The sequence below is a fragment of the Pocillopora damicornis genome, chromosome 3 (genome assembly GCF_964200805.1).
Source record: "Pocillopora damicornis chromosome 3, jaPocDami1.2, whole genome shotgun sequence".
Lineage (NCBI taxonomy): Eukaryota > Metazoa > Cnidaria > Anthozoa > Scleractinia > Pocilloporidae > Pocillopora > Pocillopora damicornis.
The window spans coordinates 12,373,700-12,935,400 of record NC_142672.1 but is presented as its reverse complement, the minus strand read 5'-3'; the positions used below and the strand labels follow the sequence as shown (position 1 = coordinate 12,935,400).

Here is a 561,701-nt window from a genome sequence, read left to right as displayed (position 1 = left end):
AGAGAAGGGAAAGTGCATTGTACAAAATTGAACTGCCTGAAGAGAAAGAACTAACTTTTTATCACACTGATGTGACTTTGACTTTATTTAAATTACAAATTAATTTGTTTTCCTACAAACAGGTAACAAGAACAAGCTGTTGTATAAGCTCTATGGTGTATCTTCATAAAACATGGAAATTTTTTTGGGAGGGGTGGGGGGGGGATGAGGAGGAGGAGGAAGGGGAGAGAGGTACAATAGTTGTGATTCATTTTACTTTATTGCACCTAAATTTTTTAATTAAAGATCTTCCAATTTGCAAGTGTCAAACATTGTGACAGTGTGAGGTAGTGCTTAAACTGTATTGCAGAAATTGCTAAAACCCTTTAAACCCTAAGTAACCAGCATCTAATTTCTCCCTACAGTATTATTGGTGAATCGTTCATTAAGAACTAGAGAATAAAGAAAATGATTGCTAACCTAAGATGCTTTGATAGTTCAACAAATTGTCCCTGTCAATACCAAAGGTAATATAGAGAGGCGTATGGAGAATAAGGATTCTGGCTTTAGGGTTTAACCCTTTAACTCCCATGAGTGATCAAGACAGAATTTCTCCTTACAAAATTGATATGATATCAATCAGATAAGTGATAAGAACAAAGAAAAATATCAATTTGGGGATAATTAGTTGATCCAATGCTAAATTCTCTGAACTAACAAAAGAATTGTATGGTTAACAGTAGGAGAATAACAAATTTGATCTTGGAGTTTAAGGGTTAAATTATCACTCTAACAAAATTAAAACTTCACAATATTTATTTTGTAAATTGGTATACATTTCTTTCACTTTCTTGAGACAATCTTCTCTCCAATAATATTATTTAACATCAAAAATTTCAGCATAAAGTACTTTGTTGAATTTTATCAAATAAGCTGGACAATTAATTTTGTGCCATTTCATTTCAGTTTGAGAGATTCCAGATAAAATAAAAAAATATATTCAAATATTAATGAGCCAAAACTGAAACTGAATGCATAACATCTAATTAACATTACACAAGAATGAAAGGACATTCTCAAATCCTTGTGCATCACTGCCAAAATCTGACAAAGAATTTAGTATATGTAAGCATTTTACAGCAATTTTTTGCAATGCTGACCTAAATCCGTTTGTTTCAAGCTCCTACAGCATGTGCATGCAGCTAATTCTATCATTCTTTGAAGTTGCATCAATGGGTTAGATGTTACACTGTTTCAGTATGACCACTTAGTTTGATGGGAAAAAGGTATTAACTTATTATTACGGTATTATTGAATGTGACAATTAAATCTTCAGAAGTGAGTCGGGATAAGTAAAAATTCCTTATAATTGAGGTTCAGATAATTTAAGTTTGATTTTATTCAATTTTCATAATCATATCCTTTTCAAAGGTGGAAATAAAATTGTATTGGTTTCTAAAGTGTGCTTTCTTAAGAGTGTCTTCTGAAAATCACAATTTTGAATAAATTGCTGCTGTAGTTCTTCCACATGGATGAAAGATATAAAATGTTGTACATTAAAATAATAAAATGCTTTGGTCAACACACAAAATGTATCCAATGTTATTTACAGTATGTTTTTTCGAGTAAACCTCGATTTCCTAATAGAATATTTTGCAAAGAAACACCCAAGTATTAAAATCTTAGCCCAACCTTACAGTTTCTTTTGTTACACTGTTGGCTACATGGAAATGTGTTCAAACAAACTTTTGAGGTAGACAAGTCTGTCTTTCGCAATATTTCTCTTGTGAAGTTTGCCTTGAAGCCTTGACTTCAAGAGCACAACCCCAGCTCTCTAGCTCATATCCAAACTGTCCAATGTGTACCATTCACCCAGCGAGTTTTTCTGCACACCATAAATACAATGTTACTCAAAATAGTTAATCATACAGTAACATTAAGGTAATAAAGTGAAAAATTGTACCACAATATCATTTCTGTATCTTAAAGTTCCCAGTTGCTTCAGTCAATCAGTTCACTAGTGTCATGATGTTGGATAAGGTTGGCCCTACATTGGAGCTGGAGGCTCCTGTATAAAATGCATGACCATTACTGATGAAGCACAAAGTAAATAAATAAATTAATGATCCCTTATAAATCGTAGTGCATTAGGAATGAAATACAATAAGAATGTAGATATTAAGGTATATCTAAAAATATATAAAAGCTACTACCCATCAATATTAAGTATGATAGGCTTTGCTTTTAACTGTTGTTGAAAACACACTTGAATCTTGAATGGAAGTAGGTTTATGTCTAAGTGTGCAGAGTATCATATGCAACATACCAGCAAATGTGACCATCAAGTGGTGCCAATCAACCATAACCATGAGATATGTTGAACAAGGCTCAGTTGATCAAAGAGCAGATAAAGCTATCCAGAAGATAAGTGTTAGCAAAACATACTGCCCTTTCAACCAGACAGAGATTTATCCAGTGCATAGTGTTATCCTCTCTTTGAACAACAAGGTACACAGATATTTCTTTGTATACATATATGTGTATTTTCAGATTCTACAATCAACTGTTGTCTTTTTCATCATTTGAAATGTCCCTTGCAGGTACATAAGTTTTCTGTGTTACAGATATTCTTTTGGGAAACACATTGCAAGAAGTTAAATATGTGTAGCCTTCAGGGCTCAGTTGTATTATGGGCCAAAATTGCTATCCAATGGATAAATCGCTATCCAGTGGAAAAGGGAAAGCAAAATGTATAACATTATTCACCAGATAGAGTTTTATCCAGTGGATAGCGTTATCCAATCTTCAAAACAACTGAGACCAGGTCTGTATCCCCATTATTCTCTACCATGGAAGGATGTGTACTTCAGATTACAATGGAGTTTAACATCCTTCAAGTACCCCAGCACAACCACTTGAAATGGACTGTCCAAGCTTTCACTTTGCAAGGAGCGTATCAGTTTGGTTGACCAGTTCCCACCAACAAATTCAACTACACCTGGTTAGATGTCAAACTGAAGACTTGACTGACGAAACAGTAACTGGAATAGCCTTGAGCTCAGTTCTCATACAAACAAATTCACCTATCACAGCCATCAATGCCATACATGTTAAGTTCAACATCCACCAGCTACCTGATGATGGAAAACCATCATAAATACAGCAGTTGACCAAGTGTATAAGATGTGCAGTGGCAGCAAAATCCAGACACTAGAGACAGGAAAAGATCAAGTTCTATCAGCTTGGCTTACAGAGCTGTAATTGGGCCTGGGGGAAAAACACCACAATCAGTTCCATGAGATAAGTGTGCCCAGTGATCTTTTTTGTCCTACCAAATTTTGTCCAGCCTTACCAATCTTCAAAAGTGCCATTCTCCTGCCTTGAGGCAGGACAAATTTTACATGTAGCAAATAACTGCAAGGAACCTGCTTCTTTTAAAAACCCTGGGGCAGGGCTTTATCAGAAACTCCTAATATTTCTTCCTTGTAATTTTTTTTTTTTTAAAAGTTTATGGCATTAAAATTTGAAATACAATGCATATTATACAAATTACATATTGTCTCTGAGTTCTTGAAATACTGGTATTTAAATTTGAAGATAAAAATTCACTTACTTGCTTTGCTCTCCTAACTATCACCCACAATCCACCAGCCCTATGTAAAAATACACTTGGTGGTTGAGATTTGTCGTTGATTCAAATGTTATTTTCCCTTGTTTCCAAACCCATTATGATACATAGTCATACCCAAACAAAGGAAAATAACCGTTACGATTAACCCAGCATTTACCAGGGTACCCAGTTATTTCACACCCACAGATGTTTGGAACTCAGTTGGGTTTGTACAAAAAATCCATGGGTACAAAACGACAGATAAGCTATACAAGTTAAGGATTACTAAAAAATAAATTCCAAATTAAAGTTGAACCCGTATGACTCAAACCCTCAATTCCCTTGGCAATTTGAGTAACCAGGGCTCAACTGTGGGTTTGCACCCTTACAATGACACACTCCGACGAGCAACTTACATCTCAAATAGACTAAACGCCCAAGGGGTCAGAAACCTCGGAAAATTCATACATTGTAAAAACATCAAAAGTTTTGGAATCACTTTACATTCCTAAACCAACATTTGATATTTAAAGAATTTCGAAACAAATTTTCAGAGGAAATTCAGTGAAAATCTCTGACTGAGGGGGGATTTCGTCTACTTAGGTGGTTGCCCAGCTGCCGGGCATGAGCGAAAGTGCAGACGCAATCAGGAAATTAGTTAATAAAATACCTCGACAAACGTGTTTCCACTCAAGACATTTTATGAATTGCGGGCAATAACTCATTATTCAAGGCTTCAACAAACAATTGACACTGGCTGTCATTTTGATTGCGCCTTAATTAATAAATAAATCAAAATTTATTCGACTACAAAAGTGTACTATGTTCATTAGAAATAGACGGAAAAGAAAGTCTACGGTCGGTTACCGTAGAATTGTTTACTGACCCAGTAAGCGTGTTCAGGCAAAAAGCCACCATCGTTATCTTTCCCCTAGAAGAAGTAAATTGAATATCCTGTGGGAAAAGAAGTATTTTTGATTAAAAATATGCTGCTGAAGGACATCTAAGGATGAAGAGGGATAAAAGATGGTATTTACCTCTTCACTAAAAAATTGGTCTAGCGACCGCGAATTTCCCGTCGAAAAGTCAACGAACACAACCCAGAAAGCTAAGAATAAGTAATACACGCATTGAACGGCGACAATTTGCGAAATAATAAGGCACGGATCCCAAACATAACTCCTAAATCCAGCGGCCATGTTCAGTGAGTTGGAAATACTTGACGTGTCGTGACGTCATTTCTGTAATGAGCGGCATAATTTTCCCCTTCTATCTCCCCCAAAGAAGAGGGATCAAACTGATGAAACCCAGTTTTGAGACTAATTTCTTTTGCTTGTTTCAATGTACAGATATTTTGTAGTATGTTGCAAACCAGCAGTGTAGATTGTCCAGTTTGTGGGCGCTCGTTTTCAGCCTCGTTTGTGAACGAACACGTGAATAAGTGTCTGAACAGTCAAGATATTGAATTGCAAAGCAATGGAGGCAGCGGACAACATGAAAAGGGCATGTTAGCAAACAGTCTTCTCAAAGGGAACACTAAATCTCCAGATGGATCAACAGTCAAAAAATCGAAAAATGAAAAGGCTTCCAACAGCTGGTTTGGTAATACTAGTCCTCCGACAAACGCCTTGAAAAGGAGTTCTTCTAATTTGGCGGGAAAAGCAAGTACGGATTCTTCTTCGAAAAGGTTGAAGTTGCACCAAAATGGTCAAGAGACGCAAAATAAAGTAACAGAGGAGCTCCTTTCTCTCCAATACTCTAGTTCACCATCTCTCGGCCAAAAGAAAGGCATAGAACACAACAAGGGGCAAAAATCGAAAAGCAGTCAATTTACTCCATTAGCTGAAAGAATGCGGCCTAAAACATTAGCAGAGTATGTCGGTCAAACCCAGGCTGTTGGAAATAACAGTCTTTTGAGGACTTTACTTGAGGCTGACGAAATTCCATCCATGATCTTTTGGGGACCCCCTGGCTGTGGAAAGGTATTTCAAGAAATATCACAAAAAAGCGTGTTGGAAGGGGGGAAGGGGGGAGGGGAAGAGATGGAACTCCTCTCTAAAATGACAGAAGTGCCCAATTTGCTCTCGAAGAGACAAATTTTTATTAACTAAGACCCCTCTGCACTTTATTAGAGGAGTGCCACCCCCTTATGAAATCACTGATCTACTCACCCTTCCTTCCCCCCCCTCCAAGTGAGTGACCATTTGGAAAGGTTGTGTAAAATCCTCACATCATAAATTGTAAATCATTAAACAAGAAAAACAAATAATATCTCAGTTAATGCCACAATCTATCAGTATGAGCTCACTAACCTTATAAAAATTTAATTCTCTTTATGCACAAAATAATGGGTAAAATCATATTGGTCACATTAATCCAGTGTATAGAATCTAAGCTGTCCTCTTTTTGGTTAACTTTTGTTATGGAGTTGTCTCAAGGTTATCAGTAAGACTAGAATATTAGGTTTAAACAGTTTCCCCCCCCCCTCCCTCCCTAGGGTTGGTGCTTTGGTGGATTTTTTATGGCATTTTATATACTTCTTATAGATCACTTTCACCCCTAACATTGCCATTTGGCAAAAAGTTTCAAAACTTTGGCCTGTTCTAATTTTCAGACCACCTTGGCTCATATTATAGCCAACTCTGCTAGAATCAATGGCAAGGCAAGGTTTGTGCAACTGTCTGCAACCACTAGTGGTATAAATGACGTCAAGGAAGTTGTCAAAGTGGCTCGGAATGAACAGCAAATGTTCAAGCGCAAGACAATTTTGTTTGTGGATGAGATACACAGATTCAATAAATTACAACAAGTATGTAACTATATTTTGATGTTAGTTTAAACAATCAATACTAGGAATTGTCCTTATTAACTGCTATAGAAAAAGGCTTTGATTCACTTTATTATCGCTTTAAAGTGACCTTCATTTGCTCCTAAAGAAAGACAGCCCCAAAATACACCATGCAGAGTTGAGTGTCCAATCTTTCAAAGTTTTCACGCAGAGGATGTGCAGCCCCCCCCCTCCTTTCAGGCCCATCTAATATGCCACTGCAAGTGCCTGTGTCAAATAGAGGGTACTCACCAGATTGTCATGTCAACCTCCATGCCATGTTTTACTTATGTGACAAAAAGATTCTTACAAAGTAGGAGGGGGGGGGGGGGGGTCATGGGCACCCCAGGATCCCCCTAGCCAGAGAGTTCCACGTGATTTTTTAGTGTATAATGTATAATTATCATGAATACATCTTTTCATATTTAAGGACACATTTCTCCCACATGTTGAAAATGGAACCATTACGTTGATAGGAGCAACTACAGAGAATCCTTCATTCCAGCTTAACAATGCACTTCTAAGTCGCTGTAGAGTTATTGTACTTGAGAAGCTTACTGTAGATCATGTGGAACAAATTCTAAGAAATGCTGTAAACTCTCTTGGCATGCTAGTGGGTTCAAGGGACTCACTTGTAACAAACAAGAGACAAGCCTCATCTGAGTAAGTCATTTAATTACTTGCTATATATATGTAATTACATGGTTAGGTTTCTAATTCAAGAGTAATCCAGTCTTGGCAAAGTAAAACTGATGAGTAAATTGGTAATGGTAATAGGGCTGAGTGGAGTTAAATCAGTTTGTAATCATACAAGTGATAACAAAATTGGACACACGCTCAGCAGGAGTCAGATTTGTTTATCACATGTATGATTACAGACCTTATCAATAAAGGGCAAAATTACTGAGCGCTGATTGGTTGAGAGAGAGGGCATTTTTTTCTTAATCGAGGGCATTTTTAGTAATCAAGAGAGGGCATGATTACCTGTTAATGATTGGCTAATCCGTTGCATTGCTAATCCGTTGCTTCCCAGATAAAAATAGACTGCGCGCGTGATTTTCCTTCGTATAAATTTTGCCCTTTATTGATAAACAAGTAATCCCATGAGACCTCGTACTATTAAGGATTAATTGCACTTGAGTTTTCAAAATTTTCCAAATTGAAAACTCTCGTGCAATTAATCCTTAATAGTACTTGGCCTCATGTGATTACCTATACTAATCAAAACTACAACAAAATTCTCAAATGTGATTGGTTATCACCAGACTGATTTGAACACTAATAGGACAGTGTACATGTCGTGCTTGTAATTGGACAGTGTAATAGGACAGTTAAAGGGACAGTTAACACATTATGCCCGTGTAAGTGGACAGAACACGTCGTGAGCATGCACTGTTGTCTCACATTTTGCCAAGTTAACTGTTGATATTTTCATGAAAACGTATAACTAATGTCTAGCTTCTTTCTTAAATTTTGTCATCATTTTAATTAATTGGTAACAGGACTTTGTGTCATCCAATTCAGTTTGTAATCATACAAGTGATCAACAAATCGGACTCCCACTTTGTGGCTGTCCAATTTTGTCAATCACTTGTATAATTACGGACTGAATTAAATTTCACTCAGTCCTATTACCATTATGAATTGGATGACACAAAGTCTTATAACCAATTAATCATAAAAATTACAGTTTTGGCGAAAAAAAGAATAGCCAGGTTATGAAAGAAAGGGAAAATTTGCATTAAAAGACTAATAAAGAGGTTTAAATTGTTTAATGTCGCTCTGAGATTGGTTGTGATTGATTGATTGGTTATTGAACTGTCCGATAGCAAACTGTACAATAACGACTTGGCAAGTGAATTAGTGGAAAATGGAAGTTTTTTAAACAAATCACAATTGAAGAAATTGTAATTTTTATGATTAAGTATGAATCACAGTTGTTGTACAAATTTAGGGATCTGTTGCTTCCCTAGAAAGGATGTAAAATCCTCAGGAGTTTCTCTAGATTGAACACAAACCATTTTAACAAGTACCTCACATATGTCACAGAGTATGTCCTTAAGAATTTTACTCTGTTCTTTTGTATTTATTTTTCTTTGTTACAAAATTGTAATGTCATTTTTTATTATTTTTCCTGATAGTGGTGACTTGCATGTGGTTATAGAAGAAAATGCTATTAAAACTCTGGCCAACTTGTGTGATGGTGATGCTAGGATTGCCCTTAATGGTCTTCAACTTGCAATACAGTCACAACTGGCCGCAATAAAACAAAAACCAAAGAAGCAGGACACAAAAGAACTAAATGGCTCTCCATCATCGCAACAAAACCCTTCACCTAACATAGATGCTGATCCCCATGGAGATGATGAAGAACTAGTTTATATCAATGTATCTCACATCAAAGAAGGTCTTCAAAAGACTCACTTGCTTTACGATAGGAATGGTGAAGAACATTATAACATCATTTCTGCCTTACACAAATCAATAAGGGGGAGTGATGAAAATGCTGCTTTGTACTGGCTGGCAAGAATGCTTGTTGGAGGAGAAGATCCTCTCTATGTTGCCCGCAGATTGGTGAGATTTGCTAGTGAAGATGTTGGTAAGTGAGTGGGTTAATTTTTTGCTGTACCTTAATTTTGTGGGGGTTTTTTTGTTAATTGTTTAATTTTATACCTTTTCAATTTGGAAAGTAGAAAGTGATGTGAATAATAATTTTGATACCCACCTTGCAAGGAGAAAGTATAGTTGATTGTCAATAAACAAGACAGCACCATTTGCACAATAGCTTCCCACATGGGTAAGCAAGGTCATTAGTAATCCTTCCTGTTAATTCGAGAGTAGCATTCATTAATTTGTCTTTTACATTAACACCACAGACATTCAAAATGCTCAATTACTATTATCACATTTTAACCCTCATCTGTAGGTTTAGCAGACCCACAGGCCTTGAACCAAGCTGTGGCCTCTTATCAAGCCTGCCATTTTATAGGAATGCCAGAGTGTGATGTAAGCTGTGTGTTCAGAAATGTTTAACAGTATCATTCTAATCAAGTGTCAAAAAGGAAAAGGAACTGCATTGGTTTCACTTGAGTGTGTTCTTTGATTGGTTTAGAAAATCTGTGTGAAAATCAATCAGATGCAAAACTAAATTTGACTGAAGCATGTAAACAGGTACTTATTATTAAAGCTTTGGCACAAGACTGTCTTTGACTGCGTTAAAATATGAGGCCTTGAGCAAGGCAAAGTGTCTAGCACTAATATTAGTGCCAGATCCCCAGAGAAGCTCTCTCTGACTCATCTCAAATCTTCTAGCAGCTAGGTTGAGATATGTACCTCCAGCAGGCAGTTAATGAAGGTCTGCTGGCTGGCTAGTTCAACAGTGACTTATTTGGGCCCTTAGACCTCCTTTCCCCTGATGGTGATTACATTTATTTACTTTCAATTGAGTTTAAATTGGCCTCGTGTAAGTTTTACCCTTTAGATTGACGGTGTTTTTTTTTTATGAATTCAATAAACAAGAATTTTATTAGAGAAAGATGCTTTTCATCTTGTCACAAGGGTGAGACACAGGAAAAATTTTGAGTATTATGAGGAATCGAACCTCAGACATTCAGATTCTACACTCAAATGCTCTACCACTGAGCCTCAGAGATTCTATGGCTAGCAAGATCCATTACGAAGTGCATGGTTTAGTTTGTACTTTAACTTAAAAAATTTCAGGAAAAGGCTGTTTTAGTTGTATAATATGTCAATGATTGCCATTGATGTAATGGACTCTGATTCGCTGCTAAAACAAATAATTATATCCAGAAATTAGTTTCTGTGAAAACTCACCACATTTGGTGTGTTTTGCCCCTTGAAACTGGTTCTAAATTATGATGATCTTATCGTCACTCATTTGATTAGTAGTTATCAACAACATATTCCTTAATCCTTTACACCCTAACATCAGTATGCATATTCTCCTTACTGTTCTCTATATATTTCTTAGGGTGTTGACAAGGAGAATTTATGTAAAAAACAAGAGTTTCTTTAGTTGGTGATCATTTCCTTTATTCTTATCACATTAATGTGTGATTCAAGGGTGATATTGTAAGGAGAATTAGAAATCGGTCACTCTGAGAGGAAGAAGGGCTAAGTGGCCACCAATGATGTAATAGCAGGTTGCACAGTGAGTCAAAACCCAAACAAGAGAGTCTCCTTACAGGCAAAACAGATGATAGTGAGAGTCTTACATGCGCCAGTAGACCACTGGTAACCAGCTTATATTGAAACTCATCATCATTGTCTTCTGTATGATTTAATATTTGATTTTAATGTTATTTTGCAATCCTTACACAGGTTATATTGGCTCAAGCTGTTGTTTACCTTTCAAGAGCTCCAAAATCCATTGAAATATTTAATGCATACGGTGAAGCCAAGAAGTGTGTGCGCAGTTGGGAGGGTCCACAGCCAACAGTACCCTTGCACATCAGAAATGCTCCAACTAAACTGATGAAAAGTTTGGGTTACAGTGCAGGATACAAGTATAATCCCTCATTTGATGGCCCTGTTGATCAGACTTATTTACCTCCAGAAGTGCAAGGTGTTGATTTCTTTACATGGAGCAAAAACAAATCTGGGGGAAATGATGTTTAAGAAATGCGGTGTTCCACATTCCAACATAGCATTTTTTTTCTCAAGGATAGTTACTGGATATTTTGAATAATTTCATGTTGTGTTTTTTAAATAGAGTAAGACAGATAGGAGTCTTCCTCAAGGAATCAAATTGCAAACATTAAGACTTCCGATGTTCTACCATAGAGCTACAAATAATTTTTTTGATTGAGCAGTGTTGAAAGCACTGTGCATCTATAAAGGAGTAGGAAAGATGGTAATTTCTAAGCTTAGTGGTTGAACAAAAAAAGTTAATTCTTCTGTTGTAGGTGTTAGACATGGAAAAAAAGTATACTAAGTACATCTCAAGGTATTGTTATATACCTAGACTTACACTAAACAGAACAAGCACTGTGATTGGTTGATTCTTGGTTATGTGCCACTGATGAAATTCAAATGTATCCCAACCAGGATACAATTGCACAATTGTTGCCTGCGCACAGAATACAACAGCGGGTGATTGCCATATGATTGATTAAGGGAAAGTCTAAATATATAACAAAGCACTTAGTGTATGGTCCCTCGCGAAACTAGTTAATTTTGTTTTCCCTCAAGTCTTGATGTTTTCCTCAACTTTATCTCAGGAAACATCAGGCCTTTTGGGAAAACAAAACTAACTGTTTCCCTGGGACTATACATTAAGTGTATAGTATTTTCATTACCTATTTGCAGGATAGTCTACAGGCATTATATGGAGAAGTTATCTGTTAATCACTTCCAAGAGTTTAAGGGTTGAAAGAATCAAAATGAAAAAATAAATATGAGTAAGGGAATATTGTAATTACCTAAGATAGAAATGATGTTTAAAATATTTTTCGTAACTGTACTTTGTTTTTTTCACGCGAAAATCACTTCGATAACGTTTCGCGAAAAAATGTATAAAAAATTGTAGTTTGACAGGTCTTGGTAAACCAATACGATGTAAATTTGCCGAGTCATTGAAATGAACTGAAATGTATCTTCTTGACAAATTACTCACGAATCACGCCTTATTCTTACTGAGCAGTAATTTTCGGTGGAAACTAGTTGTTTTTTCCAAGTATTTTGGACCTTAATATCCTAAATGTTGGAGGTCTCTCGAGTACCACTGGTCTCTACTTCTCAAGTTCTCCAAAACTCCCGTGTGCGACCATAATATTCCCGCCAACCATAATAATTAAATAATTGTCCAAGAAGAACAATCCAAAATTTTGGAAATTATTTTCAGGCTATAGTTGGTTATAATTATTGGGGATCGCTAGCCCTTCAGATCACCCTGTTTTCCCGCCATGCGTTCAAGCGCGCGAAAAGACAATGACTCGGCCAAGTAATGGTAACTACATTGTTCCTCAAAATGGAGGACGATACCATGCGAGGAAGTCCTTGAGTGTTTATCTCTTCCTGTCGCTGGATTCAGGCATATTTTTTTTTTCATTTTATTCTGCCAGCGGTTATTTCCCCGGTCCTCTCAATAATCTAATCAAAATGGTGAGCTTTGCCGATCTGGTCTCTTTGCCTAAGGGTGCTTCGAAGGCGAAGTGGCGAACTCTGTTGTATATTTCGTGACTTTGCATACAAGCACGTCAACAATTCAGTCGTGATTTCAATATAGTTATTGATTTTTCCTTTTAACATTTGAGACGATATTTTGTTCCCAATGAACGCTTTCTTCGACCAAATGCCCAGTAAACTTTGCGTGCGTTTAACCCGCTCCGTGGTTGAAACTTTTGATTAAAAATTCCATAATTTCCATTAAACTTTACAGACGACATTCAAGCAACGTCTTGTTCGAAGTTTGGTCAATCACAGTTTAGCTGTTGTGGGCTGCACCACGGTTATAGTCACATATCATTTCTCGACGAGTGGCGACGAGAGATTTTACAGATCCATTGTCATGCCAGTTGTAATGAAGGTTCTTGATGCTGAACGCGCCCATGCATTTGCTGTATGGTTGGCTTCCAAAGGTCTTGTTCCTGTGGATAGAACTGGTGATCCAGAGATCTTGGTAAATGCAAATGTTATTTGAGAAAAAGAAATAGGGTTTGATGGGGGTAAACTGGCCTGCTTTCTCCACCCTTCTCCCCTACCCCCACTTTCCTCCCCAACCACCCATGTTGCCCATCTTTCCTGAGCAGTTCACCTGTATCCTTTTAAACTCCTGAGGAGAGAGATTCTTGGAGAGTGTCTCAAAGAGCACAACATAATTCACCATTAAGCAAGGGCTCCTAACTTTTTAACACCCAAGATCTCGCTAGTAATTCTCCTCACTGTCTGCCATACAATTCTTATGATGCTAGTTCTAAGAATTTTGATACTGGATCAACTGGGACATCCCCAACCTCATATTTTTCTTTATTCTCATCACCTGTCTGATCGATAATGTAAGGAGGAATTCTGCCTTGGTCACTCACAGGAGTTAGAGGGTTAACAAGATCTTCAAATCTGAAATCCATTACACTTAGGTTGGTGCATCTCTCTTACTTGGGGTATTCAAACAAAAATAGCCTTGAGGGTCAGAGAAAAAGGCTTTGTGAGAACCTTCAATACATTGGGTATCTACAACCACTATACTGCTTAATGATTATATTGCACTGTTGAAACAGGATGAGAGTGTTTCCTTGGGAGGGGGGGGGGTATTTCTTAACAATAGACTAGTAAGGATGTGCTATTAGGTTTTCTTGACTGGATTGACTATCATGGAGTTTCATTTCCAACAGAGTCACTAGAGTGGGGTCACACATTTTCAGAAATGTTTGGGGTAATTGACCATAATGGGAAAAAGGTTCTACCATGCACATACTCGGCAAAAATTGACCCAAGTATCCCACCCTAGGGTCTTTTCCTCTATTCTTAGAATTTACATCTTAGGGATTTTGCTGTTTTTTTTTTAACTTATATTATGTTTTATCACAATTATTTGTGTGAGAACTTGCATGATTGACTTGCAACTTCTTATTTGAATCCAGAGAACCACAGTATTTGGTCTTCCATTTCCCAACCCAATTGGATTGGCAGCAGGCTTTGACAAGCATGGAGAAGCAGTTGATGGATTATTAAAAATTGGATTTGGTTTTGTAGAGATTGGAAGTGTAACCCCATTGCCACAGGCTGGTAATGACAAGCCTAGAGTATTCAGACTTATGGAAGATAAAGCTGTTATTAACAGGTAAGGCCATGGAAAGAAAAACCTATTTTAACTCCCTGGAGCCTGAAAAAAAAAATTATGTAAAGCTATGTTATGCACATAGAAAAGGTCAGTCTGTATCTCATACTGTTCACATTTATGTTGATACAGCGCAGTGGAACCTCTCTTTTGATGCACTTCTATTCAGGAGATAACTCTGTTTAGGAGATTGATGCTGACTGGTCTTAGCTGAACAAAATGCTCCAGTAATTACCCTTGTCTCCTCTATCCTTATTGAAATTACACCTCCATGTTCCAAGGGTGTCATCTTCATTGGGGCTCTATGGTTTGCTGTCAGAGATTGAGCAATGAATCAGCTGAAATAAGTGTTTAAAAAAGACAATATTATACTTTTTGCTGAACTAAAAATGAAAAGAATCTGTATGAAGAGATGTTCAGGTCTCATTTTTCTAACTTATTTCCCACACCTTACTAGAACTGACAACTTTGTTTCATTCTTATTAGATATGGTTTCAACAGTGATGGACATGAGACTGTACGATCACGACTGGAGGAGCAGGTTAAATCTAGGGGGCACCCACCTGGAATCCTTGGAATAAATCTTGGTAAAAATAAAACATCTAACAATGCCGCAGATGACTATGTTAAAGGAGTGCAGTGCTTCAGTGGCTTGGGAGACTATGTGGTTATCAATGTTTCATCTCCAAATACACCAGGCCTGAGATCTCTACAGGGCAGACAAGAATTAGAAAAACTAATTGATAAGGTGAGATGAGTAAGTTATCATATTCACTTGGGTTGTACAATAACTTCTTACTAACCAAGTGTGAGGGCAATACTGTAAGTTATGGGGGAACAGGGACAAAGGTTAGGGAGATAACCTTAGAATTCTGAGCTTCTTGTTTTTTGCTTTTAGGTAATTGAGGCTCGCAGTTCGTTGCCTGTAGATGTACAACATCCTGTATTGGTAAAGATTGCTCCAGATCTGACAGAAGTTGACAAAGAAGATATTGCAGCTGTGGTTACAAGGAAACAGGTCTGTTTCGTTTTATTTTGGTCCAGGTGGCTTTGTCCTTTTAAATCATGGAAGTTCGGGGTTTGAGAAATATTTCACTTCAGTGGATGAACTATTAGAATGTGATGATTTCTAGGGTGGAGTTGATGGAATTATAGTGACAAACACAACTGTTGCAAGACCAGAAACATTACAGAGTAGTAACAAGAAAGAAACTGGAGGGCTGAGTGGAAAACCTCTGACTGAAATGTCCACACAGACAGTGTCAGACATGTACAGACTCACAGAAGGTGAGGGTCTGAACTATCATTTTTGGGTTTTACTCTGTCATTGTGTTCAAAGTATGACCCAGAAGGATGAAATTGCAGGTGTTTCAACAAAAGCTGCTGAGCAGAAGTAAGACCTCTCACTGCTGTTTTTTTAGCTTTAAAGCACTCTTTTTAATGCCTAAAATTTTCAAGATTCTCCATTTCAAATTTTTCTTTGAGGAGAGTGCCCTAAGAACCTTAGAGGAAAAGGGCCTCATGAGGTCTTTTCCAACAACAGCTGCACATTACATCATTGGCAGCTTCTTTTTAGCTAAAGTTACTGAAACCCCTGGAATTATGATTAATTTTGTTTGTCCTAATTATGATTTACACTGTAGCTTTTCTTCTGATGGTACACAACTAAACAGCTCATCATCACCTTCATTATTCTGTTTACCAAGAAATTCTTGCAGCATTGCTAATCCTAACAGAATGCAGGATGGCTGTTGCACATGGACCCAGTAATGACCTGCAGCTTACTATTAAGTTGGGGCTTTTTCTTCAATTCCTGGTGCTACTTTCTTGATTTATGAATATTAAATGGGATCAGGATGGGTAAAGGGAAACCTGAAGGTCATGGAATTTTGCTATATCATTTTCCAGGCTTAGAGAGTCATTCAGTTTTAGTGTTGGTATAAAGAACGACTGAGAAAATGGCTGAAAGCATTTCTTTCTTTAGTAGAAATTCCTTTGTCTGTGAAAGTTTTAGAATTTTGTAAGTCCAAAAGCGTTCCTGCTAAAGAATGTTAAATGAGTCGGTAAGAGTGAAGTTATTCTGACTGGTCTTTCCTATGTACTCTTGACCATGATTTTCTTAATGTTCTAAAGGCAAAATACCAATTATTGGTGTTGGAGGGATTTCTACAGGTCAAGATGCCTATGACAAAATCAGAGCTGGAGCTTCATTGATTCAGCTATACACAGCCCTTGCTTATGAAGGACCTCCCATTGTGAAGAAAATAAAGAGGGAACTTTCCGAACTCCTGAAGTTAGTTGACATTCTTTTTTTTTTTTAATGCTTTAACTTTCTGAAGTGATTCACATGTAACTTCTCCCTACAATATCCACCCACTATCCAGCAAACAGGTAATGAGAATACTCAAATGTATCAGGGAGAAGTTGTCATCTTGATCTTGCACCAAATTCTTGGAACTAATTTACAAGGAAATGTGTAGCAGCTAGAGAGGAGAATTAACAATCGGATCTTGGGAGTTAAAGGGTTAATTGATTCCCCTTATAAGAATATGAGTATCATAATGGTAAAATGTACCTCAAAAACCATCACAGGTTTTGTACAGGTCATTTTAAACCCCGAAGGCATGAAATTCCATGATCTTCCAGACCTGAAAAGTTGTGGAATTTGAGTCTGGGTCATGAAAAAGGAAAAAAAATTATATTTTTAGAGTAGCAAAGAGATGAATATCCTTTTGATTTGATCATTTCCTCTTTATTTTGGGAGCAACATCTCTATAGTAGGTCATGGAAAATATCAAAGAGGTCTTAGACAACATGGAAAGCAATAGAATTTTAGGATTTTGAAAGATTAAAACTCTGTATCATCATTGCTATACAGGTTGTAGTATTGCTAAGTACAGTTAGTGATGAATAAGGAATTCAGGAAACACACATGAAATGTGACTCATATTTTATTGTGAGCCTTATTTTAGATACTCACACTTCAACTTAAGATATTTTGTTTGGTTGATCTCTCCCAGGAAGGATGGTTTCAAGTCAGTAGAAGAAGCTGTTGGTATTGATCACATCAAACCCACATGACCACTGAGATGCAAGAATGGAAGCTTTCACTTTTTTTTCCAAAGAGTGTACATGCCACTCGCTATTTAATCTGAAAAATGGAAAGCACACAATATAGGTCCTTTTTTGAATTTGTCAATTAATTTTATATTTAATTTCATGACACAATCTGACCAAGTCATTTTTGCAGTAAAATTAGTGTGACCTCTATTAACATATAATTGTCATCTCAACACACAGCATTCTAACAAACAAGCAACTATGCTGACTATAGCATTAACCCTTTCAGTCATCTACAAAACATTCATTAACTTATACAATCATGTAGTTCAATGGCACCGTTTGATATGATGAGTGAGGAACTTAAGTGGTTTTTAAAATTGGTTCATTTGTAATTGAATAAAACATGTCAAGAGTGTTTTGCAAGAATTAATAATTTTGTCATAATTTCTGTTGTTGTCATTGTTGTTAGACTGCAGGTAGACTTCTGGTTACCATAGCTCACATCCTGAAAACTCCTCTTCATGCCCTTTATAGGGGAGTTGAAATTTGTGTAGAGGTTGCTTTTCAAATAGCACACTTAAACACAAAGGCATGCCATAAAAGGAGAGTGCCTGGATCATTTGTTAATCAACTGTAGTGATGTACAGACCTCTATATTTAAAACAGCTTGAGCTGCAGCCAATCCAAAGCCAGAGAACAGAAGGTTGATTTCTCGAAAGCTCTAATAAGTTATGCATTTTCATCAAAATAGAAGAATTTGTTCAAAAATCATCTTCATTTGTGGCGTTAAATTTGAAATTCCAAATGGTTTGCTTACCATCACGTAATATTGCCGTGGCATAATTTGTATTTGAGCTGAAACCAAGGGGCAGAGCCAAACTATTTATAGTGCACCTTTGTGTATAAGGACCACTTTTGCCTTTGTTTCATGCATCCACTATTCCTTTGCGGCCAATTTTAAAAAGGAGGGAAGATTAAGATCGTGAAAGATGCCTTGACCAGGCAACAAAAAAGCATCATTTACCTATCCACATTCAGTCAAGAACTTTTGGTGTCAGGTCAAGGAACTATTAAAGGTTATTGATAACAACTTGTAATGAAATAAATTCTTTTCAATAAAATGGATTCCCGTATTGGATACTACTACTAACAGTCAATAAATGAAGTCATTTGGCTGGCATGGCAAAAATGAGAAAATAGAAATGAAAATGCAAAATACACCAAGACATCTTCAGCATCTTTTTTGAGTTCACACTCCCTTCTCGACGTCAAAGGAAAAAACTGAAGCTCGCTCTACCCCCATACCGGGTTTCCGTGTCACGCATAAACGTCACGCTAAACGTCACACCATTCATCGAGTCCGAGAAGGCCTGGATCACTCACAATATGGCGGCCATTTTGAATGGGAGAGGGCTCTTTGCACGAGCTCGTCGGAAAGGATGCTGGAATGTGGAAGTAAGGAACGTGGCAAACACAACACAGACTGCTTCTCAATATTGTATCAACTTGGTCAGGTAGCATTGTTCAAAAGTTTATCATTTTTGTGCGGTAAACGAGGCAAATGCAGCGCGCATTACACCGGCACAATCACTCGGAATGGTACACTGCTTACATTTAGAACCTTTGCTTGATATTAACATAGGAATCTGGATTATGAGAACTACCTCTGTTTGTTACTACTGCCTAAAATATCTAGAACATCGGTGTTTGCTGTGAGAGCCTTCAATGTAGAACTAGCCAGGGTGAGTGAACCAATATTTTTTTGTATATCCCCTTCACGAACACTTTTTTGATTCAATGGTTTCCTTGGGACAAAACCGTTCCCCTCCTCCCCACCCCCCCCCCCCTTGTGCAATCCCATTTAAAATCCCTAAAATTACAGTTGCATCATACCACTCACGTAGAAAAAAAGACCATTGCAAGAAGCTAGGTGTTTATCACTTCTGGTAGTTAAAGAGTTAACTAGCTCTGCCATAGTTTCTTGTAAGATGAGTAAACTAGAATTTAGTAAAAATCTCTCCCTCTTGCCATACACCTCTTTCATACTTTCCACACATTTGACTTTCTGTCACCTGCATTTTGTCGCAGAAAACTTCAGATTAACCCTGAAACTCCCATGAGTGACCAAGATAGAATTTCTCCCCATAATCTCAATACAATATCAAGCAGACCAGTGATGAGAATAAAGAAAATACTAAAGAGAATCACTAATGAGATGATGGGATTGAAAAGGTTAACAATTAATATGAATGTGCATCTTCTAATATTTTTATAATATGTTGGGAATATTAAAAATCAAAAGAAAATTTGAAACAATTTGTACGTTTCTCTAACATTAAGGTCCAGGATTCTGTTAGTGATCCAGTTATTGGAAGGATGAGGCTCCAGTTCTGGAGAGATACACTTGAAGAGACTTTCCAGGTGAAATTATCCACCTCTTCTCAGTACTGTAATCAATAAGGGTTTATTGTATTAATTAACAATTATTTGCCAAATTGGAAAATTATTGACTATTTGCTGCCAACAGGAAGCTAACACATGTGTATTGTATGGCTTTTTGTGTTGCATTTCAGGGAAATCCCCCTCAGCAGCCGGTAGCTTTGGAACTAGCAAAGGTCAGGCTTTCTTGAATTGCCCTTTTTGCAACAGAACCACTTTTTTAAATTACTGATATCAAGATTATTTTAGCTGATTTTCCATTGGTAGGTGAATGTAAATCATTCAACTTGGAATTGGATTCACACTTAGTTGAACATTTTTAACTAAAATGTTACTGTAAACCTCTTTCATAAATGACAAGCCCAAAAGGGAGAAATTCCTATTTGTTTGTGTGCCAAAAATTACCCATCCTGGTGTCGTAATCAAATTCTCACATGCAAATCAAGAGGGCTTCTTTGCATGCAAATCACAGAATGTTGATAAGGCCCATTATTTATTAACCCTTTACATCCTAGGATCAGTATGCATGTTCTCCATACAGTTCTCTATACATTTCCTAATGTGTTGGCAAGGAGAATTTGTGTAACAATCAAGAAGTTCTTCAGTTGATTATCATTTCCTTTATTCTCATGACCTTAATGTTTGATTCATGGATGATTTTGAAAGGAGAAATTAAATGCTAGTCACTTTTAGGGATTAAAGGGTTAAAGGGGTCTAAATGGCATCTGGAACTTATATTAGTCCTGTAAGGTTCTAAAATGCTATTAAGATGCTTGTTTTGTCTCTTTCAGGCTGTCACAAAATACAAGCTGACAAAGCAATGGTTTTCACGTCTCATAGATGCACGAGTAAGCATGTCACAAACTCTCTTCCATCTGGGGATTTTTTTTTGATAGATATTGATTTCCAGCAATTGGAATTTCAATTAATTCACTCATAACATGACAAATGAGTTGATCCAAAAGTAACAACTAATAATGTAGTGTGATCATCAGGGTTTAGGTGGTCCTCAAAAGAACTTTTAATCTGGTTCAAAGACATCACCTCAAGACTGTGACAATGACTTCCAAGAAGCTTATCAAAATGTCAGTCACTGCTACCATCATCACTCCATTTAGGACTTCCTATACTCAGATAATAAGACTTCAATGTTGTTTCTTTTGATAGCTACCCTTGATAGATGGACACCTCACTTATAGGAACACTCAATTTAGTCATGCCTTTTGAAAGAATGTTTTTTCTTTTCCTTTCCAACAATATATCTAACTCTTTAAAAGTCCAAAATGGTGTCCTGGCTCAGTAATTTCTATGTAATGACATCGTACTTTATTGGATAGGAGAGAAGCCTTGACAACAGACCTCATGAGACAGCAAATGCTTTGGAGGAACACAGTGAACACGCAGTGTCATCAGTGTTATATCTTATCTTAGAGTGTCTTGGTAACCATCTTTTTTCTTTATAATTCAAACAGATCCACTGAGGGTACTGCGTTCTTGAATACCCCTGGTAACTAAAGCAAAACAAAAGATGATATGGTGATATTGAGAGGGAAATGTTCACACACAGTTTAGAAGTTGAAGCTAAATTCTGAATTACAAACTGCTGCAACAAAGCAGTTGTTGAATTTTATGCACTTTAATATTGTTTGCCTGTAGGGATAAAAGACGTACATGCTGACCACACTGCAAGCCATCTTGGTAAGGCTATCGGTGTGGCAACAGCACTGAGGTCCACACCTTTCCATGGCAGCAAAGGAAAAGTTTACCTACCAAATGACATAATGATAAAGGTGATAAAGAAGTCTCATGTTTTACATTACAAAAATCAAAATTGTAGGTTTTTCTGTGGGGAACTGAAACTTGTCAATGAGAAAATGCTGGAGGGAGTGAAAGGGATTTTCATCTAATTGCGGTACAAGACTAATCAAACTTACTGCAAAACCAGAAAGTCATGGAATTCTACAAGATCACTTAATAGGCCTGGAAAGGTAGCAGAATTTGGGTGTGAGCTGTCTTATCAGCTAATAAATTTAAGAACTACGTAGTTGAGTTGAGTTAAGTAGAGGATCAGACTTAAAGATCAGACTTGAAGGTCTGGTGTTCAAGTCCTAATGAGGAACTCACATTTAATTTCATTGTCCAATACTCATGAGAAAAAAAACATCTTTTCTTAGAGCATTTGTTTTCTCTTATTCACAGCATGGGGTATCACATGAGGATATTATCAGAGGAAGAAAACATCAGCTAGTAAAAGATGTTACTTATGAGCTGGCCAGTTTAGCACACAGCCATCTTTCAAAAGTACGTGTTTAAGTTTCAGTTTTCAAATATTTCATGGAACATCTTATCACCAAATAAATGTTAATTTTTCAATGCTTGTAACCATAGGCACAGTCACTAATGTCTGAAGCCCCCAAACCAGCATCAAGAGCATTTTTGCCAATGGTATGTTTAAAAACTAATTTGGAGGATATTGTTTAGCCAGGGATGGATACAAATTTATTTAATCCATATGGTATTTTTTATTTTATTTTTTTTTTTTTTCATCTTCAAGTGTTTTTAAAAAAAAAACTGTGGTCAGTGGACAAAAAATCAAGTGACAATTGGCCCGTATTTAATTAGCCAATGATGAGCAACCAGCTTGGTCAAGATGATGGCTGAGATATATCAACTTATGGTATAGCTCCTATGGTCCATAAGCTTTAATCCTTACACTTCCAAGCTCTCAAGAGTAATTCTCCTTAATGTCTGCAATACAATTGTTGTAATGTTAACTCTGAGCATTTGATATTGGATCAACTAATAATCCCTAATAGGTCATTTTACAATTGTGTATTTAGTTGCCAAGCCTTTGATTTGGAGTGAGGCTAAAGGTGACTTTGATACAGTATCTAGTTAGCATAATAGCAAAGCAATTTACTGATTTAAAGAGCAGCAATGTTTGTTTCATAAAAGATCACCCTTAGCCTTGCTCCTGTTTAAAGGCTTGGCAACAAAACATGCAACTGTCAAGTGGACCATTTATATTTTTTCTTTATTCTCGTCACTCATCTGCTTGAGACTGTATTGATATTGCAAGGAGAAATTCTGTCTTGATCACTCATGGAAGTGAAAGGGTTGAGTACCTTGACCCAAATCTTAGTCTGCCTCCCTGCTAAAGTAAACTCTTACAAATCTGTCCATGTCATACAGAAGAGCATGCTCTGAAACACACAAGGCACAAAAATCTATTCCTTTCAGAGTGGAAAAAGATGTCCCAATGCATGATTTGTTCTCCAGCATGGCAGGCTTAATTCTTACAATATCATTACTGCAAGGTGCCGAGGACCTAGTTTGTCATTCACTAATTCTCAATTTCTTGATTTAATAGGTTTCATGCCGAACTTATCTTACACAGATCCAAAAGGTGGACTTTGACATCTTTCATCCAACCCTGAGAGAACGAAATCACTTATTACCTCTGCTCTTGCTTAAACATGCTTGGATAGGGCTATGAAGTTATGTGAAGTTTTCAGTTAATACCAACAAAGGGAAGAATATGTCATAAAAATGGAGGGCTGAGCCCACAGCCTTGTTTACAAGGAGGCCAGGGATTCTTGTTCAGGGATTCTTGTTCACAAGTGAGGTAAAAAAAAATACAATGCTACGATTTCTCAAAACACTGCGCAATAGGTGTAGACATAATTACAGGTGTCATGGAGGGTGATGTGATTAGGGATTATTATGATTCTGCCACAGTGACCATCCCCAGTATTCTCCTCAAGAAGAAGGAATGTGGACAAACTATAGATAGGACAAACTGCCAAGGGATTAGGGATAGATGTATTATTTTGTGAAAAGATATTTAGTATTACAATGTCAATTGAATCCTTTTTCTCTTTTCCTACCTTTTCTTCAATAAATATATACTGGTGGTAAAGAAAGAGGAAAACCTTACAGAACTACAAGGTCCCTCATTATGATTGCAGCTGTGTGAGAGTTTCTCTGCCTGCAAAGAAACACTCGAGTCACAGCCCTTATAAAGACCTGCTCTAAGGTTATTAAACAAAAAGCTGGATACAGTAATTAGGCAAAGTAGTTTCACAGGTTTAAGTACCTTAGCCACTTCTGTAAAGGATCCCTGACAACAATTTATTATATATATACTGAACCACAGGTTGCTTTAGTCTGTATCATATGCACCAAAGTTCAATAAAATTTTGATTGCATTTAGTGAAAAATCATTCAGTTCAAGCTTGTTTATAGCCAGATCAGTGCTACTCACCTAAATGGCTGTCTACAGCCTCCAATCCTATAAGCATTGTTGAAGTTACTGCTTTTAAAGTACATTTGTATGGATGATTATCAACTAATGTTTATTAAAATATGTTTCCCCTTTCTTTTAAATAAGAAAATCAAATCTCACTTTTTGACTGACTTCAATGCAACAGAAACCACCCTATTTAACTCTTTCACTCTCGGAGTGATAATTTCACAAAGTATTGTCACAATTTTATAACACTTGTGAGGAGATACAATCCCAAGGATATTTCCCTCATACCAGTTCTTTTCAAGCAGCCTTTCATAGAATGTATGCTTGTATGATGGGAGAATTTGCTGTCTGATTTTGAGGAAGATGATTAAAAAGCATTATTGTTATAGTAAATAGTATTCTGTTTAACTTTTAGCAGACAGAGAGTAAAAAGTCTTGCGCTAAGCACATTTTTTTTGTAGTATTTCCCATTTAAATACAGTGCATCAAACTGAATGTAACTTTGATTAAAAACAAGGATGTCCAAATTAATTTCCATAAAAAGAATTTTAAAAATTTAAAACACTTGACTGTAAGTCAGGGAATACTGAATCCAAGAGGTTGAAACCTGAAACTAGGACAGGTCAATGTGACACTAAGCTTAAAGTGACATGGACAATTCTCTTTATGAGAATTCTGTAGCTTCAAAAGGTCTCTTAAAATCCAACTAGTTTGAATTTATGTCCAAAATTGGGGTGAGAAAATAAATTGTAGAGACTTATTTTGGAAATACTACACAAAAAGCACTTATCGCTTTGTAAAAGCCAACCTTGAAATGTTTACTTACTCTCTCCTCAGTAAAATTCATTTGGTAAAACAAATCCTCAACAGATCTGAGCATTGTTGTCTTTTAACGCTTTAACTCCCATATGACCAGAATTTCTCCTTACAATATCAAGACAACATACAATATCAAGATGACATCAATACAATATCAAGCAGACAAGTGATGAGAATAAAGAAAAATATCAATTAGGGAGATTATTAGTTGATCCAATACCAAATTCTCCAAACTAACATCACAAGAACTATATACCAGATAGTAAGGAGAATTACTAATGAGATCTTGGGGGTTAAAGGGTCAAGTCAACAAGACATATGCAGCTGTGCATATTTGATGGTCCATTCCCTTGCTGCTCTGTCAAATTGTTCTCTGTCATTCTCATATAACTGAGCAATGTCAGACTCCATGCATATATGACAATTAGGATCTGTCAGGAGAGACTGTATACTGACTAGGACCTTTGGAATAGTCAATGCAAGACTCCAGTTTTGTCCAAGCATATCCACTCCTATGTCACCATGGTAACTAATGTTTGGATGAAAAATTTTTGTGATGAATCTGGGAATTGGTGGCCTCATTGGATAACTCTTTGGTATTTCCAAGTGAAGGAAGAAAAGGCCTCCTTCATAAGGACAGTTAGGTGGACCCTTTATTGATGCTTGCCAATATGATAAACTGTTGTCTAATGGGCGTGCCCTGATGCCCTCTGGAGGATCCATAAGAATTCCTCTCAGTTCACTTTTCAACCTTTTATTCCTCCACGAGTTTATGAGGTTATCTTCTGGAGAATGCTGCAATAAAATTGATAACAATTTGCGATACATTACAATGAATGGTCAACAGCAGTCTTTAAAATTTCCTAGATACTGTAATTAATCAGCTATATTTTGCTCAACCTTGTCCAATGGTTGTACAATTTTCTAATAATTTTAAGGGAAGAAGATCCTAAATATATTGTCCTCCAATGCTAACACCTGACTGGAGCCTTTCAAATACATCACAAGTCAGGGAAACATGACTAGATGAGAACCTGGTATGATGCTCAATACCAGTGCTTTTCATGTCATCATGCCAAAGGCCTTGCTTAACATAATCAGCCCCTTAATGACAACAAAACTCACCTGAACACATCCCTGTTCAAAACACCTTCTACAAGCAACACTTTGTAACCTGGAATGTTAAAAGAAAGTGATATTATCATTGAAATAACTCTATGAAGGATGAAAATGATAATCAAATAAGTCAAGTGTAGGAAGAGAGTAGATTCCATAATAAATATACATTACTCTTTGTGCAACCAGCTACAGGATTTGTTACTTGTCACTTTAATCATGTGTTTTTATGATTAGTTAAAGTCATTATCTTAATTTGATATCCTAAGTAAGTTGTGTTCTTTTTTCTACTTCTCCCTGGCATGAAATCATCAGGGTTAAAGTACAAAATCTTTTTTCTGGTTTGTTTTCCTTTTTCCTATATTTTCACAAGCCCTCGCTGCATAGGTCACTTTGCACTCAGCTTCAGTTTTAAAATTTATGTTACTCCTATACCTCTGGTAAAAAAATTCACACTTAAAAACCTTTTGGTCAAGATGCATCTCATTTCACATCACTTACAGCTTCATGTAGAGTTTCTGCCAGGATTTGACAGAACTCTGTTTGTCACATGGCAACAATGGCCATCTGGTGCGAACATGTTTCTCCCATTCATTATGTTCTCCAGCTAGTTCCTGCCACCATTGACAAACTTGCCCCACCATACATAAAGATATATCATCCAAAAAGGAAAATATTATCAGCAGCACTGGAACAAAAAGGAAAACAGTTTAAAAAGCTTTTCCTTCATTGTTCAAATTATGGATAGCACTTTCCAATGATGTGGCAATCCTGCAGATATATATTGTAATTACAGTTCACGTTAAAAATGCTTATCTGCAGTCCATATGATTTGTAACAAATGTTGAAATGATGGGACTCACAAGGAGACAAGTTACACTGATGAGTCTCTACAAGGAACCACCATGTGTCAATTCCTTCCAAAATAAGCTGCATTTACAGGACAATGACAATACATCCCTAATCTTGTGTTCTTAAAAGAGGGATAGAGATTCTTGTAAAAGGAAAAGAGCTTAGGCTCAACATAACAAATACCACTTAAAAATTGATTTTATATGATTCAATGTTGAAGATTTTCTTTCTGTTTGATGTATGCAAGGCTTTCGGGTAGGTCTCATCTCTTTGCATCCAATTCATGGGATATTCCAATCTTCTTCCCATGACCTGGATAACTAGAGGCTCTGGGAATTAGATTGGACACCCCTGGCATAATCCAATCACCCATTTGCAAACCCTGAGAGGACAACAAGCATCCTTGTCCTTCAAAACAGATGCCCTCTCCTAACAGGTCCTCCTCTAAATCAAAACTATAACAAAATTCTCAATGGTGATTGGTTATCACCAACCCAATTTGAGCACTTTTTTTTTTCATGAAAATATACAACCAATGACTAATTTCTTTCTTGGATTTTGTCACAGTTTTGATTAATCAGTAGCAGGACTTTGTATGGTCCAATTCTGTCTGTATCATACTCATGATTAGCAAACAGGATTCCCACTTCACAGTTGTCTGATTTTGTTAATCACCAGTATGACTGCAGACCAAATTAGACTCCACTCAGTCCTAATACTATTATAAAACTTGCAACAACAAGTTATCAATCCCAACAACAGGTTGTTGTATGACAGCTATCCCCTATTCTTAAACGTAGACTAATAATTAAATCCTAGGCTTTCAATAAAGCTGCTTGGGACTTGTAGGTCTTCCAATTATGATTCTACAGTGGTCAACTCAGTTGATAAAACGAAATTATCTTTTAAAGCCCTCACAACAATTTTCTTTAGAAACTCAGTCCCTTGTGTATCCCACAAAAATGTAGCGGTTTTTACTAAAACGTGGGAAACTTTCACTTAATTTTGCAAAATCAAAGGCAGTAAAACAATACCTCTTGGGTCGCATAGCACAAAATAATCGCAACAAAAGATATTTAACTCCGCAAAACAAAACAAAACAACTCACTTTCTGGTGGTAACTTTCCAAACAAATCTTCCTCGACAAAGCTCAGCTCATTTGCAAGCCGCTCTGCGATGAAGTTCTGTGGTCTAATATGTTCATAAAGTGATAAATATGGTAGTTTACTAAGTGACATCGAGGAAGGGTTTAAAGGACGTTCGCTGTTTTCCGGTGACAGTTTCGTTTCGTTTTCACTTTCGCACCCACTATCCTCGGGATCTTCCGATTCTGCGCTTCCTCCGGAACTGATTATTGTTTCACTACTATCACATGTTGCTGATTGTGATGATACACTTTCGCAGGAAGCTGCTAAATGTGAGTCCTCAGTTTCTACTCCGAGCACAAGTGGTGCATTTGGATACAAGAAGTCGTGACAAACAGCGCAGTAAGGTCCAAATTCTGGACTATTATGCTCAAGTTCACACAAGAAACAATTCTCTGAAGTTAGCTTGAAGTCCACAGCTTTTGGTCGATTTCCTTTCTCAGAATGTTCATCCGGCTGGTAACAGGCTGCGGACGACTCTTGCTCTGAAATTGAGAACAGTACTTCTAGATTTACGTCAAGCTCTGTTGAGCCATCCGCCATGTTGTTTTGGAAGGAGGGGAATGGGGAAAATAGAGAGATTTGTGGGAGATTTCGCCTATTTCAGGGGACCGCTCTAAGGAAGAGTTATAAGAAGAAAAAAATTCAGAATGGTTCAGAAGAATTCCTTCAATAAGTGAAAGGGTTCCCTTTGGATTATAAAATCTTTAAATCCCAAAATGATTGATAATTTTTCCCTTTGGCTGCTGCACAATTCCTTGTAAATTTCTTACAAGAATTTGGTGTTTGATCAGGATAACAACTTCGACAAGTTTCAATATTCTCATCACTGGTTTGTGAATAACTTATGGATCTTACAGGGAGAATTAAGTTAATATTCTTATTACCTGTTTGCTGAATAACGTATGGATCTTACAGAGAGAATTGAGTTGCATGTCAATCAGATCTGGGAAAAAAGAGTTGAATTCTTTACTCAATTTCACCTGTTTCCCTTTCCAGAAAATTAGCCAATATGTGCTTAAATCAACTTCCTCTCTCACACAACACAACAGAACAGCTCTACGAAAATGTTTTTCCAGTTTATTTATTTTCTATTTATTTATTTATTTAGCATATTACGAGCATTCCCTCTCTACAAGGCTTATATGCTCTTCCACAATCCATAATTAGGTATAGAATAACCCAAACAATATGGCTATATTTACAAGATATCAACTTCTGTTAATTTATAACTACATGAATGGGATGACTTCTATCTTAGATAACCAATTCATAAAACTAAAACACTGATAGTCTAAAGTTTTGGTAACTCAAAGCAGTTCAATTTATTCAGCTGTGGAGTGCAATTTTCTAGCTAACAGATGTCCTTAAAAAGTTTGCTGTCTGTGACTGTGAACTATACTTCAACAAACTGAGTAAAATTACCAAAGATAGTAAAGTGCTATTAATCTCTCAGATGTTTGACCCTCACAGATCAAAGCTGAACATTGAGCAACTTTTTACATGACTATGATGACCTTTTCAGGACAAACACACTCAAAAAGTCTGGCTCCATGCAAGGTAAATTTACACATTTCAAACATACATTAAAACTAGATGAAATCTCACACTTATTGAATGACTTATAACACTCGTAGTAAATGAAACACTTGAACCTTCATTAACCAATACCAGTTTTCATACGTGACGGAGCTAAATTAGTTGTTGCACTTTTGCAGAGAGTTAAACTATTTAATTTTAATGCATGTCCCTTAGAATACCTTTCCATCGCCCTCTAGGTTAAAAAAAAAAACAACATCTACTACTAACAATTAATCTGTAGTAAGGATTATAATAAGCTTTCCTTTCAAAGAAATTAGAATTTACCTAAAATATTTACAATTTTTCCACTATGTGCTTTATATTCACAAATGTCAATGTAAAACAAGTACCTTTTGGTGAACTGCATGCAGTAACTAGACATATTTCCAAACAAAACTAGAGTGTACTTTTTAAGTTCTTAAAACAGGTAAATATCAAAACCATGCATCTGCACAGTGTTTGTTGCAAACTATTTCATCCATGTACCAAGGCTCTGTTGTATAACAGTCAGATAATGCTATCCTACAGATAAATTGCTTTGCAGCAGACAAGTGATAGCAAAACTTTTAGCATTATCCATCATAGTGGGTTTTATCCAGTGTATAGTGTTGTTACTATGTATATCATGATTTGACCATTGTTATTTGAATTTAATATATTTCACAGGAATTGTTAATTTGACTTATGATTGGTCCAGGTGTTTCTTTTCCTTTTGTTATTCAAACCTTTTTTTTTTCAATTAGCATGTATATTTTTTGTTTTTTTCTCTCTGTTGTAACCGTCTTTTTTGTTTAAGTGGAATAAAAGATGCAAAAGTTGGTTTCTGAGCATTATCCAACCTTCACACAACCAGGGCCAGGATAGTACTTAGATTGTTCCTACCTGTAACTAAAGCACATAGGCTGACAAGGCCAAACAACAGTTATCATTGCAAAGGAGGCTACCACCAGAAAAACTGGAGGCAAAACAGACATCATTTAAAGTTGTTTCTTAACAATCACATTAAGCATGTTGACTCTGATCTGTCAGTTTCCTCATTTTGCACACTCACTGGGTTGCAAGCATCACACGGTCAATAAGGTAAAATCAACACAACCAAAATTCTCCTCACTTAGAACAATAATTGCAATACAACATTTTGAGGCATTGGGAAGAAACTTTCAGAATCACATTGTCTAGTACTTTTCTTTTAGACTATTTCATAGGGTTATGCACTAAAAGCAGTTAAATAGTTACATTAAAAGAAAAAACAGCACATTAAAATAACAAACTGCGAGCCACTGTGTTAGTAAAAACAAAAAAGGCACCATTTGCTTACAAACTGTCCAATCCACTGTACAATGCAAATAAAAAAAAGTTTTAAAACACCTAAAAACTTCTAAATGATTATCTAGCTGTCAAAGGAAATTCTAAATATGGAACAAGGAAACTTACTCTTTATTAGGAGATAGAGAAGATTAGCAGAAACTGCTGGGGATGTAATTGAAAATTTTGTTCAACATCTCTAAGGGTAGTAAAGGGGGAATTCTGATCCTCTTCCATGGAAAAATTTTTTAAAAAATTCCTGCATCTTGTGTTTAAAAGGGAAAACAACAAATCTTTCTTCTTGCATACAAGTTTCCAGAGAAATCATAAGGTTTACACAAAACGAGACAAAAAAATTAAAGTATCACATCAATTCTTTTTTTTTTTCTTTTTTTTTGGGGGGGGGGGGGTGAGGGCAAATCATGCTGGTTCCTGAATTTGCAAATCATACTTGCCTTTGTGTAAAATGATAGTCTGCCATGTTGCCACTTCCAAGCTTTATTGCAGCAGTATGGAGTAGTGTTTGCAAGGCTTCATCCTGTAGATGCAGACAATCTTTAAGCAAATGTATCATAATCTTAGTCTTGTAACTGAGGCGTGTGATCTTGCTGTAATGTAGATAGAGAATACATCTATGCAGGGCAGTTTCTTGGGTGAGTGACAAACAAACAGTAGGGTCAAAGCCTAAAAGATCAAATGAAAGATTATGAGGGTATTCATTTATAATAAGCTTAATTATGCAAGCATTTTTATTAATTCTTTCTCATAATCTATGAGAAGACAGATGCATGGATGACATTACCATGGTTGCTTTTTGTCACATAAAAAGTAGATTCTATGTTGCCCTATAAATAATGGTAATATGACTGAGAGGAGTCCAATTCGGTCTGTAATCATACGAGTGATTAACAAAATGGGACGACCGCAAAGCATGAGTCCTATTTGTTAATCAAGAGTATGATTACTGACAGAATTGGACGACAAGAAATCCTGCTACCAATTAATCATAACCATTTCAATTTCCGAAAAAACAAATACACCTAGAACAAATATCTCCAGTGGAGACAATGTCCTTACTGGTTAAATATACCTACATTTTGGAAATTACCTTATTTCTCTTTGGATAAGAGGTTGTTGCTATGGTTATTGTGATCAATTCTGTGATTGATGGATTTAGCTGAGTGGACCTAGTATGATTGGTTGCTTCAACTGTTCGATTACAGGTGTCCAATTACAGCCAACTGTCCTATTACACTGTCTGATTACAACTGTACAGAATGATTAGTGAAAAATGAAGCAGCTGATGCACCAATCACATTTGAGGAAATTGTAATGGTTATGATTAGACATCAAAATATGGTATGAGCATCAGCAACACACTCAGCTTTACTTTGTATGCTTTTTTGCTCTCACCACCTTGTGACCCTATCTCTGATCTATTACTGAACAAACGCATGGCAATATGGAGTCTTTTTGTTAATATTATTTCAAATCTGCAAATAAAAATTGAGTCACTTCTACACAAAATTGAAATCAAAATTATTCCTGGAGTCACATTCAATAGATGCTGATCAATCCTTTACCACTCTTCTTCTAAGTTTGTGCACTCATCCCTTTTAGATGGAACATGTCACATACACACATTGTTGTCTCCCATTTCATCAAGCAAACTGTTGTTTTTTTTTTTTTAAATGAAAAAGTGTAATCATTGGCTAGTTTGTTTCTCAAATTTTGTCATGGTTTTGATTAATGAGTAATAGACTTTGCGTGGTCCAATTCTGTCTCAAATCATACTCCTAATTAACAACTAAGCCTCCCGCTTTACAGTTATCCAATTTTCTTAATCACTTGACAGTTACAGATCAAATTGGACTCCACTTGAAAGCCAGAGAGCCTGTCCGACTGATGCTTTTCATGGACTGGGAAGATCAATTTTCTCATGAACTCTCGTTAACGGACATCCCGGCTCTCGATTCGTATAAGGGATTATTTCCCGAATCCCGCTCCTCAATTCCCGAGTCCCGTTCATAACAACAATCCCGCATCTCGCTCCCTTCGTACCCTAAATTCCCGGACCCGGCCTTTCAATATCCCGAAAAACCTATTGAGGACCCTCTACAAACCCAAAAGATACTTAATGAATTTCGAGTTAATCCCTATATTGTCATCGTTTAGCATTACGAGACTTCAACGATAAGGTGGGGTAACACCAAGCTCCATTTAGCCTAAACAGAGACCACAAAAAACTTGTTTAGCACGACCCTGAGTACCTACCATTTTTAATTAACCATCCACTGCTCTACACTTGCCAAGAAGGCCTGCCCAGTGCAGAAGAGGAAAGCGATAATTCTTTACGAAATCAGGGATTTCTTCTTCTGTCTTTCCCCCGTTTGTCCCTGATATGTGGGCACTCTAAAATCGCAACGAGGAGATCGTGGTATTTGAGGCACGGCTTTCCTTTGATGCAGAACGGTGTGTATATTTTCCGAGCCATTTTGTACAGCAAAATTAAATATGGACGGCACTTTCTGCGCCTTCGTTTAGTCAACAGTGTGAAGAGTTCTTCCTTCCGAAAACGGTTATGCCAACGTAAGTCCGAGGAACACTAGTGACGAGTTTCCGTGTCGGGTGATTATCGGAAATTGCCGACTATTCCAATATGCCGGACTATTTCAGTAACACCATTTGCGATTTACCAACAGTCAAACGGCGTGGTTGAACCACACATGAACATTATAACATGCTTTACATTTGCATAATACATTGTTGATTTTAAATCAAGGAGATTTTGCTAAATTTTGTATGGCTGTTTCCATCACCCTCGTCGATCTTGAGTTTCTTGTTCAGCAGAGTTTTTGCTTAACACTGTAGCCGCCGAGACCTACGCTTGCAAAGGTGAACAAAACTTATGAATGGTCATAATGATACTGGTTAGAAAGATCCCCAAGATGAAATTTCTACTGTTTAGTTTTTGTTATTAATTGTCGGCCATAGAATAACAGCCATAAAGATAATAGTTGCCATAGCAACAAGGACAAATGTATGTTGGGAAATCATTTGGTCTCATGTTACATCTGTTGCTCCATTATTATTAAATCTTGTGTTGCAGCCAGTACCCTATTTCACGGTTGTACTTTTGTGACTGCATAGGGAATAGACAAAACTGAGCATGTTGTTTGGGTTCATCCTTGCTATCTCTGGGTTTTTAGTTTTTTCTACCTCTACAACAAGCATCACCCAAAAATCCCATTATGACCTTCAGAAACATGGAAAAAAAACCTGTGTGATGAATGTGCCAGAGTTAATTTTAGTTGTTGTTGTTTTTGACTGTGAATATATGAAAATCATATATGTGAACTGCGGTTTAAGAAATGTATATGAAAGTGATCTTCACAGTAATAAACACTACTAAAGTAGTGTTGAAAACAAAGACTGAAAAAAAAAAAAAAAAAAAAAGATTTAGGCCTGTACAGGATTTGAACCCATGACCTCTGTGATCAAAAGCTAGTCATTGTGTTGGTTTGTAATAAACCTGTGAGGTGATGAGTCAGTAACTGTAAATATATGAAAATCATACATGTGAACTGCTTAAGTAGTGTTCATTACTGAGAAAATTGCTCTCATATTCATTTTTTCCATATATTTCTGCAATCAACTCCAACTTGCCACAGCCAAAAGAAACAAGGAAAAACTTCAATGGCCATGTAAATCACAGCATTAAGCAGACTAAACCTTTCTTCCAAAAGAGAACTTCATTTATAATAGCTGACCAAGTATTTATTACAAAGAAAAACAGAGAGTGTAAAACATGAACCATGAGCACTTGAAAGCCTCTTTTGCAACTGTGGAAAGCTTTTTGTCACTTGCATTTAAAAAACTTGTCTTTCGTCTTGCTTTGCTCACTTTCTGTAAATAACAAGTATGCTTTACTACAGCTCTCTATCCCTTCAAAAACTAAAATTTCTTCCCAAAAATGCATGCGTTCAGAGAACAGAGTGCTAGTGTTGGTGGTTTACTGCTCTTATGCAAGTCATAGAGACTTCGTGAAAACACAGGTGAACATTTTTGGCATCTGACCCCCCATATCTCAGATGGTTCTACATCCTCATGTCTTCCTCTCCACTGAAACACTGGTATTTGTGTTGTAAGAATCCTCCATCATCTTGCTGCTTCAATAAAAGGATGTTTCCTCCTCACTTTCCTCTGATGATAGTTGAGTTGAAGACCCCCGTCCAGGTTTATATCTTGGATTGATACTTGGAGCTACCCCTCCAGCCTTCAACCTGATGTATGCATAAAAACCCATCAAAACATTGTGACATTTTGCCTTAAGTTGGGGAAATATGAACTTCTAACCCACAACCATGTATCTGTCTAAAACAATTGGACTTATTGTGCTTGGCTGAAAAGCTATAAGCCCCTGGGGGAGAATAAAATTATAACCATAAACATTTCTAAAATACCTTGAGTTTAAGTGTTCCAATTGAACTTTGTAACTGTCAGCAAGCTCTGTTTGTTCATCCAGACTGCGCTGTAGTTTCTTCATATTGCTTGTTTGACAGTCAAGCTAGATGAATGAATTAAACTAAGACAATTAATCACTATCTCCCATCAAATTAATAATTTACCAGATTGATGAATGAAAATTGCTTTGATGTTTTTCTAATCATAAGTGACTCTATCGTGAGACAAACAAACAAAGTTCATCTCCTTAATCTTACACCATGATGAACAATAAGCACATATTTCATTACAACCTTCTAAGCAGTTGTGCAAAAGTTTCAAAAACATTTTTCCATTAGTGGCTGCCACAAATGTGATAGATGGCTGTGGGGTAAGGTGAACCCAAACACAAGAGCCTCAGCTTGTGGGCTAAACAGACAGCAATAAGGTCTTAAAAATGGTGGAAAACTGCCAGTAACTGAATCTTTATTGAAACTGCCTACAGTTGTGTAAGTGATTAAATTTACCAGGTTATGGTTTTTGGTTCAGTATTGTTCACCAGGCTTCCATGACAGCCATATATAACCCCTTTTTATTGATCTCAATTTAAAGGCTTTAATTTTACAAAGAAATTCTGTTATGATGGTAATGATAGATACATGAATTTGATTACTCAATCCAAAAATTAGATTGTTTGGACAATTAACATTTGGCCCTTTCCATCGCAACCAACAAAACTAGCTGAATGACTTAGATTTCTACCTCATCTTCAGCTTTGGTCAAATCAACTTTCAACTCTTCCACCCTTGTCCTCAGTTTTCTGACTTCATTCTCATGCTGTTCCACTCGTTTTTTGGCATGACTAAGCTCCTCAGCCTTAACAATGAACAACACAATCATTTTTAATAAACATAAAGGCTGCACACTTGGGATGAGTGAGTGTAGTCTACAACATAGGTGACTAGCAATTTATCCCTTGGGTAGCATTATCCACCCTTTGAAAAATGGCCTCCTGATGCCTATCTCCTGTTTGTATAGCATCAAGCATCTTGGAGTATGTTCACTCCTGGATAGGAAGCTAACCAATAGCAAAGAGACTGGAGCTTTTTACAAAAACAAGATGCTCCACGCAAAGTTCCGGCCTGGGCAAAAAACTAAACCTCTTCATCTAAGACCTGCATGTTGACCACAAGGCTACCATGACTGCCATATCCCACCTGTAACATATTACAACCCTTACAGAAAAGATACTCTTTCAGAAACTCAAAATGCTGACTTATACCTTCTCCTGAAGTTGCTTTCTCATTTTACCATAAGCATGCCTTAATTCTTGCAACTCCTGTGAAAAAAAATCACTTGCAGTCAAACTTAAGGGACGTAATGATGACATACATAGAAAACATTGTTCTCTGTACATCATTTCAGCAACCTCTCTAGTGATTTCCCGAATCTGCACCAACTAAATATCTATCACCCTCTGATCATGTGTTATCAAGGTTGCACAATATTTATCACCAGCAACAGTAATCATTCGGACATTAGTGCCTTGACTTTACATGATCTGCACCATCTAATTTGCAGGAACTTAAGTTGTTACTTAAAAGCCCACTGCTAGCAAAACTTGCTAGATGAAAAAGCAGCGATAGCCAGCTGGGCTTTTGGCTGGCAATTGCTTAGCAAAGAATGCTGGGCACTTCTGAGGTTACACACCTATAATCTTTCAATATTGAATGCTGTCTTTCAGCTGCCTTGCTTAAAATTTCAGCTGGCACCCTTATTTCTTAACACAAGCCAAAACATAAAGAAAACCAAAAGCCTCTATTCATTTGAACATTGTCAAGTAATTTCTCTCCATGAAATGAAAAAAAAAGGTTATTTCAATAGACTTACTCTGTTCTTCTCATCAAGCTGTGTTTGTAACTGCTTGACATCAGCGCCTAATAAGCCCTTTGATGCTTTGCTGGATTCAGTCAACTGAGATGTCAGGTCCTTACAGATAAAATTAAAGATTAAATGTGTGTGGGTTTTAAAAGGGAAGAGACACTTCACTGTCTCTAATCTTCTACTGTGGCCTCACTGTCAGTGTGCTGGACTCTCGTTTCAAATTTCCAGGTTCAGGACCTGGCTGGGTCAGTGTGTTGTGTTCTTGGGCAAAACAATCTTCTCTCACAATGCTTCTCTCTACCCACAAGTATAAAGGGGTTTTCACAAATTGAGAGGGTAGCCTCACGAAATACTGGGGGATTAACTTTGCAATGGACTAACATCCAATCCACAAGTCAAGGGGTTGGGGGGGCAGGGGAGAGTAGCAATACTCCTTGTCACTTCATGCAATGAAAACCAAGATAAGCTCAGGCCAGTTGGCTCAAGCACAGACTTTTTGAAGGGGCTGTACTCCCCCTAAAATTAGGGGAACAAAAGTTTACAAACCCCAGCTGCCTGAATACATGTGCTGTAATCGCCTTGTTGCAGCAGTGATGCTTGCATGTTTTAATGACTTTATTAGCCATGCTAGCCGTGAGTTCAGTCCTAGGCAGATTTCACCATGCCAGATTGGCTGGAGGGTAGAAAGCCCAATGAAGACCCACTTTTGGTTTTCCAAGTTGAGGATTGAACAGTGGGTCAACAACTTAGCCCATAAAAATATCACTACACTACAGAAACTTTGGACACTTAAAATAAATCATCTCATTTTAAGATCAGTTAGATGTCGATGCATACATTCGAGATGCATGCATTCAGCAGTAATCAAGAGATTACCACTGTCAGTATTAAAAATATTAAGAACCTCAATTTGCAATCGCATCTTCTTGTTTTCTCTTTCCAAAGCCAACTTCTCACTCTCCAGCTTATCCCGTTTGCTCCATTCCTGTGTGTTCTCAGCTTGCAATCTTTCAATCTTTAAACAATTAAAGGAATAAATGTTTTATGAGAAACCATATTTCTACTTATGGAAAGTCATTAAGTCTAAGTATTTTGATTTGTGAATATTTGTGACATCTTGACAACTGTAACAAGAGTAAAACATTTCCAGATCCTACTAGTGACTACTAACCTCTCCCCTAAGTTCACTGATTTTACGAGCATTTGCAGAATTGTTGGTTGAGTTACAGGCATCTTCCAAGTCAGCATTAAGTTGTCCAACTTCCTTTTCATGTCTGCTTCTTACACTTGCAATCTATAGATCATTATCATCTTTAGTACGTCAGAAAGACCCACTTAGGCAATACACCAACCACTTACAAAAGATTGTCAAATAATAACATAAGCACCAACGATTTGCAATATTTGCTATATCTTAAGAGCTATCTAACTGCAACTGTGTTGCCAGTGCAAAACTAGCCCTTAATGTCAAATACGAGGCAAAAGTTCAACAGAGAACTTTTTTTCAGCCAAATCATGCCAGATTTACCAATTGTATTGGTGGTAATTCTTCAATCAAGGTGCCCAAGTTTGAAACATGCAGTCCAGCTTTATTCACAGCAAAACATAAGTAAAACAAACCTCCTGAGCATAATTTTGATGAGACACCATGAGTTCTTCATTTTTTAGCTTCAGAGCAGTGAGATCAGCCTGAAGACCATCCAACTCCTCTACGAGATTCTGTTTGGAACTGAAAAAAAAATACAACTTTGTTAAAAGAATATAGAACTTTGCCACCAGTCTCCTGGTTCTCAAGGAGGAAGTGGTTTGATGAGACAATCACAGGCAAAAGCTCCGATAATTTATAGTAAATTGAGGATTAGAATAATTTTCCAAAAAATTTAGTGGAAGGATGAAGAAGCAACAAAATATATCATCATCAGTTACAAACTAGGGTCTCAACCATTTATATAGTCGCTTTGTGTCTTTTGTAAACTGTGTTCACATAAATGGTTCACTTCCTGTCTTGTAAGATGCTGGCAAAAGGTTTATACATGGTGCGTATAATAATTGTAATTGAACTGAGTGGTGTGCATTTGGTCTGAAATCATATGCATGATTTCAAAATGCAACGAGCGGGCAAGATTGGTTTGTTCAGATTCCTACTCCCCCCAGTAAAAAATTGTGTTCAAATGCCTTACCTAAGCTTTTTGTAAAAGGCAAAATCAGCAACCGTGGCTTTCTATATATTGACCAAGCTTTAAAACCTAGACCTTGTAGACCTTTTCTTCTTAACCATTTGCAAGCAAAGTGAACTATTTACTTGAAGCACCTTCATATTTAAAGATATGACACTATATTCCATTGGAAAGACTTGACACTTCTGGTTCTAATTCCCCACCCCAGCCTGGCTAGGCTCAAATTCCCCACCCCCCCCCCCCAGGCCTACACAATGATCAAATGCCTGTGAGTTGCCAGTAGGTTGCCAGGGGGGGTAGGGATGTGGGAGCTTCAAATTGATCAACAGATTATTTGATAAAACTGTGGTTGAGCATTATTTGGCTACACTTCAAAAAGTCTACAAAACATCATATTTCCCACGGTAAATTTATCATTTACTAGATTAAAATGTTTGTTATGTCTATTTTCCTAATTTGCCGACCTCAAATTATCTAGTCTTTTGTCATCGTAGCCATCGATAAAGAACTTGACAGTTTAATTACCTAATGGAGATTCCCAAAATAATCCTCATTCTTCAAACCAGCGGGTCTGCACAGTATGACCAATTAAGAGAAGTATCAATTTGTCATCTTAAATGTTAGAAGGTTTACACCGTTTTGTTTACCAAATGTTTTTCCCGTACTTACAACCAAATGTCAGACTTAAGTCCTTCATGCGTTTAACTTCGTAAATAATATATGACCTCGATTACACACAAAGTTTTATGCAGATTATGGCAAAGGAATGTGAGCGCAACCATTATTCCTTCTTGCAAAAAGTAATTAAATGAAATTATCCGAAAATACACGTTTACCTTCTCTCCTCTATGAGCAATTTTTCCGTTTGTTCAAGTTTCATTCGCACGAGGGCAACCTGTTGTGAACTTTCCTCTTCTGCATGCCTTACATCGATGGATTTCTGTTTTTTAGAACTCGCCCGGTTTCTTTTCCGTTCCTCAGCGGGAACAGAATGACTCCTTTCAAAGGTATTTCCATCTTCGCATTGTCCCTCGTAAAACTCGTTCTTCTGAAGAATTTGTTCAATAAACTGTTTCTCAGCTCCTAATTTCGGCACTGTCGTTTCATAAACGCTAGAGTTTTTGAGACCATCACTATGGTCAGGTGAGTTCTCTTTAAGCGATGGCTCAACTCGAGCAGAAGGAATCGTACGTTTGTCTTTCTTTAATTCCTTCTCCAGTCGTTCGTTTTCCTTCTCAAGTTTCGACTGAAGTTCTTGAGCTGCCGATCTATCACGCTTCAAGTTCGAAATTTCCTTAGCTGCGGCCTCCAGTTTCAGTTTTAACTGTCTATTTTCTTCTCTGGCTTTGTTCCGTTCAGCGCGAACTTTCCCCCACTTCTCTCGCCAGTTTGCGGTGCAGTCTGACCACCATCGCATCGTCTTTTCCATCTGACTGGCTCGTGCTCGAGCTTCTTCCAACTCTCGTTCTCTCAGCTCATCTCTGTCATCAAAATCGTCCTCTAAAAACGCCGAAGGAAGCTCGCCCGGCTGACTCGAAGACTTAACATGCCGTGTAGGATTTACGGTTTGTACCTGAATTTTTGCATTTCCATTCATACTTGACACGAATTAGTCGCGGTAGCTTTTCCAGATAATTCCAATGCCAAAAGGAGACCGGTAACAGCGACTATTTAGTCTGCTCTTCAAAAATACTTTTATTGCATTACACTGATGAATAGAAGCGAAGACCCGATGAACAGAGATGTCGATCGTAACAATGCTGAACGCAAGGATAATTAAACCAGACACCAGCTGAAGAAACTAGGAACAAATTGTGATCTCCACTCAATAGATGAAATGAAGGCGAAAGCCAGGATCATTAACTTCTCATCACATCCCAACGCATTAACTGATCTGTTGTTATTCCTTGGAATCTCCAAAGATTGAATCTCGCCGAAGAATTCACGCAATCTTTGATGATGTACGCTGATATTTATCCCTATTTCCGTTCGATAAATTAGTAATTGGAAGTTTCAAATCTTGTTGCACTGGTTAGAAGATGTGATAAACGAAGAAAGTAAGGAAAACTACTCAGGATTTCACTAAACACATGACAAACCACAAGTACACAGAACGATGAATCAATTAGTTTCCGTAAGCGCCATTTACAAGAGACGATTGTAATTAGAGGTGTCAATCAAATGATACTGCATAACGGAAGCTGAGTACAAGTTGTCACGGTATTTTCAGGTCTCAAAAATACGTCAGCGAGATAATCTTTTAATGATAACAATAACAAACTCTGTTGTTTTATTTTCCTGACACCTACTACCAGGTATTCACCTCATTGGATCTTCGAAAATTTTATTTCCAAATTCAAAATGTTTGTAGTTCGCGTGCAAGGCTCGTGTCCCCTGCAACGAAAACCTTCACGAATCGCTCGACGAATCCAGCTGGAGACTTTTATTCGCGGTGGATCAAACTTAGGATCTAATATGCACGAAGCAGAAAAAAAGAGAAAATTTCAAAACAGAGGAAGATATGATAAGCCAGTGATTTAAATATCCGTACGATATTTCGAAAAGTGCACAAGCGGATATGGGTTTAGATTCGTTTAGATATATATTACACATTTTTTTTTAATTCTAAATAACATATTGATCTAAAAAATATTTACAAAGAAAACTGTCTGTGGGAGTATTTAACCTCAAGCGACCTAGCGCATTAGTCATCGTGACATCAGACATCATAATTCACTGGATGCAGTTGTGTGTTTTGGAAATATGATCACGTGTGAAGAAGAAGGTTGTGTGTAACAATAATCGACCGATGCACTGAATTTCTGTGCGCGTAAAAATTGAAAGCTTAACGATTAACCGGTCATGGGTGAGTCAATTGTAAACATTAAAAACAAAATTTAGCTGCGCACGGAAAGAAAAACAACTGTTTGCATAATTGTTACTGTTTGGGGTTAATCGATTTTTCAGCAAAATTGTCGTATTACTTGTTTAAAATACCCTGCGTATTTTTAACTATTGCTAAAAAGCCCTTCAGTAAATTTCAAGTATGATTTCTATGATTTTTCAAGTATATTACCTTTTTGTGTTTTCAAAAACATCACTACTTAGAAACAATTGTATTCATGTTTTGAGTCTCGTCGGCTTGAAGTTCATTTCCGGTTTGTAACGCACTACTTGTAGCGACTACCGTGACACATCAACTCGAGGCAACACAAATCAAATGGCGGAAGCCTCCAGCCTTCCTGAGGAAATATGGTTTCACATAATTGTGTACCTTGTACATATTCAGGATATTCTTAATTTAGGATGTACGAGTAGAAGACTGTTGGAAATAACAAATCAAAATGTTGTATGGAAAAGACGTTTCAAAGGTAACAATGATCACTTGCCACAACTTCATCTTAACACACGCTATGACGAAGTCGCCACTTCGAACGAGCTGAACGAGGAAAGCGCAAACTTTGATGTGAAGCCAGGATTCTGGAAGAAGTTGTATCTTAGAGCCAGTCATGCTCTCTCATTTAAAAACAGGAGAAGGGGATGGTTTTCCAGTGTCGAAGGGGAAAGACTGTGCGCGGAATTTGTAACCAATCCGAGAGGACCTGAAAATAGACGTGCGATAAATGGAATTCGATTTGACGACCGAGCACCGAAAAAGCAAAGCATAGAACTATGGGTGAAACTTAACACGAAGAAACCAGATGGGATAATTATTGGATGCCAGAGTGAATCAGTGAGGTAGCGATCTGCTTTGTTTTGTACGTGCTAAACTTCACAACATGTACATACAGGGAGCTTGCGAAAACCACGGAAACGACGCAAAGGAGAGTGTCTTGAAATGAAAGAAGTATAAGAATGAACACACTTGCGTATAAATTTTAGTAAATTTTTGTCCATCATCAGCAAACAGTAATTTGATTTTACCAACGAAGAACGTCGACGGCAAGGGCAAATTTCGTAAGAAGCTAATGGATGAGGTTGAGCATGATATCATGAGTTATCAAAACCGGTTTGATAATTCATGAAAACGAAAAACCGAAATTCAGTAATTGTTTTGATATACATTCTATAAACAATCTGCTAAAGAAGACGCTTCTCTCTCAGTTTGCCAAAGTTTGAGAGCACTTCACGGACGAGGGGCTTGGAAACTAGGCAGACTTTGAACTCGTCATGATAAGTGCATTAGGGCTCCACTTTACAGTATGGGGCTCCTTACTAACCGAGTTTTACTTGTGATACTTACAAATTTTGATCTGGTTTATTCTATTACTTTTGATGTTAATGTTTAAAATCAGTATTTTTCCAGCAAGTCTTCACTTGTACCATATCATGCCAAAACACAAGAAGCATCTTATTAATCTTACCTTAAAATTTAACATATCAAGCTTCTCAAGTCAATGTTAAACCTTGCAGATAAAGTTAAGCCTAGCTACTTTAATTATTATGTAATATAACTAACTAAGACGTATGACAAACAGCCTTGGAAGAAAAATTTCCTGGAATGTCTGTGGATCTAATTTGTTCAGAAAAACAAACAGTTTTTCAAGAGCAAAGCTCAAGGGAAACAGATAGCTTAGAGAATCAGAAATCCTCAAAGAGGAGAAGCAAATTATTTCTTATTCCCCTAATCCCCCATTGCTATTAGGATAAGCTAATGAGCAGCTATGTAAGGTAGTCTCACAAACATACTTTACCTCATCCACAGGTTAATTAATCTACAAAGGCAAGTTAAAAAGAGCACTTTAATTTATATGTTTTCTTATTGATTTTTCTATTTGTGTTGGTCTTATTCAGGACAAGCAGGTGGCCTCAATATCACTGGCAGATACTTCATGTAGGTCCAGATGGTCACATTAGAGGTTCCCTAGAACCCTACAAGTACATGAAAGGACCTTGCATAAACAATGGACAGTGGCACCACATTGCACTGGCTGCATCTTCAGACTGGCAGTGTATGTTTGTAAATGGACGCAAGGTTTGCTCAATAAATTTTGGAATTGGACATGAACTTCACAGGTGCAGCTTTAATCCTTTTTTTTTCATATAAACTGTGGTAGATGTGGAGGCAAAGTGGTTCGTTGGAAGGGTGGATAACACTATCCACTGGATAAGTTGGATTGCATTATCTGCCCTTTGAATGACTAGCTTGCCCTAACCACTGACCAAGTTTGGCAAGAGCAGTCTCTCCTTTGGGGTGAAATTGTCACAACAGTAAAAAAAAGTAGTGAAAAAAAATTTTAGTAAGCAAGCCATAGTAAACTCAGACTTCTGAGCAGTCCTGCTTCTAGCACCACCTCTCCCCACCCAGGAGTGGAATTAATAGTGGCAAACATTCAGGAAAACCTGTTATAAAGCTGGTGGTTTTCCTAAAAGGGATTACAATAGTGTCAAGAAGAAGTAGTAATACTTAAAGTCAGTAAAGGCCAAGGTCAATATGAGAGAAAATTGCTATGCTAAAATTTAAAATAGATTCACAAAACTTGGTTTTGTATAAAAGGAAATTTGCAAAATAATCACACTAACACTAAAATCTAGGGTAGTAAGCAATCTGGTTGTCACATGAGTGTAACATAACATACATACTTTATTTAAACACAGGGTGTGAACTCTTTACAGTACTGGGGTTCCACTGAAACAGCTGATTTAAACACATCAAAAAAATAAAATACAAACTAGAAATGTAAAATGCTAGGCAACATCAATAGAATATATAATTGAAACTATTAAATGCAAGATTCAATGAACAAACTATTTGCCCTGTTACCAAAAGCCTCTTACTACTCTGTAGTTTAGCATGTTAACTTCTAAAGAAACATTAATGGGCTCAATTCCGTAATTTATAGAAGGTGGAATTTCTTTCCTCTAGAATGATTTCCTGTGTTTCTCTTTAAGGGAAAATCCTCAGTCACTTTTATTGTTGAAAAATTTCCAATTCAATTTAGACATATACAATGTTGAAATGTATTAGTTGATTGACAAACTGCAACTCAGTTGGAGAGAGCTTGTCAATACTTGATTCCATTGCTGATTCTGCTCCAATATTTTATGTTTATACCCATTGTCTTTCAGACATTACATGAAATATAGTCAGATTGGTAATGGTGTTATCAGTCATGGAGTGTGCACACCTTGGAGTGATGATGCCATGCCTCGAGGCCATTGTGGATGGTATCCTTTCAATGGTTTGGTAAGATCTACTGAATAAGTTTCATTCTTGAAATATTTTTTCTAAGGGCATGAACACAAGTAGACAACTTTGTATTTCAATTTAGCCTCGTTGTAAACCAGGGGTGGGTACTTGTGTATTGGGTGAGTATGTGCTCTAGGGGTTTCTAGATGGAAGTCGCTACATGGAGATGATAAGAACTCAGGAAAAAGAAAACAAAATGGCCCTCTGAAGCATGCAAGAGTATGAGTGCCCAAGAGGATGCTGCAGACTGTAGACCTTAATCTTTGAGGAAAGTAAAGCAAAACTAAAGCAATCCTGAATTTCTTTTTATGCTTGTGTTTTGTAATTTCTATCTACCAAGGTAAGAGAGGTCCGCATCTGGTCTTGCATGCTGTCAGAATCTACAGTGCGTCGAAACATGCATGTACAACGAATTGACCTGGCTCAGTCAACATCACATGGCCACGACAGCAATGCTCTGATTGGCTACTGGCCTATGAACAGACTTATGTCTGGCCCATGGCCATGGCAAGGATCTCTAGTATCTTGTACATCCCACTTGGAACCACACAGGGAGAAGCATGTACAGCTATGTATTGTATGTGCCAGTTTAGTATGACACTGGCCTCACTCAAAATGATTAAATCAATCAGTGAATTTATCTTTATTCACTTTGCCATGCTGATACAGTATAGTGAAACATTGTTGTAATATATTCAGAAAGTGAGTTATTGTATATTAAGAAATTGAGTAATGGTAAGGAAATTATTTCTTATCTTTATGCTCCATCTACATCAGTTTTAGTTAAAACTCGTAGCATTTTGTATACTTCAAGTGACCGTCATCAGATTATACTAGATTCTAGTAAAGACTCCATGTAACCTCCTGCTTGTCACCAGAAAGAACACTTTTATTGGTTCATTTGAGATCAGTAGCAGGCAAGGCCTTCTCATAGGCAGCATACGATTCATTCAAATAGAATTCATTGATGTGTGCAAGTCAAGGAAGTGACTTGATGTCTTTGTTCAATCTGAATATCATGTCTTATAGATATATAGTGAATGTGCATTTAGGGCAGAGTCATCATAACAACTTTTAACAGAGTAAATTGCACTAATAATTTCACACTCAAATGCACAACTGATCAAATGATATTGATCACTATTTTTAAAAGTATTTGAATCAGTGTAATTAATATATGTAATCAACTAAATTAATGCTTAATTACTGTTTTAATTATTTTTTAATGTAGTTAAATATCCTAATTATGATTATACAAAAATAAAAGGCTTTTTCTCACCTATTTAATGTAACATAATTAAAGGAAACGAAATATCCTGCACAAAGTGAGAAAGCCTTCAAATGCGTAGAAATCGCAAAATAACTTTAATTGTTTCCACTGATTAAAAATTAAAATATCTCTAAAGTTTTTGACATGTATGTATCAGATTACAATCTATTTTCAATAGACGTGTTCTATTCTGCCAGAAGAAAACATCTTTCACAATGATTTATAATCATCCTCTATGAATAGCACATTTTTGCAACATGGAGTTCAATCAAAGGCTAGAGCGACTGCGTCGTAGAACAAGAAGGAACCGGCAACTCGATCGGTGAGTAATGGAAGAGGCAGGAACTCAAGTTGGCTAGTTAGGAGAATGTGTTGATAACGAGTTTTTTTAGTTAGTTTTACATGACTGTTTTTATGTTAAAGCGGTTAAAACTTAACCGAAGACTAACATCTGTTGAAGGAACTACGTTACTCTTTGTGCTTCGTGAAACCTTCAGCCCCATCTCTAAAATTTTGTCTTTTGTTATTCGTGTTATTCTTCCCCATCTTTAACCATCCTTTTTGGCTTATTTTTTAACTCTTTGGTGTTTATTAAAATTACAAAACATTTCAAAGTTGCCTTCGATTCTTCCAAGTTTTCTATAACGTAGTTCCGTTAACCTTGTAAGCCCTAAATATTACCCGCGTCGAACTTCTTCTCGCAAAAAAAAAAACGCTACTAGTGGAGGTTACGACAGTAGTTAAACAAAAAGACCGAGGAAGGGAAAATTCCCTCGATCTCCAAAAGGTTGCGTCTAGATGTATATAGAGAAAAACGCAGGGAACTCAAATGCTTGATTTCGGGTATAAAAGGTTAAGGGAAAACAAAAGAAAAATTTTACCCTTGACACCCCAGTGGACACCTTTTTGCAGAGCAAGCGTAATTTTGGCGAACGAGTGCTCAGTATTTTCTTAGCGTAAGTTATGGCCGCCACCTTTGCCTTTCATGGCAGCGGAAGGCTGAGAAGAGAAAGAAATTTGCACCAAGGGACGACGGTCAAAAATGAGGAGAGGGGAAGAGGTCGAGGAGTAAATATATTACCTAAATGTATATGAGCATAGTAAGGTGGAACCTAAGCGAACAACCATCCTGTTAATACAACCCTATTGTTATGCTCCAGGGATTGTCCTAAAGATGTCCACTGCTTGATGAAACTTAAGTTAAACGTTTGTGTCGCTAAAGTCGTTATCGTGACATTTCGCCTCAGCTTCCTTTAATGGAACAGGCTCCAACTTTTGATACTTGACTAGGTCAAAGTATCGTGCAATAGCCACGCCAGGAATGAAGAGAACTGACATCAGGACAAGTACAACCACGATGAAGACTGCCCAGTCTGGATAGGGGACCTTCTCGTAAGTGACCTGAGTAGGGAGCACCACAAACGAATTAATACTCAAGAATCAATAGTTCAGATAAACTGTTAAATACCTGAAGAAAAGTACTAAGACGATCGATAAATATGCGTTATTGATAAAGCGTGAGGTCAAGATAGCAAGATATTGGCGGAGGTTTTTTTTTTTTTTTTTTTTTGCGTTTTTATGGACCGTGACGAAGTCGAGGTATAAAAAAACGGGAAAAATCCGTCCAGCCATCTTGGACGAACGAGCTTAGTCAATAAAGGATTTATGATATAGTAGAAAGCTCAACGCTTTAACCCTTGAACTCCCGAGATCTCATTAGTAATTCTCCTTACAACCTGCCATATAATTCTTGTGATGTTAGTTCAGAGAATTTGGTATTGGATTAACTAATAATCCCCTAATTGATCTTGTTCTTTATTCTCATTGCTCGTATGCTTGAAATTGTACTGATTTTGGTGAGGAGAAATTCTGTTTTGGTCACTCATGGGAGTTAAAAGGTTAAAAAGAATCAAGACCTGTTTAAACATCAGTTGGGCAATCATTAGTTGATCTAATACCAAACTCTACGAACTAACATCCTCAGTGTGAACAGTATGGCAGACACTAAGGAGAGTTACCATGAGATCTGGGTGTGAAAGGATTAAAGAGCCTATAGTTTGCTTACCATTTCCTTGTTCCAGGCATAGTAAGAAGCCTTTCCTTGCGACATGAGAACGATGCTGGCGATCAGGATAACCAACATGGCAACTGGGGTGACGAGCATCCAGCAGATTTTCCAAAAGATGTTTGGTCGAGTACCCGTCATGTACTCTATATCATCAGAAAATCTGTCAACGAAGGAGGAATAAAGGTAACTTAGCATTGTCTGTTCCTGGATGTCTTCATTTTTATCTCAGAAAAGCTTGTGTTGTAATCGATACGACAAATTTGAAATCAACTCTACCTTGTTATGCCATAGAAATAGCAAACACCGACACACTCGCAGATTGCGATGAGTAACAGGGGAAGGTTGCCTGCGAAACTGTCAAACATCTGAAGAATATATTCACCAGAATATGTGACCATGGGAAGACCGATACATAGGCCAGTGATGCACAGAAGCCCTGGAATAAAACGGATTTACAACACACGTTGCAACATACAAAAGATTACGCTTGATTATTACCGAATTTAGATTTGACTTGGGCGTTCATGATCTGTCACTCGCATCTGCATACATCTGAATTCACGACGCCTCATTCCAATTTAATTTATGCAAGTTTCTCTTACTTCAATAATGTAAAGCTTGTAGGGGTATGTTTGTTCTATGCTCCAATTTAAGAGGGAGAGAAGGATTGAAAAGTGTTTCCTCTGACAGTTTTGTTACTAGCCAATTTGCGCTGGTATTTCGTTCCTTTTACCTCGTTGCGAGCGAGGAAACTGAGTCTTCCTGATGCGTGGTGAGTACCCTATGCTCTTATTGGTCAAAATTCCCTCAATAAACAGAAAAGACATTCTAAGAATTCCCTTCTTGTATCTGAAAAAAAAAGACCATGAGACTCCTTACCAGATAGAATTTCGCGTCTTAGTTTTCCAAATCCTCTGACGTCTTGCAAGGCTGTCGTTACACTTTCCAGCGCTCCAAACAAGCTGTCCAGCCCAAGGGTTAGAAGCATGAGGAAGAACAAGATAGACCAGAAGGTTGCCCCAGGCATTTGGTTGATGGCATCGGTGAAAGCAATAAAAACCAATCCTGGACCACTGGCTGCCTATTGGATATCAAAAAATTTAAGGTGGCCTTAGCAATTAGGGTCGTGGCACCAAGAATTTCTCGTTTTGATTTCCACTGAGCTTTGCAAATGGCATTCACGGTATGGTGCAGCAGAAAAGAGACACTCAGCTTATCTAAATCATGACCCAGTCGTAAATTCTATCCTTTCAAGAAAGTGCACCTACCTGACACGATGTTTAGTAAATTACGAAGAAGCGATTCTTCAATACCTAAGATTACTGAGGACTGACACAGGGGCGTAGCCAGGATTTTTCAAAGGGGAAGGGAGGGGTTACACCTATTAGGGTATTCTCCAGATTGTCGTGCCGACCTCCGCACCGTGTTTTACTTTTAAAAAGGCTTACAAAGGGGGGAGGGACACCCCAGGACTCCTTCCCCCCCCCCCCCCCGAGCTACGCCTTTGTGAAGGCTATTGTTCTTTTGGAGCCTTAAACAATTTGTTTTAAAATTACCACTTTTCTTAGGATACTCCAAACCAAACCGATATGTTTTCGCTTTTTTAACACGATATTCAGTTGAGAAACAAAGACCCCAAACGTTATCTAGTTTGACTTGCTCTAGATTACAGGACTACTTGAAAAACTGAAGACTAAGCACACATAACTGTTCACCTACATCGGAAAGGAAAGTTTCCAGATCGCATTTTTGAAGCACATATCCACTTGTGATATTGCTTGTACCATTGCCGTGATGAGCGGACAATCCAGTTGTGTTCAGCTGGTGAGCTGTTGAGTTGAGGCGCTCCAAGAGTTTGGCATTGTTTGCTTCACAGTTTTCCATCATGTAGGTTGCTCTGTGAAAACGTAAACGTATTTCACAAAGGTGCTCAAACAAAGTCTTAAGCTCCCATCCTACTTTTCAAAACTGCCTCCCATCGTTTTAGACGAAACGAAAATTCATGATCAACCCCTTTCCCTTCCATAACAAAGATGAAGTCCAAAACGCGTCCTTTGTTAGATCTTTAAATTTTTGGAGGGTTATTCTAGTTTTTCTATCTATTTTGTCCAAGAATGAACCTCACTTATACTCTGTGGTTCCCTCCTTGTTATTTCCGCTCAAGGGTTAGTGGAATACTGATGAACCCGATCTTGTTCCATTAAACTACCGATATACCTTAAAGTTGTTACATTTTTAAAGTCAAATCCCCACAATTTTTGACTTGAACGAAATAACTCGTATCTTTCCTGTGATAGTAAATTATGTATTCGATATTTTAGAAAAAGACCCTGGGAACCTGAATACCCAAACCCCGTTGGCCGGGCCTTTTTTCTTTTGGTCAGTTTAAAGGACTTGCATACGTCACAATGTTTGGGTCATTTTCAGCTTTCCATAGAGGGTAGACGAAAACACCAGGGATAACCAAGATGGTCAGCGATGGCGGAGACCCGCAACACGGATTTGGCTAAATGTTTCTCCTGACCCGGTACTCATATATTAGTTGACACGGTTTTGTACGCTTGGAAACGGCGTGTGCTGTATTTGTAATTCTGTAGAAGAACCTATTGCCAATGATCGATTTGTAAACTCGACAGGCAGACAGTGACACCATGGACTGATCTTCGGTATTTCGTTGAGGTATGGCCTGAAAAACGTGTTTGCAGTAACAACTAATTTGTCACGGCCGGTCTGAAGCTCGCGCCAAAACTATCGTCAAACTTCTCCGCGGAGTTATGCACAACCTGTTTTTCGTCGACAACAGGGATTTCCTCGCAAAGGAGAGACCTTATGGCACTTTATTGTTCGCCGTGTCTCGGTCAATTTTCGAGCTTAATAGTGGTCTTGCCAGAAATGAATAATCTTGTGAGCTCAGTACCATTAGAATTTGCTGAATTTTGGCAAATTGAGGCGCTAAACTGTAGAAGGAAGCAGTTTTCTCTTGGCTATACTCTATCCAAAATGTGTGTTGAAGGAAAGGGTCGGAGAGTTCTGGTCTAAACTGATTGGATCTTCATATGTTTTTCGATGAAACAGGGATGAGTTCTCTTACCTGAATCCTAAAATGGAGAAAACAACAATCCCAGCGAACAGGGAAGTCATACAGTTAGCGACGGAAATTGTAATGGTATCACGTAGTGTGTTTCCGTGAATAGGATTGTAACTGGCATAGGCAATCATTGTGCCAAATGCCAGGCCCAAAGAGAAGAAGATTTGTGTAGCTGCGTCCAGCCAGACCAGTGGGTCCAGAAGTCGATCCCACTGTTGATGAAAACATAAATCAGTGTTTCGAGAACTACTGAGTCCTGCTTTGATCGACACATTTCATCTGGGCTCGAGGCGCAGAGATCAGTGTCAGACAGGTTTTGATGTTGATGTATTCAGTTCTTTTACCTTTAACTAAGAGTTTAACGTTAGTATTCAGTTTATGGTCCATTTAATTGGAGAAATAAGTAAATGATGAGCAATACACTTAGCTCACCAGGTTTAAGTTATCAGATGTTAAATGTTAAATTTGCGGCTATCATGCAGACGACTTCAGTGTTTCGAGAACAACTGTGCAAGCGAATGAGCTCTTCTGCTGAGTGCCGGACACAGCAGAAGATGCAAACATATTTTACATCTTATTTTAGGGTGCTTTAGATGCTTGATCGATAGACCAGAACACCTCAATTTGTCTCTTCTGCCAGTGTTTTGAGAACTACTGGGACTGACTGGTAGCTGAAACTGGGCACAAAGCGCAGTATCCAGCTTTTAAGTGTATATTTTGCATCTGGAGAACAACCAGTGTTTTGAGAACTACTGGGTACTTGATTGGCAGCTGTTACTGGGCATTATGGCGCAGCATCAGCATTCAAAGTTTAGAAGTCACCTTTGTATTTAGAGAAAACCAGTGTTTTGAGAACTACTGGGATCTGATTGGCAGCTGTTACTGGGCACCAAGACGCAGCAATCAGCATTTTAGAGATTCAAATCGTTTTTGTGAATAAAAGAACCAGTGTTTTGAGAACTACTGGGTATCCGATTGACAACTGTTACTGGGCACCAAGACGCAGCAATCAGCATTTTAGAATATTAATCGATGTTTTAAATATAGGAACCAGTGTTTTGAGAACGACTGGGTATTTGGTTGGTTACTACCACTGGGCACCATGGCGCAGCGGTCAGCATTCTTTTCTCTTCGCTTAGTTCATTTGGAGAATAGAGTTGATTTAAGAGATTGAGAGTTTTTGTGAACTACTGCGTTTAAAAATGATAGTGATTACTGGGCACAGGGCTCAGCAAAAAAAAACTAACCATATCATTGTGTTTTTGTTGTTCAATCAGTGTTTTGAGAACTACTGCGTTGGTCCGATTGCCGTGACTGGGCACAAGGCGCAGTAAACGGCATTAAGATGTGTTATATCTGATTAAATAAATTTTAAGAATAGCTTAGTTTATCTTTTATAATTGTTTCAGAAAGATGTGCATGTTTCAATGCATAAGACGCGATGTCCAAGTTTCTTTTTCAAAGAATGTCCGCGTTTCGAGAACGCCAAATTTCAGTGATATTCTACGATTTACAGCTGGCACTGAGCTCTAAAGGCACGGCACACAGCATTATTCCTTTCACTATAGCAAACAATTTTGTTACTCTGCAGAGAATGGAGATTTATGAAGCTTTATTAATAAATTACATATGTCTTTAATTGTGCATTTGAAATATGTCTACGCGATGCCCACCTCGATTTAAACCTCAGAATCGAGATCCTCACTTTGTACTGATCACATTGTTCCCATCCTGAGTCTCTACATTTGAAGCATGGATGTATGTTAGTGTCTGTTGACTTTTCATTGAATATTTAATGCATTGGAATTGCACACGTTTGTCTGTAATTGATGGTTTAGGAGTCGCCGGTGTGGTTTGTGTAGCCTCGAACCTCTTCATGGGACGGGAAAAACTGATACACGATGACGTCTTCGTTGCCGAGCCGGCCTACAGTTATTGACAAGAACCGAACCTAGTAGTTAGTTGTAAGCTGCATTGTTAGGGTATATCCTATTTGTTTGGAAAAGTCCCGAGAGATTTAAAACTCTGCATTGGAATTGCCGAGTTATGAAGATAGGAAAAGGTTTCTCCCACTGTTTTGCATTCCTTCCAAACAACGCCGAATCTCTTATCTTGCTCACTGTTTTGACTTAGGGAACTGCATTGGAATTGCAGAAAGGATTTCAGCGTTAAAAGAACTTGCGGAAGTAGCTTAATGTGGTACGATGCGGAATCTGGTGGTGCTCTTTTGAAAGGGTTTAAGACTGAGCGGAAACAACCGATTTTAGCAGCAATGCTCACCAGCAGGCTTGAGACTGCACTGGAATTGCAGATGCCTGGCATGGAGTTGTCGCGACTAATTTGGCCGGTATGAAGTGATTTGAAGTATTATGATAGCGAGGGTGAGTCAAACGAGGGAAAACTGCATTTGAATTGCAGGAAACTGAAAAAACGTTCTTATGATTATGCTGCATTTGAATTGCAGTTTAGGGGTTCGATACATCTCCGATATGGCACTTTTCTGCATTAGAATTGCAGACATCACATGGTCCATACTTACGCTGTCCAAGTTTGCTGGAGCTACATCATTGGGACCGCAGTGTTAAACTGCATAGGAATCGCAGAAACCTCTACTGCAGTTAGACGTTAGTTATCATCTTGGAGAGGGATTAATGGTTAGACCTTCTTTTTTTCTACTCCTTTACATAAACTATCTATCTAAGAAAGCCCTCTCTCAGTAAGCCCTCTCTCAGTAAGCCCTCTCTCAGTAAGCCCTCTCTCAGTAAGCCCTCTCTCAGTAAGCCCTCTCTCAGTAAGCCCTCTCTCAGTAAGCCCTCTCTCAGTAAGCCCTCTCTCAGTAAGCCCTCTCTCAGTAAGCCCTCTCTCAGTAAGCCCTCTCTCAGTAAGCCCTCTCTCAGTAAGCCCTCTCTCAGTAAGCCCTCTCTCAGTAAGCCCTCTCTCAGTAAGCCCTCTCTCAGTAAGCCCTCTCTCAGTAAGCCCTCTCTCAGTAAGCCCTCTCTCAGTAAGCCCTCTCTCAGTAAGCCCTCTCACAGCTTCTAAGTTGAGCGAACCATGGATTGTTCAGTTTAAGCTTAGTTAACCGCAGTCAACGGCGACTTATTGACAATTGCCGTTTTGACAAAAGAATCGCAAGGATGCGATGACATCAAGACACCTCTAAACCTTTTTTTGGCTTGGGTTAACTCGTCTCATCCAAAGAATAATTACAGCTAAGAAAGAGCTTACTTTTTTTAGACAATCTGGACCTCTGGGTAGCCGCAAGATGCGAGCACTCCTGCTTCAAAAATTAATATTTTCAGAGCAATCAAATGACCTTAGTAGGAGTCATCACGTTTCAGGTCCTAGCATGCAAAGGTTTTAAATTGAAAAAGCAGTCAATGCTATCGTGGCATCTACCCTTATTCCTCTGACCTGTGGGACAGCGAAGGTCAGGCAGGTCCCCCCTTAGTCTATTTTGGTCTACAGTGGCAGCTGGATGATCCCAACTGTGCATAAGCCGATCCTATCAAGCGAGTCTCCTCATAACTTTTCCTAAGATTGTTCCGATTCATATATTAAATGTTTACAATTTTAACAGGCTTGGACACCAGAGGCCCAACTGTCACGCCACACTTAAGTGTCCCTTTATCTTATTACTATCTCCCTAACTCTTCCTCACAATTCCTGGCCTATCTTCAATTTTTTTTTAATTAATCAGCAGAGAGGGATACCTAATTTAGCCTATTTCCCCCAGAAGTACATCATGAGAACTTAACGCAGACTAACGTAACACAACCTCCCTGAGTTTTTTTTTCTTCTTCTAACTTGTCTTCTTTTCCTTTCAGTGCAAAGATCCCGACTTTTAAAGGATATACATACCTTTGGAGTAAACAAATGTATTATTCCCTTTTCAAAGCCTTTCAAAAGTAGACCCCGAATGAAGAATGCAAAGAGGACCAGATATGGAAATGTTGCTGTGAAGTAGACGACCTGCAAGATAACACCATGGCTTACCGTGACATTATTTTAACAGATGGTAAAATATTTCAAAAAAATCATTTTCGCGTTTATAGCAGGATAGATAAAAATACCCTAATTTGCCTTTAAAGTGATTCAGCATAGTTTTGAAATTTTCTGTAAGGAATTTGTTAACCGTGGTAAACTGTTGCATGCATTACGAGCCTGAGCTTAATGACAAAGAAATAAGTTGACAATACTTGAAAAATTATCGTACCTTGCCAGATGACTGGATGCTTTTGATGATGCAAAGGTAGGCCAACACCCACGCAACTACAAGGGCCACGGCTAACTTCCAGTTGATCTCTGCGCTCTCCTCTATTCTGTTGGCGTGCATTAAAGTCTCTCTGTGGTAGAAGTAAGCAGTTGGACTGCTCTCGGAGCATTCTCTTGGTATTGTTAACTCAGTGCCGTTAGGGCTTGCCACTTGAGGACACTCTGCCCACGGTAGAGGGGACTGGAACGACTGGACGAAGTAGAACAACACCCAAGCAATGACCACGTTGTAATAGCTGCCAACCAGTATGCTAACCACCGTTGTTGCAATCCCTACACCTCCCAGGTAGGGACTAACTGTGCTCCAGACGTTGATAGCTCCTTGACGAAGGCGTTGACCGATACTGAGTTCCAAGTAGAAGATCGGTATTCCCTCGAATATCAGCATGACAAAGTAGGGTATCAAAAAAGCGCCTAAGAAAAGGAAAAAAGGATAATAGAAAAACTTTGTTAATTATAGTATACTAAGGTAAAAATGAACGCATAGTGGAAGTCAAACTTGACTGGACTGTTGAAACCGAAAAGATACATCTTTCCTTCAAAACACTCGTATAGATCGGCATCGACGATGTGGATTTTAGGTCCTTTGATAAACTTCTGTTAATCACTTTGCAGAGGGAAGAATAATCGCCACATTCAGCTGATAGCAGTGGATCTTGTCGGTACTGCTCGCAAACAAAGCCGCCGGTAAAATAGAGACTTTAATGTTATCAGGTGTTTTGGTGGTCTACCTTTCGTCAATTTTTTTTTCCCTGAGGTATCTAATCATACAATTTTGAGTTACGTCTCGAGATAGAGCATGAGCCAGTTCCGCCATAACCCCAAGCTAAAAATTTTATCAAGTGAAGTGGCGAAAGTCTGGATGCATTCATATAAGCTGAAGTATAGACACAAGAAGTAATCATCACTCATGATTTCTTAATGTAATTCGTTTAAATGTCGAGATTGATTTTGATTCCCTAAGATCGCGGCCACAAAGAACTGGATGCTTTACTATATTTTTATGACTAAAGGCAGGGCCATCGAATCTGAGCAATTGCCGAAAATGGTGTAATGGAAACTGGTCTTAAAATTTACACTCATTGTGAAAAACCGCAAGCATTCGATACCAATCGTTTTTACTGGATCAGCAGCCCTGTATTATCGTCACTAATGTATAGAACGTGTGTTTTACCGCAGTTTTACGTTTATAATCAAAACATCGAAAATCTAATCGCTGTAGAATTGCGGCCTAAGACCAACGCCCTAATTTCCATCAAGTTTAGTTTGTTTCACGTCTTATGCATGTTCTGGACTATTTTATTTTCAAGTTTCTGATGACGTTACGATATTTATCGAGAGATGCACAACTTTTTGAAATTATTACGAGAAAAAGAATAGAAATTTCATTAAAAAAATAGTAATAAAACAGAACGACAATGATGCTTGAATTATTTAATATGTGCATAGGTCCTTAATGGTTTACTTTTCGGAGTCCAAATATTTAGGAACGGAAAGGACCCCCTCCATGTCCCTTCCACTTAAATTCAAAATAAGATGTTTTTAAATGTACATATATCTTAATAAACTGATCAGAAAAGAAAATATTTGCCCGGTTTCATGTAAATGCACAGAAAGCTTCATTCCAATTACTTTTTCAGCAGAGAGCTGTCAAAACCTAAATTTCCGTATCCTGTCGTGATGAAAAACTCCGAGAACAATGAGACGAAAACGTTTCGGACCCTTTCATAACCCTTTCTCGAAAATTCCATCCTAATAGCGTGATCTTTAAGGTGTTCCTAAATTAAAAATGTCAATTCTTGCCATTAGAAACCTAAGTGTTTGAAACCTAAATGCAAACATTTTTACCTCGTGCAGGGAAAATATTTGCCAATTACTTTTATCTGATTCACATAGTGTATAGAAACAATTCTTCAATGAATAACTTTTCAGCCTTATTTTCAAAGTGTATTCAATTTTACCACCAGGCTATGATTATTTTTGTTTTATAATTTTTTTTTCCTGATGCATCCACTTCACCTAGACCTGCTCCACTTCAACTTTGTTTAACACTGAGACATTTTTCGGTAACTGATCAACCGACGACAACCTTTTTTTTCTCTCGTGTTTTCTCACGAGAACCGAAAAACACTTATACAAAAGCTTCCAGACTCCATAAATAAGGTCGTATCCTTGAGATAATCCCCAAGGTTACAAAAGAGAATCAAAATTGTGCTCTTAGCGATAACATTTCACCTTAAAAAAAACCCGTAAAACCCCCCTACAGCGGGTGCAGAATATTTGCCGCCAAATTTGTGGACTTTGATCTCAGCTTCTAAAAAAAATCATGGAGAAAAGAAAACAAGAACAAAACAGACGAATTGAGCTTGTGTCATATTGCGGTCACAAAAGAAAGCATTCCTTGCTCTCCAAGGCCATACTCTAAGTTATTTCTTGGTTTTGGATATAGGAACTTGAATGAAAAAGATGTTGATAACATCAGATGGCAGGCGTATTCCTCCCATAAATTTTGTTTGACTGATGCCATGACATGTCTCACAGCTAAATAAATCCGGTATCGAAAATCGGTTCAAAAGTGGAAAATATCTTACTAAGAAAGTTGATCGCGCTGATTCTGGTTGAACTTTCAACATTTTTTGGCACGGCTGAAGGACTCCCGACTGAGGGCAGAGAGAAACGCTATTTATTTTTGTTCTCGCGCACATCTGTAAAATTTTGTTTTCCAAAACTTAGTGTTTCATTGTTAATTGTCTCCCAGATTAAGTCCTAACTATTGTGAAGTGTGCTAAGGCTATATGATCTTGCCTACCGTATTCAGGGCGTTAGTTTTATTGGGTTAAAAAAAAAAGGATTGAAAGCTATCGATTGGTTGGAATAAAAAAGAAGCAGTGCCTTTTGCTAGAATTTCAATTTTGAATATTTGTGTAATAGTTTGTGAAATTTTTCGAAATTTTCGAGCGCTTTTTTTGTTTCAGTCATTATTCTGTCGTTCAGGGGAGCGAATCATTTTGGTCGGAATTTGACGGCAATGCTAATGTTCCCTCACACTTTGAAGTGTTTTTTATTCATTGTTCCTGTTGAATTTCAAGACACTCCCGAGGGAACGTGAATTTATCGCTGTTTCTTTATTAATTTTAAATCTATTGTCAATAGAAATGAACATTTTAGACTCTAAAATGTTCATTTCTATTGACAAGAGATTTAAAATTCACGGATCCTCAAAGAATCAGAGACGCTCTTTCATTTAAGAGATGAGCCTAGATTGATTTTTCATAAAGTTCGCTCTTATGTTGAGGATTTCACATTCAAATACTTGATAAATGGCAATTACGAGGGGAGTAGATCAACCTTTTCTTATTGTACCTAACTCTAAAATCATATTTTCAGTATTCAAGAAAAACTGATTAGGAAAATTTGATAAAATGAGTATACCTCCTCCATTTTTCTGGCAAAGCCATGGAAACCTCCAAACGTTTCCCAAACCAACCGCAAACCCGACCGCAGAGAGAAGAAATTGGACTTTATTGTCCCATCCAAGTCGTATCTTCTCGGTCTCGATCACTTCCACTCTTGTTTGGGGATCGTCTTCATCAGATGTTAACATTACCGTTGTTGAAATGTTTTTGTAGGTGGCAGTTTTATCAGCAGACGGATTTTTCTCGCTCATCTTTACTTCAGAGCTGAGAAGCTTCAGCAAAATCTGTCGAAAGATCGAAGCAATATAATTGTTATCACTTTCGATCGATGTTTATATTCTTGTCCTCAGACGAAATCAGAGTGCTCTAATTACCATACTTGCGCTAGTAATATTATTTTTAGTCTTACTTGTGCGCGACGTTTCCGAGAGAACAGAGAAAGGTTAGGATTTGGAATGTCCCAGCGGCTACTCGACTATGAAACGAGCTTCTCTTTCAGGATGTAAAATCGTAAAGCAACCGGTTTCGCGGTATTTCAGCGTAAGGCCGGTCGTTTGCATGTGCTCAGAGCGTGGTATGTAAACAGCTGAATGATGAAACACCGGCAAATAATTAGCCAATCACAATTGATGTCGTATTCTTAGTATTGTCACCATCGTGTAGCAACAAAAGATCTTACTTTACTAATCCTTCATACATAATCAGGATAGCTTACACACAATTACAGGAAACACGATTATTTTTGGCTCGGAATCTCTTTAAAAAAAGCTAGCCGTATTTCAAAATAAAATAAACGGAAATACAATTTTTTAAGGGCAGCTTTCTGATAAAGTAATGTAAAACTTTGACGCTCCTCGCGTGAGCCAATCATTTCTTTTGTTTGAATTGGTTGTCTGAGAAAAACTGTCATGTTGTTGCATCAGCCGTCTCTTGTGGCCTTTTTTGTTATGTTAATTTGAGTTGTGGTTTGATCACTGTTTTGGTACTTAGATGCAAAGGAAAGATTGAGGTTTTGCTTCATAAAACAAAGGTATCGATTTAGTATGAAAAATTTATGAAAATGGTTGTGTGGAATTGTAGAAAGATCGAAATCAATATTTTTCTCCTCGTGTACTTTAAAAAAACCGACGGAAACGACACTTGTGAATGTTGGCGCGCCAACGATTATCCACCCACACGTTGTAAATTAATCTTTTTTTCAAAGACATTTTGGTCTCGGTGCCAACAACATTTGATTTAAAAAAACAAATTTTGATTGGTTGGTTAACGAACTGAGCACGAAAGAGGAAGACAGTGATTTCAACTTTGTTCCTCCCACGATATTTTGTTTTTGCATATGACTCGATGTAAAAGCGTGTTATCGGTTGCCGCGATCATCCCCACAGCGCCACATAAATGAGAGCGTTGCTTCCACAAGTTTACTATTTTGATGCCATCGTTTCCCAAACAACCCCCCCCCCCCCCCCGTTCTGGACAACTGAAACGCGATTTTAATTGGTCAATTCGTTGTGTACGTAAAATTTTGCAACAAGAGATGTAGAGGACAAATATTGGCTGAACTTTTGGAGAACTTTGACAAATATCTGAAAGCTATTATTTATCTAAAGTAAAATGTGTGAAAACAATATCTATTCACAATTTACAAAATTATGGATGATTTTCGATTAAATTTAAAGGTGCTATACTTTGAAAAAGCTTGCGGGCAGGTAGCAGAAAGGACAAAGAAAAGATATGGACAGATGCTGTAATTGACGCTGTGGTTGTCACGCTGAGTAATTTTCGAAAGTAATCCGGAATTGCTTTAGTTTTGCATTACCTCGCTATTTGATTGGTTCAAAAAAACTCACACAACTTTCTCGACTGATAAGATTCCAAACTAAATACAACATCACGCGTTTCTCAGCGCTTCAGACAGTTTGCTTCCAGTTCTCATCGGTGCAGTTTCTTGTGCTCTTTCCTTCGTTTTTATGGGCTGTTGAAATTACTTTGATTTAGGACAGTTATACTTTTTTTAAAACTCTATCAAAGGTACATCGTATAATGAATTGGTGATCTCTATTAAGAGAGATCCTGTTTCAGAAAATACGGGGAGAATACAGATTTTCTATAGAATGTTCCAGCGATTTCATGCCAAACTATTCATGGAATAAATCCTTAAAGTTAGTCTACATACTTAGTGTGCAAACTAACTTTTGCAAAATCTTTGGGTCTCTCAAAAGCAATAAAAAGTTCCACGAGACATCCACAAATGTCGAGGTTGTTGTCATCCGCTCGCAAGATCCTCCAGGTGCTGCTAAAATAAAGATGATTGAATTAAATTTTTAGGCACGATCATGAATGTTTTATCGAATCTTTCTTCGATTCTCAGTGAAAAATTCAATTTCGCGTAGCCTTTACTGAACTGAACCAGTTTCAATGAGTTTCGTTTGACCGCAAAACAACAGAAGAGCCATCTTTAACATGATACACTTGTACATAAATTGAATTGAGAATTTTGGTGCGAAATCAACAAACTATTGTATTGAAAACAATGATTAGTACAATAACAACCTGTTGATGGAATATTTGTCAATCGCTGAACGAAATGAAAAAAAACCTATGGAAACTGTTCCAAATGGTTCACGAATCAGATTGTGAACAAATACTAAATTACTTATTGCTGATTGAAAACAACAGCGAAAACAGTTCTAACTTAAGCTTGACCGGACCAGAAGATTCGCCCGAAAAAAAAACAAGCAACTAATGATTGTTAAAATTTGTAGATTCTACGCACCAGCAAGTTCGTTCAGGTGTTTCCTCTATAGCAAAAGGAAACCATTCAATTACAAACTACCGAACCCTTTTAGAGTTGTAGTAATGGTAAATAACACGTAATCGTAAATTTGGTCTTTAAAACGATCTCGTATGCACAAATCCCAGAGCAGTTTTCAAGCTTGTTTTTGTTTCGATCCGCAAAGGTTGAACCGAAGAGAAAACGCTGAGGGGTTGTGCACAACTGATTACAACATGACGTCACATACTTGACAACAAGAAGCATGTGAACTTTAGATAAGTAGAAGACAGTGTAAATTGTCAATTAATTGCCCATTTCATACTGAGTTCATTTTCTCAAATTTTCTTGTAAATAATTAATCCTTGATTCAATCTCTTCGAAACCTCTGAAGTTCCCCGAATACGTCGAAAGCTTGATAACCAGGGTATCGATCAAACGTACAGGAAAACATGATAAACAAGTTTATGATGTTATGCTCACATAGGGCAATCGACGAGTTGATTGGGTCGTCAGCAATTTTGCCACAGAGGGTGGTTATCAATTAACAGTTGCAGGTTTTAAGTAAACTTGCTTCGCGGCGGGCTAGCATTTTACATTTAGCATCAAGCTAAAGTGTGACGAGGTTGACAGTTTGCATCGGAACACAATTTGTAGTAATTTTTATCCGAATTCTTTGGAGTGAGCGCTATGGCTGAAGAGGAACTTGAAGAAATATTTACCCTTTTCGACCGCACTGGAAAGGGAAAGATTGAAATCGCGCAGATAAAAGATGTTCTTCGTTCAGCCGGCTTAAACCCACAAGGTACTGACTTGGAAAAGCTGGAGGCCGACTACAAAGACAAGGAGTTTATCCAGTTTCCAGAATTCTGCGCTATTCACAAGGAAATGAAAGCTAAACCCCAGCCAGCCATGGAAGACTTCCTGGAGTTCTTCAGCATTTTTGATCGAGAAAAGAGTGGTTTAATTGATTCGTTGCAGCTTCGAGCTTTCCTCTGTATGAAGGGTGATTCAAGACTGACAGAGGATGAGGTGGAGCAAATTGTGAAGTCGCTCGAAGACAAGAAGAAAGAGGTCATTCCTTACAAAGAACTCATCACTTTGGTTATGAGCGACCCTCCAGCAGCCACTGTTTAGAAACAGACATTGTGCAACTGCCAGCCGGAGGATGTCATTTAATTTGGACTTCTGCTACTAGTTCATTTTCTCAATCGAATTTTGCTGTCAAGACCCTCGATGGCGAAACACCCTATATACTGTTTTCTCTGACTGTAAGTACTCACGTTTTTTGTATTCCGTCAGAAATTTGTTTTTAAGTTAGCTAGCGCACTCAGGATCCTTTCAATTTGATTTTGTAGGATTGAAATCAAAATGTTTAATTGAGACATTATGATACTTTTGTGATACAGAAGTTGAGAATTGAGAATGCCAATAAATTTCTTTTTGATTGAGTTTTTGCCTTCTCTCTGCCCTCCAAGAGAAACAGAAGTTTAAAGTTGTTTTCGTGCGGACGATTTCGCCATTTTCAATGGGGTGTTTCGCTTCGGACCCGACACAAAAGATTGATCAATCCGTTTGACCCTCCTTTTATATAAGCACTATTAACTTTCTTTGTTTATGTTATCTTTTATGTAAGGTCAGGAATAAAAAAAAAAAAAAACGGCCCAAGTTCATTAAGGACAACTTTTCTAGGGAAGCTACTTTTAAAACACTCACTGATTCAATAAATACTTTTTAGCTTTCTGCTACGCACACTATCTTGCATCAAGGACTGAGTTATTAGTTCTTTCAGATAATCACATGCAAAATCAATTAGCTTGGTTTTAAATTTCCCTTCACAGAGGCGATTGTTTTTGTAAAGAGAAGCTCTTTCTTTGTATCCACAAAAACAATGTCGTTTGTTTCTAGGACATTTTAAACTCTGTTGGACACACTTTTTCGGCGGTGTCAAAGATATTTCTAGCACCGCGCACAATTCACTCTCTTTAGATCAGACTAAATAGCCTATATACAAAACCTACCTATACGTTGGACTAAGCTACAAGGTTTTGAGCAATAGCGAACTATTTAAATTGATCATAAGTCAAAAATAGAGCTGACCTGCTGTTCCTTTGAATTGTAGCATAAAGAGCCCGACATGCTCTTCTCTACCGGCGTGAAACCTCAAGGTTGTTATTGCGTCTTTGACCGATAGGAATGGTTGGAAATCTGTTGTTTTTTCTCTGCTAGAATGAAGGAAACTTTGAATCCAAACACGGAACTATGTATTTTGAAACTCTACACATAATCCGTTTTGAGCTTTCGTGGGCTAATAGGCTTTTCCAAGTCAGAAGTGAAAGTCGGAGTGATGGCTTTTGTTGCTATCCGAGTGTAACCACCCACTTGAGTTCTTTTCTTTACACTTCATACCTTTACAATCTCTTAGTTTCTTTGTATCGGGGCGGTCAATGCGGGCAAAGAAATACGGAAAGGGACTGGGAGCTGAAAGAGTACTTAGAGTGTTCTTGTAACCCCCAGCCCCCCCCCCCCTTGAAAAACATTGGAAAGTGGGGTGGAGAGGGGGAAGGAAGTTTGACGCCCGGGGATCATTTCAAGTACTCGTATTGTGTTTACTACATACAACCTTTGCTGCATCGAAGAGAGAGATCGTCTTGCATTTAGGAGCTGAGGCATGTTACTTTGAGTTTTCTGTTCTTTCTATGAAAACGAACGTTATTGGAACAAACCTTAAAAACAACGAAGAATAAAAAAACAAAAAACAAAAGAGAGCAAGTATGATTATGGATGGAGAATTTATATAGATAGCAAACCAAAAACTTGAAATTTCCTAAGATAAGTCTAGTTACTCGTGATTTCTTCCTAAAACATTTTTATAAGCAAAAGGAAGACTTGAAAATTTATTTTTCTTTGCTGATTTTAATTGAGTCGCGCGACAGATAAGCTGGATCAGAGGGGCCTCTAGAAGCTCATGGAATTCTCATTTCAACAAGGGTTTATCTTTTATGTGCTGCTCACTTGGAGGAAACATTTTTTAGCTTTCTTACAATGTAGTAGATGGTTTGAACTTATGAAGAACAGTAGATCTTGGGTGCATACTGGTTGTCAGGATGTAGCTAGTCCTGAGAAGGACGTTACTTGTAACTAACGCTCTGACAACTTGACCGGAAGTCATCATCAGACGCAACTGTTGGCTGATGATGGCTTCCGCTTTAGGATGTTGAAACATAAAGGACTGTCCCTTCTAGGATCAGTCTCATCCGGACGATCAGACCACTTCAAATACTTGGCATAAGCTAAGTTTAATTGAGGTTACAAACGGAGCCTGCGGGTTTCAGCCGAAGATCTTCGAGAGTTCTGGCACGAAAATGACAGTAGCCTACGTGTTGCCGTACCCTCCCCTCCCCTAAGGTGAAACGGAAGCTTTCGTTTCACCCTGGGGGAGGGAAAGGTCCGGCTACACTTACGCTAAAATGACAGACCTCTTGTACCCGGCTCAGTCGCCGACCGGCATCTTGTGGGCCTTAGTTGCTTGTTCCGCAGCGCTTATGCGAGGCTGCTCGCGGACTTACTCGGAGTAAGCCCCCAGTAATTATTAGATTCCCGTAAATCCGCATTAATCGGCTCTAATTGAGATTTTGTTTAAGTGACATGCTTTTCAAGGAGTACGCAATCGTTTGTCTGCCTTGGTTCAAGTAATGGTCCTACACTTCCTATCGACCCTGAAAAAAAAATCTGAAATTAAGGTCCCGGTTAGATAGAAGAGCGCGAAAAGAATGCAGCCGCATCTTGCAGCTGAGAATTAGGACATAGGCATACGAATAAAATGAAGCAAAATAGCACAAAGCGGAAAAAGGTGTTTATTGCTAGAACATTTACGATATAATCCCTAGGGTGTAAAAACTGATTAACGCAAAGTTTTGAATAACAAGTGAAGGTAAGGGAGAGGAAATGAATAATTTGAACCGTGAAATAACACAGTGTTTTTTAACTGAACATAAATGACAAGACTTCAAATAAAAGTCTACGATTAAATTTTGCACTTACATCCGGCGAGTGGAAACTCTTAATTGTCTACCACATTTCCATAATAGACATAATAGACAAAAGGCAATCGAGTTTACAAACGTAAAATTCCTTTGTTTCTAAATAGACGCTTCTTGCGGATGCACAGAGCAGTGAATAATTACTCGGAAAATTTTGATGTAATTGCGATCAAAGGAGCTTCAAACCTGTAAATAAAAAAACAACAAATGAAAGGTTTGTAGCGGTCTCATCGAAAAATCTCTAGTTCGGACCATTTTGAAAATATGCTTTGTCGAGTCACATTAGGCTATTCATACAAGCGGCACACCTTTAGATTTTTTCCCACAGTAGTTTATTCAAGTCGTTCGAGTCTAGTTCGACAAAACTTCCTGCACGAGCTTTTCATAGTCTATCATCCCCTTGGTCTCGAACATCGCGACGATGTGTTCGGCCTGTGCCTCAGTCAGTTTGTCTCCCAGCGCAGTCAACATTCGTCGAAGCTCTGCCGAGCTGATATAACCGTTACCATCGCGATCAAACATCTTTAGCGCCTCAGTAAATTCTTCGGCACTACCAGCTTGCTTCTTGGCGAGCGTTACATAAATGGGCAGGAATTCTTCAAAGGTCACCCGCTTCTCCCTCATCGACTTGAGGTTCTCTTTCACTTTGTCAAGGTCTTGTTTTAGGGGATTCAATCCCACAGACCTTAATAAACCTGGTACTTGGCTCTTGTCAACTTTTCCATCGCCAACCTGATCAAAGAGACTGAAGGCGTCTTTAAATTCTAACATTTGCTCCTCTGTAAGGTCCGTCATTGCGTCTCTGAACCTCTGTTTAAGTATTTTCTAATTAACCAGAAGGTTGCCTCGACTGATTGCGTGTCCAGGTACTTCGCAATTTATTGTAATCAATTATTACAATTTAATTGATGCGAAAGTTTTTTTTTTTAATTTGCTCGCGGGCGCAAGCTTTGATTAAAAGCGACCCACAGATGAACAAATAGAGCCATAGAGGGTGAGGGTGGATACAGAGGCCTTCATTTAAAACGGGAACTCACAAGCCACCGTTTCTGTAGGCCACCGTTGGGAATAGTTCTCCTTTGTAATGGATCATACACCGGCAGATGCTCTACTAAAAAGCAGAGGTTTCATTAACCCTTTGAACCCCCCAAGAGTGACAAGCATCTAATTTCTCCTTACAATATCACCCCCAATTCACACGTTAGGGTCACAAGAAGAAAGAAAATGATCACCAACTGATGAAGCTCTTGATTAGTAAACGAGTTTTCCTTGTTAGCTCTTTAGAAAATGTATAGAGAACAGTATGGAGAATATGCATACTGATGTTAGAGTGTAAAGGGTTAAAAAAACCTCTTAGCACCGTCTGCTTAGCTTACAGGCAGGCTCGCGTGTTCCGGGCACAGTAGCCTATTACATCATCAGAAGCTACTTATACAAAAAGTGATTGAAACTTTCACTTGAAAGGCTAAGTGTCACGAGATTATGCAGAGATCCTTGAGGGGAAGTAAATAAAGGATGATGAAAGCTGCCATTTTGGAGACTGTACAGAAAAAACAACTGATATTATTTTTAAGCTATTTCAGCCGGCTACTCAAAAGGAAAGCAAGGCAGTTTCGCTTTTTTTATTGACCATTTAACTTTTGTCCTCATTCCTTACATTATGTATCAAGGTGAGAGAATCATCTTGGCCACAGCTGCAGTCTTCTACGAGTAAGGGCAGGGGGGGCTGCCGGAGCATTTCCGTATGGAATACACTATCGTGTTGCCTACCTCATCTTTTATTACAATTTTTTCGGTCTCTCCATTTGGAAGAGGATTTTGCTTCAATTTTCTAGACCCAGGCATACAGCCTAGAAGCAGAAAAAAAATCATATCTTGGTACTTGCCACACCACTCACATTTACAGCTCTATTGTGGATGTCACCGTCTCATCCACTCCACAAAAGAGTCCTTTCTTGAGACTCGTTTCCTTTAATATGTGTCATTGAGAACCACTCTCCTGGAAAGACCTATCCTATGTTTCCTCCGGAAGTAAAGACAAGTTGTTTCCAAGGTCTGTAATCACCATGCAAGCCTGAGGCCAACAGGAAAACAGGATACAATTTTGTGCACCATTTCAAAGGAAGGGACAATGGTAAGGTAAATGGTGAAAGAGAAAAGGTGAGGGGTAAAGTTACTGGCAATTAAAATCCTGTATGCGCAAATGTCTTCTCACCTTTTCACTATTGAAGAGCAGGTAAGAAGGAGGAAGGGATTTGATGATCTGTCACTAAATTATTGCAAATGCTTTTGTTAGAAAATGGGATGTCATATGGTGAAGCCTTCCATCAAAGAACACTCCTCTAGGATGGGAAGTGTCTCCTTGTAAGTGTTGAACCTTTACTAGGAATAGTCAAGTTTAAGTGATAGGACTTCTTTATGGGTTCCTTGACCAAGGTATCCACTGAATAATTGTGTCCCAAGAAGCATGTTACATGACTGTAAGTGAAAAACTTCCAACAAAGAGCGCACCCCGTGCCATATGGAATGTATGTTCTTTGTCAATTAAGAATCAGTCGACACAGAAAGAGACCACATATTAACCCTAGTCTGGGGACTATCTGAGATGAGGTTGCAATCTTTGATGACCTAGGTAGTGCACACTGACATAGAGCTTATTTGAGTTAATCCTTTGACTCCTAGACCAAATTTATAATTCTCTTTACCGTCAACCATGCAATTCTTATAATGCTAGTTCAGAGAATTTAGTATTGGATCAACTAGTTATCCCCAAATTGATAGTTTTCTTTTTGTACTGGCATTCTGTCTTTGTCACTCTGTCACTTGTAGGAGTTAAAAGGGTTAAACCACTCCTCCCAGTGCATTACCAGCTCTCACACTGCACAGGAGAGAAGAAGATCTGGGATAAGCATAGTCAAGCCTTAAATCACAGACTACCTCCTACAGAAAAGTGTTAACTTTAATGAAATAGTAACATGAAAAATTGTTTAACTGTAACATCAACTAATCTTAAGTTGCATTCATGTAGATGATGTGTCAAGCAAGCTTTAAAAATACTTAAATTTGCAAAGAGCGTCAGTGTCTCTGGTTGTATTTTTCTGAACATGCTGATGATATCCTCAAATAGATACAATAACAAAATACTCTCGTAAGTTATAACTTTCAAATATATGCTAGCAAAAATATTCTCTCAGTTATCTTTTTCATACAGTAACCGCCATATTTTCCAACAAGCAAGTTATCAAAAATATATTACATAAGTATTTATGCTTAACTCACTTGTTGACGAGTCATTTCCAAAAAGGTGGATTTAGGTTACATAATAACTTTTTTGTCTTGAAAGTAAATCCAATCTCTTGAAAAAAATTTAATAGAAAACAAACTGAAAATTCTACTGTAGGCTGAAAAATTTTAACTACTAAAACAACTTACTGAAATGAGGGCTTCTTCGAATCTGCACTTCATTGCCAAATTCCATTTTTTTTTTCTGTCCAATTCCAAAATGACCTAATTCCTTAATCACACAATTAAATTATCAAAGATGAGAAACTCGTGTTTAGAAGTGCAATTTTTCGAATAAATGTCCAAAAATGTCACATGAAAAAGGAAAGAGGATAGATGCGGCGTATGTTCGTATGTTCGTCCTTGGTATTCAACTGTTACGTAATAGGATAGAACCATTCTCCAATCGACGATTTGTAGTCTTCGTTGCTCTCCACACCACAATGACGATACGAACAACAAGCAGAGTGCAAGCAACAGCGAGTAGGACCACCGAAATGACGGAGTTTCGTTTGGCAGCATCCCAGTTCTTGCTAATGCTGGCGGAGAGGGCCCAAATAACAACGGGATAGACAGTCAAGGTGTAACGGGTGTACTTGTCCAAAATCGTGTTCTCCAGCGCAAACCAGACGATTAATTCCACAGCAAGGATGGAGAGGGCAATCGTACAGCCAACATCCTGGGCTACTCCGTGGAAGTAAGAAATCGCCATTGTCATATTTAGGAGCGAGGCGATGGTAGTCCATGTTGCGTACATTCCCAAACCATTGTTGACAAGGACTTGTGTGAGAATGAAATCGCGTTTGGAAACGGTCTTTGTTGTAACGTTTACAGTCATGAACGATTTAGTTAAAGCTCCATAGAGTAGGAACGAAATAGCAAAAAGCAGAATCGAACATGACTGAATCATCAAACGACTCCATAATACTGACCAGGTTACGTTCACGACACTCGTCAGTGTGAAGATGAAAAGCAAGACGGGAGATATGACTTCGAAATTGTCACTTCTGCACAGCAGAGTCAAACTGTAGATTATCCATGATGCTTGCCAAGTGTAGATTAAGCCCCAAATGGAAAATGCCCAACCTGCTGGAGTGATTTCGATGTAGAACTTGTCAGATACATCACCGGTCGAATAGTTTCCAAACAGATGTTTGAAAGGACCTTCGTTCGGTCTGCTAGCAGAGAAGTTGATTACTAACAGGAAGATAAATATTATCACGTTGATTGTGGTTGCCGTTATTTGCAGCGTTTTGCTTCGTCCTACCATGGTCTTCAGATTTTTACGAGAAGGCTTCAAGATGATCTATCGATATTGAGTTGATGATCATTCGTACGCGAGGTTGGTTATATACACAGTGGTGTTACGCAACTCTTTTGTGATGATTCACGTGTCACGGATCAGTGAGTCAGCAGCAGCACATTTCCAACACGCTACACCTTCATTTGGTCACGTCAAGATTTCGAAAATATTCCTAGATGAAAGATCAGCCGTTTTAAAGTAAAAATTATAATTTCCATGGAATCTGAGGTAAAAAAAAAACCTAATAAAATCATTTTTTGGAACTATCGGTACCGCAAACACACTCCTGAGGACCGGGACGGGAATTGCACGTGCGAATTGAGTTACGTAATACCTGAAAAACGTGCACATAGTCTGAAATTTTTTGTTCAGGCTGCGCAAACCGATACTGTGACATAACCACAATTCAAAAATAGTGATTATGTGTTAAATAGTGATGAATCTTTGACCCCACCGAAAGACGCTTTGTTTTGGTTACCGTGATTTAAAACGTCATCGATGTTAATCTTAGATTCTGTCCAGAATGGCAAGAGCTTTTAAAGAAAATATTTTGCTTGTGGCACAGAAATGTTTAGGAAAGCCGAGTGTAGGTGCAGAAAATAGACAAACCATATTATGTCTATTGTCCAGTGCGAAGAAAAAAAGAAAAGATATCCACTGGCTATCGTTATGGATAACGCCCCTAATGATGAAAATTTCTCGCACCTTTTTCTGAATATCTTGATACGTTGAAAAGAAATGTTAATGGCTTAGAACAGAAGTAATGACTCCTGCTTGAATGATGACTAATTAACAAAAATTCACCGAGGGCCAAATGACTATTCTTTGGAATAATTCCCGTGGCGAATTCGAAGCGATTATTCAACAATATTCCCTTTGCCTTTGGTGGATACTAGGGAAACGAACATGGTTATGGTATAAGAAGGAACTGCAAAACTGGGAAATGATATCACAACCAAAATTAGAAATTACAGTTGAACCTGTATTAAGGGGCTCCGCATCAAGGGGTCACTCCTGCGGTCGGTTTTCAAGGTCCCGAAATTGTCACCCCTTAATTATTTTAGTGAGTCCCACCAGCCTCTTTTATCCCTTCCACCTATGTCGAACGGTTCAGTTAGGGCGGAATCACTTAATAAAACTAAGAATAATCTTTCTAGTAAAATTCAATCCATTTTGATCTTCCGTTAGTTAGTTCTATTTCTAAGCGAGTTTTTTTTTTTTTTTACATTAAGTGGTCAATTAAGACATAACAAGGCTATTTTTAACGCTCTTTTTTTTACATGAAGTGGTCAATTAAGACATAACAAGGCTATTTTTAACGCTCTTTAAATTACCCCTATTCTATGCAACCTATTGCAAGCGGTCATCCCACAATTCCCCGTGGGTGACTGCTCGATTTAAGTTCGACTGTACACAAATTGGCCACAAGGACGATAAGGACTGAACAAACTAAGCAGATATGAATAAAGGGGGTAAGTTTCTGCGTCGGTGTGAGAATATAGCAGGGTGATTTAATATTATCCACTATGTTGATAACGTAAATTGGCCACCGTTAAGTGCTTTAAAGCTGAAGTTTCGAGCGTTAGCCCTTCGTCAATTCGCTCTGACGAAGGGCTAACGCTCGAAACGTCGGCTTTGAAATTCTTTACGATGGTCAATTTATGTTATTAATTCAGTTGATAATATTAGATACCCTGTTAACTTAACCACTGTAGAGTTCAAACTATTGGTTGTGCCCCTTAACTAGAAGTCGCACATCCAAAGGAAAAAGCAGCGCAAAACGCAAGGCCGGCACTATCCTAAATGCAGATGGATATGACCTTAAATATGACCAAATATCTGCGGATCGGATTGCCTCTCTGTGTCGATCGCGTTCTATGTACGTCTAAGACGGGTTTTTTTTAAAAAATTTTTTTAAGATTTCAATAGTTGATCCTTAAAAGAGAGGAAGAGTAGGGGAGAACTGGAGTAAAAATACGCTTTCCTTTTGAGGCCATTTCTTTTTTCTTACTATCATGCCAGCTGTTTATTTTATTTTATTTTTTTTTTATTTTTGCGTCGTTTAATCTCACTTTTTGCTGGATTCTCCGGCCGCTGGAGATATTATCTGCGCAATATCACAATAGCTAGAATCTTAAAAGGTTTATTTCTAATCAGTAAAGATATCACGGTAACGGGGGCATTCTCCGATAATAGGCAGTGTTACTCTCTCACAAAAGATTATCCCTTTCTTGCATTGCATATAACTACATAAATAATTTCCTCTTGTCAATCAACCAATTTGATTTGTTACACAATCGAAACACGTGAGGACCAGTCCTCAACAACTTTTTATTTCTTTCTTCATCCGTTTTTAAAAGCTTTTTGTTTAGTGGAAAATTTTCTAGTATAGTGTGAACATCAGGTTAAAAATCGACGGCTTCAAGGTTATTATATAATAGATCACTCCTGATCATCAAATTGTTGAAAAAGACGATTTTCACTGAATTTTATTTTAAACCACGGAGGGGCCTGATAACTTAGAGGCGCGGCTACTAAGGCAAAAATGGTTCCCAGTCGTTCCTCGATGAAAGTTTTCTGTCAACAAAACTGATGGTGGGCTTGCTCGACGGCTAGAACATTCAAGGAACAAAAGAACTGTGCTAAGGTAAGAGTGAGAGAATTCTTGACTCATGAAGTTTTGCTTTTAATTTTTTTTTTTCACAAAAATTGTAAATATGGTATAAGTGAGTCGTGCGTTGAGTGACTGATTGTATCGGTGTGCAATATGTTATTCCCTCTCGTAAACGGCTCGTTGCGAACTTATCACACGTGCGTTCGACAGGTGATTATTTCTTGGTTAAACGGTGTGTACTATTTTTGGAATTAACTTTTTTGAGGCTTAGGAGGTGCTGCACAGAGAAAGTGATCTATTTTCAAGAAGGCCAAAACTTTGTTTTGATGATGTAAGTTTGAGAACAGCTATTGTCAATTAATATGGCGACCATGGTTAAAGGTTGCGGCTTTCTCCTGTCAATGCTATTATGGCGATAAACTTAGAATTCCCTTGGATGTTCTGGTGGTAACTGGCCCCACTACTCAGAGAGAAATACGAGAGGAACTGCGTACACATTGTGTCAGAATTTTAAAGCGTAGGGTTGGTAATCTTCGAACTTGGATGAAGTATGAACATACAATGCTTGTAGCATCACGAACTCGTTCCGGTTCGCCGGCATAAATCGATGCCTATCGGTTTCAAAATTTATTGACTACTTTTCGTTTTCTTTATTGTGCTCAGTTTTTTTTTTTCATTCACCTATTTTCCTTATCGATCAGCCACAGGAATTTTCTCTTAGTTATTGTTTGTTCAGTTAGGTAATCGTAACGTGTTCATTGTGTGCTGGCTGTTGGAATAGCGCACTAATGAGCGTGAGTCAGCTAAAATACCCTCCGTTATTTCCTTTTCGTTATTACCAGTGCATAACTTCCTGTCTAACTAAACTTGCTAACCGCGTACTGAGTCTGTTTTAGATATTTGTTCTTCACTCATACTTCTTCGAATGATTTCGCGCCGGCGAGTTACGTAATGCCAATAGATATGCCGTATTGTTTCACAGCTGTACATTGACAAAAATGGTATTTCTAAAATGGGATATTCATCAGAGTTACTCGTTTACACAGTCTGTGATATTTTAGTGTGATGATTTACACAAGGGGAAACAGTCGTGCATGAGTTATTTCGTGTGGAGTGAGATACGCTGCTATGTTACCATTCGTTGGTCTGATTCACTTAAAAAAAGTACCCTTACTTTCTATTAACTAAATATTCTCAAAGGGTTTAGTTTTAAACAGTCTGTGGGATTTTAGAGTATGTAAGCATATTTGAGGAATTTTATGATATCGTTAAGCATCTAGCAAGCAAATATCGATGGGCTAAACTTTGTGCGTCATTGGATGACGTGGCCGGTGCTTTTAAATGAAAGTATTTGTACGTGCACCAAATCAAGTATTTTCTTTCTTTTACAGAGATTTGTGTGATTTAATGCTCTGTTTGATAAACTCCCTCAAAGTTTTATTTTTCCCCTACCCACGTTCATGGATTTGCCAAATTCCATTTCGACATTGGCATTCAATGGGCGTTCTCATTAGGAGCAAACAGATTTAGCCTTAAATAATTTGTATGTTTTGCTTTTGATAACATTTATTGAATCTCTGAATCTTCGCAGGTGGAAATAAATGAAATTTAGAGGCGATCATATTTCGGAGAACATAGGCAACGGTACTATAGATGAATTTGTGATTTAATGTTGTCCTTAGGAAAATAAGAGCAAACATTTTGTAAAGGAAGATATAATCGCAATAGAGATTTGAAAGGAGGCTGAAACAGACGAAGAAAATATAAGTCGCAAATAAAACGTGAACGAAAAAATACACTGCGTCCTAGTAAAGCCGACACAATGAATATTCATAACCTAATGGTCATCATTGTTCCTTGATTATGCAAATTTTGATAGAATTGTCACGAAAGTGTCATAGCCTGCACAACGGACGTATTTTATTTTTTTGCGTTTTCAGGGCGAACGGGGCAGAACGCTAGGCAAGTGGTAACCGAAAGGGCTTTGAGTTATGTTTTGAAAAAAGAAAATTTACACATATCTGTGGTTGAAATCAGTGTTTCTTGCACCAATCAGATTGCTCTGGGTTTTTTTTATGTAATGTACGCAATTGACCATTACCCCCTAGGGGGTTTTCAGGGCCAGTAGAAACAAATTGGAAATAAACATGGTAATGAGACATTTTAAGGGTCTAATTACATGAGCTGGGCTGGCTCGGTTTCGCGAAAATCTTGGCACATTTGGTCAACGCAACAAAAATCAAGTTCGTTTTTACATGATACGATGTAATACTGGGATACCGGGTAACCACGCAGAAATGTTTCCCTGTAAACGCGTTCGCTGGGCCAGCCTGGTTCTAAAGCCGCAAGAGTGCAATGAATGACACACTGCGCACGCGCTTTGGATCCATTCCCATGTTAATAAGATATATCAAAAAATTACTCCTTGAACTGTTTAGCTGGACTTTAAACTCTTCTGCGCCTTAACGATGTAAAAATATCATTGTATATTATTGTTTTGATCGTACGTGGTTATTTTGGCCAAACGCACAATGTCACTTGCAGGGTTTGGATAAATTATTTTTGCACATGATGCGCGCGCTTTGCTTCTGCATAATTTTCACAAGCTCTCTCGTATTTTTCCACTTGTATCATTATTACGTAATCACATGATTTCGAGTACAATTTGAAATAAATAAGCACTTGTAAACTTTTTCAAAGACCACAAATTGCACTCGCCTTACGGGCTCGTGCAATTTTGTTAGTCTTTGAAAAAATTTGCGCGTGCTTATGTATTCCAAATTGCCCTCGAAGTCATGAGATTACCTATACAAACACGGCGGCCACAAGTACAAGTTTGTGTTGGATGGTCGACGACCTTCTTCGCGCGCTGGGTGAATTTAAAATGAATATGGTGTATAGAAACGTGGACTTCAATGCTAACAAAAGCAAACAATATGAAGCAGCGAGAGATGCGATGGCGATAAATTAATCTTCTGTCGATGTGAATTTGTTCGGGCGAGTGGTCACTTCACGCCAAATACGGGCTCGTCCCGGTTCGCACAAAGGTAGCTCCGGGCTGGCTCGCCTCGTGTAATACCGGTTTGAAAGACAACTCGGTAAACCGAGCTAGCCCAGTAAACCAGGCCAACCTGGCTTATTTAATCAGGTCCTAAGAATCCTAAATGCAACGAGGCAGATCAGGTGGCTATATACGAAGCGCAGCTAAGGAGATGAACTCGGGGCAACCAAGAACAAATCCAGTGAGTAGTAAGGTGAAGGGCTTGAACCTGGAACCCAGGTTACTGAACCAGCACCCTATCCACTCGGCCATACTGCGTCTAATCAGATTCGTCAGTGTATGTTGCTCCACCAATCAGTTTGCTTAGGGTATGTAGCTTCCCATCGATCTCACTCCAGAGAGTTACATACACGACTCTCATAATGGCGGACAGCGCGAGACTCCTGGATCGAGTTGCAAGAAAACGGGATCAGAAAGGCCAAGATATCGCGTCGCGTCCCTCTTCGTTTGCAATGGCGAGTACTTCGAATATAATTTTCAAATCCAACATTTCTTACAGAAAACGATATACCTAGCGCTTCTCTTCTTGGAAGAAAACCTAAGGCGTGAAAAATCTCAGAGCTTAAATTTTGGCTTAAATGTCGTGGAGACGCGGGAATAAGGTTGAAGACAAAAGCAGAGCTGGTGAAGCGAGTGCATGACTACATACGACCCTGGTTTCTGGGCCGAACAAGGCAGAAACTGCTTTCTTATTACTTTGAACATTTTATTAAGTTTGCTTATGCAAAGCTTTTCAATTGAAATTTTCTGGAAAATAACAACAGTGACTGTGAAGTCTTGTGAACAGTTACATCTGGTTGACCCTGTAATCTACAGTATTCCTGCAAAAGCTACTTTGTTATAACATCTCTGTTTTTTATAACAGAATTGGTAATAACATGCATCTACATCCAAATATTCTTAATTGTCGTGAATTTACTTGTTGACTGGGAATAACTACCTGACATGAATAAATTCATGCTGTTGTTGTAGTTTTAATTTGTTGTCGGTTGAAAGTTTTCCTACCAGTTTGATTTTTAATCTCCTTTGTTTCAAAGTTTGCTAAAGAATACAATGGAAAATTAAAACCAAACTGGTTTAAACATTTTGCACTAAAGATAGTTTAAACACAACATAGACAACATGGTCTTTACAGACATAAAAGATGTCGCTCAATTATAATGTAAACCTTGCGATAAATAGTCAGAACAGAGGGGAAAATGTTGTCTTTATCTTAAAGCCCAATTTGTTGCCCCTTTCAATCTAAGGAGAGAAGAGATTTGTAGGTAATTCATGGGTTAAGTAATTCATTCATGCCTCACATGAATGTGATATTCACATTGATATTATGTTGGGTTGTACATTACAACAGAATGCACACACTGCCCACATCTGGTTTACAATTCCCATTTAATGTTGTGGAACAACTCTGTCCCAGATTTGAAAATTCTTAATCTTGTTAAAGGCAGGTTCAACATGTATCCGTAAACTTGCAATTTCCTGTGTTTTTACCACATCTTCTGCAGCCATCTGAGAAGATGCTCCAAGAAAGGGTGGCAAATTTAAACTGACCCCCAAAGGCAACAAATCCTAAACTGTGAATCCCTTATCTGCTATAATGGTAGATTTACAAATCCACTCCTTCTGACAATTTCCCGATCGGAGATAGAACCTCCACCGGGAGAAATACCAACTAAACCTTTCAAAGTTGTGTGATTTTTGTAAGCACTGAAAAGTTCTCAATTCAACTGCAAGCTGCTTGGCATTTGACATCTAACCTCAGTACAGTCAATTATAACTCTAGTAGATTTGTACCTTCCCCCAAAAGATCCAGGCATTATATCGATTACTTTTCTGCTGGGTTAAATGTTTATTTGTCCAAACTTAAGAACATAAAATTGACCCATGTGATAAATATTCTACTTACTGTGGATGCTGATACATTAAATAATTGAAGTAAATGGTCCTCTGGGAATCCTTGCCTTAGTCTACACATGACTATAAAAAATTCATCAAGGGGCCTTGAAGATGTAGCTCTCCCCTTTTTTGTTAGTAGTCTGCCCTCACTGAGATCAGACTCAGTGTTGTTGTCAGTTTTTGACCGCCAGTAGGAAATGATCAAGATACTCAAAAACAGCCATTAAAGTGTCCCAGCTTTGTAGGCCTCCTGGTCGGTAAAATCAGTTGTGTTTCGTCTTCCACTTTTAAGCTACAATCTGATAGATCTGGGACCATTTCGTTTGATAATTCGTTTGACGATTCGTTTGATAATTCTTCAAAAACAACAGCTGGGGTAGATAATTTTCGTGATGCACTATTCGAAGCTGTCAGTTCGAAGTTTCTTTACGCTGGCTCCTTTCCCTTGCGTGGCGATTTTTGCCCGCGAGACATTTCTAATATCACCTTTCCTGAAATGCTGGGAGCATATCTTTGTATTTTCACTTACCTTGAAGTGCTTTCCTTCGTCTCTTCTTATCGCGTGGAGGCATTTCTTAACGGGTTCTCGGTCGGAAATTAAAAGTAAGACACTTTTGTCCCATCGTCTTTCCGGTAGCATTTCTTCGAACATTCTGGAACACAAGAATGAGTCGGCATTTCCTCCTCTTGAAAATAATTCGACCGAATCGAGTCAAGACAGACAACCTATTCAACCTTAATTGGCCTTTTGTTTACAGTGTTTTCCTCAAGCGTGGCCTTTTTGACCTCGGTTTCATGTTTAAGTAATTACCAGTCTCGCGCGCCGCGGCCATTATGAAAGTCGTGTATTACTCTCAGCTTTGTTAAAGTAAGTTTCTTGCACCAATCAGATTACTGCACTCCAAAAGGGCTTGTTGCTCGCACCATTTAGACGTTTGTAGGCAGCTGTTTTTATTTTGTATCAAATCAAGATGATGCCGTGCTTATTTTGTGTCTAAGCGATAGCACTACCAAACTTTATGACATACCGTAATTTAGCGCTCAGGTGCTTATATTCATTTGGTACCTCAACGGAGGGCGTTTATTGGAAGCGGTTAGTTCTTTTTCGAGAAACAGCAGAACTTGAAACAAAGCTTTTATGTTTATTAACGAGGATGAAAATGAACGGAAAACGTAATGATTGCCCTAGGATCCTTCCTTGCCAGATCGACTAGCCAAGCAATTGCCGCAAAATTTTAAGACTGGATCTTTCGTTTGAATGAATTGTGCACCCATGACGACATAATAGTCGTCGGACTGAGACGAAGACACGTTTTTGCCGCAAGGCTTTAAGTGAACAATTAAAGAACGATGGACCACGGTTGATCTCAATGTACATTTACTCGTTAGCGCTATTGGTGAAACAGAATAGGGGCGTTTATTGGCATGGGGGCGCTTACTGGATTGAGCGTGCCTACTTAAAAGGAACGCTTTGTTTAAAGTACTTCCAACACTCTTGTGCAGTTGAAGCTTTCTTTATTACCTTACTTAAAGCTTAACGCAACTTATTAGCTCGGGGCTCTCTCGAGGAAAGTGTTGGTCACCAGCTTACAAAGGTGACAGTTATCAAGCTTTCAATCTTCGACCATCATCATCATTTCTCACTTAACTGGCGAATCATGTTAAGGTACGCATGCTAAGACCCCGCATGCTAAGTATGTTCCTTCCTAATGTTGACTCTCCGTAAACGCCATTCTACTGAAAACTTCAAACTATTGCGGTTAAGATCGTGCAAAACAAAAACAAGATTGGTAGTATAAAAAATTATAGAGAGCCCATTGATAAAACACAGACAGAAAATTCTTGCTTGACGCCAATTTGTCATTTAACAGTTTTTTAGGGGGCGCTTAGTAGAGCAAGGCGCTCATTGGAAGGAGTGTGCTAAAGCGATTCATTGTGGTAACCCTACGGTAACACCAAAATACGTTGGCATGGACCAAAATGCCATTTTAAGTCAATTTTCCATGCAATCCTCACGTGCTTTGATGTTTACTACCAATCAAATTTGCCACGGACTTTGTGCCATCACGCTTTACTTCTTCGTAAACAAGTTGAAGATCTTCACTTATTTCATACACAGGGGGCTTAGTGCAGATAGGCATCAACCAATCAAAAGCGTATATTGTTATGCTCAATTAAAAACCTTTGAAATAAGTTCCTTTTCTCTTATGCGGAGAAAAGAGACCTTAAACAATCTTTGATTTTGTCTATTACTGATTCAACATAGTTTCGGTTTTGCTTTTCTCACCAAAATTATGTGGAATGAAATTTTGAGGCAAATAACTGTAAGGGAGTGAGTTTGATTTTGTTAGTGAGAGAGGAACAACAGGAAGCTTGACAGCAATGCAGTTTATTTTTGCTTATAACTGTTTTATTATCGGAGACGAAAGACCACAAAATACCTTTTTTTTCTCAGGTTATGCAACATAAATCGCCAGGGTACTTTGTAGTAACCTGTTTGTGTTTTAACTACCTTGTGTACAATTACTTGAACGAGATGTGTCGTAATTGTCGACCAATAAGAGCTCGCGTATTGGTGCGATTTCATGTGTACTTTGTAACCATTTATCAACGAAATACTAATACGTATTTATTCATCTCTGTCTGCCAGCCGTGCTGATATCAAGGCTTCCAAAGGAAAGACAACACCCTGAATTTGGTCCAGCTGCCACAATATCCAAAATGGTAAGTTCAGCTTTCCTTTCATGAGAGTTATTAGGTCTGGTTTAACGGTTCTATCTACGTGAATTTAAAGAACTAATTAAAAAAAAAAAAAAAATTAAGAGGACTGACTGAAAACTCCATCTAATAAGTGATCGAAGGATAAAGTAGCCCCCGATGTCTGATAAGTTTGTATTTTTGTAAGTTGTGCCTAGAAAGTATTTGAAAGGAACTTTCTTAACTCCAAACTCCGGAGGGGATTTGCATGTTTCTTGTTAAAATATCTTTACTTCATCTTGCAAACGATTCCTAAGAGCAGGGGAGTGTATCGACCGGAGATGTTATTTTGATAGAAGCCTTTAACTTTCCAGGTAAGAAAACTAGGATAATAAGGCTTTTATCAAAGTAACATCTCCGGCCGATACGCTCCTCTGCTTTAAAGACCCATTTGCAAGATAACGCAATTACATTTCAGTAAGAAACATGTGGGGCAATTAGAAAGAAGAAATACCATTCAGAGTGTAGAAGTCTTATGTTTGAACTTTGAGACTGTGTAGGCTTAACCTCGACGCGAGCTTTTCATACATAATTTATTTTATTTAAGAAATTTTAGTTTATTTGACTGGCAATTAGAGGCTTTAATAGGTTTCTACTGGGTTTTAGTCAGTCATACGTTAATGGACGTTTATTTTACTCGTAAGAGAGAATAAAGAAAGTTCGAGAAAAGCTTTACTTGCTTCTCCGGAAAAACTCTCAGGGTGGGTTACAGTGTCACTTGATTTTAATTAAGTTCCAACCCAGCGTGAATCCTCAGCAGTAAGTCGAAAAGAATGAATAACATTGAAAAATTGAAATATTTGAGGTTTGAATTTTTGGTCGCTGAAGTAAGTTTTTCAGTCATAAAATGTGTCTTCTACCTCACGTACACTTGAAACCATAGTAGTGGCACCACAAAGAAAACCCCGTTTTAACTTTGCCTGCGGACAGAGCGCCTCCTCATTGTCTATCAAATCTTTCCGTCAATTAACATGATAGAAGAGTAGAAAATTGCTCAGGTTTTCAGTCAGTCAACCAGCTAGTTTATTGAGCACTGAGTTTCATGATTAAACTGAATTTAAAATTCTATAATAGATCTTCCAGGGCCAATATTTCATACTTTTTTTTCCATGTCAAAGTAAGCATTACTATTTTAACTACATTTTCAAGAAAATGGTTTGCAAAATATTGAAACGAGCGCGGGTTATTTGCCAACGTATTTTCGAACTGAATTCTACAGTCTGCCAAAGTGTGAATAGCCAATTTAAGTATACTGACGCGCTGGATAGCGTCGAAAGCGCGCTCTGATTGGCCACTCAAACTTAGAATATCCTTTGATGAAAATTTTTAACTCCGAAGAATCGAGACTGGAATAGCCAACTCATATCCATATCATCTTGTTCTATGTAATTCCGCTGTTTAATGTATAAACCCCTTCAGGCGGCTAGTATGTCGGCTGATAATGTCCGCATCTGAGTGATTGTCCGAAAAATGAATATTTGGCCCGAGAAGCGAAGCGTACAGGGTGAGTGCGAAATTTTGAGGACAATTTCTCAGCCAAGAACATGAAAAACGGAAAGCCAGAAGGGGGTTTGTTTCTTTCATAACCCTCCTTGTAATTTTTTGTATTGCGCAAACAGCAAATTTAAATGAGTTTTTTTTTACTTTCCAGAGCAGCATTTGAGATCAGCTTTTTCATTTCGCTCTCACTGGACCTCACAAAACTGGTTGGTTTTTCTCCTGAGTAAAATCATAAAGAAGAAAAAGTGAAACTCTTGAGCTGGCTTACTTCTGGATTTATTTCCAATTAATGCGAGGGTTATAATTAAATACTCAAACAACCATTCACTTTAAGGTCGGTGACTAGCGGCGGATATTTACCTCCCTGTCTCGCGGCTCGCAATATATCCACCATTAAACACGTCCACTTCGATGAGTAGATGTTTATTAGCATGCCATCGTGGTTCTTGAATTTCGGAATAGCGTTAACATCTTCTGATCTCAGTTTCACGCTGCGATTTTTGCTGTCTGTCTGCGTGTAAAACTAGACTGTGAATGGGGATAGATAAAAAGTAGAAAAGAACGAAGACGAAAGTAAAAAAAAAGACCTGGTTGTAAGCGCAATAAATTTAAGAAATTCGACGAGGAAAGGCGACTGAAGAATCTCACTGCGCTAATAACATTTTTTCCACAGTTTTTTTTTTAACTGTTGCGGCGGACTTCGGCGAAAACTAGGGAGTGCTCGATGTGTAGTAGAACAGGTGTAATTTTTTTTCCCGTCTTCAAGCGTTTGTGAAGGCGAGCGCGAGGCGAGTTCCTGTATCCGCGGGCTTGAGAAACACCAAAAAAGAAAAAATACAATGTTTGTCATGTAGGCTGTCATTTTGATTATATATGAGCGCGTGAAATTTTGCGCAATAACGATGCGTTCTTCTGTACAGCAGAATTACTCCCGCACAAGGGTTGGTAACTGAGCCCAAAACAACACATGCGTTAGGAAAACGACGTCATTAGTACGCCCACTTGTAGGGTTTTCTGAAGACGTCAGCTGTCAATAATTTGGCAGAGAACACTCGCTGTATTTTGCCTAATTCTCGTTTAGGGTAAGTGAAGTAACGGAATCTGGGTTAAGTTTTTTTATCACGACGCTAGATCTTCGCTTTGAAATTCCATCCCTTTTTGAAGTCGAGTATTGAATGGTAAATATCTGAGGATTTTTCAAGGTAAGTTTGAAGGAAACTGTAAGGTTATCAGTGGATACAGAAAGTGAGTCTTTAAGGTGAAAGCAATAAAATGTCGTGATATCTAGAGAGCGACAACCCTTACTAATAATGACATTCAAATGCTTATGACAACGCTGAGACGAGCCTTTTCGTAGGGAGGATTATGCATGATTGATAAATTTTTTTTCTTATTTTAAATGTTTGCCTTTATAATTGCCATCGATAAAAGAAGCGAGATATTCAGATGAAATGAAGCTTTTTCTCTCTTTTTTTTTATTTTGAGAAAGAAGTGTGTAGGAGAAGGGTGTTGCAATACAAATGTTAATGGATGGAAAATGATAAAACTGACTGTTTAATAAAATTTCCCGCGACGTTTTGATCGGCTTAGTTTATGGTAAATCCAGGCGCAAAGCACTTCAGTTTAAGGTAATGTTTCACTTTATTCATACTGTTAAAATCTGCTTTGAAAGGAATACAATTTGCCGAGAAAGTCGAACTTCGAAAGTATGATCACGACGAAATCTTTTCTACTTGTGTATCCAAAGTTCTTATTTAACAAATCAAGCCAGAATTAAAAAAAAAACAAACAAACAAACAAATGAAAACCGTATAGGGTATGCTCATGTGTAGCTTTATTTAGTCTTGCGTTTTCTACAATTCGAATGGCTGGTGATTTTTTTCATATATGTGAACGAGCGTCTCGTGAAAAAACACGACAGAGTGCAAAACCTTTTTAGTCTCGTTGTCGGGTCGCTTTTGAGAGTTTCTAGAAGGAATGGTTATGGAAACGTGAAGAGTGATGAGTGAATTGCATAGGAAGAGGGTTCTCAGTACGCCTACAGTCTTAGACAGTTGTTAAGACCTGTCCCGACAGTGGGAATTTTGTATGCTGTAAGTAGTGGTTTTAAAAATTAGGATGAGCCCGCAAAACGAGTCTGATGCGAAAAATGGCCAAAATCATGTCCGTGCTGAGAGCTACATTTCAGTTTAATGCTCAAAATTATGCTGGCACAATTTTATCAATATGGTTCTCAGTACGTCTATGGTCATCAACAGTCGCAGACTGTTGTATAAAGACCTCATTAGCAGTGGCGTTGAAAATTTGGATAATTCTGGAACACGAGTCTGATTTGAAAAATTTCCTAAAACATGCCGTTGCTAAGGAGTACATTTCAGTTTCGTACACGTACTTCTCCCACGAGGAAATCAGTTGGATGTTCTCTTGCCCTTATTTCAGAAACAATTTTTTTATTGTATAGATCGTTTTACTTTGGCTTGTTCAATTTAAATGGACTTGGTCCCAATTTTATTGCTGTTGCTTTAGTCATGATGGTTATGTTGCAGACTCACAAAAGTTTTAACGGCTATCTTAGAATTTCCTTGAACGCAGCTAAGAGTTTCTTCTCCAGCTGGTGACAGTTTTGGTAGTAGTCAGCCATTGTTCATAAAAGTAATGACATCGTCCTAAGGTGTTGATTGTGCTATCACTTTGATGCACAAAGAATTTTGTGTGTTTTTACTCTGTAAGCTTGTGACGAAAATTCAAACTGTTCGAAAACAATTCTGGGCTATTTTTGAAGAAAGTTTGTTTAGTTTTCCACAGTTGTACAGTCAGGAATTGTTTCAGGCAGTCATATAAGGACTGTTTCTTCTTTCAGACTTCTTTAACCAAATTAAAATGTGCGTATGCCAGAGCGTAGATAATTTCTGCATTAGATTTTGTCACCTGAGTTCAACCATATAAGATTCATTTTAAATAATACACATAAAAAACAGTTTACGATTCTAAGTAGAAAAGAGAAATGCAGTTTTCAGGCAATACCGTGCGGAAACAAGGAAATTTAAAACAGAAAAAGGAAAGTAAGTTAAATAAGACAGGAAAATAGCCATACTAACGCTTTTTAAATTCAGTTGACTGAGTATCTTGCATCTCGTTTCAATCGGATTATTTGACGACCATTCAGAAATTGGTGTCTTTTACAGTCGCTTCTTTGAATTAAAAGAGGTGTCAATTTGCGATACAAACATAACCGACATCGTTTGTGTTTTTGTATGTTACCAAGCTACACGACCCTTTTGGAGCAAGTTATCTTTTATTTCTTTTAATCTTCGAAATGTGGTAACAGTGAAGTAAGGCTCTTTTGAAAAAATTATCTGTTGCGTTTGAACTAGGGCGTTTTTTGTCTTATCAGGCACTAAGAACGTTCGTTTCATACTCATTGCAATTGATTTTTATTGAATTGAAGGCGTTTGGCCGTACAAACGGTTGGCGTGCTTCACACCTGAGTCAATTGTCATGCACGAACACAAATTCCCGAAAGTACCATTTAATATAAATTGCGCACAAAATTTCTCCAGTCGGGAGCGTTAAAAAATCAGCGCGCAACAAGATTTTCAGTGGTCAGCACGTTATTATTGACGCTGAAGGCGATTAGCAGGAGGAAGCGTGTCCGGATAAGGGATTAATCGAACAATTGGTAAGCTTCAAAAGCTCTTCAGAACTTCTTGTATCAGTCGGTGGCGTAAGTTGGTAGTGTAACTAAGCTAATCCTGAGAATTTGCTGTTATTTCAAAACAGTATTCCCAAGCTGATGTTTTGTACAATTCTCACTTCCTGTTTGCCTCACATTTCATTACAGTTGTAAAAGATGAAATTGAGTGCTGATGCTTTAGAGTGCTGTCTACTGCCTCAAAAGCTTTTTTTTGGCCCGAAAAATAGATATTAGCACCTTCAAATATGTCCATGTGTTGTTTGACTTACGCTTGGACAATTTTTTCCCCTTGTTTTCAGATTTCGTTGCCAGTATACGGTAAGAATATGGAAACTAATGGATGTTGCAAATTGCGTAAGCAGCGAGTGTTGGTAACAGGTGGTGCAGGCTACTTGGGGTCAACAATGGTGCCCATGCTGCTCCAACGTGGTCATCACGTGGTTGTCTTCGACAAGTTCATGTGGGGAGCTCTCCCCCTTTTGCCTCATGCAGCGAACCCACATTTGGAGATTGTCAGGGGAGACATTCTGGACAGGAACCTCTTGGCGAAACACATGGAGGACTGTGACGTTATAATCCATCTCGCCGCCATTGTTGGATACCCTGCCTGTGAAAAATTTCACGATGAAGCCATCCAGGTAAGTGATCTAGAACGAGAATTTTTCCATGAGATTCAAATTTAATTTGGAGTTTCTTGGGCTTCTCCTCACTTCGTTTATAGGTTGATTTAAAAAAGAAAACTGGCGCCATTTCCCCCATTAATCAAATGCAAAACTAAAAGCAGACATGACTAGACTAGGCTAGGCTAAACAAATCGAGGCTTGGGCGACTAGACTAGACTAGTTTTGATGAGATTAGACCGGGTTAGACTGGACTAGGCCTGACTAACAGGCAAGAATTAGATTAGACTAGTCTGAACGAGATTAGGCTAGGCTAGATTAAACTGCCTTGACAAGTTTAAGCAAGACTTCTCTGGACTGGATTAGACTTAGTAGTTTGGTAGTATCAACTCTGTAGATAACGTAAAGCGCACGTTTCGAGTGTTAGCCCTTCCGCCAGAGCTTCGTTAGCCATTCGCTCCGACGAAGGGCTAACACTCGAAACGTCAGCTTTCAAAATCTTTACGGTGGCTAATTTACGTTATTAAGTCAGTTAATACCAAATTACCCTGTTATACTCTCTCACCGACGCACACCACAGTTTCTTTTTAAACTTATCCCCTTTATAGATTAGACTTCCCCAGTTGCGATGATACTCCTGACAGCGATTGTAACCATGTTATTGTAGGTGAACGTAGAGGGCACAAGGAACATCGTAGAAAATCTAGGGGACGATCAGCATTTGATCTATGCTTCCACTGGGTCATGCTACGGAGCTGTTCAGAATGGCGTATGTGACGAAGAAACACTGATCTCCCCCTTAACCTTGTACGGACGAACAAAAGCTGAAGGAGAGAAACTGGTGTTGGACGCCGGAGGGGTTGCGCTTCGCTTGGCCACTGTGTTCGGTGTGTCCCCCCGTCTCAGGCTCGACCTTCTGGTAAACGATCTTACTGACAAGGCTCTAAGGCTCCAACACTTCGACCTGTATCAGGGTGGGTTTCGCCGCACTTTCCTTCACGTGAAAGATGCTGCCAGAGCATTTGTGTTCGCGGTGGAAAACTATAAGAAAATGGCAGGGCAGGCTTTCAACGTTGGAGACGAAAACATGAACTTGTCCAAGTCTGATGTGGCCTGCATCATCCAAGAGTGTGTACCTGGCTGCCTCATAACGCAATCTAATAACGGAGAGGACAAGGACAAAAGAGATTACGAAGTGTCCTACAAGAAGGTCAGATCTCTGGGTTACCACGCCACGATATCAGTGGAGGAAGGTGTCAAGGAACTAATGAAATTCTTACCATGTCTTAGTGAAGACGAAATCGAAAAAGCGAGGAATATATAGTGATAAAAGATAATGGTTAGAATCACCTCTTAATAATTTAACTGCCTAGGTGTGATTTCCAACTCTCAGTTCTATGTTTAGTCTTTCCCTTTTAAGTTCGTCATAAGAACTGGGTATATTATTTCTGGCTTACTAGTAGTATGGAAAAACACAATTAGAGTTTTCTTATAGGAAATTAAGGATCTTTTTTCAAACGAGGTGTTGATTTCAATAACGTTGTATTTATTTCATTAAGAAAAATATTATACGAAGTGAAATTAGTAAGTGAATTTAGTGAGCATTTCGCAATGAGGATGTTACTTTTAGCATTTTAATTGCTCAATAACTAAATTTGTTTACAAGACTAGTGACTTTCCTAGAGCACCCTCTCGACTGTTGGTTGAGCATAACCACGCCCTCGAGGTATTCTGTATGAGAGCAGTTTGCGCTGGTCATAGACAAGCGCCATCTCGACAATATGGGTCATTTTATATTAGGGATAGTATATTAGCAAAAACAAATAGTCAATACATGTATAAAGCGGGATATATAGGCGTTGGCAGTATCTAATCAAGATCTGCTTTAACTTAATCAGCAAGGGCGAACTGCGCCTCACTCATACTCCAAGGAATCTCAGGTCTCAAAATCACTTGTGTTCTGTCATAAGATCATGTTAGTGTTTTTAATTTAGTTATTTAGATCTAAATGAGCTTCATGGATAGAGGGAAAATGCGCACCACTCGTTGCCATTCGTGCGCTTAGAAAACGCTAACCAATCACAAACCAGATAGATCAGTTCGGATCGCGCCCTTAGCGGCCGTCTTCTCTGTTTTTGTCAGCGACTGTTGGTCTTCCTTTTATCTCAGTATTATCCCGTTGGGTTTTGATTCAAGAATTTCTAATTAATTTTTTTTTCTAATTTTAGCTCTCTCTCTTTCCTGTTAAGTTAACGTATTGATATGCACAGGAAAGAATTAACCACTGACAGTGCGTGGGATAAGCAAAACAGCTAAACAAGTAACGTTTCCTGGTGTTTTCCTTGTTCTCAAATATTTAGTTTGTAAATATTATCCCAGTCAAGATATGTTTGGGTTACACGGTTGTATTCTCACTGAGCTACTCAAAGTTAAATATGACAAAGTTGCATCGCAGAACAAGATTCAGCACGGTGAAATTTTCTTTTTATAATGTTTGAGTTTCTAAGGTTTCATTGAGTGGGACCAACAGATTTTGATGTGAATTATGAATGAAGTTTACATTCACGAAGAAAACCTGTCGTACCAGTCAGTCTACTAGTCCATTCAACGCGTCTTCAGCAAACTTTTAAATATTTTAGTATGTGTTCGTCGACTTGACATTGGTTTGTCATGAATTTAACATGAATGACAAACCAACTTGATGTAAATGTTCAGAGTATCATTCATCGGCACAACATATTAAAAAACTACTAAATTATCCTTAACTCAAACTCAGAAGCAATTAAAAGTTGAAATTAAACTTGCAATAGATGTCTATCACATTGTGACACGGGTTTTCTCAAACTTCGCTTTCCTGTTCATGGGGATCGCTTGCTTGTCCATTATCCTTGAGAAATTTGACATTAGAACAAACATTCTCCATAATTTCCCGAGTTCTCTTCAGGATTTTGCCGTCAGTTTTCAGTTCACCCCTAGCTATCATGAATACATTGTTATTTTCCGCCATTTAGAGTTTCAAGTATTTTTTCAGTAGTCGGCTTACGATCATGTCACCTCTTGCCATCCAAAAAATACATAAACAAGACAACACAAACCTGATCGCTAGTTTTAATCGGCTAAACACTGATGAAGTAAATATTCCTGGTTGTTCAGAAGACATCACGGGTAATAGAGCGTATTTACTAAATTTATTACTGGAAATACAATATTTCTGTCGTCGAAGAACTTGAAAGCCTCTCTCATCAGCTTATGGTAATTTTGGGTTTCGTTGGGGAAGCAGAAGGGAAGCTCCAGGCAACCAGATTTGATATGCAATCTTGAAAAGGAACTGTCTCTGAGATAAATCAAGAAATACTTCCCGTTTAGAAAGAAGGGTAACTACCGATTGATCCTTAAAACCTGCCTCGTTTAGGAGAGATATATTTTGTACCGACTTCAATATTGCATGACCATGAGCTTGCGTGACAAACCGAAGGCCAAAAGTAAACACCACGAGAGGTTCTGCTGACGCTTCCAGCAAAATAGCGCAGCTTGCCTTATATTGTAGTGAAAGTTATTCTATGTAAGGAAGAATCAAAGACTCAAAGAGTGCTTTTAATGCCAGAAGTTATGATTGCTTTATTTCATGTTATTTCACAAACTGAGACAGGCGTGACGGACTGCACGATGCTTTCATTCAAACCGGTTTTTTTACACGTGATTGGGTCGTGCTACTCACAACAATAAACGGTACGTAAGCTCGTAAAGCCACTGATCGAGTGTAGTTGTGAAGGTCTGTCATAGGGTCTGGTACTACTCGCTCACATAGCTAAATAATTGTAACTTGCACTACAAAATGCTTTGTGGAGTGAATCGACTGAGGTTTGTATAGAATGTTTTTATGTAAGGGTTTCAAAATTGTGATAAAAATGTTTCTTCGGCTAGCAAACTTTATTTTCATAAGTTACACAATCGATTGAGTGCTTAGTAAGCACGGTTACGTATCAGTTTGAAACCAACAGCTTTTTCTTTAAAGCTGCTGAATATTTTCCGTAGTTATAACTCTGTAAAACAAGCTTAAAGCTATTATCAAGTGGTTTTGTTTTGCTGGTCTGTCGGCCAGCTCGTCGTAATAGAATTTTACCCTACACCCGAAAACTAATAAGCTTTTAAACTTACATGTTAATGCAACTTTTGTAGTACACTGTAAATGAAATGCGTTTACTCCGTCAAGATCTCCTTTCTTTCTAAATTCAACGCATAGCGCTTTTATTTAAAAACCGCTTGCAAATCAGCAAAAATTTAGCTCGGTATGATCTAACAGGCAATCAGGGATTTAATTTTATGACGAATTTTTCAGACGAAAAAATTCACTCGAAAATTAACTTGTTTTTTCTGCCTATGGAAAAAGGGTCCTCGAATATGGTTAAAATTGCGAGGAATTGTTTCTTCGCAATCCTGATATGCCTATAATGAGGAGTATATGTTGTTAAGGATGATGTTTGATGTCACTGGGATGTGATCGAAGTCAAAACATTTTGAAATTTAAAAGGTGATTGACGGAAGTATTTTATTTTCAGTTTCGAGTTTATTAAAACCTGTGAAAAATTCATGCGTGGGGCTGAAAATTGTGTTTCGTACGTCATAGTTTAAGGAAATAAGATCAATATCTTTTTATTTTGCCACTGTGATTATTTTTAACCATTCTGGAAATTTCAAAGTTGTAAATCACATTTTAACTTGTAGAAACTTCTGTCCACTTGAAAAGTTAGTGAAACCCTGGACAACTTTACAAGTTGATGAATGTTAAGAAATACTATTCAAATCGATGTCTGTTGTACAGTCTTTGATAAAGATTTCAAATTGTTTTTATTTTGCTTTGTTCATAAATTGAATAGCAAAGGTGAAGTTTAAAATTTTCTGGGGAACTATTGTGGTAAAATATTGTAATTAGTTGTGAATTTCAACCAACACCTTCCTTGGTGTCTGCAATAAACAATCCTTCATTAAACTCTGAAGAATCAAACTGACTTTGTTTGTAATTTTGAAATAAATTTGAAAATTGAGTAAACTTTGTCAGACCAGATGTTCACACTATTGTGAAATCTGCACTTTACCCATGTAGCCTGGTGAGAGAAATTCTGGCTCCAGTAGATGTTTGTAGAAAAATTAATTAAAGAGGCACCAGGACTCTGTTGCTTTCAATCATTGTTAAAATGTGATTTCCTTGCTAATAGCTTAATTTTGCTAGCCATAACTTTTTTCAAAGGATGGGCAATGGTTAATCTCAGCAGTAAATACAGCCAGTGAATAGCATTCTTTTTTATTTTTTAACAATAGTTTGGATTCATTTGACATAGGTTTTAGGCTGCAAACATGATTATGTAATAATTTAAAAATAACTGGGTCAAGGGATAGACTAAGGAATTGTAAGGATGAAGTACAATACTTTGTCAACTGTGGATCAATTTACATGTAATGCACATCATCCAAAGTCCATATTTTTTATCAGACATTCAAAACAAGGTACCACCATTAGCTGCCAAAGATTGGGAAATTCTCTAGCTAATATTTTACCGCCTAGCCCCCCTTTTTTTTTTTTATCAAAATTCTCCCACAACCCAATATTCTTGCAAATGAAAGCTCTTTCAAAATCTTCAAACAAAACAGATTTATAAGCTCTTTGGCAGAAAGAGAACCTTGCTTCTGAAATTAACTTGTTTTTCATCTCCAAATGAAAGTAAAAAAATATGGGAGACAATGAGCTTCGGTGAACATTAAACAGACCAAAAATGAACTTATTAATTTGGTGCAAAAACTTAACGCTTAAACAATTTATCTTGTTTTTATTTTAGTTTGGAAAGAATTTCTGCCCGGTGCATTTTGTCCAGGCATCTGTCAAGTGCACAGACCAAAGCAGCCCTAAAACCGTTTTACTTTGCAGTTCATCCTGATCTTTTTGGCCAGTATCCAATACAGAGGGTAAGAGAAATTATTCAGCAACACTTAACTCCTAAAGTTAACTTGTAACAAAATTTTTTAGAATATTTGAAATGGTTGATAACTAAAGGTTTTAAGCTCAAAGGGGATCCTATGTTTAGTAAGGGTGAACGCAAGTTGTGTTGTCATGGCAAGTATCACAAGGTGAGATTATTTTGTTATCACACCCTTGGTCAGATACATGATTTCATGTGATGACCTAGTGATCAGTTGGCTCAAGTTTAGGATGTTACAGATACAGTAGGTTTTATCACAGCATGATAATATTGTAAGCACAGGAAAAGCTATTATCACACACAACCATGTCTCTTCTAAGATTAGGCTTTAACCCTTTTTCTATCAAGATCTGATTATTAATTTTCCCCTCCAGCTGCTAGACATTTCCATGTAAATTCTCCAACTATGCCCCCTGACACAAATATTAAAACACAGTTTGTTTTTTGGCACAGAGAGAAGTTTATTAGGAATACAAACAAAAAGAAAAAAAAGCTAATGATATATAATAAACCTCTCTGCCACCCTAGACATCACACAAAATCACCCAGGGTGGGAGGGTGGGTGGGAAGAAAAATGAAACAGTACAATACAAAATCTCTGGCGTATGCTCAAAGTGAAAACTGATGTGAAATGAAACACAAAACTCTTAGAGCCAGATACCAAAGGGTGTGTGTCGCACAATTTATCTCTTTGAACACAGGCTTGTCCAAAAGGGGTAAATTGGTTACAAGTATTAGGTGTTAGATGAAGACAACAACTTCTACCTGATCGATTATTAAGTATTCTCATTACCTGTTTGCTAGATAATGTTTGGATGTTATATAGGAAGAAGTTACATTTTAATCACTTCTGTATTTAAGGTGGGGAACTTTTAATGCCTTAACTTCTCACTGGGCTAAGTTATTCCCTTCACAGCTGCCTTCCATGTTTATGTAAATTAACCAACAGATTTTGGTGTTGCACAAGTGTAGACTTTGTTAAGTTTGTCAATTTTCAACACTTATCAGTTGTGTGGTGTATTAATATTTTAAGGAAAAGTTGCTGCAGGTACAGTTATTTGTTAGTTGAAGGAAGGGATATCCTCAGGCCAGTTGTTTAATGGCAGAAAGATTTTCATACAAATTAAACTTTTTTGGTTTATTTGCAGTCAATAAATGAAGATTCCTTGAAGAGGTTGAACTCATACCTGGAAGATCTGCAGAAGAAAAATCCTGTGAATCCCACTCACTTGATGTTCTATTTAAAAAATGATACAGCAACACCACCACTTGAAGAGGGTAAGGCATATTAAAACTTAGAGGTCTGTGATGATGATGTAAAACAGCATTATATGTTTCTGTTATAGAGTTTCTCCTCCATTGTGAAATGTTATAATTTTTGACGTAATATTTTGGTCATTGTGCAGTTAATTCATACTATCCTATAGTTAGTCCAATGGTGTAGGGGATTCCTCAGGGGTGCCCATGACCCCTCCCCCTTCTCTTTGTAAGCATTTTTTAGTCATATAAATTAAAACACAGCATGGAGGTCAACATGACAATCTGTTTTAAAAATAACCTCTGTTTTACACAGTGTGACCGCCCTTTGAAAAATCCTGGCTATGCCCCTGAAGTCCTCTATTGTTTCATTTTGTGTTCCTTCTTTTATTTGTGTATTACCTCTCAAATCAGGAAAATGTTATAATGTTATCCCATGCAAGGGCAGTAGAGTCCTTATAGCCCAAGGGCAGCACAGTCAAATGTTGTTTAAAGAAGATTGCCAATGTGAGGGTGTTGCCTAGAGTTGTTATACAAGCCCAACATCCTATTCTAAGATGTTGGAATTGATAATTATCGATAAATTATTAATTGTTTGATATGTGATTGTTAGGGCTGGATCTCTTCAAGACGGTAAGAGTTTCACTTTTCTCTCGTGATGTCCAGTTCACCATCAGTCACATTTTAAAGACCTGTGGTATGTTGGAAGATCTGGTTACTCTGCACCAGAACAGTGAAAAACCTAAGGTGTCAGTTGCACTTCCCTATGATGCACCACATCACTGGCTTAACGTTTATAAACAGTTCAGTGACAGGCAGAGCCCTGTGGACCTTGCTCAATTGCAGAGAAACTCACGACTCTCTTTGAGAGACTTCCTTGACAAGAACATCCAAGATGCCAGGGGAAAACAAGAAAGTAGTAAATCTGTCATAGAGGAGAGTAAACTGCTTTCTGATAAGATATGTAAAGAACTCAGGTTGAACAAGCTGGAGTCAATCAGTGGCTGGAGTCATGCATCCTATCATGGCTCCCTTAAAAACTTTTGGAACCTTTGCTTGTCCAAGAAGTCTGAACTTCAGAATCTCAAGGGACATACAATAATTTTTACAGACTGGACAGGAGTTGATCCTCTTGGGCGTGTCATGTTGAATACTCAAGATGTCCCAGAATTTTGGCTCTCGGTAAGTTAAAGAAGTAGCAGCACAACTTTTATGGCCTTGTGGTAGCAACCACCCAAGCTTATTCTACTCTTTTAGGTTGAAGACATATTTGAAGTCATGCTAGATTGCGTGCCTGTCAAAAAGATTGATGAAACCTGTAGTGGTTTTGAATGCTTGTCTAAAGAGGTGTTCTTTGGTCTGGACATGGTTTTTAAATGCAAAACTATTGGGTAGCAATTTAATTTGAGTGAAAAAACAAAATTGAGTGAAAACACTTTTTTTTTTGGAGGGATCAAAGCAGGCAATCCTGTTAATTATTTAAATAGGAAGTCAAAATTAAAAAATTCACCTCCTTTTGGCTGCTCACAGAACCCACAGCTTTTGAGTCTTGAGCATGAAACTCACATGGACAAATTCAATCTGATGCTCTCATGTTGAAACTATCACTTCCTTTTCAGAACTTAACATCCTTGGAAGACTATGATGTTCTTGTTGATCAGGTACCTATGTGGGAGAGAAAACTATCCTCGTTACTTGGAGACATGAACATCAAGTATGATGAAGATTCACCTTCTGTCTCAGTTGTGGAATATCTAAACTACCTGTACAGAGTGGTTTCCTTGCTGAAAAAAGGATTACTCGGAGCTGATGCTTCAACAACCATTCAGCCAGGGGAATTTAAAGAGTGTACTGCAAGAATCCTGAGGTTTGTTAGTTTTTGTGTCATCAGGTAAATGATTTTCACGAGAAAAATTGAAAAGTTTTTGTGCACAAATTGTCAGTGGTGAAAGAGATTATAAATTTGAACAAGGATCAGATTACTGGCAACTCATCCATTTCCAACAGATATGGAACATGTCAAACAATTCAAGCATTTCAAGAATTTGTTGATTTGGGTTGACAATGAAAAGGGAATGCCAGGCAAACCTTACCATGAGCCTGTCACAGGCATCCCATGGAAAAAAGGTTATGTCACATTATTTGAGTCTTATCTTGAGCCTGACAAAACTACAGTGCTTAGTGCTTAAAAGTAAGCCAACTCCCTCAAAACTCAACCATTGATCCTCTGAGTTGAGAATGGAGACAATTGAGTCAAGTTCAAAACTCGTTTTGAACTTCCTGAAATGAGGAAACAAAGGTGTTAGTTGGATTAGTCTGAAGCATTGATAGGAAAGGCAATGATTTTAAATCTGTAGAAGGAAAAAGGATGAATATAATACAAACAAGCTAGAAAATAATTTTAAAATGGATAATTTTTTTAGCAATTAAACTAAGTAATTAAAAATTGTTACATTTTTTTTAGCCCTTCAGATGCACTCAGCTTGTCACTTAGTGGTGAGTTCCAAATACCAACTTTAATTCCAACAGAGTTAATTGTGGATTTTTTGGGAAAGCACAAACAGAAGGCTATGGACCTCCATGAAGAGAACAAAAAGTATGGAAACTTATTTATCATTAAAACCTGACTGCAGTATTTATTACGAGTCAAATGACTCTCAAATTAAAAAAAAAGTGTTATTCTTTGGTATAAAGTTTACTTTGTCTTTGCCATCAATCTATGAGCCTTATACCTCTGCTTAATCAAAAATGTACATACAGTAGACCCTAACTAACTCAAATTTCCAAGGGAAACAAAAAAGGTTCCAGTTTGTTGCATTCAAGGTAGCTGATAGTAAATGACTGGGAAAAAAGTTACCAGGATGTTCGAGTTAGCACAGTTCTACTGTTACTCACATTTGTACATGTGATAAGTGCTTTTAATCTGCGTGAGAAAGAGTGACATTAAATTATTAGTGTGCAGGGGGCAGGGGGCAGTTGTAATCCTATTTGCTTTATGCTGAAAAGAAAAGGATAAAGTCTTGCAATGTGTGCCACCTTACAGGCCTCAAAACATGGCTTTGAATTTTTCATCTTAAACTACATGCTAAAGTTGTAAATTTGCTGATGTTTATTATGTATCGTTTTTGTTTCCAGGAATATATTAACAGAGGAGCAAGCAGTCCAGTCATGTAAAGAGAAATTTCAGTTCTCCTCTTTGTCTAAAGACAGCTCTGTTTCACCAATGCAGATGAGTGACTGCTGTGAGAGACTTCTTGAGGAAGATTACCCTGATCTTAAAAATACAACCCTCATTGTTTCTAAATATTACCATGTTAATGAAGATGGTCAAATCAGTATTCCATGGAACTGGAAGTGAATCTCTTACTTGGATGGAAGACATATTTGTTTTCATTTTGCCCTTTTCTCTTAGGTGTGTCCAAAATGGAAATTGCTACATACAATTATTATAAATATGTTATTTTCGAGACAGGCAGTAACTAGAGAATTTGTAATTCAGTCAATTAAGTAACCCCTAATTGACAGTTCTCTTTATTCTCACCTCTTGTCTTCTTGATATTGTAGTGATATGGCTGGGAGAAATTCATTCTTGGTAACTCATGGTGGTTGAAGTTTTAATTTAAACTAGCAGATAAAATTATAAGGGCTGAAATAATGATAAATTTATGGCTGATAGATGGATCTTGGGAGTGAAAGGGTAAATGCAGGACAATTTCTGACTCTATTTTCATTTGTATAAAAATAAATAAACTAATGTATTAAATAATGACTGATAAGTCATATCATTTTTAAGGGCCTATATACACATATAAAACACCTTAGACAGTGTAAGTGAGTGATGTGGGTTTGATAGTAAGTAATGAATCAATGGATGGAGAAATGTGACTTATTAAAATAAATTCTGTAAATATTGATGGGAAAATGTATTAAATTTAAATGATAATATCCTCCTTGTAAGTTAAGGGAATTTTCAATCATACAAAAGGATGGAGTTTTAACTTAAGGATTCACGATTGAGTCTTACGTGTGGTAAATATTTGTGGTAGATATTATTTATTATGAATCCAGTGAATACTGAACTGATAAGTATTCTAGAAGTATGCTCTGTAAGTTAATGTTAGACATTTTAAGTTATATAACTTTTTGATAATTATTATTAGATGTGAAAGAGTAGTTTTGATAAGTGGTTCATATGCACTTTTTTTAAGGTTTGGATGCAGTAAACATTGGAAAATGCTAAGTAAGAATTGATTAACATTCAAATTACCTCCTCAAGACCCTAACAATTCTGGAACATATATTTTTAAAACTGATCTCAGTTAATTTACACATGTCATGTCCTATTTTTATAATTGTCATACTGTGACAGTATTGGAGGATGAACAATTTAAACCAGCATTTGCTTAGTTTAAAATTTCTTTTTGGTTTTTTTCCTTTGTGTGTGAACCAAATCATCTTAGGACCCCCTGGGAGCCCACAGAGAGCAGCTGCATCTATTTTGGTTTAAATTGAGTTTAGGGCCCTTTCCTGCTGAGTTTTAATTATTTCTTGGGTTCTATAATATCACCTGTAGTCATAGCTTTCATTTGATGGAGGTACAAAGTTTATTTTCATTTCAGTTTCCTGGAGTAAACAGTTGTTGTTCAAACATGGAGAAATCTTATTTTATCAATAACAATATATTACTATAAATTATTATTTATTCTAATAGTTAAAATAGGATTACTAATACTTATTTAATGGTTATGTGCCAATCAATTCTGTAAGCTTTAACATTCCCCTCGTGCCATGGGCAACCCACAGGCATTTGACCATCATCTGTGCCCAGGGGGTGGAATATTTGAACCTTGTCTTGAGAGGGTGGGGAATTTGAACTAGAGGTGTCAAGTCTTTTGAGCAGAATCTAAGTTTTACATATTTAAATATAGAGGTGTTTATGGCAAATAGTTCACTCTCATGGGCAAATGGTTCAAAAGAAAAGGTTTACAAGGTCTAGGTTTTAGAGCTTGGTTAATGTTTAGAGAGTCACAGTTGCTGATTTTGCCTTTTAACGACAACAACAAAAATTGGGCCAAGCATTTGAACACAATTGTGAAGACAACTAAAATTTCTCTCAACAGGAAATCTCCTCACAAAGTTGCTCACCTCAAAAAAGACACTTTCTGATTGCTCATTAAACCCTTAAATCTTTCCCTTGGGGATATAACATGTTGTTTTATTCATGGTTTACCTTTTTCATAAGTACTTTAAATGTATAAAATGAAGGTTCAATAAAGAGTTCCTAATTCTTTTTTTTGTTAGAAGTCATTTGTCTTTTTCTTTGTGATCTATTTACATTTATTTATATTGTGATATATTGGCAGGGAGGGAATCTAGAGGTATGTTCCTGGGGAAAGTTTGAATTTCTAAACCCTTTAACCCCTGAGAGTGACCAGCATCTAATTTCTCCTTCCAATATCACCACTGAATCACACATTAATGTCAGGAGAATAAAGGAAATGATCACCAACCAAAAAAAAAACTCTTGATTGTTGGAGAAATTCTCCCTGTCAGCATCTTAGTAAATGCAGAGAGAACATTACAGAGAATATGAATACCGATGTTAGAGTCTAAGGGATCAACACTTGTTAATTTAAAGTTCACTTTAGAGCCTTAGTATTATATAGCAAAAGGCAGAGAACTGAACTTTGCAGAAAAATATTTATTAAGAATACAAAAACGTTAATTAAAATTTGCAAGTGTACTATATTAATTATATTCCACCTCTTCTTAATTATTGACTTTAAAATATGATCATTCAGCAAGTAGTAAATCCAGCTCAAAACTGTCCCTCTCATCTATTAATTCTCAATTTCACTGTAGACAATTTATAGCCCATTGACTGAAAATATTGATTCACTGTTTTGCCTAACAAAAGTTGTACCGCAGTAATAGGGAAGTTGATGGAAAGAGTCATCGCTTACTAATTTCCAGAAATCAAATACATTGATCTCAAAACATCCCTGAATATCCAAGGTATAATCCAGTCTCCTTTGCAACTGTTCTTTGGAATGCCATGCAGTGCCTGGCTCAAAGAATGGTTGCAAAGGAGACAAAGTTAAGATCTTTCATTTACTATCCAAACTAAGGGGAGAGGTAAATAATGCCATGATATAAGGACCATCATGAGCTTTACATTTCCCTTCTTGTTTTTTAGGAATACAGCATTGTGATGCAATTGCTATGACAAGACTGAAACCTCCTCTAGACTGGAAATCTGACTTGTGTTTTACAACAGCTCTGGTGTGCAAAAAGACATGACATATCATCTGTTAAAATAAAGTTATATTAAGTGACAGTTATTTCTAAAATTCAGAATTTGGCTTAAATCTTCCAGTTATTTAATGTAATGTCTACAAAAAGACAATTGCATTCAAGCATCAACTACTCATTTGAATTGATAGTTGATCAAGCTCTACAATTCACATGTAGAAACTTACAATTATAATAAACTTGTTCATTCTATGTCAAAGGTGCTACAGGCATTGCAAGGTCAATAGAAGCACATTTGATATATCCAAAGCCAAAATGCTCAGACAGTAGCCTTTGAACACATATAAACATCTTGATTGTGTAGGTGGCTCAAGTCAGGGTACAGGGCTTCCTTATCCTTTCCTGTCCATGCACGGCCATCTCTGAGTGCTTCATTTAGACTGTCAATCCATGTTGCACGGTCCATTTTGGTATCAGCAGCCAACAGGTACCTTATATTTGGTAGTTAACAAACAGAAATTGCTGAACTAGTTCCCTTTCAATTTTGACGCTAAAACACTGTCATCATTACAGCTTCACAAACGTTGAAGATATACAAGAGTCTTATGATAGTAATATACAGGTCTTTCAAGAGGATTTGAGGTAGAAGGCACCTACCCATTTAAAACAAGAGCCTTTAAAAAATAAAGGAGGAATGAAGAGTAATGCATGAAGAGAGTAAAGTAAAAGCAACTAAAATAATTTCCAAATCAAGCAGGAGCAATCAATTGTTGCTAGCTACCACCCTTTTATCTAAAATCCCTGATTACATATAAATTTGAATTCCATAATTTTTAGTTTGACAACTTTTCATTAGCTTGCTTATGTTGGCACTGTATAGCATACAAGTGAAATAAAGTTGAACCTATTATTAACTTTACCGACGATGATTATATCATGACTATACTATAACTTACTTGACTTCAGTACCACAAGACCTCCTGAGCTTCAGTTCCATGGTGTTTGGACGAGCACACAGGTCTCTTGCCACTCTTGTGACTTCTTCACTGATACAATCTGCCAAATTGATGCAGCCCATTGGGGACTTTAACAGAAAGAAACACAACTGTTAGATAATGTAAATTGAGCCAAAGAGTCCAAGCCTTGTAAGAAAAATCAGGAAAATTAGTAGGTCAGGGTATCTCAATTTTCTTGGCTTGTTGTGTTACTTATAAATTTAAATCAAACACTTCCGGGACTTTTGCAGAGGTTCTGCATGACATGATTCAAAGGTCAGTCCCAAACACAGTATTTCTTGCTCAGATTTCTGTTGCCTAGGAAATAATTTTCATTCCTTTCCCATGACTTCTGAAGACCCAAACTAACATTCTGTGACCTCTCAGGACTAAAAAATGATGTAATTTTTAATTTCAAAATTTCAAAATAATTGGGGATTCACTTTAAAAAATACCTTGGTTTCCTCATCTCCTGGATATCTCCAATAGGACATCACAGCTCCTTGTAGCACACACCATCTTCTCTGCCAGGCTCCATAGCCCCCAATGTCCTCTAAGATGGTCTGATGAAAAAAGGGAGACAATTTGATGGTGAGAACCTGTAATGATAGATGTTCAAGACTCTCCATGACCCTAAAAGATAAAGCCTGTACTGGAGCCTAGTGGCCCACCCAGCCAGAGCTTATCCCAGTTTCCATGTAGCACGAAGTAGCTAAGAGTATTACCACTCCCCCATGGATAGGATGATTGTCCACTGCAAGGTTACCCACCAGCATTTTAAGGGGCTTCCTGGAAAATTCGCTAGAACCCATTTATACTCTTGGGTGAAGAGAAGCACAGTGAGAGTGAAGTGTCTTGTCCAAGAACACATTACATTGATGCAGCCAGGTTTTGAACCCGGACCTCTTAACCCTGAGTCCAGTGCACTGACATTAGATTACTACATCTCCTGTATCCATGATACAAAATGATATGATAAAATGTACAATGTCCATGCTCTCTATAAAAAATTTTCACCAAGAGAAACGCCTTTCTTCCTGGCATCTTTTCTATGGCTGACATGTGCTTTTCCCATAAAGTGAAGGATATTGTTCATCCCCATTGCCCGCAATCTTGGTATCTTGTATATATATTACCTATTAAAAAAATTGATTTTTAACAGTCTCCACTATAAGTACACATAGGCCCCTACCAGAAATCCATTAACACTGCTGCTGTATTGAGGAGAGCAGTCAACTTTCATTTCCAAGAAGTTTGTCAAAGGACAAGTGTCAGGCACCTGATGATAAAATAAAGGCAAGTTCTCAAGAATTTAAACTAGTGTGGCATTTTTAAAAGCTCCATATACATAATCAAAAGATGGGTTTGATCAGATGCATTTTTCATTTTGAGAGCTAACAAAATCCATCAAAAACCATAAATATTAATGATAAAACATTATTGCATTGCTGCAGTTCTTTCTGCTTCTTATGAGTAAATAGTGAGTCCCCTAAAGCAAAGGGGTTCTTAAATGGTTCCAGAGCTGACTGCTACAAAGGCTCTTGTTGCTGCCATCATTGTCAACATTCTTTCTTCCCTAACTTCTATTATCTTGACAAAGAAATATATTAACACACCTTATCAAGAGAAAACCGTTTTGATTTGATGATTGGCAGGTTGACATGTGTCACTCCAACAGGCACAAAGCTACTAGTTCTGAACACTGTTTGTGGTGACGCTGAAACTTGAGTCGCTGAAAATATATTTCAGGATTTCTATCAGTTATTACTGAGCTTTTAATGATTCCATCTGGTACGACTAAAATTCAAGATTTGAGGGCTCCTATTGAAAAGTACTTACCTGGTGAAGCAGTGTCAGATGCACGTCGCTGAATGGAAAAAGCAGACAAACAAAGGAATCTCAGTGAGTAAGAGGCATGTGAATGACAAAGGCTGAATGTTACACCCCAGAACTATTTGCAAAACAAATTATTACTCAGGGCTGTAACCTGTGTTTCTTGTTTTGGCAGAGCTCACTCATTGTTACAGGTGAAGATGTTCATTGTTGTTGTTAAGTTACACTTGCCCACATATCTTGGATGTAAGAGGCTGCTTCAAAACTGACTGAAAGGCCTGAATTACCAATTAAATGTTTGACACCTGTACCTAAGAGATCTCTCATTATTATTTTCTGCATGCAAAACAACTTTGAATATTAACCATATGGTATACACAAAGATCATTCTTATTCTTACACCAGCAAGCTTCCCTTTCACCACTTTAGGTGACTGGAAGATCTTGTGTTTGGTAGGAGTGGATACAGGTGCAGGCATTAGTGTCTTTTTCACATTCTGAAGAAAAAAAAAACTTAATTAAAATTATTTTAAATGATACTAAACTTTTGAATCTTATGATCAAAAATCTAGATGTAAATATAAAATTTTGCATTTACAATGTACTCGAAAAATACATGTATTCTCTATCTTCCTTGGTATATGAAAAAAGTGGGAATTGAGCATGATAGTTGAGTTTGCAGATCTCATTTTGTGAGTTGGAGGATTGTTATTTTGTGGACCAATGTTAAGAGCATTAGAAAGTTAAAACTTACCATGCAGAAAAGCTTCACAGCTATAGTAAAATCTGGTTTAAGGTCCTTCCTGTGACAGCAAATAGAATAACACAAGATCTCAGGCACGCTCTCGAAAACTTCCCAATTCATTAATGGCATGAAACTTAGAAGGTTAAGAGGGGTCTGGTCAATCTTAGAGCCTGGGCTCAAGGTTACACACATCTATACAAGTTGCCTAGTAAAAAACCACTGTAACCTGCAGTTCCTCATGGTGCTGGTTAAGAAAACAGCCTTGCACTGATCATAACGCCATGTAACATGTAAATTCACTTACCAAGTAAATTTGTCAGGGAACATCAGAAAGTTTCCCTCAGTGGCATCATTTGTTGATAAAACTCTAGAACAGTAAAACTCATGTGGCCCATGTTGGACGATGCAGACATAGTAAAACACACCAAGATCTGACAAACAAACATCAAACAAAATCAGCTTCCTTATTTACAGAAACTCATATTTGACCAGTTCTTAGTGTCAACATCCAGGGAAGCTTGTAAATTGCACTGTAATTCACAAATTTCCATTGATTCCTTCCTGAACAAACTGTATAATATGTAAATTTAGCAAGATCTTTAAGGTCAACTCACCCACTGGTACTTTAATTCTTCATATTGTACTCTATACACAAATGTACAACTTAACCCTTTCACTTCCACAAGTGACCAAGACAGAATTTCTCCTTACAATATCAATACAATATCAAGCAGGCAGGTGATGAGAATAGAGAAGAATATCAACCATGGGATTATTAGTTGATCCAATGCCAAATTCTCTGAACTAACATTATAAGAATTGTATGGCAGGTAGTAAGGAGAATTACTAATTAGATCTTGAGAGTGAAAGGGTTAATGTTCTCCCTACTCCTACTACCAACAGGAGATCAGCATTTAGAAGGTTACACATACTACAGTTGAAGATCAGCAAAAGGGGATATAATTGTTACCTTACCATTTCTGATGCCCACTCTCAGCATGTCCATAAATTCTTGATGAAGAGTAATTTTGATATCTATGAAATAAATAATTTTTTAAATAGTCTCAATAGAGAATTTTAATTGTGCCTAAAGAGAAAAATGTTCATGTCATCAGTTAAACCAAGGTCAGATAACTATTAGACAGTCACCTGACAGGGATAAGGTTGCTGTACATGCTGGCATCTCAGAACCAACATTTGTTGCTTTAAATTCCTGTGCACCTTCAGTACCACCAGTTTTCAATTTGTTGACCTCATCTAGACATGCTGTTCTGTGCTCAGCTTACAATAAAATTTGTTAGAATTAGAAAGTCAGTAATTTTGCAACTATACTATTGATAATTAAATTATAATAATAGCATATCATAATAAAGAATGATATGTCAAAATAAACTTATAAGAAATAAAGTATTTTTTACACACTTTCTGATAGTCTGGGAATAAATATTTAATGCTGCGTTAAGAGGAAGAAAATAAATTCTGATTACTCAATGCTCCTACAATTGAGATACAGATGAGTATATCAGTTAATCTATATTTAGTCAAAGACAATTGTATACATGTATGTAGAGAATTTCAGCAATGAAATGCAATAAGATTGTTCACAAGTGCACCTACTTGCAAGTAATAACACTTTTTCTGCTTCAATTTCTTCCTGGGAACCTTTAAAGGTGATGTCATTGGCAACACACAAATTCAGAGCTTGACTTGCCTGAAGGACAATGTTCTGTTGGTATGCTGCCTCCTCAAGGAGGACCTATGAAGACAGATTTAACCATTAATCTAAGGACTTTATTTATAATGAATTTAAAATAAATATTAGTTTATTGTCTTTCCTTCCTTTTTCTCATACTGTATTTCTTCCCATGTCTACTGACCTCTTCAAAAAAAATTTTTCAAGTCAGCAGACACAGTCACTCCTGAAGGCAGATTCTCTTTGAGAATATATTGATATAGTGACAAGAAACTCCTTTTCTATGACTTGTGGGAATGAAAGGGCCAGGGGCACAGAGAGGATGTGAATTTTAAAAAAATCAGTGGTAAATGCTGAATTGTAAATTAAGTGGACTTCATGCATGTACTCTTATTCAAGCATACTTTAATCTCATCTTGTATTCTCTTTGGTCTCTGTGGTACTGGCTGTTTAGGCTTGTGTACTGTCTTGGTAGCATATTGTTCACTAGTCTGGCTGTTGTATCCAGATTGGTAGGTGCCTCTTTCCTCTCTATCAGACTCCATGGAATATGTTGAAGCAGTTTCTTTCCTCTTCCTCTCTTCTCTCTTTTGTTCTTTCTCAAGCTTACAAAAAGGAACAAAATAAGGTAACACAAGGCTAACACATACAGGTGAAGCCAGAGCTCAGCACTCTATAAAATGTGTCAATAGTAAGTTCCCACAGTGGGATAAATGTCTTGAAGGCCAAGAGGTTTATTCAACGTAACATATACATGGCCTAGTATGACAGGCTAAAACCTGGAAATGTGGTAAAGAGTTAAGGGCTAAGTTTCTCAGAACCTAATAAAAATGAGACATGTACATGTAATATGGAATAATTATTGAAAAAATATTATGTGATGAGTGTTGCTACAGTATTAAAATCTGGATCAGCTTAGAATGCTTATCACATGTGCAAAGCATATCACCAAATTACAAAAATAAAAATAACTGCCTATGACATTATAACACAAAGTTCAATAAATATCAAAGATTAATGGATCACAGTTTTAGATACAGGAATGATGAAAAGAAAAAACAACTTCAGCCACTGTACCTGTTTACACTTCTCTTCGTAGCTCATTTGAAAAATGCCCTCCCTCTCTTTCTCAAGTTCATCGAACTGACCAAAGTCAAAGGTGAATGTCATTTCATGAATGTTTACATCGTTAAGGTTGATTGTTTCATTTGGATCAAAGTGGGACTCTTTGGTAGGTCTTCTAGGAACTTTAAATGCAAACTCCTCTTTTTTAGTAGATTTTCTTGGCTTCTTTGAAGAGCCTTGGGCCTGTTTCTCCCACACAACAGGTGTTACTGCCTGTTTGGAATCCTGGTCAGCTACTTTGGCGGCACTTGGAGGTTTCTCTGTTTTGGATTCTTTCACTGCATTGACTCTGGTTTTTTCCCTTTTGTTCTCAATCCTTTTTTCTTCTGAGTTATCACAGGAAACTGCTTTGACAGTAACAATGCTTCCAGTGATTTCCCTGTTTGCAACAACAACTTTTGGGCTTTTCTCTTCAACCACACAGGCCTGGATGACATGTGGTTGTTCTTCTGTCAGTTGCTTTCCATGATTCAGCTTCACTCTCTCATCACTGCCAACTGGAGTGGCAACAATAGTCACTTTGTCATTTGAAGTTTCTTCCCTTCTATTTTCTTTCACTTTCTTATTGTCAGCACATCTTTCCTGTGCTTCATTGCCTGCTTCATTCAAGTTAATCACTTTTTTTCGTGGTTTTGGCATAGGTAGATCACCATCAGCTTTGTTGACACCATTTAAATCATCAACACTTCCTTTCCTTTCCCGTTTGACTGGAACAGGGGGAAAGTTTCCATTGCCTTCCTCATCAGTGGATGAACTTCTTTGACTTGTTTTGGCACCCTTTTTTTTTTCATCTGCACCTTTGCTGATTTTTGCCATATCACTCTTATTGTCATTCTTAATCTGGCTTTGATCCTGACAAGTTGTAGGAGGTTCTGGAGCTTTCCGTTTGATCACAGAGTTGCTATTTTTATCTCTGCCTTTGTTTCCTTTAGTATTCTTTGGTGGAGATGGAGCTTTTCTCTTAGCTGCTTGCAACTGTTCTTCGGAGCTTTCATCAGAAATGTCCTCAGTGACTGCCACTCTTGGGGGCTTAGGGGGAGGTATAAATTTCTCTTTTTCAATATTCACTCTGTTTTTTGTTGACACACCATTCTCAAACACACTCCGTGCCTCAGCCAGTTTACTAGGGGTATGTGATGCCTGAGGCTCAAGATATTTCTTGTCCTTTATATTCTCCTGAAAACAAAAGACAGTCAAACATCAAATTAGCATAAATAAGTTACAGGTAAATTTTGCCCCCCATATTGTAGGTGCTCAATGTGTTCAGTCTCACAAAATGTAAAATACTACCCAGATATGTTTTAAATGCCAAGTAAACAAGGATATTTATGTTATTGATTATAATAACGAATCACCTTCTGTTGATCCTTTGCAGCATTGGCTTGGAATGCTGCAGATCGTGATGCTACACTAGGGCTACTGACATTGCAATTGTTCACTCCAGTTCCTTGGGTTACAGCTTTCCAATGTTTCTTTGGTGTTGCACCATTTTCTTGATCTTTCTGTTGCATCTTCATCAGCCTTTCTTTTCTTGCCTAATTGAAAGAAAGATTGGCCGTTTTTATGCTAGAGACGTTAAAGTCGTCTCGAGACGACTACATCTTAGACAACTTTAATGTTTCTAGCATAAATGCATCTATTACATCTAGAATAAATGCATCTATTACAATGTTGCATCTAAAAGGATGATTTTTTTTAAATGGTGAAGGAAGGTCCTTCTCTTAGAAATTTTTTCTTCCTGAAAATGAGCATTGAGTTTACAAGGAAGAAGTTCCAAATTGGTCACTCCTTAACATAAAGGTTGAGGGCTTTAACTACATGTAACACTTGACAATGTGCATGCAAATAGACTACAATATTTGAGATTTGACTTTAAACTTCTTCATCAATCTAAACAGCATATGACAGTCTGCAGCCTTTCCCTGCATCTAGACAGCTCAGAGAGCCACAAAACTCTAGAAAAAAAAGTTTGGCAGTCCTGCTAAGCACTTTTCTCTCAACCAATTACTTTTTGCTTTTTCTTGTTACCCTGTTTCTACCAATAGCATAGCTCCATTTTTTGCATTTAAAACAGATAACCAACAACTCCTCCATTTGTTTTGGATGAAGGGCTAACACTTGAACATCAGCATTAGAAATTCTTTATGATGGCCAATTTACATTTTCAACTCAGTTGATAAAATCAGCTTATCCTATAATATTTGAAGTTGATGGTCGTCACTGTGCACTGGTACAGTGTAGATGTTCTTCAGTTGATTTTGCGAGCAATTTACCTGAACTGATGGGCTATTAACATCAATGTCCTTGGAATTTTGCAAAATAGCACTTTTGCCACTGTCCTCACTGCCAATTCTGCGTCTTTTGATGTCATCAGTATCCACCTCAGCCGAGCAGCTGTCAGTGTTGTCTTCTGACAAGGGACGCCGAGTTCTATCATGAATGGGCGAATTTCTCTTAGCTCTGCATGCTTCAAGTTCTTCACGCTTTTTGACAAGCTGGTTTTTCCTTGCCTGAGTCCTTGCCAATAATTTCTGTTAAAAACAAATAAATTATCAACCGTTAGAATTTATTTTTTGAAAAGGGTTTGATAGATGGAAGGAAATTGGGAAGAATGTCACGACGAATGAAAATAACTTACACATAATATAATAGCACGCTATTAGCTTTTACTTATTAAAAAAAAACATTTTGTAAAACAGGATTAAAATTCCGTAAAGAGCTGTTGTTTAGTTACTTTTTTCAAATGATTTGACAGTTACATTTCCGATAAGCATCGGTAATTTTTCTTTTGTACTGGAACGAATGGAATGTACTAGTGATTTCTCGCAGATCACGTAGGGAAGAACGTTAAGTTAAAAAAATATCTGTTTTAGAAACATACAGGACAACTCAATAATCAAAGAATTTTTATCACCAAAAACAAATGCTACGTTTCATCTATAATTTTTCTTCTGTTGAACTGAAAGTTAGCGACTAATTTTAAGCTTTATTACAGTACAACAGCGACGTGGTAAGATTCAAAGCATCTGTTCGCCTGTTTAGGCGAAAAATTAAGCTCTTGCACCCAATTTCAATCCATTTAAGTTTCAACTAACCAACGACAAGTACATTATTATCATTCACAGAAACAAAACATTGGACATGAACAAGACCCCAGCTGCGTACCCTTGAAGTATTTTTAACGACAAGTTTCGCTTGAGTTTCTCGATTTACGAGTGTTCCTCAAAACGCAAGCAAACAAAGAGTTGAAGAAATTACCTGAGTAAATGGGTCCATTTTAAGTATGGAACTTTATATCATTAGGGTGTTGAAGAACGCTGAATATTCCTTTGTGTGAAAATATCGCCTTAACAAATTTCACCTTCGAACCGTTCACTTGCGAAGTCGATTTGAAAGTAAGCGCTCGAAACAATATTCCTGTCACGTGACTCAAAATGCGACCCAGTCCACAACGGCTTAGAATGGTTACTTAGACACCGATCGCGGCGAACAAATAGTTTACTTGAGCTATTGTTTTTCTTTCTGTCCGGCACTGAAAAAAAACCGGAAATATTGTGATTAAGAAAATTTTTCCTAATTTCACCCATCTGTCGTCATGCACTTTGCACAAGTTTGAATCTTTGAGGGGTATTAAAGCAGGCTATCGGTTGAGATTAATTTCTTATCAGGAAGGGGAGGGTAAAACGCGGAGTCTGTCTATTTTATGGCTTACTAGCACACAAAATGCTGAATCAAAATTTAGTTGCCTCTAAGGTTTCTTTCTTGCTAGAAAAACAGATGCGGTGAGACTGCCGTTCTCCAAACTTACACTTGGCGAGGAAAAAAGAGAAGAGTCAAAGGGAAGGTTACTCTACGCTGTTTGAAATCTTTTCCAAAATGAATGTTCGGCAGTAAATAACCATGTCTCTCTCGGAGTGTCATCTCATACAACTAAGGGCGATTAAATATAGAAAAACCGAGGTTTAAGACCTGGCACAGAGCAAAAAGAACAGCCAGTGAGATGGCAGATAACATTTCACCATGTCTACTTTCTACTTTTTAGGAGCTGGGTACAAGATTATTCATACCGGGAAGCCTTTGTTGGGGACTGAGGCAAACTTTATTCTCGTCACAGAACTTCAAAATATATAACTTATTTAAACTGTAACAGTGGACTAAGAGTCACATCTTAAACTCACAAAATAGTTAAAATAACATTCTTTAACATATATTGATTAAGCAATTACAATTAAACTGCAGATGGCTTTCAAAATTATGGCTTTGTTCCTCTCTGCAAAATGTTTAAGTGATTTTTTATCAAAAATATTGTTGACAGATGTTCATTTCTCAGGTTGGTGTGTCAACATGCACAAAATGACATTATGGAATGGTAATTTTCATCACCATTATAACTATTATAGGAGCCTGTTATAGCCTAAGCATCTTCAAAAAATTAGCCTGTGTAATTTCTGTTCATCATAGGTAATTCATTTTGATCTTCTTCTCATTCAACCATTATTTTTGCTATTAAAAATGGAGGTTTTCTGCAAACAACCAAATGATATTCAATCGTGAAAAAATTGTATAATGTTTCAACAACTCTGTGTAATCATTTTGTTGGCCAGAGTACAAGTAAGTGTGGGTTTATCTGCGTGAAATTTAAGATACAGTTGATTAAAATAAATTCTAAGATGCAGAGGGTGTTGATTATAACATGTCAGAATGAGCGTTCAATTTCTATACAATATTCCTCAAAAGAGACTCGAAACTCATACTAAACACTCAATCTGAATCTTTCAAAGCAAATTGATTCACCATATAAACACTTTCTGCAAACTGCATTTGATAAAAATAAAATGCAACTTAACTTTTCATGCTCTCTATTCAATATTGAAACTCACAAAATCTGACTTGCATGCATTTAAAAATGCTGACAGGACTCATTGACACATCTTTCAACAAATCTATGCCATTACCAATATCTATCCTGACAAACCAAATTTATAATTTTAAGGTTTCCTTCCCTTCAAACTCTTCCCTTTTAACATGTAACTTTTCCCTATAATATCCATACATCATCCAGAAGACAGGTAATGAGAATACTCAAAATTATTACTTAGAGGTTGTTATCTTGATCCAACACCAAATTCTTGTAAGTTATGGACCAAGAAATTTGTAGTGGCAAAAGGAGATAATTAATAAGCAGATCTTCCGAGTTAAATTTGAAAGTTAACCCAAAATAAATGTTGCTGAAGTCCCTTTACAGGCTCACAAGGTCACTTTCTAGACAAAGCTGAGAAGTGTGGACTAGAAGAATAGGAGGAACTGCTTCCATTACGGCTCTCTGAATCATTCTGATCTACATGTTTGAACCCAACATGCAGTGTATCATCAGTTGAAGAATTCCTTCTTTCAAGCCCTAACATTTGGCGGCTCACAAGCTTTGCATAGAGTCCATTTTGGTGGACTAGCTCTTCATGCTTTCCTTGAGCAATAACTTGACCCTGGTCAATAACAACAATTTTGTCAGCTTTCTCAATAGTACTCAAACGATGGGCCACTATCAATACTGTGTGGCCAGTCAAATTCTTGTAAATTGCATCCTGGACAAGATGCTCACTTTCTGCATCTAAAGCACTTGTAGCTTCATCCAGCAAGAGGATTCGAGGATTACGAGCTAATGCTCTAGCAATAGCAACTCTTTGCTTTTGACCACCCGATAACTGCAAGCCCTTTTCACCAGTTTCTGTATCATATCCCTCTGGCAAATCATTGATAAAAGCATGTGCATTGGAAAGTTTGGACACATTTTCTACTAAACTTTGGTCAATCTCAACATCATTACCAAGACCATATGTAATGTTTTCCTTGACTGACCTAGCAAACAGTACAGGTTCCTGACCAACCAGAGCCACTTTGTTGTGCAAATATTTGTGATCAAAATTCTTCACTGGGATTGAATCAATCAAAACTTCACCTGAAGTTGGCTCATAAAAGTGTTCCAGAAGACTGATGCAGGTGCTCTTTCCACCGCCACTAGGACCAACTAAAGCAATCACTTCACCTGGTTTGACGCTAAACGACACACTATCCAAGACTGTAATATCTGGTCTTGTGGGGTATGCAAAGGAAACATTCTGAAATTCAACTTCACCTGAAACTTCACTAGGAGTCACAATGCCACTGTTCTGAATTTTGGGTTCTCGGTCAATGAGTTCAAATACTTTCTGAGAGGCACCAACAGCCTCCATAAGACCTGTATATATCTCTCCTACTTCATCTATATAAAAGCTAAGTTGAAGTAGATACAAAATGAAAGATACTAAATATCCACCACTCAGTTCCCCCTTCATTACTAAATGACCTCCATAGAGTAGAACAATGACGTCGATGGCAAGGGAAAGGATTTCAGTGCACCATCTGTATCCTCCATACAAATAGGACTCCTTGACTTTAAGTTTATATATTGCATCTTGTTTGTTCCTATATTGCTCATATTCACCATCTTCATTTGCAAAACTGCGAACAGTCTTCATAGAAGATACAACTTCTGCTGCAATTTCATTTGCCTTTGCAGTTTCTTCTTGAACTTCTGTTGCCAACTTCTTGTAGTAGTCTCCATAAATGTCTGAGATAAATGCAACCAAGGGCAAGCCAACCAGAGTTACAGTAGTTAACTTCCAAGAGAGTTTGAACATAAAAACACATGTACCAATGGACTGGACACAGTTACGCAGAAACACATTGATGTTTAATCCAACTTGATCGGACATCTTTGTAGTGTCTGAGCTCAGACGTGAGACAATATCTCCTGTCTTTGTACTATCAAAGAATCCAATTTCTTGTGTCACAATAGAACCAAATAAAACATTATTGATTCTCCTGGTAAATCTTGCCGCAATCAAGTTGAACAGCCCACCACGCAAGCCTGCCGAAATTGCTGTGCCAAGTGATATAAGGGTCATAATGAGAATAGCATTCATAAACTTGGTCTTGTCCTTATCAATGGCAATGGCATCTATGACCTGTCCTGTATAATATGGAATGAATATTTCACCAGTTGCTGCAAGTAAGAGGAAAACAGATGCGAAAGAAATGTAAGGGATGTCTGGCTTGCAATAAGACATCAGTCTCCAAGCAGAAATATTGTTTTTCTTCCCATTGGTGCCACTCTCTTCTGAATCTTGAAAGTCGTGAAAAGTGAGGAGACCCTCTCTTCCTTGTATCGAACCAGTGTCTTGTTCTGAAGATAAGGCCGTAATTTTGATTTTAGAGAGGAAATGCCACAGACCATTAGCAATCACTGTGCCAACTACAGTCCATCCCAGGAATGACAAAAACCAAATCTTCGATGTTCTGTCCAAGTTACATTCCGTGCTCACAAGGAATTTGGTTACAACGAAGACAACAACTCCAACACTGTAATAAAGCCAAGGTTTCTTAAATGCAGTTATTCTAGAAACTGCTTCCATTTTGCGTTTAGAAAACAGTACTCCTAAGGCGGCACCAAGTAAAGTACAACAGCGTACCAAAGACAAAATCCACAAATCAAAAACCGATGAACAAAATTTGAATTCTTCCATTTGCGAATGGGTATTAAAACTAGAAAAGTACTTTCCATGAATTAGCAACACACCAGATATTAAGGCGTCCATAACTGCTCCCAAAAAGCAGGAAAAGAGCACTTTGGTCAACACATGTCCACGCGAGCAATTCGCCATAATTTTTCATAAACAGGTGCAGGTGAACAAAGTGATTAAACTTGGTTTTGGCAAAGTTTGCTGGAAAATTCACTTCACGAACGTCTCTGTTGAGTGTTAACAACGTTGTTGGTACGTAATCTTACTTACTCCCGGCAAAAAAATCAGACTTAATCCGGCAAAAGGTACAACGCTTGCCTCGTGTCTTCGCGACTTTGCCGCGAAACATTCGTATTCTTTCGGAAATACTCGGAGAGGTCTGAGTACTAGGAGGTGTCCCCCAGTAATCGCGGTCACGTGCTACTTCCTTGCATGCTACAGAGTACGATCGGCAGAATTTAGCGAAGATGGTTAGTTTCGTCAGCGATTTTTTGCTTTAATTATGGAACACACTCTCAAATTAAACGTGCGTATTAAATTTGATTCTTTTTGTAGCCGGTGACTGCAGCAGCTTCGCAAGAGGACCAGGAAAAACTCTTGGATGAGGCCATCCAAGTTGTGAAGTCTCAGTCATTTCAGATGAAACGATGTTTGGTAGGTGTCGATCCTTATCGGAAATACCACCTTTCTTTTGTTTTTGTTTTTTTTTCTCCTTTACCAATTTTGAACTCACAAATGCAGGACAAGACAAAGCTTATGGATGGCTTGAAACACGCATCAAATATGCTAAGCGAATTGCGAACGTCGATGCTGTCACCAAAGAGTTACTACGAGTTGTGTATCCTTTTTGTGCTGGGTACTGACAAGCTTCCTATGTAAACTGATGCGAGATTTAACATGTCAACATTTGGCCTTATTCCTAAACGATTCATATTTTACTAATTTATGTCCGGATTAAATGTCTGTTATTAATTGAAGTTTTTCTAATCGTTCGCGGGAATTTTATGAGTTGATGTGTTAATTTGATCAGTTCTTCAATTGTTATCTTGGTCTCCTCGAACCTTTGGATGTTAAGTGTTTCCCGAGAGCAAGGTGTCTCTCTTTTAAAGTAAGTCTGTTGTTGAAGCCTTCGCTGTGTTAACTTGTTAGAAAGATTTTTTTCTCTCATCGTCAGATTTACATGATGTTGTCTTAATATTAACTATTGATCACAGCTGTATTTGGTAGACTACTGTTGGAGAAAGCATTGTATTATTTTCACTTTTGGGAAGTTGTTGGATTTGTAGAAATTTTTTAAAATTATTTCTGTGCATTTCTTTTTCCACCCAGTTGGTTGTCTTGATTGATCTTGAGCAGATTAGAATGGTGATAATTTTTTAATTTAGCTTTCAGAAATATTATTTAAATTGATGGTTCATGTGATTTTTGCATGGATTTTATTCTCAAATGGTTTGGGAAGTGCCTTTCTAATGTGCCTCCTTGCAGCCTTTTTGATCACCTGGCATGACACTTCTTGCAAGTATCTTCTAAGACATGGCCTGTCTTAAAGGAATTACAGGTGTCTTTGGGCTTCTAAATTACTTTGGTCTCCTCTTGCCTTAACAGTTTTACTGCTCTTGAAACTACTCTGTGAAGAGCAACTAAGTGAAATCCTTAACAAATATCAAGATATGGCAATATCTGATGAGCTGCGGCATCTTGAACTTTTCCTTGTGGACGAGTTCCAGAAGGGCCGCAAAGTGGCAGATCTCTATGAACTTGTTCAATATGCTGGAAACATTGTCCCAAGATTGTAAGTATTTCAAAACTGCATTAATGCTTTGTACAGCGCATGGGACTGATATATTTCATGCATTGTTTTTTTTCCAGTCCAGTGAGCAGTTGAGGTAGATTTGAAAATGGTAATTGAACTGTGTGGAGTGCAATTTGGTCTGGAATCATATGCATGATTTCTAAATTGAAGAAGTGTGCAGCACAAGTTTGATTTGAAATCACAAGTATGATTTCAGACAAAAATTGCACAACAGGAAGTTTGTTTACCACTTTAGTACATCCATTTTGAAAATACAAAATTAGGTTGCTCAAATACAGGATTTTTTTTAGTCTATACAAATAATTTATTGATCCAGTATGAAGCTGGTTTGTAAAAGGGTTGCAAGAGCTGTCTTTTATTTCCTTCTAATGTGATTGGTTTCTTTAAACAAGGCTTTAAAACTGATTGGTTGCTGTTCTTAAGTAAGGTTTGCCATTGGCTGGAAAAAAGATGTGATTTAGATGAAAAAAATTGGTGCAATTGATGAATAAATTGCACTTCTGAGATCCAATCAGATTGTAAGGATCACCAGCAATTTCAAAATGGATGTAATAAAGATCACTATTATTTTTAACCTTGAGGAAATTGTCAAATTTGAAGCATATACTGGTAAATTAGTGATGTGACAACCTATAATATGAATTTTATGGTAAAAAATGAATGTCAGGTCAGGTTTACTTTGTTCTCCCCTTTGTTCCAGTTACTTTATTGTGCTGAAAATCAAATACATTTACAACTATTTTATGATGAAATAATTGTTAACTTCAATATTTCTCTGGTTGGATATTGTCACTAATCTGTGCGATTTATTGTCCTTAATGTTCTATGGAAAAAAAAATTGACAACAATCCTGTGCTGCACAAACCAATATGATAATGAGAATTTTCATGTATCTGGGAATAAAAAGGTTTAAAGTCATAACTCTGTTTGCCTTAGTAACTTTCTTTTCTGATATTTTTTTGTGTAAGGTATTTGCTAATAACTGTTGGAGCAGTTTACATCAAGGCCAATGAAGCATCTCGCAGGGATATTTTGAAGGACTTGGTTGAAATGTGTAGAGGTGTTCAGCACCCTCTGAGAGGCTTGTTTCTTCGTAACTACTTGTTACAGTCAACAAGGAACATGTTGCCAGATACTGGAGAAGAGGAACCAGTGTAAGATACAAATGTTCTTTGTTAACCCTGAAACCCTAAAGAGTGATGTGCATTTAATTTCTCACAACTGTATCACCTCTGAATCAAACATCAAGGTTTTGAGAATAAATTAAATAAATGTGAACTCAAGAAGTTCTCGATTGTTAGAAAAATTCTAGTTACATTGGAAATATTTAGAGAACAGCATAGAGAACTTGCATACTGATATTAGGGTGTAAAGGTTAGATTATGAAAAATATAGGGAGAATTCACGAACTTACATGTATCATGTCTGGTTGGTTGAAACTTTGGGAGAACAGAAATGTTGCAGCAGCAAAGTACTTGCCCCCTACTTTTGACTGTGGCAGAGGTTGGATTCCCCTCCTTCACATGTGGTTTGATTGGGTTCCTTTTCCTTGTCATGAGGGTATTTCAGTCAATCAATCAGTCAAATCCTTTATTCTAAAATGAAAATTGTTGAAGCTATAAAGCTTGCAGTTCATTTATCTAACAGTCTAAAACCTGAGATTTAAAGCTATCTTGAAAAAGGTAAAATTAACTAAATTTCATGCAAATTACAGTATTTTGATTTCTTTTGGTTCTCTGTTTTTTCCATCCTCCAAAAAAATGATATTTGCATTCCAAGTTGACCTAGAAAGAGGGGATAAAGAGAAGCTCTTTATGGATGTACAGATTAAGATTGTGCAATTTCTTCTGACTAACATATCCTGAAAGGGTTTTGTCATGCTATGCACAAATTTAGCTTTTTCATACTTGAGTCATTCTTAGCCTAGGAAAGAAAAGTGAAAAAGATAGAAGCCAGTACAGTCTGCAGGAAGCAAGGAAAACAAGTAGTAGAATTGACTTTTCCAAGGAATGGTTAAAAAAAAAACTGCTAACAAGAAAAGGGTTTGGTAAAACTGACCTTAAGGTAAAGGGAATGTATGTAGTTAGAGTTTCAATTAAAATGATGTAAGGTTAGAGTGTTCATAGCTTACTTTTTGTTCGCAGAGCCGACTCTGAGCACCAAGATGGCACTGTAAAGGATTCCATATCCTTTGTGCTTTTAAACTTTGCTGAGATGAATAAACTTTGGGTTCGGATACAGCACCAAGGCCACACCCGTGATCGAGAGAAGAGAGAGAGAGAGCGGCAAGAGCTGCGCATTCTTGTGGGAACTAACCTTGTCAGACTGAGTCAACTTGATGGAGTTAATGTTGACACTTACAAAAAAGTAAGTTTATCTAATTATTGCTGCTGCCAACTCATTTAACTCCCAAAATCTGACTGCTAATCCCTTAAGCCCTAACATCAGTATTCAGAGATTAGCACATTTTTGTACATGAGCAGCACCTTTAGTGAGGTGATAACATGGTGACTTGGAATAGGCCATGACAGACTACATTTATAATCTATTTTCTCATTCAGACAGAGAAGAAGTACCTTGTACTTCCTTATATCACAGATCTCTAATATATTTATTGATTGACTATTAGGATACTCCAATGTCATTTTTACATTTATGCTCTGTAGAAATCACCAAATTAACCTTGTAGCTGCTACCTCTTTAGAATGTCCTTCCAGGAGTATTTGAGCAGATAGTGAGTTGCAGAGATCCAATCGCTCAGGAATACCTCATGGAGTGTGTTATTCAAGTGTTTCCGGATGAATTCCACCTGAGGACATTAAGCAGTTTCCTCCATGCTTGTGCTGATCTTCATGAAAGAGTGAACATCAAGAACATCATCATATCACTCATTGATAGACTTGCTTTATTTGCAAACAGAGAAGATGGCGGAATACCAAGTGATATAAGATTGTTTGATGTGATGTCTGAACAGGTCTCTTCAGTTGTTCAGGTAAATGATGTGATAAATAGAGATTGGTCCATGGAAAGTGCGTGCAAATGATTTTTATCCATGAGTTGTGATGCATCAAAAAAAGGAATGAGTGAATGCAGCAAACAAATTAGTTTTTTGATGCATCGCAACAAGTGAATAAAAACCATTCAAGCACTTTCCATGGCATGATATTTTATTTCATTTAAACTGAGATTTTTTCACTTTTCAATTCAAAGATTGGAAGTGAACAACTGTGAAAATACACCATTCGTCCAATCAGAGACAAAAACAAAGTATAAATCTCAGTATGAATGAAATAAATTAAGATGAAAGTGACTTTAACACAGCCTTGCTATTCTCTCAGAAAAAGTCACAAGGTTATTTTATCAGTAATATCTGTCAGCATTTAAAAAGCAATCTAGACTTTGTAGAATAAGGTTCTTAGCCATATTTTAACTGTCTAAATAGACTCCTGTTTTTTTTAATCTGTAGAGAAGTTATGGATACATACTGTGTAGCATTAGGTCATGTGCCAAACCAAAATAACACTTTTTTTAAGTTATCACAGATTACCGTAAAAACCTGCATTTAAGCCGCACCTTTTTTCCAAAATTCTTCACTAGAAATTGGGGTGCAGCTTATCTGCAGGAGCATTTGAAAAAGGTGTCGTAAATGCCGACGCCAATGTCCATTTTTGTGTTCGATCTAATGCCTGGTAACTAAGCTTTGAATGTTCCGCTCACATTCTTGTTGTAATGCAAAAATCTATGGAAAAACTGTGTTGAATGAAGAAATTCCTGTCAACAAATACCAGAAAAAGATCAATGATATGTCAAAGTTGGTAGAAATGATGTTCATTATAATAAAATTCTAAAATTGTGGTAAGATTTTGAAGTATTTTCCGTTGCGGTGTTAATTGTGAGTTTATGTTCGATGAACAGTGGATGAAGAAGACTTCTCAAGACTCAACTTTGGATCTCTTTTGATTTCTTTCAAAAAACTTTTTTCTCCAAAATTTGAGCTGCTAAATTCAGGGTGCAGCTTATCTGTGAGTTTTTACACTACTAGACTATTCAGCAATAATAGTATATTACTGGAACTAGAAATTAAGTAACATTTTATAGATGTATAACTTCTGCATGTTACTCCATAACTTTTATTTTTAGGCACGTGGTGAGATGCCAACAGAAGACATTGTTTCTCTTCAAGTATCCCTGATTAACCTTGCCTTAAAGTGTTACCCTGAGAGAGTGGATTATGTCGACAAAGTTCTACAGTACACCTCTGAGATTTTCAGCAAACTTGATATCTCTCAGTAAGCCATAAAAGCATGTTCTGTTATGTAGATTACTTTATACCTACATAGGTAATTAAAAATTAACCAGGCAAGTAAGGATTTTGATTAGAAAAAGAAAAATAGTCTCTTTTTTAAAATCTCAGTCATACCCATGACAGTTCCATCCTAAAATGTATGTTGCTACAACATTTTAGCTACTTTATTTGGATCCTTTTAAAAAGCAATCATCCCTGCTGTATGATTATCTCATTTAATATGACTATTTTTTGATTAATATGACTATTTTTTATAAGAAAGTCTCATAAAGGTGAGTTTTGGAATTGGACTGAAATGCAGCTGGTGTTGGGGCCTTCTTTTTTTTTCATTTTTGTGAAAATTATTTTTCTACTGCAATGTTTTCATTTAAGTTTGCTTTTGATAACAAATCTGCTCTGTTACATTTTATACATGTACATCTTGTGACAGCCATGTGAGAATTTTTTTTCTTTTTCTTATTTCCAGTATGGACAAGAACAATGCAGTTTCAAAGGAACTGACGAGACTTCTGAAGATCCCTGTTGATTCCTACTGCAACATTCTCACACTTCTTCAGCTGGAATACTTTGCTCCATTGTTTAAATACTTTGATTTCAGCTCAAGGAAAGAGATGTCACTTTATGTGATTACCAATGCTGTAGAAAGTGCAATCACAATCCCCACCCAAGAGCAGGTGAGTGAAAAACTGTCAGTTATGATAGAAGTACGACTTCTGTGTAGTTGTCTAGTGAGCATACTAGATTCTGGATTTGGGAAGTGCTTGTTCAATTCCAGGCTATTGTGCACTCTCCTGGAAAAGACATTTTCTTCATGCAATGCCTCTCTTTGTGTGGGTTATAAATGGTAGAGGCATGTTTTGAAGGAAAACTGATGAAGTTGTTGCTAGACAGTAGCTTGTGATGTGTTAGGGCAAGTTATGCAGGAGTGGAACAAGAATAGTCAAGTTAACTTCTGTGAATTTCCTGAGAATCTGGTCGTCTCTCTGAATGGATGTTATGTTCTGTTGTCTTTTTTTTCCATTTGCCTATATATATTCTGGTTGTACTCTAGGAAATTCTAATGAATTAATAAATTCTCAAAACTGACTTGAAAGGAATCTGATACATTGAGTTCGGAGAATTCATGTTTGTATCTCTTTATCTCAGGTTGACTCAGTGCTGAACCTTGTCTCCACATTGGTTTGCGACCAAGAAGACCAACCCTCTGAACAAGTGAGTACTTCTCTACTGAGAACCTCTCATGTAAACAATGCAGTGTCTTAATAAAAAGTGAATTGGACTCTGGATCAAAGTTTGGGTTTCAAACCCTAAGTGGAATTGTTTATAATATTTTTTTTGGGTTAGACAGTGAACTTAAACACTACCTTTCTTCATCTGGGAAAAGAAATTGGTAGGGGGGAATCTTTAAGGGAAATCTGATGAAATGTGGTGGGTACTTTTCAATGGACTGTCATCCCAGCCCAGGGGAGAGGTAAAATATTTATGTGTCATGCTACAGAAACTGGAATGGGTTGTGGCAACTTTCTGAGTTATTTTTATATATGGACTTGACTTGTTCGATGGATAGCTGCCATGTTTTTCACCAGTATTTTAATAGTATTTTTGTTGGAAATATTTAGTGCAGTTAGGATGATAAAAGGCAATGACCTTTAATTTGTTTTTATGTCTCATCTCATGCAGGATGATCCTGAGGATTTTATTGAGGAACAGAGTCTAATGGGAAAATTTGTGACACTGTTGAGAGGTGACAGTCCTGACCAACAGTATCTGGTGAGTTTTTTGTTCTTTGTTCCTGACACTTAAATGTTATGTGCATTTAGAGGGTATTTAATTACACAATGCAGGACATGTCACACAGAGACGGCAAAGAACTTTTCTTGTCTCAGGGGGGAGGGGGGGGTAATTGACACTTAGATGGTAACTTGTAGGTCCAGGACAAAAAGTGCCCCAAAATTTTCAGTTTTTTCATCATATGAAAGCAGCACTCACTGTCACTTGTAATTAATAGAAGTTTAGTGTCAGCTTTTAGCTTTCACCTGCTGTCAGCAATTTCCTGATTTGTTTTGTCTGCAATTGTGCTAGATTCTCAATGCAGCAAGGAAACATTTTGGAAGCGGTGGAGAGAAGAGGATTAAGTTCACTCTACCTCCAATTGTCTTCTCAGCATTTCAGCTTGCCTACCAGTACAGAGATGCACAAGACGAGGTAAATCTCTTCTGCTTTTTTAAGTTTTTCACTGGCCTACAGAAGTAGCAAATATATTGATTTGAAAAGAGTCGAGGTAGCTGGCTGCAAAGGGAAGACCTACGGCAATATGTAGTTCCTTGAATTGAGAAATTTTGCTCAAACCATTTTTCTGTGAAGGAAAACATTGCAGCTTTGTGTGAAGTGTGCGCTTTGCTGTCTATTTACTTATTTATTTATTTATCTGCGTGTGTATTTTTCTAGGACGATAAATGGGACAAAAAGTGCCAGAAGATTTTTCAATTTTGCCATCAGACGATAGCAGCCCTCGCCAAAGCAGAATACGCTGAGTTGTCTCTCAGGCTCTTCCTCCAAGGTGCACTTGTAGCTGACCAAGCGGGCTTTTCTAATGCTGAAACAGTCGCTTATGAATTCATGAGCCAGGTTCGTTCATTTTTTCGTTATTTATGATCTTGTAGTTACAAAGATATTGGTGTCTTTTCTACCGTTTCTTTTCGAGAGATTGGCGACCTCTTTTCGCCCTCGTCCCGTACATGGAGGATGTATAGGAATACGAAAGGATAAGGGAACATAATCAAAGAGGTTTTGCGACACTACCAGCCACGGGAAAGAGAATAAGACTTCTTGCGCACTTTGAAATTTTAATTTGAAATGCGTTAGAAATGAGACCTGAGGGACGGGCCAGGGAAAATATCAATATTTCATAACTCCCAATTGCCGTCCGTGTCTTAAAAACTTTTGTGCTCAAGCTCCCTTCTATGAAAAATTGTGTGAGAGAAGGCTTGAGAGATGCCGAAAACTGCATCGAAATCAGAAATGACTCTCTGTAAGAGGTGGTGTTTAATTAATGTTGAGTGGCCATTGCATATTTTTATTTGGGCGTTCCTTGCACAAACTCTGAACGATTATTGTGAGTATCGAATTTTAGATGATTAGATTTCATTTCTCAGCCCGTTGACTTTTCGTTCCTTACCTTTTTGCGTCTATATTTTCAGGCTTTCGCAATATATGAGGATGAAATTAGTGATTCAAAAGCCCAGCTGGCCGCCATTACCTTGCTAATCAGCACATTCGAAAAGATGAGCTGTTTCGGCGAGGAAAACCATGAACCCCTGCGCACTCAGTGTGCTCTAGCTGCCTCCAAACTGCTCAAGAAACCGGATCAGTGCAGAGCAGTTGTGGTGTGTTCACACTTGTTCTGGTCTGGAAAAAGCCGCGAAGCTGACGGGGGAGAGGTAAGGGTATTTGTCGCGCTCTAACACGATTCGTGTTCACTTTATGCGAATGAAACCGGGATAAGATCCGTTGCAGTAGGACTCCTGGTTTAAGAGTTAGGACTTATTTCGTGTGATTGTTACCATGATCCTGATTTGGGGCTTTTGAAATAGCGTTTTTTGTTTCTTTTTCAGTGTCAAGACAGCAAGCGAGTCACAGAGTGTCTGAAGAAAGCTGTTCGAATCGCCAATCAATGCATGGACAGCACCATTCAGGTGCAGCTGTTTGTGGAAGTACTCAATCGCTACCTCTACTATTTTGAACAGAAAGCAGACACGGTAATATACCAATCAAATTTTTAGCTCATGTTTAAAAACGCTATTATAGTTACGAAAGACTCATTCGCTTCCATGGATGGCAGCTATTGTAAGGACAGACGTCCGCGTACCTGTGTGTCATATCTCTGGCGTGCGTGTCACTCCCTACTTAAGCTAGGGGGGAACGCACACGAACCTAAAAGGAAAGAAGGTGTGCTACTTCGAAGGGGTGTATAAAAGAACTAGCTAAGCTATTTCAAAGAAATATTGGGGAGGTCCCTTGATTTGATCCTCAGCATTTTCCCGATCAACTACGGATGATAAGTAGGGTAGGAACGAATTGCAACATGAGAAAAATCTGTCGGTTTCTGGGTTTACGTCTGACTACACAAAGCAAAGTTATAAACTTAAAAAGGCTCAGAACGTAACGATCATGTTTTCTACGTGCCCCCCTTAAAAGGATTGTTATAAGTCATTACAAAACGAAGTCTAGATATCGTGGCAAATCAGGGTTTTATTGAAGGGAACTGGGAAAGGAGAGAAGTCGCGTAACTAGATTTAAAATGAAAGATGTCGCGTTAACGAACAAAGAAATCCCTGGACAGTAATATCAAGGGTTGTCATCGTGACGTATTCTTTCTTTCTCCAAATATCAGGTAACGGTTACGGTGATAAATCAGTTGCTGGAGAAAATACGTGAGGACCTTCCTGGTTTAGAAGGAACAGACGAAACGGAGCTGATAAGAAAGCACTTTGAAAGCACCGTAGCCCATGTGCAGATCAAGAAAGAATCACAAGACGAAGACTCGCCTTCATACGAAGAGATAAAGATATGAAATTTATTGCCCAGTAGATAATTTTTAGTTAAATAAGTAGTATAACAAGTAAAATTGAAAGAGTGCTGCCAGACAAACTGACAACATGATTGATTATAATGGATCTCTTATTTGGGGGAGGCCCGAAGGACCATCATAAATGTTCCATGAATACAGGCGTCCCTTTATTGGACCAAAGTTAGTGTTCCTAGAGCAAGGTGTGTTTCTAGAGAGGTGCCACTATGTGCCGTGCAGGAATGTGGATGAAAATGAAAACGAGGTTGCCAGGAAAATGAAAACGAGGTTGCCATGAAAATGAAAACGAGGTTGCCATGAAAATGAAAACGAGGTTGCCATGAAAATGAAAACGAGGTTGCCCAAGATCTCTTCCTTTTCACTTATGAAAGCCGCGATGATTGGTTTGAAATGAGACGTGAAGCCTTCTATGTCACTTTAATTGACTCACGTAAACGAAATCAAATCTTGCTGCAATGTTCATTCAATACCATTGCGAAGAATTCATGGAAGAGAAGTCTGAAGAGTTCGTCGGACTAGAACTTACCTGGTTCCCAATCTGCTTGGTTAAATCTTTGCCAAATATCGTGTGGTCAAGGAAATATGTAGAAGAAAAACACAATACCTAGTTAGGTTCATTTAAGAATTTTACCGGACTAGTTCTATTGCAGTGTAACCTTGTTGCAACCGTTTAATTCACGCTTAATCGAGGTTCTGTACGTTTTCCACCCAGAAGATGTTGCGTTACCTAAGGGGGTTAGTGGCTGGGAGAACCACCTACTGATTAGTATTTTCGCGTTTGTCACTATGTGATATTTTGTCATGCGACGTAAAAAAGGGATTAACTACCTATGTTTATGAATATTTGCTTATGTTCATCGGCTGGTCCAAATCTTGATGTAAGTCTATGCGGTAATTGTGGATTGAAGTTGGGAATCAGAGTGGAAGAATGGAATGACGATGTTAGTCGGGTTCTACGCTCGAATTTCTCTTCATCTGATCTTGTCACGCACAGCTTGCTGCGGGGCGACTATGAAGGGGATTATGGATTTCGTAGTCAAGAGAAGTACTTTTAGTTTATCTGTAAAGAGTCAAAGAAAACCAAATTTGTGTATGTTAAGGTGGCTATTCTGAACTTGATTTAAAGATTGTAAGCAGGATTTGTTTTTCATGGTTCAGCCAAAGAGCTTTTTTCTGTTTATCTTATGAAATTTCAACCATATTGGCGTGGAATCCTGGGCAGCATTCTGTGTTCTATTTACACCTACTTTCATAATAAGACCACGGTTAAATCCATTTTTTGTGAACTTTAGTTCTAACAGCTTGAGGTCAAAGATCATTTTCATTAACATGGCCTCACAGCAAACATTGTTTAAAAATGAATTTGATTTCATGGACATTTTTGAAGACAGCAAGAGATCCTGACAGAAAACTGTGATAATATTCCTGGGACTCAATTGCATCCAAGCTCGCTTTTTTCATGATATCGCTTTAAGGTAAAGTTAGTGATTTTTTTTCCTATTGATCCGTTAACTGTAGCATAATATCGATGTAAAGTCCAAAATTCTTCAAATAAATATGGATTTTTAATTATTTTTGCGGCTTTTCATTCTAAGAAGCTCTGCATCCTTTACCCAGGTAGCTAAGAGCGAATTTTATTCGTAGAAAAGTCAAAACGCGGAAGAATTGCGCGGAAAAAATTCACTATTAGTGGCATTAACTTCCGTGTGAATTGTTTTTCAGTGGGGTTGGACAATGCGTGTATAATACGTGATTGAACACAGCGAAGTCCAATTTGGCAAAAGGGAATTTGATTAGTGGAATACAATTCAAGCACGTGAAAAATTGCCTAATGTTCATGTAGTGCAAGGATTGTGTATGTTCTGAAAGGACTTTGGACGTTTTTTTCATGTTACGTAATGGAATATAAGTTGTTTGGTGTGTGAGTTGTGAGTAAAGGAGCGGAAAAAACCTTTTTTAACCCAGTGATGATACAAATGATGCGAATCTTTCACATTCCGATAGATCTCAACTTAATCGACGAGGCTCTCGCGAAGGCCACTACCATGGCACTTATCAAATGAGCCCCCTGATTACATGACATCATTTACAAGAAAACAATACCCAATCGCTGTGATTGGTGCAAGATATCAAAATGCTGTGATATGATTGATGCGAGATACATACCCCAATGCGGCGATCTGATTGGTAAGAGCAACACACCACTCTACACGCCAACACAGAGATTTTTTTTTGCAAAAAAAAAAAGACTCAAAAAGAGGCTAAATAATCAGAAACAAACAGACAAAAGTTAAATGCTACTGAACTCATCTCAATGAAAAGTTCCAGTGAGTGAAAGAAAAGCAGAAAGACATCACTGTCTCAAATTTACTGACTGGCTTCGCTTATTTCTTTTCAATGATTTTGAATTTCCCTCCAGTTCTTACAGAAGAAAGTGATTTCACATTCAGTTGTACTAACTGCGCTTTTGCCGATTGTTCTCCTGATAAAGAAGTGTCAGGTAGCGTGAATTACATGGTGAGCTGAAAGTAAGGGAGGTCATCGGTTCCACCGGTGATTGGAAAAGAGAATGGAAAGAGAACAAAATGTGCATACCGAAGTTTTCTCAAGCTTGACTAAGTACACTTGAGTGTGGAGCTTTTCTTTTTTTCTCTTTCCTTTCGATTTCAATTTTTCATTTTAAAACCTTAACACTTGCATACTGTATTGCATGAAAATTGTCCGGAAGTTTTAGCTTGCAGATAAAGGATAAACTCTGTCTCGCGGTAACATTTTTGAAGTGCAGGACATGAGCAAGGTCGTACACGCCGTGTCTTCTGTTGTTCTTTGAGTTACAACCTTGACTTGCTTGGGACATTTTACTAAAAAAAATCTGAGAAGGTACCACCTACTGCTAAAAGCACGGACATAAACAAAAGATTCTTGGTCGCCTGCCTTCTTCCTTGGAGAGTTTTTTTTTTCTGGCGTTTTGTCATCATATTTCTCATCTTCCGCGGGAGTTGTTTTGCGTATCAAGGATAATCAACAAATTCTGAAAAAAAAACGGCGAAATTTTTTTTGTTACTTGTCTTTTACCATGATCTTAAACACCACCTACCCCTTCCTCTGTTTTATACTCATCAAAAACAGTCTAATGTTGTAGACCAAGATTCTCGATAACATTTTTCAGTTCCCCTATTTTTGGTGTAAGGAAATATTTCAAATGTAGAGTAAATGGAACCATCAAGGTTCTAAAATAGCAGAATCCCTTGAAGCTTAATTGCAAAGGCCGTTAACAATAAATAAGTAACAACTGTAATGATGCTTGAATAATTTAGCAAAATGTACGGATCATGATCAGCCTCTTCAGTAACCCATTCGAATATTGATTCTATAATAAATTTAAATGAGCGTTTTAGAAATCGAGAATACTGTGATAAAGCTTTTACAATATCGTGGTGTTCAAAATGGTGAAAGTAATTCTCTAATTTTTTTCAAGTAGACAATCAATTTTCATCGAGTTCCTCACTAAAATCCTAAAAGGTATTGTCTCGTCAAACTTTAATTATTTTTGGACATGACAATTTGAAATTTCCGGCTTCACAATGCGTCACAAATTATTGCTCGATAATTTTTTGCCGTTTTAAACATTTTGTCATCTTCAAAAAATTTCGAATAGTTCTAGTTTGTTCTTATACTAAGCGGAATTTTTTCCGCAGGAATATATTTATAACGGTAAGAAAATACGCTTGTGGAAGTGTAATTCGTTTTGAAGAGATGAAATATTGTGACGAATCGGTGAGAATTGTTTTTCAACCGGGTCGAATTTTACACAAAACCAAATGCCTTTTACTATTCGAAATCGACAGCAATGTTCTGTTTTTGTAAAATGAGGCATGTTTTTGAACAAGGCTGTCTAATGCCTAATATTTCCTCAACTGGAGGTAACATGTAAATAGTACGTTGTAAACAATTTTTGCACCTGCAAATTGAAACGACTTCAATCGATAAGCCTTTGAAAGGTTTTGGAAATTAAGAAAAAGAAGTGACAATTTTTTTTATTATTATGAGTTGCGACAGCAAGGGATGGCATTGTTCCAAGCGCACTGAAATTATTGCTCTTTAATTTTAGCTTTCATTTTTTTCGGCAGCACAAGATTGAAAGGTTTTATTTAACTTATATTACGACCAAGAAATGTTCATGTTAATGAGGAAAACTAAATTTAGCGAAAGGGTTTTTTGACGCTTAAAATTGTAACCTAGAGCAATTTTTCTTTTACTGCAATTTTAAAACATTTTTATTTAATGGAAGTATTGTTTCCTCTCCTTAGAACACGTTTTATTTTTTTTGCACAAAGTCGTTGAGGACACAGCACAATTATTTTGAAATTTATTACGGTTGAGTTTTGCTTTCATTGTTTGTCATGTTCTACCTTGAAAAACATCGAACTGTTCGTTTTTTTCACTGCCCTCCTGCTGTTTTACAACCCTCCTAATCAGTCCGTGAAACTGAAAAACAAGGCATATTAGTCCAAAAGCTGTCTGCAGCAGGTAGGACTGTAGAATAAAAACAACAGAAATAAACTTATTTCATGACGGCGATGTTTTCATCAAGACAGCTGGCTAAAGGCTATTGGCACAGGATGCTTATTTGAATAGATCAGCGGACAAGGAAAGTAGATTGTTTTAATTTGACTCTTGATTGGTAGAACGCGCTGGAAAGCTGGCTTTTTTAAAAGCTACTTCAGGTTATGGAAATTAAACAGTCGTGGGGTCTGTAGGAAGGAAAAAGTCGTGGAAAGTCTCAAAACGTGAGGAAAAAAAATGGGTTGCAGCCCTTCGCACGCTGTGATCATAAATTCATCACCGACGCACGAAACGATATGTTTACAACCCAGGATATACATGGTTTCCGAATCCACTCTCTGTCTTTTACAAGACGTAGGAGAGTTGAAGGTCTACAACATCGACGAAAGAAATCCTCAAACCGCTATTGAACGCTTTCGAGGCGCTCAAGAACAACTCCAAAATCCACTGATGTTTCATCCTCATCTTAGCTCGCGGCATAAGCGGATAAGCGAAGGTGGCGATTTGCAATCGGCTGGTTCGACGAGCATTGCAGGCGATCCGCTCAGTGAGGAAAATACATTGGTTGGAGAAATCGCTCCACACGACGAAGGTAGTGATGTCTGCAGTGAATCCATCGATAAAATGTGCGACAATACAAACCCACGGATACAAACAGACTCTCCCGGATCTCCAAATGCACATTCTGTAACTGTTGAAGTTTACAGTTACAAACAAAACTCAGATGGACTGGATGAACAAAGCCAAGCGATGAACGGTATTGAAACAATGGAAAATATGGCGAAAGAGCTGAGCATTGCTGTGAAACCTGGAACTTCGGGTGCTTTGATAGAAATAGGTCGTATATCTGATGAGCGAGGCAACATTGACGAAAGTTTTGACAGTGTGGAAAATCACGAAAAGGCGATCGTCGCGGTAAATAATGACGTTTTGGTTGCTGTAACAGCAAACGAGAAAACTAAGACAAATTCCGAGCAAGGTGTTATTAGCGAGAGCTTTGAAAACGCAGAAAATCTTGACAAGAACATCATCGCTGGAAACAGTGGTGCCGCAGTTACTGTAGAAGCCATTGAAAGAAGACAAACATTTCCTGAACAAGGTAGTATTAGCGAGAGGCATGCACCGCACGAGGATGTTGTAGACATGAGTAATTCGGTCAACGAGCCGACATTAATCGCTTGGACAGAAGTTGCCGATCAGTCGGCGCTGATCACGGGAAATGAAACGTGATAGACAAAAGAAAAAAGCGAATTCGGAAAGCCAAAGAGTCGAAACGTCTCGTAGTTTTACGGCGGGTAATTGAACATCGTATATATGTGTATATTTCGTGTAGTGTTTTGTCCTAGGTAAGATTTAAATTGAAAAGGAAAAAAGGGGAAAAAGCGAGCATGTAAATGAAAAAAACTTGTCGCTTTTTATACCTAAAATTGTGAATGTTTAAAGTTTCTCATTTCAGTCGAATGCCCCAGAAACAAAAGTGGAAACATGTAGATTATATGATATGCACCCTTATGTTGTCATGTTCTTGGAGATGATCCTCAGGCAGAACAAAATATTTTCAATCGCCATGCCTACCAATTAGCTTTACATAAAAAAATTCGATCGTTTTTAATAATTCGTCAGTGTGTGATAACAGGAACATCAACCGAACGCTTAAAAAAAAAATGGTCTACGTGCAGCAAGCACTGATGAAATCATGTTTTGATTCGCGATTATCCTCATCGCAGAAAACAAAAACAACAAAATTCATTCTTTAATCCCAAAAAGTTATCAGGCTAATTACAATTTTAGGAAACAGAGGAATTTCAATCTTAATCGTTGTAAGACCGACAGAGCGGCAACAAGTTTCATAAATATGTGTTGCAGAAACAGTTTGTACAATTAATTAATGTGAAGTTACGCAATTCAGTTTTATCTGCAATGTAATTTTAATAAAACACAGTCTATCTATCTATCTATCTATCTAGCTGATAAAAAAGTATTCAGTAACTGATTCTGCGTGTGGCATTACCGACATTAGCTTCTGTTTCTCTCTCTTTTTAACGCAAATTTTATCACGGCATGAGAAATGGACATGCACTCAAGTTTAGCTCCATAGCAAAGCGTTGTTCTGCTTTCTATGTCGTTTTCGCGTTTTATTTCGAAAAGTGTGTACAATTTATGCCATTTCCTTCACGGCGAGAATGCATATTACGTAATTTCCAAAGCAACCTCTTAAAACATGTCTCAAAAACTGTTATTTTTACTTTCGATTTGCAACTTTGTTCATCGCTCTAGTTCATGAATGTTTACTTTGGGGTGAAACAATACAGTTACGAGGATTTATTTAGTTGTTTCCTCAGAATTTTGAATACAGGATGCGGTTTTTAGCAAATGAATGGGCAGCTGCACTCTCTCCCTTGTTATTTGCATTTGGTCTGGAAAAGTTGTTAAATTATGATTCAGCTTTTTCTTTGTTCAGTTTTTTTTTTTTGGAACGGAGCAACTGCGTTTCAGCAGTGCAAGGAAGTAGTAGATACTTTGGGTTGAGCGTAATTCATTTTTTGCGGGACCCTCTTCTTCTATTTCTAGAAAACCCAACACAAATACAATATATGTATATACACATAGATACGTGTATATATTAGTCACCAGCCAGGAGGTCTGTATTAGGAAAAACTGTGCCCGAAGTCTGCGCTTAGTACAAATGTCCAAATTCAGTCCTCGGACTTGAAAAGATTTACCAGTAATGTTTTCGTAATAGAACTCAAAACTTCGCTCATCGCTTTATAACGAACAAATTGTTTGGGAGAATTCAGATATTAAATGAATGAAAGTTCCATCGATTAATCCAATTTTAACTTTCTGAGTTACTATTTGTGATTATCAATATCAATAACAAACGGTTTTAAGGTCGCGTTTCAACCCATTGAATGACAAATTTTGCGACCACAAATCCTTTTGCGAAACCATTTTTTGTTGGCCACTAAAGTGATTTGAGAGAGAGAGAGAGAGAGAGAGAGAGAGAGAGAGAGAGAGAGAGAGAGAGAGAGAGAGAGAGAGAGAGAGAGAGAAATGGCAACGAAGCAAAGGAAAGCTAAGGATGTACTTGGCGACTCACAAAAGCGTTACTGTTCCCGTGGGCAGAGACAGGAAAATCCGGACCGCGCTGAGAACCAATCAGATTTCAGACCTCATTACCGTAATTTATGAGAAAAAATAAACACACGTAACAGAGCAGGAATCACTGATGCTAATACGCGGCATACATCTCTTAGAAATTTACGCACGTCAGCGAAAACTAACACCAAAAGTAAATGCAACTCAAGAAAGAATGATAACTTGCGAAATGATAGCTGTCAATTAAGTGGACCATATGTTTCCTCGAACTTTGAAATTGTATGCGGCGATGAAAGTACCACAGCGTTCAACTTTCTCAGAAAAGAGTCGGTACGCTGGCTTGTATGTCAACTTTGAAAGCTACCTCCGAGGAATAGAATCCTGTCTTTGATTTCCACCACAATTAACGCAAAGGGAAATGCAATGGTATCATTCAAAATGACTTTAAAACTAACATCGCTTTAAAATGGGCCGCGACACATCTTCGACATCTTACGCAATTGCTTCCCCTTTAAGCCCCCAAGTGTTGCCGGGTTATGGGAATGATATTAAGCTATTGAACTATCTCCCTGTCATTGCGTCAAATCGAGAGAAAAGAGATTTGCAGGTGATATTTTCTATTACAGTGAAATGAAATTACATCGTTGATAAACACTCTTGATAGCCTAAGGGGTGTTTCTGCTTCTAAAGGGATTCACTTTCTTTGCACGAAAACAACACGTTTGCGATGATGTCTTAGAGTGCAGTGGAAAAATTTTCTGTAGTATTGAAAAGATTGCCTTGAAAAAATAACACTCATGAAAAGACTCCATTTGCGATTTATCTACCACAATACAAACTATTTAGCCTAATAAACTGACGCATTCTATGCAAAACTCATGATATACAACCTGTGACACTCAGGTGAAATGTGTCGGTGACGAAGCTACACTGTTGATGGAATGGGTTTGTCTTTATTTGTATCTCTCCCGAGAACTTTTCAGTGCCAGTGTTTCGTGTTGCTGAAGGAAGTTTTGAGTGCTCTTTTGATGTTTTAAAATACCTTGAATTTCCTGGGTGATTAAATCCTTAAAATACAAAGGGAAACACTAAATCATTATTCTCTGTCGAATCTTTGTTGAGATCACATCTATTCGAGAGGTTTACCATGATGCTTACAAGACTGAAAAATGGAAAATATTAAGTTTGTTTTCGTTTGACCAACTACGAGCAGAATGTTTAAATGGATGGTCGCAGTAAAGTGACCACACATTAGTTACATAGCCTAATGGCTGTCTTATTACTAAACCGCTAGCCCGATGGAACGCAGGCTCAGGGGGCCAAGCCTCAACCAAATGGAAGAATTGAGGCTAAGCATGAATTGTGGAAAGAGGGAATGGTGGCTTTTGGGAGGGACGGGGTGTTTTTTCCAAAGTGTAAGGTGCGAAATGCTTTTTAAAAATCACTTCCCACTGAATTTCCGACCGAAATAATTAGATTTGAAAAGTTCCATTTTCAGTCATGAAACTTTTTCAGGATTTTTTCAGGTTGACAAAAGTGTTTTATTTTAGTGCAATACTTGTAAAAGATGATGTCATAAGTTATACTGTTGGAGGTGATTCCGATTACAACATGAAGCAACTTGGAGCAAGGAGAATCCCTACTCCCACTGGGTGGAATATTAGTTTCATACTAAGCCTTCCTCCCCGCCCCCCAGAACTTCATCAGGGCTCCAGGGAAATTACTAGCGGTCATTCTTACCCCATGGTCGGTTGTTCAAGCCAAAAGCAAAGCTAAACCGGCTTGGCTTGATTTTTTTATAAGGAGTATTTTGGGGTTAACGTTTGGTAGGGTTTTATCTCAGTATAACGAAGGACTCAATGACACAAAATATAACCTGTGGTCATGACTGCTTGTCAAGCCATGAACACGGGTCAAACATGGATACAAGCCATGGAAAAGTTGTACTGATCGTGTTAGAACAGCTCGGCCCTGGGTGGGAAGGGCTCTTTGAGAGAGAACGGAAGAGATAGAAAGGCACCGCTTAAAGCAACAGTGTAAGACAGAATGGTAAATTGTGAGTTCGGTCGACCGCGGTCGTCGATTGAAGAGAGAAGTTTCAAAACATTTGCTACAAACAATGGACAAAGAACGTCTTCAGCTCTGTAAGTTGTTATAATTTCTGCATTAAAACACTCCACGCAATAACTTATGTATTACTGTTACACAAAATTTTGTCGTTCGTCGGGGTTTTTGTAGGTAAATGAACGTTTAATCGTTCGTCTCAGTGACAGCGCACCATCACATACCAATAACAATAGACCAAGGTTTACAATTAGCGACACGTGAACTTTCGACCTCGTCGATTGACGAAGACAAACAGCACAGCAGTCGAAACGTCACGATCAATACATGATTTATTAGCCTGACCCTTCAATCGTGAGACAAACGATTTAACGCTCATTTATCTCATATATAACCGTTTCTCTTGTAAGTATGAGCTGTAGCTATTTTGAAACTTGTACTGAGCAAAGACAAAACCTAGGCCTGTTTCCAGGTCTCTCAATCGATTAAGATGCTGAATTTCGCTTTAACTTTGAAAACGGCTAAATGAATCATTTTGCTCATGAAGATTTTAAATATGCTATTCTACCTATAAGTATTGAGTCTTTTTTATGTTGTTTCTACAACACTATCAATAAATTAATATAAAAATGCGAAACTCATTCATGTATTTACATTAGCCTCCGCTTAGCTAAAGTTGCAGAGCTGGGATACGCAGAATGCTTTCGCATTAAAACGCATATCGATTAAAGTTGTGTAGAGCTGGCACCAAACTTTTCTTAGCCAGCTTTTGAGAAATTAAAGGAAAAGTTTCTAACGGCCTAAAACGCAGGAAAACGCAAATGACCAGGTCACTATTGGTTTTCAGTTTTGAATCTTTGATTTTTCTAGTCCAGTTATGAAGTCTAAAAAACATGAGCAAAACCAGTGCAATCACAGAATAGTTTCGACACTAAAAAGAAAATTGGTCTTACAAAGCCTCCAAAAAACTAATACGGAGGTCTCGTGCTGTCAGGGTGATTGAACTAGTGTTCGAACGATTATACAACTTCACTATCATGGTATATGTATGGTACGCATGAATATTATTTACATATAAGAAACTGTCATTTGATAATTAACTGAGTGTTTCTCCTGATAAAAGTCACAGTAATATGTACTTGCAACCTTACCTGACGTAAGGGTGTGGCTTGAAGGGGGGGGGTTGCGGCCAAGGGTGTATTTGACCCCCCGTTTGTTACGAAAGCGTGATAAAAGGTATAGTAAAGCTTTGCGCTTAGCCTCGATTTAAAACAGAGGCTTTATGCATCTCGGATAATGTTCATCTGAAATCTGCCGATAATACTTCGTCTTTATCTGCATATCAATTATCTATGTCTGCAGTGTATAAAAGTGCGCTGGTTGGAGATAATTTCTTATGGAGTTGATATTTTGCGCTTAGGATCTTTCGAGTCGCTGGTGCGACGTTTCTTGAACTTGGATGCCGTTGCTCTAATCTGAAAAATAAATGTTAAGGCTCTGGTGAGAACAGTAATGAGTACCACAAAGACTAAAAGAAAGCTTAAATCAAAACCAGTGTTTTTTCTTTTATTGTACTGTCTGAGGGAGGGGTGTCTCTGGACAATATGAAAGTAAATGTAGTTGTCTAGTCTCGTACCCAGACCTTCCAAGGCTAAGAGGTTCATATGGTAGGATCTGGGTACGATGTCATTTTTTTTTATAGCACTGTTCCAAACATCATTCTTATAGGAAGTGTCTTTCCCCTTAATTCTTACCTGTAAGTAGTCACAACTTACCTGTTTAAGATGTTCTGCATTACAGAAGGACCTTTTCGAAAGATTGATCAGCTCAGCCTTTAAAAAAGAAAAAAAAAAAAAAACCAAACACGTTGACTCAAAGTTGATCGTAGTTGTGTTATTTAGTTCATTTGGTTGTTAAAAGCTCGGATCTCAAGTTTCTAGTCAAGTACCATTTAATTTTTTGATGTAGATTTAGTGTTTAAATCTTAATCAAAACAAAGTTCGTAAGACTTTAAAGCGATGTTCTGGAAGACAATTGGCCTTTGTATTGATAAATTCATATCGTTTTAAAGTATATGCCAAAAGATCAAGCAGCATCGCGTAAAAGAAATTGCATTTCAGTTTTAATTTAGGTTTATAATTATTCGATTACCGTTTGTAGTCAGCGGACTTTATCCAGTAACTTTTTGTTAAAATTTTTATAACAGTTTTTAAAGTTAAGTCGTATTCAAGTGTTAATTTGAGCTACCTTAGTCATCTGTACTGGTTTTTCATTAGCTTCTACGGACTCTCCCGTATCAGGCTGAAGAGAGAAGCAATGTTAGCGCAATAATATTTCGAAAGCAATTGCCCAATATTAGCCATTAGCATTAAAACCAAATGCAGTCGGGTGAGTTAGTAACTGTCACAGGTTTCGAACTGTTAAAACAGGTGAGCAGCTCAGAGACACCTCGGAAACATTACTGGAACATTGTAACAGCAAAAAAGAGTACGAAGAAAATAATCAAAATGTTAAAAAATCCAATGAAGATTGTACCATATCAGAGAATAGCTAGCTTCTTGCACATTTTACGTTTAATGTTAGCTGTCTGGTTATCTTTAGTGCTTTAAACATCATGTCCCAAAAAATCTCAAGGAAAGAAGGAAAACAAACTACTCCAAAACACGTTGTGAAAAGGAAAGATGACTGGACGTGCGACCTTTTTTAGTGATATCAAAGCTCATTAGTATTACCACACGGAAATGAGAAATTACAGGCACACTGAAGTGTGACAAACTTCACCAAAGAAGCGCACATTACGGGAAATATGATTTTATGGATTTTAGGTTTCGTATTCTTTAACATACATTTTTAGATGTCAGGATTAAAAATAACTCCCAACGTTCAGTGGGAGACTGGTAACTGACCCCCGTGAGAGTCTCGTCCAATTATAATGCGCGACATTACTTACCTTCCAAAAATTCTTGAAAATCTCCAAGAAGTTCCCCCAGATACCGAAAAATAGTGGCGGAGTAACCTGAAAAACAAGAAAAAAACGAAGCAAAAACACTATTAAGACACGTTAAAGAGGTATGTCATGGTTTGTTTGTCTTGAAAAACAGCCCACATTTTGACAAGTTTGTCATTCAAAAGCTGTCTAATTTTTCTTAATCTTTTGCCATCCTTTGTTTGCTTCATATCATTGTTGCCTCTTTTGTGTTTGCCCTTCTCATCGAGTGAATATTTTGAGGTATCACTCACGATGGAGGTAAATAATAACAACAACGTAGAAAACAATTAAAACAAAAGGCAGATTTACCTCTTCTCCTTCTCCGGTGTACTGAAAATAATCAACAACTTCCTTGAAATCTTCCAATGTGGCTTGAAGCTTGTTTTGTATACGTTCAAGTTCTTTTTCGCCTGGTTGTTAGATTAGAGATTTTAGTCAGAAATGTCTGACTTATCCAAATGAGTGAGGTTTCATTGAAACCTGACATCAGGTAAAAAGGAGTTTTCGTCAGCGTTACCACCAACTTAGAGTTATCAGTCAGATACGTATGACTGATATGATCTCATCATTATTGCCTGGGGGGGGGGGGGGGAGGTCAGAGGATCTTTGGGGAATGACATGGTTTTCAGGGGAGACGGGAAGGGGATCAGTCACTGCCAACAGAGTATAGATGGGTATAGATGGAGGCTATAGAAAATTAACTGCCAATTAGGATAGAACCCTGTGAGAAGATCGGGTAAATTTACCCTGACACAACCAAAATCTTCCGACCGCCCTTCAGGCGATCAATAATGACCGGTTCTAAAAAAAGACATTTTACTGATGTCGTTAAATCTATTTTCGTTTCTATTCTTACCGGTGTGAAGATATTCTTTGACAAAACTTTCAAACGGCTCGCGGTGCACATTATTGCCACCTCCAAGTACCATCTCAGACTACAAACAAAAAAATCTCCTTAGAAACCGTCATAAGGTTTTGGAGTAAATCCTAAGTTCGTCTATCCGTGATAATATCACTGTAATTTAAAGGATATGGATTGAAAAAATGGAAGAAAATAACCAAATGGAAGAACCTCTTAATTCAGGGTGATCAGCATCTAGTTTTTCCAAACTGTATCATCCCCTGGGTCAGACGCTAAGGTTATGGGAATAGTAGAAATGAAAGTGAAATGTGATCATCGCAGTAAATTTTTCAATTGCTTAAATTGGAAAAATTTACTGCGATGATCACATTTCACTTTCATCTACAACCGCAGTACAAATATGAATTATTTCATATAAACTCCACATCATTTCACTGCACGGGAAGATATGAACTTAATAAATTGACCTCGCTCCCAATGTGTGGCTTCATAGCTCAGTTGGTAGAGCATCGCACCGGTATCGCGGAGGTCACGGGTTCGAATCCCGTTGAAGCCCTGATTTTTTTCAGGCTTCTTCTTTCCAATTGCTTAAATTGGAAAAATTTACTGCGATGATCACATTTCACTTTCATCTACAACCGCAGTACAAATATGAATTATTTCATATAAACTGCACAATAGTAGAAATGATCGCAAACTCATAAAGCTCTCGATTGTGAAACAAATTGTCCTTGTCAGTACCATGGGAAATGTATATACAGAGCAGTATGGCGAACTTGCATACTGATGTCAGGATGTAAAGAGTTAAGGGAATTCGTGTTAAAAAGTTGCATAAGAGAGTCAGATACAATCATAGGGATAGGCATCATAAAAGACTAAAGAAAAAAGCCGTATGTAGAAACGCTTGCAATCTGGCACCAGTCAAACAATTCCTGGAAAGTACCGGGGACGATCTTCCCAGTTAATTTTGTAGCTTTAATTACTTTTGCGTACAGCTTTGATTTCAAGTTTATAATAATGATGCAATGTTCGACACAACAAATTCATTTACGAATTAATAGCTACGAACTTAAGATAAATTTAGTATGAGTTACTTACTTTGGCTTTACAGGTTGCTAGAGATATCTTAGCTTCTGCAAGTTCTAAGAAAAAGCGAAAAGGAAATGATAAGAACTCGCCTGGATTTTCTGTAGTTTTAAATGAAAGCTACTGAAAGAACATTGTGTTACCTGATTTGATATCCTTAAACGAAACCTGAGGAAGCGAAAGAGAAATTTGTTAGAGATAAAGAAACTTTCCATCACTGAGTTAGTTCGTACTTTGAATTTCCTAGTCTGCAAAGTTCTAGTTTGGACCTCGATCTCAAACAAACCAGGAAATTGAAGAGTCAGGTCCATATATTATACTTTTTTAGAGTGCATAGTATTCAACTTTTACAGCGGTGTCTTTTCTTAAACCAGGAGATAAAATGGACAGGGGAAAAGGGTGTGAAGACCTGAAGAGTAGAATACAATCGAAAAGCATGTATCTTGGCGCAGAAACTGGGTTAAAACGCTTGCATTTACAAATCAGCTGCTTCCATCATCAACAACGACCCAATTTACCTGAGCAGCAGCGAGGATGGCGTAGGGGTCTGGTAGAGTATAATCCCCTGTCTCGCCGCCGTGTTTCTTGTCGCAGTAAAGTTGAGCGATGTATTTCATAAGATTTGTTCCATTGTCCTAAAAAAAACCGAATACAGTCAGTCATCCGCATATAAAATTTCCATTAAGCATTTTGTGAGCTGGTTTGACGTCTTAGGATGTGAGGCAGAGGAATCAAAACGTTGAGATGATCTTCGTGCAATCTTAACATTGAAAAGTGTTTTGGGGAATCCTTAAGTCGTAAAGGAGTGAAGATGTAATGGGTGGAACTTTCTCAATTGCATTTATTGAAATTCTCACACGTCTTAGAACTAATACTTCGGTTCTGTCTGTTATAATTTCTTTATTAAATTGGTATTTAGTTAGGACATGATTAGGTGAAAAAAAGACTATTTTTAATACAACTATTTGTCACAACTCATGTCCTTTCACCTGTGTTTTGACATCTTTGATTTTGTTCAGCACACTCAATTGGAATCCATCTGCCTGTCCTCTGTTCGTTCCGCCATTCATGAAGTTTCCCAGAGTCAGGATTAAGGACAGAACGAATGAGATGTCTTCACTGAAACCAATGACAAGGTGCGTCGTTAGAAGGAAAAAAAAGTTGGGAAAAATGAGAAATTTCATGACGGTGACTTGCGCATAAAATTACCGTTTTAAGGCTAACAGAATATAACCTGTTACTAGCTCACTCGTTCATTTGCCGCCGGTGTTAAAACAATGTAACGTATTCTGAGGGCGGGACTTACTTTGTACGTAGTGAACTGCTGGCCTCGCAAATTGCGGATAATCTTCTATCTAATAAAAGGGAAATGCATATATTGTCAGTATATACATGTTTTTATACGTCCTTCATAAAGATCAAATCTTTCAAGAAATAAGCTCACCAATGGTAGTTAAGGTCTCTGTAAATTTATTCCTGTACAACCAGCATTCGAGGCGCTCTGCAAAGTGGTCCATCTTATGTATTTGAAACAAGAATTCCTCTGGTTTGTCGAGGGGAACTAAAACAAAAAACAAAAAAACGCATATGAAAAAGGCAATTTCATCTCTGAAATACAAATGCTACCTTAGAGACAGTTATCGGTTCAAGTTAAGAAATTGCTTTTTCGTCAAAATGGAAAACATTGTCAAAATGTATCGCTGAAGAAAAGCTTACTGTTTGGATTCTCTTGCTGATATTTTGTGATCAGCTCGATTTCTTCAGCCTTGGGGCGAATGTCATACAACGCTTTTAGTCTGTGAACGGAAAAAAAGGATAAGTATATCAGAGTAAAACACCGTCAATGTAAAAGTTCACGTTATGAAACGCCTCGGTTCAAAAAATTGTCACCTTGAGTCTAAAACTGAGACGCTAGGCATGGGGTGTGAGTTAATGGCTGGTGTGGCAGCCAGGGGTGAAGTGTTAGAGTGGAGATTATCATTAGAGAAAGCCAGGCTACCAACATTGTATAACAGGAGACTACAAGGCATGTGTATTTTAATGTATAAGGTTAAACATAATTTGTGCTCCTGGACTATTTGTAACATGTTTTTTACCAAAGCCACACTTACAGTTTACGGCAGAGAGATGCGGAAAACATTCTATTCGATATCTAGGCCTAAGACTCTGGAGCAAGTTATCACATAAAGTAAGATCGGCCGCCAGTCTCAAGCAGTTCAAGACCCAGATACGCAGGCTTGATTTCAGAAACACCTCAGATGGATGTAGAGGCTGCAATCTTTGCAATACATAATTTTTATTTTTCTCAACGGATTTTTCTGTATATCATTTGTAAATTTCATTCAGAATTATGTTATTTATTATCTGTTTCTTTTTCGATTTTTTATTCATTTTAGATAGTTCTATTTAGGTGTCCCCTATTAGCGTTGGGGATTCCTCACTGCTAGATGTAATTGACACAGTAATAAAGTCATTATTATTATTATTAATAGTTACGAAGAGTGCGAGTTTAGTGTTTATTTTGAATGTAAAGATTTGAAACAACAGAAAAAGCGTGGAATATTAGCCTTACCCATCCATGTCGATGACAGAGGTGTCCATTTTGTACACTGCTTCTTTAATGTCCTCCAACTGACAGCTCAGGCTGCTCATGATGATACCAATCGTCTGTGATCGGCCATTATCAAGTAGCTTGGCGGCCTAGGCACAAAAAACTTAGATGAGACACGTGTAACTGAACTCAACATACACGTTACAACCAAAAGACAATCAAACTAAGAGACTCCATCGGACAAATTGACCTTTTCACAGAAAGAGCCTCACTCAGGTTATTTCAGACTTTGCGTATCTTTTGGTCATTTTAGACGTGACTAGCGTGTTGCTTGAATGTTTTGGCATAAAAATGGAATATCCTCGTTCTCATGATAGCGAACGCATTTTTTCTTTCCGATTTGGGGATGTGCTTGTAATAAATGGTCGGCTACTTTGACCTGATTTAAATAAAGATATTTGCAGAATTGATTAAGTTAACGTTGTTGAAGTGAGTTGGGAACCACTTACTTGCTGTCCTTTAGAGTGTGCAAAATGGCTGTCGTCTTTGAGAGAGATCCGTCGTGGATCACCTTTGGATATCTTGCTGACTTTACGCCCAAATAACCTACAAGATAAAAAAAGATTAGCATTTTCCATAGGATTATACTTGATAAACCGTTGTTAATTGTACTCGTATTTTTATCCTTGCCACTGATTAAAAGTTTGGATTCAGAGACGTTTCTAAATCACCTACTTTTGGAATTCTTTTCTATTGAAGTCCATCTCTTTTACATGTTTCCAAATATTTTTCTTGGATTTATTGTTGTTCATGTCACCAGCGTCTTGTTCATCTAGAAAAAAGAAAAAACAAAACATGAACAAGGAGGTCGTGGTTTGCATCATAACAAGTTGATTTGGTCTGATCTTGGTAATAAGTAACTTTTATAGGGTCTTGCGAATTGCAGTTTTTTTTCTCATCCTCCAAGTTGTACAAGACTTGCTCAAACTCGCAAATTTAAATGGAAATAAAACCTGTTTGCCGATCAATCGTTTATTTCTTTATTGCAGATCTGTGGTAATATCACATTTTTCTTAAAACCAACCTGATATCAAAATCCTTGTCCAAAACAGCGGTTTCATTTCCACGTCAGGTTTGACGACAGCTTTCTTTGGCTTGACCCCCCCTGTTAGCCTATGGCCTCCAGGTCCTATTGGAGGAGGTGGAGGGGGTGGACAAGCGCCAGGAATAGGGGGAGGTGGTGGGGGAGGACTTGCAGACCCAGGGGCTGGGGGTGGAGGTGGTGGCGGTGGTGGGGCGGGGGCGGATATACTGGACATTGAACTGGACCTGGATAGGTCAGAGGAAGCCTCGCTTTCCATTGTACCCTCAGAAGGCGTCATGTCTTTCGCTTGTTCAAATTCTTGCTTCATTTCGTTTATTTTCTCTTGGTATTTTGATATCTCCAGTTGGTGCTCAGCTTTGATTCGCTCAATTTCTTTCCTCAGAAAGTCAACAGTTTCTTTTTCTTTTGGTGCTTGAGAATCAGTTCCTGTAGAAGGCAACTGCTTGGTTGGAAGACTCTCAATTTTTTCCTCATCATGGAAGCCATTTACCATTTTGATGGGCGAGATTTTTCGGACCCTTGAGGTAGCAGTTTCTCCAGCACCTTTTGGAGTTATAAAAGGCGATGTCTTTATGGATGGGGTAGTTACATCAACTTTCTCGGTCTTAGTTTTGTCATCAGTTGTTGTCTCTTGAGGGGAAATGTGTGCACTCTTCCTTCCCTGAACAATTATTGGAGCTTTAGCCACGAACATCTGTGTGGCGGCTTTCACTTCTTGAGCTTTTTCTTCTTGGACGGCTCTTTTGATGGGGATAATCCCACCATTTTGGTGCTCAGTGGATTTTATGTCATTATTCACAGAACCGGTTTGAATTTTTTGAACTTGCGGAGCCCTATGCATGGTCACCAAACCAGTTTGAACCTGTTGAACTTGTGGAGCCTTGTAAATGGTGCGCGGAAGGGAAGAATGTTTGGTTTGCAGTTTGAAATTTTCTAGTTTATGTTGATCGTTGCTGTTGTTTTTTTCACCGTTTCCTGAATTAGCATTTTCACTGTTGTCTGCTTTCTTTTCTTTCTCGTCTTCCCACCTATCATCCTCAACATTTTGGGAGCTAAACGCTTGATCCCTTTCAAGGAGGGCAGCTAATCCTCTGGAGAGCGATTTTGTGGCATTCACCTTCTTCTCCTCATTTGCCCCTTCAGAAGTTGCATTTTTCGCCACGCGTGAAGCTGTGTTGATTTCCATTCGTCTGGACGGCAACGTTCCTGGTCGATTTCCCGTTTTTTTCAAATTAGGTGTTACCCATGCGGGCTTCGCTTCATCTTGGGGCGTTTTGGTGAGGCGCTGTGGAGAAGAAATGGTTGCTCGTTTGGTGAACTTTTCTTTCGGGAAAAAACTCTTACTTCTTCAAATTAAAGTGTCAACAGTTAAGCTGAATTTTTGGTAAATGATGATTCTATTCCCGCCATGCGTTTCTATGACAGTATCACATGCTCCTCTACTTAAACATTGTGACATCCTATTGATACGACTGAACTCAGCTAAACATAAGGCATTGTACACTTGAAAACATTCCAAGTGTTTATGGAGTCCTTCTTGGTTTAAAAAATGTATTTTCGGTGAGAATCCAATTGATGTCATCAGCAAAAGCGGTTTATCCCAAGAATCCCCTTTCAGCGTTTGGCGGACGCTTTGAAGTCCACCGAAAATTACCGAAGCTCGATCCTTCTTTAAAAAAAAAACTTTTGTAATTCTGACCAAACTCTCTAGTTCTGAATTAAGCAAGAGAGAAGATAAAAACACGGAAATAGAAAACACATCAAGTTTTAAATGTAAGCAAAAAGAAAGAAAGATCTTCAGTCAAAATTCATCTCTTTATTTCTCAATTGTCACTGATACTGAAATGAAAATGGAAGAAAATTTTAATATATAAACGATGTCTATAAACTACAATTGTAACTCATACCTGTGTTCTTAAATTAGCAGTAGTCGCCATGTTGCTCGGCGTCTGTGAAGTTTCACTCCAATAAAATAACTGTGAACCGTCCTCGTAAAGTCGAGATCTACCAATGCTTTTAATGATTCCTTCTTTGAGGACGCTCTGAAGAAGCTCTGTCGCTTTTTCTCGAGTTGGAAACCTTTCTGGTGATTTTTCTGTCAATTTGTCAACTAAGAGTGATCCTTCAAACACTTTCTCGTAGGTTTTTCCTCCCCACGTCTTGGTGAAAACCTTAAGCAAAGAATCCTAAATGTAAATTTCTTAAATGATTCATTTTGCGGCGGAAAAAACTATGTTAGCCCGAAATTTCATAATTCTAATAATAAACTATTAACTTAATAAACTAATTTTTTTAAATAGGTTTAAGAAAACAGACGTTTGGTTAACTTGTAAATCTTTTGAATTTAATAAAAGTTTTGAATCGGTACCCGTTGGAATTAAAAAAATTGCAAATGTTCTTTAATTTCTCCTAAGGTTGCGCACAATCAAGACTTGTATGTAAGATTAACCGATAAGTGACTATTTCTAACGCAATAGTCCTGCACCTCATTGCTAGTATTTTTATCGCAGCGCTAGAAGGCTTCATCTCCTGAATAGCGGCTTTGTAATGACGAAGTGACTCTAATCTGCTTGTTGCTGTTTTGTTGTCGTTGTTGTTATTGTTGTCATGTTTGCCGAACTACAATACATTTGGTTCCTTTGAGCCATGCAACATCAATTACACCATAAATAAGAAGAATTAGTCAAGAATTAGATCGACAGCGACAACGGTAACTAAAATAAAGACGGAAACTAATTGTATTGCATAGATACTTAGTATACTTTTTACAGCTAAGGGACATTTCGTGTCAATTATTTGGCCTACGTAAATCCGCTTAAATAATGGCGCTCTGGTAATCAACCATAACCATATTTTGTAGTAAATTTTGTAAGAATTTGATGCAAAACGTTGTACAATTAAGGAAGCTTACGATGGTAATAATATTCGTGGAAAAAATTATCACGCTTCTGGATGGCTGAAAACGAGTGCATTCTCATGCAACACGATTGCAACTACAAATAGTGTGCATGCACTGTCAAAATTTCTCCTGTCTTGACTTTCTGTAATGCATTTTTCATGTAATTATTAATACAGGCTCATGCAATTATGTTGTATTTAAAAAATTTACTCGCGCTTATTAAAACCAAATTGCACTCGAAATCGTGTTATTGCCATTACTACATGTGAGGAACCAAATTATGTTCAGGATAGGATAAGTTTTAATCAGCTTGGTAGGTAAGTACAAAGCTGCATAACGAGATAAACATAATAAAGAGATAAACAAAATAACAAGGAATAAAAAATTCTAGCTTTTTGCTCCCTTGCGCCAATTTTTCTTCTCGGGCGGGATTAAACACAACTTGTGTTTGGTGATAATAATAAAACAATATGTGGCTCTGAGTGATATTTTTTGAGTATTATTATTTACACTAACTAAAAGTTTCTTTGTTTATCTCATGGTACGCCTACTTATTGAAAATAATCACAGCTGTTAGGGAAGAACCACTTAAAATTGATAGAATTCTTAAACTTGATTCAAGCACTTGTCCGAAAAGTGGATGCTTTTGAAATGGTTTACATATCACCGGCATAAAATTCTGAAGAGCTGGGACTTTGGGCACCATTACAATCGGAACTCATATAATAAACAAAGACTCAACCATTTTTAAACTATCCTCTCAAAGCGCTGTCTGTGAATTTTAAGAGAGTCAAGAAAAAAATATCCAACATAAAAACGAAACAATGTGGTTGGTCTGTTTGAGGCAGCTATGACCAAAGCGTAGCGGATTTCCGCTGTCTGTCGTAAAGCTTCCATTTTATCGAGACATGATATACAATGATGCACTGAACTAGCTGATAATTTACTAGCTGATAATTTACACTTCAGAGGTAATTCTCTGTTTCACCATTTGTGTTCCCAGTGCTACGCGGCACAACATTCATAACATTGATAAAGAGGCCGACAGTTTGGTTAAATGTACGAAAATCTACAACATCTAGCAGTAAAACAGGAAATTTCTTAAGAGGAATGCGCAGCTACGTTTTTTTTTTTTTTTTTTTTCAAATTCTTATAACATTCTTACGAATAAAATTTTATAAGCGATATAGGCGAGTAAATTATGGAATTCTTTGTAAACAAAAAAACCACTTATTCCCAACAGGTCCTCCACCTTTGGTTATCCCGTGTATATTGGTTATCCCAAGCCTATGGATGCTTTCCTGACCTAATCAACATCATCATAGGCCTAAATGACATATTTGAAATTTATTACGATTTGTATGCTGTAAGGTGTATTTAACTACAAGAACTGACATCATTACTTATCTCGGGATTTCTCTCCAAAATCTCTCAAAGCCAATTTTGCGAACTGATGATCATATAAATCTCGGTTGGCTCGTGATTTCAGAGAATTTGGTTTTACTCAAAGGCAAGAATTCCAAGTAAATTACTTTCTTCCTTCCTGTCTGTTAAGCAGTATCTAAATGATAACAAGATTTCTCATTTCGATCACTGCTTGAAGTACTCTGGTTAATTCGTTTTCCTACCAAAACATGACATGAAATTGAAAATCTGAATAACATGACAATTGCACTGTCGTTTGGAGCTAAAAAGAAGCTTAAATGAGCGAGACATCATATATGCGAAACAAAGAAACAGAATTTAAACTTTAGTGTGAGTAAACATAGGATTAGAAAACTAATCCTTTCTAAGTTCGTGTGATTTTTGCCTTAATTCGACCTCCAGTCTCTGCTTCGAGATTTACTGGTGGGAAGAACTCTGCATTATTTCGTGTCGAACTTAGTTTGACGTAGGAAACCCTTTGAAATCTGGCTGATACCGTGTCATCTGCGTGGTTTCGTTCGAAGGAAGTTGCATGTTTACGTTCAGCTAAGCAGTTTCAAAACTGGAAACTAAAAACGCGGTATGAATGTGGGCAAATAAATCAGATATCAGAAACGAGCACTCGCGAACATTAGCGTAGATAATAGGAGGCAATAAAAACAGCAGTTGTCATTAATGAGGCTGTTGTCAATTACAGATAAGAGACTTTTCAACATGTACACCGGTCTAACAAAAGAAGAAGAACAAGATGAAAAAAACTCAACTCAACAGACCTACTTGTTCACGGCCATTAGGTTTATCATACATTTACATAATCTGCCGGACAAAGCACCTTGAAAAAAAAAAAATCTTGATGAAGATTGAAACAGGAAGATTTGTCGGGAGGAAATATCGCGGTTTCATGAGTCAAAAAAAAAAAAAGCTTAACAAAATGCAAGATGTTTTTGCTATCTTCTCCCTCTTGGCCTCAATAAACTCAGGCTAATTGCAGATTGTCATCGATGGGGTGAGAAATATCTTAGAATTAGAGTGGATATCTTAAGAATTCAATGTTACAGCGGTTGGTTGTTGATCGGTTTAATAACGTTGAAATAAAAATAGAATCGAATATTACGCCAATTAGGTGGTGTAGACAAATACAGGAAGTCACATTTATCGTAGGAACACGCGATCTTTGAACATGGCTACGAAAGTGCAACCAAACCTGCGTTACATTTTGGCCAAAAATTGAAGACTGTCTGGTATTCTGTTAACTCATATCTAACATAATTCAAATGAGTGAGATGGAATAAAGTACTAACCCATAGAGAACTTCTTAAGAAGGCCGTGACTCAATAGGTGCTCATTTAGTTTTAAGAGAAGTGATAAAGTTCAAAGCTTGGTGATGTAAAAACTTAAAGAACAAACAAAGGATAACGTTGGATAATTAAAAAAGAAAAGTATGCAAAGCTTTCATTTAAACAACAAACCTCCGTTACTGCATCAAAATTCCACGACGTAACTAATGGAGTGGCTTTCAATGCAAAAGCCGCAAGGATAAATAATATTACATCGAGACAGTTGTATATTGAAATACCTTATATTGTCCCCTGTAAATCTGTTCCACTACACTGAAGTCCTTTGAGATGAATTGCTTTGTTAAACATGGAACGCAGAAGCGCTTCGAATAGTAGTTGCCGTGTGCACCGTACGTGTGCTAGATATGAAATACTTGTACTTTCATCGACAGTTGAAGGAGGAGTTGATACTTGTACCCCGATTACATGACGTGACCTTTTTTACGTAGATCCTTCTTAAAATTCCTAATCTTAAGCTCTATTTCAAAACAAAAACACACTTCTAACTGCCCTCATTTCCTCTCAAGTCACGGCTAATTTTTATCTTCGCCGCAAAAGTAAACAAGAGTTCCCTTATTTAGTTCGTGTTTATTGATTAGACGCCAGACTGATGTGCAAGCCAACTGAAGTACATTATCAACTTGATTAATTGAAAACAATATTCAGAAGTCAAGATACATTTTTTTGTCTGTTTGACAAAATAAGCTATTACCAGACATTTAGGAGCGCTCAACACGGATTACGTGTGAAACAGTATTATTAGTAGATGGCGGTGATATTTTTGATAGGGCCGGAAAAAAACTACCCAAATAGTTGAAATTCATAAAATTCTTAAACTCGTCAACTAAAAAGGTCATGTTCGAGTACACACAGCACTGAGCGACAGGCGTGGGCGTCTTCTGAAAATAAAACTCAATTGTGCAATATTGAAACATGAATGAAGCATTGAAACTTGTACTGAAACAACTTGAGTGGAAATCTCTTGGCCAAACTGGTTGAATTTTTTACAACAGACCAATGCAATGTTTGTTAATGTCGCGCGCAACATTCACAAGAAAACTCAGACAGAAAATTAAGATTACACAAGCTCAAGTTTTTTCACTAAGGTTTACGTATTTTTGATAACGGTTAACAGTAAAACAAACCACCTGAGTATCAGGTAAGTTCTATTTTAAGCGTTGTTCTGAACAGATAAAGTAGTTGTAAATGAACAACTTAGAAAATGAAGAATATGGCAAGGACCAACCGTGGACAATCAAATAAGACGTTGAACTGCGTGGTTAGCTGTTATCAAATCTCAAAGACATTGTTTTTACGTAGAGGAACACCGGAGGAAATATGTGGGGAGACACTCACTTCGTCACATCTGCCACATCAAACAGAATTATCTATAGAAAGCATGTTAGTTTCGGAAGGATAGGATGAGCGAGAGCTGCAGAGAAACCACAGACAGGCAAGTTGGTCTGCACGTACTTAATCAGGTAAAGAAAAGCTGTGTTGAAGGCAAATAAACGGCGTGTTCTTTAAAGGCATTTTTGTTGAGAATTCGTCACGGATCAAATCCGTTATGGCGGTAAGCTGTTAATTCCTGTAAAAGTTAAAATCTCAGTGCTGCTTTCTTGTTAAGGGAGAATTGGAGAGCAAACTGGCTATAAACTGAAAGAAGACAACGAAGGGTCATGTTCAAATAACAAAGTTTGCCATGATTCCTAAGAATGTCTATAACAATGTTTCAAAATGTCGTAACTAAACCTCGGTACTACATAAATATGATAAATTTTTTTAATTTTAATATCTCACTTAATCTGGTTCACTCAGCTGAAGGTGTGCTGTGACGAAAAAAAATTCATCTTACCTGAGTGCACAGTCCAGCGCCTCAATTGGCCTGGATGGTGTTCTCCTTCTAGATGTTTAAAAGTGATTTCGCTGTGCATCAAGTTAGTAAATGATAAAACTTAAGCCAAGCGAAAGGTTGATTTCAGTTAGAGAACAACTGATTTAAAAAAAAAAATCAGGTATAAAAACAGCATGAGACATTCTTGATAATCACTACAGACAAAAGAACGGTGTACTTTAAAGGTGACATATCACATTTCGATTCTTGGTTTATAATCTTAAGCTCCCTAAGTGGATTCTAATCTTCCATAAGCCATAATCTCCACCTTACTGAGTGGATTATCCTTCATGTTAAATGCTCCACAAGATTGATGAATATTTTTACAGCCGTTGCCTTGAAATGTGGGCAGCAGACTAATGTAAAGATTACTGTTTCATACGGATGACGTAAATTTTCTGTAAACAGGAAATATCATCAATTTTTGGCATGATTGAACGAGAGCGTTACACAGATCCCTATATTTTGAATTATCATCCTGCCAAAGAAAAAGTCATTGCTCATTCAGATCCATTATATTTGAGCCCAGTATGCGTTTAATTGCATTGTTTGATGTAAGCTAAAGATTGGGAGGGTGTCAACAGAAGTATCAGACGGTAGCACCATTCTCGCCTCACTCGAGGCTAAGAAGGATTGACTTCGTAAAGTTCAGCTTTACCTTATCAGTTTGGTTTGGCTATCTCTTTTCTCTTCGATTCATTTGCCCGATTTTAAGGTGGCTGCAATTCTACTTGATTAGGATAAAAAAGGTACAACACCTGGCCTTTCTATACACTTACACCTCAGCTAACTGACAAAGGCAATAAACCATGTCTCACTCCCACACCTGACCAAAAGTATCTTTCTCCTTGAGTTATCAAAAGAAGGACATAAAATAGGAGATTTTCCTTATCTATCCACAAATTCTCAGGGCTAGAGTTGTAAGAAATATATCAGTGCAGAAAGCTTAAATTTACTTAGCTAAGTAAAATTATGTTATCCCTAGACCCACTAAACCACTTTACTCAGAGGAGAACTTAAATTTGTTTTAATAGATTTCTGGGGCAAAGTTTTTGTTATTACTATCGTTCGAGCATTCTGAATACTTCAGTAAAACATAGCAGGTTCCATTGGAAATTTTCTATTCGTCTGTCCTTTGGATGCAGTTTAATGATGTTGACTTAGCAGGGGGTACTTTGATCGGACGTCAGACCTCGGGAGAGGGCAGCTGATTTGTTTTCAAACAAAGTTTCAATTACAAATCTCAGTTACCTAAGGCAATTAGCCATCCCTTCTCAAAGTGAGCTTTTGGAAGAAATGAAATCTCCTTATCTAATTCGGTAAGAAAACAAATGCTGCCTTGCAGCAAAAAGTTATATTTACCCTAAGAAGAATGCTTCTTATAGACACACGGTCACGCAATAGTTTCGTGACAGGCGCACTTCAGCAATCCGTGACAAGTAACCGTCCTAATACAGCAAACATTTCTATACAGAAATAAATGCTCTATTCACTGAATTTTTGCGTTTTTAACATCGCAAGGACACTCTGCTAGTATTTTAAAAGAAAATGAAGTCATATGGAGCTCTTCTGTAAACTATAAGGTAATTTTAAAAGTCCGCTTTAAAAAAGCAATGTCAACTGAACAAAGAGTTCTCCAGCGGGGTTTCTTCATATTATCAAAGTGTCCCCGAACTGGTCTCTATTAATTCCAGCAACGCTTACGTTAAGTCTTAAACAAACTGTACTTTAGATAAGCCTAAAAAAAAGAAAGGCTTTGCGCCCAAGGCTAAAATCTTAGATCATTTACAGAGCAACGAGAAATATTTTCTCGAGTTCTCCATCAATCACAAACCGAAAATTATTCAGGAAAGGCGCTCGCAGTGGAGATTGTTTCCCAGGACAGGTCGGCAGGTGTTTCAGTCGTAGTCGAAAAAAGCATACCTGTCATTTCACCTACAAAGTTTATCGTTCAGAAACTTGGGTTAAAAAACTATGTTTTTCTCACCTTGGTTGAATCGAATGCACTCCGCAACACCTCAGCATCCTCCTCTTCCAGAATGCTATCAAGCTGGCTTTGCATGTGAGCGGGAGTTATGTGTAAAACTCAGAGATTCTAGAAAAATCGTCAAGTCATGAAAACTATTCAGTGTAGTTATTTATGGCCCGGGGACATTGAAAAGGTCAAAAAGCTGTGTTTTGTCTCTTCTGCATTCGATCTTGGAATATTTGTCACAATAATTGATCGATCGATAAAAGATTGACCTTGACTAGCCGCCGTTCGCATTGCCGCTTAACGTTCAAATTGTCCAAGAAGAAATTATGAAACATCTGTTGTAGGTACTCTAATTAACACTTGTTTTATTGGTGGACTCCACGAAGTCCAACTGAGATTTTTTTTTGTTTGAATGAAACTGGCTATATTTTGGAAAAACAATTGAGAGACATAATTAGATATGCAATTTGATACAAGGGTTTGCAGTTGCTCAAGTAAGATTAAAACATGTACCCTTAAACTTCTAAGGATCTATAAATGTTCAATAAAATATGTTAAGAATTGAGATATACATGGCTTTAAAATCGAACGCACCGAAAATAGCTTCCGCTTTTTGCTTACGATTAGTTCATCACTGGCATGGAAATTTTCAGGTTTTCATTTCGTAATTTCGTTCAACTTTTCTGAGACTGATTCGTATCTGATATAAATCTCTCGGTAATGAATTTTGCTCCTTGTTGCCTTGTAAAGCCATCGCATAGCGAAAACATTTTTGAGACTGCAAATGAATTAAGAAGTTTCAATATTTGAAATTCCTGACGCTATTCAGTATCTAGATTTCATTGATACACTTTGCTGGGTTTTCTCTTGAAGTGAAAACAAAGTACGCTTAATCTTGTATTTTGGCGCTCAATCATTCCACACGAATATTAATGCTAGCGAGTCACATGAAGGTGACGAAAAGCTGAACGAAACTGTGATTAATTTAACTGTGTAGAAAGTTCTTGTAATAACTTCCTCCGAGGCCACGGGGCTACAAAGGATGACAAACCACACACTAAGTCATCTCCATTACTTCCTCGATGAAAAACACAAGGGATAATCAAAAACGTTTGCTTTAATTTGAGGAAAACTTTATTTCTAATTCTTAACTGCCCACATACACATTTAATATGTTGCTTTATAACGTAGAGGAATGACAAGCAGTCAGTGATGCCTGCATCATTTGGAAGCCCCTAATTATAAAGTTGTTCGCAAGAAAAAAACAACTGAAAAATATTTGTAAACGAATTTAAACCACAAATTGAAGTTTGACATGGACGAACATATAACTTCAAGGCCAATTTTATGATTTTACATGATTTTAAACAAAAGATATCACAATGAAATCAAATAATTGATAGGAGGAATCCTCATTTCCTATAAAGGACACGCCACGTGATTTTCCAGCATGTTCTTTCACATAGGCATCATTTTTCTTGCACTGCTATTAGGATACTTGTCGAAGATTCGACTCTGATAGGAATTTAGTTTTGTAAAACCTGGCTTACATGACAGGCAAATAGCTCTCTTGTCACTGCCCTAGTTGAATATAACAAGGTAATTAATTATTATTAACTGAGTTGCTAACGTAAATTGGCCACCGTAATTAGAGTTTCAAAGCTGACGTTTCGCGTGTTAGCCCTTCTTTAGAACAAAGGGCTCACAACTCCGACGTCGAAACGTCAGCTTTAAAACAAAACTCTTTGCAGTGGCCAATTCACGTTCTCAACTCAGTCGATAATACTTTATGACCTTGTTATACTCTCCCATCGACGCAGCACCACACTTCCATCAGAAGCTTACGCCCTTAAATTAGATGAATAACAACAGCTTTCGTCTAAATGACGAAATTCTTTAGCCTAGTGTTCGAAGTAAATATAGGAATCATCCATCCGTTAATTCGGTGCTATCTGGGTGATCCTAAATCCCTCCTCTTGAAATACACAAATCTGTATAAATACCAAATCTAATTCCATCTAAACCTACTCTTTATCACTTTTCATAATAAATCTTATTTATTTATCTTATTTATTTATATTTATTTCCAATCTGCATCTTTTGTTAAGCTGGGCTTATCTAAATATACAAATGTATTTTTATCATCATCATCATCATCATTATTATCACTTTGAATATAATAGGCTTCGCACATGCACAGCACCTAATACACATGCGTTACTGACCAAGCGTGAGGTCAAGATGGCTGGATATTGGCTGAGTTTTCTTTTTTGCGTTTTTATAGACTGAGACAAAGTCGAGGTCCATAAAAATGGAGAAAAGAAACAACGAGGCAAATATCCAGCTCACTTTACCGAACAAGCTTGGTCGATAAAGGATTTCTCATTTAGCAAAACGATTTCGCGTTATTAAGAATCAAGAATGACTTGATCATTATGAAAGCCGGGTGGGAATGCTAACTGTGTTTGTAGGACAATAAACCCACGAGAGTCATTTCTTTTTTCTTTGCTTTGACTGTCCGCGGTCGCTTTTTTCCACTGCATGGCCGGTTCAAAGATTACGAATTTTGCAAGTCCTCTCCAAGCAATTTTTTTTTTTTTGCGCGGGATCAAAGTGGACAATCCCGAGGGGCAAAATGAGCCCGTCTTGCCCGCTCGGGTAGCCAATTAGAATACAGGATTCGCTTCATATTACAAACGGGCACTGCCAGCGATATATAGTAGAGAGAGATGGGAGGAATAGATGAGCAAGTGAGAGCTAAGGTCATTAACACTGTTTACTTGCACTAAAATTCGATCGGTACGCTTAGAAAAGAAGGAAATTCCATATGGGCTTTATTTATATAATGTTATACATATTTGAGATAAAATGCGGCGGCGCCGGATTATATTTACGAGGGATTGGTGTGTTTATTTTAGTCCAGAAATCTCTCCATACATATACATAAACAAAATAGAAATGTTAAGAATTCAATGTTTGGGAAACCACATGAAAAAGCAAAATTTCTGAAATTTGTACACTTCCTTTTTAAAAAACCCAAACTACTGGTTTGATGTGAGTTTTGTTCATGCACAAATTATAATTTTCTGACACACACCTTTTCCCCATGATTTGAAATTAGCGAAAATACATATATTAGCTTTTTTCGCTAGTTGACCTTTTAAGATTTTGTTTTTCTTGGCGACTTCGTGAACGATTTTTGTTCCAGCTTCACATACACATGTGATGGTCTTTCTAAGGGTGAGGTTCCATGAAAAATGGACGTCAGCGAGCAATAGAAAGGTTCCTCTCGGAGGCTCTGAGCGCTTTTACTGTTTAAGCTCTGTCGACTCTTTGCACTCGAATACGGAACGGAGGAAGATAAGGGCTCTACTGTTTCGTAATTGCTGATGGCCCCCTCGAAAACCGTAGCGTACTCGTCGTGTTTGCCTGAGATGCAGGGCTCCATAGCTTCGTAATTCGGTTCAACCTCCTCTTGAAACAGCCTGCATTCCTCTTGCTTGCGTACCAGGGAGGGCATCATTGGCTCGTAGAAATCTTCACAAAGATTCTTTGGAACGACCTCGCCTTCGTCTGAAGCCTTTTTAACTGGCTGGAATTTTTTCATTCCCTTTAGGTAATCTTCACTTTCCTTATAAAGCCGTACAACTCGCCCCATATTTTCAAAACGACTCGAGGGAAGAAGGTCATTATCAGCAGTTGTCATCTGGTTTTCAAGCCTATCCAACTCTTGTAGATATTGCCAATATCGAACGATGTATTTTGAATCGCAATTAAGCTTTCTGATAGGATGTAAGGTCAGCGGCAGATCAAGGGGGAGTTTTAGAATCGTTAACTGATCCTGGTTTACTTTTGTAGTTGCGATAACAATGGTCTCCTCGACAACTTCTTCGAAATAAAATTCCCCTCTTAAGGTTGCTACAACATCAGAGTAGGATACCACGTTCTCAACAAATCTCACAGCCACTGGAAAAGCAATATTATCTGCTACATATCTTAGAGTGTAGCTTCTTGGGTCAAAGTCGTGTAATAACTCAAGAGGTACTCCCCAGTGAAGTGGAAGCCTAATTTCCTTCCCTGGTTCACGAAGTATTTTGCATTTTAAAGTTTCCGCTTCAGTGCTCCTCGTAGATTCGAAAAAAATGGGTTCTAAAATATCTCCATCGTCGAGTTTCAGCTCAGGAACATCTCTCAAGACGCGAAGAAACCTAGCTGTGCGGATCAGATGAGGATCGAAGTCTTTTGCAAGGCGTGTACGAGTCCTAGGCACAATTTCAACGCGCGCCGAGTTGTCAACGGGCAGGAAATAGTGCTTGCCTTTTGAATCTCTCATTCGGATTCGCCTCAGCTGCACGGTTTTGTGTACTGTCAACAATTCGTTCACTGATACGGAATAAACTCCATTATCGACTCCCTCCAACACTTGAGCAATGTACGGAGGCTGATATCGAATTATGAAGTTGGCCAGAGTTTCCTCCAATGAATCTAGCTTGTGAAGGGCAGCTGTAAATAGAGAAATAGAAGCATTACTTGGCCCTTCTAAGTATTTTTCTGATTTCAAGTTCTCATGTTTGTCAATTAAAAAAATTCTTACCTTCTTTACGGCGGGCCATGTTTAAAACTAGGTGTCAAGGTCTGTTTACTTTCTCCGATAAATGTAAAGACTTTTCAGGTGGGTAGGTGTTTGTAAATACACAGTCCTTGTCATTGCGGGATGATCTTGCACATGATGAGCCGTATGAAACACTGATAAACGAAATAATCGTTTCAGCTTTTAACTAGAAGTATAGGTCGAGATGCGCTGTAACATATCATGTCATGATTGAAAGATTACTTCCTTAAATCTAGCTTACACATTAAAATTCAATTTTTTGGAAGCTTAATTCCCAGTCCTTCATCTTTCATTTTGTATTGATTTAATTTATTCCAAAAAAGGATGAAAAAAAGGATGATAAGTAAGCTCATCAAGCTTGGCTGATGCACAGAGGGGAAGGGGGTGGGGGTAAGGGGGGAGGGGGTTAGGGGAGAGGGGGAAAGGGGGGAGGGGGTAAGGGGAGAGGGGGAAAGGGGGAGGGGGAAAGGGGGAGGGGGTAAGGGGGTGGGGGTAAGGGGGAAGGGGGGAGGGGTGGGGGTAGGGGGGGGGGAGGAAGGGATGGGGGTAGGGGGGAGGAGGGGATGGGGGTAAGGGGGCGGTGAGGGAAAGAGTGTTCGGCGCCACCTGAAATTCTTTCTCACTTTTAAAGTGACTCTGAACTCTTCGGTAGAATCTCTTTTCGATTTTCCTTGAGTTAAATTTCTATCGGGATGAACCTTAGTCCGCCACATTCCAAACAAAACTAATGAATAGTATCGCCACTATAATTCCCTTGTCATAGTGCTACTGATTAGAAAGATCCCCAAGATGAAGTTTCTATTGTCTTGTACCTTTAGCTAGTAGGATCTGAAGGTGCTTATAAAATACTACCGGCTTGAGGTACAGCTTGCATACTTAGTCGACTCTGCTCAATTTTTACTGCAGTTTGCTCCACATCTGACTTTTCTGCACTCCAAATTTGTCTTACACTCTTAGGAATCACTTTTTACAGGAGTACGTTTACATTTATTTTGTTATTTGGTCTTTTACCTCTAGCTGGTAGGATCTGAAGGGGCTTAGAAAAATTAATACAACTGGCTAGAGGTACAGCCTGCATACTTAGACCACTTTGCCCAATTTTTATCACGGTTTGCTCCACATCTGACTTTTCTGCACTCCAAATTAGTCTTATACTCCCTGGAATCACTTTTTACAGGAGTGCATTTACATTTATTTTTTTATCTGGTCTTGTACCTCTAGCTAGTAGGAGATCAAGAGGCTTATAAAATACAACCGGCTAGAGGTACAGCTTGCATATTTAGTCGACTTTGCCCAATTTTCATGATGGTTTGCTTTACATTTTACTTTTTGTGTGCTCCAAATTAGTCTTATGCTCCTTTGAATCACTTTTTCAAGAATACATTCCCATATATATACTTTTATTTGGTCTTGTACCTCTAGCTGGTAGGATCTGAAAGAGCTTACTACCAGCTAGAGGTACAGCTTGCATATTTCAATTACTTATTTATTTATTTAATTGCTTTCACCATGATCAGGATGCTGAAATAACACTGGGAAGAAGAAATACTTTTGACAAGGTCAAAAGAACAAGAGACAAAAGGTGCAGGACACGACAGAGTGAGGCTCCGAATGAAGTGTGCCCAGAGTTTGCTACAGTTTGATCCACATTGACTTTTCTGCACTTCAACTTAAACTTACACTCCTTGGAATCACTTTTTTCAAGAATAAATTTACAGTAATTTTTGTTATTTGATATCTCTAGCTGGTAGGAATCCTTAGGAGGCTCAAAAAAAACTAGAGGTACAGCTTACATATTTAATCACTTAGCCCAATTTTCATTGCTGCAGTTTGCTTTTAATTTTACTTTTGAGCATTCCATTTAGTCTTACAGTACATTGAAATCACTTCTTTCAAGAATATCTTCTTTTTCCTTGGTTGTGTACCTCAAGCCAGTAGGATCTCTGGTGGCTTAGAAAATACTACTGCTAGAGATACTTTGTGCATTGAAGGAGAATTTAGCTCATTTCATTTACTTTTTGATTTATGGAAAAAACTTTCTACATTCCATGTTAGTCTTATACTGTTGTGGAGTCATTCCATATGTATAATTATTTTCATGCTCTGCAGTCTTGTTCATGTGGCTAGTAGGATCTTACATTACTCAGAAAACACTACCAGCCAGAGGGGCAGCTTCTGTATGTGAATGAAGCTTGAAATCATTAACATTATTGTGTTTTAAATGAATTTCAAGTAAATAAATTTTAAACTAGTCCGATTTTTATTTTCTTTGATTGCGGATTTATTTCAATACAATTCAAAACAGTCTTAGATGAATTTGACTTAAAATTCATTTTAGACTTGAACACATCAACCAGATTTACTCTGCATAAGTGTGAGTGGAATTTCCTAGAAAGGAACAGTCTCAATTTTCAATATAGTTGTGTTTCATTAGAAGTATTGTTGACAATGCCAACAATTGACTGATATACTAAAACTAAGTCATCCTCAGGTAGTCATAGGATAACATGATTTTAATTCACCAAATTAACATTTTCCTTGTGTATTTTCAATGATATTTAACAGCATGTATGGCTGTATGAAAACCATATATATGTATACATATACATATCTATATATATATATATATATATATATAAACACTAGTTTACCTAGTTCAAGCACTCTGGCATGGCTTAGATGATCCCACATGTGAGATCTCTTGGGGTGGCTATATGGCCTTACCTCCATTCTGGCATGAGCACTGCACTGATGAGGCCCAGAAGGCTGAAACAGTACTGTCTGCAGTTAGATATATATATAATTTATACAACTAAATAAATGAAATTTACCTGTGCCTGTGTTTTTTATTGTATTTTTTAATAAAAATTGTTATTATTAAAAAGAAATCAAACCTTTCTTAATTGAACACCAACTAGAAACCCTTTGCTTATTGCCTAATAATGCCTGCTTTAGTTTCAGCTGAAAAGTAAAATGTGGAGCAAACTGCAGTGAAAATTGGACAAAGTTGACTAAATATGCAAACTATACCTCGAGCTGGTAGCCTTTTCTAAGCCTCCTGAGATCCTACCAGCCAGAGGTACGAGACCAAATGAAAAAAAAATTAGAAGTATTCTTAAAAAAAAATGATTCCAAGGATTACAATTTATAAAATAATTCAAATAGTATGTGCGCTCTGATTGGCCATAAAACCATTTTACATGAGCGTATGTAAACACAGTTTTCATACTGAATCTTCTTGCGGAGTTCTCCCTGCTATTTATTTAGCAGTAACTCAGTTTCTTTTTTAGTTTGTTTTGAGTACAGTAATGGAAGAAGAAGATTTTCCTAATTTTTCTTTGGAGTTTAATTTTCCCAGTATTCAAGAAACGGCTGAAAAGCCAAATGAACAACAACAACAAGCACGTTGCTTTTCTTTGTTGCAAGAAGAGGCTCTTTCATTAGTTATTTTATAAAAGAAATGTAAAATGGTTTCCGTGTTTACAAAGCCTGATGTAAACACTTGGGAGGTTGGGAGAACACTTGATAAGCTGGAAACCACTCCACTTCGCGTCATGGAAATACAAGAGGTACAAGACATTTACATTTCTTCATTGGAGTGCAGAAAAGAAAAATGCAGAGCAAACCATGATAAAAATTGGGCAAAGTCGCCTAAGTAAGCAAGCTGTATCTCTAGTTGGTAGTATTTTATAAGCCTTTTAAGATCCTACACAGTAGAGGCACAAGACCAAACAGAACTAAATAGATGTATATGTATTCTTGAAAAAAGAAATTCGAAGGAGTGTAAGACTAATTTGGAGTACAGCAAAGTAAAATTCGGAGCAAACCATCATAAAAATTGGGCAAAGTCGACTAAATATGCAAGCTGTACCTCTAGCCAGTTGTATTTTATAAGCCTCTTGAGCTCCTACCAGCTAGAGGTACAAGACCAGATAAAAAAAAAAAAAAAAGAAAACGTACTCCAGCAAAAAGTGATTTCTAGGAGTGTAAGACTAGTTTGGAGTGCAGAAAAGTCAGATGTGGAGCAAACCGTAATAAAAACTGGGCAAAATCGACTAAGTATGCAAGCTGTACCTCTCGCCGGTAGTATTTTATAAGCACCTTCAGATCCTACCGGCTAGAGGTACAAGACAATAGAAACTTCATCTTGAGGATCTTTCTAACCAGTAGCACTATGACAAGGGCATTATAGTGGCGATACTATTCACAAGTTTTGTTTACCTTTGCAAGCGTTGGTCTTGGCGGCTACATTGTTAAGCTAAACGTCTGCTGAACAAGAAACTTAAGATCGACGAGGGTGAAGGAAAGAGCCACACAAAATTTGCGAAATTTCCTTGATTTAAACTCGACAATGTATTCTTCAAATGTAAAGCATCTAATAATGTTCATTTCTGGTTCAATCACGTCGCTTGACCGTTGGTAAGTCGCAATCAGTGTTATTAAAATAGTCCGCCATAATGGAATAGCCGACAATTTCCGATAATCACCCGACGGTCAGCATTAGATTCCATCCACCAAAACCACCTTGGTCGAGAGGGACTGAGATGGAATGATGGAAAAAAATTACGAAGCTACGACAACATGCCGACTTATCCCGATGACCCAAGTGTATTATTTGTTTGGGAAACTGCGTCAAAACTTTTTACTAAAGAAATGGTAAGTATTAATTTATTGTTCGATTGTAGTATTATAAAACATTTTACGCAATTTTATGCAGATATTTCACGTATTTAAAAGGTGCTTAGATGTTACGTAGTTTTGGTGGATGTCATTAGGGAACATCCACCAAAACTTTGACCAAAACCATCAACAATATATTTTTTAAATTTTATCTATAGCCATTGTTAGATGTTCAGGGAGACAAAAGATTTATACCACTAATTAGCAGTTAGTGCTCTGGCTAATTATTTTTTATGGTGCACAATTGCTGACCGACCAAACGTTCATAATGATTATCATAACTCTTAACACATAGAATAAAGTGGTTTTGGTGGATGTTTCTCTCCATCCACCAAAACCACCACAGAAATTTCTGCTACTTCCTTACAGAAGACTGATGTGACCTGCTATTTGGAGTACATAACCACAATCTATTTCTTTGTATGTAGAGATATTTTGGAAAGTTCTTGAGTCAGCACCTTTTATTATTGAAACCATAATCATAACATGGTGCATAATATAGAATACAAAAGGTTCTGGTGTGGTAATCATGTAATCTTGAAACAGGAGAGTTTTTAACCGACTTAAACTGATTTAAACAAACATTTGCGACAAAATTCCAGGTCCAGAAATTTCTTCCACTATTTCCGCTAAAATCATAACCTTTAAGTACAACAAATCAGCACATTAGTAATTGTTATCAGGGGTCTGAAAATCCTATAAATCTTTCACATTTATTTCAAGTAACCTTTAATTTCACATGGATGAATAAGTATACACTCAACATGCAGAATGTCTTACAGTTTACAAACTATTTCCCTTTTTATGGATAGACAGTGAAAGGCCTTTACCACATTGGTGAATCAAACCATTGTATACCATGCATTTTGTGATAATTGTTTGTTTTTGCTCAGAATACCCAGAAAAATGGAGGGGATAAATTTAAATAGCAAATTCTATGGTTAAAATTAAATAACATTGGAAGATCAAATTAACTTTGTACTATTTAAAATTCAGTTTTGGTTTCTTGCTTATTCCAGCCTCTTGATATTCAAAAGCATTCCTTGTCATTTTTGTGTTCTTCTGTGTACATAACTTGAAAAATAAACACAGAGAAAGGAAACCACAAAGGATTAAACTTGAAGCTAAAGCAAAGTTTAAGTTGAGCCATAGCTGATCCAAATACTGAGCACTTTGTATTGTAACCCATTTAGCAGTAAAGTTTATCTATATCAGTCTGCCAGCTTGTCACAAGTCTTACCCCTCTCCTTCAAAAGTCTCTATAAATAAGTTTTTCTTTGTGGTCCCTAATTGATGATTAGTATATTACAGCTCCTCAATTTTCCTCTCTCAAGACAAGGTTACTCTAAATTTAACAAAGTAATGGACTTGATAAAACTCAAACTATAACTCAGCTGGCTGCTACTTGCAACCTTAATTTCTAGATATCAGTATACAATAATCAATATGTTATAAATAAGAACCCTAATGCTTAATTTTGCAGTGATCACCTTCCTCCTTTTTATTTGCAGACCAGACTGGAACCTCTATAGGTGTGTTTCCTTGTTTTGAGTGGGGATGGAAGAAAAGGAGTCATGCGGCATATCTGATTTATTAAATTGGATTTGTTCTGTTTATACATGAGTAGAACTACCTTGTTCTCTGAAAAAAAAAATTTCTCGCATTTTTATCTGTGCTTTGCAGTCAAACTTCCTTTTTGTCTTGGACAAGAAATCTTATTTTCTTGAAAACAAAATCTTTGTTTCCAGCCTTCTGTAATAGGTAAATATAACAGTGTAAGATGAGTGACAGTGTATTTCTCAAGTTATTTTTTGGAATGTGACAAAACGGAAGTGTCATAGTGTGATAAGGAGTCAACATATGATTGCTTGATAGAAAGCAAAAAATGCAGAATTGCATATATTTTCTCCTTTGTCAGCAGCATATGTTAGTGAAAAGTTCTTATAATTGTTAACTTCTAAACCATCTTCAATTTAGTCAAGATTGAACTGTTATCACGTTTGTCATAAAAGTATTCTGAGATCAATGTCATATGACCCATTCATGTATTTGACCTTTTGAATTAGCAAGCCGTAGTTGACAGAAACACAAAGGTTGAGGATAAAAAGAAATTATTATATACAGTACTTCTTCTGCATCTTTTCGTTTCCTTTTCTCTCCAGCTGTTCTATCTATGCCGTGCTGGCAATTGAACACTTTCCTTCCCAAAATTAGGAAAGGCACACCAGTAAAAAACGAATTTTTGCTCCTTAAATATCTCATGCATCTTCCCCCAGTATTTTGTGACTTCTGTCCGAGGAAGGAGGTGTAAGCATTAAATTAACTCGAATGATTCCACAATTGTGGTATCATCCAAGCCATGCCAGAGGACTTGAACTAGATAAACTAGTGAGAATGCACAATAGCGATAGCAAAGCTTTGTAATGCTAAAGAGCTATATCAATATATATATATATATATATATGTTCCCGAAACCTTTGACAGCTTTAAAGAAAGAAAACTTCATCGTCAATCCTGCATGTCTACCATCAATGGTTTGCGACTTAAAATTCTCGCTATGCTGTTTCTGTTTGTTCCTCAAGAATCATGGGATTTACAGCTTCGGATGTTCGGCCACATCACTTGCGGATTTCCGAGAATCTTCGGTTATGTTTTGCAAGTTATTAAATATTCCATCTCAGTCCCTCTCGACCGAGGTGGTTTTGGTGGATGGAATCTAATGCTGACCTCACCCGACTCTGAAACTCGTCACTAGTGCTCCTCGGGCGTACCTTCAGGCTCAACACTGACTGATCCAAGATGGAGGGTGAAGTTTCTCTGCTAAGAGCTTTTCCTCTCGCTCAAGACGTTTCTTTAGGTAATTATACAAAGGCTTGCATGTTAAAATCTTAAGGCAACAGATTCTCAAGATTTGATAAAGTGTACCTAGTCACATTGCAGGGCCAGTATTTAATTTGCATGCAACTTGAAAAGATCATTTATGACACTGAAATGACATTAGAATTGCTTTTTAAGTAAATGTCTTTCATACAATGAGAAAAATTGTGAATGTGGAGCTCAGTCACAAAATAAAGAAGATCTTATGTAAGTTCTCGTTGTCCCACACTTTTGACCAAATGTGTGCAACTTTCTTTAACCTTCTAAACCTTAGGCCCAGAAGCCAGTCCCTCTTGAGAGTTAATCTTCTGCTAAATGTTGCGTAAAATGTTTTTCTTTAATTGAAATTTATTGCTTTTATTACCATGACTAAACTAGTAAATCAAATTTAAATTTAAATTTGGAACTTTTTAAATTAAGATTAAAAATATTTTTAAAATTGTAAACATTAGATAGTTCCTTTCTTCTTCTTCTTCTTCTTCTTTTTTTTTTTTTTTTTTCTGTACATAGTTCTACATTTGTTACTTTTTATTTCTTATTCAGGGGAGTTGTTATATAGGGCTAACCTCCAAACTCCCCTTTTCAAATTTTTATATATAAATTTATTTGTATATAGAATTTGAATAAAGGTGTATGTATGTATCAAGAAATTTTATTCATCTTATTTCACTTTATTTACTTTATCTGCACTAGATCAATGTAATTAGTCCCTTGACAGAGAGAGGTTAGTGAAGATGATGGCTCCGAAGGTATCTTTGGGAATATAACCATGACAACCTTACTATTCTTATGTTGTTGGGATGTAGGGTTATGCATGAAATGTGTGGCAATTCATATCTGATTTTGGGAAATTTAGGCTATGTTCACTGTCGCAAATGTGGGAGGTCCTGGGGCCCAACAGTTACGGTGTTGTGTTGTGTTCTGGGCAACCACTCAATTGTCACAGTAACTATCTCCATGAAGGAGTTTGATTGGCTTGTACCTGCAAAACTGTCAGTCACACCTGATAAACTGCTCAGGGGTAACCTGCAATGGACCAATATTCCATCCAAGGGGGCAATTCATTTCCAGAAACAGCGAAAGAAAAGTATTTTTTTTGCCCATCTTCTTTGAATTGGGTACTTCTTGAAAGTGTGGAATTATGATAGAGGTGAGGCTTTTATTGACTGCAGCAGTGAAGTGCATGCACTTTTCAAGAGAGTTGATTTTCTTATTTATATCAAACAGATGAGAGGTGTTTATTATTTTCATAATATATGGCATGTGTTTTGATACATGTCATACATTAAAATAACAATTGGAGCTAACTATCCACCACTTTCTTGGACATTACTGTTTTAGTAGACAACACACAGCAACCATGAAAGAAGTTAGTTAGTTAACATGCTAAAAAAAAAGGTTAGAAACATGACGGTGAAGAATACTTGCTAATCACTTCTGAACTAGCCAATCAGTGCAAGCTTAAAACACCATTCACTTGTGTGGTATATACTAATGGGTGGTATTTGTTGGCAGAGATAAATACTACCATGTTGGGCACATCAGTAGGTTTAGGGTGGTAGACAATAGCCATACAATCAATACCTTCACTATTTTTCTTAAAATCTTTCTCTTCAGCTATACTACATGTATTATGGAGGTATACTTATGACCAATTAGCAGTCAACTGAAATAACACAAATTATCATCATACAATGGCATTTAAACAATTCTCTATGAACATATGGTAATGTTTATTTTGCAACTACACTTGATGCTCGTTGAAATTGAAATAAACTTTCATATACTAGATGCAATGGTTAGCATTGTTTCTCCTAAAGGTTTTTTGAACTGGAGTGTATAGTTAACTGAGGTGGAATTTGTCTCATTTTCCCAGTGGTAAGCATACAAACTTTATAACAAACTTTATCCAAGATGCAGCTAGCTAAAATTGCAAAGGTAAGGATTAAGTTAAAAGGCATCTTGAGAGGAAGTTGAGAGGTAAACACTATTTAAAAACTCCCTATAAAAAAGAAAAGAAAAAAGAAATGAAATTTCTAATTACAGCACCAGTAAAATTTCTCAAGTTAAAATATTCTGAATCAATTAAGATGTAACAGATGATGCCTAAATTTGGATTAAAAAGCTGGAGGTTATCGGCTTCCATGAAATCTCTTGGTGAGTTACTCCAGATTCTGATCATGCAAATGAAAAAGGAATGTTTGTAACTATTTACTCTTTCAGGATTGACATAAAGTTTGTAAGAATGATTGGCTCTTGTGTACCTTACTGACACAAATATAAAAAATTTGTCAAATGTGATTCCAGGGCAGTGGAATGCTGGCAAAGAAGATTTTTCAGTGAGCTCAATATCAGCAAGTTGCGAGAAGCTTCCAATTGTTAACTCTTTAACTCCCAAGATCTCATTACTAATTCTCCTTACTGTCTGCCCTACAGTTCTTGTGATGTTAGTTTGGAGAATTTGGTATTGGATCAACTTATAAATATTATTCTTTATTCTCATCACTTGTCTGCATGATATTGTATTGATGACATAAGGAGAAATTCTGTCTTGGTGACTCATTGGAGGTATAGAATTCAGCTGGTGTTTTTTTTTTCACAGTTAGTCCTGTCATGATGTTGTTAAGGGCATCAATTTTCCCATTTTTCCCATCCAGTCTCCTAAACACTGATTTTTCTTTCAAAGTGATTTATTTGTCACACTGCAACAATACTTTACAGAATCAAGAAGTAATAGTTATGAACAATAGACAAAACTGATCTTATGTTGTCATCTTCATATTGATATGATATCAATAGTAATCTGTTAATCTCCTGATTTCTATTTTCTATTTCATTTTTTTTTTTGACAAAAGTTAAAGTAATAAACTTGTGCCTAAGTGTTGTGATCTAAATATGGACTAAAATGGAAATTTTGTCTGCGTTTTAACACAGAGATGCCCTCTTTGCATTTTCAGCTAGTTCCTTGTTCTGACTCAGCTTGACTCCTATTATGAACACAAAATCAATTTCCATTGAAAACAAAGTGAACAAAATAAATGTTACACTTGGGCTGATCTCCGAGGAGCAGATCTTTACCACAACACTAAGGCCATTCCAATATAGCAAGGAAATTGACGGCATGCCCACGTTTATCAAGTAAACATTCATTTATACCTCTTAGTTCCATTTGCCAGTCTCTCGGCCTTAGCGATTTATATGAACCAGAAATTAGATACCAATTCCTATAGTTCTTTGGTGTTATATTCACCATGTTCTCTAATAATTCCTCTTCAGTATAAAGATATTTACATCTCATGCTGGCTTTAGAAGCTACGAGTTTTTAAGATAAGTGCGAGAATACCAATTTATAACCTATCATATTAACCAACTGCATTTGGAAGAGCAGAAGTAACAAGCGATTTGAGTTCAAATACCTCACGATATTGTACAGTTGATTGAAAAGTTGGTTTTCTGCAAAAAAAACCTGTTTGACAGATTGGCTACGCTTCCATGCGTATTTTAAAAGGACTAAAAATTGGAAGACATCATAGCATTTGTGTAATCTATAACTTATCAAGTGTTTCGGCCTGTAGTATCGCTGAGTATTTTTACTCCTTGTTTGTATGTTGACGCGATACTCTATGGGTTCGTCACAATACAGCACAACCTGTGAAATACTCGGCGATTCTACAAACCAGAAACTAATAAGATATCTGTATTTCTTGTACAATGATGAACAAATGTCTCTTAGAATATATTTCAAGGGTTCTTAATAACAAGCTGCATTCTGCTTTGTGCTTGAGCTACTCAGTGAAAAGAGGAGCAATTAGTAGTTAATTCATTTTAGGCCTCCATCCCTGTATAAAAAGAAGAAGTTTATTCCTTTGAAATAATTTAGTTACTCCAAGGTCTATCAGTTCTTGTTCACTTAGATTCTTCAGAAGACTCCCATCAACGGTTTGCTTTTCAAAAGCTTTAACGTGCTCTCCCAGGTTAAGCTTTTTGAGGCATTCTCCCACTTCTGAAACAGAAAGACTTGATAGATCATAGGGGTACCCCTGGGATAAATGAGAAGCCACAGGGGAAGGTGAAGTGGAAAGACTTTTCTCAGGTGATTGTCGTTGTGGGGGTGGATGCAGCCTTTGGGTTGGGATGTTGGCATAAGTGTTAAAGGGCAATCGGGAGGCGGGTGGAGACATAGGTGACTTGGCAATGGCCTTCTTGAGAATGGCTGAAACTCGTGTCTTGAGATTAAGTTTTTCAGGTTCTTCAAGGGCACTACGTTTTTCTTTTCCTCTGTCACTAGGCATTTCTGCCCCTGGTAGATCTGTCTGTGGATAGACATCCTCTTCGTCATCTGAGCTCCCAAAGACCGGGTCAAAATCTTCATACTCGCCATCGTCATCCTCATTGTCATCGTCACCATCTTCATTAAAAGATAATGGTTTCTCAGAACTGTAAGATCTGGAGCACATGGAAGGGAAAACACCATCGGTTTTCTCGTTTTGATGGGCTGATCTCAGGTTTGGTTTAGGAGATGGTTTTGGTGGTCTGGGGGGAGGTAGGTCTACATCTTCATAATCTTCATCGGAATCTGTCGGTTCACTTCGTTTGGAGTCTGACCGAGGAGGAAGTGGTGGACCTATCTCAACATAATCATAGACAACATCAACGGTAGGTTCCTCAGAATATTCTAGCAATTTCGAACTATTCAAAAGGTCGATTTTGGAAAGTTCTGTTCCATCGTGGATTTCTTTACAGAATCTTGCGTACGTTGAATCACCTTTTACGGCCCCGAGAGCAGGATTCACTTTCACATCCAAATCAGAAGGAATCATTAAAACGGTGACAGTTTCGTCGTCACGACTTGTAGCAATAACTGTAATTTCCTCTCGAATTTCTTTTAAGAGAACCGAACCGAACGATTGCAATTCAATGTTAGTGTTCGCAGCATCTTGTATTATAGTGTCACTGGAGGTAAACTTCACGCGAACAGGAAGTGTAAACGAACTCAGAACTTCTTGCAAATGATACTCTTCTGGGCTGGCTAAGGGCTCGAAGGCAGCTTTGAATTCTAATGGAAGCATTACAGAGTCTTGAGTCTTATTATAAAACTCACATTCAAGATACTTAACCCGATTTTCCTCTTCAGTTTTCTTGAGTTTTAATATGTCCCCAGCTCGTATTCGAAGCGAAGGCGGACCGTTATGTACCACACGAATAAATTTAAAATCTGGGGCTGTAAAAGAGCTGGTAATATCTTCCACACTGTAATATTTGTCTTGACAAAATTTTGGAAGAATCTCAACTTTATGTGGACATGTTACCGGTAGGAAATACTGTTTGTTTTCGGCCGCCCTCACTAACACCTTGTCGCTCCGTTTGGTGATATGTAGGGTGAGAATCTGCTCTGCTGATAGCGTTCTCGCATCGTCGTCATTGTAGACCCCGCTTTCGACTTTGATCAGTTGCGGAAGCGGGTATTCATCGACAAATTCTTTGAGAGTACAAGATTTGTCACTCCAGACGATATGGCTGAACATCATGGACAGGAGCAGACTGCAGGGTTCCTGATTTAAACCATTGCCACAGAAACAGCAAGATCCATAGGAGAGTTATACCCGCCTCTGACATATGACGCTTTCCGCTGCCACAAAATCGGCACGCAAAATGAACACGAAAGATAGGCAAACTTCCTTATGGTTTTTGTGTTAAGGTTTGGGCTCCTTGTTGCGATCGTGGCACGGCAGGACGACTAACTATCAAACGCCTTCAGTGATTATGCTATTTATGCTAATTATTTCTTTGAAATCATGCCAAAAAAATGTCACGAGGTGTTTGTCGTTCGCGCTCATGTTCGTGTCACGTCTGTGTTTGTGGCTCTAAATGAAACCCACTTCTTTGTCAAGTTCTGTACTTAGACGAAAGGAAAAAGGCAATGAAGATTATTACATCAGAGGAGGGGAAGGGGAGGGGGGAAGGGTTACCGTTATAAAAGCACAAAACTCTTTCCTTGGTTCGAGTCTGTAATCTAGAAGCTTCTGCGTATGAAGGATTGATTTAAATGAAAACGATCTTGAAAATTCAAGCTTGGTTCGTCACGCAAGCGCGTTGAATTATTATCAAATTGATAGCTAGAAAACGGTATCTACTGATCTATTATTGACGAGATGTAAATCCACTCTACTGGATGATAGTATATTAATTAGCAAATGAGTATAGCACCTCCTATTTACACATCGCATAAGGTAATCTAAGCACTAGTTAGAGCGACGCATCAACCATGTGCTCTATCAGTTTCAGGATCGTTAAACTGAGGTGGAAAAGCTGAAATACGCTAAAATTTATGTTTCCAAATTGCCAAACGTAGACGTTAATCATTCGGTTTAATTGTTTGCTTGTCTCAGCCTAGCATCCACGACATGAGATTATCTAAACGTGAGTTATGGTTCATTGGCTAACTGCCAGCGCTGTCTCTTCTTAGCGAAGTAATTTTCTGGGGGAGGTTTATGATAGCGGAAATATCGAAACTTCGCATAGTTTTGAGGCGCCCTTTGTTTTAGTTATAATTTTTGAGTTTTCAAACGTATCTCAATTTTAGTTTTAAACAATCTTGTTGAGCTGTTAGAAACTTTTATCACGGAACTGATATGTCTGATAACTACATTTGATAGAGAGGAAGCAAACTATGCCCCCCCCCCCTCAAAACTAATAACAATAAAAATAGAGTCAGTGTCACGGGATCACTGTAAGAAGGTTGAAACGGTATGCTAACTATCGCAGGATTGTTAGTTAGAAGAAGTGTTGTTGATGAAGAGGAGTCTCGAGATGCCGTGGAGTCAAAATAACAACGACTTCGATGGCTTGTTTCTCTGCGAATTTCTAACAGAATGTCATCTTCCTGAAACAGCTGAAATCGTGGAAGGATATGAATCAAACGAATCAATCCAACGATCGTGGTCTCAAGGCGAAATTGTGCACCTTCATGCCATGAAAGATCTACCTCAAGCACTAGCTCGCGATCAGAAGGGGAATTTCTACAAGATTCCCCTAAATTATCCTGACAAAATATTTGAAAGTATTCCAAACAGATGCAACCACGAGTATGAAACCGTCCAAGACCTTATTGACGACTTTCCGAAATATGTTCGCTCGCTCTACAATATACCTCAAAGTAACATCAACGCCGGCGACATACTTTCGCTTCAAGAAGCTTCACCAAGTACTCAAGGCCGCACGGAACTTAAATGCAAGGTGGTTGGGACAAAAAGGCCGATATTCCTCTCTTGTGAACAGCGAGGACATTTCGAAACCCTTGAGGAAGTTCATCCTTCTTCTTTAAGAGACGTCACAGATCGACATATTCTGCCAACTCGAGTGCGTGTTCGTGCAGGTTCCATCGGGAAGTTTATCGGAGAAAAGCGCATCGAGAAGAGCCTTACGATTGTTATCAAGGAGATAGTAAAGGAAAAGGTTTTAATAGCTTACACCTTAATCGGAAAACATTTGAGGGTTTTGACAATTCCAATTAGCTTGGAAGTTCTAGTCAGACGAATCGAGTCAAACATAGATCCAAAGGTGCTCGCTGAAATTTGTCAGCTGATCGACAACAAAATAAATATTGAGTCAGTAATCACAGGCCGAGACGAAGATGCATCATGGCTTTTTGAGATCGGTCAGTGCGTTGAAACCTGTAGTGTATCGTCGGATGATGAAACTTATGACGAAATAGCTCCTCCTGTTCCATCACGAACACTAACAAAGACAATTTCAGGTCAAAAAACAACGGTGGACAAATCACAATTTGAGGATCGATATACAGCACCACCCAAGCCTTTTGTCAACAAGGCAGCCGTTGGATCGGCTGCCCCTCCAGTCGCCAAGAAGCCACCCAAAGCAAAACCATCGCAAGGGAAATCTTTAGTCCTAAACAATGAAGAGGAAGAGGCTCTATACGATGATAATTATGAATGCCTTTCATTCAACAAGTCCAAATCTACAAAAGCATATCCTAAGGATCAAAAGAAGAGCCTGAACCTGGTTTTACCTCCAGTTGCCATAAGGCCAAATGTGACTCAAAATAAGAGACCTCTCAGCAAGGAGGAACGGCCCCCAACACATCTTTCCCCTGGTCAGTCTGCTTCTTCTTCCAAACCGCAACTTGCCGAAAAGCCTACGGTAAAACCTGCTTTAAAAATTGGAGAGGTACAGCCTCCAAGCTCTCACCACCCTGTTTCACCAACTGGGGCGTCGGCTGGACTAAATAATGAGAAAAGTGCACCGACCACCCCTACCAAGTCGACTTCGCACAAGGCGGAATCATCAGTTGATTTCAACCCTTCCAGAACAGTTTCCAGTGTCAGGAACCCAAGAGATAATGGTGGAGCTCGAGATACATTGAGCCAAGAACTTCGGAATGAGCTCACGGTGAACGAAGTCTGTGAATGGCTAACCAAGCTAGGTTTGGGCCAGTACGTTGAGACTTTTGAACAAGAATCAGTCGACGGAAAACTTTTGCTAGATGTGGATGAAGAAATGATGAAAGATCTTGGGATCTCCAATGCATTGCATCGAAGAAAGCTCACCAAGTTTATCCGAGACGGTTGGATTCCTAAAACCTCTTGAGGACGATAGTCACGAATGCCTGAAATTGACGAAGTAATTAGAACTAAAATCAAATTCTAGGGCATTGTCTTTAAACATGTGACGCAGACTTGATCAAAACTGGATGCAAAAATTACTCAAGTTCGCTTGTTATTGTCTCTTTGGGAAAATACAAAAACTACAAATGTAAATAAGAGGGAAAAGTTCTTTAACAGAGTTAAAGCTTTTTCGACAGTTGCATTAAAAATGCCGGCTCGGGGGCTTCATCGAGACAGGTGAGCCATAAGATTGAAAATCTATTATTCAGCCGCTAATCTTTCGATTTTCCTAGCGATGAAGCAAAAAGTCGAAAAAAGCCACAACCACCGTGAATACAGTTTTCTACTATTTCAAGCGGTTACTTTTCGAGATCTTTTGTATTTGATAGAGGGCGTAATTCCGACCTAAAACCATATCAGACCCAGGAAGTAATTCCTTGCTTCGTTGCTTTGCTCTGCTTTCTATTTATCTCGAGTTTGTGGATCGAGAAAAACCTAACATGCCAAGGCTTATTTCTACGATCAGGAAGACGAGTTCTGAACCGGAAATAGTAAACAAACTTTTGACTTAATTCTTTTTTTTAGTCTCGAAAATCCAAAATGGGCATCGTGACTTTTTACATGGATAAAACTGTATTCGTCTTACGCTGTAGACGTGTTATTTTTGTTTAAAACTTTTGATAAACGTTTCAAATAGTCGAGTCGCTCCTTCCTGACCGAATTGTTTGTACAAAGCATTATTTGAGAGATACGAAGAACTTAAGAATACTATTTCCCCCAAATGGAACTCAATAAAGGTGAAATATGGTCAAGTTATCAGGCTAGTAATCTGTTGTACACATCATCAAGATATGTTTGCGAATGCACTGTTATAGATCGTTCGATATAATTGTGTGAGAGAAAACGCAGTGCGCATAAGATGTGATTCGATAAGCAAATGTTTACCAGACCGTTTTTAACAAAAGTCGTTGGCTTTTTTTGTATTGAGGTCATGATCAAGACAATTGAAAGATGACAATTTTCAAAACAACAGTAGGCACGCGTTAATATGAGCTATAGTCTAGAATTTTCGATGAACATCGGTGCTGTCTCAGCCTTGACAACTTTATTTGGCTCTATGGATTGCCTTCGGTCTCAGCAAAAACGATCTGTCAATTCAGCAATTAAACTTAGACCTTTCAAAACAACAAGGTATACTGGGATCTCATTCCAAGCTGAAACGCTGCTGAATGCCTCAAAGGTCAAATAAACAGTTGTCAAACCGAGTAAAAACCTTTATTCGGCTCTCTGAATTTCCTTTAATCAACTTTCATCAACCGTCGAAAGGCTTTCTTGCCAGACAAACATAATCTTTCGCATTGTCAACTTAACAACCTAGATCTTTCAAAGACACACTATGACCTTAATCAAAGTTTAATTGCTGTTGATTGCGTAATCGGTTGGTTTAACTGTTGTCAAATCAAGTAATCACTTCACTCTGATTATCCAGTAGAGTTCCTTAGGCAAGGGGTAGCTTGGAAATGCTATACTTAGCGTGGGGAGGGGAGGGAGGGGTCTGCTACATGTTTCCAGGCTCCGCATTCTTTCTGCATTTTACTCAAGACAGATCAGCTGACGCTAAACCTCTCTTAGAACGGCGGATTTTAAGGCCTGTTGCACGGGTTTGCCATCGGAAGAGTGGCGAATTTTTGCAGCGCAATCAACTGCCCTAAGCATTCGAGCTCAAGTGGCTGACGCATAGATGATTCTCAAATCCTTCCCTGCGGCAAAATTTATTATTTTAAAAAGCACTTTGAATGAGATTTAAATCGTCGTTATCATTTCATTCATAGTTGAAGCTATGTCGTTTTTTGGACGCCGTGTAACATGATTATAAAGGTAAACTTCTCGAGAGATGTTTACCAAACTAACCTTATATCAATTTTATATCAAGTTATGAATGAGATGAAATTTACTGCACAAATAAATATCACTTACAGTCGATTATTGTTGTTTGACATGATTGAGTAATTCATGTCAAAAGTCAACTATAACAAATGGCTCTTCAATTAGGGGCAGCCCATAAAATATGCAGGTCAAAATGCACGAATTTTGCCCTTTACAAGCACTGAGAAAATTGTAAGCGTCCAATTCTTGCTGTTGGCGTACAAGTAGAATATTCATGCTAATTATGATTTGGCTCAAATGAATCACGCGATCCAGCTTCGAATCGGAAAGATTGCTCCAATCATCAAGAGGCACCAAGAAAAATTCTCATGTGCACATGCTCAAGGAAATTGATCACACAGCATTTCATTTCTATATGTTTTCTCACAATTTTTTTATCTTTTTTGGCCATTTTATAAGGTTGGTTTTTTTTTCTTAGCTCCAAAGCCATATCACATTTGATAAGGCTGGCAATTCGCTGGCCTGTTATGAAAGGATCTTTAACCTTTAGCTGGATCCTTGAGCCACTGCGCAGTAACTACGTTTTATACATCGGTTGGCAAGAATTAACTATACACTCTGAGCAAAAACGTCATAACCGATATGGGGTCAAGTTGCTGTTTGTGGCCATTTAACGGAGATAACCCGACAGATTTCCAACAGAAATATCTACTCTACGCATTTCGTTAGGGCAATAAAATGTGTGAGTTTTCAAAACTTGAAGTTTGCATCAGCGGCGAAGGTTTTAAATAAGTCAATTCATGATGCAATGTGGTCCGATCAGTGTAGCTGTGGTCTCCAACCTGCAATGAATTTGAGGAGTTTCAAACGATGGAAGCGATCTATTCCAATCGACTCCATGGCTTCTTCATCCAAGCAGACGAGCATGTTTCCATCGACTTGGCGTTCGCTGAAAATATCCTCAAATTTCTTCATATTCAAAGCGTTTAGACACTTCAACACATCAGTGACACTTAGAACACTTAGGTCTTGTGGAATGACAAAGTCTGAGTTTCGGTCATCATTGACAGCCGTCTTTGGTTTCTTTTCAAGTGAAGGTGTTACTGAATCAGAATGGACGCCTGAAGTGCTCTTAGCTTTAATCGAATCCGTTGGAGAGAGGTTGCTACCATCTCGAGGCCGTCTAGGAGAAGGTTGAGGTCTTCCCCTGGGTAATGGATAAGAATGCAAATCGCTGATCTTATCTTGTGATGGATTTCCTTTCTTAAGTACTGAGGAGTACAGAGGTTCTTCAATGTGCTTCAGCCGTGGGGGAATGGGTGGTGATTCCTTCTCCTTTTCGATACTTTCTGGTTCTAGTAGACCTGTCGGACCTGTAGCTGATTTTGGTTCATCTTTTCTAAAAGAGTAATTGTCCCTTCTCTCCAAGGGCTCGGTTTTGGAATCAATTTTACTTGCATTGACTTTTGACACCTCGACGCCAACCTTCTTTTTGTTCGTTACTGCTTCACGCCCTCTTGTGGGACCGACAACTGATTTCGTTTGCATCTTTACATTTTTGTAAAAGTCATCCTTTTCAGGAGGTTCTGGTGGAATAATTTTCTTTAGACTGGTGCCAACGAATGGGATCTTGGTGTCAAGGACGTAATGTCTTCCTTTTGGATCTTCTCTCTCTTTCAAAAGAGGATCACGAGAGGAGAGATGAAATCCCTCTCCACAACTTCTTTGTGAAGAAGGAAGGGATGGGAGTGCATCGTCACTTCCTCGTTTTCCTTCTGAGTGATTTGAAAGGTTTAGGTTTGAAGGAGCATCATACTCCATCTCCTCGGATTCATAAAAGGGCGCTTTCGAAGTCGTTGAAGTTAACCTCGCTGGCAAATGATTCATGTTCAATGACTTGCTAGCATGGCTGTCAAAATTTAATTCTTGGACGTCATAAGGGCTACTTTCAGTTTCACTGCTTTCTGTTTTCCTTCCAAATGTTTTCATCCTTGGGCATGTCTTATAGGTAGGCGAAAGTTTCGGAATCTGTAACGAAACCACTTCGACGTGACCTTGAAAGCCATGATCTTCCCCGCTTTGAGCCTGCAAGTGTAATAGGTTATTTAAATTCTGTTTCGATACTCGCTCAATGTTCCAGTCACTTGCTCTTCTTGTCAATGACGGCGGATGTTTTTTCACTTTTTGAGGCAGTGTACGAAACTGTAACTCGTCATAAAGGTTGTCTTCGCTTGGTAGTTCCAAATTGCTAACAATTCTTGAAAATGTCCAGTTTCCTTTTCTTGGTAGCCTCTCGCTTTGGCTTCTAATTACTCTTTTGGAGGGCGCCGGGGAGTATGTGTTGTGGCGTGCACCCAGCCCCGCTAGCTGCGTGATTTTCCTCGCTTCATCACCACATTTATTGTTATTTTCAAATCCAACTCTCATTTTTGATTGAGACGATCCTTGTGGATCTCTGAAGCCAGACATATCTTCGTACTCGTTCTCCTCTACTGCGATCAATTCACTGTCGTAATTTCCAGTTTCGTTCCTTTCGCTCGATATGAAATCTAGTTTGTTACCTGGTGCTCCAGTTTTAGATTCCATTCTCAAAGGCACAACATTAATTGGTAGAGTTTTGGGAAATGAAAACTTTGAAGGTATACCATCCACCTCCATTGAAGCTAGCACAATAGAATCTGCTAAAATTCCCTTTAATTTAAGAACGCTATTGGACAGATGACGTAGGCTCTTAACTATTCTTGTTGTTGGCCTCTCTCTGGCGTTTCCTTCTCCCTTATTTAAATTCTTGTCCGTACTATAGTCGATAAAATTCATCACCACATAGACAGGAAGCTTGTACTTCTTCACAAACTTGCTAAGAGGCAACTCCTCGCCGTTCCAAAGTGGTAGAAATTTTGCTTGACAACTAGCAGGGACTTTAATTAGAGGTTTTCCCTTATCACTGACAATTTTGAAGGCCAGAAAGGTCTCACGAGAATTTTTCCTCTCTATCCTCAGCTTGTCCCCTTGCCTGATGATACTTTCGAAGTTTGGATCAGTCTCGACGACACGAACAAACTTTACCATGGAACTCTCTAGGATCAGGTCTGCAAGGGTGAGATTTTGTTCAAATGTAGCCTCTGCGACGCGCTCCACGCCAAATGGATCCTGAAGCGGGATGTGAATGTCTTCGCCATCTTTATCTTCAAATATTGCCGTTTCGACACTTTCTAAAGATAACAAATTACACTCAGTGCCAGCACCGATAGTTTTACCCTGGTATTCGTCAAAATATCCTTCTTGAAAGGTGACTGTTTGTGGAAGTGGAAACTTTCCCACGAAATCTTTCAGTGAAAAAGAGTTGGCGCTCAGCGAAACGAGTTCACTCCGTTGCTGGTCCGACATAGCAAACTAAGCCCTTAGATGAAACGAAATGCAGAGTCTTTCGTCCTTGCTCAGCCTACGTGGCATCGGTGACATGGAAAGACAAGTATTGAATCCCTTCAAACAGTTTTAAAAAATCTGTCGATTGAACTTCCGATTAAATTGAAACTTGTTACTTGTCTCGGTCAATCTAATTTCCAACCCTTTATGACACATGTACAGACTTCTTTGCTGTTGCAGAGTTATACAACCAATTGATGTCGTTTAGAAACTGAAATATAATAAACAGCTTTTTCGAACCTCTTTAGCTTGACATCAGTATGAAAATACACTTTTGAGACCCGAGATACGTTGGCTATCTTTCCTTCATTGAATTATGGTAATAAACTGGTTTTTTTTCATGCTTTTCTACTAAATATTTATTTTACCCAACTTTGTTCCCCTATAGATCTTACAATTGCATTTTTCGCCGCACTTCTAAATATATATTTTATTTTTTAATATGATTCAACGAAACACGAAACTGAATGTTTACGGACAGGCTTTGCTTTCTGCGTAGAAGCATTTACAAAACTTTAACCTTCATGGCCTAGACAGCGTGGTTGGCTTTTAATTTCATGATATCGGTGGATTTTGTCGGTAGGATCCCGTGGGGTCCCGTCATTTTAGAGACCAAATGTAGGGTTCCAGGGATCAAAGCCCCTGGGAACAAGGTCCCCGGGAACAAGGCCCCGGGATACTTTTTACGACTGAATTACTTAATTATTTCGGTTCACCAACTTGGTCGTCGTCTTAAATTAGCTTATTTTTCTTTAGTTTTTTACGCGAAATGAAATAAGACTGTCGGTTTGGTTTCACATCCTCTATCAATTACCAAAACTGGCAAAAAATGCGAACATTTCACATGCCCTTATTCAGGTTACTCCAAAATTGTTTTGTGAAACCTTCGATTGTCAACTGAAATTCTTTGCAGGACTCGAATATTTCACCAATGGAAATATTCGCACACAAGCACACACTCACACCTCAAGCGCTAACTTATAATAAATCACAAAATACTTGTTTAAAACGTGATACTTTTCCAGAAGAGGGTCAATATCAATTTCAAAGGTCAATTTCCCACAGAAGTTTTTTGATCCAACATCCTTTTCTACTGATACAAGTAAAGAATGCCGTTCTGTCAGAATTTAATCCATTTGACAAATATTGAACTTCCTGAAGATCAATTTCTTTGTTAATTTTTGTCTCGAAAAGGAAGTTCAACTACGGTAAGATTGACATTAATCTTAAAATCAGGATGTCTTATCTTTTTGGCACTCTCACAGTCTAGGGAGCAGTTTCCTTAGTTCAGTTTCCTACCTATCTTTGTAGGCTTTCGCTAAGAATTAGGTTTCACCAAGAGGCCATTTCCGTTGTAAAGGCTCCAAACTCCCAGTATCTGTCCGCTTGAAAGAGTATCAAAATTGCAGTTACAAGCGTTATGAATGATTGCTCTTGGTCGTCATTAGTTCACCGCGTGAAACGAGCGGGCATTACTTGGAAAACAATGAAAATGTTTCGATTCTAGAACGATTTCGGCTACAAGTATCGGATTTTCCAGTAAGCAATACGTTTGTTATACTATGTGCAGCATCACTGTATTCTTAATAAAGCGGCGAAGCTTACACAGTTCAGTCTCGTTATCGAACAACGAACCCCTTCATGACTGAAATTCTGTAAACTGCTTACGCGTCGGTTACTTCACACGAAGTTGGCTGATGCTGGTGACAGCTCTTTCGTTTCATCAATAGCGCCGTTTCGCCCGCGTCAAATGTCTGAATACTAGAAAAGCTGATTTCCTACTCGTGGTGATCATTTAAAAATCCAAGGGTTTCCCGATAAAATATTCTCATCAAACAATTTGGTGGGGTTTTGAAAACAGCGCTAAGAATTGGCATGTATAAACGAAAGCACGAGATGGAAAGCGAATTACTAAAACATTCAAAAATGGTTCACTCTAAGTGATGTTATAGACATGCACTTTGTTGTTAAGACGATTACCTAAAATTGCCATCAGAATCTCGCGTCATTGATCAAAAAAAATATTTATTCTTGACTCTTCCAAATAAACAGATAGGAAACGTCTTTCGAAAAACAGTAAAATACATTAATATTTAAAGTATACGTATTACAAAGTACTCGATGGCCTGTGTCATTATGCTTTGAAGAAAACAATACAACTCGTTCCGCGTAATAAATTAGAATTACACATCACCTATTTATAAATCTCGTGCGTTTTAAGTCTTAAAGTGCGCCGACCTTACTAATTGGCTAATATAACCTAGCTTCCCGCTATTGTTGTCCTTAAAATATGCTTGAGCGAGTCGCATATACTAATTTTTCAACTATTGATTGTGCACACAACGGCTCAAAAACGACTATTTACGATGGTGAGCTACTCAATAAGAACTTTTCTTTTTAAAGAAAGCTCTCCCCGACACGTGTGCCTAGTTTCAGTTTCATTGTATTCTTGATAGCTTACGAACCTTGCATCCGCTTCACTTAATGAAATTGCCACTTAAAAGGACATAAAGCAAAATAAATTCATCAACAACAAATATGCAAAATACAATCTTGCGCCATTTTGACATCGTCGTCCGATATTAGCGGCTCTATAGCGATGAGCATCATAGGAATTCCTAACTGCTATAAGCATGTCTTGCTCATAGTGAAAGCTCGCAGACATAAAATCTTGTTCCCCGAATTTCCGAACATATCTTTGTCGACAAATTAAAAAAAGAGAGATAATTTACGGACATAAAGATATTCGTCATGGGGCTATAATTCAGATTAAAAAGACTGACGAAGCATGTGCATCCAGTATCTGTTCATTTAATTACATACAGTTGAATGGGGAGATGGTTGCTCGCTTAATAAAGGTTATAGTGGATAGAGGTATTATAATAAACGATAAAACACGCCATTTTATGCCCTAATTGATTACTTAAAGTATAAAACCTCGCTCAAAACTGCGATTTAAAGTTTCTTGAGATTTTTCTTAGTTTTAATTGTTGTTCCGCTGTAAGTGACCGTTCAATGCGCGTGGAAGACAACACTCGCAGGCCTTTGGGACATACTTAAGGGTCTCCGCTTAGTACAGGGTGACCGCTGAATACGATATCGCCTAATACAGGTTCGATTGTAGTTCTTTCCATAACTACTTAAGAGCTTATTTACCCGACGAAAATAAGCTAATGGCAACAAATATTTTTAAACATTTAAAATTGTTTCTTCTTTCAATCGATAATCCTTATATTCCTCGATTGCGTTGTGATATCGAAACGAAATATGCATCCTAGCTGCGAAATGTGCTTCACGGCGGGGAATCTTTAGAGGATGTAATTAACATATAAATAAATACAACACAACGCATTAGGGATTGTACTGATTGAGTCATGGCCAAAATAAGGTACAGACCCGAGATTTGAGATTAATTCACGGTATCTTCCATTTTTGGCTTCAAACATTTGGTATGTGCTTTACTTTAACGTCACAACGGCAAAGGCTGTCAATCAGTGCAAGCTATTCCTTGTTCCTGTTCGCACCCAGACAGTGTAATATGATGCGTTTGACGTTGGTCGGTTCGTCATCTACTTAAGTTTTACGAAAGGAGCATAAAAAGTTAAAAAATCAATATTGTTACGAGCAGCGAGCGAGAACACCCACTCGTGGTAACTTACATTAACCCTATAGAGAGCATAAATAAAGAATAAAACAAAACAATTTAGCTTGGAAAAAATTGAAAAGGTGTCGTCAAGAGACTATAAACTGCTCTTTGTGTTGTACATGAAATGTGATGCGATGTTTGTCACACAATATGAAATACTAACTGTCCGTTTGTGAGTCACAGCATCTCTCGGAAGTTCGAAAACCTTCCCCGCGGCCACTTCCTCCAGGGAAAGTCCCTGGATACTAATGGCAAACATCATAATGGTATCGGAATTTGAAAAACCCACAGAATACAAGAGATTCTTCAACACCCTTAAAGAACAAGGTTATTTTGTACTGTGCATCAACAAACTGAATCATTCTCAAGGAATTTTGAAAAGTTTAAGAAAACTAAAAAGCTTGCATTAACAAAACGCGTGACAACTGGTCACACATAACTAGTGAATAACATGATCTAGAGTGTCCCACTCCAGTATTATAGGAGTACTAGTTCACAGGGAGGAAAAGACGAGCATCAAACTTCAAACCAATGTTTTACTCCAGTGGCTGAATGGGTCGGATATATTGAATATCTTGGAGAACTTGATAAAACTATTTACAGGCATGGGCCCATTTCCCTTCTTAGCGTGTCATTAACGATAAAACCACAAAGATGACCTTTCAGTTCACCTGACTTCCTTTTATTATGCGACGGACCTGCAATTGCTCGTTGACATTCGACACGCCTCAACTAGAACATTACAATTCCTTCTTTGTGATTAGAAGAAAAAGTTCCGATGGACTCCGTCAGTAAAGTTGTTCCCGTCGATCTATCGACGTATCTTCGATGCTATGGCTCGACTCTCCCCAAGGTAGTCAAGATCACAGAGGGTTTTTATGGAGAAGACACTTTAGAGGCTGACCAAATACTCGTTATCTACAAAGTCGAGAAGCAGAAAATGCTAATAGGCCTTGATCACTACAAACAAGAGGTTTGTATACCACGAAATTCGAAACGGAAAGTTTTGCTTCTTCCACCCGGGAGTGAAGAAGAATACAACTCATTACAAGAATTATTCGATGTTCACCGGACGACGTATTTCCGCGTTTTAGAAGACATTCCTTCGCATGGAATTTCTTCAGAAACAACACTGATACTGTTAGGCGGCCGACCTATTCGTAACAACTCCGTGAAATGTGAACTGATTGGTTTGCATAACTCCAAGGAAATTTTTCTACCAATTCAACTAAGAGGTAAATTTCAGCCGCTCTTGGATGCGAGGGAGTACTACCTGGAAGAGGTTCTTGAGCAGTTTCAGCTTCCTGTCAACATTCGATTTGTTTATCAATCACAAGCGAATACTGATCCAGGCGGTGGACTCTTGACAAATCCGGGGAATGTGTGTCTAACCAAAGAAACCGAAGTAGAAATGGTGTTTGCAGCTTTGCCTGATGATCAATTGTCCCTGTATGTTTTCCCAAGAACACTAGAAATTTATGTTAGTTGTGGTTTCAGACTCACGGCAGACACAAGCAAAAAGATCAAAGCATGCAGACAGAGTCTTGCAGAGAACGAAAAATCATTAAAACGACTTGACAGAATAATTGCTAGTTCTGCATTTTTAAGCGCCTTCCCAGTTAGGTGCTTTGAATTGGAATCGCTCCAACCCCCGTCAGTAGCACTGATTCCGAAGAAGACGAAAACAACCGGCGTAAAACCTGAAGAGACAGCCATGACGAAAGAACCAGAGCGTGACCGTTCACAATCAGAGTGCATCTCAGAATCTTTGTGTCAAGATGAAGACGACTATGAAAACATAGAAATTGAATGGAATACTGTTAAGAGTGTGGATTCGGAAACTTTAGAAAAGGTCGCAGATGAGGCTCCACCTCTTCCCCCAAAGACTCCCCGCCAAGCAAAACCACCGTTGATAAACTCGGACGTCACGCAAATTCAAAGCCCTGAAACTAACTGGAAACCGGTTCCCAAACCAAGGAAGCGTCTCAATGCCATGTCGTTGCGGTGTCAGGGTGACTCCAACGACGAACCTGTGTCTTCACAAACACAAGACTCAAGCTCAGGTCATGATTTAACCGGGAGGTCTGTATCTTCGCAGTCCAGCAGTTCCTCTGGAAATGATGACTATGAGCGCGGCCCTGACTTGCCACCCAAGCCCCTTTTTCTAAGAGCTTTGGAGACAAGTGAAGAAAGAAATGCTGCTTTAGGCGAAAGTCCACCACCTCTACCTCCAAGACCGGTTAATTCAGCATTGGCTGAAGGTTTGGCTTACTTAGTGGTTGACGTCACGGACTGGCAAGCAGTTGAAGAGAGAGCTCTGTACACCGATCCCATGGATGATGGGAAAAGTTTTGTACCAGGTGGTGTTTGTCAACTGAACGACGACGACAACACCTATGTTGATATGAAATGTAAGGATTCAGGATTGGCTGAAAAGTACCCAAACGAGGCTTCTTCTGACTCTGATCAGGATGGAACGGACATTTATGAAGAAGTGGAAAGAAATGCTGAGTGCACATCAGTTGAAGAAAAGGTCACAAAAATAGTGGAGGACTATTCTGTTTACACGAATGCAAGAGATGATGGACAGGTCTTCAGACTCCATGATGCCGAACATTTGACTTGTCCACTGAATGACGAACCAACGTACCTTGAAATGAAACCGGACCGTCAAAACCTGGAAGACCGGAAAACATACCATGAGGTTGCAGATTGCACTGATTCCAATGCAGCGTGTCTTTTAAACCACGGCGAGAATCCTGAACTCGGAGATGGTGGTAGAAGAGATAAAGCCAAGGCACCAACAAGTTTCGACAATCAGAGTAAGGTAAAAGAGGCATCTTACCAGGAGATGGAAGGGCCCCAAGAAACTTCAGAAAAGAAGAAAACGGCAGCGATTGAGACGGCAACAAATATTTCTGGTACACAACCAAGACCTGTTGTCACCAAAACACGTCATCACACAGCGATTGCTACCAATCAGAGGGATGAGAGGAATTTCATCATTTCCAGCCCAAACGAAGATGATTTTATGGATTTTAAGGATATCCAACGGCATTTCAAACTCATGAATGAACTAAGGAAAGTTAATGCGAGGGTAGCCGATTTAGAAAAACAAGTCGCAACAAAAGACGAGCTGAAACTAGTAGAAGCCCATAAGCAGCAATTACCAGCTGGTAACGCCTCACAACTTAAGCGCGATGAAGATTCGAAAAAAACGAAGAGCAACACCCATGACAAAAATCACAATGACCTCGACTCCTCCAAACCATTTTGTGAACATTCACAAAGAAAGGCCAAATTACACAAAAAAGAAAATTCTATAGGGAAAATGCAGACTAAACAAACAGAACTGCCCTCAACCCTAAACCTGAACTTTGGTCCTCTGAGGGCGAAGCTTGATCGAGGAGATTATCCCATTAGTCCCCAAGGGCAGGGAATAATTGACAAATTCCCCACCCATAACTCCAACGACGAAGAAGATCAGGTCTACGAAGAAATTCCTGAGAACATGAGCTGTGGGAATTCAAAGCGTAATCAAGATGATTGTTCCAATACTCTCCCACGCCACGTTGAAAAAGAAAAACCCTATAATTCAGATTCGGACGATGACGACGATTACGAAGAATGTTGCGACCGACATTTTATCAATCAAGAACCAAAAATGTTGCACAAAAACTTTGATGAAGAAGAATTTGCATACTGTGATATGAATGATATACCCTATCAGTCAAAACAGGTCGAAAAAGAAAAACCCTATAGTTCAGATTTGGACGATGACGACGATTACGAAGAATGTTGCGACAGACATTATATCAATCACGAACCCCAAATGTCGCTCAAAAACTTTGATGAGGACGAATTTGCATACTGTGATATAAATGATGAACCCTATCAGTATGTGGAAACTAATCGAGTCAGTGAGAGAGTGGACGATGAAGACAGACTTGGCGTAATCTCCTCCAAAACTGTAGAGGTGACAAAAGGCGACCGAGTATCGCGTTATCTGCAGCTTGACAACCCTAGCGAGGAGGAAGATTCTGTTTATGTTAATGTCGAAGATGAAGAAAGTGATTCAGACCAACTCAAACAGAATGTGCTTCAAATAACGGACAAAAGAAAGAGAGAGGCCACGTCTGAAAAAATTACTGGCGAACAAGAAACCCGTAACTTACATGAACTACTTGTATCAGAACTCCCAAGTGTGTGATATCCTCTCGCTGGGTAACCGTCCCCTGGAGTATGCAGAGCAGGTTATGTAACTCTTTGACATTTAATTACTAAGCGAGAAGATATTGAGTAAATACTCAGTATTAAATAATTTGTTATGATGTGACCGAAGTGAAATCTTTCGAAGTACATGAACAACTACGTCAAGATACTACAAACTTTTGTGAACACCTTAACTTTTCGATCGGTATTCATAAAGTTTGCTGTGTTTGGCTCTGATGGGGGGTGGGGATGTGCAAAAGTGACGGTAGAAGACTAGCAAACTATTTTGTGTTAGTAATAGATTCTTTTTAACTAGAGTGCTTTCTTTTCGATTTCAAATATAATACATATGTGTTATTAACCAAAAAGCGTGACGTCGAGATGGCCGAATATTAGCAAAGTTCTATTTATGCTTTGTTAGGGACCGAGACCAATTCGAAGTCTGCAAAAACGTACAGAAAAAGCGAGGCTAATTTCCTGCCATCTTAGTCGAACAAGCTTGGTTAATAAAGAATTTATTACATAGCAAAAAAATCGATTTCACGGAAATCAAGAATAACTTCTTTATTTCAAGAGCCGGAAAAAATAGACCTGCGTTAGTAGGGCAATAAAATCATAGCATTTGTATTGACTATCTGCAGCTGCTTTTTGCGACTCCATCGCCGACATTGTCAAAAAATCATGAACTTTGTAAGTCCGCTCCAATGCGCGGCGCAATCTTCTCCTTGCGCGGGATCAAGAGCGACGGTATACCGAAATGATACCGAAACGATTCGAAGCTTTGTTGAGCTCTCTCCAAATCACTTTTTAGGATTAAACTACTATTTCTAGAGACGTTTTATGTCTTTCAATGTGATGATTTCGTTGTGGAACGATTGTGATTGGATTTCTTTGCTCTGTAGAAAAACTGTGGACTTCTTGAGAAAATGAAATGGAGCGGCGTTTCCTCTCGGTGAAGAAACTCATCAGATAATTAAAGAATTTTAAAATAAACAAACAAATGTACTACGCTTCAGAGCACGCGTGGATCTTAGCCAACATAATTTTAAATGCGTTGAAACCGCCGAACTTTCTCCCGCAACACGAAGCCGCAGAAGCCTTCACTTGGGCTTAGCTCTTACGTTCGTAAAAAAGTAAGGAAGTCCTCCCGAAGCGAGAAGACCGACGGTATACCGAAACGATTCGAAGTTTTGTCGAGCTCTCTCCGAAGCACTTTTTAAAATTAAACAGCTAATTCTAGAGACGTTTTATATCTTTTACTGTGATGAATTTGTGGGATTCGTTTTGTGGTTTATACTGGCTTATAGCCAGTAACGCACTCTGCTGTACTGAGTGACTAAGTTATTTTGGAACGCTTCGTAAGCTTTTGGAGCAATCTCACAAAGTAAGACCGAAATCACCTCGAGATTTACTTAAATTCTTTAAATCGATCTTCACCTTTAAGATATAAATTAAAATTTTTAACGCGTTAAACTGAACTTTCTCCTGTAATGATCCTTGTAACAAAGACAAAAAGATAAGATAATGAAATATTATCATTGCAAACTTCTAATTGTTCTTTAACGTGTCAACATCTTTGACAATATTAAACTGGAAGTATTTGATTTCTTTAAATATCTTTTTAGCTTCGTACTTCCCTTGACCTGAGGACTAAAAGGGGCCATTTCCTGCTTTCACAGGAATATTGTCAATATATCTTTTACATTTCTCGCTGTAACTCGCGGTCAGAAGGGACATTAGAAGAAACAGCTACGGAAACGTTTCAGTTTCACGGAATTATAAGGGATCTAGAGTTTTAAATATCACGTCAGACTCAAACCAATGACTTTAGATGTAGCCTCGTGACCTCATAAGTCTACTATCGCGAGCCGAAGGATCAATTCACAAAGCCTAATACGGTAATTTCAGGACCACAGGAAACCTCATTGTTTTGTTAGGTGTATATATCAGTCAGCAATCTGTCCTTGTAATTAATTTTGGACAAATGTCAAGACTTCTTTTCTATCCGTTATCCGGAGTTTGACTCGACGTCTACCAAATGAACCCATTCGAACACCGAAAGAGGTATACGCCTTCGTTTCGACTGAACACAAGTTATTTACAATGGAGTTCGATGGGCCAGCAAATGCTGTAAACCTTAAAACATTTTTTCAGTGTTATGGCTCTGCTCTTCCCATAGCAGTCAATATCGTAGAAGGATATTTTGGGCCTGATGTTGACGAAACGCTTGAAGTAGACCACGTACTCGTTATATACAAAGTCGAGAAGGAAAAAATGATTGTTGCGATCGATCAGTTCAATCGAGAGCTTTGTGTGCCGAAGAATTCAAAAACCAAGATTCAGCTTATTCCTTCAGGGTGCCACAAAAAATACTGTTCAATAAGAGAGTTATGCAATGGATATCAAACGAAGAATTTCCGTGTTCTGGAGGACATTCCTTCGGTTGGAATCAATTCAGAAACAACACTGATAATTTTAAAGAGCGACAAATTTCATAGTAACCTCGTGAAATGCCTAATAAGTCGCATGGATAGTTTTGAAGAGGTTTTGCTGCCACTGGAACTATCAGGGACATTTCAGCCGCTCTTAGGCGCAAGAGAATACCATCTAGAGGAGGTTATGGCCAATTATCCACTGCCAGTGAGTGTTCGATTTGTTTCTCTAGAAGACGACTACTTCGAAGCTTGCACCCGACATTTATCAAACTTGGGAAACATCGATTTAAGGGGCGAAAGAGAAGTTGAAATGGTGTTTGCTGCTTCGATTGATAACCTTTATTCGCTAAGCGTGTTCCCAAAAACATTAGACATTAAAGTTGGTTGCGGGTTTAAAGTCACGGAAGAAACAAGTGAAAAGATCAAACATTGCAGACAGCATCTTGCGGTGTCTGAGAAAGCGTTGGATCGACTCGACAGACTTAAAGCCAACTCTTTTTATTTCACAACATATCCCGTTATACATTTCAATCTCGAGCTACTTCAATCTCCTTCGCTTTCAAAACCCGAAAAAACTGAAAACAAAACGTTAGTGAACAAAACAAATGAAAGAACTGAAGGTCTTTGTGTAAACACCAAACTGGAAACAGAGCGTAAATACGGAAGGTCAGGGTCCTCGTCACAGTCTTCCTCTGAAGCTGAAAGAGACTATGAAAACTTTGAAATTGACAAAAAATTGAACGACGAAATGTCAAAGGCGGACGAGGAAGCCCATGATGCCGTCTTCAATCTTCATCATAAGATGTCTCACAACGCAAGATCAACGCCACACGACGTCACGCAACACACGACGTCATGCAACGCGCGACACCACGCAGCACACGACGTCACGGAGGAAAGCCATCCTCTAGCTCGTCGTCGTCCAATTCCCACGCCTAGAAAGCGCGTTGGCACAGGAAATGAGGTGCCGGGAGATAATAACAACAGCGTTGTGGATCCATCACCGAAAACGCAAATCTACCACTTCTCTGACTCGGAATGGTCACTGTTGTGTAGAAGTTCCTCAGAAGATGATTCCGACGATGCTTGCCCCGAGCTACCACCAAAACATGAATTTCTAAGAAAAACATTATCACCACCACCACCACCATTGCCCCCAAGGACTCCTCCGTGTGGTGAGGGTTTGGCATACTTAGTAACTGACGTTACTGACTGGAAAGGAGTTGAGCAAAGACACCTGAGGCCAACGAAGCGGAGTGCGGCCATTAAGCAGGATGCATTGGACGCGAGCAATGATGATTACTACATTGATGTTATCGCCGATGACGTGTATACAGAAGTCAAAGATGATGGACGTGTTTTTAGACTAGCTGATCTAGAACCTAATGATCAATCCTTTAATTATTCACTGGAAACAGAAGAAGTATACATTTTTATGGAAGACCAGCGAGGTAAAGAAACGGATGGAATACAGCCCAACGTAGAGAACTTTCAAGAAGAGTATTATCTCGAGCCTGTTGATATGAGGGTTCCTGAGGATGCACCTATCGCAACACAAGAAACGGAAAGAGCTGGTGATACCGTGACACAATTCGAAAAAAGAAGATTGGATTGTGTCACAATTAACGGTGACATTGAAAAACGAGGATCTTCACGAACAGATATGCGAAAGAAAAACAGCTTTCCTCAGAAGGCGGAAGGCACTGACAACACTGACAAAAATTCGTGGTCTAAACACTCACAACCTTGCGGTTTCCCAGCTGCGGAGCAGACAGAGATGCCGCGTCGCACACAAACTGAAGAAAACATAATCATCTCCCCTCGGAGAGAAGACGATTTTGTGGACTTTGCAGAGATACAAAAATATTTGGATCGCCTAAAAGGGGATGCGTGAAAAGGACACGTTTGAACAGCAGAATTGAACCTTGATTTGACTTTCTGGTTGACTCCTTATTCGAAGTTACAACATGTTAAGAGCCCCAGCGATTTCTTGGTCCACCAAACTCCAGACTTTATCTGAGAGATAACAATTAATAAATCAATCAATGGATTCCTTTGTTTGAAAATTTCGAAAACAAATTCTCTGATCATTCGTTTGACGCCTGCTGGGTGTTTGTATGAGTATTTCTTGTTATCATTACTTTGTTTAAGTATAAAAACACTTACGAAGGATATCGAAATTCTAAAATACTACCGTTTCTGAGAATCGTACTCACTACCGGTCATTGAAAGATTAATATCTTCAATTACTGTGTTGATGAAGGCAGCGCTGCTGAATTACAGTGAACAAATACTATGAGATTTTAATCAATCATTTTATTAATGTTAAGCGTGTTGCCATCCACATCCGAGCAGGGGGATCATGTGTACATGGCTGAACTACGAGCAGAAGTAACTTAATATAACGATAAAAAGGACTGATTACAGTAAATATTAATTAAAAATATAATATTAGGAATATAAAATATAAAAGTTAACAAATATCTAGACACATATCTACACGAAAGCTTCTCCCATATCACGTTAAAGTGTCAAATAGTTAATAATAAATAGATAAATAAATGAATTAAAAAATAAAACAAAATAATACTAAAAAAATTGTTTTGTGGAGAAAGAAATTTTTAAATGATATGGTGTCCAACATTCCTTAATGGTCAGCTAAGGACCGGACAAGGTGCGTTCAAGTGTTGGGATACACCAAGCACGTTCTCTGAAATCTGATAGATTTAGATATCAAAGATAAATCACACACGGAAAACGTTCTTTCTATTGTTAGCCCGCTTCTTGCCTTTTCGATCATATTACAGTCACGCAACCCTCCTCATCTAAATTCCTTTGGAAATGAATTTCAATAATTCGATCAACAAAAAAAGTTCACCCATAATACTTTATTATGTATTCTTCAAAAGAATGTTCTTAGTATTCTTGTAACAGTTGTTCGCTACGTTTATCAAACTATAGAACTGTTCATATCGCAGTATGTTGTCATTGACGGAAATCTGTTTCAGCGTATTACTCCGATTTCGAAGGTCATTCATTCGGTGAAGGTGATGAAAAAGTTGCTCATCTAGTGCTGATTGACTGTCGTGAGTTAAATGTCGATGCATATCGGCGCGTGATTAAACAAGCAAACAATAGGGTGAACAAAGTTCACATCGACAAATCGGTCTTGAAATAATTTGAAGTTCTGTGAATTTAAATACCATTTTTGTTTTGTTTCGATTGTACCAGAATTACAGTATTAGTTCAATTCCTCCATCCTTTAACATTGAAAGTGTACAATAAAAGGTGAACAGCCATAAATTGTGGCTTATGCCTGTTCTTCCCGGCCAGTTTGCCAAACGACTAAAGAGGGTTATGTTCTCTTACAATTATGATTGAATGTAACGCACCCCCTACCGTGTAGTTCCTGAAGGGGGAAACCGAAAAAGGCGTTAAAGCTTTCGTTAAAATGTTACTGAATATCTGGAACCTTTTATTGCTTTTCTTTTGGCAATTAGATTTAAATAATGCTGTGCCTGAAAAAGTTTAAAAGAGATTAAAAAAAAGGGGAAGTAAAAATTCTTAGGGCTTCTCGAAAGAGGGATCCTTCTTGCTAACAACTATACAATTGTGTTTCGTTGTCTCTAATACTTTGGTCGCGTCTGAAGAGACAGATGCCTACTTTTACTTCGATTAGGTGTCCCTTTTGGTATTTATAAAGTTAAACTGGTCACCAAAGGAGGCCCAGTGATTAATAATACGAGTACTCGGAGAGAAATAAAAAACACGTGGACCAGAAAAACAAATCGATTTAAATTTGAATAATTCAATTAATAATAATGTTCACAACAAACATAAATAGGATCAAAAAGAACCTCCCTTTAGCACGAACTTCGATCAAAACTTACAAAATCCGTGATAAACGAGGCTTTTTTAGTGCTCTGCAATCCCACTGATGGTGAAAGGACATGGCCGGAGAGGACTTAAAAAAATTAAAAGCAAAATGTCTTCCTTCCTTTGTTTGAAAGTTTTGAAAACAAATTCTGTGATCATTCGCTTGACGCCTGCTGGGTGTTTGTAAGAGTATTTCTTGTAATCATTACTTTGTTTAAATATAAAAACACTTACGAAGGATAACGCAGTCCTAAAATACTACCGTTTCTGAGAATCGTACTCACTTCCGGTCATTGTTTCTACGCTAATTATCTCATCACTGCGATTTCCTGAACACACCTAAACCGAAGCAAAAATCCTGTTAAGACTTGGATTAGTAAGAAACTTATAATAAAACAAGATTTATGTATCTTATTATTGTGTTGATGAAGGCAGCGCTGCTGAATTACAGTGAACAAACACTATGAGATTTTAACAAGAACGCTTGATGATAATACCGCGATTGTGCTCCCTAATGACTAATCATGAGAGCTGTGACACGGGTTCGAAAAGCAGTGAAGTAAAGCGGAAGAAAAAAGGTCGATCCACGAAACCTTTGTCATCTATGCAGTGTAGTTTTTAGACAGTTATCTCTTGGCTTGCCGGAAAGGTGTAACAATAAAGAACAGACTGCATACACAGATCTTATGATCTTCAGAGTGTTGAGGGTTGCTGGGCTACATAAGAAGAATCATCGCGCATCTCGGAATTTAAGATCAGTCAGATATCGGTAGAAACCTTATTCCGTGAAAGGGCGAAACAATACAACAAGGGATACTATCAGCAACTATTGTTATTCTTAGAATAAATATATTTCCATCCACTGGATCTTTCCGAGAAGACGACCCCTGACCTCAATGAATGGGTTGTTAATAAAGTCATACTCTAAATAAAGTCGATGAAGTGTGATTTGACCACAATACTAATAGCAAGTCATTATGCATCGGGTAATTTAGTTCGTTTTGGCAAATACGTTTAGCATAACTCGAAACACTTGTAATAAGGATGGAAAAACCATCACTATCACTGCCATTGAGCAGCGAGGCGCATGTTACTATGTCTCTTGAAGAATTCATCGCACGAAATGTGTCTGAGCTTCCACAGATGGTCCAGGTCGACAAAGGATTTTGTGGAACCTCCGCGAATCAAAGCATTAAAACTGGAGACGTACTGATCATCTACAAAGTGGAAAGAGAGAGGAAAGTAAAAGCAAAGCATTCAAGTAGTGGGAGAACGCTCTGCTTGCCAAGAATAAGTGATTTGAAGTTAGAGTTGGTGTCAGAACATTCCCAAGATGAGTTCACCACTTTGGACGCGATTGCAAAACTTCCTTCTGCGGCGTTCATTCGAATTGTCGAGAACGTTCCTTTGTTCGGCCTCCTCGCTGGAGATATATTGCAAATCAGTCGAGACCCCCCGTATTTAAACCTTAGTACTGTACGATGTTTCATCGTAAACTTAAAAGATCCCGTACAAGTGGATTTACCTCTGACCCTGGAAGGAAGGTTTCAGGTCCTCGCTAATCATGGAATATTTACTACAGACGAGGTTCTACAGAACTGCACACTTCCAGTTAATGTCCGTGTCGTGTCTTATGGAAATAAAGCTATGGTTGACGGCTCTTCAGAACACCCTCGAGCAAAGCAGAGGTCAATATTCGGAAAGATTCTCGTGGAGTGCGAGATTGAAGAAGAAGTAGTTTATGCCATTTCGACTCGCGAACAGAATATTCTTTTAATGTTCCCATCGACACTAGAGATGAATGTTGCCCAGTGTATGTCTCGAGAGAGGTTTACTTCTCGCTGGGGAGCTGAATTCAAGAAGCTGCTAGAAGCATTACCGAATGAAACAGTTCTACATGAGTTATCAAACACAAACTGTATTTCCTTTACGAGTGATCCCGTGAAGAGGTGCTCTTTGGAGTCGTTACAGCATTTTTGTTTCCCTTTCGATTGCGCACAAGGAATAGAAACAACAGAAAGGCAAGTTTCACGAGTCGGCTACGAGTTTGCCCTTGATCCTTCCTCTATGAAAGAAGAAACTGCAACGAAGGAGAAAGGCTTTCAGAAGTTTCAGCCTGAGAGCTTCTCGGAAATGAAGGCACCTCCCCTTCCGCCAAAGGTGGCCTTGATTGCAACACGATCCCATGCTTCTTCCCAGGAGGACTTAACAAAGAATTTTGACAACAAACAAGAAACTGAAATGGAAGAAAATTCTTTCGAAACAATAGACAAGCAGGTAGTATTATCTGAACAAAGTCTGACGAATGACTTAAATGATGATAGTTTACCACTGAACCAGATCTGTGTTAAGCTACTAGAGGACATGTCACAACCGCAGGAAGGGTCAAAACACAGCGACGTAGGCGACGCAAACTGTAAAATGCAAATTTCAGGAGACATTCCCTATGAAAGTGAAGAACCTCTGTTCTTGGCATCCTTCACAAAAAGAAAAGCTTACGAACCATCCGTCGACAGAAATGCAAATGTGCCTTCAGATGAAGGTTTACCAGTTGAAAGAAAACGCGAGCAATTCTCAGTGCGCGTTTTACGACCGGTGCAAACAGGATCTGATTTACCACGCCGCGAACACGGAGCACTTCCTGAGGCAACAGACGACCCCCTAAGTTCGAGAGAAAAGGAGGCCGATCTGGATTTGAACTTTGAATCTAGCGAGGCAAATACAAATAAAAAGCATAATATGCAGAAAGATGAGGAAGCCTCCTCTGAACAAAGTGACGAGGAAAACAACAATTTCGATGACCTCGACCCTGATTGTTCCAAAAAGATGTTCTTTGAACACACAGAAAACGATAACGAAATTTCATTACCGAGTCTTGGAGCAAAAAGCAAAGAAGAACACCGCATGAATGGAGAGAGCACAAAGAGAAAGTTCTTTCAGTCGCTGACGTTAATGCCAAGAATGTTCCGCCAGGATCCTAGCAGGGCGGCAAGAAAGAAAGAACAGGCTCCGAAGGAAAAAAGCAACTCGGTGAGAATTCCACCGAGAAAAGCTGCTTCTTGCGACAACATTTTGATATCTAGTCCACGCGATGATGACTTCGAGTCCCTGACTAACATTAAAAAGTATTTGGAGACACAGGCAAAATTAGACAGTGCCCTCGCCCAGATAAATCGCCTGCAAAATCAAAGATCAAAGAACTTGGCCACAGGGACCAAACCCAAGAATAGCAACAAGTCGGTGAACGCCCAAGAAACGGGATTGAGAGAATTCGAAAGCGGAGGATCTTCGGAAACAGAAAATGAGGTTGAGGAACAAAATCCTCGAAACGTGTTCCCAGAGCAAACGGGGAAAGAAAGAGCACCACACACACCAGCAAATACATCTGAACAGAGCTCGCCTGCGCCAGAAACCTTCGCCTTAAGACAAGCTACCCCAACTTGGCTGAACCAAAATCCAAGAGAACAAGAAATAAGTGAAAATTGTGAAGGGGAAACCTACGGAAGAAGACCAGAAATACCACACGACAGATCTCCACATTTTGCGATTGAACCAACTGACGCAGAATCCGTAATGCCACTCGACCGTGCTTCACAGCGCGAAAATGGGCGAAGTCATGGCAGCAGCAGACGAGAAAACGACGAAAATGGGCCAAACCCTGGAGATTCCAACGAAACGTGTTGGTCCTACAGAACTCACTTCACTAGCACCTTCGGCGTGGAATTGAATGAATGCGAGATGAAAAGTGAGCTTAAAAAGACCATTCAGCAAACGAAGTGGACCACGGATGAATTAATGGAATTGATCGAAATTCTGAGAAGGAAGCTCATGGAAGTTAATCGCGTGCCGTACGTCAATCTAGCACCATCACAGGAGAGGCAGAGGAGTCTTTCCGAGGACCTTGTCAACGCACATGGCCCAAGCTCTTTTCCTGCCCCGAATGAGATTACGAGAAAGGATAAACCTCCCTACGTCAATATCAGTCAAGCAAGCGGGGAACCTAATATGCCTTCGCATCAAAATCTCGTGCAAGATTCCAGGGACCCATTCACAGCGAAAGATTTAAAAGGATTTCCTAATCGCTCACACGGAAAACCGCCGATACCAACGCCAAGGAGCACACTATCGTCTATATAGCTGTGATACACACAGTTGACGTAACATTCTTTCGAATTCGAGTCGTTCAGTAAGAGTCAAGAGGGTGGGCCTTATGTCCTTATAATGCCGTTAAAATAGTAGTGTGGAAGTGTAAATACACCACGACGCAGATAAACTTAAATTGGACACTCATTTCTGGTCAGTGATCGGATCAAAGCTTATCTATCGAATTATCAGCAGAGGCGGACGAAACTGTTGGCAGAATGCCTCACATTACTCTGATTACAAAGAAGACCGATTTAGTGCGACAGACATCTTATAAACATGTCTTCTAGGACTTGTCAGCCATTGTTCCAGATGGCTGCAGCACGCAAAATTTACATTAACAAATCACCAAAGCAAATTGTCGAACGGTACAAAGACATTTGAAGGGTGTACGTTAAAATTGATAACATTTAGTATATTTTTATTTACATGCCCATCATAGCCTTTGTTCTACTTGGCTCTTATTTCCTATAATTTACTCCTCCAAAATGGCTCATCAAATCGTTTGAAAAACGCAAACGAGCCACACACTAAAAATTTCTATGATCTTAGAGAACGACTTCCATCATGAATTCTTAATGTTAGAGTTTAGGATGCGCCGCGAGTTTTAATATTCACACCGCGACAGTCGTGCCAGGATTTGATACTCGAAGAGTTTTTTTTAGCTAGCTTTTCGATGACCGTTTCTAGGGTCATCATTGTCACGCAGTAACTGAAAAAAACGTTGCGTGAAAGTCCAAGTAACGACATTTAGATCACAAGCTCGGCCGTGAGAAGGTTAGAAATAATAAACTCAATTAGCTGTTCAAAGCGAGATAATCAAGAGATAACCAGGAACACTTTTTTTTAATTAATCAAGAACATTAAGCTGAACAGTGTTGAGAAGATTACAATTAAAAGAAAAATCTAGTCTTTACTTTAGTCTCCTTGCCTCTTCAGCCTGAAAGATGAGAACGGGAATTTCACACGTAAATCTCAACACAAAAATCTTGAGTTCCCCATCAAAACTTTCTACGAGACGTTTGGCAGAACTCTGCTCGCACGCTTTTAGACATAGTAACCGTTGGGTAGAGTTTTTCAAAAGAAGTATCAAGCGCTTTAAGTCTTCTTAGTCCTAATGCACTTTGTGGTTCAAGGCGTGGCCAGGCAAACTATGGCTGTCACAATTCAATTTCGTTTTTGTGTTCAGGCTAATAACACTTACAGAGAAAACCTACCGATAAATCACAACAACTCTCCCTAGATTAAAACTGCTTTTACAGAGGTTGAAAACAACGATGGATTATACCCGCGCCTGAGGTCTTTCGTCTATCAATTCCTATTCAGTACTGAACTTACAGCACATCGGAAACCATTGGAATAAAGTGTCAGTTCATAAGGACTTCCATCTGCACCAGCCGTGCGTTCGTGTCTCCAGGAAGACGGTACGGAATTAATCCCGCAAAGGTGATCAGGGCTCGCGCTTGGCGCCTCAAAATATCGCGAAACTGAAAGAGATCAGAAAACTTTACCATTGACCAAGAGCTTAAACAGGATGCAATCTCCCACTGAACACTTACAAGTCAAGTTTATGTGTAACAGTATAGAGAGGTAGTACTTTAAGGATCGTGCACATTGGTCACACACACGAGAGGATCGAGTGATCCAGGTTTGAACCCATAATTCCTTTCTAGCCAGGAGTGTAAATGGGCATCAATCAGATGTCAAGGCAACCTGCAAATCTGTCCAGGGAGGGGAGTAATGAGCTCATTCTTCCCATCTCATTACGCAAATGAAACTAAATATATCACTGGCTGAGTGAACCAGTTCTTGCTGAGCCAGCAATGCAAATTATTGTAGTGAAGCAGCCTTACCCTCTCATGTCCACCATCATCTCTCAGATTTCTCTGACTACCAGTCAGAGGACTCTGACCACTCCCTCTGAATAAATAAATAAATAAATAAATAAATAAGTAAATAAATAAACGTACGAGTAAATATTACAAAAAAACATCAACACAATTAAGCAGTAGCACATCCATAGAACGGATCATCGTTCTCTGATTACAAGTTGCACTGAAATTTGCAGAGTTGAATTTCGATGGGATGTAGACTGAAGAATTAGGAGAAAATTCTCTTAGCAAAGATCAAAACGAACCAAAATTCAAACTCCCCGAAACACTTGGTTCAGGAATTGTGCCTGCGCCACCGTGGAGACGAGCAAATGGTCTGCATACTCTACTACCCTAACTGACATATGAAAAGGGATGAGGATGGACCAAAAAGGATCTCATCGAGTCAGAAAACAATAACACCAAATATTAAGTGGAATTATCACAAGTGAAATCACTTACCTAGCGTTACGATACTTTGTGTATAGGATGTTCATGGTTGCTAGAAGCACATCTGGTAAGTTTCGTCGTATCTGCTCGAACAACAGATGAACACAATTATTACTTCACACGTCAAGGAAAAATCACGAATAAGCAAATATCATTGCAAATGAAAAATCAACTCTAAAACAGTTCACCAGGACAGAAATGACTCAGTTTAAGAAAAGTAATTTCAATCTTTTATCCAACATATGATTAAAAGATATTGGATGCCAAGGAAATGGAGGAATGTTCATAGACAACAACTTTAGACAACTTTGGTAGGAGTAATTTACTGAAGAAAATACATTCAAATGTAGAAGTTGTGACCCTAAACAGTTTTTTTCTTCTTCATTTCCCTACTTCATCATTGTACTGCCTGAAAGCTGTCACTCTTTCCTCTACTGCTTCAATCCCCAATGGAACTAGTCTTAGCTTCTGCATGACCTGTGAGAAAGACATTAAGCTAAACTGTAAATGGTTTGAACTCAGGAATAGCAGTTGCTAGTGTAGTCTGAACACCAACGAGGCAAGGCTGTCCTTGAAACCCTCTGTTGTTGGCAACAAGGGCTGTAGACTTAACAACCTGAATGGAGGTCATAGTGTTATTTGACTCGGATGGCTGCCTCTTACGCTTAACTCTAATGATGACTTCAGCTAAAGTTGTCCAACATAACTCACTACCACTGATATCAGTCAGTCCTTTTCAGGATTACTCTCAACCAGAAAATTAGAAAAAAATGCCAATTGTATGGTTGTAGCAAGTAGAAATCATTACCATTTATTCACTGAGTAATTCCCCTTCAGCTACTTTTGGAGAATTTCCAATTTTCAAAAAGGAAAAAAATAGAAGGATCAAGAAACAGCCAATTTGTTTCAGGTGAACAAATTACAGAGAAATATGAAAAAAGTGGGTAAAGTGCACTGACTTGAAAAAGATTCCCTATGGTACACAATCTATGTAAGATATTGATGGCCTTAGCTTGTTGTTTATTTGTTCTGTAACAGATTTCTAAAAGCAGGAGATGTACAGAAACCCCTGCAAATATCTGTTCAAATACAAAACTCACATCTAAAGCAGTGTCATGTTGGCCAGCATGGTAGAGATCAAAGAACTGCATAAGATCCAACAAGAGGAAAAATGTGCCTATTCTACTTTGGCTTGCTGAATGACCCGATGTTCTGTATCTATAGGCAAAAATAGAACAAAGTATTGACTCATAAGGCATGAAATGTGGCAATTTTAAATCACAAATACATGACATTTATTAAATAACTTATGTTGGCTTGGATTAGTGCTAATGAGCTCTGCTCTTATGTTTAAGTGGCACTGACCATCTGATTGCACTGCTTTAAGCTACACAAACAACAGATCAGGTCTTGCATATGAATACATGTTTACAAATAAAATCCCAAAGGTAAATTTGATTCATCTCATGAGGTGTAACAATGTCAGAACCTTGCTATTTCTAAAGAAACAAATTCATACTCTGTAATACCTACATATTTGATTGTACACTGTGCACACTGACTTGAAAAATGACATGTGTACCAGAAAGCACATCAGACCTAGTTTCTTTTACAAACAAACGTACCTCTGTGCTAAGTCAAAAGCCAATGTATGTAGTCTATCCCGTTGAGATTGAACACCACTGGATGCTGAGATCACCTAAAAAGAAATGAGGAAATATATATTTCTTTGTGATAAGTAGATACTTACATGGTAGGTACTCACTCTGACATTATTACCTTTTCAATTGCTGATCATAGTAACCTTTCTGTTGGTGGAGAGTGAAATGCAGCTAACTTTAAGTTTTCAACATAAAAAATTTGAAAGGGTGGACAGGAACAAAAACAACTGCTTACATCACTAACATAGGGATAAAAATTTTGAAAAAATATTCCCAAAGCCAGCTATTTTTCATTGTTCCTCTGCTAATTCAAGTCTCTGTATTAAAGGTGAATCAATTGTTTAGTGTATAGTCACTATATTTTCAGCCTTTGGCACCAGAGTGGAGTGAATTGTTCCAACAAACACCTATGGCTTCCATGGATTATATCAAAGTCTTACTTTCACATCATTACCTGACTAAGAAGTTTGTTCAGGATCTCCAGGGCTCCATCATGATTCTGTTGTATAGAAAAAAAATAAAAAAACAAAAAAAATGAACTTATAGGTAAATTCATGTCCACACATAAACATGTGGGAAATATTGATCCTTTGTAAAAGAAATATCTGTGTAAAAGAAGTGCACATGTACCTTGGCTAAATCAAAGAGTTTGACAGCCTCCTCAGACAAACCCTTTTCGGCAGAATCCTTTGCTACAACTTCGATGATTTTTGTAGTATCTCTGTGAAACTTGTCAATACAACCAGGCTAAAAGTATATCAAAAGAAACAATAGGTATTAACTAAAGATGTAAAAGAATCTTAGTGAAATAATTGCAAAGAAAAGGTATTACATTTCCTTTTAGTACCTCTTTTAATACTGATCTCTTACCTTCCTCTTTCCATCTGGTTCTAGCTTTCCAAGTAGCATTTCAAACTGTTAAAAAACAGAAATAATAATCAGTTGATATATTGACTGATATATCAAACAATCAATTGGGCATTTAGTCCACTCCCTCAGTAGGACTTTTGGTCATTTAGCCAACTCATTAAGTAATTTAAGGCACAAGGTCTTAGTTCCAGATTAAAATAATCTTTTGCCAACAGTAGTGTTATGAGAATTTATCATACTTGTGAACAGAAGATGATAGCAATAAAAGTAAAACAAATAAAACACACACTTACATTCAAAATATATTACAAACATGACCCCTTATTAAGAGTCAAACAGTCAGTCAGCCAGTCTGTCTGTCTACTTATCTATCAAATGAATAAAGGGGGTAAGTTTCTATAGAAACTATGGTGCTGCATTGGTGGGAGAGTATAGCAGGTAATTTAGTGTTAACAACTGAGTTGAAAACGTAAATTGGCCACTGTAAAGTGTAAAAAAGCTAACATTTTGAGTGTTAGCCTTGATGAAGGGCTAATGCTTGAAACGTCAGCTTTTTTACCCTTTATGGTGGCCAATTTACCTTTTCAACTCAGTTGTTAACACTTAATTACCTACTTATCCATCAGTCATTCAGACAGTCAGTCAGTCAGTCTGTCTGACTGTTGATCTGCCAGTACAATTTAAGACAATCCACAATATGGAGTCATCAATCATCAACTTACCTCTCTAGTTTCCAAGACCAGTTCACTTACACAGGACATGAAGAGGTCTTCTCCCTGCGGTCCGTTCATTCCTCTACAATAGATGTAAAAATCAATCAGTTATGATGAAAAATTTGTAAAATGTGAACAATAAAACTTACTTTACCTCTACAAATATGCAAATGAAATCTTGGTGTGAACACTGTAACACAATTAAAAGGATTAGCACATTTTGTTGTTGTTTTTTTTTAAGTGTTTGAGAGCTGAAAAAATAATTTCTGCTTATCAGAGAAGGCTTTTCATAATTGAAAAGAATACCACTTTTATCAACAAAATGTGTTGATTTAGAAAATGGATATCACTAGAATGAAAGAATTTCATGCAAAAAAGAAAGCATTACTTTAAGTTGGAGAACCCTTCAGGATAATGATGATCCTTTCTTATTACAATGAAGAGTGAAATCAAAACTCTAATTTGAACTCACCTCAACAAAAAGAAATATTGAAGAGCTTCTCTTGGATCAGTAACCTCAAATTTCCGTGTGTATGACATGATCAGACGTGCAAAGTTCAATCTTCTGTTGGGTTGAGGATCTCTAGGACTGGAAGTCACTGAAATAAACCCACCAAAGTTGAAAAATTGTCAGTAACAAATGCGTATTATTAACAAGGAGTCAACTGATGATTTCCAGACTCTTTGATGCATAACGTTAGGAATATCAAAAGGCCAATGTAAGGGGGGAATAAAATAAAGCACTATGAAATTCATGGAACCATAAAAGGGGCCAGTCTGCAGAAAGAAAAGTGCAGTAGTGGTGCCCAAAAATTTTGGGCCCACTCCATGGTTTAGGGCTATTCATACAAAAAGGGATCTGAAGTACTTTTGAAGCTATCACATGTTACATGAGAAGAAAATTATCTATCCATGCTTGAAATAGCTTTAAAAATTTATCTCATCATCTTTTAAATCACTGTACTTACAAAGTTGTGCTTGGATTGACTCAGGCAACAAAATAACATGCATCTTAAAGAGTGCAATGGCGAAGTGCACAGCATGACTTCTAAAGGCTTCTGCTCGTGACAAGAATTCTATGGCCTGTTCAAAGTGAAAGTAAATCATCTGTTGAGTTACATGTACAGGTTTAACACTGTTACCCTGTTCCTCATTTGATGTGCAACTTCAAGCATCACAAGAAAATGCTCTTTATTCCTTGACTGTGCATTTTCCACCCACAAAAATACAACAGTGTGTTGCTAATACTTACAGCAACAAAAGTAAGACAGAAAGTATACTTAAGTAACAAAATGATGATAGCACCTTCAAGAGTCTAACAACTCTGAGATAGGAAAAACAACAGGAAGTAAGTAAAGTATTTAGGTGTAAAGGAAACCTCAGACCATGGGTGGTTATCATTTACACCAATCGTCTGAGTCCAGTTGTTCAAAGACTAGGTGGATGATGCTATCCAATGGATAAATTGCTATCCAGCCGAAAGTATTGTCGTTTGTCAGTTTCTAGCAAACCAATCTTTTGACTTTCTAGCCACAAACAAATCATATCATTTTGCCCCACCTGCTCCTAAGATTTTTCATTATTCCTGTCTATACTTGTTACACTTGTTGTTATACCTGTTTCATACTTGTTACAAGTATGGAAAACCATGGTATAAAAAAGAACAGGACATTAAAAAACAAGTAGGTAGACTGTTAGAGTGGAATTTTGACAAAGTTATTAGAATGAAAACAACTTACCGCTTCAAACTGTCCAGTCAAAAACAAAACTTGAAAGTACAACAAAGGCTTTTGATATGCATTAAAGTGTGCCTCACCTAACCAGAAGAAAACAGTAATGACTACTTACTTCATAAGAAAATTATCAGAAAACACTAGAACACAACAAGACTTCTGACAGGAAAATAATAGAGAACTTAAAACTGTTGTTGGAAATGAGAATGTTAGGAGATCAAAATGCGTTACTGATCCGATTTTGAAGTAAAGCAACACTCATTTTGATGGCGTTGCCTGATCGTCAAGGTGAGGGTAGTCCTGAGAAGGACTGTTGTCATAAGTGGTGAATGATGTTTTGACAACCTGAGTGCAAGTTGTGAGTTGTTGTTAGTTGAGTGTTGAAAGTCTGGTTTGTGTTGACTGAATGGTAAGTTTAGCTTTGATTTTATTGGCTCTAAGACTCAACTTATGCAACTCAGGGGAATCAAAGGTTGTGAAATTTGCCACCTTAATTTCTATGGTTTAAGTTATTTCATATTCAGACATGGAGCTCTGATGTAGAATATTCCCCTTCCACTTTACACAACTCTAATGTAACACTAATTAATACTTCATAATGAAAACCATGCATACCAAACTCTTCCAATAACATGGTCTGCAGCCTTTGGAAGGTAACACTATTGTTATTCCCTTCTTCCTCTTTAACAGTCACTTGACAGAGCTGTAAGATGATGACATTATTACGAAGTGCGTTAACCACATAACAATCTTCTGAAACGTTAATAAAACCAATTTCTTGCAAACAATGTGTAACATGATGTACATGTAGTTTAGAACAAAGTTTAGCTCAAAATGGTTTCATACCAGTTCTGTTTCATCTTTCTTTGTTACAGACACATTTTCATAATCCTCGATTCTCAAAGAGCAATCAAGAAAAAAATATAGACAAAGCAATCATTGTAAACAATATATTTTTTTTGACATGATGTCTCTAATATTGCCTTTTCATAATCCTTTGGGTTACACTCTTCATTAATATCTGTCCAGTTTGTCAAGGAAAAAACTTCGCATGAACTGTGAAACATAAAATTTGGCCTCTCAAAGCATCAGTCATTTCTCCCATTTCTTATAATACAATGCACCAGTATACCTTAAGCCACAGGTAGTCTTCAGTTTTGTTGGCAACTTCTTGATGAGAATCTGTTTGTACATTACACTGACCAATCAGACAGTAGACGGCCCTGTCAAGCAATGTAACCCAACAAACACTCATACTTATTTCAACAACTGGTCCACTAAACTGCTCATAAGTCTTGACTACAGAGTATTTATGCAAATAAATCTTATCCAATTGGATGACTAAAGGTCATTAGCCAAGTGTTAAGGTTGATGTATTTCAGAAACTGTAATCAAGAAGAGTTTCCATTTTGCTGATTTTATACATCACTAAGCCAAAAATTTACCTTTTAAAGGGATCCTGACTTGTACGAATAGATCTTTTGTACTGAAGCCGTAGTTTGCTTTCCGAGCTGGGACTGAGCCTAAGGAGAGATGACAACTTCCAAGATTAGGTTCATCTTTTACTCAAAGCACTCTCTATGTTAACAGGCACAATGTGGCAGGTCTGCATATCATCATTTACCTGCTCTCTTCGCTGTTCAAATATTCCACAAAAAAGTCTCGAAATTCTGCCAAATGCTGTCTGGAGTTCAAAGAAAAAAATGTGATTGCACATAGATTAAAGAGCCAACATACATTACTATAAGTCTATAAGCTTTGAATCACAAATGTTGCAAACTGATTGGCTACTCTCCTTGTCATCTATTCTGCAATAGAAACTGAGGAAAGCAACACATTTTTGTTAATAAATAAAAACCTGAGCCTATCATTTTAGAATTGGAGTGACTACAGAATAGGAGACTTGTACTAAAACAATGAGATTATTTGCCCTGGTCATATAATAATATCTATATATGTATATGATTAAAAAAAAATCCTACTTACGGCACATGTTGCACTGCTTGTAAAGCTGCTTTAGGGTCTCCACATCGCAGACAGTAATAAATTAATGGCCACAGTGGAGCACCATCAACATCACCATCCTGTGGGGCAAAGCAAAAATTATAAATTTGGCTGTCTCCTTGGTTCAGATCATACATCTAATACATTTTGCAATAACAACCCTGATAACATGTTATATGTTAAACCAGAAACCTGCAGGGGAACTGACCTCAAGTCCTTGTACAACTGAAGGAAGTTTAATTTTCAAAAAACTCTTGACCAGTTGCAGAGTGCCTGGAACTCCTCCCAACTTTGCTCGAGGCAAATTGCTATATACACTGTCTTGAACAAACTGCAAGTATCTAAAATAATAAGACACATGATAAGTCAGGCTCTTCAGCCAAATTAACAAATAAATAATAAAAAGAGAATGTGCTCTTCAAAAAGTATTACACAATTTATATATTCACCTTCTTTCCAAGAAACTTCTGGCCATTTTAATAAATGCCACTTGAAAATCTAAGGAAAACCTGTCAGAGAGGAGGAAAACAGAAAGAAAAGAATAAAAGAGGAATTTTAAGTGTAACCTAAATTACTTCTCGTGCAAAACCTTCTTCTTCAAAGTGATCTGCCCTCTCTCAAAAGTTTAAAGTTAACAAGAGGGGTTGTCCAGAGGCTTATGCTTTAACCTGCAAACACCTTGTTAAGACAAAATCAAGCTTACAGCAACAAAGACCTTTGTGTCAGTTTGTTTGTTACCTTTGCTTAATTCTAATTTAGCTGTAAGCATATTGATTTTACTGTGAGAATTTTGATTTCCCAGATTAACTTTTTAATTTTAAGTTGAATTTTGTTTTGTGATGGGCTAGGTACTTTGAAATTAGCCATTTTCAACGCCTTGCGATTTAGCCCTTCACACTTTTACATCAGTATGTATATTCTCTATACTGTTCTCTATACATTTCCTCAGCAGCTGAAAAGGAGGATTTATTTAACAATCAAGAACTTCTTTGTGATCATTTCCTTTACTCTCATGACCTCAAAGTGTGATTCAAGGGTTATATTGTAAGGAGAAATTAGGTGCTAGACACACTTGGGGATCTTATTGCTCATACTGTTCAAAGTTTTACACTATTTAAGCAGTTACTTCACCCAGAAACAAATAGCTGTTATTGCCCATGAAGTAATTTAACCGCTCATTAAAAAAAAAACAAAAAAAAAAACAAAAAAAACTTACCTAACTGTCTCTGCCAGAATATGCAAGGAACCATGAGACCTATGAAGTTCTTCTCCAAGTTCTTTGATAAACATCCACATCCCCTTGATGATCTAATAAATGGAGAAAAATCAGATTGACTCAGCTTGTAGATTAGTGGTAGTAAGCTAGTCATTCAATCAATATGGTTGGCAAGTAGTATTCACCGGATCTTCAAATCTGTCAATAAGCGCTGTAAATCCATCCACTATGTTGTGTCTTGCTGACTGAATGAGGGCTTCATTATGGATATAAACCTGTAATGAAATTCAAGATAAAAAATTAGTTCAATTGAAAGATGTGTTTGAATGCAATTGCATTAACCCTTTAACTCCCAAGTCAAATTTGTAATTCTCCTTACTGTCAACCATAAAATTCTTCCTATGAAATTTAAAAAACGATCTCTGGCTAAAACTTTTAGAAATACAAGCTTTCGGCTGTTTGCACTACAGCCTTCAACGGCTAAAATGATAAAAAGGTAAAAAATATTAGGTGTGAAGTACAAAGTAAAAATTAAAAATGCTGATAACTAAGAATGTTTGTTAAAAAGAATGTTGTATTGTCCGGGCAAAGGACAGGAATTGTTGTCTGCATTGGGAGTTAACTTGGAATGCCACGCTTCTAGTATTTTTCTTGTTCTGAAACCGCCTTTGTCAATAATAGATGCATTATCAAAGTCTATTGCGTGACTATTGGCCCAGACGTGATTGGCAATTCTTGTATTTCTAAAAGTTTTAGCCAGAGATCGTTTTTTAAATTTCATAAGATGTTTTATCCTGGCTGCGGCCCCTCTATCTTTTCACATAAAATTCTTATAATGCTAGTTCAGAGAATTTAGTATTGGATTAACTAATTATCCCCAAATTAATATTTTCCTTCATTCTCATCACTTATCTGGTTGATATTGTATTGATAATGCAAAGAAATTCTGTCTTGGTCACTCATGGGAGTTAAAGGGTAAAGATTGATAGGAAATTAAAATAATAAACTCCTTGGGTAGGTAATCACTAGAGTAATAAAAACAAACCACCAAAGACTATGGGTTGGAATAGTTTAAAGATGGAGTACTGTTTGACAAGACTGCAAATAGTGAGATCGAACTAAGAAGTTTATGAAACCTTAGGAGGGCAATCAACAACAATCTATATACTTGAGTGCTTTCTTGCATCAGCACTTACAGATCATTACTTGCTATTTTATACTTCACCTGTCTGGCATAAGCTTGTTCTGTAGCATCAAGGGCACTTCTACCTTGTAAACTCAAAGAACTTGTTGTGAACACCTTAGCATAGAACAAAAATAATTAATAAAAAAAAATTGTAGGAAGAGTACATCACAGTCAGTCAAGTGCAGTGCATCCCAGTTCAAAGCAGCATTACTAGCACACAGTATTACAACTAAAGATGATTATTTCAAAACAAACCTCTGCTTCTCCTGAGAAATCTAGTGTCTCCTGCCCAGCTCCCAGTAGCGAGTTGAGAATTTTCTCCTTTTCTTTTTCCCATTCACTCTCCATACAGGACCACTGATGTCTTTCAGCCTGATTAAATGTCTGATTGAAGAAATGGTAAAAGGAATATTTTAAGAGAAGGGTTCAGTATCAATCAACTGTTGATTGAAAAATTACTGAGTCCAAACAATAATGAAGCTAACATTTTCTCTTGCTTCCTCTATGGCAGCCAAAATTGCATTTTCTCTCTCATTCCGAAGGAAACCCTGCAAGATAATTGTCAAATGAAAATTATAAGGATAATTTACACAAAGGAGTGAGTATCATACGAAACAGAAATCCACTAAAAACACAAAACAATTAGCAGCAGACAGTACCAAGCTTTACCTGAATATCAGTCTCTCTTACAGGCTCAAGAGGTTCAAATGTCTTTGTGGTGTCAAGACGATCTAGTTTTTCTGAAAGGCGTGGGACATCAAAGCCTTTGGTGCCAAGTAAAATGGAACTGAGAAGGCAAAAAAAAATTTTTCTAGAGAGAAATTTTCAACGGAGTATCAAAAGTCATAAGTCGCATTGTTTTTGTTTTACTACCTTGTGATTGGACTAGAAAACTTGCACCACTATTTTCACTAATCTGTTGTAACTAGCCTTTGTTACCATTTTGGTTTTACTTTCACACAATTTCATTGACAAAGAATTTTTGGGCAGCAGGTGTTACCTACATACATGAGACACTTGTACACTTTATACCCAACAGTACATATACATTCCATTTTCCTATTTGAACCACCCCTTCCCATGGAAGGCAATGTTTGGGACAAGGCCTACCCTTTACAGGTGTCAACAACAAGATATAGTAAGCTATAAATTTGGCCTCCCTTTGAGAAGAGGGATGGGGGATTGATTACAAAAAAACTGGAATGTCCATTACTGTGCAAAACATCATTGAGAATTACTGGTGGCATTAACGAAGTTGGACAAAATAAGATGATTGTGTGTTAATCTCCCCTCTAGTGACAAAGAGAAGGAGTATTGGATACTTTAACAATGACCCCTCAAGCAAATAATGCTTTCATTTTTCATCATGTTTAATAAACAAATGATCTTACTTACTTACTTCCTAACCTAACAAACAACAATGCCTCAGTATTATCTGACGTGGACAAAAACCAGATGTATTGTGAGTAGGACCTGGACAATCAATGAAATTACTGATCAGTGAAAATTGATGACAATTGATAACAATCAATTGATTGATATTGATAATCAGTGAACAGTTGATGCAAAAGTTTCTGCAATTTGTTATTCTCATTGATTGTCAATAATCATTGAAGATAGATTGAAATCAATCAATTAGATAGCACAGCTTTTCGATTATCAATAATCATCGAAAATCGTTTGAAATCGATCAATTGGATAGCATCGAAATTTCATCTCCAATCGATGGTAATCGATAAACATAAATTACTACTACGTGATCATCGATTGTTCATCGATTGGCCGATACAAATCGATAACAAGGAACAAATATGCATAGATTGAAATCGATTAATCGATCAGATTCCCGATCATGATTTCATCGATTGTTCAAGTCCTGTGTGAGGCGCTGACTCGGATCGATAAGGAAGTGTCATTAGTTTATTTGAAGCCCAGTTTTGTTTGATTGTTTAGCATATTGAACACACTTACGCCTTCACTTGAACATCAGCTCCAGAAACACCAGTCGTTTGAGACCATAACCTCTGACCAGCCTCTGCGAGTTGATGGAGGTTTCTCTCGACCCTGGGCAATTCCCAGCCACTGTCCATATCAGCAGTCAATTGCTCTGCCTGCTGCAGCAAATCTCCAAAACTCGAAGACATGATTGAAAACAAAACGCGCCAGAATACTAGATTTAAGCTCTAAAATAACTATATCTTCTGGGCTTCCCGAAAAATTCGCGCAAATGATGGCTTAGTTTGTAATTTTCGTAAAGCCCGCCATGTTTCCTTTCCATGTGCTTTGCACGAAAGCGCATGTCCATCGTGGCACCGATTTAACCGCTGGTCACGCAGCTCGAGGGAAGCACGTAGGACCATGTTGCTACTTAGAAATTAAATTACAATTTTGAAAGACACATAAATTTAAGAAGAACTCTAGAAGCACGAACCCACCATGCAATAAGCTAGCGCGCTATAGTTAGCTAGCATTTCTGTGGTGGACTTCGCCATAACAAAGGAGAAAATCTTCTGTTTTTTGGAGGCGAGGTTGAGAACATGCACAGTCGTTGTTATAGGATCTAATTTTTTCATCCGGGATTTCCTCTTCTGTCACTACGTTACGAAGAATTTCCCGGAGGGCGGTGGGAGGACACTTTTATTTCGCTTAAGGTATTGGGAAGCGCCGCCAAATGAATATGAGGTCATTCTCTCTTCTTGGTCCACAGCCTGGGGTATCTCCCTGGGAATGGTGACCTTAAATGGAAATAAAACAGTATTTCGGTTGATAATTTCAGGCTCGTTTAACAAGTATTACCAAATAAGGAATATTGGTGAAGGAAAAAACGGTGTTAATCACGTGATTGAAGAGTATCCCATCAAGCGTGTGTTGTTATTGTCCATAATCAGTTCGCAAAGGAAAGGTCATCGGTAATATTAAGTTCCCTATACGCATTTTCCAATCTCTTATCCAAGTTTGTTTTTCAATTTTACTGTACGTCCACCATAAATTCAAGATGCCTGTAACACCCGAAGACCTTGTGGGTCTTTTGGCCCTGATCACGGGCGAAAGGAATTATCAGATCACAAATAGCCAGCACCTGAAAGGAGGATTTCTGACAGGCATTGGAGCCACTGTTGGCGGTGTGTGTGGTGGACCTTTTGGTGTTGTTGTGGGAGGCCTAGTCGGCGGATCACTAGCTGCTTGGAAAGGAAAATCGACCACAATACCATTAGACCAATACTTGATGGATATGGACAAAGAACAGAGGCAAGCGATGTTTGCGTATATGAATTACCTTATAGAAGATAGCCATGTTCAAAACTTTGTTGCCCTGAACGCTAAAGTTGCCACCGACCCCGATCTCAAACGACGATTTTTGGATGTGCTGTTGTGCTATTTGAAGGTAGAACTGAGGCTCAATGTGATCGAATGAATGAAGAGAATGAAGGAAAGGAGCTTGTCGTCACTAGAACAAGAACGTGGTTGAAATTGGAAAGGTTCAATTGAATTCAGAAAAACAGGAAACCTGAAAACCATGTGGAAAATTTCACAAAACTGGCAAGGATAACAGTAAAAATTTTCCAGTAATTTATTGTCTATCACTACTTCCATTTTGCTCTATTGTTTAGGAAAGTTTTGAAATACGCATTGACACTAGATTTTCTACAGAGCCGCACAAACATATGCAAATAACCGTGCATGATAAAATGATGGAAGTTATTCTTGTTTTCACGACATAAAACAGTTTAAGACTTTTTCATCTAAAAAAAACTGTGGTGCTTTGTTCTTTAGTATGCTTGAATGATTCTTGTTCAATTTATCGTCTTTATTTCCCGTCAGGTTGTAGTTTTGAGGGTAGCTTTTATTCAAATAAGAAACATTTTTGGCAAAAATTTACCATTGCCATGGCGAGTTTTAACCCATTGATCACATTTTATGAATTTTACAAACTGATAACAGAACAATGCGATTTCGATGAAAATATACTTTTATTGAAATAACAATATATATTGATGTAAAAATATCAGGAAAGTGTATCTTGTTTGACCGTGATTCTGAGTGATTTTTACTCGAGCGAAACATATTAGCAAGGAGGACGAGTCAGTTTCACTTAGCTTGCACTCTCGTAAATGGACAAACTCGCGAAAATTCAGCTAGCGGAAAACCTGTCATTTTTCTGTTTCTTTTTACTTTCTTCCGTTTTTGATTACCTTTTTTCTGGGGGGGGGGGGGTGGGAGGGGGTGGAAGGGGGGTGACGGGATTGATCTCTCAGGCCAGCGGACGCAAGCCACGTGGTCAATGAAGGAGCTCATTCTCGCCCTCTGCGTCACCCTCGATTCTTCATTCACTTAAAAAAAAAAATAAATCACTAAAGTAAAAAAATAAATAGTCTAATTAGATAGATGACTAAGTTTCTTTTTTCTTTTTGCAAAATGAATATCTAAAGAGTGTGTAAAAGAGACAATGCACAAGAAATCATCTGGGTTCTGGTCTAATCACAAGAGGTCTGTATCTCTCGAACGTTCGCAATCTTCCAAACTGTCTGTGTTGATAGATGTATCTGGACAAAATCAAACATGTCAATGAAGTCTTATTATTCTCTCACAAACGACGCTTTTAACATGTTTAATCTGGAACCGAAGATACATGCAATCCATCAACTTTTTCTATAGATAATGTTCTCATTCAAGAAATGGCCTTTTTTAAGTTTAATTATAGACGCGTAAACCTTAGAATAAGCGACTGAGGGCTAGTAATCAGTACTAACTAATGTGGAGGTTAATATATTCATCCATTGCAGCTGAAGTAATTTGATAACTTGGTACAGGCTCCGGTTATGACGGCGTGCGAAGGATTCACACGAAGAAAAATTAAAGAACTTGCTACTCGACATAATTATTTTACTCCTTTCTCCTTAACTTTGAGCTCGTTAAAGGATTTTCTGTATACTATTTACGTATTAGAGGTGACTTAGTAGATATTTTTTTTATTGTTATATTGCACGCGTTGCATACCTATTGCTATAATTAGACACCTGATGACCTCATGTCTACTCAAACATAGAAATGAGGCTAACAACAATGAGGAAAGTCCCAGCCGTCTACCGGAACTGATCTTTCGTTTTGTTTCCTTGTTGTGAGTACTTTCGCTTTCCTTCAGTCGATATGCCGGTTTCCGTGACTGATTTGCAGCGTGTTATGGCCATTCTGGCCGATGAAGATGAACTTAAAGTAACCTTCAGAGGTGCTGCTTATGGCGGTGTTATCGCAGGAATTACTACGACTGTTGGAGGACTTCTTGGTGGACCGGCTGGGTTGCTCGTTGGAGGCGCTGTTGGCGGAGCATTAGCCTATGGCACTTCGGGAGATTTCAAGCCTGCTTCCCAAGTGATCAAAGACATGAACGCTCACGACAGGCAACTTCTTTACGACAGTGTTAAAGAAATCCTCGAAAACGTGGCGATCGACGATTACCTAGCTCTTATGGCCTTCCTGAGTGGCGGTCCTGGATTGCTGGTTCGACAACAACTCATGGACAGACTGGTTTCATTTCTGAGGAATAATATGCGACTTCAAGTGCCTCAAAGTTAAATCCTCTGTTTGTAAAAGAAATACCGGAGCAACTTCAGAATACCCCGCAACTTATTTACATGTCATTGAATAAGAATAGCGTCTATTGTGTTATGCCTCGATCTTCAAAGCCTCCCGACACATGTAAATGAGTTGCGGGGTATTCTGAAGTTTAGCCGAAATACCTACAGTGTCATACAGAATGACATTTAACAACGATTTATACTGGTGTAACTGACTGAATAAGAAAATAGAAATATTACTCACAAGGGACAATTATAGAATTTGACGTTGTTATTTAGGATAGAAAGTCATATGAAAAGAACACATGCACGAGATAAAATGATTATATTGACTAGTTAATGTGACCACAATATAGACAAGAAATTTTTTTTGACTACCATAAGACAAAGAAAAACTAGTTCGTGTTAATTTTCAGTTCCCTTTATCTCTTCAAGTTATCTCTGTAACATTTGTAATACTTTTTCACACCTTATATTTAACTTATTGTATTGAATAAATATATTTAGGGACAATGTGGAACTTAATTGTTTAGAGCTTGGGGCCAGGTTACCTGAGATAAGACGTTGGCTTGATAAGTTGTCATTGTGGCTTTTATAAAGTGCACTCTGTTTACGTATTTGATCACGTAAGTTATTGGCTGAAACAAGGAGTTGAAGTTAGGCTGATTCAGATATAACTTTGTAAAACAAATCTTTTCAACTCAGGCTGACATGGCACAAAACCACTAGTATACCACCAGTGGCAGAGCAGCAGTGCAGGAAATGTGCAGTTTTTGGGATCAGTTCCTGATGGGGCACCCACATGTTTTTCTTGTCTTAGACTCTTGTGCTAATCAAATGATATTTATGGTCAATCCATGAACAAGCTAAGAGCTAGCCACCTTTCTTTTTCTATTTACACACAATGCTTTTGACAAACAGCGGAGCCCAGCAGTATGCCAGATGCATAGTCTGTGAGTTGCCTTTGGCTGGTGGATAATCTATGCTTCAATTCTAAATGGGAAAGTCAGATTTTTTCTTTTCTCCTTTTGTCTTTTATCTAACTATTAACATCTTAATTTGATAGCTCCTTAATAGTCATAAGGTTGATCTGTAAAACCTGCTATCACGATAAAAAAGGAAGAGTGAGTACCACAAATTATTTTTCAGCAGTTTAGTGGAAGTTTTGTTTCCAAGGGTTATCCTGAAATCCCAGTGAGCAAGCTGGCTCTCTTTAAGAACAGTTGCATTAGTCTTTATTGGCACTGTTAGGGCCACAGTGCCAATAAAGGTCTTTTCCCAGGCTAAAGCTGTTCCTTTTTTGGGCTAATAACAATTTCCTATTTCGAGATGTTCCCTTGGATCATGAACTAACCAGATATAATACTGTATCAAATTAAGCCTTAACATCCAAATATCATAACTCTAACCTATATTTAGCAGAAAGCCAAGATTTATTAATTTTGTGAAATACTGTGGACAAGGTTACAGTGGCTGCACAGTGAGGTCTAGGTTCAAGCCCAGGTCTGATTTAATGCTTTGGATTCTTGGGAAAAAACTTGCAGTTTCTAGACCCATCCAAAAGCTTGTGAAGGTACAAGTGAACAGTCAATCTGGGTCATTTGAGCATTGCCTGGCAGTAATTCCAAGGACTGGCCCCACATCAAAGAGGTGCGAGATAAAAATTCTACCTCTCCCCTCTCCCTTACCCCCCTTAGATATTTAAACTTGATTACCAAGCAGCAAACAACAGGAAACCTGAAAACCATGTGGAAAATTTCACAAAACTGGCAAGGATAACAGTAAAAATTTTCCAGTAATTTATTGTCTATCACTACTTCCATTTTGCTCTATTGTTTAGGAAAGTTTTGAAATACGCATTGACACTAGATTTTCTACAGAGCCGCACAAACATGCAAATAACCGTGCATGATAAAATGATGGAAGTTATTCTTGTTTTCACGACATAAAACAGTTTAAGACTTTTTCATCTAAAAAAAACTGTGATGCTTTGTTCTTTAGTATACTTGAATGATTCTTGTTCAATTTATCGTCTTTATTTCCCGTCAGGTTGTAGTTTTGAGGGTAGCTTTTATTCAAATAAGAAACATTTTTGGCAAAAATTTACCATTGCCATGGCGAGTTTTAACTCATTGATCACATTTTATGAATTTTACAAACTGATAACAGAACAATGCGATTTCGATGAAAATATACTTTTATTGAAATAACAATATATATTGATGTAAAAATATCAGGAAAGTGTATCTTGTTTGACCGTGATTCTGAGTGATTTTTACTCGAGCGAAACATATTAGCAAGGAGGACGAGTCAGTTTCACTTAGCTTGTACTCTCGTAAATGGACAAACTCGCGAAAATTCAGCTAGCGGAAAACCTGTCATTTTTCTGTTTCTTTTTACTTTCTTCCGTTTTTGATTACCTTTTTTCCTCGGGGGGGGGGGGGGGGGTGGGAGGGGGTGGAAGGGGAGTGACGGGATTGATCTCTCAGGCCAGCGGACGCAAGCCACGTGGTCCATGAAGGAGCTCATTCTCGCCCTCTGCGTCACCCTCGATTCTTCATTCACTTAAAAAAAAAAAATCACTAAATTAAAAAATAAATAGTCTTATTAGATAGATGACTAAGTTTCTTTTTTCTTTTTGCAAAATGAATATCTAAAGAGTGTGTAAAAGAGACAATGCACAAGAAATCATCTGGGTTCTGGTCTAATCACAAGAGGTCTGTATCTCTCGAACGTTCGCAATCTTCCAAACTGTCTGTGTTGATAGATGTATCTGGACAAAATCAAACATGTCAATGAAGTCTTATTATTCTCTCACAAACGACGCTTTTAACATGTTTAATCTGGAACCGAAGATACATGCAATCCATCAACTTTTTCTATAGATAATGTTCTCATTCAAGAAATGGCCTTTTTTAAGTTTAATTATAGACGCGTAAACCTTAGAATAAGCGACTGAGGGCTAGTAATCAGTACTAACTAATGTGGAGGTTAATATATTCATCCATTGCAGCTGAAGTAATTTGATAACTTGGTACAGGCGCCGGTTATAACGGCGTGCGAAGGATTCACGCGAAGAAAAATTAAAGAACTTGCTACTCGACATAATTATTTTACTCCTTTCTCCTTAACTTTGAGCTCGATAAAGGATTTTCTGTATACTATTTACGTATTAGAGGTGACTTAGTAGATATTTTTTTATTGTTATATTGCACGCGTTGCATACCTATTGCTATAATTAGACACCTGATGACCTCATGTCTACTCAAACATAGAAATGAGGCTAACAACAATGAGGAAAGTCCCAGCCGTCTACCGGAACTGATCTTTCGTTTTGTTTCCTTGTTGTGAGTACTTTCGCTTTCCTTCAGTCGACATGCCGGTTTCCGTGACTGATTTGCAGCGTGTTATGGTCATTCTGGCCGATGAAGATGAACTTAAAGTAACCTTCAGAGGTGCTGCTTATGGCGGTGTTATCGTAGGAATTACTACGACTGTTGGAGGACTTCTTGGTGGACCGGCCGGGTTGCCCGTTGGAGGCGCTGTTGGCGGAGCATTAGCCTATGGCACTTCGGGAGATTTCAAGCCTGCTTCCCAAGTGATCAAAGACATGAACGCTAACGACAGGCAACTTCTTTACGACAGTGTTAAAGAAATCCTCGAAAACGTGGCGATCGACGATTACCTAGCTCTTATTGCTTTCCTGAGTGGCGGTCCTGGATCGCTGGTTCGACAACAACTCATGGATGGACTGGTTTCGTTTTTGAGGAATAATATGCGACTTCAAGAGCCGCAAAGTTGAATTCTCTCTTTGAAAAAGAAATACCTACAGTATCAAACAGAATGAAATTTAATAACGATTCATACTAGTGTAACTGACTGAAGAAGAAAATAGAAATATTACTCACTAGAGAATTATAGAATTTGACGTTGTTATTTAGGATAGAAAGTCATATGAAAGAACACATGCACGAGGTAAAACAATTATATTGACTAGTTACATGTGACCATAACATAGACAAGAAATCTCTTTTTGCTATTACCATAAGACAAAGAAAAACTTGTTCGTGTTAATTTTCAGTTCCCTTTATGTCTTCAAGTTATCTGTGTAACATTTGTATACTTTTTCACACTTTATATCTAACTAACTGTATCGAGTAAATATATTTAGGGGGGTGATGTGGAACTTAATTATTTAGAACTTGTGGCCAAGTTACCTAAGATGAAACATTGGCTTTATAAGGTGTCATCGTGGCTTTGATAAAGTCCACTTTGTTTGTGTTTGGTCACGTAAATTATTGGCTGAAACAAGGAGTTGAAGTTGGGCCGAATTTGGCATAATTTTGTAAAACAGATTTTTTCAACTCAGGCTGACATGTGACAAAACCACTAGTAAACCACCAGTGGTAGAGCAGTAGTGCAGGAAATATGCAGTTTTGGGGCTCAATTACTGATGTGGGACTCGCATGCTTTCTTGTCCCAGACTTTTGTGTTAATCAAATGATATCTATGGTCAATCCATAAACAGGCTAAAAGCTAGCCACCTTTCTTTTTTTATTTACACACAATGCTTTTGACAAATAGCAGAGCCCAGCAGTATGCCAGATGCATACTCTGTGAGCTCTCTTTGGCTGGTGGGCAGTATTTGCTTCACTTTGACACGGGAAAGTAGGATTTTTTCTTTCTCCTTTTGATTTTATTGAACAAATAACATTGTAATTTGGTAGCTCCTTAATAGTCATAGGGTTGATCTGTAAAATCTGCTATCACAATAAAACCAGGAGAGTGAGTGCCACAAATTATTCTTCAGCAGCTTAGTGGAAGTTTTGTTTTCAAGGGTTATCCTGAAATCCCAGTGAGCAAGCCTGCTCTCTTTAAGAACGGTTGCATCAGTCCTTATTGGCACTGCTAGGGCCGCAGTGCCAATAAAGGTCTTTTCCCAGGCTAAAGCTGTTCCTTTTTTGGGCTAATAACAATTTCCTATTTCGAGATGTTCCCTTGGATCATGAACTAACCAGATATAATACTGTATCAAATTAAGCCTTAACATCCAAATATCATAACTCTAACCTATATTTAGCAGAAAGCCAAGATTTATTAATTTTGTGAAATACTGTGGACAAGGTTACAGTGGCTGCACAGTGAGGTCCAGGTTCAAGCCCAGGTCTGATTTAATGCTTTGGATTCTTGGGAAAAAACTTGCAGTTTCTAGACCCATCCAAAAGCTTGTGAAGGTACAAGTGAACAGTCAATCTGGGTCATTTGAGCATTGCCTGGCAGTAATTCCAAGGACTGGCCCCACATCAAAGAGGTGCGAGATAAAAATTCTACCTCTCCCCTCTCCCTTACCCCCCTTAGATATTTAAATTTGATTACCAAGCAGCACTTTGGCCCTTTCTTGTTCTTCCACTTCTGTAAATGTAGACAGACCTGACATCATTTCCCTGATCAAAGATTCACCGCGAATTGTCAGTGACTCTTTACTACATGGGCATCAAAGGGTTACAAAATAATTCCATAAGAAAAAGAAGTGAATGCATATCACTCCTCAATTACAACTCTTCATGCAATTCTTTGAGGGCATCCTTTCTCTTGAAAGTTGTAGCCAACCATAGTTTATAAATGCTGATCATGTTTGCATGTTTATTAAAAAACTTAGAACTCTCACATAATCAAATGTCTACTTTTAAATAAATATAAATATCCTCTGATTGGTGTGTTTTGCACTGCGGCATTAAGTGAGTATCAATTATTCCTTGATTATAAAGTTAATTTATTGCAAGTAACCTTACTTTCTACATCAGGTTTGACAAACAATATAAATAAAAACAAACTTAGAATAAGTCAATCTGTTGTTACATTGTAATCTTAACTAAACAATTTTATGTAACTTACTAATTTCAATCTAATTAATGACACTAATAATTTATTTATTAAAATCTAAATTTCTCCTCCTTTGAACTAGAAATAAGAGAGGAAACTTTTCTTCCCCAAAAAATTGTAAAATTTTAGAATGAGATAAAAACTTTCTTTTACATCAGGCTACAAAAGGTGTAGAAGGCCTCAAAAAGTCTTCCACACAGTACCTTAGTTCAAGAGTTTTCATTATCAGAAAACTCAATACTTAAATAAAAATATCATTGTACTTATCACTATCTTACAACTTTTATTTTTTATCTTTCTTTGCTAGAACCATCTCTATATAACATTTAGCCTGTGCAACAAGCTTAATTTCAAGTGAGTGACTGCAAAATTTTTATGATTGAGAGTTTCAATGGCCATTGGACTGGTGAGACTGAAAATGCATGGAACTGGTATCAAAATGACAAATTAGACCAGTGAGTGAGGATGAGGTGTAGCCTCCCTCTTCACTCACTTGTCACTTCTATTACCACCTCTAACCTAGGAATGTTTTTTTTAAAAATGCTTTTTAAAACCACAAGGAAAAAAACATTCAAAATGGTGCATCAAAAAATCTCCAGTCAGTGCAAATCATTTACTACTTATTTTCAAGATATTTGGTCCAACCCATACACCCCACAAAAATTGTTACAAACTGGTAAAAGGTTTACAGAGGGTGCTGGTAAAAATTTCCAGTGTAGTTCAGTATCACATAAACTTTAATTTTCATCTTCTATTTTGGAAGGGAGGTCTGTGAAAAAATAGCTTAACAGTCTCCTTTCCTCTATCTCCATGTCAAATGAGCTAGTTTAAATCATCAACAGTATATTACAAGGTATCTTCGTCATCATCATCATCATTGAACAGATGTAGACGCTCATGTTTTCTGTTGCCATTAAAACTGACAGCTTTCTTTGTAGCTTGATTACAGGCCAGATATATCAGAAATAGGTTGGCTAATAAGCTGATGGCACAGAGACTGATCACTGCCACAAACCATAGAAAGAACTTACTGAAAAAAGAAACAATGAAATCAACACTCATGGAAGAGTTCTACACAATGGAATAAACTATAGACTGTACAGAAGTTCTTGTTAGATTTCTGAGTCTGGTTTCCTGAACTTAAAAACCTCAAGGATGCAAAAGCTGGACACAGAATCATACTTTAACAGTAGGAGGAATAACTATTAATGGCAATACAGAAATCAAAGCTTACTGATGATAAAATATTTAAGAAAGGAAGGTCAAGACACAAATTTACCCAGAAAATCTTTCTGAAAATTCTCAAAGACTGTTAGAAATATCACAAAACTGGTTTCTTAATGTGTAATATATAAAGAGAGGAAGCTTGTCTTAGGCTTTGTTGTCATGTAAATTAAAAAAAAAATAGTTTCTTGGCTTTTACCTGAATTCCTCTTCTGTAATTGCACCCTTTTCAGTATTTGATTGCAGCACAGTTTCCTTTGTTGAAACTCCCTTCATCTTCAAATCCAATTCACAATGCAGCCCTATAACATAAAAATTTATTAATTTGACTCAGTATAGCTTACCAGTAGTCTGTGGTTTCAAACACGGTTTATTTTCCTTAATTTTTAATACCGCAGCCACACCTTTAGTAATAACCCCTTAGGTGGTACAAAAAAGGCTGCTCATGCCTTACAGCACCTCCACCATAATTTATCAATTACGAGAAATTTCAAAGGTCTGTTGAACTTGGTTCATGGCAGCCGGGACCTTTTCATTCCTAAGATTTAAATTTAAATTTTCTGCTTAATTGTCTGTATACAATCCTCTGGATTCTTGTTCTGAGAACTTGTAGTTTGTCAAATGAATCTCCTAGTTGACAACCTCCTTATTGAACATGTAAGAGATATTGCCTATTGTTTACTCTTAGGAGTGAAAGAGTTAATGTGCTAACTACTCAGGTTGGGATTATAGAAACTCTTTAGCATTTCAGTATGCACTGAAGACAAGGTTTTTTGCCTTAACCCTTTAATTCCCAGAGGTGATTAACAACTAACTTCTCTCTATAATATCCATTCATTATCCAGCAAAAAGGTAATGAGAATACTCAAACTTATCAGGTAGAAGTTGTAACTAACTTCAAGGGAAATATTTAGTAGCTGGAAGGGAGAATTGACAATTAGATCATGGGAGTTAGAGGGTTAAAGATCCATCTCAAAACTGACTGGGAAAATTATTGTTGCCTTAGTAAGAATAATGTAAGTGCATCCCCTAGATCTCTTTGAAAGGATCAAACTTACATCTTTGAGTAGAATTTAGCATACTATGGTTGCTTGCAGAAGAGCACTCTCCAGTTACTGGATCACAATCACATGTATCAGGGCACTTGCAAATCTTCATACAATTCTGTCCATAACTACCATGAAAACAGCCTGAAACATCATTTGAGAGATTACAGTGGTGAATTATGCAGAAATAACATCATTCTGATACTCGTAATCTATTATCAAAATAATGGCTGATCTTTGGTCAATTTTGCATGATTATGACAATTTATCTATGCCCACACCACTGTTTACTTGACTATAAAGTAATTTATTAAAACTGTGATTAAATAGAAGTGAATGACCTTAAGAATGACATAGTTATAATGTAACACTAATAAAATTGTTATTAAAAGTAATAACCATGGTCACAAGATGTTAAGAGTTGCATTGTGTGTTATACAGACAATGATCTGAAGCGCAAGCTAACGCTAATCTATGATTAAATTGATTCCATAATAAAAATTTACATTACATTATAGTTTAATGATTTTGATTTCACCCATGGTTTTAATTTGTGGAATAAACTGTGTTTTATATAGAACAATTCATTTCTTCAGAGATGATAGTTTTGGGTCTTTTGAGGTCAGAATTATTACAGGATGTGGAACTTCTGTAACAAAGCTTTTAGACACTTAACTCTTTACTCCCAAGATCTCATTTGTAATTCTCCTTACTATCTACCATACAATTCTTATCATGTTAATTTGGAGAATTTGGGATTGGGTCAACTAAAATCCCCTAACTGCTATTTTTCTTTATTCTCATCACTTGTCTGCTTGATATTGTATTGACACTGTAAGGAGAAATTCTCTTTTGGTCATTCATGGGAGTTAAAGGGTTACTGGAGGATATGTCATTTTGGTTATAGCCTTGAAAAAGACATTCAATTCATTGCACTCTGCTTTATATTAAACATTTTATTTATTGTTTTCAAAATTTTATTTTGATCAAAAAATTTATGCAAGAGTTTTATCAAAACTTTAGGCAAAGTTGACACTTTTCCTTTATAAGATAACAAGCACTCAAAAGTTGGGTTATTTAGTCCTTAGAAATAGTCAAAGAGTGGTTCAAGTTTAAAGAGGAAGCATTTTTAATTAGCATTTATTCAGGTTTATTCAAATAGTCTCAATCAGTGCAAATCAGAATGCTAAGAGGTTTAGCTGTAGATTAAACAGGGATGTCCACATACCTACATTTTAATCATTATTTTCTTGTTTTACAAGTTACAAGTATTTCAACTTGTTTATGCATTTATGTATGTATTCTCTCAAATTAAAGCATATTTAAAATGGAAATAAGTTTAATGCTTGATTGCAAGCAAAGAAATGTTTGATTGCTCTTTGACTTTTGAATTACTTTTAAGTGTTTGGGAACTCTAGACTGAATGCTGCTAATTATCTTTCTCTCTCTACATTTCCAGTTTCATAGCTAGAGGCTACAGAACTTTTAGAATGGTTTCACATTATTTCATACACGTAAGTACATGTAAAAATATCCAGGTCCATGCCTCTCTTGACAAAATCAGCATCTGACAGGAAAGCACTTACGCTGCTGACAGAATGTTCCCATCCATCCAAGGGTACAGGTACAGTGACCATCGACTGGGTCACATGTTCCACCATTTTGACATAGGCATTCTCTACTGCAGTTCAATCCAAAGAATCCCGATGCACAACCTGTTACAAGGTGAGAATATTATATAAAAACTGCCACAAAAAAATTTGAAAATATTACTGCAGTCTTTCTTGGCATTACCTACTCACTATTTCAGGTTTAAAAATAAATGGAACTAAACAGAAGTATCAGGGTATAGTATCAGGATTGAAAAAGAATGAAAATATATATTCTTTCAATCAAATTAGCACTCTTAATTGTATTACGAAAAAGTTTGAGCCTATATGTTGGTCAACATGTGGCTTACTCATTTCACTCTCAGTAATGACTAAAATCAACTTTCTCCTTACAATAGTAATACATTTTTAAGCAAAAAGGTTACAAGAAAAAAAAAAAAAGGTTAACTATGGTGTATTGTTTCAACTTTGATTGAGATAAAATCTTCAGTCTGAGCAAAAAAATCAAAAGAAATAACTTAAAGGTATTGAAGACTGTTAGGGAGAATAGATATTATGAAGCTCAAACTAAGATGTCTTTGTTTAACAAAGACTGCATTAAAAAAAATTTTCTTTCAATTCCTCCTTTAGTTCTTTTTCGGATCATTTATACCAACCTTCATTACATTTCTCTCCTTTCCAACCAGGAAAACATGAGCAACCACCTGTGAAAAAAACAACACACTGATTTATTCCTGTTTGCTTAATTGTTCCTCAGTCAAATATCATGTAAAATATCAGTCCAGTCCCCACCCCCCCCCCCCAAAAAAAATTACCTTTAACAAATATATTCCAAGTTGCTGAGCGTTTGTTTAGTATACAAATAAATCACAGATGATGTCAAAATGTGGCAAAATGTGATGAGTGTGTCACTGCATTGATGTGTGTCACTGATATTCTTTCAGGCAAACAAGGCCTGTGATCTCACCTTCAGTAGTGCAATTTCCATTTAAAGAACAATTATGTTGTCTGCATTTTAATACATTGCATGAACCTCCAGTCCAATGACTGTTGCAAAGACACTCCCCCATCATACACTGTCCATGGCCATTACAATCCTTAGGTATGCAGTCAGGCTCGTGTGCACACACAACTGTTGATACCTTTCTGGAGCATGTGAAAAGACCACTAGAGTTTAGGTAAAAAAAGAAATTTTTTAAACCTGTTTGAAGAAAATGAAATAATTTTGGGATGGGCGAGTATATGGGCACTCGGTTTTTTAATTTTCCTGATTTAAAAATTTTGGGTATACTCAGGTTGAGGAGAAAATCCAGATATCATCTGTGGTTTCATTTTGTACTCAATTTTCTTTTGAGTTTGAAATAATTTGAACTATGAATAAAATTGAACTACAATAAAGACCAAAACATAATGTCCCCACTCCCACCCTGCACCAAAAAAGGAAAAGGAAAAGGCTCGGTTTTTTAATTTTCCTGATTTAAAAATTTTGGGTATACTCAGGTTGAGGAGAAAATCCACATATCATCTGTGGTTTCATTTTGTACTCAATTTTCTTTTGAGTTTGAAATAATTTGAACTATGAATAAAATTGAACTACAATAAAGACCAAAACATAATGTCCCCACTCCCTCCCTGTACCAAAAAAGGAAAAGAATGTGCTTCTTATAAAAAGAATCAAACACTTCTGTTATGTTGTAGGTAAGCATGGAATTTAGATTGAATGGTTTCAAAATGTGTTGATTCGTATTTATTATCTTAGATTTCCTTGAACAAAGGACAGTTCAAATCAAATTAGGAAAATTAACTGAACTAATTAAAAATAATTTCAAATTACAATATACATATTATTTTGTAAAACTATACAGTGTCAACACCAACAAATTACTTCTACAAAGAATTTATGAATTCCATTTGTAAGAAAGAAATAAAAAAAAGCAAAAAATTTTGGGAAACACAAATTATTGCCCTAAAAATACATCTGATTTGTGCTCCCAAATCAAAAAACAGAGTAACAGACTCACCATTCATCTGAAGGGTAGTTTACCAGTGTGTTATTCACTACCATTGTAGCTGAGCCTCCACCGTCAAGGTTTATTGCATTCACCAGACCAAGTTTCAATAAAAGACTAGCAAAGCTGTACAGATCAATCCTAATTGAACCAAACACATCATCAGCTCCTGTTCACATTAACCCATAAGTCAACATGTTTGACTGCACTATTGTTCTAACATACTTCAAGTTGTAGGTCTTACTGATCACTTATCACAAAATAATAACATAGTAGAGAAACAAAAGAACACAAAGAAATGCATTTTGATGACATACTTCTACATAGGCTTGGTTACAAGCTGCTCTCGGGGAAAGGACACTGAACACGGCATCCACAGAGGGTAGCAAAGGGTTTGAATGTGTTCATTCTTAAGGCCACAAAACTGATACATGATGCGAGAATTTTACGGAAAGGCAAGCATGATTTGTAAATTTATGGACCAGGCTCAGGTAGTTTGAAGGGTGGATAATGCTATCCACTGGATAAACTATCCACTGGATAAAGGATAATGTACTGTATAATATGTATGTACAACTGGGCCCTGGATGAGGCATGATTTGCCTCCAGAAATATACAGTACATGTCCTGTGAATTTTTTCTTTTGTTTCATGAAAACCTTAAGATTTCCCTGAAAGATTTGAAATTTTTCTTTTAAATTTATGACAGATCAAATGAATTTACCTCACATTCATACATTTAACAGGATCAGGATCTCTCCTTTGCTATCCTCTACAAAAGTTCCAAAAACAGACCCCAGGCAAAAATATGCCTAACTATGCCTTGAAACAGCTGTGTTTGTTGTATCAAGTAGCACAATTACATTAATATTCAACATTCTGCTCTTAACAAGGTCAAAGGTACAAAAATCCTTCTAACACAAAAGCAAATGGCAGTCAGTAAAGAATAAAAACAATCTAATACGTGGCGAAGAATGGCTACAGCTCCATGGAAATGGATCAGGGGAATGTGTACTCTCAAGTCATGTGATATGTGACAACAGACTTCCTGAAAAAAAATCTCCATCTTCTAGGCAAATGATCAGCAAAGATAAGATCAAGCAACGAAGTTTAACACTTGCCCTCTGTGATTTGTCTTTCCATCGATCTGAACAATCATAACCCTTCCTTCTATGTCGTGTCCCAACGCTGTTCTTGCGGACATAACATCGGCAAACAAGTCCATAGAACCTGTTTCCTCAGTGTCGCGACATTCCGCAGTTTTGCTTTCATTTATGTACACCACGCCATTTCTCAGTATCCAAATCACACCAGATACGAGCTGCACAAAGGGATTTTCTTTGTCATCAACCATCTCCTCGGATAAATACCCCACAAGTATAGAACCATCTCTGCGAATACCGAAATTTGCATTTTGCACTCCACCAGAATCCTGGACTTTTCTTCCATCACTGAAAACATTTCCATAACACTTGCCGTCGTTAGTTCTAAAAAAACCTGCATTTGTAGCTACCCAGCATTTTCGCTGTTTCGCAGATTCTGCTACAGTAGCTCGTTTGTAAGGATCGCTACAACCCCCGACTTCCCTCGGTTCAAGAACCGAAAATGTCCGAAAAGGATCTTCTATAGAAACAACGTGACCGACAACGTCCGTTTCCACATTATTTCTTGTGTATCTGTGATAAAAATTCTTCACCTGGACGAAAGGTTGACCCGGTTTTATGCGGCTCAGAATCTTAAGCGTCTCGTGTGTTCTATTACCATATAAAATATGTTGGCATTCACGAACATGTCTGTGTGTTCTCTTTGTTTTGTAATAATCCTTGTACGGCGTCAGAATGTCATCTGGGAAGGGGTCGCTAGTTGTTTCAATGGATGCATGCTCCAAAGCTAAAATTTGCAGAAGAGCAGTGGAAAAACAAACGAACAACCTCATCGTTTGCAAGTGTCTCTCAAAAAGTACCTGCTACGTTTCCCGCAAGTTCGTGTTTTGCCTTAGACTCTGCGCCTACAGTGTTGGAAAGTAAATCAGCGGATTACTACATGTACAAGACAATATTCGTATCATAATTTTGGTTTTAACGACGGACACAGTAACTCATCTTTCGGAAAAATGTTACCCACAAAGTTTGTCGTCCAGCCGTCGGAGTCTCTAAAATGCCCCATTTGCAGGGAACTTTTCAAAGATCCGGTTATTTCAACTCAATGCGGACATACATTTTGCAGAAATTGCATTCGAAATGGAGTTTCTCTTACCGGAAATGCGACAACGAAATGTCCTCTTGATGGAACAAGTTTACAACGAACTCACTTAGTGTCGAACTTAGCAGTGCGAGGCCAGATAGAAGACTTGTTGATACACTGTAGGCACGGTTTAACACGATCTGATTCTGAAGAAGACTTTGATATAGACAGTAGTGGTTGTCAAGAGAGAATTTCATTTGGTCGACGGCGAGAACATGAAGATCTCTGCGGATTCGCTCTAGTCCCTTGTCCAAACAGCTCAAATCAATGCGGAAAGTTTCGTCGTAAATGCTTGGAGGAACACTTGAAAGTTTGTGCTCAGTACCGCTGTCAGTATAGTGTCAAGGGTATGTAATTTGGTCGGTCTTGTCAGTTATGCTCTGAATATATTTTGGGAAAAACTTGAAAAATTAAAATTTAATTCAGTTTGTCGTTTCCCTGTCATTAGGTTCGCAGTTCATCATAATTTAGTAGGTAATTAAATATACATGGAATGTGTTATGCATAATTTGAACAGATTGCGTACTTTAAGGTCCTCTATCAATATCAGAAAGGCAGTTAACTGTCTTTTTCTCATGATAGCCTACTGGGCCCTGGCCAAGAAATTGTAAATTTAATTTATGACTTTGAATTTAGGTCATTTGGTTTTATAGGCTAGAGCAGCAACTTGCACCTTTCAGATTACACTTTGGAAATGTGAGTTTGTGCAGTTTCAATGTAGTCGTCTGTAATGATATTATAACTCCTCCAAGGTTGTGAACATGTTGGAACTAAACAGAATGTGGAAGAACATGCAGAAGAATGTAAATTTAAACACAGCTCAGACCTGATTAAGTGCCAAGCTCTCCATTCTGAGGTACAGTATGGCAACTTCATTTTGTCACTTCATTAATGATTAAATATGAATTCCATCCCTTTGGTGATCTTTATTCAAACCTTTATTAGAAATTTTTACAATCCTACAACAAGGGGCCATTATGTGACACAAAATATCCTACTTTTAGAACTGGTAAAAATGCTGTTTACATCAAATTCAGAAATGACACTAACTACTGAAATATTTAGATGATGTCATTTTGAATTTCTCACTGGAATCAATGCCAACAATTTTATGTGGTAATGAGAACCAGTTAGTTCTGTAAAAAGGGGGGCATTGGGGCCTACTAGAAACCACAAAAACTGTAGAGAAAAATTTAATCCAAAACCAGAAAACTGAAAAAAAAATCTGATCAAAACCGAAAACTGCATATTAAACCATCAAAACTGATACATTTTCACTTCCTAGTTAAATCATCCTGATCAATCCAATACAGTGGTGACAAGTGGAGCATACAGAGTAAACTACACTAATTTCATTACAGTATTTGGGAATACCATGGGCTTAGCATTCGTATCTTCTTGTACCTGCTTAAATTATACGTTGTATTTTAGCTGTTCTCTTGAGGACCTCGAGTGTGGTCTCTGCGGACTCATCGGCTGATAATGGAGCCCAGTTAAATTAGAGAAATTCACACCAAAGTCTTCTAGAGTCCTCTATGGGATTGCAATTTTTACTTTGCATCTAACCTTGTTTTTCTTTCTGAAATTCTTGCTGTCTTTCCCCTCTTCATAAAAAAAAGTGACCTTCTTCCATTGCCAGCACGTTTGGCATGTTGGAAGACATGGTTTGCAAACTGATCAACCTTGACCTAAGTGCTCCACATTGCAAGATCAAAGTCTTGGGCATCATTCAAGACGCATGAACCCAACGTATGGTCAGAGTCTTGGGCGTTATTCAAGATGCTTGAACCCCCTTAGGGATCCCTGGGATATTTCATGCATTTTTCTCAACATTTGCATTTAGCAAGATTAGTGGAGGTGCATAATTGCCACTCAGATCAAAGAGAAACTGGTACCTAAATTGGTCAAATAGGAAAAACGGAAACCATATCAGATATCAAATCCGAAAACCCATTATTTTCATAAAAACGAAATACTAAAAATGGAAAATCCATAAACCGTGACAAACACCAAAGCCGAAAAACCAAAGATTTTTGACACAAAAATGGAAAAAACGATCTAAAAAATAGCAAAAACCTCAAAATGGAAAATCCCAATGCCCCCCTCTACAAAGGCAAATATGTGATATGAATCATTTGCTATTCTGAATGGTGATGTTGTGGTCTAATTGTGAGAGTGAAATGTTTCAGTCCTAAAGAAGACTTTTCCATGACAGTGACTGCTATTTTTACCACATGAGTGGAAGGAAACATGTAACTCTGACAATTAGAACACATCTTGTTCAGATTTTACTACCCTGACTGGGTTTAAGCAATTTATTGTTTACTTTAAATGTTGTACCCACCAGGTGGATGTGTTATAGGGAATATTTGACTGATATACGTTTCTAGAAATTCAAAACATTTTTTATCAAAGATTTGTTTTGCCATCAAATTACATTACTTTGTTCAAGTGGATTTGCTTCCTTTTGAGGAAGTTCCCTACAACCATACATTGTATTTCAGATTGTGTTTTTAATAGCCTTGATACATAAACACAATAAAACTAAGTTTCTAATTGTAAACAGAACATGATAACTTGTCCTGTTATTAGTCTGAAAGTAGCACAAAGGGTGACCCTGATGTTTTGATGCAGTGTTGTGATCAAGAATGATGAGTGTGCCTAATTAAATTTGTTGCAGTATCAATCATCTAATCTTTGTTGCACTGATTTCAGTCCTCTGAAGAACTAAGATCATCAATAAAGGTCCTTTCAGATAGAGTGTCATGGCTAGAGAGCCATCAGGATGCTTTAGTGACACAAGTTGAACAATGCAATAGGTTGGTAAATTAGAAGAGCAATTATCATGGTTATTATTTTTCCTGTTCAGCATTTAATTTATGGTGGTAGTAGTTTACAAAAAGTTAAAAAATAATGACCATAAAAAATTAAAAGGGGGGAGGTGTGGTGAGAAAGCTTTATCCTTTGAAAGTTATTATGGAATTGAGTCTCTATAATTTTTCCAGTTTTGCAATTGGTATCTCCACGCAGATTCACAGCAAATACCACCTCTAACCTCATAAGTTACTCACAGTCTAAATGACTCAAGCATAGAAAGTCATGTATCCGAGTGATGTTCAAGTATGATAAAGATCATTATCTTTGTTTTCCATCAGTGCTGTTTCCAGATTGTCAGAAACAGTAGAAGACCTAGCATTTCAAGTGGAACAACTTTCAGTTATTTTGAAGCGATCATCACTTTATCGTGAAACATCGATTACCTCCATCCCTGAAACTATCAACAGTTCTCAAAGTACAAGCCCTGATGATACTACTTCATATTCTTATGCACATAAATCACTCGTCAGACTCAAGACATCACCAGCAGCACACCAAGATGTTTGGGGCATACCTTGCGTCTTCAAGTGTATTGGCACCTTGAGGTATTTTACTGATAGTAATTATAGCGACGCTTGATCGCCGCTAGCTGGACCGTACGAATCTCACTGATCGACACAACAAATATCGCCCCAATTTCTTTCATGGAACGCCTCCTTTATTAAATGTCGTATTTGACCGTGAAGCTAAAATTAATTGATTCACAAAATTAGGGACAAGAAATTAGCTATAGAAACACTCGAGGTAAATTAAACTTACATTGTTGCCGGATCTGGCGAGAGTTGACACAAAAAAGACCTTTCCTTCCTTCGATAAAAACGACAGACAATTTCTTTCTATTAAACCACGAGTGCTTGCGAAATCGATCGAATTATTGAATTGCACAATAGATCCGTTCTGTTTGGAAATGCGATACCACTTACGGAACGCGTGACGAGGCACCTAGTGTGACTTTTACAGATTATTAATTAAACGATTACTAAATCAAAACAAGGGATAAACCCGTGCCTTAGGGGCACTTACATGGCTCCCCTTGAAATCACCGTATTTCAAACAAAACGAAACATAATTAAAGTAAATAGTTCAGAGTTCACTGACATGTCCGTGTCTAGTCCTCCTTTTGAATGTGTTCGTTGAATGGCTCCCCATGCGGGAATCCCAGTCTTTCCTCTCTTGGCAGCAGCAGGACAAGCTTTTGAATGGGTCTTTCCAAAACTGATGGGGGGTGCACTCTCTTTCCAGTGCTGGAGATATCAGGGTCTCCAATCGCTACCTTGACACTACGCACCAGTCCATCGGCCTTGTTGGGGTACGTTTCTATCACACGAGCAAGGCTCCACCGATTCCTCGCCTTGTTGTCGTCTTTAACGATAACTACGTCGCCAACTTGCATGTTACGGCGTGGTCTCGTCCACTTGGACCTCTCTTGTAAGCTATGAAGAAATTCCTTCCTCCAACGGTCCCAGAATTCGCATGATAAATGCTGGACTCGTCGCCAACGTTTCCTTGAGTACAGGTCTTCTCTTTGAAACACGCCAGGCGGAGGTAGAACTGGCTTTGCTTTCATTGTGAGGATATGATTTGGCGTCAGTGGAGATAGTGACCCTGGATCGCTTAGATTATCCACTGTCAGGGGACGGCTGTTCACGATCGCTTCGGTTTCACAAATCAGCGTGTGAAAGGACTCTCCGTCCAGGCAACTTGCACTCTTCTCCAGGAGGGCTGATAGTACACTGCGAATGGTCCTGATTTGGCGCTCCCATACTCCTCCTGCATGGCTGGCTGATGGGAAATTCATCTTAAAGGTTATCCAATCACAATTCTCTTTCAACATCTCAGTGCTGATCTTGCCTTGATCCATAGACTGCAACGCTTCGCGGAGCTCTCGTTTTGCTCCGATGAAATTCGTTCCTTGATCACTGCGCAGCTGACGTACAGGACCCCTTCTGCAGATGAAACGACGCAGGGCGTTGAGGAACGAGTCAGTCTCCAAGGAGTTCGAGACTTCAAGATGTACGGCTCTTGATGCCATGCACGTGAAGAGGGCAACATACTTCTTTACCTCCTTGCGCCTCTCCTTAATATACCATGGTCCACAGTAGTCGACAGCGCAGTAGGCGAAGAGGGGTGCCGGTTCCAGACGATCCTCCGGAAGGTCGGACATTTTCTGCTCCCGGACTGCACCTCGTAACTTCCGGCAGGTGACACAATTTGCAATTTTGGAGGCTACAGCTGATGTTCCGCCGATAACCCAGAATCCATTGGCTCGGATCTCGTTTAAGGACATTCCACGACCTTGATGTTGAACCTTCTCATGGTAGTGCTTAATGATCAGACCTGTAACGTGGCCCTTTCTCGGAAGGATGACTGGGAACTTTGTTTCATCTGTAAAATTGCCTCGTTGGATCCGACCACCAACTCGTAGCACTCCATCATGGTCAATGAATGGGTCGAGGCGGTACAACGAGCTCGTCGCCTTCATGGCTCTCTTCTTCTGCTGCGCGGATGATCTATCTTGTCCTTCTTGAAACGGCTTTAACAGACCCATCTCCCTTGAAAAGGCGACCCTCTGGGCTGCTTTGAGGATTTCCCTTTCAGCTGATAAAATCTCTTCCACTGTCAGGGCAGGCCTTTGCTGACGTTTTGTTGGTTTAGCACAACTTTCTTTCTTGGAGGACGCCAGTTGACGGAGTTTTTTCTTGTAGCGTAGACAGATAGCAACGGCTCTACACGCCCTATGCCAGTCCGAGAAGTAGTTTAAACTCTCAACAAGGTTCCATGGCTCTTGCGTACTTGTTGCATAAGAAGTCAAATTCTTCACCTCTGGATCGTCTGATGGCGTAACGAGGTCTTGAGCCTCGAGGGGTTGTGGCCACTGGTCTTCGGGCGTCCAAAGGAACTCTGGCCCTGAAATCCATCTTGAACTTTCAACGAGTTCCTTGGCAGTGATACCACGCGATGCATCATCGGCTGGGTTACACTTCGTTTCGACGTGTCTCCATTGGCTAGGTGAGGTTTGGTCCCTTATTTGTTGAACACGGTTGGCTACGAACACGTGGAACCTCTTCGAGTCGTTCTTTATGTAGCCCAACACGACTTTACTGTCAGTCCAGAAGATTTCTTCTACACTTTCATACTGGAGCTCCTGACGGAGCATCTCGCTGACCCTCACTGACACCACAGCTGCTGTGAGTTCCAGACGTGGTATGGTGACCATCTTTAAAGGAGCTACTCTTGCTTTGCCCATAATCAGGGAACAGTGGATCTGGCCTTTGTCGTCTACCAAACGAACGTATGAACACTGGCCATACCCAGTCGTGCTTGCGTCTGAGAAGTGATGAAGCTGTGTTGATATCACCGTTCCGAAACCTTCTGGTTTAAAGCATCTTCGAACGGAGAGATCTTCTAAGTGGTGTAACTCATCCCTCCATTTCAGCCAACGTGATCTTATGTTCTCGGGGATAGGGTCGTCCCATTCCACTTTACCTCTGCACAGATCTTGCAGAAGGCCTTTTCCTGTCAAGATTAGAGGTGCCAGAAACCCCAACGGATCGTACACACTGCTAACAGTGGACAGAATTCCTCTTCGCGTTAAAGGGCGATCTTGCATCACGATCCGGAACTTGAAAGCGTCTGACTCAATACACCAACTCACACCAAGCGCTCTTTCCATAGGCAGTTCATCCTTCTCGAGATCCAGCTCCTTTATGCCTTTCGCACGATCTTCCACTGGTATGGACTCGATAACTTCTCTTTTGTTGCTTGTAAATTTATGCAGGTTACATCCTCCGCGCCGACACATCTCTTTAGTCTTGCGTATGAGCTCCTTTGCTTGACTTGTAGAAGGTACAGATTTCAGACCGTCGTCAACGTAGAAATCTTTCCTCAGGAACTCGGCTGGTTCGAGGCCAAACTCTTGCTCATGGTCATCAGCGGTCTTCTTTAGCGCAAAGTTACAACAACCAGGAGACGAACCAGCTCCAAAGAGATGAACGGTCATCCGGTATATCGTGGGCTCCTTGTTTACATCGCCATCCTCCCACCACAAGAAGCGTAACAGATCTCTACAATGTTCAGTGACGTGGACCTGCAGAAACATTGCTTCTATATCTGCCATGAAGGCAACTGGCTCCCTTCTGAACCTCGATAGCACTCCAACAAGCTTGTTGGTAAGATCTGGGCCTTGGAGAAGATGCTTGTTAAGAGCCTCCCCTTTGTACTCCGCGGAGCAATCGAAGACTACGCGGATCTTGTCCGGCTTCTGAGGGTGGAAGACACCATGGTGAGGAAGGTACCATGTCTTTCCATCTTTCCTAACTTCGTCCTTTGGTATCTTCTCAGCATATCCCTTCTTAATCATGTCATTCATAAATGCCGTGTAGTCTTCTTTGTATTTCTCATCTCTTCGAAATCTCAATTTTAACTGCTGGAGGCGATGGACTGCAAGCTTCTCGTTATTCGGCAGGGCTAACGATTCATTTCGTAGTGGCAATGGCAGTTCATAGTGTCCATCTGAACGATGGGTAATTCCTTCTTTAACCTTTGCCATGAATCTTCGATCATCCATGGAAAGGGTTTGTTGAGCCGCGTGCTTCCCTTCATTGAAATCTCGCTCGAACATTCTCTTAACTGCTTCTGGAGAGATGATCTCTTTTACGTGTGTCTCAACAACAAAACTATGGGAAGGTAATTCTTCGCTACCGATCTCCTTCATTGCAACTCTGTGACATAAGACATCCAAATCTTCTGTGGTTGTACTTCCTGTCACTGGACCAATGATGCCCCAACCAAGGAGGGTACGGATGGCATAAGGATCGCTGCTTCTACCAGGAATGACCTGCTTCGGCTTTATGGCGTTTGGACAGTTTGAGCCGATCAAAAGTCCCACTTGCAGATCGTTTTGGTACGGGTAAATCTTGTTGGCTAAATGACTTAGGTGTGGCCATTTTGCTGCCGACTCTGGCCTTGGGATCTCGTTTCTTCTCGATGGTATTTCGTTCCTTGAGTACGTCTTGGGAAGCTTGATGTAGACCGCTCTATCCATTCTTTCCACGATAAGACCGCTCACTCTACGAGTAGGAACTACTTCTGAACCATGCATTGTGTTTAGCTTCAGTTGAGTCTCGACTCCATTAACTTGCAGTTCTTCGAGTATGCTTTCCTTAACGAAAGTTCCGTTACTAGCTGGGTCGAGCAGCGCATAAATTACAACTTGTCTTTCGAGGTTGTCTTGGTGGTACATTCGAACCGGAACAATCATAGAGTTTGTGATGGCATCGGTGACTCCAGTAGCATTACAGGTACTTGTACAGCTGCTAGTTGCTTCAGCTGCCTGAACTACTCTTGCTTGGTCTTCACTACCTTGCTTGGGAGAAATTTTGCTTTCATCATGAAGGATGGTCGGGTGGGGCATACTACATGTCTTACACACCTTCCGGTTTCGACATCTTCTTGACATGTGGCCGTAGCAGAGACAACCGAAACATATTCTAGCCTCTTGGATAAATGCTCTTCTTTCTTTAACAGTCTTCTTCTTGAAACTTGAGCACTTCTCCAGATCGTGATGCTGACTGTTGCAGAATGGACATGAAGAACCTGGTGGCGGTTGATCATCGTGAGGTGTGGCACTTGTCAAGAAGCTACTTGTACTCTTGCCTTTTCTTCCATTGTTTCGCCAGGTTGTGTTCCTGTTGGTGTTGTTGTCACTGCTGCTACTGCTAGTGAACTCATCTTTCCTTGCTTCCTTGAGGGCTTCAGGTGAGAATACTGGGTCGGTTGCCAAGGCTGCTTCTTGTGTTACAAATTTGACAACGTCATGAAACGTAGAAAGTCTTTCTTCTGATTTTAACATCTTATTGGCAAAACGGCACCATTTCACTCCCATGTTACTTGGCAGCTTTGCAGTTATCCTTCTAAGAGTGTCCTCGGAGTTAAGGCCTTCCATGTACTTTAATGTATTCATGGCTTGTTCGCAAAGCACCAGGAAATCAGCAAACTGTTGCAAACGCGCGCCGTCCCCTTCTTTCATAGGAGGCCAAGCATTCAGCTTATCCTTGTAGGCCTGTGCAACGCGATAAGGATGGCCGAATCTTTCCTTTAATACCTTTCTAGCCTTATCATAGGAATCTGGAGAGTCGAGGTTAATGAAGCCTTGAATTGATTCCTTAGCGTTCCCAGATGTGAACTGGTTTAAATAATAGAGCCTCTGCTTTGGATCGCTCACTCGGCACTCTATTAAACTTTCGAAGGCACTGATGAATGCTGCGTAATCGAAGTGGTTTCCAGAGAAAACCGGGGGCTGCTGTGCTGGGAGCAGACTCATTCTTTGTTGTTCGGCGACAAGCTTCACCACCGAGGTTAACTCGTCTGTTCTGTCGGAAATCTCCGGCTTTGATTCACGTGATGGTGATTCACCAGCTTGCGTGCCTTGGCGTACAACTGGGCCATTTGGGGGTTCAAAGGGCGGAGCCTTTGGGTTTAAGATCCCGTTATCTTGCAAAGGTTTCGTTTCACTAGGTTCCTCTTTGGGCGATAGCTTGGGTTTGACGTCTAGAATTGGTGTTTCATGCTTCGGGATCTGGGGGAAATCCTCCTGCCTTTCTTCTTCTTCGATTTTGCGCATGGTTTCTTCCTCAGCCTTTGCCTTAGCTAACTCCTTTTGCATTACTAGCTTCTTATACTCTGCTTCCCTTTCTAGAAAGTCCATTTCTACTTGAAGACACGCTGCCTTGGCCGCTGCCTTTGCTCTTCTAGATCTTACTGAAGAGGAGGAAGAACGCTTGGATAATTTTGACGAAACCAGAGACATTTTATCGCTTGTTTGTCTTTCCACACTAAGCAAGGCTTCGTTAATTCTAATGCGACATTGGAAATGTTCGCGATCCCGAATATCAAACCACTCGTACGCTTCATCTGCTTCCTTAGTGTCATGCAATTCCTTGTAATAATTGTGATGAGCGTCATTCATCCTATCCCTACACAAGTCTAGACTGTCACGCTCTTGCTCTAGGACTCTTGCGTCTAATTCTTTTATCGATTCGAGTAAAGAGTTTACCTTCGTTATCTGCCTCCTCAGAGCGACTCCTGCGGCCTTTCGCTCCTCAACAAGCCTTTCCAGGCGAAGTGACTCGCCCTTTTCGGTAGGGATTCTTTCTCTTCTGTCCCTTTCAGTCGTTTCAACGCCGACTTGATGGTTTTCGTTCTGTTCGCTCGTGACTTCTTCCATCGTAGGATTTGCCTGCGCCATGGCTATTGTATGCAGTCGACAAACTCCCGCTAATATCTTGAATTCCTCCAATCTTCACTATAGCGACGCTTGATCGCCGCTAGCTGGACCGTACGAATCTCACTGATCGACACAACAAATATCGCCCCAATTTCTTTCATGGAACGCCTCCTTTATTAAATGTCGTATTTGACCGTGAAGCTAAAATTAATTGATTCACAAAATTAGGGACAAGAAATTAGCTATAGAAACACTCGAGGTAAATTAAACTTACATTGTTGCCGGATCTGGCGAGAGTTGACACAAAAAAGACCTTTCCTTCCTTCGATAAAAACGACAGACAATTTCTTTCTATTAAACCACGAGTGCTTGCGAAATCGATCGAATTATTGAATTACACAATAGATCCGTTCTGTTTGGAAATGCGATACCACTTACGGAACGCGTGACGAGGCACCTAGTGTGACTTTTACAGATTATTAATTAAACGATTACTAAATCAAAACAAGGGATAAACCCGTGCCTTAGGGGCACTTACAGTAATTTTTAGTCACTGTGATAAAGTTGCCTGTGAACAGTGAATTGTTTGAACTTGGAGTAACATTTGATCATGTAGAGTGATTGTCTGTCTAGATCTCCCACTTGAGATTTTTCTTTATTCTTATTACCTTTCTGCTTGATATTGTATTGCTATTGTAAGGAGAAATTCTTTCATGGTTTGAGAAAATAGGAAATTATTAATTATTGATAATTACCTATGGTAATATTTGAGTTTGATAAGTTTTCTTGCTAAGCTGAAAAATGTCAATAAGTTTTTATTACTTTTTTGACTACATTGAAATCCTGGTGTTTTCTAGAAATTTCCAAGGGTAACATATCCCCAAATCCCTCTAGTTTCTTGTGCCTCTGGCACTTATCATTGGGGCTATCGCACCACCATTACACATATTCCCAGTTATGTCCCACCAAGAAAAAATTCCTGATGCTGCCCTTGGTTAAGAGTGTAATTATCAAATGATTTATGCATTCCCAGTGGTTAAAGTATCAAATGCCAGGTTTTGTTTTCACTTTGTTCAAAGAACAAGAAGATTATCAGAAATAAATTTAAAGGTGTTAACACTATCTCTAGCTTTTCAATAATTAGAAGAACAAGTGTTTGTTAACTGATTAGGAAATGATATGAGTAGGTTAATATTCTTGAGTAAAAATTTTCAAATAAGGAAATAAGGATTTCCCTAGTTAGAAGGAGGTACAGTGGTGTTGGTTTTGATTACATCGTAACTCAAACTTTTTTCAGGGGTCATCGTGGTACTATCTGGTCCATGGTGTCCAAAGGCCATCGTCTATTTAGTGCTGGTGGAGATCAAGTTATCAAGGTTTGGAACATGGAGAATGTGCGGCTAGCAAAATGTACAGAAGTCCTTGAAGGGCACACTGATGATGTAAGTAAGGAGTGATTTTTATAACAGCTATGATTTTACCTGTAATCACTATCAGTGGGTAATTTTACTTTTCTATGTCTTTGGGTATGATCATGATGTATAATAACTAACTGTAAAATTATACTATAAGTGAAATAAAATCTAAAGTCACAAGGTGTTGAATTGCAATATATCCCTGACTGGTTTGTTCTCATCAGGGGATAATTCATCACTTTCAGGTTGACAGAGAGCAATTATATGACTGGTGAAGGAGAAAATGAAAGTGCTGCCTAAAGATTATTTTCTTAGGCTTTATTGTTATGCTGTATTTTTCTTCTCTCTCTTAAGATTCACACCATGTGTGTTGGAGGTGGAAAACTATATAGTGCAGGATCTGATCAAGCAATTATTTCATGGAACCTGGAAAATTTAACCCTACATAAAAAAATAGAGGTTTGTTATCATATATTGTTACATATACCTGATACTTTTGCATATTGGTGAGACTTTTTGTTTTATTTCTTTTGTAGGTGTGATGGGTTTTAGCTTAATTCTCTTATTTTCTAATTTTTTTTTTAGAATGCCCATGACAATATTATATGTGCTATTGTTTACAATGGACACTACCTCTTCACATCTTCACATTCCTGCATTAAGGTAGCCTTGTTAAACCTTTTTAAATCTTTTGATTTTAAAACTTTCATACTTCTACGTCAATCTGTAATGGTCATTCTTTGGTAAAATGCCTTATCTTTGGGTGAAGGACTTCTCTAAAAGATAATTTTTTAGCCATCCAACTGGCCAATGGATTCCATGCTGTTGTGAAACTGTTCAGTGTAATTGTAATATGTAATTGATGACATAAGATGTGGCAAGAGCAAAAAAGTGACACATGAGGCACAGCCAAAAGTTTTAGTATCATTATCAACATGGAATCTATCTGTATTTGTTTTATTTACTTAAGAAGCAAAATGATGTCAGTAGTGATGTTGACCACTATTAATAGACCACAGATGAGAACCAATCAAAATTTAAGTATAAATCAGCTTATTGTATTATCTGAAAATTTTATAGGTTTGGGATGCTTCTAGTCTGGAAGAAGTGCATGAGATGACAGACCTTCATCACTGGGTCCGAGCGCTGGCTTTGGACGCTAAAAGGGTTAGTTTTTTTTTTTTTTTTTTTATTGTTGTTGCATATAAAGCGCATTTTGACCGAGAGTCTTAAATACAGAACGGAAGTAATCACGACAGCCAATCAGAACAAAGAAAAATATTGCAAAAAGCCCATGAGAACTCAAAGTTCAAGCAAGCAAATTACTTGAAGCAGGGGAAAACGCAGGTAGTCAAATCACAATCCGTTTTGGTTTTGAATCTGATTGGTTAAGAAAGTGGAACAAGTCAGTGAGGACCAATTATATTATTACATGATATTTCTTGGTCGGTGGGTTTTAAGTATTTTTTAGTTCGATCCGAGTAGTATATAAACTAAAGCATATGATTTTCTCGATTCTTATAACAACTTAGAGGAGACTTTTCATGCCGATCACCCCTTGGTCTCAAGTATACTTCAGTTTAAGTTAGAAGTTCAATCTCAATTGTCAAGTTGTTGTTTTCTGTTTATGTTTTCAGGAGAAGCTTTACAGCGGATCTCACAATGTAGTCCACATATGGGACGCCACAGGCTCGTTTGATCTCCGAGGAACCATTGATCACTCTCTGGGCTCTGTGTATTCGTTGGCTGTCACTAAGCACTTTATTCTTGTTGGTGAGTTTCCCACACTCGTTATGGTGGTATATAATCGTAATTTTAGTCTTAAGTTCGGACGTGGAAAATTACCTTCAACGTGAAAAAAAGCAAGAAAATATTAATTTGGCAATATAAAAAAAACAAAGAATGGAAAGAAGGATTAAAATACGGGTGAGAATTGCAAACGAAAAGATGTCTAATTATACAGTTATAAAGGAATCTGTAACTTTTGGGGGAAAGGAAATGAACCCAGCTCTCCTTTTTTCTCTCTTCTGGTCCCAGGCTGGTAATTTACTGATCAAACTTTGTTCACGTTAAAGGTCGATAATGCATAAAATGTTTTTATTATGGAAGACATTACTCCCAGTCAATAATTGCCATTAAAAGCGTATCTTCTCTGCATAAACACAACAACTATAGTTCCTAGAGGAACCACCTTCCCTTTTACTCTCTCTCTCTTAGGTACGTACAACCAGAACATTCACGTTTATGATGTAAACACCTACCAGTCCATCAAGGCTCTTGTTGGTCATATTGGCACAGTCACGGGACTGGCGCCAGCAGTGACGGGAAAGCTGTTGTTCTCGGCCTCCTACGACACAACAGTACAGGTACAGTCACGTGGTATCATTTCGTTCGTTTAGCTATAAAGAGAATGATCCGCTTTATTCCTCACTCGTCAGACTTGGGCGCATGCTCCTAACTGGCAGGATCAGCAGCTGTCACGTGCCCTCGGAACTCCCTTAATAACCTGTCTTAACCCACTCACTCCCAAGATCTGATTATTAATTCTCTCCATAGCTGCTACTCAATTACCTCTAAATTAGTTGTGAGAATGTGGTGTTGGAGGAAGATAACTTCTACCTGATATCTTTGAGTATTCTCATTTCCTGTTTGCTGGATAATGTATGGATATTATAGGGAGAAGTTACATGTTAATCAATACTTGGAACTAAGGCTGGGTTTAAAATATTCTCAGTTCAAGATTCCTAGAGTTTTGGAGTAATTCTTGTTTCTATCAGGTGTGGAATCTGGATACTATGTTACCAATGCAAACACTCTCAAGACACGAAGGCAGCGTCAACTGTGTTGTTATTCATAAAGATATGCTTCTGTCAGGCTCAGAGGATATGGAGATAAAGGTATGTTTATTAGTGCTATTATTTTGAGACTCCGTTTGAGAAGAGGCTCTTTTATCAGTTACAGGTGATTTAGAATTTGCATACATCACAGTTGAAATGTGACTCTAGAAATATTTTATAAGCTTTTTGCATCACTGCTCTGCCTGTATGCAACTCTGATCTATCGCGGGCTACTTCCCAGCATTTCGTTAGATCCCTTCGTCAGGTCGCTGGTGACCTCTTACTACAGGCTGGAGAAATGTGCTATCATAGTTTGGTGTATTGCGAAGATACATGTAGACAACCGCAGTAACCACCCCAAACACTCAAGCCACAGTTCAGTCCCTTTCCAGTAATTCGCAACTGTTTTAATTTTTCTTTCTCAAGGTGTTCAAGTACTTCAAAGCGGAATAAACTCTCGACTCGTCTTCATCGTAGTCACCATCATCAGCAACAACAACTGAAACAAACGTAACCCTTTCACTGCCAAGATCTCATTAATAATTTTCCTTACTTTCTGTCGCACAATTCTTGTGCTGTTAGTTCGGGGAATTTGATATTAGCTCAACTAATAATCCCCCAATTGAAATTCTTCTCACCTGTCTACTTGATATTGTGTCGGCATTGCAAGGAGAAATTATGCCTTGGTCAGTAATGGGAGTCATAGCGTTCACATAACTTGACATATTATTTTCATAATTTATTGTTGTAACAGTAAGACACAACTTCGCTTTAGACGCGAAATGAATTATTACACTCCCGTTAGTGCTTGGAAAATCGAAGATGAGACCAAAGACGGGAGCTCCCGTCAACATCGTTCACAATCTTTTGTTTTTGCGTTCAAACATTCTTGAAAAAATCAACGGGAAAGTTTCCTGGCCAGTCATTTTAGATGGATTTAGATAAAATCGTTAGGACCAAAACATTTAAAAAAGAAGTATGTTGGGTTCTCTAACCAGTATCTTCTAACAACAAAGGTTTTAATTTTAATTTTAATTCAGGTCTGTTTTAACGAAGAGATCTCGGTGATCATCAGAAAAGATAATGAAAACTGTTCACCGAAAGTTACTCGACGCGTTTTATATGAATAGCATCTTTTATGTTATTTTTTTAATAAATCTGAATTTTGTGTGAGTTATTTGTATTGTGTGTCTTGATTTATTTTTTTAGCTCAAAGGACGGCCCAAAATAACGTTAAAGATTACGGAAAAGATTCAAATGACCGTCTTGAATAATCTTTCCTCGCTCGCCTCATCTGTTTATCCCAGACTTCGCGCGGATATTAAGACAATAAGGGGCACTTAGCACTAGGCATAAAGTAATCAAAATCAAACTATGGGAACCTGAAGAGTAACCATGAAAACCGTAACTTGGAAACGCAAAGGGCGTCTTTGCATGAGTTTAACATTCACGTGATGTCGAGGTAGCATTTCATATCTCGAGTGTTTGGGTGTCCTTGTTGTAACAAAGTGCGTTTGGAATGAGAGTAAAATCTTGTAGAAAAACTCATCAAATTCCAAGACCATTGCAAAGAAGCTTAAAATTTGATCCAGTTTGAGAAACGTAAAGTCAACTAAACAATGACAACACAAGCAGCTAATTGACTTCTTTTGATATCGATCTTTTCGACATTAAGAGCTCTTTCTGTGACATCAAAAAACATGCCTTCAAACAATTGAAGTTCTGTACGCAGAGCCGTAAGACTTTGGAATGCTTGTAACTCACTGAACCCTAATAATAAACTCTGCTTGAAACTGTAGTTAATTTACGGAAAACTACGTAGGTTTAAATTCTGATGTATGGCTCGACAACGGATGTGGCATTTCTTTTATTCGTTTTCCAAACGGGTGAGAAAAAACAAACGAAACTTGGATCAGTGCTAATTGTAAGAGATAAATATTCATTTTAGGGGTCCCTTTGTTCTTTTGCCTTGCCTTGACACATTCCGTAATACAACTGAGGTTTTCCTGTCATGGGAAAGACGGAAACAGTCCTTAATACTGTTCGCTTCCAATTGTCAGTTAACCTATTAGCTTCGTGCTAAGTGTCACATTTATACTTTTCAGAACGGCCTGTTTACAAATGCTCACTTAATTAGTTTGCTCTGTCTATTGAGTGAAGGCAGTTCATATTCAAGTGATTGTTTCCTCAAAAAGAGCGTTAATCCATTTTCCTTTAATGTAGGAAAAGCGAATAAAGGCCTCTATGCGTTCATCTCTAAAAACTGACTACTGGTTCATGGTTGCAGAGTTGGCAAGATTTGATGATTCTGCTGACAACATTTCCAAGGAAATTTCGGCAGGAATCGTCCGACGCTAAGCTTTCAGATCGTTGTGTCTATTAAATAAAGCCAAACGTGATGTGTAAACGAACTTTGAATAGAAGGCAGCAGAATAAGCACCCCCTCGAGAGGTCGCTCTGTTGGCGCTATTACTTCAGTTAATTAAAATAGTGCTTAGTTTGTACAACGATTTAAAAGACAAATACTGGAGCACGCTAAATATGAGGGACTTTTGAATTCGTCGATTACGTTTCACTTGGGAATACACACATTCAAACATGCTTAATAGCGACACCTTTTGTTGACGTGGCAACCAAGAGTTTATGAATCGTAACCGGTCCTTGAGCTCTTTCAGTTTGAATCTGTGAGCCGTACAGAGCACTCTAACATCTAAGACATTACTTAAGAGAGGTAATCGAGACTAAAACACTTTCAAAATGCGTGAAATTGTTCATATGCAAGCGGGCCAGTGTGGAAATCAAATTGGCGCTAAAGTAAGTACTGAGACTCGCCTTTTGAAAACATTTTGTAGATCTAAGGCTTTGTAGTCATTCAATCAATGCAGTTTCTGATAAGGTCTGGCTCTATTTCAGTTCTGGGAGGTCATCTCGGATGAGCACGGCATCGATCCAACAGGAACCTACCACGGAGATTCCGACCTCCAGTTGGAGAGAATTAATGTTTATTACAACGAAGCTACGGGTAGGGAATGCTAAATTTACTTTGAATTCTTTTGTTTAATTTGTCCGCTACATCATGTTCACGATAGCTGATTTCTATTTGTCTTCTCTTTCTAGGTGGAAAATATGTCCCGCGCGCTGTTTTAGTCGATTTAGAACCAGGTACTATGGATTCTGTGAGATCTGGTCCATTTGGGCAAATATTTAGACCAGACAACTTTGTCTTTGGTAAGTTCCGTTTTAAATAATGTAACAAGCTTAGTATAACAACTTCTCGGGGTCAGTGTCAGAAATCGTATGCATGACACTCATCGGAGAGTGAAAAATACCAACCTGAGGTCGAATTTCATTTTTATGCAACACAATGATACACCAAACCCTTTTCTAGTTTAGCAAAGTTCAAATCAGAGAGACTTAAACTGAAAAAATTAATCTTCTTTTAGGCCAATCTGGAGCAGGGAATAACTGGGCAAAAGGACATTACACCGAAGGAGCGGAATTAATTGATTCAGTACTGGACGTTGTTCGCAAAGAAGCCGAGGGTTGCGATTGCGTTCAAGGCTTCCAGCTTACACACTCTTTGGGCGGCGGAACCGGCTCGGGTATGGGAACCCTTCTTATTTCGAAGATCAGAGAAGAATATCCAGACAGAATCATGAACACATTCAGCGTCGTGCCATCACCAAAAGTATCAGACACCGTTGTGGAGCCTTACAACGCCACACTGTCCGTCCATCAGCTGGTTGAGAACACAGATGAAACATACTGCATCGACAATGAAGCACTCTACGATATCTGCTTCAGAACTCTGAAGCTTACCACACCAACCTATGGTGATTTGAACCACCTTGTATCAGCTACCATGAGCGGTGTAACAACTTGCCTTCGATTCCCTGGCCAGGTAAATGTTAATTTTTTTCTCTCTAAAAATGATGAAAAAGGCTTGAAATTCTTTAATTTAGGATTAATAGCTATAACTTCAACGTTACAATTATACTATGGTACAAAAATTGGCGCCAAGAACAATTTTCAAGTATCTAGCGGTGGTTGTTTGCTTTTGTGAATCATCTGCGTCGCTTTTCGTTGTTTCGCAACAAGACTGTAAAGGATGTGCTAATGAGGCAAAAATTAAACGTAAATTTCTTACATTTCATCACATCATTTTCAAAAAGTTGCTCGAGCGCAGTGTTACGTCACCATGGAAACCATATTTGATAAGTGATATACCAAGCTGAGATGATGATTTGAATGTTTCGAGAACAAAACAAACTCAACTGCTTACGAGTAATACCCGTGCAAATAACGCACTGGTAAACTACATTTTAATTACCTGTTGTCGTAAAATATTTGCTTAAGTTTTAAAACATTTCATGAGCGTCTCGGCAGGTTTTCTGTGGGTAAAATTAGTCTCGTACCTAGACCTTACACGGCCAAGCGGTTGTAAGTACATTTCAGTTACATTTACATAGTAGGACTGGGTATGAGATTAAGGTGAAATAGCACAGTTTTCCGTTATCCTTTAACCCTTTTGATTTCTAAGGGTGATTGGCATCTAATTTCTCCCTAAAATAACTCCCAGAGCCCTTAAACATAAAGGTCATGAAAATAAGGGATATGGTCACTGACTAGAGAAGTAAAGTCTCCTTCGGTCATCTTCGGAAATGTTTAGTGAACAGTACGGAGAATATGCATACTGATTTATAAAGGATTAATTGTTAGACTTGGGTGAATCCGAGTTCGAAGACTCTATAATCATTAACTTGAACATAAATTCAATTTTTTTCGTTATCTTTTCCCAGTTGAATGCTGATCTGAGAAAATTGGCTGTGAACATGGTTCCTTTCCCGCGTCTTCACTTCTTCATGCCTGGATTTGCTCCACTCACCAGCAGAGGATCCCAGCAGTACCGTGCACTCACAGTACCAGAGCTTACCCAGCAGATGTTTGATTCTAAAAACATGATGGCTGCCTGTGATCCAAGGCACGGACGATACCTGACGGTTGCGGCCATGTTCCGTGGCCGTATGTCCATGAAGGAAGTTGATGAACAGATGTTGAACGTGCAGAACAAGAACAGCTCCTACTTTGTGGAATGGATCCCCAACAACGTGAAGACCGCTGTCTGTGATATCCCTCCCCGTGGACTGAAAATGTCCTCTACCTTCATCGGCAACAGCACAGCCATCCAGGAACTGTTCAAACGCATTAGCGAACAGTTTACCGCTATGTTCAGGCGTAAAGCTTTCTTGCATTGGTACACTGGAGAGGGTATGGATGAGATGGAGTTCACTGAGGTAGGCACATCTCTTTTTCAAGATAATTTGGTTTTATTAACCGAATTGATGATGTAAATTAGCCACCGAGAAGAATTTCTTTAGCTAACTGTGTGAGCATTACTTTACCTTAGGTCATTTGCATGCCCTGACTAAGGATCAACGCTCAAGACGTCAGCCTAAGAAATTCTTTACGATGGCCAGTTTATATCATCAACTTGTTTGATAAAACGAAATTATCTTTAAATTAATAACTCTCACTGACACAAACCAACATTTTGTCTTGTAGCTCACCTCCTTTATTTATTTGTCTTTTTTCCCTTTGATTCAACTTGAAAAGCCACTTTATCAGATTTAAAGTCAATTTCTGCTCAAGTAATATTTCTTTGTTTGTGAGGAAAAAAAAGCAAAGTATACTTTGACGATTAGGTGAGAAAAGGACGAGGTTGGTTAAAAACTAAATAGATCAACGAAGATTAGGTACTAAAAATTCTAGTCTGACATTAAAGAAATGCGCGAACTATGACCCATCTGATCTTTTGGAGGAGTTTGTAAGCATGAGCTTCAGCGTATGAAAAGTTATGTCACTTTCGTAGACTGACACTGAAGTCTATATATTTTTTCTCTAGGCCGAATCCAACATGAACGATCTTGTGTCTGAATATCAGCAATACCAAGATGCCACAGCAGAAGAAGAAGGAGAGTTTGACGAGGAAGAAGAGGAAGGAGAGGGCGAAGCTGCATAAATCAGAGAATCGCTTGTTAAACACAGTCGTAATATTTCAATTCATCGACAGGAAGAAACTATTATATATCAGTCCTTTATAATGAGTCTGTTGTATCGGAACTCTCCCTATAGAAATATGTACATACAATCATATATCATACTATCGGGGAGAACTTTATTTTAGATTGAAGACAACTTTCTTTTTGTTGTCATTTGCGTCTTTCTCTCCCGACATAGCCCCCCTAAACTCCTTTCACACAAAGCATAGGAGATTCGCAAAGGGTGAAGGGAATCTACTGCGGGATTTTCCCTGCAAAATCTTAGTTGATCAGTTGATTTCTTGGCATTCATACCGCGATAACCCGCTACAAAATCTTATTATATGATAACCAGGCCACAAAATCTTGCAACTAATGACGTGGTATATTTTTCATCGGCATTTGTCATTTTGTACTCACACTCTGTTAATAAAATAAAGATCAGCCGAAGTGTTGATTGAAGGTGTTTATGTCAAGTACAGGGTTGAACACAGACTTATGGGCGGTACCCACATAAAAGCAAATTTTCCTGGAGATTTTCTCTTTTATCTAAATGAAGTGGTCTCAATAAATGCCGGTTGCAAGCAATCTACCGTCGCCTTAGTTTCGTTCCTAGAACTTTCACCGCCAAGCGGTTATATTGGCGACAGCAATCTCGTACCCAGATCCTACCGAGTACCTGTAACTGAAATGTTATTGCTAAAGGAAAGAATTGGCATCCAGCAAGAATTTTCTGTATATGTTTTTTAACTTATTTAAGCATTGGAAAATTAATAGAAATAATATATTACCTTAAGCCATTCAGTAAAAATTATAATAAGCCAGTAGATCATTTCTCATTCCTTTTGGCGGTCTTATCTTACAGGTAGAATTTTGGTCACCTTTTTCTTATTGTGGTCGTGAATTTGACATGGAGACAGATGTTTTTACGTAAACTACGATTTTCGGCTAAATATTAGTACATTGCCATTATGTTGCAAAAAGGTGTTTAATTACGAAGGAAAATGACTTCAGTAAGCGTTACCTTTATAGGCGGTGACACACACTTTCCCTGAGAGATCTGAGCTAGTAGCCGCAGAAAGGTATGGAAAAAAACCCTACAGGAAGGGGAACTCTCGTGCGTAGACAACCATGGCGTACGTGGTCTAAAACAAAGATGAGAAATTTATAGGGCTTAGACATTCGTGCCTTGCATGGGCAAGACCACAGGCACTCGTGTGTGGACAGTCATCTCCGCACTTGGACTACACCTATGGACAGAGACAAAACACCGTGCGTGGAAAAGACCAGAAGAACGAAATGTTACCGAACGTGGACAAGAATCTTTGGCTAGTAGAGAACCTATGGACATCGACCAGCACCGTACACGCAAACGACGTCAGGACAATATGTAACTGAATAAACTAGACGAACCTTGCTTTATTTTATTCATTTATTTATTTCTTATTGTCCTACACCAGCCTGTTAGATGTTATTTCTAACACTCGTTTTATTGACTATTTCTTTATTCTCTCCTTTACTAAACAAGTGACTATAACGGGTACTAACTCAGATCTCTCAGGGAAAGTGTGTGTGTCAAATTGTAGTTTACGTAAAAACATCTGTCTCCATGTCAAATTCACGACCACGATTTGAAAAGGGTGACTGAAATTCTACCTGTAAGATAAGACCGCCAAAAGGAATAAGAAATGATCAACTGGCTTATTATAATTTTTACTGAATGGCTTATGGTAATATATTTTTTCCATTAATTCTCCAACACTTAGATAAGTTAAAACACATGTGCCGAAAATTCTTGCTAGATGCCAATTTTCTCCTTTAACAATACCATTTCAGTTACAGTTACTCAGTAGGACCTGGGTACGAGATTACTGCCCCTTTTCGGGCACAGCCATCATCACACTACTGACAGCCGCTGGTGGAAGGAGTTCTCGAACCCCCGCTGAATATAGGGTTTTGAAACAAAAGTGTGATTGGAAAAATTAATGTTCTAGAATTTGAAGAAAAGAAATATCAATTCTTGGACCAGTTGTAGCCGTGTAAGTTGAAGAACTCACATTGGATGATAAGTCTGATACAATGACAGCCTATTGTTCCAATCTTGAAAGTTTTTTTCGCAACTGATTTACAACATGTAATGGTGGAGCCCTAAATTATCTGAGGGTGCGCGAAAACGGAAAGTACTATCAGTGCATCCTGTTGTATATCACGCTACATTACGAATTAAACAAACACAATCCAGAACCGAAAATCGTGTCACTCTCTACCTCTGTTAGTTGTGGCAGCTGCAAATTTTTTTGCATCAAATTTTCATGGAATAGTTTTCTAACTTTTTGATTGTCAATGACATCGGTGCGTGAGAATGGAAGGGACTACAACCCCTTCTCTCCCCTCCCCCCCATTCACAATTTTCCTTCCGCGCGGTCTGAGTCACGTCGGCTTGTCTCTTGCCATCTGAAATACAGATGCAGTTGTGTTGTAGTTTTTTTTGCTACCGATATCCTCCAAAGATCACGAACCTTTTCGGTAGTTTTCAAGATTCATCAGGGATGGATCAATGGTTCGACACGGGTCTTGAAATGAGAACTTAAAGTTATAGATAAATTATAACAAATAGAAAGAGCACTTATATGAAAAAGATTTTATTTATTTGTTAAACTAGTGTGATCGAACAGGAAATATTACGTTACTCATAAACGCCAAATACTACGGTTGTCATGAACGCCAAATATGGCGCCTCATGCCTTAAATGCAAAAATAAGGCAAACCAAAGCAATCTTTATTGGTCAAACAGTCACTGACCGGCTGTCACGAGAGGCAAATTGTTCGCGCGACCGTTCACGTGACCATCTAAACAGTCCCATGATTCGAGAGAATCCTCAAACTCTTCTAAGTCCGTAATTTCTAAGTTATCAAGACTTGTATCGACTTTAAGATCCTGACATTGTTGATACGTAGAAATTACGTCCAACATACAAGACTCCGCCTGCAAAGAGAAAAAGCGACATTGAAGAAATTGAAAAGCAAGTCCGTCCATTCTTCAAAATCTTAATCATGCATCAAAAACATGAAGCAGTTTCGAGTATCTCTTGCTCATACAAATCACCTGAACGCAATAATCAATATGTAACCACACCTTCCACTGGTTAAGCTCTTCCTAGGGAAAGGGAAAAGTCCATGTGACCGTCCTTGAGGGGACAAAAGTTGCGCTTTTTGTTCAAAGTGCAAAATTTATCCAGACCTCTAAATTACAGTAGAGCGTCTCTTCGGGACTTATGAAAGTGTACCCTAAACGTGGAGTATCTCCTTAATTAGGTAACAGATGAAACGAAAACTCCAATCAGGACACACTCAGGATTAGAAAAAGTGCCCTCTTTATAGAATGTCCCTTCGATGACGGTGATAGTAAAATGGAACCTTCATTCGTGACACACCCAAAGCCAGAAGAAATGTGTCCCTAAATAGAGATGTTCCGACCACAGAGAGTGTCCCTGCAATATTTTTCCCCCTCGGAACGGTAACTCAAAAATATTCCCAACACATCAGCGATAGCAATTTAATCAAGAAAAAATTTCTCACCTGTTTAAATTGCATCTCGTCCATTCCCTCCTCAGTGAACCAATGCAAAAATGCTCTCCTGCGATACATAACCTTAAACTGCAGATTGAGTCGTTTAAAAAGTTCTTGTATAGCTGTGTTATTCGCGATGAATGTGGCCGACATTTTCATTCCGTGTGGAGGAACATTGCAAACCGCAACTTTAGCATTATGTGGAATCCACTCCACAAAATGTCCGCAGTTCTTGTCCTGAACGCTTTTCATTTGGTCTTCAACTTCCTTCATTGATAACTTTTTGCCGCGAAACATAGCGGCATAGGTAAGGTATCTACCATTTCTAGGATCACATGCAATCATGATGTTCTTAGCGTCAAAAATTTGCCGTGTCAGTTCACTAACTGTCAGATTGCGGAAAATCTGTGACTGCCTGCTGGTCAGCGGTGCGAAGCCAGGCATAAAGAAATGAAGGCGTGGATAAGGAATCATGTTCACGGCCAATTTGCGCATGTCCGCGTTCAACTGGAAAAACAAGTCGAATTAGGCTTATTCTACAACCTGAATTCAAAGGGAGAATTTCACTTTCACTTTCTCAATCAATCAGAACGAAATTAAAACCATCTGTGACCAGACAACTCACGCTCAAGGGGCCGCAGGAGGTTTATGTAAGTTCTCATTGGCTCCGCGTGATTTACACAGTACGATAATTTTGGTTTGGTTTTACTTCACTCTACCGCAAAGCACTCCTTGATCAAAGTAATTACAAAGATCGATCAGAACTAGGGTGAACTTCACATGGTGAAGCTGGCGAGAATCCAAAGCAAATATATGTGAACGAGCAAGGTAACAATCCAGTCATGGGTAGCCATTATTTTAATATGGTGTGACTGACTGGTTGAGAAGGTGGAGTTAGTATTCATTACTAATCACAGAACGTAGTAAAAAAAAAACTAGCAATTCAATCCCGGACTACTTTTGACACTTAAGGGAACCTGACTTGCTCTATTTGAAGACCTCTTTACACCTTGAACTCACCTGTCCAGGAAAACGAAGACAGGTGGTAACCCCACTCATGGTCGTCGATATGATATGATTCAGATCCGAGTACGTTGTGGTGCCAAGTTTAAGCGTCCTAAAACAAATATCGTACAGTGCTTCATTATCAAACGAGAACACTTCATCAGTGGTCTCAATCAGCTGGTGAACAGCTAGAGTGGCATTATAAGGTTCAATAACAATCTCAGAAACTTTCGGCGAAGGAAAAACACTGATGGCGCTCAGAATGCGATCTGGATATTCCTCTTGTAGATGGTAAAGTATCAGAGTACCGAGCCCAGATCCCGTGCCGCCGCCCAGGGAATGGGCAATTTGGAAGCCCTGGATCGAGTCACATCCCTCGGCTTCTTTTCGCACCGCGTCCAAGACCTCTTCCAAGAGATTGCATCCATTTGTGTAAAAACCTTTCGCCCAGTTATTTCCTGCTCCACATTCCCCTGTGTTAAAAAAAATTAACTTTAGGTTTCTGTATACTCAGTCTACTCTGGGGATAAACGGTGTGTGGGGCACTTCACTATACGAACTACTTACATTAGTGCTTTAACTCCCAAGATCTCATTAGTAATTCTCCTTACTGTCTACTACACAGTTCTTGTGATGTTAGTTTGGAAAATTCGGTATTGCATCAATTTATAATCCCCTTATTGATATTTTTATTTATTCTCATCTCTTATCTGGTTGATATTGTATTGATGTTGTAGGGAGAAATTCTGTCTTGGTCACTACTCAGGAGTTAAAGGGTTAAGGGATCGGTCATTATTTATCGCCGGGGGAGGGGGGGGGGGGAGAGGGAGAGGATCGGAGGATTTTGATTGTGTCACGATAAAATTTTCCTGATTTCTTCATAGGGCTCTGTGATATTTTATGACCTCCCTTCTTATTGGCAGTTAAGTCTGTTGGCGACGACTGATCCCTCCCTATTTCCCCCCTAAAAACCATGTGACCCTCCTCCTTCCCCCCCCGCACCAAAATCATCCGCCCCTGAGGTGATTAATGATAAAGACTGGTCCTTAAGAGCCACTGTCTCTTGAATCTGATTTCCCAGCCGAATAGAAATAGCTTTTATTTTTAAGAGAATCGCAAAGGAAAAACCGGTCGTCATAAAGAAGATAAAAATGGAAAGAGGAATCAGGAACCCAAAGGATTATTACACAAGAATTAATCTTTTCCGCACTTCTGAAAGAAAAAAAAAGCAAAAAAAAAAAAAACCAGGACGGTGGAGTACGTAATATTGGATAGTGGCTCCAGTAAGTCGAGAGGTGTGTTCTGACATTGTTACTCATCTCATTTGAGATACGATTAATTTTGATGTCATTTTTGTAACGAGCGTGGGAAAAAAGGAAAACAGAAAATTCTGAGCCCCCCTACGAGGAATCGAGCCGTAGACCTTGGGATTTCACGGCCCGACGCTCTACCACTGAGCTACATTGAACATAGTTTGACGGGGTATTCCCACTTTCAGCACGCTTTCATGAAAAACGTCCTGCTTACTGTTAGGTCAGTAATAACGAAAGGAAGCACAGAAATAATCAACTGGGCCCGTTTAACAGTGTCACAATTGTAACGCGAAATGGCTTGGAATATATTTGTGAAAAAAGGCGTTGTGTTATACAATCTAAATATATCTTCTCTAACAGAGCTTTGAAACTGGAAATCGTACAAACAGCACAATGAAAGAGGTCGTAATACTCCAACCACGGGTCAAATGGAGGCCATAATTAGTTTTAAAGATAAGGATGACTGAATTCTTCCTTGGTTCGCAAGGCATTGAACGAGAGGCATGCATGATTTGTTAACACGAGTGTGAAATTTTATTCTGCCGATTGGCTAGTGTCTGTTGTTTCTATATTCAAAAACTGGTTTGGCAAGATAAGCTGCCAAAAGCAGAAGACAACTGTTTTAGCCTCTAAGGTTTATGCCGACATCGTTCAATAAATCTGGATCAGCTGGGTCAATTAGCTTTTTCTTTTTCTTTGTTAATAAGTTATTAAACAACTGTTTATTGATGTGGCAAGACTCCGGGGTATTTAATATCTGTGTTCAATTGGCCGTATCATGCGCGTCTAAGCCACAGCTGATTTGTGTTGAAATTTGGCAAGCACTAAATTTCTCAAAGCAGTTGATCCTATAGAGAAAAAGAAATATTGATACGAAGCTTTTAAAATCGAACGTTTTCTAAAGGATGACCAAGGTTATTAAATATTCTTTCAAAAAGTCTGTACAACAAAAGGTGTCGTGAAGTCTAATAAATTTCCCTACATACTAGCATGTTCTTCGCGGGCTCGTGACGTCATGTCGTGCGTTGCAAAACAAAATGCAAATTGCGTCTTTTCTGAAAAAGCTAGTGGTGCCGATGAGAAACAAATTAGCGTACTCTGAAGATTTTGACAGGTGAACAAAGACAAGTTCTGTAAGAAAACCGCTAATTTGAAGTGATTATTAAACGCTTTTTGTTTACGTAGTTTTTTCAAGAAAATTGAGTGAGGAGGAAATGTCAAATGTGCCTATTTGCGAAAAAAATTTGGCTGTAGGCGTTTTAGGAATAGTAACGATAGCAAAATAACAATGCCGGTTAGGAAGCAATAATTAAACGAGGCCAACATGATCGTTGCATTCTCACTTCGGAAAGAAATGTATGTATAATATTGAATAAACTGAATTTTACTGTGAAAAATAACCAAATTTCTCAAAATAAACTAAATTATTATATTTGTTTTATCATAATACGCTGAGTTTTCGTTCGACAATTCTGAATGAGTTTCTTGCGTCAGCTGGGTCACGCACAGAAAGGCATGAAATACAGAAAGGTTAGCTGCAATTAAACGCACAAAACAGCTGAAGATAGTGGAAAGTTATAAATACGTGATTTAATTTTGATCTTATTCCTTCAAGTAGTCGATGAAGTCTCAAATTTTAATAACGCAAGAATAAGAGGGGCAATATTGATTCAAAAATGTTATCTCTTCGATGAAGTTCCCGTTAATTACACAATCTACTCACATGTTGTAAAAGTGAAAACCAAACTTACCGAAAACAAAGTTATCGGGTCGGAAAACTTTTCCAAACGGCGCAGAGCGAAGCGAGTCCATCGTACCTGACTCCAAGTCGACAAGAACAGACCGTGGTACATATCTACTTTCTACCCGGAAAAAATGAAAGACTCAAAATTAAATACAGCACTATTCAGACTTTTACAGCATGCATCACAGTACGAATTCGACTTGGCCACGATAAGGGAACTTAATAAGAAGTTTTTGATAGCAGAATTACCATTCACTACTCACCAGCACCCTCAGCAAAATAAACATCAATTTTCTCCAACTGGGAATTACAGTTCCCTATGTAGCGTCCTTCTTCGTCTATTCCATGTTCAGAGCAAATGATTTCCCAAAGCTGCGACAAGAGCGGACATTTAGGATTACGAAGTGTAAAATTAAACCACAGACAAAAGAAATGAAGCCCCTTTAAATTTCGTAGCAACACGCAAATTAGTGCCAGAACATCAAACCACCTTGTAACCAATTTGGTTTCCACACTGACCGACTTGGACGTTGATAATTTCCCGCATTACATTGAGAAGCACGAGGCGTCTTTCCCTCGCATGAACCCACAGTTTGGGCTCATTTCGTTGTCGGAAATCAGCCTCTATCTAGCCCGTTCGACCGGACTATTGATAAATCTGCGTCTTGTGCGATAATATCAATAATTAATGTTTTCCTCTATCTGTTCTTTCAAAATCTGTGCGTGAACTAAAACAGGAACCAGAAACCGGTAGGTTTGTTGAATTTTGTCGAAACCCTCGTTTCCATGCCCTAGACACTTCCGGCTGGTTGTTTTCACCCGGGTCTCTTACCATATGTACACTTTGTTTTCCTGCTCCCCCTTTCAATCAAAGTCAAACCAACTCAAATATTTAAGAAGAATGTGATAAAAGAAGAGAAAAAAATACTCTCCGCGAGAAGTTCTCTCATCCTTTGTCAAAAGCTCAAATGGAAATTCTGGTTCTAACTAAGAGAGTTCAGCAACTAGGGTGCATTCTTCCTTAAACCAGCGGGTGATATTAAATTTTTGCGGGCAACTTCGCTGACGTATGAAATTATATTGCAGTCAGTCGCGAATTGAGTCAAATCTTGGCATTCCTCCGTTCATTCCGTGTATTGGCTCGACTCTCATTCTGTCGATGTTATTGTAAAACGTTTTTGACTTCCTTGCTTTAGTGACTCGTAATTGATTGCGAGCTTACTCTCCTAAATTACAGGCGCAAGTCAAGACCCGGCCCGTGTGTCCAGAAAATTGAGAGCGACTGATGTCCAAACTACCGCGCGCTGCTATTGAAGAGAAAGGATGGGCAGTTCTTTTTTTTTTTTTTTGCTCAGTTTATTCTTTCCTCAGCTCAGTCTTCTTCTTTTTGTCAAATATTAAAATTTTTATCAGAGAAAAATGTGAGAAAAAAAGGGTCTCGTTAACTCTTCAGAGGATGAATAGCCATCCCTGAAAACATACGAACGCAGAAATGCAAACGTTTGGAACTATGCAAGATATCTTCAGCTCCTCTCTGTTCAACTGGAGTCATCCACATCATTCCTCGCGACAGATTAAAAAGTGACTCTTTTTCTGGAATATTTTCTCATACTTTCAGGTCTTCAGGCACTTATCCATAAAAAGTAGCCCAATATCTAGGCTTTTGACATAATCATGAAAATTCTAATATCGCACGAAAACGTATGTTTTCTTCAGTGCTATTGCCACTACTAAGTTTTAACAAATACAGATTCTCTAAGAGTTTCACATGTTACAATAACGGCAATATCTGGCAAATCACGCTACACTCAAATATACAAAAATTTAATTTTCCACAGCCATTAAGGTCCTACCGAAACATCTCGTTTCTTCTTTTACGGAAGAGCTGCTCTTAACTTTCCTGGCACATTTGTTTCCAATTCAAATATATTGGACTATATTTACTTTTGCCTCGATGAATCAATACCACAAAAACGCAATTCAAAAATACATCAAACTTTAATAACAGCCCTTTAAGTAATATCCTTTACAGTGAAAACGATCTCAAGAAATAAGAGGAGTTCTTATGCTGCCTCTCCCTCTTCTTCTTCCTCATCAAACTCCCCTTCCTCTTCTGCTGTGGCATCCTGGTACTGCTGATACTCCGACACAAGATCATTCATGTTCGATTCAGCCTAAAGAGAGTTGAAACGTTTGTGGCAATCAAATCCAATTCTCAGAACATGCATTTTAATCTCAGAGCATGCATCAAGTTGTTAAGCTATGATATTTGACTCCTGGATAGAAGGAAACTTTGACAAGTACATGAATGAAATAAGGATGATGACGCATTCTCAGATGCATATACTACACGCACATTGAACTAATTCAAAACGAGTGGCAACTGCTTCGGGAATTTTGGTCTCAAAACGGAGCTCAAGCTTTTTTTTCCGTTAAGTCCTTCTTCTCTCTTGATATGATATTTTTCACCCAAGTCAGGACAAAAATGCACATTATTTACTTAAGCTCACTATATCTAGAAGGTTGCAAACGGGTTTGAAAATTTAAACTATCCAGGAAATGAATACTACAAAAAACCATTGAATATCCCCTTATATAGCGAAATATTGTCATATCACCTCAGTGAACTCCATCTCATCCATACCCTCTCCAGTGTACCAATGCAAGAAAGCTTTACGCCTGAACATAGCGGTAAACTGCTCACTAATGCGTTTGAATAATTCTTGAATGGCTGTGCTGTTACCGACAAAGGTAGCAGACATTTTCAGTCCGCGAGGAGGAATGTCGCAGACGGCTGTTTTGACATTGTTGGGAATCCATTCCACGAAGTAGGAGCTGTTCTTGTTCTGCACGTTCAACATCTGCTCATCAACTTCCTTCATGGACATACGGCCACGGAACATCGCTGCAACCGTCAAATAACGTCCATGCCTTGGATCACAGGCAGCCATCATGTTTTTAGCATCAAACATCTGCTGGGTAAGCTCTGGTACTGTGAGTGCACGGTACTGCTGGGATCCTCTGCTGGTGAGAGGAGCAAATCCAGGCATGAAGAAGTGAAGACGCGGGAAAGGAACCATGTTCACTGCTAATTTCCTAAGATCGGCATTCAGCTGGAAAATGTAAGAGAAAAATTCGTTGAAAACTGAAGGTCTTAAGCTGGTTCTGATTTTATAGATGGAGAATTTTACCTGGCCAGGAAATCGCAAGCAGGTTGTGACGCCGCTCATCGTAGCTGACACAAGATGGTTCAAATCTCCGTACGTTGGTGTGGTGAGCTTCAGAGTTCTGAAGCAGATATCGTACAGGGCCTCATTGTCGATGCAGTAGGTTTCATCCGTATTCTCTACCAATTGGTGAACTGACAACGTAGCATTGTAAGGCTCCACAACGGTGTCTGATACTTTTGGTGATGGTACGACGCTGAATGTGTTCATGATTCTGTCAGGATATTCTTCTCTGATCTTCGAAATAAGAAGGGTTCCCATGCCTGAGCCGGTGCCACCGCCCAGTGAGTGTGTGAGCTGAAAGCCTTGAAGGCAGTCACAACTCTCGGCTTCCTTACGAACAACATCGAGTACAGAGTCTACCAACTCAGCTCCTTCGGTATAATGACCCTTTGCCCAGTTGTTTCCAGCTCCGCTTTGACCTGTTAAGAACAGAAAAAAAATACAGCATTATTCTTAATTCATCGTTAGTAATAAAAGTTTGGTTATTACTTTGCTGCTAATGTTACTCAGTTGACTGAACTTTAGATGCTGACATATGCATCCAAGAACGGTACGTTTCCTTAAATAGCGACGTAATAACAGGAAAAAAAGCTTTAATTTTCGTCTTAAAAACTTGCCTCAGTCACTCATATGGCTAGAGACTTTGTACCCTAAACAGGTTAGGGCGTGAGAAGAGAAGTTTTCGTATTGTTTACCCTTTGCGAATATTTCTATTACAGCATTCTTTGATATTATTATTCCTTCCCCCGTGCGCAGATTTAGATAAAGCCTGCTTCTATCTCTTGGCAAAATGTTTTGCAAAATGGCGCCCAAGTTTTAGTCTCAACATTAAAACTTTAAGTGTGTAAATAAAATGCTGAGAATCTAGCATCAAAATTTTAAAGGCTTCACCTTTTGTTCTTGCAGATTTAAAAGCTAGATAAATACAATGTCATAATCGCAGTTGGTGGGTCAGAATTGGAAGGAATTTTATTTATAAACTAAATACCTGTTTGGCGACTCAGCGGGCTTAACAGGTCGCCATAAATTTTACATGAGGTTGAATGAAGTTATTTCCTTAGAGACCACATTTTACTCACCGAAAACAAAATTGTCGGGTCGGAAAATCTGTCCGAATGGACCAGAACGGACTGAATCCATTGTACCAGGCTCCAAATCGACAAGAACCGCTCTGGGCACATATTTCCCTCCTAGAGTTTTGAAAACAAGCAAGTAGTACCAGACTCTGTGTTCAAATGATCAATCTTAAAGGTTCTTAGTGAATGAAAAGCGACAGTTTTCTGTTTTTTACCTTATTCTAAGTAAAAATTGGAAAAAATACCTGTAGCTTCGTTGTAATAAACGTTGATCCTTTCCAACTGGAGGTCAGAATCTCCATGGTAGGTTCCTGTTGGATCGATGCCGTGCTCGTCCGAGATGACCTCCCAGAACTGAATTGAAAGAAAGGCGCAAAAAAGTGACGAGTGAGCGTCTTAAATAAACATGACCATGAATTTACCTCTCCTAACCTTTGCACCAATTTGGTTGCCACATTGGCCAGCTTGAAGATGTACAATTTCACGCATTTTTGGTTTCTCTCGCCTTCACGACACACACTTCAAGGAAAAACTGGTTGTCTTTTGATGTTGTAAAACGCGTCAGTGGTTTCTGACGTATTACATTACCATGGAGATTTGTAATGACTGGCGAATAAACGAAAAGCGCGCGAAAACAGCGCGAGCCGCGTTAAACACGGCGCTAAAAATTAAAGTGAACTTGGAGGGGTTTTCCTGCTCAAATTTTTTCGCTCGATCAAACGTTCTCTTCATGTTAAGCCATTTTTCCTTCTTTACAAATTCCTACAGTTCTCGATTTAAGTATATTCCCGGCTTCTTACAGCGTATGACCGTGACTGTAATAACTTTAATTGCGCTGTATTGTGAGGATAGTAAACTCTCAAATCGTTTCTACACCGGGTTTGCTTTATTACAAGCCATGGTATATGGGGCGCCAAATCAGTCAATATTCCCTGTGTTTCTGTGACTCAGTTTACTTTCTATATGGTGAGTTCGACTTTTTATAAGGTCAACTTTTTTTTTATATGGTCAACTTTTTACTTTTTATACGGTCAACTTTTTACTTTTTATATCGGTCAGTGTCAAGGGCAGACTGCAGATTTCAGACTGCAGACTGTAGACCGGGAGTTAAGTGTAGACTGTAGGTAAAATGCAGACTGAAGACTGTAGACCAGGGGTAAAATGCTGACTCGGTTCAAAAACGACCCGCTTCCCCGGAAAAACTTTAAGAGTGAGCTGGGATCGAGGCCGCGTAAGTTGTGAGAGGCTGGCAATAATCGTCATGGGGATTGATGTTTCGAACTTCACGTCCTGGTTTTGGCGTTGACATATTGTTCTTGAGGTAAGAACAATTAGAAACGTAAGTGTTGGAATATGCAGTTCACAGTTAGCTAAACACATTTCCTCTATTCATCATATAAGGAATAAACAGTTCTGCTGAGTAACATTAGGTTACTTTAACATACATGTAGCTCATGTATACTTTGTGCGGCCTTAAAAGTAGTAGCGATAGACTTTCATTGCACATGGGCAATTTCGATTACTTGGACGATAAAAACCTGTTTCTCGTACCTTCGTTTTGTGCTGCAAAGGTAGGCGTGATTTTAGAATGGTGCTTTGTATCAGAAGCTTCAAGACATTCAACACTTCGCTCTTGCGCTTCACGATCAGGTCGATACCGCGGTCATAAAAGGTTGATTGTTTTAGAACAGACTCTGCATTTTACACTCAGTCTGCGGTCTGCAGTCTAAATTTTACACGGACCGATATAAAAAGGAAAAAGTTGACCATCTATGAAGTAAAAAGTTGACCGTATAAAAAGTCGAATTGACCACATAAAAAGTAAACTGGGACACAGAAATACAAAGAATATGGACTGGTTTGGCGCCCCTAGCACGCGATAAGGCTGTTTCAGGGCATGAAGACGTTTTAAGATATTCTTGTATTTTGAAAAGGAATAGTACAGAGGATAAACCTAGAGTAGCCTCTGGCAACCAGTTTTGCTCCCTTTCTACCCTATTACCCCAAGGATTTTTATCAGGGTGGCAATGCATTTTTGGAATGAGCCACAGGAATCCTTCACAAGAACTTATGGGGCACTCCACCCATTGAGCGGCGTGAATGTCGTAGTGGAGCAATTTATTTTGCGCTTCAAAGTGTTACCGTGCAGCCCTACACGATACCTTTCTTCCTCTCTCTCATATGACGCAGGTCGCAAACGCAAATATTCAGAAAATTTAGAGAAAAGACGAAGATAATTATGTTGCAGGAATTTGTTGTCTTTATTGACCAAAAACCGTTCACAATTTAAAATACGGAAAGACCAGTTTAAATTCGGTTACTACGGAATCAAATTTTCAGAGTGTTTCAAGGTTCTATCTACATTTTATGAAAAAAAAAAAAAAAAAAAAAAGCTGAAAAGAGGTTTTCAAGTTTAGTTATTTGATAGAACAAAACCAGTGGTTCTACTGAAACGAAGTGAGCAGTTAGAACATCCTGTTTACTTTCTAGATAAGAAAAAGTTCATATGTTTCCTGCGAATTGTTACTTTATGTCTTCACACAGTTTATGCAGCATCTTCATCTCCAGCCTCTTCCTCCTCGTCAAACTCTCCTTCGTCTTCTGCTGTGGCATCCTGGTACTGTTGGTACTCAGAAACAAGATCGTTCATGTTGGATTCAGCCTGTAAAAGAATTACGCCTCATTAATTGAAGGGAACATTGGTTGTAATATGTTGAAGATCTACGCACAACAGTCGCTCAATTCATTCTCGATCAGCTTGAAAAACAAGATCTTTACCTCAGTGAACTCCATCTCATCCATACCCTCTCCAGTGTACCAATGCAAGAAAGCTTTACGCCTGAACATAGCGGTAAACTGTTCACTAATTCGCTTGAACAGTTCCTGGATGGCTGTGCTGTTGCCGATGAAGGTAGAGGACATTTTCAGTCCACGGGGAGGGATATCACAGACAGCGGTCTTCACGTTGTTGGGGATCCATTCCACAAAGTAGGAGCTGTTCTTGTTCTGAACGTTCAACATCTGCTCATCAACTTCCTTCATGGACATACGGCCACGGAACATTGTTGCCACAGTTAGGTAACGTCCATGCCTTGGGTCACAAGCAGCCATCATGTTCTTGGCGTCAAACATCTGCTGGGTAAGTTCTGGTACTGTGAGTGCACGGTACTGCTGGGATCCTCTGCTGGTGAGAGGAGCAAATCCAGGCATGAAGAAGTGAAGACGCGGGAAAGGAACCATGTTCACTGCCAACTTCCTGAGATCAGCATTCAACTGTGAAATATAATAGGAGTAAAATTAGCTTTGAAACCTACGTTGCTTCAGTTCCTATCTCTTTCTGAAGCGAACAATTTAAGATAGGTAATTTTTAAATAAAACTTTTAAAAAGGAAAAAGGTGAGGGAAAAACTCACAATAAAAAGTAAGATTGTAATTTATTGCTAGAGCACTTGCTGGGATTGTGTGTTCGTGGTATGTTTATTTTTCTCGTTAATGCAAAGAGGTGGAAAAACACAGGCGTTGTACTATTCAATCAGTTCATAATTGAAAGAGTGAACAGTTTAATCCTATTACAGCTCTTGCTGATCTTATGCAGACTTCGTGTGGCATTTATTCAAGGATTTTTTAAACACCGATCGCAAACTGCTTGATAAAATCGAAACAACTGTTACCTCTTGCTGTGTTCCGTTCGCAGCGCTACAACTTGCTTAAGGCATTGCTCACGCAACATGACCAGAATGTAAAAAAAAAAAAAAAAAAAAAGAACCCCACAAAAACAAAACTTTTAACCAGATTCTGTATGAATATGGTTTTAATTATCACTCGTAAGAATTTTGTTTGTGTTTGTTGACATGGAAAGATTTGCTCGACTGATTTTCGGTTCGCTTGGCGACGCTTTAGTTTACAGTATAGCGGCTTGTTGCTATGCTGTACAGATCTTTGAGAGCAAACGGCAAAATCAGCACTTTTTTGGGAAGAAATAAGCTCGCCAGAAATTACAAACAGAACATTAATCGCTTTGAAAAAGGAAGGTTTCAATAATCTTCAGAGATATTTTAGACCTTACATGCGAATCTACAAAACGATTTCTGCTTCTCGTAACATGGCTTGGTTCGTGTCACGATAAAATTTTTTCCAGGCGATTTAAACTTTCGATTTTATTTTTTGCCTCCTCACTGTTAAGCATCTTCCTAAACTTATTGTCATGAAAGGCTTGAAGATGGTATCCTTTCGTTGCCGTAATCAATAATTTAGAGCAATCTAGTCTTGTATTCTTAAAGGACGCGTTCCTGAATAGGCCCTTTCTTTCCCAATTCAACAAACCAATAAATTATTCTACCATAATTTTTCATAACTTTGTTGCTGACGTTGAAAGAAAATGGACAGAATCTGTTGTTATCATCCCCTAGAATAAGAAATTTTACTAAATAGTTTTTGAGGATGGAAGTATTAAAAGAGGTTTTCAGACAAGAAGAGCAGCTGCTTGTCGGAGACAAGTCGCCAAACTAAGCCGCTTATCATAATCATAGTTTGTTTGAGTAGTCAAAGCAGTAATCAAAGTTGTCTTTCTACGGCGTGGTTTAAAGCAGAGACTGCACACGTTTTGCTTACGCTCAGCTTGCAACTGCACTTTAGTCTTAATTTTGATTTTTTTTTCTTGAAAAAACGAGGGGACAAAGGTAATGGCAATTTGGAACGCACGACAATCACTGCCGTTTTCGACCCTTCCACGAATGACAAAATTAATGCGTAGCTGTTCCTTGAAGAGTCTTTCTTGAGCCCGATATCAGTCCCAAACGATAAATATCGCTAAATACGCGCGTTTTTCCCAATAAATCTAGCTTTCCTAAAACTAGAAACATTTTCTGATAGTGTGCACGCGATTTATAGTTTCAACTGATAATCGATAACCACTGGCTGCGCGCCCATTTCTTAACCGTTAAGAATACTGCTTTCTTCGTTAAAATTTCGTCAGTGATCGATTTTGGAGAATAAATCGACATTTACCTGGCCAGGGAATCGAAGGCAAGTTGTTACACCGCTCATGGTAGCTGATACAAGGTGGTTCAAGTCGCCATAGGTTGGTGTGGTAAGCTTCAGAGTTCTGAAGCAGATATCGTAGAGTGCTTCATTGTCGATGCAGTATGTTTCATCGGTGTTCTCAACCAACTGATGGACGGACAGTGTGGCGTTGTAAGGCTCCACAACGGTGTCTGATACTTTTGGTGATGGCACGACGCTGAATGTGTTCATGATTCTGTCTGGATATTCTTCTCTGATCTTCGAGATAAGAAGAGTTCCCATACCCGAGCCGGTTCCGCCGCCAAGCGAGTGTGTGAGTTGAAAACCTTGCAGACAGTCACAGCCTTCTGCTTCTTTACGAACCACATCGAGTACAGAGTCTACCAATTCGGCTCCTTCGGTGTAGTGTCCTTTAGCCCAGTTATTTCCAGCTCCGCTTTGACCTACGATGAAACGTGGCGATGTGTCAATTCGTTATACAGATATTAGGGTGTAGCTGTCGAACGAGTCTTACGATCGATTATTTTAACTGTGAAATCGAAACTTGAACTTACCGAAGACGAAGTTGTCTGGCCTGAAGATTTGTCCAAAGGGACCTGAACGGACGGAATCCATCGTACCAGGTTCCAAATCGACAAGACAGGCTCTGGGAACATACTTTCCACCTAAAATATTTGATGAGTCGACAACAATGGTTAGCAGGGCCGAACGTTAAAATATAGAGCCAAAGCGGCCACAAAATGGTTTGAAAAAAAGGATCTAGATGATCAAACATCACAATTTGACAGTTACCTGTAGCTTCATTATAATAAACGTTGATCCTTTCCAACTGGAGGTCGGAATCACCGTGGTAAGTGCCAGTTGGATCAATGCCGTGCTCATCCGAGATTACCTCCCAGAACTGAAAAGCGAGAGTAAACTTGAGCGCAAACGAACGAAAATCTTATATTTCTGACTTTAGATATGTTCTAACCTTAGCTCCGATTTGGTTACCGCACTGGCCAGCCTGAAGATGAACAATTTCTCGCATCTTTGAAAATTTTTTCAGCGAACGTTGAAGGTTCTACTTTCCCTTGTCTTAAAGTTTGCAAAATGTCGTCGGGGAGATTGTGGCGCGGTTTTATTTAACGACTAATTTATGCGAGGCTTCGTGTGTCAACAATAGGCTCACATCCATATACAGTGGTGCTTTTGTGACGTCATTAAGGCTAGCCATCGAATGTTGTTGATGGTGTTTATTGGTGATCATGGTAAAACTCGACACCTGAAAGCTATTGTGCGAAAGACAAAGCTAAATAAAAGCTTAACCAATAAAAATCCTGCTGCGGTAACACATGATGTCTTTAAACAGGCAAAATGCAAATTTCAGTGGCGTTAGTGACAACAGTTTTTCTTGAGGAGACCGCGATAAACCGCACTTAAACATTATTGTATGATATTCTCTTATTACAATTTCTCACTCTGTGTCTCTACGAAGGTTGTCACGGTGTCTGCCGCTGCGATACTCAGCAGGACATCTTATGATGAATTTATGCGATACTGAACTCATGCGGCGTAATAAATTTATGTCATCTGGAACGTGTCATATCATAGCAACGGAAGGGGTGCGGCTCATTAAATTCGCTCTAGTATCTTGAGCATTCCGCTCTGGCATAGCAGCCGCCCCCTTTCCTCCCCTTCCCGTCCCAGATTTTTTTTTGTGGGGGGAGGGGGTGTTTGTACACCGGCTGGTCGAGATAGGACATCTTTTCATAACTTTTTTACCCATCATTTCGAACATCAGATGGAAAAAAATAAGGTTTCTTTGGTGTAATTTTCTCTGATTTTACATTCCGGAGAGCAGTGTAGTATGAAATTATTTACGAGGGCCGTCGCGAGTATTTTAATTAACGATAGTAGACTGCCGGTAATGCTAAATTAATCGTGCTCGATATCACACTTGTTAACTATCATTTTTTTCCTAAGAATCAATATATTTGTTTTTCAGGAGATCTTATCATTGAGAGGAAAAGTTTTAATTTTTCATTTTGCGTGCGGCGACCACAGGAACTGCACTGCACGTCATAACCCTTTTGACTACTTTGACTACATTATTCGAACAAGTCCGATTGAAATAAATCACTTGTTCTAAAACAACTGATGCAATATTCGTTATTGTTTCTAACATAGCATAACTTTAATATAAATTAACCAACCATACAATTTTAGAGTGTCAAAAATCGTTATATCATGCTGCGAACTCTTGACTGTGAAATGAGAAACAATGTCAAATTATCAGTGTTCACAGTGTATGGCAATAGCCAAGTCTCCAGATTTTAATAGTTTAGAAGCGATAATTTCCTTTCAAGTTGTTTTCTTCTTCACATTCGTTTTCCATCAAGCTCTACTGAATTCGTCTGGCACTTCAGCGACGTACATTGAGAAATTTTTTTCTCCCCAACGTTTAGTGAGAAAAGGAACGAGCTGAATCGAAGGTTAGCCCTACGTAATTTGAATGAATATATCAAACGAGTTCCATCGTCTTAACATCGACAGTCGAAAGTAACAAAGGCTCGAAAGGAGACTAATACAGCTGTACTATCGGTCAAGATATTGGCTCATTAAAAAGTGCCCTTTGTCGAGTGTCAGCTAGAAATTCATTCGTCGCATGCACGTCACAGGAATTTTTGGTACGGCCTTCACCTCAGAAAGAGATCCAACATATACTAGCCACTAAGCTACACTTTTTGTTATCTGAAGGAGATTGTATGATCGTTTTCATGCCATTTTTATCTTCGCCTTGCTCTTCCTGAACTTTCTACCTCCGTATCACTTCCATGATATATGGCAATTTGTCACCGTCCCAGACTGCCTCCTCGTTCGAAATCTCTGTGAGAGTCTGGTGAGAAGATCACGATGGAGTCTCTTCGTCCAAATCGGCAACTATTGAATCCAAAATTTGAAGGTTATAAACTAGCTTTGGACCCCCTGACACTGTCGTCCACTAGATTAATTTCTTCAGTGAATAATGTACCGCTCAGAGAGGAGTCGTTTTCCCTTCAACACATTCGAGCCTTTGGAAATCATAACCATCTGGTGATTGACTCTTGGACTGATGGCGGGAAAACTGAAGTTGTTTATTTCGTTAATGAAGACTACGAAGTTCAAAGGGCAGTTGTCAAAGTAAGTGAACCAATAAGTAAAATCGTGAGATACGATGAAAAACATCGAAAGGTGAAAATAATGTGAAATTGTTTCCTTGAACGTTTGTGAAACGTGAAGCTCTTTGTCAGTTTCCTCTCGTGTGGGTAAGGAGAATTTGATGGAGCATCAGAACCTTTTCCCAATAGTTAACTCTTGAACTCTAAGTAGTGATTAGAGTGTAGCCTCTCTTTGCAACGTCAATGTATTATTCAGCAGACAGACAATGACAACAGACAAAGTTGTCAACTAGATTGTCCTGTTTTGATTATTTATTTTGATGATCTGATTTGAACCATAACCTTTGTTCCCTAGATTTTAAAATTGGCATGGAAAACGATTGAAATAGATTTTGAAGTTTTTACTTAAAAAATGTGCAATATTTTGAATATTTAATGTTTATTTAGTTTACTTTTGTTTTAATACAAGGTTGGAATGCTCATAGAGGGATTGAAAATCTAAATATGCAACTTAAAGTGATAAAAAATATCTAACTTGTGTCTCTTTATAATTTTAAGGACACAGATGTTTCATCCATTGATACAGTATTCAAAACACCAGCAGTAGAAAAAACTGAAGAAAGCTTGAACTCAACACTGTTTCTTCCTTCACAATCTCTGGCTTGTTTGTGTGATGGAAGTGGGAAACTCTACTTGCTGCAAACAGGTGACAGAATAGGAGATTGTTCTCAGAATGCAAGTTGGAAGGTAGGCTCAGTTTACCAGTTTGACCAGCCATCTTTGATCCTTCATGCTGTTCAAAGCCCAGAAACTGGATGTGTCAGTTGCTTGTTATTGAGTATCACGGAAAATGATGCTTCTATGTCAGTGAAAGATGCTCACAATGTTCATTTGGAGTTGATCACCTTTTCACAAGTGAATTGCTCAGCCACAGGTTCCATAAGTTACAGTTGCGAGATGCTGCAACAGTTCAGAGGTCACAGTGCACCAGTGTATGCTGGCATTGAGTGTGGTGGTACAGCTATTTTGGTGGCAAGTGAAAGACCATTTTCTCTGGTGAAAGGTACCTTATTTATTTGTGGGATTAACATTTGTTTGGAGTAGTGTAACAAGGAATATACTACATAACAACTCTGCATCTGAATTTAGCGATAAAACTCTGTTTAGAAGCTAAATATAGTTTCTTGTCTTTGAGGCATAATGAACGTAATTTGTGCAATGATCACAATTGTTAACATCTTCCCTTATCTGTTTGTCAATACTCTATCACCAGTATGAATAATGATCATCTCCATACTGCTTTCTGTATATTTCCCAAGGAGCTGACAAGGAGAGTTCATTTAAAAATCAAAGGCTAATTCAGTTGGTGATTATTTCCTTTATTCTCCTCACTTAAATGCACGATTCAGAGTTGATATTGTAAGGAGAAATTAGAAGCTGGTCACTCTTAGGGGTCCAAGGGTTAAGTTTGGTGAAGATTTTGGAAATAGAGAAGGTTCCTTTTTATCTGACATGACCTGTTTTTTCTCTATTTGGAATAGGTGACAGTGACGAAAAGCCATCAGGGTCATTTAACTCTGCAGATGATGGTATGGCTGAGATAAAGTCCCACAGTTCTTCGGCAATAGTATACAAATGGTCACAGGATAGTGAAGATGTCACTGTAAAATTTGTTCTACCAGATGGCACCAAGAAAGATGATATAGCTTGTAATGTAACAGCAGATTCTGTGGACCTTCAAATTGGGAAAAAGATTTTGTTGAGTGGTCCTCTTTATGCAAAAGTAAATTCAGAGGAAAGCACATGGACAGTTGAGGAAAATAGGTGACTTGCAGTACTTGTTTTCAGTCTTTATTTTTAAGTATCTTTTCTCTCTACCCCTCTCCTTTCTCTGTCACAAAATAGTTATGTTTAGAATTCAACTGGCATCACAAGAAACCCTCTTAAGCATCTCAGCCAAGCAAAAAGACTTAAAAATGGCTTGCACTCATTGGGAAGTGACATGTACTGTTCCACAATTATGAGAAATGACATTTAGCAATTGATAATGCTTAACACTACTCAGTGTTCTCCTTTTCAGGCAGTAACTGGTAACATTTACTGCCTGTAGTACCTCTTATTACCATTTAAAATTGCTTGGAATTCTTGAAAATTCAACTTGTAAAAGGATTGCTTTACCGGTTTGAAAATTTATTTTACCTGTCATGCTTAAAATAAGGGAGAACACTGCTACTTCTTTTAATTGTACATGTATCTAGAAAAGGAGAGATGGTAAATGTTTAGCTCAGTTGATAAATAAAGAAAGGATGTTACTCATTTTTTCACAATTGGGAGACAATTAAAAAATCTGTGTCCAGCCCACAGGGATTTTAATCTTTGGATTTTAATATATAGATTTAGCCAAGCCTAAAAGCAGAGCTCTTATTAGTTTATTTTCCAGCCCTATGTTACACTGAATAAAAACTAATAAAACCATCTACTGGCAAGTCTTTGTATTATATTTCAACCCAACCATTTCCTCAACATATTAACACTTACAAAGTAATTAGTCAGGGAAATGGAAAACTTGGATTTTATAATTGAATGTTCTACCACTTAGCTACAGAGTACTTGTTAGTGAACTGCAAGCATACCGGAAATTACATTGAGCCAGACATGACACAGAATATTTCTAATTATAAGGATAAGTTTGTTTTGTTTCTGAAACCTGTTGTAAACATTTTTAAAAACTTGCTGGTGAGTCACAAGCTTACAGAAAATAATACCATGAACTAGACATGATACACACTATTTTCAATTACATATAACTGTGTCTTCTTTCTGAAACCTGTAGTAAACCTTTTTTTCTCCTCTGTAGTTTGGAACTGATACTTGTGAAGCAGGTTCAAGAACACCACTGGAGCAGTGTTGTTCAAGGTGATGACCGAGGTGTCTATGAGCTGGTAGGTAAGGAGGCACAGAGAGTTGAGGAGATTCACAATAGACTGGAACACCTCACATCAGACAAAATGGTATGTGAGATTTTCAACGCCTCTGATGTTCAGATGAGCTATAAAATAATATCTTAAATCCCTAAGTGCAGCTCAATCTACAGTTAGCATCAAAATAGTTGGATTGCAACATTTTCAAATAGCACATCACTTTTAAGCTCCAAGTAGTTGCTCTTGATTGAACTTGACTAATGATCTACTTAAATGAGTGATGGGGAATTGCAGTATTGGATTTGGAATGGCTGTATTGTCTAAAGATTTGATAGACTCTAAACTATATTTTTCAGTGCTGCCATGTAAGGTTTCCTGAGCACTGTGTTTACTATTTGTCCTGCAAATTGCACATTTGATGTTTTTAATGGTATCTAACTGGCCAATTATTTTGGAAAAAATCAGTTTTACATTCCTATGTTGCTAAGTTCATCTCACGTAGCAATTTTTAGCAGAAAAAATTTATTGTGAACATCAAAAGTATTGATATCGTGTTGAATTTTTCAATCAATATTTGAAATCCAGGTGGAAAAGTCACGGGCAACTAAGATGTCATTTAGTAATGATGAATTTGAAGAATGTGATGCTTTCCCAGAGGATATTGAATATATTTTTCGGTTGGATGTTAAAACTGGAGAATTAACACACAAGGTATGTATTGGTAGTTAATTTTTTTTTACAGGGCTCCTTCTATCAGATCATCTAATAAATGATTTGCACACCACTTGATGTAAGCTCCTCCAGAACTCTTTACCGACTCACAAAGGTTATGTGTAGAGCAAGTGACAAAAATGGACATCTTGAGAAATTCCTCTCACCTTTACTTTTACCATGAAGCAATATGTTTCTTCAGAATAAACTAGAAAGCTCTGATCAAGGGCTTATGGTGTGCTGGTGCTAACACAAGCTTTAGAAACTCTTCACAGTGGCCTATTTATATTTATCAACTCAGTCTATAAATCCTAATTATCTTTTAATACCCTGGGTGCAGCACTAAAGGCTCTTTAAAAACCCTTTTAAACTAGGTAATCTATTTGTGGTCTAGATTGTGAGCCCACCCAATTCCCTTGATAAGGTCATTCAAGTTCATGGCTGTTTACTTTGAATTTATGGTAATGGGTGATGCACATGTCTGACAAATCTTTTTTTTCTTGTCAGGTTTGTTTAGCAAGTCATCAGTGGATTTTCAATGCATCACTTGATAAGAGTCTTCCTCCTGCCTTCTGCATACGTCATGATGTTGATGCCCTTGTGTGGCAGCCCAAGGCACACTCAGACAGTGAGGCTAACTGGATTCACACCGGAACATTTAATGCTTTAGGTTATGTCCAGGCTGCTAAAAGGGATCGCAAGTTCTCCACATGCGCCCCAGATCTGTCCTATGCTGTGATATGCGACAACACAAGACATGTTTATGTTTACCAACAACCTGTAGGGAGTGCTAAACATGCCAATCAACAAGTTGTAACATTGACAACTCCTGACAATGAAATCCTTGGGCTCCAAGCATCTAATAATAGGATTTTTGTCTTGACTAGACAAGCCTTGCATGTTGTGACAGTCAAGTAGAATGCTATGTCAAATATCAAGAAATTTCAAATTAGCTTTATTAATATAATTCACATACTGGTAGTCTGTATTTCCATGAATAAGTGCCCACACTCTAATAAGTGCTCACCCCTCTGCCATAATGTCAAAAAAGCACCACACCCCCTCAATTTTTTTAAATAGCAAGGACACACAGAAAACCTGTTTTCCTTACCACTTAATAACTTTTAAGCTACAACTACAGCAGGAATCAGTAAAAGAGAATAATTTCTTTTATGTTAAGTCACTTCCAGTTCTTTCTATTTTCATGTGCTTTCAGAGTTCCTTAATGTGAGTTGTCTTTTTTTTCCTCTTGCGGTGCTAATTTAATAAGTACCCTCCTTGAATAAATGCCCTCCTTCCAATGAGCACCCTCCCTTTTAGCCAAAATTTTAAATAAAAGCCTGGGCACTTATTTGAGGAAATGCACTTTTTTTATTTGGAGTTTTTAGTTCCTTCTATTGTTGGAGGAGACTTGTAAAAATAGAGCCAGGTGACTTATGACGGGAAAATAGTTTTAAAACAATGAAAGTGGAGATTAACAATGGGAAAGGTCAAATAATAATTTTTGTACCAATGGATATTCCATGAGGTGGCTCTTGTTGTCCAGTGTTTCCAAAAAGAATTGGAAATTAGAGTGTTGGTTTTTGTGGAGAGGAAAACCAAAGAACCTGGAGAACAAACCCTCGGAGCAAAGACAAGAACCCTTGACAAACTCAATCCACATGTGGCACAAAGTCTGGGAATGAAACCTGAGCTGCAGCAACGGGAGCAGAGCACACTATCACTACAGCACCACACCCACTTCCTGTTTCTTTGTCAAAATTGCGCAAAATCTTATGACAGCAGAATATCTTTACAAATGAAATGAACATGTCAACCTCTTTATTTCTTGTATCTCCATTAAAATTGTCTTTCCTTAAATAATTTTAAAATTATTAAAATATTAAAACTGTGTCACTGTGCATGAACAAGTTTCAAATGCGAGATATTTCTGATGAACTGATGGTAGCACCAAGAAGCAATGACAACCCTTTCATCTCAAGGTGGGATCATTTCATACATTCTCTACAACATTTTAACCCACTTTCAAACAAACAGCAAAAGAGAATTAAGAAAATCATCTCATTGGAACATTGTCTCGATATATATTAAAATTCTCACTAACAACCAATAAAGAAATGTGTGGCTACCAGTAAAGAGAATCTGCTCTAGATATTGGGAGTGAAAAGGTTTAAAGAGAAAATCATGGAGCTCTTGATTTTCCCTTCATTATGAACTTTGTAGATATTCAACTTTATGTATTGGAACTTTTTGATACTACATGTGATTATGGTCTCTTGTCTCTTCATAAAGATGACCATAGTATTAATTTCTGGCAAATAATATATACCAATGATACTTAATATCTTTACTACATGATCTAAGTACCTAATTAATCAAATAAACACTTAGTTCTTTTGGCTCCCATCATGCCAATATGTTAACACTGGTCTTTCATTGTGCAAGTGTAACTGATAACAATATTATCATACAGAAAGTAACAAAATGTTGATTTTCTTAAAAGATTACAGGAGACCAATGATGGCCCTAAATATTCTACTAGAGTTTTAGGGCTCAAGTCAAGAGAACAATCACAGCCTTCTGTTCAATGTTTGGAATTTTAATATGATTAGATGGTGTTCCCTGCAAATACAGCAGCCTGTCATAGCTTGTTTACTAGGCATTAAACAAAATCATTGTAACACTGTTCACATTTTGTGATGTAACTCAAAAAATATGTGCATATTTAATTAGTCAAAGGAAGCTTAAAGAAATTGATGTTCAATTTCTCTTGCTTGACAGCCTTGAGGTGAGATTTGGATAAACTCTTACCCTGCCTTATTTTGTCCAATATCTTAATTTTAAACCTTTACTAGCCAATGTTTTTGTAATAAATGGCTACCAAAAATCATTGGAGAACACTTCATAACCTACCCAAGTTTGCAGGATGTAAATTGTACATTGCCAATTTTATCTTGATTCATAAATCCTTAAATTCATATATTTTTACCATCATGATATTAATCACTGACAATAACTAGATATAATTTACACCAAGATATAAAGGGGTGAATTTGTTGACGATTCTAGTCAAACATTTTTGTCCTTTGCTTGAACTTGCACCAGGCGTGGTTGATCAACATATTCATTGCCGAAATACAGCACCACGTACAGTGTCATCATCACAGCACCACCCCAGAACAACACATAAAGAAATTGTACTCCATAATCAGCTGCAAGAAAAAAGGAGAGAGAAATTATTACATCACAAGAATGCCTTTCACACAAAGTTGAAGGTGTGCCCCAAAGTTGACTGATAGTAGGCTCTGTATTTGCATTAGCTCTGATGAAGGGCTAACCCTTGAAACATAAAACTTTTTGAAACTCTCTGCATTGGTCAATTTACATTATCAACTCAGGAGATAAAACAAACCCAATTGAAATTTTCTGCATCAAGGAGGCTCGGTTTGAGTTTCAAGCCCTGGCCTTGTGATTCCTTCGTCCTATCATGCAGGCCACAGCATGTACAGGTATGGTTACTAATTTATCATTATGATAGTATTTCTAAAAATTATGGTACATGAAAATGATCTACTTTTAAGTCACAAATGACCATTAGAGAATGATAATTGCTCACTTTGATTGCATGTCCCTAGACACAAATTTAAATTGAGTGATTATTTAAAATTTTGCAGCTGTTTAAGATATTTAAACCAAACAAAATGTAGCTACAGGTGATGTTAAGTAATGAAAGTCGCAGAAAATCTACCATGACTGAAAGGCAGCCAGGGAAACAAAACTCACATGCAACAAATATACCCCAAAAAACAAGTGTACTATTTATGTGGTATATCATACTTACTTGATGGAATTAAAACACTGATAACAAACATGGAGAATCCTAGCAAAAGGATCATTGGGAGCTAAAAGAGTGAAGCAGAAAAATAAGATTTTAGTTAAACAAGAGAATGAACTCAAATGTTTTAATTATAAGTTTGAATGGTGATGCTTGCTGTTGCTGCATAGGTTAAAAGGAAAACTAACAACAGAATTCCAGTAACAACAAATGGATGAGCTACACAAAAAGTGTAATCATGAAAATGCTTTTTTTCAGTTACCAAGAAAAATAGAAAACACTGAACTTACAGCCATAAATCTCCAATCTCTGAGAATTTCAAGAGGTGATGGTTTGGAGATTCCTTCATTGGGGTCTACCACATAGTTTCCAAGGAACAAGTCAATTGAATCCTATAAGCATATAAAGTCAAAATTTCTTAACCCTTTACACCATTATACAAGATCAGTATGCATATTCATATTCATGACGTTAATGTTTGATTCAGGGGTGATATTGTGAGGAAAAATTTAGATGCAACTCATTTTTAGGATCAACAGTTATGGTCATCTGTGAACAGTCTTGAACCAAAAACATAAACATAAAAGAAGAGAAATAAGTTACACACAATTCAACATACTTTGCCCCAAGGAAATATTTGCAAACTGATTTCACTCACTTGTCTAAATCCATCAGCAAAGTTGTTCTTGTAATACCTCACAGCTGAATTAAAACCATCCTTTAACGCTCCAAGTGTTGAACGCTTTCCAGTTCTATACACAGTGTAACACAAAGTTATTACATATGGTAAGCCTTCTCTAGGTCAACAACAACCTATTTAACATTGCACCTGTTACATTCACCTTGAATTCCCACTAAAACATTTGTGTACCAAAGGACTAAGGAAACTAGTTTGTTTTATCAAGGGTTTGTTATATCGAATACCTTGATTCAACAAATTTGTGGAAAACAACCAAAATGTTTGTTATATCTATGGATGGTTAATAATTACTTTCCTTTTTCTTTTTTCCTCATTTTTTTTTTGTGGTGTGATGTTGCTGCACTCACTTCCCCCAAGGAATGAAAGCTAAAATTTTTTGATATGGTGGTATGCCCTTGATAAAATGAAATCATCACTTATGCCACTTAGGCATAAAGGGCATGAGTTTGAGTTTGGAATAAGGAAGGGAGTAGAAGTGGCAAATGTCTTTCCCTCACAGGCTAATGTGAAGGAACAAAACATTTTAAACTTTAACAACCTAAAGAGTATTCTGAATCGTATCCTCAGTACCACAATCTGCAGAATTGTTCCCAATTTTTCAGTGAGCCAAAATTAGTTATGATAATCAAATATTACAGATTGAGAAGTTTCTTAATTAGTTTTAACATAGCTGAAAATTCATGCTTACTGAGAAGTGTTTTAACACTGTGAGTAATACCTTGTAAAATCTGTTTTGAGAGCTCCTGTTCCAGCATACTGCACAGAGCATGCATCAGCATTGTCTGCCCAGACTGTAAAAAAATAAATATTTGCAAAACAATGAGAGAGAGAATGACAAAAACTAGTTAACAAACTTTATAATTATAGTGTTATACTTGAGGAAAGTCACCAGCCTCTCTTCTTGTGTACATTCATCTCATTTTTTCACACAAATAAAGTTTTACATAAGAATTACCCAGTGGCGCAGAAAGTACAAGTGGGAAACGGAATATAGTGGACATTCCATGAGGTCACTCTTCTTAACCTCTGTTTCCAGGTTAAATTGGAATTTAGAATGTTAGTTTTTGTGGAGGGAGGAAAACCCTTTGAGCACAGACAAGAACCAAGAACAAACTCAACCCACATGTGATGCCAGGAATTGAACCTAGGCATCAGCAGTGGGAGATGAGCACTCTCATCACTGAGCTATCCCCACTCCTTGTAAATGTTGACCTACCATTCTTGAAAGCCTTCTCCATTCCTGCATAACTCTCTATTCTCTCTCCTGGGCTTAGAATTTCAAATCGCTATAATGGAAGTCACATTTCTGTTGTGAGTTTCACACAAAGAAAACACTAACATTCATTTTTCTTTACATTTACCATTAATACAGAATTTTCAATTTTACTTGACCAAGTGTGACTTCATGGAGCTCAGATTTATCAATAAAGACATGTTAAAGTTACAAAGAATCACATGATTTTCTCTGTATTAACTGCCTTAAGATGCATAGTAGGACTATATAGCTTTGAAGACTGCCATGCAGTAAACTTTTTCTCTTTTAGAAAAAAGTTGTTTGGCGGTTAGGTACTATGTAACCTGCCTAAAACACTTTTTTTCTTTTTGAGGGACCATGGTGGGTAATTCATAGCCCATCTTGCACTCTTGGGTAGTGGATGTGGAAATAAGATTTGCTTCAACCTACTTCTTAGTCACAAAACCAGCCATGCATATGAAAATGCATACTATTAACATGCTCAAAGAGATGCACCAACTGTTTATCAGCCTTTCCAGACTGTGTGTCAACTTCAAGAAAAAGTACAACTCTTGCCATCAATTCACTCCTAATGCTAACATACATGTGAGTATGAAAGAGGAGACAGGCTTTACCTCGCACTGTGCTTGAAGACTTCTCCGTGCAAACAAGCTCTGAACAACATTAGTTCTTCAACAAAATAAGAAGCAAGCAAACAAATGTCATCACTCTAAAACCCTTACATTTATTTTGTAACTTCTATGACAATTGCAACAATTGAAGGAAGAAATAGAGATTTAACCTTGAGTATGGTTATTTACCTGTCAAGTGAGTCAATGCAATTTGTTCTGAACACTCCCTTTTGCTCAGTGTCAATTTGACCATCTTTTCCTTTGACAGAGAAAAATCTAGTACAGGAATAAAACAAAATCACAATAATGAACATAACATAACATTTAATTTAGTAACAAGCATCAATTGAACAACTGTGGACTGATGTAAAACTTCTTCAGTAAACTGTTTAGTACACATGGTACTTTTCGTTCCTACATCTTGTTCCATGCTGGGGGCATGAGACAGCTCAGTGCTGCTTCTCTTTTAGACTTGAATATTTCTGTTTGCCAGAGCTATGGCTCCTGCTCTTGAATACAGTAGTTACTGACAGAAATATCTTTGCAAATAAATGTATTTTCAAAATAAAAATAATCAAACATGTCACAAAAATGGTGAGCAACACAGCACATGTATCCTGTACTTCATTATTATTGCCTCCATACCCAATGTTCTCTCTTATTTTAAGTGCAACAGGTAAAAGAAATTATCAAACTCTTAGAGTAATATTTTTACTAATTCAATTTTAAGAATTTCAAGTGATTTTAGGTGGTAAAAAGAGATACTAGTGATGGAAAATTTTACTGGTTACCACCTGAAAAGAAGAGCAGTGCATGCATACCACACCAATTCTTTTTTTATATAGAGTGAGAGCTACTGAGGACATACCCAAACTTCTCTTGATCTCCTTTTAATCTGTCTGTTAGAATGGACAATCTTTCCCATCTCATCTTACTGCACTCTTTATGGAAATCAAATGGCTCATATCTACAATTTCAAAAAATAATAACAAAGAAAAGACACTAGTCTAATACACTGTCTTCACCCATTACACCCTGACATCAGTACGCATATTCTCAATACTGTTCTGTATAAATTTCCCAAGGTGCTGACAAGATGAATTTGTTTAACAATCAAGAGCCTCTTTGGGTGGTGATCCTTTCCTTCATTCTCATGACCTTAATGTATAATTCAGGGGTGATATTGTAAGGAGAAATTAGATGCAAGTCACTCTTAGAGGTCCAAAGAACCACCATCATAGGTGCCTTTGCTCTGATCAGAGGCTCATGGTTGACTCATCAGCTTTTCAACAATCCCTTCCACTGTTTACCTAATTTTCATCAAGTATTGCCTTGTTGAGAATGAACAAAGTGTTGCACTTGCCTACGATTTTACCACAACAATTTCTATAGAACATGATAACATAAATGCTGAATGATGTGTTGAACGAGTTGATGATCCTAAAATTACTTTGTTGACATGCTGGAGAAGATTTTAAAACTCAAAAAAATGTTCTAATACTCAAGTTAATTTCATGTTCCACATTTTACCTCAAGAAGTTGTCTGTTAACCCTGCCTTACTGACAGTCTCTGTGTATCGATCACCTAAAATCTTCTCTGGGCCTTTCTGATCAATCTGTTAAAAAGAAGGAGAGTGATGACATCTAAATGCTCTTGAGAATTATTTTGCTAAAAATCAACTTTTCTTCCTGACAAAAATTTCAATTCAACCTTGATAATTTTTATAGAATATTAACAAGGACCCACTGCAAAGTAAAACTGCCATGATAATAATGACATCACCCAAGACAACATAGTGGTCTTTGCATGCTTTTGAAATAAGAGAAATTCTAATATTAATTTAATACTTACAAGGTTTATTAAAACATGTTCTCCATAGTACACTCTCTCTTTGTCTAGATGGAGAGCAAATCCACCTCTCTGCCATAATGATAAATTAAAGAAATTATTGAAGATGCATTCAACTTCTCATCCTGTGCAATAAAAAATTTGCTCAACTAGACATTTTGTTCTCAAACACATTTCATTTGATTTTGTTCAACCTTTTAACTTTCAAGATCTGACTGTCAATTCTCCTCTTGACATGTAACTGCTACACATTTCCTTGTAAATTGATTATGAGAATTAGGTGTTCAATCAAGGTGATAAATTGTACCTGATGAGTTTGAGTGTTCTCAATACCTGTTTGCTGTATAATATGTGGATATTACAGGGAGAAGTTACATGCTAATCACTTCTGGGAGTTAAGAGCTAAGGTAAAGGAACAATCTGCAAGCTCCCACAAGTGGTCTTTCTGGCAGACAACAAGGGTTTCTGGGGGCAGAATTAACCTTATGAGACAACATTGCAAGCTTTGTCTCATGTCCTCTCTTAATTCTTTCCCCATACACAGCCGCCACCCCCCTCTCCCCAAAGAGAGCTTGTGTGCAGGCTTAACCCCTTAATACTCCCGAAATCTGATTGTTAATTCTCCCCTCTGGTGGCTTCATGTACACATATTCTACCTTGTAAATTAGTTATGAGAATTTTGCTTAAGGTCAAGATAGCACTTCTACCTCAAAAGTTTGATGACTCTCATTACTGATTTGCTGGATAATGTATGGACATTATAGGGAGAAGTTGTGTTTTAATCACTTTTAGGAGTTAAAAGGGCTAATGGTGTACTGGGTACAAACCTCTTATCTATGGGTCTTAATCACTAATTCTTTATCTTTTTTTCCTCTGCTCTTTTCTGCCCCACCTCACAAAAGAGTTTGCACAAGATGTACATATAATAGAGGAGATCTTCAACACTTACATGGTCAGCTGATGGATTTAGCAGTGGTACTGGTTTGTATCTAAGGTTGGGTCTCTGAGACCAAAACAGTGGAATAGATCCTCTTGTCTATGACAAAGAATAACAGTCACGAGCAAAGAGGACAATTTTTTTTAAAAAATTCTTTGACTGTACCTAACAGGGGACTGAATGCTTTCATACCTGTACAAAAGAACATGCTCCAGATTCAAACTGAGTAATCTGCTCAGTTTCAACATAATTTGCAGCATTTCCTTCAGCATCAAGTCCTCGAATGAAGTAACGTGTACCTGCAGGAGACAGAAATCTTATAAATCATAATTTTTGTATTGACAAGATAATTGACCCACTGGACTCCAATTATACAAAACTTACCAGACATCTCAGTGATTTAGTATTATCAACTGAGTTGTTAATGTAAATTGGCCATCATAAAGAGTTTTAGAGCTAAGTCAGATGTTTCGAGCATTAGGCCCTTTGTCAGAGCAAATGGAGCCATGTTAGCCCATTTGCTCTGTAAAGGGCTTGAAACATCAGCTTTAAAAAACTCTTTATGGTGGTCAATTTTTCTTATCAACTTAGTTGATAATACTAAATTACCCTGTTATACTCTCTCACCAACAGAGCACCACAGTTTCTTTAGAAAATTGCCCCTCCACCATATATCTGGCCCAAGGATGTTACCAAAATTACAAAAACAAATTCACACATACCTGCCCTGAAACAACTTCTTCTTGATATAAGGATGAAATCAAACGTGTTCTGCTTAATGACACAGGAATTGATGGAGATGACTAAGCAGTGTTAAGGGAAACAATTGATATTCAGATTTTCAGTGAATCAACAGTCAGGCTGAAGACAGTTACCATGTTACTTTCAACTAACAAGCCAGACTGACAAGTAGACCAAGAAAACTTTGTTGTGAATTAGAGATGCTTAGAGATATAGAATCTATCATTTGTTTGTTTTCCATTTTGTTTTCCATTTTTAATGAAAGAAAACCTCAAAAGGAGTGGTATCATTACATTGTCAGGTCTAGTTGGTACGTTCTGTCTAATGCTGAGGCTGAAAAGAAAACTTTTGAAGAAGAGCAGATTTCAAGTACCATCATTTAGTAGAAAACTTAAATGCAAGTGCTACAGAATGCTACAATCAGTAGGGCTGGAATAAGACATTAAGCTACTCTGAAAGTACCAACTTTCAAATTTTGAGTGAAAAGGTTTTTGGGGTTACAGTTTATGGAGAACTGGTTTGAATCCTTTCACTCTGAGGAGTGACCAAGACAGAATTTCTCCATACAGTATCAATACAATATGACGCTGCCAAGGCATGAGAATAGGAAAAACATTTTCAGTAAGAAGGGGGAATATCACTTGATCCAACACCAAATTCTCACAACAAAATTTATATGAAATATATGGCAGACAGACAGACGTATTAACCTGAATTGTTGTCAAGATATTGAGGGTGAAAGGGTTAACTAAAACAGCCTCCCAACCAGCTTTGGAGATGAGACTGATGAGAAAATGGCCTTGAATAAGCATGGACAAGACAATGAACAGAAGAAAAACTGGCCAGGAGCTTCCAGTGAAATATTCATATATAGGATTCATGATTGAAATTAGCTCTTGGAACATTTGATGGTCAATTTCTACATGTTGCTGGAACTGAAAGGAGAAAGATTTCTTTAATAACAGAGAGAAATGCAAGACTAACAAGAACAGTTGTACATAGCATTTTATTTTAAAAAAGGATACAGCCATGCATAACTGGAAGTATAAATTTGTAAAGCTGTAAGAGAAGATCAAGACAACAAAAAAATGTATTATGCATGTGTTAAACTATTTGAAAATCAATCAGTTAATCAAGGAAGTAACAAATGATTACCGGTATTCTGGTTCTGGTTGAGAGTCAATTAGTTAGTATAAACTAAGCACTAGTCATTCAGTCAATCTCAGATAATCAAAAATCATTCCTCCCTTTAACAACAAGATGTTATAATCGTGTGGAGTACTCCTGGGAATGTAACTCCCACTGTTTTGGTCTGGCCTTGTTTCCAAAAATTCCTAAATAGGGGAAAACCTGTAAAATTTCATCTATAAATTGTAAACTTCTTGATGCTGTCTGGCCAAAGTCTCCCACAAAGTGATAAAATAATTTTGATATGGAGAATGCACTGTATAAATGCCTCATCATCATTAACAATTTAAATAACACTCAATTAGTATTTGAGAGACAGTTACCTCTGGTTGCACAACTAAAGGTCTTAGAAGGTGACCATTCCATACAAATCGAGGATCAGCCTGATGGGAAAAATTGGGAAAATTTTCATCAGTGAAAATGGAATTAGGATGTTCTCTAGTGGGCATTAGGTTGGTTGTTTCTAATCCAGTAAGTTACTAGGAGTATGTCATCTTGACTAACCTCCCTGCTATTTGTCAGTTTTCCTTATACTTTGTAATTAATTTCTCATTGATACTCCTGGTGCAGGGTTGTCTTAAGGAAATACAACAGATGTGTGATCTGAACTGAGTAAGCAGATGAACTGAATTATGCTTACAAAGCAGCATGACATGATGCAAAGAAAAATTCTCTTGTATGGGGGGTCTAGGTGCATGCACCTTCTGCAAAATTTGAAAATTTTGGATTCTTTGAGACATGAATTCTAGCATTCTGGAATACACTTGAGTAACTTTTTTCAGCCAGACATTGATGCTAGAATCAGTTCAAAATTACTCATTTCTGTCTTTGATCACAATTCACAGAATAGACACCTAGAGATGGTCTAACAACAGAAGGTTTCTGCTGTGTTCCTACCAGTAATCACAACCCTGTGGGTAAGGAGGGGTACTGAGGAGTGATGTGTCTTGCTCAAGAACAATTACAATGACTGCTTAACCTTTAACTCCCAGATCAAATTTGCCATTCTCCTTACAGTCAAGTATACAATTCTTATAAGTTTAGTTCAGAGAATTAAGTATTGAATCAACTAATTATCCCCAAATTGATATTTTTCTTTATTCTCATCACTTATCCCGTTGATAATGAATTTATATTGTAAGGAGATATTCTGTCTTGGTCACTCATGGGAGTTAAAGGGTTAAGGCTCCACCCAGACCTCTTGATCCGGAGTTCAGCCCACCTTCATGTTCCTCTTATCATATTGTTGTATTTATAATGAATGTGACTTTTAATGTGCTCGTACCCTTTCAAAGAGAGGCATCTGAAGGAAGTCTGGGCTGGTTCTTGAGAGGCGTTGCAGAGTGTGTGTTAGATCATATGTACAAGAGAAGTAAAAGCTACTGGTCTGAAGCACTGACTGCACCATCGATAAGTAGATATTGTTGTTCCGTTGCTGTAAAATTGATGAGAGGAATTTTTTTTCATCATTGTTAATTTTGTTATTATACTTATTATTACTATCATCATCATAAATACTAATATAATTTACATATAGAAATAACTCAGTCAAAACCCATCTCCATGTACCTGACTCTCTGTGAGATGCAATGTTGCTCTTGGAAAAGCCAGAATATCTGTTCCTTTGATTACCCATACTTCATGACCCCTGACATGACCTACAAGGGTCTTCTTAGTGACTACAACCAAGTATGGTCCTATGGGAAAATAGTAGCAGACATGTAAAGTAACTTAGGAAAAAATACTGTGGCAAGTTTAACGATTGTTATTAAACATTAGACTCACAATGACAGAGAGATTGGTTGAGAACATACAATCAATATACAATAGCATGTGAAGTTGACACGATAACCCAATATCTGGCTCATCATGTCTAATTTAAGGTCTTCCCAGTTTGCAAGCCCTCATCCATAGAGTTTTCTCAAACTTTTGCAAACTCAGAGAGCAGTGTCATCTTTTGCAGATTGTTCAAAAATATAAAATAAAACGATTATTGAATTTGGTTTCCACATGATATTATAAATTCACAAACCTCATGTATGTGCTACCCGCCTCAGCCTTTGGCTTCCACCCATAACTCAGACCTTGCCATTGATAATTTGTAATATCATGCCCCACCTTATCCATTAATTGCTCATTATATGGTTGAGCATCCCAGGTACCAACAGGAAGGTTCCCTTTTAGGGTACTTGGATTTTCATCTTCATTGAATAAAAGAGTCGAGCTGGGATTGCAAGTATCCTACCTCTTACATAACATGCTATAGACAAGCCTTCAAGAAAGGGTACAAATATAATTTCAAAGTTGTAGATAAAGAATATACGTGTAGATATACACTGTATTTCCCATGCTCTTCAAGTGTACAAGTCTCATACTTATTATCAAAAACAATTCCAGGCTAACAACAAAGAATTACATCAAGTACTGCTGCAATTAGTTTCAAAGTTACCTGCCAACAAATTTATGATTCCCAAAATTCCAAATATATCTCTACTCTCAGCTGATGGTGGGATTTGACCCTCATTGTCTATAATAGGGATGATAAAAATCACAAATTACTACCTGTTTCTACAAACAGAATGACATCTAAGAAAACTGAACTCATAGCAGAATATTTTTAGTCAACATGTTGGCCTGTGAATAACAAGTATTAATATTGTTATCTAACAATGTGATGGAAGAAAATGGATTTTTGAATACATGACATTAATGGGGTGATCTCAATTTTTTTCAAGGTAAGATTTCTGCACACCCAATGCTGTTGTAAAACAAAGCTGTAGTCCAAAAGGCAATCTTTTGTTTTCCCAAATTTTTTTTCCCAGAACTGTTTTCATAGTGAAGTCTGGGGCTGTACAAAAATCTTACCTTTTTCATTCAGTACATGCTCTAGTTTATATGTAAAGACAACAATGTTTACGTTTCAGCAGATATCGGGAGGTACAATGTCTCAAATGTTAAACTATATAACATATAATTTTAGAAGAATCTGACATGTTTAAGGACGCACTCAGATAAAACTTGGCGAAATACTTGGACTTTGTAGCTCTTTTGTAGTCTATTTACGCCAGCATCTGATAACCTCGTTAAAACTCCCACGATACGCTTTAAAGTAACACTAACGAAATTTGATAATTTAACAAAAAACTGATCTTTAATTTCACACAAAAATCAACGAATCGTAACGACTGATAGGTTAAAATGTTCTTTCCAAGGTCTGCGAGAAGGTAAACAAAGAAGAATCACGTCGTGATAATGACTGTTTCTTAATAAGATAATGCTTAATGAAACTTATTACTCGGTTAGAACGAAATCATTTTCACTAATCAAAAACACGCCTTAAATTTAAGACGATGATTGTCATACAACTGCCTGTGAAGTGACCCTTTGAAAAAAATCTAATTAGACACAATTTTTACCTGCTAGACTTAACTCTTGTGTAACACGGTCTATTTCGAGTATTTGATCACCAACTGATTGCTGGTCCCTCGGCTCGATATAAAACTTGTCAGGCGCGATGTGGCTGAAGAAAAAGGAAAAAATGGAAATTAAGGCAACTGGGAGAAATTAGTAGCGCATAGATACAGAGAACAGACATCGGAAGAGCTATCAGTAAAGAAAAGAACATACAGCCTCAACGCTCGGTAGACGGCGTTATCCGCCATGTTGGCATCAAGGTTGAGTCTACAATCTCATGAATCAGCGGTTAGCAGAGAAAGAACGTAAATATCCAAGTTCTTCTGCGGTACCCATGTCAGCGGCTTCAGCTCCAACTCGAGGCAAACTCATATCCAGGTTTCACTCAAACAGGACTTTAGGATTGAAGTGTGTTTTACTGTTTTTATTTCGCTGGTGTCACGAATTTCCGTGAAAATGACGTCTTTTTCATCAGCAACTTTGGAGAAGAAATTATCTGATCTTTCCAACACTCAACACAGTGTCCAGACGCTTTCGCTGTGGCTTATTCACCACAGAAAACACGCTAAAGCGATCGTACAGTCCTGGTACAAAGAACTGACGAAAGGTGAGTAAAACCGTGCATAGAGTAATTGTTTGAACTTGTTGTGGGTTGTGGAGAAACTGATCTCCATTGACAGATCTTGCATTGCATTTGCTCAGCTGGTGCGAAAGAATCACTTCAACATGCCTTTCACATATCTCATATATATGTTACATGTGGCGTGCGTTGCCATACCATATTTACGAATGAGGCAAAGGTCTCTAATCAAGTTCTGTTCTGCATTAGAGGGGTTGAACGATCTAATTATAACGTGGTGCACATTCTTGGCATTTTCATTATCTTATGCTAAGGCGATCGACTCAGATGCTTATAGCTTTTGCTGAATATATGTCAAATACCTTTTAAGATTTCCCATGCAGCTAACTCACTTTCCTCAACTCCTAATTGATTATTAATGAAAAGATTTGGAGGAAATATGTGTTATATTTTTATTTGATTTGCCTAATTCTAAGTTTATTTTGGCGGACTCTTGTTATCCAGTGATATCTATCAGAAAACTGATGCATGATCTTTTTTAATATTTTGTTTAACTGATGACTTATTTATCTATTTAATGCAATTTAATAGCAATTGATTAACAACAATGGTTAAAGCCATAAGGGCATTTTTTAAAAGAGTTACAATGAATCCATATTAAAATACTCAGATTTTATCAAGTGCAGAGTATCCAGTAAGTAAATTTCTATTCCTGTAGATACCAAAACATAGAAGGGACCTTAATAGCTCACCTCCTTGAAGCTCATCGGGCCAATTGATTTGTTCATTTCACATTTTCCCACTAACTGTGTTGTGTACAAATGATAAGAAACCCTTTATGTTCAGTTTTGTTAATTATCTTGTAAGCTTTAACATTCTCCATGTTTATTTGCAGCAAGGACAAGCAAAAAGCTTACCTTCATGTTCCTGGCTAATGATGTACTCCAAAATGGAAAAAGGAAAGGCACAGAGTTTTTAAATGAATTTAAACATGTCTTACCAGCTGCGTTTCAGCATTGTGCACAGTAAGTAATTATCTGCATTCTTAAAATAATTTAAGTTGTACTAGAAACCAGAAAAGGTCTCTTTGTTTTTTACATGTACCCCTTAAACCTTTAACTCCCATGAGTGACCAAGACAGAATTTCTCCTTAAAATATCAATACGATATCAAGCAGACAAGTGATAAGAATTAAGAAAAATATCAATTAGGGGATTATAAGTTGATCCAATACCAAATTCTCCAAACTAACATCACAAGAACTGTATGGCAGATAGTAAGGGGAATTACTAATGATATCTTGGGAGTTAAAAGGTTGAATCCTCCTGTATGTCCAATGGAGTAATGCTGTGATCCAGATTGATGAAGTTTTGAATTCAGTTTTTGATACACCTAAATATTTTGTTTGAATTTGTGCAAATATGAAGTTCCTTCGATTCAATGTAGCTGTTATTTGTTTTTAATCCAGGGGCGGATCAGTTGAAGCTATACGTGGTCTTGAAAGGCTGATATCAATATGGACTGAGAGAAATGTGTATGAAGCAACTTTCTTAGTGAAGCTACACAAGTGTTTGGGTGAGTTTCTGTATATAGTGCTGGGGAAAACAGTTTTTTTCTTTGCTTTAGTAGGAGAAGTGGGAGAGTGCTTAATATTTACAGGTTAATAACAAGTGGATGCAAACATTTTGGCTGAGGCAGGCTATGAAAATGCTGTTAGTATAAACTTTTGTCCTGTAACCCTTTCACTCCCAAGATATCGTTATTTATTCTCCTTACTGTCTGCCATATCATTCTCGTTATATTCAGTCTTCATCACTCATGGATGTCTTTGGGATGTTAGTCCATCGCAGGTACATGTAACCTACCCCCCCCTTCCCCCTTCACTCTCCCTTAGCACTGTGTGTGGGTTTCTGGGACAGTTCATCAGTACTTGTTTGTAATCACTTTCAAATTATAATAAACTTTACTTGTACATAGGTCAAGTATCAGATTCACCTCCACCTGAGAAGAAACAAAAGACCGATGATGAAAAGCAAGCTCCACTGAGGGAGCCACCAGATGTAAGGCACCAGGCTTTGTTTGAAATTATCATTATTATCCTAGAAACTGTAGAGGGTATCTGGTCAATTCAAATATTTGATAAACTCTGCAGATGAAGTTAGTGTATAGTTTTACACATAATGAAATTGTGTACACTGGATTGGATAGTGCGACTGACGGGGTGAGGGTAATCTTTACCCTTTACTCCTAAGATATTAATAGTAATTCTCTTTATTGCATACCATACATTCCTACCAATTTGGTTCCAAGAAATTATTGTTTCATAGGTTAGCATCCCCACAATGATGTTCTTTCTTCACTCTCATTACCTATCAGGGTCATAACATCCCGTGTGCGTTCAATGAGATATGAAGCACGTGGGAGGTTTGGAGGGCACGAAAGACGTGTAAGAGTTGCTTGAGGCGTAGCCAAGAGCAGCTCTAGCTTCTTGTGTGCTCTCCAAACTTCTCAAGTGCTTTATATCTTGATGAACACACAGCTGACGTATGAACCAATTGTTTTATAACATTTTCAACCTGATGGAAATTTTTTTCCTCAAGGGATTTGTTTGCTGACATCATGAGTGTGCACAGTAGGAATATGAAGCATGCTCGTGCAATTGAATTTGATTAGACAAATTTACTAGCTATGTTATAATACTTCTTGGTCATTTGTGGGTGTGAAAGAGTTAAAAAGGACAACGACAATGACAATGACTGGCATTTTGACAACCTGAATCAGTATGAGAGACAAGCGAAGAGTTAGATTTTAAAAAACAGTTGATAAACTGTACTTGAGCCTTACAGCCATGAACATGAGGGCAAAAGTAACAAATCAGCTGTCATGCATGAACCAATTTATAACATCAAACTTACATTGAACTCTTCCCTTGGTACTGATGAAAACATCCTTTAGATTAACTCAACACTTTTCTATTATCACTTGATTAATAACAGAAAATCCTGGTAAACTGATCATGCAGTCTATAGCAGTCTTGCTTGTGAGATTAGTCCCATTAATAAGTTGTTTTTATGACAGTGTTGGATGTTGCCACAGTCTGAGTGAAGTCATTTTTAGAGTCTAATGTTATAGAAATTATTAACCACAATGTTTACTTGACTTTGTGATCAGTCATTTTCTAATGAATGTTTTTGTTTTGGTCTTAGCCGGAGGATTTAATTAAAGCATTAATGGAGCTTGAAAACTCAGCTTCACAAGATGCTGCTGTCAGAGAAAAGATTGCTAATTTACCAGCTGAAGTCCAAGATGTGTCACTTTTAGAAAAAATTGAAGGTAAAGGCAGTACATTATATGTAGTTTGTCCAATCCCATTTTAGCAAACAATGTTTGTAAGAAGTAGTCTTTTAACAGAATTTACATGTCGCATGATTTAGATAAAGAAACTGGCGATCGTCTCTCCAAAATTGTCGATGAAGCTTGTTTATTATTGGCGGACTATAATGGTAGACTTGCTGCCGAGCTAGAAGATAGAACAACAATATCCAAAATGCTGGCTGCATTTATACAGCTCCAGAAAGATAAACTAGCAGAATCAGAGAAAAAACTTGAGGTAAGTATTCCAAAGGAAGAGCTTTCTTAACACACTATGTGCTAAGCAAGAAGTAGAATTAGGGAGGTTAGGCACAGATCTATTCAAATGCAAAAGGCAACTGGAAGGTTTGAATTCCTTCCTCTGATGTTTGCTACAAATCTTTTGTCTGTACTGTTTGGTATATAATACTAAACAAAGGTTTTTAAGCTGGTTTTTTTTATGTCAAAGTACGCCAGGTGTGGCTGTAATGTACTTCTACTTGCCACTATGCTGTACCTCGTGCAAAGGTCAAGCATTGCTGAGAAGGCTGCCTTTACATTGAATTCCAGTTTGACACAAATTACGAAAAATTAAAGGTAAACCAAACTATAGATCAAACACAAAATCTCTCCGATTCTGTAACAGAGACAGTTTTATCCTCAGATAAATGTCGTAAGCCGCTATTGTATTTTACAAGGGAGTTGCTTATCTATGTATTTCTTTCAGGAATACAAGGCCAAACAGGAAAAAGTTCAACTTGTCAGACAAGAGCTCAAATCCCATTTAGAAAATCTTCCAGACCTAACGAAGCTTCCAGATCTAGCAGGAGGTTTAGCCCCGTTGCCTTCTGCTGGAGATTTATTTGCTTCCGGAAATAAGTCATGAGAGTAACGAACTTTGTTAAAATGTTTGACTGGTATATAATTTATTAATGTCTTTAGTACATTTAAACAAAAAAAAATGAACTCCTGGGCTTTTAAATATCTGTTAATTCAAGAGCGACGTCTTATAAATACGCGACGTGGATGGTACATGTATGTTTATAAGGCTGGTAAAATGTCCCGTGAGTGGTGAAGAATTAAGAAAACAAAGAATCGCAGGTTTTGTAGGAAAAATAGAATTACTCAATCTGAATATTGTTGAATAATAAACAGTGACCGGAGGGGAAATGATTTCTCGATAGAAATTATTATTAAACGTATACATTTCCTTCACTTTACATTTTCTTCTTCAGAGAAGAGAAATTGTGATCGGTCATTTTAAATGTTTTATTTTCTCACTGTTTCTTGTTTCTTGTCATCAGCGTAATGAGAATGTGTTTAGAAGAGGCGACTGCCCAAATTTGATCAAATTACCTTTCAATGCGCAGAATTTTTCCCAGATATAGAAAAAGAGAGTTAGAGAGGTTGCTGCTCAAACGTTACCCTGGAATGTGAGGTGTTGTTCATTTCACCCAGCTGTATCGTTTTGACTCTGTGACTGAAGCAGGTAGTCTTTGAGGTTTTTGTTTCTAAACAACCAATTTTGAGAGCCTTAATGTAAAGCTGACAACAAGTCATCTGAAGATTGAAGAAAGATACCCTTTCGATTCCTGATTGAAACAATGCTTATCTACTGTGACCTGAGTCAATATTTATGTCAGTGTTAAATAACATTTATGTGTTTTCGGGTTTCTTTTGTTACGTAACCATGATTTACAAACGTTCTTTTCCAAGTACGCTTAATTCGAGGGATGCAGAATTTTTTTTTTTCTGAGAACATATATTTCTCTAGAACTCAATTCTGTAAGAAGTTAAAGGTTTGGATAGTCTTTCAAGAAGGCACGTCTGGACGTTATATGTCAATGTCTATTTTTCTCATTCCTGTGGGAAAAGTTTGTTTAGTTTCATTGATCGGAATTGTCTGTGTTTATCACTTATCGATCGGAAGAAAGGTTAACATCATCATTAACCAATAAAAACTCAAAGTAAAAACAGGCAATCTGCTTGAAACGCGGGAAAACGCGAGTGACCAATTGCAAGTTGAGATTGGTTCTAGTTTTGTATTTGATCGGTTGTTAGGATGGCGCGATTTTTCTAGACCAATCACAGAGTGAAGTAACGCAAGGCAATCCAAAATTACTTCCCGTCACTCCCTCCCTTTTATAGGCCTATTTATAGGTAAAACACGGCGTGGAGATCGCGTGTTTTGCTGGGAGAGAACGATCTGTGACGAGACCAAGCAAAGGCTGCGAAGGAGACTAGCAGCAACGACGAACCAAAAATCCCACATCTCTGATGACTAACAAGGCCTTGATATGAATTATTTAGAGAACATTTATTTAGTGGCAAGGTCATCATTGTCGCTCTTTACAGTTCAGGCTACTAAAATAAGTTTCTACATGAAGTTGATAAACCTCTGGCTCAGAAGTTGTGCTTGAAGCACTTTTGCGTCCAAGCCTTCATAACGTCAACTTGATGTCATAACTTTCCTCCTACACAGGCCATGCCACAAGAGCTTCCTAGTTTAAATATACTTCTCATTCTTTGATTTCAGTTCAACTAAGATTCATTTTTTAGCCATCGTATTGCTGATACATCGATTTGACGTAACCTTTTTTACTACCAAGTGATCACAGCTTATCTTCTCCTGACAATTTGGCTACACAGTTAAGCAGACAGGTCATGAAAATAAAAAAAGAAAATTGGTAATATTAAGAGACATTGTTTTGATATAAAACCAGATTCTCTAAACAAACCAACAAGGGGATGTAACAACATAAGTTAGAAGAATAAATAATCAGATCTCAAAAGTCAAGGGACTAAAGATTGGAAGTTTGACTCGCGTTTAAAATACAATTTAATCAGGCAGGGACCTGTCATTTATTAGAGATGAGAGAGGAAGGAGGGGGGAGATTCCTTCTTTTTTTTTTTTTTTCTACACCAGGTGCAGTTTTTTATATCCCTTAAATTACTTCTTGCAGAAAAAAACTGTAACCCTTCCCCTAGTGTGATCCAAAAGAGATATGGCCATCCCTAAAGCCCTTAAATAGTTGTGGCCCTGCCCTTTTGGGTTGCATAAAATATAATGACTTTCCCCATATTGCACGGTCCCCCTCCCCCTTCCTCCTTTCTCTAACAAAAAACAGGTCTTTTAATCCTCATACCCCATCGGTTATGTCGTGTCTCGTTGGTTTTTTTTTCTATCATTTCAAACTGTTAGCTATAGATTTCTTTTCAATCATTAACTAGGAATTCTAATATTGTCATGAGCTTCTTCCTGGCATAAAATTAGTAACGCAATATTTCCAATTTTTCCGTCTATAAAATTGACTAATTTTCACCTTATTATGTAGCAGTCTCTTAACATCTGGACATATCAATTCGATCGGTTTTTGCTGTAGCTTAAGGAACTCGGTAGACTTCGCCTTTTCCCCAATAATACCAGCAAATACTTAAGCCATTGTGAACATAAACAAATTTTCAGGGGAAACGAGTATTGAACCATAGGAAATGATAGTAATGTGTTAAATATCTACAACTCTGAATACGATTGCTAAATAAAATATTAACCTCTTAATTTTTTCGAAATCCGAGAAATAAGTCATGGCTAGTTTTTCACGCCAAACTACTAATCCATCTTGAAGCAGTTTTAAAAGCTAACTGCTCATATTTAAAACCTACAACACTCTCAGAACCCCTTTCAGAGAGGATACAGACCAGAGGAACGATTGACCAGCGCAGGGCGAAAACCCGCAGAGCTCGGAGTTTCGCTACCCCGATAAATGACTCTTCTTTGAGCAACAATTTTTCCCATTCAAATTGCCCCTTGAGAAATTTCCTTTCTGTGAAAATAATAATGATAATAGTAATAATATCAATAATATTAATAATAATGATGATTATAATAATAAATTTCCTGAAATATGCAATTCGAGAACGACATTTGATGACAAGGAGACTTGATATGTTTAAAACAAATTCTTGCTCTAGCGAGGTTTCCTTCTCATAGCGTGGTGTAACAAGGATTTTTTGCTTAAGTCTATCCCGTAAACCTTTTGAATTCTTGACAATTGCACTTGGCAAGTAAGACTCGACGGTATAAATATAGTTTTTTTGGTACCGTTCTCGTTTCCTACTTTCCGGTCATTCTGGGAAAGGCTCGCCCCACTATTGATTGGATAATTATAATCGGATAGAATTTCTGAGATGGGCTATCGTTCCTCTGGGCACAAACTCTTTTGATTCACACTATTATACGAGCCATGACTGGCTGTTTAAAATATATACTCCACATTTAACGACGTTCGTTTGGTAGCTGCATCATTCTCCTCGCGCTTTACTTGAGAGCTTTCCAGCGTAATTCTCCAGCCAAGCTCTTACTTCATTTACATTGTATGACATGGGCCCAGGCCCTCCCTGGTAGACTATTTTACTGTCCCGGATGATATATAATCTTTCTGGGCTTGCGCCGTAAGCTAGGTTAGCGGCGTCTAGCATTGTGTCCACTGTGACGGTGCACGGTGGATTATGGGATAGAAGAAGCTGGGCTGCCGCGCATCTTTCAGCTTGCGTTCGATGCTTCGGAATGTTATAGTTGTTCTAGGAGAAAAGAAAAGAGTAAAATCCAGTAATAAGTGCATCCCGCATTTTATACGGATACTGCCAGCCACTGTCAATAAAATAATAAAGTTCCTTGTTCTTTGCTAAACTTAGGGGTGAGAAGAGGTTTCCGCGCAACTTTTTCCCAGACTTCACAGCAAAGATTCATTATTGAACAATTCCTACTCGACTACTCCGTAAGAAGAAAAATTGTGCTGAAATTTCAATTTTCGGCTCCATCGAATTAAAACCCCTTGTGCTTTCAGAAGTGATTGACATTTAGATTCTCCACGCAATTTCGTACATTTCCCGGGCGATGAAAAGAAGACAAACCGTTCATCAGCCAAAAGGTAACATTTCTATTTAACATGAAATTCTCCTAACTCATCAAAAAAGAAATGTGTAGCACTTACAAGGGCCAATTACTAATCACAAAAATCTTGAAAGTTCAAGGGTCGTATAAACCTCAATGCTTCATTTCTTTCTTTAAGTTAATTTTCCAGAGAACTGACATAATACTAGTTAAGCTTTGTTCAGTCAAACTTGTATCGAACGGTCACTCATGGGGAATGATAAGGTAACCGCTCAATACGGTTAGGGGTTACTACAGAAAAACGATAAACAACGCCACCTTACGCCACTTAATGTTCAGAATCTCGCTCAAAAATACTACTTACAGCTTGATTTTGGGAAAAAACATGGTTCAAAAATTACTTGAAAGATTATTCTTAGTTTTATTTGAGTGGTTCGGCTTTAATTGACCGTTCAAGACAGGTGAAAGATAAGAGAAAAAGGCCGTTTGGACTCAGCGAAGTGTAACGCGACCGCATAATAGAGGTGACCGTTTAATAGAAGCGAAAATTACAGTGATCAAGGAGAAACAAACTCGGGACTTTGGCAACCGACTGCTTAATACAGAATGGCCGCTTAATACGCTGCCACTTATTACAGGTGCGACTATATTCATTTCAAGAACAGAACTGATGATATTGACTCAGCAAGATATGAAATCCGCGTAATTTTCGTGATAAATCAATTTGTATACATATTTTTTCGCTTTTGTTTCAAGAGGCACACTTAAACAATGACTACGCATGAGGTAAAACTATACGTATGTTCACTGTCAACTTAAAACGTACGTAATGTTTGACTTTTCTATAGAGAGGCGGAAAACCGAAACTGGCCGGTTTTTTCATCCAAGTTCGTAGTAGAAAAAGATTATCTTCGTTCTACACTAATGGCATACGCGAGTGAGGATCTTTCCAACTAGTTTCCAACTATTTTCTCAACAGATATTTAGGATATTTTTTTGCTTTGGAATCTTTGGTAGTTTTGTAAAAGACCCTCTATAAGGAGATGAAGTGTCGAGGGTTCAAGTAAGATTTCCGCTCTCTAATTTTGACCCCAAAATCTCCCTCCCTAAGTTCTGTCTAATGCTACAAGTGGATTTCGGTTCAGGATTGAGTATAGTCGTCAAGTTCTCATCACTGAGCCTAAGTCAGCCTTTCAAACATCGCAGTTGAAGATTTTGTTAACCAGTGCGGAAATATCTGTCAGTATAAACATAGTGTTGAAGAGACTTTTTTTCAAATTGTGAACCCGACTAAGAATCCTAAGTTATCTTTGGGAAAGGGCTTGGTTACAATGTTCTACGAATCTAACAGCACGTAATATCAACAAAGAAAGATGTCTTTTGTTTTACTGTGGGAGTGGGAGAAAGAAAAGATCTTGTCTTCTAGCATATGGCCTAATTTTCCATCAAGTTCTCTGTGGCTCAGTGATAGCTAGACTTGGAGCGCTATGTTTTTCACATGCTCGCCAGAGCCATCTTTCTTATTCAACAATTGAGCTTAAAATCTTCCATAGTTCTTCTCTTGAACCTACTGAGCCCATAAAAATTCATGAGCATGGTTTTGATTCCGCTTGTTATCTACGATAGATCTTAAATCATAAACGCCCTTAGATTGCGTGTAAACGACAAACAACAGGGCGTTTATCTTTCGGGCTAATCGAGCTGCACGTTAGCCGAAAAGTTCCGTTTTTGCGTCCAATCCTCTTTGATCTTTGATCTACCTCTCAAAGCCTAATTTCATTCATCTCTTTTATGCAGAGGAAGACAAAAGAAATGATATTTTTAGGGGCGTTCATATCATAAGCACTCTTCTGTAGCTTTGAGACAGAGAAGGCCTTGCTTAATATTTCTTAGTTAAAGAATCTCTTGTTCAAGTGGGATATCCTGTAATGGTCTGTGGGAAGCTATGTAATCCCTGCTGGTGAGTACGAGGTCCAATTCACCGCTACATGCATATGAAGTAACTTTCAAAAGCAACCACTCATAACACTTGAATGCCGAAAAAGTAATTAATTAATTCAAGTTTTCGAGCCTACTGGGCAATTGATTATCGCGGTTTCTCATTCTCTGTCGCATAAGGTGAGTGATATCATTGGCATCCCTCTTGGAGAGTATGTTAATCCATTGAACGTAAATCTGGTATTTTGTCTGTCGGGTTTTACCGGCAGTCAAAAGCTTTTTTAAAAACTCATTGTCTTTTCCGTGAGCAGAACTCAACCGACCAGCCAAGACTCGTTCCCAGCAGGTCTCGAACCTAAACCAGCAGGCGCAAATCACTAGAGCAACTGCGATTGCCGTGGATTAGCCAATTAATGATCGTTTTCATTAATTAAACGCCCCGGCACGAAAGAGTTTATTTTTTCTAAGGATTAGTCATAATTCTTCTACTTTTGCTTATAATGAGGTCTGGTAAATTTTTTTCAAAGCTGTTATTCTATTTCAACTTTTACACACCGCAGACAAAACACAAGAGCTTTACCAGCCATTTTAAAAAAAACTTAAAACGCCTCTTGGCCACAATCACGCCAGTTTCTTGAGAATGAGCTATAGTTGTCAATGCTTATGTAATAGCAATTATTAGGGTTAGGGTTACTGTGCACTGTGTTCAGTACAAAAAAAAAAAAAGGTCTCATTGATTCAAGTTTGACCTTAAAGCACTGAGGAAAGTATGAGCTTTGCAGCCGTGGAAATATGTCTTATATCAGTATAAACTCTGATTGGCCAATCAAACTCCGAATATCCTTTGGTATCCACCTCCAAATAACTCGCACGGGATTTGCATCCGAAACAGCGTGATAATCGTTGCAGGAGTATACGAGTTAAAATCATGCTTTTGCGCTACATTATCGCAGCATTTAATGTATACAAAAACAACTATTCACCTCTGTATCGGTGGCTATCAGTGAATGTTTACCTGGCCGCCTCGCGGTTCGGTGAATATCAACCACTAACCACCTCCACTTCGGTGGATATTTGTTGACTATTTCTCTATCCTTTTAAAATTCTTTTCGACCATTTTATTCTTCCATCGACAACCTTTTTCTCCTTTTTTTTTTTTGCTTCTCTGGTGCTACGTTTGGGGGATTTTTCTCCCCTCCTGCTCCCTGTGTTCTCCTTGTCTCTGTCAATTTGCATCATCAATAAATGCCGAAGCTCGAAAACATACAGCTTAACTTTGAAAGCTTTTCCAGACAGATAAACCCTGAAAGAAATTTGCGACAAGATAACCTGGCATCGATCTGTCTCTTACAAATGGCCACCCGAAAGGAAAGAGGGGCGTCAAAACTTTACGACTAGAAAGAGTTGCGTAATAAAGGGCAAGGTTACTTTGGTATTTCTTAACATAGACATCATGAACATGGGAGTGGAATGCTGATTTAAACTCTGAATTGGGAAATCGCGAGCATGGTTCGTGATAAACCTCTATCATTTGAGCGCGAGATAAGATTCGTAGCCATATCGCAAATCTCTCCAAAAACTGTTCAAGATAATTGGAGCTGGGGGTATAAATTCTTTTACCAATGTCATTGATAACGAGAGCGGTGAGGGGCTAAGATAAACTGTAAGATTAGCAAAAGAAAATTGCGATAACCCTAGCAGAGGGCTTTAAGGCAGAAACCACGAAAAATGGAGTCTTCAGGAGATTGTAGGTAACGGTTAGTTATAGAGTGTTTTTATTTAATAGGCCTAAATTATCTTCCTAGATATCAAGTTTGTTAATTATCATTATTGTTTTTCATCCTTTTAATATTATTATTTTTTTAATCGGGGTGGTCTAATACCAAAAATATTTGAATATTATTATTGTTTAAATAACGTCACGTGTCATGTCGCCAAGCATTCTGGTCGCCTCACTGCATTTTAATACACAAGTATTCACAGTTTTTTAATGCACACTTAAGTCACCGTTTTCAATCCATTTATGAATGTTTGAACACCGAGCAATTAATTTTGTCATTAGAATACTTTTCTTGATCTACACCGAATTAGGTCATCTTGAACTGACACATGACAAATGAAATTATTACATGTCTTCCTGAAAACCAATCAAATTTCAAACTATCGATGTCGAGCTTGGTTAAAGAGAATTTCCCAAATGGCGCTAATTAGTTGAAAATCCTGACTGACAGAGAGTCGGTTACAATAAAGAGAATCATCGATCCTAATTTGAGATGACCAGAAGTTCGGTTTACGCAACGAGATCGTATCGCCGTCGGAGATTTAGTTGATGGAGAATACCTTTTCAAAATATTAGCATTTGAGAAATTTTAAGTCGCTCTCAGTAAGACGAAAGGAAAACATGCATGTTCGGACACAGAAAAGCCGCAAAGACAGTGTCTGTATATGCAAACTTAGTTCCGATTTTACAAAAGCAATCGCCAACTTCATTGTTTTGGTAGAGAACGACAAGAAATCAGCCAAAAAGGAGTTTCGTATTAGAGTTGTGGAGCTTTCGTGAATCAGATGTACCTAGAGAATTTTTCCATATTTAAGAGCGAGACGGAATCAGGATTAGCGGAACTATGATTACGGACAACGGATATCTTTATCACTAGTTCGGCGAATTGTAAGATTTCGAGAAACCGGTAAAAATATTTGAGACATACTTCCGATTTTAATCAACTGTGTACCACTGAGAAAGGTAGCAAGGAACCGGTATAAAACTCGACGTTGAATTTCCACTGCAGAACGTAGTATGTTTCACTGGAAATAAGCCACATTATTTAGTTCATACCGCTAAGTTATGATCACATTTTGAGATAGTACCAACTATTTTCCAAGTTTATCGTTAAAAATATTTGAGGACAAACACTTATACACCAACCTTGAGCGCCCAGCCATCCGACGGATGCGCTTCCTCGATGTACACAATAACGAAGTCAGCGATATCGGCAAAATCGCGAACAATTTCACCAAAATCGCGTAACTTCGTCAGAAATGGTTGTCAGCTTGAGCTTCCAAAATTAACAACGAGTGGGCGACCAAGCTTTGATTTTTCAAAAAGACGGAAACAGTCCTTGCCATCCACGGAGAAAAGGGGAGAGTTGTAGGCCTTCGCTCCAAGTTTTGTCTTCTTGTTGATGTCTAGTAGGATGAACCTCCATAACCCTCTGAGCATTTGCCGACTGAACATCGAGTCCCAATAATCGTCCTGAGGAATCTTTAGTCCGAACATTCTGTCAATTGCGTTGGAGATAAAACGCTTGAAAAAAGGGAACACCCTCAATATGGTTCCCAGGCAAAAGACCACGACAAGGAGCGAATAAAGAAAGAAAGATCGCAACTTTTGAACAATGATCATCATCTTGGCGCAGTCTTCGTCGACGTGATAGTTGTGCCAGCTAAATGGATTTGTGACCTGTGGCTTTCTGCTTTTATATTTGTATTTATATCTTTCAAATTCAGGAAAAGGTCAACAACTTTCAATCACATGGCAGTTGGAAAAATAACAGCCCTGACAGTGATTTCCGCACAATAACTTACAATTGAATAGGGAACAATTTTTGGACAGTCTTATGTCTCGTTTGCATTTCCAAATGTTCCTCTAAGCTCCAAATGTGGCTAACCAAAATTCAAGGGCTGGTTTTTTGATCAACTGTAGTGCAATGTTGTAAGGTGGTCTGTTGAAAATCGATGAGCGTATCATTAATTGATGGTTTAAAATCCTTCAGATAAACAGCCTTTCTCGTAATCCGTGTGAACACAACACGTGACATCCGAAGGAAACGTCAGCTCGCTTACTCTCAAACATGCTTTGACGTCCTCTCGAGTGTACAAGCTATATGTTCTCAGAGAAGAGCGAATAGGGTTTTTACTTTGTTTTTGTAACAGACGTAATTATTACAGTGTTGAAAGCTGGCCGCATGATGTTCGTGAGAGTCAAATAGATTTACAAATGACATGGTTAGTGAATGGGTTTATAAGGTCATCGACAATTGCATATTGAATTTCTGCCATGATTCGACCACAACTCAGCCAAAGTGTGTTTTGATTAGTTATCAAGAAACAAGAAAAGCCAAAAAGCTGCGAATACCTCGAAAAAGTTGCATAACATCGCGAAAACGAACAGCTGTCATGACCCTCGCCGATAGTTGGTTTTTGGCCCTCGCTATGCATGTCACTTAAACTTTATCATCTGTGGTATTGTAGTTTACAAAACGTGTGACATCTACTAGAAATGTTTTTTATTTTCTCAAACCAATTTCGCCTGCTATCTTCAGGATTAAGGAAGTAATTTGAAGTTTGCTTATAGGTTTCGTGTTGCCAGTAGTTGATTAGTGAAGACAGCTTACCAAAACATAGCCTGCACGTGAATCATAAGCATCGAACCTTCCAGAAGAGGCTTGATCACTTCGACTTGAAACTGGGCCCGCTGTACTTCAACACGATTCTTCATGAAGCAGTCTATTTGTTATATACTTATATTTAAATAAATGATTGTCGTGATGGACAGTTTTCGTGCCAGACAAGCCGTTTTATGTGCGGAAGGGAACGATTATTAAAATTAAGTTATACTGACGTGGTAAGAAGCACAGGTCATTAGGAAGCCACAAACCCTTCCGCACAAGACATGTTAAAAAATACTCTTTACTAACAGATCGCTGCGGGAACTAGATAACAGAAGTGGCAAATGTTGGCAGCAGTTTTTTGTGTCAACCGGATCTAAAATAAAACTTAAGTACTGAAAATATGTTTGAATTTGAAAGACGCCTACTTCCTGTGAGTGTTTTGATATCAGTGTTATATTTTCTTCAGAGATATTGAAAGAAGTGCTGCGAAAAATGCTTCAGAAAACAAGATTATTGGAAAATAATCAATTTATTTAAGTTAAAGATTACTTTTCCTCCTGTCTGTGAGCATGAACATTTACGCAGGAGAGTTTTTCGTTCAAATGTCATGCGATCTATGGGAGAAAGGTATCTATTGGTTAAGCTTGTATATTTGCTCCTGTTTCGTTTTTTTAACTGAATTTTCGTACCAAGACAAACCACACAAGACAAACATTTTGCCATTACGATGAATGTTTGAACGAATCGGGAAAGGTAGGTATTTTATGGCTCAAGTGGACAAATTTGAGATTGTTCAAGGAATCTGAGAAAATTAATTACTTGATTATTAATTAATTACTTGATTATTAATTAATTACTAAAACTTTGAAATCAGAGCAAAATTTTTCATAGAAATCATATCTGGTTAAATCGTTCATAAAATATCATGTAGTTGAAACATATATAAAGGATACTGAATCATCGTGATATCATCGCTCATCAAAGCACAATTTCCAGAAAACTACATCTGACTTAAAAGTAAAGATTCGTTGGGAAAAATTTGAGCGATGAGATAAGTAAAGTTGAAAACGACAAAATTGAAAACGCACAAATTGTTTGACCTGTTTTAAGAGAAATATAATGTTATTTTTTATTCAGTTAATGATAAACGAATATAGAGACCGAAGTATTGATCTGAATCACCGTGGTTCACTTTCACGACTTCCAAAGATCAGAATTACCGAGTTGCCCCCCCCCCCTCAAATTTACCCATTTCGACCATTAAAAAAATCCAATTACACCGATGATCTTGGTCAGTTGCAAACGTTAACCATTCTTCGTGTATAAAATCGTTGCATAGCGTCCCTACATATACTCCTGCTATGAAGCTCGCTCCATTTTCAAGTCATCGAGTCAGCAGGGTTAAAAAGTTGCCTTTCGTTTGCCATCGATAGTCAACGCAGTTGTCAAATTAACTCCAAAGAGCGGTACATATCCACTGATCTAAAAATAGGTAATTACCTAGGCCGCTTTGCCTGAAATTCTGCATGCACGTCCAATTAAATTATATCTCTCGTAATTCCCTTACGGAGTTGTGTCATGAATCTTAAGTAAGCCAATAAGGCAAATTATGGTGGCCTCCTCCGAATGCAAGGAGACCACCATAATAATGGATCGATAAGACAGAGACACTAAAGAGCGAGTCTCAATGGCTTTGGCCGTTAGCCGTAAGACTGCAGAAAGATTAAGCCGTTAGACGTAAAAATTGACAAGTTTCAACAGTCAGTCGTGAAAAAGTTAACTGTGAAAATTTTTCTCCTAACAATATTTGAAAAGAATTAACCATGATCTGTAACTGGCCAAATTTTTAACGTTAGCCGTAAAAGAGGCAATGGTACAGCGCTAGATGAACTACAGCTGATGAGCAACACGAAAATTTTCAGGTTTAATTAATTTGTGAAAGCTTTAATGTATCGTCAAACTCTAAAATACCTTCCCATCATGCAGAGTGATTAGCTTTTATTTTTCTGAATCCATGCTAAGTCTATTTCTGAGACAAATTTTGCATCCGGCGAAGCACTTTCCCAAAATAGCGTACCTCACAGTAATCTAAGTTTCCGTAGGAGTGATCCAGTACGTATTGTTACAACGCCGCAAAAATCATGCTTACAGCCGCAGATTTCGTGTCTATTTCTCTATCTACCTTCTTCAGAAAGAATCCGTTGTTATTCTAAAAAAAATCACGTATTGTTTTGTATTTAATGACGTTTTAGGTTCTTTTAAGCTATTTTTTTATTGCTGAACGAAACATTCAAGCGAAGCTTCCGCGCTGGAAAACCAAACCCGTTCAAAAATAGTCCGCGGAAATAAGGGATTTATGTAATGTACTCGGATTTAGCTGTCAGTCAATCGTCTAAGCTGGAGACCACTTCCTCTTACTCAATTAGACGGATGAAATTGAAGTCCAAGATTATCTCGCATTTGAACCATCCCTGTCGTCATCCTCTTCAAACTCTTTGCGGAACTCATGACGAGTGATGAAATTTTGTTTGTATATTTAAAACAGAAGGGCTGTATCATTACACTGTAAATTATATCTTGTTTCGAATAATACGAAGCATTGGTAACGTTTCGCTAAGTAACCTTAAAGCAATAAATCTACATCTCTACATGGCCAAGTTGTCGGTCGGGGTTCAAGCAGCTCGTCTCTCGAGCTACTGCATGCCTCGGCGTTTAATTATTCAGACACTGGATGCTTATGATCTTTTCTCCGAACTGATCAGGTTTTCAGAAGCCCTAACTTGTATTCGTCTAGTTGTTGCGATAAAGTGGTTTTCAGCTAAAAACTCTTGTTGCAACTTCTCGGCGTAGCCTTTGGGGCAACTGCGAACGGCAAGAATAAACTCATCATTTATGTGAATTCTGTAATCAAAATGTAAAGGAAATGGTCTAAACAAAACTCCTTTGCCCAAAGTGAATACAACTGTGTGAACTTAAGCGTAAGAACGGCTGAAGGCTGAAGGTGAGAAGTCTATCTAGAATCACTGCTTCTATGCACGTCTCTCACCACTTCCGTTACAGGCCATGTTCCGAGTCTCAAAATAACCTTACTTGACTAAACTTGATTTCACTGGGGTTCATTGTCTCATTTTTTTAACAGTCTGCTTCCCAAATTATGATCAATCGGCAACCTTATCACAAATTTTGAACTGCTAACGGAAAGAAACTATTTCTTGGCAGCTTCCGGAACGCATTAAACTGGGTTTCTTCACGACGTCAACTATTCTTCGACCGCAAGAGAATTGATAAAAAAATTGATGTAAGGACACTTAAAATTCTCAAGAGTTTATCCATTCCTCACCAATTTAAAGACGATAATCAAACTTGGCAAATCAGAGGAGTTTCAAATGTTTTATACTTAGTAACGAGACATTTGTATATGCTTATGTTTTGGACGTGAAAAAATCGCAAAAATCGTAAGAATTAAAGTCTGGCAACATTTTACTTAATTCCTCAACACCCCTACAGCTAATTGGATTAAAATTTCCGAAGATCAGCACCACACAAATACAGCCTGTTTGGGGCACTTGAGAGGATCACTTGAAGACTGCAGGAGTTTGCTTAGCCTATCATGACTGGGTTTCCGTAAACAAAATGTCTGCGTTTTGTCAACTGAGGGGACCGTAAATTCGCAAAGCACTTTACCGTGTCAATCATTATAAGCTATTTTTTACCGAATTTAAACTTTTCATCATTCAGTGAACTTATATTTTGTTCACGACGCTAGGGATGGTTTATCATTAACGTGACCGTGAAGAAAAGAATGACTGCCATCTGTTTTCCCGCGCAGTCAAGAAGAGTGCCGAGCTCTTCCCTGATTCGAAAAAGGCGGGAAAGAAAACCCCGTGATGCTCAGCCTGACAGCATCGAGAACCTCCACTGAATCGGCTGCAAAGAGAGAACAAAATCAAATGACCTGCGCTGCACTCCGTTGAACTCTCATAATTGGATTAAAATTCTCTTTTCTACTGTTCAATTAGGGCTCTTAGAAAATGCAATTAAAAGGTCACCAAGCGTCAGAATAACGTTCAAGTAAACTTTGGATCTTTCACAGACGAGATTTCGTTGCCTCTTTTATTTCCTTAATCAGCAACAGACCTTTTTTCCCATTAAGTTGCCAGGCCTTTTTTTTTTTTTTTTTTTTTTTTTCCATCGAGTACCCAGACTTTTTTTTTTTCATTTAGTTGCCAGGTAAAGGTGTGTCTGTATAACACAGACATGCCTAGCTACCTAGCCCTCGACTACGCATGCGCGCGTGGAATGAATTAATTTGGTCAATTTGACCATCTAGCACCTTAGTGTTTTTTTTTTCGACTTGCCTCGTTAAATCAAATTGCCTGTCGGAATTGATTATAATTTATTCAAATGTCGAACGGGACTTCTCATAAGCTCAAGTGAAAGATCTGATACGGCACATGAGAAGTGTGATGTTTTAACAAGGCCTGACCGATATGATAATTCCTTGCAAGCGATTATAAACTGTTTATATCCGCTTGTACTTTGGTATATCGAGTGGAGCGTGATTATTTGCCAGATAAATGAAAAAATGGTGAGATTTAATTTTGATTTTCATATTGAATTTAACGTTTATAATAATAAATGTAAACAAAATTTTCCATTTTGAGGCATTCAATAAAGGCCACTGAACCGTTCAACAAAAGTGCAATATGTCTTAAATTGATATTGTAGTAATAGTTGTATTCCAGACAAGTTATTTCTTAGCAAGCATGATCAAATAAGGTGCCGCTATTTCATTGTCGTTTTCGGCTCGTTTAACATTATAAACAACGTCACTTTCGTGTGGTTCAAAAGAAGTAATGCCTTGATTCCGAAAACGGCGGCTAACCCGAGAGCTATAATTCTAAAATCTGCCACCAAAATTCGAACTCTTTCAAATCTTCAATCAAATACCAAACAAGTCAGGTTTTGACGTTCTGGTAGCGAGGTTTGTAAAAAAAAATTCATTTAATAATGATGAAAAGGAGTAAAGTTTTAGAAGGTTCATTTTTTGGAAGAATTTCTCTTAATTGACTCTGATCAGTTTTAATTTCTTTGGAAGATATTTTCTTGCCATGGCCAATGCTAACCTCACGTTCGCTGTAGAACTACCACTTGTAATGATGATGGTGATTATTTATAGCAGAGGCACGAACTCAGGTAAACTTCTCCTCCATCGAGCCTTTACTTTCGAGTTTCTCTTAAGGTACATACACGGTTAGTTAATGATTGCATGTTTCACAGCTATCTAATCTAGGCGTATTTCGCCAGTTCTTTGAAAAATTCGAGAAGGATAAATTCTGCTTATTCCATTGTCAACGAGTCAAATAAAACTGAAAGTTAGTCATTCAAATCGTATCAAATCATCTGCTAAATACCTTTACTTATTACAACTCAAGTGGGTTAGTCTTGAAGACTGAGACAAAGGCTATTAGGTTTTTATTAAGACTTGTTACATACATAAGTAATCTCGAATGATCTGAAAGACGCCTGAACCCCCTTTCTGGATTTCTAATTATGTCGAAAATGTCAATATTTAACAGTTATTCATAGAATGGAGGTGAATAGTGAACGCTAATTACTTTCGAACCAGCCAATCAACGCGCGAGAAGAGTACTATTTGTATAAGTAGTATATACTAATCTGATATAATTCTTCTTCTATGTACAGCGCTTCAAAAATGCGGAGTTTCTTATAGCAAGGTAGGATGCTTTGTAGATAAACGTCGACCATTTAGAAACATGCTTCTCGACCAAAGGAAAAACATAGATTGGCAAAACTGGAACGATTTTCTTGAGCGGTAAGTAGCAGATAATTCAGAAAAATATCATGTCATCTATATTATTGTCCTAAATCGTTACTCAAGGGTAAATAATTGTTTGGGTTTCAAAGTATCTGGTGTTGAACAGAAAATAAGAAGTTGCTATAAAAGTATGCTTCTTGCGTAAGGTGTCTTTGTGTTTTCTGGACATTTTCACTTAGTTTGCCCCATGTGGTTCCCTGCGGTCGGTGTGTCCTTTCCCCGCTCCAATTGCAAGGTTTATTCAACTGAAAATACAGGTAACTCTAATTCATTTGCTCCCTGTAATACCGAATTATTTACAATCAAGATTGACTAAAATTTTATTGAAATCAAGCACCCCTTAATTTTTCTTTCCTTCTTCAGCTTTGTGTGCGCATGCGCGAACAAGACTGTCACTGATGGTTGTGCATATTTCGGAATTCAATTTTGGGCAGAGTGCTGGGCTGGTGAGAACCCGGATGTTGCCTACAATTCTGATGGTCAATCAAATTACTGCTTCGGTCATGACTTTTTGCCATGCGCAAGAGTTTCATCGAGCTGTGCGGGTGCCAAGGATGTTAACTTCGTGTACAAAATTGAAGTGGATCAGCCTCCAGATGGTAATAAGAGAAGTACATATGTTAAATCATTATTCCAAATGGACCATACTAGTCCAAAATAGTAGCTGAAAATTTTAAACATCATTCTACAAGAATTCTATACCAACCCTCGGAGGACCTTTATTTGGTCAAGCCTGAGTAGTTAATCAGTCGAGAAATATGTATAATGACTAGTCGACTCTTGACCAGTCGTTATGTTACCATTGGAAAAGTTTCGAAGTCCCATACAAAGTGGAGAAATATTTCTTACAAGCTAAGCTTAAACTTTACAGTTTTATCGACTTAGTATTTCGCTCCTAACCTGTATTTTCCTTTCGCACTCTTTTTTCAGGGGGGGTGGGGGAGGGTTGGAAGAGAGACAATAGAAACGAGTTTAATGATAAGTGTTATGTTTTGGTCGACATTTTGGATAATAGCTTCCTTGCCACCTTCTTGACATAAAGACTATTTAATTCCTCTTGGTTTGTGTTAATTTATGTGCATTTTATTTCCTTTGCAGCTTGCCGAGACCAGGATCCTGTAATGTGTCAAAAACATCTTGAATTTTGTGACAGTTATGTACATATGGCCAAAATGTGCCCTCGGACTTGTAATTTGTGTCGAGACTGAAGACTGAAATAAAAGTTTTATCTTAAAATGTAACCGAGCCTTGGTATGAAATAGAGGCTTGGAGTGACTGAAGAGTGACTGGGAATGAGCGAGTGCGATTGCTGGGTAATTAGCTTATGAAAAGTAAGGGGTTTTTCTTAAGCCTTAACGATCATCGCATCTGTCAAGAAAGTCTCTTTCTCTCAGCACCTTATAAGCAAAGGTTACGAGTTAATTTCCGTCCCCAAACGTTGCTTCAAAGCATGGTACGGTTTTGGTTTTGTAAAACTACAACTGACCACAGATACAGCAATTGAAAGAAAAATTCACACGCACTTGTAATGTTTTTGTATCGATACTGCGTTTTGTGGATTAGGGTAACATTTTATCTTCCAGTTAAACTTTCCAAAACTCCCAGCTTGAATTTAAACTTGTGTATTAAAATAAGATTTTAGAGAGATGTAAACTTCACTTGTAGAGGAAACGGCTTAAAATTCTTGTTTATATCCCTATATTTTAAACAGAAGAGTAGCATCTTTAATTCAAAATGATTAATAATTTGCCTCTCAGTTCAGTTCGTTCCTTTTAATTTTCGGTTGTACATTGCAAACAGTGAAACAGAATTGAAATAACGGAGAATAATGGCTCATTCTCTTTTTATTCCATTGGTAAACACCTTAAATGTAAGTTTTAATATTGATAATCGAGCCTTTGTTTAGCCCGTGTTTGGAGATTATCTTGCAGTAGTGAATATGGGAGACAGTCAAAAGTGTGAAAGTCTGTAAACAGCCCAAAGCATTGTTGAACTTCCAGTAATTAAAAGGAAATAATGCTTGTGATTTTTAATGTTAGATTATATCTTAGACTGAATCATGAAGTAGCATGAATTAGGTGATGTGAGTTTTTCATGAAGCATTTATTGTTAGTTAGCCAAAATAAAGTGCCGCAAAATTACGACTCGAACCGCTTCTAGAAAATCGTCTTTTCGCAACAACGTTTTCACGTGATTGAGTATGGTTTGCTACTCAAGAAAACTCCGCAGCTCCAACTGCTTGTACCAACGGTTTATCACTGTGATGGTGACCTGGCAAACAGGAAATAGCATTTTGGCAATTGGCTAAAAGCTCTATATCGCTCACAAGCGGTTGTATTATCTTCTGACGTATTACGAAAGCTTTTCGCGATGACGTACATTTGTGATTTGATTTCACGACACTCGCCATGTTAGCTTCATTTAATTTCCGAGGGATTTACTGAAATCAGCAGTTGTTTAAACAACTTTTCCTGTAAAATTGATTTTAATGAAAGACAGGTTGAAAACTGTCTCCTTCTTCTCATCATCGTGTGAAAAGGTTAGAAAAACCACCTGAAAACTGGTCCAGATGAACAGATACGCAAACGAACCCTCATGAAAAGGAAAAAAAGAGATCAAGAGCTGTTTCGTAATTAATGTAGATTTTGCCTGTACTGAAATGACAACTTAATTTTCGAGGGTATTCTTCGCAAAATGAAATTACCTCTGAGAGAAAAATATAAAGCTAGAGTAAATCCCGAAGATATAGATATCTTTCAAGAAAAAAAAACTGTTTATTTTTGAGAGCGTAGCAGCTCGCGAAACTGCGAATAAGTTATTTAAGTTGAATCCAATGTTTTAAACTTGTGTACGTGAATGTGTTTTTTAAACTTCGGTTCTTCAGCTGTATTTTCGTATTTACGTTTGAGACAAAAGTTTAATTTTTTTTTTGCAGCTTCTCTGTAAAGTTTACTTTACCACCGAAAGACAAACTTTGAGAATTAATTAACAAGACTTCCTCATTACTTGGATAATAAAAAAAGAGAAGCTTTTTGACGATACTGATCGAGTCTAGAATTTGGAAACTCAAATGGAAAGTAAAACAATGAAAATGCATATGAGTGAATTTCTGTCAACTAATAGTGGAAGCGTGCCCCTATTGTCACTTTTTGGGACAAATTAAGCGTAATGTTTACTTTTTATGAGTAAACACTCCAGATTTGAAGATACGACGAGATTGCGAAAAACGTTTTAGAACGATTTTCAATTAACAAAATCCGCATAACATTGTATGTCGATGTTGCAGACAGGAGCAAGCAAGTGAAAGTGATAAACCAAGATAGGCACAGAGTTATCATTTCTAACAGTTAGAATCATTTGTAAGTAAATCTTCATTGTTAGTTATCTATTCCCATACGGAATCAGAACCGGTTTTATCTATAAACAATTTTAAGCCAGGATCAATTTGACAAATCTTTGTGTGCCAGTTTTAAGAAACAAGTTGTTGAATTTTTCAATCTTAAATCTCGTGCAGCAGAAAAAATTATTTTTGCCCCATATAGGAAATGTCGCAGGATAAGTTAACAAAATATTTTCCGTAACTGGCCTCCTACATTTCTTTCGAAAGCAATTTTAGGCAGGGGTTGAACAACATGTTAATGCAGATACTTTCGCAAAGCTTGCGTTTTTCTATTTTCTCAGTTTTGTCTACACCCTATTTTCATCTTTAGGATGAAAAAAAAGTTCAAGACGTTATTATCTAAACCAGGTTCAAACTTAACTTCCTGTCATTAAAAAAAAAAAACATTTCGTGTGACAGATCGAACCTATTCGACCCAATTTAAATGATAAACGGTAAGCTTTTAGTTTATGTAAGGTTTTTATATAAGGTTTGAAAAAAAAGGTGTTTTTTTTTTTATATTTTCCAAATCTAAGTTTGCCGAACCGATTTTCAAAGAGGCTCGAAGCGCTACTTCATTTTCTAAGAGATTTAAGAAATTCAGTTAAAAATGGAGAATATGCAAAACAGCTTTTTCAGAATTAAGTTTTCTCAGTGTCGAAAATTTCTCTTTGAATGTATCGTCTTTCAGTACAGTTTCAAGTACGCCCTTAATTATTAAGCCGTATGAAATGAGATCATCATTTTGTTATTTTTTTAACATATAAAAAATCAGCGAAAATGGCCCAGAGTTTGAGATGCAGTTTACCCTTGGAAAATGATGTAAAGATGTATGACAACTGATCAAATATGACGTCAAAACATAAGTTTTCGTTCATAAGGGAAATTAGTAAAATTGAAAGTGCTTCTGTTTTCCACAACTTTCGATCTCGATCAATCTGATCCATGCCATGACATAAAGTAGATAAAACGTTTCATTTTTAGTTTTGTTTTAATCTCAGACTCGATCAAAATCTGATTTATCAAAGACCCACGTATTTTTTGTCACTATACGAGCCCGTTGCTTATCTTCTGCACTTGGAAAGTGACCTTGGCAACTAAGATAGAGAATGGATAGACAGCGGGAACGTTATTTTTTTTTATCAGCCCTATGGACGACCATTTGATAAAAATGTACATTTACAAGAATACTAGCTACCTGTGTTGAGAGCATACGAATTCATATCTCATGAAACGGCCACCTCGTTCCCAGGGTCGTCTCTCTTCCTCGTTCGAGAAGGTTTCTTTACCGAAGCAAGAGGAGAGTGAACCATGGAAACAGGTTGATTAGGTGGTGGGGTCCACTTGAACTGCTTCTAACTATGTGTGACGATATCGTTTCAACTTGAGCATAAGCTCTGTTTTTTTTTCTCTCATTCTTCATATAAACACAACAGGTCGGTTTGTTCCTAAATCTTCTTTATTTTCGGCGACCATTTTCATCGAATACGAGTTGGGCTAAGCCACAAAAAGAAAGAAAGTGAGCTTTACTCAGTTTGGAATTAAAAAAAGATTCGAATTATGCTTATTTTTTAATCAAGAAGGTCTCAAAGGGATTTACCGAAAGCCGTCAAAATTGACAAATTTTAAACGATAGTCGAAAAAAAAATTATTTGAATTTTAACCGTTCGCCTTAAAAGCCACCCTCTATCAAATGCGACACATAAAGCACTCAAGACCTAGGTGCTTTATGTAATTTCCCTAGATAGATGCATTATGCTATCATTCAAGGCTTGAGCGAACACAAAACGCTAATACCGTGTAAAAATTTTAGCATAAACTTAAAAAAAACACACGAAAGTTAACGTGATGTAACCAACAACCTTCAAAATTTAGTTTTGCCCACAAAATTTCAATCTATTACCGGTGGCACTTTTGTCCAGTTTTTTCTTTTACACGCAAATTTACGAGTTTTTAATAAAAGATGTAGTAAGAAATTATAATTTGAATGAAATCGTTGGCACCGTCAACCTGTAGGTGTGCAGTGAATGCACTAATATTTTAATTATCTGTTTGTCGTGACGTTAAGGAAATTGCTCCATCACACGTAAAGACAAGTGAATAACAAACAGTTTCAAAGGTAAGGTATTTTAAAAAACTAATCGTGATACAAACTGACTATCTCTCTGTTGAGATGTCCTACCAATATCACACCGTGAGTATCACTGATGCCAGGTAAAAAATTATTTAGGCCAGCAGAGATATATTTCTGAATTTCCAAATCGACTGAGTGAAGTTGAAATGGTTAAAAGGAGAAGTAAGTCTTTTTTTTTTATCGTTTTTGTTTGTCTTCTTCTAGAATGAAAAGATCTGTTAAGTTTTATCTCGCCTGACGAAACTGATAAACGCAGCTTTTTAACAACGTTACGTGCAGCTTTTTAATTGAGGCTCCAGAAGATCTAGCCAGTAAACCCCATAATTGACTTACATTCCTTTTGCGGTTTTCGGTATCTTCATTACATGCAGTTGTACTGTACTGGTGAAAAAAAAAAAAAAAAAAAAAAAAAAAAAAAAAAAGAAAGAAAGAAAGAAAAGAAAAGATCTGCAAAACATCTCAGTACACTTTTTATTCGGAGTGAGTATTGTTGATCAATTCCCCCATACGAAGTCGAAAAGATTATTCAAAACTATTTACTGAGCCTGAGGCGAGTGAATGTTTTAGTATGACTGCTCAGGTGCTTTGGAGAAGTGTTACACCAACTTAATGGTATATTTTGTTCTCTTCGGAATTAAATTTTCTACGATCGCGTTTATCACCTCCTCGGTAACAATAGCAAAACGCGAGGTAACCATTTTGAAATTTAGCGCCACTGCTATAATCACCTCGCACGAGGTGATTTTAAGGAGATATGATGGAATCCTCGACTAATCAGACGTGCGCATCTCTATAATCAACAAAACAGTGATACCAATGATATTTATCTCAAATCTGACTTTTTGAATGTAATATTCGGGGCTAGAGAGAGGCAATTTAAAGATTGAGTGTCTTTCTTGAGAACACAACGCAACGATTTAATCAGGGCTCGAATCCAGACCTCCGAGTGCAGCGCGTTCATCACTGGATTACCGCGTATCCCAGTTTGCGGTGGACCGAAAACAGACATTAAGCGTAACAGGTAATAAGTTTGGAGTTGGTGATATATTGAGGTTTCGGTCTCTGTAGAATATCGTCTCTCTATACAAGGCATTATTAAAATAATTTCCTATGGCGAAATTTATTATTCAGGCGGTAGGCCAGCTACATTCTTGTCTACTTAATTAAAGCAACATAGAACCGGAGGGCTTGAAAAAAACAATCGAAATTTTTCTCGAAACGTGTTGCTCAAAAAGAAATTTAATTTCTTAGCTCTTTTGTTGTCGTTTGTAAATAACCTCACTATGTTGTAGACACGTTGAAAGCTGTTTTTAGATCTTACTTTTCATAACAATTCCCACAAATTTTCAAGTCGACGAATTAGACACCAACCTTGGAAATCGACACTCAGGAAAAATAGCCAATTTACTTTACTTTTCCATCACTAATCTTGGCAAAATTTCTATGGAAACTATTGGGAGGAATTTTATTTGCGTTATTCTTCAGTGGACGACTATGAAAACATCCCACAGTTATCTTTGTTTGGCTGGATTCAGTCACAAGCGAGATTACAGAGGACAATGATTTTTGCGCACGAGCATAAAATAAGTTTATGTTAAAACATAAATCATTAATTGGCGCCAATAAGCTAAAATCACCTGGAGCTCCGTTTTTGGTGTCGTTTTGGATCAATACATTTATCATAGGAACTTCGATTAAATTCAGGTTTTTTGAGAGCCATGGAAAACATCTTTGAGGAGATTTGTTTTATATCCTGGAACATTTACAGGTAGGATTTTAACAAGAAATTTTGGGAAATATTGTAGCTAGTTTATACACTTAAAAATGTAACATAAACACTTACGAAAATAAGTCGTCTGTTGTGTAAAAACAAAACCGTTTCTTTGCCTGATATTTCGGGCTCTTTGTTATGCGACAACTGTCACATATCCAGGAGAAGTATGATGATCGAGGATAAGGAAAAACTCCAAATCTGGCATAACATTTTATTCATCAAGGGTTTTGAAGTGCTTGGATTAGGTTTTAATCTTTCTCAGTTAATTTTTAGTGGTGACAGTACCTTTGAAAGGAAGTTGTTGTATCAGGTTTTTGAATGTTTTAAGATCGAAATATCTTTCTTTGTTGTTTTTGTTATTTGCAAATATTGTGGTACATGTATATGTATATTTTTTTGCTGGAAAAAAAATTATACAATTTCAGTCTTCCTGTATTATCATACATTTTCATCTGTTCACATGAAGCAATTTGTACGTATTGTGTTTTCAAGGATCCTTGACGAAGGCCATTTCAATAGGTAGCACCCTGGCTGTAATTTACTTTTTCTTTACCAGTCTTTCTCGTCAAAAGGAAAGATAAGATAAATATCAGAGAGCTTGAAAACTTGTGATAGACTTTGTTTACCTTAGAATTAACTAAAGAGGAACGAAAAAAATATCCTGATATGTTCCCTGCTTAAATTATTTATTTCTAAACAATCTGGAGAAGTTTGAGTGCAGTTTTTCTCATGATTTTTTTCGCAATTTTTAAAATACATCACAAACCTCAACTAGGATTAGTAGTTTACTATTTTGCCAAATTCAATGCAGTCCTAAATTCTTCCTGTTTTTATGGGAGATTCAACTTTCGAGGGCAGATTAGCTCCTACTGATCGACGAAAGGTCGATGTAACACTTTTAACTCAGATTGCCACTGTGATATAAAATCTTGCTGAGATCATGTTAGTACCAAAAGTTCGGAGTAGTCTCTAGTTCTGCACCCGTGTTATTCTTTGATTAGATGATCCGAGTTGTTTCGAAGATTTCCCGAACCAAAAACCTTTTTCCGGATTGAACACTGCGTGGGAGTGTATGTCTCTCAACTAAGAATTTTAGAATTAATCAAAACTATAAAAAAAATTCTCGAACGTGATTGGTTATCACCAGCCCGATTTGAGCACTACTAGGACAGTGTACCGGTCATGCTTGTAATTGGACAGTGTAATAGGACAGTTAAAGAGACAAGTAACACGTCATGCCTATGTAAGTGGACAGAACGTGTCTTATGCGCGCGCTGTTGTCTCGTATTTCGCCGAGTTAACTATTGTTTGTTTTTTTTTTTATAAAAACGTAGAACCGATGTCTAGTTTCTTTCTCAAATTGTCATAGTTTTAATGAATTGGTAACAGAACTTCGTGTCATCCAATTCTGTCTGTAATCATACTCGTAATTAACAAATCGGACTCCCGCTTCGCGGTCGTCCGATTTTGTCAATCACTCGTATGATTATGGACAGAATTGGAATCCACTCGGTCCTATTACCATTATTAATTGCAATGGAAATTGTTCAGTGCCGACTTAGTTGTCCATTAAAGGTTCCGATAACAAAGATGACCCCTGCATGTTGTGTCTAAGTTCTCTTGTTCACATAAAGTAATGACTCGTGCTTGTTGATAAACAGAAGTTGAAAAGTTCTTTTAGGTTGTCATGGGAACATCCATTCTGGTAGCAGTAATATAAAACGCTGAGTAACTATCTTAACGACGGAGAATAAAAGAAGGAGGTGGCCCAAGTAGGTTAAAATACAATGCTCGCAATCCTGACGTCTTCCTGCTGTTTTTTTTTTGTTGTTTACTTTTTTGACAGTAAGACTTTAATCTGTCTATTTCAAGATCTTATATGTTTGGTTTCTCCGGTTGAATAAGATGGCTCAATATTGTCATTGTTTTTTTTTCTGCGAGCCGTAGTTACCGAAACGAATTCGGAGGAAAGTTTCACTTAACCTGAAACGCATGAATTGTTTTGCTGCATCAAAAATATTTTCCAAATAGCAAAACAAAAATAATGAACATCAGATTAATAATTGGGAAAAAGTCACGAATGGTTAGTTTTAATTAACATTGCTCTCATGCATTCAAATTAGACAAGTTTATCAGCTGCATCTGGCCAAAACGTGATGAAACTAATAACACGTTTTCGTATTCCTTTTCTTCATCGGTTGATCATTCTTAACTTGCTTTAGACCAAACGACATTCGATGGTTTTGATCTGAAGAAACTAAGGTGAGACCATAATGATTCAAATAATCGTCATTAATCTTCTTTGTATGACTTATTGCTGCGATCATTAGGCAAGAGTGTTAGGGAGCAGGTTTATCTCTTTTTAAAGTTTCCACTCCCCTATCTCCTATCCGTTCATTTGGTGTTGTTTTTCTCTTGTTGCTTGGAAAAAACAATATATTATTTTTAGAGGCAAAAAGGATGAATGCAAATACTCTTGTTGAAAACCACCCGGACTTCATCTTCCCTTTTTTTCTATGTCAGGGATGGAAGAAAATAAATTCTTCGTTCACCTCTATTACCAGTCTTAAAATTAACCATTTATATTTTCTTATAAACGCGTATTAGCATTACACCAATCACCAAATGACTGTAATTTTGATAAAAATTAATTTATGTCATCTTCATCACACCATTTTTTGCATTTTGGACAAAGCTGAAATTAATTGTTAAAACTGTCTAATAGCAAATACGTGATGTTCAGTATTACAGTTAAAGTTGTACGTGGCACGCTCCACAAACTCTTCTTGTGCACGCTGATGATCTTCAATTTCTTAAACTCCAATCTTTTTTTTTTAAGATTTTCTTTGGAGAGAATTGTTAAAACGGTTGCATAGCTTGTATGTGTTGTTAATGCAGGGTACGTACACTCATTTGAAGGAAATTTTTATCACATCTGTTCTTGATTACATCAAGATAATATATCTATTGCTTATGCCATTAACATTAAAGGTTTTTGAGAAAGATGCCGGTTTTCATAGGAAAACGGAAGATTTGAAGTCATAAATTGTTCTTACCGACACAGTTTAAAGAGCACGGTTAATTTAGTTATCCAAATCAGTACAAGTTCTGCTACTCGCCGGTTTAATGCATGTGTAGATTTTGTCTTGTTTTTGTGTGGGAGGTGAAGATTCGCTTTGAACGAAAGTTTTCTATTCGGATAAAACCATTGTAGGGATGTTAAACACTTATACTAATGCGGTAACTTTTCGGCTTCATGTCTGGGTTTTGATCAGTGCACCTAAACTTTAATGAGCTTTTGTTTTCTTGAAGAATCGTTAGAATTGTGAGCCTTTTCATACGAACATCTTCCTTAATTTTTGTTGAAAAAATGAATGGTATATGATATTCGGAGAAAAAGGTTGAAAATACAAAGCGTGATCTACCTAATGACTAATATTTCCCTCGCTAAAAACATTAGAATGGGACTTTTAATCAGATAAGGATTTTCAAAAAGCGTTAGCCCCTCTTAGCGTACGCATACAAAGATTACACTTGAAACGGAAACCTATTTCTAAATGTCTGTCAGTTGATCGGTCGGTTTAGGAGATCGATTAAGTGATGTACGCCATTGTCTTCGTATTGGATCTTTTCGCTGAGCACAGTGATGAAATTAACGAATTGAAAGGTTTAGTAACTCTCGTTCTAACTGATGCGAAACACATTATTCATATTAATAAATGTAGAAAAACAGAAATAAATATATACATAAAATTGCAATATAAGTATAGAAAATAAAAATAGGTAAATAGATGGACGATAGAATTAGATACAACAGAGAGGAGGTCCAATGTATTTGGGAAGACTTATTTACCAACTTCGTGTTGAAAACACTTAGAAATCACAGGCATAATGCGTCATAGACATGCTCTGAGGGTGATGCTCGCCTACGCTATTATGAGTTACGAATGACACTGTGTCTGCCATTCACAATCACTTGTTACAGTGCAATTTTAATATGCTAATACAGTGTCTAGGTTCTTTATTCTTGAAGGCTTATTGATTCCTTGGTGTGAAATGAATAATTAAGCGGGATTAAACTCAGATCTTTTGTTACTTTAGCCTCGTATGCAAATTACCTGGGCTTTTAAATTAGAAGTTTTTAATTAGAATTTTTTTGTAAAAAATTTCCTTTAGAACGCAAGATTTGACTTTTAGTCAGGTTTGCACGAAAATAAGAAAAAAATTATCATTGCGTTCTTTTTCACGAACGGTTCTTTGTTCTTATTAAAGTTTTTTTCCGTTTTTATCATGTTCTGTTTTTATTTCTGTCATTTTTTCAACATACTACACCTGCTTAGTTTTGATTACTTTTTTATCGTCGAAACATAACCAAGGCTATTGTAGCTGAAAAGATCAATATTCGGAGCTTGGAATTCGAAGGTCTGAGCTTCGCTTCCTCAAGGGGATTAGAACGTTTTCTTTGCTCACGCTTGTGTCCAGACGAAAAATTTTTTTTCTTCTCCAAAAATTGGTACTAAAACAGAGATCTCAGTGCCTTACCAGCAGATAATCCTGAGCATGTATTGAGCAGAATTACTTTATCACATGTTTATCACGAATAACCAAGGAAGGGTTCTTCGTGGGTGGTTCTTTGAAAAAGAAATTTTACTCAAACAACGGCTTTAAAAAATTAAAAAAGGTAGATTTCCAAACTGAGTGGGTGAGGAAAAACTTTTTTGCAATATACAAACACAATACAATCGAAAGCTGCTTTGAAGTAAACCGAAGTTTTTTTCGACTGTGAGGACCAGGACCCAGCTGTTTAAAGGGCAGATAGCAAAGCGTACTGCGCTATACACCAAATGGAGATTGATCCAGTCGATAGCATTATCTAGCTTTCGAACAACCGAGGAGACCTGCAGATCAAGCGGTGCATGAAATTAAACGATTCATGCTTAGAAAAGAAGTCGTCAAATTAAAAGGGACACCTTTAACGTCATGCTGGTTAATTTTAGACCCGGTTCTGTTTCTCTCAAGCCACCCGAAAATATACCATGTCGTTATAGTTTTCGAGGACCTTTTAACTGGGATGATACTGCTTTCTGATAATCTTACACGCGTAAGGTTTTTAATTTTGATGTAACGATCTAACATGCAGAAGACTATACAGTCATCACCCACCAAGATATTTCACACAGTTGGAGAATGAGGTTTACCGTACCAACCCAATCTGCATCGCTTAGAATATTATGGTATCTGCGACGTGACCAATAGCTTGTACAGATTAAACAGAGTTTAAAAATCATCTTTTCATAAAATTTTGACCAATTATATTTGAACATGTAATCTGACTCTATTCGCGTTGAGTGATTTAAATGAGCACATCAGAAACAAAACGCCCATCGTCGTGTACACTTCAATAAGCCAATCAACGAAAGGCCTATTGTTAAACGGGGCCTGCGCCTGCCGCTGGGCGCCGATAGGGGAGGCTGGGGGACTTACCGATAACCAGTAGAATCTTATGGCGGTTGTGCCATCGAAACGCAAGACAGGGCTAGTTTTTGTAGTTTCCACCAAAGTTTTAATTTTTTTCAACATATTGTCAATCTTACGCTGTGAGTAAATATAACCATGTAAACTTTGGTCAGTGTCCGTAAAAGATTGAAGCGATTCTATGACGTTTCTAAGCTGTAAATCATTTGCAAATATTCTAGCAAAACATTTGAAATATGACATTTTTGGGTTGGTCGAGCCCTTTCCGTCCTTTAGTTCCAAATAATACAGAATTGTAAAGGATGAAACGCAATAACTCGTTCCCTTGATTTCTAGAGTCAACAGATTGTCATGACAATTTTGAAAGGTGTTTACACCAGCTCAACCTGCTGCTAAGCATTAAGGTAACACAAGATTTTTTCCTCTAAATATTATGTCTTCACAGGAAATGAATGATTTTAGATTAAGAAATTGTTTGACAATTAGATTTATACATGCGCAGACATTTTGCGTGTTGCAAGCGGTAAACAAAATTTCTTTAGTAATAAATGATTAACCATGGAATAAGTCTGAAGGAGATTAAGAAAACAAAGCTTGGTTCGTTAAGTGCGACCATCAAGTTGCTCCGCTTTCTTTCAGTGCATTCGCCTCGTTCTAATGCGTCATTAGATAGGTACACGTTTTTTCTCCCTTATATGGTAAAATAGTGTAATTATGGAATGATAGTCAGTTATTCCTGATTTCAAATCGTTCCTGTAGCAAGTGTTACTCTTCATGCATGTAATGATCAACATTATTACATGGTGGATATTTACCCCCATAGCCGGGTCCTCAGAAGGGGTTGTCTCAGCATAAACACAAACTGCTACATGTTTTGGTCTCGGTAGAACACTGGTTCACTTGAGGAATTCTGACACACCAGGGAGACGTGGAGATGTCCCTCGTTTACATTTCAATGGCGTGTTAAAAAAAAAAAAAACAAAACAATCGTGTTTCATCAAACAGCGATGTATGATATCATGTTGCAGATCTTAAAAGTTAAACAGAGATTTTCTACACCAGAGTAGAGCAGAATTAATGTCGTTAAAACTCTTAGCTGGTTAGCTTAAGGAATTTTGCCCCACGAGGGAGATATTGAGATGTTCCTCGTTTACAAAACAATGGTGTTTTAAAAGACAATCGTGTTTCATCATCAAAAAGCGATGGATTATATGAAGTCGCAGATTTTAAAACTTAAACATACATTTTCTATGCCTGAGAAGAGCAGAAATATCGCTTTTCTAAGTAGTAACTCATTCCATTGATTTCTCGTTTTTTAATAAAAACTGGTTAATGAACATCTCACTATAAAGTAAATTGCGGCATCTTTGAAGCTGGAAGAAATATCTGATAAACATTTTCAGTTTATTATGTTTTACAGGTATAGTTACTACATTAGATGGAACTCTAATTACTTACGCCAGATGTTTCCTTTTGAGACTACAGATAATCATATTGTTGCGCTGTTGTTATTAGACAAGTCGGCGAGCTTCTAAGCTTATGGTAGAATACGTTCCTCATTCGGTATTTTCAAAATATCGTTTTCAGCAAACAGTTCGAGTCAAAAAGTCTTATTTATAAGCCTTTAAATGTAATAAAAATGGGACAGAGGATTGTGAATATTTTGGAAATGGAAAATGATTTATGTTTTCAGTTTGAAATTTATAGACGTGAAAGTGGGCCGTCGCCGTGGGCTGAGCTAATCAAGATATTCAGGGAATCGCTGTCGTGACAAAAAGAGAAAATAGCGAAACAAAAGTGTAATGACCAGAACAATAGCTCTGCAAATTAATTTTATAATTTTTACGTGTTGTAGACGTACGATGCAGAAAAACAAATGAAATTGCCAAATTTTGTGTTGTCTAAGAACAGGATCCCCACTTGCAAACTATTCACTCTTCTCCATTAAACTCAACCGCTACCAGCTTCAGTGTCAGCTAATGAAGCAAATCGAGATCATTTAAACAAAATGTAAGTTTATTTTCGATCAATGTTTCCGCGTCGTTGCCGTTCTCGCTTCATCGCTTTCCGAGTAAGAATTTGTTGCATTCAAGGCCTCTTAGGGCATGATTGGCTCAAGCTAGGCGCAGATATTTCAGTCTACTCAAAATTTGACAAGAAATGAAAACGAGGTTTTGAACGACCATATTGCACGTCTTTTGGCACACGATAAAGTGTCTTGAGAACTGGACACGGGGAATCAGTGTAATTTGCGTTCGAATCACTCAAAGCGTGACTAATAGCTTTAATATTCGAAAAAGTTTTGTTCAAACGTTGGTATATCAAAAACTGCATGTACGTCTTTGTCATGTCAGTCGGCCTGAAGGCAAACAGCTAAGTAGAGGAGAATAAATGGCGGATGAAGGCAAATAAGAGAAAATGTATACTGACTGTGCGATAAGAGGAGAGAATTGCTAGCCCAGTGATGTCCAAACGTCGGGAGATAAAAACCTACATATACGACTTTGTCATGTCAGTCCGCCTGAACGCAAGTAGATAAATAGAGGTCGATAAATGGTGGATTGAGGCACATAAGTGAAAGTGCATACTAAAACTGTAAGATAACAGCAAAGAATAGCTAGGCTATTGATGTCCAAACGTCGGCATATCAAAAGCTGCATGTAAGACTTTGTCATGTCAGTCAGCCTGAAGGCAAACTAGTAAATAGAGATGAAAAACGGAGGAGGCAAATAAACGGAAATGTATATACTAACTGGAGGGCAAAAGAAAAGAAATGTTAGCCTAAAGGGCAAAAAGATTTCCTCCCAGTATTGTTTTTGCCCTATTCTTGATTCATTCGCCAGTGCCATTTCATCTGCCTCGACCTTAAATTGGTTATAAATACTTTCAGTTTCCAGTGTACCATTTGTTCATTCAAGATTGACTCTTTGTGTTACCTTCTACACCTTCACAACTCATTTTTTTCAGTCGTTCGTCGTGGATAGCCCTAGAGGTATAATCCTCATCCGGCGAAGATGTTGCGATTTGCAGTGATGATGGTTTGGCTTTCGTTTACTACGTGCAGCGGTAAGGAAGTGTAAATATATTTTAAACATCGAGAAAATAATCTTTATCAAGAAATGTGCGTATGGGAAGATATACATAAATCCCACAAGATTCCAGCTGGGGAGGCTTTTTACAAATATGGATGTTGAAGAAAATCTTTAGAGTTTTCCCAATTACAAGATCTGTAAGGATTGAGGCCAGTAATAGTTCAATACCTTTTCGTTTTTCACTCAGCACATTTTAAGACGATATGTCCAACGGTGGTGTCGACAATCACGTGCTACAACGATACCAAAATTTTCATCGAGTCCGTGATGTATGGAAGAACTGATAACTTTACTTGCCCACCGACATCATTGTGCGATCCATCTATTGATCTGAGCAGGAAAGTCACACCAATCTGCCAGGGAAAGAGCTCTTGTGATATTAACGGATCTTATGATGGCCTGGAAAAACCGTGCAACACAAGCTATTTTAACATTTCCTACACCTGTAAAAAAAGTGAGTTTGGAAAAATGATCTAGTCTAGCAAATCATTTGTGTCTATTTCTTTACTGATGTCAGATAGTTTAGTGAGAAGAGGAGTAAGGTCACAAAGGTTTCAGTCATCCACGTTGCTTTGCATGGAGGGAAACCTCTGAGTAATAAACACGAAGCTAAGAGTTGCCATGGGTCGCAAATGACAAACTTAAAAGCATCGAACTACCTCTCTCCAAGTTTTCTTAAGTTGTGACGCAATGCCTGAGTGGAATTGAAATGTGATGATTTGTTAACATAGCCTTCGCTAAAAAATCGGCTTGTATGGAACCTTTTTCATGTTCGTTGTTAGGAAAGAAAACATTTATTACAAGTTTTCCGACAGGATTTTTGTGTGCATTTCAAGCAAATGTGATGTTTTGAATCTCCTCGAGTCGATGAGTAAGTTCAAAAATTGCTCACTGAGACAGCCGCGATGTTTGCATGATTTGTTTATCTTTTAACCTATTTCTTTTTTATTCTCAAACAATTTTTAAAATTAATTCGAACTTTACTCTATTTATTGCAGTTAACGTGACTGAGATACAAGAACATCATATTGGCAACTTTGTTTGTCCAAAAGGGAAAGTATTTGTCGCTCACAGATTGGAATGGCTCGGAATTGAATATATACTTAAAAGTCGAAATATATCAGCACCAAACAGTACCATTCCACTGGTTGCCACTTCAACAAGTAACTTGAGCATGATATGGTCTACAAGTAAAAGTAACAGGAAAGTGTTACAGACACAAGTGGTTGCTAGTACATCACTACTGGCATCAGGGTTTCACATATCGTCGACTGCGCTTGTGACTCAAAAGAAAACAGCTACCACTCCTAGTTTGTTCACCATGATGATCAATTCTTCTTCAACTTCAGCATCAGAATCTTTGGCAGCATCATCAAGACCTTCGTCACCATTACTTAATTCTGTAATGAAATCACCAGGCGTATCTGCAACATTATCAGAGACATTAATAAGTGAAGGATCTTTTTCTTCATCGCCATCACCAACGACAGCAGCACCAGTGACCACACCGTCTTTGTTATCATCAACCTTGTTAAATCCAGTTATGCTACCATCAATGACTTCATCTCCAACAATAGCTACTTTCTTTCCCCGACAGTCCACAGAAGTTCGACTCACAAAACCATCATTATCTTTAAAAAACTCGCCAGATAAAACAGTTCTGTCACTGGGGTATTCATCTCCAACTACGACAACATATATCGCTCAACCTTCCATAACTTCTTTCTTAGCAACACAAAATAAAACACTGTTGTCAACGCTATCAGCAACGACGGTCCCTAACGTATCAGTGCCAGCTTTAAACTCCTCTAGATCCATCATGCCGGAGCAAAAAAAGTATGAATATTATAACATCACTCAGGAGATCAAGCCCAAGAAAGTACACACTATCAAACTATTCAATTGCCGTGGCAAGATGAAATGTTATTTTAACGTTACAAGGAAAAAATTTACTAATCCGTATCCAGAGAAAATTACCGAGTTACGACTTTCTGTCAAACACAGCTGCCAAACTGGTAAGTATCCGTGAGAATGGCTTAACGTGAATAGTGCCACTGGTTTTTTTTATTTGACCGAACGAATGGCCAAACGGATTTCAGAGGAAAGACTGCAACTGTCTCATCATCAATGAACTTTGATACCATATCGCCATGACCTCGACAGTACCAACCGACATTATGACTGTTGTTTTAACATGGCAAAAGAGGTAGAAATGAAACATTTTTAAAACGTGATTAACTATTATTTTCTGTTGGTTATTTATGTTCCAACCTCTTTAGAGCGAGTAAAATGGAAGATCTAAATGTACTAGACAGCTTTAGTGGGTTTCAAAGGTGAATCCATGCTCCGAACATTTAGAGTTTTCCGATTTCAGTATTTCACTCACAAATATTTCACCCTGGATATTTCGAAGCTGCTGGCATCTTAGGTCACGTATGCATGCCCCTCGAAAAAATGGCACTAATCAGTGAAGTTACATAAATTTTTAAACAAGTTTGTTTTGAATGAACAATAGTGTCTCTATTGATCCTAGCTGAAAATGGCTACCTTCAGTGGGAAAGCTGGAGTGCGTGCCCAGACGTGTGCGGTATAACTTACCATCAAGTCAGGAGGAGGATTTGCCAAAATCCTACCACTACTACAGGAGGAGGTGATTGCTCCGGTCACAGATCAGAAACTCTGGAGTCAGGATGTTACAAAGAGTGTCTTGGTGAGTGTTTATGCTGTTGTACTTAAGTTTTGCAGAGTAAGCTACCCTCAATCACGAACCAAACCTGACCAGCCATAAAGACAACGATGAAACTGAGATATAGGTTTTCCCGGACTGTTGAGTCATGGCATTTGAGATCTAATACCATAACGAAAGATATCTAGATTAATGGTAGTCAGATATAAATCAAAATACAATCTCAGATATCATACTCTGATGATTTAAAAGAAAGTAGACGTCATAATGTCTTTCTTTACGTTTTTTAGACCGCAATTCTACAACCTGCCATTTTTTGACAGCCAACTTATCCTGTCCAAGTGGTACATTCATTAACATTATCAGCATGTTCTACGGCCGTGAACAGGAGAACGTTAGCTTTTGCGACAGCAGTGGTCTTCCAGATGGCGCATGTGTACCACTAGATGACATAGCAGGCCATAATAGAGCACAGGTTTATGAAAGATGCCAGATGAAATCTAACTGTACCATAGCAGTTTCTAATGACACGTTTCGCGACCCATGTCCCGGATTTAGCAAGCACTTGAAAATCAACTACACGTGCAGTCCTAGTAAGAAAATAATTCTACATTTTCGTACAAACCTCTTTCATAAATGGTAGGCATTATGATTATTATTTCATCTGGATGCAAATTAACGCTCTTAACCTCGTTTTCGATTGAATTATTGTATTGCTTTTTATTTTGAAATGTCTACGAGGCCAGAAAGGCTAATTTGCATAAATACGAAAGGTCTCTAGTTGGAGCACGGGTTTATTTAAAAGGCACGTTAACCAATCGATGAAGCCGTTGACTATAGTGCAAAAAGGTCATCTTTCTGTTTTCGAGGCCTTTTCACAAAATGACCAAACTGTAGTTGAGACTTTCGGGTGAGAGTCGTTGTTTTTGATACCGAAAGAATTATTGGCAAATGTCTTAAAAAGATTCTATCGCCGTGGTTATTGCTCAAGAGAAACTATGGATAGTGGCAAAAGTTCGTGCCGTATGAATTTATCTCTTTTAATAGGCTCCAAAATTCAGGGAAAGTCTTGAGAATGGACGCTGCGAGCATTAATTGACTCGGTGTAATTATTTTACTTAAGACTTCACCAAAAATCAAAATAACTATTTCAAATTTGGCAATCTTCAGGAACCGTAACCTGGATAGGTAATAAGTTGATATTCATGTCTCTTACTCTCTCTCTCTCTCTCTCTCTCTCTCTTTCTCCTCTTCTCTCTCTTCAGTATTTACGAGAACATTTTGCGACGCAGACAAAGCTTTATTAAGCTGTCCCGCTGGAATGCGAGTTGTTTTCCACAACACGCTCTTTTACGGTCAAATGAACACGTCAGAATCTTGTCCAGTTACAGCCTCGGGATCGTGCCGCTCTGATCTGAAATATGGTGTCATGAATGAATATTGTTGGGGTGGAAACAAATGCGATATCCCGAAGATATCGGCTACTGAATTCAAATTGAGACAGTGCAAAGACACCAGTAATTATCTCACGATTCATCACAGCTGCCAGAGAGGTAAGTGCACTTCGTCGACAGCCACTGCTAATTTACTTCCGTTTTTCTTTTTGAGTTCTGGTTAGCTTTTTAAGCGGCAAATGTGTTCCTGCAGTTTTTTTTACGTCGTCTCGATCTGTAGATACGCATACAAAAGTATTGACCAAGAAAAATGATGATAATGACCAAGCCCCTCGGTGAAATACTGCGGGACTTAGAGAGAGACCTAACAGATACCCAACTATTGGCCTCACATTCGACCGTATTCATTCTGAGCTTCCGCCACGTGAACCTCTAATTTTGTTTTCTTTTTTCCTCTTTTACGTTTAATCCTCGTTCATATCCTCTTCAATACTATGCTTTTGCCTAGGATCATACATCGACATTTCGACATTTAGTTTTCAAAATAGCTGTCATTATTTATACATCCTGTCACATAGGTGGCAAATCCGAGGATAGACTCGACTTGTTTCTTTAATGTTTTCTTCTCTGTCTTTTGGGTCAAAGCTTTAAAAGAGACTATAATTTTAGTGTATTCATATTAACCCACTAAGATGAGTTAGGCCAAAAAATGATAGTACCGAAAATTCTCCTTCCCCTGAGTTGCATATATCAATTAAAATTAAAAAAATCAATTGACTGGAATGTTTTTCTGTTTTCAAGTGGAAGCCATCTACACTCCTTGGGGTCCTTGGGGTCCATGTGAAGCCTGTGGCCTCACTACTCGTCGAAAAAGAGAACGTAAATGTGTTAGTCCTGGTATAGAGTATTTTGCACCTCCGTGGGGCTGCAACTACTGGTCCAATTTGGTAGAGCAGGATCACTGTTACCATGGTTGTGGAGGTCAGAACACCTGTTTTCTTCTTTATTAAATAAACTCCCAAGTTTCACAGTTTCAATTTTAATAACCCTTTGCATCCACAACTTCGGTCTTCAGTCAGGCCTTCACGGCTACCATAGGGTGTATGAAGTCCCCACCGTACTTCACCGTGACTGGCCATTTCTCAATTTGGAACGTTGCCCAGGGTGCACGACGGAGACGTGGAATTGGATTTTGCACCCCAAGGTCCGATGGAAATCCAAGGTCAACACCCTTTGCTCCCCAGCTGCTTAAAAACGCTATTTTGGAACCTTTTCTTAATTTCTAAACGTCTTAATTGAAAAAAAATTCAAGTTTAGTTTTTTTTTTTATTCGAGGCCTTCCTCGTGTCGACAATGTCGAGGTTGTATAGATTGCCCATACAATGTTTTACCCAATGTGAGGAAAGGCCACTGTTGTGGAATCACCCCCTTTAAACACCTCCATTCGTAAGAAAAATTGTGTGCCATACCAAATGAAGTTAATACGGCAAAAGCTTTTGACCCTTAGTGAGTGTCGCCTTCTTTGAAGAAACCCGCTCAATTAGGGGGAATCCTGTTTGAAAGAAGGTTCATACTTTTATAATAAAAATGATAGAGATTTTCAACGTTGGTAAACAAAAATAGGGAAACTAATTTTATTGAAGTTGAAGTTTTACTTGAACTTGTTGTATAGTAATAACCATAGTTGTTATGTACCCGTAGATAAAACTGTGAGCCTTGATCATGGAGAGAATACCACAATTGTGTGTCTCAAGGACAAAGATTACCACACTGTGATTGAGATCCGATCAGTCTTCTATGGGAATGAAAGTTACCCATCAAACAACGGTAGCAAGATTGCTGTCATGAAAAGATGTCAAGGACGAAACCAGTGTTACCTCGAAGCCTCAACAGCCATATTTAACGATTCTTGTCCCGGGATCAAAAAATTTTTGAATGTAACGTACAGGTGCCAGTCAAGTAAGTGCAACAGTGACTAAATAGAGAGCCATATTACCAGCATTTGGTCAAAATTGATAAAAAGTTTAGGCATTTACCTCTTAAATTAGGAGCCACGGAGATCGGTAAGTGCTCATTTCATTTTGGAGCTCGTGGCATTCTAATATTATTGTTACCACTCTTTTGATTGAGATAGGTTGATACTAAGAAAAACGACCATCATGTGAAAAATTGCAATTGGATTCTCCCAGACTCGAGCATAAATAGTTTTAAATTTCAACCTTAAATCAAATAATTTACAAATTCACTATTTAAGTAATTCTTAGCCGCGCTTCTGTTACAACTGAACTCTTCAAGGCAAAACTTGAGAGTTATTTAACCCTTTAATCCTTAAGAGTGATTAGCAACTAATTGCTCTCATCAGTATCACCCCTAAAACAAACATTGAGGTCATGAGAATAAAGGAAATGATCACCAACTAAAGAAGCTCTTGATTGTTGAACATATTCTCTTTGTCAGTATCATAGGAAATGTATAGAGAACAGTATGGGGAAAATGCATACCGATCGTAAGGTGTAAGGGGTTAAAGTTGTTTGTTATCTTTCCTCATAAACCCTACAAGGTGGTAATTCGGCAAAGTAAATTATTAGTAATTAACCCTTTACTCCCTAACATCAGTATGCATATTCACCATACTGTTCTCTATACATTTCCTAAGGTGCTGACAAGGGGAATTAGCTTAACGATCCAGAGCCTCTATAGTTATTGATCATTTCCATAATTCTCATGACTCTAATAATTGATTCAGGGGAGATATTGTAAAGAGAAATTAGATGCTAGTCACTCTTAGGGTGTTAAAGGGTTAAAAAAAAAGACAGGTCAACAGTTATCGATATTGTGGGTTTCACGTTTAGGAGTGCTTTAGAGCGCGAGGTTACTTATCTTGTCGATGGTTATTTAGAACGTTTGTCAGAGGGGAGGAGGTTAAAAAAAAGCTATTTTTCTGTTGACATCTCTCCTAAGAAAGTTCTTTCATTTGCACAAATTCTATTAGAACTTGATTTAAAACTTACGTTGTTTCTATTGTGTTTATTTTTACCCCCATAGTTTATAAAATGGAGCAATCTGAGCGTTATACAATGGTACCAACTAATCTTAGTTGCTATGACAACATGGTTATCGTAACGCATGCAGTCTCGTGGAAAGACGACTCTGGAAACTGCAATTATGGTCAAAGGGCAATGACAATCATTCAGAACCTTTGCGATGGCAGAAATTCATGCGTTGTGTTGAATAAAAAGTCTCTACTGGGTGGCTCCTGTGGGAGTTATCTAAAATTTGTAATGTATTACAGCTGCCAGACAGGTACGTTAAGAAATTAGATCTGTTAAATTCTATGATGTGAACGCAAACTTCCCCAGAATTAAGCCGTGAGCTGAAAAGCAAGGGCTTGGTACTGAATTGAAGATGCATTGGCCTGATGGTCAGTACCATTAGGGTTCTGAATCAGCATGTGCGGGCTCAAGCTCTGGCCAGGTCTCTGTGTTGTTTTCTTGGGCACGACTTTTTACACTCGGAGAGCCTCTCTCCATCAAAGAATATGGATAGGTGTTCGTAAAATATAAAAAAAATCCTAAAGAAAACACTGATGGGTGATTACCATTCCCTAGAAGGGTAACCGAAATAATCCTCGTTGCTAAATGATGTGGAGACTCGGATACGCTTTGGTTGCGTAGGCAACCTTGCTTGTTAGCACACTTATCTACTCGGTTAATATCACGGCGGAGCAAGTTACTTAGACCAACCAGAGAGTGCTTTTGACCTAAACCAATGTAATCAAGTGTTAAGTTTATATTTCGTTTTCTACTTCCTTTTTCCTTTGAATTAACCGCAGCATATGGAGGTTTGGACACAGAATGGTCTGCTTGGAGTAATTGCACAGAATGTGGTCACACACCTGTAAAGAGAAGAATAAAGCCTTGCCTCAGTCCTATTAATAAGAATAGTGGAGCCCACTGTCCTTTGATTGAGCAGATTGCACCTTGTAACTTCCCATGCCCGGGTAAGTAATACGAAAAGTAAGCGTTCTTCCTTTCATACTAAATGATAAATCTGCAAGAAACTTAGGGCATATTTTCCAATGTGGTATCACTCTTCCATCTTCAGTAACAGTCATTAACTACTTGAATAATTATGTCTGGTTTGCTCAATCATTATGTTATTTCTCTTTCAGTTGATGGATTGTCGTTTATAGGCGACGATTTTTCAGTGGTTTTAGGTCAGAATTTTTCCATCCAATGGAAATTGAGACTGGGAACAAATTCAACCGGAGTCATCAGCTGGGGAGACAACAGTGTTAACGAGACAGTAGGCAGGTACATTATGGCAAACGCGAGCACTCCGTTCTCCCTTGTGAACTGGCACAATTACACTTTTGAGGGTGAATTTCGGGTTAAAGTGTACGCATTTAACTACTTCAGTAACCAGACGATTTACAGAATGGTTTATGTTCAAGTAAAGCTCTGTGGATTAAATTTCACGGCGCCAACAACGGTGGCAACGAACACGTCATCCCATTTTAATGTTTCATTAGAAGTTGTGTCCCTGAAAAAGCCTCTCGTTTTTTTTTCCTTTGGAAATGGAGTGGTTCTTAGTTCCACATGCTTTGAAACAAACTATACTTATCCCAAAGCTGGCGTATATATGGCTTATGCGAACGCTAAAAACAAGGTGAGCTCCTTGACATCGACGCGCAAGGTTATTGTACAGGATCCGGTGAGAGGATTTAAGGCGGATAGAGAGATTTATTTTGTGACTGTGGGTCACTATACAAGATTTTTGTTTTCTATAGAACAGGGGACGAACGTTTCAGTGAATGCCTCATTATATGACTGTGAACTTCCTTTCCTGGCAACTTGGTTGAACGGGCCAAGTCACTTAAACAGCTTGCTAACATGTGTCTTCGACAAAGTTGGAACATGCAATGGTTTCTTTTACGCCTCAAATAAAGTCAGCCAAGCTAATGCTTCGGCTTTAATTATAAGTGAAGTCGCCATACATGGATTTAACGTTACTGTGGAGTGCCAGAGTAGATACCCTTCTTGTTTTCAACATGACCGAATTGTCTTCCACATCAACGTTACGAATGGAACTAGGCCAAAATTTGTATTCCATATGGGAGATGGAAACGTAGTTATTTCATCAGAGAAAACCCTTGATTACGTCTTTAGGGTAAGTGGGTCTTTCAACGTCAACATCACAGCTCACAATAACGTCAGTAGTATAAGTATCTTACGGAAAATTGACGTTTCGGAGCTTGTGCCAATGAGTGGAGCTTACGTAAACTGTAATAAAACCGTGGGCTTGTCTGACTTGACCATGTGCAGTTTTGGTGTCCAGCAAGGAACGGCATTCGAATGCTGGTTGGATCTTGGAGTCAATAACCAGCCCATTTTATTTTTTACTTATTTCAATCTGACATCTTTTATAAGTTACAATTTAACATCTTATGGGGAATACACTGTTCAATTCTTATGCAACAACGCCATCAACTCCAGCAGCGCCAAAGTTGTAACCAAGGTTGTGCCTCGTTCACTTAAGCTCGGCATAAGTCAAAACGGTCCAGTTATGGTCAACAGAACCTTGACCCTGACACTTTCAGCGAGTGAAACTGGCTATCCCTCTTGTTTTACTTTAGATCTTGGAAACAGTCAGAGGATTGTGTTTGGATCGCTAAACTACACAACTGGGGAATACGAAAAATCGTTTCCGTATCCCTCCTTGCAATACAACTACACATACACTAAGGCTACAACTTATAACGTAACTTGGAGTGGACAAAATAATTTTACCTCTGAGTCAGTTCACTCCCTTGTAATTATCACGGAATTACCTTGCCTTAAACCGCAGGTCATTCTCCGAAACGTTGCCAGCAATCGGCTTTCACCAGCGGTAATTACACGTTCCAAGGAATTCATCGTTAGTTCACGATATCGAATCGATTGCGAAAGAGCAACAGGCGCGATTCTTCAATGGAAAATATTCAAAAATACCACAGATAAGGGCTTTGTTCTACAGAGTACAAGAGTAACGGAAAGATCTGACCTCATATTACTTTCAAATGAATTGGAATATGGATTATATTGCATAAAATTAACGCTGACCCTACAGAACGCGTTCGATATTGCGGGAACTGCTGAGGGGTATTTCAAGGTCACTGCTTCGAAATTGATTGCAGATCTACGAGACGGCTCTGCCAACAGAAGGAGTTATTTACAACCAGTGTTTATAAATGCAACTGGTTCCCTGGATCCCGACTCTCCGGATAGCAGTAAGTTGGAATTTAAATGGTACTGTTACAACATTAGTGACAGATTGAAAACCTTCAATTATTCAAAGATGCCGCTGTCTACTTTGGCGGATGCTCTCAGTGAGTCTCCTTTGCCAAATGGCTGCTTTGGTAATAATGGATCAATGGCAGCCAATTCCTCAGAAATAATTCTTCCCCAGAAGGTAGTGGAGAATGGACTTTACTTGGTTAAGTTGGTTTTGTCATCGGGAAATAGAGAAGCTTCAAAGGCGACAGTTATCCAGGTTGTAAACGACGAGATCCCACAATTTTATATCAGGTTTGTTACATTTTTCTCATTGATCCAATTAGGGATTGTACGCGTAATATCCTTGTACAGTTCAGGGGCGGATCTAGGGGAGTGGCCTGGGGGGCCCAGGGCCCCCCTCCCTAGTTTTGGTTAAAAAAAAATCGCAGAAGGAAGAAAAGCCGGCAGGGCAAGCAATAAAAAAACCGAGCCACCCCTTAGCTCAAGGTCTGGATCCACCACGGTAGTTCTAGCCATCGAGCTCGGTCATTTCATCTTGGTTTCAATAGGCCATATAACAGAGCTTGTTTGAAGTTTCCAACCACTTTTGCAGTGAAGTAGTAAACCCGCCGTTCTATTGGTGGACGGTGCTGCGCATACTCTTAGGAAATAGATATGCGGGGCCAACGAAGGATCACCCACTTGTAGTGCCGAGTAAAACGGGGAACCAACTGTCTTAAAGATCGAAGCGATGGCAAATTTTGTAATGATTCTTTATAGATAGCGACACGGAGCTCCAAAAATAGAAAATGTTAAAACAACTTTTTTTCTCTTGTTCACCTCTATTTGCAAATATAATGAAGCAATATTTTCTTTAGATGTGTGGTGAACTGCAAACGACTAGTAATTACAACGGACATTCTGTCCGTTAGTAGTCACTGTTTCTCTGGAACTTGCGAAAAAGGGAAATCGGGTGTGTATTCATGGGAACTCTTCCATAGAAGTGTGAACGAGACAGATGGGAAAAAGTGGAACAGAGTCGCTGATCTAGAGGGCATCGCCTCATCCAACACAAGTTCGAAGAATCTTGTGTTGAAAGCTTATGTTCTACATCCCGAGATGTCGTACGTGGTTCGAATGTGGTACAAATGGTTGGATCATGAAAGCCTCGCAGAATACAGCTTTACAACAAGTCGTCCACCATATGGAGGAAATTGTTCCGTGAGTCCTTCAGCGGGCGAAGCATATCAAACCATGTTTACATTTGAATGTGCAGGGTGGCAAACCAAGAACATGCCTCTTCTTTACGTGGTTTCCTACTATGATCCATACACACAACTGAAACCTGTGCTTTATAGGGCTGAGGAAGATCGATTTTTGGTCAAACTGGCTTTAGGAGACTCAAATGACAACTTCCGTCTAAAGATATTTTTTAGTGTAATAGATTCCTTTGGTGCGCGTATGGATACCCAGAGGCTTATACAGGTATCTTTGTTTTTCTTTACTCGTTAAAACTCATTCGACTGCGTGTGACCGGTACTTCTGAACTTTTTCGCTTTTGAGGGGTCACCAAAAGTCAGGGGAACGTGTTAACCTTATTGATTCAACTAGGTAATACAACTGTTATAATTGTAAGTTTTTTTTTTACGTCGTGAGCGTCATTATAAGAGTCTTTACTTCTGCAAGTAAATGCCTGATGGGCTACACTGACAAGTGGCGAGTAAACAGACGTATAACCTTCATGAATCATGTTTTTTTTTTATCGATAACCGCTTTTTACAATTTGCCATGACAGCCCTGGATAAATCTATTTTTAGGTACTTCCTCGAAAAGTTGTCCCATTGAAACTTGATGAACTAATTTTGAAAGACAACAGCAAACTCAATTTCTACCTCAACATCGGTGACATTGATTCAGTCTCTGAGCTAGTAAGCGGTGTTATGTCCAGCCTTAATCATGAAGCAATACACAGAGGCAATGGCACAAGTTCTGCTGAAATTCAAAGCGAGGTGAGTTCAGGTTTTTGAAGTAAATCTACTGGTCTGATCATGTGCTCCAATCTCAACAATCAATATTGAGGAAAGCGAAAAGGTCGATGCAGAGGCTTTTGAAGTGAGGTGAATCTTTGAACCGAGGGCTCGTAGTGAAAATTAAGGTACATTTCTATGCAGGTTCGTTACACCATCATGCAGAAGATTTCCCGGATCCCAATATCAACAATGACAGATATCAATCAAGTTTCAACCATGATAGCAGCAGCATCAGAAATAAAGGAGCACGTCAACTCAACAGCTCAGGTACATACGTATACGCAGTATTTGCTTAACTTTGACTGCAATTTTAGCCACAGCTTTCAAACACCATGAGTTTCACAACCAATAACTACAAGGTAAAATTGGCTCGATCACTTTCCACAAACTAAACTTCGAAAACTCGTCTGACAATATCATCATCTTGCACTCAAGTTGTCGAAAAGTCACTCCCCGTCACGGCAACAACTATCCTTTCAAGGATAAACGCTACACCGACGATCACGTTTCGCGAGTGACCATTTCAGTGTTATCGCTGATTACTTCTTTTTATGGTGCCGTATGCGTTATTTTTCTTGAAGGAAATAGCCACAAACAAGATTTCAAGCATGATAAATCTTCTGTTGAACAAGTCCCGACAAGACATTGGTGTGTCTGTGGTTACAGACGGAGCAGAAAATCTTGTGACTGCGGTATTCAACGTTTTGATGTCAGCTTCTTATAGTGCTGATTTCAGGCGGATGAGTGTCACGGATGAACTCGACCAAAATAAGGTATAAGTAATTGTTGGCTAACAGCATTTTTCATTTAGATGGTTTAAACCTTATTTCAGTCATAGTGAACTTAAGAAAACTTTGACTAAACTGAAATTGCATCATACAAACATACTTTGAGGAGAAATCTTCCGACAAATTCAACAGCAGGAGCCACGGTGGAAACAAGCAGCCTTGAGCTACTCTAAGCGTAAATTTTCGATCAGAAACTATACATAACACTGTGTCGCTACTATTAGGATAACCTTTCGGGTGACTAAACGATGCTAAATGAGCTTAATTTACTTGTTATTTTCTACCAGAGTAAAACAATAGCTTATGAAAACATTGAAGCTTTTGAGAAAGTCGCCGAGGCTGTTTCTAACAAACTGCTACCAGGCCAGGAGGACATTGAAATTCAAACAAAGTCGGCCATTTTGACCTGCAGAAGAGCCAAGGTAGCTGCGCTTACAGATCATCCTTTAAATGCAGGAAATGCTAGTGTGAATTTCCCGGATTTGCAAGGACTAATCGGCAATAAAACAGTTGATGTCCAGGTATGTTTAGTTCAACCCACACAGGTGGAATTTCTATCATATTCATCTCTTTCGTCATGTTTATGCGCCAATTTTGTTTAGAGAGAAAAAAAAGTTGTCGCAACTGCCTGTCCCTGTCTTGAAATGTTTCCACGGGAATACCCTGAGCCATCTTTATTTGTTCTCCACCAAAATATTGCGGCAACTCTCAAGGCTGAGGTGACAAGCTACCTTGAGTCGAAATATAACCAAGAAGGAATTAGCTTTGGAATCAAGGCCTGTAGTTTGATCGTCGTTTGATGATCAAAAGCATCAGAAAGAGTTTTTCTCTTCAAGGAGCTAAATACGTTTCGTTGCTAGGTTATCTGCTTGGATGAAGATCGATCTTAAGCGTCATAGTTCTTTGGAAAGGGCGTAATAGGGATGAAGGTTTTTTTTCTTTCTGATTTTAACATCGTAGATTCAGTCTCTCGATCTATTTAAGTCCTCTTGTAAGTTTGGGATTAATTGAGTTATTTCAGTTGGCCTGATCTTGTTTTTTTGCATAATGAAGGTGATTGAAATACTCAAATCAGCAGTTCTTTCTCTTCTGCAGCTACTTTACCTTCCAAAGAATCCATATACCTGGGACAAGTCCAGCCAATTGGTGACCACCGCTATTTTAGACGTTAAGATTAAAGAAATAACAAGGAAGCGTCAAGTTATAGATATACTCGATTTGGCTGGAGAAATCGACCTTCAGATTCCTTTTGAACCGACGGTGCCTGAAGCAAACCCAGATATCTTCTACAAGCAAACAGACAATGAGAGTATACAGTATCACTCGTTTGAAATCAAGAAAACTAATGAGGCCATCGAATTCTATATAATACCTTTAGAGAATCAAGAACAACTGACTATATTAATTAAATTTGAAGAAAAGCCGACAATCTTAGAACATGATTTGCAGATGAAATTGCCAAACTTCTCTAGCTGCTCCATTAAAGACACATTTCGTGTCGAAAATAACAATTGCACTGATAATCCTTACAGTCTTTTCCTACCGAGTACCTACTTAACAAAAGTTGGTAAGTATTTCATTGGCGTGAAGTATGGAGAGACGACTGAAAATAAGCCCAGCTCTTATTACAAGCAAAAGAGAGATTGTGGAGCTGGAAGAAGGTCCAAACGAGGTGTTTCTGATTGTATTCAGTACAAGGATCCCCCAACCACTCGTCCCTTAAATGGAAAGTTTGTTTCAGGACAGCAAAGCTATGATAATTCCAAACACAGTAACTACTCAATGGAGCAATTCGGTCTGGGGTGCAATTTCTGGAATCCTGCTGGCAACCAGTTTTCAGGCGGTGGATGTAGGGTAAGGCATATAAGTTTTGCTTTCGGAGCCACTAATTAATTTTTGTTGATGTCATGGAATGTTTTGAGAGATGTTTTGAGAGATGTTTTGAAACATATTCTGAAAAGAGAAATTGGGTGGGGTTTCCCAGCAGTTGACTTCAGTGCAACTCAGAGGAGATCTTGATAGCTAAAGAACTATACCTTGAGAAGGTTCACGAAACAGAGATCCTATCGACTGACTGTATTTAAAAAGATCATTTCAAATTGGTCATAGCAACAGAATATAAAGTTTATATCGTCTTGCTTGTAGTCGTGGTAAACTCCTTCAAAATATAGGATTTCATAATTTGTTTTCTAAAAGCAGCTAATGACATAATTGCAGTCATGAATGAACGTCAAAATGCTGATTCTTATTTAAACAATTGATTGATCAGAAGTGAAACACAAACAAAAACAGTTCTAGCAAGCCAGGCAATCTGATGTCATTTCTTCGTTCCCAGACTGGCCGACGACGGACCTTATCACGAACCATGACCTGTCGCTGCAAGCATTTGACGTCCTTTGGTGGAGGTTTCCTCGTAAAGCCAAATCCCATTGACTTTGATAAAGTTTGGTATGCTTTCGCCGACATCCATAACAACGTTGCTGTATTGGTTTCAATAGTCAGTGTATTCTTGTTATATCTGCTCGTCATTATATGGGCACGGAGGGCTGACAGAAAGGATCACTCTTCTCAGGTAAAGAGTGTTCAACTCTTCCGTCACTGGATTTGTTACAAACGGATGAAACTGCGGCTGCTTGTAAACTTAATTATTAGATATAATTAGTATAAATATCAAATGCCATACTTGATACTTCATTATGAATTGTCTTTGATGTTTAGGAAGGAGTACTTTTAAGACTAGCACGGATTACCAAATTTTTTTTTCTGTAATGTGGACTCTGCTGGAAACTAGGAGGGTCAAAGGATAAAAGCTTTTCCAGGATGTGGCGGCAAAAACCCACTAGTTGTTCAGAGGTTTTTGAATTGTCGTTGCAGGGAGGTACATTGGTCATTGGGAAGTCGTCAAATGCTTATGTGTACGAAGTTACTATATCTACAAACAAAGGAAGGAATTCAGGCACTACAGCCAATATTACCTTTCTCGTTGTGGGAGAAAACGGGTCCAGTGGTACGCTTCCACTGAGCAAGCTCACCAAAGTGAAATTTAAAAGAGGGACGGTCGTTACAGTTGTGCTGTCTCTACCAAGTTCGCTTGGTCAACTGCTATATCTACACATATGGCATGACAATTCAGGAGATAATCCATCGTGGTATCTTGATCACGTGGCTATACGAGACGTTTTAACGGACGAAAAATGGAACTTTATGTGCAGAGATTGGTTGGCTGTTGAAAGTGGCGACGGGAGAACGGAAAAAGTATTATATGTCGCAAACATCAATGAAATGGCAAATTACAGGTACTTATTTTTGTCTCACAGTGCTGATGGCCTCTACGACGAGCATTTATGGATTTCAGTTGCCGCCAAGCCACCTCAAAGCAGTTTTTCTCGTGTGCAGCGTGCCTCTTGTTGTCTGTCGATTTTGTTTTGCACCATGATCACTAACGCTATGTTTTACGACAGCGGCAAAGCTGACACTTCTTCGGTATTTTATCTTGGTCCTATCAAGATCACCATGCGTCAACTGATGATTGGAATACAGAGCAGTCTAATCATTTTTCCCATAAACTTGGCCATTACACAACTGTTTCGCAAATCATCTAATGCGTCAATGTCTTTGGGAGAGGCTGAAAGAGCGAAAAGTGTTATATTCAAACGAAAACCTAAACTACTCTTTGATTGCTTTGATCGCCGCGTAAAACCGTTGTCAAAAAAGTACCTTCCCATGACATATGAAGCAAACAGTACAATCAGCATATCCACTCTTAAGTCCGCATCTGCAGATAGATTTACAGATGATGAGAGTATGTTCAAATTAAATAATGCTTACACTAAAATTTCCCAAGAGAAGAAAAGAAAAAGTTTGTACATGTGTTTGTACTACTTTGCCTGGGTACTGTGTTTCGTATCAGTGTTAACATCGGCTTTCTTCACCTTGTCGTACTCTCTTCAATGGGGAAGCGAAAGGTCTCAGCAATGGCTTCTGTCGTTTTTCGTCTCTTTCATCCAAGATGCTGCAATCTCTCAGCCAGTTAAAGTCGCCCTATTTTCGGCTGTAATTGCCTTTGTCATCAAATTTACCCTTGAGCAAAAAGAGAAGCGCCAACAGTTTAAGAGGAAAAAGGTAACATTAAATGATAAAGGTGAAAAAGCTTGCTTAATTGAAACTCAATCTGAGGATAGTATACCATGGGATGATTCCCAGCCATTGCGGAAGAATATTTTGGAAAAGGCGAAAATGAAAAGGATGAAAGAAATCAAGTCCTCAGAAGTCATGACTGATGTGTTTTTTTACTCTCTGTTTCTCCTACTGCTGCTTATGGTGGCATACGGACACCGTGACCCAATTGCTTATGAGTACACTAAGCACTTGGAGAATTATTTCTCTATAGAGGTAAGTCCAATCTCTCAAATCTCTCGTATCCGTCGCCTCATTTAAGGAGCAAGCTCCATTCAAAGTAACGTGCAATGAAAAAGAGATGAAATGGTATAGAAACTACTACCACCAGACTGAGGAAGTTTAGAAAAGGTGTGAGGGGTGGGAGAAACACAAAAGGTAGTGACATTTGAACAGCGAAGTTTTCGTAATTTTTGGCACATGTAGATTGGAGCTCTTATGCGGAAAATGATGCCCCTTAGATAAAAAAGGGAAAAAACTGTGGTATCTACGATTATAGCACTGTATGTTTCGAGACAGTTAGTCCAATTTGTGTAATTATATTTATCTTAGTACAATAACCCTGTTGCTCAATGAAATCATTACTACCGTTACATTCTCCTTAGACTCAACAATATCCCGAGGTTTTACACTGGGTTAGATATATCTTCATTCCACAAATTTTTGTCGGCTCATGGTACAATGGGATGGCCCCTACGGATTCAGAAGATGGATATTTGCCTGATAGGACTTCATCTCTCGTGGGAATGGCTCGGTTGAGGCAACTTCGAATTTTGAATGGTGAGGCGTCTTTTGCATTTTCTGTCGCCATAACTCTCTGTCTATTCATCTGTGTACTGGTCTGCTTTTCTCCCTTCTGCTTGCTACTTATTTGCGTGATGGCTTTCCTGAGTATCTTACGTTCTGTATGTTCATTCGTATTGAGTCCATCAGTGACCTACTGTTATCAACCTCGTTGACAATAACAAACTGTTAAGGTTTTTTTTCTTTTTGAACTTGACGAAGCTCCAATAATGGGGAAGGAGAATTTCAACATATACGTCACCTCCTCTTACCTACCTTTGATGTAAAACAGCTTCGCTATTCGAAGTGTAAATGTTCTTTTTTTTGGTCTTCAGTACTTAAGCAATGCTCTTTGAGTTTCTGCAAACGATATTTGAAGTAGGTTTTGATTTTAATAAATCAGTTAATTTGCTGGCCTAAAAATTTAGATCCGAGGTAATTGAAAACTGAACTTGTAGGAAAATTGTAGTTCCACACGTATGGAATTAAAAAAATAATGATTTTCAGTTGACAATAGCACTTTCATTAATTTCAAACGTACAGAGATAACTGACATCACTATTTTGCAGATACATGTGGCAACTACATTCAATTGAATGAAAAACTTGGCTTAAACTGTTATGGACAGTATTCGATGGATGATGAAGATACAAGCATCTATCAAGAAGAATGGGTACCGGTCTCTCCGGATATACCTATTGAAAACATTACTTATCACATGTGCCCCAGACCCTGGAGGTATCAAACAGCAATGCAGTTGAAAGGGGTTCCAATATGGGGTAAAATCGCCTTATACTCAGGGGGTGGATATGTGGCAGAGCTTGGTTACTACCCTGATAAGGCGATAGAGGTGGTTAGCGAACTTTTCGAGCATAACTGGATTGATCGTCGCTCTCGCGCCGTTTTCGTTGAGCTAACTGTGTACAACGCTCAAGTGAATCTGTTTTGTGTCATCTCGCTTCTGATGGAGGTCATGCCAACTGGGGGAGTGGCAATCTTCCATCGAATTAATACCATTCGAGTTTATAGATACATAGGAGAGCTCGCTAACTTGTCAATAGCCGCAGAGCTTATCATTGTATTGGTTATCTTGTACCTTCTTTACAAGGTCATCAAAAGAATATACCATAAGAGGATAGCATTTTTCAAAAAGTTTTGGAATTTAGTGGATCTGCTGCAAGTACTTTTTGCTCTTGTTTCTATTGGGTTGTATTTTGTCAAGATGGTGAATATCAACATGATCATGAAAGATCTCAGCGAAAATCCTTATGTTTTTGTCAGTTTTTCATTGCTTCTAACGTGGAACGAAATTGATACGTGCATGATATCGTTTGTTGTGTTCCTTACAACTCTTAAGCTCCTTTATTTGTTGAGATACAATAACTACATCAAACTCCTAAACCAAACATTTTCCAATATGCGAACGGATATACTTTCATTCATGGTGCAATTTCTCTTGTGGTTTATGCCGTTTGTCATTTTAGCTCACATTACGTTTGGTGCCCATTTACAAGACTTCATCTCCCTTCCTTCTGCATTTCAAGCGATGTTAAATGCTCTCCTGGGCGCGTCCTACTATCATGATTTAGAGCAGGTTGACCGAGTGGTCGGACCAGCTCTGTTTTTCTGCTTCAGTGTTCTCATGGAACTCATCTTACTCAATATGTTTGTATCTATAATCAACTCGGCGTTCGGCAGTAGAGTGGAAAATTTGGATCATTCCCAACCCGAACCAGAACTAGTTGAGTTTATAATGGCACGGCTGAGAGGAATTTTAGGGGTCAACCTGCTCTCTACGAGAGTTACTCCCGAAGAAAAATGGTACGTGGATGATTCCAGTGACGAAGACAATGACCTCAGATTATTGAGTACCAAAAACACTTTATCTGTGCTGAACAGAAAATTAACACATTTACAGACTAAATTTACGAACGTAACGACCATGGAGGAAGAAGAGGAGGATGATGTTTGGCTGGAAATGGTTCTTTTGCGGGAACACGAAAGTCTGGCTTCTTCACGGAGTGAGGGTTCGGCCACGACACAGACATCTTTTTGAACCTATGCCACGACTCCTAAAATAACTTGATATTATCGCTCTATTTATTATGCAAAAAGCTTTCAAAAGTTTCCAATTGAGTAGCGATCATGGTCAATGACCAAAAGGGGTGAGAGGGGAGGGGGTGGTGGGGGAGAATACTCTTTTTATAAGCTTTATAAGTATGCTCTACCTCACAGAATGTGTTTTTTTTTTTCAATCTTACCAGGTCTGTAAACTGCTATAGTTCTCCATCGTCACTAGGCATTAGGCATGTTTTTCAGTCATTGAAGCCACTACAGTTAATACGCGTATTTTTTTTTCTGAACTCGATGTCTGTGATAGAGGAGGTGAAAGAACCAAATTACATCATAAACAAATTGCGTCGAAGACAGGACACATTTGGCGGTCGTTTTAGATCAGGAAAATGCTACAAGTAATGTTATTATCATTGTGAGTAATTAAATGCACCTTGACACCTCCCACACACAATTAACCTTAGGAAAGATGCTATAAATAATATCCTAGAGATGTGTCATGGTTGCATGTTTTTAAAGATAGTGTTGTATGTATGAACTTTGTTGGATAAAAATGATAAAAAAAATGTTTAATTAACATAGAATAAAACAAAAAGAAACTATAGAAAAGAATAAGAAAGTTGCAAGATTTAGCATATATGAGCTGAATAAACCATTGTAGTATTTTTCCAATTGTTTTTTTCGACTGTTATTTTATTAAGAAACAATCTTGGCTGTGAATTGTGCTTCTCAGATCCCCTTTCTGGACTCTTTTGCGATACAGTGGAGTAGAATACAATACAAAGCCGCAAACAAAGCTCTTCCCCTCTGTTCCCTGGTGAAGTATAATAAACAGTAGTGACTACAAGTCAGGAATCAGGAAAGGGGCCGGGGAAGTTTGGAAAATGGAACAGGAAAAGACCAGAAGCTGAAGGGATTTGCAAAAATTTGAAGATGCTTAAATCTTGGCACTCTTGTGTTATGTTTTGTGCGGGAGAAAGGACTCAAGGCTAGTTGTGGGAGGTGGGAACAAAAAAAAAGGCCAATCTGACCCCCCACCCCCCACCCCCTCACCATACTACTTACAGATACACGCATCTATACACGCTAAATTCAAAGCATTCACATCGATTTCAGTAGTCTTATAAACTAATAAGGCTTAAAGGAACGAGAATTTGACTTCAAGACATTTTGCGTGGCTAATCCAAGTCTGTGCCAAGAAAACAGTTCGCTCAGAATCGTGGAAGCACTGGACTAATTCTTGAGAAGGTATTGCGCTAAAATCACCTGGCTATTCACTTAAAAATAGACAAAAAGCTTCATTGCCGCTGTTTTCCACCAAACGATTTCCTGAGGCTATCGCGGACATAATATAATATATGCGTTGATTTTTATCGGACTAGCGTTGACCATGGCTAAAGGTAGACTTCCTCGCTAATTTTTTTGATATCTTTGATTGGTAACATAAGTAGTAAAAAATTGACTTTGGTTTGTGATCGGTGCTGTCAGGTAAGCTGCATAGCCAATATAAGAAGACCTAAGGGAGCCGCGTTTATAATCGTGAACAGCTAACACCTCTTTGGAGTTGTTTTTCTAAAGTTTTCTTAATCAACGACGTCAAGAGCAAAATATATCTGTTTCCATTTTATTGCATTCTAAATATAGTTACCGTTCTAGTCAAATATTAAGCTATGAAATCTGTTCTGTGTGTTCGGAATAATTTTTCGTATTTTTCTGTCCTTCGATCTAAAACACAATCAGCCAAGAGTGCCTCTGATGATGATATTTGAAAACTGAGCCAAACCTCTTGTCCTCTTGATTTCAGTGAATGATTACAACACTGTTCCGAGACTAATCTATACCATTCGCAATGGTAATGTTCCCACGAAACCGTTTTTCTATGACGATCTCCTCCGAGAAGTTCTTCTTGACATCAAAATTGAAGCTGATACTGCCTCCTCGAAATTTTCCTGGCTAATGAAAGTTCCGTGATGGTTCTCATCATTCAGGAACAATGGCAGCGCCAGCTGAACAACGTCACTGAAGTGGCTTTTAGTGTAGGTACCAACAACCTTTGTCCACCATCAACTGTCTCATAGTATTCACTTCTCTGCCCGATACTTTTCCAGCCACGTCTTTATTTCGCTCATGTTGTAACCCACTGGCCCTGGCCCACCTTCATAACGAACTTTTCTGTCCTGAATAATGTGAAACCGGATTGGAAGAGCACCATAAGCAATATTTGCCGTGTCAAGCATAGTATCTACTACCACTGGACATTCTGGAATTTTTCGCGCCAATTTTCTGGCAGCTTTACATCGTTCGGCTTGCGTTCTGTGTGTTCTGATGTTGTAGTTGTTCTGCAAGGAAAAGTGACAAATTCAATGAAGAAAGCTTTCAAAATATCACCTTCCAGTCTTGGTATATTTGGCAACAGGCCAGGACTGAAAATTTAGTCCCTAGCCAAAGTCTTTCGGCGATGGAGAGAGAGGTCTCTGTCACTCTTTTTTTTTTCATTCACCATCTAAGTGGTTGAGGCTTGGGTCAAAATGTCTTTGTGAGAAAATTTTTCGATTGAGGCAAAATATGTGCCACGAGTACAATGAAAAGGGGGTGTCCGTTTCCCAACCAGATTAAATAATCGGCTAAAAACCGGAAAAGTCATCTTACCTTTAAAGCCCAACCATCCGCGGGATGAGCCTCCTCGATATAAACAACACAAAAATCTGCGATGTGCTTGAATTGTTCGACCATTTCTTGAAAATCGTTCAACTGACTCATAAATATAGGACAGGTACAGCTTCCAAAGTTCAAAACAAGGGGCCTTCCAGCATTGGCCACCTCCAATAACGGAAAACAAATTTTTCCAGACGATGTCACCACTGGGCTGTTTGGAGCGTCGCTTCCTTGCTTGGCCTTCTTGTTCATGTCCAAAGCCACGCTATGCCACACGTTCTGAAACATTTGATCGGAGAACAAGGAGTCCCAATATGAAGTAACCGGTAACTTTACCTTAGTAATCATGTCGAAGGCTCTGATGATGCTTTTCCGGAAGGATGGGAAAGATTTCAGGAGTGAACCAACTGAAAATACCAGCACTAGCATGCTGTAAGCTACGAACACTTGAGCTACTTGCACAATCTGGATGAACATGTTGACACCGTCAGGTACCGTCTGAAACTGAGCTCCTTAACAACTCTACACGGCGTTTTTAATCATAATAGAAACTGTTGTTAATACGTGATTCGTGCTAATTCTTCCCACTGATTACACGAAAACAATAGAATGCTCAAGTCTCTTGAAATCTCTCTGGTTCTTTCCTTGCATCATTGATTATGGAATTCAATCAATATTCCAGTACAGTAATGCGCGCTTTTCAATTCTACAGGAAATACCTGACCTGACCACACAGATTTGAATTGTTCAAATGATTACCAAATTTGGACCATTTTCATCCTGTTGTCGTCAGAGGAAATAATTTTTCGTCCCTTGAAAATTTGACAAACAAAATATCGTGGCCAGGCCTGCCAATAAACCAATAGGGATCTTTTGTCTACAACGCGATAATATCAGGCGTGCACCTAAAAAACAGGCAATGTTTTTCAATTTTCTGTACACGTATTCCCAGCTATTTTCTATGCCTGTGCAGAGATTTATTCACACCGAGTTTTTGTTTGAGCGATTAGCCCATGTGCAGACTTTTTCCAGGGAAAAAAAATCATTCGTGTGTTATTGAATGTGTTTGTGTGCAGACCATACATGAGCTTATACGTTTCACAATACTTCAAAAGAATTACGAGTACATTCCGGCTGTATGGTCCTAGGAAATTATTCCTTTGGGACGCCTTTAGGCTGTTTTGCAAGAACAACCTCTAGCTATCTAACTAGGCTAAACTTTTATGCCTCGGAAGAAAATGAAACATCGACTTAGCAAGGCAAAAGGATAAACGTCCGAGTTTATTTTCAATAATATTTGTTTTGTCAAGGACATTTTGTTGATGTTGCCATGCTTTTAAAACGATTTTTGCAACTCCCTGTTGTGTGACACGGCCGTAGAGTTCGTGATGTTACGTAAACACGCAGACAAATTCTGTTGGAGACGGGTAGAAGTCCTGCGTAGGTCGTCCGTATGAAATCACGTACACCCGTTCAGGAAATGAGATTGGTGCATATAAACATGACTTCAGTTAACTTGTTATGGTGCAATGATTGTGTAACCTCAAATATTTTAATTTCTATATGCGCTCTCATTGCACGTTCTGTCACCATCCTATCCGTAATGAGGTAAATTATATCTTAAGACTTCATTTTTTATTTCTGTCAAAATGAAAAAGGATTACTAAGTTTTCTTAAAACGCACAACTATGTAAGTGTCATTCGTGGGCACATTGAAAAAATGTTCCTCATTTTTGCGATGATAGGTCACTCTTAGCTGGTACATTGATAAGTGACATTCAAGATCATCATGATGCAATATTCTATTTTCTGATCATTAGTAAGGAAATCACGTGAAGGGAGGAAAATGTTTTCAGACCGGGCTTTATCAATGGAAAAGGTCGATTTCCATTTCATCATCCAAAGTACAAGTTACCAAAGAGTATCATATTCTAGGTGTTTAAAAATCCAGCTCAAGACCGTCGCAATTCGTGTGGATAAGATGATGTGTTCGCCTGATTTCGTGGTCCTGTTAGTTTGGTATGACGTCAATGGAGAGGCAGTTCGTGTCCTAGAGAATCATCAAACAAAGAATATTACTTGTTTCATACAGCAACTAACTGGAAAAAACACGCTACTCTGGAGAAAAGGCAAATGCTATACACACACTGCACGATCGTTGCCGAGATAACCTTGGTCTTACTTCTTTAGAGGACTCGAGTCTTCGTTGTCAGGCTTTATATATTATACCATCACCAATCACACACGTTACTCCTCTGTCCTGTTTGACCAAAAATCTTTCAAGGTGGGTGATTATGAGAATCGTGGATTTGATCAGCGCCTGGAATTTTTTACTTTTAAATTCCCACTGGTGAATTGTAAGTTTTTAAAACCCTTGGGAAATCAAAATACTATACTGGCTAAATCTTACTAATTGCTGTTTATTTCAGGTTTGGTGGCCAGCGACGTCTTTCGTGGCGTCCCGACCGAAGATACTAAAATAATATCACTTGCTGATAGCGCATTTCACTGGCTACACGTGATTGCGACGTGTTGACCAAATGGTTAACTAGCTGGCTTCACGGGCCTGGCATTGACCCAGAGCCGGTTCACTGATCTGTTTCCTTGAGGCGAACACGTAATTATCGCGATGAGATTCACTTCTAAACAAACGTATTCTTCGATTTATTTTCAGGGACTTAAACTCTGGCTTCATTAATTGTTGCTTGACTGTTGGGTTTAACCAGCTTGAGCAAGTCGCGCAAACGGAGGCACTAGGAGTGTCTGATCAAGAACTTTTATTCATTCTATACTTAATGGCTCTTACTGGCTCTTCATCTGGATAACTGAGTCTCTGTGTCTCTCTGTTTTAGCACCAGATACACGCTCTTAAATATCCCATCGATAAGCATATTTGGGCTTACGGGACAACTGACGTTCGAAGCAAAATCCCAGAACTCTTTCTTTAATCATCACCGCAATATTTCTGATTTTTATTCTTTTCGACGTGTGATTTCTAACATTGTATTGCGGTGTTAAGTGTGCTAAGTATATTCAGCAAGTTAGTTGTTTCGATTTAGTCATTTTTTTTGCTTGTTATATAGCATTAACTCGTTATTATAACTAGTTATTAAAGTAGTTAGCTCGAAGGCATTAGCATTTGGAAATTGCTCAGTAAATTTGAGACTAAAGATAGTTTATGTATGTATGTATGTGTAGGAGTATAGATTGAAATGTAGGGGAAATCTGACGAAATTTTTAGGACAATCTGCTGAGGAAAAACATCTTATTCAGAGAATGTAATTCGGTTCTAATCATTTCAAGCTGTCGAAACCGAGAGGGGCTTAGTGAATGTTGATCAGTGCTTCCTAATTCAAGGGGACAAAGAATGAACAGGGAATGAAGTAATTAAAATCAGGTGCAGCAGAAAGGGCCTGCTCATTCTCTGGTGGACCGCTGACGGGTCTGACTGTCAGGGAAAGTTCTAATGACTGGTCTTGTTTTTTGTCCGGCACAAAGGGACTTGGAGGTCTACGTTTGCTGCTTCCTCAGGACGAGATATTTATCCATTCCATGTCAACTCTTCCCGTTCGATATCGATAGGATATCGATAGGTTACGCTTTCAGTATGTCGGTTATCATCATAGATCCTCATTTAAAATTATACATAATTTAAGATAAAGCACCCAGCTCAGCAGAAAAGAGTTTTTTTCTCACAAACATGGAACAGTTACTACTCACAAAATGTGATTCTGCAATGCAACCTGGTTTTGGGAAGGGGGAATTCGAGGAGGTTGGATGTGGGAGAGTGGCACTTAAGTATCAGTCTGGCTGCCCTGAGGTTCTAAATGTCTCACAGGTCCTTATACGCCACCAATCGTTTTCAAACACTCGCGGTGAGGAAACGCGGTAGGAAAAGGGTTGATGGGAAGGGGATTACTATACAACCCCTCACACCTTGCTTCGATGCCAATTGAGTTCACCGCCCACGTTATCAAAAAGACTGGGGCTGAGTCAAAAGTGGATTTCTTAAAAATATATTTTTCAGAGATCATTATGGCCAAATAAGTGCAGAATTTGGAGTCGTTTTACTTTTCAAATTTCCTTTCGACCAATAAAATTTCTCTTCAAATGAAAATAGAAAAGTAACTACATGTCTAAAATTTTAAAATCTTTCAAACACGTGCAATACCGTGTGGAGTTTCCAAGTGGATCAGAGAAAAGTTATTTGACAATGATAAAAATAAAGTATTTAAGCACGGGTATTAAGTTCTCTTTCGCAATCCAACAAAGGTGACTTATGCCAATGTCACTCTTGTGTCTGAAATGGATGCACGAAATTCATTGTTACTTAAGCCGCACTTAAACACACGAAATAAGCAGCATAAAGAAGTGGTACACATCAATATAAGCGATGGGTACAATTGGAATTTTTTATTTCAGTTGAAAAACCCTCGGCATGGCATGTCTGGTTTTGTTAATCCAGGCCTGGTCTATTACCAGACAGAGGTACTTTACTATGTAGTTATTATTAAAAGACAACTGATCCTTCCTTGTCATTAAAAGCAAAGATCTTAAGCTCTAAGACGATTTTAAAAGTTGCATAATCGACAATTTGAAGGCCAATCATTTCCGATGTGAGGCTATGAGAGATATAAATGGAAAGGTTGAGAGGGATTTGTCGGCTCGTTTGTTCGTATTCATGTTTGTTCAACTGAAAAATATTTTAAAAAACTTATTTTGAAAATTCTATAACATACTCAAACATAACAAACATAACATACTTTTTTTGAGCCATGTTTCAAACGGCCGTAGTCTCATTGATCAGTAAGATATCAATGAAAAAGCTGCTGCCATGTGCTCTGAATTTAAATTATCCCATACCCCCTCCTCCCAAGGGTCTTGCGACAAGCTTGATTGGTTGGCCAAAGATCACACGACTTAATTGGCTTAAAAACCCATAGTATAATCGTTGTAACATCCCTATACCTGCACGTACACGGTATTAGAAAGACACAGAGTCTTTCCAAATGGATCATTTCCACTGATATTTCTCAATAATAAGCTTAATTCTTTTTAAAACAACGTCCTACCTGATCATTGTTCATTGGCGGTCAATGACTGCCTCTGCTTTATTTAATTATACTTTGATATTCTAGAATTTGCTCTTTTAAGACAGCTTAGCAGAATAGGATAAAGCTCCAAATAAGAAATACCAAGAGTTTTTTTGGTATTTCCTATTTGGAGCTCACAAGCCATAAAACAAACCTGGGAAAAGACCTTGTGACTGCAATGTGAAATTAACCCCTGCGAGAATGTCTTCAACTTCAACAAGGTGTCTATTAGCTTACATATATTGCCTCAGTAGACAGCGAGTTTCTTTATTACAAAACTATAAGCTAAATAACTTTCATTTCGCCATTTACATCATTTATACATCTTGAAAACTTGTACCAATTGTCCTCTAATAAGCTGATTATTCACTGAGTATTAAGCAATGTTAATAAAATTTCACGCTGAGCTGGGCAACAATGCTAAGAGAGTGGTATTACTATCACGAATTTTTTGAGGGCTACACTGGTGTTTTTGATATTTTGAGAAATTTTTGAGAAACTTTACCGCATATTTTGAGTGCACTCTTTATAAACTTCCAGCTTCAAGTCAACAGTTTTCATTCAAATCCTTGCAGCATTCGCCTGATCGTTGTCACGTAAAGCTGATTTAATGGTCTAGCTAATTCATTCACTTAAATCTCACTATTAGAGCGGCCAAACTCAGTACTAGTCGTAAGGAAAAAACAGTTAGATTCTATCGGCGAGGACACCTGTCCGCGCAAAAAATTCCCACATAACCCCAACCCTCCCAGACTGGGGAGCCTTTCTTTTTGTTAAGTGGTGGTCACTATGTTGCATGGTCTAACAGATCTGTCGGGCTAATCCTAATCCCGAGAAACATCTTACTTACAACGATTACTGCCCCAAGAAGCCGTTATCAGATTGCACAGGATTGCAATTCGCACGGGCTCAACGAAAAAAGCTACCCTCTGATCTATTTTAACTTATATGTTCTGAATACTAAATATCGACCGAAAACACTTCACACAGTAATCACCTTAGTTTGTTCCTTGAAGCAAATGTGCAGGTAACAGATAATGATCAGGGCATTTACATATATTTGCCAAAGTCGTTTATTTATAATTCAGTAACGCTTAAACTTGAAAAAATTCTACGAATTTGAATAGGTAGTGAAACGCCACCGCCAATATTCTTCACTATCCAGCTGATACTTTTCCTTTTTTTACCGTTACGTAACCTCAGTAGCTCAAATTTCCTCTTTCTCCTCACCTTTACTCTCTCTAATGCAGAGATAATATCTTTAGATAAAAAGCCCACAGCCTTTCCGCATGCTCATTTTTATAGGATTAGTTGTGATAAACAGGGAAAGCCGATATTAATGATGTTTATCCCATTAACAAAGCTGATAGAATGGGCGAGAATCTTTGAAGAGCACGACTTCCGTCAGAAAAGAGCAAAAGCTTGAGACAAGCCAATAGTGCAGCACTTATTCCAAGAGAACATGCTAGTTTCCTTACAAACCTTTAAAGAAGAAATTTGATACCAAAATGGAGTGGCTCGTGGTACTGTTAGTTATTTTGATTGTGTACATGTTTAGTGCACGTGTTGAAGAAAGCAAAAGAGATTTTTGCAATAGTCTGCACATGCGCTAGTAAACTCTTGGGAAAGCTATCTGTGATTTCATGTCAGATGTAGGTGAGAATCAGGTAACCAGCAGCGCAAGTATACAAAATAACAGCTTCTGCTGCTGAAGACGCGAATGCCTCTCGAACCCTGCAACGATTGTGAGATTTAACATGAATTATTCTTCAAATGAGACCACCGAAAGAGCTTTTTGCAATAAAATACAGAGCTGATATGGTCATCTGACATGGCGGGCGGCTTATAGGTAAGGGAAGGGAACAAATGGGTTTGGTGATATGCATACCGAAGAAGGGAAAGAAAAAAAACGTGTTATCTTGCATCATAAACCTTCCTTTAAGTGAACAGTTTCCTTGGAACCAGTGAAATTAACGTTGACGCCATAGTTGGGAAAATACGTTGGGAATGAGGTGCAAAATATTGTTCAGCCGTGTCCAGTACAGGCAATACAACAGTAAACAATGGTTATGCATCATCGGCTCAGTATCCAAACAAAAACATCTTGTGTTTAAATTGTTTTCACGACATTTTTTTCATTCCTCCCACGCTCATAGTCCTAAAACCCCCTTTTTCTGTTCTGCGGTACATTGGGGAAATAATGTCATGTAAAAGGAACAAGGGGTCGAAGCTCAGTGGTGCTGACTTCCCCGGTAACACAACACAGCCAAATAAGGTGGAAGTCCCAGCACAATGAGGTAATCAGAAGCTATATGTATCGTCCGTTACACATAATCTGGTTTTCTGCTGGATTTGCCCATCATCCGGCTTTGGTAGAGTATCGGGTATTGAGAACTAACCACACCAGAATAAACTGAGAGAAAATAAAATTTAATAAATATCTGTGTTTGACTCTCGCAAACACATGTAACAGGCGGTGGATTACAATTGGCGTTTGTAATATAGGTATATTCTTAATTTAAATTACTTTTATGTCAACGATTTTTTTCTAGACTTATGAAGGTGTTTCTGAAAGAGTCATAAATGTGAGTGATTCAGCAGTCACATAAAGGGCCTTACAGAAATATTATTCGATAAAAATGATCAGTATCAGTCATTTAACAAGCTTAGCATAAGCGAGAAAATAATTTGGAGTATATAAATTTTGATGATGCTCTAGTGAGAAGTATGATGTGATAGGATTTGATCTTATCCGCTTCTAAATGTCCTTCATACAAGTTATTCCTAAAATTTCCTTATCTACGGACATGAAATACGCGAACGATGCCGTAACATGACAGATAATATGGGTCGTATTATCGTTACAGTCATATTTTGCAGTTTTTCTTGGATCAGAATTAACATAATGCAATTACCGTCGATCGTAAGTGTTTTCGTGATGATGTATCTGATAGTTTGCTCAAGTTTCCACAGAGATTATCTCGAGTATGTGGGCAATTTACAAACAAACGAAAGATAAAATTAAACGTTTGACGAGTTTATCATTCATGGTCTTCACTCATTGTCCCTTGAACGATGAAACATTACCTTGCTTAAGTTTAGGCAAGGACAATGCCTCTTTCTTGCTTCCTTGTGGATTATCCGAGAGCGGCTACGTCGCTCTTCACTTGATGCGCGATCGACTATCATTTCACTTTCAAATTCACCGAAACTGAAGTTTGTCGCTCATCCGCACTTACGTTTCCTACTCTTAAACTGATTGCCTTGCTCTGAAGCGTTGCAGCCATTCCTTGACCTCCTGCATCCGGTAATTCATGGGACCTGCGCCCCCTTCGTATGCAATTTTATTACTCTGCACGATGTATAAGCGGATTGGAACAGCACCGTATGCGATATTGGCAGCATTTAGCATGCTGTCTACCGCCACAGTACAACTGCAAAGATCCAAGGATTTCGCCATTTTTTGAGCGGCCTTGCATCTTTCGTCCAATGTACGGTGCTTCGGGATGTCACTGTTATCCTAGAGATAAAACCAAAAAATGAGAGGAAATTGTCAGAATTTGTTGGTTTCTCATCGTGGTACTATGTCATGGCAGTTCTCCAAGCCCTATTGAGTGATTTCGAGTGACCGGAGACATTCATGGTAGCAACTGTTTATATAGCAACTTGCATAATCGGGTGAAAATTCAAAACAAACTATTCAAACTGTGTCTAGTGATTTGGATTTAACATAAACACAATACATTCTCCACAACTTTAAATAGCGTAACGTGATTTGGTTTTTCACCTTAAATGCCCAGCCATCGACGGGATGAGCTTCTTCAATATAGATCACAGCAAAATCGGCCATTTCTTGAAACTCCTTCATTAGCAGTTGGTATCTTTTCAACATTTGCATAAAAACAGGGCAGGTTGAACTTCCGAAGTTAAGCACCAATGGTCGGCTACCCTTTACAAAGTCTAAAATTCTCTGACAACGTTGACCATCGATGGAAACGATAGGGGAATTGTAGGCTTTGTTGTTTAATTTAACCTTTTTGCCCATATCGGCGAGTAGGCAATAGTACACGTTCTGCAACATTTTCCAGGTAAATAGCGAATCCCAGTAAATTTCTGTCGGCAAGGAAGTGTCCGTCATTTTACACATCGCGATGCTGATCATCGACTTGAAAAATGGCAAAATTTTTAGCATTCGTCCAACGGTGAAGAGGAGAATAAGCGAAGAGTAGATGAGAAACTTCTGGAATACTTGTAGTTCAAAATACATCTCGGCAGCTAGGACACTTACTACCGCTTGGAAACGAGCCTTTCAAAATGAACAAATATTTTGTTTGTTGCCCTCTTTATATCCTCCTACGCAGGGTAAGCAGAAATCCGCTTTCGTTGAGTGACTTAAAACAACGACTTAAGTAAATCTACGGGGATGCCAGTATATAATTACCACAATTAAAACTGACACTCAACTCATTCCATGGTAAAACAAGTTTTGTACTGGAGATGAAACAGTTCTGGAATGTTCTGATGAGACATGTTTAGCGGAGATGAACTTTATTAGGTCACTTTAAAAAATGTTATTCTCTGTATTTCTTCGTGGCTTGACCATTGAAAGACCTACAGTGCAATTGTGTTAATTGCGCCATTTTGCAGTATTTTGTTACGGCTCGGCGCGCCGGTGACTGGTACCGAAACATAATGCTGCCTGAAATTTGGTGTCTGTAAGAGTGTCACTGCAGATTAAAACAACGCGAAAAGTTCTAATTATAAAACCAGTAACAATGTTTCGTTATGTTTTGATTTGAAAAGGCAACTTGTGGTGTTTTTTAGCTTTCGTGCTCGAAGTGTGAAGTCACTGAACAGTTATCGTGATTGCCTGGATTCAAATGAAGCCGCTAAAACAAAGTTTATCCCATGGGGCTCCCACTAATCTGACGCAATTAACGACAAAGCGGTCCCAACTATTGTACCGCCATTACCTGGCCGAACAGTACAACACAGCGGAGGTGTGCAAGCCACAAAAATTTAGGGTACTTTAAAGTGTCATTTATGAAGATTCCGGTCTTGGTGAGCTGTTCCGCTTAGAGATAATATCACCAATGAAGCGCTGTCTCTCACTTTCTATCATTTCCGTCTCTCGATATAAATTTGCACAAGATAATTTGTAAACAAATGCCGAGCGCACGAAAAACTTTCAACTCAGGCCTGCTCGTGGACGTCTGATGCCTTGCACGTTCGATTCCAGTTCGAGATGTCCCGGTTTCAGCCCTAGTTGGGTGGATCATTGCGATTGTTTGCTCGTTTCGTGACGAGACCAAACAAGAGCTACCCTTCTCCTTCCAAAATTAGAAAAAGTTACGACGACCTGTCTGGAAAATTGATGAGCTGGTGGGGGTTGGCTGACATGAATCAGCATTCTGTCGGGGGGGTACTCTTGGCAAAAATCTTTAAAATTGTGCCCGGCGTTCGCTTCTTCAAAATCTATCCAATTTTAGATCAATTAATTCCATTTTCCTCACTTGTCTTCTGAATTCATACCCGTTTTCGGACCTGTCTTCTGAAACTTAAAATTGGTTTCATAATTCTGCTCGAATGATAAAGTTAGTTACTTTTATTTCTCCATTCGACGTTTGGAGTTTAAAAGCAAAAAAATAAGTTTATCTGATGATACGCTCTCCTGGTTTCCCGAAAATTATACCTAATTTAAGGCCAAAATATGTACAGTTTGTATCCGTTTTCAAACTAAAACGACACAAAAATCATATCCTTTGTTGCGGCCCATACCGATTTAGGTTAATAATACATATGGAAGTTCCTGCCATATCAAAATTGTATTTCTTGCACAATTCCCTGTAGATCAGTCACTAAAAATTAAGATTATCATGTGTTACACCCCAGCCTGAGGGCGAGCTTTGTACTACCTCTCAGAGCTTTGTTAGATCGAGTTTAGTAAAATTAAAACGAGAAGCCAATCAGATAGGCCAATTAAAGAAAATCATACGACGAGAAGCTTAAGCGAACTCAAATTTGCAAAAACAAGTAAAGCAAAGCAGAGGGCGCAGGAAAAAGCTATGGATCAAGTCGCGATTGGTTCTATGTCACTTATCTGATTGGATTATTTGGGAGGAATGAGTCTTCTAGATCAGCTTGTCTAGGGGCCGAGACACAAAATTTACTATTTGCATCCTAATTAAAACAATAGTACATTATTTTTCATTGTTTTCCGTCTAATTTTTTTTCAATTTTCATTTCTACTTTTCCATCCCAGATTGGTCTCTTTCTACTTTGACCAGACAGAAATTGAAAGAAACGCAATGCAGTGTCTTCTAAAGAAGACGACGTAAGATGAAAATAGTTTTTGATGTGAACTTTGGCAGACGTAATCAATGCAACATTTACGTCGTCTACACGAAAATATTCACGAGGAAGTTCGAGAAAAAGTTCTCAAAGTTAATCCCTTTGTCCACCCAACCATCTACTAAAATGCCCATTAAAAGAAACCAGGAGCAGCAAGACACAAGGTTTCATTTTAAAACGTAAACGAATACGTGTGCATATTTAATAAATTACATCTTCATGTGAATTTTGTCATATGTTCTTGCGTGAATTTTGAAATTTCGATGACGTCAACCTTTAAGTGCTCAGAGCTGTTACCATATATAACCATGCCAGTTTTTCTCTAATATGTCGTGACTTTGTCACGCTCAAGGACCATAAATAACGATTCATTGACGTCACTAGTCTGGAAACTTCAAGTTTGTTTTCGCTCAGTCTAGTTTGAGGATTATTTTAGGAGTAATCGCGTGAAATTATAAATGAAAAAAAACTTGATAGAAAAAGTTAGTTATTCTGTATGCGGGTTTACTTGAAATGGTGCATCGAGGGTGTCCGATACTATTCTCAAGATCTGGAACTGTAATTCCCAAACGAAAATCCTTTTTGTGTAAACTGAAAAAAATATATTGCGTGACAGTCCAAAGGTACGTCGCTCTAATCCTTTGAGGAAACTTTGGGTGGCCCAGCATGATGATTATTAAATAATTAGAGTCAAATTGCAAATGAACTTTGACTTCGAGAATATTCATGATTCTGTTTGTTTATTATTCTGAGTAGTGAATAAGAGGTCCAATCCCCTCGCTCGCGTTCTTGGCATTTCTCAGACCCTTATGTTAAAATGCCTTTTCAACATTGTTTTTCCTAAGAATCCCTCATCTAGGTCCTTCCATGAAAAGGGGCTTATATTTCAACTCAATGTCTCTACGGATCTCCCCTCTAACACCTCTAACATTTAATTGCTGGGAGTGATCATACCCTATGAGAAAGCGAACTCCATCCCCATCCCCCTCCCCCCCTCCCCCCCACCGTCAAGCTGTAGTTCAGGAACTTGAATAATTTTTATTTGAACAAAATATGGCGGCACTTTCAAGTAATACTATCTTAAATAAAATCCTCAGTTTGTAGACATGAAGCCTGTTTAGACTAACTGGAAAACAACACTAGTATTTATTGGTCAAATTGTTAATCAAGTCAAAAATTTTTTTTCCTAACTTCCTTCTCTCCATCAATTAGTATACCTCCAATTTATCCTTTTTCGATCAGTTCGATAGGCGCACGACGTTTAGTTCTGCAGTTCCAAGATTTTCGACGATACCTTGATTGACAGAAACCCCGTTACGCTTGTAAACACTCTGATGAAAGGGAATTTTGAAAAAGTTGCGGAAATTCTTCCCAGCAAACTCACAAGTTTTGATCCTTTCGCCAGCCGGCACGATTCAAAGAAACTAAAGCGTGAAAATCTCAGAATGAAACGACCGATCATGAAAATGGGAGAGTTGTAATACAGCATATTTATCAGTTGAGTAACATTTTTACATCTGAAAGCTGATTGGACAAGAAACATTGTATATCATGTCATGCTCTGCCTCTTAGTGATCTTCTGGTCTTTTATCAATTTTTGATTTTTGTGGCGTTTCCATTTTGTGACAAATTTTTAATGACAGCTGCTTCGAAAATCCTGGATTCCTTTATTAAATTTAATTCAAGCTGAAAACCCGATAAAAATTTTTTTCTTTCTTTTCTTAGAATATTAATTAAGAAAAATTAATTTACTCTTTTTCAGGTCAGAAAAGGTTTTTCACTGAGAGGGATTTAAGTGATTAAGTTTTCTCATAAAATGGATTTCCTTCGAAGCTCTTCACCTTGTAATGTAGTTTTATTTTTTGGAGACTCAGAGTCAATTGATTTCTATCTGCGATCGATCTGAGTCGATCAGAATCCATTCTGGCAGCTATTAAAGAAAAGTGTTGCGTGCATCAAAGTGAAGATGGCAGAGTGTGTAGAGAGAAGTTCACTTGGAAAGCCATTTCCGCGGCACCTTTTAGAGATTAGATGGCTTAAGGCGATAAGAAAGAATGGATGGGAAATTTCGCAAGCGATTGAGATCGCTAGCTTTATAACATGCATGAATGGCGTCGTGAAAGCCCCCAGCGTCATGGCTACCAATCAACTCTTAACCCGATAATCATGACATTTTCCAATCCTAATGTTTATGCAGCATTTCATAATACTTTCCTCCTCCTAGTTTATTAGCTGTCGGAGCTGGTCAGAACCGTAATCTCTAAGGAAGAAAAAGGAAAACTTTGGTGACCTCGATCGCGAGCAAAACTGTTCTCAAAAACTTCTGTTCTCCCATGGACGTTGTTTTAGAAGGTACGTTTCAACCTGTCGAAATCCTATTGATATATTTTTTCAAACGAATATGAGCAAAAATTCAAGTATTTTAAATGTTGCCACATTTTGTGATAGAAAAAGTTAGAAGCTGTCAAAAGGTTTTCCTCTATGTTTTACATCATGTGAGCAAAACCATTAGAAACTGTGTCAGTAATTCTCACACGCTAACAATACATGAAAATGTGATGGTGTGTTTCTTCGCCATTAAAGAGTAAAAATAAGCAGTCATTTTTTAGCTATATGGCTGCCTAGAATAATGAAATGGTAGCAAACCTCTCTACTAATTAAATTTAGGAATTAGACTTGAAATAAAGAATTGCTGCTGCTAATTCCGGATATATTGTGATGAAAATTCTAAATATCACCTGGAGGCAATCTTGTACTTGTAAAGAAAGCACTTCTTGCCCTCGTTTCATAAATCTTTAGCAAAATTCTTGGCACATAGAGTCGGGTAATTTTTTCGTATAGGGATTTTAATAGCGGAAACAGTGGGCAAATCCATTTTTGCCGTAAAACATCTTTAGTTCATTCATTTCTGACAAATTCGTGCTTTTTTCATTTCTTTTCTTTTTTTCCTCAGCAATGCTGTTTTCGAACTTCTGTTGTTTTATTTTTTACATAAATAGCTTTTGGCATCTATTCTCACAGGATGCATTGACAATAAATGGATGGTAACCTTAAGAGGGAAAAAAAAATTACCCTTTGGCAATGACTGAAACATTTTTACGAGTCTGAACGAAGAAATATCAAATGAAAAATAAAAGAAATAATAATAAAAATAAAGTGGAAAGCGCATTTTAAGCTTTTCTTGTTTTAAGTACAATGATAAAGTGACAGATTGCTTCTCATCCAAACTCAAAAGAAAGAAAAAATAAACAAAAGAAATGTGGAGATTAGGAAACCAAATACCAAACAAAACCTAAACAGTTGTTTTTGTTTTCTCTAGTCAGACATGGATTTTATCATCTAAACCAACCAATTTAATCTGCATTTTATGTATTTTTCTTCTTTTAGTTTTTCTTTCCCTTTTTTCGTCAGGGCTGGACATTTACAGATACAACGAATAAGATTACATGCTGCAAGGGGTGGGGGTGGGGGGGGGGGCAGCTTTAGATCTACACAAACGATGCCATTCAAAACAGATGGCTGATTCGATTTTTTTCTAAGACAAACGTGCAAACTAGAGTAACAAGAATGTAAATATTAATAAAGTAGGAGAAATTTGGATGTCAGATATTGTGGCTAGTAGCCATGGCAACTTTTTTTCAGTGGTCAGTGCAGTGTTAAAATTGCTAAGGAATCGGGGCAAGGTTAAGGAAATCTCTTAGGCGACTAAACTCACTGTCGGTTCATCCTCAAATAAGACGTGGAAAACCCTGATATACATCCAATTTCTAGCATAACGTATATAGTTACCACACAACTCAGGGAAGAAATGTATATATATTTTTGTTTTGCAATTGTAACATGTTGTAACTGATGCTCAGAATCTAGCCAGACCGTCAATTTTCGGCGCATTGATTTTTCTAACTTTAGTCGAAGATGAATTAATCAATATTATAAGCTATTCCCGTTGTGGGTCTCCTGCTCTCCTAATTGAAATTTGAGCTTACTTCCTCGATCAGGAAAAGGAAAAAGAAAAGAAATTTTGGCAAACGATAGGGTCCTATTTGATTTACGATTTCAGGAAAAGATACTGAGTGGTTATAATTCAATTTTAAATTACGTGTCTGGTTAAAAACTAGCAGGAAACAGTTACTCCAAATTTAATTCAACTTCAGAATGGAAGACGTTTAATTTTTTTTAAAAATTACTTTTATTGCTACATAAGCCATAGGTAATGAAAATGCTCGGAAAAAACATAACACAACCACCGGAGACTTTATATCGTAACCAAATTTTAATCTTTATTTGACTTTCTTCACCTCAGATATTGTAAATCATTGTAGCATTAATATTAACTTTCGTGATAATTTGTCAGTGTCTTGAATTTACAGTCTTTTTTGGGAAGGTAATCTCTGCTTACCCAATATAAATAACTCTATTTGTACTTTTCACGTTGAAAGAAATGACTACGTTTTTCGAGATAATGAAACAAGCAGGGTATTAGTAGAACAGATCCTAAGAATAAATAAAAAGAAAACCTAATTATTTGTTGGTGTTGAATTTAGCGATTGCAAAGATGGTCAATTGTAAGACGTTCATTTATATGCAATGGCTTTTATTCTTGGTACAGGTAGAGGAAACTAAAAAAAGGTGATAACACTTTCAAAATCAGAAAGGGAAGTCTAATTTCCAAGCGATAGAGAACGATAACAATCGTAACTTTATCAACACCTTACCTATTATGGGATACCTTTTTTTCGCAAATAATATTCATGATTTTATGTAGATATGTTTATTCAATACCTTTAATATAGCTTAAGAGCTTTTCTGCCGTCAGTCACTTTACACCGGTCCGTCGAACTACAACAACAAATCTTCGGCAGGTGTACAACAGCTTGATGCGAAGTTAAGTTACCAGCACGACTTGCGGAGGGTTTTGTGGGTATGTTTTGTGATTATTATATTTGGAGTTGATGATTGGACAAAACTTAACTGGTAGGATAAGAACACGTAAGCGTTTAAGGTAATTTTTCTTTTGAAATCATACCGAATCCTGACTGAACGGTATGATAATCGTGGCTAGAAAGATATGTTAGTTTTAGGCGGGGAATAAGCTTTGATCACCATACATTGCTTCAGGATTCTAGATCTGCGCTATTTAGATTTCGAGCGATTGGAAAATTGATCTTTTTGCCATTCCGTTAATTGTATGACTGAATGACATTCGAACTGGACGATTAAAAATAAAATCTTTTTGCAATAGCCCTTTTGAAAAAATTGGACTCGGTTTTGGTATTCTATCTTAAATGCTTATTATTTCCCGTTAAAAATACAGAAAAATAAAAATAAAATGTCCGTGTGAATAAAATGTTTACCTCTTTTTCATCCGAACATAAATAAAACGTTCTGTCGTTCGGAATTCGGATTAAGTAACAGTAATTCGTCGTTTGCGGTAGGTCATCAAAACACAAAACCGCATAAATTTTACTTAAAAACACATTGCTGGCCGTAATATCAATAGTAATTAAAACAGCAGACCGATTCAACTAAACTTACTTTAGAAATAATTCGTTTGATAAAGCCGAAGCTGATTTGGAAATTTATCTTTTTCGAATTATTGGTTTCTAAACCTTAACTATTCCCTGCTGTTTTGGTAACAAGAATCAATCGTTTCAACGAAACACGAACCATTGTAAGGAGCGTGTTAATTATGGGAGGTAAAAATATGTAAAGTTAAATTGAGCTTTTCGTGAAGCTGGTCTGAAAACAACGAACCAATTAGCTAAATTGATCACAAAAACACCTCATGTAAAATTTTTTTTTCCGGACTTTTAGCAACAGATGAATTTTGAATTTAAATTTGAATTGCATTTATTTATTTATTTATTTTTTTTAATGAAACGCTAAAATTCTGCTCCAATCATAGCTTAGAAATAGATTTTTTTTAACGAAACACCCACCTGCATTGTTTGTTTCGTAATTAACAAATATAAATTTTTGGCTCACGCGATTTCTTGGCAATTTCAGCCATACATTACCACTCATAGGAGTCACTTGAACGAGGTAACAACATTTTGAAACAGCAGGAAAATTCTTAAGAAGCCCAATTATGCAACAGATGTACGACTCAGTGGCGCAGACTGAATAGATTTAAATTGGGTAAGCTTGGAAAACACAGGCTATTTTTTTTAGTAGTACTGATAAAGGTTTTGATATTTCGAATTCACGAAGCCTTCCTTGTGTAGTTATTTTTATGTGGGTTTGACCATGGCAATTTAAAACCACTAGTTTTACGTTTAAATGTTTAAGGCTTATAATTCGTCTTTTAAAACAATGATTACTATCAATACCCTGAATTAAGCCGCTTTCACCCAAAGTCTCTTTTGTAGATATCGTGGAGATTTCTCAAAAAAACGATGGTCGGTTTAGCTCCTACTTCTTAAAACACTTTTTTTTTTATCTTTTCCGTAAGTAGCTAGATTGCGGCGAAATATACAAAAAAAAAATGTATTTCATATTTATTAATTTTTGCAACATGAGAGTGTACTGTAGGGTATTTATTTCAGTAAACACATCTTTTACTTGGCAAACAAGGCTGGTGAAACAGTACGCAAACCAGAGCAAATACGCAAAGAGGTATTTTCATTCGGTTTACTTAGAGATTAAAACAAAAGTCTCAAGTCTGACTAACAAATCAATCAAAAAAGAGACTATCGCAAGCTGAACTCAAAATTAATAATCATGGAATATTCAGTTGGTGGGAAACTCCCCGCCGGTTATTTACACCAAGGAAATTAGAATTTTCTGAATTTAATGAAAATCATATAAAAACGTCAGGGAAACACAACTGGCCAATTTTGTTTCCATGCATTATGGTAGTTATATATAGTTTATGTCACAAAACTAAGGCCAAGTTCCGCGGCGTTCAAAAAGTGAATCATTGGATCTAATGGCGCTCTTTGTTGGGAAAAATTTTCGATTAATTTTATCGGGAAATTTGGAAATTTATCAAATGGAAGGAACAAATGTCATATTTGTTAAAACAAAACGAGTTCACTTATCTCAGATTCGCTTTGTTTAAACACACCCTCGCAGATATTTTATCTTTTATGCTGTACTGACAAAATTTTCAGTTAGCAATAGGCGAACACCATCAAGTTAATCTCTCTGGATTAGACAACAGATCCGTAAATTGACTAATGGCCATGGGTGGAAAGATTTTTAATTATGAAGATAAATAAACGCTTTGTTCCCAAAGCCTCTTGATAAATGAACGCAGCATAACGTTTCATTTTTGTTGGGTAAGGCAGAGGAACGTAGGAGACATAAAAAAACAACTTGGAAAACGCATTGGACTAAAAGTACTTAGCTATCCAATGCAACAAGGAAATACAAGGTAAATGGAATAAGAAAATCACCGTTCACTTTCATGGACAGAGTAGAAGTCGAGGTGGATTAACGCAGCAATCTTTGTTTTTTTTTTTGTAAAGAAAGGGGCTTAGTTATAACTGAAATATTTACATCCTAAGAGTTCTTTCAGTCAGTACCTCCTCTTTAAATTTTGGCTGTAAGTATGAAAAATATATTTAAAACATGTGGAGTGAAGCGAGAGACTTTGCTTAAGTTTCAGGGCTCGATTTATGCTCTCACGACCATAGAACAGCTAAAACTTTGGATTAAATTGGCTGATGTTTTGTGCTTAAGATATGAATTTCATTTCTTTAAATTTTTTCCGTTTACGATCTGTATGAGCTTTGAAATAGAGTAGGACTAATGCAATTTTATATCCTTTAGAAGGTCGGTCGTCTTGTTTATTAATCACGTTTTTCCGTGTAAATCGATCGCTTTTATCTTGGCAGATGCAAAGTCCGTCTAGAGCTTATTACCTCGGCTTGATACCTTTGTCCGTTGAAATAGATAAGGCAAGCATGGCAATCAGATAGTCCGAAGAAATAAAAAACTTTGTGTTTCGAATGGACGAACCAAAAAGTTTTCTTGTAAGAATATGCAGGAGACCTTTAAACAGACAGCCTTTGAAATTGAATGACACAGCGGAGAACTGTCTATTTCTTAGAGTATTGGACTACAAGTTTAGGATCAATAAGTTTTGACGCTTTCGCGTGTAACTCCGATTATTATACATTATACTTCAGACTTACTGCAGTTTGAAGTCGACATTATAACGCAATATCTGCGGCAGATATTGGGTTATCATGTCGAATTCAAAGTCTGCCTAGCCTACAAGCCTTTCGTCTCAAACTCTTGCAATTACAGTGTTTTATTTGCAGGTTGTTCAAAAACTGTTCAATAATACAGCTTTTAAATTCGGTTTTCATGAATTGTCAAACCTCGTGTCGTCTGCTTCAGCCTTCGGCTTCGGCAAATAACTCAGCTCAACTCGACATTGATGATTCATTGATAATGCACGATTTTTGAAGACAGTCGGCAGTCAATGTCGTAGGCACTATCAGGTCTGTGACCGACCCTTTGCGCCCGCGGTTTGGAAAGTGAAGATTGGGAAATAGTTATCTGCCTGCAGTTCCACCATCTTTGGATTAGTAAATATTTCTTCATCTGCATAGAGTCATCTATGATGTTTGTAAATTTAGCTACGGCTTATTTGTTTGTTATCTGAATGTAATTCTCCGAATTTGTCTTACATCGATCATTATACAGCAATCACGTTTTGTGGTTGTTCAATCAATAAACCTTTTCATACAGATATCCTCCATAACCTGCAAGATGAATTATTTGCAATCCGGCCGGAAACCTTTACTGAAAAGGTTCCTAATTATCAATCGTAGCCTTAATTGGTAACAATGAATGATGTTGAGGCAGAATGTTCTATCCCTAATACATATTTTCGCCGGATCTCGCCCACTGTACTTTGGACACCCGAACAGTGGAGATGCTATAAAACACCCTAATCGAGGTGAAAGTTTTTATTCCCCTCTAATCCGAATTCTGTCAGTATTAATCTTTACTTATGATTGTAAATGAACGGGAGTTATCACTATTGAATAAAGAGCGACATAATTTTATAAAATAATCATAACGTTGGACTCATACAGAGCAAATAAATGGTGTAATTTACTTTATTGATTTTCTTCGCTGTTAGTCAAACGGGGTCCTAATTTTATTTCATGAGCAACTCGCAGTAATCAACGGTAATGTTTTTCCTTCCTTGTTTAGTGTTCCTACTTGACACAAGATCAAAAGAATTATTAGAGACTGGAAGATTTTAAAATCTTTTTCGAAAGCTTTAGTTTACGAGAATTTTTCTGCGATGAAAATTGGAAAAAAAATTGGTGGGAAACCACAAGATGTTATCATGGTATGATGAAGTTCACCAAAATTAGAAGAAACAAATAAAGGAAAAAATTTATAATAAAAGATGGAGAAGATTGAAAAGGATTGCGAATTGTACACTTGATAAAATATAGACGACGTTTTTCAAGTCACAGAAACCAAGATGTAGCTGCCACGCGGTTGAGTAAGCTCCCACTGGGAGTGCTTGAATGGGTTTGTAAATACAGTGGTGCATGGTTCGTTTGCTGGGTTTTTTCTTTCAAGTTCAGATTTATGTTAACTAAAAATAATCAACTGCTGCTTTGGGAACCCTTACCTTGCGTTCTACGTTTCAAGAACCTCTCTGTGATGGATATACTTTTATCAGGTTACGCTGGATTCTAAATCAAGAAAATATTTAACCTCAAATGTTTGAGACTTAACGAGCGCTCATGGTTTTTTAATCATCCCGACAACAGCCAAAGATTATAAAGCCAGAGCATCGTCTGACCTTTCCTGGCCTTGATTCCTCTTTCCCAGAATGGAAGCTTTTAAGTACTTGAAATATTGACATACATTTTACTGATCTGTTTTAGAAGCTTTTGGATGAAACGAAAGTAGTTTAAGGCAAACTACCCAACGGGTTCTTAGTATTTCGCTGCAGAGTACTGGAAAGCGGTCGTCCGTCCTTTTGACGTGTCAATACCTCGTGACGTTTGTTAAGGTAACACTGTTTTTTTTTTCTTTTTAATTTACCTATGCATGCTTAAGAATCGGTATCCTTTAATAGAAGGCCTTAGCTGGAGGCTATGAGCTTAGGTCTTTATTTCCAATAAAGTTAACACATGTTTGAAAAAACACAACTCTTTTCCCTAAATTGAAAACCAATTTGATAACCTCGCTCTGAGTTTTCATTCGGTGACAAAATGTTGTCTGAAAGCCAAAGGGAAATCCTACAGGCAGAAATCGGTTGCCCGGCAGTCGAGTTCATGCATCTGATGGTATTTATAACCAAGATTAAAACAGAACTTCGAGAAATGTTGATGTTGGTTTCATCGAAAGAGCGCCAAGCGCGCTCGGAAAAAAAAATCTAAATTACCTAAAATTTTTCATCTCGTGATGTCGAACTCGAATCGAAGGAAACCCTTAAGAGCCCAGCTCTATGGTAATGTAGAGCGGTAAAAAGTAAAGATATGAAGAAAATTAATTTGTGGTTGTCACAAAAAAGATCAATCTGCTCTCTATTTTTCGGCTTAATAAACGAAATAGATGATGCCAAATTTTCCCTTTTTTAAAACTGTTTTTCCTTTTAATCATGAATATAAATTGCGCTTATTACAAACAAAAAAAATCGATGAATAAAAAGCTTAAATTGCGTCCTTGTGTGGCCCAGTGACTGCATCAGAGTTTCGTGCGTTTTCCATATTTTTTTATTATTCATGTAAAGAACTGAGTAGAAAGGAAAAAAAAAACCTTTTTGATCTTAATCATTTTCGTCCCGAAGCAGGTTCGTAAATAACATCAGCCAAGAAACGTTGTATTCTAAATTTTGTAGCTGTCAAGCCAGTGAACGTATGGGAGCCAAGTTTGCCATAAGATTTGCCTGTCGATCAATGTCAGCTTTCATAATTTGTAGCTTACGCAATCGAGCTATCTTAAGCTAACATCATGATCACTCTAGCTAGGTTGAAGCTCAGCGATGCGTCAGTGATGACTGAAGGATGTGCAACGAAAAGTATAAAAGAGGAAATGCGGTAGAAGATCTTCCAAAAAATAAAATATCATGGTAAAAGGAGTCGTCTCAGATGTAAACTGTTAGTTTAATTTCGAATTATATTGATCTTCAAACATGGGAAAGTTGCTGTTGCAATTACCAATTTGAGAGATATCATAACTTGTTTCGAGGTTTCAAAAAAGGAAAAGGAAATATCAGTTATAAATATTTCATCAAATAAAGCAGCTGAAGAATAACCGCTCACTAAATGGTTAACAAATTATCAACTTGGCGACGTGTTGCCCTTTTGTTTATGATTCACTCTTTAGAAAAAATTGAAGTTCCAGACTGAGCGACTCAGGCGCTTTTCAATCAAACCCTAATATTAGATTTTTAAAAAGGTTACCGATAGCATGATGATTTTCCCTTCCATAAACCCTACCCCCTCCTTTCGCCCCAATAAATTTCTCTCACGTTCCTTATCCAACTACAAAAACTCCTGTTACCAACATGTTACACAAAGATGATGCAAACGGACTTTAATCTGTTGCGTATAGACCAATAAATTGTGCAAGTAAAAACTACTGCACAACTAGACCACCCAATTCGTCGGCCTGTCACATCTGATTGTCGTTCCGCGCTAATCGCAAAGAGAGTCAACGATTTCTCAAAGTTCAATCGTTAGATATATCCCTGCCGGCTTTGCTCACAAGTTCCGCCACCGGCCCAACCAGTCGTCATTTCCCCACTTCCAAAAGTATTTTTGTCCCCTTCCTTGTGATTTCGTTCAAATTAAAATCGTGTTGTTTGCGCAATATATTGTGGCAACCAATTGATGACACGTCTAACGTCAGCGACAAAACGGAGACAAGGAAAATAATTTCCTGAATAATTTTTGTAGAAAATCTTTTGTTCAGTTCATTTTAATCAAGTCGGAAAAACTACTTACTGATCTTTACGCCAATAGAAATTGGCCAATTATAAGTCTTAAAATTCCATTCTTGTTGGTTCTTGACACTGATCAGAACTGAATATACAAGACCGTCGCCTAAAAATTATTTACTTTTCATTAAAAAATTAAAAATTCAGCCCATCAGAACGAGACAGAAACACTGCACAATTCTGAGGACCTTAAAGACTATCTGCATTTTAGTCAGACTAAATAAGCCCACTCACTAATTTAGTAAACTTTGTATTGGCTTGAATTTCGTAAAAGTCCATTATCACCTGCTTACCATTATAAAAGAGGATCGTGTTTCATAACTGTTTGACGTGAGGTAAACTTTATGTAATACGTTATGATAATCCCGTGTTCAAGGATAAAAAACGAGAGTTCTCTCATCTTTGCATCTGGAGCTGGTTTAACAGTGAGTACCTAGTTAAAAAAGCGCAAAGAATAACAGTAAGACTCGTATTAATTTTAAATTTTTAGTGTGAAGATATTGCTCCAGCATTCAGTCTACTTCTGGAGTACATCCATACTCCTTTGTTCATATTAATATCAGCTTGCAGCTCGAAGGATTATGCTTAAGTATACACAAACGCTGACATTTGTTAGCTTCGGTTTAAATCACTGGAAGTTATATTGCTGTTTAATTTCCATTTTTTAATCATGAATTCGTTTGAACACGTTTACTTCTTCTACATTACCTTAGCAGTAATAATACGCTGACAGTATCAAGTCGAAAGGCATACGTACACATTTCGTTTGAGGGGACCGTCAACATGGGCGACTTTAAGACTTGTCTCTGCTATTGGCACCTTCGCGACTGCATGTAATATTTTTACGTGAATGAGATACCGCGCTCAGGGAATGTGATTTACAGCCAAACATTATCGCAATGCAAGACTATTCACTGGCAGATGCTTCCTATGGCAAGGAATTGAATATTCGTACCTTGCTCGATAGGAAACTCCTGCGATTTTCATACTTCGAATAAACCGTGTAAGTGTCTTCTTAGCTTTCTTAAAATTTCCTAGCTTTCATATATTGAAAAGAACTTAGCCGGGAGCACTTTATTAAGTGGAAACCATGAACGTAACAACCTGCATCCTTTGTAACTTTTAACAGCGGAAGTTGTTCTTGAATGAACTCAATCATTCAACACCACTTCGATTGTAGAACAGGAACTTGGTTCACCTCTTTCTTCCTACTTTTTAACTAAGGTCTAATTTCTTCCAATGTCGTGTTATCAGCATACATCTAGTTTACATCAACTACTGAAAAAAGATCCGTTTCAAATAGGGCGAATAGCACTTGATGATTTTACGTCTAGGATGTTATGTTTCGCTCATTAGCCTCTGTCAGAGGCGTTCACAACGTTGATTCCAAGAGTTATTACTCAACGCGCGGTGGTCTTTGCGCTTCGCCGCCACCATATGCATCCTTTATTGGTTGGTTCAAAAAGCTGAATGAATGCAATTGGGAACTACCGGCATGCACAGAGAGTCCGAGATGATTTATAACATGCAAAATTTTGCGAAATTTAGTTGATTAAGAAAACTGATAACGGAAATTCCTAGTCAATTTCAGCATTGTGTTAAGAGAAAAAATTTACTGAAAAGACTTCCGTGCATTTTCAATTAATTGATAAACATGAACTCAATATGATTTAATTTGAATGATGCCACTCAGAGCCTCTTATCAAACAGACCGCAAGGCACCAAATGAATTGTAATAAATATTAATGTCGTTCTCTGTTAACAACGGAGCTAAAATGTTTACATTTCAAAGTCAATCTTTTAGGTATATTGTAAACAAACTTGTGAAAGCTCAAGTCGTGTGAGTTTTGGGCATGTCAAAGTATGTTACGCCAATTAGAGAAAACGCCATATATTTAATTTGTCTTCATAAAGTTGTCCGATAAGGTTTTGAAACCTAGTTGTGCTCCCGGCTAAATGATTGAAGAGGGTGATGGCCCCAGGGTGACAATTAAGAGGGTCCAACATAGGTTTGGCGGGATACAGGATGAGGCTTAAAATCGAGGCGGGATGAAGGATATGAGAAATTTTAAAGGCGAGATGCGCGATGAAAGTAGGCAGACGAGACCGGGATATGCTTCGTTTCGAAGGCGGAATAAGGCATAGTACGGGTATAGGCGGGATCATAATTTAGCTCAAGTGGCGAGTCAATAGACTTCAGAGACACTAAAAAGTATTTATTTGCTTTATCAAAACGAGCTTTGTGATTCCCAAAAACCGCGGATAAAAATACATGAAATTCCCATGTTTTACTAATGTTACGTGGTTTGTTGCGTAAGTAACACGTGACGTAAGTTAATCATAACCTTGACCAGAAAAAGGTGGTCAAAAGCCGCAGTGAGCAGGTTGACAAAGTTGCCGGTTCATTCACAACAGCGTTATTTCCGTGACAGCGACACCATCAACATCGCTAACCTCATGGAAAGTTCAATATTAACCATAGCCTAAAAAATTTCAGGAAAAGAATGAAAACTCAATTCAATCCTTCGTAGGTGACGTTTTTGTGTCTTACTCTTAACCATTTTTTTTAGCAAGTTTGTGCCTTTCTCCTTAATGAGAGTACATGGTCAATATTGCAAAGGCTATATCAGTTAAAATAAGACAGTGAATTAGGGCAACTTGGATTTAACTAGGCGGGTTTGGGTTAAAAATGTTCATCGCAGCGGAATGACGGGATGGAATAAAAAATAGCGGTGTTCCTACTTCACGAGCTATCTGCAGACGTCCGAGAAAATAGCGGTGGTGGTATTTCACGGGCTATTCGCACACGTCCACGTTGTGCATTTCATAATGTAGACTCACCTCCAAGAAAAAAGGCTGGTGTAAATCTAGTTTTCTTTATCAGCTAGAATCGAAAGATATATGCCATCTGCGCTTAGAGTCCGACTCGGTCACGTGTTACAGATAATTGTGTCACGTGTACCTCGCAGCATAGCTACTCAATGACTCTTAGCACAGTCCAGCTACCCCTGTTGAGAAAACTAACAATTTCAAATGGCCCTAACTCAGACAAAGCGTCTCGTATATTTTACCTATCTTTTGACCACTGACGAGAAAGAACTGACGGGAAGAGAGAGATGATATGCAGAGCAACCTCCATTCAGGGGTTCTGGAACAGGGCCAGTGTCCCCTGAATAGAAGTGTCCCTAAGGAGAGGTTCCATCATGTATTTTTTGTGGACCGCGTCGATGTCCTTGAATTCTCCATTGCAAACCCTCCGATCGAGACTAACTTTTCTTTCCATGTGGCTTTTTTACATCTTCATCTCCTCTACTGATAAACCGTTCATTACATTGGCCGGATGAAATTTCTCCGCGTAAATTTTTTTGTAAACAACAATGAAGAAATTGAAATACATGTAGATATGATTCTCTTTACCTTATATTTAAGGCAAGTGGAAGTCATTTCTGTGCACCAAAGATATCCTCACTGAGTCAGCTCAGTTGTTCAAGTCTAACTGAGTTAAATTCATAAAGAATACCAGAAGGGGGAACAACTTTACTTAACAACCAGTGATTGAGAGAAAGTACGACTGTAAAACTTGTATAAAACGTAGGTAGAATGGTTCAGTAAACGTTTGATTTAAGTAGCCTATTCGTCTCATTACAGAAGGTTGAAAAGTGTCGACAGGCGTTCAAGAAGAAATGAAGCAAATAAACGAGCAAAAATTCAAAAAATTTCAGAAAGAACGGTTATGCAACCAAAACTAAACTCGTTTTCCTTCTTTTTTTTTTTTTGACTTTTTACCAAGGTTTTAGTTTAGGCTGATGGTAGTTCTTATTCTCTTCCGTCAAACGTGAATACGTCAGGGGGTCATGCAAAGTCACGCGCTTCTTTTCATCGCTCGCTCAACAACCTCGGGATTTGTGTTTCTAATGGTCCGTTAAATTGTTTGTAATTTAGTTTATTTTGAGAAAAATTTTTGGTTCGGAGTTCAATTTAAGAGCATTAACAAAACGCTTAGGAGAATCCGGCTCATAAGTTGACATCATGGTGTTTTTTCACATTTTATGTAATGCCGATATTGCATTAATCCATTTGACAAGTTGGTACGTGCTTGGTTTTATGATCAATTTCGTCGTCAACCGTAGAGTCACATCCGGTGTTATTCACTGCTGCGTTACTCACGCTGCGCAAATTATTATCTACTATAAAACTGTACTCTCTAAGCCAACTTTCAGCAGGTCTTCAAGCTCCGCTGCCTACATCTATCATGTGCGATTGAAGATCGCACTACATAGTCGACCGAGCGGTGAGTTTGTATGATATGTAAAATCCTTACTTTGCCGGAGTAGACTGAAAATTCGTAGAGTTCTGATGTCGAGGCTTGATTAGAAACCGGATTTCGCCGGGCCAGAAGCAAAAATTGAAGAAAACTGCAGTGATTCAAACACACAAGATGTCAAAAACTTTCAAATCACAGAGCTAAAATGAGATCCGATACAATCACGGCGAAACAGTGTTGAGAATGATTTGTTGTGACATTTTTTTTTTGTCAGAATTTTATTTGATAAAGTCGATTTGACAAAACAGATTTCGCACGAATATATTAAATGGATTCAATGAAAGAGAAACCCTACCTGTAGGAATTGTGGTTAATAATTTCGGAAATTCCACATTTGGCTTCTCGAACCAATGTTGAAAGATGTTGATATTTTTATTTCTGGTTCGTAACCACAAGCATTGCTTTCGATATTCATTCCTATAAAATCTAAAATATCCGTCAGATATCTATTAACAATAATTTTTGTCATGCCATGTTTATAATTTTGCGAAAATAATTTCCGTCGCTCGTCATTGTTTTGCCTAGGGATGCACTAATGAATAAAAATAATAAAAGAGAACTCTAAAAGATTACTTGGATTAGAAACTGAATAAAACAGGGTTCAAAGCAATCAGGTAAATTGAACTTAGCCGGGGAGTTCAGATTATTCATTTTAAACTGCTGTTTTTTAAAAAGTACTTTCACGAGCTCACAGCATGGGGAAATGATTGTTCTCTTCCTGAAAATGTAAACAGCCTTGAAATCAATTTAAAATAAGCATTCAGCCTTTTGCGAATCGCCGCTTATCTCGCTGTTCAAGGCTATTCACTGATTTCTTAAGTATTGCAGCTGGAAAATGGAAGGAAGTGTTAAAGTTCAAATTCTCAAAGCAACCGTCAGATTAAAAGAATAAAAAGAAAACACACAACTTGACAAAGATTAATTCTCTAATTCCGACACGTCTAAGCGGTGCATCAAATACTTTGCCCCAGGCTGAATATAATAATCACTGACAAATTTCTTGTTTAACAATGAAAACGTGGATTTTGTTCCAAAATTTGAATAACGTAAAAAAAAATTTTAATATTCTTTCTCCTTTTTTCGAGGTTTTTCTAAAATTAATTATGTTAATAGTTATGAACCTTCGCTATTCCACCCTCAATCTGCGTTGCAACTTTCCGTGCTTTTTGCGCCTTCATAACCGTTCGTGAGCGTTTTAGGGCTCAGTTTGATGTCGTGTAAAACTCACCAGGAATTGTTCGGTGGCTAGCATGTGACTTATATATGTTTGATAAGACTGAGCGGGGAAAAAGTTCGCTCGATGACCAGCATATGACTTGTATATAATTGATTCTATGGATCGGTGAAACTGGCAAACACCCAGCGCTTAAGTAGTCAAGTAGACACTTGGGATCACGTAGAACATCAAAAAAAATTAAACAAGACAAAATAATAATAAAAAAAAACATGACAAAGAGTTTTAAAGCAAGATAGCTGAGTTAATCAAAACAATTTAAGATTTATTCATGAGTGTTCCTGATTGAGATTACACAATAATGTAGAATTGGATTACTTCAATCGAAGGACTGAACAAGAGAAAATAAAAGATTTTTACCATCATGTTGATAATAAATTGAAACCGGTTTTTAATCGAACTAACCCTTTCAATAGTTGTTTTTTTTTTCCAGTCGGGGGCTTTGAGAATCGCACACCAAGTGCTAAAATACAATGTCAAGCGATTAAGTGATGCGTCAGGAATCTTTATCCCTTAATTCGATCCGAGCGTGGGGTTATTCCCTTTAATTCTAAAAGGGCCGGCATAAAAAAACTTTAATTTTGTAATCGCTTTCGTAGGTGTGGTTTTCAGTGTCAACTTCATTGCTTCAAAGTTCCCCACTCTACGGTGAATTTTGCACGGGGACGGATAGCTTTACGAGCATTACCGTACCGTAAGTAATAGTAAATCTATTAGTTTCTTTCAAAAGCTGCTTTTGATGTAAATCAGTTTAAATGTTTTTCTTGTTGATCGACAAAGTTACAGGTAGCTTAATTTTTTTTTTTTTTAACGCTAGTCGAAAATCATTTAGTGGTTATATCGAGTAGGTTCATTTAATTGACGAGGTAGATTATACTTTTTTATCTCAGTTTTATAACAGTTCGATCTGATTTTCGGTCAGGGTGCAAACGAGTTCAGCATGTGACAAAGCATAGCAAATACGACAAATTAAAAAAGTTGACAGTTTAAAGAAGTTTAGCAAATTGAACCAGATTGCGAATGAGGTGTTTAACTTATTCATTGCCTCAGCGAAACTGACAAAGACAAATTGTATAAATCTTGATTTTCAAAGTGTGTGACGCTGTAAACAACATATTATACCGGCAAGTGGTAATTTTACTGACCGCAAAAGCATCTTTTCTGGACATTTTTGTCAATAACTTAGGGACTATGACGTACATCAGGAAGTCTTTAGACATGTTCTTCTCTCTTCGTTCGTTTTCTTTAAGTTGAGTCTTTAAACGTTAAAAAAAAATCTTTTTTATTTCGATCTTCAGTGTGATCCTAGGGTTGAGTTTGGGCAAAATAATTTTTTTTCGCAAAAAAGCAATAACATTTTCATAATTTTTTTTTGGCGTAAATTCACGAAAATATCTTTCAAAATGTAAATTGAAAAAAAGATTGAAAATGCCTCACAAGTGTGAAAATTAAGCTGTTATAAGAATGTTCTTGGAAAGGGGACAAATCAAACTAGCACCCTTAGATTGTGATTTCGAGCACGTTTTCCAATAACCAAGTCTACCGACAGAAATCTCCCTCTCCCCCTGGTTGTAAAGTCGCGCGAAAGGGAAATAATTCCAATATTTTAACTCACGTCAGTCCGAAGAAAAATACGTGGTAAAAAACCATTTATCAGTTATTAATGCAAATATGTGTAAGCCCTAAGTCGACGAATATGTTTTACCCTGCTGGGAAATATTAATATTAAATTTGTCGGGAAAAGATTAAGGTGATATTTACGAAATTGTTTCTTTTAATTAATTTTGATTCTCGAGTGTGTCAGGAGTGCTATAATTTGAACAGAAAATAACTTCTGTGGCCAGTCGCACGGGTAAATTATCTCGGAAGAACGATTTTTTCATTATTGAAGAAGTGGGTTGATTTAAAGGGAGAAGATTATTTGTGGTCATTTACACGGTAATAAATTTATATGCAATATCGGTGAGCTTTGGATCAGCTTTCAATTCCGAATGACGGAAAACGATTGAGAAATGTTAATTGTGACATTCAGCGTTAAAGAAAGTTTGCGAGACCACCGGGTTTTGTAAACAATGGCAGACTTAAGATAAATGATCCTAAAAATATTCATTATCAGTAAGAAAGACCATAGCGAAACTTTGCGGCTGGTCTGTTGACCTGCCAATTGGCTGGAAATTTCTACTTAAGCTCTTTTTACGACTCATTATTGTGCCAACGAAAAAAATCTCGATTAATATGCTCGAACATAAGTCGACATTGACGGGGAATGTATAATTTGTAGCCTGCGCGCATTATCAGAAATCTCTTGTCACAAAAGTAAGAGCCTGGCATTGTTTCAGGATCCAGTCATATTGATAGGCGCGACTTTGCCACGGCAAATATGAGATAGCATTTAACATGGACTTTGACTGCATTGAAAAAGCGAGCGAATGTAACCGGCGCAACGTGCAATATGGTTTTACACAGGATTCTTAACTGTGACAGGTACGGTTTATTGCCCCAACTGTATTTTAAAGAATGGAAAAATAGAAAAAAGTCAACAGTGGGGCAAAGTTTGGCATGGAATTAGCTTCGAAGTGAGTGCTATGGTACTGTTAGTTTGGTGTGTAGAATTAGCATGCGATAGAAAGACTAAAGAATATTCTCAAGAGCTGTAGCAAGATGTAATAATTTATTTGCCGACTCGAGTAGTTTCCGAGTGTTTCCTCTGATCGGGTTTTCTCGATACTTAAAATTTACGCGTAGGAAAGCGTACCTCTAGCAACTAAGTATTACGAAACGCGCAATTTTGAAATCAGGATCGCAGGCAGCCTTTTTTAAAGACGAGTGCGCCCTCTGGGTACAGAACCCCTAAATTGTGAATGAGCTGATAGCCGTATCTGAGGCGAGCTCAGCATACTGTTCGTTAAGAAGGAAAAAAACACCCCATTGGAAATTCTTTATCGACCAGCGCGACTCATACAGAAGTGTTGGTGCATCACAAGAAATTTTCGTTCACCTGCTTACCCAGCCATAATCATATGTTAAATCTAACAATTTAGAATTGAGAAAGACTTCTGCGTTGAAAACGATAAAAAAATAATTGCTTTTAAATCGAAATTTAGATTTTTACAAATACATTTACTTCTGCAGTGCAACTTTCTCGGTCGGTGGGTAAAGCAGTGTTGTTAAATGATCAAGAAGATGAAAGAGCTATAGATCGTGGTATATAACTCGAGTTAATGATATTTAACCAAAACTCAAGCAACAAAAGGAGAAATTTGTAGCAGATTGTATCGAGAACATAAAAACTCTGGCAGAAAAAAGGGCATCTTACAAATAGTTATGCAATATATCGTTGTGAATTATATAGTGTTATATGATTCAATGATATATATTTTGATCCTCATTTTTCTTCGAGGATTTACATATTTCATTCGGTTTGGGCGCCCATTTTTGTCGATCTTCTTTTCATATTTCAAAACCAATCATCATCGTAATGACTGATTTCCTCTCTCATTCTCTCTTTTTTATGTTTTTTTTATAATTCAAGTTTGGAAGTGCCGCGTAGTTCCTTCCAGGGGCTCCCAGAATTTAGTGCACCTGCCCCCTGACATGCAGCTTAACTCAGAGCTAATTCACAACGACAATTTCCTTCAGTTGACTATGAGTTCTGGGAGAGAAATTTGATTTGCCCCCAACTAAATCTTTGTCAAGGAAACAGTCGATTTGAATTCATGCAGTTATTGCAGCAGGAAGACAAGCGGCGACTTGTCGCTGAGTATGTTTGGATCACAAATCTTTCATCGCTAAAATCTCTTTTAAATTCCCCCATCCGTCTGCCACGTATTTCTTGGAATTTTAACGGCGAGAATTTGGTGTCAAATCAAATAACATTGTCTGCTTGATTTTATTTTATGTCTTCTCATCGCCGTTGTGCCTAACTTTATTTTGATAATTGTAAGGAGAAAATAAGTACCGATCACCCTGGGAGTTAGCAGTCGATGAAAATCACCCAATCCATTTTTTTTTCTCTTTTCCACGGTCTTAATGTATCATATGCACCACAAGGTTACCCTTTAAGACTGTGATTACCAGCTGACTGATTTAAAGATCATCAAGTGTGAGGAACGATTCGTAAAACTTCAGCGAATTACAAAGAAAAGATTTAAGCAAAGGTGGACTGTAATTTAAACAACTGTAGAAGAGTAGCCGGAAAAATTCCGGCCTTGATGACATTCGAACCCAGGCCTTCCAGGTACTAGTTGGACCTCACTACCAACTGAGCTCTGAAGCCACATGTTAGGAGAGGAAAAATTTAAGAGGGTGTTTGCTTGATTCTCATCCGCAGGTCATTTGAATCTTACTTCATTTAATTTGTGGAAAAGGAATTGTAACAGCTAACTTTTTGTGAAGCTATTAAACTGTCATAGGAATTGTATTTCTGTCGTTTTTTTTCGGTCATGGAGCAATTAAAAATGTTTTAGACCCCAGAACGAAGCTATATAATAAATTGAACGTTACACTCTCAATTGTGTCGCACAGCATCAACATTGTGACTTACAAGAGACAAAGTATTGAAAACAAAATTATATCGATCGCGTGCTCTGGCCACAAAAAGTAATGAAGATTTTAATTTCACATAAATAATTCGGGAGAAGATTTTGGAAAAGCTTATTTCTTATCGAGTAGCTTTTTAGGACCTGGATTATTCGACCAATGTGTCTGTTATGATTCATGATAGGAGTCATGAAATAATGAGAAAACTCAACAAGGATTTTTTTTTCCTACGTGGTGTGGTTAAATTGCGACTAAAAGAACAGATTTTTCTTGCGGAAGCGTTTGGCCTGGTAATGTCGATGGAAAGATATAACAAGTACTTCCTGGACTAGGGGGGATGTTACGAAATATTTATCAGCAAAGGAGGAATTTTGTCAGCTGCTGTAGATGACGTGATAGGGTCGACTTTCTGGGAAAATGTGAAGGATTTTAAAGAAGTTCTTTTCTAGCACGTAATCTTTTAAAGATTCTCCACTGAGTTCAGTTAAATGTTGACCTGTGCCGAGAAAAAGTTCCTTGTGTCAACAAGCCGTAACTTTAGATCAGGAAGCATAATTTGTTATCCTCTCCTGTAACTATTCTTTCTGCCTGTTTTCGTCATTTCCTCAATTTTTTTCAACATGAACGCCGAACGTCTTACCTAGTGACCTCATTTGCATCATAGATTAATCTCTTAATGACGCAAAGTTGAACAGTACGAATGGCCATATTTGGTGATTACAACCAAAGTTGCGCAACATTAGTTTCGTGCGATTCTTGTTGTAAAAAACCAAACTTATTTTTATAATTGATAAGTCTTATCGAAGTGACGCAGAGATCAGGCTGTCAAATCCTAAGTCCTTTTGAGGTCAAAACCTCCGTCGGAAGAGGCAAAGTTTTCATGAAAGATGTAAGATATGCTCCCTTTGCTGCAATTTAACGTATATAGTATTAAAATCGAAGCCGCACTTTACACGAAGGTCACGGACCGGAGCAGCTTAGTTACCTCGCCTTTGGGAAGCGGTAAACCGGCGGGGAAAAAATTTTTTGTTTAAGTGGCAAACTTCCAGCATTTAAACCATCCCCTCGACCGGTTTCTTAGTAACTTCACATCTGGTAACGGTGCGTTTATAATTTTACGGCGCTAGTAACGAACAACCCTTCGTGGTTATTAATACTGCCGACAAGGTGAGTTGTGTTAAACTTGACTGTCTCTCTCGATGTTTTTTTTGGCTGGCAATGCCAATTTTTGTGGTACCTTATCCGTAAAATCCTTTGAAAGGAGTTTGGCGTATCGGGTAAAATATTTACACAAGTGTTAAGAAAAAATAACAGTAGATCTTGAAATAATAGCTCTTTCTGGAATTGATTACTTGTTCTAGAGCGCGAACTCTTACGAAGGCTTCTCTGTAGGTAGGTATATCAGTATGATTTATGTCCTTCAGTTTCGAAGTCGAAAATGCTTTTGAAACCGCTTGCTGAAGGGAAAAATACGTGTCATGAATGAGATGTATTTATTTCACGTTCCATTGCACAAATTATCACTATTGTCCGTGACCGTAGAGGAGTAGACATCTATGTTTATCAAATGTTCAATTCTCTGACTGAGCGACGCCAGGCGGAAAGAGCACGTTTCAAGGACTTCTCGTTCCTTCTTCAAAACTTCGCGGTCACGATTCGAAATTGTAGGGAAAATAGAAGTTCAGGCGACTTTCGCTGACAGAGTTCATGAAATTCCTAGCATTTCGATAGATTTTATTTTTGGACAGAAGCATGGTTTACAATAAGGCGAATGTAATCCCGAACACAGACTAAACATCGATAACAGACAGCTTAAACCTGAGATATCTCGGATGATAAGATTCAACCGAAGGTTATCGAAAGATTACTTTCATGGATTGTTTTTCTGCTAAAGGGAAATCTCCATTCACAACGTTTTATATGTTGTACGGTCAGCAGATAACTTAGAAGAAGATGCAGGAACACGCGAGTATTTGTATAATCGGAAATGGATAGGAAATGGAACTCACACTTACGGAAAAAGTTCTAAACTTTATTCACGTTTAGAAAATTGTAATTTGTTATGTGTAAAACTGTGGATATGACTTTCGTCTACTGTCAGTTAACAAAAATATATAATTACTTTCTAACACTAACCTTTTGGGTCAGGGATCAGTCATTCTTCAATCACCCACTAAGGCTGTATGCAATTAAATATCAAAGCAGTTTAATTAAGTGATCATAGTAATGATATCAGCGTTCAAAAGTCTATCAAGTTGCTTTAGTCTATCGATGAACATGCCGCGGCCTTGTTGCTAATTTCAATAGCTGAGAAAAAAAAAAAACTCATGCATTAAGTTTTCTTGGCAAGAAGCCTGAAGAAATGTTTGCCAATATCTGAAATCAAACCCGTTTTCTTTCTCGTAGGGATACTTATTGGCGCGAGTCTTCGTTCGTGCGCGTTTTTCCTTCTTTTCCATTACAGTTTTATCTGATCTAATCTTATTCAAGGAAAGGGCGGGGACAAATAACTTGGAAGTTTTTCGACAAATTCGCACGTATTTTAAAGCAATTCCTGTTTTTGCCATAGTAATTGCGTTGAGTAAAATTTTTAGGAATGATTTCATGACCCATATGTTTCAATTAGTCTCGACTATTCTTGAGCACTCCATATTGACAGATATTAACACAAGCTATCCGATAGCAACTTAAAAACTGTTCAAGCTCACCTATGCAATTTCAAATTCAAATATCCCTTTTTTGTGAAAAGAGAGAATTTTTTTTGTAAGCAATAGTCATATAGAGTTTGTAGAAGCTTCTGAATAAGTAATCATGTACAGATTTACGGAATCATGAATTATCCGTCGCGAAGGCAACATAGTAGTTGCGCAATTTCACAATTCCATAATTTCAAGTTGTTAAAAAGATTGTGTCAACGAGAGTTTTAAATTCAAGATTAAATGTTTCGTTGTAGCTGTTCAAAGACGTTTTCATAGTTCTCACTGCTGTACAGCTCCGCAAATGATCCCGGGACCGCAAATGATCCTATGACCCTACAAATGCAAGATAAATGCATTTTCTTTGTTTTTCGTATTCGTAATTTAAGGAAAACTACACTACTTAGCTAGCGAACACAGCTAATTGATTGAAATATTTCATTCTAGCAAAATAATAGTAGAATCAGTGGAAACACGTGGACAGTCAGATACATATATTTTCCGGTACGAATCAATTACTAAACACCTATGTAAACAAAGGAAGTTTAATAATACAAATGTCAACTCGACAGACTACCGCTCTGCTCCCGAAATTATCCACCACGGTTCGAGCCGATCTAAGACACTTGAAACCTTACAGGAGAGCTCTGTGATGAATCGTTTTCTTTCGTTAATCAAAGCTTTTCAAGTAACTTATTTCCGGTAATGTTTCAAAACAGTGATTAATTTTGTTTTGTATAGTGGCACCCTTTTTTTCATTTTTTATTACAGTTTCATCAGAGTGGCCACAACAAACATTTAATGAAAATAACCTTGCAATTGTGAGTATGTTTCATAATCAATGAAGCTCACATTAACCAAAGACTTTGTTTTTCCTTATCCTATGCAAACTATGCTGTGACATCTTTCTAAAAAAGGTAACCGGGTAACATGTTCTTCCACATGATTCAAATGTACTTAGACGCTTCCTTTGGTTGTAGAAGCAACTTCGAATGGAAAAAAATAAAAAAAATAAAAACAAGGCCAACACTTTTTCTTTTCAGGCAATTAACGAATGGGCCTTATTGGAAGTGCTTTTGACACTCAAGCTCATTATTGCAAATAAATTTTCCCTGTAATAAGCGCAAGTGTTGTTCAGGTGGCAAGCCGATATTTATCTTAAAGATCTTTGATAATTGCATGTCAGACCGACGCCTCTTCTTAGATTGATATGCAGAGGAATCAATACATTTCCTTCATGTACCACTAACAAGAAGAGCGTTGAACGTGCCTCGGTGCTTTCTTTTGCCAAAATGTTAATTTTCTTACTGAAAAGCGTGGGTAGAGCATTTTTAAAGCCAACAGGGATACAAACTCGCTGTAAGGTTTGTTCGTTTCTTATTCTTGGTATTTTTTGGTTTCCTCATACGGAATCGACTGAGTCAACCCAGTCGGTTTTGATGCAGTAGGTTCTCAGTATAGAAGCTATATTGTACTTCAGTAGCGAGTTATTTGTTTTTGGCGAAACACTCCCGTAGACTGGTAATAGTTGTGAGAGTAGTCTATTTTGACAATTAGCTCGCACGCGTGCCTTTGACTTCATTGGGATGCCTCGCGGCGTTTTTGAGAGGTCTGTACGTCTTTTGTCAGTTTTGAACAACTTATTTTAAGGTACTTGTACGAAAACAGTCACGGAGATTAAGCTTGCTTATTTTCTTTCGCCTTTTTATGTCAACATGTGAAGAATGGCTCTTTCATGGATAAGCCGCCCCGAGATCTAAACGATCGAAAAGAAGTAGAACACATACGGTGTAGTTATCATGTTCCTTCTGACAATTTTTTCGCTGTCGTTCAACATTAAAATTTCAAGTTCTATCGACTGCAAACGAGGTTGCAAAGGTATATTTATTTGCTCGAAGAAATGACTATAATAAAGAGAAAGAACAGTTGTTCATCCATCTGACTTTTAATTGTAGTTACTATAGAAACCACTCCACGGTAATTAGGCTGTCAGATGGGTAAATAAGTCGTCGCGATAAAGGTAGATTACTACCTGAAACTATAAGGTTAAAACTATGTTTCTCGTGAAAGTAAGAGGAGGAAATTCATGGCTCGAGGGAAATTATCAATTTCCGTCTTGGAAACTTTTTATTATCGGGGATGAAGCTGATAAAGGCGATTGTTTCCGTGCCAGTGCTGTACAGGCCTCTTTTGTATGAAACAAATTTGTGTGTGTTAGCTGGCGAGCGAATACCGTCGATATTTCTTGAAGTTTTCCTGTGAGTTTCCTTGCTGTGCCGTAAATGTTTTGATCGTTACCTTACAGTCAGAAACTGAACCAAAATGAGTGGAATATTACGTTGAAAAGCCCTGCTGGTATTGATACCTAATTATATTCAACTGAGATCTAAATGAAAGACTATTAGACGAAGCCATTGTATCTGATATTGTTCCAGTGCTTTTTGTGTGTGGGTTAAATTTTTCACTTCAATTTTTCTGGACTGAACCGTAAATATGTCTAACTAAAAATCTAGTATTTTATCCACCGAGCGAGCCCAACACCTACTTGCAAAGAGGCTTATCGATATTCGGCTTCCAGGTCGAATGGTAACAAAATAATTATAATTCTCGTATGTTATGTTCGTTATCTACGTTCTGATGACACCACCAAATCATTTTAATGGACAATGCTTTCAGTCCATTGTACATGTGCGAAACAACATTCAATGTCCTAATTGAATTCTTTTATTATAAATTTTCAAACGCGTTCATGAAGTTCGAAGAATTTTTCCTTTTATCCTTAATTGAATTTAGAACGTCATATATGAAACGCCTTACGTTCCAAAAAGATCTGTTCTGGGACTCAAAGACGTTGATTTGAAGTTAACAAGAACTAATGTTGGTCATGCCTAATTAAGATACATTTTAAAGGGATTAGCCTCTGTGGTTTAATACAATTGTCCAAACAGAGATTTTTACTTTGTGAGGCATGCGACGCACATTTTGCCTAAATTACGAGGATTGTGTTTTTGAAATAGTTTGATGTATATGTTTATCAGGAAGCCTTTTCTCATTTTTCATGTTTTGCAGGCAACACTTCGCAAAGATCCACACTCTGCGAGTTCCTTTGACGAGTAAGAAGTGCTTGGTATCAGTTTGGAACGCAAAGGTGATTACACTCGTGGACATAATCACTCGCCTTAAAAGCATTTTGACGTCAAAGTAGTGTGTCTCCTTGGTATTTACATTGCGAATTGTCAGCTTAGTCTGTTAGTCAGATACCGACCACTTCGAAACCACAGTTTCATCTTAGAGTGTAGTGTATTCAAAGAAAGAAGTAGAAAAGATTTAAAAAGGAAAGCTCTGAATCTTGGAAAGGATTGCTTAACAATTCATCCATCGATTTCTAACTAACAAACTACCAAGGAATTTTCTTTGGAAAACTAAAGGACAAAGACTGCGAGAGTTAAAGGTCATAAAGAACATGGCAAGTTCAGGGAACCAAACCAATCCAACACCAAATATGGAACTGCTATGTCAAGAGAAAACGAAACTTGAGTACATTTACCAAACAGCATTTCTGATCCTTATCATGCTGGTGACATTCCTGGGAAACTTCATGGTGTGCTTGACTGTATACCTTCATCATCGGCTTCGCACGGTCACCAATTACTTCATCGTATCTCTGGCCGTGTCAGATTTGTTGCTCTCTCTTCTGTACGTTCCCTTTCGTATTGACCAAACGATTCACAATAGTTACTGGTGCCCCAGAAAGGAATTATGTTCTACGTGGATCGTGATAGATTTGGTCTGTGCTGGTGCATCAATCTATAACCTGGCTGCCATCTCGGTGGACCGCTACATCGCCATTGTGCATCCTTTCAGGTACCATTCCTTGATGACCACAAGGGCAGCTTGGATAATCATCGGAATCATCTGGGCCTACTCCATAACCTGGGCGGGTCTTTCCGGCATAAACTGGACAGACTCTCAGCAATCACCATATAATTGGTTTCCAAAGTGTTATAAGCAAGATAAGATATTTTACACTGTTACTACGGTCACTGACTTTTTTTTTCCACTTATGGTCATATTGATCATGTACGGACTGGTATTTCGTGTGGCCATGAACCAAGCTCGAGCCGTAGCTTCTCTGCAACCTCAACTTTCTAAACAAGATGGCCGCGGTCGAAGGTTTTCTATCAACATCGTTAAAGAAGTCAAAGCTGCCAAGACCTTGGCCATTGTCATCGGGGGATTTGTCGTTTGCTGGTTGCCTTTCTTTGTCTTTTTGCTGGTCAGTCTGTGGGACATAAGTCTGTTGAGGCCACCTAAAGTCTCGAAGGAGGTCCTCGACGGTTTGCGTGCGACATTTTTGTACGTGTTACCGACAATTAACAGCACGTTAAATCCCATTATATACGCACTATTTAACAAGGAGTTTAGGACTGCATTTGTTCGATTGTTGCGGAGGACATGTGGAAGATCATTGACTAATTCGGATGACATCCATTACAGCATGAGTTCCAGCGTAATGAACGGCAGCCCCAAAACTAAAACGAATGGCAGATCGAAAAAGACCAGATTCCACGAGGTACAAGGCGATGAGGACGCAAGTTCATCAGACGAGCCAAAACATGTTTAGAATTGCTCTTTTCCCCACCGGGACCTGATTTTCATGGCCATTTGGCTTGGGTTCCGAGATGAAGAATTGCCTCCAGATAACCATCAGCTGAGAGACGATGAAATCCTTTGGAGACGAACCCTGCGAACAATTTAAAAGTTTGATTTTCAATAAGGATCGTCGGGAAGATTCAGCCTATGAACTTAAGGGAACTGATTTAAGTAAGTCAGGAATAGTTACACTGGTTCATCCTGATGTTATCCATGAAAGTCTTTGATTTTAGAGCAAGTTACTCCTGTCATATAACCATTTTCAGCGATGAAGAGTGTAACTAAAATCGCAAGAGAATAGAAGTGCCGTTAATTCCATCTTGTAAAAACAAAACGATACAAAAATTAAGACAATTCTCAGTGTATCAACAAATCATTCTTGAAAAGTAGCAGATATTTCTGTGATAGATATTTTACCCATCATGCATTGGTCGGCTTCGAACTGAAAAAATGAGGGCTCAATGCAACTTGTTCGTAATTTGCACCCTCTCTTAAAGTTTCCAAATCGCACATGATCGCACAGTTTTTAGGACCTTTCCATCGGCGCGTAAGATGGATAATTTAAATTTGAGTACATATTTTGATTAGTTACACGTTAATTAGGAAACATCTTGTAGACTTGTTCAGTTCACTTAGGAAACGAACGTTCGTTGGATCTATTTAAAGCACATGTCTGTCGTTTGTGAAGTTTTGTACATTCTACCTTCTGTAACCCATGATTCAAATGTAAATTTGTCCATTCGCCACAAGGCGATCGACTGACGTGTAGAATATCTCGTTACATTTTGAAAATCGTCGTTTGTAAATAAGGCATCAACGTAAGTTGATTGAATAACTTTTTTGCATTTAGTGCAGGTTAGTAAGACATAATTTCCATTTCCTTGTTTGAAATTGACTTATCCGAACTAGAGTTCAAACAAGTTTTCAAATTGTTTGCAACCAGATTACACTTGCAAATGATTATTGGTCTATTAGATTTATGAAACTTTTAGGTTGTGGTATCATATGACATCGTGTACCTCTAGGGCTCTGCCGTATTTGTTTCAAGTCGTTGTGTGTAATAAACGGGTTTTCCTTTTTGATGAACACAGCGATTGGTTGCATATATGCTTTTCGCGACTCAGCGGTAAAAGCACAGCCAGAAGAGATTGGGAATGGCAGTTGAACCTCGCTAACTGAAGCTCGCTTCACTCAAACACCATTGTCGTCGAATCAGACTTAAGCTAAGGCTGCTAAAAGAATCAGACTCGAGGCTGTTAAAAGGGCATTTTCGATCATGTTTACTTTCAGATAAGCCAAACCTTTCAGGCTGTATCTCAAAGTGTTTGTTGTTTTCGTTAGAATTTAAGTCAGCGAGGTTTCATTGTACTGGTCAAACGTTCTACAAGCCAGCGCAAAAAAAAAAAAAAAAAACGAAAAGTGTTTAACAAACGGGATCGGGAAAAGTGCATGATCTCTCCACGGACTTTCTATTTTGTTGTGGATCACAGTCTAGTGCGCTCATGGAGTAACAACCGTAAGAAATCGAACGAACGGGAAAGTGGAGGATTGAGGGTTGTGACATCCTTGTTCTGTGCGCCCGCCCTCAAGAGTAGGTTAATTTTGCGTTGTGTGAATTTTGTTTCCATGAGAACTGTGAAGCAAAGCAAATTCTATATCTCGTCCCTTATCATAGGTGTGCTTGTAAAGGAAAAGCAACGTCGACGTACATCCTCTCACCAGATAAGGATCGACAAAGCTTTTTATGCGATATTGCACTTGATACACCAAAAGCCAGCTGTTTCACCTCCCAATTTGCACCTACCGTGGACATGGCAGATTCTAAAAGGTCTCACCTTGAACAACTTGAAATTAATTCAGAACTGGATCGTTTGTGATGAGTGCCGTTGATATATGTTTTCGCGCTCATCATCTTTAAGGCATTAGGCAAAATGAAGGAACAGTGTTAGTGGCATTAGTCATTTATTTATTTCTGGGCTGCATGATCATTACAATTGAAGAAAAAATACTATACACTTGCATTCTGATTCCCTCTTTATTCTTCCGTGCGGTGGATTTTGGTTTTTGACCAAAGCAAAATAAGAACAAGTCGTTGTATAAAGTAAATCCATAGGACCTCTTCCCATGGAAACAAACAACAAAAAGCCAACACTAATTCAAAACCGTTTCCACGGTCATAACTAGATACTTAGTAAAATCCGTCATAATTTGTTTATGTCATTAGCAGAGAATAAGCTTTTGTCGTGCTAAGAGAATTAAGAAATCCAATTAACTCGTAAAAGTCGGCTTATGAAACCGTTAATTGGCCTAAATGACGCAGTCATAGCCAACAACATCTGTCACCCATGCATAGCAACACACGTACATGCAACGCTATAAGAAGCAGAGAAAATTTTTATGCGGTTGTCTGAAATGCATAGCTAACCTCAGGTGTTCGAAACGAGAGCGATTTCAAGTTTGGCGCTGTTGAAACGAATGAAAACAATTGCAGCGACCAAGCAGACCATACGAATTGGTCAAGATGTGTGTTCTTGACCGGACCTTTACAAACATGCTGAGTTCTGATTAAGTCGCGGTCGCTATTAATCATCTTAGATCATCTTACGACGTTCTTGACAGCACAGAAGTTCGAGAACTTTCAGTTAACAATCAAACTATTTCAAGGCAACATTGGAGCAGATCCTCAGAATTGCTGCAGTATCAGTTACAAAGTTGCTCTTTGGAAAGACCAGCATCCTATCTCTCATCCCAGGCTCCTCGCCAGCCAACCCGCGAGCGCAGCCGCCTTGCTAGACGGCGAACGATGCGAAACAGCCTTTTTGGTAGACTACTTTCTAGCACGATTATCTCTCACTGCTCCCTGCCCCCTCTTCAGCGCACGTGAGAACCCTCACCCAGGCTCAATGCAGTTGAATATAAGTAGGAAAGACCCAATGAAAATTTTGAATTGTTGAACACCGCTGTCGCCTGACCGTGCATGCATATTTACCTAGTCAGTTAATGAGATTTTGTAAATTACCACAGCATTTCCACGAACCATTTCAAGACCCTGCCCTTTCACGCACTTTTACATATGACGGCTATTGAAAAGGTAGGGATTGGAGCAGCCTGTACCAAACTCGAGGTCAGAGCAAGCGAAGAAAATAGCGGGTAGACGACACGTGTTACTAGTTAAAGGAAACGGCAGAGGAACGACATTCCCACAATTTTTCGTCCGCCCAATGTTGTCGCCTGTTTCCACTGGCCGAGGGAGCCTGGCACAGGCTAGAACTGGACACGCTTAGGAGAGACGCGATATATAAGCGGTAGCCATTCCTTGTAGTTCTTTACCAAATTGTATTTTTTGTTCCAATCTACTCCTCTGATAGGTTTCCTTTTTTTACAAGTAAAGAAGAAGACGAGTTTACCGGCAGTTTACCGATTTATACCATTGTCAGATTTGCTAAGATTAATTCTAACCATGACACCTAACCCCTTACAAAAGGACATAACCCGCACAGCTTAAAGGACGGATTTCCTTTTTTTACCTAGTAGTCGAAATGGATTAACCCCGATAACAAAAAAATCAGACAGGTTTTTGTTTTTAATTTTCTCCCTATTTAAAAAAAAATTATGACCTCAAGAGGTTTTCAGAAGAAGCAACGCAGCCAATTATTGTTAGTTTATAACAGACGTTAGGGCGGGCCGCAATTGAAAATGGGAAATACCAAAATACAAAAGGTACAATACTAGGCCTTAAAACTCTTCACACTTTACCCTCTTAAATCAGTATGTATATTCTTCATAGTGTTCTATATATATTTTCTGAGGTGCTGATGTAGAGAATTTGTTTAGCAATCAAGAGTTTAGTTGGTGATCATTTCCTTTTCTCACGTGACCAATATGCGTGTGATTCAGGGGTGATATTGTAAGGAGAAATTAGATGCTGGTCATCATTAGGTCCTATCAGTGGTCAAAAGTTTAAGAAGAAGAAAATCGTAAAATATGAAATTACGTTTAAGACTAAAAAATGAAAGAGTCTGATGGAAACGAGTGCGTTTTGTTTGGTTGTTTGTTTGTTTTTTTCACCCGTTTTGTTCAGTTATCTTAGGAATAATTCCAATAAATCTTTTTATGCGTCGCCGATTATAATAATCCTGGAAAGTTCTTTGCTTCATTAGGCGTTTCCTGATCAACCATCTGTGACCCAAGGCAACATTAAAGAATGCAGACTACACTGAAGGGGATGGGAAGCGTATGGTAATTGTTTCAACGGTGTATATTTCTTCATGTAAGGGATGTTCAGGGTATGAGTTTAAATTTTGCTCGGTACTTTACTTTTTTTGTTGTGTTGTTTGCAAAATTTTATGCATTGGCAGAAATTTCCGGTATGAAAAAGGTTAACAAACTTTCCTAGGCATCCCCTCCCCCGAATCTTATTGCTCAAATCAATTCGGTGTACATGCCCAGCGGTTAACAAAAAAGTTCGAAAATGGCGGTCACCAAGCTATGAGTACTAGTAGATCTACAACACGATTATACGTCGATTCAGTCGATTATCTGTCGACCTCTGCCACCGAAATGCCATACGAAGAAGTGCCCCTCAGTAATCTTAAATCGAACGGTTACAAGAAGCTCCGGAACAAGGCGAATTTGCGGGCAAGTCCTGAAGACGAACCGGGATACGGATCGACCGACGATGCTCCGTTAATGGTAGACGAGGTTGATGATGATTTTGACGATGATCGTGGTCTCTCCGAGGGCTATCAGTCGTCAGATAGTGGAGATAAGGACAGGAGAAAAGGGAAAAATAAACGGAAGAAAGAGGGGTGCTGTAAGCGTTGTTGGAAGTTCTGCTGTTGCTGTGGGTTTTTGTCGTCTTTTCGAAGGTAAGAAAGCAAAATCGTTTTACAAATTTTCTTGCTGAGAGGTCATGTAGACGCGTCGTAAATAATACAAATTGAAAAGATACATGGACTGATCTCATTGTTAAAACTTCACACTAAAAATTCATGTAAAATTTGTTCGTCGCATTTGTTAATTTTTTATCACGGGCTCACATAAATTTTAAACTGACATACAGCTGTACAGGACATGTCGTAACGTACACCTTTGTACATACAGGTGTCCTTTTTATTTGTCGCCATTTTTCACATTATTTTTCCGCCAATATCTTTCTATTTTATTATAATAAGATTTTTTTTATCAGGATATGATCTTTTCTAATCTCTATTGGGTTATTATGGCTAGAAGTTAAAGGATTGATCGATCTGCTTTTTTTTTATTTAGGTAATAACTAAAGACGAAATAATCTGATCACTTTCTTCTCTGTTTTCAAGCTGTACAAAAAAAAAATACAGAAAGGCCTTAGTACTAATTAGTGCTATAGTATTACAAATTATTACCCTGGGCATGGCGTCTTAATCCTTTACACCCTATCATCAGTATTCATATTCTCAACACTGTTCTCTATTCATTTCTTATGGAACTGACAAGGAGAATTTGGTTAATAATCAAGAGTCCCACCAATTGATGATTATTTCCTTTATCCTTATGACCTTTGCATTTGGATAAGGGGTGATTACTATAAGGACAAATTAGAGGGGAGACACTCCAAGGGGTGAAACATGACGAGACACAGTCATTGACACATCCATTTCTAGGTAATAATAATAATAATAATAAGTCTTTATTAAGCACTCTAAACAACAAACGTGTTTAGTTACAATGATATGAAATCAGCAAGTATAAAACTAATAAGCTAACTAAATTACTAACTGAATAACTAATAAGAGAACAAACATCTATTAATAAAGGTCCTTTTGAAACGTTCAGTTCTGACAAGCGGGAGAATATAATTATGGCGCCTCTTACGTAGCGTATCCATTGTTCGCTCTGGTGGCAAAAGGTCATCTAAAGCTGTTGGAAAATCGCTGTCGGTGATCTTGGCCCACAACTTCTTATCTTTTAGAATAATAATATTTTCAATCGAAAAAAGCTCTTTACAGTAGCCAAGCTTAAAAGCTCTCTTGAACAGCCTGTCTATGCGACTCAGATATTTATGATAATACGCGCAGCCCCATACTTCTACAGCATATGTAAATATAGGTAGAATAAGACTGATAAAGAGGAGATGAAGATGATCCAGCGGCAGTCCATAGAATTTACAAACACGTAAGATGTACAGACGACTACTGGCTTTCGATATAATATTATCAAAATGTAAATCCCAGTTACACGGATCAGATTGAAAAGTTACACCCAACAACTTCAGACATGGTTTACGCTCAATAGAAACCAGAGGAGCAGGTAAGGCCTCAGTGGATTTGCCTCTAAGAAGCATCTCCCACGTTTTCTTTAAGTTTAGTTGCATACGATTAGCAGATGTCCATGCGACGATCGATCTGACCTCCTCAGCTGCTAAATTGCCGTTATTAGCCAGTGATTTTACTGGAATACTTAATGTTAAATCATCAGCATATTTCACAAGTAAATTCTGATTTGGTAGAATGGCCTTAATATCATTGACCATAATAGAAAATAGTATAGGGCCTAAAACTGTCCCCTGAGGGACACCTCTATTGATATTTACATAGTCCGTGACAATGGCATCAACAACAACTCTTTGTTTCCTGTTCTGTAAAAAACTAATAATCCAATTGGTCACGTATGGATTTATATCAAGTGTTTTCAACTTAGAGCAGAGGATATCATGAGGGACCGAATCAAAAGCTTTGCTGAAATCAAAAGAGAAGATTCTAACACAATCAAAACCCGACTCAAGCCATTTCAGCCAAGCATATTGACACTTAATTAAGGCCATTGTCGTATTGTGGCCTTTGCGGTATGCAAACTGGTCGAAGCTAATGAAGTTCTTCATATATTGAGATAATTCTTGTCTGTATACAAGACGTTCAAAAACCCTCATTATTACATTAGTCAGCGAAATAGGCCGCAACTGTGTGCAATTTTTAAAGTTGGGCTCTTTAGGCAAGGGAGTTATGTCGGCCAATTTCCAAAGATCAGGCACAATGTGATTTTCCAAAGAACAGTTGAAAATATGGGTAACAACAGGAGCGAGGTCATACGCAAACTCTTTCCAAAACCAGTACAGGATTCCATCTGGACCAGAGGCAGTTCTTTTTAATTTCAGTAGACTCCTGGTAACACTGGAGACCGTTAAAACAGGCATCTCGCTTGATTCCGGGATAGTGACAGTGTCAATGGGTTTATAAAGGGGATCAGTGTTAATGGTGATTACAATTTAAATTTTTATCAGAGTTACTGTGGGGTTTAGCTTTTAAACATTGCAGTTTTTTTAACAGTGTGTATTTTTTCATAGTTGTTTTGACAGTCTGATGGGAAAAATTGAAATGAAGCCAAGGACAGTTGTTTTAGGAAGAGAGGTAGAGTACACACTTGCATTTTATCACAGAATTATTAGCATGTGATTTTACAACTTTCCCTTATAAATGATTTAAACTTTTTTATATTGGAGTAAACAGGTAGTGGCTAGACAGACAATAGTAAGAGGTCCTATAGGCTGCAATAGACCATTGGTAACCGGTTTTTATTGAAACTTCTGATAAGCTTATTGAGCCTATGTTTAGTTATTATTAATATTTTAATATAATCAGTTTATATTTCTGTTGTGGTTAAAATTTATAGGGGTTAATATCAAATAGCATGAAAAATATTTGAGCTACTTTTTATTTTAGAGTGTTAACCCTCAAATTCACAGAAGTGATCAATGTCTATGTAGTTCTCCCTATAATATCCATACATAATCCACCAAGCTAGTTTTGAGAATATTCAAACATATCAGGAAGAAGTTATAATCTTGATCAAAGGCCAAATTATTGTTTAGTATATAATCAGCCACAAAATGTGTAGCAGCTAGAGAGGAGAATAAGTAATCAGTGTTTGGGAGTTTAAGGGTTAATGATGCCAATAAGACATTGTTACAAAAAACGTGAAGACCAGTGAAAGTAGTGTGAGTTATTGGCTGAATCATGAATCACTCTGTAAAACGTTTTTCAGTTAAGAAGTCCCAGTTGTCAACCTTAGTTCATTGGTTAGCTAATTTTATTATGTGCTTGTGTTTATTTTTCAGTCTGCAACTCAGAAGTTCCCTCGTAATGTCATTTGTAATCAGAAATACAATATCATAACTTTCATTCCTCTGGTTAGTATAAATAATTGTTATTAGGGGTGAAGTACATTTACATGTAGAATCTATTATTAACTATACATTATTGTCCCTTAAGTAATCTTAGCGTTGCTTGTTGATGTATTAACAATGAATTTTTTCAGGCCAGAGTTATCCTCTCTCATAAATTGCAATTATAAACAGTTTTTGCAAGAAAATGATACCTGCCTTGATTTGTTAAGCAATCTGCAATAGAAAGACGTGTCTTTTTGTGACTTATCAATGAATGCGTAAGTAGCATTTCAAAAACCGAGGTTTGCAAATGTCTATACAATCCATATTTGTTGGTAACAGAGATGATTTCTTGACAGTTATCCTTATTTCAATAATGATAAACTGTGTTAAATTATGTATAAGCAGCTATACTTAAGGTACTGTAGGTGGCAAGGATGGAACTTTTTCTACTGCTCTGCTATTTGATCAAAAATAAAATGTTTATTAATTTTCAGACCTTATACAACCAGTTCAAGTTTTTCCTGAACTTGTACTTTCTTATGGTAGCCTCTACTCAGTTTATTCCTGAACTGCGGATTGGTTATCTGTATACTTACTGGGCTCCACTGGTAAGTCTATAATTTACAGTGGACTTATAATTTGTTAGTATGTGTGAATCACATCAAATTTGAAAAATGATTTGAATAGACTGAGATAGAATCTTAAAATTAAATTAAAATTAAAGCAAGTCAAAAGCTTTACTCAGTGCAGAAGAACCACATAATGTTAAACTGGAAATTGTAATGGTTATGATTGATTGGTAACAGGACTTTGTGTTCTATGTCCAATTCTTTTGGTAATCATACTCGTGATTGGCAAATCGGACTCCCACTTAGTGATCGTCCAATTTTATTAATCACTTGTATTATTACAGACCAAATTGGACTCCACTCAGTCCTATTACCACTATGTATTAAGTAAATAAAATACACCAGTCCAAGTATTTCACTGATTACACCATAATACAGAGCATGTCGCATTTCTATTAAATGTTGGCTATTCACTTACTGTTTAACCACCCCACTCCCAAGAGTGACTTGAGAGGAATTTCTCCAAACAATTTCCATTAATTTTGAAGGAGATGAGAAGTAAGCTAGATATCAACAAAAGGGATATTATTCGATTCATTACTGAATTCTCAAAATGATGGTTATGGAAAATCTATGACAGGAAGTAGGGAGATCTGATCTTTAGATCCTGTAAGGAAGAGGGTTAAGGAACACCAAATAACCTATGTATTGAGAAAGTATTGGTTTACCTGTCTGAAACTATGTTAGTTCTAAGGGAGTAGTGTCGATTATGCCCAGCACAAAGTTCTGCCATCTATGCAGTGTAAGAATGGGTCTTTGATCTGTGGCTGCAGTTATAAATGTTGGTGATTGTTGAGTCAGTCTAGACTTGAAATTTTCTATGGTTACTGATAAATGGAAAGCATTTTGAGTTAATCTAGCAACTTTATTTCAATCAATTTTTCTGCAGGGTTTTGTTGTGTTTGTGACAATGTGTCGTGAGGCATATGATGACTTTGTTAGATTCAGAAGAGACAGAGAGGTCAATTCACAAAAATATAAGAAACTCACTAAGAAAGGTTAGTTATGTCTAGAAGAGGCTGTTTGCAATTAATATTTGTGAAATGTAAACTTTTAGTGGCTCATCAATTGTGTGCGTCACATAATATTACTTGTACTTTGCCTGCAGAGTTAAGGTAAGTACATGCCTGTAGAAAAATAATTTTTTTATCACGGTTCTTTGTTCCTTTTCTAAATTTCATGAATCAATTACACATTTTGTGAAAACTAAGATGATAAATATATCAAAAACATGAAGCAAACAAAAAAAGGAGAGAGCACTGAATTTCTGATCCAAGCAGTAACAAGCAGTCTGACCTGCTGCATATCAGCCAGATTTATCATGGTTTGCCTTAAGATTAATTTCACTTGGGTTAGTGAACAGCCACCCATTCAGCTGGCCTCTTGGCAGTTGGGGTTTGTTTGTTATGAAAAGTAGCATTGGTGGAACAATTAGTGTACTACGTATCTATAATTAAACTTAAAAAAACTTTTTATTACTGTTATTTTAGTAGCTTTTTAAATTGATTTTTTAAACAACAGGTGTTGTTACCATTCCAAGCTCAGCCATTAAGGTATCAGACCTTATCATAGTCGAGAAGGTATGTACTCAACTGTTGATAATATGAGAATATTCTAAGATGTATTACCATTTTTTGAATAACAAGCAGAGCTGTTGATACAAGGACAGCCAAATCTGCAGACAAGAGCCAGTCCTGCCCCCTAGCAAAACATATGAAGAAATGACTTAAACTCCTGTTGTTATAGACTCTTGCTATTAAAGAAATGCTGACACTTTCATGCCACCCCTCCTCCCCCAGTGCATTATTTCACTTGTATTTCTCACACTATAGCCAACACTGAATTGTTTTGTCCAAAATCCTGACTCACGTAAGATAAAGTGACATTAGGATAGAGAAAAATTAAAGAAACCATTCTTCAATTGGGTGTGAACATGAGCATTTCCTGCTTTGGGCTAGATCTGTTTCTACTCTGTAAGACCATGTTGGAAACTTTGTTTGGGTAGTTACATTTTATTTCATATATTCAGAGGCAAGACAACTTATTTTTCTCTTGTACCCTGCTATTACAGACTTCCACTTTTATGGACACTAAATTTCCCTGTGAGGCAGGGCGTGAAATTGCGCCCAATACAGATGCCAATGCGACTAAATTTTTCACTTTGGCGACCAAATCCTGAAAATTTGTCGCCAAATTGGTGACTAGAATGCTTCATCGTAACCTTACTTAGAGATAAAGTTAATTAAATTGGACATCCTAGTGTCCAATTTGTAGCATGTTAAAGATCTTTTTCCTAACTTAATTTTGGAGTGTCTTTCTAGAACAGCGTTATAAAAAGGTTTTATTTGTCTTTAAATATGGTGACCAACTTTTTTTGAATTGGTTACCACTTTGAAAAATTTAGGAGCCAAGTGGCTATCAGAAAAAATAATTAATTTCATGCCCTATGAGGATGTCTGCAATAACAGGAGTTGACTGTACTGTGCCTTCTTTAGCTAGCCACTTTCATTTCACTTAACCACGAGGAATCAAATGTACAATTCCTGAAATACCATTAAAGAACAATTGTCTTTTTAATTTAATGATCTGGGCTCCTCAGTGTGATGGGAGGAAACAACATTTTGTCCACAATAATCTGGCTGTCCATTGTGTTGTATTTGCCTTCTACTTTCAAACTTGTTGACAGCCTAGAATGAGTATGTGTATTTCCTATTTTTAACCACTCTTCACAACAGTTGATGTAAAAATTGTGTGGGAAGATCAAAGGTTATTAGCCCTGTCAAATCCTTTGTCTTTTTCTTCTCACACAGGATCAAAGAGTTCCTGCTGACATGGTGTTTCTTAGAACTTCAGAAAAGAATGGTAAAAGGTTTTAATTATAATAACTGTGGTTATTAATAGTAATAAAGGTCTTAGTGTAAATTTCATACATATCACTTGAGCATGGTGCAGTATTTCGAAGTCTTTTCTGTAAGGAGGCTTGTCTCTATTTTGTCATTTTGACTGAACAGTGCTGGGCCTGCACCTCAAAACCCTGTCAGAAGGCCTGGGGCTATCCAACATAATTATGATGATTTGAAATTTTGTTTTTGATTCCAGGAGCTTGTTTTCTAAGAACAGACCAAATGGATGGGGAAACTGACTGGAAGTTGCGTTTGACTGTAGAACCATGTCAGCGACTGCCTTGTGATGCTGTGAGTGTTTAAGGCCTATTTGCCACAGTGATTTTGTTAAAAAGCAGGTGTCTGTTACCCCTACTCCCCCCCCCCTTCCTTTAGTTCCTTCTTTTTTCTCAGTGCACATTGTGCAATATCTGGTGTTTGGATGCATGGCTGAACTGCATATGCAAAAATACACATTGTCTCAATATTTGTCAGGATAACCCATGATGTCTTTTATTTTCATGTAGGATTTGCTGAATATCAGTGCCTCTGTTTATGCAGAGAAACCTCAGAAGGACATTCACAGTTTTGTTGGAACCTTTACAAGGGTGAGTTAACTTTTCAGTGGTCTCAGCTAAAGGAAATTTCCTCTGTCAGTGCCAATTAGCCTGTTTGGTAATAGCATTAACATAAATATTTTTTATTTCTTCACAGTATGATGGAGAGAGGACTGAAATTCCCCTGAGTATCGAGAATACCATGTGGGCCAACACTGTGATTGCGTCAGGTACTTGAGAATATTGTTATCAGTTATCTGTACAGGGTTTCTTTACAAGTACAATATTGAAGTTGAGTGAGGCCTTGTACTACTTTTATAATCAGAAGGGTCTCGATACTCGACTCGAACGTCTCGAAACTCGACTCGAGCCTCGAAGATCGAGGTTCGAGGGACGAGGTCACTTTTTAGCGGTATTGTTACTAAAACATATGCTAATGTTCTCACCACGTTTTGTGTCTTCTAAAATGTAATGCACAGAAACACCTACACAGTGTTTATTTGTTGTGCATGATAAAGGAACTAAGAAATATGATGTTGTTTCGGAGTCTCCTTTTTTGAGAGATCAATTAAAGATCAGATTTCTAAACCACTCCGTCTCACCTGTCTTTCCCCCCTCCCCCATCCCCTCCCTCTATCAAGGAAGTCGGGGGATCCTAGAGTTTAATCTTTAAACTTTTTATTGGCACTGTTCAGGTACTGCTGTAGGTTTAGTGATTTATACTGGGTCCGAGACAAGAAGCGTGATGAATACCTCAAACCCCGCGACAAAGGTAGGTTAGGCGCGATATGGAAATTTGTTTGTGCAGTAATTTGAAGCTGGGAGTAATAGTCACTCTTAGATTTTTGAGAGGATTCCTAGGGTTTGACCTGGAGTTTGATAATTTTTAAGGTGCTGCTTTTTTTTCCCTTTCAGGTTGGGCTTATTGATAAGGAAGTAAATAATCTGACCAAACTGTTGTTTGTGGCTACTGTCAGCCTTTCCTTCGTCATGGTATCAGTTAAGGTACTATTAAAACTGAAAAACTACACGAAATTTTACACTCACTTATAAAACGTATTTTTGATCTCTTTTATTCATCGAATGAGTCAGAAAAGAACTCAATAACCTGCACTCAACCTGGCCCAGTCAACGGTCAGATTTCGAGGAAGTCTGAGACGTGTAACATAATGAATACAGCCTTTGATACAGACGATGTTAACTAACAGCTTTGTTTTCTCGAATAGGGCTACAATGGACCTTGGTATCGCTATTTCGTGCGTTTTATCTTGTTGTTTTCCTACATAATTCCGTTAAGGTAAGTCAACTTGGTATCGTCCTCTCTTATCAGAATCTCGACTGATCGCGTGAAATCAAACGCAAAATACTCAAATCCCGCAACGGTGCATGGAAATATTGTAAGGAGCCAATCAAAACTTGAGATAAGTACACGTAACCAGCCTCTAACAGAGAAAAGTGCGTATAATCATTTTGTGGTTGGTTTTTGTGAGCGTCAGATTAGTTGTGTGAATGGCAAATTATTCTACAGAGCCAATCGCAAAGCGCTGAAGAGAAGCAAAGCCAGTGCATTCCGGGATAATTTCCTATACTCCAGTTGATAACTGCTTCGTCATCAAAAGAGGTCGCTGATATGAAGTCCTTAATCCAAACCCTTTCTATCCATGGCTTTTTGCGTAACTAAGTTACTTTTTCCTTTTTTTTCTATCTCGTAGTCTCCGTGTCAGTCTGGACTTGGGTAAAGTTGTATACTCGTGGATGATGATGCACGACAAAGACATCCCCGGGACAGTCGTGCGTAGCAGCACTATCCCAGAGGAACTGGGGCGAATAGGCTACCTATTGTCTGATAAGACAGGAACGCTGACTGAAAATGAAATGGTATTGTTATTTTTTACGCTACTTTATTTCGTTTTTTTTTTTTTTTTTTTTTTTAATTACAGTGATGTAAAGGTTAGCGGACAGGACTCAGGAATAAATCGACCCCTGGTCGGCTCATTTTGTTGTGGCTTTAGGCGAGACACATTCCTCTCACATTGTATCATAAAGTCTCGGCTTTGTTTTTCAATCTGATCGAAGAGGGCTAGTAAAAGCGTAAATAGCATGCGTTGCCGGTTGTGCAAACGAAATGGTGCCTTTGAGAAATATATCCCTCGCTAAGCACTCGAATCAGTTTTCCCCTTTCGCTCCCCTTTTGCAAGCTGGCCGCGCAGAAGAAAACATAAAACTGATGATCATTTGTTCCAATGAATTTACAAGCTTACTGAATATTTTACTTTATTTAACAGGTTTTCAAACGTCTTCACTTGGGAACAGTATCGTTTGGCACAGATTCTATGGAAGAGGTACACTGAACTCGATTAACTGTCCTAGGGAAGACTGACACTAAATCGTACTGATGACGTATGCTGTGTTGCAGGTTACAAGCCATGTGAAGACTTCTTATGCACTCAGTAGTGGACCCACGTCCAAAAAACCTGTGCAAGGAGCGAAGGTTTGTTCTATTGCCCTTCCTAGCAAATGTATTCCATTTGTTCTCGGGTCTGATCAGCTCTACATTAAAAATAAATGAAGAGAAGGTTACAACAAAAAAGTAATACTGATTTTTAACAGTGGAAGCGCGTAATTGGAAGTACTTTTTAAAGCCCAAGGCCAAAAATAGTCAGCTACCTGCTTCTGGTGATATTTTCGTCCCCTATTCACATTCAACGCGTATCTACGGTAAGTTATATGTGTTCATTCCTCTGCACCTTAATATCAACAACATATTTAGCTTGGACGTGTTTCTTCGGAAGCGAAAACCTACAGCAGCTAAACGTCAATATCCTCTTAAATTCTAATCTGAATTCCTGGTTCATGGCACCGTATATGACAGGGTTAATGCAGGACGAGAGTCCTACAGACACGGTGTAAATCAGATAAACGTATCTCGGAAAATAGAATTGTCCCTTGAAAGCTCCTACGGTGTCTATGATTACAAATGGCGTCCAACAAGCAGCGAAGCTCAGCAAAATGACGAAAAGAAGTTTAGCTAGTTTCACCTCGTCCACGCCGAACTTTCTAGCTCCTGGAGCACTCATTCGTGTCAACAGTTTTCCCCATATGCTATTATGCTGTCTTACTGTGCGGAAAACCTTGTAATAGCATACTGCGGTCACCCCAAATGGAAGTACCGAGAAGCCGATAATAGTCGTGACGGCGTAATAAATGTTAAGGTCGTCCAGGTCATAAAAACAAAACGCTTTTCCAGGGAGAAATACGAATCGGTGTCCAGTTGCAAGGTAAGGGATAGGCGTTATGATAGCCAGTGCCCACGCTGCAACGATACTTCGCAAAGCATTTTTAGAGCTGTAGTATTTCGGATAATCTGTTACTCGAACAATTCTAACGTATCGGTTGACGGCTGTGAGTGTGATTGTCAGCAGCGACGCGACACCAAGCACAGAGCCAGTATAGCCATGATATTGACAGATGGCCTCCCCAAATACAAAGTCGCCCGCTATCAACGTGACCAAGGTCAGCGGCATTTTCAGTGACATCAGCATGTCTGCGATCGAGAGTGAGGCAATGTAATAGTTTGGTACCGTTCGCAGTTTCGAGTTTTTTATGATTGCCAAGAAAACCATAAAGTTTCCAAAGAAAGCCACAAGGATGAGAACTGCGTAGATAGAACATTCGGCTATCTTTAGGGAAAGTTCTCGGCTAGAGAGCTCCATGGCCAGAATTTGTTCCCTCGATGTAGAATTGATTGCCATGCTTTATAACTAACTGGAAATGATGAAATGATCCCAGCCGATGACCTGACTGCTCCGTTGTTTGGAGCTCTGAGTTTTCGTAGGCGATTTCCTCGTCTCTCTGCTCAGTATGTAGCAAGGATACCTGTTGGTAACAAAAAGAAAAGTAGAGAATTCCGAATTCTCTACATTTGGCCCTATTTTGGTTATCGCTCGACTTTGAGCCAAGTTTTGTGCGGTGTGAATTTCAGAGAAACGTATTGCATAAGAATGGAGGTATTCAGTACTTGATTTCAGAGTAATCTACTGGAATCTGTTACACGACGAGCCAAAACAATTTTGTTATCTGTGAATTCGCCAAAGCGAGGGATCACTTCCGAAATTGTCATCAAATAAGTATGACATTCGAGTAAATCAATTTTCGAGGTTAATGCAAAGCGAAAGACTACTTATAAACTAAATAAAGTACGGACAATAACTTTATCTACAAATAAGGCAATTTGAATTCTCAAAAGTATTTTTAACGTATATTTCTTAGCTAAATTTGTGAAAAAGGTTCCTCAAACCTACCTTACGTAATCAGAAGTAGAAGAATCCTGTTGTCGAGAGATGATGTTGCTATAACCTCACATGACTTGTGATTTAGGAAATATATCATTTGATTGTTATGCACGAGTGAATCTACACAGATATTATTTTAGTTGTTCACTATTTATAATTCAACGCGAACACAATTTATATTGAGATGTGAAATGAATATCTTTGTCCATCGTGTGAGACTGAATTATAAATTTGCGACCGAATGATATCTTTCTGTCTTACATACTAAAGGTTCTTACAATTTACATTTTTAGCTTTTTTTTTAACGCGAATGGCGTTTTTCTTATTATCAACCTTTTTACCTGTTGAAAGAAGCAATATCTGAACGAGATCATGTGGTGCAGTGATCTGTAAGCTCTCCTTTTGTTCAGTTATAGAAACTATTCAAAACTAAACAAAGGCATTCATCTTCTAGGTGGTCTGCCGACAGATCAAAGACTTTAACGACGATTTACAACATATTTGATATGATATTGATTAAAAATATTGAATGCCATTCATTGCTATTGTGAGAAATATAGATATATATATATAGAAAGAAATATGGAGTGATATATCATCTCTTAAAATGAAAACTTTCGTTTAAGTCTTTTTTATTTCCTTGGTAGTTGTACATTCTGTGTTTTTGAAATCGAAAAAAGAAGGAACGACAAAAAGGGTTGGTTTAGTTTAAAAAAAAAACTGTTAATAATTTTTATCTTCCTGTAAAAGAAGAGAAAATTTTGAAGAATTCAAGGTATTGAACATCTCTTTAGAATGTAACCACACACTGCAAAGATGCGACAGGACAACGGAAGTTCACAACACTAACTGGCCATCACTCTGGCTGTTCTCAGCCGTTACGCTTCTCTCGTGGCATCTACGCCAAGAGAAATATAGTACCATCTGGTATTTAGGTTTGAATACTTTTTCGAAGATTTCTGACCTAAAAGAGACGTTTTTGTCTTTTCTGAGACAGTAATGCCACTACGTCTTGTCCAGCGCCATAAAAGAGATTGCGCCCCAGTTCCCTCTCGGATGATAAGTATATTGGTCGATTCAGAAACAGTTTCATCGTTTCAGAGAGTTGTTTTGCCTCCTCGGTGATACTCCACTATTATAAGGGAACGATGATAGGTGACTCTGTGGTCACCAATGCACTGCATGCGTGTGATTTATTACGAAATCACTGTAATTATAAGAATTTGAGTAGTTACTCTCCCTTACAGTTGACATACTAATTTTCTCGCAAGGTAATAAAGATAATTTTGTGCTATATCGTTTAAAAATTCCTAAGCTGATATTTTAAGCAGGAGGTTCAAAGTTCCAAGGAGGACCAGAGAAATAAGAGGAGATTTGGGCACTATTGAGGCCTCTTATCGGAGTACTTTCCAGCAATTGAAGTTTTCGACAAAAATTAATACGGTGAAGAGTTTCAATTCTAGTGTTCCAAATTTGTCTGATGTTTTGAACAGCAGCTTTCCACCGAGTCTTGAGAGGAAACTAAGGGTGCATTGATTTTACTTCATAACTCCGTGAGAGTTTTCTACACCAACAATAAAGGCTCTATTACTGGTGTAGAAAACTCCTACTAACCCCCCTCCTCCCCGCCATCTCAATCTGGTGTAAAATTCAAGCCGATTGCGTTATGTTCTCTTACTTTTCTGTATAATTTCTCTTTCCAGTTCTCTTCTATCTCTTTTAAAATTTCTTAGTTTTTTTCATTTATTTCACTGATGGATGATTGTGGGCATGCAGTATTCGTAATGTAGCCCTCGACCACGCTAAAGGACTTTGTTTCCCTTTAAGGTACGTCGCACGGTTGTCACGCGTACTCACGAAGCTGTGAAGGCACTTGCGTTATGCCACAATGTCACGCCAGTTACGGACGAGACCGAAAACAACCGCCAGAGTGCTAGAGTGCGTTTGGATAGCGTGACCAGCGAAGACAGTGACGTAGATGGAGGGGCTGCTAGGGATGAAACAGATGTGAAATATCAGGCATCCAGTCCAGATGAGGTACATGACCACTGAAGTTAAAGGTGTAGTTGCAATGACAAGTGTTTCCTTGTGTAATGACCAGGTCCAAACTCTGACGAGGCAGTTTTCTATCATTGGTACATAATGACGAGATTTTCTCTGCAAATGACTTGAAAAAAAACTTTGGGCGACTTTGTTCATGTTTTTATAGAAGTTTTACGGAGTTATATTGCCCAGATTTCCGAGGCAAGAGCACTTTGGGCACTTGGTAATTCTCCCTGGAGCACAGCGCTAAGAGAAATTCTACTCCAACAACATATCCGTGACAATAATTATTTAGTCACAAGTTGTCACGCAGCGACAAACTTCTCTTTGACAAAGTGGTATGCAAAGCAGGGAGGAAAACTTACTAGGCTAAATCTGGCCTAATTTCAACTTAATACAGATGCGAAAATATACAAAATTTTGAGTTTTAGTCAGTTTTCATTCGTGTCTTCTATTTTCCGAATCTCAGCCGCACCAGATCATACTCGTTTATAACTGCTCCACTCAGAGTTCTTTTTGCTAATCCTATTGTTTGTGGGTAGGATATATCAGTTCCCTTTATCTCCGGGAAACTCATAGACCTTGTTTTAGAGGAAGTTTTAATTTTTGCGTCAATCGTTAATGACACAGGTTGCCTTGGTCACGTGGACGGAGAGCGTTGGACTGACACTGGTTCATAGAGATTTGTCGAGCATGCACCTGAAGACTCCATATGGTCAGATACTCGTGTTTAACATCCTGCAGATTTTTCCATTCATTTCAGAAACCAAACGGATGGGTATTATTCTCAGGGTAATTATAACAACGTTGATGACTATGGATTCGCTACTTTTTTTTTTACAACTCTTACTTACTCTTAGATCGCCCCCTTACTTAAGTTTTTAACAATACTGTTTTTCCCACGGCTTGCAAAATGTCAGTTCTCTTTTTCTTTGCTCTTTCTATTTATTGAAAGGTTTTCCATCACTGACACATGGTATGATTTCGTCGATGCCGATGGCAAAATTATTAATATTGTTTTGTTTTGGCTTCGTTGGGTTACCTTGCCTCGCTGATATTTTGCTAATTAGTTATTCTTTGGTATATTTGTTGTAAACTAATAAACTGAACTAATAATGCTAGTGATTAAGTTATGCATCAGGGCAAAACCAAAAGCTACTTGAATCAATTGTTTTAGATGTCAAATTGTACAATTTACCATCCAGAATGGAAGATTTTGTACCATTTCATCGTTAACTTCAAATGGCATTTGTTGTTCTACAAGCTCATAAAAACTGTCTCCATTGTGAATAGGGCCCACTGCAATAGGCCATTTTACAGTTGTGTACTTAGTTGCCAAGCCTTTGATTTGGAAGGAGGCTCAAGATGACCTTGTTGTGATAGAAACCAGTATCCAGTTAACACGATAACAAATTATTTGCAAAACAAGGTCAACCTCAGCCTCACTCCTGTTCAAAGTTTTGGCAACCAAGCACACAATAGTAAAATGGACTATTTACCAAATGAAGCTTTCAGTTTATTCTCTGTTGGTGTCCCTGTAGGATACGGCGACGGGAGAAATAACCTTCTACATGAAAGGCGCAGACACAGTCATGAGTTCCATTGTACAATATAACGACTGGCTTGAAGAGGAGGTACTGTATAGTAAGGAGCTCCTCGTAATTTACACACAGGAGGAAAAGGTTTTGTTTGTTAAAAGGGGTTGTTTATGTTTCAGTCTTCTTGAGTCACCGTGATATGCGAACCTCTCTCTTGACAAACCTCAGGTTTACCACACCTATTCTTGACCAAAAGCACAGCAATTAGTAACGTTTCTTAAGAGGGTTGGTTGATATGCGTTAAGCGTGTTTTCCTTATCCTTTACTAACTTGATTCATGGGGGACTTGGTTGCCTAAACGCTTGCGCGCTGAATTCCGGGTGAAAAAGATTAGGTTTAAGGCCTGGCGTATCATGTTGCGTTTTTTCTTGGACAAAACAATTTACCTATTGAAGTTTCCCTCACCGCTCAGGAGTGTAAGTGGGTCTCGGCGAGTTGTTGGGGAAATCTGAAAAAATGCAAGGGGTTGGGTAACATTCGATGGACATACTTCCCATCCAAGAGCAGTTGCAGTATTCTTGGTCACTCTATGCCGAGGACACTGGGACGAGCTCCGGTTACTTTGTTACTCAGTCCCTTCGGTTGACCGTTTCACGAGTGTGTCTAACTTTTTGTTTTGGTTCTTCTCAGTGCGGTAACATGGCACGTGAAGGTCTCAGAACTCTTGTTGTTGCCAAGAAAGTCCTGACTGAAGAACAGTATCAAGACTTTGAGGTTTGTACCTACATATGCTTATATGCGACTAATTACCCTGAAAGGTGTTTTCTTGTTTGCCTTCGTTTTGTGTTTTACTTCCTTGAAGTATTTTTGATGGTCTCAAAATTGCAACGTTACAGTCTCAAGCTTTAGTGCAATTCATTTTCTGACGCCGTGTGTTGAATGTGTTGTTCTCATTTTTACTCTTCTTAGAAATGGTTATATTTTGGAATGTTTTCGTTTTTCTTCACAGCACCGATACAATCAAGCCAAACTAAACATTTCTGACCGAGCATCGAAGGTAAAATCTATTTGTATGCTAATGTTTCTATAAGCGACAGTGATCATCAGTGCATGTCAAGTTGAACCTCACCACAACCACCTCCTTCGGGCCAAGGAAAGGGGCTAAGGTAGAGAGGCAGCCATTATGGTGCCAATATGACACCTGCTTTTATAAAGGATGCAACATTTTTATTTTTAACTTCTCCTTTTGTTGCGCAGTACGGATCAAGTCTCATAACCTTTCACAATGAAGAAGAGTGGACTTTATTTTGTCTGCTAGAGCGCGCAATATTTGCCATTGTCGTTGAGTTATCTGATTTTGAGGCAATCGTATCAATTTTGCAGGTTATGGATGTGCAAAGAAGTTTAGAGCACGACTTAGAGTTACTCTGTTTAACCGGAGTCGAGGATAAACTGCAGGTAATAACTTGTAGAGTACATCGAAAATTAAATTAAGAATTTCGTCATTTATTATTGACAAGCTGTGTCTCTTTTTGAGGTTTTATTTGATTGGTCATTTACTCGGTGTTTGAAAGCTAATGGCCGTTGGTTTTATTTTGCAGGTTGATGTTCGTCCTACCCTTGAGATGCTTCGGAATGCTGGCGTCAAGGTAACGTGACTTGTAGGAGAATCAAAGAACCGTCTTGCATCGCTTGACTTGATCACAGAGAGTTGTTTGTCTATTCAAACATCCTCCAGCGTAGATGTGGGTCTCAATTGACTTTTAAGACTGCTGGTTCGCAGTCCAAAGATTATGCCGGGACATTAACGTTTGAAACTGGTTATTCTCATTTTGAGCAATTGAAGCGAGCTAAAGCGACTGACTGACTGACTGACTGACAGAAAGATGAACCAACTGACTGAGTGACTGACTTGACAGAACGAACAGAACGACTCGGACTGACTGGTAGAGCGACGGACAAGGTGCCTTTTGAAAAAGTAGTTTTTAACGCATGCATTCCTTTCGTAATTTATTTTCAGATATGGATGTTAACAGGCGACAAACTGGAGACAGCCACTTGTATCGCCCAGAGTTCACGGCTTGTAGCGAGAAATCAAACTATCTATACATTTAAACAGGTTAGTTTGGGATTTTGCATTTTCGAGCATTTTTGATAGGTTTTGGTTTTTCGATTTACTGGTGAACCTTGTGATGTCTACGTGCATACGATGGAACCTCTATTTAGGAAACATGCACCCTCGGGGCCAAGAAAAGTATGGTAGAGGTGTTCCTTCAATGACGAGAAGAAACGTAGCGGTTGTACAATAAATCTTGCATTCCGCAGTCACCGTTAAGGGTAGAAACATTCCATTGACCAGAGGAACACATTGCTGTTGACAGGACCACAGTGTTTCACCCTTGAATGGAACTGTTCCCTGAATAAAAGTTTCTGTGTATTCTTTGTGACGCTACTTTTTCTGCTGATTAAATTAAAAATAATAGCGGAGGAAGAAGCCTCAGGGTAATTCGATTTTTTTTTTTCTGTTTTTCAGATAAGCAATCGTTCTGAAGCACATTTGGAGCTAAATTCATTAAGGAGAAAGAATGACTGCGCGTTGATAATCAAAGGAGATTCTTTGGAGGTGAGGTTTTCATAGCCTCGTTCGGAGAGACTTGAAAGCGAGGCTGAGGATTTTCACTCATTTTTCAATCCAATAAAGACGAATATTCTCCACAAAACTCCTCGAGGAAAATGTTGTGTTTTGCCATATGTAAATTGCGGTTTGTGTATAATACTGAAGTATACAATCTTTACTTCAACATCTCGTTCAATTAATAAATCTCTTGATATGCTGCAGGGATGCTACTAACAGTTCGCAATCTCCAATTTAGAAGCGCTGTGTTAAAGTCTACGAGTTTTTTTTGTCACACTCGTTCTGAGGGAATCCCTCTCAGTAACCATAAAATCATTTTCCGCCAAGATCTTCTTATTTCGTCCAGTTTTTTTATCTTTTAACATCAGGGACTGAATGAACTGCACAAAAGAATATGCAACATATTAAATGAATTGCACAACAGATTATACAGCAGATTAAATTAAATGCACAACAGAACATACGACAGATCAAATGAACTGCACAACAGCATATACATCGGATTAAATGTGCTGTACGGCGAAATGGCTCGTTTTTGTTTCCAGAATAGTTATATTTGTATCAAGCAAACGTCCTTTCTTCTTGAACAACTTTTTCCAAAACAGGTTTCAACATAAAAGGGGGTTTGACACCTTTTCAATTTTTTAGGTCTGTATACATCATTACGAGCAAGAGTTCATGGAACTGGCCTGTCAGTGTCCTGTTGTGGTGTGTTGCCGCTGCTCACCTCAACAGAAGGCGGATATAGTCAGATTACTCAAAAAACATACCGGCAAGAGGACATGCGCAATAGGTAAGAGTTTAACCAGTGGTGTAAGAGGTTGAAAAATTAGTGAGACGTGAACTCGGTAGCCCCTCTGTCTCTTTGAAATTTCATACTTTCTTTTGTAAATTGCCTTTTTTCTGCAACATCTGGAGATGTCGTAGACGATCTCTTTCAACTGCAGAGAACGGTCTTTCCTCTGTTTTAACGGGAAGGGGCTTCAATCTTTTTTCTACAGTAGCTCTCCTTCTGGTACAAATCTTTAAACTTTGACTTTCTTAGGCGACGGCGGAAATGACATCAGTATGATCCAGGCAGCGGATGCCGGAGTGGGCATCGAAGGAAAAGTGAGCGAAATATTAATGATATAACTTCAAAATAAAAGTACCTCAACATAAAAAGTCGAGGAATTTGTTTTGTATGGCAAGAGGGCAAACATTGCACTGGGAGAGGCTGAAAATGTTTGAGTTATCTCCACCAAATCATGAGAAAATAACATGGAGTTCTAATGATTATTGATAATTCTTATTTTTTGTTGTTTGGACCAATCGTTATTTTTATGCCCACAGGAAGGCCGACAAGCCTCTCTTGCAGCGGATTTCTCCATTTCACAGTTTAGATATGTTGGAAGATTGTTGGTGTGGCATGGTCGAAACAGGTAATCAAAAAGGTTTTGTTTTCTCTACAGCATGTGTTGAAACTGGAGCTGCATCAGTTTTGCTTTGCCTCTCTGTGTAGTTTGTTTGGAATACCAAATTCAATTTCTCAAACAATCCAGAACTGGTCACTAACAATTTCCCGGGTTTTAGGCAGTTTACTTTGTTTCCTTTATTTTCTATTTGTTTTTGTTTGTTTTTGTTTGTTCGTTTGTTTGTTTGTTTGTTTGTTTTTTACCTGTTTTTTCACTTGTAATTTTTCCCTGGCTATCTCGAATATTTGCGCTGACTGACCGTTTTAATCTTTTGATCGGCGGTGTGCAGTTTGAATTTTACCTCTATCAATCCAGGAGTGGCCTAAATCTCCAGTCGTTGTGAAAATGTACGTAATAATTATTTTTTATCAGTCATGATTTTGTTTTCCTTTGCTTCATAGTTACAAGCGATCGGCAGCTCTTAGTCAATTTGTGATTCACAGAGGCCTGATCATCTCTGTGATGCAGGTAAACGATTACTCAGTGACATTAAGACAAATCAAGACACGATTTCCTTGTATCGAAAACTTCCGCCTACTCAGCTTTGCTTTAAGAGGTTCTCAGCTCGGTTAAACCTGTTCTCCGTTGTAAGCTTTGACGTAATATCTACAGACAACTTTCTCTGACTTCACGCGGACAGTGAGGCATGAGAGGTCATCTAGGGACTAGGTTGCCATTCCAAATTTGCCTTTTGGTATAGTGACACTGCATTTAGTTTCCTCATCAGAGTTCTCTCATTTTATATCTTGGTAGTAAGAAAAAGCGTGTGACGGAGAACTCTAATTGACTTCATGACGGAATCTTCTCGTTAAGACTTCTTGTTTCGTCGAGAGCTGATGTTTTAAATAGTTTTTTAACTTTGTTTTTTCCTTTTTATCTTGCAGGCAGTTTTTTCTAGTGTGTTTTATTTTGCGTCAGTCTCGCTTTTCTCGGGATATTTAATGATTGGGTAAGATTTACTACAATAAGGCCTGCTATGCATGGAAACTGCATATTTTTTAAAGTGTGAGCATTGTTTACATTGCTGGTTGAAATTGTTAGGCGTACAATAATTCGTGGGAGATGTTGAACTGTGGATCGTTTGGTCCAGGGTGGGGTAATTTTGCCGTGCGACTCTCTCCACCTTGGGGTATAAATGGATAATGGAAACTACTCGGTCAAGCTGACTGAATACTTGGTTACTTATCCTATACAAGGAAGTAGCATTGCTTTAAGTCGCTCCATGCTACCTAAACCTAAGAAAGCTGTAGCAACTATGCGATCCACTCTCCTCAACTTTTACGTTGCATTAAGTTAAGATGAGTCTCCGCCGGCTAATCACCTCTTACTTCAACAGGTATGGTACCATATATACCATGTTTCCAGTATTTTCTCTTGTGTTGGACGAAGATGTCCCCTCTGACATCGCCTTAATTTACCCCGAGCTATACAAGGATTTAGCAAAGGTTGGTAAAACTATTGGATTACAGTCGCTGCTTTTCGTTTAGGGTTTCTTTGATGTCGTCGTCTCGGATATTGTTAAGGCAACTAACAATTTTTATTTTTCGTCTTGGTATCCATAGGGAAGGTCACTCTCGTACAAGACTTTCTTTATCTGGGTTCTGATCAGTATATACCAAGGTAAGTGTTGCTCACTCACGAATGGAGTCTCCTCTATAACATAAGGATGGTCATTCTTATTTCTTGACAATAGTAGAACAGACGCACATTTTATAACCTGTGAAATTAGGTTAGGAAGGATGGATGGCAAAGGTATAACTTCTCAGCACTGTAGTAGTTTTGTCCTTTTGGCTTACAAAAAGGATGTTTTTCGGACCAGTCATTCCGTTCATTCGCAAAATTCGTTTCGTTACTAACTAAATCAGCGATACTTTACATGATCTCAAATCCACATTTGTTACTTGTCCATCCAAAACATCTTAACTACTTACCTACTACCTTTTAGAGCAAGATAATTACGCCACTGACTCCTCAAACAAGCGGGACATTATGGAGCCTTCCAAATATTAAAAAATTTTGAAAGGATAAAAAATGGATCGAACTTCAAATTTGTGCCGGAGCACACAATTACAAAACATTGCGTGACTACTAAGAGGACGCAACATTTACTTGTATACGTGTTACTGGCGAAGTGAAAGTGTTTCGCCGATGCTATTCCTCTTGAAGCGCGCCTGATGACCTCGCTTTGTTTTCTCTTTAGGTGGCATCATTATGTTCGGCGGCATTTTTCTGTTCGATCAGGAATTCATCCATGTCGTGACTATTACCTTCACTGCACTGATTCTCACCGAGCTGCTGATGGTGGCGCTTACAATTCGAACGTGGCATTGGCTCATGTTGTTAGCTGAAGTTTTCAGTCTTGCAATTTACGTTGGGACGCTTGCGATATTTAGACGCACCTTTGGTAAGTTTTGTATCCCTCTTTTTGTACGCAAAAGCTCCTTTTAATGGGAAACGCGGTGAGTTTTACGGGGAGGGCCTCAGGGACTCTCATGCTTATTTGGGATTGGGTAAGTGCATTTTCTCTCTCCACTTAGGAGATAAATTTTAGCCAGGACAAAGAGATAAAAAAAAAGTGAGTAGACAACCTGCTACAGACCACTGGGCCATCACATCTTGGGAGATTCTTGCTGTTTCTTGCTTGATAAACTGGAAGTTATGTGATGTTTGAAACCATTTAGACCAAAATCTCATCGATGTTCGTGAGTTCTTATGTTATCTTGTATTGCCTGGTTCTCACTCGTCCGTGAGCTCATTGTATAATTTATTTGGTAAATTACTTCACGTTCTTTATTTTTTCCTTTCAGACGAAAAATTTCTCATATCAACTGAATTTTTGTGGAAAGTGGTGGTCATCACTTTGGTTAGTTGTTTACCGCTGTACATTTTGAAGTATCTCAGGCGCAAGTACGCCCCACCTAGCTATTCAAAGCTGACGAACTAACAATGGTGACCGATTTGCAGCTCCTATAGAGATTTGACTGTCCCACAACTGAGTTAAAATTCGCAAGATGGACTAAAGGATTCGGTAATAAATTCGAATGACGTTTATTGGGCTATAGAGCAGTATAGACATAAGGATATATTTTTGTAAAGTAAACAATTAGTCACCGGATAACGCCGGTCGACCTAAACTAGGTCAAAGTAAGATGGATGAAAAGGGGAAGGCCAAGTCTTTGTTATTTTACGAACCAGTGAGATCCCACCCCACCTCGGTTGGGTGGGTAGGGGTACACATGGGATTTTCATACATGGCCGCATACGCTACAATGTCGTTTGGTTGTTGCATGAAAGATTCATGTGCAAGTTTTTTTGTTAGTGTCTTTCAAACTTGACCTTAATTTCGCAAGCTCGACATTTGCAAATCGGTAGGCGTCTCCTCCATTATTTTCCCTTTTGGTTGTCTTACCAATATTTGTGGTTTTCTCGACGCAGTTATTTCTGCTCGTCCAAATTGTGTGACGTTCCGCCCTCGAGGGGATGCTTTTCATTGGGGTGGGGGAGGTAACGCAGGTGATCCAGGATTTTCTCCTTTTTTTCCATTTTCTGCTTCATCCTCGTCCCTTGTACACTCAATTTAAAACTCAAGTTGTCACAAAACTTATTTGTATATTTTTGTTGTAAATTTCACTTAGTAATACGAAGGTAAATAATCGAAATATTGTTGCGAAGTTATTTAAGACTTGTGTATCAGCTTTCAAAGGCAATCGATGTTAGATAGGAACGAAATTTTGGAATCTCTGAATTGAAAGGATTAGCTTGGTTCATAAGAAAAGGCCAATGGTAAAATTTGGTGGACTATTTCGTCGATGTATCTCTTAATTTGATCTTAGTAACATTCCGAAAAAAGCACAATAAAACACTTGGATAAATAACAGATCAACACGTTGTATTTAAATTTTTATTGGCATCATAACGGAATAAAGTAAATTGAAACCTCAGTAAATTAAAGATATTATATATTCATCCTGTGGAAAACTGAAAAAAATCTCTCTTTAGTGTAATAATTTTCCCAGTATAACGAATCCTCATGAGTATCAAGGAGTTATCATAACCCTTGAAACAATTAGTGTTCAGTCTTCAAAAGCTTTATAATGGCCTATCCTTGAGTCAAACCCTTTTAGTCAGTAACCCCACCCCTTCCAGCACCACAAAAAAAGGTGGGCCTCTCAAATGAAACACCACTAACTTGTCTTCCAAACGTAACAACAAATTCAATTGATATGCGAGTCTTTTTCTCTGGAGATATTTCTCTCTCAAACGCAACGTTCCTTATGACTATGTTCAATTGTCTTCTTGCAAAGATTGAGTTTTCTGTAAAAATACTATTTAAGATGTGCTCGTTTCAGTTCCATCTTGGAGGTTGTTCGTGTTCATAGGAGATCCAAACCCCTTTCTCTGTATCTGCTTATGAAGGCTGTCCCGTTCTCCTCTTCTTCCCTACGGACAGGAAAGAAATTATAAGGAGTAATATCGGAAAGCTGCATGTAGTTCTACAACACTCGGAAGTGCCGGAGCAGTGAAGGGCGACAAGTTCGCAATCGGAGTGTGAAGCACAATTGATTGCTGAAATACAACGCCCAAGCAACCACTGCTCTGTTTTAAGGAAGCGTTGCGCCATACGAAAATGTGGAAGGAGTGGTGGATCCGCCGGGATGGAGCACTAACTGAAAGAATCTGCAATGACGCACACTGCTAACCATAGTTACCCAAAAAGGCCATCTTGGCCTACTGCCACTGGTTTGATTAATACTTAACGTGGATTATTTCTAAGTAGTTCAGAACACAAAGGTTCGATACTCCAAAATTCTTTGTCTACTCACATCGCCCAAGACGATCTCCCTGACCCAGTCTTCTGTCCTGTCCAGACTGATATTAACAGGGCGTTGCCTAGTTACTGGTGAAAGGGCACAACTGAGTATAAATTCTCTTGATAAGCCCTCTCCAGTTGGAGCCTGTTCCGCACTGACACCAGCTTGCTCTGTGTGATAGCTTTGACCTGTTGCGTTCTCTCCTCGCTCTAGTGTCGCAAAAAGTTCCTCTACCAATTGATGCTTCTCTTCGCTGCTGTCCTTTTGGCTGGGGCGTGCTACGTCAGGATCATCGGTATACCTCAACTGTACAACATTCGAAAACGAATTTAAAGGGAAAAAAAACCAAACAACTCACACGCAAAAATTAATGGAAGATGAACGATCTTACAGATAAGCTCTTGACATGCACGTAGGAAGGAATCACACCAAACGAACGCCCTTTAACTAGGGCACCTGATTATTATGATACTTTCTACTGATCCGAAAAGAGAAAGTCCATTAAATTACTTATTTCAACTTTAATAACTTTAATTACGTGAAATTTAACCACCCATTTGAAAAACCACAAGCTCATAATGCTACGATCGTCTAAACAAGGCTCCATTGCCCAACGTATGCTGGGTGCAAATCTACAGGTTTACAAAGGCCTTGAGTGTCTCTCAAATCTAACTCTCTTTTTATTACCTGAATTTTCTTTCCCTTTGTGGGTCTGTTTTGAACGTGCCATAAAAATCCACACATATTTACATATTGATAACTGTTCAGTCTTGTGGTTCGCAAACAAAAAGTATATAATGGGGCAAGGGAGATATATTATGCAGTAAGGACACTGAATAGTGACAGAAACTCGTTCCTATTCCCTATCAACCTAAGTAAGTAATGTAAGGACTAACTATCTTACCATAACCTTGATTTTGGCCAGCTGTGCTTTTGCATGATTCACACAGTTTCGACGACCAGATATAAACAGTTGAGTGTCTAAACAAAGACAGAAAAAAGAGTGTTACCTAAGATGTACAGGTAAAGAGAGTTTAAAAGGCATACCTGGACGACATACCAACAGTATACTTAGAACAGGGAAAAGAGTTCATTGGTGGTCACCCCAAGAAAACCATAACAACAACAACAACAACAAGAATAATGTATATAACAATTCCACATAAGCTGAGAACTAACAGAAACTGTGCTACAAAATTTGATGGAGTATAATCTCCCTCAAATGGGGATTTTTTTTTTTGCCGTGCTGGCAAAGTTGTACACCGAAAACCAAACGTGCTTCTAAAGAAGGCCAGAGAATGGGAGGAGGGGGAGATTTTCCACACCCCATCTTTGTGTGATAGAAACACTTGAGTAAGGCCTAGCACGAATGGGCTTTTTTTTTGTAAAAAGTCCAGTAGATTATTATATAATTTAGAGAAAAACATACAGCTGTAACTACCCCTGCCATGAAAAGAGATTACATGCAGGATAGGAGTGAGGTAGAAGGTTGGACCCTGAGCCAGAAAATTCCCATACAGATCTGAGTTCAGTTTTTTTCCAGAACATACATGTACACTTTGTACACAAATGAACTGCATGCTTGTGCTACAGATGTTCTCAACTTACCATTAATCATCGTAACACTTGCCAAAGAAAAAAATGCCAATCTATCAGCCAGGATGCTGCATCCATCTGACTGGAGGTGCTGAAGAACAACATCCGACAGTGGAACAAGAGCACCCTGATTCAAGATCAAATCAAGTAGTGTTGTAAATTACTATGTATCTACAGTCTATCAGTTTTTGTTTTGCAATGGCTAAAAAATCACCAAAATAGTAAACCTATCCCAAGAATAAAAAGAAACTGTGATCAGTTGCTTTCCTGAAACACGTAAAGAAGTACTCACAAACTGCTCTTGGAGAGCAGCAATGACACTGTAAACTTTCTTTTTTGCAACCTAATTGGGCAATAAAAATAAAATTTCAATGGTTAGTTCAAAGGCATATGCAAATAATGATACAAAGTTGTACCAAAGCTTTCATTTAAAGAATTGTAAACAGTTTGAATATCATCACACCATGTACATGTGGCTGCAAAGCTGAATTACTAAAATATACGTTAAGAAAATAATTCAGTTATAAACTTGTGCTGCATCAAAACCTAAATACATAGATTTTAATCAAGATGGATAGTAGAAAAACATTTTTGTTACAAACTTTAACCCTTTAAACTCTAAGAGTGATAAGCATCAAATTTCACTTCACAATATCCCCCCTGAATCACACATTAAGGTCATGAAAATAAAGGAAATGATCACCAACAAAAGAAGCTTTTGATTGGTCATTAAATTCTCCTTGTCAGCACCTTAGGAAATGTATAAAGAACAGCATGGAGAATATAATTATACACTGATTTTAGGTTGTAATGGGTTAGGGTGGTGTATTCATATACCTTGCACTGCTGAGGGTGACCAGTTATTGTAAGAACACACTTTTCTCTGTTGGCGTGTATCTTACAGCCAGTATCAGCCTGTGTAAAAGAGTAATTGAACAGAGTGATACAATGTAAGTGTAAGAGATTTCATGGATCTTGTTGGGTTGATTCCTGTGTATTCCTTTCCATTACATTTTAGTGTAAACCTGCAACTGTAAGAAACTCAGCCAGTTAATTGCTGATGCTTTCTTTTGTTTCTCTTTTCTTTTTTTTTTTTTTGTTTTCTTGTTCACCTATGTTTCTGTTTCTGATTTAACATTTTTTTTAAATACTTACATGTGTAGTACACATAAATGATACACGAAATAACCAACATCAAAATACCTGAATTTCTCTCAGCTGCCACCCTTTTAGACCTGCAGAAAGGAACACAATGTGGTCCTTCAAACTTCTTTTCCCAAAAGTCAACCACTAAAACTCTTTCAAGGCCAACATAAATTGCACATTTCAATGTCCAAGAATTTTAAAAATACCACATCACTATTCTAGTAAGTACAGATAAAAATATTTAAAGGAGACTAGAATCACTGAGTACATGGTAGACATACAAATACTGCTAATCTAAAGGTTGCTACTTAATCATACATTTCCCTCATACATGTACAGTTGATTGCAGAATACTGACCCTCGGTCTCTTCTTGTGTCATTTGAACCTCAACTGTCTCTTCCTTGAAATGCTCAGTTCTGAAAAGGTTACATGCAGTAAATAAAGGAATAACAGCAAAATCAGGTCCATCATTCTGCAAATGAACTGTGATCACAGAGTTACTACCCATGTTGTATAAAGTTGAGCTCACATCTACAGTGTAAATGAGCAATAATATCCCCAACATCTTGCAGGAACTTATAGTACAATATACACTGAATGAGTCAAGATGTCCAAACACCTACATGAACTCAATTACTGACAACATACAGCTACTTTTACATCAGGAAACAATTTGAGTGAATGTGTTGAAATATCATTATGAAAACTGGTAAGGTATCATAAACAAAAGGAGAAAGCAAGCCAACATTTAGATTGCCAGTAAATGTACAGTGTATTCTGTATTAGTAAACTAGAGTGTAACCACAGTGTACCCACCTTCCTGCTATGACAACCTGTTCATCTGGTTTTGGAAGCCCAAAACCTCTCTTATTTCCTAAAAAATAAAGCACAATATACACATAAGTGCAATACATGTATGCAATCACAAAGATGGTCCACACTGACAAGCAATTAAAGATTGGTAAATATGTAAGATATTTGCCAGATGCTAGCTCCAGAAATTCCCATGTCCATCACTGTAAACAACATACAGAAGCTGCAGATGAGTATAATAAGTGACGTCTCATTATTTTAAAATTTAATTACATGTAAGAACCAACAAACCTTTTTCATGAGAGTTTTGCCTTTCAAGTTGTAGATCACTCAGACTATGTCTCCTTGTTTGCTGACTAGCTGTAGAGGTAGGATCTTGTTTGGACTCGTCCAAACTCATGGATTTTCTATCTCGCCAGTTCTTCTGATCAGAGCCACCGCTCCAAAAGTCGATAAACTTTTCAGGCTTTTGTTCCCTGTAGTTTATCCCAGACAAATTATTGATAAAGCTGTTCTGTGGTTCTCTAAAGGCCACTAGTGGACTTTCCCTCCAATTTCCCACAACTTCTGGTGATTTGTTTAGAATTGGCATTTTACTTTCTCTCCAATTCCTACCTGGGTCTTCTAAATCTACCAATGGCTCTTCCCTCCAGTTTTCTGTAACTACATGATGGCCATGGATATCCTCATCTGATTTGCCAATGTTAGATAGTTTTCTCTCTCTCCAATTTTCACAATAAGCATTAATGGTGTTATTGTTTTGTGCTTCTTTCAAATTAACAAATGTTCTCTCTTTCCAGGTGTCAGCAACTATGTAATGACCATTACCATCATCCTGAGACTTGTCTGTTTTAGCTGGTTTCCTTTCCCTCCAATTCTCAGTGACTGGACTGTTGTCATTAGCATTTCCCAAGGATTTTTCAGAGCTTAACACTGTTTTTTCTTCCCAATTTTCTCCATCCCTTTCAGTGGTTTTATTCTTTGGATCACCAATTTTTTTCTCACTAGGGACAATGTTTAAATGCTGCTCTTCAGGACTTGCTGCAATTGATTTGAGTGGACAAGTATTAATAACTAACCCAGAAGACAGCTCCTTGACCTCAGAAGAGTTTATCGAATTTGATAAAACCTTTCCAATGGTGGTCACATCATCATTAATTATGTTTTCTTCTGTATCTGACAGTGACAAAGATGCCATTCTGGTGACTAAACATTCAGAATCCGAGGTTAGTGAGGAATCACTCTTGAATGAATGTCTCGGCTCTCTAAATTCCTCCCAATGTAAGGCAGGATGAACCTCACGTATTTTCTTCTCAAAGCCCACTTTGTCATTCTTAGCAAAAACATCATCACTACCATCACTTGAGTTGGAAGAAGAGGATGCTTCTTGAAGAATATTGTTAGTGAGAGAAACATGGGGTGCAAGTTTATTCAAAGATAAAGGCTGTTTACATGTAGCCAATTTCTCACCATCACCAAAAGGATATAATTTGAGATAAGCCTCCTTGTCTTTCTCCTTGAGAATTGCTTCCTGAGCTAATGAAAGCTCTTGCTGTATGTTCCCAAATGACTTTCGTAATTCAGACTCATTAATTCTCAGCACTGCAACAGGCTTGATTCTTCTAAGATCAGCACCCTCTGCCTTAGCATCAACCATTCTTGATTCATTTCGGGAGGAAATTGCTTCAGTTTGGACATGTGTATCTCTGCATGACAAATCCTTCTGATGTTGGTCAAAAAACTGCACAGAGAATTCAATAACTACTCAGGCAAAACATAACAAGGTTTGAATGACATGGTCACGTGTGCATTCACTTAATTTGCATACGTTATTGACCAAGCAAGACAGCTGGAGGATGGTCAAGTCCTTTTTTAGCATTTTCATGGACCAAGATGAGGTCAAGGTCCATTAAAATGTAAAAAAAGAACAATTCTAATATCTAGTCATCTTGACTGAACAAGTGTAGTCCCAGGCAGGCAATACACTATGTTGCAATAGGGCAGGATGCCATCCTTAGAAAAATAGGTGCAATTACAAGAAGGATCAAAATTAAGGTCTGTACCACACATTCAACTGTTACTGACTTTTAATTCCATTGATTTTAAGGAGGCACTGATAAAGAATTTCTGAACTTCCTTTGTTTCATGCAAAAGCCAATTGTTTGATGCATTCCTTTAATATTCTTAACCCTTTCACTCCCAAGATTTAATTAGTAATTCTCCTTACTGTCTGCCATACAATTCTTATGATGTTAGTTCAGAGAATTTGGTATTGGATCAACTAATAATCCCATGATTGATATTCTTCTCTATTCTCATCACCTGCCTGCTTGATATTGTATTCATATTGTAAGGAGAAATTCTGTCTTGGTCACTTGTGGGGGTGAAAGGTTTAACTACGTTGTTGTTTTGCAAAAGCTGCCAATAAACTAGATATATTGCCGCAAATAAAACAAAAACATTCTTATCATAGTCATATTCTTTAGTAGTCCAATGGCACAACATCTTTTAATAGGAATGCAACACTGTTAATGAACACCCTGCTTGGAAGTGCCTGACTGCAACTGTAACAGCTTCAAGTTATACATGATTAAAATAAAATCTTGATGTACCTTTAAATATGCTCCCTTGTAATAATTCTTTGTTGCCTCTGACACCTTCCAACCAGATGACCGTAATTCCTGAATCTCAAGTAGCCGAAACCTAGAGTACTTTGAAATCTCTCCAGAAATTAACTTGTTACTGATCATCTGGAATGTTCGTTCTGTATTTACAGGACACTTCTCTTCAAGAAACTTCCCACAGGCTTTAAGAATGTCACACTGGGCATCACAAAATGCTTCACTAACCCATAAGTTTGGAGCAAGAGGTTTGCTGTATGGCCACAAAGCCCTAGCAATTTCTTCCAGGTAGCTCTGAACAGCCTCTAAGTGTGAAGAAGGGATATCAGTTAACCTGCTCAGATTGTGCAGGAGGGAAACAACATTAAACTGAAGTGTGTTTGGAGTGCCAAGATGAGTTAGTACTTTCAATAATTCCTCACAAGCCATTTCCAACTCAGTAAGCAATGAAGAACCATTTTGCACATTGACAAGGTCATAAAAGAGCTGTGCTATAGTTGGTTCTTTGTATCTGTCAACCTTGCAACAGGAGCAAAACACATTGAATGTTTCACTGGTGTTCTCAGCGTCACCCAACAAGGTCTGACAAGTCCTCATAACTTCCTCTGAATTCTCACCGCCATTTGCCAAGGAATAAAGCTGTTTTTCAAGTTCAACCAGCCTAGGTTTATTTCTACAAAAATCAACCCTTTCCACGACTGGACTACTGATAGAATTTTGAGAATTTCTTCTTAAAAGACATTTCTGATCCTCAGAGGGTCTTCTTGTCTGTGAAGCTAAAGCCATTCCTGCTACTTTTATCTCCCACTACATATAAATCTGTGGATTCAAAATACATTATTTTAACACTAATTGCTAATTCCAACTGCACATACATGCATGTGTAACAAAATTTCAATCTGAAAAATTTTCCCTTCAACAGTGAATGTTGATTCACACTACTGGGGAAAGGGGGGCTTCCTGTGACATCTTAATTCCTTAAAAGACCTCCGAAGAATTCAAGCAACCTTGTTCTTATCTTGATCTGTAGGGTATTCATAAGAAACAGTACAAGCGTGGCACGAAGTCCAAAGTTACCCAATTCTGAGATGCAAAAAACACTGAGCTTGAATTTTGACACTTACAACTGGGAAAGATTTCTGCATAACCCCTACTAAAACTGTACGCTAACACAAAGGCTTTGTCCAAAAGGAAATGTCCCCATTGTTTTCGTTTACCCAAACCACACGGATAGGAAGTGCGGGATTCTGCGGAAATTTTTCCAAAGGAAAAAAACACAATTTCGAGAGACTGGAAATGAGATCTAAAAATTTGTTTCGATAGAAAAAAAAGATTACCTCCCTCAATCTCTTGGCACTTAGTATAGAGACAATTTTGAGAGTGTTAAACGCTGACAGATTACAACTACAAGTGATCCGTTTACGGTTGATATTTATAGAAACCCGAAAAAAACAAACGACAAGAAACGATCATGAAACTTCGCTAGCTGACATAACTTCAAGCATATTAAAAACCTCCGCTAGCAATTCAAGCAAATAATTTAATTTGTTACAGGATACAAAGCAGAAAAAGAGGGTTGCATAGGATTACACGTATTATGTTTTTTATAAGCTGTCGTTATATTTCCTGAGAAGCTTTATTGAGTCCACAATCCGTTTTTGTTTACCATGTTGATTTTTGAAAGGATATATATACAATTATATCGTTAACCTTGACCTAAAGTGTGGTTGAAAAGGGATTTCTTTCCGTTCTCTCATAAAACCAACCTTCCTGGCCGAAGAATAAGCTTGCGACATCTGTTAACTTCAAATGGAAATTTCCCGTGGAAAAGGTGTGAATTTTTGCCATGGGACATCAAACGAAAGTTCCGACCGAGTCCATTCAAACTTAGCGACTAAAAGATACTGTTTTAAAGTATGAATTTTAGAAAGGATCAACAACGTCCCTTAAAGGTAGGAGGTACGGAGAATTCAGAAACCCGACGCACCGAGGTTTTAAAGGCGCAGAAACTGTCTCCATCTGTTCCGCGTGGTTTTCCAACGAGAGACATCCGGCAGTTAAAATACAAATCAACAAAGGCAAAATATTTGACAGCATCTAAATAAGTTATTATACCTTAAACTGTAGCTACTGGCTAAATTCATTGTACCTTTAAGTGAAAAGTCGTAACCTGCCGGGACTACCAGTAACCAAAATAAACACAGCTTGCTGAGCACGACACAAATGGTTCAGTGAACGTCACACGAGACCAACTTTCCCGGGAAAGCTCATCTGACAATCCCGTCACGCTTTGCGTGAGTTGAGACGGACACGTATGACTACAAAGAAGGGAGCCCGAGGATCTGAGTTCTCCCCCACCCCCCTCTACTTTATTAAAATTTTGAACACATGAATACAAATCGTTCGATTAGGTTTGACTGACTCTCAATCTCGACTGACATAGTTTGTATCTTATCATAAAGTTAGACATGTCTATTTGACCACTTTCGTCAGGGAACCCATCATGACTTAAACAATGAAGGTTGTTTAGACACGAGACTTCTATTATATGTTTCGATTTGCTTTTTAATGACGTGACAAAACTGAAAAAACACGTTTGGAGGGCTCAGTTAACTTTGTTCTCTATATTAAATTCTTGCCGGTTCGATTTCCCCGTTCTCTCGATTCCTTTGCTAGTCAAGTTAACTTGCTGAAGAACTTCATCAGGGTCTCCAGGTTCCTCTCGTGTAACTGGTTATCGAGCTTGCATGACTTGTCGCATGAGGATTTTCCTAATTTTCTGGACTTAATTTTATGCCCGTTCAAGTCGTCACAGCTTTGATAACATTATTTTTCCTTGCTAATTTAAATATTTCAGTATTATTAACCTGTTTCATACCCAGGGATTTTTTTTTGTTCTGTGTGTCAGTAGTCATGGGGGTTTTCGATTTTAGCATTTAATTTATGGAATCTTAACCAACTCATTAATAATCGAGACTTCGTTTTAAGCAGGTAAAATTTTGAAAAGTATGAATGAAGAATATTTGGAAACTGAAACACAGCGTCAATGACTAAAAATAGACAGCTGAAACCAGATATGCCTACACATGAAAGATTATAATGATAACGCAATAGTATTTTTGGCTTTTTTTTTAACTTTTTTTATTTACCATAGAGCGAGGGCTTACAGACACTCATGAATGCTAGGGCAAACATCTCCAAATTTTTGTATGTGGGTTTTATATTAATAGTGACTCATGACACGTTTTATCTCTTCGACGTCGATTTTTCTTGTATGGTGATGACGCCATCTGCAAAAGCTGAACGTCCGCATCTTAAGGAATGATATCCACTTACAAGTAGAGGCGTTTGACTCGTTCTAAACTCAACTATCTCGAAGGAAACCTAACAAAGACCACATAACAAAAAACAACCCAGTCTAACACGTTGTGGTAAGTAGGTCCTGTGATTACATATGTTTATTATAAAAACGCCGTTTGTGGCTAATCGACTTTTCCAGCTAAAAGCGAAGTTTTCTGTAGATTCCGTGTAATTTCGGCCACATTAATGGACACATATGGAGAATACACATGTCTTAGAGCAACACTTTTTGATTCTCTGTCTTTTATTAAGTAAAAGAGTTCCAGCGCACCCGCTTAATAATTTTTCCCCGATAAAAGTTCGCTTCCAAAAAACATATTACATACGTAGAAAATGAATAAAACTGACTAACTAACTCTAGGGACTATTTTAAACATTTTATTCCTTTTGCACATTCGTTTGAAAACATAGCTGTCAGCTGTCTGGCTCTCCATCGAATCATTCGTAGGTGGTATCGAAAACTTAGAACAAATTTTTATCTTTAAAATCGCCTCCTTCTTCCCCTTACGAACAAGGAATGCCTCATTTAATAAATCAGTTAGTTAGTTGATTGATCATCCGCTTTCATGCAAATAAGACACAACCTATGTACAGAAATCAACTCGACTTTGCTCCGCAGAAGGGCTATCGCTCGAGTACTGAAGCTTTTTCAAAATTTCCTAAACAGCGCTTTATCGACATTTATCAACGTCTAAATGATCATCATCTAGATGACTCTTTTTCTGATAGTTTTCAGTCAACAGTGCGAAACAATTTACTTTTCAGCAGTCACATCACAAAACAAAAAACAAGCCTTTAGCCAGTTGCATTGGAAAAAATAAAGATGGCCGAGCAGCACTCGGTATGTTCTGTGTTTGTTATTTTTGTTGTTGTTGTTTTTTAAATTAACGAACGCGTTTGTAAGTTTTCCAGTGACAAGTGACACTAGGTAAACGAAATATTCTCCAGTACCCGTCGATTTCATTATATTTACAGTTCATTTCTGTATTATAGTCATCAAGGACCAGTCCATTCTTACGGATAAATTTAAAGATTTCTTTTTTTTTTAATGATTTTCCACAGAATTCCTCCCAAGGCTTCGATTAAACATCGAAAATATGGATTGAACCATTCTCTACTCTAATCAATAGTATGTTTCCAGTAGAATACATCTATGCAGATTGGTTTGGATGGCAAGCATACAATCAAGCACAGCGGGCAGATTCAGAATCTCTCATAAGTTTATCTAAGCAAACTTTAGTAGCCGGAAGTCTAACAGAAGGCTATTGCATTCCCCAGTTCTTTCTCCGAAAAAATGGCATTGACCATGGTAAAGCCTTTGATTTGGATGATGTGGAAGAACATTGGCGGTGTGATTTAGACTTGATGACAACAAATGAATTCTTTGTTGAAATCGATGAAAAGACACGCATACCGATATTCACTGTTGAACATCTAGAAGATGACCCAAAGTTTGTCAAGCTTCGGTTGACAAAAGAGTGGAAAGAACATCGTCCATGTTATAAGAATGTTTCTTACCTTCATCAGTCGTATTTGCTTCCTTCAGCAGATCATCCAATGCACGGCACAGAGTCGACTTCTTTTCATGGCAAGAAGAGCAAGTGGTCATACACGCTTCATGGTCCTGTGCGTAAAGTTAAGTCCAATGGATTTACCAGTTTCGAAAGAGATGAAACTGATGTGTTCAGGTATCCAACCGCATGGCCCGGACCTGCCATGGAATGGTTGATTCGACCACGCCCAAGTGGTTGGCCCTCGGTCGACCTTATACAAGAAATATTTGACTCCAGTTGTCATTTGGCTCCTTGTGGCAGAGGGAGGCGCATTCACGAGCCTGTGGAAATGCTTAAGTATTTCCAAAACCCGGAGCTCTATGATGGTGGGTCTACTGCACAAGCTTCGTTGTCCGTAACTAAATATGACAAAAAGACCATGGACAACACAGAATGGAAAACATCCTCAGTAGCCGAAAATAAGCTCGGTGCAAGTGTATCGCCAGTTCAGCGACATGTAATTGTTCTGTTAAAAATTATCAAGAAATTTTACTTTCCAAAGGTGGTATCCACGTATTGCCTGAAAACTATCATGTTCTGGGAATGCCAGAATAGACCGAGGGAGTTTTGGAAAGAAAATAACTCTGCTAAATGCATTCTGGTTATGTTGGATCGCCTCCAAGAGTGCTTAGAGGCTAATTCTTTGCCACACTTCTTCATTCCACGGAGCAATCTTTTGCAGTATGAAGATCCTACCAAACTTAAAGAAGCTGCTGCCATTGTGTCCGATGTAAAACGAAACATTTTTTCAAAGACAACGAGTTTATTGAAAAGGCTCCAGTCACTGAGTTATATGTCACACATATACCTTAGAGGTGTCGGTGCCCAACTCGATAACCATCTGCTAAAAATGCAAGACAAGAATCTCTCAGAAAAAGATCACAGAGAAATGCTCGTATCTCTCCTTGCCCTTTTTGTTCGGAAATGCAAGGAAGTGATTAAGAGCTTAATTCAAGCAGATCCTGTCTGTGAGGGTCAAAATATGGAAAAAGAATTGAATATTTGTTTACAAGTTTATCAATCGATACTTGCACGGAATTTGTACAAGCTGTGGTTTACCAGGAGCAGAGATAATACCAGGAATGATGAACAGGAGAAAGTGAATGACTTCACGTCATTCGTTAAGGAAGAGGTTAAGGATCTTTCTTTGCGTGAAGACTTCGTTGCACTTTCCCTTCATTTCTTCCGAGGAGTGAGAAATGAAGGAGAAACATCTATAGCGATTCCATCTTCACGAACGATGAAACACGTTAAAGAGGAGCAAATGAAAATCGCTGTACGGAGTATTGAATTTTCCCTTGCATTTATCAAAGGAACGTTTGCGGACTTGTTGAAGGTCTCTGAGTTGAAGACAGTTGTAGAAAGAGTGTTTAGGAATCTGAGAGAAACGCACTCAGATGGCACACTTATCACCAAAAAAATAGACAAGTTGATGAACCAGGAAATTGCGGCTCTTTGCAAAACAAAGATGGAAGGAAAGTGTGTCTGAATTATTATCGAAATAATTGACAAAAATCTAGCTTAAACTGATCTCTGGAGTGGAAAATATTGTTTTAAAAAGAGAGAAAATTGCATTAAAAACTTTCAGTGTATCACAATTATCCATGAACCGTAAGTTTTGTCCACCAACTGTCGACTATTAGAAATGTTTATACAAAACAACGTTTACAACTACTCGAACTTTGTTACAGTGAGTGCCTGCTATTTTTGTGGTTGTTTTAAGTGTGTGTATGCTTGTTCTTTCCTATTTAACCTAAAATATTTTGTACCTAAATCACGTCACGTTTGTTAATTATGAGAAGCCTGTAGGTCGTACAAGCCTCTTGGTTTCTCGCCACCTATTAAATTTTCATATATATTATATTATATTGTATCATATTATATTAATGCATATGTAATTCCTTTTATTTCTACTGATGTATTATAATTATATAATTGCAAAATAATTTAGACAAATAAACGATGAAAATAAACACTTGTAAATGTATGTAAAAGTATCATTAATACTTATATTAATGTCTTAATTATATTAAGTATCATTAATACTTATAAAGGATCAAATAAGAGAGTGCAAGATGAGTGGATACCTTAAATAAGTCTACCTTATAACCAGTATCAAGCTATTTTCTCTGTTCAAGGACGTAAATATGTGTCGCGGCATTATTGGCAATGACAGGGTATGTAGCAGATGCAGCCATCGGTAGACAAATTGCAGTAGGCTTTCTGCTTGATTGTGTTTAAGTTTCCGAAATGTCACTCTTTCTAACTGATTTATCAACAGCCTTGAAAGCTGAAAGAATTTAGTGAAATGGAGGTTTAGATGCACTTTTCATACTAATAAGTTATGCAGGCGTTACAAACTTGAAATGGACAGTGAAGCAGTTACTGGTGAGCAAGAGCGCGCTTTTTCTAGAAACATCGTGAGCTGACGATGTTTCAATCAAGAAATAATAAATTCATGAAATCGATAGACGTTTTCAAATCTCTTACAGGCTTGATGACATCACAAGAAAAATTAAAGAAGGGTTTCCTTGTTAAGGAATTCTCGACTAGAAATCAAAATGGTACCTTAAAGCGAATGAGGGGTAAAAGGAGAAAGATTCAATCAGGTTGAAAAGTTAAATGTTGAAACTTTTTCGCTAATCATGCAACTCGGCAGCTGCTACACAAAATTAACATGCTAAAAAAAATCAATATGCACTTTTCATATTAGTCAACTTAATTGGAAAGATGTTTCGCTGGCCTAAATTAAAACTCATTGCCATAGTTGTTTATTTCAGATGTTAACGTTTTTTTAAAGACAATTTAACTAAACCTACATTAAGCTAAGCTAAAAAGCAAGTACAAAAGGTAAAGAGTGAAAACAATCTACCCTAGTCTCTGGAAAAATCTCTTACTGACACCCTCTCGTTAGAAGTAGAAGCCAATCAAGCACTGTTGACCTGCACTAAAATCTGAGCACAAAAGGTGAGTTGTTTTCTTTCTCAGGGTGGATTGAAAACACTCAGATTAAATTTTCAACTATCAACACCACTTGAAATCCGTTTTAAATGCAAAAAAAGACATGTAGGTATAGTCGTTCGCTAATTTTTTATTCATTTCTTTTTTGGGTCGTTCGGTCTACGAAATTCGATAATGAATTGATGAAAAATGTTACGTGTACATCTCAGCAAACCTACACAGAAAACCCTGATAAAAACCTCTTTTCAATCGCAGCTGTATTCAACGTCATATCTCAAACATATGACCCTGAATTTAACGAAAATTAGTGAAGGAAGCAAATTCCGTGAAAAACATCTCCAGCTGAGGAGAGAAAAACATCAATAATTCTCTCTCATTAGAGCCGTAATAGGACTACTGTATTATAATTTTTCTGCCAAACCAGTGCATCGTGCTGTAAGCAGTATTCCATATCAGTTGTCTGTTCGAATCCAGATACACAGAAATATTTGTTCGTGCACATGCATGCAAGTAATGGTGGGCTGTGCTTGACAAGAACTCAAGGTGCGCGGGAATACTCTGGAAAATTCAAGATCATTCTCGTGGGTTCATCCAATGGCCAAGAGTACCACCTTTCCACTCTAAGATCTGGTCGAGAAAATGTATGATTACAAATTAAAATGTTGTCGTTGACAATTTTTCTTTGGGCCATTGCTAAAAGTAAATGTTCGACAAATGAAACATTGTAACTCAAAGCTAGATCTCTCCTTCATGGATCCATTAATTTCTTTATTTGTTTCTTTCCATGAGAAAATAACGGATGGACCCTCTTTCTGAGAGAGTCGAGTCTGAGGGTTTCGAGGAAAGCTTTGATCTCAAAGGAGATGGTGACTGATCTTCAACGCAGCTGCTTTCCACCTGAAATTTTTTACTATCTCTCGCTCAACCAATAGGACGTAAGTTCTATTTTTTTAAGTCTCCAAAGGCACGCATAAGGATAACACATTAATTTCATCACATTATAAGTTGAAACAAAGTCTCTGATTCGAAAGATGAGTTGTAAAACATGGGATCGTTGAACGGCGTTTTAAATTGCGGAATTTTTTATGGGAACCTCTCACTGTAATGTTTTTTTTTATTTTTTCATTTCAAATCTGCCGGATGAAATATATTCGTAGTAGTAACGGTTGATTTTCTAATATTTATCTCCTTTAGTCACTAGGACAGATCAGGCTTGATTTCGTATACATGGAGGATATTCAGAGCAAAAAGGTCCCTTCACACTAGAATGAAGCACTCACTTTATTACGCAATACCTGGGCGAATGAGATGGTCATCCGAGCATTTTCGGAAACTATCTTTGTAGAATAACGATCATTACGATTCCAAGAGTATGAAACTCAATTTAAGGATTTTTTTCCATGAATCGTTCCATGCTGTTCTAATCTCATAATGGTTTTTGCAAGACCACCAAAACTCACTTGAAGTAGCCTCAAGAATCAAATCCAATATTTAATGTTTTGGAAGCTTTTTGATGTTGAATTTTTCTGTCTTTTCTATTGAAAGGATCCCTCTTCCTCTTACGTCAAATTTATTGCCCCTTCTGTGGTATGTAACACAACTGGACAACGTCAATGTGAGCTATATTTTGGGCACACTGGAAATCACTACTTTGCTCTCAAGAAAAAAGCAAGGTAAAAACTTAATACTAATTGAGTCACATACGTTTACGGAGAGGCAATGATATTAGTTGTGTGTATATGAGGCGGAGCGTAAATTCATCGGTTGCCCCCATTATACTAGTATTTCAAGATTATTCACCGAAGTGGAGGTAAAGAGTGGTAGATAGCGATTTCAACGTCACTGAGGTGAATAATTGCTTCAGTATATACCACACAGACACAAAAAGGTTTATTTATTCTTTCAATATACCAGAATATGGTATATGTAAGTTTTTTGCCGCCTCCTTGGACGAACTTCATAGACCAGCGCGAAAGTTTTTGTTGCGTTAACGACCAGGTTAAAACCCTGATGACAATAAATAAATCAGAAGTATTTCAGCACCCTAAGCCTGAAGTAAATTGGCTGAAGCGAACACGCAAGTCTGTTTGGCCTTCATCAGCCGTTACTGACCAAATTTGAGATCCTGGATGTTATGTGGCTCCTATCGGGAGATGGGAAATAATGAATGGCGCATATCCTTTTCATTGGCCAAAATATTTCCCCTGTACAGCGACACGTGGTGGTGACACTTAAAATCATAGAATAAGATAAGAATACCTTAGTAATCATGCACGTTGTGATTTGTACCTATCTTTTGAAAAATATACTTTTCTGGGAATGTGAAAACAAGGAGGCAATTTTCTGAAGGGAAGAAAACTGCGCAGCTTGTTTCCTGAATGTGATGGATCGCCTCAAGGAAAGTCTGAGAAAACGTCACCTGCCTCATTATATCATGATAGAAAGTAACCTTCTGCAACATGAATATCCGGTAAAAACTCGACATTGCGGCTGAAGCTGTTAAAGAGGTGAGAGAAAACAGATTGCTGAATACAGTCATTTAAAGTTCTAAAAACAATTTGAGTTCCGATGTACCAATCAAGGCATTATCTTAATGACTTTGACAAGCTTGAGCTCTTGCTACCGAAAGGACAAATGAGTGATTTTACACAAGATGAATTGCGTGAGTTAGTGTGTTAATTTATCAGTTTTTTATGGTAAAATACAAAGAGGTCATCTTGGAAGAGTTCGGTAGAGACCATGGAACTATTAAAGAACAAATAATTAAAATTTTTAGATTTTCTTAACGTTGATTCCGTCGTTGTTGACTTAAGGAAGGCTATTTCTTGTCAGCCCAAAATGTCGCTGACGACCGTCAATGCCCTTTTTTGATCGTCTTGAATCTCTATCAAAAATCCATTTGAAAGCACTCCGACTATTTTCAATACACCCCGTCGAAATTTGACTTTGGTTATCTTTTTTTTTCGCTCTGCAAATATCTAAAGATCTATTATGTCCTGAACTGCATTAATAGAAATAAGTTTAATGACAATTTGAGCAACTCAGTCTCAGCTTCTGTGTCATTGGAAACAAGTGCACTGCCGCTGCCTTCGCTGCTTTTACGTTTACTAACTATGAGCGAATTGCCATGATTAATAGTAGAAATCTCATTGACACCTTTTTCTCCAGTGTCTCAAAACTTCGCTTGTACGTTCATGAATCAACGTTAACTCGAACCTACTGTTATTTGTGGTTTGAAAAAACAAATGGAAAACAGGGAAAGTGCAACAAAGTCAGGACAGCTTTCAAACTTTTTTGTTAGTGACGATATCAAACCTTTTTGTTAATGACGATATCAAACACCTTCTACTTGACGAAGGATTCTTGACTCACCTTTTTTGATCAAATTTTCTAAGGGAGGAGACACTTCTCGCTGTTATGAAAAGAGTCAAGGAAATTCACGCAACTTTTGTCGCCGAAACTTTCAATTTCTTGAAAACGTTTCATTTCCACAATAAATTTGCACTCAGTGATTCATTTAAGGACTTTATAACAATGATGGAGGGAAGAGACACTACCGCCCTCTCTGAGATTCAGAAGCATGAGAAGGGAGATGCAAGGGAGATTCAATCCATTACTTTCGAAATTTCTAAGTCAAAGTTTTACCACATAAATTACTATATCAATAATAGGGCTTGTTAGCGAAAACCCTGTGATGACAAAGGTGCATGTTCAAGTTAAATCATGTGGTTAGAACAGATTCCGAAATATTCTTTTTCCGTAGATACAGACAAACTGGAGCAGTTTACTTATATAGCTTAATATTTGATCGTTTTTAGTCATTACCGCAATGACTTTGAATATATACTGTAATGAATTGTGATATAGCTAGTATAGGATTTTTTTAAAACATATTGTTTAAAAATTTTTGATGGGTGTAACTAAGGCTCTTAAGTTTAATTAGAAGCTTCCAAAAGCAAGATGCATGTCCCCTTTTTTGTGTTGATTTTAAGTCTGCCACACATGACTCATGCTGCTAGGACTTATTGCAGTTCCTTAAGCATGAAGCGCCTCGGAGTTTGCTGCTTCCTCGAGATGCAACTCAATCACCGGTCAGCCTTGTTCTCAAGTTTTACCGACCTCGTCTAACTTATAAACTTCTTAGATCGTTCATATTTTATCCAGAGTGTAAACTTAACCGCAGTTGAATCAATCACTCACATAAGTCTAGATCTCTGACCCTTATTGGGCAATGAGTAAATAACTCCTCATCCTCTCTCGTGACAAATGCCCCATTAAGAGAGAAGTGTAATTCGTGACCGTAAGGGACGGACAAGAAGATTTAGTTTTATGGATCGTGGTGATTATGAATATAAACAAAAATAAAACAGAAAAATCCATTTATGCCATTCGTAACAACTGGTTCGCAATCACCTTCGTGAGCAAACTCTCACGAAAAATAATTATAAGAAAGCTGATTGCTATCCTACAATGAAGTGATGTTTCATGTTCGGTCTTGTGACAAATCGTGCAATGTTGTCACAGTTTCTTAAACCGGTGTATATTCTCTGGTTGTTTCTATTCCCATGTCATTTCAATCGTTACAGCCATTTTCAAGACTCCTTTTCTCTTCTTAACGTGATTCCTCAATATTGCACCAGGCATTCTGTACTGCGCATAAAAATTACGTACTCAGGCGAATAAGCGCGGGCGCAGTCTAAGAACACAGATTTTATTTCAGTGAATGGACCAGGCAAAGATGTACGATGGTCCTTGGCTCGTGAACGAGCACGATGACCTATATTTTTTATTGCATTACTTTTTTTGTACAAATTGTTCCTTTTAAATTTACGAAATTAAAAGCAAATTCATCGAAGGGAAAACAGGTATGGCTAAATGCATGCAGAAAGCCCGCCTCGATGATGCAAATTATGACCTTGAAAGCAACGACTCGAGGAGCGTTTTGAGTCGATGTCGTTTAAAATTGCGTGATTTTTTTTTTCTCAAATTATATAACAAATTGTTCCATACGCTTGATAATTTCTACCCATCAATTTGATTTTTTTAAACGTCACTTAAATCACACTTGCCTCCAGCAACCTGAAAATGCACTGTGAACCGATGAAATGACGCGTGGTTAGTGTCAGAACAAGCATAAGAGGGGTAAGTTTGGCTCATCTAATCTCTTAAACAAGCAAGGTGACCTATCTTTTAAATTGTATTTTTCGAAATAGACATTAGCAGGGAACAGTTAAGGAAAGTTTGAAATCAGTTGTTCGATACCTTTTTTTCCTGAGGTATCACCTTAATTCTTTTTATCGTTCGATCTCTACACATGAGGAATAAAGAATGACAGCATTATGTATTGGGAAATTGCCATAACTTAAGACAAAAAAGGAAATTCAGCGTTCGGATCGGCCTACTTTTCAACGTCAGAGAAGCTCAAGAGGAAAACAAAGCGTAGTTTGCAAATCAAAACCTGACGAAATATGCAAACGAAAAAAGCGAATCCTTAAATCGTATCCTTTAAACTTTCACCCAATATCCATTTCAAAATTTTCTGTTATTCGGGATATTAGCGCGATTAGGTACGAACATTTCAGCTAGTTTCACTGAACTTCTTACAGGTTGACATTTATGGCCGATCGTTATTTTGGTTTGATGGCTGTAGACTGAGACAAACCATGATTATTACATAACGTAAAATTCATGCTGCACTGCGCGGGAAAATGAAGTATCCAGGACATCTGGTACACTTACCCATGGGGGTACTGAAAAATTACCCGTTCAGATTTCCTGTAACTTTGTCGCTGAGCCGAAGGCTTGACTGTTGCAATAGTTAAAAAAAATATCTTAATTGTCATTCAAAGAAAACCAAGTCATTATAATCATCTAAGCTTGAGTATCTTCATCATTAAAACTTAAGCTGGTTTCCATCAAGATCTGTTTTAAGCTATTCATAACTTGACAGTATTAGCAGAACTCCAACTCAGTTTTGCTTAAACCTATAAGCCAGCTGTTTCCAAAATATTTCTACTAAGTAGTAGTAAGTAAAGTTCCTTTGATTTAAAAATCCTTCAAGACTGCCACCGCACTAAATAATGAAGAGAGGCTTTTTTCCAAAAATTAATCACTCGGGTGGGTTTTTCCTTTCCGAGAATTTTCTTGTGTACTTCAAATCTGCTATTCTTAACACTTTTCTCAGAAATAGTTTCACGACCGCAAATACCAACAAGCAAACGATTTATTAACATTTTCTCAGAAGCTGAAGAAGATCGCCAACAAATCACAGTGATATTGGCTACAAATAGCACTGTTTTAATACAGTAGGTAGGATTTAAAGGAACTTTTATACCTTCAAACGTTAAAGGTAAGTGATATTCAAGGAACTATAGCCAGAGCACTGATCCGTGGACGAGCTGCCTCGGTGCAAGAATTACAACGTCCGTGAGATTTTGAAATCATTATGGCTGAAAGGGCACCAAGTAAGCAAAAGGTAATGTGAGCACATTCGTCTGAGCCGGCATTCAAGTGATAATAGAAGTGATTGTAATGTGATCCTCAGGTTGTGCTACGCTTCATGTTGAAAAATCTATCAAACTTTACTGTTTTTTTTGTATACATGACCATCGTATCAATTGTTAAGTCACTGTTAGTTTAGTGTTAAATCACTGAAATGTCAAAAACCCCGAACCGTTTGGAGCCTATAAAATGACTATTTAGGAATCAGGAAGCTTTGTAGTCACGCAATTTCCCATCAGCAAATCTCTGATCGAATATCACGAATCAGTCAAGTATCGTAAGAAGAACGAACGGAAAACGAAGGGACGTTGGTGCCACACAATGAGTAATTAGTTACAGACACAGACCACATATTTAGAGTACTTTGTTAAAGCTTATGTCATCATCATTTATTTAATATTTTTCCAAAGACTCAAAAACAAATGACTCAGCTCTTTCCTTCGATAGCGGGACAGAACACGCTGTTTGAAGGCAAATTTGAGACAGATATGGTGAACTCTGGAGAGCGTTTAGGACTTGTACAGAATATTGAGAGTATTAGCACTAAATTCAGTTATCCACGTGCGTTCGAAGGCTACTGATGGAAAAAAAGCAAATATGTAAACGGTTCAAAGATCCTCCGCGTTTCCAAAGGTTTATCTACAATCAGGTTAAGAATATAATTTAATCTCAATTCACTCGCGCTTGGTATCTGTAAGGTCATGCATAGAGAGATTTATCTCCTGAGCCAATTACATTTATCTTTTTTGGCTTCTACTGTACCTCCAGCAGCTCTAATGTTTGTGCCTGGGTACATAGAGACGATATAAAACCGAAAGCGATAATCGATTCGATCAACACAAGTCAAATAACTGCTGTTATTTCATTCAGAAGGCGGAACATTGACAATTACAAAAGCATATTTCCTTTACGTAGAAAGCGGTTTATCTGTCAACTCGGTTCAGTGACCTCTAAAACAACAGGCAATTGTTCAACTGAATAAGCTGAAGACACTCTTAGCATGCCACGTCGTGATGCTCAACAGGCGTAATTTCCTGTCTCGCTCATTACTCTTACTTCTACCAACGACGCAAAACGTGCTAAACGCCTGGTTTGCTAGTTCGAAACAAACTTGTAGTCTTCCTAGGTGGATACTGGGCAAACAATGACGGGATTCTTACGGAGCATTGGAATCAAACTTAAATCAGATGGCCTGTTCGTTTATACTCATAAAATGGTAGCCACGCATGTGAACAACTGTGAGGGAAGCCTGTCAATGAAATTGCACGAGGCGCCACAAGTAACAAAGATACAGAAATGAACCAGTAATCAGTCCAAAGAATCAAAGAGAAAAGGATGATTTGAGATTAGGCAAGAAGTTTGAGAAAACTTCGAATTCTTATCTTACGACGACTTCCCTGTTGCGATGCCCCGAACCGATTTTTAACGAAGAATCGACAGATTATCGATTCCGTCTGACGTCACCAAGTGTGGAACATGCGTGAAACGTACCATAATTTAAGGGAAACATGGACTCTGAAGTAAGAATTTTCTCTCTTTCATTCCTTTAATTAACTTACATTTTGATTTCCTACACGCTCATTTCAAGTACAAATGTTTGCCGGTAGCTAAGAGAAGCTTTACAAACCTATAGACAGCACTAGAAACCTTGTTTTGAGTATAGTTCTTTAGCTCAGACTATGAAAAAAATTACGGTAAATTCTACATTCGCAAGATGCGACCTTTAACTGTATGTATTGCGTTCTCAGATGGATTTCGAGCTCCAGAAACAACTTACGGTGAGTGCTCCGTCATTAAATAAGCTTCTGCTTTCCTTTTTAAGAAACTGCCTCAGAGTGAATACGCATCCTGTTAGCAATAATGTTATTTATTAAGGGTTCTTTACTAAGATAACGTCCTATGGGTTGAAAAAAGGCTTGAGATAATGTGAAGAAACACTTTCAAAACCAGCATGAACATATATCTAGGTACAAAGCTAATGTTCTAAAGTCGATTTAAAAATAAAGTGAATTGTTTTGCAGGCAGAGACATCAAAAATTCGAGACTATGTAACAAGGTAAGAGTTGACGAAGTACCTATGTGAATATCCATCAATGTACCGTTTAATAGGCGTTAGTTAGTCGAGTTCACTATTTTCATGTGCAAATTTTGGAGAGGGTAGAAGCTGATACCCATTATTAACGTTTTGGAGGGTCAAATACCAACAAATCAGCCTTATATGTACTTTGAAAAGAAATTAGGCACAATGAAAGGGATTGCTGTTGGTGGTAATGTCTGGGGTTGATAAGAAACTTACTGGTTTACTACCTTTAAACCAAAACAAATTTTTCACTCAGATTTTCCATGGTACACTCAATTTTTCCTACTATTTGATAGTATCCACTTTTAGGGCTATATTATGAATTACACGATTAACAGTTGAAGAGAAGACCTGTAACTTGTTGATCTCCAGGTGATTTTCTCCTCAATCTTTCATGACAACATCGTATCATTTCGATTCACTACACTAATCTTGTGTTTTTTATTTCTTATACTAGTGACCAAAATCAAATGGTGGAAAAGTCCTCTGTAAGTATTTCATCAATGTCACTGTTTCCTCAAACATGCGGTTCAACCCGCTATGTAACAGTATCCATTCATAACCATGCACAAATCACTGTTTCGAAATATTCCTCTTTCTTAGTGGGAAATGATTGCAATACGCTACATGGTAATGAAGGATTCCCCACAGAGAAGGTAGGCCAAAATGTTTTTTTTATCATTATTCCTACCTGTATACCCGCTCAGAATCATTTAACTCTCCCCTACTAAAGACCAAATAGTCTCAGCCTCCCTCTTTGGAAGTAAGCTGGGTTGTGGCTCTACCAACACTTGAACATACTGCATCTGAACACTAACTCGTTCATCAAGTATTGCCTCGCAGTATTACACTTGAGTACCAAATCGCTTCATGATGCTGGTTCACAACAAAACGCTGCCTGTAGTTACTGCAACTGGGTATAACATCACTTCTAAACATTCATTTCCTTAAATATATCTAAAATGACTCATTTGTAATACTTTGGAATCAACCCTAAGCTTGAAATGATTTCAGCTGAGTATCAACAGAACCTGTCGGGAAGCACTGCAACTGATAAACAACAAACCAATTCAGGACTCATACGTTTACCAATCAAACCCTTCTCGAAATGACACTACATCAGAGGGGTACCATATCACTTGGCGACATGTATATTGGGTCAATGACTCTAGTAGAACCAACAGTCAAGTATCTGAAACTCATTCATGAAGCAATACTCAGTCTAAGAACAACTGAGCACCAACTGACCGGTCACTCTCGCTAATCATGAATACATCAAGTTCAGCACATCATGTTCCGTCACAGCTCTACACAAGTACCATAGCTAGCTTCCAGCAAGGGAAAATAATATCCTCAATGATACTTAACACAACATGCTTCTACTTTCCACTTCACCTCACCATGAAGAATTCCCTTTACCCTGATAACAATTCAAGTCCATTAACTATATTCATACTTTTCACAGGTTGGAAGAGAGAATGTTACAAGCCACTATGGTACGTTTCATGCGTGTTCCAATATGGAGTGCTTCATCCACGTGTATATGTTCTCTATGTCAATCACTCTCTGCCTTCCACCTGTATTCAGTTTCTTGAAGTAAATCCCTACTCTGTTGTTGAACATTACCAAAAAATCAAAACACACCAAGTTTGTTTACCGTTTCTTTTTTAAGAATGAGATGGAGATCATTCGTTACAAAGTTGACATGGCATGAACGTCTACCAATTAAGGTGAGTAGCATAACTTTACTTCAACATCGCTCTTTCTGTGTACATCCCTGTGTCATCAAATGAAGCAATAAATACCAGTAAATGTTTTATAAAACAACCAAAGATTGTTCTTCTTGTGGACGTCCATCATCAATGAGAGTTAGATGGGATACATCCTACTATGATCTTGTGTTATTTTCATTTGAGGGCTGTGGGAATAACTTTAAGAGCGTAAGTCCACATCACCGACAAGATTCCATGTCGTTTAAGGTCTCCTTACTGGAAAAATGTTGAACTATCTCGTTTTCCCTTGTTTTTCCTCTAGCCAACTGTATTCCTTTTAGCCTTTTAGTATTTGATGAAGTCAGATGTCTAAACCATGGTTAAAAGCAATTTCATATGGGTTTCTTAAGGTCAAGCCAGTCTTTTGACAAAGCCTTCTGAAAGACCAAAATTATTGCACTGATTAACCGACAATAAAAAAAAGTAGACATTTAACATAAACCAGATAAGTACCAGGCTTGATGATTATTTAAATTATATCAATATAATTACAAACACATCGAGCAGCCATCTTAAAGTCTCTATAAATAATGACGTTGGCATTAATTTTTGATCATTACTTTCGTATACCGGAGAGGTCGAGACCTAGTAGGGTCCTTGATTTGTTAGGAACACTTTGATTTTCCTGGGAGATTACATTTTAAATAAATCAATATTCAGGTTTTAATGTTTTAGACTGACCAAAGTGTCTACGAGGAATAATCTCTATTTTGGTACAACGCTACAAAATATTGTGCCTTTATTAAAACCAAAGGATTTCTTTAATCACTCATAGAGTAATACTCCTAATTCTCCTTCGGTGAAATCAGTTCTGAGAATGCAAAAATAAATAAATTAACAGTAAGTAAATTGACAAAAAAAGAAAGACAAAACTTACAGATACATGCTGCAATAAAACAATTCAGCAATAAACATTTTTTCTTTTGTCTCCAAATTTTCCCCTTTCTCTTTTCTTCAGGGACGTCTTTCCATCTCCAAGCAAAGTAGAGCGGGACTGAAACAAAAACTTCAAGATATTTAAAGCTGTGACAACAATGCTAATATTATGTACCTTGTAAATATTTATTTTTAATGGTTCCTCCCAATTATGGTTTATCGGTTCAAGGAGTTGAGATATATACCTGAAAAAGTATAATGTTAAATCATGTATATATATATATTATGAAGTAAAGGAAAGAGCATTTGATATGAGTAAAGATAAATAAAGTACACAAACACATTTAACTGTGTGTTTTCCGTATCTCAACTAACATTAGGGAAATATGTATAACACGACGCAAAGCCACTACCCTGAATTTACTGAATCGAGAGGAGATATGGAAATAACTTTGAGAAGTTTTCGCTTAATATTACCTAGCTACAATGTGATTTCCCATTCACACGTATTTGTTATTCTCTGACCTTGAGAGACTTAAGTCTACACAATTGATAGAATTCAAATACCTTACTCTTCGATGCCCAAGTGATATTCATTGGCATCATTCCCAGGTCAACTGTTTACATGTAAATCGACAAATAGTCAATGAAATCAACCAAGAAAATGATTCAATGGCCAATAAATGGAACACTGATCACTCTCTTAGCCCTTCCCTCAGGATAGAGGTTTATTTTCCCAGTAAGAGGGATTAAGAACCAGTCACGGGATTGTCAGAGGAGATTTTTCAGCAGCTTCCGACCATGCAAAAGACAACCCGTTGTAAAAAAGATTGCAACAAAATGCGATTAAAAGTACGAGAAACAAAGAAAAATTAAGATCAGGTTTAGCGGACTTGTTCAAAGAAGGAAAAATATCAAACGGATATTGCAATACTTTCGGCAACCGTAAAGTTTGGGTTCTTGATAGTAAGAGAGTAATTATATGCTTTTCGACTCTGGGAAATCGCTGTTTCAAAGTCCAGAGATTATGTTTAAGAAGTTCCATAGTGCATAATGTACGTTATGTGGGGGAGAGGGGATAGGTTGAAACTAGCTTGATGAGAAGAGGAAGCTTAAAAATTCGTCGATGGGAGAGACAGTGACTGAAATAGTCAAGCTTTTATCGAGGTCAAGCGGAAAAATACTCGATTATATTGATTGTAGCAGTCGACTAATAATAGCTTTATTCACATACCCACACTGAGCGATACCCCGCAGATAAAAGTACGTATTTAACACTAGAAACAACAGTTCTAGGTTTTGGTCAATCGATTTTACCACATATTTTCCTTTGAACTGTATTTTTAAGCAAAACAAAATGTGAGAGACATGTGAGGTAAAATTTCTCAGCAAACTGCTCGATCGAGGGTAGCATGTCCTAGATTGCTAGAACGCATTTTCCGCTTTTGGGCCAAAAGTTCAAGAATAAAAATAAGACGTCAGTACGGTTTCAAAATTCGATGGTTAAATCATGCGCCGTCTCACGCGGATGACATTCAACCTTATCATAAACGGATTCTAATGTGTCATCTTCAGACAGGCTTCCAGAACGTTCCATACATATAATTATATTCAATTGCAAATAACTTTGCTAAGACTTATTTCAACAAATCTCCTAGGAACTGATTTAATACAGATGTATCTAATCACCCTTTAGAGTCCTTAGTTCATTATCATCAATTTGACAGTTTGACGATTAGCATTTAGATGCTTACAACCCAAGCCAAACATTTCCATATATAGGACAAAAGCAAACACCAAGTCATACAATTGCCTCAGTTGCGGGCTGCCCCTTAGTACTTGAATTACAAACGTCATGGTTGTCTGCTTTCTCATTTGTCGCATCCTGTTCCTGAAGGATAACAAGATTAGCATTTTGCTTTAACACGCACGCGAGTATTTTACTTTGATTGGTTTTCACCATACCAACTATTATCATGAGCTTGGAGTATAGTAGAATCATTTCACTCTGCTTTCAAAATGTATTGAAGATCAATTTCATCGCTGTAAACTTGAGGAGTAAAAGAAGCGTGATGCAATGGAGTTGAACAGTGCCTGACGAGTTATTCTAACAAACCTACCAAGTTAGACACATTAAGATTGTGAAACATAAGGACATACCAATTCAATAACCCTCACAATGGCAGAGTCTAGGATCATCCACACACAAATGCTGAGGGAAACTCGTTCAAAAAAAGGTAAGTCGAGACTCTGCTTTGCAAATATGTGCTTCTTCGCCTTAAAAGAGTTATTAAAACGATCTGCTGAGTAAACGTATTTAATTGAAGCGGGCCCTTTCCTCTTCATTAAGGGACAAGCAAACTAAAAGGGACTAGGACAAATTGCAGTCTGCTTCAAGTGTGTCTCTAAGATTCAAATCAAAACTACCCTCCCCTCCCCTCCCTTGTCCTAAAGTGAACTTATGCCAGCGGCCAGCTCACTGCGGGCTCTGTAATTATTCATGATTTGTCAGTGAGACCTGTGGAAAAGAAATAAGGTTGGTTAAAAAGATAATTTTCTTCCTGCAAACGACTTTCACCCAGCATTGCGTAAGTTTGGTGGGAAATCTCTGTGGCTCAGTGGTTAGAACATCGGGGCGCGGAATCCGAAGGTCTGAGGTCTTTGTCCCACGCTCGTGATAGGACGAAAAAGGCATCTTTCTCTAATTTTTTACCGTGCTCAAAACTTACCATCGCTCTTATTTCTATAAACAAACATTACGCTATCGACATTGCTGATCCTAGAAATATGCAGGACGTGTGTCATATAGACTTCGTAATAGACCTCGCTCACCGTGGAGACTCTGCGACTCAGTGGTTAGAGCATCGGAGCGCGGAGTCCGAAGATCTAAGGTTCGATTCCTCATGGGGACTCAGAATTTTCTCTTTGTCCCACGCTCGTGACAAGACGAGATAAGCATCTTTCTCTAGTTGTAAATATAGTTTACAACTGGAAAGACATCAAAATGCATCAGAACGAACGAGCAAAAGCACGATGTATGGAACTAATGAAAAATAATTTCTTTTGTTTGGTGTAGTTCGGAGAGCATCCGGAGATGGAATGGCAAGAAAACATTGTAAGTATGTCAATTCATCAAGAGTGGGAGTTGTGCTACATCGGTGAACTCACAATATTTTTCTCTCTTTTAGTTTGAGCTACATTATGAGATACTGCTTTCAAGCTACGAACCAGGAGTGAACACACCCTTCCTGCAGTTCAGGTTAAGGTAACTATCATATAGTTATACTGTCATGTGTTAATTATTCTTCTTGAATTTGTATCAACTGTAACCTTATTAATTCACTTAGGAAAAAAGATAGCCAAGTTACATTCCAATGTAACACTCTATAAATTTCTCTTTCAATTAGGAATAACTCAATCCAATGCCTGATGACATCTTTTTGTTCCAACAGCTTGATTTTTGTGCAAGGCTATGCAAGAGTTCATTTGGTATGGAAATCATTCAACTATTGCTAGGACTGTCTGCTACTCTTAAACCACATATGATATGCTTTACATTCAAAATATGAAAGGTCTAAATACATGTCCAAATTCACGTAAACTAGAGAAGTAGTCATGGTTTTTTCTGTTTTGGAAGCTGTACATTGAGGGCTACTAGTTTATCGGTTATACTGTCATGTGTTAACCTCTCTAAGTGAAGTTGTTACTTACTATTTACATTGTTTCTGCTTTAGATTAAAATAAAAAGATCATAACCTTAGCTCGGTTAAAATGATCATAAATGTCACAATTCTACAAAGTACAATTAGGTTAGTTGTTATTTTGGATCAAGAGATACATAACCTCCCCTATTCCAAAAAGCTGAGGACAGGAAATTAGTTCTTAAAGCAAATGTCAGACAAATTTTTTCACTTTCCCTCCTTTATCTGGTAAATAACCAGGCCTGATCATTACAACTTTCCTCTTGCCCTTTATTTTGAGTAGGAAGTCAATATATATTACGTCATGTCATTCGTTGAATGAACAAATTCATCAATGGAGAACACAAACCTAACAAAAGGTGTAAATAACAATAAAAACACTAATAATAAAAATGGTTATGCTGAATAAAAAAGGAGAAAACATTAATATTTGCATATAAAGGCTCTTGAAATAATTTTTTTAAAAGCAAGACTGGGTCCTACAACCACAATAATTGCAATCATCATCAATATAAGCCTTGGTTATTGCTTATTAACGACAATTATGTATAATCTTAATGAGTGTAACTGAATCTGAAAATCTAATTCTACAATCAGTGACTAATTTTCTAATTTCATCTGGATACAGACACATAAAGGTTGATATATAAATGAAAAACACTATCAATATGCGTAATCAAGAGCTAATCCCTTCAATGTTTTTATACTGGTAGGTTACAATACAATTTCAGATACTTCAAGTGTACATGTGGGGACCATATGTTGGGATTACGGAAATGTCTCTTGAAATTCACTATTCTCCAAACAGGTGATTATATATCTTGAATATCATTCTTAAACTACTCAGCACAGCATAATATTGAAATGAAAAAGCATAGCGTAAATAATAATAATATTAATAATAATATGAATGTATCAATAGTGTCCAATTGAAAACAACAACACAAACTACAAAATACAAAAACGAAAACAAAAAAAACAAAAAACCAAAAAAAGAACAAAAAAAAATGCTAGGAGTCATGTTAAGCTTAGCTCCAGTTAAACTATTATGACAACCAAGATTAACATGAAGCATGATATGGGTACAACTGGGCCCATATAAGGTAAGCAGGTAAGTCACTGAATATTAAGGTGTGTCCTTCACACGAATAAAGCTTTGCAGAAGTTACCTGGTCACCGATGATTGGGCAGAACAGTAAGTACTGCCCTTCAATAATCCCTTTGACCAGTGATATCTAGTAAAGGCACTTTAAAATTTCTCTGTGACCAGTCCGCTGCCACAAGAGCATTTTGTAAAGTGAGCACGAGCTGAAGCAGAAAAAAAAAAGACAGTAAGGGCAAGAGTACCTTATGAAGTGGCAAGCAACCTCTACTAGCTCCAAAGCCTCCCTTATGCAGTTTGTAGACATATTCTGAGTTGATATGTGATTAAAAGGTCTTAGATCAGACATCAAGAGGTGAGAGGATTTCCTCTTTGTCTCGATACTCCTGAAATGTCTTAAAAACACAAATTTTGAAAATGTCTGAGCAAGCAGGGAGATCATTCTGTTATTCCGCCTCGGTACCTTTAAGTCATCTGCCATGATGAACCATCAGTGAAAGATCTTCAAGCCTAGTCTGGTCAACTGCCAGGTGTCCCTGTGATATGGCAGAATTGCAATCTGCCTGCATCCCATACCCTAAGAACCTGCCACTTGATGCCTTTGCCAAGAAGGTCGAGACATTAGTAATGCTGGGTGTGACCCTCGAATCACTTTTTGATGACACCCCTATCCTGAAAGGAAAATATTCACTTTTGCTGGATGATAGCCTGGCAAAATATAGGCCAATCTGCGAATTAAAGAGTGAATAAAACTCTTCCATTGACGCCAATCTAGTTGCAACTGCTGAAACAGTGAGATCAGAATGGAACACCTAATAGACACCTCACGGTTGAAGCGTAGAAGGAAAAGATCTTTCTCTGGAAGATAACATTAAAATGGTATGTCTCTCTAGAAAAAGAATCCACTTTGAGCCTGGAGTGAATTATCTACCAACCCACCCACAGGCTCAATATCGTCCCCACTCAGCACTATTGATAATTGACAAGCCGTTACCCACGAGCGTCTTTTCAGCAACAAGGAGCAAAGCTCCTAGGCCAGCGAGGTCAAGGTAGGTTACTGAGCGGCCCCATCTTGTTCTACCAGGCAGCTGTAATGTTGTTCCCTTGGTATTAGCCAAGACAAAATGGTGGAAACCGATTCTCTCTACCACAACCAACTTTTAGGTGAGAATTTCAGCTCTAAATTCTGAACAGCACATGAGCTGTTGCCTCCTCTAGGCTTCCACGTACCGCAATTTTCGAGCTCTTGTAGGTTACAGAAAACTTTGCAAGGATGAAAAGGACACGATGGTGTGATGTCTTGACTGATGTGGGAGTGCAACTCTTGGGACACCAACCACGTTGGAGTCAGTAGTAGGGTCTACTGATATTGCACGGCTGTCTAATGAAGAAGAGCCACCACTGTCCTGCCCAGTCCACACGACTAATGTGATTAATAATCTAACAGCTCCCTTATCATTGTACTCAGAATACAAGCACTTCCTGGTATCCTCCCTGTGCCTAAAAGATGTGTTCCTCTGGCAGGGAAGAAGAAATTTCAGCTCTGTTTAATACAACACCCATAAAGACTTGTTGAAGAGAAAGTGTTGAAGGGTGTTAATTGAGCTTGACTATACATGGGCTGGAGAACAGTCTCCAAAAATTGACGACCTTTCCCATTTCTTGTAGGCACAATTTTGCCACGATAGGACCGTTGATTCTGATGAAGATGGGTGTGGCCGGTGAAAGGCCACAGGATTTGAATGTTGTTCCACTGAGTTGGAAGCAGGGATTTCCATGGCTCTTCGTGTACAGAAACTTCACGGCAGGCAGCCTCGACGTGGAAGTTTATCATACTCTTGCCCTTCTGGAGAAGAGATGGAGTAACATGGAGTCCCTCTATTTTGAACTTCTCCCTAAGACGAAATCATCTGACTTTTTTAAAGTTGATCATGAGGCAAAACTTGTCTCCAATCCTTACTCCACTGGGACGATCGTTGACATGAATTGTAAGGAGCAAGGCATTGAACAATCTCCAACCCCATTCTTTTCTCCACCATAAAGATCGTTGTCATAAACTTTTAGGGGCAAGACACTCAGCCCCTTTGAAAGAAGGGACCAAATCTCCTTCGTCATTAGTTCCACCAGCCGCCCCTTTTTGACTTTTATTTGTCGAGATTTGCACAGACAAGGGGTTCTGACGTATTGTGCACTGAAACAGCATTTTTGATCAAGGTATTTACTCTAAGAGAGTTTCAGTTCATCACAAAAGTTAATCGACAGTTTGCAATTTAAGTTATTGTTGATGACAAGATGAAAGATCTCTGCTGACTCTCTGACTGGTTGTAAATCGAAGCCCATGTGTCTCTCCTGGGTTTGGTCGCATGTTGCCTTCCTTTGGCGCAAAAGGGAAACTGCATAAAACCACATTGTGCTTACGTGTTCTTTTGCCTTCCATCAATATCTGATTCTCTTTTCAGTCAAGAATCCGGAAATAAATCTTTTTGCCAGACATTCAGACAGGCCTTTTTTTTTCACTCCCTAATTAGAAGGACATTTGCATTGCCTGACTTGGCAAAAGTATTAGCTACCATTTCCCAAATAACATCAGAATCTCGTACACTTTTCCCTTCCTCATGTGCTCGTGAGTCCCTAAGCTTACCACCAATAATATTGGCCTCGCTGCTGGACCCCTACTGACTATCATCAAAAGAACACACACCCTTGGTCTTCCTTTATGCCTGCCTCTATGGGATTAGTCATGCTGAGCACAAACGCCATATAAATAATAAAAGAAAAGGAAACGTGGACAACCATAGCGCACGATAAACGACACAGGTAGTGAGGAACGCCTTGAACCACTGTAAATGTGGAACCCAGTTTGCGTGCGACCGTGCTGTGCGCAAGTATTTTGAGTGTTACTCAGAAAGGAAGCGAGGAAGAAACAGTGCTGCGCAGTCAATATCACTGGCGTGGTAACAAAACTTTGTAACGCCTACAGAGTAATGGAAATACTTGAAATACTTACACATTCTACCTAGCCTACCCGTGTTACTGGTTTAAATAAATATGATATTTGTGTTTATCTGTGTTAAACAATACCAAATGTAGCGTCCAAGGAAAGTACATGTTTGTAAACCTTAAGGATTTCTCTCTCTTCTTCATTTTTTACTGAACAGAGGCATTGTGCAAGATCAAGAATGGCCATCATATGTAAGTTACTTATGTTTTTCTTTTCCCTCAGGATTATGTAACGGAACACTTGCATTCATATAAGTAAATGGAGCTAATTCATTTCACTTGTTTAAAAACACTTCCATTCAGATTCATCAAATAATAACGGATTGAAAAGTGACAACAGCAACATCACGTAGCTTTCAAAATAACTCCATTTGAAATTGTGATTAAAATGGATTTTGTAATAAACCTCAGAACTTGCCTTCGAATAGTTTCTTCGTGCAATTGATCGACAATAATATATTACTTAATCATAAAAATTACAATTTCCTCGATTGTGATTGGTTAAAAGAAACTCCACTAATTTACTTGCCAAGTTGTTATAGGCCAGTTTGTTATAGGCCAGTTTGTTATCGGACAGTTCAATAAGCCGATCTCATTCAAAATTGTTTTTAAATCAACCACTCACATTCAAATTTGTAACTTAAATCAAACAATCACAACCATTAAACAATTTACGCCTCCTTGTCAGTTTGTTAATGCAAATTTTCCCTTTCTTTCATAAGTTGGCTGTTAGTCTTTTCTCGGAAATTGTAATTTTTATGATTAATTGGCAGCGTCCAATTCGTTCTGTAATCACACCCCTGATAAACGAATCAGACTCTCGCTGCGCGGTCGTCCGATTTTTTTAATCGCTCATTAGACTACAGACCGAACTGGACACCACTTAGTGCTGTTACCATTACTCATCATTTTGTTAGCAGAGCTCTTATCCTTTTTTCCTTTTGCAGATACCAGATGAATTATAGCGAAATCCTTATTACTACTTCAAAATTATTGGTGTTAATTCCATCGTAAACTTTGAAAGCTTAATGTCTATTTATTAAAAAAGAGTTGCGTTAGTTATAAAGTTAACCCTTAAACTCCAAAGATGTGATGGTTAATCCTCCGCTCTAGCTGCAATACATTTCCTTGAAAATAAGCTACGGAAATTTGATGCTAGATCAAGATTAAAACTTCACGTTCTTCTGGGAGTTAAAGGGTGACGAGGCTAGTTGGATTTACGCATTTTGCTCCAACACTCTGAAAATTGAATATACTTATTTATCTATTTAAAAAAAGTGACGTTTCGTTGAAGAAAATTTCTTAAGACAGTAAAAGGCAGTAATAATTTCGTGAGTAACTTTTGATGTGTTGGTCAACTCACGGCGAACTTCTTTGTAAATAAAGTAACAGTCAATCAACGAATGTGTCGATTATCATTGTCTACATCACTCGGAGTCTGTTTACACAAGAAGTATAATATCGCCAGAAAAGAACTCTATGCACACAATGAAAACGCGAGCGGGACCCCGTCCTCGAAGGTCTTACGTTATAGAGTAAATAAATTTTTTGATGTGCATGTTCATAAACACAATTAGAGTTTAAGAAAATTTCCATGGTTATGCAAAAACGTTTTCGTTTCTAATAAATAACAGACTGATATAACGATAGGCTGGTATCATCCAAAAATTCTCGCAACAACAAATCTCGGTTGAGCTATGTTATTTTTCCCCTTGAAGAAACGAATATGGAGGGAACTTTGAATACATTTTTCATAAACATTATTAGGTATCACTTAGGGAGGTTTCAAGAACGCTAAAATTGTCCCTTTCATATTTTTGTCTTCAGGAAGCTATAATTTATTAGTGGCAACCATTTCAAAATTCAAGGTCGCTAAATGGCCACAACGAAAAAAGGTGAGCTTCGAGTCCTGCTTAAAAAACAGTAAAATAAACATTTTATGTGCGATAATCCGACCCAGCTAAAGCTTTCTGAAAATTTCAAAGAAATTTTGGGGGGGAGGTGCATGCCAACGAGGTGCGAAAATTTGATAATCTCAGACTCAATAAGGCGAAGAATATAAAAGATGTCTTATCTCCATAAAAACCGCGTGACGAACAACTCCTATTTTACTGGTTGGTACATATCGTCCCTTTCATAACACACGGCCCTCATTAAGTAAGCGATATTTCATGCCTGAAAGAGCTGATAGAAAGAGCTTAAGGTGCTCAGTAAGAGTGGTAAAGGTTCGAACTGAGAGAGAGGTAAAGGTTCTTAGTTACAGTTTTTAAATTGCACTCTCAAAAGAGAGTATAGAAAATAAAGAAAGGCCTAAACTTTGCTTACTCCTGACAACGACCTGCTCCTGGAATTACTGCCAAGGTTGAATCAGCGATCAGACCACTCGATCCCGAATAAGCAGACACTGTCAGGAGAGCTGTTTACGGAATCCTTCAATAGACAAAACCACCGGAGCCTAACACCACGAAAGAAATGCAGGACCAATCCATCAAGGTACTTCCAGCAGACAAAAGCCGCTCTCACGTAGTCTTATACGCCGACTCCTATTACGCCAAGATGTCCTCTCTGATCGAAAATGGCCCGTATAAGCGCTTGAACAAAGGTTCGACAGAAAGTCTGACTAGGAAAGTGTATGAGAAACTGCTAACCTTGAAACGAAGCGGATATCTATCAGAGGCCGTCTACAACTAGATCAGACCACGACACAAACAGCCGCCTAGAATCTAAGATCTACCGAAGATTCATAAAGACCATATACCCGGCAGAAATTTGAGAACGACCCTAGCCTACCCGTCAGCACGACACTAACACCTTGTCATATCAAGGACCTCCTGAACTTCGTATCGAGATCTACGTACTTCTGGTACAATGCATCAATTTACGAAGAGACAGAACGGGCAGCTGTGGGAAGTCCGGTTTCCGCTGTTATTGCTAACCTCTATTTGGAGAGGTTTTAAGAACAAGCAGAAACATCATCACACTACTAACCCAGAATTTGGAAACCTTACGTACACGACACCATAACAATCTCGGCTCGTGGTGGCGTAGAAAGCTGCCAACAACATTCAAACCACCAACAGCTATGTTAAAAATTAATGACCTAAGCCAACACCATATAATGAAAAAGAGATTGATATTCATCGTTGGGGGGAGGGGGGGGAGGGCCCAAGTTATAATTGCCGAAAATGACCTTGTTCCTCGTTGCAATATTTTTCATTACTTGTCATAAATCAAGTTACACATCTTTCAATCAATGATGATTAAAAAATAAATGACACGCGTCGCTAAACAGAGCAAGTTACATCGAGCATACATGTCCACACTACATTCATAGAGATCGATAAAAATTGTAAAATATACCATCGCAAACACACATAACTCTTTGAATTAATTCTTAGGGTTAAGCCAAGGACTGCACCACAGAAACCACAAGAGACTAAACACCCAGCGAGGCATCTAAGTGCTTAGTGAACAACCAGTTGGATATTTTTCCTGAAAAGGAAGCTTCTCTACACCACAGGCATGTAGTTTCCTGAAAACTACTGACGCGCAGCGGTACCCATTATATAAAGAGGATGAAAAATGAAGTCGCACAACTACCAACCTCGTATACTGATTTCAAAAACGTTGTTTTTAGAATCATACGTAAATAAAGGAAGAGGAATAAATTACCTATCTTAAAACATAGACTCCCTGCTAACGCGCAAAAATTCTCTATCAGTATCAAAACCATGCCTAAATCATTGTCATTGACCTTAAGCTATCTATGCGTGGTAATCATTAAGTTCCAGCAATCTTGTCCGAGAAAGAAATAAAAAACCCCAAAAATTATGTATCATTATTTCACTTCAGTTTGATCAGGGCATCAAGCTACGGCACCTTGTGTTTACAACATTGATCAAAATTGTGTCCAAACTCCCAAAGAGGATTGGTTATTAAATCTCGGCTCTATTAAAGCACCAATACGAAAGCTTACGCGTCATGTTTGTAATTGAAAAGAGAACTGTGACACTGACCCCATCATGCCTAAGTAGTTGGACAATGCGTGCCATTTACTTCGCAGTTGCCAAGATGATTCGGTTTATTTTAAGTTGGAAAAAACCGTCCTTATTTTATTTTAATTTTTTTTTAAGTTCATTAATTTTAAGCGTTTTGGAAACTCAAAGTTTTGACTAATTGTTATTAAGTCTTGGTAATGTCAATTTCTGTCTGCGATCTAATGTCCCCTTTATTAATCAAAACGAACTCCCGCCTCGCGGCCGTTCGTTAATCACTTGTATAATTGAAGACCATTCAATCCTGTAGCCGTAAAATACATCGGGATATAATGTGTATTACACTCAACATTCTCTAAAGCTTAGAAATGTCACGTGTGAAATAGCATAGACATTAGTGTAGGTTGAGTAACAAGCTGTATTGTACCTTAGCTAGCATGGAATGTTTCCATAAAATGGGTTCCACGAGAGACGGTTTTCTTGACTCTAATCTGTCTCCTTGTAGTAGTCGACTGCAAACAGACGGAACGTTAAAAAAGTTAATATTACGCAAATGCAATATCGCATCCATTTTGATCTGGGCTGCTTTGCTTATTTATGGAACTGAATCACCTTCTTAAGCCTGGCCCTTTCGGCACACCCTAACCAAAAACAAAAGTGTGGTGGGCCACAGGAAGTTATGCAACAGATAAGGAATGAGTCTATGCTTTCACCTCTGTCAAACGGAACAAATGGGAACGAAAAAGTTTCACGCCATGATCAAACACGGCCTGTGTTAACTTAAATGGGGTTTTATAGGTTAAAGTGGTCAATCCAACAGAAGTTATCAAAATCTCTTCAAGATTTACGAAGGTGTTCAATGCTTAAACGAGCGCTTCGCACCTGCGCTCGTTAATGAGCAAGTCATCCTTAAATCTATTACAAAAGTGCATGCTTTTCAAACCATCTTTAACTGCACTCACTGGAACACAGGGCCTTTAATCGGGTTGAATAACTGGGAGCGATTGAAAGGAGTCAATTGGGGGAAGATGCTTGGGTGGGGACATAAAGCTGGTTGTTCTTATCTTTGGCAATGCTAACAGATTTTTGTAGCAAGCGATTTTATTTCGAGTTCACCAACTTATTGATCCGAGCCGATTTCCGAATTTAGTGGTGGAAGCTCTTTCTCGTTACTTCGTTTCTCCACCTACATATTTTCCATTTCTCCATATTTCCACATATTTCCACATATTGTCCATTTCTCCGTATTGACATCCAACCCGTTCGTTCCCTTGAGCGCAAATCACTGAACTACCCATCTCAAGTGGCCATGACCCATCCCCGAAGCAGCCGTCTATCAACTTCTAGATAAACCACTAGGAAGAGCATAACTTTCGTCTTTAATTAACCTATGATGAAGAACGACTAGTTAGACGTAACCAAACTCTTCATGGTCTCGCTTTCATAACACACACTTGTTCTTAATTTTCAATTAAGAAAAAGAATTCAAAGCTATAGGTCAATAAGAGATGAAAGGATCACAATTTTTCTCAAAACAGATTTACTAAGTCGAGACAGAAATTCTAATGACACGCACAGACGCCTCTGTAATGCGACGCGACCGCAAAATTCCCTTTCACTGCCGACAAAGAGATATTTTTAAGTAGCGAACAAAGGTTACCATGCGCGTCCGGTCGTTAGTTTCAAGCGTGCTGATATGTCAAATAATTGCTTTAGCAGCGTCAGTCTTAGAAACGGTCAAGGTGAAGCACTCATGCAAGACCGAATGTGAAGGGTATGACTAGGCTGTTATTCATACATTTCGTTTATGACTCAGTATTCAACCATTGAAGTGAGGCCTGGAAACCGATGTATTTCACTTTGAGGTCACAAACTCTTAATTCCTAACTTAAGATTTCAGAGAAGGAAAACAACGCTGTGTTGTTCTTGTGTAAACACAGACATCTAGTATCATCCTTGTCAATATTTCCGCTAGGATGTGACCTCATCACCTAAAAAACAATGAATCATCATAAGACCCCACCGTGATCAAATTCCAAACTCAGCCAGACCGTCAACTGAGCATCCTGTTGCGCTAACAGTTTCTATTTGATTTTGCCCTTATCACATCGCATCGGCTAATAATTCCTAACTTCTCTCGCTCTAACGTGCATTGCAGAAGAAGGATGGAAACGAGAATAAGCGAGTTTTGTCTAGTATTGATGCTGATGAAAATGGATCCAGGAAAAGAGCAACATGCGCGTCTCAGGGGAACAAGCCATGACCTAGACGCCAACCAAGCGATCTTGGCAATTTTTAAAAATCTTCAAAGACAAGTAAGGAAAGACACCTCTGTCAGCCTCTTTAAGGAATACCCGATATGATTTCTAAGAGACGTTGTTAAACAAACGACATTCCAGGACTATCCACCTAGAGTGATCTGTGATTTTAATACAAAGAGGCCAACGACCGAAGTCAATCTTCGCCTTTGAGATGTCTCTAAGCGACAGAACCGATCTAACATCGATTAAGGTAACGAAACACGTGATTAGGGTACCCAACATTCTTTGAAAGTGTGGTGAAAATTTAAACAGACATTTTGGGTTATTTTTGTTTTTCAGAAACACGATACAACACTTCTTCGATTGTTCAAACCATCATAGTGTTTTACTTTCCTTGAATCCTAGTACAATAGACCGCGAAAATGCCGGAAAGTGTAGATGTTTTCGCCGGCCAAAATACTGAGGTAAGACGACGACGAAGTTGAGTTTAAAACCCACTTTCAATCCTAATCATGAGCCTGTGACTTACACGCTTTTGTCGAAGAACGTCTTTAAAGACTAATTGTTTATTTTTTAACAGAAGTACGAGGCCAGAGAAGAAAGAGAGCACCTGCCGATGGAGCAGCTTGTCATGAGGTAGAAAGGGGGTTCATAAACAAACGCAAAAGCAGCCATTATTAGCTAGAGTGGTTGACAAGTTGCTTTTTTCTAATCAGCCTTTACAGTATGGCTGCTATCATTTCGATAACCAAATGTAAGAGAGAAGGCTTTATTGACCTCTTGCTTTGGACAGCCATCTTTCTAGGTTAATCTTCAGTACAAACACAGATTAATCGGTTGTGGGATCCAAATGACATAAACAAAGCATATTGAAAAAAGTAGTAAATAAGCATTTCCATGAGGTACGAAGGCTTAAAACTGTTGTAAGCATGTACCTTCACAACACTAACAGTGGATATTTTGTCTTGCTAGGAGCCAACTCTGGATTTCCAACCTCCTTGTGAGTATTAAACAAAAAAAATGTCAGCAACTCCCTGGTCTACCCTTGACTTTTGCAACTAACCTTGACATTGTTAATTTGAAGCGTTAAACGGCTGTAAACCCTAATCACTGAAATGGTCTTTTTCCTACCAGAGGGAGACTACTGCCATTAGAAGACACGTGCTTCAACAAATCTCCCAGCCCAGATATGAGTAAGTCAGTTTCACATAACACTTGCCTTTGCTACTGTGTAGTCAGAGCTGACAAATGTTTGTTGAACTTAATTCCAGAGAGCAAGACCATTCGACCAGTACCTACGCAGCATTGCTGACAATTTCTGTTTGTTTATAAATCTCACCTACTCAAAAAGCTAAGCCCAATATAACGTCATACACAATGTTAACCACTTTCTCTGATATTTTTTCAGGGCCCAATATCACGTCTCTACTTCAAGTGAACATGTGAGTATCAAACAATTGCTCAATAATGACACTGATAAGAAAATAAACTACCCTGTGAACCAAACACGGTTATTCCACATTATAAATTGAATAGCTTGCTGCCTCTCAATTTCCAACATAGAATCGTTAAAATTTGTTTTCTTGTAACCTCCAAGATGCACCCTTTTATTAAGACTGAGAGACTTCTGTCTTGACTCTAGGATTGTGCACCTGTTCCCAGACGGCTTGTGCTTGCAGAACGGAATTGTAGGTACGAAAATATCAAACAACCTCAATTGGTACTTGTATATGGTATTTCGTTAAAATTCCACAGCAAAGAAGAAATAACTAGTGGTTTTATGTTGTCTGCAAGATGTACTTCTGTTACCAATTACTAAATGATGTGTTATCCTTAACCTAAACTGACTGATAGAGCAAGACTACTAGAAGTCAATTCAGCATTTACACTCGGCAACACAATCAGCAAGGTTAAAAAAGGCGGAGTTCGAAGGAAAGATGCCACATCAAACTCCTTAATCTTCCCTTTTCAAAATTCATATTTAACATGAAAACTTAACCGGTTCTTTGGTATTTTTCCAGGAACTACTGTCACGCCTCCGATTTTGAAGTGCACGTGAGTATTCAAAAATCATTTGTTGATAGCATTGTATATATCTATTACTTTTCAAAAAGCCTTTGGTTCAGCTAATCTCACACTGATGCAGTTCCTTGCCGTGTTAACTTCTTTACACTCCTCGAGAGAGTGAAATCGAAACCAATACTTTTCGTCCCATCCTCAACCCACAGAAAGTTGGTCAATAACAGCTCAACTGAAATCGGTAAATAGTTAGCATTATTCATCATTTTCGAGTTAACCCTCACATCTCAGAAAAAGCTGCCCAGTCTGGAAAAGTCTCTTTATACAACTAAACTTAACTAAGACTAGAGTATTGATATTATACAATTTATCTCTTTCTAGAATGAAGCAGCTGCCATCAGAGGACACATTCATGGACAACAACAGATGAGGTAAGGAGACTGCGAGTAGAGAATCATGCATGCTGCAGTAATTTAATTGGCAAGTTTTGTTTAACAGAAGAAGTTTCGTGGTGGAGTATGAGGAAGGTGGAGTATTATCATTGTTTGGAATTCACAACCAGAATTGCGCTCAGAAGCACAGGCCTATTAGGCCAGCTTTAAAAATTTCTGGGAGATAGGTTCAACTAAAGGTTTCAAGACCCTTCGTAACCCTTGTGTATCTTGCACAGTTTCCATGCAACAACAGTTTTTTAGACATCACAGCATACTGAAATACTGGCAAGTTTGAAAAAAAGGAAACCACAGATGTCCTGGAAGCTATCTCAGTGGGATAAACTAGCCAAAGATCTGATTAATCATATTCTGTTTGTAGGTAAAATCCCTCATTTGTTTCTCTATCAATTGCTTTAACACTCTTTTTTTTTTCAGGGATTGTACTGCTGTCTCTCTTTTAACCGTTCAGGTAAACATGCTAAATCCCTTTCCCGTCTATTATTAATTTTTTTCTTTTCGGAGGAAGTGCCTCATTTTCCGAAAAATTTTCACCAATTTCAGCACAAAGTTAATAAATCAAGGATAAAACATATCTTTCTTCTTCATAGGAGGGAACAGCTCTTATTAGGCGACACGTGCAACAAAGGCAGCCACAACTGTTTAGGTGAGACTATCTCTGAGAGAGACACAAATGATACCAATGATAATAATCTTGGCCAGATTTCAAATACAAAGATTTAGTAAAGGAAGGGATTTAATTGCTTGGAGGCTCGCATGTGGATGCTGGGCTCGATGTGACAGACTTTGTCCTTGGTAAAGAACACAGTTGTAAGACTGTTCGGGTTGTTTGGAGTGAGTCAGTTCTTCCTCCTATGTCAATTTCCTTGTCAAGGATCTTATGACTCTACGATGCACAGTGAGCTGCAGCTTCTGATGTTGCTTGGTGTTTGCTTGAGGGTATCCTTCCAACATTTTGTAAGGGTACTTACGCTGCGCTTCCTTCAAGCTAGCTCACTGTGAAGGGTGGTTTTAGACAGTTCGCTTTCCTCCAATGTTACATTGTGGTCCCTTCAGTACAGCTGTACTTTCGCAACCGTGGCTTCCAAGCTGAGTGGCTTGGCGCGGTCATTGTTGTGGTGACAGTGGAAACCAAAAATGGTCCTGAGGCATTCTTGGTAGAACTATTCAAAAGGGATGTTGAGAAAAGCTTGACAGAAAAGGTCAATACTCGTGCTTGCTCTGAGATCATTGTTTTCCTAGATCCTCTCTGAAAGTAGATGAGACAGTGGTAGTTTTTACCAGCCTGTTATCCACTTCTTTTGCTTGTTGTTGTTGTTTTTTTTTTACTTGGGTCACCACGGTGCAACTAAGAACTGCTGTGTGGCTATCAGGTCAAACAGAGATGATTTCTTGGGAGAGTGGGAGGGCTGGCAATGGAGCACTTTTACCTTTTAAAGGCTGATCTCTAAACCAAGAAGCTTTGCCGCCTCAGCAAAACAATCGGTGAGGTGTAAGGTTTCTTTGCTATGTCTCATTAAGGAAAATTGCCAAAAAAGCAGCATTGTCTGCAAAGAAACCCTTTCTTACCACCAACAGGTAAGTTTCAGTGAAGGCTTGGAGGTGTTGTAGGAGAAAATGTTCCAATTGGTATGATATAGGGTGGAAAAATCGTGGCCCGCATAGAATACTGTTAAATTCAATACTCCAATTGGCTGCCGTATAGCCAGTAATCATGTTCAAGTAATTTTGAGGACATCCAATTCGCTGCAAGATTCTCCACAGACCATTTTTCCTCTTCTGTTGTTTCCTGCACTCTCGGTGTCTTTGTCTTAAAAGCTGCATTGGATGAAAGTTTGGTGGTTTTCTGCAGTATTTGGCATTAGGTGGCTGAGCAGCAGTCTTGTGAGGATCTTCCCAGCACTAAAGGGAAAGGTGATCCTCTGTGATAGTTACCACAGACTTAGGTGGTTAAAATTCTATGACAAGACATCATAAAAGGAAAGTATCACCATCTGCTATCAGGAACAGAGCCAGGACAAGATGAAAGACTTCATATTTCCTTGAAACTGCACTTTTTCCTGACTTCTATCACAGATCAGATGCAAATTCCCCTGACTCGAATTGAAATTCTCTGACTTTGCCTTGACCTTGAAGAAACATATTTTCCCTGAATCTTTAGTAACATCTAAAAGTCTAAAAGTGAACAGCACTTTAAAGTGGCAGTGCTGTCTGCTAAAACACCTTGGTCGTCCATACTGCTGAGTGGGCTCTGTGACTGGGAGGGTAACCTTTAAGTAGCTTACAGAGCCTCGCAGAAGGTTTCGTGGTTATCTGCTGCAGCAAAAGTTTTTATCTTTTTGGAAAGCTTGACCCACCATACGTTCTGCATCCAATAATACAATATTTTATGATGTATTGATGTCATAGAACCACGGCGAGTTTGTGTTCTTTCGACATCATTATTCGGGAAAACAAAGAGAAAATAACTTGAGTAGAACATTTCAAAGCTAAACTCATTCACTATTACTTTACGCAACTCCTGAACAAAACGAAAGCTAACACTGTTTTGTAATACTTTTCCAGGAACCATTCAGATGTCTCCATTCTAACAGTCCATGTAAGTATGATAGTGTGATAGCGGTGTTGGCAATCATGACCCTAACAACTGAGTTAAACTCATAGTTTTCAGTGTAGTAATATACACATCTTTGAGCTCATAACAGAGGTGCAATCAAAAGCACATTACAAAGAAATGATTTCCTCAGCAGTACCTACACAATCTGATGGACGATTGAATTATTTTTTGTACTTAGGACGGAGCAGCCACAATAAGAAGACACATACTACCCCAACAGCAAATGAGGTTAGGGAACTTTCGACATACAGGATATTCTGTATGAATCAAGTCCTCAGTTATGTTTTCTGTGTCCGAGCGCTATGTCACGAAGATGTAGTGAGTTTTTAGTTGCTTATCGTATTTTGTGTCACGCCTTCTTGGAGAATATTCCTTAAGTAATACCAGACCACGTTATAAGGATTACCTTGAATAATGAATTCTAAAGGGACCTATTCCAGTCAATAAAGCAAAAGCAACAAGCTCATTCTTATGGATAGTTCACATCTTTCTCCATGGTGAGGCATTAAGCAAATCACATGGTTACCAATCATCGTTTGTTTGGTACAAGGAATGCCATGAAGTGTTTGTCTATGTTTTAATAATCATCAAATGAAATATCAGCTGAACCATAGAAGCAAAGATTAAAAAGCATTGAAATAACCATTAGCAGTCATAGTCATTTCCTCTTTGCTTAATTCTAACCTTAAGTCATATAACTACTTTTTTAACCAGGAACTTCCCACGTGACGTCTCCATTTTGAGAATCCAGGTGAGTATACATGACCAAGTTAACAAAACCAAAACAAATACCGGAAAATGAGCATGGCTTAGCTGTGTTACTTGAACTGTGTCTGACTGTGACAATTTTTTTTCTCGTTTTTCCAACGAAAGTAACAGCAGATTGCGATCTATCCATTTCTAGAACGAAGCAGCTGCAATCAGAGAACACATTCTAGGACAACAACAGATACGGTAGGGGACATTTTGAAAAACAGTCTGATTTACTGTCATAGCCCTTTGAGCAGGAAACCATTTTATGCGCTGTCAGATAAATGTAGTACACAAGTTGACAGAATACTGGAACTCACACCGAGGTCTCTCAAACAGGAGTTTTATTAGGTACCACTAACCTGTTAGGTTAACTTTACCGCCCAATGGTTTTAAGAGTTCTACAAATCTCTGTTCAATGCAGTTTGTGCCTCTACGCCTCCTAATGTTTCTATAGGCAATGTCATTTCCTGAGCCAAAAAAATGCTCATAAACCAAACCTTGTCTCGCCTTGAGAAAACGGAATATGTGGGTTATTTGACGAAAGTTGACACAATAGAAATTAGAGCAAAGATGACCATAAAAAAACATAACTCTAACTGTTATTGTTTCGCTTTTGTCGTTGCCAAAAACGAGGGGTACACACCATAATGTTGTTGTCACGACCGGTCTTGTTAGAAATCATTTCTTCCCAGGATCTTTGCTGGGGTTTTCCTCACCCAAAACCTGAAGGGTCGCTTCCTGGAATTATTTTGATTTTCGAACCCCCTTATCTTTCTACAGGAAGATAGGATATCTTAATCAATCTCCTCTGTATACTGCTAAATTAAAATTAATCTACAGGATACTTGGATCTTAAGCTGCTCTTACCTTCAACCCAACGATACAAACATCGGACACTACAATGTAATATCAAGCAATTCCAGCCCATTTTAAAGAGAATCTTGATAATGAGTCCACCAATATCAACAGCTTGAGATCTGGTTTCAATGTGTTCGCTTCTAAGAGCTGTCCTGTTGGCCACCTGTGAGGATCAATATAAAAATGAAAAATTTATCAATTTGAACCTACGACATCATATGAAAAATAAAGGTATATAACCTTAATGGCTAATATAAACACACGCATATTTATATCATTTCCACAGACAAAGGCGACGAGAATGGGGTTGATTCAGGACAGATCTACATGATTGACCAGAAGTTTGTTCATGGAGACGTCGTTAATATAAGACTATTCTTCAAACGCTACTAGATAAATAATTCGATGTTCACGTATAGAGGTGTTTATAACGGTTTACAGAGTAATCCTACTCTGGTTGCAAGTTAATGTTTTGTAAATAAAACGCTTCTTCGCTTGTGTCAGTTGGCTTCAATTTTTTTCCCATACAATGCTTGAGATGTGCATTCTAAATCGTTTACTCCAAGAAGCTTCTCCGTATTATTAGTTAAAATAATTTTTTTCAATATCATCATTCTAATATCAATCTGAGGTAACAATTTATATATAAAAAGCAAGTTTCTCGCACAACACCACCACCACTTCTAGATGTCTTCCTGCTCGTATAATATCATCTACTTAAAACATGATATTTAAATTGAATTATCATGGCACTCAGTGATTTGAGATGATAACTGTACGGTTATGCTCGAAGAAGCTACAAGCTAGGTGAACCAAAAGTTTTGAAACCCTAATAGAAATTTAAAAGGGCAAATTATCTCATGCAGTTATATGTTTGAGTATATGCTATCGTTTTCGCTTGTCTCGGCAAATTAACATTTCCCAACCCTTCCCCTGTCGAAATTTTTTTTCCTCTCTCTACGTCAGGGTAAGCATGTAGTGCGCCTACCGAAATACGAATCGATAAACTGTCGAAAAAGGATCGCACCGAAGAACCATAACGAGCTCGCTTTCCTCTCGGAAACGCTTCACAGATTCATTATAAAGCAGACAAAACAACATTCATTCAGTTCTATAAAAAAATTTCAAAGAAATAAGCCGCATCTGACTGTAAAATCTTTCACGTGCGCAATATGACCCTAAACGAACATACGGTATTGATCCCACTCAGTTTAGACAAATTAAAAGTATCGGTTAAATGACTTGAATGTAAAATTCATCAGGTCCAAACGAAGGAATTCGCTTCTGTTTCGTTCCAGTGTCTTGTTTACTTGATTCAGTTCCTACTAAGATTGGCATTTGTCAGGAGAAAAAGGGCTAAAATTAAACCCCCCCCCCCCCCCCCCCCGGGTGTAACTGACAGTAACTGTCATAAAGCAGCAGTAGAATACATTTGAAACGCTCCAGCGATTATTCAGTCAATTGAGCCGGCTAAATAATACGTCAAAAAAACATCACGTGCTTTATCCTTAATGACGCATACAGATGAAACTTCTTTTGTCTCTAAAGTTAGCACCATTTAGGCTTGGCAAACAAGAGGGAGAATAAAGATGCTTGCGCCTGGCTTGAACATTCTTATTGGCAACGAACTCTGTAAATCGTCCACCGTGGAGAGGCAAGCTTTGAAGACAGTACATGTGGTAAATATCATCTAGCGAGTCTCCAATCTTCAAGGTAGTCATTAAATTCCGTCGATCACATTATATCCTATTCGATGGTTAGAACGCACGTCTTCGTCCTGATAATTATTTCTAGTCTACTGGTGCTTCATCATAAGTAATGCTTCTTGTTTATTCAGATGACACTTCGCCATCTAGGGTCGGAGCCACAATTTGGAATCAAAAAACAGGAAACCGAAAAGAGAAGGATCATGGTTGTGACTCTACTCTTAAACGTAAGAATCTTGTTCGAGAGACGGCATTCCAAGGGCAGGTTCAAATCTAAAAAACCATTCTACTATGCTGACAAGATGATCAAAGACTAAAGAAAGCAGAAACAACATGGAATTCGTATTGCTTCTGCGGTCAATGGGAAAGAATGAGGACCGTCTGTGCTTATAAACCCATCAAAAAGGTAGGCAGAGGGGATGTGTATCACATGATGTGTATTATAAGACGTTAGGTAAAATTTCCGCACAGCCCCACACTATTGTAAAACAAATCTGTTTTCTCAATAGTCAAGTCCTGATAGTCAAGAGAATTCCATAGAGATACGGCTTTGTGATAAGTGAACTTGCGAAGAATTTCAGTCTTTAGTTTTGGTAACAAAAAGGTCAATTTCTCTCGCAAGTTATAGTTTCACTCACATTTCAAACAGAGAAATTGACATCACTGAAATTACTGAAGCATGACGACTTCAACACGGACAAAGTGTGAAAGTCTGCAAACCGCACTCAAAAGGGGGTTCGTGCATATGTATGAGCAATGTTACCTGTTAACGCTTGACGTGTTTTAAATAACGTTCAACCGGGAGTCTTGGACGGAAGCTGTGTAGTAAAACCTGTTTGGATGCGGTCGGAGAAACTGGGATAGATCGAGAAATTCGAAGTGAACTACGTTAAATTGATTATTTGTTTTGTAGCTAGTGTTTTGACCGTAATTTGGGAAGCTTTTATTTGCTAAGTGGATAAAGATAAAGCAGATGTAGTTTAGAAAATGGTTTTGATCTTTGAACTTCATAAAAAAAGATTGAAAGATTATGCAAATTCACGCCTGAAATTGAAGCAAACCGTAATTTAAGCTTTTTGTTAACATAAGCTTAGGTGATATTTAAAAATAAAAGCTCGTCTTCTTAAAGTAAAGAGATTGTTAACTGAAGGGAAAGGTCTCTTCGCTTTCTTTTCCGATCAGAAACCAAATAGAACTTTCATTGTGTTTTGCGTCTAGTGTTTCGAAGATAAACCCGTGGGAAAAAATATGGAAAATACTGCTGTAAGTTTCGGAAATGTGCCATAACCATCCAAGTGATATCCATTTGGTCTTTCATAGCGAAAACGATCGCGAACACACTTAACAACAACGTAACGTAATGGTCCTCTGTATACAACCCCTTAAAGACGAAGTGAAGGTCTTCTTAGTTCAGAAATTTTCAGCACCTTACAGTTAGAAGCATTTTTGCCGTCATAGCGAAGCAAACCACCCAAAACTGAAGTGAGCTTCCGTTTATATTCCAATTGAAATCTGCCATTCAGCAATTACATTTCTGTTGTTTTTCAGTTTGAAAACCATTCGGCAGCATATTACCGCCTTCTTCGATCGTTGAGGAGAGTTCTTCGTGCTTTAAGCTGCCGCAGGTGTCTTCGCAGTGCTGAAAATGGAGGAGAATATCCGACATATCACATAGTCTTGCTTCCCACACCACCGCACCACTGGTTAGTAAAATGTCTTTAAATGCTTCCTTGGAAATTGAAGTCTTTTCCAAAACGACTCAATACAATTAAACACTGAATCACTATGCTCAATTTACTTCCCAAAAACTTATAGCGAACGTAATGGAGCCTAGGTGACGAGCTCATTTACGACTTTTCCCCAATTTGTACAAGTATATCCTCGACGTTATAATACCTTGTCACATTAGCGGAACAATTAATAGTTTATAAAAACAGCTTCAATAGGAATCTATTCCTTAATTCCCTTGCCGATAAATTTATGTGCTATTACATTTTTGTTGTTTTTCACTTTGGAGACCATTCGGTAGCATATCACCACCTTCTTCGTTCTTCAATAGAATTCCTCAATTCCTCTATAGATAAATAGGTGTTTATTTGACTTTCTGTAGTATCAGTCTCTATCGAGTCAGAGGATGGACAGGACAAGATTTAGTAAGTAGCATTATTTGCACTTTTGTTGAGATGCACACTCAAGAGGTCTCTAGCAAAATTAACTTTCTATTCCTCTCCTTTGAAAACAAAATGTAACATTTTGAATAATACAAGTTTGTTTCAAGAAGTTTTAACTGACAATAGTAAGACTACTAAAAACGGTTCTTACATCGCTTTCAAATATCGGTTCAGTGGATTCTGTAAAACTCGGTGTGGTTCACTTGTTGTCAAAAGAAAATATTTTCAGGTTAGGAAACTAATGTTACATATGATTAACGGCAATGATATAACCAAAAATTAATTTCAACAGCACAATTAGATAAATTTTTTAACTCTTAAATGGAGCTTTTTCAATTCTAGTTTAAGACCTCTTGCCTATGAAAGCGTAAATACATAAGATTTTTTCCTAATTACATAGGGGTTTGAAAGGGAAATTCTCTGGTTCAAGTGAGATCGTTGCACGATATTTAGTCTTTCTTCGAGTGATACTGTAAAACAATCCCTAACAACAGAATGATCAAGATACTAAATAAAAGATCATTATTAAAACAATTTTGCATCTGTCATATTTCAAAGTAACATCAATTCAACTTAAGCGGTGATTTTTCCTTTAATTTCTTTATTTTCGCAGATAACAGAGGAACTGTGAAAATTATAGATAGTTCGTTGGTTCACAGCGTTTTGCTGGCGTTGTGACAACACAGCTTGTTTGGCAGAGTCCACTGGTCTTTCTAAATTGATGTAAATTTGCTTTGTGTTTGAATTTCACAACATCTATTTTTCAAGAAAATTTACAGATATCTCATATAAGTATGTTAGTCTGCTATTGGCTCTGTTGGTTAGGTAATATTTTTGTAATATTTTTGTATTCAAGAGAATAGTTGCGCTCACTAATAAACATGTGTTGGTTAGGTAATATTTTTTAAATGTTTTTGTACTATTTTTGTAACATTTTTGTAATATTTTCTTTATTCAAAAGAATAGTTAGGGTCACTCATAACCACGTGTATATATTTCAGTAAAATTAATGAGACAAATAAATGCAAAAACAAGTTCAGTCTCAGAATAGGCCCGTGACTTAAATTTAATCTGTGAAACAACACCAACAATGGGATTCCCTGCGTCACGCAACGTGACAAATCAGATATCAATCGCATAAGCAACTGTGTCTCTTTAAATATTTACAACATCGGTGAGGTCAAGATTAGTGTTCCGTGTACGTATCCTCAGTTATAGAGAGTAGATTTAATCACATCGCTATGGACAAGTTTATCAAAGTGCTCTGTGAGCAAACTCGTGAATTGACACATGATTTTTGAGATTATGTTTAATGTTATCTGGTTTAGGGAATTTTGTGGTTGATTGTCATCTAGAGTACGAGCAGTAGTTCAGTGTTCGCTAATGTAGCAAAGAAACAAAGTAACGTTGGGACAAGAAGGCATTACAATTGAAATGATCATGCTATTACATTTAACAAGGTGGATGATGTAATGTGTTTTAAACGTCTATCATTTTTGTTTCTGGTTCAAAAGAAAAGGTTGGAAGTAAATGTGGGTGAAAAGTGAAATTTACTGTCTTTCGTTGTAAATATTAGAAAGTCAAGGCAATACTGTCTTAATGAAAACATTAACGATTCCCTCTTTATCAAATGAGACAAACGGGAACGAGTTTTGAGTGATATAACTAAGCCAAGCCTGCCACCGTCATTTTAGGAAAGCACACTCCGACATCCGTCAGAAGGAGGTCATCTCGGGTAGATTTCCGATTACGAAATCCGAGCTCGCCCGATGTTGTCTTCGTGATGAAGGCCCTACACGTGCTTCGTTTTCGCTCATGACTTCGTATTAGGCGTAAGATAGTGCTTTTTTTTTTGTTGCTTACCTTCATTACAGACTCCACAAAATTTTTGCGATGCCTCCTTTTCACGGATGACCGATTACAACTACAACATAGTAACACCTCCACGAAATCTGTCAAAAGGAGGATTTTAAAACACCGGAAATGGAGAGGAAAGATAAATGATACGGTCGATTGACTCCCAGACAATTGAATGGTCCAAACTAGCAAAGGCGGGAAATTTGTCATCATGCGAGATATCAAAGTATCTGTTTGCTCACTCAATTCGTATTCAGCGTTCGGCCGTATTCCAATCGATAATTTCGCTTTCTGAACAAAATTTCCAATTCTATGATGGCACGTAAATTAACTTGTCAAGAAGTGAGTTCATTGTTTGAGAGAAAGTTGTCTGAAAGGTGAGGTCTCTCCTGAAGTCTACTATGAAAAAGAATTCGCGCTGGATGAAAAAAAAGAAAGTAGACTATAAAAGGCTGCCAGTATCTCAGAAGAAAAATCCTTTCACTGGACGTGTAGGGGAAAGAGGAAACAACATGAAAAGGGGGTATAACGTCAGCTTAAACGATATAGAACGCCAGCCTGCCAAACAGCCGAAACTCGCACACATCAAGAATGCCAACTCAAGCGCTGAGGCTCAAATAAACATAAACCCATAAAAAAATTCAAACGCCAATCAAACTGTAAAGGCAAGCACCCCTTACACACCAAACACGACCACATGCATCACCAACACCGCAAACGCAAACACCATCTCCTCCATTAACACAACCTCGAGCACGACCAGCACTGCAAACACATGCATCATCCTTACAGTAAACGCGACAACGAACACAAACCTGGCCCAGCAAAATAAAAAAGATGGTGAAGTAGAATTTGTAAAGACCTCTCACAGAAGCGCCTCAAAGGCCGGTAAATTCCATCTCTCGGAACAGGACATTAGCACCACTTCAACTGGAGACTGGCTCACCGACCACTCAGTCTGTTCTGAGGGAACAGTTCCCTCACGCAAGAGGATTGGAAAATACAACTTTGGGGCCTATTTTTAATTTTTCTGTTCAAAAAGGCCAATTTTCATAAATCCTGAATACTGGCAGCCATCATTGGGTGTTGGTATCTACTGTAGGATGCTACACTCCTTCTGTAGTTTATCTGTACGACAGCCTGTTTTCGGGAAGAATTGCAGCCCTCGTGCAGAAACAGATTCCATCAATTATATACGACGAAGGAACCAGTTTTAAGGTCATTGTACCAAATGTGCAACACCAGAACAATTCCGATGACTGTGGAGTTTATGCTATTGCTTTTCTGGTTTCGCTACTACATGGCCTCAATCCTTCTAATCTGACATTTGACAGGAAGCTGATAAGACAACATCTTTTAAAGAGCCTGGAGAGTGGATCATTCGACCTCTTTCCCCTCTCTAAAGTACCCGAGTGTCGAGACAGGAGGCCACTTTTTGTTCAAGAGGTCTCGGTAATGTGCGAGTGTAGAATGCCGAGGGAAGAGTCAGACTCGAAGTCTCCTTCTCGTTGTGTGAAATTTTGTAGCTGCAAGGAGTTTTTTCACAGGAAATGCATTTCAACAATTATTTTGGAAGATTCAAGTGCAAACTGGCGTTGTCCAAACTGCGAAAGAGCCCTTAAGCAGGAAGAGAAAAATAACCATTAATTTAACATGTAGTATTAAAAACTGATTCTCAGAACTTCCCATTAATTGTTTATTAAGATAATCGTCGAAGTGAAATATATATGTGTAGTAATTTTTTATCTATGTAGAAGTCAGCTAAAAGAATTTTTCAAATGTATTCATGAGAAACTGTTTCTTATAGATCTTTCCCTAAGTACGCTCTTGCGTTTAGAATTGAAAATCCTCATCTAAATATTGTAAAAAATATTATCGTAGAATATTTTCAATGATGATCATGGCACAACGCAGATAGAGAAAATATAATAGGTGAGACAAATCACGGATTATCCTTGTCGACAAAAGTAATATCGCCTGCTTTATTATATTCAAACTTAATCTCCGTCCAATCGAGGTAATGTACAATTTTTTTTATCAATTACCATATTAGAAATAACAATATATCGTAACTGCGTTAAATTTATTTCATCAGAAATCCAGAAAATTTCCGGTGTTTTAAAATCTCCTTTTGACAGATTTCGTGAAGATGTCATTACGTTGTAGTTGTGATCGGCCATCCGTGAAAAGTAGGCGTCAAATGTATTTTGTGGAATCTGTCATATAGGTTAGCAACGGAAAAAAATGCAAATATCTTAACGCTAATACAAAGTCATGAGCGAAAACGAAGTAAGTGTTCCTTTCTACTCTAATTTGCGGCTCTAAAATGCGAAATAGGGCCTTCATGAAAACATCGGGCGAGCTCGGATTTCGTCATAAGATATCTACCCGAGATGACCTCTGGTGTTGTAACATCCTCCTTTTGATAGATTTCGTGGAGGTGTTACTATGTTGTAGTTGTAATCGGCCATCCGTGAAAAGGAGGCATCGCAAAAATTTATTGGTGTCTGTAATATAGGTAAGCAACGGAAAAAAAATGCAAATATCTTAAGGCTAATACGAAGTCATGAGCGAAAACGAAGCACGTGTTCGTTTCTACTCTGTTTTGCGGGTCTAATATTAGATCTCCGCCTGGGTAGATTTAAGTCACGTGCTAGGCAACGTATAATCAATAACAAGATAGAATTTCATTTCAGGCCTATTTATCAATTTTGTGGTGTGTAATTTTCGCATTTTAGTACGTTGTATATATGTTGAATCTTCAAATTGTCTTGAAACTTACAAGAAATTTGTTCTTTAAAAATTCACTGAAAATCGGTAGCTAAAATTGTTTGTCTAAGTGTTATTTGATTTTCGTGTTAACTTGTTATTTAGTCAGTCGCCGGCATCTTTTGTTGCTTCACACAGGAAAAACACATGCGACGAAACGTAATGATCAATTTTGTCCTCAATCTCACGCTATAACAGAAAAAGCTTTTGAACATCTGTAAACTCCGAGCGCTTCGCAGTAAGTGATATTTTCAATGAATCTTCGGATTGTTTTCAAGTTCAAGGATTGTAAATTACAATTTTATGAAAACCGAAGGTTGTTGTTATTTCAGTGTGAATCCTTGAATGCTTGCCAGTCGCTGGCGCCGCTTGTTGAAACTAAAACGAAAAAAAAACTCTTTTAAGATTATCATTGGCTTCTTTTTCACCCCACCACTATTCTTAGCAACAAAGGTCGCCATTTCGTCTGTTTATTGCTCGCCAAAAACTATCAAATGTACTCAAAAGCCTAAAATCTAAAAAAAGTTTACAGGAATCGACCAATCGAGCGAGCGAGCGAGCGAGCGAGCGAGCGAGCGAATGCTATTCCCCACATCGTACCTATAACTCGCTCTTGCGCATGCGCGCAATTCACGAGTTAAAAATGACTGCTGTTAAATTGTCGGTTAAGCCCAATTTGTTTATTTATTTCCATGTTATAAAATTCACAAGAGGACAGATTGTTTCAGCCTCTGCCCATAAACACAATTCAGCCGCTTAGTTTTAAAATAATTTTGGGCCGTTGTCTTATTCCATCGATTTTTGCACACCTAATTTTTGTTAATAACATAACTAAGTCGTTTTGTACCAATACAGTGTTAAATTGAAACAACACAATTGGCTATTTTTTGTAGCAGAAACCTTCTTGACATTTCCGTTAGTTAGCCGATGGTGGGTTTCAAAATATTCACCTATGCAACGCAAATATGTGACTGTAACTAACCCTTTGACTAGGGTACAAGATCTAAAACACAAAGCACAAAGATAAAACAGTGTCGTCCCGCAAAATTAGCGGTAAGCCGAGCACTTGTTATTACATGTACAGTTCTTCAGTAAAGTTATCAGATTACTTTGCACCGTGCAAACGTATTGGAAACAGGCACTCTTTGAATATATGACCTCTGCAAAGCCTTGACGAAAGCCAATCGCAATGAAGCGGCCGTCTACCAAATTCGTTCATATAACCGTTGTACAAAATCTACCGCATCAAAATTCACACACATTGGAAATAGAGTGAAACATTTGCATGACAACGAACGTCAAAAGACACTACAAAATTCTTTCATTGCACCGAAAAAGAAAACGAAAGCAAGATGTGATTCAGGTTTTGATTAGATTTTTACACCCATCTATCGAAGTATGTCTCTGTTCAAAGCAAGTCGATTTCTGAATGTCACGCCTCGTCTATTAATAGATCCAAACTGTAACCACATATCGTATCAATTACTGAGCAAGCACGCGACGTCAAGTCATCAATAAGCACAAAAAGTCCAAAGCACCTCAATTTTCTTTTTATTACCTCTACGAATACATAAATAGAAAATAAACCGATCATGCATCTCACACAACTTAAGCAAAGAGTTGGACTGACGAACTCTATACGCCACTAGATGTCAAATCAATTTTAGAAACTAAATCAAGCGCTAAGTCGGCAGAGCATGGCGTACCTCTTCCCTCGCCTGCGGACAACTTTTTTAATTATCCCATGAAATTATTAATTCTCGAATTCCCTGGTAGCGACAGTGATCTCACGAAATGGTTTAAAATAACTTTGACGCCGGTACTTATTTTTGTCACTAGGCATAATTCCTAAGGAACACGCCATAAAAACGCCGCTACGTACGCCCGCTTGAATTAATTTTCGTCAACTGTTTCAAGACTAGCACTTTGACGGGTTTTTAGACTGAATCGATTTTAACGCAAAAAGAGAACCAAATCATGCAGATGATCGAAAAAAAAAACGGCATCAATGTGTGTTTTCTTTCAACAGACTAAGAAATAATTGCAGACTATGTTTCTTCGCCATGGTGGCATACACTCGTACCTGTATTAAGCAGCATCGTATTTAGCGGTCAACCTTTATTCAAAAGTTGGTTTTCGAAGTCCCTTTTGTTACTGTAATTTTAACTTCTAGTAAATGGTCGTGGTCACTCTTTGCGAATTCGCAACGGCCTTTCTGTACTGTTCGTCCCTGTATTGAATGGTCAATCAAAACGGAACCAGTCAAGGAAAACTAAGAATAATCTTTCGAGTATAATAATACACATGGAAAAATTACTCAGTTCTGATTGGTTAAGATAAATGGTTTTCAGGTAATTCAGTGCAGAAGAGAGTTAATTCAGTGCAGAAGAGGGTTGATTCAGTGCAAAGAAAGTAGCAAATCAGACATTCTGATTGGTCAATAATAAAAGAAACTCACAGATAGCTAATCAAATGCGAGCCTTGAATGTCGCAACAACATTTGAAAATTTGAAAATTTGCGAGCGAAATAATGGCCGGCGTTTTAAGTAGGTTTTCTTTCGCCACCGCAGCTGAAAAACAGCTCAAACAACGAAAACACTGTAAAAAGCAGAACCTGTATGAGGTGGTAACCACGCGGTCACCACGTGGTTCGATTGCATAAGTTTAATCAGGACTAAATATTGCGACTTTCTAAAGAATAAAAAAATTTTGCCAAACACTACCTTATCTTAAACTGGATTTCACCAGCTAAGAAACACAGAACCATCACGACTGTGTCTCGAGGCTTTTCCAATTTGGTAAGAGCTACATTCGGCCTCACTTCGCCACTAATCAAGATGGGATTTTCAGATACCTTAGCTATCACACAGTTTCAAACTTTTCAAGTCATAACCAATGGGTGAAGTCATTCGAGTGTTGACTTGTATCTTGAAGAAAACAAAAATTGTCCTCTTAGTGCCATTTTTCCGTAGATTTCCAAATTAGGTTGGGCTATCTGAAGATTATTACAGTAGTAAACGGTTGGAAAACTCTCCACGTTAATCCATTCGCTTTTAGCAATTTATACTTATTTGAATGTAACAATGCTGCTGATAATGTTTGGTGCTCGATTGCAACCCTCTCAGTGCTACCATTTTCGCCAGCATCTTCTTTTTTTTAGCATGCCATTGAGGCATATAAACTAGGTATGAATCTTTTGAGTCTATACAGAAGAGGAATGTCTTCGGTGTCTTTTATCATTTCCGAAGCCTTGTGGCTGACCACAAACACGAACGTCATGAAGCTACGATTCACTCTTTGAAGCATAAAAAGTCGTACATATAATTAAAAAACTGCGCGGGTTAACATACGATGTGAATGAAATGTAGATATTGACTCTGAACAATAATAAATCGTTTACGAGTCATTTGCTCTCAGCTGCTGCCTCGTGTTAACTTGTCAAAATGGTACCGGGAAACACACATCAACAAAAGAACGACCTATGGGTGAAATTAGATTACACAAAGCAAAATTGCCGAGAAGCAACCATTTAATTGAAAAATTGTTACGCTTGAACGACTACAAGCCCTCCATAAATAGAATGCTGTTGTAAATAAAAAATGCGGAGTTTTCCACGAGCCTTGGTATTCTTTCCTATGATTTTTTAAGTCATCATCCATTCTTTGTAAGCATAAATAAACCATATGCACGAGGCTCGATACCAAAGGGTTTCCTTGTTTCTTGTCAGCATTGGTTAAAACCTTTCTCGATCGCTCGATAATAGAACTAACTTGATGGTACATCCATGAGGTCTTTCTTTCCACAAATCAAAAGCAAAAGCAAAGGATGAGAGCACTATTCAAAATTGCACGAGAGTAAAATACGACGGGAAAAAACGTGGCGAATGTTTCAGTTTCGACAATGCCCTACATTGAAATTATACCTTTTCACCTACAGTGACGATAGAGCAAGAACAAGGAAATTTTCAAATGATAATTTTGTTGACTCTTAGTGATGTACCTGCATGCAGTGAAAAAAAAAATACTGAGTAAGGACAGCGTACTTCACAAACGGAAGGGAAATTCAAATCAAGAAAAATTAAACGTGTTATAAGCCAAGATTTCGGCAGTTAAATGTCTTATCAACCAAGGAGTGAAAGTTGAATTAAAAGGTCTATCAATATTTTGATGGTAGACGACAATTGCCAAGTTATGTTCTCAAGCAGAGACATAACTTCAGTAAACAGTACATGTCTCTAAATAACAGGGGACTAAAATAGCCAAAAGTTCGGGTTGAAGGCCATCGTCGCAAATAATGGCTTGCAACACCCATATAAGCACAGCATGTTGAGGTGAGAATAGTTTGGTATATAAGTGGAAAATGACACCCATATAAACAATAGATGTAAGCTTCTTGCCTGACAAATGAGTCCTTTCGTTCACACTTCTGTTTCTACCTTGAAATTTCACTGCTCCATATATTACATAGGATAAAGCTGAGCTTGCAAAACCACGTTATTGTGCTTTAAACGTACACCACAAGCACAGTAATAAAATGGGGAAGCAAGTGGTATTTCAGAAAGAGGCTGAATTTACACGGATGTCCGCTGAGTTAAACATAATGAAATTCAAAACCGCCGCTCAAGAAAACTTACAACGCCTTACTCGATTCACAGAGACCCAAATGACAATGCATATCAACAATGTAAGTGAGTCAGTCGTTACTGGTAACGATCACCATCTCAGAGGAAAAAAAACAGCAGTCTGAGACTGCATGTGGCCACTGATATAGCACGATATTAACATAATTGAACACAATTATAGGTTGTATGATAACGCTAGAAGATAGTGTTACAGAAAATTAGTAGAAAGACAACCTGCCACATCCAATATATTTTTAAACAAGAGAAAGATTATTCGAGAATATAGCGACCAATTGACATTCGATCAATAATTAAATGCTAAGAAATAATCATATTGTGATGATAACATGACAAATTTTAATAACAATTTACAGGGGCTAGCTCAAAAGCCTTACGGTTCCTCCAGCTATGCTTCTTTTAATTTTGCTTGTGAATTATAAATATTATTCTTATTTCATTGCAATTAAATTTTTGTGAGACTTTTGTTTCATACAACAACGTATTCTGCAGTTTATGATATTCTGTCATTCCGCGCTTTAGGGTACTCCGCAATTACGTGTTTAAGAATATTCCGTCATTCTAACGTTTCGCCATTCCACCGTTCCATCATTACATCAAATCGGGACTTAAGGTATTAGTCGCTCGCAAACTTAGAGGCGCTTTTGTGCTCTCTCCTCAATTAAATTTTTGTTTTCCAGTTACCTTACACGTCAGCGAGGCGCCACTGCGAATTATCTTATGACGTTTATCATCTTTTGCAGTGTCACGACAAGAACCTAAAAAATTATATCTTCGGATCAAACGGTAAATACTCTTTGATAACCTTGGATAATAAGCTCCCTCGTGCGTACCTTTCAAACGAGTTTCCCGCTGAGGCGAAAGATCAGCACAGTCAATGTCATTCAAAAGGGGACATCAGATTGAATTAGACCAGTTTGTAAAGGACACACGTGAACGAAAGGGCTTAGAAGTCTTTGTTCGTTCACAAATGTAAGAGGCTTAGTCATATCAAAAGGATATCGAGGTTAAAAAAGAAGCTGGGCTTACTCGGCAATGGGGATGTGGGCTTATTATGACCGCTTATCTTGACCGCAACAAAGTTGACAGTATCGAGTAGGAAAGGTGCAACAATATTTTTATGGTTGATTTTTTTCTTGCTTAGTCTAGCTTTTTTGGGTTGTTATCTGGATTGTCTTTTCTTTGCAATTACGGAAAGCATAGAAAAAGGTGCGACTAAAAATTTGTGACACAAGGGCGAAATACAGACTGGAAAATGAGGTACCGAAAATCTCATCCTTGTCATGACATGGTAACCTCTCATGTTACGCTACACACAAAAGCAGGAAAAAATGTTTGCGGACGACGAGAATAACAACATTCAGTTATAACAATTGTATGTAGCAACTTGAATAATGACTAGATAGATCAATTTACTAATAAAAAGGAAATATGAGTCAAGTTTCCAAGACTGAAATTCCATAGGTATCAAGAAAAAGAACTACAAGCAATGATCCCAACATGTTTCCTTGTTAATGACTACTGCGAGGCCATACCCTCTTTCATTTTCGAATACATTAGATTTCGAGTAGGTTTTACTTTAAGGTAACCCGTAAATGCTCCCCTAATGTTAAGACTGGAACATAAAAAGAAAGAGATGGAAAAATTCCATTTTCCAATGATCGCTTGCTTCGCATGTGCTTAAATCGGTTAGAAAGTATTTTTTCTCCTCTATCTATCCGGAAAAATGAAACTCATGTAAACGATAGAATTCATTAAGACCCCCTTCTTCATTATACAGTAATTCTATCAAGCTTTCGTTTCACTACGAAATTCCAAAGTTAAAACACTAAATAGAATAAAGTCGATGAAGCAGCACCTCAATATTCTACAACAACCACAGAAAAGAGCAACGGCGCAGCTCAGTGAAACATCATCTCACCGCGTAACTTATGTAAATTACCACTAAGTAACGACAGTAAATGAAACCTTGCTTAGAAAAGTCAAACACTCTTATGGAGTTATGAGAAAACGTGACCGCCCACATACTGCCCTTGTAAATGATTTTTTGAGTATCCGGGCGGAATGAGTCGCCCTTCCAAGTTGCGCCAAAAAAGAAACACCACCTTTTCAAGATTATTCAGCACATCCAGTGTCAGAAAGATTCATCCTGCGAGATTTTACAATCTTCACAAACTTTTGTATTTTGTGGATTAAAACTTGCACGACTGGGTTTCAAAATCCTCACTCTATCATTTTATAACACATAAGTTTTGAGTTGATCTTTCCTTTAGACTTCCGCCACCATTGATTTCATACTTTAAAGCTATAGCGCTATGAAAGGATTAGCAAAAAATTTGAGATAAAACACCCTTTTCCTTCAAGAGAAACACCCAGTCTTTCCGCTTTATCGCCCTTCTAAAATAAATCAGCCCCAGACTAAGGCAAGAACTCGAGCCAAGCACCTAGCCAGAATGCAGCCCGTGGGCAATCTACGACCATAAAGACAAAACAAATGCCAATCATCTGCTTTGAAGATGGATTAACAAATAGCATTTCAAAAGTCATGGTTTCCTTAAGACTGAATACGCCAGAATCACGCGAGAGATTAATTAAATTGTGATAATACTGAAAATGCCAATCACAGAATCAACCAAGGATTTAAAATAAACTGACCATACAGACAAAACCATGAACTGACCATGCAGGCAAAACAAATGCCAATCATCTGCTGTGAAGATGGATTCACAAATAGCATTTCAAAGGTCACGCTTTTGAAAGCTTCACTTCTTTAAGTTGAAGACGCCAGAATCACGCGAGAGATTAATTAAGTTGTGACAATAATGAAAACGCCAATCACAAAATCAACCAAGGGTTTCAAACGTATCGTTTATGCTGTGTGTATATATGGTACAAAGAATACATTTCCATGGCGATGCAAAGCTTTTACGTCTGCCTTATCTTCTTCAAAAGCTTTTATCCCAAAAGATCTTAACAGATTAAACATCATCATGTTGCATCATCTCAACGGGTAAAGCTTGTGCTATTGCATCATCCCAGGGTATAACTAAAAGGTAACATGGTTCCGTGCACCCCACCACTCACTTAAAAAAAATGATTGACTGACTCTCGTCAGTACACTGAGATTGAATATAATTAAAAACCTTATAGGCTGCGCGTGTGACAGAAATTTGACAGGAATACTGAAAGAAGTGAACAGACAAAAGTGAGCGGCTCCATCAGAATTTCTTTCTTGGGGTCACAATTGACAGCTGAGGTCGTAATACAATCCTTCTAAGCATCCTGCGTAATCAGAACTTGAGCTTCAAATAGTGTTTGCAGAATTCAAGAATGTTAAACATATCACATTTCTCTTCAGACTCCTCAAATATCAAATGCTGGCGGACTCACACATGACTGTCTGACAAAGAAATAAATGGCTTCACGGTTGCTCCAAGGAAAAATAAAGGATGCAGAAAAAACCAGTGATTACAAACAGTTGGCTGTAAGGTCTTAGCTTAGAGAACTACCGCAGGGGGAAAAAAACAGATCATTGCAACCGATGGAACAAAGAAGAGAAGACTAACAAGGACAGAGTTTTCTACATATTATTGGAGGATTCAGCGCACCATTGATCAGTCAAGATGTTACCTTCAACTCACAACAAGAATAAAAAACGAAAACATTTCGGTAGGAAGAAAAAAGTTGTTGAAGAAATGAGTAACGGACGCATTCTATTGGAATATGACCTACCAGTTTGTCACGATAGATCGAGGAACAAAGGCAAACCATACCCCTCCTCTAACCCGTACTCACCCTACCCGTGAAGTTTGCTCAAGAAGAAAACACATAACAACATTTTCTCAAGTCGGCTTTGGTTTTGGTACCGCCGTGAAAGCAGTGCTTGCAAAGGGACCATCCTTGAACGAAATTTTCAGAGATTTTGGAAAGACGAGACGAAGTTTCAAAAGCTTTTTTAAGTTCTTTAGTTGAAAGTGGTCTAGAATACGGAGTTCAAGCACAAGAAAAGAATTACTAAGCGATCAATTTGACTCGAGAACAAGCCCATCGAACAACTTGCTTGAACAGCCTTGTCCAGACGTTGACACTACTTTTCGGAATTGTTTTGAGTTGAAAACATATGGCCACCTCAAGGCGAACCTGGCAACCAGAGTATCAAAAGGTGAGTGAGACGAGACCGTAGAAATAGCACGAACGATTTGGCCAGCTGTAATTTTCGTTTACGAACAACAAAATTTGTTAGTGTAGGGAAGGAATATTACGTAGTTACCCTCTAAATATTGTTTCATTCCGTTGCTTTTTAAATTTACTTTTTAAGTTAAATTTACTCCTTGACTTTAACATTATGTCCAAAAGATATAGACGATATCAGTTTCATTCCTCAATGTCGCACGTTGCTAATTGTAATTTTTGTCCAATTTTTTTCATAACTAGTCAAATCAAGGAAACAAAAAGGCTCTACCCCATTCATTGTGCAAGCTTATCAGCGTAATAATAAGCAACTTGAATCTGATCTACGAACAACGAATGGAATCGCTGACAACAAGGTAGGGTCCAGAAATTTATATATATCGTAGAATAAATGGAGTCATGCAAAAGATATCTTCAGCTTTTCACGTGTTTACTAACACCGGAACGAACACCGTTAAAGACAAAAGATGACATTTAACTCAATAACATACAAAATAACAGAACTAATGAAACACTAATGCATTATAAAGGAAATCGCTAACAAATGATACCTTTGTGTTGTAATAGTGTATTACTGTGCGTGTGCTTGAAAGCAGTACTGAAAGTATAAATTTTATTAAAAATAAAAAAATTCCCAGCCACCGGAGTACATACATTTAACGTTTAAGTATTGTACTAGTTTGCATTATTGATATTGTGTAATGCGTTGGACAGTAACTTAAGTTACTTTACAACATACCGCAGAGAGGCAATATTAGTAATTTTAGCATTGCTTTGTAGGTGTTTTTGTTGTCAATTGAAATACCGACTCTAAAGTTAAAATTATTTCAAAATCATACTTATTTTAGTTTATGGTTTTATCAGTGTGGTGTGCTAAAATGTACCTAAAATAGCACTAACGTTTGTAGAAACTTTTCTAAGTACCTCCAAGGGGTGTGAAATCAATATTTCTAGTACTCTATTTGTCAGACAACCAACGGAGGAAAGCAAGCAACTATGGAAAATTCTGAATTGGGTATGCAAATGTTGTGTTTGTTTTAATATTTTACGCGCAGAAGACACTCTGTTATTTGGGCAGAAGATAAATTTAAAGATGTCCATCACTTTGAAAAAGAAGTAAAGCATTAGGAAAGATAACACGCACAAGCAGGTATAATAAATTTGACAATTAACCAGAGTCTTACTCTTAACCATTGCTCAAAGAATTACGATGGGCAAGATATGGATCAGTTGTTCCAAAGGAGAATAAGTACCATTATTTCAGTCCGGAATGGTGTGGGAAGCTATCTCCTCAATAAAATTGATTTTGAAAACAGGCAAGAGCATGCACCAAAAGTAATCGTACATTCATTTCCAGGTATTCGTGGGCATGAGACAGTTTACTGTACAGCCAGTTTCTAATACTTTTAATTTCAGTTCAGCACACTGGGTTCAATTTGGAGTGAGGCCTTTGCTTCATCAAAACTATATCTGTAAGCTAATCTTTTGAGCTAGTAAGCGTTTTGTTATTCGGGGATTTTCAAGTCCAAACCTCAAAAAAGTTAAACTGAAAGAGCCATTTCCATATTACGAAAAGCATGCTTGTTCGATTACCTTGCAAAGGCCAGACAATGAGCCTGGTTATAATAAGAAAAAAAACTTTCTTTGACAGGAATACCCAGGTGAAGCGGAATACACGAGCATTACGGAAACCCTTGAAAAGCAAAAACAGCTTCTTCAGGTAGGTATCAAGACAAATAGCTAGTAGTAACATCAAATCCTGAAACAAATTGCAGAAAAAAAAATTCAACTTATTGAACCATTTCTTTCCTTTTCTCTGCAGCGTATGTATCGTGAGGGAGAAGACACTTCTCGACAAGAACTTCTAGTACAACTTTTATGCAAGATCTGGAAATATATCCAGTTGTCTAACTTTACGAGGGTGGGGTTATCTTCTAGGTAAATTATATTAATTTATTTTCATGGAAACATTTCAAACATGTTCAATAATGTAATCAAGTGCTTATTTCGTCAAATTCCGTGGACGTTATTATGCTAAGTGGCAAACATTTTGCTTTACTTTTTTTTTTTAAATTCAGTTTGCACCATCAAGACGAATGGAAACTATTTGTTTTGGTAAGAACAATCAAATATTTAGATTAAGCACCACACACAATGTACCGAGAACAGATCAACTATAATTGGTCCCAATTCGTGGATCTTTGTAGCTGCTTCATTAGTCGCACAATACCAGGCAGAACTGAATAAATCCTCAAAACTAGAGTCTATTTATCAGGAATCCTATGTATTCTCCTCTAAGTACAATGTATAGTCAAATTAATACAACTACGTAAGTCCCATGATGCAGACGGCTGATGCTGCAACTAATTAATATCCGTTGTCTAAAAAGGAAACAAGATCAAGTAAATTTAGAAGCTGATCTTGTACCATTCAATTTAAATATTACTTGTAGCCAAACAAGAAGGACGAGAATTATACCCATCAGCAACAAGTCGAGAAGTTGATATCCTTCTTGAAGAACGAAATGGCTGAATATGACACACAGGGTCTTGGACGATCCAAGGTAATTCAAACAGGTTTGTTATCATTGACCGAGAAGATAAGATTCTTCATGGAATAATGTTATATCGACAATATCAACCGCATCTTGCATGCAGGAGCCTTCATTTGTTATAAAAATGTTCCTTGTGGCCAAAACCTTCCACACCTCAGACCATCAAAAACCCCCTGTAATTTTTGTTAATTATCATCCCTTAGAAAGGGATTGCAAGAGTGGGAAGCCTTGTTAATTTGTTATTTAAACCAATACCATCCGCAGTGGCTATCAACGGGGACAAAGTGGTTTTAAGACGAAAACCTGATAATGAGCTTGGAACTTAGCTGCCATCTTTCTAATTTTGTGACCTTCCCGAACACATCTCCGCTAGGTATCTCAAGGTAGAAGGTTCAAGGGCTAGGGATGCAGCCCCGTCATTGCTAATTCCTTTGCCTTCCAGTTGTCATGCTCCCCCATACAAATAGCTATGGAAAAACCTTGCCATCAACTCTCATACATGTCTTCTGCTTAGTTGGCAAATGCAAAAAGTAAATTCATTCAAGCCTGAATCGTAAAAACAGCTAGAATGGTATACAAGCAGAACAGCAAGCAGATCCTATTGCAATGTATTACAATTACTCTTGCCTTGTCAACGACAATGTCAATGACAATTACGCCCAATTATTTTCAATTTAAGCTCATCAATCAAGAATTTGCGCAAGGTCATAATCACACTCCCGATAGAGACATCCTTATTCTGTTAGGAGGTCCAAGATAGTGCGAATCACAATCAACAAGGAGAACTCAAGTGGCAGCCTAAAACTAAATATACTGGGGGCTTCTTTCAAAAAGAACTTTATTAGCAGCCCGCTTCAGTGCTAATCGGATAACTTCATTTCAACGCTCAAAAACCCTCATCATTTCTACTAAAAATTTTCTGGAAGATTTGCAGTTAGGAAAATGCCATGTTCGTATCGAAATACTTTTTAAAAAACTTCCTCTGCTCCTCAGTATGGGAAGAATCACTCCGCCAAAAAGTTGGTTTGGGAATACCGGGTGGGGCGATTCCATAACGACAGCACTTTGCTGCTCATATTTCTTAAAATGTAATATACTTCTTCTCCCATAAAATTGTTATTCTCAAGAGACTAGCATCACAGCGAGACATTCCAATCGAAGACCATTTCAAATAAGCACACATGTTGACTGAAAGTTGTCTCAAAGTTCATCTTGATATAGCATCATTTCTTTTCTTGGCAAGAGTTTTCCTATAGATTTATTGAATTCTAGCATATAAGCAATGAATGTAAAGTTCGTTCTGTGAGCCTTAATTTAGGATGAATTTTTGACTATCACAGCTTTTGCAATTTCAACAACTCTTTTCCACCATATATTTATTCCCACAGAAATAACGAGGAAAGCTTACTTCAAGAGTTAAGCCCATCTTACACACATCAGTTTAGTTCATATTTCATGATTAAAATACATGAGCACACAGCTTGCTTTGAGATTTTCACCAGTGCCAATGAAACTAAATGCTGCAGCACTAAAAACAATTAATGGAAGAACATAACTATTCTACATTTCAGCTACACGTTCTTTACAAAATTTGAATAGCTCTTACCATAAGAATTGACATACACAATGTACTAGGAACATATCAACTTTAATATGTTCCATTTCATGGATGTTTGTGGCTGCTTTATTAGTCACACAATACCAGGTAGAACTAAATAAATCCTCAAAACTATTGTCTATTTATCAGGAATCTTATGTATTCTCCTCCAAGTACAATGGACTGTCAAATTAGTACAACTACGTAAGTCTCATGATGCAGACGACTGATGTTACAACTAATTAGTAACAGTTGTCTAAAATGGAAACAAGATCAAGTAAATTTAAAATTTGATCTTGAACCATTCAATTTATATTATCTGTAGCCAAACAAAGGAGATGAGAGTGATACCTTCCAGCAACAAGCCGAGAAGTTGTTATCCTCATTAGAGAACGAAATGGCTGAATATGACACACAGGTCTTAGGCCATTCAAGGTGATTTATTGAGTCTCTTTATCATTGACTGAGAAGAGAAGATTCTTCTTAGAATAAGGTTATATCGACAATATCTACTGCATCTTGCATATAGGAGCCTTCATCTGCTATAAAATTTTTATTCAAACCAATACCATCCGCAGTGGCTATCAACGGGGACAAAGTGGTTTCAAGAAGAAAACATGATAATGAGCTTGGAACTTAGCTGCCACCTTTCTAATTTTGTGACCTTCCCGAACACATCTCCTCTAGGTATCTCAAGGTGGTAGGGTCAAGGGCTGGGGATGCAGCCCTGTCATTGCCAATTCCTTTGCCTTCCAGTTGTCATGCTCCCCCATACAAGAAGCTATGAAAAAACCTGACCATCAACTCTCATTCATGTCTCCTGTTTTAGTTGGCAAATGCAAAAAGTAAATTCATTCACGCCTAAATCGTAAAAACAGCTAGAATGATAGACGAACAGAAGAGCAAGCAGATCCTATTGCAATGTATTACAATGGCTCTTGCCTTGTCAACTACTATGTCAATGACAATTACGCACAATTTTTTTAATGTAAGCTCATCAATCAAGAATTTGCGTAAGGAAATAATCATACTCCCGATAGAGACATCCTTACTCTGTTAGGAGGTCCAAGATAGTGCGAATGTAGATTGCTACCTTGTGGTTTACAATCAGCAAGGAGAACTCATGTGGCTGCCTAAAACTAGATATACTGGGAGCTTCTTTCAAAAAGAACTTTATTAGCTGCTCTCTTCAGTGCTAATCGGATAACTCCGTACCAACGCTCAAATGGCTCTCATCATTTCTAATAAAAATTTCTGGAAGATTTGCAGTTTAGAAAATGCCATGTACGTATCGAAATATTTTTTCAAAACTGCCTCTTCTTTTCTATATGGAAAGAATCACTCTGTCAAAAAGTTGGTCTGGGGGTATCGGGTGAGGCGATTCCATAACGACAACACTTTGCTGTTAACTTTTTCTTAAAAGTTAATATACTTCTTACCCCATAAAGTTGTTCTTCTCAAGAGACTAGAATTACAGCGAGACATTTTAGTCTAAAGCCATTTCAAATAAGCACACATGTTGATTGAAAGTTGTCTCTAAAGTTCATCTTGATAAAGCATCATTTCTTTTCTTGGCAAGGGTCTTTCCTATGGGTGTATTGAATTCTAGCACATGAGCAAATAATGTAAAGTTCGTTCTGTAAGCCTTAATTTAGGATGAGTTTTTGACTATCATAGCATTTGCAATTCAACAACTCTTTTTCACCATATCTTTATACCCACAGAAGTGATGAGGAAAGCCTTCTTCAAGAGTTTAGCTCGTCTTACACACATCAGGTCAGTCCGTTTTTCATGATGAAATGCATGAGCACACAGCTTTCTTTGAGATTTTCACCAATACCAATGAAACTAAATGCTGCAGTACTATCAACAATTAATGGGAAAACATAACTATTCTAGATTTCAGCTACACGTTCATTACAAAATTTAAAATGAGAATTTGAGTAGCTCTTACCAGAAGAATTGACCTGCACTGTTATAATGACAGCAGTGACAATGACGAGCACATATCAAAGAAATAAATCAATTTCACATTTTCTTTAAAATAATAGTTGTCATATTTTATATTCATAAGGCAAGCAGACTTTATTTGCCAGTGAGAGCTTCACCAGTCTTAAAATAAGGGAATGAAATGTGAAGCTAAAAAAAGTTTACTGGGATGATGAAGACAACCCTTTACTTTCACGTATCAAAAGAAGGTTCTTGTTTTCTCCACAGGAATTGTAAAAGAACTCAGCAAGAACTAAAAAAGAACACCACATTTTTTTTAAAGAATTAGGATGTCCTAAAGTTTTATGACATAAAATCTTACTCTAGACTAACTTCTTTGCCATAAGCAGATCACTTCACTTTCACAACCTCAAACAATTTCTAAGGGCAGACTCTGCAAAGCATTTTTGTATTCGGGTGAAAGAGATCTTTTAAACTCGGATATACGTATATTCATATCACAATACAGGTTTAACCTATCTCTTCTTTATTGAACTGTTGGTATTTGCCATACAGACACAATTCAACATCTCGAGGTAATTTTAGGTATTATGTTAGAATTCAGAAATTTAAAATCTATCACCATCTCGAGTGGGAAAACTTGATTATCTTAGTATCCCACAACCTCCCTCTGCCTCTTACCCTTGACCCCTACCCCCTGGCCAGGCTTACAAAGGCACGACTTAAACTTAAGTATTTTACTCTTGAGTGGCCCTCAAATTGGGGTAAAATTTCCCAGTATCATTTGTCATATATCGGTCAAAAGGGAGAATTCCCAAAACTAGAAATCTATTCAGTTGACAGAAAGCATGCCTTTAATTTGACTTGCTAGCTGTCACAGAAGATATTATTCGCATTTCTGCCGTACTTGTACATAGATACATAAATTATTCTTAAGTTTTTTAACCTTATGTGAGGAAGGGTATATACTTATCATAGTAAATGATGACAACTTTGCTAGAAAACTGAACATTCGGAGTATAAATGATATTTTTTCTGTAAGCTACTGCCTAGTTTCACACCAACATTTGTGTCTCGTTTGATACACTTAAGTCGAGCAGCAATGTGTCTTTAAAGGTTACTTGTTTCAGATACAATCAAGTTGTTAGCTATTGCAGCCGTTTTGGTAGTAAGAGATTGAGAGCTTCCATGCTTAGTTTAAATATGTAGGAGCCGTCATATTCCATTTTAATCTACATTTTAAAATGACCATAGGTCCAGTTTAAAAGCCTGAGAACCACTAACACCTTTCCTATGAAAAGATAGCTAGCTGTGACACTTTGAAAAAACCTCAAACATATTTTGTCTTAACTATGGAAATAGAATATATATCGTTTGCTGAAAATTGACCTTAATTTTTGTAAAAAAGTTTTCTTTCATATATAGTTATATTTCCTATATAAATAATGATGGCGAATGAGCATTTTGTAATTATTAAATAGTTTCTGCGTATTTTGAAGGATAATTTTGCCTTACTCGAGAGCGTGCTTCCTTGGAACTGCATTATTTCCAAAAGCATGTAACGTAAGGATATTCCAAAAATTTGTTAAAAAACTATTGAAATTAAATATCAAATATTACATAAAATATCGTGATGCTATCTGGAAAAAATAAGTGCCCTTGTGGTCATGTTAATCAAAGCCTCCTTCCCCTCCACTGAGAGTGATCTCCTAAATTTCAGCCGATGAAACCTCCACAATAACACAGCACTAAAGGGAAATTATATATCAAGCAAGGTCGATAATGTAATGTGATGGAGGATTTAAACGCCTGGGATCACTTGTAGAGCAAACTGACAAACTTGCCAATGAAAAATGAACGTTCCTTAATGTCGTGTTTTATGCCCGAGACACTTACACATTTGGGTGCTCCTGAGGGCGTCTGCTGTGTCAACCAGGTAGAGCCACCCAATACCGACCCGCTTCCCATCGCGGGAGAGAGAGAAAACACAAAAACAAAGAAAGATCCCATCGCACCCCTAAAATCTGGTCTGCCACAGTAAATGATCAAAAGAACAACAAGCTTGGTACACCGGGTTCAATGCCGAACCAGAATCAGCCTAGTTTATGGTACAATGTCATTTAAAAAGTTGATTACTCCCTTTCCATCATCACTTTGGACACATAAGCCACAATTGGTCAAATGTGTCAAACGCATTTCTAAGCGAAGCATTTGGTCAGTTACTTGACCTTAGTGAAATTCTATTTTTGTCTTTGGCGCTTTCCATCCCCAGCGGTTGCCCCACTAAAAGATCGTATAGTTTCCGCTGAAAGTAACATATTAAATCTGGAAAACCAACCAATTTTACTACTTTTTTTCTGTAATCAAGTGGACGTTCGTGGTTTACGATGCGATATAACGCGCAAACCGTTTCATTTGACGTTTTCAAAGGGAAAACAATCACAACTTATCTACAGGGAAAGATTTTACTCTGTCATATCCCCCTACACTCGCAGATCAAGGAAATTGAATAAAATTTCTTTCTTCCGCAATTTTTCCAAACCGAGAAGATTTTGAGAGAAGCTGATATGTCGTTTGAAGAAAACTAAAAGCCTCCATTTGTTAAAAGTCCACAGTGAGAGAAAGAATTCAAAATCACATCCCTGGGGGTCAACGTATCGAATCAAACATGTTTGTTTCAGCTATCTGCACAAGCGTTCTAATGACTAAGAGTATTCTTTAACGTACACCCGGTTTGTGAGTGTAAAACTGAGAGCAAAACAATCTCTATTTACCATCTTAGCACAAGTGTTCCTCAATTCAAAAACATATAAGAATACAGAAAAGGTGAACAGCTTTCTTTTTTTGCGTGTGTTGTATCGAACCTGTTGAAAGGGTTGTGATATCATCGCATTCCCTAAATCGCGGAGAACATAGCAGATACCAATACTTTCTGACTCGGCAAAGTGTACAAGAAAAGGATTTTCAAGTTATTGCATTAAAATGCTTGTTTGCGTTACACATCACAGCACAAAAATGCTATTAATTTCCTACAGGAAACAGTGGTACACCACCACTATGGTTGCGATAATGCCTTAATTCTAAATAAAAATTAAGTCTAATTTTTGTAGGAAACCGAGCGACTATTCACATCTACTATTCTTGTGTTATTCTGAAAGGAATGACTGGATGGATATTGAGGCTCACGCATTTATAAACTTTCAAAGCTAATTCATCGACTAAAGATTAATCACGACTATATGCCTTATAAACATATACAATTGACTGATACTTGCCCACTTCTAATTCACAGTTCCCTTGGACAACCACCGTTACCACAATACAAGACGACGTACATGAGTTCACCAGCTTGTTGTCTTACCCAGTTGTATCCTACGGTGAACTCAATGCAAATATAAATGCCCTAATTATGTAAATAACTATCACAAATTCCCACTGAAACAAAACCCAAGAGGAAAGAGGGCAAAAGATGGACGGGGGGGAGGGGGGGAGGGGAACGCCCATATGTTACAGACGGTATGAAATGAAATGTACGTTACTCTCTGCCCTACATGTAGCTTTAAAATTTCAAGTAACAATTTCAGTGTTCGCTACTAGATGTTGCTTCATTTGTAGGAGGTCATCGAAAAAAAATTTCATTCCGACTATCAAATGGGGTTAAGGGGTCCCAGTCGGTAACTCCTTTCAAGCAAACCAAGAAATATGTTCATTCAATGACACCACGTGAAGAAGTAGCCAACGAGTTGCCTAATAGAACTTTCTTCTGAGAAGAGGATTAGCGTAACGTAACGTTTTTGTTTTATTCATAACGAAATATCTTAAATTGAACGGCCTTGAGACAAGATCAATCCTGTGAAGTAACAAGATTAACCCTTTTGCCTTCATTATCCTCCTCCACCATCAACACCGTCATCACGAGGTCAACTTTAAAAATCTCTCCCGTCAACGTTTGTAACAACATAAACTGTCTCTACTGCGCTCTGTGTAGACAAGAATATGCAGCATGAGAAAGTGCAGCACTATAGAAGCCTCCTTGTCTGTTTTTTTTTTTAGCGCCTTCGCACCCGTTATCGTCTATACAGTATTTACATGGCCTTTAGGTTCTCACAGGAAATGCATTTTTGTCCACAATAAAACTCCCACCACCAGGTGGTTATTAATCACTGACTTTATAAATGGTGTTGACAGGGTGTTAAAATCAATCAATACCAAAAGAGAACCGGCGAAACTTAACATAACTAGACACAAAATGCAACTGGCAAAAAAAATTGTTTTGCAATTTACCCTCTTACAAAGGACGCCGTCTCCTGACCATAACGAAACACAATTCTATTCTTATCTCTAACTTAAAATGATCTTATCGTTTTATCGCCACAGCTAGCGGCTCTATTAGAGCGGAAATCAAATAACCGACAAGGAAAAACGAAAATATTTTTCAACCAGCCATGAGGCTTTTTAGGCGACCAGTTGGTAGGTGATAGGGCATCATCATTCAAACATAATGTATCAACAAAGCTCGACTCGAGCATACCAGAAAGCTTGGTATGATGTCTGCACATTTTGTACAAAGCTCATCATTGTTAGTTATGTATTTGTGGTGAACAATCACACTGGGCTCCTTTGTATTCACAACTTACTCACGAGACTCAAGCTTTCGTGACTTTCTAGTCACGCTTGATTTAAAGCACCTGCAATGAGTCAACAACGACATGTGCTCTCAAATATCATTACGGCCTGAGAGAATACTTTTAAGTCCTTAATATTGCTAATTCACATACCCACGTAGCTTAATCGGCTAACTAACCGACTTGTTCCTTGTAATCTTCCATTATTCGTAAGAGTTTAACTAGAGATGGGTGCTATATGCTTGGAGGCTTCCCTCCGTAAGAATATTTATTAAAAATATACAAAGAGTTCCTGCCTTGGAAACATTCTCCCACTTAAAACTGAAATAACTGACAATCATCTATCGAGGAATTTCAGTATCCATCAAGTAGTTGATCTTGAATAGACCCAAACAATCAAAACAAAACATCCGCAATTACCACCTTGTTCCATTCTTTAATATTAGTAATCTAAGGCTTTCTAGGACTGTTTCGCTCCACATACCTAACTCGATGGCTCTCACGCCGTTGAAGGAACGTTTTAAGGTGTAATTAACGTTTTTCGTTTGATGTTGCACTAATGTACAAATAACAAAATGTGCGGCAAATTAGCACACTCCACCGAATGCTTTTAAGCAAACCTAAAAAAAATAGTCGTTCCGAAGAATTCCAAAGACCGCTTTATCTCTTTTCCTCCAACCTCACCTTCTTATGTTTGTATACGTTATTTCGCTCCAGCTCAAGATGAGGATTCACAAGAATCGAAAGAGCATAGGTAAGCCTGTGAACAGGCTGCAATGAAAGTCAAATATCCCCTCACTTTTTTGTCGAGCCAAAATTACTACAGTCTACAAGTAGTCTTGGATTCTTTGTTAATTCTTATAATCGCTTTCGTCGAATGAATTACCGCATTAAACGGAATTGATGTTTGGATGTAAAACCCCTAATTACAAGTTACAAACCATCAGACCTTGAATCGAATCAACACGACTAAAACACAACATGGTGACATAACAGGGGGTATATTGTGCGTGGACTATAGCCTTTGCCCTCCGGATAGTGCATTCGACAAACGAGAAGCCAGAGTTTTAAGAAAATAGCAGTTAAACATAGAATAAAAGTAATTCCTACCTTTCCTTGTTACGGGCAAATATCCAAAATATACTTTCTTGTTGGTTCATCCTAATAAACCAAGAAGATACTCGTCAAACCATCCAATATAACATGAAAATGGAACGACTAGCATTAAGACTAGCTTACGAACACTATGGCTGATTTTTATCAAATGGCACAATATGGTCGAAAGTCTGGGACTGTATTGATGTGACGTCACATGACACGTTTCAATTGTTCAAACATGTACCGGAAGATGATTTTTCCACTTTTGACAGTTCTAAAACAAAATTAAACAAAAATTCTGCCGCCTTCTTTCGCTGAGAAAGTGATGATGCATAGACGCATCATTTTCCTTGATGTGGATGTGGCAGACCTGATGTGAAGCTGCATTCACATCGACGCGTTGTGCTCCACAAGGGAACAGGAAAAAGGAAAGTCTGTAAACAGAAGTTTTGCATTTTCCGTAACAGGTCCCATCATAAAATCATCTGCACTAAAAGGAAATTGGGTAGACGACAATATTTCGGTGCCTAGTCTCCTTCCAGTGAATAAAATACGGAAGAGGGTTCGATGATAAAGTGAGTTAATCATACAATTATAAATTAGAAGGAAATATCACCAAAAGTGTCTGGGTTTTTACCCATGCCCTCCCCTGGAGGGACGGGCACGCTCAAGTCTACGACACTCTCGCACGTAAACACGCAAAAACCCTCGTAAAAATTGAAAAGTAAAGCAATATAAGGCAGCAAGATCGAAATATAGCAACGAAAAAAACAGAGATTGAAAAAAATGCTCATATACCACGTTCTCAAACAAGACCTTTGTAAAGGGGAAGTATCAAGATATCAAGAAATTTGTTAAGTAAGCTCTACCTATTGGCAGTAACTCATACACATTTCTCACGCCTACGTCCTTGTGTATGTATGGCATGATCCCTCCTGTCTCAGGATTTATCTCTCAGAAAGTTAGTAACTTATGCTAGCACCATTCGCAACAAAACATTTTCAGGGAACATGCATGAAATGAAAACGTTTCTCATAACAAATGTTCTTGTTTTGGCGCCCTTGTTGCTCATAACACCAACTAAAAACGTTTACTGGCATAGGTCGAGTGCATTCACAATTTCCCCTTATTTTGTTCATCCTATATTTTAACCTATCCTTCAACAAAGGCTAAAATCCACCAGACCCTCTGAATTGCTAGCTTACGCTGAATCACAAAGCATAAATGGCGGACACGCGATGTAAAATTGATTGAGAATCAACTTATCAAATTCTTATCATGATTGAGTTGCGAATAAGACTTATGAAGGCAAAATTGCTACCATATGCTAGTGAATAGGCTCTTCATACCGTCGCCGCGCTATCGTCGCTATCAACCCTCGGTCATTGGGTTATAAAAGTTGTTGTGATGTAACTTGACGTTTTTCCCGCCACCTGTACACCTTTAGCACCCGTTCGCTTTACACAAGCTGTTTATCAGATCTACGGCATCGAGGAGGCATCACTGCAATAATTGTCACGATTAGCCAGAGCAATATAAAATAGCTCCATGGCAATCATAACGTAGAAATCATTACTAATGTGCCAGTGGTTACTCTTTCGAAGTTCGGGAATGAGTTTGGCACGTAGCAAAAGATGTATGAATAAAAAAGAAAAAGACACAGAAATTCAAGTAGTAATTTTTATAATAATAAGCTGAATCGTACGCGTATTTTGATTGGTTCCTTCTTATGATCTCTTGGAGGACAGACGTATAGATGACCTCACCGTTACCAAAATTTTGCCTTTTACAATTTATCATATAAAACAAGTGTATTCCATGTTACCGTGGGTCCGACAGTAATTAGTCACAAGACGTCAATGTATGGAAAGAAGATCAGTAACAAACTTGGCTTCGCCTCGTGTGCCACTTTTTTGTTCGTTCCATATTTGGACCTCATTTTTTGATCTATCAATGAATATACGCACGGCAACTAGGAATCCATTTTTCAAACAGACTGTTATCAACTGTTTCCAACATGTATGTAAAACAGACGGAAAAAAAAACAAAGGTAAAGGAATTACATGTAACTTCCATGTTGCAACAACGGGTGAAATCGCTAAACACGAAGTTATTGCTTGTCTCAAAGTAATGCACAAGTAGTACTGCCTATCAACTTCACGCGACAATTGGTTAACCATAGAACGCTTATCACCTTTTATACCCTTACATCAGTATGCACATTCTCCTCACTGTTCTTTTACATTTCCTAGGGTGCTGACAAGGAGAATTTGTTCGCCAATCAAAAGGTTCCTTCCCTAGAGACCATTTCTTTTATTCTCATGACCTTAATGTGTGAAATTAGATGCTAGTCACTCTTACGGTTCCAAGGGTAAATTTAAGCTTTTCATTCAAATATTTTTCGCCATCCTGTGAAGTTCAATCTTTGCCAAAATTCGACATCTTCGTCAGCAAAACATTTGGCCCTTCAATTAGCCTTTCAACATGTATTTTTCCCGAGTATTCAGTCGGTGTGACAATCGGCATGTTGGAATGCAAATGACGGAGAGAAGGAGAGTGCTCCAGTTAAAGGCATGCGACACAAGTGCATTCTGGTTTAATGTGACAAATAGTAGTTTACTATGTTGTTAGTGACGCAGTTTTTAACCATGAGCCCCGCTATTACATGTAGGAAAATAATCGATAAATTAACACAGAAAATGCTTGTCGAAAACTAGAAAATTTGATAAACTTTGCACTACCATTTAGAGCTGACGCGCACTAAGACGACACAACTTATACAATTTTAATTCGAAATCGGCTCAACTCGCACCAAATACAGAGGTTTTGATTTCGTTCAATTCGCGAGTCAAAACTGCATCCCTATAAGTGGCAAGTTTCATACATTCCTAATCAGTAATTTTAATACCAGTTTTCCACAGAAAGTCGAAAGTAATTCCGGGATTGTATTTGTTCTGCTTCACGGCGGTCTTTAATTGGAGTCGAAAAATTCGGCCCTTCTCTTAGGCAATCAAATAGAAAACTTAAACGAATGACGACTGCGTCACGTGCGTTTTTTCGTGCTTTGGGCGGTTTGCTTGTTTTCACTGTGAGTTCTCGTTAGCTCCGTGTGATATTTTCCTTTGCTCTCATTGGCCCTTATAATTACCGCAGTTTTTAAACTGAGTGATTATTTTCAGAGAAATTGTTAGATGGAAGCATTGTCAGAGTATAAAAGGAGAATCCTCAAGAAACAGTAGTAACGAGTAACAGGTGATGCTTGTTTAATAATTGGATCTGAATCATTATGATATTCTGAAATTTATTAAAATATTGAAATAAATTCATTTAAATATTTTGAATCCAGACCACTGCAGGGATAACATGTCACATACTTTCACTGATTGACAGCAGATCATACCCAAGGTACACTAAACTTTGGCATGGCTTTCTGTTACATGAACTGACTTCTTTCACTGAATTCTTATAATGTTCCACAAATAAACAGGTCCACATATTACAATCACAAAGCATATCTAAACCTGATTTCTGCAAACAATAAATGCTGCAGCAGAAAATTTAAAATATCTTTAATATTTTCTCTACAGGTCAAAAATAAAACAACACCAAATTTGTCCCTTAACTGCAATTCATCTACAGGCTGAAGATTCAACTGGTGTTTCCAAGAATATTTACAGTTGTAATGAACATAACTCATGCATATACAGAATAGCCCGTATTGTAAGAATTTATGTCTACAACCAGTTTAAGGTAGCTGTTGGTTTTTGTGGATTAAACTCAGCCTAACATTGATAAAACCACTGAAAAGTTTTGCAATAATCTCTTATAACATGTTCTGAAAAAGTTTTTAAAATCACATTCGCATTTTGCACTTGCAAAGCTATTTCATCACTTGTAACATCATGCTCTGCTTATTTGAGCCTTTGAATATCACACTTTGCATCAGTTGTCGAAGTTAGGTACTTACTTCACAGCCTTTTATGCTGAGGGTTTTTATTAGTAGAACTTTATTTACACCCTGACCCCTTCACTTAATAATGGTGCTATCAATTCTTAGCACAATTGAGAAGAGAGCACTATCAGCTTCCCCTTGCATCCTGCTTGGTTCAAGGTAAAAAGTTTGGCATGAATGTTACTCAAGCTAAATAAATCATGTTAGTTAATGCAAATCTTTGCATTCACTTACTCAAGGGATATGACCCTTTCATTCAGTGAACAATTTTCCTGGTTGTAAGATGTTCCCTATATACGTTTTTCACTAAGCGGAGCAAAACATTACAAGCAAGTGAATTTAATATGTTTAAACAGCTCTAAATACAGAACAAAAAAAAACTCAGAATATTAGAGAAACGAACATAGCAATTAGGTAGGAGGAAAATGATAGGTAGGCATGTGAGTTTTAAAACACATACAGTAAGAAACGCCAGCATAACATGAATACCAAACATTAGGGACAATTTATTATACTGCACACAATCTAAATAAGAATCCTAAGGGAGCACATTTAGCAGAACAGGGTGTTCAAGCATCAAGGATCAGGGAAATATCTGGCTATTACGCATAATCTAATATTCAAGGTTACAAAAAAAAATTGCCTGTTGCTTTACCAATTCCCCTTGCAGACCTGTTTTGATAACAGAAGACGAACTTAATTTGACTAGCTACGCCGTAAATCTCAACCAAATATCACATTACTGAGGCTTTCTAAAGACCCGTAATACTGATAAAATTGCGCAACGTAACGCTTTGTGATTCCTAAACCCTCGATAAACAAGTGAATACACAGGCTCACGGTCACATTTTCATCGCTTGTGTAAAAGTCTTTCTGTCGGAACCATGACATTTAACTTAACAAATAATACGATCTGGCTGAATAGTAAGAGATTTCGTCAATGACATAAACAAGGACAACGGGAATTATAAGCCAAACTGGCCGAATAATTTTATCCTATAATCATACAGATAGCTTTAATTACGTAAATTGAAAGTATACTGACCTTTAAACTCACTCAGGACAAAAATTCTTTCATCCAGCGATCGTCAACGACCTTAGCTCGACCCTCTACTCTCCATCAAGCCTAGAAGTTATTAGGATAACACGATGTCGCTTACATGAAATAGAGCGCGCCGCCAGCGCGGTTCCAGGATCTCTCGTTTTATCACCCCCCGTCGTACAAACCTAACTGAAGAATGAAGAATCTGCGAGTGTATCTAGGAGTGACACTACAACTGGGTTGCGAGACAGTAATCAATTAATCAGCTAGATTTTGGTAGCAAATTAAAGAGTCAGAACACGAGCACGAGGGAAAAGAAGAGTTTCAAAACGCGCCGTTTCACGATACGCTTGATGCTAACCCATCTTTCAACTACCTCACAGGAAAATTTTTTAATAAGCAATTACCGATATCTTTACATTTTGCTTCGGTGCAGAAGACGTTATCCAGTAATCTATTTCATACCGATGTATCTGGTCGTTAACCCTATATGATAACCACTTTTCAGATATTGACTTTCATGATTTAACTCAGATAAAAAGCTATCATATACGTGGACTGAACTTCTCATTGCGTTATGGAATCCAGAGAGAGTGAAGGCAATATGTGCGTTTACACCTACTCAGTATCATGCTCGCGGATGGCTAACTATCGAGAAACTTCATTAATATCACTATCTTGCGGTTACGACGCTTGAAACTCTAAGGCCTAGTCCTTCTACAAGGAAATTTATATTTCATCACAAATGAAATTTGAATGAGCAGTATAATCATGGTTTTAAAATTTCATTTCAGTATTCTTTTCAATTTTTTTATGTTCATGCTGCTTTGTTTTCTTTTATTTTTTATTTATCTATTTGCTTTAATTTATATGTACTCAAAGAAAGTGGTCACATATTACAAGTGGTCATTTATTAAATAAAGAAACTTACACTTTCACCAGAAAATAGGCCGTTGTCTTTTTCACAGTTGAAGGGGTTGATATAATACAGTCACATTAAAACAAGTCACTTTACAAGGATCAATTGATTTTGGTAATCTTGATGTTTGGATAGTCACACTTAACAATTGTGCCCTGAGACTGTTTTGCAAAGTAGTATTCAAGTTGAATGCTCGCTATAGTTTGCCTAGAACTGATGGCTTATGTCATGCCGGGCAATTACTCGGCCAGCCGAGCGAAGCTGTTATGCTTTTCCACTCAACAACCGCTAATAGACGAGAACTGATTTCTCTGTCCCTTACAAAAGAACAGCTACATAATTTATTCTTCAAGTACCTGTCAACACGGTCAAGCGATGCTAGCATTACTTTAAGGCTTTTTGGTTCACAGTCCTCACGTTTGTTTATCAGTTCGGCGTAAATTCGCTTAAGCAAAGTCTTAAGCACCATCGGCTCGCAGTTTTCGATTTTTCGAGACACTTCTTTCTGCAAAAAGACAACCAGAAAGTGGCGCTTTTCAAAGTGTATTGTAAACCAATACAAAACTTTATTGTTCCTTAAAAGTACTAGGAAACTTCACGCGGTACATATAACTTAGTTATGCACAGAAAACTTGATTTTGCACATGTAAGCGAACCAGTCTAATAAGAATCCGATAGTTAATAATCTATAACTTTCGCGTTATGTCCTCGCTAAAATGGAGGAAAACAATAATAATGAAAGTAAGAATGCAAATTTTAACATCCTGGGAGATTGGACTGTAAACACATTACACCAACCAATGGCTAACCCATCCAGGAAAAAGGAAAATGAACCTTATCTTAAGCGGACGCATGCAGTCTGTGATCAACCAACCCAGAGGCTACACGAGGAGTGTGATGCTCGTACAGTACCATGGTAAGGCTGATGTTGCAAAATTATTGAATGAGGTTGATCATAGCGGCGAGAATGATCAAGGCCGAGATTCGTGTTAAGTGCCAAAGCAGCGGGTAGGACAATCGGCGTCGACAACCAGATCACCAGTCGGATCACAGGCCGGATTACGGATAGGATCACTGATCGATTTACAGGATCGAAATATGGATGGAAAGAACATTATGAATTAAATATATAAATCAATGCTGTAATGATCAGATCGTAGGGGAACCACGGAGGATTTTCAAGAACAGAAAAATCTTACTTGAATATTGAACCCCAACTGCGAAAACGAACACTTAACGGCAGAAAAGTCAGTTTCGATGGTGAAGCACGCAAGAATTGGTAAACAGATTACATTTAAGTTGTTGGAACTGTGAACAATCCGTGATCTGGTCCATGATCCGATCCGCGATCTGATCCCAGCTTTGCCAATGCCATGTAAACAATAGATCTTAGAGATGCAAAGTGACATACTTCACTTTGCCAACATACAATATTACCTAGACATCAACAATAAAACCTGTTTTTGCTTAAAAGTCAGCGGAATGTTTTGGAACTTTTGAATGCCTTCGGCTTCAGTGGTCAATTCGAACCCCGGCATTAATCAAATTACCACAAAAATAATACTTTTAACATCACCATTTCCTCCTCTCTACCCGAGAAGATCACAGTATTTCTCACCACAACGGTTTTCAAGGCATGTAAGACCCTTCTTCATAGCATTGAAACAGGCATAATGTCCAGCCGGACGGGCCTTGATCTGGCTCCTAGGATGACTTTACCTTTCATCTTTCCTTCCACCCGCAGGAGCATAAATGGATAATGATGAAATGTCAGATAAACCTGATGAAAGTCGGGCAGAGAGAAAGGAAAGGATGTAGGAATAGACTAAGGTGGATTAGCAACCCAAACTAGGAATTTAACAGAGATAAGCCTCTGTTTATATAACTCGGAATAACTAACTCCCAAGATCTGGTTGTTAATTCTCCCCTCTTGCTGTTGCACAATTCCTTGTAAATTAGTTATGAGAATTGGGTGTGAGATGAAGAACACAACTTTAACCTAATAAGTTCGAGTATTCTCATAAACCGTTTGCTTAAAAATGTATAAATATTATAGGGAGAAGTTACATGTTAGTCACTTCTGGGAGTTAAAGGGTTAAAATGCTTATGTCTGAAGAGGTAATAATGGAATTAAAACAACCTTGGTTTAATCTTTCTGAAATAATACTGTAAGAACAATCTAACACCTCTCATGTTGAGTAATGTATATTAACTGACATCTAGACAATAAATGTTACAAAATAATCTTAACTCACTACTTTACTTCAAGTTTCCAAAGTATACAGTGTAAATACTTTTTAATTAATCATGGAAGCATAAAAAATATAAAAATATAAGCTACAACCTTTTAACCCCTACAAGTGACTACCATCTAATTTCTCCTTACAATATCATCCCTGAATCAAGCATTAAGGTTACAAGAATACACAAAATAATCACCAGCTAGAGAAGATTTTCAATTGATTAATGAACAAATTCTCCTTGTCAGCACCTTACAAAATGTATAGGGAACTGTATGGATAATATGCATATTAATGTGTAAAAAAGGGGTAAAGGGAAAAAATTGCATTTATATCACTTGGTAAAATAACAATTTACATAACCAAATGATGGTGAGAACGAGAAAAAACTAACTCAGGTATTTTCATCCTGTATTTCCAGATTATAGCACCAGAAAATAGCCACTTCTCTGTGTGGTCATTAACCTTATCCTTCCGTATCTCACAAGCCCAAAAAACCCCTTTATTTTCTGAGAAAAAAACTTTCTCAGTAATTAACTTCCAACACAAATTGTGTACCCAGTGTAAAGAGTAGTCTAGAATATTTTGTGAACTGCACACTATCATAGCTATCATAGAAAAGGATGCAGAAAATGTTGCATTTCTTTTACTAGGAAAAATATTGCACACTATTACTGCACACTATCATAACTATATGGAGGAATTGGAAAAATATTCCATTTATATCTCAGTAATTGGCTTCCATCACATCACAGAGTACAGAATAGTACAGAATGTTTTTATAAATTGCACACTATCATAACTATCATACATGTATAAAGGGATGTATCATAACTATCTTGCAATGCCACAAGATTATGTGAATTATTGATTAGGAAAAAAGTATATTTATACAATTAAGCCTTCATTTGGCATGCAAATATGCTTCCATATTTGTCCATGGACATGTACATGTTCCAAGAAGTGAACTTTGAACTTCAAGAAACAGACAGTGTCCAAGGGCAAGTAATTATACAAGTATGTTTTTGCACCAAATGGAAGTTTTTGTGATTATCATCAAATATTTTTGCAATGTATAAGACAAAATAATCTACAAGCAACTCATTGTTTATTGCATTTCAGAGTTCTCCATGTCTCTATCAACAAAAAAATATTTCCCTTCTTCTGCAACAACAGGAAAAATGTCTCCCAACACGAAATAAAGAATAAAAAAAAAGACTTTTATGGTATTTGACATGAGTTACTTTAAGCTGAGGCACAGTCAGTCACATGATTTATCTAGATCAATCCTGCACCGTCAAAACTATTTGATGGATTATAATACAGATTGTAAACCATCAAAAATTTTAGCTTGCTGATGATCATGTAAATGCATAGGAAAAAACCATCATGTGGCCAGCTAAAACTGGGAAATATCCAAGGATATACATGTAACCCAAGTGATATTTCTCAATTCTACCTGAATATTATATCATTCAAAGATCATGTGAGATTACATCAGCAAGCCTGGCTTTCGATGCAAGGCTTGGATTTTGCTATAAGAGGAAGACTTCTTTTAAACATACTTATTGATCTTTGGGCACAGCCCTACACAATGAAGTTGTCTGTACCTTTTTAGCTGGTGAAATCACCTTTAGCAAGTCACAGCACACAAAAGTGCAGGATGCTAAGAATGTGTTTTTTGATACAACATACCAATGTTAACAAATAAGAGAGTTTGTGTTTTGATCAAACTCAAGCTCTGAAGTGGGTACAACTAAAAGCTCTGAAACTGAGAAGATTAAAACAAGCCACAAAAAGATGAAAAAGGTCATACAAATGCCTTGGGAAAAATAAGCACTGAATGAAGCTAAGATTGTTTGAGCAAGTCCCTCCATTGGTTGGAGGACTGCTGAAATTCTGCAGAAGTTACCAGAAAGCCCTTGCTGAGGGCATGATTACAGGATTCAGCCAAACAGCAAAATTGCTTTGTGCTTGTACAGGAGAAATCCCGAAGTGTTGCAAGTGACAAGTGGAGGACAATGAACACAATACTTTTGAGTGAGAGTCATCTTCCTGCCAAAATGGCAAATGACCTAAACAGGATGCTCTGAGTGATTCAAAACCAGAGAATTAAGAAATTGAATCATTGCTAAATGTTCCCACCATTGAAGATGCAGTGGATAGTGTTACAGATATTTTGTGTAATAAAGCACAACATTATAATCTAGAAGTGCAGTGTGGCTCACCTATGAATAACAAATTGGAGGCCACGTTGAATAAGATGGCCAGGAATTAAGTTAAACCTTTAACTACCACAGGCATTAAACATGTAACTAATCCCTATAATATCAACACATCATCCAGCAAACAGGTACTGAGAATAATCAAACTGATCAGATCCAAGTTTTTAACTTGCTCTAATACCAAATTCTCCCATCTAGGGAGAGTGAACAATCAGATCTTGGGATTTTAACTCTTAATAGTGAGGATGAGCTCAAGGAGAAGCTGAACAAACACTCACAGTCTGAAAGCTGTGAGAACTATGTGGGAGCCTAGGTAAATTATAAAGGCTATTGTGCCAATCCCTGAGTTGACTGATAAACTTTTGAATGCTAAAGATATAGGGGATACCCCTGACACTGGTAAGGCAGTAAGGCAGATACTGGACAGTGTAGCTCTTCCTACACATGTGACTGATGTCACTCTATGCCCCAGATAAATCTTTGACCAGATATAAATGAAGTCCTATCAGCATATACATTTAGGCTCTGAACATGTGGGTTTTACATGCTTTCTTTTTAGGGATGACCCATGCCACTAAGAAAATTATGAACATTAATGCAACAATTACATTTAGAGTTTGCCAAAAACTATCTGTTCAAAAGTCTGAAGGCTCTGCTAGTAGCTGCAGCTGTTTTCATCATGTGAAGAGCAACCAGAGGTGGTCAAAAAATAATCACAGACAATCTCTAAGAGTACAGTCTGCCCACAAAGAATATTGAGAGAAAGTTCAGAACCCCAACAAAAAGGAGAAAGATGTGAATCACAAGTAGATTTTGAAGTCAAGGTTGGTAAATCTAAATGCCTCAGTAAACACTTAAACTGACTTTGCACAGGTCTGATCATTTAAGGCTGGAAGAAATAAAGAAAGAAGAAATATCTAGTTAACTAGCAGAAAATAACAGGTGATAATTCAGCAGTATTAGAAATGATACAAGATTGTACATTTGAATTCACAAGTAGTCCTTTACAACCCTTGGTGCCAAAAGACAGTAACTTTTCTTCAAAAGAATGCCTTGCAATAAACAGTGACTTGCAGAGGCTTTTGGACAAAGGTGTATTTATTTACAGCGAACATGTACCTCATGATTTCATTTCATCTATTTTTGGGAAACCAAAGAGCGATGGATTTTTCTGATTGATATTTAGTCTGAAGGGCCTTAATAAGCACATTGCCTCTCACCATTTTAAAATGGAGTCCCTCAAATCAGTCATACAGTTGATGGAAAAAAATTACTTCATGGCCCCAGCCAATTTGAAAGATGCATTTTATAAAGTTTCAATATCTATCCATGCTCAGAAGTATTTAAAGTTTACATGGTAAGGTAAAATTATTCAATCTACCTTCCTATGGTCTGAGCTGTGCAACAAGAATGTTCACAAAATTGCTAAAACCTGCCTAATCTACCCTATGATTGTGATGCCACCTATTGGTAAGCTGCATAGATCAGTACATACTCGCAGTGGAAAAACCTTTGTTGCAGGTAAAAACAACATCACAGAATGATACTCTTTATATCTTCCAAGGTCTTGGTTTTACTATTCATGCATTCAGAAAGATCTATTTTCACACCAACTAGAAGGCTGACTTTCCTGGGGTTTGTTTTGGACTCTGACAGCTTATGCATATCTTCCTCACTATTGACAAGGCTGATTCCTTAGTGGCAGCTTCACTCTCACACTCTCAAAGAATTCACCAACCATTGGGGAGGTTGGGAGGTTGCTGAGGTTATTGGGAGAATGGTTCCAAGCTTCCCAGAGTTGCAGTTTAAGCTACTTTATTATTGTCCAAGTGAGAACGAGGAAATTCAAGCCCTCAGAGAAAATCAGGAATTTTTTGACAACCCAATGACATTTGACAGGCTGCTAGTCAAGACCTTGTCAGGTGGATTAACAATCTCTATGATAGTTATTAACCAGTCCACAGGACTATACCAAACATAGAGTTAAGTTCAGAAGCCTTGCACCTTGGTTGGGGTGCAGTATATATGCCTTTGGACAAATCCACCCAGGGTAGATGGTCTGAAAATGAATCCTTGCAGCACATAAATGTTTTAGAATGAAAAGTTGCCTTTTTTGCATTGAAGATATTTAGTAAAGGCTTAGAACTGCAACTGCAGTTGCCCATATAAACAACACGGGTGATGTGTAATTTGCCTGAGCCCGAGACATGTGGCTTTGATCTCTTAACAAAAATACTTGGCTCTCTGCAGTCCACTTACATGGTAGTCAGAATGTTCAGGTAGACTAAGCATTCCAAATATTTAATGACCAAACAGAGTGGAAGTAAGACAAAACCATGTTTGAAAAGGTTACTGCTAGGCCTATTATGCCAGAAGTTGATAAAATTAATTTGCCTCAAGACTGAATTTTCAGGTTGCAAATGCATCTGGTTGAAACCTGACCCTGAGGCATTAACTGTGGATGCTTTTACTCTTGATTGGGCTTCTTATAAATTTTATGCTTTTCCCTATTCAGTATTTTGAGCAGGTAAGGTTTAGAAGATTCTACAATACCAGGCGGAAGAAATTTTGTTGATTCCCAATTGGCCCAGAATCAGCCAACTGCTAAAGCTGCCATACAACAAGGCAGCAATCCACTGGGAAGCAAGTTAACCCTGCTGGCATGTTATCCAGGAATCCTTTCAAAGCAAAAGAATTTTGCAATGCACTCTCAGTATCATCATGTCACCTGGGCGCAATTTGACAAAGAAACAGTGAGGAACATACTTGCAAGAGTGGCAAAGGTTCTGTAATAGAAGGGTTGCTGATCTACTGTAATTTCACCAAATGTAAATCAAGTTCTTGAATTCCTTACTGAACTTTATGACAGTAACTGTGGCTACAGTGCCTTAAAGACAGAGAGGAGTTCTTTTTCAGCTATCAACTCATCTTTAAGTTTTCAAATTACAGAAAAAGTCAAACAAACAAGGCCTGGAAAACATCTCTTAAAGTTGACATTCAAAGCCTATGCACCAGATTGCAGGCAGCATGTTTACACAAACATAATGAAATTATTTGGCTGTAATAAAATAACAGATAATTTCTGTACATTGTTGCATGAACATTCCACTTTAAAATCTCATGTGATCTTCAATGGCTGATGGTGAGGTACAATTAAATGACACTCTCCTGTAAGTTAAAGTTTGATTTTAATTTTACTGATCCATGGAGACATGAGGATATTACCTGCCCTCCCTGTTCTCTTTAAGAAAGAAATGGTACTTACCCAGACCCTGTAAAATTACTTTGTCCTCTTGCCAGTGATGTTGAAAACTGACAGCTGAGCTTGCTGATACAATCTCACATAATCTCCATATGACTCCCTGGATGGATAGAATTACTATCAAACTTCATCTTAAGTCTTGTATAAATTTCAAACTTTTGAACACTACAATAAATCTTTGTTTAAAATTTAATTCAAGAGGAGGGAGTATTTTGTGGTTGTTACAGAAGTAGGAACATCTTTGGTTCATTAAGTCTTACCAGAGAAAACCAAAAAGTGTACATCCCATGCACCAAACAGTAAGCTGTTAATAAACATTAATTTTGTTCCCACATGTTGCAAAATATTTGGAGGATAATAAAGACAGCAGCATTCATTTAGCATGAAAATGTGCTGGTATGTTGTCTGTGGTACTGGTAAATTATCTGTTATTCGAAGCTCACAGTTTTCCTCAAGCTTCACTCTCCGGAACATCTTGAAACAAATAATATATAGTAGGGCGCTGAATTTAAAAATTACTGCCCTGCATTTCAAAAGAAAGGTTTCAACTTTTTTCTGATTGAATCAAATAATCCTGCTACAAATCATTGCTTATCTTAATACAAGTAATCACCATGATTGTAACAAAATGCACAAATTACAATGTTTTCATTATTCAAAGAATTTATGACAGAATTCGAAAGCACCTGAACAATTACTGAAACAATTTTTTACCTCAGGCTCAGTGAATATCGTTGCTAGTCAGCTCTACTCCGTTTCGGGGATTATTCAACAATATTCACTTTGCCTTTGTCGCATAACTGTTTTTGATCAGACCTTTAGACTCTAAACATTATTTCAAGGCTTTCATAGGCATGAAAAAATTCAAATTTCGGTTTACTTTTGCAAATTTTATACAGTTTCATTTTCAAACACCGGACAATAAGTTGATAAGTCAACGATTTGGGCTAATGCGAGTTCGATTTTAATTTTTTTACTTGTATATAGAGTATACAAACGCTACAATCGAATTATACCCTCCAACACCAGTCTATCTATATGCAAATATCGCAATATCTGATCCCAAACTCGGCTCGATTTTGAGGTTATATTTTATCAAGATACTTACGTTCAAGAAAGAGCCACATCATGACCATTGCTCTGTAGTTAAGGCAGGAAGAACAGATATTCTCCTCTCGACATGCCCGCCATATTGCAGAAATTATCCCAGGCGTTCCTCGGCAAACTGAGGGAGACTAGAAACACAACTTCCCGGCAGGCTTATGGATTATGATTGACATATCAGGCTACTTGCGCAGCATTGCTCGTTTTTTCCGAATAATGCAAAAAATTATCCTCGTTTTTGAGATTATGCTACTTTTTCCTAAAGCATACTTTTCGAGAAGAAAACACAAAACAATTCTAAATTATGTATTTATTATAGACCCGTACCCAGACCTTCCACGGTAGGATCTGGGTACGAGACTATGTTTATTGTTTTGAAAGCGTGATATTTTCGTTATTTGAGTTGCACGCTTGCTCTGATAAAAAGCGTAACTAACTATTGCACTTCATTCCTGACCAAAAGGGTTAAACTGTACAATGTTGGTATCGCATTTTTCTTAGACGCCATTTTGTTGTCTGTAGGGTGAAAACGGGAAGTGGGACTGATGCAATCTTTACCTCCGGTGTGCCCATACGCAATATATAACGGCTTCCGATGTGCCCAGTCGTCAACACGACGAAAAACTCATTTTTTTACAATACACGGTAACCTTCTTCCTCCAAGAAATTGCAAAAGTTAAGATAATCAATCTTAGAGACCAAACACGTAATGACTCTGGTAATGTTCTCTTAGAAGGAAAAAAAGAAAACTAAAAATTTGATAATTAAACTAGCAGTGCTTCTTTTACAAATTAAAAAGAACAAAATTTATGTTCGCTTTGGCCAAATTTATGAAAGAACAATCTATAGGGGCCCACGCGGTAAACACATGCACGAAGCCATTGGTTGTCGCTGAGTTAAAACTCGCTCAACCGGTTGTCTTACACCTTTCAGAAGTCTTTCTATTTTCAGTTTAGCAGTGTTTCGGATCGATTTACAACCATGATTGTGAGATCGCTAGTTTTTGGTTTAATGAATCGGTAAAAGTTAATTCTTCGTGGCTCACCTACAAGTCAGTGCATTTCTAACATTTCTACGATGTCTCTGAAAATTTCGTTCTTGGCTTCCACGTTTTCCATCAGCGACTTAAGTATTTTGCTGAGGACAACAATTCTGTCAGTAACACAAGGCTGAATCTTGTTTACTTTTGCCATCACTTTTGTTTCAGGTGCAAAAGAGAAACACCTCTTCCCTTCACGATTTCAAAAGTGAACGACAATGGGATAAACTCCTCATCCTTTGGACAGCAGTTTATGTCCTCTGAGACAAACTGTCTAAATGCCTCTCTGTCTTCAGAAAAATTTATATCCTCGGTTTTTAGCGAACCTGAGATTTCAGTATATTCTCGCGAAAAGTGACTCATGAATAAGCAAACGAAGCAGAGAGATGTTGGAAAAATAGACCGCGATGACATCAATCGCAACGAGTAAAAGATCCTTCAATGTTTTAAGCGAAATATGCAACCTTGTATTTGGTAAAATCATACTCGTCGTATCAAGGCAACAAATCAGTTGCTTTAGTGTCATCTTACGATTCAAGTAATCTCTCATAGAAGAAGTTTACCAGTGAGTAATTTTTCGTAATTCTAGTCAGAGTAACGCCACCAGCTACGACAGCGAAGGCAAATTGCATTAAGCTGAGCCATTCGTTTGATTCAAAATGGATCGATTCGAAAGTATTGTTTAATCTCTTCAATAGCTGTCGCATTGAAGATCTGAGATGTATGAATCACAAAAGGAAATAATATTACAGCTCTCTTAGGTATGATGTGAGGAAAGAATGGCGGAAATAAACTCACCACCGTCCTCAACCATTGAAAGAAAGACGGTAAACACTAACGTTATGTGTTGTTGAACAGGTTTATAATTTTTGGCATGTTCGTCTGTGATTTTCCCCCAACATTTTTCTGTAAATAACTGGCATAGAGAAGAAGTCAACCTATCTTTCTCATCGTCGAGGCATTGTCGTCTGAACTGTTTTAAAAAGATTCATAAAGGGGTAAGTTTCTAAAGAAACTGTGGTGCTGCGTCGGTGGGAGAGTATAGCAGGTAATTTAGTGTTAACAACTGGGTTGAAAACGTAAATTAGCCACCGTAAAGGGTAAAAAAGCTGACGTTTCGAGCGTTAGCCCTTCGTCAGAGCGCTCTGACGAAGGGCTAACGCTCGAAACGTCAGCTTTTTTACCCTTTACGATGGCTAATTTACGTTTTCAACCCAGTTGTTAACACTAAATTACCTGTTAAAAAGATTCATAGTCTGCACGATTTTTTTCTTCACCTCAAGAACAGCTTCAGCTGCCCTCTCAAGTTTGTCCACTGTAAGATATAAGCATTTTCCATTACGTAATGAGGCAAATGACGCTTCCTCCAACATTCTTCAGCGCGATCCATTAATGTCAGAACGCAGACAGTAGAGTTGTCTTCCATTCAGAAATCCACATCTTTCTCATCGCATTCCAAGAATAAGATATTCTTTAGATAGTACGTAGAAATTGCATCATGATCACTGAGAAAGGCCTTCTTAACAGCTTTCAGCAGAACTAAAACCTGACGCTGCACAGGGCTTAAACTTTGACCTCGTAAATTTTCGGCCAATGAAATGATATTGCCCACTACGTGTCATTCCTAATTTTTAACTCGTTCTGTTTGGGAATTATTCATTTGGAAATAATTACAGGGTCTTCTTTTCCCTCACCTTTTGTATACCCTTCAGCTCGTGTGACTCTTCCAACAACTTTTCACAGATGAATTGACGAGCTTGCTCTGAAGCAGACGATATCTTAGTACGCTGGGAAGAGTTTAGTTTTCCATAATCTCTTCACCTCAAAGCTTTCATTTACTGACGAATTGAATTTTTCCTCAAATATTTTGTCTCCAAAGCTCCAAAACAATATCAATTCTTTACCAAAACTTCTTGAATACAGACTAAACAGATGGCTTTTCTCAGGTTGAGCCAAAACAGCGCTCCAGTATTGTGGGTACTATAAAAGACGTTTCTCTGCCCTACATTTATATTCATCAGAATCGCCTTTTTTTTTGCAAAAAGAAAAAAAGGAAATAAAGAGACAAAGATCTGTACTTTTGTTTGTGAGACTAAATTGCCTAGTGAAACTGTGAGTGTTCGTCGAACGAACGCCAGCCACGCCGAATCGTAACAAAACAATAAGTAAAATTTGCCCAGGTGGATTAAATAGCGACGATATCTCACCAACCTTTTGAAAAAAGGTACTTCATTACCATTTTTATCCTTTTTACTGAGGTAAATAGAAACAATAGTCTCTACTACAAGGCAGTTTCACACGAATGATCAGTATTTTTACAATTTCTTTGGATCGATTCGCCTTCGAAATACTCCGAAACAATAATGCTTTAAGCCGACGTCAACGATTTTGAGAAAATATTATGTGAACCTGTCAATAAACCAACAGTTACCTGAGAAATATTCAGCCACTCTGTTAGAAATCGCTCTTCGGGTATCAAAAATATTTTTACAAGAGGAATAACATGCTCTTCTTGGGAAAAAATACTATCTTAATACGGTAGCATGAGTTGAATTTATCCTAGAATCTGCCCATCTCGAAGCTTCTCTTAATTAACGACCTGAGTTTCACCAAAACTGTTTCAAAAACACCAAAATATAATGAATTTTAACTTTCAAAAATTTTCTAGAAAACTGAAAATATAGATAACACTTCACAAATTCTGAGCCTAATCAAAGATCAAATGGCTCTTCCTTGGTGTAGAAGACATAGCATACGTCACACTATTGTTTTCATAGCTTTCCTATTTCCGGTTGTGATGAAATTCTATTGAGACGTATACCGTGTCTTCTACACCAAGTAAGAGCCCATCAAACGTGGTAGTACAAAAGATCGATTTTTTGCTGCCTTGAATTAAGATTCAAGGCTACAAAACCAAAAATGACACCCTAAACCAGGTGTGAGGGTAGAAATTGACGAGGAACTCCGATTTTGGTGGTGAACTAATGAAAATCGCCTTTTGAAACGAGAATCTTTCGTCAAGAGAACGCCAGTCAAGCAGTTGAAGCAAATCAATAAATAACATTTTCCTTAGATTGATTAATAACACTTGATGATATGTCATCAACTTTCAGTAAAAGTTACTTAATCACCATTTTCACACCTCATAGGTTAACAACTTTTTTGGGTCGATCCGTCTTCGATCCTTCTTCGAGATATTCTCATAAATAATGATTGAGGTCAACGTCAACGATTTTGAGGAAACATCACGTGAACCTTTCAACAAACCAACAGCTACTAGGAATTATTAAACCAATCTGTTGAAAATCGCCTTGTGGCCGCAGTTGCCTAGAGCTACAACAGCGAACGAAGACTATCAAAAACCTTCAAAATTTCGAGTCGTGGGAACCGCCCCAGAAAATAAACCTTTTTCGTCTTTCTTTCAAAGGTAACAACTGATCTGAGGGATAAGGAAAGGGGGTGGGGAGGGGCCGAAGGTAAAAAAAATAAAAATAAAAATAATGAAGACACTGGAGGTTTTCTAGTGGAAGATATGTTTGACCACACGTTAGAAACATAGACAAAACAAACAGAACTTCCCAGACTTCCCAGACAAGCCGCTGAAAATTAAATCCGTTTTAAGATCACTTTTCTCACATTCCACTACATAAATGTTATATTTTATACAGGTTAGAATCTAAAGTCAGGACCAGTTTTGAAATAGAGGTCAATTATAACCTTGGCTAATTTCAAGAAAAAAACGTACCACTGAGGAAAAAAAAAACCTTCATAATTCAACTAAAAACAGTTCTCACCAGCCTGAGGTGATCGTCATCACGGTCTAATGACTGAAGAGATTAAAAGTTAATGTGTGTCGTCAAAAACAGGTAAAATGACGCCTTTAAACAGTCGTACGTTTAAGGGACAAGGTCGATCTAACAGAAGGAAATTGATCGTAGCTAAAAATTTAACATTTAACGAATGACAATTCTGCTGAGATGAATAAAACGAAACCTGCGCATTTTCTTATCGAAGACACCTCTTTGATGCGAGGCTATGTGATTAAGACTGGCTTATATGAAGTACCTGGTAAAATACGAGGAAACTCGCTGCATGTTAACACTGCTGAATGTTAAGACAGTCATAATCTCGATGTATGTGCGAATCTTGATATACATATATTTGAGGAATTTTGACATGAGAATGTCGTCATGTACTAATGAATCTTGATGTAGGCATGTGAAAAATCTTAACATATGTATACTAATTTTGACATTGATCTATGAAACTTGTTGTAGATATATAAATCTTGACATTGATAAATGAAACTTGACTTAGATATATATATATATATATATATATATATATATATCTTAATGTACTGTCCCTTTTAGACAAGCATATCTGGTGCCAGAGAATTTTTACGGCTCGTTGAGTAAAGAATTTTGCTTGTCTCTGATTTCTCCCATAAGTTTGTCAAAAGGAGTATCATCGAGTGAGGTTCAAAACTACGATCAAACTTTACAGACAAATCACGGGCTGAGACCGAATTTTACATCTTTTAGTGACTGATTTCACAATAACTTTATCTTTTTAAACAGCTCTAATTCGTGCAGTAAATTTAGGTTAACCAAAACAAAACTCATGCTTGGTAGTCAAGCTACAACCGGGTAGGAGAGCAAAATTTAAATGCATCGAAAGGAGAAGGTGGTATAAGATTATATATCATCTACAAGAGCAGTTTGGAAAGTGATTTGAGAATTTATTACATCTTTTTTGAAGTCATTTGTGACCTTTGCAATCTGATTGGCTCTCACCGGTGCGATTTATTCACTAATTACACCCATTTTGAAATCACTAGTGATCCCTGTAATCTGATTGGCTCTAATTGGTGCGATTTATTCACAAATCGCCCTATTTTTTCCTTTAAATCGTATCTTTTTCTCAGCCAATGAGGAGGCTACACTAAAAACAAAACAACCAATCAGATTTCAAGGATTGTTTAAAGTAACCAATCAAATTGCAGGAAAATGAAAGACAAAGATTATCATATGGCAAATTTTGCGACTTTTGTTTCCAAAACTCTTATTTTTTTCCCCCCAAAAAGTTGGATGAATTTAATTTCAAACCGGCTCAGTACATCAATAAAATATTTGAACTGACCAAGTCCTTTTAGGCGATTTTAAAATGGATGTAATAAAGTAGTAATTGAACCTCGTGTCATGCAATTTTGGTCTGAAATCATATTTGTGATTTCAGGCCAAATTAGGGACCGGTCATTATTTATCGCCTGGGGGGGGGTCGGAGTATTTAGGGGGGGATCACATGGTTTTTTGAAGACCTTTAGGGGGGATCAGCCGTAATTGACAAGCATAATGGGGGGGATCAGACCAAAAAAAAAGGAATTTTAGGTCTGTTTACCTCGACAACTATCGGGGTGCATCAGAACGAAACAAAGAGCAAGCGCCCGGTGCAGCATACTTCCGAAAGATCGAATCGTTTATGGAAGACCACTATATTCGTGGAGAACTTTTTATGGAATTCTGTCGTGATGCCTGTAAAGAGTCAAGAGAAGAAAGTTCCAATCTCTGTTCCTGGTGTTCTAACAATAGATGGGTCGGTCCAGAAACGGAAAGAATTCCGCAACCTGTACCAGATTCAAACAATCCTGGACATTTCATGGATATCTATCAGACGGAATCGACGGGCAGGACACCAGATGATTACCTTCCAAGAAAATGTATTAAAGATCTGTACGAGGAACATTCTGACAGTATCAGAAACGATCAGGATACCATGAAGAGCTTCTGCTCAAAATATAATGTGGAAGAGAAGCACGTCATTGCATATGTTAATCATTTGAAGGATATTGAGATCCGAAAGGACATCAGAACAAGAGCAGCTCAGGAGCGAAGAAGGCAAGAGGCCGAACGAACGTACAAGGACTTTCAATGGGATAACCTCATCGAGGGTGGCAAAGTTGAAAAGTTGCGGGTAAGAGAACTAGACCTGTATCTCAACAAGCATGGTTTGATGACTGTGGGTCGGAAACTTGACAAAGTGAAGGCCATTCGATGTCACTATTACCGACAGAATAAAGAGACTGTAATAACAGAAGAACTGTCGAGTGATGAAGATGACGTGGAATCCGAGGATGAAGAATCCGAGAGTGGAGAGGCAGAGAGCGACGATGACTATGTTTTCGTGGATTTGGATGAACAGCCTGAGATTGGCACTTCCTCGACAATTCAGTTCGTATCTGACGAGCAAATATTTACCGTTGTGGTTCAAGGTCCATGAGACGTAAGTACCACTATTAAAATATCACTTGCATATTCAAAAAGTTATTTGGCGGTGGCTGGGAGAAAAGGGGGGGGGGGGGATCATGAAACTTTCCACTACCGATAAGGGGGGATCTCTAAAAAACTAGATACTCTACGGGGGGATCAGGTAAATGCTCCGATGTGACAACAAAAAACTCCGACCCCCCCCAGGCGATAAATAATGACCGGTCCCTTACATGACACGAGATTCAATTGCCATTATTAATTATACACCTGTAAGAATTTCAACACGTTCACTGGCTGAGAACACCTCATTTAATCCCAAACAGTGCAGAAAGCTGAAATCGAGCGCAGAAAGTTGAAATTGAATTGATTGACAGATAAGTCGCGACAGCGAGACAAAACAAAACGGCGGATAGGTGAGGAGAAAGTAACAACGTTTCAATTCAGAGTTTGGGGGAGAATGCTAGGAACGAAATATCTGACAAAAGAAAACAACTGGCTTAAGTACAGTCTAGCTCCCAAACACGGATATGAAAGTGTGAACCGGAGCCCCTGAATAACATTATTGAGGAGTTTTACGCAACAGTTCGTACGAAGGACCGTGAAGATTACGAGGATGATGGCTTTCGTGAAATGGTTGCTGCTGTCGACGGATACCTAACAGAAAAAGAATACAAAGGCTCAATTACTCTTGAGTGAGGTTTTAAAAGTTTGAAGCAAGTTCTTGAAGGAAAAACCCAACAACTCCAGCAACAATTGATGAACTATTACAAGAAATCAGAACAACTAATATGGGAAACAGGGTCATATTTTTGCTTGTATGTTATTAACTAGTGATTACATGATTTTCTCGTGAAATTTGGGATAAATCAGCCCTCGTAAATTTTCATAGAGTGCAAATGGCACTCGCCCGCAATTTGGTTAGCCTTTAGAAATTTACCTGTGCTGAATTATCCCATGTTACACTCGAAATCATGTCATTCCTTTTTACAAAATGACACTCCACCTAGTTCAATTACCATGATAAACAACCAAAACATACGCCCTTCAGATTTTCTGAAGCACGTTATGTTAATACGCGCTGACGGCTTGTTGCAGATGTGCCTGGGTATTCGAGGCAATGACAAAGTGGGGCTGAAGTGTGGTCTAAAGTTTCGGGGTGACGAAAAAATTCTGATAAAGCAACATAGGGTTAATTCTTTGTTTCCGAGGCATCCAAGTCTTGTCAACAAAGTAATATCTTTGTCAGGACGGACCACTGTTCTAATTAACCAACATAATGACCAGCTCCCAGTTGGCTTGTTGGCTCATTTGGTAGAGTACTGCACTGGTATCGCAAAGGTCATGGGTTTAAATCCCGTACAGGCCTGAATTTTTCAGGCCTTATTTTCACTTCAGCTCAAGTAGTGTTCATGACTGCGGAGATCACTTTCACATTCACTGTTTTAATTGTAAATTACATAAACTACTATTAGCCTAAATGATACAAAGCTGTCGATTTCACCTGAATAAATAACCTGAGAAAAGTTTCCGCTCAGCTGAGATAAGAAGTAAGAACAAAATTCACTTAAGGTGTCAGACTGTCAGGTTTAAGCCTAATTACAACGCACGCGCCGGCAAATGTTATGTTTTCATAGAACATTTGTGATGTTTTCTGCCTGCAAGAGCTCTAAAAGTTAGCAATATGTAATAAATAATAGTTGAACTGTTGTTTTCTGTAGTTTTCATTAGCAAAAAAGGTGTTTGTTCTTAGAAATCTACCATATCTCTCACAATATGTAACATTTGTCCTGCCGAATATTTTATGTTTGAAAAAATAAGGACTAAAAATTCAGTTTCTTGGCAACCCAAACACCGATTATGAATTAGAATCAAACAATAGTTTTTCCTGGAATTTTCTTATCAAAGCAGCCATTCTTTTACGGCCTGTATTTCTTACAAATCCTTCCAACGACGTTGACACAATGAATTTTGAAATATCCTGTTTGACATATAGGCACAACATGTTAGATTGATTTCCCATATTGCGGTCATACAAGAGATGTTCCGTTGCCCTAACTTCAAATTCATCCCTTTACGAGGTTACTTCAGCTGTTTACGATTTATCTTGTTGATTTGCTAATTAAACGCCCTACTAAATTACGCCCGAAAGCGAGCACAAAGGATAACCGAGAGAAGGATAGTACTCTCACTTGTGGCTAAAGATAGTATGTTGACGAAGGTCCTCTGCGGTAGTTTGGCTGATTTTAATTTTTCCGATATGCTCTGGTGAAATCTTCCATGTTTGTCACGATAAGTGGCATTCGTCACGCTGATTACTTTATAGGCGGGGGGCCACAACTTTTTGCGAATCTTTGTTATCTGCCTCTAATTCATAATTAGTCTTTCAAGTTTTTTATTTTTTATTTATCGGCAAACGAAACGAAAGGCGACGAATCTCACTCGAAAGATCTCTCTTTTTACTCCCAAAAATTACGTCATGATCATCAAAATGGAACATCAACAAGATCGATATATGAGCATGCGTAAACTTCCGAATCTGTCGACTTTTTTAGAAATTTTCCCCCCCGTGTTTCCCATCTTTCGACTTATTTTTGAAAGGTAGAAGACCTATGGATGTTATCGATATCGTGGCTGGAAACCCTAGAGTCCAACAGACAAAAACTGAATTGATATATACACCTTTTCAGATAAAAATCATGCGACCGGATCGAGCTGCCATGCTTGTCTTGTTTGTTGACATTTTTTAAGCACTAACTATGCTCGCGTCAAGATTCCGCGCGGTCAAAACCCCTATGCAACTTCCTCAAGACATCCTCTAATGTCACAAATTCAGCTCCATCGCCTTATCCTTATTGAAAAGTTAAAAATCAGGGATATTACAATGAATTGATCAAGTTCCTTGTTTAAAGTGTCTACAGTAGTATAACATGAAACTTAATCTTGTACCCAGATCTTATCGATTATAAGTGGCCGGCGATCAGGTATTCTGTTATTTTTACGGGAGCGTGCAAGCTGCTTAAATAGAAATAACAATTCACCATTCACTTAAGAGGTACTTGTAATGCCTACAGTTGTTTCAATGGACAGAAAAAAACTAAAGAAATTTCATCAATTATTCTGTTTAAAATTCCTCTTCACAGGAACATTCTTTCCTACACAGTAGGCCTTTGCTTTGTTATGAACCTATCGCATGATTATAACTTCTGCGAATTTTCTCGTTATTTAGCATTCTTAGCTGTTGTGTGGCAGGGACGACTTTACCATCATTTCAGCCAGGTAAGTACAATTTTGTGAACGTAACAATTTCTTAACATTTTCTTTTGAGAAATAAAGCTTTGAGGGGTCGTCTGCTTTCGAGATTTCACTCGTTTTGATCAACTTTTCTACAGATCCTGACCAATTGACTGTTGTTGAAAAGTTGTTTTTGGTCTCTGTAATTTGTTTCAGTATTACTAGCCGTTACTGTTGAGGATAGAATGCCGTTGTAGAGAGATGGAAATAAGATTGTCACGAATGTATGCACTGAACTCAAAACGTGCCATTCAGACTGAAATTCTTAGAAGCTTTGGGAAAAATTGAGTAAACGTAATCAAAAAGTTTAAATCAAAGGAAATTTCAGTTGAGGTGACGAAATGTTGATTCCTTTTCCTCCCAAAAGTAACCTGTAACCAGTTTCCACCAACAATGTCATTACATCGTCATGGGTGATGAGAGGAAAGAAACATATCGGCTAGATGTTGTGAAAACAAAATTCTTAGGGCGGACAATAAAATAAATGTGTGACGAACAGTGAGTAGAGTTGAAAGGATCAAAGGAACATAAAGATGATAATATTTTTTCACTCTGGTAAAGATGTTATGAAATAATGGAAGTGTGACCAATGATTTATTGGCTGGAGAGTTCAAAGGTTTTCCCTAAATAGAAATAGGCGGCATCCAAATCCATGAAGCACGAAACATGATTGATGGATTCTAGAGGCACCAAGAGTCACTAGGTACTTAAAACAAAAGTGTTTTTCAAAATGATAATTTTTTTTGGAGAGAGAATAACGTAATCATGAATCACTAAAGCAGTAGGAAAGAAAAAGACATACTTACCGGTTATTCGTCAGATGCGTTTGTGGTACACGTCCGTAAAAACACAAGCAGGGACAAACAGTGGTTTCATGACTAATTCCTGATTGCTGACTTCACAGCCTAAGGGGTTTCTATTATATTCAGTGCGCGTAAGATTCCAGAAAAGAAAACGATTTCCTGTCGAGTTTATTCTTTTCTAACAGACACGGACCATGACATATTTCGATCGATTCCTACCTCCAGTAAAAGCACAAGAGTCTGTATAACCAAAGAACATGATGTCCTGTGAAAGTTTGTTGTTTCAAGCTGAAGAATCAGATATCTGGTTGAAAAGAATCCAGGGAGAAGAGAAGCATTCATCCATAAAGAGGTAACCTCAAGCCAAAACATTGTTTGGAGAATCGACCGCCATGCCTGAACACGATTAATTATTGGAAATAAGAAGAACGCTGAAGAGTAAAGAAGAGTGACGCTGAGAAGTCAATATGTTGCTAGTATACAAACATAAGAAAAGCACAGCATTTATGGAGTAGTTAACGCACCATGTCAGGAAAATCTGAGGTGAAGGGCGTCGCGAAGGCGAGATGTTGGAAGCTCAAGATGAGAGGTTGAGTTCGGAGTCGTTCGGAGTTCGGTTAAGTTCGGTTAAACTCGATTGAACTCGCTCCTGAAGTCGTTGCGCAGACTCAATGGCGCATTACAATTGATGCAAAAAGAGATCGGCTACACCTCCTGGTAAGGTAAGAAAGTTTTCTTGGTTTTGATTAAGATGCACCTACCTTTTTGAGTTTTATAAAACTTTATTGCTGATAGTAGTTTTCACAATTGCTCAGGGATCTGTATCAAGGTTTTCAACACTATCAAAAGGATACTGACGCCTCTCTTTCCATCGCTTAAGATGGACTGTCAACAACAAAGGAATATTCCGGTAAGACCATACGTATATTTAGCAGGAAAGATTTCACACATCACAACAATAGATTCGTTTCATAACGTTAAGATTTCCCATTGCAACCGTACCACTTAAACGAGGTAACTTGTTAAAAAAAAATTGTCTCTGTTGTTGTGACAAATGATAAATGCAGAAGGTTAAAATCAAAGGAGCAAAAAGAGGATTTCACATTAGTATTTAGAATAACAGATTACCTTATAATTTATATTTTCACAGGATGGCAGCATTAATATCAGGAGCTTTGTTTCAGGGTAGAGATCAGAATTTTTTTCTACTAATACAATATAATTTTACACGTTAAAAAAGGCTAAAATGGAACAGGTTATATGTTACGAGGAAATCAAGTGGTAGACATGTTAAATTAATTCATTTAAAAAGGATCTTACTTCAAAATTCATACATCGTTTTTTGCAGAATATACCAACTCATGAATTTCCCTGTTCAGTCCTCTTAAATATCACACGGTAGCATGACTTTTTTTACTCCACTTTGACACCAAGGAATTAGGATATAATTGATGTATTCCCCTCTTGACTCCCAACTAGAGACCCTCCATCATTTTCCAAAGTTCTTTCTTTGCTATCACTGCTTGACTTGAAAAGCTCTTGATCATCAGTTATCACTGTCCTTCACAAATGTATTTCCTACATAGCAATGTTGTGGTATTTGTACCTTGCAGTGCTAATGAAGGCGTGGTCATGCTGGACAACATAGTTGTAAGTATTTCACCACCATATATTGTATTCTGCACTTCTTTGCATATTCCGACTAAAGCCAGTGTTCATTCAAAGATCACCAATTAATTTCCTTCCCTTTTTTTGTTAGAGAGAAACAATTCTTATGAGAAGATTTGTAAACCAAGGACGAGACGATAAGTATGTCATCTTTTATTCATTCCTTGGAAGTAAGAAAATCAGCATAAAAAGTTTATTCCAGCAACTTATGATGTATAAACAACCATGTGATAGCTGTCCCCTCAATAGTAAGAGCATCTTTCATCAATTACCGCTCCACTCCCAAAGAAACTACTTTCCAGCCCATGCAGCCACCGTTTTTTGTATGATTTGAAATCCCAAACCACCGTAATGACATTTAATCAGATAGGTGATACTTGAATAAAGCCGTCCATCGCACTCTTCATTAAAAATATCTTTCAAACAACTTAGGCATAACCAGGTAATTTCCTAATCTAGACTGTAGTGAGTAACAATGATCATGACCACGTCGCAACTCGAATTCACAAATAGCACATTAACTGAATTCTGTTCTCATTGTAGCAACGAGGAGATGATGAAAACAGTCAAGGTACTTGTCACCTATCCACTGACTTTATTTAGTTATCCCCTGTCTTGCAGCAGCTTGTAGCTTTCCTTACAATTGTGGTCTCTCTCTCTTCTAGAAATTACAGAAATTCTCTAAATGAATGGCTTATTGGTACTCTTTTTCCTTTGTAGAAGGAGATGACAAAAATCCGTCGCCATGTTGTTGTTGGCTAAGGTATACTAATCACACTTTAAGATTCACGATGAGCTTGATCTTATAAGCACTCGACCGCTATCAAACCACCAAACCATGATTGACTTCCAGAGACCAATCCTCTGAGTATATATTTCTTGCGCGCCCTAGTTGGGTACTTTCAGGAAATACCAGCAGGACTTTCGTATGATCCAAAAAACCAGGATTGTTCATCCTCTGGAAAGAATAAATGGCATTTGATCTTAATGAAGGCCATTCTCCAATTCTTTGAGACTGAAAACACCATAGACATTGAGCTTCACTTGCTCCTCTGATGGTTGTGTAATGAGCCACAGTAAATGTTTTGATTATTGTCGTCCTTCTCATTGCTTTAATCGTACTTCTTAAGTGATTGTCAAAATCTGCACAGAGAAAACCAGTAGGAATAGCACACAAACAAAGGTTTTGATGGATTTTTTATCATTCCTACCAATATGTTGCATCAGATCTTTATCACTTGAGGATGTTTATCACAGCGTAGGACACTGTTGCTATGATATATAACTTACGATCAGCAGTTAACGAAGTCTTTCAAAAATACCAATTCATTGATAGCTTGTCATGATTTCTCCTTAACCTCTCCTTAACTAATAATTAAGCCAGAGCAATGGTGTAACTAGTCAGAATCCCCATAACTCATTCTTTTTACTCGAAGAGCACAAGGAGCAGCCTGAAAGCCAAATATTTAAATTTTCATAGAGTGATTGGTCAATGAAGTTGAGATTTTCTGTAAAACTTCTGCATTATTTCACCTAAAATTAAAAGGCGGCTCTCAGCCCCTAATGGAGAGTCTTCCTTTTTCAAATTTTCAGAAAGCTGCATCGTAGTAGTATGATTGTAATTCACCAATTCTTTTCTTAATATTTTGTGATGGCGAGGGTATAAACATACAAAAAATTTTGGACATTTATGTGGTCCTTTATATTCATCATCAGCGAATAGAGGATGGTGATAAACGAAGACAATCGATCAAATCAATAAATATTGTTCACAGTTATGAGCCTTTTTATGTTTTTTCAATGGATTTTGTCACTTTTTTTGACGGATTACCAACCAAATTGTCCCCTAACTTTAAAAAAAAACACGACCAAAAAAAAAAAACCCAAAAAAATAGTACAAGCATGACAAATTAACAAAAGTGCATTAGTTACTTACGTGTCACAGAGTGTGATGTATCAGACACTTATTGCGTCCTTTCATGTATTTTGCAGGAGCTCTGTAGTATGGGAGCCAAAGGGAACAAGATTAAGTTATTTCTATTAAGTCTAAAGTGATTAATGTAATATTTATCGTTTAAGTGAAGATAATATTCATAATATAAGAAAGATAAGAAAAAACATTAATTGGACAATTATTTTGGCCTAAACCAAACAAGTAAATATTAATATAAGTGTAGCCTGCAGGAGCAGATTAAGTAAGTTCTATGCAATGAAGAATATTCATTGGATTTAAGAACAAGAAATAAGCTGGTTAAATTATTTAACACTAAACATTGTCAAACTGTCTCGTCACCGTTAAGTAAATGAAACTTTTGTATCGCTCTCGATGTTTGTACTTCGTACTTTTAAGTTATCATTTCTTTGTTCGAATACTCTGGTTCAATAGCCTTCAAGTTTTGACGAGATATTGTGTAATAAAATTGAGCAAGATAAGGATAGCGTGACCTGGGATTCAAATGGCGTGACCAACCCTCCAATCAAAGGATTGTTCAGTATACAGTTCTTCGAAGTGTCAAAGATAAGACGGTGACCCCTTTACCGTTTGAATTACCTTGTTCAAATGTTGTTGTTCAGTACAGTTTCGCAATCCAATGGATATCTTCGCAATCAGGTCTTTGACTTAGTACAACAATAAATTCCGGGTGACAGTACACAGCCAATTATGCAACACCATGTGATCAACAGTGCTCCACACTGTTGATGGCATGAACCGAACCTCCTAACCAAACTTTCTGAAAGTGCCCTTTGTAACCTTCTTTTCGAAATTAACAATTCCAAGGGACTGAGACTTGTCGGTTAGCTCAAACACGTGAGCATTTGTTGGTAAACCAAAACGCAAAGTATGCAGAACCTTGCTGTTTCTCCTTTTTGCTCATAAAATGACGTCAGTTTCTGAGTTTCAGTAGGAAAGTCGCTCTTCCTTTTCCGTTAACTTTTTAGTGAATCTGCTGACCAGTGCATAAGAGTTTCGCAGTCGCTTGCGTACCAAAGTCAACTGTTTAGTCGGTCGGAAGTATGTGTGCGTATAACTTTAAGCTCTCGCTGGGTCAACTAGTTCAATGGAAGTGTAAAAGCGGGCAGCTGTAAACAGTAATACACAGGTTTGAAAATTTATCAACTTAAGACGCAGCGATCCAAATCTTAATCAGTCTTTAAGATAAAAATTTCCATGTTGAAACTGAGAACTTCGAGGTTTTTTCGGTCTCACTTTGTAATATCTCTCGGAAAGGTAACCTCCCGTAAATGGTGTATTGTTATCACCGCAAAATTTAATTTGAAAGAGAGAAAAAAAATTAAAAGGAAACTTGAAAGGAAAATAAAGGGCCGTCAATGACTGCATCGCCTACTGTTGTGTAGTCGTAGAGTATTGCAGTACAAAATGCCAATGTGGTGTAAAATCCAGAGGGGTTAAGGAAAAAGCTCTTGTCGATGCCAAAATTATGGAAAAAGGAGGACTTGGTCGGAACAGAGTTTGTATGCTGGTTATCTGACAGACCGGGGGAAAGGACAGGAAATTTAAAGAATAGGTACAAGTATTTATGCGTATCAAATATATTTTGTACTGCGTACCTAGTGCAATGGATTATACCTACTCCTATCAAGTCCGAAGGTATGAGATTCGAGCCCTTGTCGCGTTAACTTTTTTTAGCCTTTTTTTTTCTTTTTACTTTCAATTTACGTTCTTTTTTAAGGATATATCAAGTGTGATCGGAGTAAGACGTAAATGAAAGAACGTTTGACGACGTAGCTTTACGTTCAAATCGATGACAATGTCGAAATGCAGGGGTAAGATCCTGAACCTCAAACCAAACCCAAAAGTGAGTTAGAAGAACCCTAATCAGACTTGTTCAACGATGGCCAGTGTCGGATATGAACCAGGACGAGTCAAAAGTGACGTTACGAGTGTCTAACGATAGTCCGCCCTTTAGAAAACCGCAAGGGGTTTGGGGGAGGGTTTACGGATTCACACGACACCGTAACATAGTGCTTACGGCCTTCCTATAAGGAAGGCACAGTAGGCACAAAATAGAAAAGATTCCGGGAATTGAAGCCCTCGCTCGGGAGGCACGCTACATAATCATTGCACCACCACATCGGGAAAATTATAAACCTGGTATGAACTGAACCGTTGATTTACCTGTCCTTCACGGCAGACTGGCGTGAGTTTGCATAGGGTCGGTCACGTCACTGTGCTGAAGTGAAGTCAACGGTTGTTGATATGGCACTGTAAATGCTAAACTTGAAGTTGACATAATTTACGCGTCAAGTGTACATCTGGTCTGACCTTCAACAGTGGTCCTAATTTTCTTACGCTTTACCGAAAGAGTATACTAGCACACATGGCAACACTTTCCATTTTGTATCACGGTGGTAGAAAGAACTCAAAATGCTGTGCAATTCAACAAGACTGTCCATGTTAGTTAAGGGTCGCCCAGCTCAACACTCTTTCATAATGCATTTTCTGAGTTGAATTGCTCGAAGCCACTTTGATTATTTCTCTTTTAGCCAAACGGACGAAGTATGGGCGAACTGGAAGGAAATATATGTTATTTGCCGGCTGGGAGGTCCGTATGGTGAAAAACTTTGACCGAGGTCTCGAAAAATCCTGCCCGAGGCCGTAGGCCAAGGGTAGTATTTTCAAGACCGAGGTCACAGTTTTTCACCATACGGACCGACCCTTAGGTGGTAAATAATATATATATATATATATATATTTTTTTTTTTTTAACTTAACGAAATTCTTTCCGAAAGAACCCGAATGATTAAGGGCTGTAAATACGGCAAGATCTTCCACAGACAGAACAATGTTAGGGCGAGTAACTGATAGCTAAAATAGAGGTGATGCAAATTAAAGAGAGATGCAAACTTTGAAACATTTTTTTACAAGTATCTGTCACCATCTGACACCTGTCAATTAGAGAGCGCGTAAGGAAAAAAAACGCATGTACACTTTTGAAAAACAACGAAACTAGTTTGGCATGGACTGTCACGACAATGTTTTCTTCAAAAACATTCTATGATCTAACGAAAATTATTATTCACTCTCATCGAAGATTTAATCATGTACGAAGATTTACCTCTGTTCATTAAGTAAACGGCGAGGAAGTAATTGTAAGTAAATTCAAATTATTTTGAAGTTGTGAGAGCTTGCTTGTTTGTTTGCTGCAATGGCGTGTGTAAATCTGGTCTTTCCTCCACAAAAACTTAATTCGAATGATACACTCCAACGAGACACATGAAGATTTAGTGCCGCCTTTTTTCATAGAATTCCTTCAGTTTCTGTTGTGCAATTTACGGTACAAATGTCCAAATTGAACGGACTTAGAAAGACTCACCAAGAGCGTACATTTGTTGTAAAACTGAAATTAAAACTTCGCTCGCTCTTTCACTAGGAACAAATTGTTTGAGAAAATTCAGATGTTAAATGAATGAAAGGTCCATAGATTACTTCAACTTTAACCAAATACCTCACATTTTAACTTTCTAGGTACTTTTTGTAAACGATTAAAATTAATTATCGGCGGTTTTTAGGCCGCTTGTCACGTAATGACACTATTGCCTATACAAATTCATTCTGAAACTAAAGTGATTTGAGAGAGATAAAAGAGAGGATTAATAAGTTATTTATCGGCTTGAGGAAGTGACCAACGCCTTTGCTTAAAAATACTTTCCAGCCGGAAAAACGAGATATATTTATGAAAAATGGCAACGAAAGTAGGGATGTACTCGGCGACTCACGAAAGCGTTACCGTGGCCCGTGAGCAGAGATAGGAAAATACTGACCGGGTAAAGAACCAATCAGATTGCAGGATTCGTTACCGTGCCCTCTGGAAAAAAAATTAACTTCTCTCCCCCAACCCCCTGTTAATGCACTACTGATTACTTACATTTTCTCTGGGTTTTCTTGGATCTTAGATTTGGAGAAATCTCAGTAACGTCAAAATATCCAAAACTCAAACGGTTAATTTTTCGAAGTAGCCAAAAAGTGCTACGGTTCAAACGAGGTTTCTACGGCGCAACGTGCCAAGGAGGTCTGCTTCCCTTGCTTTTAGATTTCTTTTGGCACATCATCGTAAGCTGTAAAACGAAAGGAACTCACTCAATTAAAGATTCCGGGTTTTGTTTCTATTTAAAATATCTTACGATCCAAAACCCCTGTATTCACCGCCTTTTTCGCTTTCGAGTTGTAACACGAAACCACTCCCTCACCTCAACTTAATTCACTTTTCCTGAAAGCCAGTTGTAGGAAAGTAGAAACAAGAGAAAGAGCGGGTGAAAGAAGAATAGGGGAAAAGGCTCTTTGTGCGCCTGCTTTTTCTCTCGTATCCAGTGACCGAGAGCCTGACACAGACCGTATACGTAACTGTCCCAGCGGCAACTATGTCAACCGAGCTCTTCTACATCCCGCACTGGCCTATAGTTCAACCGCCTATACTTGAGTTGAAACCCAAGCCCCAATGCCCCCCCCCCCCCCCCATCCCTTCCCCCAACATCATCGGCCCCCGTGGTTTGAAATAACACAGCACACCTGGCCCTATTGTTAAAAGCTTATCTTAGAGTCTTGTGCGATTGTCTTAAATCACTGCACCAACTAATTATAATTCAAATCATGCTTTTCTCTTATTGACTAAATTGTTGGATGTCCACAAGGCAGAGAGAATGTTAATTATGTTCCGCTTGGTGAGCAAGCAGGTGGTCAAATTTTTAACGGAGACTAATAAGAATTGAGCGGTTCAAAAGTTAAATAACTACTGGCAAAGAGCTCGAGATTGTCACATTCTTCGTTTGGGAAACCTACTGTGAAAACTACTTGTGCAATTAATGAGTGTACTATGGCTCACTCCTGAATAAAGGCGAACGTTTTGATATTCACTTAGAGAATGTGTGCGACCACATCCGCCCCAGAATATATGACAGTATGAATTGAATAGAAAAGCCATGTTGAAAATTGAATTTCAAAACCTATTTCGAATGTTCGTAGAAGCACTAAACCAATGTTATTTACATTTTTTCCGAAGAAAGTAAAAGGAACAAATTACGAGTTGACAATTATCATGTCGGCACGCAATCACCCATCATTAATCACTTGGAAAGCCACTTCGGCATCCCGTGTTTCCTGCCTAATGCACGTGCCGCTCCAAATGACTCAAATGCGTTGATTAACCTCCATTGTTAACCTTCATTGTTAACCTGTCTTAGTTTGACATTTAATTTTAATGTATGTTAGAGTCTTAATACACATCAATGGATGTTGCTACCCTGCAAAGTTCGACAGTTTTTTCTTTGTATCAATAGAAAACTATCCCTCAAAAATAAACAATGTGTTGTGGGAAGAATAATTCATCATGAGATCGTGCACACTTTCAATTTTTCCCGTTTTTAGATTGTTCAAGATAAGACAAACAATAACATGCAAATACGCGGAATGAGACGCTTCCTTACGAAACGCATCCTCACAATCTCAAACAAATCTAACCACTAAACTCTACAAAAAGTCATCGTCCTTACACACTAATCAGGTGTTGAACTTTTAGTGTTCAGTGAAAGGCTATTCGTTAGGAACATTAATCTCTAAAGGGGCATTATAGCACACGCTAATTTTGACTAGAGGCAGAATGTTCACTTAGTAAATTAATTAAACATATCTCATAATGGTGGTGGGGGAGAATATAAAAACATGTCGATGTACAGTTTCGTCTCTAATGAAGATTGAGCATTTCATTTCAAGCGACAACGAAAAAGACTTTTATATGAACATTCAACAAACATATCGTGAGGAGCCCTCATGTGCTGCTGATCACTTAGAACCCTATGTTTGTTCAAATGGAAAAACTTGAAATGGCTTTCTAAACTAAAAGCTACCAAATGGTAAGCTCCCAGGGAATCTTTTTTAACCCCTTACTGATAAGGCTGCCACACTTAGATCAAATCACATCAGTACAAAAAAAATAAATTAATATAGTAACAAGCTCAAGCATGAAGTAATACAACAAAAAAGAGACACTAAGTTTAAGCTATAAATAAAATGCAGTGTCAGAATACGAAGGTAAATTTATGTTCACAACAAGCGCGTCATGACGTCTTTGAAAAAATTAAAATCTTTCCTAACTTAAGAGAAAATCGTACTCCCCAAATCAGAGGGATTGCATAATCATGAACAATCACTTAGACCGTTGACCAATATCATCAACATCACCATTACGTTTTTTTTTCATACTTACGAGACAAACGATTCTTCATAGCCTCGTTCCATTCATGGTCACCATCAGCCAATGGAAATGAAAAATCAATCAGATTGATCTCCACCGCTTAAATGTCGACCAGCTCGAAGAGTAGATTCATTCCCTGTGGTAAAAGACGTAAAAATGTCCCATGCAATTAGCTGCATTTCAATTTTTCAAAGAGGAAAAAATTTTTTTTGAGAGGCCGTGCTATTATGGCGTGTAGTATGCGGTATATACCGATTGATTTTCGTACCCGTCATGCGTTGCGGCGCACAAGAATCCACGTGCTAAGCTCAAACAATGTAGTTAAGAGAGCCAAGGCAGTTTTGCGTTATTTTTAAACTTCTCAGTGTTCCCACGTATTCTTCAACTATTCCACTGCCTTAGTTGCAGTGTCACAATCTGAGGTAGGGTCCTTTGTTAACTGTATGAATCGTTGCCTGTCTCTCTCTGCCCTTGCAACTAGGGGGAAAAATGCAAACTTCATGCTCTACGACGATTAAGTCATATCACGACTAGATTCAAAGGTCCACCACTTGATATATATTGCACAAACCCGCCACAACGAACTTCCAACTAGAAACGAAAGAACCTTCCGGTTCAGGAAATTCGCATTCCACATAAAACAAACGGGAGATGCGATTGGTTACAATGTCAAGTAAAATCAGCAATGCATCGTATTTTTCCCTTGAACAAATTATTACCCCCACATTTCAAAGTAATTTATGATAGTCCTTCCCGGTTTCTTTGGACCTTAACTCCAGAGGAAATCTTACCAGAGATAACATTATGTTCTCTTAATCTTGCCTAATCTAACCCCCTAAAGAGTTTCATTGAGAAACCTACGAGATGTCCCTGATTCAGATGACAGATAAATTTTTAAAATAGAAAAGAAAATGAAAATTATATAAAAATATATATTCTTGGTTAATTATGGCAGTATTTTGTGCAATTCACTCTTGACGACACTATCAAATCTATTACAGCAAGCCCTTAAATACCGTCTTCAGTGAGTGCAGATTGCCCCTAGACAATCCCGTCACTAAGGTTGAAAGTAAAGCTGTAAATTGAGGTATTTTTAATCATTTTCGCAAAGAGTGAGCTCTTTCAATGAATTTCACTTGTTTCTCGCGGCCTTTACTGACATAGTTCTCTCTTAAAAGTTCTCACGTTGATAGAAATCCCATGGCATTATACCAAAAGGTGAAGCGCTGTGGCATATTTCTCGTCTGGTGAACTACACCACGCGCTTCTTTCTTCACTTCGCCTTAGTTTACCACTCATACGGCCCTATTTTTCATTCTTCCCGAAACATTCCCCAAGAAAACCTCTGAAATCGACTAACTGCGAGGGGTTCCTTTTTTTTCTGAGCAATTTGCCGACGACTGCTGGATTGTGAAATATTTGAGGATTTGTTTAAAAAAAAAGGAAAAAAACAAGACGATCCCGAAAATTAAAAAGATAATAATGATAAAAAATAACCAGTGATAGACGTGTGTGGGTTCCACCACTTTTTAGCAGAAGAAATTGCAATAAAAAATTAATTGTTATCTGAAACCTGTTTTGGGAGTGACTGCTATTCAACTTTTGTAATTTCAGTTTCAAGCGAGATACAATGGCTTAGGTATTTGAGCGGTTTTCCTAAACGATGTTAAACTGGCAGACATCGCAATCGCAAATATCTTTGTTGCGCCTCTACGACCACAGTGAAGCTCCTGACTTCCTAGAGTATAACCCTTGGATAACATCCATTTTAAAGTCATATCCATCTATTAAAGCGCGTAAAATAGCAGGATTAGTTATGCCATGTTGATTACCTCTGAGAAAATTTGGGAAAATTGAGAAGCTTCCTTCACTAGCATACCTCATTATGCGTAAAATGCCTTCACATTTCTCCAGGGTGGCGATTAAACAAAAAATTACTTATTAACTACCAATTTGCATTTGATCGTAGACAGGTACCCAGATCCTTCAGTGTCTCCAGCTTCAAATGAGTTCAATTCTCCGGAGTCCTTATATTGAAACCTGGGCAAAATAACCCACGCTATTCGTGAAATAATACGAAGCACGTGAAACCAAAAGCCCCCGTCGAAATCTGCTAGTTACCCGCCGGCTTCCAACAGTTCCGCCACCCGCATTTGAAATATGATGAAATAACTCCTAGATATATCTCATTGATCAATTCACTAAAATGGAGTTCGGTGCCAAAAGTTCAACTCGATTCAGAGACGTCGCGTACAAGAAAAAAACCATTAGCATTCAGTCAAACTGTTAACAACGACGATCCAAATTCTACGGATATCAATTCAGAAAGTAATGGATCGGTTAGTTCCATGCAACAAACTTAAAACATTCATGCACGATAAACAAATCACATGAATTTGTAGTGATTCTTAGTCACTAGGAAATCGCTGAAGTGTCGCGTGTTTGTGCACGTACGTACTGAAAGTATTTCAAAACAATAGAAAACAATCCAAATAAACGCTGCGAAAATACTGGTTTTATTAAAAGTAATGTTGCAGTGATTGTGCATCAACAGCAGTGTTTGGGAATGATGTCCTACACGGGTTGATTAGAATTTTCATCAAATCGCTTCGAATCTTGCTGTTTGCAAAACCAAAAAGTGGCCAAGACACTACTGTTGTACAAAATAATGGCCTTTGGATGCTGTAGGCGCATTCTCAAGTCGCTTCGGACAAAGTATGGAATTTTTAGCTAACATTGAGTATCGGCGTGCGCCACAGTCGTAATCACGTAATCATGTGGCGGATTACCGTTAAAATATTATCGAGCGCTTGCGAAAAATCATAACTTTATCACGTGGTTTTAGGATTATGTCTGTGCGATGGCGGTTGTATAAAAAGAGTTAATGGGCTCAGAAACCTGAGCAGCTACTTCATTTTTCTTGTAGCCTGCCTTGTAAAGCTTCTTTCAGAAAAACCTGAAGAAAGATTGAGTTTCAGGGCTAGAGCAGTGGAACAGGGCATAATTTGATGAAAGGCTAGGCGTCAAGATCAAGCTGCTTATTGACGTCGAAACATTTCGCAGCCAGGTTACTGAAAGCGATTAAGTTACAAACAAGATATAAATACGATTATTGAGTTAAAACATAGTATGGAAAGTGCAAAGTACTGTTAAAAGAACAATTTTGGTTCCCATCTTGCCGAGAAACGAAAGCGGTTTATACGGTCTGGTAAGAACAAAAGAAGGCATTTCTAAAAATGGCATTTTTGGCAAGCAATATTGTAGACCGGAAAAATCCTTTGACAAGGGTCATCGAGGAAACTGAAAGAAAAGCAGCAACCACGCAAACAAAATATCAGTCCTTTGTGTGTAAGCCAATACGCTCCCTTGACCTTTCAAGAAAAAATTCTTTCGTTTCACACATGATGACCAGACAAATAAGATTAATTTACATTTCAAAACAGGAAAAAACGACAACAATAAGGCTCACCATTTATATAAGATCATGAGATCTTTACTTAAGCTGCCGTGATGATGAAGGTCAATGAAAATCTACATCATATGATTGCAATTAGATATCAAAGGAATAACTAAGCTCCGCGTGAAGTTTACGTGCTCAACAGTGAAGTCGTGTCCTCCCGTAATGACAAGTTGTTGCAAGTTCACTTTAAGGAGGCTCCAAGGGGTTTTTTAGCTCAATGTTGGCGCGCGCACCAAGGTATTGTTCTTCTAGAAATTTTTATGTTTTCGCTTTTCTACGTCACTAAAAGCCATCAAAAGGGTGATGAGCAAGATTCGAACTATGCAGCAGAAGGTATTCGAAGCTTCAATCTACGACAGAAATTCAGAAGACCAAAGAAGGATTATGGATGCTCTTATCAGTAAACGACAGCCTCCGGGACGGTGTAAAACTTTGTCGCAAGTAATTAAAACGCTAAGAGCAAGTCAAATGAAGGATGGATCAACAGAACAAGGAAATTTACGTCGGGAGTATGAATACAAACGAACAAGATCAAAACCGTTTCCCACCTCCCCATTCCCCCCTCTAGCTTCCCTACTCGTCGTCACCCCAGATGTTTCCGTAAGTCGTATCCGGGGCCTGTATCGGTGGGATAGCGTTACGTCACGATCACTTATCACAAATAAGAAACAAATTAAACCTGAGAAGACAAAAAGTGCGCCATCTTGGAAAGAGCTATCACGTTTTCAACAACGCGAAGAGGACATAATTAAAGGGAGCTGGAAGGAGGCCGAAACAAATCATTAAACGAAAACACAATCGCCTTTTCCAAAACCTCCAATGAATCATTCCCATACAGAAGAACGGACTTTCGAGGTAAGTAAAGGATTAGCTGCAATAAAAGTGTAGTGCAAAGCACACTGAAACAAGCACTTAAGAAACTGAGGAAACCAAAGTTATTGCAGATTTTGAGCAGAGCAAAAATCGGGAGGTTACTTGAAAATTTTAGACAATTGAATGTATTTACATCATTCGTACAATAAGATATATCGCTGTGACAACTTAAACACGAATAGAACAGCACACTTGATCTTTTGGTTTTGACGCCGACTTCAGCTTTGCAGTAATGTATCCATAATACCCCTGTATTTCTTTCCTTCCCTATATGTGTGGCTAATCAGCAACCAACTCTTTGCCTGTGCACTAACACTTGCTATTTGTGAGTTCTTTAATATCAATGTCATTTTACACCACACGGGGTAAACTATAATGAGAAAATTAAAATAAGTTAGCATTCTAGGAACTTGCGTCCGCATCTAAGCAGCTGTTGAAAAAAACCTCCGCCATTAACGAAAACTTGCGGGGACAAGGCTTCTTCACTGTGTACCCCTAAACTGTGGAACTCACTGCCATTCGATTTGTGCAAGTCACATCTTTGACTGGTTTTAAGAAAAGACTGAAAACACATCATTTGAGCCAATACTTGGAGAGTATGTCAACGTTTTTGAAATACGATATCTATACTTGTGATGCATCTTAAATCAATACTTATGAAATTTAGCATAAATTATTATGATGCCTGAAAGAAAGTTAATAAATTTTTGTTTGTCCCGGTTCGGTATAAAATTGATAAGGTGCAAAATAAAAAATACAACCTAATCACAGACAGGGAAGTAGCCGAGGCAATTTTCCTTTTTACTTTGTTTGATTTCTTTTCACAATTTCTTTGAAAAGTTCGTCCCAGAAAACAATATTCAGCTACATCAAGCTTTTTGCAAGTTAATGGCGGCATTGATGGAGTACTCAGGAGTTGGATACCAAGCTAGAGGGTAATGAAAGAAATATTTAGCACACAAAAATGGCTTTACATAAAAAAAATCAGCAAGTTCAGCGAGGTTTGATTAGTTACAGTCGCAATTATGACTACAAACGTTCGTCATTTCATGTTAGTTTATGAAGCCCTTGTTTTTGGTACTGATACATATCTCCTGATCAATCTACAATTGAATTTTAGCGCAGCCTTACTTTGAAGCTATTGGCAACTTCATGTCAAACTCATGCACAGCAACTTTAAGTTGAGCGTTTTCCCTGATAAATGATGGCATTAAATAATGATCACATATTACCAAATTGGCCTCATTTACGTGAGTATTAACCTTCATTAATGGAAAATGCAGTAAAGTAGTGTTCAGAGACCGTTTGGTGACTACATGCAAAGGCCACGCTTTTGACTTGCGAAAAAATTCAACCAAGAATTATTGTTATTATTCTTGACAGGGAAGAAAATAGTAAAAGATGGAGACACCTCAATTGGGTAAGCGTTTGCCTAATTAATTTAGGTACATTTATTTTTCTGAGAATTGCAGATAGGCACAGGTTGTCGCCATTCTCTGGACACAGACGACCACTCTCTGACACAACAAGGTAAATGATCAATCATTCATTAAGGATAAATAAATAAATACATAAACATATGGAAAAAATGACAAATTCCGCCAAATCCAGCTACAAACACCAACACCCTGCTACTTACATTGATAGGTAAGACTAAGGGGAAAGAAAAAATTATGTCCAAAAAACCAGAGCAATGAAGGAATGGCATTTATTTCGTAACGAATTTTTTTCCTTGACGAGAGGAATAAATGGTATCCATAGGAATTGAATAGTGCCAGAGCTTAATTCTTTTCAACCTCGAAAACAGTTCAACCTGCAAATGCTAATAGATCTGTTTACCCCTTCCCTTCCTGAAATGTCTGAACAGTAAAAGTTATTTTAGATGGGCATTAAAGTAAGTGAATAGTGCCACTAGAGTTATATTATTGTCGATTGTGTTAGGGTTTTGGAATTGGCAATGCATCATAAGCCTCTCAGTAGAACTTTGATGTTTCCAACTAGTAAATCATTGTGGCAAGTATGATTGTATGGGCTTCAACATAACCGACACCACCCGAAAGTACCTTTAATAGCCTTTTGGGGTTTTCATAGAAACTCATCTCTCCAACAAAGGGATCCACGGAAAAAGATATTAGTAATATGAAGTTTTAGTCTTTTTCACGAAGAACCAACGCAGTTTGCAAGTAGTCTACAACAAAAACAAAAGCCTGAGAGGTTTCCCAGACTGGTTCCGTGTGATAGGCAAAACCAAAGATGTCTAACAATTGTACAGTAGTTCTGCAATAGAAATTTTTCAGGCCACAGTGCGTGTCTAAAACAGTTAGTTGTTGCCATTGGTATCGGTGTGTTGGATGTAATTGCAGGAATTCAATCTCAACTCTTCTACTGAACAATTATACGGGACATGGAAAATTGTAACGCTGAGTTAGCGTTAGTGTCCTTAGTGCTCATTATTTAATGTAAGGGAAGTTAAAACCTTAAGCTTTTGTAAGATCTCAGTCTAATCTGCTTTAACTTTCAAGGAAAATCCAAGAGAAGAAGAATTCAAATCTGTTATCATGTGCCTTCGACAACAGAACAAAATACTGAAAGTAGGTTTTAAAATAGAACTTGTAATCTTTCCATGAACAAAACAACTCGAACAAGCACAAGTCAAAATTAAATTTTTTCTCCTATATTTTCCCTGCAGGAGGATTTTAGCCAAGGAATAGGGACCTCCCCTCGCCAGAATTTATTAAATCTCGCCAAACACCTTTGGAAATATCTCCTTTTAGACTATTCAACAAGAACAAGAGCATTTTCAAGGTAAATTGACATTTTTGCTTAGGATCATTTGGCACTCTAATCAAGAATTGAAGGCAAATATGCTGGGAAGTTGCATACAAAGTGCTGGAAGAAAAGTCAAGGTGTGATTCAAAGTATTTTTTCTTTGTTGTTGTAGTATGTACCGTGAAGGAGTATGGAGACAATTCGCCATGGTAAGTAGAGCCAAAAGTGATGAAATTACCACCAGTAATAGAGATAAAATGGGGTAAAATATTACTTTATATAATCATGAAGCGTAGACTATGTTAAATCTTAAACAAAACAGAAACGTTAGATAATATTGCAATGCCTGAATTTCCTAGGTTTTGTCAGGCAAGCACAGTAATTAGAAACAGTTTCATAGATTCCCTCAACCATTTCTTGATATTCAAAGCGAATGTTCTAATACAACAGTTGCCTCAAATGGAACGAGCTCTTTTTTACCAGATATTCCAGTAAGGCAGACCTAAAGATTGATCAACTTGTGTCGAACCTCGAAAACTGATGTTTTTGCAAATATCTGGCTGTCTAATTCACAGCGATATGGCACAACGTTTGAGGAAAGAGTACAATACTTGCTGCAATTCTTTAATGAGTTTGCCTCAATGTCGGAACCACAGGCCTCACAGTTAACAAGGTAATTAACAGAATAATCTAATGGCCGCGGCTACAAAAAACCTCTCCACTGCTGATAATGACGCAAGGATCATCCAGCATTGGCTCTTGTCAAAAAAATTAGGTATAAACTCTCACAAAGTAGAATACACGACTTGTAGAGTATACACATCTCCCCTCCATTTTTTTACTATGCCCATCGAAAACAAAGGTTGCAAAATTTTATATTAAGCTAACGCTATTTTGCCACCCACCCAAATAAATTTCATAATTGGTAATGGTACCACATGACCAGCAGAATGTTTTGCTTATGGCCACTCTATTTTAAGGCAGTTACGACATAGTTGTAAGAGATAGGAAGCAGTTGTTTCTACTACGAATTCTACTACGCTGTCTCCTATATTTCATGGAGAAATTAATTCAGTAGCTGTCTAAAAAACTTGAGAAAATAGGAAGTCGTGTAGGAAAACCCCTAGCCGCCTAAATGGGATTAAGTGCAATGTGAAAAGACTCTGGAAAAAGTGGCAACATCTCTACAACTCTCTCAGCTTAATGGGAAAGCTAAACACTGTTCCTTCCATTTGAAATGTTCTGGCATCACAATAATACATATAGGACTGCCATATAAATCCAGAATAAAAAAACACTCTGCCTGTATTAATGCATCAACTCTATGCCCGCAGTTTCTAGTTGAGCAGATTATGAAATACTGGTATCACATCTCTGTGTGATGTGGCAAACCATAGAGTATGATCGGAAGTTAGAATGACCTTCTATATCGAGGACACCATGACCGTTGGTTGGGACAACATTTGCATTTGGAATAAACTTTACGTTTCCATCATTTTGCACTCTCTACGGGCACTCTCACTGATTCCTTAACTTATTGGATACACTTTCCTTTCCCACTCACACCACTAAGTTACCTCAGAGGCTTAAAAATATACCAAGAATTGAGGCAGGATCCTGACTTTCCCTTTTATAGATATGACAGTCTCTCGTAATGCAACATTATGACCTCACCCTAGATTTTTTTGTCTATTTTTGCAGATCTAATGACATCAACCTGGAAGAATTTGGGATTCTAAATGAATATTCGGTGAGTTGATGTCATTGCAGATAAAACTTAACTCACTGTCATGTTATGTCAAGTATGTCTATAAAAAAAAACCTTTGGTTACTTTCTCCACTCTCCCCACTCCAAATAATAAGACTTATCAGATTCCAAAGAATAATCTCTCATCAAAATAACAAATGTCTTAGAAAATCCATGACCTTTCCGCACATTATAGGCTTGCATATGCATCAAGGACAAGGAAAAACAATTTTAAAGCTCAGTAATGACCTAATCACAGTAAAATGTAACCTGTTCTGAAACAACACACAGAGACAACAAATAGGTAACACTTCGATCTGTTGTTTGATCCACAGGATTCGCTGTAATCAGCTGCTGCATTGGACTATCGCAGCAATTGAATGCAAAGGGGTAAAAAAAGAGATTTAATGTAACTTGTTCCAAATGTTTGAAAAACCCATGTAACCCAATTCTTGAATCGGAATAGTCCATACGATTTACTTTTGCTGGGCTGCTTGATTCTAAACTGGTAATTGATTTATATTACAAGCCGCAGCAGTTGGATTGTTCGGGACATTTCATATTTAGTTTTGTACTGATTTAATAACATTGAATACTTTTACAGTAGAGAAAATTATTTAAGATGGCAAAACAAGTAAAATGTTCAGAAATTTCGTAAAATAGTTCGATCAAAGGGTTAAGAACTGCCGAAACTCTTTTGGAAGAAAGAAGAGGTAGCTGTGACCTTTTGCCATCAAACTGTCTAGAACTTGTCTATGCTTCTTTATCATCAAAGAGGATAGCAATTTTTTTGCAGGTCTGATCACATTTGTGATTTCAGTTTCTATGGCAACAATTTTCATATCTCCGTTGAATTTAAAAAGGCTGGTAATAAAGATGTTTGAAGTATTGCAAGTCACCTTAGTGGTAGTCTCACCACGGTTAGAAAATTTCTACTTTCCAAAAGTTGAAAAAAAGTTGAATTAAGGTTAAACCTTAGCAATAACTAAAGCCGGTTGTTTAATAATCAGACTTATATTTTATACTCCACATATGGATGGCTTGATCTATAAGTGTGCAAAGCACATATTTCAGTTTCTTCAATTTTCAGTATAGATACAAAGCGTAATAAACATCACCTCCACTCTGACGATGTACCTATACAGTGAAAGTCTATTATCTTAATGATGTAACATATCAATTCTGAACTGTTTGAGGATATTTTCTAGGTTAATATGAGTATAGTCGCAAGTCGTATCTTAATAACTTTCCTCATGATGCGTTTTGTAATAAATGAATAAACAACGAAATAAATCAGTTCAGATTTTGTAGAAAATGCCACTTGCTTCTCAGTCACACGTATAAGTATCCTAAAAGCGACGAGTTCAGCTTGAAGCTTCTTTGGCATCGCAGGGTCGTTGACAGACCAATTAGTTTGGCCTTCGCAATAGTTGTTTAAGTCGGTGGGGGACTATCTTTTTTTTTCAATTCAAGGAAATGGTAATAAATGCCCCAACAACCCAGCTCCCACCACCATATTGCAGCTGAGTTTTTATAACATTATCTTTTTATCGTGTTTTTGGATTTTCTCGGGAATAAGTAGCCATCAACTAATGCTTGCCTACTCACTATGGAGTGAGTTACTTAAAATCAATTACTATCCAAATACATGCATACTGAGTTGCTCGCTGGGACGGCGCTTTGCACTGGGTTCGAGCACGTGCAGTTTTCAGTGTCTTGCAATTCTACTTCGATTTGAAGTAACGGTTCTGAATTAAACGGAATCGGTGAGGTCGTACAAAGTACAACAAACATTTTGATTTGATCTCTTTGGACAGAATGAAGTCATTCCCGATCAGGATGCTCGTTAATACCCCCAGTAATTGTTGTTTTGGGGGATTTTGAAAAAATGGTGCTCACGATAACAAAGTGGAGGGTAGTCAAAGAAGTCACAAACTGCAGAAATGAATCACTTACCGTTTCATGATTCTTGATGTTGTTTAATCTCTCACTTCCCTTTGTGGATGCCACACTTGAGAGGAGGAGTGGGACGAGTACCCTGAGCGGAAGTCAAAAGAAGGGAAGAAAATATTACTTTCACTTAATTTTCCTCCCTATATAGCTTTTGATGGATGATAAAAAAAGATGAAAGTGAGGGTGCAAAGCCTTCACAAATTTAACGAAATTTAGATTTTATTTTTTTATGGTTTGGGAAAAACTTTTAAATTTAATTTCTACTCTCTGTTATTTACAGCTATATAAATCTGTATAGTGATAACGCTAAAGTGACTTTACTATCTAGTTCATTCCATCTTCTTGTCGCAGATACGAAATGGTTGCATGGTTGTTAAATCTTCTGACACAATTGCTTGTTATCACTTGCGACTGGACCAGTTAACTGTAGCAGGTGATTGAGTCACTGATATGATTCTCAATTCCAACTAAATCTCAGCTGTCGTCTATATATAGAGCAAAAAGACCCAAGAGGGGAGGGGAACGTTAGGTTGGTCGTTTTATCAAATGATAAAGATAGAAAAAGAGAGGGAAAGGCAGAAAAATAAAGGAGGTAGGTTTCTGAACAAACTGTGGTTCTGCGTCCGTGGAAGAGTATAAAAGAGTAATTTAGAATTATCAACCCATATGATAACATAAATTGGCCACCATAAAGAATTGAAAATGAACAGATATATAGATAGATAGATAGATAGATAGATAGATAGATAGATAGATAGATAGATAGATAAAATTATAGATAGACCAGGAGTAATTACGAGAGGCGCGCCTTGGTTCTCTTGAAGTTAATAATAAATTCTTTGCACCTATTTGGGTTCAGCAGAAGATTTTTGTTTGCAAACCATAGCTCTACTACTGTTACAGCACTTTGGATTGCACTTCGACTACCTTTAGGGACCACCTCTGCGAGAGTGGTATCATCCACATATTTTCATGTACTTGATCCGGCTGGTTTGAGGTCATTGATCATCAGAATAAAGAACCCAAGACCACATCTTAGTTCCTTGGGGGGGGCACCAGATGGAACAGGTCCCCATTCCCCAAAATCAGTAACTTGAAAGCTTGACTCTTTGAGGCGTGTCCAGGAGGACGTCGCGCATACACCTGGCAACTTTGCACAATGATAAGATCTTATCAGCTAGAATTTTATGATCAACAAGATTAAAGGCCTTCCCATAATCCAGAGCACCACCCTCACAGCGGATCCAGTGCCATCCGTAGCCTGCGGCCAATTATGTATCATTGAGATGAGTGCATGCAGCGTAGACGAATTTGGAATAACGCCAAATTGGATCAGAATTCAGATCGATCTTCTCAAGGATAGCTTGGCCGACGTAGATACTTGCGACAAAATCCTCAGACAACTTTGACAAGGCCAAGGTTAGCGAGATGGGTCTTATATCTAATAAGTCAAAATAGTGACTGGTTTCTCCTTATAATAAAGTTCAGATATAACGCGCGCTGTCATTGGTTGAAAGAGCGTGCTCTATGAGAGTATAGAGCATGGAGCTGAGCTAAAGCTGTCATGCCATCTGCCAATTGTACTGTGTTCGAGCTTTTCCGGGACTTCTTTTTAGCTTTTTTCCGATAATTGAAAGTGAAATTTCGGAACTGAAGCGAGCCGGCAAGTAGCAACAGAAGAATCAAACAAAGGTTTGTAAACATACCAGGCGCCGTAATTTACGTTATTAAAACGTGAGCAGATACGAAAATCCTCAAAGGAAAAACAAAATAAACATTCCGAGTTTTAAAGATTTTCACGCTCAGTTAGATTGCAAGCTTACGTACGGCAATAAAAATCAAACACAGCTAACACTCGTATAGTATATAAAGTTCAGTGTTCAAAAACAAAATAGAACAAAACAGAAATGATGAAAAATATAACCTAACTGGCATAATTGTTAAAATTCATACTAATCATGACGGTGTCTGAGCGAATATGATCATGCTGAATTTCATCGCGGCTTGCTCATCATGGCGATCTCCTGTCATCACAGTAAAGCAAGCCTCAGAAACTACATCGGCCGCCCTTCGAGTAAAAAAATAAGAGCTTGCTCTGATATCCTTTCCGAATATCCTTTACTCTATATGTTGAGTGGCAATTCACATCAGTCAGTACAGCCGAGTTTTGCGGCGCTATCATCACGAGTGATCTTCATGTTCCGGTGAATTCGGCTGTCGTTCATTCAAAAAACATTCGCCTTGAACAGTTTGTTTTCTACCTTCTCATGTGAAAAAACTCGCGTGTTTTTATGAGCCATAATTCGGCTGAAGTTCACCGAACATTTCACTTCAAGATTCTGTCTTAGAGACTTAAAAACTTCAGGCAAAAGTGTTAAATTCGACTTGCCGAACTATTTTAGTTTGTAAACTATCGTGGAATGTGATCTTTGATGGTTTGACACTTTTGACAGCTTTAGTCGTGAACAGCCAATCAGATTATTTTAACCATTCTAACATGGATTCTGATTGGCTTATTGTAGCGTGCTTTATGAGAGTATAGAGCATGCTGACGACATTGTTGTTCGCTTTGGAAATAAAGTTTGTTTTGAAAATTAAAAGTAATGCTTGGGTAATTTAACGGATTCTTTATTATAAAACAAATAGAGAAGCCTTGACTATGCTCTGTTCTGTTATAAAGCACGCAGGAAGCGGCTAGAGCACTCAAGAAGTGGGAAGAAACACTCGACTACGTCTCGTGTTTCTCCCTACACTTCTTTCGTGCTCTGACCGCTTCCTGCGTGCTTTATAACAGAATAGAGCACAGTCAAGGCTACTCTATTTGTTAAATAGAGCATAGAGCTAGGCTAAAGCTGTTAAGCCATCTGTCAAATTGTGCTATGTTCGACCTTTTCCGGGACTTATTTTTAGCTTTTTTCCGATAATTGAAAGTGAAATTTCGGAACAAGCGAGCCAGTGAGTAGCAACAGAAGAATCAAACAAAGGTTTGTAAACATACCAGGCGCCGTAATTTACATTATTAAAACGTGAGCAAATACGAAAATCTTCAAAGGAAAAACAAAATAGACATTCCGAGTTTTAAAGATTTTCGCGCTCAGTTAGATTGCAAGTTTACGTACGGTAATAAAAATCAAACACAGCTAGCACTCGTATAGTATATAAAGTTCAGTGTTCAGTGAAGTTTCTACACTCGCTTTGATCAACCATTTCGTAGAGAATTTTTCTCAAGCTTGCTAAAAATCAATTCTGATCAAAGGAAATGGTTGGAGCACTGATCATGCAGATGAGAACTACATAGATATTTATCATCTACCATGCTAAGTAGGCAATGTGTTCGTTAAGCGAACTTTAATTTCTCACGTGTATTCGCGTCTACAAACCATTGTGCGTTTCACAAAAAAGTGCCTTTTTCAGTGAGTCACTTTGCAAGGCAGGAGGATAACAGAATTAACCCAGTGCGTAGGAGCTACCTTAATGGGTTACTATTGTCATTTTTATCATCATCATCATCATCACTATCATCTGTTCCATTCGTGCAATGGGTTACCTGAGATACGAACGCAGTACAATTCCTCAGCCGCATAAACGATTAAGTGATTTCAATATCAACCTTGCTGCCCAAAACGCCTGTCACTATCAAAACCAACATAAAAAGAGGAAACCTCATGCTCGACAAGAGAAGTCTCACGGCATATTTCAATGGCCTTGTCCTACCACACCTCGATTATACAGATATTGTCTGGGGAGATCAGGCAGGTCTTACAACACGGATGAAACAGTTGCAATCTTTTCAAAATCGTTTTGCAATAAAGATTGTAAAGGCAAAAGTGAAAACAGATGAGGCTCTGACATTGTCGCGGTGGGCCTCACTACATGCCAGGCGTTTCGGTCGTCTATGTTGTTTTGTACAAGATGCTTTGAAGGGTGTGATCCCTGAACATCTCGATGTGTTTAGTTCTACAATGAGCCAACAGCACGGTTACAATACCCGAAATAGTTACATGCCCAAAGTAAGCAGGACGAGAACGGAATGAGACAGAAACAAAACATATTACAAAGCAATGAACAATTGGACCCTACCGCCGAGTGAGCTCAAGAGACTGATGCCAAAAACGATTTTAAACACAATTTGAAACTTTTTCTATTGAATTATTTTAACCTCTAGTAATTATTTTTAATCTTGGTTCTCAGCTTTAAACTTTAGATTGCAGTCTTAGTCCTTTTTTTATTTTTATTTTTTATGAGGACCCTCCTGAAAATCACCTTCGAGTGATTGGAGGCCTCCTCTTAAAATATTATTTATTACTATTTATTTTTTTAAACCCATGACCCCCATATACCCCCCTGGATTTCCTCATTGGACTGAGGGTACTGCACTTTCTCTTTTCATCTGCGAGGACTAATTTCTGCTGATCAAGAGCACGAGTTAATACTCTGTGCAAAATTTTCAAGCCGTACGGTATTTATTTATTGTAGAATTCTACCAAAGGATAGAATTTTGTCGGTGTTTACCTCATATTGACCCGCGCTATGGCACGTTTGCCACAGGCAAAAAAGTTGATCAACATCGCAATAAAGCCCAAGGAATTTTTTTTAAAGCCACAACTTGTAACTGGGAAATATTCAGCTGTCATATCTAGCGGTTTAATTTTTGTAATAGAAAATGGTTTCTCGGTCGGTAAGATAAAAAGCAGTTCAAGTCTATTTTAAAATCAAAATGGGCTACAATGCTTAGACAAAAGTTTTGTTTTCAATAGTTTGGCGAATGATCCCATTCAAGTTAATCAAAGCCAAATAGCTCCAGGTAAAAATTAGACAAAACACTTTTCGTCCAACGGAGAGGTATTTCAGTTTTTTGTTTATCATCAAAATCTCGTAGCCAACATAAAAAAAGGTTCAAAATCAGTGGGGCAACAAAAGGTTAGCCTACGTGTAGCCGTACTCTCCCCCGCAAAGTGAAACGGAAGGGAGGGCACGAGCAAAATACAGTTCACGACGAATGAAAGTGATATTTTCAGATTGAGATATTAAAGAAAATATATGACCCTCGCACCTTTGTTTCCTAGATAGGTGACAGTAAAACTTAATTCATTAACTACATTAAATTAAGTTCATTTTCTCAATGGTCAACGGAAATCGCACTCCTTCATCATATCTACAATGAACTGACTTGACACACCGATGGACGGAAATATCAAACTAAGACGTCACTAACGACTTGAATAGCTGCAGCGGGAAAAAATAAAGAAATACAGACACAAAAAACTTTATATATTCATTCCGTGTCCCTACTAAGGTTTGCCTCGGGCTCCGCACTATCTCGTGTCGCTCTAGACAACTCTTAGTAACGCCACGAAATGAATATGAGAAAGTGCCAATCTCAAAGCACTGAAAAAGGTTCCCTGTAATTGTACGACAAAGGAGATTACTGCAACTCTTCAACGTGTGAGGATATCTGACATGGTTAAAAACGGAACGGATCAAATGTACTTGTGATTATCAGCCGTGATGGAAACGGTAATAATTGAACAAAGAAATTAACGAAAGTATTATATTGGCTGAGAAACTAAAATATTCACCCAACGACGAATATGACTTAAGCCATGCTGTCATCACGCACACGTGGTAATGTTTGGTTAAGGACAATAACTCAAGGTGGCGCCATGAAATTGGAACACAATACAGTCAAGACAACAAAGAAAGCGAGATTCCTTAAAATTATCAACCACAAATTTCGATAACCAGGCGTTTTGACCATTTAGTGTTATCAAGGTCCCTATTTTAGTTAAAAAAGTAAGATAAAACAATGCACGTCTCTATCACAAACGTGAGGTGAAATTTGGAGTGAGATAAAAAACGCGGAATGTACTCTATCCTCTGGAACGGTTATAGCACGCGCCAAGGTACAAAATGCAAACGTCAAACTATTTGCATTCGCATATAAAGGTAGAGGGCATGTAAAGCGATTTAGCGAGTTTCGTAGTCCGTAGTACATGTTTTGAACTGACCAAAACCTGTCCGAAACGTCACTTGTAATCGTACTTTCCATTAGAGACAAACAGCAAATAAATATGGCTCATTGCGTTCGCGTGTGTTATAATAAGTTCGGAATCATGACGTGATAGTGAAGGGAAGCCACACAAGAAACCAAAAAGGCTTCGCGCTCCCAACTACTTCCCTATCCATTGTGACGTCACCAAGAACAGGAAATGAAAAACCCTATCGAAAGCAAATTGGACCAGATAGGATCGAAATAAAATTAGAAACAAGAAAGGAGTCAATTAAACAATGCAACTCTGATCTTAGCGGTCCCAGACAAGGGCAAACTACGTTATTGAAGAGCGTGTTTGAAAACCTGCTGGTCCTTTTTTATAGTATCATGTTCATGTAGCGGAATAGAGGAAAAATTAAATAGAGAGAGTTAAAATTAAAAAGAAAAAAAATAGAATAAAACAGAAAAAATAAAGAAAACATTAAATCAAAGGAGCATGCGCGATAAATGAAGCCGGATATTGAAACCAAAATGTTTCATCATTCGGCAGCAATCGACAAGAAAACTCTGAATGGAATGATTAAATGAATGATCTGGAATGATTAAAGCCAAACGTCTCCTGCTTACTCTGAAAAAGAGCTACATCGAGTTACACAAATTTCTATTTCATAATAGCCATTAAGTCTTCAGCCGGTTCTCGATCTAACTAAAATTCAAGTGAATAATAAAATATCAAAGGGCACTGATGTTTACCCACAATAGCTAAATGCAAGTGTGATAAATTTCACTCATCGTAAACAGTATGGCTGAATATACGAATGAAAATCTGGTACGATAAGAAATGCCCAAAACTATCGGCCTTCGAGAAAATTTGTTAACGCCGTCTAGCTATAGAAAGACAGATGTATAAATAAACAAAAAGAATTAAACTTACGTTTATATTCATACTTGTGTTATATCTTAATTCCTGGGGCAGAGATCCATAAATTCTCGATAAAAGGACATCTCATCTTTCATGAAGCCCAAAAGTATCGAAGCATTGCAGCGTGCGAAACAAATTATGTAAATGAAGCCCTATTTCTTTATCTAACACGTGGTCATAAGATAGCTACGACCAGCGGTAGCTTTATGAAGTAAACGTATAAATTACCTTGTGGACATGAGTAAGCGCATATTTTAAGTTTCACAAAGATACCTTGGTCCGTTTTCTGCGTACATTTGTGAATATAGTGAAACTTATTGTAACGGATGTAACTCAACCATCGAAACGGAAATTTGTCATTTTTAGGTATGTATGTCTTATAAACTGATTCCCCTCTACAAACAGGAATTGTGTTTCCTTTAATATCTCCCGACCGACAACTAAAGGCGTGCAGTACGTCACGCACCGTGGAGACGGTGCCTTCGACAATTAAGGATTCTACCCAATTCTGTATTTATGATGTTTTTCATAAAAACACGACAGAGCAATAGCATGTTAATAAGCAACATTCTCGCATGACGAATAACCCATACAAATTGGATTAAACTTTAAAAATATCCGGATAAGTTTACAGCACTACAGCACACAATGCATGTGCGACTTACATCAATTGCCATGTCATACCTATTTTTTTTGTTTTTTTGTTAACGATGTTACATAGGTGTCTGTTTAATCCTTGGAAATAGAACTTATCAATCTTAAGTCTCAGTAACCTGGCCTTCTAGCCTACGTGTAGCCGTACCCTCCCCGCAAGATGGTGAACAGGATGCTTTCATGGTCAACTTTCAGACAACAGCGATCTACGACGAGGTTTTTTAAGAGAAGTTTGCGCGACTTTTAGAACAGAGAACTTTTAGGGATCGAGAAATTTTTTCGACGACATTTCAAGAAGAACAGCAGAAAGCCATAGATATGGTTTTCGAAGGTAACAATGTCTCCGTTTCGTTACCAACTGGCTATGGAAAATCTGTAATATATCAAGCAGCGCAAGTTATCGGTCGCCTCTCTTCTCTGGAAACTGGTCACTATGTTTATAGAGCCACCCGTTAAAGCTCTCACAAGACACCAGCTGCATTATCTCAATGGACTTGGGCCAGGAGTATTATCTGCCTTCAACTTTCGGTCTCTCTGCGAACAGTGTTGCGAATCTATTAGATTAAAGCTAGTTGTTTCTGCAGCGATTCTTTCGACACAGAAAAGATTCGCTCTTTCTTTACACTTGTAGTATAACTATCACTTAGAGAAATCTGTAAACCTTGAGATTCTGCGGTCAATGATCCAACCTTTTTCGACAACCATGGCTCGGTTTACAATTGCAAGCATAACTCGCGTGGACGTTTAAATCTAGTTTCGTAAGTGCGATGCTAATCGAACATCGTCCTCTTCTTACTCTAAACCAAAAATCCCTCATAATCTTTTTCTATGTCCTTGAACTAAAGTACATATATAAATGTGGATGCTGAATTTCAATTTTACCCGAAAAATGGGAAATTAATTCACTCCAGTAATTTTGTTTATCTCGATTACCTATCATGTTAGCACGTACCACTTCGCAAAAGATATTATCCAGTTACATAATTTTGTATAGGTTAGAGTGACGTCACAGAACACGATTAGTGTCAGGTCGTAGACGTTCCGTTCACGTAGGCTAACTGGTGTCCCAAGCTCGAGCCCTGAAAACATTCCTCTTTACTTCAGGGATGAGAGAAGAAAATTCATGCTATGAAAACGGGGGGAGGGGATCCTTGTGCTTGTCACTGGGTGGGGGAGAGGGTCCTTGTGTTCTTCTCTGTGACAGGAAGCGGACGCACATGTTCCATTCTCGTTCAATATACTATACGCGTGCTAGCCGATCTGTGGACCAAGGACGAGTCTAACTTTTAAAGGTATGTGTTCATATACGCTTTTTAATCACGGGGAGTATATATTTACATTTATCAAAATAGAAGGAGTAGTGTAAAAACCCACTTGAAACTGTTCCAGTTTGATCTCAACGTTTCGGCCTTCGACCTTTTTCAGTTGGAACTCTTTCAGTAAAATCAAACAAGCAAAATTTAAAAAGCTAAAAATCCAGTATTAAAGTTTGAAGAGTCCTGTGAAGTTACACCACGTATAGAAATTTTTAAAAAAGTTATGTAATAATTTTACACAATATAATAAAGGAATAGGTAATAAGTGAATGGAATAGAACAAAACGGCGCAAACAACGAAAGCAAGGGATATTGTCGCATATTGTTACATATATAAGTAAGTATTATTACAAATGCGATTTTAAGATCTATATTCGCGTCTTTAATGATCACCAGCAAAAAGCGAAGACAGCCCCTGAATAAAAAAGAGTGTTCCCTCTCACTGATAGCGTTTTTTTCCATCACTGCTTTTCCACTGCATCCAATGTTTCAAGTGCTACTCCTCCTCTGGCACTTACCACCCCTTTAACTTCACCAGTTGCCCCAACAAGTAAAGAAAAGTTCTGTTTTGTTTCTTTGTCGAGTTTACGCCCCAATTTTCCTAGTATACTATTGTTCACAATTGAATTACCTACATGGCTGGCATTCCTAATAAACCAGTTTGCAACTGTATACGTGGATTATACCCTTATAGTGGTACGTCCCTTAAGTATCGAGGAAGTTGTAGTTAGGAGATCGACGGAGATAGATCAGAGTTTTTATCACACAAGATTGTTCCAGTTACGTAACGTTGCAGTTTCCCTAAGCCTGTAAAGACAGGATCAGCCTTAAGTTCCAGCTTATTGTAGTTAGTTTCCTTTTCTTTTCGACTTTGCTTGTTTTGTAATTAGTCTCAGCCCATTTTTTGATCTTGTTCATTACAATTTCCCTTTTTTAGTTTTCACCGCATGTGTAAGATAGCATTAGACGTTGTTGAATCAACTTGTGTTGTCGATTCCTACACTGTGGTTGACACTCCCCGAACTCCAATGCTCAACACCCCGTGTCCACTGCATTGGGTACGTGACAGTGAAAAGTCTGAGGATATCAACGTGTGGAGGTAAGCCCAGAGCTATCAAGGATGACAGAGCTATCAAGGATGACGAGCTCAGAAAAAGAATTGTTGAACGTATGCGTAGCTAGGAGCGAAAGGCCGACGAAACCAACGCGAAAGGCCCCACAAAACGCCATAGAGGCTAAACGGAGACAAATTTTCAAATCCCCAAATCACATAAAAGGCTCCTTGTTATGCAATCAGTAGAAGAGCTGAGTGATGACAGCCATGTAGAGATCACAGCGTGCGATCTTACGGTCGCTTCTGAGGATTTCGGAAGACTGTTGCATGAATTAATTGGCCTGTACGAACAAGAACCTTACGGCGATTACCTATCTAGAAGAGGCTCAGCTCAAAGGAGAAAACGAGACCTTAAACCGAGCCCTTTTACTTTTAGACAGTTTAAAGAATAGAGTTACTAGACAATCCAATAAATTGTTGGAGACAAGATCTGTGCGTTCTCGTCATTCATCGCGTTATTCATCAGCCTTTAAAACTAGCAGCTATTGCTGGACTGCAAGCGCTAGCCGACGCGAAAGCGGCAAGAGAAAGAACTCAATTTACACGGTTGATAGCAGAAAAGGAACTTGACCACAGGACACGCGAAGCAGAAACGCAGAAAAACAGGCAACAGGAAATGGTGCTGTTTGAAAGGGAAATAGCGATTGTAGGAGTAGACAAAAAGGCCGCGATGGCGAACGCCAAGCTTAAAGTTTTCGAAATAGTTCTTCTGGAAGAACTAGGCAAGGATTTCGAGTAATCTGAGTTAGAAATCCCCAAAATTAAAGCGGAGGTACCTGGATCCGCCACAGCAACAATTTGCAAATGAGGAATATACAGTACAACAAAGTACAGCCCTCAATCGGCAACCACTTATCCCTTCAACACCTAACCAACTAACTGACTCTCTTACCACCGTAAACGATCAAATAGTCGCGGGCCTTGCCAGACAAAATCTTCGTAAATGTCAACCTGACATATGCTCTGGAGACTCTACACTCTTCCATCCCTGGAAAACCGCTTTCAAAGCCATCCTAATGGACACCGACGTCTCCCCAACTCAGGAGATTAGCTATTTGAGGTGTTTTTCTTACGGATCGCCGCAACGCTTGATCGATAATTACCGGAGGCAGCAAATGCGCGACCCCGCTGCGTTACTAAAGGAATTGTGGGAGGAACTAGGAAGGCGTTTTGGGGAGCGTGGCTATAATCAGTAACACATTGCTAGAGCGGCTAAGTAACACGACGACGCTCAGCGAACAAGAAAACGACAATTTACAACAGTTCGCGGATCTTTGCGCAGATATTGAGAGCCAGGTAACTTATCTTCCCGGACTTAAGTGCCTCAATTTCCCAAATGCTATCCAACCAATAGGCGAGAAATTACCGCACTTTATCCGCGCCAAATAAGAGAAGGAAATCGCCTAATCCGATAGCAATGGCGGAGCGTTTCCCCCTTTCTCTACATTCTCCAAAATGCTCCAGGAGCAGGCAAAAATCAAGAACGATCCAAACGTTCTAGCTGGTAAAGCAGCGATCACTGCCCAAGTTTCCTAGCTAAAGCCACGCAGAGAAAAGAGAACGCTTAAAACGGAGACTCGGGCCGTAGCTGGAAGGGATAGCGTTAGAAAAGAGAAGAGAGAAGACTCCCAAAAGAGCGACACCAGGAAAAAACCTTGTCCTTATCACCAAAGAGAGGGGCACGACCTGCACGAGTGTAAAACGCTCGCAGCGAAATCCGTAGAGGTACGCACGGAGCGGATCAAAGACACGCATCAATGCTTTCGCTTTTTCAGCCCTAACCACATCGCAGGCCGGCGTAACACGCCTCTACAGTGCACTATCTGTGGGAAAAAGCGCCACAGCATCCAATGTTTCAACTGCTGCTCCTCCTCTGGCATTTACCACCCCTTTAACTTCACCAGTTGCCTCAACATCCTCAAATATTAGCTGTACAACGCTGATCAGTGAAACACCTCTCACCACTGTCATTTCTTCCCTAAGCTTAACTCCACTGCAAGGCAACTCCTGTGTAGACTGCGTGCACAAGAAAAAAGTGAGAATTTTACAAAAACAAGATAGGTTGAAGACCGCAGTGAAGGAAAAGAAAAAGGAAATTATTCTCTTGTACCTCCGCATCATGTAGAGAATCGTTGTTCACATTCAACATGCTTTACTACATTATTATGCTATTGTGAATTACTCAAACATACATGTTGAAAGGATTTGTCAGTCATGAAGACAATAACTTTTGAATTCCATCTGATGGCTTGCATTAAACAGAAGGCGGCTGAAACAGAAACTGAGAAATCTGACAAAGTATGAAGAAGATAAAAATGTGGCTTGGGGTAGGGATGGCAGGTGTGATTCCATGGGGCACTCTACCAAATATGGAGTGTACATAATGTTTTGTACTACAACCGTGAAGGTTATCGAATGAAATAAGTTCAAGTGAGTTTTGTATGAATATTGGTTAACAGTATATACCACACAGATGAATAGTGCTTTTCATGTGCACTGATTGGCTAGTTGGAAGTGACTAGAAAATACTATTAACCTCCTTGCTGCTGAAGAGACAAACTCGCCTGTCAACAATATAATTTCCAACCATTTCTTGATTTATTGACAGAAATAAAATAATTTCTTCGGTTTCTGGGTTTTTCTGTAGTATATACCAAAACAGTTATGATATGGGTTCACTGAAATGGAATGATCCGAATGATAAAAATAATAATAATATTTATAATAATAATATTTATAATAATAATAATAATAATAATGATGATGATAACAATAACCCACGATTTGTATGGTATTACCTAGTGGTTTGATAAGCTTTTACGTTCTTGTTTGTTTCAGTCGAATGAAACTGCACGCAGTCAACAGAGTGAACTGGAAGGTGTAAAGAGGTTTTTTCTTTTTGCAGCATTTTGGTTTGTCAATCGGTATTTTTGTGTTTGATAGGCACAGAGACATCGCAAGATGGATTAGAGAGAACTGTGTCAACACCACGCACTATTTTGATATATAGGTTGTGGCAAGATCACAAGCAAAAAAGTTGTTGGCTTTGAGTTGAATGAAAGGGTGTGGAGTTGTGAATTAAGGGAATAAGAAAGCATCTCTACTGGTTTGCAACCTTAACAAAGGCTGGGTTACAACTCTTCATACCCCTTAGGCACATTACTTAATCCACTGTTCTCAACAAACTAGACTTTTGACTAGTTTTTTCTATATTTACCTTAAACAGGAACTGAAGCATTTGACAAACTGAAACTGCTGTTGACCAAGAAAATATTACTGAATGACATAAAGAAACTTTCACCAGATGCCCAGACGAGTTGCCTTGAAGGCTTCCATGTGACCTTGAACTACTAGCATCCTAAAATGACTTGTTTTACTTGGCTGGGGACTCTCAGCAGGTATGCATATCTTACAGATTAATTTTGGTAGTATAGTTATGCTTTTTCTTTTTTGATCGATCATTTTTTTAATCCTTTAGGTTGATAATGTAGATTGGCCACCATAGAGAGATCTAAAGCTTTCTTAGCTTTAAAACCACTTTACTGAGGCCAATCTTCAAAATCAACTTAGTTGATAAAAATAAATTATTTTGTGATACTCCTCTAGAAATACAACACCAGTTTCATTGTAAACTTACCCCCTTTATTTCTGAGGGAGTCACATGTAAAAATGGCATGTTCATGTCTCTGACTTAATCAAATAGTTTATCTATGTGTTGGTGTTTCTTTCCTTTAAATGATTTCCAGTCATTTTTGTGTATGAATGTATAAAATGGACATGAATTTGCTCATCTCTATAAGTTTTTTTAAAAGGCACATACTTGCAAGTTTTTGTTTCAACGAGAACCTACAGAGGGAAAAACAAAGGGAATTTGATGGAAAAGAATACATTCGAATCACTTACCCAAAATTTGAAATGGGAGAGGAAGTTGTGCGAGAGGTGGCAGGCCCACCTACCTATAGTAAGAATAAATATTACAACAGTGAATTAAGTCTTATTTAAAAGAAAACAACATGATTAATTTTGGAATACTTTGCTTTACTTGTCATATTCTCTGTTAAAACCCTGACACTCTTTTGCAGAGCATTATTTCTAGTTTGGCATACCCTGAACCTTAACTATTTACATACCTATATGTATATTATATATATATATATATATATATATATATATATATATATATATATATATATAACTAACTGCAGACAGTACTGTTTCGGCCTTCTGGGCCTCATCAGTGCAGTGCTGATGCTAGGATGGAGGTAAGGCTATATAGCCACCCCAAGTGATCTCACATATGTGGTATCATCTAAGCCATGCCAGAGTGCTCAAACTAGAAAAACTAGTGAGCATGCAAGAAAATGAAGAAAACAGCACTGCATCCATCTGGTTAGTTTATAGCTTTATGAATCCATTCATTTCAACCATACAAAGTTAACATGAAATGAATACAATATTACAATGAAGTTTTAGTAAGTATGAATTATTTTATTTTCACCACCTGTCTGTGGGGGGCACCTCATTTATCTACAGGTGGTATCCTACTCTAAGTTTGATATGCCTGCAGATGGGCTTTGTTGTGAAATGTGAATTTTTTATTCCCAACTCAAGACGGGGGAGAATGAAGCATATTTGTATTCAATCTGAATTAAACACTATTTGTCATAGGCCATATAAAATAACACACCAACACTGTAACTGTAACGATGCACTCACATACTACATAAGTATTGTTCTATCTCGTCACCACTGCCCCAGGGATCCCATGAGATTGCCTAGCGCATGTGCAACATCAGTGCCTTTTTGCGCGCGATATCAGTTTAGCCGTGTTTCTCTCTCCGGTGAGAAAGACGATTATATTTGGAAGTTTCTTGGAGGTTTTTTCGTTTCCAAAGTTCTAAAACGACACGACAAGTATCAGAAGACATAGCTCTGTCAGGGGAATCTAGCAAGGTGGACTTAGCCAGGGAGACAACCAAGCGGGACAACGATCGAGGAACGACCGGGGTCAACATGGCGGCGGTCCTGCAAGGTCTTCAGACGACGCTAGCACACCTCGCCAAGAACTCGGAACTGCAAACAGAAGCCATTCAGAATTTGAAGGAGGAGTTTCTTCTCTGCTCTGGCGACGAAGATACTGAAGATACATCTGCGATGGATGATAGTACGAGTGATAATGCGCTAGATATAGCGGCCACTCTCAACAATGTGCTCGACTCTGTGAAGAGCCCTGAATCAGGGTCTCAGAGCGCATTGGTAGACAGCCTGACCCAGGCGTTTACCACATCTAAAGTCACATCCCCTGCAATTGAAGGCAAAATTGCTGAATTAATCAATAATATGCTTATCGGGGGATTATCGGCCGAAATGGTCAAGGAAAGAGTGGAGAAACATCCACCGCCAGAAAACTGCAAATTCCTGGCCGTGACAATGGTGAACGAAGAAATCTGAGACTTGTTGCCTAGAAAAAGCCGAACTGTGGATTTGGCTTTCCGGCGGGTTCAGGAACCCTTGTTACAAGGAATATCTGCCCTGACCAAATTGGCGGGCAAATTGGTGAAAGACATCAATGATGGCAAAACGCCAGACACTCGGCATGTGCTAGATCATGTGATGGATAGTGTCGCAATGCTGGGAAACACAAATTGGAAGCTTAACATGAAGCGAAGAGAATTGATTAAGCCTGAGCTTAATCCCCCATACACACGTTTATGTAAAGAGGATATAACTTTATCCACAAAATTGTTTGGAGACGATCTAGCCAAACACTTGAAAGATATGTCAGAAGCCAAAAAAGCAGGGCAGCAGATGCAAAAGCCTTATCCCAACAGCTCCAACCGGTGTGCAGTGCACTCTCAAAAAAGGAATTTTAGCAGATTCAAGCCTTATCATTATGACCGGACACGAGGTTCTGGCAATAAATCAACCAACCGCCAGCCTTTTTTGGGGCAAGGCCGCCCATCAGCATCGTTCCGGAAAAAGCACCCAGCCAGCATCAACAACAAAAATTAGTACCATCCAGTTGTGAGAAGGTAGGAAAACATGACAGTTTCTATAACACTTGCTTGGAGAAATATCGCAGGATGGTTAATAATTTTAGAGCAGGCCAGCTAAGGGAACATGTGTCTGCTTGGGAGTCACTGACTAGTGAACCCTTTATACTTGATGCAATAAAGCATTACCACATTGAGTTTGAGTCTGAGGTTCCATATCAAGCACAGACACCTAGACATATCTATTCTTCCCTCTCTGACAAAGAGGTAATTGATGGGGAGATATCTAAACTACTTTTAAAAGGGGTTATTGAGAGAACATGCCACACAGGGAACGGATTTGTATCCAATGTGTTTGTGAGACCCAAAAAGGATGGCACCTACCGCATGATTCTTAATTTGAGATCTCTTAATGAATTTGTGGACTACCAGCATTTTAAAATGGACAATATTCTTACTGCACTCAAACTCATGCGGCCAAAATGCTTTATGGCATCAGTAGACCTTAAGGATGCCTACTATTCTGTCCCAATAGCGTCAGAAGACAGGACATTTCTTAAGTTTGAGTGGGAAGGAAATTATTATCAATGCACTTGTCTACCAAATGGCTTGGCATGTGCCCCTAGGCTGTTCACTAAAATCCTTAAACCCATTTATGCTCACTAACACTCTGTGGGCCATGTCAGTATGGGGCATATTGACGATTCATTTCTTGTGGGATGTACTCGCAGTGCCTGCGAACAAAACATCCAAGACACAGTCGAATGTTTTGATAGTCTTGGGGTTGTTATTCACCCAGAAAAATCGGTGTTGATCCCTACTCAGGAACTTGAATTCTTGGGGTTTTTACTCAATAGCATTTCTATGACTATTCGACTTTCCGCCTTGAAAGCTGCCCATGTTAAGTCAGCCTGTGAGAATCTATTGTTGAAGACTAAAGTTACTATTAGAGAATTGGCTCATGTAATAGGCTTACTGGTGTCAAGGCTTCCTGGTGTGCAGTTTGGACGTCTCCACTGTAGACAGCTGGAGAAGGACAAATCATGGGCTTTGCAGCTTTGCAAAGGGAATTATGATGGGCCAGTAACACTTTCAAATGATTCTCGATTTGAATTGGAGTGGTGGGTACACAATATTACTACATCATTTATGCCCATCTCTCAGGACAAGTCTGACTTTGTCCTTACAACTGATGCCTCAAAAATTGGCTGGGGAGCTTTGTGAGGTGATAACAAAACTGGAGGTTGTTGGGATTTGGATGAACAGCAATATCACATTAACTATAGAGTCCAAAGCTGTCCTGTTAGGACTTAAGTCACTATGCAGTGAGACGCAAAACAAACATATTCGCATTCAGTCGGATAACACCACGACAGTGGCCTACCTCAATGCCATGGGTGGAATTAAATCTCTTAACTGTAATGACATGGCTGTCCAAATCTGGGAATGGTGCTCTCTGAGGAATATTTGGATTAGCGCTTCCCACATTCCTGGCAGTAAAAATGTCGAGGGAGATAAAGAGTCTGGGAAGATTAATGACTCCACAGAATGGTCACTCTCTATGACAGTTTACAATAGGTTTGCCCAACTTTGGGACCCTTTCCAAGTAGACCTATTTGCTTCCAGGCTTAATTTTAAGGTCCCAGATTATGTGTCATGGAGACCAGATCCTGGCACCATTTTTATTAATGCCTTTTTCATGAGCTGGGGTCCTTATTATTTCTATGCGTTTCCACCTTTCAGTTTGATAACACTTTGTCTTCAAAAGATAGAGGAGGACCAATCTTCAGGAGTGCTTCTTGTCCCCTTGTGGCCCACACAACCGTGGTTCCCAGTGCTTCTACGGTCATTGGTGGACCACCCTCGCTTTCTACCGCAACCCAGAAACCTACTGACTCAACCTCACAGCACAACTCCTCATCCATTGGGAAAGACCCTAAAACTGTTGGCATGTCAAGTCTCCGGCAAAGCATCCTCAAGAGAAACATTTCAGATGCAGCTACATCAATTATCATGCAGTCCTGGCCTGTTAACACCCATAAGCAGTACCAACCATATGTCGCACAGTGGCTCGAATTTTGTAGCGGACGGCAAAGTAATCCATATGATCCCCCTATAGGAACTGTGTTGGATTTTTTAGTGGTCCTGCATGAAAAGGGTCTGAAATACTCTACTCTGAACACAGTAAGAAGTGCCATTTCAGCAGTTGTTTTACCTACCAAGAATCACACTATTTGTACTCACCCTCTGGTGCCAAGATTCATGAGAGGAATTTACAAGTGTAACCCACCGACACCTAGATACCAAACCACCTGGAATGTCCAGACAGTGCTTACGTACTTATCATCTCAGGACTCTGTGGAGAAGTTGGATCTGAAATCCTTGACACTTAAACTACTCATGCTTATTGCTTTAGTGTCCGCTCAAAGAGGACAAAGTATACATATGCCAGACACTGCTTGTATGAAAGTGACTGAATCATCTTATGAGTTTCCATTACCAGAGCATGTCAAACAAAGCAAGCCTAGTTTTAAGATGCCATCAGCAATACTTAACGCGTACCCCATCAACAAAGCTTTGTGTGTGAAAAGTCATTTAACAGAATACCTTAGGCGGACAAAATCTCTCCGAGGAGCTGAAACGAAACTTTTCATAAGTTTTGTTAACCCACATAAACGGGTCTCGAGGGACACGATCTCTAGATGGATTCGGAAAACCATGCAAAGTGCAGGCATAGATATCTCAATGTTCAAACCCCACAGCACTCGAATGGCTGCGACATCTAAGGCTGAAGGTGCATCCATCCCTCTTCAAGAAATTTTGCGAACTGCAGGCTGGTCCTCATCTGGGACATTTGATCGGTTCTATGACAAGCCCCTCATGGAGGAAAGTACCTTTGCATCAGCAGTACTGAACAATGATTAAAGGTTTCGTTCAACCTTAGTGAGACATAATTTGTACACTGTGCGTGTTTACGGTTGTTAGTTTGTATATACAGACGAAGCTAGATGTAACCCAGGCATTTGGGTTACCTGTTCATGTTAGATGTCAATAAAGGCATAATTTTCCTACCCGATATTCTCGGTGTATGTGGGGAATAAGTATCTTCCTCATGTGAATGGTGGCTTTAAAGTCTCATGGGATCCCTGGGGCAGTGGTGACGAGATAGAATTGTAAAATTAAACGAGACTTACCTGTAAGTTGAAGTTTGATTGAGATTCTATCGAGTCACCAACTGCACCAAGGGTATCATGTGATCCCTTGGTGCAGTTGGTGACTCGATAGAATCTCAATCAAACTTCAACTTACAGGTAAGTCTCGTTTAATTTTACAATTATCCTATAGAATCGGAACAAACTTCACAAAAGGCTGATGGCAACAGTCAACCAAGCAGTAGTCAATTCACCTCTAGACGCCCCGCAAAAGCAAGAGGCCATCTCATGGTCAGAAGAAGAAAAGTAGTAAAGAAAGTGACTCAGAGTTTTTTCCCTATATTAGCTGTCTCGTGGTCTTTATTATTATTTTTTTAAGCATGTACAAAATGACATAGCCAAGGGTTCAATGCTCCTCTCCATCTTAGACATTAGTATATCCCCTGTGTTGTCGTGTGTTGTATTTTTTCCTTATACTGTGATAAACACAAGCTCCCACAAAGCCACCTGGTTGTTCATCGATATGCAACGGCTCTGATGAACCTATATGCGCACATAAAAGTGAGAAATGAAGACGTGTTGTTCGGGTGATTACTGGACCTCCTTTCCTCACTGAATAACAAAAGACTCATTTCTTACGACTGGAGAATTCAAAATTTAAGATAAAACCACAAGTATCGCAGCTATTTAGTTAAGCGACGAAAACAGGAATAACATATAACTACCTATACACAAAAAAAACCAAAAACCTTACTCGTTTTCTGACACTCCACTGCGGCGACGATAAGTTCCTCTATCTTGGTTTCTGAGGACAGGAGCGACTTTCAGAAGAACGGCGCGGTTCGTAATGGCTTCGAAATCTCTGTTAGGTAATGCAGTTGATTCGTTCGATCGAATCACCAAAAATAATCTTTGCAGATAAATTAGTGATTTCTCTGCAACATCGAAACCCGAGGGCACCGACTAACATTTCAGTATTACACTTCTCGCATTGGCACCTGGAAGAGGTAAAGGAAAAATTATCGGACAAACTTAGCAACGCACGAGCGCATATCAGCTCTGCTTATGTTTAAAGGAATCACTGTAAATCTTCCAAACCACCATGAATCCACACTCACATTCCCTTCAAATCTAGACTCCAAAGTCGATGGGGTGAGTCCATCAATATTTTTTTCTTCTTAATTTTCGTTCGAGCTTATTTCTTCGCCACAATCAGTAGGCGGTTCCTCTTGATATGAGATAATAACACCATCAATAGCTCTTGCTCCGCTATCAGAACTGTCACTCTGCTCCCAATCGAGATTCCCACAAGAGTCACACGATTCATTACTCCACGAGAATATTCCAAACTACCACAAGCTCCTCTACAGTCTTGGTAATGCATGTTGTGTTGCTTACCCGGCTCTGAGTAATCCTACCATACTTGATAACCATGTACAGATGTATAATATATACAGTGACAACCAATGAGGATTCAGAAAAGACAGATCAACGGAAACCTTTCTGCTCTTTACGACTGAAAGATGGAGAGCGGCTTTGGGTGATAATAAGGTCATCGGAGTAATCTTTATCTATTACAAGGAAGCGTTTGATGCAGTTTCACACGAACTTCTTCCACACAAGCTCCAAGCAGCAGGAATCATTGGCAACTCCTACAGTTGGCTACTGGATTACCTCAATAACAGATCACAATACACAGTAGTTAATAGTTGAAAATTAGCCACCAAAAATATCTGTTACGGTGTCGCCCAAGGCTTATTATTAGGGCCAAGGCTGTACTCTATTTATTTGAATGACTTACCTAATGCAGTCCCAGCTGATAGTGTGGTGGAAAATTACGCAGACGATACAACTGCCTATTGCATTGGTGACAACGTGGACGTAGTCATCTTGCTGTTGAACTCTGTTCTTAAACATATTTGCAAGTGATTGAAAAGAAACAGGCTCTCGATTCATTTAGGTAAGAGCAAAGCCATGTTAATTTCAACAACATCCTCTACTGGCCCCTTGCAAGAACTTAATTAAAACTCCAATAGAATTGAATTTGTCACGTCAACGCGCTACTTTGGTATCGAAATTGACAGTACATTGTCTTGGTCGTGTCACATTGATTTTTTATTTAAGAGCTACTCAAAGAAACTTGGAGCTCTGAAAAGAATGTCTCGCCTTCCATCAAGAACACTTGAGGAGATTTATTTTAAAACAGTTTTACCAAGAATCACATATTGTATCTCTGTCTGGGGCGGTTGTACCACACCACTCTTCAATAAATTACAAGAAATCCATGCCAAAGCAGCCATATATATTCAAACAATACCTAGTGCAACTGACAACTTCAAAGTCCTTAAACAGGCAAATTGGCACTCACTTTCATACATCCACAAAAAAGTCACTCCTGAAACACATTCACCATGTGTCTTACCAAATAGCTCCAACACAGATCCAGGACCTGTTTACATTGAGAGAGACAAAGCACAAGCCCAGATGAAGCAGGCAATTTGAGATGGAAAGACCCAACAAAGAAATTGCAAGACTCTCTTTAAAATATAGAGAAACAATGTTAAGGAACGCTGTGCCAAACCCAGTTAAAAACTATAAGAACATTGACGCATTTAGAAGCCACCTAAAATATATTCATAAGGACATCAATCACTTTACCTTTGAGAAGGAAAGCTCATCTCTTTTGAATAAGGACGAATGATATCATTATTGTTAAGAATTATATAGTTATTTCTATTCTTAGACACTTAACCTAATGAATCTAGACGTATCTAGATATCCTAATTAATATAGTATTATTTATAGTATTATTTATTATGTATTTAAATATTGTAAAATGTTTATAATTTAGTATTAGGTAGATCCACATCAGCTACGGCTGCCTGACTCTTAACTTGTTATGTTATGTTATCTGCAGTAGGCCTCCTCAGGTCGATGTCCACCATGGAAACTGCACCCTACCAGATCGTGGTGTTGCGACTGGAGCAGCATCATCTGTGGCTGGTAAGACCAATGCGGGAGTGGCAGTCTCTGTTGCACAAAGTGCAGATGTTTGTCCCGGGGGGGGGGGGTATCCATGTGTTTGTGTCGCTGTGCCTTTCGCTTGGCTCTCCTCTCCTCTGCCAGGTTCAAGATCTTCTCCTCGCCTGTCTTCAGCAATTTCTTGAGCATGCAGCGCACTGCGGTGTGCTGCAGTGTCCTCCCAAATCTCTGTATTGATATTCAGAGCTTTCATGTCGCGCTTGCAGACATCTTTATATCTCTGCTGAGGGCGACCTTGGAGTTTTTTGCCCAAAGCAAGTTGACCGTAGATGTCTTTGGGGATTCGACCGTCTTCAATACGGCGCACATGGCCAAGCCAGCGCAGTCTGGGTTGCCTGAGCAGCGTGTACATTGTAAGGAGACTGGCGCGGGCAAGAACCCGAGTGTTGAACGTACACTTTGTCCCTCCAGCCTTGGAGGGACAAAGGGTCAAATATATGAAGGCGATAAAGAGGGGCTTCTGCTGCTCCCTGCACTTCTCCTGTAGTTGGCGAAGGGAGAAGATCATGTCCACGGTAGA

At 38.0% G+C, this 561,701-nt stretch overlaps 53 protein-coding genes, 9 long non-coding RNA genes, 1 other non-coding gene and 6 pseudogenes across 145 annotated transcripts; 39 read left to right on the top strand and 30 right to left on the bottom strand.

Annotated features, from left to right (window-relative positions):
• Window positions 1-777: 777 nt before the first annotated feature.
• LOC113674297 (protein SYS1 homolog) lies at window positions 778-4,816 on the bottom strand. The gene is made up of 4 exons (XM_027190778.2): window positions 4,627-4,816; window positions 4,476-4,543; window positions 3,593-3,632; window positions 778-3,189 (listed from the first exon to the last, which is right to left on the bottom strand). Exons 1-4 carry the CDS (start codon window positions 4,786-4,788, stop codon window positions 2,989-2,991), a joined length of 471 nt encoding a protein of 156 aa, XP_027046579.1. The 5' UTR covers window positions 4,789-4,816; the 3' UTR covers window positions 778-2,988.
• A 53-nt stretch (window positions 4,817-4,869) lies between these two features.
• On the top strand, window positions 4,870-12,043 carry LOC113674239 (ATPase WRNIP1). The gene is made up of 6 exons (XM_089199723.1): window positions 4,870-5,571; window positions 6,204-6,398; window positions 6,847-7,079; window positions 8,558-9,015; window positions 9,343-9,422; window positions 10,758-12,043. Exons 1-6 carry the CDS (start codon window positions 4,951-4,953, stop codon window positions 11,052-11,054), a joined length of 1,884 nt encoding a protein of 627 aa, XP_089055849.1. The 5' UTR covers window positions 4,870-4,950; the 3' UTR covers window positions 11,055-12,043.
• A 244-nt stretch (window positions 12,044-12,287) lies between these two features.
• LOC113674293 (dihydroorotate dehydrogenase (quinone), mitochondrial) lies at window positions 12,288-17,718 on the top strand. Its single transcript, XM_027190773.2, has 8 exons — window positions 12,288-12,539; window positions 12,817-13,056; window positions 14,018-14,217; window positions 14,701-14,962; window positions 15,113-15,232; window positions 15,348-15,501; window positions 16,348-16,507; window positions 17,235-17,718. Exons 1-8 carry the CDS (start codon window positions 12,366-12,368, stop codon window positions 17,293-17,295), a joined length of 1,371 nt encoding a protein of 456 aa, XP_027046574.2. The 5' UTR covers window positions 12,288-12,365; the 3' UTR covers window positions 17,296-17,718.
• Window positions 17,719-18,633: 915 nt separating this feature from the next.
• Window positions 18,634-23,936, top strand: LOC113674295 (NADH dehydrogenase (ubiquinone) complex I, assembly factor 6). Of its 2 annotated transcripts, XR_016184801.1 has the most exons (11): window positions 18,634-18,791; window positions 18,920-19,019; window positions 19,618-19,698; window positions 19,851-19,892; window positions 20,508-20,564; window positions 21,054-21,156; window positions 21,373-21,506; window positions 21,916-22,017; window positions 22,105-22,161; window positions 23,087-23,341; window positions 23,455-23,936. XR_016184801.1 is itself a non-coding variant. In XM_027190777.2 (10 exons), the coding sequence occupies exons 1-10, from the start codon at window positions 18,664-18,666 to the stop codon at window positions 23,210-23,212; spliced, it is 930 nt and encodes a 309-aa protein (XP_027046578.2). In that variant the 5' UTR covers window positions 18,634-18,663; the 3' UTR covers window positions 23,213-23,936. The 2 variants fall into 2 exon arrangements, 1 of the variants encoding a protein (XP_027046578.2); XM_027190777.2 differs by having other exon boundaries at window positions 23,087-23,936.
• LOC113674294 (uncharacterized) lies at window positions 23,503-28,507 on the bottom strand. The gene is made up of 4 exons (XM_027190774.2): window positions 27,864-28,507; window positions 26,405-26,591; window positions 25,913-25,961; window positions 23,503-25,582 (listed from the first exon to the last, which is right to left on the bottom strand). Exons 1-4 carry the CDS (start codon window positions 28,441-28,443, stop codon window positions 25,094-25,096), a joined length of 1,305 nt encoding a protein of 434 aa, XP_027046575.2. The 5' UTR covers window positions 28,444-28,507; the 3' UTR covers window positions 23,503-25,093.
• A 463-nt stretch (window positions 28,508-28,970) lies between these two features.
• LOC149048280 (uncharacterized) lies at window positions 28,971-34,080 on the bottom strand. Its single transcript, XR_016184802.1, has 2 exons — window positions 33,061-34,080; window positions 28,971-31,470 (listed from the first exon to the last, which is right to left on the bottom strand). It is a non-coding gene; the product is annotated as an uncharacterized LOC149048280 (long non-coding RNA).
• Window positions 34,081-34,519: 439 nt separating this feature from the next.
• On the bottom strand, window positions 34,520-41,462 carry LOC113674302 (coiled-coil domain-containing protein 102A). The gene is made up of 9 exons (XM_027190787.2): window positions 40,127-41,462; window positions 38,734-38,842; window positions 38,285-38,407; window positions 38,018-38,128; window positions 37,120-37,218; window positions 36,512-36,568; window positions 35,992-36,105; window positions 35,250-35,353; window positions 34,520-35,069 (listed from the first exon to the last, which is right to left on the bottom strand). The coding sequence occupies exons 1-9, from the start codon at window positions 40,885-40,887 to the stop codon at window positions 34,958-34,960; spliced, it is 1,590 nt and encodes a 529-aa protein (XP_027046588.2). The 5' UTR covers window positions 40,888-41,462; the 3' UTR covers window positions 34,520-34,957.
• Window positions 41,463-42,474: 1,012 nt separating this feature from the next.
• LOC113674315 (uncharacterized) lies at window positions 42,475-46,885 on the top strand. The gene is made up of 4 exons (XM_027190800.2): window positions 42,475-43,028; window positions 44,085-44,306; window positions 45,360-45,477; window positions 45,821-46,885. Exons 1-4 carry the CDS (start codon window positions 42,511-42,513, stop codon window positions 46,076-46,078), a joined length of 1,116 nt encoding a protein of 371 aa, XP_027046601.2. The 5' UTR covers window positions 42,475-42,510; the 3' UTR covers window positions 46,079-46,885.
• LOC113674316 (sodium-dependent neutral amino acid transporter B(0)AT3) lies at window positions 46,108-60,394 on the bottom strand. The gene is made up of 10 exons (XM_027190801.2): window positions 60,004-60,394; window positions 59,611-59,878; window positions 56,120-56,592; window positions 55,765-55,875; window positions 51,910-52,118; window positions 50,538-50,715; window positions 49,698-49,899; window positions 49,095-49,254; window positions 48,816-48,978; window positions 46,108-48,151 (listed from the first exon to the last, which is right to left on the bottom strand). The coding sequence occupies exons 2-10, from the start codon at window positions 59,843-59,845 to the stop codon at window positions 47,951-47,953; spliced, it is 1,932 nt and encodes a 643-aa protein (XP_027046602.2). The 5' UTR covers window positions 59,846-59,878; window positions 60,004-60,394; the 3' UTR covers window positions 46,108-47,950.
• A 186-nt stretch (window positions 60,395-60,580) lies between these two features.
• Window positions 60,581-64,029, top strand: LOC113674317 (myosin-2 essential light chain). Its single transcript, XM_089199726.1, has one exon. The coding sequence runs from the start codon at window positions 63,055-63,057 to the stop codon at window positions 63,499-63,501; it is 447 nt and encodes a 148-aa protein (XP_089055852.1). The 5' UTR covers window positions 60,581-63,054; the 3' UTR covers window positions 63,502-64,029.
• Window positions 64,030-66,198: 2,169 nt separating this feature from the next.
• On the bottom strand, window positions 66,199-67,325 carry LOC113674274 (myosin-2 essential light chain). Its single transcript, XM_027190749.2, has one exon. It carries the CDS (start codon window positions 67,200-67,202, stop codon window positions 66,759-66,761), a length of 444 nt encoding a protein of 147 aa, XP_027046550.1. The 5' UTR covers window positions 67,203-67,325; the 3' UTR covers window positions 66,199-66,758.
• A 2,023-nt stretch (window positions 67,326-69,348) lies between these two features.
• Window positions 69,349-71,011, bottom strand: LOC113674273 (uncharacterized). Its single transcript, XM_027190748.2, has one exon. The coding sequence runs from the start codon at window positions 70,957-70,959 to the stop codon at window positions 70,060-70,062; it is 900 nt and encodes a 299-aa protein (XP_027046549.2). The 5' UTR covers window positions 70,960-71,011; the 3' UTR covers window positions 69,349-70,059.
• A 1,407-nt stretch (window positions 71,012-72,418) lies between these two features.
• Window positions 72,419-89,941, top strand: LOC113674289 (uncharacterized). The gene is made up of 4 exons (XM_027190770.2): window positions 72,419-73,639; window positions 81,214-81,287; window positions 86,814-87,152; window positions 87,802-89,941. Exons 2-4 carry the CDS (start codon window positions 81,285-81,287, stop codon window positions 88,456-88,458), a joined length of 999 nt encoding a protein of 332 aa, XP_027046571.2. The 5' UTR covers window positions 72,419-73,639; window positions 81,214-81,284; the 3' UTR covers window positions 88,459-89,941.
• Window positions 89,942-90,850: 909 nt separating this feature from the next.
• LOC113674288 (T-cell activation inhibitor, mitochondrial) lies at window positions 90,851-99,669 on the top strand. The gene is made up of 7 exons (XM_089199724.1): window positions 90,851-90,995; window positions 92,969-93,095; window positions 94,258-94,387; window positions 94,980-95,548; window positions 95,986-96,233; window positions 96,831-96,962; window positions 97,502-99,669. The coding sequence occupies exons 1-7, from the start codon at window positions 90,970-90,972 to the stop codon at window positions 97,722-97,724; spliced, it is 1,455 nt and encodes a 484-aa protein (XP_089055850.1). The 5' UTR covers window positions 90,851-90,969; the 3' UTR covers window positions 97,725-99,669.
• A 383-nt stretch (window positions 99,670-100,052) lies between these two features.
• On the bottom strand, window positions 100,053-110,426 carry LOC113674290 (uncharacterized). Its single transcript, XM_089199722.1, has 17 exons — window positions 110,267-110,426; window positions 109,282-109,539; window positions 108,364-108,543; window positions 106,961-108,184; window positions 106,288-106,488; window positions 105,808-105,946; window positions 105,340-105,471; window positions 105,166-105,225; window positions 104,495-104,621; window positions 104,200-104,248; window positions 103,847-103,942; window positions 103,453-103,480; window positions 103,230-103,345; window positions 102,806-102,892; window positions 102,069-102,176; window positions 101,575-101,702; window positions 100,053-101,109 (listed from the first exon to the last, which is right to left on the bottom strand). Exons 1-17 carry the CDS (start codon window positions 110,282-110,284, stop codon window positions 100,938-100,940), a joined length of 3,123 nt encoding a protein of 1,040 aa, XP_089055848.1. The 5' UTR covers window positions 110,285-110,426; the 3' UTR covers window positions 100,053-100,937.
• Window positions 110,427-111,084: 658 nt separating this feature from the next.
• On the bottom strand, window positions 111,085-114,907 carry LOC113675600 (ABC-type oligopeptide transporter ABCB9). The gene has a single exon (XM_027192191.2). The coding sequence runs from the start codon at window positions 114,706-114,708 to the stop codon at window positions 112,264-112,266; it is 2,445 nt and encodes an 814-aa protein (XP_027047992.2). The 5' UTR covers window positions 114,709-114,907; the 3' UTR covers window positions 111,085-112,263.
• A 74-nt stretch (window positions 114,908-114,981) lies between these two features.
• On the top strand, window positions 114,982-126,846 carry LOC113675620 (vacuolar protein sorting-associated protein 35). Its single transcript, XM_027192214.2, has 16 exons — window positions 114,982-115,037; window positions 115,123-115,221; window positions 115,309-115,405; window positions 116,236-116,359; window positions 117,349-117,534; window positions 118,525-118,747; window positions 119,085-119,372; window positions 120,521-120,669; window positions 121,153-121,360; window positions 121,833-121,898; window positions 122,367-122,456; window positions 122,769-122,891; window positions 123,135-123,314; window positions 123,887-124,126; window positions 124,301-124,444; window positions 125,080-126,846. Exons 1-16 carry the CDS (start codon window positions 115,035-115,037, stop codon window positions 125,257-125,259), a joined length of 2,400 nt encoding a protein of 799 aa, XP_027048015.2. The 5' UTR covers window positions 114,982-115,034; the 3' UTR covers window positions 125,260-126,846.
• A 1,837-nt stretch (window positions 126,847-128,683) lies between these two features.
• On the top strand, window positions 128,684-132,165 carry LOC113675638 (uncharacterized). Its single transcript, XM_027192230.2, has one exon. It carries the CDS (start codon window positions 130,078-130,080, stop codon window positions 131,068-131,070), a length of 993 nt encoding a protein of 330 aa, XP_027048031.2. The 5' UTR covers window positions 128,684-130,077; the 3' UTR covers window positions 131,071-132,165.
• Window positions 132,166-135,074: 2,909 nt separating this feature from the next.
• Window positions 135,075-153,437, bottom strand: LOC113675622 (uncharacterized). Of its 8 annotated transcripts, none has more exons than XM_089199718.1 (20): window positions 151,113-151,479; window positions 150,614-150,645; window positions 145,504-145,767; window positions 143,576-144,881; window positions 143,227-143,323; window positions 143,001-143,097; window positions 142,513-142,640; window positions 141,657-141,736; window positions 141,385-141,501; window positions 141,247-141,295; window positions 140,930-141,059; window positions 140,459-140,575; window positions 140,084-140,108; window positions 139,953-139,996; window positions 138,849-138,927; window positions 138,302-138,402; window positions 137,954-138,019; window positions 137,251-137,304; window positions 136,779-136,835; window positions 135,075-136,478 (listed from the first exon to the last, which is right to left on the bottom strand). In XM_089199718.1, the coding sequence occupies exons 3-20, from the start codon at window positions 145,531-145,533 to the stop codon at window positions 136,398-136,400; spliced, it is 2,658 nt and encodes an 885-aa protein (XP_089055844.1). In that variant the 5' UTR covers window positions 145,534-145,767; window positions 150,614-150,645; window positions 151,113-151,479; the 3' UTR covers window positions 135,075-136,397. The 8 variants fall into 8 exon arrangements, with proteins under 8 accessions (XP_089055844.1, XP_089055842.1, XP_089055839.1 ...); XM_089199716.1 differs by lacking the exons at window positions 150,614-150,645; window positions 151,113-151,479 and adding exons at window positions 148,694-148,752; window positions 149,497-149,616; XM_089199713.1 differs by lacking the exons at window positions 150,614-150,645; window positions 151,113-151,479 and adding an exon at window positions 153,139-153,437.
• Window positions 153,438-155,928: 2,491 nt separating this feature from the next.
• LOC113675603 (uncharacterized) lies at window positions 155,929-157,924 on the bottom strand. The gene is made up of 2 exons (XM_027192194.2): window positions 157,721-157,924; window positions 155,929-157,629 (listed from the first exon to the last, which is right to left on the bottom strand). Exons 1-2 carry the CDS (start codon window positions 157,737-157,739, stop codon window positions 156,287-156,289), a joined length of 1,362 nt encoding a protein of 453 aa, XP_027047995.2. The 5' UTR covers window positions 157,740-157,924; the 3' UTR covers window positions 155,929-156,286.
• Window positions 157,925-162,262: 4,338 nt separating this feature from the next.
• On the top strand, window positions 162,263-164,544 carry LOC149048279 (uncharacterized). Its single transcript, XR_016184800.1, has 2 exons — window positions 162,263-162,394; window positions 163,930-164,544. It is a non-coding gene; the product is annotated as an uncharacterized LOC149048279 (long non-coding RNA).
• A 3,423-nt stretch (window positions 164,545-167,967) lies between these two features.
• Window positions 167,968-171,084, bottom strand: LOC113675633 (uncharacterized). Its single transcript, XM_027192225.2, has one exon. The coding sequence runs from the start codon at window positions 170,821-170,823 to the stop codon at window positions 169,111-169,113; it is 1,713 nt and encodes a 570-aa protein (XP_027048026.2). The 5' UTR covers window positions 170,824-171,084; the 3' UTR covers window positions 167,968-169,110.
• A 230-nt stretch (window positions 171,085-171,314) lies between these two features.
• LOC113675635 (uncharacterized) lies at window positions 171,315-174,731 on the top strand. The gene has a single exon (XM_027192228.2). The coding sequence runs from the start codon at window positions 172,088-172,090 to the stop codon at window positions 173,900-173,902; it is 1,815 nt and encodes a 604-aa protein (XP_027048029.2). The 5' UTR covers window positions 171,315-172,087; the 3' UTR covers window positions 173,903-174,731.
• A 944-nt stretch (window positions 174,732-175,675) lies between these two features.
• LOC113675630 (uncharacterized) lies at window positions 175,676-179,561 on the bottom strand. Its single transcript, XM_027192223.2, has one exon. It carries the CDS (start codon window positions 179,191-179,193, stop codon window positions 176,626-176,628), a length of 2,568 nt encoding a protein of 855 aa, XP_027048024.2. The 5' UTR covers window positions 179,194-179,561; the 3' UTR covers window positions 175,676-176,625.
• A 2,472-nt stretch (window positions 179,562-182,033) lies between these two features.
• Window positions 182,034-187,922, top strand: LOC113675639 (uncharacterized). The gene has a single exon (XM_027192231.2). It carries the CDS (start codon window positions 183,657-183,659, stop codon window positions 187,086-187,088), a length of 3,432 nt encoding a protein of 1,143 aa, XP_027048032.2. The 5' UTR covers window positions 182,034-183,656; the 3' UTR covers window positions 187,089-187,922.
• Window positions 187,923-198,371: 10,449 nt separating this feature from the next.
• On the bottom strand, window positions 198,372-212,117 carry LOC113675606 (nuclear pore complex protein Nup93). The gene is made up of 28 exons (XM_089199711.1): window positions 211,220-212,117; window positions 209,918-210,035; window positions 209,734-209,796; window positions 209,504-209,632; window positions 209,288-209,362; window positions 208,248-208,337; window positions 208,063-208,154; window positions 207,296-207,355; window positions 207,055-207,187; window positions 206,829-206,926; window positions 206,467-206,526; window positions 206,288-206,365; window positions 205,975-206,065; window positions 205,458-205,545; window positions 204,849-204,925; window positions 204,078-204,192; window positions 203,582-203,708; window positions 203,119-203,191; window positions 202,397-202,441; window positions 202,157-202,273; window positions 201,981-202,025; window positions 201,491-201,564; window positions 200,966-201,083; window positions 200,259-200,342; window positions 199,878-199,948; window positions 199,398-199,464; window positions 198,883-199,031; window positions 198,372-198,484 (listed from the first exon to the last, which is right to left on the bottom strand). Exons 1-27 carry the CDS (start codon window positions 211,390-211,392, stop codon window positions 198,912-198,914), a joined length of 2,481 nt encoding a protein of 826 aa, XP_089055837.1. The 5' UTR covers window positions 211,393-212,117; the 3' UTR covers window positions 198,372-198,484; window positions 198,883-198,911.
• Window positions 212,118-212,243: 126 nt separating this feature from the next.
• On the top strand, window positions 212,244-213,254 carry LOC113675623 (protein C19orf12). The gene has a single exon (XM_027192216.2). It carries the CDS (start codon window positions 212,244-212,246, stop codon window positions 212,661-212,663), a length of 420 nt encoding a protein of 139 aa, XP_027048017.2. The 3' UTR covers window positions 212,664-213,254.
• Window positions 213,255-213,498: 244 nt separating this feature from the next.
• Window positions 213,499-214,845, top strand: LOC149048278 (protein C19orf12 homolog). Its single transcript, XM_089199712.1, has one exon. It carries the CDS (start codon window positions 214,397-214,399, stop codon window positions 214,820-214,822), a length of 426 nt encoding a protein of 141 aa, XP_089055838.1. The 5' UTR covers window positions 213,499-214,396; the 3' UTR covers window positions 214,823-214,845.
• Window positions 214,846-217,300: 2,455 nt separating this feature from the next.
• LOC113675636 (protein C19orf12 homolog) lies at window positions 217,301-219,623 on the top strand. Its single transcript, XM_027192229.2, has one exon. It carries the CDS (start codon window positions 218,201-218,203, stop codon window positions 218,624-218,626), a length of 426 nt encoding a protein of 141 aa, XP_027048030.2. The 5' UTR covers window positions 217,301-218,200; the 3' UTR covers window positions 218,627-219,623.
• Window positions 219,624-220,453: 830 nt separating this feature from the next.
• LOC113675618 (N-acetylglucosamine-1-phosphodiester alpha-N-acetylglucosaminidase) lies at window positions 220,454-228,608 on the bottom strand. The gene is made up of 8 exons (XM_027192213.2): window positions 227,717-228,608; window positions 226,609-226,737; window positions 225,555-225,754; window positions 225,244-225,291; window positions 224,564-224,692; window positions 222,990-223,121; window positions 222,131-222,233; window positions 220,454-221,737 (listed from the first exon to the last, which is right to left on the bottom strand). The coding sequence occupies exons 1-8, from the start codon at window positions 228,529-228,531 to the stop codon at window positions 221,554-221,556; spliced, it is 1,740 nt and encodes a 579-aa protein (XP_027048014.2). The 5' UTR covers window positions 228,532-228,608; the 3' UTR covers window positions 220,454-221,553.
• A 19-nt stretch (window positions 228,609-228,627) lies between these two features.
• Window positions 228,628-244,366, top strand: LOC113675617 (E3 ubiquitin-protein ligase TRAF7). Its single transcript, XM_089199710.1, has 12 exons — window positions 228,628-229,186; window positions 229,592-229,695; window positions 231,555-231,658; window positions 231,995-232,261; window positions 240,239-240,383; window positions 240,711-240,815; window positions 240,942-241,019; window positions 241,437-241,523; window positions 241,994-242,129; window positions 242,574-242,722; window positions 243,134-243,253; window positions 243,620-244,366. The coding sequence occupies exons 1-12, from the start codon at window positions 228,709-228,711 to the stop codon at window positions 243,644-243,646; spliced, it is 1,800 nt and encodes a 599-aa protein (XP_089055836.1). The 5' UTR covers window positions 228,628-228,708; the 3' UTR covers window positions 243,647-244,366.
• LOC113672905 (uncharacterized) lies at window positions 232,353-239,353 on the bottom strand. 2 transcript variants are annotated; one of them, XR_016184798.1, is made up of 3 exons: window positions 239,216-239,353; window positions 232,476-239,142; window positions 232,353-232,402 (listed from the first exon to the last, which is right to left on the bottom strand). XR_016184798.1 is itself a non-coding variant. In XM_089199709.1 (2 exons), exon 2 carries the CDS (start codon window positions 238,960-238,962, stop codon window positions 232,825-232,827), a length of 6,138 nt encoding a protein of 2,045 aa, XP_089055835.1. In that variant the 5' UTR covers window positions 238,963-239,142; window positions 239,216-239,353; the 3' UTR covers window positions 232,353-232,824. The 2 variants fall into 2 exon arrangements, 1 of the variants encoding a protein (XP_089055835.1); XM_089199709.1 differs by having other exon boundaries at window positions 232,353-239,142.
• Window positions 244,367-245,866: 1,500 nt separating the features above from the next.
• LOC113675629 (tubulin beta-4B chain) lies at window positions 245,867-249,681 on the top strand. Its single transcript, XM_089199708.1, has 6 exons — window positions 245,867-246,007; window positions 246,107-246,215; window positions 246,311-246,421; window positions 246,637-247,094; window positions 247,993-248,487; window positions 249,096-249,681. Exons 1-6 carry the CDS (start codon window positions 245,951-245,953, stop codon window positions 249,210-249,212), a joined length of 1,347 nt encoding a protein of 448 aa, XP_089055834.1. The 5' UTR covers window positions 245,867-245,950; the 3' UTR covers window positions 249,213-249,681.
• Window positions 249,682-251,857: 2,176 nt separating this feature from the next.
• LOC113675605 (tubulin beta-2A chain) lies at window positions 251,858-257,833 on the bottom strand. The gene is made up of 6 exons (XM_027192195.2): window positions 257,354-257,833; window positions 257,127-257,235; window positions 256,871-256,981; window positions 253,822-254,279; window positions 252,811-253,308; window positions 251,858-252,217 (listed from the first exon to the last, which is right to left on the bottom strand). Exons 1-6 carry the CDS (start codon window positions 257,408-257,410, stop codon window positions 252,026-252,028), a joined length of 1,425 nt encoding a protein of 474 aa, XP_027047996.2. The 5' UTR covers window positions 257,411-257,833; the 3' UTR covers window positions 251,858-252,025.
• A 1,009-nt stretch (window positions 257,834-258,842) lies between these two features.
• LOC113675626 (tubulin beta-4B chain) lies at window positions 258,843-261,742 on the bottom strand. The gene is made up of 6 exons (XM_027192219.2): window positions 261,602-261,742; window positions 261,415-261,523; window positions 261,173-261,283; window positions 260,055-260,512; window positions 259,482-259,976; window positions 258,843-259,037 (listed from the first exon to the last, which is right to left on the bottom strand). The coding sequence occupies exons 1-6, from the start codon at window positions 261,656-261,658 to the stop codon at window positions 258,927-258,929; spliced, it is 1,341 nt and encodes a 446-aa protein (XP_027048020.1). The 5' UTR covers window positions 261,659-261,742; the 3' UTR covers window positions 258,843-258,926.
• A 1,669-nt stretch (window positions 261,743-263,411) lies between these two features.
• Window positions 263,412-267,631, bottom strand: LOC113675625 (tubulin beta chain). The gene is made up of 6 exons (XM_027192218.2): window positions 267,164-267,631; window positions 266,983-267,091; window positions 266,745-266,855; window positions 266,176-266,633; window positions 263,948-264,442; window positions 263,412-263,831 (listed from the first exon to the last, which is right to left on the bottom strand). Exons 1-6 carry the CDS (start codon window positions 267,218-267,220, stop codon window positions 263,715-263,717), a joined length of 1,347 nt encoding a protein of 448 aa, XP_027048019.1. The 5' UTR covers window positions 267,221-267,631; the 3' UTR covers window positions 263,412-263,714.
• A 773-nt stretch (window positions 267,632-268,404) lies between these two features.
• Window positions 268,405-275,368, top strand: LOC113675616 (nudC domain-containing protein 1). Its single transcript, XM_089199705.1, has 6 exons — window positions 268,405-269,352; window positions 269,889-270,393; window positions 270,872-271,154; window positions 272,188-272,341; window positions 272,837-272,962; window positions 273,470-275,368. Exons 1-6 carry the CDS (start codon window positions 269,086-269,088, stop codon window positions 273,878-273,880), a joined length of 1,746 nt encoding a protein of 581 aa, XP_089055831.1. The 5' UTR covers window positions 268,405-269,085; the 3' UTR covers window positions 273,881-275,368.
• On the bottom strand, window positions 274,767-287,803 carry LOC113675614 (phosphatidylinositol-3-phosphatase SAC1). The gene is made up of 21 exons (XM_027192210.2): window positions 287,706-287,803; window positions 287,495-287,598; window positions 286,528-286,605; window positions 285,648-285,775; window positions 285,364-285,513; window positions 284,402-284,461; window positions 283,916-283,949; window positions 282,872-282,952; window positions 282,342-282,448; window positions 282,162-282,248; window positions 281,216-281,284; window positions 280,894-280,979; window positions 280,232-280,330; window positions 279,553-279,639; window positions 279,367-279,421; window positions 278,714-278,783; window positions 278,216-278,288; window positions 277,456-277,549; window positions 277,088-277,189; window positions 276,804-276,864; window positions 274,767-276,174 (listed from the first exon to the last, which is right to left on the bottom strand). The coding sequence occupies exons 1-21, from the start codon at window positions 287,738-287,740 to the stop codon at window positions 276,032-276,034; spliced, it is 1,803 nt and encodes a 600-aa protein (XP_027048011.2). The 5' UTR covers window positions 287,741-287,803; the 3' UTR covers window positions 274,767-276,031.
• A 70-nt stretch (window positions 287,804-287,873) lies between these two features.
• On the top strand, window positions 287,874-293,260 carry LOC113675628 (regulation of nuclear pre-mRNA domain-containing protein 1B). Of its 2 annotated transcripts, XM_089199707.1 has the most exons (8): window positions 287,874-288,099; window positions 288,968-289,097; window positions 289,541-289,647; window positions 290,050-290,132; window positions 291,279-291,405; window positions 291,507-291,682; window positions 291,893-292,020; window positions 292,151-293,260. In XM_089199707.1, exons 1-7 carry the CDS (start codon window positions 287,949-287,951, stop codon window positions 292,016-292,018), a joined length of 900 nt encoding a protein of 299 aa, XP_089055833.1. In that variant the 5' UTR covers window positions 287,874-287,948; the 3' UTR covers window positions 292,019-292,020; window positions 292,151-293,260. The 2 variants fall into 2 exon arrangements, with proteins under 2 accessions (XP_089055833.1, XP_089055832.1); XM_089199706.1 differs by lacking the exon at window positions 291,893-292,020.
• A 464-nt stretch (window positions 293,261-293,724) lies between these two features.
• On the bottom strand, window positions 293,725-301,797 carry LOC113675624 (thyroxine 5-deiodinase-like; annotated as a pseudogene). Its single transcript, XR_016184797.1, has 2 exons — window positions 301,182-301,797; window positions 293,725-296,004 (listed from the first exon to the last, which is right to left on the bottom strand). The product of XR_016184797.1 is annotated as a thyroxine 5-deiodinase-like (transcript).
• A 5,858-nt stretch (window positions 301,798-307,655) lies between these two features.
• LOC113675632 (uncharacterized) lies at window positions 307,656-309,818 on the top strand. The gene is made up of 4 exons (XM_027192224.2): window positions 307,656-307,842; window positions 308,353-308,482; window positions 308,849-309,084; window positions 309,584-309,818. Exons 1-4 carry the CDS (start codon window positions 307,758-307,760, stop codon window positions 309,691-309,693), a joined length of 561 nt encoding a protein of 186 aa, XP_027048025.2. The 5' UTR covers window positions 307,656-307,757; the 3' UTR covers window positions 309,694-309,818.
• A 1,926-nt stretch (window positions 309,819-311,744) lies between these two features.
• On the top strand, window positions 311,745-345,189 carry LOC113675627 (polycystin family receptor for egg jelly). 5 transcript variants are annotated; one of them, XM_089202300.1, is made up of 23 exons: window positions 311,771-311,844; window positions 321,584-321,651; window positions 324,215-324,313; window positions 324,527-324,793; window positions 325,338-326,354; window positions 326,873-327,049; window positions 327,316-327,618; window positions 328,291-328,578; window positions 329,221-329,400; window positions 330,121-330,378; window positions 331,465-331,722; window positions 332,252-332,419; window positions 332,591-334,985; window positions 335,552-336,158; window positions 336,491-336,682; window positions 336,845-336,970; window positions 337,285-337,476; window positions 337,779-338,012; window positions 338,587-339,345; window positions 339,827-340,063; window positions 340,366-341,883; window positions 342,273-342,447; window positions 343,020-345,189. In XM_089202300.1, the coding sequence occupies exons 3-23, from the start codon at window positions 324,262-324,264 to the stop codon at window positions 344,504-344,506; spliced, it is 10,890 nt and encodes a 3,629-aa protein (XP_089058426.1). In that variant the 5' UTR covers window positions 311,771-311,844; window positions 321,584-321,651; window positions 324,215-324,261; the 3' UTR covers window positions 344,507-345,189. The 5 variants fall into 5 exon arrangements, with proteins under 5 accessions (XP_089058428.1, XP_089058426.1, XP_089058427.1 ...); XM_089202301.1 differs by lacking the exon at window positions 311,771-311,844 and adding an exon at window positions 315,693-315,766; XM_089202299.1 differs by lacking the exon at window positions 311,771-311,844 and adding an exon at window positions 317,982-318,034.
• A 942-nt stretch (window positions 345,190-346,131) lies between these two features.
• LOC113675601 (thyroxine 5-deiodinase) lies at window positions 346,132-347,888 on the bottom strand. Its single transcript, XM_027192192.2, has 2 exons — window positions 347,173-347,888; window positions 346,132-346,862 (listed from the first exon to the last, which is right to left on the bottom strand). Exons 1-2 carry the CDS (start codon window positions 347,653-347,655, stop codon window positions 346,605-346,607), a joined length of 741 nt encoding a protein of 246 aa, XP_027047993.2. The 5' UTR covers window positions 347,656-347,888; the 3' UTR covers window positions 346,132-346,604.
• A 913-nt stretch (window positions 347,889-348,801) lies between these two features.
• LOC149048277 (uncharacterized) lies at window positions 348,802-349,498 on the bottom strand. 2 transcript variants are annotated; one of them, XR_016185402.1, is made up of 2 exons: window positions 349,361-349,498; window positions 348,802-349,228 (listed from the first exon to the last, which is right to left on the bottom strand). It is a non-coding gene; the product is annotated as an uncharacterized LOC149048277 (long non-coding RNA). The 2 variants fall into 2 exon arrangements; XR_016185403.1 differs by having other exon boundaries at window positions 349,325-349,439.
• Window positions 349,323-350,874, top strand: LOC113675641 (uncharacterized). The gene is made up of 2 exons (XR_003446626.2): window positions 349,323-349,462; window positions 349,608-350,874. It is a non-coding gene; the product is annotated as an uncharacterized LOC113675641 (long non-coding RNA).
• A 3,811-nt stretch (window positions 350,875-354,685) lies between these two features.
• LOC113675602 (thyroxine 5-deiodinase) lies at window positions 354,686-357,031 on the bottom strand. Its single transcript, XM_027192193.2, has 2 exons — window positions 356,059-357,031; window positions 354,686-355,791 (listed from the first exon to the last, which is right to left on the bottom strand). The coding sequence occupies exons 1-2, from the start codon at window positions 356,536-356,538 to the stop codon at window positions 355,522-355,524; spliced, it is 750 nt and encodes a 249-aa protein (XP_027047994.2). The 5' UTR covers window positions 356,539-357,031; the 3' UTR covers window positions 354,686-355,521.
• Window positions 357,032-360,859: 3,828 nt separating this feature from the next.
• Window positions 360,860-389,077, top strand: LOC113675611 (histamine H2 receptor). Of its 25 annotated transcripts, XM_089201894.1 has the most exons (5): window positions 363,446-363,543; window positions 364,629-364,760; window positions 368,486-368,613; window positions 376,703-376,797; window positions 386,408-389,077. In XM_089201894.1, the coding sequence occupies exon 5, from the start codon at window positions 386,802-386,804 to the stop codon at window positions 387,960-387,962; it is 1,161 nt and encodes a 386-aa protein (XP_089058020.1). In that variant the 5' UTR covers window positions 363,446-363,543; window positions 364,629-364,760; window positions 368,486-368,613; window positions 376,703-376,797; window positions 386,408-386,801; the 3' UTR covers window positions 387,963-389,077. The 25 variants fall into 25 exon arrangements, 18 of the variants coding, with proteins under 18 accessions (XP_089058021.1, XP_089058019.1, XP_089058024.1 ...); XM_089201895.1 differs by lacking the exons at window positions 363,446-363,543; window positions 364,629-364,760 and adding an exon at window positions 360,860-360,974; XR_016185287.1 differs by lacking the exons at window positions 376,703-376,797; window positions 386,408-389,077 and adding an exon at window positions 369,575-369,746 and having other exon boundaries at window positions 363,411-363,543.
• Window positions 389,078-392,151: 3,074 nt separating this feature from the next.
• Window positions 392,152-416,105, top strand: LOC113675607 (putative phospholipid-transporting ATPase IIA). The gene is made up of 34 exons (XM_027192197.2): window positions 392,152-392,859; window positions 395,313-395,376; window positions 396,084-396,155; window positions 396,629-396,742; window positions 397,653-397,761; window positions 398,285-398,343; window positions 399,574-399,625; window positions 399,863-399,957; window positions 400,173-400,253; window positions 400,360-400,432; window positions 400,898-400,974; window positions 401,118-401,207; window positions 401,429-401,499; window positions 401,915-402,080; window positions 402,488-402,544; window positions 402,619-402,693; window positions 406,322-406,531; window positions 407,168-407,329; window positions 408,079-408,171; window positions 408,766-408,849; window positions 409,085-409,132; window positions 409,459-409,533; window positions 409,677-409,724; window positions 410,096-410,194; window positions 410,609-410,698; window positions 411,359-411,503; window positions 411,756-411,820; window positions 412,043-412,131; window positions 412,566-412,632; window positions 413,049-413,113; window positions 413,501-413,609; window positions 413,727-413,784; window positions 414,365-414,568; window positions 414,972-416,105. Exons 1-34 carry the CDS (start codon window positions 392,480-392,482, stop codon window positions 415,106-415,108), a joined length of 3,483 nt encoding a protein of 1,160 aa, XP_027047998.2. The 5' UTR covers window positions 392,152-392,479; the 3' UTR covers window positions 415,109-416,105.
• Window positions 402,615-404,596, bottom strand: LOC113675609 (melatonin receptor type 1C). 2 transcript variants are annotated; one of them, XR_003446621.2, is made up of 3 exons: window positions 404,504-404,596; window positions 402,870-404,078; window positions 402,615-402,752 (listed from the first exon to the last, which is right to left on the bottom strand). XR_003446621.2 is itself a non-coding variant. In XM_027192201.2 (2 exons), the coding sequence occupies exon 2, from the start codon at window positions 403,952-403,954 to the stop codon at window positions 402,926-402,928; it is 1,029 nt and encodes a 342-aa protein (XP_027048002.2). In that variant the 5' UTR covers window positions 403,955-404,078; window positions 404,504-404,596; the 3' UTR covers window positions 402,776-402,925. The 2 variants fall into 2 exon arrangements, 1 of the variants encoding a protein (XP_027048002.2); XM_027192201.2 differs by lacking the exon at window positions 402,615-402,752 and having other exon boundaries at window positions 402,776-404,078.
• On the bottom strand, window positions 416,052-425,432 carry LOC113675608 (uncharacterized). Of its 4 annotated transcripts, none has more exons than XM_027192200.2 (12): window positions 425,302-425,432; window positions 423,144-423,971; window positions 420,823-422,272; window positions 420,535-420,592; window positions 420,076-420,134; window positions 419,775-419,806; window positions 419,409-419,486; window positions 418,864-418,914; window positions 418,584-418,698; window positions 417,880-417,956; window positions 416,988-417,281; window positions 416,052-416,604 (listed from the first exon to the last, which is right to left on the bottom strand). In XM_027192200.2, the coding sequence occupies exons 2-12, from the start codon at window positions 423,936-423,938 to the stop codon at window positions 416,494-416,496; spliced, it is 3,120 nt and encodes a 1,039-aa protein (XP_027048001.2). In that variant the 5' UTR covers window positions 423,939-423,971; window positions 425,302-425,432; the 3' UTR covers window positions 416,052-416,493. The 4 variants fall into 4 exon arrangements, with proteins under 4 accessions (XP_027048001.2, XP_089058017.1, XP_089058018.1 ...); XM_089201891.1 differs by having other exon boundaries at window positions 425,268-425,387; XM_089201892.1 differs by lacking the exon at window positions 425,302-425,432 and adding an exon at window positions 425,140-425,241.
• Window positions 425,433-427,335: 1,903 nt separating this feature from the next.
• LOC113675610 (uncharacterized) lies at window positions 427,336-429,554 on the top strand. Its single transcript, XR_016184717.1, has 2 exons — window positions 427,336-427,353; window positions 427,575-429,554. It is a non-coding gene; the product is annotated as an uncharacterized LOC113675610 (transcript).
• A 2,271-nt stretch (window positions 429,555-431,825) lies between these two features.
• LOC149048276 (uncharacterized) lies at window positions 431,826-432,703 on the top strand (annotated as a pseudogene).
• A 5,070-nt stretch (window positions 432,704-437,773) lies between these two features.
• Window positions 437,774-442,603, top strand: LOC113675637 (uncharacterized). 9 transcript variants are annotated; one of them, XM_089199095.1, is made up of 8 exons: window positions 437,878-439,047; window positions 439,276-439,305; window positions 439,549-439,583; window positions 440,065-440,095; window positions 440,211-440,263; window positions 441,073-441,103; window positions 441,280-441,337; window positions 442,338-442,603. In XM_089199095.1, the coding sequence occupies exons 1-7, from the start codon at window positions 439,036-439,038 to the stop codon at window positions 441,319-441,321; spliced, it is 234 nt and encodes a 77-aa protein (XP_089055221.1). In that variant the 5' UTR covers window positions 437,878-439,035; the 3' UTR covers window positions 441,322-441,337; window positions 442,338-442,603. The 9 variants fall into 9 exon arrangements, 8 of the variants coding, with proteins under 8 accessions (XP_089055222.1, XP_089055221.1, XP_089055218.1 ...); XM_089199096.1 differs by lacking the exon at window positions 439,276-439,305 and having other exon boundaries at window positions 437,774-439,047; XR_016184617.1 differs by having other exon boundaries at window positions 438,504-439,047; window positions 440,065-440,263.
• Window positions 439,466-492,350, bottom strand: LOC149048272 (uncharacterized). Of its 9 annotated transcripts, none has more exons than XR_016184628.1 (5): window positions 492,183-492,350; window positions 463,023-463,176; window positions 454,481-454,565; window positions 442,257-442,373; window positions 439,466-441,756 (listed from the first exon to the last, which is right to left on the bottom strand). It is a non-coding gene; the product is annotated as an uncharacterized LOC149048272 (long non-coding RNA). The 9 variants fall into 9 exon arrangements; XR_016184626.1 differs by lacking the exons at window positions 439,466-441,756; window positions 492,183-492,350 and adding exons at window positions 462,515-462,662; window positions 475,913-476,081 and having other exon boundaries at window positions 442,248-442,373; XR_016184627.1 differs by lacking the exons at window positions 439,466-441,756; window positions 442,257-442,373; window positions 492,183-492,350 and adding exons at window positions 443,837-444,146; window positions 462,515-462,662; window positions 475,913-476,075.
• LOC149048274 (uncharacterized) lies at window positions 444,063-453,642 on the top strand. Of its 4 annotated transcripts, XM_089199103.1 has the most exons (7): window positions 444,063-444,492; window positions 445,332-445,370; window positions 445,444-445,520; window positions 445,708-445,744; window positions 446,670-446,764; window positions 450,217-450,250; window positions 451,006-451,454. In XM_089199103.1, the coding sequence occupies exons 2-7, from the start codon at window positions 445,350-445,352 to the stop codon at window positions 451,021-451,023; spliced, it is 282 nt and encodes a 93-aa protein (XP_089055229.1). In that variant the 5' UTR covers window positions 444,063-444,492; window positions 445,332-445,349; the 3' UTR covers window positions 451,024-451,454. The 4 variants fall into 4 exon arrangements, with proteins under 4 accessions (XP_089055229.1, XP_089055228.1, XP_089055227.1 ...); XM_089199102.1 differs by lacking the exons at window positions 450,217-450,250; window positions 451,006-451,454 and adding an exon at window positions 453,457-453,642; XM_089199101.1 differs by lacking the exon at window positions 451,006-451,454 and having other exon boundaries at window positions 450,217-450,480.
• Window positions 447,935-450,114, top strand: LOC149048275 (uncharacterized). Its single transcript, XM_089199086.1, has 2 exons — window positions 447,935-448,107; window positions 448,727-450,114. The coding sequence occupies exons 1-2, from the start codon at window positions 447,935-447,937 to the stop codon at window positions 449,097-449,099; spliced, it is 546 nt and encodes a 181-aa protein (XP_089055212.1). The 3' UTR covers window positions 449,100-450,114.
• On the top strand, window positions 456,078-463,516 carry LOC113675621 (uncharacterized). Of its 14 annotated transcripts, none has more exons than XM_089199081.1 (17): window positions 456,078-456,564; window positions 456,654-456,778; window positions 456,895-456,950; window positions 457,287-457,314; window positions 457,449-457,507; window positions 457,723-457,756; window positions 457,957-458,006; window positions 458,336-458,369; window positions 458,715-458,764; window positions 459,203-459,236; window positions 459,376-459,431; window positions 461,351-461,384; window positions 461,581-461,630; window positions 462,117-462,153; window positions 462,307-462,356; window positions 462,996-463,058; window positions 463,300-463,516. In XM_089199081.1, exons 2-16 carry the CDS (start codon window positions 456,737-456,739, stop codon window positions 463,009-463,011), a joined length of 630 nt encoding a protein of 209 aa, XP_089055207.1. In that variant the 5' UTR covers window positions 456,078-456,564; window positions 456,654-456,736; the 3' UTR covers window positions 463,012-463,058; window positions 463,300-463,516. The 14 variants fall into 14 exon arrangements, 11 of the variants coding, with proteins under 11 accessions (XP_089055207.1, XP_089055197.1, XP_089055202.1 ...); XM_089199071.1 differs by having other exon boundaries at window positions 462,282-462,356; XM_089199072.1 differs by having other exon boundaries at window positions 456,090-456,368; window positions 462,282-462,356.
• Window positions 464,478-467,935, top strand: LOC149048273 (uncharacterized). 4 transcript variants are annotated; one of them, XR_016184620.1, is made up of 5 exons: window positions 464,478-464,692; window positions 464,851-465,125; window positions 466,268-466,422; window positions 466,830-466,872; window positions 467,504-467,935. It is a non-coding gene; the product is annotated as an uncharacterized LOC149048273 (long non-coding RNA). The 4 variants fall into 4 exon arrangements; XR_016184621.1 differs by having other exon boundaries at window positions 464,500-464,726; XR_016184622.1 differs by having other exon boundaries at window positions 464,519-464,692.
• LOC113675634 (uncharacterized) lies at window positions 478,989-488,073 on the top strand. 2 transcript variants are annotated; one of them, XM_089199083.1, is made up of 9 exons: window positions 478,989-480,317; window positions 480,590-480,702; window positions 481,316-481,361; window positions 481,998-482,066; window positions 482,169-482,284; window positions 482,425-482,461; window positions 484,823-484,932; window positions 486,222-486,273; window positions 486,715-488,071. In XM_089199083.1, the coding sequence occupies exons 1-9, from the start codon at window positions 480,276-480,278 to the stop codon at window positions 486,721-486,723; spliced, it is 594 nt and encodes a 197-aa protein (XP_089055209.1). In that variant the 5' UTR covers window positions 478,989-480,275; the 3' UTR covers window positions 486,724-488,071. The 2 variants fall into 2 exon arrangements, with proteins under 2 accessions (XP_089055209.1, XP_089055210.1); XM_089199084.1 differs by lacking the exon at window positions 484,823-484,932 and adding an exon at window positions 482,799-482,909 and having other exon boundaries at window positions 479,495-480,317; window positions 486,715-488,073.
• Window positions 492,351-503,628: 11,278 nt separating the features above from the next.
• Window positions 503,629-507,025, bottom strand: LOC149048271 (uncharacterized). Its single transcript, XR_016184705.1, has 3 exons — window positions 506,919-507,025; window positions 505,814-505,910; window positions 503,629-505,435 (listed from the first exon to the last, which is right to left on the bottom strand). It is a non-coding gene; the product is annotated as an uncharacterized LOC149048271 (long non-coding RNA).
• A 7,491-nt stretch (window positions 507,026-514,516) lies between these two features.
• Window positions 514,517-518,747, bottom strand: LOC149048270 (uncharacterized). Its single transcript, XR_016184641.1, has 2 exons — window positions 518,320-518,747; window positions 514,517-514,876 (listed from the first exon to the last, which is right to left on the bottom strand). It is a non-coding gene; the product is annotated as an uncharacterized LOC149048270 (long non-coding RNA).
• On the top strand, window positions 518,487-522,306 carry LOC149048269 (uncharacterized). Of its 3 annotated transcripts, XM_089199100.1 has the most exons (8): window positions 518,487-519,038; window positions 519,132-519,226; window positions 519,467-519,501; window positions 519,930-519,966; window positions 520,076-520,125; window positions 520,528-520,555; window positions 520,705-520,747; window positions 521,977-522,306. In XM_089199100.1, exons 2-7 carry the CDS (start codon window positions 519,197-519,199, stop codon window positions 520,744-520,746), a joined length of 222 nt encoding a protein of 73 aa, XP_089055226.1. In that variant the 5' UTR covers window positions 518,487-519,038; window positions 519,132-519,196; the 3' UTR covers window position 520,747; window positions 521,977-522,306. The 3 variants fall into 3 exon arrangements, with proteins under 3 accessions (XP_089055226.1, XP_089055225.1, XP_089055224.1); XM_089199099.1 differs by lacking the exons at window positions 520,705-520,747; window positions 521,977-522,306 and having other exon boundaries at window positions 518,899-519,038; window positions 520,528-520,615; XM_089199098.1 differs by lacking the exons at window positions 520,528-520,555; window positions 520,705-520,747; window positions 521,977-522,306 and having other exon boundaries at window positions 518,899-519,038; window positions 520,076-520,318.
• On the bottom strand, window positions 519,079-546,081 carry LOC149048267 (uncharacterized). The gene is made up of 6 exons (XR_016184635.1): window positions 545,923-546,081; window positions 539,000-539,081; window positions 528,207-528,330; window positions 525,873-526,062; window positions 521,921-521,981; window positions 519,079-521,127 (listed from the first exon to the last, which is right to left on the bottom strand). It is a non-coding gene; the product is annotated as an uncharacterized LOC149048267 (long non-coding RNA).
• Window positions 530,710-538,358, top strand: LOC149048268 (uncharacterized). Its single transcript, XM_089199085.1, has 9 exons — window positions 530,710-532,509; window positions 533,368-533,462; window positions 533,911-533,947; window positions 535,050-535,118; window positions 535,217-535,332; window positions 535,469-535,505; window positions 535,872-535,969; window positions 536,998-537,046; window positions 537,379-538,358. Exons 1-9 carry the CDS (start codon window positions 532,474-532,476, stop codon window positions 537,388-537,390), a joined length of 549 nt encoding a protein of 182 aa, XP_089055211.1. The 5' UTR covers window positions 530,710-532,473; the 3' UTR covers window positions 537,391-538,358.
• A 2,937-nt stretch (window positions 546,082-549,018) lies between the features above and the next one.
• On the top strand, window positions 549,019-549,802 carry LOC149048266 (uncharacterized; annotated as a pseudogene).
• Window positions 549,801-550,923, top strand: LOC149048265 (uncharacterized; annotated as a pseudogene).
• A 218-nt stretch (window positions 550,924-551,141) lies between these two features.
• LOC149048264 (uncharacterized) lies at window positions 551,142-552,996 on the top strand (annotated as a pseudogene).
• A 952-nt stretch (window positions 552,997-553,948) lies between these two features.
• Window positions 553,949-555,006, top strand: LOC149048263 (uncharacterized; annotated as a pseudogene).
• A 668-nt stretch (window positions 555,007-555,674) lies between these two features.
• Window positions 555,675-557,990, top strand: LOC149048262 (uncharacterized). Its single transcript, XM_089199434.1, has 3 exons — window positions 555,675-556,108; window positions 556,152-556,565; window positions 556,685-557,990. Exons 1-3 carry the CDS (start codon window positions 555,675-555,677, stop codon window positions 557,910-557,912), a joined length of 2,076 nt encoding a protein of 691 aa, XP_089055560.1. The 3' UTR covers window positions 557,913-557,990.
• The last annotated feature ends 3,711 nt before the right edge of the window (window positions 557,991-561,701 follow it).

What these genes read in the sequence shown, in the direction of transcription:
- LOC113675606 (XM_089199711.1), bottom strand. Translation starts at nt 211,392, where the DNA reads ATGTCTTCGAGTTTTGGAGATTTGCTGCAGCAGGCAGAGCAATTGACT. An exon ending in AGAAGTTTCTTGGAAAGAAG is followed by an intron (nt 207,188 to 207,295) that starts GTGAATATATAA and finishes TTATTATTTTAG; the next exon opens with ATACTTGCAGTTTGTTCAAG. An exon ending in CAATATTTCTTTTTGTTGAG is followed by an intron (nt 203,192 to 203,581) that starts GTGAGTTCAAAT and finishes CATCTATTGTAG; the next exon opens with AGGAATGAACGGACCGCAGG.
- LOC113675608 (XM_027192200.2), bottom strand. Translation starts at nt 423,938, where the DNA reads ATGGCTTTAGCTTCACAGACAAGAAGACCCTCTGAGGATCAGAAATGT. An exon ending in ACAAGGGAGCATATTTAAAG is followed by an intron (nt 422,273 to 423,143) that starts GTACATCAAGAT and finishes TTCTCTGTGCAG; the next exon opens with TTTTTTGACCAACATCAGAA. An exon ending in CAGGTTGTCATAGCAGGAAG is followed by an intron (nt 420,135 to 420,534) that starts GTGGGTACACTG and finishes TAACCTTTTCAG; the next exon opens with AACTGAGCATTTCAAGGAAG.
- LOC113674293 (XM_027190773.2), top strand. Translation starts at nt 12,366, where the DNA reads ATGACTCGGCCAAGTAATGGTAACTACATTGTTCCTCAAAATGGAGGA. An exon ending in TCAATAATCTAATCAAAATG is followed by an intron (nt 12,540 to 12,816) that starts GTGAGCTTTGCC and finishes TAAACTTTACAG; the next exon opens with ACGACATTCAAGCAACGTCT. An exon ending in TAGAAAAACTAATTGATAAG is followed by an intron (nt 14,963 to 15,112) that starts GTGAGATGAGTA and finishes TTTTGCTTTTAG; the next exon opens with GTAATTGAGGCTCGCAGTTC.
- LOC113674274 (XM_027190749.2), bottom strand. Translation starts at nt 67,202, where the DNA reads ATGACGGACCTTACAGAGGAGCAAATGTTAGAATTTAAAGACGCCTTC.
- LOC113675623 (XM_027192216.2), top strand. Translation starts at nt 212,244, where the DNA reads ATGCCTGTAACACCCGAAGACCTTGTGGGTCTTTTGGCCCTGATCACG.
- LOC149048274 (XM_089199101.1), top strand. Translation starts at nt 445,350, where the DNA reads ATGGAATGGCAAGAAAACATT. An exon ending in TTCCTGCAGTTCAGGTTAAG is followed by an intron (nt 445,521 to 445,707) that starts GTAACTATCATA and finishes TTGTTCCAACAG; the next exon opens with CTTGATTTTTGTGCAAGGCT. An exon ending in ATTCACTATTCTCCAAACAG is followed by an intron (nt 446,765 to 450,216) that starts GTGATTATATAT and finishes TTTACTGAACAG; the next exon opens with AGGCATTGTGCAAGATCAAG.
- LOC113675637 (XM_089199089.1), top strand. An exon ending in AGCTCCAGAAACAACTTACG is followed by an intron (nt 439,306 to 439,548) that starts GTGAGTGCTCCG and finishes ATTGTTTTGCAG; the next exon opens with GCAGAGACATCAAAAATTCG. An exon ending in ATTCGAGACTATGTAACAAG is followed by an intron (nt 439,584 to 440,064) that starts GTAAGAGTTGAC and finishes TTCTTATACTAG; the next exon opens with TGACCAAAATCAAATGGTGG.
- LOC113675605 (XM_027192195.2), bottom strand. Translation starts at nt 257,410, where the DNA reads ATGCGGGAAATTATCAACGTCCAAGTCGGTCAGTGTGGAAACCAAATT. An exon ending in GAAACCAAATTGGTTACAAG is followed by an intron (nt 257,236 to 257,353) that starts GTGGTTTGATGT and finishes CTCTTGTCGCAG; the next exon opens with CTTTGGGAAATCATTTGCTC. An exon ending in GTCTTCGTTTTCCTGGACAG is followed by an intron (nt 253,309 to 253,821) that starts GTGAGTTCAAGG and finishes TTGTTTTTCCAG; the next exon opens with TTGAACGCGGACATGCGCAA.
- LOC113675632 (XM_027192224.2), top strand. Translation starts at nt 307,758, where the DNA reads ATGGCCAATGCTAACCTCACGTTCGCTGTAGAACTACCACTTGTAATG. An exon ending in TAGCAGAGGCACGAACTCAG is followed by an intron (nt 307,843 to 308,352) that starts GTAAACTTCTCC and finishes TTCTATGTACAG; the next exon opens with CGCTTCAAAAATGCGGAGTT. An exon ending in AGTGGATCAGCCTCCAGATG is followed by an intron (nt 309,085 to 309,583) that starts GTAATAAGAGAA and finishes TTTCCTTTGCAG; the next exon opens with CTTGCCGAGACCAGGATCCT.
- LOC113674315 (XM_027190800.2), top strand. Translation starts at nt 42,511, where the DNA reads ATGGCGGAAGCCTCCAGCCTTCCTGAGGAAATATGGTTTCACATAATT. An exon ending in ATTGGACATGAACTTCACAG is followed by an intron (nt 44,307 to 45,359) that starts GTGCAGCTTTAA and finishes ATTGTCTTTCAG; the next exon opens with ACATTACATGAAATATAGTC. An exon ending in GGTATCCTTTCAATGGTTTG is followed by an intron (nt 45,478 to 45,820) that starts GTAAGATCTACT and finishes CTATCTACCAAG; the next exon opens with GTAAGAGAGGTCCGCATCTG.
- LOC149048269 (XM_089199098.1), top strand. Translation starts at nt 519,197, where the DNA reads ATGGACTGTCAACAACAAAGGAATATTCCG. An exon ending in AACAACAAAGGAATATTCCG is followed by an intron (nt 519,227 to 519,466) that starts GTAAGACCATAC and finishes ATATTTTCACAG; the next exon opens with GATGGCAGCATTAATATCAG. An exon ending in ATCAGGAGCTTTGTTTCAGG is followed by an intron (nt 519,502 to 519,929) that starts GTAGAGATCAGA and finishes TGTACCTTGCAG; the next exon opens with TGCTAATGAAGGCGTGGTCA.
- LOC113675636 (XM_027192229.2), top strand. Translation starts at nt 218,201, where the DNA reads ATGCCGGTTTCCGTGACTGATTTGCAGCGTGTTATGGTCATTCTGGCC.
- LOC113675614 (XM_027192210.2), bottom strand. Translation starts at nt 287,740, where the DNA reads ATGGCGGATAACGCCGTCTACCGAGCGTTGAGGCT. An exon ending in TAAATCCATCAGCTGACCAT is followed by an intron (nt 281,285 to 282,161) that starts GTAAGTGTTGAA and finishes TCATTATGGCAG; the next exon opens with AGAGGTGGATTTGCTCTCCA. An exon ending in TGCATTGACTCACTTGACAG is followed by an intron (nt 279,422 to 279,552) that starts GTAAATAACCAT and finishes ATTTTGTTGAAG; the next exon opens with AACTAATGTTGTTCAGAGCT.
- LOC113675600 (XM_027192191.2), bottom strand. Translation starts at nt 114,708, where the DNA reads ATGGCGAATTGCTCGCGTGGACATGTGTTGACCAAAGTGCTCTTTTCC.
- LOC113675629 (XM_089199708.1), top strand. Translation starts at nt 245,951, where the DNA reads ATGCGTGAAATTGTTCATATGCAAGCGGGCCAGTGTGGAAATCAAATT. An exon ending in ACCAGACAACTTTGTCTTTG is followed by an intron (nt 246,422 to 246,636) that starts GTAAGTTCCGTT and finishes ATCTTCTTTTAG; the next exon opens with GCCAATCTGGAGCAGGGAAT. An exon ending in GCCTTCGATTCCCTGGCCAG is followed by an intron (nt 247,095 to 247,992) that starts GTAAATGTTAAT and finishes ATCTTTTCCCAG; the next exon opens with TTGAATGCTGATCTGAGAAA.
- LOC113675611 (XM_089201895.1), top strand. Translation starts at nt 386,802, where the DNA reads ATGGCAAGTTCAGGGAACCAAACCAATCCAACACCAAATATGGAACTG.
- LOC113674273 (XM_027190748.2), bottom strand. Translation starts at nt 70,959, where the DNA reads ATGGTAGGACGAAGCAAAACGCTGCAAATAACGGCAACCACAATCAAC.
- LOC113675621 (XM_089199071.1), top strand. Translation starts at nt 456,737, where the DNA reads ATGCCGGAAAGTGTAGATGTTTTCGCCGGCCAAAATACTGAG. An exon ending in ATCTCCCAGCCCAGATATGA is followed by an intron (nt 457,508 to 457,722) that starts GTAAGTCAGTTT and finishes ATATTTTTTCAG; the next exon opens with GGCCCAATATCACGTCTCTA. An exon ending in CTACCCCAACAGCAAATGAG is followed by an intron (nt 461,631 to 462,116) that starts GTTAGGGAACTT and finishes TTTTTTAACCAG; the next exon opens with GAACTTCCCACGTGACGTCT.
- LOC113674289 (XM_027190770.2), top strand. An exon ending in TTCACGATGAAGCCATCCAG is followed by an intron (nt 87,153 to 87,801) that starts GTAAGTGATCTA and finishes ATGTTATTGTAG; the next exon opens with GTGAACGTAGAGGGCACAAG.
- LOC113675638 (XM_027192230.2), top strand. Translation starts at nt 130,078, where the DNA reads ATGGGTTGCAGCCCTTCGCACGCTGTGATCATAAATTCATCACCGACG.
- LOC113672905 (XM_089199709.1), bottom strand. Translation starts at nt 238,962, where the DNA reads ATGGCGCAGGCAAATCCTACGATGGAAGAAGTCACGAGCGAACAGAAC.
- LOC113675630 (XM_027192223.2), bottom strand. Translation starts at nt 179,193, where the DNA reads ATGTCGGACCAGCAACGGAGTGAACTCGTTTCGCTGAGCGCCAACTCT.
- LOC113674288 (XM_089199724.1), top strand. Translation starts at nt 90,970, where the DNA reads ATGCTTTGTGGAGTGAATCGACTGAG. An exon ending in AACACCACCACTTGAAGAGG is followed by an intron (nt 94,388 to 94,979) that starts GTAAGGCATATT and finishes TGTGATTGTTAG; the next exon opens with GGCTGGATCTCTTCAAGACG. An exon ending in CTCCATGAAGAGAACAAAAA is followed by an intron (nt 96,963 to 97,501) that starts GTATGGAAACTT and finishes TTTTGTTTCCAG; the next exon opens with GAATATATTAACAGAGGAGC.
- LOC113674316 (XM_027190801.2), bottom strand. Translation starts at nt 59,845, where the DNA reads ATGAGCGAGAAAAATCCGTCTGCTGATAAAACTGCCACCTACAAAAAC. An exon ending in TTCTCCATTTTAGGATTCAG is followed by an intron (nt 50,716 to 51,909) that starts GTAAGAGAACTC and finishes ACGTTTTCACAG; the next exon opens with AGCAACCTACATGATGGAAA. An exon ending in TGGAAACTTTCCTTTCCGAT is followed by an intron (nt 49,900 to 50,537) that starts GTAGGTGAACAG and finishes GATATCCAATAG; the next exon opens with GCAGCCAGTGGTCCAGGATT.
- LOC149048262 (XM_089199434.1), top strand. Translation starts at nt 555,675, where the DNA reads ATGGGGCATATTGACGATTCATTTCTTGTGGGATGTACTCGCAGTGCC. An exon ending in TCTCGATTTGAATTGGAGTG is followed by an intron (nt 556,109 to 556,151) that starts GTGGGTACACAA and finishes CCCATCTCTCAG; the next exon opens with GACAAGTCTGACTTTGTCCT. An exon ending in TCTATGACAGTTTACAATAG is followed by an intron (nt 556,566 to 556,684) that starts GTTTGCCCAACT and finishes TTAATGCCTTTT; the next exon opens with TCATGAGCTGGGGTCCTTAT.
- LOC113674302 (XM_027190787.2), bottom strand. Translation starts at nt 40,887, where the DNA reads ATGAATGGAAATGCAAAAATTCAGGTACAAACCGTAAATCCTACACGG. An exon ending in AGATGCGATTGCAAATTGAG is followed by an intron (nt 37,219 to 38,017) that starts GTTCTTAATATT and finishes TTTATCTGTAAG; the next exon opens with GACCTGACATCTCAGTTGAC. An exon ending in GAAAGCAACTTCAGGAGAAG is followed by an intron (nt 36,106 to 36,511) that starts GTATAAGTCAGC and finishes TTCATTGTTAAG; the next exon opens with GCTGAGGAGCTTAGTCATGC.
- LOC113675626 (XM_027192219.2), bottom strand. Translation starts at nt 261,658, where the DNA reads ATGCGTGAAATTGTACATCTTCAAGCTGGCCAATGTGGCAACCAAATT. An exon ending in GCAACCAAATTGGTGCAAAG is followed by an intron (nt 261,524 to 261,601) that starts GTTAGGAGAGGT and finishes CTTTCAATTCAG; the next exon opens with TTCTGGGAGGTCATCTCGGA. An exon ending in ATGAGATGGAGTTCACTGAG is followed by an intron (nt 259,038 to 259,481) that starts GTGATATGACAA and finishes AACTCTCTTTAG; the next exon opens with GCTGAATCGAACATGAATGA.
- LOC113675620 (XM_027192214.2), top strand. An exon ending in ACTGGAGAAGAGGAACCAGT is followed by an intron (nt 117,535 to 118,524) that starts GTAAGATACAAA and finishes TTTTGTTCGCAG; the next exon opens with AGCCGACTCTGAGCACCAAG. An exon ending in CTTATGAATTCATGAGCCAG is followed by an intron (nt 123,315 to 123,886) that starts GTTCGTTCATTT and finishes CTATATTTTCAG; the next exon opens with GCTTTCGCAATATATGAGGA.
- LOC113674317 (XM_089199726.1), top strand. Translation starts at nt 63,055, where the DNA reads ATGGCTGAAGAGGAACTTGAAGAAATATTTACCCTTTTCGACCGCACT.
- LOC149048268 (XM_089199085.1), top strand. Translation starts at nt 532,474, where the DNA reads ATGAATCATTCCCATACAGAAGAACGGACTTTCGAG. An exon ending in AGAACAAGAGCATTTTCAAG is followed by an intron (nt 535,333 to 535,468) that starts GTAAATTGACAT and finishes TTGTTGTTGTAG; the next exon opens with TATGTACCGTGAAGGAGTAT. An exon ending in CAGGCCTCACAGTTAACAAG is followed by an intron (nt 535,970 to 536,997) that starts GTAATTAACAGA and finishes CTATTTTTGCAG; the next exon opens with ATCTAATGACATCAACCTGG.
- LOC113675635 (XM_027192228.2), top strand. Translation starts at nt 172,088, where the DNA reads ATGAAGAGGAGTCTCGAGATGCCGTGGAGTCAAAATAACAACGACTTC.
- LOC149048278 (XM_089199712.1), top strand. Translation starts at nt 214,397, where the DNA reads ATGCCGGTTTCCGTGACTGATTTGCAGCGTGTTATGGCCATTCTGGCC.
- LOC113674297 (XM_027190778.2), bottom strand. Translation starts at nt 4,788, where the DNA reads ATGGCCGCTGGATTTAGGAGTTATGTTTGGGATCCGTGCCTTATTATT. An exon ending in TGCCTGAACACGCTTACTGG is followed by an intron (nt 3,633 to 4,475) that starts GTCAGTAAACAA and finishes ATTTTTACATAG; the next exon opens with GGCTGGTGGATTGTGGGTGA. An exon ending in TAGTTAGGAGAGCAAAGCAA is followed by an intron (nt 3,190 to 3,592) that starts GTAAGTGAATTT and finishes TCCTGTCTCTAG; the next exon opens with TGTCTGGATTTTGCTGCCAC.
- LOC113675625 (XM_027192218.2), bottom strand. Translation starts at nt 267,220, where the DNA reads ATGCGAGAAATTGTTCATCTTCAGGCTGGCCAGTGCGGTAACCAAATC. An exon ending in GTAACCAAATCGGAGCTAAG is followed by an intron (nt 267,092 to 267,163) that starts GTTAGAACATAT and finishes CTCGCTTTTCAG; the next exon opens with TTCTGGGAGGTAATCTCGGA. An exon ending in GCCAGACAACTTCGTCTTCG is followed by an intron (nt 266,634 to 266,744) that starts GTAAGTTCAAGT and finishes GTTTCATCGTAG; the next exon opens with GTCAAAGCGGAGCTGGAAAT.
- LOC113675607 (XM_027192197.2), top strand. Translation starts at nt 392,480, where the DNA reads ATGAGTACTAGTAGATCTACAACACGATTATACGTCGATTCAGTCGAT. An exon ending in GCACAGATTCTATGGAAGAG is followed by an intron (nt 402,545 to 402,618) that starts GTACACTGAACT and finishes GCTGTGTTGCAG; the next exon opens with GTTACAAGCCATGTGAAGAC. An exon ending in CAAGAGGACATGCGCAATAG is followed by an intron (nt 411,504 to 411,755) that starts GTAAGAGTTTAA and finishes TGACTTTCTTAG; the next exon opens with GCGACGGCGGAAATGACATC.
- LOC113675601 (XM_027192192.2), bottom strand. Translation starts at nt 347,655, where the DNA reads ATGTTCATCCAGATTGTGCAAGTAGCTCAAGTGTTCGTAGCTTACAGC. An exon ending in CGGATGGTTGGGCTTTAAAG is followed by an intron (nt 346,863 to 347,172) that starts GTAAGATGACTT and finishes TTTTCCTTGCAG; the next exon opens with AACAACTACAACATCAGAAC.
- LOC113675618 (XM_027192213.2), bottom strand. Translation starts at nt 228,531, where the DNA reads ATGAGGTTGTTCGTTTGTTTTTCCACTGCTCTTCTGCAAATTTTAGCT. An exon ending in GGAAAGACAAATCACAGAGG is followed by an intron (nt 226,738 to 227,716) that starts GCAAGTGTTAAA and finishes TGGTTCAATTAG; the next exon opens with GATTGATCTGTACAGCTTTG. An exon ending in GGGAACATTCTGTCAGCAGC is followed by an intron (nt 223,122 to 224,563) that starts GTAAGTGCTTTC and finishes ATGATGTTTCAG; the next exon opens with GCTGTTTTCATGGTAGTTAT.
- LOC113675628 (XM_089199706.1), top strand. Translation starts at nt 287,949, where the DNA reads ATGACGTCTTTTTCATCAGCAACTTTGGAGAAGAAATTATCTGATCTT. An exon ending in GCGTTTCAGCATTGTGCACA is followed by an intron (nt 289,098 to 289,540) that starts GTAAGTAATTAT and finishes TTTTTAATCCAG; the next exon opens with GGGCGGATCAGTTGAAGCTA. An exon ending in GAAGCTACACAAGTGTTTGG is followed by an intron (nt 289,648 to 290,049) that starts GTGAGTTTCTGT and finishes ACTTGTACATAG; the next exon opens with GTCAAGTATCAGATTCACCT.
- LOC113674294 (XM_027190774.2), bottom strand. Translation starts at nt 28,443, where the DNA reads ATGGCGGATGGCTCAACAGAGCTTGACGTAAATCTAGAAGTACTGTTC. An exon ending in TGGAAAGTTACCACCAGAAA is followed by an intron (nt 26,592 to 27,863) that starts GTGAGTTGTTTT and finishes TTTTTGTTCCAG; the next exon opens with TGCTGCTGATAATATTTTCC. An exon ending in TTGAACAGGGATGTGTTCAG is followed by an intron (nt 25,583 to 25,912) that starts GTGAGTTTTGTT and finishes ATTTTATTGCAG; the next exon opens with CATTCTCCAGAAGATAACCT.
- LOC113674239 (XM_089199723.1), top strand. Translation starts at nt 4,951, where the DNA reads ATGTTGCAAACCAGCAGTGTAGATTGTCCAGTTTGTGGGCGCTCGTTT. An exon ending in GACCCCCTGGCTGTGGAAAG is followed by an intron (nt 5,572 to 6,203) that starts GTATTTCAAGAA and finishes TCTAATTTTCAG; the next exon opens with ACCACCTTGGCTCATATTAT. An exon ending in TAGGAATGCCAGAGTGTGAT is followed by an intron (nt 9,423 to 10,757) that starts GTAAGCTGTGTG and finishes ATCCTTACACAG; the next exon opens with GTTATATTGGCTCAAGCTGT.
- LOC113675622 (XM_089199713.1), bottom strand. Translation starts at nt 153,213, where the DNA reads ATGCAAAGCCAGCTTGATAGCATTCTGGAAGAGGAGGATGCTGAGGTG. An exon ending in GTGCATTCGATTCAACCAAG is followed by an intron (nt 145,768 to 153,138) that starts GTGAGAAAAACA and finishes TCTTTGCTTAAG; the next exon opens with GTTTTCACCAAGACGTGGGG. An exon ending in AATAGAAAAGAATTCCAAAA is followed by an intron (nt 143,098 to 143,226) that starts GTAGGTGATTTA and finishes TTTATCTTGTAG; the next exon opens with GTTATTTGGGCGTAAAGTCA.
- LOC113675627 (XM_089202302.1), top strand. Translation starts at nt 324,262, where the DNA reads ATGTTGCGATTTGCAGTGATGATGGTTTGGCTTTCGTTTACTACGTGC. An exon ending in CAACTACACGTGCAGTCCTA is followed by an intron (nt 327,619 to 328,290) that starts GTAAGAAAATAA and finishes CTCTCTCTTCAG; the next exon opens with TATTTACGAGAACATTTTGC. An exon ending in AACGTACAGGTGCCAGTCAA is followed by an intron (nt 330,379 to 331,464) that starts GTAAGTGCAACA and finishes TTACCCCCATAG; the next exon opens with TTTATAAAATGGAGCAATCT.
- LOC113674295 (XM_027190777.2), top strand. Translation starts at nt 18,664, where the DNA reads ATGGCGGCCATTTTGAATGGGAGAGGGCTCTTTGCACGAGCTCGTCGG. An exon ending in TATTGTATCAACTTGGTCAG is followed by an intron (nt 18,792 to 18,919) that starts GTAGCATTGTTC and finishes ATATTAACATAG; the next exon opens with GAATCTGGATTATGAGAACT. An exon ending in CACACAGCCATCTTTCAAAA is followed by an intron (nt 22,018 to 22,104) that starts GTACGTGTTTAA and finishes TTGTAACCATAG; the next exon opens with GCACAGTCACTAATGTCTGA.
- LOC113675609 (XM_027192201.2), bottom strand. Translation starts at nt 403,954, where the DNA reads ATGGCAATCAATTCTACATCGAGGGAACAAATTCTGGCCATGGAGCTC.
- LOC113675616 (XM_089199705.1), top strand. Translation starts at nt 269,086, where the DNA reads ATGGAGTCTCTTCGTCCAAATCGGCAACTATTGAATCCAAAATTTGAA. An exon ending in TGGACAGTTGAGGAAAATAG is followed by an intron (nt 271,155 to 272,187) that starts GTGACTTGCAGT and finishes TCTCCTCTGTAG; the next exon opens with TTTGGAACTGATACTTGTGA. An exon ending in ACCTCACATCAGACAAAATG is followed by an intron (nt 272,342 to 272,836) that starts GTATGTGAGATT and finishes TTTGAAATCCAG; the next exon opens with GTGGAAAAGTCACGGGCAAC.
- LOC113675634 (XM_089199083.1), top strand. Translation starts at nt 480,276, where the DNA reads ATGGCCACCTCAAGGCGAACCTGGCAACCAGAGTATCAAAAG. An exon ending in GGCAACCAGAGTATCAAAAG is followed by an intron (nt 480,318 to 480,589) that starts GTGAGTGAGACG and finishes TTTCATAACTAG; the next exon opens with TCAAATCAAGGAAACAAAAA. An exon ending in AATGGAAACTATTTGTTTTG is followed by an intron (nt 482,462 to 484,822) that starts GTAAGAACAATC and finishes TATTATCTGTAG; the next exon opens with CCAAACAAAGGAGATGAGAG.
- LOC113675602 (XM_027192193.2), bottom strand. Translation starts at nt 356,538, where the DNA reads ATGTATTTTGAACTACAAGTATTCCAGAAGTTTCTCATCTACTCTTCG. An exon ending in TCGATGGCTGGGCATTTAAG is followed by an intron (nt 355,792 to 356,058) that starts GTGAAAAACCAA and finishes TTTTATCTCTAG; the next exon opens with GATAACAGTGACATCCCGAA.
- LOC113675639 (XM_027192231.2), top strand. Translation starts at nt 183,657, where the DNA reads ATGGACTCCGTCAGTAAAGTTGTTCCCGTCGATCTATCGACGTATCTT.
- LOC113675617 (XM_089199710.1), top strand. Translation starts at nt 228,709, where the DNA reads ATGTTACCCACAAAGTTTGTCGTCCAGCCGTCGGAGTCTCTAAAATGC. An exon ending in TAAGCACTTTATTCTTGTTG is followed by an intron (nt 242,130 to 242,573) that starts GTGAGTTTCCCA and finishes TCTCTCTCTTAG; the next exon opens with GTACGTACAACCAGAACATT. An exon ending in CAGAGGATATGGAGATAAAG is followed by an intron (nt 243,254 to 243,619) that starts GTATGTTTATTA and finishes TTCTTTCTCAAG; the next exon opens with GTGTTCAAGTACTTCAAAGC.
- LOC113675633 (XM_027192225.2), bottom strand. Translation starts at nt 170,823, where the DNA reads ATGATGTTCAGCCATATCGTCTGGAGTGACAAATCTTGTACTCTCAAA.
- LOC149048275 (XM_089199086.1), top strand. Translation starts at nt 447,935, where the DNA reads ATGGTATGTCTCTCTAGAAAAAGAATCCACTTTGAGCCTGGAGTGAAT. An exon ending in CCTAGGCCAGCGAGGTCAAG is followed by an intron (nt 448,108 to 448,726) that starts GTAGGTTACTGA and finishes CATTTCTTGTAG; the next exon opens with GCACAATTTTGCCACGATAG.
- LOC113674290 (XM_089199722.1), bottom strand. An exon ending in GAGAGTGGGCATCAGAAATG is followed by an intron (nt 104,622 to 105,165) that starts GTAAGGTAACAA and finishes TTTGTTTGTCAG; the next exon opens with ATCTTGGTGTGTTTTACTAT. An exon ending in AACGGTTTTCTCTTGATAAG is followed by an intron (nt 102,893 to 103,229) that starts GTGTGTTAATAT and finishes TTTTATCATCAG; the next exon opens with GTGCCTGACACTTGTCCTTT.